Source organism: Chrysemys picta, chromosome 4 (genome assembly GCF_011386835.1).
Source record: "Chrysemys picta bellii isolate R12L10 chromosome 4, ASM1138683v2, whole genome shotgun sequence".
Classification (NCBI taxonomy): Eukaryota; Metazoa; Chordata; order Testudines; family Emydidae; genus Chrysemys; species Chrysemys picta.
The window spans coordinates 113,539,505-114,001,140 of record NC_088794.1 but is presented as its reverse complement, the minus strand read 5'-3'; the positions used below and the strand labels follow the sequence as shown (position 1 = coordinate 114,001,140).

Genomic DNA, 461,636 nt, shown 5'->3' with positions numbered 1-461,636 from the left:
GGAGAGGAGTGCTTATGACTTCCTTGTTTGGATCAAGGAGGGAGGCATGGAGAAGTCACTGTAGGAGTTACAGTTGTGGAATTTAATCTAGAGTTCACTCTCGACACCACCTTCTCTTTTCTTGCCTGGACAGCTCTGTGATTGTGAATCTTCATCTGCCCAAGTACTGGTCTCTGCTCCCCTGCATTGAATCACCATGATAGACATATATGGTCTGTTGGGTGAATGGTACATGTCTGAAAATCATGCAATTCATGGTGATGTGATGTTCACCAATACAAACTCTTTAGTTTATAGGCCTCTCTGAAGACAGGAGTTTTGAGAAGGAACTTAAAAGGAGGGGAAGGTAGAGATATGACTGACAGTCAGGAAGGGATGCTAGGATGAGAGGTCCGTGTGGAACTCCCTTCCTGAACTGTCTGCCATGCCTCCATCTCCGAGTGCCTCTCAAAAAACTCTTCTCCAAGGAGGCTTATAAAAAAAAGAGACTTTATCGATTCATCACAAACTCTGTAACTCTCACAATGACAAGACACTACATGCTTGTTTTCACCTCATTCCCCACAGTCTTTCCCATGTGTTGTTATCTCCTCCTGTTTTCATTCTAAGCGAGATACTATGCTCTAGAGAACAAATAAAGATAGTATCCCAACCCCATAAAGTACCATGCACCTCTATAGCCCTACTGAAGAAATAACTATCCATAATGAATGGGATGCCTCCGTCTCTAGGATCATGCTCCCATTTCCTTCTCTCTCCGCGCCAACCAGCAAAAAGAGAAGAGGGAGTCCCTTGTGGAGTCAAGAATGGGAATCTTACACTCTCCTCCCCCCGATGTGGGTTAAGTATTTCCAATAAGGACCAAGCATTGCAGGCTTAACACGGCAGTCTCTGGAGGAGCAGGCCAATTTCACACTAATCTTCCCCATGAAGGGAGAGAGCATCGGAAGCATGAATTACATCAAAGAGAAGTTAATGCCGAGAAGCAGACGACAAAAAGGAGCTGCTTTCAGTTTCAAATGAATACACACAGCTGGATTAAGAGATCAGGCTGCTCAATGCCTGTATCATCAGCTTTGGTACCCAGGATTTAGCCAGCAGGGAGAGTCCTCATCTAGGGGTTCCTTAAAAAGGGGAGGAGGGTCTTTATGAATAACTGCAGGAATTTGGGAGGGAGGTGGTCTCTCAGTCTGGCATTTACTGACCTCCTCTAATGAATACCAAGACAACCCCAGGAAGCAAGATGGTATATGGTAAGATGGGAGGGGGCTCATGCAGCCTAGCCCAATGCCTTCTTTAGGCCAGTGAGACGAGTGGTTAACCTCGCACTCAACTGCTGAGATCACAAGGCAGGGCTTGGAGCTGCTCAGTTCTCTGCTTCAGAATTTTGATCTGGGGGTACTTCTGCTGTGCTGGGAATAATCCTGCAGAGTTTAAGATCTGAGCAGTCCTCTCCCTCACTCCCCAGCTCCAGGAAGCGATCCAGGAACCTTTGGGCTCTCTGGCTAAGGAAGCTGAGCTCCCCGTAATATAAAACACGAACTCAGAGGAAGAGGAGAGCACAGAGCACAGTAACACCTCTGTCCCAGAGAGACATGGCTCCATTGTCCCATTTTAAGTGGTGTTGAAGCGAGTCCCACTGCTCCCCCGCTGGGAAGTTGACAGGTGTAAATCCCAGGATGAATAAAGGCATGGAGCCCTATAAAGCTGGTGTCTCTCCACGCATCTCCGCTCTGATTGACTTGTCGGCTCTCTGAGGCTGACTCTATCAGCTCCTCGCTGCCTCCAATTCCAGGTGTGATTTAGTTTGGAGATGAGAGGTGACAGTTAACATTGGTACTCGTCAGTGTACATCAGACACAGTCACGCTGTCTTCTCCTCGCTCGCTCTTTCCCCCCTCCCTTCCAATCCCCCCACCCCTCGTATCTCCCACTTCTGTCTGTCGTTCTCATGCTCCCTGCCTATTCTGATCCAACTCCTTTATTTTTACCACCATGTCCCATCATCTCCCATCCCCAATCCCCATTGCCAGGGCCTGTGTTTAATACATCCACACACACCTTACATCCCTGAGTAGTATATTGCTAACCACTTCTGCCAGCAAGTCTCTCTCCTTGAAAGCCTAGGAGCAGCTGGTTTTGCTCATTCTCTCTCTTCTCTTCTAGAGCTAAGCAGATAATTCTTATCAAATGCTCTATGTGCTGGATTTTACCTGTTCATCTCTTCACATGTTGTTCATGAGCAGCTTAGAATTTTCTTGAATTTGTTTGTTATTTGGAATTCACCAAAAAGCTTCAGTGTACAGTACATAGAGCAGTATAAACAAGTCATTGTCTGTATGAAATTTTAGTTTGTACTGACTTCGTTAGTACTTTTTATGAAACCTGTTGTAAAGCTATACAAATATCTAAATTAGTTGATGTACCCCCTAGAAGACCTCTGCGTACCCCCAGGGGTACATGTACCCGTTGTTGAGAACCACTGGGGGTCTACGGCACTTAATCACATTACCCAAAAGCTGAAGCATTATTGGGACACAAAATCAGAGTCCCTGGTGCCTTAGATTCCAGGCCAAAGACAGAGGGCATGGCTCACAGGGGACGGTGCCATCAAGTGAGGTGCAGGTGCGAGTGAGCATGGGGGTGGTATATCTGGGTGAAAATTTACAGAAAGGACCATGACAGTTTCCAAACTTTACAAAAACGGGGGATTTTCTGTGCCCCTGGAAGTCTTTGTCCTTTGTGAGTGATATGAAACCTTGAGATTTGAACTCCTTTCATGTGCAATTATAACATAAACATTCCCGGCATACAGTAAATACCATTATCATAGATTCACAGGGTGAGAGCCCACCATGGCTGGTGAAGGCCAGTGAAGAACAACTGAACCAACTACTGAGTGAAATAATGAATGACTCCTTCAAAGAAACCAACCTTTCAACCCTTCTGAAGCACATAATCGTCTGGCCAGTTCTCAAGAAAACCAAACCTGGATGCTAGCATTCTTGTCAAATACTGCCTTATCTCCCTCCCTCCCTGCCTTTCACTGTACAAAGTGGCAACAGCCAGACTTCAACAGCACCTAACCTCCTCCACCACACTGGAGGCTTCACAGTCAGAATTCAGACTTGCCACAGCAGTTCAGCTTTGGTAGTTCAGATGGACAACCTCCTTGTGTTTTATGGACAGAAGCCAAACCTCAGTGCGAATACTGTTTGACCTAACTGTGGATTTAGCTATGGTCATCCATAGCATGCTGCTGACCCATGTACACACCTTGGGAGAAAGTGAGTAAAGCAATTAATTGGCTCAAATAAATCCTATCAGATCCCAGCAAGAGGTGATAGACAGCTGTTCTCCTAATCCTCAAGAGCCTTCCTATGTGAAGTCCCACAAGGTTTAATCCTGTTCTCTCTCCTTTTCGACATACATATGAGACCCCAGGGAGAAGTCACACAACAACACTGGCTCTATTGCATTAACATGCTGCTGACATTCAGCTAACATGACGAACACCCTCATAGAACTGACATAGCTCCCGCAAGAGATAAATACCTTGATGAGAAACAACTGGATGAAGTTCAATCCAGGGAAGATGGAAGCCATGTTAGTGGTAAAATGGTAATGATTTGAGGAGCTGGCTGAGACTCTGACTGTGACCTCCACTGAAGGTGTGCCAGGATGAAACAGACAGGAAAAGGTTAAGGGCTACCTGCCTGTCAGATGACACAGTGGGGGATTTAAGGAAGAGGCATGTCCTTTTCTCAGGAGCTGACAGAGACAAGGAGAAAGGCCTCTGAGGACCACAGCCTGTTTTGGTCAGTAGTATCGTGTTGTTGTGTGTAACTTCAGGAGTTTTTGTGTTTCAGTAATAAATTGTGCCCTGAAGCAAGGGGCTGAAATGGCTTTGGGCATGGTACTGGTTCTTTCCTGGGCTGGTGAGAAAGCCCACCAGCTCACAGGCATCTGTCCTCCAGTTAGAACTGGTTGAATAATATTCACCAATAGTTTATTCAATTAATTTTTCCATCAATATACATATTATTCACAATTAGGGTTTTTGTTTTTTTGGGTTTTTTTGTTATTTCACTAGATCTACCTTTGATTGACAGAGTAGATCTTAATCTTAGGGCATCAACAGGTTAATCACTCCTCCTCCATCACCAGCTAGCAACAGTGGCAAGACACACCTTCTGTCCCCTCTGGATCACTGGTAGACTGCACCCATTGCTCTTGGACAAAGATGTAGCACCTTCGATCCACACATTCCCACCCTCAAGACTGGATGACTGTACCTCCCTCCACCTGTCTGCCAGTTGAGGCCAATAAAAAGCTCAAACTGGACAATGTGTAGCTGTCCACATAGTCGATCTCTAACTACTAGGGATGAGGAGGAGACTTTAGTCGGGGGCCACATCTGCCTATTGTGGGGTTCTTGCACCTTCTTCTAAAGCGTTTGGTGCTAGCCACTAAACTAGATGGAGCACAGATCTGATCCAGAATGGCAATGTCTATGTTCCTAGGAGTGGAATGAGATGTCATGAGAAGAGCTGGTCGGGAATTTTCCTACAAAATGGGTTTTCATTGGAAAAAGCTGTTTTGTTGAAACCAGAATGTTTTGTGGAAATGTTTCGGTTTTGACAAACTTTGTAAAATAATTATGTTGTAAATCTGCCTTGTTTCTAGCCAGCTTGCCCAGGAGGGGGAGCTGATGGGGAGCCTGTGCTTCCAGGATTTACTGCTCCAAGGCAGTCCTGCCATATGGACTACTTTGGAGTTGAGAACCTCAGGGCTTCAAAGCTCGTCTCAGGAATTGGAATGAAAACTTTCCCAAAAGGTCAAAATTTCCCATGGAACAGAAATCCTGAGTTTCAACAATCTGTAGCCATGAGCACATCACACTAGGCTCTATGCCCTTCAGTGGCTCCACATTCACTTACAGGTCCAATTCAAGGGCATGGTCCTCAACTTCAAGGTCTTCAGTAGCGTGGCATCAAGCTACCTCAGAGACAACCTCATCATCTGTGGCCTACCAATACAACTGCACGCATTAGGGACATGAAAACTAAAAATGCTTCAAAATCAGGAGCAGAAGGCTAGGTGCTCCCAATGCTGTACCCTATCCTGTAGGACACTCTGTAGAGGTGATCAGGAGCAGCTCCAGACTGAGCATTTTCAGATCCCAGTGTGAACCCTATTTACAGAAGCCTACCTACAATAACGGGGACAGAAAACAAAAAATTCCAAAATTCAAGTTTAAGTGCAAGAACCCAGGAGGGCACAAACACAGATTCCATTGAGATTGACTGATTTGTAGGCTTTTACAGGGTGCCACAAACTAGATTGACAGAAAGAAAAAGACCACTTGGGTCATCTCTTTGAATCCCCTGAAAGGCTCCTCCCTGCACCATTCCTACCAATGTCTTCTCTACCCTCCACAGGAATCTCTTATTGCAAAGGCATTTCCTTAATCTCCATCTTTACCTTTTCCTCCCTTAGTGCCAACCCCATGCTCCTCATCTTTCCGTCACCAGAGACTGATTGCTCTCCTTTATTTAGATAGTTACCTGATAGGTATTTCTAGACTGTAATCCTGTCCTGCCCCACAGGACTTCTCTTTTCTAGACTAGAGATATATTTAGCTCTCTCTCTCCTCAGTCCTTGCTCCGTTCCAAGTATGGCTCTGTTTTTACTCATGTCAACAGATTCTGTATTTAAATGCCTGAGCACAAAGTTTATTATATCAGATGAACTGTATTCATAAGAGGTAAAGCTGTCTCCTCCCTGTCTGCATGACCCAAGAAAGCCTTTTCAAGGCAGAGGCATAAGTGAGACCTCCTGCATCTCCAGAAGGAACATCTTGGAGATGAACATCAGAGAAGCCCTGGTCAACGATTCACATATAGAGAGTGTCAGAAGGACTCAAACACAAACCCTTTCACCCTCATACAACTGACCCTCCTGGGGACCCAAAGATGCAGACCACCTAGCTCATCTAAGAGACAGAATTGTTCTACCCAAGCAGCTCTGTGCAAAACATCCCAGTATACAGATACAGTGAGCAGGACAACACATTGCAGAGACTGGGGAGGCCCCTCCAAGGGTCAGCCTGCAAACCCCCTGCTACTCTCACTCCCAATGCAGCACCCAATTTCCCCATTTTTACAAGTTTTAGTTTCTCTTGTCTAAACGATGACTATGTCAATGTTCCAATGCAACAGATGAAATCTCCCTGCACCTGTACCCCTGTTCCGAGAAGTTGGTGGATAGCGGCCTAGGTCAAGGTCTTCCTAACACTTTAAATGTGGTCATTGCATTTCAGAAGCCTGTCAAAATAATAATAATAATAAATGGAGATATCCCATCTCCTAAAACTGGAAGGGACCTTGAAAGGTCATTGAGTCCAGCCCCCTGCCTTCACTAGCAGGACCAAGTACTGATTTTTGCCCCAGATCCCTAAATGGCCCCCCTCAAGGATTGAACTCACAACCCTGGGTTTAGCAGGCCAATGCTCAAACCACTGAGCTATCCCTCCCCCCAACTCTGATAGAACTATGCCTTCTGTCTGCATCTGATGGCAAACACTGCCAAAAAACCGAAATCCCAGGGGAATCCCTAGTTCCCTCTCTCTCCATCCTGCCCTATGGAGTCTCCAGGAATTGGGGGGAGCTTTACACTCAGATCTCTCCCCAGAAGTTTTCATATGAAAGCCCCCATGCTTCCTGTTATTTCCTTGTGTCAATCCGCTCCCCCCGTCGCCCGCCCCCAGAGCTTCCTTCCAGACCTCAGCCCATGTGTCGATCCATGAAAGCCCCCAGCAGTATGTCACAGGAGTGATAATTACATCCCACACTCCCATCATGCCGTCTGCTGCTGACCTCTCACCCCTCCTCTCTTTTAATCACCCCCCAGCATCACTCACTCTGACAGAGCAGCAGCACAAGCCATGTGACCTGTCAGGCTGGGGACATGACTTATAGGGCCCGGCTGGTGGACAAAGGGAAGGGAGGTAGGCAGCATAAATCTCAGGGGCGAATAAAAGAGAATGATGGGGCGCTCTGCCGGGGCCTGCGTTAGCAGATTCTTGGCCTCTTGTTATTCAGCCCAGAGTTATGGTGATGAAGAAGTGGCCTAGTGTGACTCGCGCTGGTCCCAATCAACCTTGCAAAACCTAGAGGAGTCTTAATGTCATGCATGGTTGGAAAGCCTCAGTGAGGAGGGGTAGGGCCAGCAGAGCAACCAGGGGGGCAGTCCCCAGCTCAGAGACCAGATGCATATAACCAACAGAAACTTCTATCATTAGTCCAGGGCACCAAGACATGCAGAACAAGGGAGTCAAGTCAGGCCCTTGGCTTCCAGCTCTCAGCTTCATTCTAGGATTGGGGAGGGCAGGACTCTTCCATATGAAGAACACAACCTGTCTGCACTCGCCCTTGGTACAGAACTCAGGCTTCCCCCTCTGGCACTACTGAGACCTCTCAGCCTCCTGCTCTGTACATCCCCCAGGACTGAGAGCTCGAATCCTCCTTGCCTACCCTCTGCTCTCATCAAGCCTATCTAGACCCCCACCCTCCTCTGCTGACCCACCCCTCACTTTTCTCACCTGTTGCCAGGTAGGATAAATCACCTGATGTGTGAGTTCGCAGTTGCCATTATGAAGATAAAGACATTAATAATTTTCAACAGTGAATGGTTCAAACCCCTTCAGATAACACTGCTGTTAGTTGTGGGGACAGAGCTGTTCCTCCAATGGTGGCAGCAGGGTGGGGGGTGTTGTTACTCCAACAGCGGGGAGGAAAGGGGGATTACTACAACGTGCTATGACATTTGCTGCTAAGGTGTGGGCATTAGGATTGGAGTATTGGAACTCCCCCATCCCCGTCTCTGCAGGCTGCCCTTCCTTCACAGGTGCAGTGGAGAGGAACATGCTAGGTATATTGGGTCTGCCTTTTTGTGGGAGGCCAGAGGATGCCCCCAGTAATATTGTAACCCCTTCCCCATGGAACCATCAGAGCCAAAGTCAGAGAAGAAAGAACCCAAATGCTCAGGATGGGGTGGGTGAAGAGATGAGGGCTGCAGGACCGGAAAGGAGGGGGTTCAAGAAGGGAGCTGGCAAAGCGGGAGAAGGGAGCAGCTGGGAGGAACATGGGGAATTTTTAAACTATTATTTCCTTTAAGTTGTCCAAAAATAAAAACCATACTGAAACTTTGGCTCTTTGGATGAAAGCCTGAAAACCTGGTGACTTTCCCTAGGGCTGTGGGGAATAGGGCAGTGGGCAGCCCTCTCCAGGTCTTAGGTGAAGTCCATTGGTATCTGATTGAAAGCAACAAAAGCCCCCCACCCCAGTGAGCAGCAGAGATTTCATTTTGGATATTTCATAAAGGTATCACGGTCTGAGACAACAACATCTTACCATGAAACTGAGAAGCTGAGAGCACCTCGGAGAGCCAGGTCAAGAGTGTGGGCAGGGGCTGTGGAAACCTCCCCTCACACAGCTCTACCAATGCTCCTCCAACCTACTTAGACTATAGCACCCCCTGCTTCTCTAGTTCCTGGACACCCATACAGATCTGCTGATGCACCTCACTCCTGACATGCAGCACCCCCTGCTATTCTATTCCTCGGCCTCACGCAAGTAGAGAAAATGCTATCATGGTAAATTGTGTGGTACTGGCTCTTTTGTGTTGTGCATAAACATCTCCTCTGCTCATCCCAAGACATGCCACTTGTGACCAGAGGCAGTTTGTTGAAACCAGAAGCACCCTTAAGCAGGGAACAGGGTGGAGTTAGGTTTGTGAAGTCCTCTCAGGCCATAGCCTATTTCAGTCAGGTCTCGATTTCACTACAGCTTCTGAAGAGGTTTCATGACCATCGAGACCAACAGGGAAGGTGTTGGAGGCTCTGCAATTTGGGAGGTGCAGTGAGCACAACACAGAACAGCGCAGCACTCCCACAAAGGCTGATGGGTGAAGAACTGACACGGGCTCTTGGGCCAGGCCCAGCTTGAGTCAGGGGTGTCAGAAAAGCCACAGAAGCTTCACCTGAAGGAACCAAACCTACCCTCTCAAACAAGCTTCTGTTCCACACCATGTCACCTCCAATCTCCTAACTTCAGCAAAGCCCCTGTAAAGATGGGTACTTAGCCAGCAGGTCCAAATCCAGCACAAGGAATGTCTTGGCTAGGTTGGGCATCATTGGCCAAACCATTTTCCCAGAGCCTAAAGAAATGAGATTGACAAAGGCTGTTTCCTTCCAGATTCCACCAGAACCTCCCGATGCCAACTCTGCTTCCCCAAAGGGATCCCTCACTCAGCAGAATTGTTTCACTACAGGGCCTGAGCAGGGAAGCCCCATACCTCCTGCCTCCTTGCCAGCTGGGTCTTAGCCTTTGAGACTGGAGCAGGCAGCTCCCTCCCCCCTCCCCCCATCTGCCATTTAACGATGATGGAAGCTGCTGTCAGCACACAGTGACAGTAATAAACACTCTTCTTAATAACACAGGGTGTCCCTCTTATTAAAATGAATAGACTTCAGCAGTGGAGCCGGGCCGCCTGCCTCGCAGCCAGTTGGGGACAGCAGCTCTCAAGCAGAGCAGTTTATCTGCTGTAATTACCAATGTAACACGGCAGCACAGGCTCCAGACTACTCATGGTCATGGCACGGCTCCCCACAGACAGAGATCAGGGCCACGTGTGCTTAGACAGACACGCATGCGCAGATATGCATGCGCAGACATACACCTGCACACAGGGAAAGGCAGACATGCACATACATATATGCGTGGACTGACATATAGTATAGCCAGAATAAAAACGTGCATGGCCAGACTTTCAGTAGTGCTGAGCATTCACAAATGCCACTGAAATCAATAGTCACTGCTCAGCACCCTTGAAAATCAGACCAGTAGCATCCTGGGGTCAGAGAGATTTAAGGGTCCAACTCATCCCAAACATTAATAATAATAATGCACCAAATCCTGAGGGCCTTAATATTTACTCCCACTGAGTAGGGACTGGGCAAAAACTAATTAAAGACTTCAGAATTTGTCCCAAAAAGAATAAGTGATAAGGGCAACAATCATTCTATCTGAGGATCTCTAAACGATTTACAAGTATTCATTAATGAATGCTCACGACCCCACCATGAGAAAGTCCAACATCTGATGGGACACTCTTATAGAAGACTGGGCTCCCCTCCATCTTAGGGGGTGCACAATCATCATTCCAACAGCTGTGCCATTAATCTGGCATTATGCATAGCTCTATTATTCATACATACATACACACATGCCTTTTTGCATAGTGTAACAGACCCAGACCAGTGGGGTACAGGAGTCTGGTAGAGGGCAAATATACTGGTCACTGGATGAGTCGTTTTCTGTTCCCTGAGTGACCAGAGCAGGGGCTGCACTAGAGTAATCAGGAACCTGCTAGAACCAGTTAAGGTAGGCAGGCTAATTAGGACACCTGGAGCCAATTAAGACGAAGCTGCTAGAATCAATTAAGGCAGGCTAATCAGGGCACCTGGGTTTTAAAAGGAGCTCACTTCAGTTTGTGGTGTGAGTGTGAGGAGATAGGAGCAAGAGGTGCAAGGAGCTGAGAGGGTGTGCTGCTGGAGGACTGAGGAGCACAAGCATTATCAGACACCAGGAGGAAGGTCCTGTGGTGAGAACAAGGAAGGTGTTTGGAGGAGGTCATGGGGAAGTAGCCCAGGGAGTTGTAGCTATCATGCAGCTGTTACAGGAGGCACTATAGACAGCTGCAGTCCACATGGCCCTGGGCTGGAACCTGGAGTAGAGGGCAGGCCTAGGTTCCGCCCAAACCTCCCAATTGACCTGGACTGTGGGTTCTTCCAGAGGGGAAGGTCTCTGGGCTGTTCCCCAACCCACATGGTGAATCTCTGAGGCAAGAAAATCTGCCAATAAGTGCATGACCCACCAAGACAGAGGAGGAACTTTGTCACAGTAGACACAAATGAAGAACACATAGCGACTTAACATTTTCTTGAAATAAATTAAGCTGAAGGCAAATCCTTGGTGCACAGGTGAAGGTCTCCATCCCCTGGACTGACCCAGAACAAGTTTCAGTGATCCCACATGTTCCTGAGCCTGTAATCAGCCACAAGATCATTTGTGTATCCAGGTTTTTTGGAACAGGCCATAATGTTCCAAAGGGGAATACCCTGACCTCTCACTTATGGAGTCCTGAGTTCAAATGCTGCTTGGGTTTCTGATCACAGTGAATTTGCTGGGCTCTGCCAAGTGGGTTGGTGGGTGAAATTATCCCCATTTCAAAACCACTGGATTCAGCCCAGCTCAAGGTCTGGGGCCAGGAGGATCATTGCATCATAATTAATATTCTGACTATGCCTTTCACCCCATGTGCTTTAGGCAAACCACAAGCTTTGTAGTCCAAAATACATTTTGTGTGGGTTTGTGCACAGGCCAGATGTGCAGTGGCTGGTGGAGGGAGAGTGTCTCATGCTCAGCAGCACACCCTGGTGATGTATTCAGAACAAATACTGATGGATTTTGAAGGGCTCTGGCTGTAGGGTTACAGTGGACTCAGTGGAGGCCCTTTTGCCAGAGGCAGTAACTGGGCAGATGCTCAGGAACACAGAGCAGGGAGGCGGCTTCCTTCCTCTGCCGCCTCCTCAGGTTAGTTTCTTTAGAACCCAGTGGATTCTTGGGGTGACTCTGCTGCTGACCTGGAGGACACACAGTCCTGGAAGGAGAACCACATGACATTTCAAGCAGGATCTTTCCTCTTTTGGGAGCTGCCTCAAAAGCAAACTATTTGAATGGGGCATCTGACAGGAAACCACGTGAGGGGGATATATCCCATAGTACCTGAATTCCCCATCATTCTAGTGCCATCTCAGAAGGCTCCTCCCCCTGGGTCTCCCGAATCACTCTGGACTGCAGAGATGTGACAAGTCTCATTCTGGACCCCTCCATCTTTCCCATTGAAGTGAAATGGCAGGTTGTGCCTGTCATAGCTGCTGCATGTCACCTATCAGCTAAGCAATGACCTCATCTCCTTCAATTGATCACACTGGCTTTCTGCCATCCTTGCTGTCGGCACACTCTGTGCTGTTCCCTCAAGAGCCCCCACAGATCTGGGAGCACTTCATTCTTGTCTGATTTCACAGGGCTCCTCCTAGGGAGGACCCTATCCAGTTGTGAGATAGGCCAGGTAGATGGGCAATGATGGAAGCAAAGTTCGGGTGAAGGTAATTTGATTCTGAGGGTACATCTACACTACAGCGGGGAGTCGATTTAAGATACGCAAATTCAGCTACGTGAATAGCGTAGCTGAATTCGACGTATTGCAGCCGACTTACCCCGTTGTGAGGACGGCGGCAAAATCGACTTCTGCCGCTTTTTGTCGGCGGCGCTTACTACCACCTCCGCTGGTGGAGTTAGAGCGCCGATTCGGGGATCGATTGTCGCGTCCCAACGGGACGCGATAAATCGATCCCGGAGAGGTCGATTTCTACCCGCCGATTCAGGCGGGTAGTATAGACCAGACCTTACATAGCCTGGAGAAGCCACTGGTGAAGCCTAACCAAGAAGAGCCAGGTCAGGAGATTAGCACGTGCTGGGTATGTCTCACCCTTCAGAAACTGCCACCTGGCACCAGTTCTGAGGATATTATCCTCAGTGTTTGCATGGGTCTGTCTGCAGAACAGCATCTGCTCACGATGCAGCAAAGGAGATTGTAGAGGTGGTAGGGCCGGATGGGAGGGAGAAGCAATGGGTTGGTGAACTGCCTTTTATCTCTGGAGACCACTGGCTTCAAAGTCTGAGTGGATCAAGCGAGAGCTGCTAGCTCAGCTTTGTTTATTCACATCCCAAAAATCACACACATGCCATGTCCTGATTGCCAGCTTCTCTGCTCAGGAGAGGGCCTGGGCTGGCATAGCAGGGAGCAGGTGTGGTTTCAAACTAAATGGGGTCAGGATCTAATTCAGCTTTCAAAAAATCAAAGGCTTCCCATGCCAAATCAGAGCATCCCATCCCCTGCCCCCAGAGCAAAATGATGATGGCAGGCCTGACTCTATGCCAACACTACCTCCTTCTCTCCAGTCCCCATGGAGGATTCCAGCACCCTCTGTCAGTGCCCTCAATGGATCCGAGGTCCCCAGCCTTCTCCAGGAGCTGGATACGCAGATCTATGTGACTTGACTTAATATGTCTCTGATAGTGTGTTCTTCAGGCCAGGACTGAGGTGCCTTGGAAGAGCTGTGGGATTGGGGGGGAAACGGGGGAGGGCTAGGGCTGGAATACAGGAGATGCCACAGAGGTTTGAGGTGTGCTGGCCGAGCTCTGTGGGAGAATATGCCACAGCTCCTGCTTGTATTCTGCTGGCTTCTATCAGTTCCTAATTTTAATGAGGAGTTAAATTCCACACACAAAAACAGGAGGAGGGAGCAGAAGGGGGATTCCTGTATGAGAGGCAGATCACTGGGAGATGCTGCAGCGCTGAAGCGCAGCTGTACTGTCTCCTATGGCTTTTAGTTGTGCATGCAGAGAACATTAGCTGTGAGGCAGGCTCAGCAGGCCCCGGAGAGAAAGCCTCAGGGGCCCAATTCACCTCTGCACTGGCTCTGAGTTCAGCAGAGGGAGCAAGGTGGGAAGTAATATGCCTCCCCAATCCCAGGGTTGCAGGGGGTCAGTTCAACCTCGGCACAAGTTACGGCAACCTTAGGAATTGCCCTAACATGTGCTCTGGCTGCAGCAGTTCTATGGGCCACCTCGGCAGCCAGGGACAGCCTGCTGGAGAGGCCCCATATGCCAGGAATATTTCTCAGGAGGCATTTAAGGCTGCTTTGCAGAAGCACAGACTGTGGAAAGTGGCCACAATACAGGAGTGAACTCCACCCCTACACCTTGTTGAGACAAGAGTCTGAGTTAGTATCGACCATACAGAATGCTGGGCCCAAGGCCTTCATTTCAAGGGGAACCAGCATAGCTCAGAGTCACTGGGCCATGGCTCATTGCCTGTCACCACTCAATGATGCTGGAGGGAGGGTCTCTGCAGTGCTCTTAATGGAATGCACAGGAAATGGTTTCCCACCCCACCACTCCTCTCCAGTCTCGGCTCCCTTGGTCAACCTCCATTCTCAGGCAGCTCTCCAAGGAATGATTTATTCAGGGAGCTGGATGGCCATTGTTGCATGAAAGCGGAGATAGTACTCAGCTTCAAAGATGCAGCTCCTCCTCCTTCAGCTGTGGGATGTGGGACAGCTGGATCTCTGATTTGCACCAGCATAAAGGTTTGCTTTCCATTCTGGACAAGTGGAAAGGGCAGAAGGAAAGAGGATTTGGCAGCCAACTTATGTACAGTAACTGCACAGCTGGATGGACTGAAAATTAAAGTCTGAGCACAGGACTGGGAGCCAGGAATGCCTAAAGTCTAACTATTTCTGCCACTGGCTCTGACCATATCCTTGGGCAAGTCTAGGGTGACCAGATGTCCCGATTTTATAGGGACAGTCCCAATTTTTGGGTCTTTTTCTTATATAGGCTCCTATTACCCCCACACCTCCGTCCTGATTTTTCACATTTGCTGTCTGGTTACCCTTCACTTCCCCTCTCTGTGCCTCAATTTCCTAACCTGGAAGATAGAGATAATGATACCTCCCTATTGTCAGGCACTGTTAGTGTTGTAAGGTGCTAGAGAAGTGCTTGCTACTACAAAGACAGAATACGTAGAATAAGAATCCCAGGTTGGGACATTCTTTGCCAGCTCACTGAGCCTTGAGAGTCCAGCTGGTAGTGGTGAGCTGGGCCAGAAGGCTGGGACGTGTCAAGTGCGAGATGAGGAAGTTATTCTGAAGGAGCATATTTTTCTCCCATTGCCCTCCAGACAAGCACACACAGATAAAGAGAGACCTCTAGTGATGCTGAAGGGTGTCTGCCTTGCCTCCCCCACTGAGCTTCCCGCACAGCCACAAAGCGACCTCCAAGTTGCTCTGAATAGTGCAATAATCTCACTTTTTTCTGAGCCAGAGAAAAACGAGGGATGATCCCCAGAATATCTAAAGAGCCTGCCTTTCACCTACTCAGCAAATGAAGACACAGGAACATGACCCCAGCAGCGGCTGGAGCAAGGGGAGCTGCAGGTCTGAGGTGACTCAGCAGAGCTAACGTATGTGAGTGAAGCTAATACAGACCCTGCCCATTCTCTGGCTGACTCTAGTCAATGCTCATCTTCAAGGACCACAATGATAACAAGGTGGTGCTAGAGTTTGGCGCCTGGGAGGGCGAGGGGAGAGGGGACTTAACTGTCAGTGCTGGGGGCCATGTGGTTAGCTTGGTTTTTAATTTATCTTAATTTTAAATTCCTGAATGAAAAGCTTGTCTTTTGATGGGGAGAGAATTTGATTGATAACCAGCTTCACAGGGTTAGAGGCAGGAAAGATGTATAGAAAGTTCCTGGCTCAGAACTCCTGAAGGCCCTGAAGTCACTCCTGAAGGCCTGGACAACTTCCCATCACCTCTGCATGACCCTGAGACTTGTAGCAGATAGGACACACCTACAAGAGGCTATGGGGTTTGATGAATAGAGTTTTGGTCCTTACTGGATTAATCCCCAAACTCAGGTTGTTTCGTGGCTATAAACCAGGTGACTGGGTCTCTAACTGCCCATTTATGCCCCCAAAGAGGATTTTGTCTGCCGTAAAGATAGTAGAGAAACTAAAGTAGATACTGTGGGTAAGGGCAAATTCAGAGAGGGCTGTACATACACCCCACACACAAGTCCAGCATGGAGGCTAGCTAGCTTCAAATCCAGCCTCTGGAATATGAAATCTCCTACCTTCCAAGCTCTCTGACCCCAGTAGATAGGTCTTGATGCCAGGGAGCACCAAGAGAAGAGTTTCTAAATTCACCCAGACACACAGCAGCAGAGCAGCCACATAAAACATCCCAGGTATGAAATGAGTCCTGCTCACGTGCTTGAGGGGCACATTGGTAGGCAAAAACTGGGGGTGGGCATAACCTCCTCATGTCACTACTTGCACCTGTGACAGAGACAGCTGGGGACACTGGCATGAAGGTATGAGAACACGTATGAGAACATGCAGGCATATCTCCACTACTGCTCTCGAACCCAGAGCAGTGCTGGGAGCCAAAGGGCTCCTAGTGGCCTGGAGAAGAGGAGGCCTCATTGCTCTTCCTTATTTAACTCCTCTTGGCAGTGCTGAGGCATAATCACTCAATTAGCCGCTCCGTAACTACCCTCCTTCCACTCAGCCACCTCTCCCAGTGCCCAGGCTCAGCCACCATGTAAATCACTGCCGTCAATCTTTTTCCTAAGCTAGTCTAAGTGCCAGTAACCCCCTGTCAGGAGAAGGGGCTTTCCACTGGGGCAGCCATTATTCTGCAGGAGTGTTTTATTTTCTAAGGGGAATAGAAAGTAAGGGGGGAGGGGAGTGTCAGTGATTATGTGCACTGGCAGCAAGGCTTGACATCCTTGTCCCACAAGGTTATGGACCCATTCTACTCAGACAAAAAGCCCTCATAGAAACTGGGAATTCCGAAAACAAATATGAGGGCAGCAGCTCCCCTGGAAGGGGGTCACGTTGGGAGCTGGACAGACTGTTTGTACCCTATGAGCAATATGGAGTTTTGGGGAGTAGAGTTCATTTTTGGGTGAGAAAAGACTGACAAAATGTAGGAATGACATTCTGCTTTCTTTTTCTCTGTTTAGCTGACTAAGGTCAATGGGGCCTTTATGGATGTAAGTGAGGGCAGAATTCAGCCTAATGAAGATACATTCAGATTGACTGATGTACCTGACTGAAATCCTAGCAGTTGGGGGGGAGGCATAAGAACAACTTACATTTCTATAGCCCCCCTTCATCCGAAAGCATCCCAAAGCACTTTACAAATGATACACCCACTGTGGGAATGCAGGTACCTCTGGGGTGGAACATAGCAGCTATTTAGCAACCACACTGGTCAGCTAAATCACATGGCTTTGTTTCTGCTTCCTGATGAGCTGACAAACATTTTGAACTAGTGAATAACAAAACAGCACAGGTGTTTGGAGGAAGAACCATTCCTGCTATAATTCAGCAAACTTTGAGGATTTGCAAGCTTTCTCACACAGTCCTGGCAGACATCTGAATACTTGCAAAATGACAAATAGGATCCCATGAGCTAAACTCAACATCTTTATTTGAAAATACACCTCTACCCTGATATAACGCGACCCGATATAACACAAATTCGGATACAGCGCGGTAAAGCCGTGCTCCGGGGAGGGGCGGGGCTGCGCACTCTGGTGGATCAAAGCAAGTTCGATATAACGCGGTTTCACCTATAACATGGTAAGATTTTTTGGCTCCTGAGGACAGCGTTATATCAAGGTAGAGCTGTATATTTGGAATTCAATCTGTTTAGGATTTAAGCAGCTCCAATCACTATTATTACTTCTTCGGTGTTATTAGCAATTTTAGTACTTTACAGAAATTAGAAGACAATGTCCTGTCTGAAGATTTCTAATGTGCTCAGCATACTGATATTTAGATAGAATACAAAGGGATCTGAGAGACCATAGGTGAGTTTGGAGTACACGGGACTGCTAGTGAGGGGTTGACAGCTGAATTAATAGTGGAACTATTGAACAAAGTCTGTTAAATAAACTAAAATGCCTGAACTTTTAACTTAAAGATAAAACCTATTTCAGCCTAATGCCCACTCACAGAGTAAAATACCTTATTTAACAATGGAAGCTGCATTAGCTTAATTAGTCACGGGGGGAGTTGGCTACTGAATTTTATTGCACAGAATGCAAAATGGATGAGAACTACTTGCCTTGTGCCAAGTGGCACACTTATGTACCTAGTGCAATTAGCTTATGGCCATCTGAGCCAAAATGAACTGGAACACCCAAGAGAGATGGAATTTGGGAACAAATTAGCAGGGCTTTGTAAAGGAAAATTGTGCCTCCCTCATCTACTAGAATTCTTTGAGAACATCAGCAAAATAGTGAAGAAAAGAGAACCAGATGACAATCACTTGGATTTTCAAAAGCCCTTGACAAAGTCCCTTTCAAGAGATTATTAAAGAAACTAAGTCATCATGAGTTTAATTTCTGTCATGGATTAGAAACTAAGACAAAACAAAGAGTAGGAATAAATCATCAATCTTCAGAATGGGACAGGTGGGGTGTCTGAAGATGTTATACTCAGACAAGTGTTTAATGTTTAATATGTTTGTTAATAATTGTAGGTAAGCAGTAGGGTGACCAGACGTCCTGATTTTTAGCAATTTGTCCTGATATTTCGCTCCGCCGGCTTTTTTCTTTTTTTTTTTTTGCTAATGCAAGGTAATTCACACTACTGGAGTGAATGCTCACACATTTGCCTGTCATTTTGGTCGCCTCACCCACATCTTTGAATCTCTGCACTGGCTCTTCCTCTGCTACCTTCAAGACTCACTTGTGCTGCTTATGAGGAATCTACCTGATTTATCCTGATGGAGGGAATATTTTCAAAGACTGTAGTATTAATTTAAGTTTATTTTCCCTAGATTTAGCCAAGCATCACCTTGATCATTCTAATTATATGTTTTCCATAACCTCTGTCTGAGCTCCTCGACCCAGGGAATGTGCCTTTTTATCTCTCTGGAAAGCACTTAGTACATTGTGGGCACTTGCATAAAAAACAACAAATGAGCAACAGCCACAAATAAATAAATAAATTAAATGATTAAAAAGTGGGCATTTTTATTTACCCTCTCTCATAATACAAGAAAAAGGGACAGGCAATGAAACTGAAAGGTAACATATGTAAATATATATTTTATATAACATAATTAATTTTTGGGAGTTGCTGACAATACATCAAGAGTTCAGCAGGCTTCACGAAAGGATCAGACACTTGTATGGATAAGGAGAACCTCCACAGTTACAGCAGACAAGATTTTAAAGAAAATATATCGTTTATGAACCCTCTTGCTTCAGGGCATAAGGTAACCACTGACTGGTGGTGGTTAGGAAGATGTTTCCCCTTTGGGAAATTTACTCCATAATTATCCATTACAGTGGTTTTTGCACTTTTTTCTGAAGCATGAGGTACTGGCCAGTCAGAGACAGGATGCTAGCACTAGGTGGGTCTGTTGTCTCACCTGGCATGGCAATTCTTCTCTATGGTCTGTATTTTTCTCCCCAGCACCCTAGAATATGACTTAAAAAATTATAAAATATATTTTCTGCCCCATCTAAGAAGAGATGGAACAAGTGAGACCAACAAAAATGGGGAACAGTGGCGATAGTGGAAAGGGATAGAAGGGTCTTAAAAATATAAAGTTATGCAGTTACTCTCAAAAGTCATGTGCATAAAATCACCAAGAAACAGAAACACTGTTTTATATTTTTTACTCCAATTAAATTAATTTAAAACAATTGGAGGGGGAAATGGGCCATTAGGATGACAGGATTGGAGAAAAGAGAATATTTCTATTGTGATAGCAGTCAAGGTAGGGGCCTCGTGCTGGGTGCTGTACAAGACACATATACACAGACCCTTCCCTCAATAGCTATATGAAAGTAAGGAAACAGTCATGTGATATGGACAGCTTGGGGTTGGGGAGAGCCTGTTAGATCTAGGGGTTGTTTGTATGTTGTGGGTTTTATAAAGAATAGAGTATAGATCTGCACTAGACAGCTAGCAACAGGGAAGCAGATAGGCACTGAGCCTTGAGGAAGAGCCAAGGTGACATGGACCATGCCAGGCCAGATCCTGTAAAAGGGAGAGTTCAGATCATTTCTACAGACACAACATTAATCTGATTTATGCTGACTCCACTCCCAAGGATCACTATTTGCTTCTTCAGAAGCTTAGAAGTTAGAGATGGACATGCCTTATGAAGTGCCATCAAGTTCATCCCCAGAAGCCAAGACAGATTTGTTCCCCAGTCTGTTCCCCAGAACTTTGCCCATTCCAGTCCCTAACAATGAGGTTTCACTAAGGAGATGATTGTATAGCCCTGTAGATTTCACCATGAAGAAATATTTCTTGATATTCAGCCTAATTTTCCATGGCTCATTTTCATCCCATTTTTCTTGAGCCACCCTGAGCAGCAATTGTCCTTCCAGAGAATTTGTACCCTCTCCCAAGTTTGCTCTCTTTCACCTTTGGGGGTTTGGGATCTTCATTCCCTTCCACTGAGGTTCCTATTTTCACATGTGGGGGCTGTGATAATTTTTCTGCTGGTAGCTGTCAGAAACTCTGCAGTGGTGCTGCCTTGGAGTAATCTCAGAACACCTTGATCCAGGACTAGATACATAACCCAATGGCAACTCTTCCACCAAGTGGGGAGAGTGCAGAACACACCCATCATTGAGAGCAAATCAGATAGACTGGACCTCTTCCATGCTGCCCCTGCCAGCAGAGGGTACTGTGTATGAGAGAAAAGGTTAGGGTGGGTTGCAAGAGACAGCACTATGACTAGACACCTTTACCAGAGTCACAATGGGGAGGCCCCAAGAATTCTTTAACTTCAGGCTTCTTGGGGTGAATTGCTTCCATTTCACATTGTTGAGCGTGGGAATTCAAATGCCACTCCCTGTGATAAGACAATCCTGCTGAGAAAGCCTCACCTGACCCTCCCTCCTCTGCCCTCCCCACAGCAGCTCCATCCACCCCTCCTGCTTCTCCGCTGTGTGTGTGTGGGGGGAGTGGTGACTGGGGGGGTGGGCAGCCTTCCCCTCAGCCCACACACAAGGGATATGAAGGAAGCTGCCAGTAGCACGACTGTCAGGCCCCTTGGCTCAGTGGTCATTTGTTCTCTTTCTACGTGTAGCTATTTATTCATTTAATGTAAAAGTTTGAATTCACTCCCCACCCCTCCTCTCCTTTCACCATCTGTCCCTTCGTTTGAAAATCTGTTCCACTTGACCTTTAGCTGACCAAAGCCTCCCTGTTCCCTCCATCCTGCCACAGGCTCCTCCAGACGTCCCCAGCCCAGCTCAGGAGCTTTTAGCTGAATATGCAAATGTCCCCCCCAGCCAGCTGGTATCTGCCTCCCAGAAACACATGTTCAAAAGCCCACTGGACTGTTGGAGAGGAGGAGGGGCAAGACCCTGCACCCAGCCCTGGAGGCTGCAGAGAGAAAGTTACTTAGCAAGGAGTTATACAGCAAACAGATGGGAGGCAGAGAGAAGGGAAAAGAAGGGGATGGAGCATGCATCTGTGTATGTATGTAGTAGGGTCACGGGTGTGTGGGTATGAATGTACCAGGATGAGGAGGGGGGTGGGTGTTTATTGATGGGGATGCGTGCGTGAGGGGGAGCGATGTATGGAAGTGGGGATGGTCCATCACTATATACTGTCTCACCCTCTCTCCTCATGCTCCCTGCTGATCATCATCCCAGCTGGTTTCTTTACATGCCTGTGAGTTTATAGTGCTCCCATTACAATGGTATTTAAGCATTCTCACAGAGTTTTAAGACCAATGAGTTATAGGACATCATGACTCCCAATGTGATGGCACAGATGGGTGATGGTTTCCTACCAAGAACTATAGCAACCTTATGAGCGTAGATCTAAAACAATCCTTTGCCCACCTGTAGCACCTTCCATCCAAGGATCTCAGAGTACTCGTCAGATACTTACTAACTCTCTCAGGACCCTAGCAACTGGATCAGTATCTTCCTATTTTATAGATGGGGAATCTAAGGCACAGAGAGCAGTGATCCAAGGTCAAACAGCAAGAAAATGAAAAGAAAACCCAGGAATTCTGATGACCAGTCTCTTACTCCACTGAAAAGATGTCAAGAACATCATATGGGACTGGCCCAATGTGACTCATACAATGTTTCTGCCATGTGGGAGATGAGACGTAGACTGGACGGAAGGGGACAGAGTGCCTCATAGTATTATAAGCAGCTCAGTTGCTTGCTTCCAAAGTCTAACTTGTTCACTGGCTCTCTCAAGCAGAAAGATGGTGGCGGTAAGGTGCAGTCTGTGTAGGTGCCTGGTCCCTCTCCACCTGGTGGAAGATTCCATTTTTCATTATCTCTTCCAGGATCTCTTCCCTGCAAGTCTTCATGCATCTGGGGGTGTTTCCTGCCACTCTTTGGAGCAATGTGACACCTAGAGAATATCATGTCACCCGCTTTCTCTAGGTTAAGGAAACATCAGGATGTTGGAATTTTAATTTGAACAGAACTATTCGCTGTCATAGCCTCTGGAAATTAGAAGTCAAGGCACCTCTCTACCCCACCCCAAATTCCTTCTCTCACAACAGCAGCTCTGTCCTTCTGACAGAGCTCCCCTGGGCTCCATGGGAACCAGGAGGGCAGCTCCAGATGTAGCCAACAGACGCTGCTCTTTGTGGCCATCGGCAAAAAGCATGAAATCATGAGCTGCCAAGAGCGGCTTAAGGAAGGGATACAGCAGATGCAGGGAAAAGGGGAAATACAGCAGGGTCAGGGTGGAGTGTGCAGGGAGCTGCAATAGGAGGTTGGGGAGTTATATGTTTTCTGTTCTGAAAACTGGTGGCAAGGGATCCACTGACCTTTGAACCAGGCCAGGTGCTATACAGGGCAACCCCAGTGAGAAAGAGACACAGTATGCCAATCCCCCTAAGACTGGCTTCTTCCTATTCATATCCCTGGCCATTTCAATGGGACAACAACACAGGAACACCACCAAGTATTTGCTAAAGCGTCAGGGACAGCATGTTCCACTGTCCAAGGAGGGGATGGACTGTTCTTACTCAAGCCGGTCTCCATCAGACCTGGTTTTGTTTTAAGTTAGCCACAGGGATTCCCCAAGATACACATAGGTTCTGGATGTCCTGTGATGGGGGATGTGGAAGGATTCTGGCTACTCCATGGGCATGGTTTAGGTATGGGTGGATTCCAGGTGCCCCATAATAAGATACGATATATATGTTCTTTTTCCATTGAAGAAACCAGCACTGTTTCTCCATTTTAGAGACAGGAAAGAGAAGGCAACTGAGGCACAGAAAAAGTCACATAGCAAGTCAAGTGGCAGAGCTGGGGTTAGAACACAGGTCTTAGCTCCCTCTCCTGGGTCCTATCTGTTAGACCATGCTGCCCCACAGACAGCAGGGGTGCACAGCTGGGTTCTGGTCATTCCAGAGATGAAGCTGGAGGTACAGCCACCCCAAGGGGCTAGCCTGCCAGGGTTGGTTCTAGCAGCTCAGGGGAACAATCCAGGGCCATAGCAACTTTGCACAAAGTAACACTCAATTGAACAATCAAATGTCTCAGTTCCAAAAAGTGAGCAATAAGACTAGCTGAAGGTTCCCAGACACTGCTAGAGCTGCAGGTTCCTCATACCAACCTTTCTGTAGCCTCAATTTCAGCCTCCTACTAACTGTACATGGCATACCGCCACGTTTTCCTCCTGGCCCTTCTGTGGCAATGTGACAATGTCCCAGAGCACAGGATTAAACACCTTTGTGGGGCTTTACTGTAACAGGGGAAGTGGAAAGAATGCCCTATCCCTTTTAGAGCTAAACAAGGCATCGCTTTAGCCAAAGCAAAAAGAGGTTACTGCAGTCAAGGTCCAGGGAGGCACAGGATCCTTTCTCGTCTTTACTCCTGTCTTCTCCCTGGGGCTCTCAGTCAGAATCAGCCCCAAACATCTCTTACAGTGTCCCAGGGTGAATGGCCCAGTTCTACTCCTCTGCAAACCTCTGCACTCAGGGCAGGCAGCGGGGCTCTTCCATCTAGCCAGAAAGAAAGGGTTAACTCTTTCTCTACCACCTCCATGTCCTGCTACCAAACTTTAGAGAGACAAGGTGGGTGAAGTAATATCTTTTACTAGACCAACTTCTGTCGGTGAGAGAGAAAAGCTTTCGAGCCACACAGAGCTCTACTTCATGTCAGGGAGTGGCACAGCTATAACTATACTACATATACCAAACTTCATGGCATTCAGCACTGGGCCCTACCCCGGGATGGTATCCACCAACCAGTTATTGGAAAGGAGTAGCCATTGGGAAACTATAAAGGGGACATTTATGGGGTTATACACGTTTTTTAGGGACTGCTTATATTCCCAGACCTCCGAGGCAATATACCAAGGGGAGGGGAGGGGGGGGGGATCATAACAAAGGCTCCAACAAGGCCTATTGAAGGTTACAAAAGGGAGGCCATTTCAGTTCAATTTCAAATAAAATCACACAGTCTATATCAGACAGAGTGACCTTTGCTCCTCGGCATTTAGATAGATCCACTGGGTGTAAGCCAACTCCTGGGCCCATAAATCCTCAGCCTAACATCTGCTTAACACTGATCCAGGGAGCCATTCCCCCATTCTGGCTCCCAGAATACAGCACTGACTCCACCTCACAGAGAGCACTGACCCTCTGTGCTTTGGGGCTAGTGCTGTCCCACCCCACACATGAAATGAGATGTCTCTTTCAGGCCTCCCTAATTTCCACTGAAAGGCCGTGAGGCAGGAGGAGGAAGAAGGGGGGGGGGGGGAGGCTGGCTGGGTTGCTGTGTCTCATGTCTCCTCTGCCTTTGTATGTACCTCCTGGTACGATTATTAAACGCAAATTACAAAAGATGTGACCCAAACGATCTTTATTTCTTCTTTCAACAAGTGCTGCCTGCAGGGTCCTGATTCTGAATTCCGTTTCAATTATCTCTGCCATTTTAACACAAAGCGACTTGTGTCGGCAATTACCGGCACTGAAGGCAGCATGGAAACAGCTCCAGTGGCAGAACACAAAAGCCTGACTTCTTCTGTTTAGAAACTTTCATTTGCTTTGATTAAAGGCAGAAAACACAGGAGCTGACTGTATGCACCACTGTACTGTGTGCGGTCTACACTCCTCAGTGATAGAGTCCCTGAGAAACCAGTCCTCAGCACTCAACTCCCCGGAGAATCTTGACACAGAGACACCCCTCAGCGCTAACCTCCCCAAGACACTCATAAAAGGGACTTTAACTGATAATCCAGCCACCCCTTTGCAGACAGACAAACATACTGAATTAACCCCATCATTTCTCCTGTTAGAGAGGAAGCTCTCAATACTTTTACAGCTTAGTGAAGCCAGGATTGCAGAGCAGAGGCTGGGATGGGTAGGATCATGGACAGTCATTCCATTTTGGCCCCTAGAGTATTCTGGCCATTTCTCTCTGTTCTTTGAATTCCTCCACTACTTCTTCCTTCTACAGCACACAGTTTCAAACTTATTCTCATCAAGGCCCTTCTTAACTCCACTCCTCTCTGTTCATCCAGTCATGTGTCTTATCCCCTCCCCTCCCCTCTGTCCATAAATGATGCCTAGGACTCTGTGTTTGTCAAACTCTGTGTTTGTCTGTGACTTCTGCGGCGGCCAGTGTGGCTGACTCCAGGGTTGCCCAAGCAGCTGGTGCCAGGGACAGCCACACTGGCTGCTGCTGGAGTGGCTCTGCAGCCAGCCACTCGGGCAGCCCCGCAGCCAGCCACACTGGTGCTGCTGGAGCTGCCCTGGGGCCAGCCGCACCGGCCGCTGCTCAGGCAGCCTGTAGCAGCTGGCCCCTGGGACTGCCCGAGCAGCGGCCGGTGCGGCTGGCCCCTGGGACCGCCCGAGCAGCGGCCGGTGCGGCTGGCCCCTGGGACCGCCCGAGCAGCGGCCGGTGCGGCTGGCCCCTGGGACCGCCCGAGCAGCGGCCGGTGCGGCTGGCCCAGAGGGACTGCCCGAGCAGCGGCCGGTGCGGCTGGCCCAGAGGGACTGCCCGAGCAGCGGCCGGTGCGGCTGGCCCCGAGGGACCGCCCGAGCAGTGGCCGGTGCGGCTGGCCCCTGGGACTGCCCGAGCAGGGGCCGGTGCGGCTGGCCCCTGGGACTGCCCGAGCAGGGGCCGGTGCGGCTGGCCCCGGGGGACCGCCCGAGCAGCGGTCCCAGTGGTGGCCAGAGCAGCCACTGCTCAATGGCCCCCAGCAGCTGGTACTGCTGGCCCCACCACCCCGCAGCAGCGGTCTCCCGGGGCACCTCCCCAAAGATTTAGTCACAGGTTTTTTTAGTAAAAGTCATGGACAGGTTACAGGCCATGAGTTTTTGTTTATTGCTTTTACTAAAAATACCCATGGCTAAATTGTAGCCTTAATGATGCCTGCTTTATTACCCTTTTGTCATCTCCTCTTAGTAGTGTCTTCATATTGGCTTCCACGTCATCTCTATCGTACGGTACTTTCTCCCTATGTTGTCCGTAAAGCCAACACCCTCTTTCACATCTCTCTGTATGATCCAACTCTGCAGCACAAACATAGCCAGCTAACAATGGGGGGGGAAGTTGGGGAGAGAGTTCATATTGATTTTTAAAGCTGTTCTATTCCTCTCCCCCTACCCTTCATATGCTGTCTGCCTACTTAGATTGGGAGCTCTTTGGGGCAGGGGCTGCATCTCCTTGTGTGTGCGTGTACAGCACCTCACACCTTTTGAGTATCACGACTATACAAACAACAACTCAGAACAATGAGAGTTCAGAGACAGACAGGTACTGCCAGCCTCCTCAGGTAACATTTAGCAAATTAAATTCCATACAGTGGACAAGTAGTTTAGATAGCAAGATGCTGTGGCAGTTTCAGGCCAGGCCAAACAGAATGCTGCACCAATCCCAAGGGGATATGGGTCCTTAAACCTGAGAACTCCCAATGGCAGTGAGAGGGATTTGAAAGGTCCTTGCCCTGGCTGAAGCTGAGGTCCCATTACTGTTTGTTTCCCACACCTTCTGGGCATGTGAGCCTGCTGTGTGCATTATGGGGGAAGTGCATGCTATGTACACTCTGTGAGCAAGTCCAGGTGTCAAGAGATCCATTGAGGCTGAAGCAAGAGCAGAGAGGCAGAGTTTGTGGAGGCGATTTACAGCCATGGTTATTGAATGGTGTGTGAGCAGTTTGTCACGCTGAGCCCTGGCACCTTGTCTTACCTGTGTTGTACGTGTTTTATTGGTGTTGAGCAGAGGGAGGCTGGAGCAGAGGGGAGTTTGGGAGGGAAGCCACTCAAGTGAAAAATGAACTAAGCCAAATAGGATTGAGAAAGAGAGAGAGAGACAGACATGCAGGGGAAGGGGGTGACAGGGCCAGATTATAAAACACAAGACAAATGTCCTCACTGGCAGCAGGATTAGGGAAAGAGGGAGAGAAATGAAATGAGAGAGAGAGAATAAAGACACTGCCTTGTGGCCAGCACTTATCCTAGTGCAGGGGTAGGCAACCTATGGCACTCGTGCCGAAGGCGGCACGCGAGCTGAGTTTCAGTGGCACTCACACTGCCCAGCTCCTGGCCACCGGTCCAGGGGGCTCTGCAATTTAATTTAATTTTAAATGAAGCTTCTTAAACATTTTAAAAACCTTAATTACTTTACATACAACAATAGTTTAGTTATATATTATAGACTTATAGAAAGAGACCTTCTAAAAATGTTAAAATATATTACTGGCACGCGAAACCTTAAATTGGAGTGAATAAGTGAAGACTCGGCACACTGCGTTTGAAAGGTTGCCGACCCCTGTCCTAGTGGGATCCGGGATGCACATGTATTCAGAAAAATAAATTTTCACTTAACAAAGCAAGAAGGGGGGAAGAGGGAAGCTACAGATCCAAATGGAAAGTGCCCCAGGGTGTCCAATCTGCTGGGTTTTAAAAAACCCATCATTCCACTTTGTCCCCCTCCCCCACCCACCTGGGAGCCCACTCCTTCCCCAGCCGCCCCCACCCATCCCCACCAAGAGGAGAGGGACCATGGGAGAGCAGAAGGTCTATTTAGAATTTCATATCCCTTCCATCTTTCTCCCTCAGTGCTAAACTTTCAAGACAAAAATCATAAAATGCGGTGCTTTGTTGGTGAGGCAGATTCAGAGATCTTCCTGTTAGGCACAAGAAAGGGGAGAGAGAGAGAGAGATAGTGAGATGGAGCGCTGGCTTTGTGCTTGCAACAAGCCACTAAAGGTGCATTTTTAATTAAATTTATACAAAATGTGTCAGTTTTATCTCTATGTTTCAAACCTGACTCTTTCCTATCAAAGTAAAGTATTGATCTTCACTGCCCCGAAGCTACCTGACTGAATTAAACAGAATAAATAGGAGGAGGACTGAAAGGGCTTAGAAACAACTGCAGAGAGGCGAATGTTTAATGGCTCCTCAGTCATTTGCTGCAATTAAAAAACAAAACCGTTTAGAGGGGCTGTTAACACCTTGAAGTCTGAAAATCCTCACTTCAAAAAAGCCCCAAAACAGCTCCCAGGCAAAACATTTTAATTGCCATAAATACTTCCAACCTCAGCCATGAGCTGATGCATATGCACATTATACAGACAGACAAATGGATCCCGGGACCCAACAGGAAAAATCCTCATTTATCTGATGCAATACACACAGCCAAATGTGTCCTATATACAGACAGACATACCCAACATGGTAAAGACATATGTATCCAACATGATACAGACAGACATATCCACTTACCCAAAAGAAAAAGGGGCCTTTTTCTGATATGATCAAAACCAACAAATTGTATTCAACATTATACAGATAGACAATAGTCAGCATGAGAAAGACCCATTTATCCGATGTGACACAAACCATATCCCATATTATACATAGAATCATATGTATTCAGTATCAGACACTATATAAATCTCACACATCCTGCACCGACCTGCATTATACACAGACCTCCACGCGGCCACCCCACATTAGACATTGGACTATGTGCCCATCTCACCTTGAGATAGACTGCCACAGGCCTGTCCTGCATTTTAAAGGTCTTAGTGGGCTTGGGTTTGGGTTACCCTAAAGCAGGGGTCTCAAACACGCGGGCCACATGCGGCCCATGGGGTTCTTTTATGCGGCCCGCCAAGCTCCCCATGCCCCCACCCACCCCGTGCCACCGCAAGCCCTGCACCACTCCCTGAAGCGGCTGAACTACTGTATGTCCCTGCAGCCCCAGGCAGGGGGGTGGGAGGCGAGTAGAGGGCTCCGTGCTCTTGCAGTCCCATTGGCTGGGAACTGGGAACCGCGGCCAATGGGAGCTTTGGGGGAGGTACCTGGAGGAGCAGCAAGAGCAGCACCTGGTGCCATTTCCCCCCCAAGGGACTCCGGCTGCTTCCTGGAGCGGAGCAGAGCGGAGTGGGGCCAGGGACAGGGCAGGCAGGCAGGGAACCTGCCCTGGCTGCGGTGCATGGCGCTGCCATCCTGGATCCGCTCTAGGTAAGTAGCGCCGGGCCAGAGCCCGTACCCCACACTCCTTCTGCACCCCAACCCCCTGCCCAGAGACCCCTGCCACACCCTGCACCCCTCCTGCACCCCAACCCCCTGCCTGGAGCCCCTTGCCACACTGCACCCCAACCCCCTGCTGCACCCCTCACCCAACTCTCTGCCCTGAGCCCCCTGCTGCACTCTGCACACCTCCTGCACTCCCTGCCCTGAGCCCCATGCAGCACCCTGCACACCTCCTGCACCCCATACCCCAATTCCCTGCCATACCCTGCACACCTCCTGCACCTCAACTCCCTGCCCTGAACCCCACCCCCCACCCCAATTCCCTGCCATACCCTGCACACCTCCTGCACCTCAACTCCCTGCCCTGAGCCCCCCCACACCCCTCCTGCATCCCCTGGGGGCAGGGAGGGGGCAGAGTTGGAGTGAGAACTTCAGGGAAGGGGTTGGAATGGGGGCAGGGGCGGGGCCTCATGGAAGGGGTGGAGTGGGGGCGGGGCCAGGGGCAGCAAGTGCAAGGTGTCAGTGATGCAGCCCTCGGGCCAATGCACTAGTCCTCATGTGGCCCTCGAGGTCATCTGAGTTTGAGACCCCTGCCCTAAAGGATCCTGTATGACTCAGCTGTGGTTGAGATCAGTGGAAGTGCTTGATTCGGTATAATAGGGAAGGGGCTGCTTGCAGGCAGTTCTCAATGGTGCCCTGTTGACTTTAGAAGTGGCTTTTCCTCTTGGTCTCCCAGATCTTGGATTGATAAATTCTGGGCACACTGCAAAATGGGGGAGGGTGTTTGGAGAGGGAGTGGGCCAAGGACAAGAGGCTGTTTCTGCATGAAGTCATTATGGTTTATCACCATGACAGGTGAATATCAGTATTCAGTCACTGCATGAGCAGGGCACTGTGTTATTACTCTGAAGTGTGTATTGTACTGAGATTGTTAATTTTATTTTGTGTATTTTAAGAATGGCAAAAGCGGCATAGAGCCTGTGGTAGGCACTTAGGTAGAAGTCAAAATACATATATACATACACCAGTCTACACACCTGGATTTAGTTATTTTAGTAACTAGCTAATGTGGTTAAGACAGTGGGACAGGGACTCACAAGATTTGGGTTCAATTCCTGGCTCTGACAGTTTAACTGGATAAATCTGTGCATCAGTTCCTCCTCTGCACAATGGAAATAATTCTGATTTACCTCACAAAAGGTTGGGAGAATTTTAAGGCTCAAATTCTCTCTCACTGAAGGAAGTAAATAGTTCATCACCCTCACATAAAGCCACTTGTACACACCACAGTGTGCACACAGGCTGAAACACAACACCCAAAGAGCTCCATGTGTGTAACTTCCATTTGGTTATGGATCTCTGAGCACTTTTAAGGCTATTTAACTTGTACCCAATTCTTTTGGGATTTCCCAGTGTGGTTTTGCGGTAGCTTCCTGAGCAGGGTCATGATTACAACCCTACTTCATCCTGGAGCAGGGGCTAGAGCTACAACTCTTTGGTTTGTTAAAAGTGTCTCACTGTGGTTTATAATTAAAAAAACTGCATTTCCTAGTTATTTCAGTGCCAAAAACTGTCCTGAAGATTTTCCTTGGCTGGATCAGAATTAGGTTAGAATTTTTGCTGAAGGAGCAGGGTCATGAAAATAAGAGATCTGGCCAATTATCAGGGCTTCAGCTTGGCTAGCTTTATAGTTTCTAATCTTTCATATATTTTGTTCAAGATTAAATAATAGCCATTCACTACCTTTTATCCATGACCAAATATAAACAAGCAGCTTCCTCCCTGTGGCTTCAGGTCAGGCCTGCAAGTGGCCCTTTGCCTCAGTTTCTCTTTTAAGGCCCCAGAACCCCATTAAAACTCATCTTTTGGTTGATATAGTGCAGAAGTTCCACATCATAATCCTTATCAGCCCAATACAAATAGTCCTTAAAAATAAATCACATATCATCTGGGTCTCATACCATGTTTTCACCACACCAACACTTTGTCAGTCCTCCACTGTCCTTCTGGCAGGACAGCCCCCACAGCCCTTCCCAGAGGGAAGGAACTCCCACAGCTTCTCTGCTGGGAGCATCCCTCCCTCTCCCTAGCTCTCTTACAGCTCCCCTGGGTCCAATTCTCCAGTGAGGAGATGGCAGCAGGTAAGCCCTTCCACTGTTTTCCATTCCTTCAACCCTCTCTAGCCCTTAACTCCAGCTCCCCTGCTTAGAGCCCGCTGACAACTCCCATGCCTGCCTTCAGCCCTCTAGTTCTGGCTTGGGGACAGCTTGTTCTCCTGACTTTCCCCTTCTCCCAGGAACCATCTTCTGTCTGTGGTAGCTATCATCTCCTGCCCTTCCTGACTAGAGTAGTCTGCTCTGACTCTCTGGAGTGCTCTCACTAGGCCTCTTACAGCTCCCCAGGTGCTGCCCTGCCCTCTTAATTGGCCCAACTAGGAGAAATTGGACTGGAACAGGAAAGCTGAATCCCATTTCATGTAATGGGCCAGCTATGCGGTTACACCACGTACAAAAATTGCCTGGGTTTGGTGCTCATTTCACAGGGCTGGGCTGAGGAGAAGGGGGGTGAGATTCTCTGTAAATAGCAGGAAAGTTCATATGGGAGCAGGGGCAGGCCTATCATAGCTCAGGATTAGAGTCTGTGATTTTTATGAAATCACACTTCTTCAGGGATCATCTAAAATGCACACAGGGGTTTGTATTATTACAGTGCTTCTCTGAGCAAATGTGTTTGTACGAACAAATCCCAGCTGCAAACCTACATCTGTCATTAGTCCTCAGTTAAACTACACACAAGTGACAGCAAGAACCAATCAACCCCTTTTGCTCTGATAGTGCAGCTCTGAAATCCCAACACTTGAGCTAAAGGTGATCTCTGCTATATCTTTCGTGGACCTCCAGCCACTAGAGGAAGATATGGCCTTATGTATTTGAGCAGCTTCTGCCTTGCTCCTTAGCAGAGGTCAGTGGTGCATATATGCACTAAATTCCACATTACAACTTATGTGTCTGAAATTGATGTCATTTAAGCAGATCTGGAGACCAAAGAATTTGCATTATTTACTATGAATGCTGAATACTACCTCCTGTTTATGGCCAAATCCCACCCTCTTCATTTCAGCACATTTTGCTATGTTACAGAATCCTTATTAACATCATTTATGCGCTTCAGTCCCCACTCCAGTCACTTTACAGATTTATCCAAATACAGATTTGGTTTTATGGTTTTGCCCAAAGTGTATGATTTAGCACAGCAATCTCTCTCCCGCTCCCCCCACTTCATACACACACCATCATAACAGTGACCTGGCAGTTTAGACAAAACTAATATTTTTACTCAATTGAAACTCCCATTTAGGGTAATGGCCACTTTAAGAGGCAGAAGGAATGTTAGTGCTGAAGTGTGTGACAGCTATTAAGTGACAGGGATGTAAGAGAGCCACCATGAAGGCTTTGGAAACCTGTAACTTGAATCTCTCAGCAACACTAGGGTACTGTAAACTCCAAGCATTAGAGTCCTGGGCTAAAGGTCCTGGCTTCATTTCTGTTGACAACTCATGCTGGTGGATAAATAGTCACACATCTGCAGGCTCCTGTGACTGTACTAAGATGGGATTCTCTCTCTCACACACACAGCCTAACCTCTCCTGGTGCCCATTATGATGTTCTATATCTCCAGGCTGTGCAAAATACCGTTCCCCACAGTAATCTGCCTCTTTGCCTGCTCCCTGCATATCAGAAAACGTGATCGGTCCTATCTCTGAATGGGGAGGAAAGTGGGCTGACCAGATTTCTTTAATTAAAAAAAAAGGATCAGGTTTATTCCAGATAAGCATGCAGGATTAAAATAGACAGAAAGAATAGACAAGGGGCAGCTGTCAGCACTCCAGCCAATCCAGGGCGATTATTAATAATGATAAGCAGGAGAAGAGGGATAATGAAGTGGTCCTGAAAGTGACAGAAGATGGAGCCTGATAATGGGGCCTGTAGCCCTGTGTTCTTCCAACACCAGAGAGGCCTAATGCAGGACTGGCTGGTAGGGAAGGCAAGAAAAATCAGGGGACTAAGAGAAAGAAAGAAAGAGTTTCACCTCACACACTAACCTCAGTAGAGAAATTAATGGACTCAAGAGCTCTGGACTTCTGAGTCACATAGGGTTCATGAATGAATCAGAACATGTCCACAAGTCACACAGCACAAAGGGTAGGGGCCTGCATCAGCATAAATGTCATACACCTAGAGGGGTGGATGGGTTGTCTGGAGAAGGGAGACTGGGGTTAGATGCTAGTTCCTGGTTTTGAGACACTGGTGGCATAACTCAAAGAGTAGGTGCTTTATTTATGGGGATGCTAGAATGCCTCTAGTGACACATATTCCACAATGATAGTATCTCTCTCTCCCTCATACCATGAGGGTGCTGATGAGAGATATACAGGGAGCTCCAATCTTTAGATGACTGACGGTCTCTTGTGACTCTTTGCATCACTTGAAGACTTGCCCTGGGATAAATCATCCATTTCTCCTTAGGTTTCAGAGTAGCAGCCGTGTTAGTCTGTATCCGCAAAAAGAAGAACAGGAGTACTTGTGGCACCTTAGAGACTAACAAATTTATTAGAGCATAAGCTTTCGTGGACTACAGCCCACTTCTTCGGATGCATTTCTCCTTAGGCACTCTTCTCAGAGGTTGGTTTTAGCCAGGCGCTGCAGTGTGAATAAAAGAAAGGTGAAACTCTACCCCTGCCCCAAGTTGTCACATACACTCCATTGGTGGCTTCTTCTCATGCCTTTCTCCTCCCTCCTGGTATTTCACTTTCCCCTTTCCCCAGAGCCTTCATTTAAGCTCTAGGACATAACTGGGAGGAAGGGAAGAAAATTGAGGGCGGGGGGAGATTAGTTTTAAATATCAGGAAGCAATGAAAGAAGGGTGTGAGCATTGTGCTCATTGGGCTGGGAGCCCAGACCTGGGTTCTGACACTGGCTCCTCCTCTGTGTGCAAGACCCTTTCTTAGGGTTACCATACGTCCGGATTTTCCCGGACATGTCCGGCTTTTTGGGCCTCAAATCCCCGTCCGGGAGGAAATCCCAAAAAGCCGGACATGTCTGGGAAAATGGGGAGGGAGGAGTCGTGGTGCTCGGCCGGGGCCGGCGGTGCTCGGCTGGGGCCGGGGCCGCTGGGGCCGGCGGTGCTCGGCCGGGGGCCGGGGCCGCGGGGGCCGGGGCTGCTCGGCCAGAACCGGGGCCAGAGCCGCCGGGGCCAGGGCGGACCGGAGCCGCTCGGCCGGAACCAGGACCGGTGCCCCAGGGCCTGAGCTGAGCTGGCTGGGAGACGCTGGGGCCAGAGCCTCTTGGCCTGGGCCGGCCGGCCGCCGGAGGGAGCCGCTCGGCCGGGGGGGCCGGACTGGGCCACGCCGTGCCCCGCCCCAGCCCCAGCTTACCTGCTGCCTCCCTGTTTCAGGCTTCCTGCGAACATTTGATTAGCGGGAAGCAGGGGAGGGGGAGGAGCAGGGGGGCGGAGCGTTCAGGGGAAGGGGTGGCGTTGGGGCGGGGACTTTGGGGGAGGGGCGGAGTTGGGGTGGGGAAGGGGTGGAGTTGGGGCGGGACTGGGGCCCCGTGGAGTGTCCTCCTTTTTTTAAATTAAAATATGGTAACCCTATTGTAGGTGAAGGAAGTAATGATACTGAAGCTGAATGAGAACATGAGAAAACTACAAGCTCTTCTATAGCAATGCAGGACCAAGAACATAAACCTCAATCCAGAAAAAAATGACTTAAACAGCGTGAAGTGACATACACTGGATCTCTGTTCACAGCATAGGGATTGAAAGCAGATCCCAACAAGACCAAGGCAGTCAGAGACAAGCCAGTTCCAGTGGATGTGAAAGGGGTACAGCACTTCATAAGAATGATGCATTTTCTGTCCAAGTTCTGTCCATACCTGCCTATATGTCAGCTTACAAAGCAGGATGTTGAATGGGATGGAGCAAGATCCCAACACTAAGCATTTGACATGCTGAAACAATAACTGTTGCCTCTGTCCTCAAAACTACCAGCCAGGAAAACCACTGACACTCCAGCATGATGCATCAGAGAAAACTAGGAGCAATCATTGCTTATACCAACAGAGCCCCGTTAGGCCTGGTCTACACTGGGGGGGGGGCAGGGAGGGGGATCGATCTAAGATACACAACTTCAGCTATGAGAATAGCGTAGCTGAAGTCGACGTATCTTAGATTGACTTAGAATCACTTACTTTGCGCCCTTGCAGCGCGGGATCGACGGCCACCGCTCCCCCGTCGACTCCGCTTCCACCTCTCGCCATGGTGGAGTTCCGGAGTCGACGGCAGAGCGAGCGGGGATCGATTTATCGCATCTACACTAGACCGATCCGGCAGGTAGTGCAGACGTACCCTGAGAGACTGAACAGTACACCCAAATAGAAAGAATGCTTCTGACTATGGTATTTGCAGTAGAGTGATTCCATCAGTACACCTAAGGACACCCAGTAATAGCACAATCAGACCACAAATCCTTAGAGCCAATCATGGCAAAGCCCCTTTTTAGTGCTCCAAAGCAATTGCAGAGCATGTTGATGCACATCCATCATGGTGGGAGGGATAGCTCAGTGGCTTGAGCATTGGCCTGCTAAACCCAAGGTTGTGAGTTCAATCCTTGAGGGGGCCACTTAGGAATCTGGGGCAAAATCAGTACTTGGTCCTGCTAGTGAAAGCAGGGGGCTGGACTCGATGATCCTTCGGGGTCCCTTCCAGTTCTAGGAGATAGGTATATCTCCATATATTATTACCAGGTAGAGACCAGATATTGTCCAGGACAATTACTGGTATTAGCTGACACCATGAGCTGGGCATATATACCCAGCATCAACAAGTTGGAGGAAGGGGATCAGGACACTGAATCCATTAAACATGCTGCACTATCTCCCAGTTACAACAGCGAAGCTGATGGAAATCAAAGAGACTATGGAAAAAGACACCCAAGTACAGAGGAGTCATGTGAATGATACTAGCAGGGTGGCAAGGATACAAAAGCCAAGTGCCGATAGGAGCAGAACCATATTTTCAAATTAAAGATGAGCTGAGTGTGCACGATGGAATCATATTTCAAGGACAGAGAACTGTTGTCCCCACCTCATTACAAAAGGATGCCATGTGAAAAATACATGCCTCACACCTGGGCATTCACAGCTGTCTTAGATGGGCTCAAGGGTGTGTTTATTGGCCACTAAAGAATACACAACTGCACTCCTTGAGAGAAATTACGTGATAATTGCCAGCAGAAAGAGACACAGTTACCACATGAGCTGCCCACCCGACCATGAGAAAAGGTGGAAGTGGAGTTATTTTCCTTCAGTGAAGGATCATTGATCATTATGGACTACTACTCAAATTTTTGGGAAGTTGATCCCCTGCCTGATACAAAAAGTAAGTGATTGGCAAACTGAAGGCCCACTTTGTGAGATATGGCATTCCAGGCACTGTATTCACCAACAACAGACCCCAATTTGCCTTGGAAGAATTCAAGGAATTGGCATGCAAATGGAAATTTGACCATCACACCTACTCCCCAGCATACCACAGAGTAATGGTAAGGTGGAATCAGCTGTGGAAACAGATAAGACTGTTATACATGGCTGTTTCTTCTTTTTCTTCTTGTTAGCATTTTTGGCACACAGGAATACCTCATTACAGGGATGCCAGAACAATGCAGAGCAGGCACTGATGGTACAAAGGACCAAACCCCTGCTGCCGATGATGGGAAATCTATTGCAGCTGGAAGGATGGAGATGGCCCCAGTCAGAGAAAGCAGGCACAAGTCAGCCATGGACCCACTGGCCCTGGAGACAGGCTCTTCTGTGAGGATCCAGCCTGTAGAGAGAGACACCCAAAGGAGTGGACTAAAGGAGTCCTGAGAGGTGCAGTGGCACCCAGGTAATATGAGATGATGATGCAAGAAGGGCAAGTGATTCAAAGGAACAAGAGTCACAAGCCAGCAGACACAGCACCCAGAATGGAGAAACAGAGAACTATCCAATGCCCAACTTCACAGGGAGGCAGGAGGCTCCACAGAGAGACAGTTTGCTAGACTTGGAGATGGATGACAGCGAGACAGAGGTAGGTCACTGTCAGTTGAGTAGATCAAATGATCTCAAAGACTATGTAACCATCTGAGTCTCTGGGAAAGACAAGACTCCAACTTGGCTATGTACTAGTAACCTCTGGCCAAAGGGACATGGGGTGGGGGTCTGGGTGTCAACTATTTATTTTTAATGTTTATATTAAAATGTTTGTAAAATAGGGAAGAAAAGTCATGATCAGTGGAACTGGAGTCACCAGGAACCATATTTCCTGGAGGGACTGTTATTGACACCAGCAGAACAGGGAACACAGCCTGCATGCAGCTTCATTCTGTGAATGAAACACGTGGGGCAGCTGTAGCTGGGATACTTGCCTTGTGGCCAGCCTGGCACAGCAGAGTTGGAGCCCCAGGGTGGAGATTTAGAGTCCAACACCTTGTGAGGAACATAAGAGAGTAGACATGGCACATGCTGACTCTCAGGATGCTCTGGTTTCAGGGTAGGGCTAACTGGGCAGAAGCAGCCAAAGCAGGGACTGCTGCACTGGAGGAAGGCGTAAAATGGGACCCAGCCAGGACCACTCCTCCTCCCAGCATTCTCCTGGACACAGAACCATGTAGGGGAAACTCCCACACACACTCTGGGGGCAGTAGGACCCAGGTAGTGCCTCCCCCCTTGTGGGCTTGGGAGAAAACTGCAAAGAGGAGCCAACCCGAAACTGTAGCGGGTAGGGGGAGAAGCAGCCAAGGCAGGGACTTCTGGATATTTGGAGACCTGTCTACAGTTTGGAGTGGACTTTCTGTGCTCATTGGCTCTTTGCTCCAACCCTCCCTTTCCCTGTCCTCCTCCCTCAGAGTCTGTTCACCTCTGGTTCAATCCATCCCTCCCCTTCCTGCCCTCCCAGGGCCTCTCCCTCTTACCTCCCTTCCAGCTTACCCAGTCTTATATAACCCCCTTCCCCAAATACAAACATTGTGGAACGAACATGCCATGTATTGCCATCCTATAGTTCGCTCTGCTTACGTGTTCTGATCCTTCCCCCACCTGCAGTCTGTCTTGTCTATTTAGAGTTTTAGTTCTTCAGGGCTCCATGTTTGTACAGCGCCTAGCACAATGAGACCCCATTCTTGGTTGGCTCTTAAGTTCCACCCTAACAAACATGTTAAATAAAATAATAATAAGGGATGGAGGGTAGAAATTACTGTGAAATAACCTACACCTTGCCCCATCCCCAGGCCACTAGACCCACCAAATACTACTGGCATTCTCCTCAGCAGAAGCTACTCCTAGCAACACTCCCAGCCTGGCGGAAAGATGTCCTGTTTTCCATATGTCTGTTCAAGGAGGTAAAATGGCATGACCCAAGAAGGAGAAGCCAATGTAGGGATGGTTTTCAGGTCATGGCCAGAAACAGCAGACAAGTAGCCCCACAGCTCACAGCCTGAACCCCTCATCCAAGGAAGGCACAGTCCAACAGAGCAGAGTGCATACAGAGGCACATGCCCAATCCAGTCCAGCAATACCTTCTGGCGTCAATGAGTTGCACCCATTTAAGCCAGGGCTGGATATGGCCTTTGGGCTCCAGTGTATCTTATGGGGAAGAGGAAGCAAGATGGGGAAGGGTAGGATTGCTTTGAGGGAACCAATTTTCAGAGAAGAAAAGGCTGGATTTAGGCAGCATATGTAGTGCTGAGACACACTGAGGCATCTCCACGCCCTGTTTTCCCAAGGAGCAAACACAGTAGAAGTGCAGGGGAGAGACTCCCTGGGGAAACAGCTCCGAGCTGCAAACTTGTCCTCTTGTTGGGGAGATATTCAGCGGTGGTGACAAATGAGGGAGGTGGGGCAAGAAGCCACAGAGTCTGATGTCTACCAGTAGTGCAGGCAAGAGAACTGGGGGACTTGTTCTGTGGGAGTCCAGGGGGCTGGATTTGTTTGGGGAGAGCTTCCTCTCTTATTTTAACGCTATTTTTCCCTTGGAGCATTTTAATCTCCTTCGGGGAGGGAAATACTCAACCCCGCTCCCTGTAACATACTCACCCACCTCTCACAGAACACATGCTGTGCTGTATGGTACCATGCAACTCAGCAGGAGTGGAAGTGCCTCCCTGTCTCACACAGTCAGTCATTGTGCAGGAGGTGAACACAGGCCTGAGTGAGGACGAGGGAATACTGGGGGAATGCTGAGCTTTGACTCTTACTCCCTCTTTCTGTGATCCTGCCACTCCAGGTCACTGCAGCAGATGCTAAGAGCATATGTGATGAATTAATTCCGCTTTCCCTGAGACACTCCAGCGACAGGAACAGCAGTACCTTTCCAACTGATTAACATAGCAGTTTTCCCCTTCCTCCCGCCGTCACTTTGTCTCATTTAATAAAGCAGCTGGGCAGAGTCCCTTTAAGAGGCTCCTAGCTGGCAAATAGACTTCTGTATGGAAAGTTTCTGGCTAATCTACTTTAATGCCTAATTTTTAGCTTTAATTATCAAGATTATTTATTTTATGGCACCACGTGTGTGGTCTCTATCACCAGATCCTCCTCAATGGCAAATTATAATCTACTCAAATGGCCAATTTCCGCCTACAAATATTGTACCTGCTACTGTTACAAGTGACACCTAAGATCCCTAGAAGTGGAAGAAATTACAATTCAGTTTTTCTTGTGCATTTGAATCACTTTGTTTACAGTCAGTCTCACCGTTTTCTCTGTATAGTCTATTGGATTCTGATCCTGCAAGTGGATATGTGTGGATAGATCCTTACACCTGGGCAGAGTCCCAGTAAAACCAGGTAGAATGAGGCACCAATAACTGGCTCAGTATATTAACCTAGCTCTTTATGATACACTTTGACAGGTGTTCAGCTCTTCTCCAGTCATGTAGGCAGCAGAAAAGAACAAGTAGTGATCAGACCACTGCATTAAAAGTGTAATCTCTAGGGTCAAATAAGGGACTGGGACTCAACACTTCTGGATTCAATTCTCAGCTCTGAGAGGGTGTGCAGTCTCCATCTTAGAGCTAGGGACCCTGGGTTCTAATCCCAATTCTGCCACCATGTCATTGTGTGACCTTGGGCATGTCATTTCCCCTTTCTGTGCCTCAGTTTCTTCATTTGTAAAATGGGGATAGCAATACTGTCCTACCTCCTGAGAAAGTTGGGCAACTGTATTCATCCATGTGCATGAAGCGTGTTGAGTTCCTTGGAGGGAAGCTGCTAGAAGAATGCAGAGAACTATTATTGCTCTATTCTACCAGAACAACTGCAGTGTCCTCAGTTAAGCATCAATCTGTGGCACTGATTCTATCTCACTGGTGTAGGTTAGGCCGATGCTTCTGAGAAGTGGACTCAACTCTAGTGGAAATAGAAATCACCTGAGGCTGAACTATGGTGTCACCCAGATCAGTTACAAAGAACATTTTGCTCCGGACTTTTCAACACGGTTAGATACTTTCCACAGAGCGTTTTACAAATCAGAGCTCACAATGAAGCTCTGTCCCAGCCAGCATACCTGGGTACATTCCAGTCCAGCCAAGAACTGGCCAGCCCTGGCCTGCAAACACACTGCATTGTTTCCACTTGTCTAATACAGTAATGAGCAGTTCATCCTATGACAGCACCGCCCCTGTGAAAGGAGAAGCAGCAGTTCTCAGTCACATTTCAGGTGTTGCAATGCAACCAAAATAGGATTGTGAAAGACAGGAACAACATGCTGACTGAAGGACTGCAGTCAGACAATCCCAGCTTCCTTTCCCAACTCCGGAAGGGAATCGGAGGGGTATGAAAACAGGGCTCAATCTATTTGGCTCACTGAAGAAGGGTAGAAGGACAACTTGATCACAGCCTATACTCTATAAATATCTAAAACAGGGAGAGGATATTGGACATGCTTTTACTCAGATAGACAAAGGCATAACAAAACCCAATGGTTGGAGGTTGAAGCTAGAAAAATTCAGATGTGAAATAAAGCAAAAATTAGTAACATTGTGGATAATTAACCATTGGAATAACTTACCTAAGGATGTGGTAGGTTCTCCAACACAAGGAGTCTTTGTACAAGACATTGTACAAGACATGCTCTAGCTCAACCACTCATCACTGGGCTCCAGCAGGCCTGTATTACACAGGCAGTCAATGATCATGGTTGTCTCTTCTTGCCTTAAGATATGTGAATCTATGACTTTTCAAACATGCTGTAGAGTAAAACTGTACCCAGCTATCCAGAACTCCTATGGGCCAGTCAGCAGCCAGGGAATAGCCAGGGCATAGGATGGCCCTGGCCACCCCTCTAACTCCAGAATGCCTGTGTCAGAGGCTCTGGTGAGGGGGCAGACAGCTCTGTACCTCCCAGGGAGGCTCCCTCCCCTGAGGGAATTCCACAGGGCCAACCTCAGGCTGGTGCACACAGCTCTGCTGGCATAAAGTGGCCACAGCACACTTCTGAATTCCCCGCTCTGACTCCAAACACCTCTGTGCTCCTTTCCCGTAAACCCCTTCATTCTTTCCCTTCACACGCTCCTCCCTCCCCTTCTTTCCTACCTCTCCAGTGAGACCCTCCCTGTCCTCCAAACTCCCATCTCTCCCCCACGTCACCCTCCTCCCATCCCTCGCTTTCCCACCTGGCCTCCAAACCTCCCTCCCCCACCTCGCTTCTGGCCTGCCTTTCCTTTCTCCAGGCTCTCTCCAGCTGCTCTCATCCCCAGCCCAGTCCTGCCTCACTCTCTCCCTCACCCAAGTAACCCAGTCTCCCCGGACCCTCTCCAGACCCCCCAGAAACTCCCCCCTCAAAGGCTCCCTTCCTCTAACCTTCTTTGAAATGCCCTGAGTCTCCTCCCCATCCTCTCCTCCCCCCTTCCAGAGGGACCTTTTCTTTTCCCTGTTCCCAAACCTCCTTACCCAGACCACCCATACTCTCCAGAGCTCTCCAATGCTTCCTCTCAGGGTCCCCCTTTAGCCAGTGTCTCCCCAGCTCCTCTCCTCCCCACCTGAAATCTTCTCAGGCCTGGCTCTTCGCTGGAGGCCTGTCAGCTCCTCACAGCCCAGCTGAGCTCCCCATTTTTTGGCCTTGGAGTTGAACTGGCAAGCAGGATGCTGCCAGCCGAGAAAGATCAGAGCAACCTCAAGGAGTCTGCACCGCAGCCCTCACTAAGTACTGGAGGCTGAACATTATGAGAAAAAAACATAGCACTGGCTCTCCCACCCAGCCTTCAGCCTGGGAGGGAGATGTTCCTCCCCCCCACCTAAATGAGGCCTGCACCAAGTGAGTGCAGAGTCCATATTACACAGGAACAACATAGTCAGCAAAATGAAAGGCTTATCCTCAGTCACTCAACATGGGAACCGCACGAGGGATGCGGCTTTGGGTGCAACTTTCTGTCTCTCACTCTGAAGTCAGGGGAGTGCCCCCCTGTCGTGGGAGGGTACAAGAGAGGAAAAACCTCTGCACCAAGCAACCCAGACTTGTGCCTGCTGGGCAGCTGCTTCAAGCCCTTGCATATGGCAGAAGCACAAAATCCCCAGAAATCCTTGCAGGTCCTTGTGATGTTGATCCCATCCGCCCTCCCCCACCCGAAGCATAATACCCTAATATTGCAGGCCTAGCTTCACCCCATGCGATCAGGTTATTCAGATTCACAGTTCTTCCTGCCTATGTGCCCTAGTCTTGGGGCAATTTTAGCTACTCCAACCATCACAAACTGTGGAGTGGTTTTGTGATGTGGACAACAAACTGCTAGGAGGAGAGACCCACAGTTCTTTGTGACAGTGTCTGAAGATCTGAGGCCCAGTCTTCCAGCTGTGGAAGGTATCAGCACCACAGCATATCCACTCCCTTGCAGTGCTTGTTCTCCCCTCCCGCCTTCATCATTTTTCTCTTTCAATTTGGGTTGTTTTTCTGCTTTAACAGTTTAGGGTTGGAGATACAGGGGGACAACTTAGGGGAGTACAGCAGCCTGCATGTTGCAGAGCCACATACCTCCGTGAAGGGCACTGGGAGGCCTGCGTTGAGTCCATTCCGGAGGCTACAGAACCTTCCCCTTTCATTCTCAGGGCTGAGGTATAGATACATGTCCTTCAGGTTTCAGAGATGCTGGGATCCAGGGATGGCAGATAGCAGCAGTGGGCTATCAGCTCACCAGAGGAGTGGTGTACGCTTGGACAGGAGAGAGGATCCCAACACCAGTAAGTCCTACATTTTATAATTAAAAGGAAAGAAACTCTTCTCTGTGTGTAGATCTCTGGGGGAGGGAAGCAGGTCTTCCCCCCCCTTCACCTTCTAAGGTATATATCTGATCTTCTGAGCTGCTTTGTTTTGCTGAATTTTAATGCAAAGTTTTCCAGTGGGATGTGGGAAGCACCCTGTGTTCTCTCTGGCCAACGAGCCTGTGTGGACCTCATTGAAAGACAGAGAGAGAAGGTGGTACAGCTGGGAAGTCTCAATGAGGAACAGTCATATAAAACAGGCTTCTCCACTCCAGCAAAGAGTTTGGCCTCATCCTCCAAACACTTGCCTGTTGTGTGCATATAGGCACTCCCAATCTCTCTCCCTTCCCCCACCCTAAGGCATTTGGGGGACTTCTTGATTAAAAAAATTAAGATCTCCCTGAGTTTGAGTGAGTCTGTGAGAAGGGGCAAGGGCACTGCTGTCATCTTCACAGCCTAAGCAGCTCTCTTTTCTACTCACTGTCGCTTTCACAGTAAGGTCACCTGTGTTGCCCATGGTCAAAAGCCCAGAGATTCTGGAAGCTAGCCTCAAAGCCTGAGGGTGGGTGGATATTGCAGTTGTGTGTGTGCCAGCAGTGCAAGGGGAGCAATTTCTATGTAGATTAATACTTCAGTTTCCTAAAGCCCCATGGCTCCTCCACCCACTGGAATCACCATCAGGATGTGTATGGGGGTCTCTCTGATTACGCATGTGAAGAGTTTTGCAGCCTCAAGGTTTCTGAGGATCCATTTTATTGCAACCACCACAGAGAGCTGGAAAAAGACTCTTTGCCCAGTGAAGCATTTATCCAAGCTTCATTTTTCAGGAATCAGCCATTCTGCTGTTCCCACCCCAAGCCCATGGTGCAGTAGCACCATTGTCCAAGATGATACCATGCCCTTCGTCCCTAAGGCCACGGTGCAGGGCTCAATCCTGCTTCTCTTTTGCCTTCAGCATCATCTCTCAGTGGGTCCCGATGTTCTGATTTAGCATGTGCTGTATTCAGAGGGGTAACTGGACCTGTTGTGCTCTTAGCACAGTGGTAAGAACAGAGCACAATGAAGATATACCAACCAAGCACAAAGCCTGCTAACAAAGCCAGCAGCATCGTCCTCCCCCAGCCATCTGCACCACACAGAAGAGTGTTTACAATTGCTCCACATGGGAGAGATCACAGTCAAAAGCTCCAGCAGCACAAAGCTTTAGAGGGTAACTAGCTCCCTGCAACAATGACCACTGATACGAGCAGGGTGTATGTATCACAGCAGCAGGCCTGGCACTTTCAAATGTGTGGTATAAACAGCATTTGCTTTACAAGCTACCTATCACCTTAAGCCATCTCAGCTCAGGCTATGGGTTCCTCTGTGTTGACAAACTAAGCAGGGTTAGCCCTGGGAGACCACAGGGGGAAAAAGCAGGTGCTGCAAGAAGTAATGCTGACAGTTTAGTAGGTGGTGCTCTTCCCTCTGACTCAATAAAGAGCTATTATTCCAAGCACAGGGCTATAGGACAGTGGGTTGCTGGAGGTATTACCTCTGGATGGGATATAAAACTGCGGTCTGGACCACTTGTGGCATCCGTTGTGAGAGAAGGATGGTAACCTCAGAGTCCTGGGCAAATTCAACCTAAACTCCCTTTGCAGCCTCAATAGGAAGCCATGTTCTTCTTCATTTCCTGTCCTACCCTGTTGTCCAGTGTGGCTGTTAAACAGCTGCCATGTTTCCACCCCAGAACAGGGTGCAGTGCTGCAGCAGCAGACAAGATCCCTACAGTAACTTGTAAAACATCTTGGGATGAAGAGCTAGCGAAATGGAAGCGATTGTTTAAACAAATGCTTTTTTGTATTTGAAATTATTCAGTGTGGCATTTTGAGAACAAATAAATATTCTTGTTATAAAATACCTGGGAGTCAAGCCCACTTTCCTATCATGCTCCCACCTCCCACCTCCTTTACTTTCAGATCTGGAATATTTTCTCAAATACAAGAGTTGATTAAAAAAAACACAACTAGTGCTAAGTATTTGCAGCTGTCTGAGCCTGTGTGCTGAGCTGACCAGAGCTCAGATATTCTTGGACTGACCCAAGGGCTCATCTCTCTCAGACTGTCCCACGTCCCACTCAGTCACGAGTTCTGAAGACACCTCCATGTAGAGATGGTCCCAGTCCCAGAAGACGTCCTCCTACCAAGAGGAAAGAAAGAAAAATACTGAATTGCTACAGGTCTCTGAATGTTGCTAAACGGTCAGGCGAGCAGCCCTAGAGAGAAGCTGTAACAGGCTCAGAGAGCTACCACTCTGCGCACAGAGGGGGAATTAGGGCAGGGCCCTAGATTCCATTAGGAGCACTAGAAATCCCAAGAAAAAGGCAGTTTGAATCCCTGCCACAATTTATGGATTTTGACAGATCGGGTTGTCTTTTTAAAATTCACTAAAATAGCAAGTTATAGATTGAACCAGGCACAGTGCAGGGAGGATCTGTGAAATCTCCACCCCTACACAACTCTGCCAATTCAGCTCTGTCCTAACCTGCAGAAACCCTGCTATTCCAGTCCTGGACTCCCCCCAGTTCCGCTGGTGCTCCTCTGTCCTGACCTGTTGTTCCAGACTTGGGTTCTCCCTATTCCCCTGTCTGCCTTTGCCTCTCAATGGAGCTGGAGCTGGTGGTGGCTCTTAGAGGCAGAATTTATTAGAATGGTGAGTGTGTCAGGAGCTCCAGTCCCCAGTCAGAGACAGTCCCCAATAATTCCTTTGTCAGCTATTTTGCAAGGGAGGGCACAGTTGGAAGCAGCGCCACAAGCTCTGGCACACTAAACGTATCACATTCTGGGCCCCGGAAACCTCTGAAATCCAAATCCCTTCAGACTTTATCCAACTGAGAAAAGTCTGTCCCATTCCCCCTCCCCCCATTAATAAGGCCATGGGTATCATGTACTGACTGAGGGACTTGCAGGTCCATGCGAACAGCTCTACTAGTTTCTGCCTCAGGACAGGCTCACCTCTCGTACTTCCTGTTCTGGGGCCAGAACCTTGGTGAGAAGCTTCAGGTCAATCTCTCCATCCTGTGAACACAAAGCAGGTCACAGACGTACTCCAACAGACCAGGCACAGAGAAAAGGGATCCCGCACTTTAGCCAGGAACAGGATGTTGCTGGTGACACAGCTGCATTCTTGCCTCTTTGGGGACCAATGGCTTCTTATGGGACAGGATTAGCAGGTGGCGACTGGATGTGGGCAGCTCAGAGGGAGGGGAAGGAGCACGTGAGACCAATCCAGTGTTGCAACACTCATAGTGCAATCGCAACTGCTGTGATTTCTGGCTGAATTGGGGGTGCAGGAATTTTACCTGAGCTGGCTGCAGTTTCCCCCTTCAGCCACTATAGGGAGCTGGCCTGCAGCCATCCCATAAAAGCTGCCTGCACCTCCCTGGGATCCCGTGAGCTCTGAGTGGGGCAGAGTCCAGAAAAAAACAAAACATCCCGCCACCCTCCACTGCAGCCCAGGAGAGTTAAATTAAATTAAGAGTGTGGGGAAGCTCCCTCCGCTGCTGACTGGAGACAGGTGCCAGCTACGGCACCAGCCAGGGGAGGCTGCTGGGACACAGGGAAGGGGCTGTGTGAACCAGTGAGTGTAGATGGAGGGAACGAGAGGGGAGTATTGCCCAGCAGATGCACAAGGGAGTCAGGGCCTGCACTTCTATGTGTACACATTTTGTGTCTGTGTCACACAAACAGTGCAGGGCAAGAAGGGGGAGCTCAAAAACCAGCAGCCAGACCAAAAACAACGTCAATTAAAAAAACCTCATGATTTTGGGGTCCTGACTCATGATTTTGAATTCTTAGGGTTGGCAATATGGCAGTCCCCAAGGAGACAGGAAATCAAGGCCTGTCATCATTTGGGTTTGTGCCTCTCAGGAACAGCTTTGGAAACTTCCTTCCTGCTTGAAAATGGCTCTTTGGGCTACAGCAGCATGAAGAACTCCTATACCCAGAGCCAGCAGCCCAGACACCGGGGGCAGGGTTGCATGTGCCTCAGGCACCACAAGAAAGGGCAGCACCATGGATGACCCTGGCTGAGGGAGAAGGAGCAGTGCTGGATGCCAGGGGAAAGAGCAATGCTGTGTGTGTCCCAGGACCAGGGAAAGGGGCAGAGCATGGTAAAACATGGGTAGGAAATGTGTTCTAGGGATATATGTAGTGTTGCTGGAGCCGTGTTGGTCCCAGGATGTTAGAGACACAAGGTGGGTGAAGCAATATCTTTTATTGGACCAACAGAAAACTTGAGGGAAAACTCAAGGATGTTCTGACTATGTAAATAAATGGCCATCGGAGTAAGATTTCCAAGTGGATGCCAAGCAAAGGTGCCAGGGAGATGTTTATATCCAGTATCAGAGGCCCCACCAGAGCAGTGAGCACTGTGGGCGCCCCACCAGAGCAATGGGCACTGTTCACTTAGTGTTCCCATATACATTAGGGCCCCATAACAGAGGGGAACAGGTCCTTGAAACCTTGGGGGACAGGGGTTGTGTTAGGTATCAGCTGGACCCAAGTATCTGTTTTTCTGGAGGACGACATGAGGGAGGTGCAGAGGGGGTTATGCTGGCCACTACATAAGGGCACCCACTCACCAGGGTTTGGAAGGCAGCATACTTCATGAGGTCATTGTCCAGGTCACGGAAGGTCAGCACTCTGTTCACCTGGATACTGCAAGAAGGAGGGGCAAGAAACAAAACTAGCTAAGTGTGGGAACAGCTCGTGCTCCTCTAGGGAGCAGTGGCACATGAATGGGAGTCTGGGAGCATCCAGCTTCAGTGTCCATGTCTCCAAGAGAAAATAAATACATGGGTGGAGAGGAATCTGGGCACAAGCCTCTTGAGTGCTGTTTCCATACCAGATAGAACAATGATTTAGACATGGATTATTATTATTTAATGTACCATGAATGTGAGGGAAGCCCCAGAACCTGCCATCCTGTGAGCAGTAGATGCTGTATTTGTAGGAAGCCTAACAGCAAAAATTGGATTAGCTGTTTAGGAGAAAAGCTGTCTGATTGTTCTACCTCCTGGCTCCTAACCAGCCCTACCATGCAGCTTCCAGCATACTGGGGTCTCTGAGTTTTCATGGCTGCTTTAAAGTCATAGTTATAAGAAAAAGCTAGTAACATATCCAAAGACTCCATGGATGTTCAGAGAACTGATATGATCATAACATGATAGAAAACAATGAAGTAAAATCTGATTGAGAAACAAAGTGATTTTTAGTCAAACTGTTAAAAGTGTTTTTAATTTGGTTTTGATAACAGCTATTTAATTTCAATGCCCAATAAACATTTGGGAGAAAAAACATCTTTGTTCAGGATTCAGGCACCCTTTCTGTACAATGAAGGGCCACAAAAGCACCCAATCCATATGATCCAAGAAATCACTCCAACAAAACAGGAAAGAGCAGACTTGCCCTTCCCTGATATTTCTAAGATTAACCATTTTTTTTTCATTTTATTTTTTTCCCTTTGCTAGTCACCTTTGAGATAAATCCAGAACTACTTTGACTAGCACTTTTAACCAATAGGATTTGTACTATACAAATTAACTAGGCACTTGAATGAGGCAGACATCATATGGGGGGAAACAATTTATGATCATGTAAGTAAAGAGTATGTGATAATACATATGCACAAAAAGGCAGTGTTAACGTTGCACAGGCAACCTTAAATTGGGCATTTCCTAATTTTTGAAGGTTTCAGTTTGCAAGCTCAATCATGTTCTTTTGATATATTTTTGTATGTATATAGAATATGCTGTAATTACTTTCTCTTTGTATTTGGAAACAACACAAGGGAACTCTACTATCCTGGAGACTCACTATCATAATGCATGGCATCAAATCCTACTGAATGGGACAACCACTGATCTCTGCAGAACACAAGGTAATGCAGGATTTAATTTCAGCAGCCATTTCTCACCGCTGATTCCCAGCAGTGGGCAGTGACTCTAGACTTGTGATCATGTGGCTGTGATGTTACCTGGGTGGAGCCGCCACTTGCATAGCGAGATCTTCTTCCTGTACTTCCTCCAAGTCCGGGATCACAGGAATATCTGCAACAGGAAGAGGCAGAAGCAGCATGAAGACGACGGAATACTGAGCTTTCTTCCCACTTGGGAGAGAGAGAAGTCAGAAGTCCCACCCTCCCATGCTACCCGGGGTGTGAACGCATTCACAGCCCTCATGACAGCAAAACAATGGCAGGTTATTTGCAATGATTAAAAAAGCATATACTGTAGTTTAATAATAAAACAAGCCAATAAAACTTTGAAACCTGGAGGCAAAATAAATCCAAAGAGGGAAGAAAATTTGTGCTGCATTAGGACTTGCTCAACAGTCATGGATTCTCCATTTGGAATAACCTTGAACCTTATGAGGTTTGAATTCTGGCTGGCTGCTGCAAGCCTCAAACACGGACCTGCCACATGCTTGCCATCATCCCATAGGCAGGGAAAGAATTCCCTTCACACAAGAATCACTATTTGTCCAGCTCAGGTTCACATTTTATTAGAGATGAAAAATATCAGATTTCCCTCAGAAAACTGTCATTTAAATTAAGGGGGGAAATGTTTAATGAAACCCCAAATGCCAAAAATAAAGAAGTTTCACAACAGATTCCCCCTCCCAAAGGGCACAATTCTCTGGATGTCTCTCACGCTGCAGCTGCAAATCTCATTCTGATCCCTGGAGCTTGACTTTTCTGGCATTTGTCCCTTTCTCTCTCAGAAGCAATTAACCCTTCATCTGTATCCACTTTCAGGCTCTTCCCTGGGTTTCTCTGTTCTTCTCTTGAGTATTTTCAGTACCCTCTCTCCTCAGATCCCATCTCCCATTTGCAAAGGAAGCTGGTCAGCATGTTGGATGCAGTCTCTCTATTTCATCAGGAGGGGCTCTCCCGCCCAGCAAGGGCAAGGACATGACAGCGAAGCCACAGGTGGACAAAGTTTTGTTTGGTTGTAGCCCAGGATGCCAGTGACGATGGTGCATCCTGCTGCAGGTCCAGCCATGAGATGCACTCCCCAATCTGGTAGAGAGATGCACTCAGCCCAAAATAATTTGAACAGAGAGCAAAGTATACCAGAGTTGCCAGATGCCCAGCCAACAGTAGTTAGTTAAGGGCTATCAGTAGGTTTAGCCCTGTACCAGACCCTTCCTGCTCCGAGGAGCCCACAATCCAGACAAGACAGAGCATGAGGTCTGAACCTCACTGAAGTGCTCCAGCACTGACCACACCTAGACTGCACTGCTGGAGGCGAAATGGGGAAGAGGACAGGAGGTCAGGTTGAAGAGCATGGAAAACTTCCTGTTGTAGATATTCCACTGCAGTGTTCACCTAGCTTTATATAAACTCAGGTAGGAAATAATCCCAAGGTGACCTGGCAGACAAAGTGAGTTGGAACCTATTTATGATTTTGAATGTTAGTCTGCTGTAGCTGGCCTAGGCTATGGGTCAGTCTCCAGCCCACTCCTTGGACTAGGGTCACAGCTACTTCAGCTGGGAGGGAAGGGAGAGGAGAAAGGAAGGAGGGAGAGAGAAGTGTACTCCACGTCCCCGAGAAGCAAAAAGAAAGTCAACGGGAGAGTGTCTCCCCTCGACACAGCGCAGTATAGCCACCGCGGTAAGTGGATCTAACTATGTCAACTTCAGTTACGTTATTCATGTAACTGAAGTTGCGTAAGTTAGATCGATTTACTGCGGTAGTGTAGACCAGGCTTTAGTGTAGTGTCCCTTTAAAGGCCTAAGGTTTGCCAGAAGGCTGCTCCAGGGGCCCCGGTTTCTTAGGCGGCAGGGGAGCTGCATGGCTCAGCTCTCTGGAGATTCTTCACCCAGTTGGTATCTGAATGAAGCAGGCATCCCGGGGGCTGGAGCAATCAGGCTGCTCCTGGCTCCATCTGTAGCACTGCTATTATATTGTTGGAACTCAGCAGTTGGCTGCTTCTGGCTCTACCCTGTTTGCAGCCCAGGCTGAGATAAATATTCAGGAGCTGGAGAGACAGCCCCACCTGAAGAGTTTGGGGCTCAAGACAGGGCCTTCCTGAGCAGCTTCCTCCTCCTGCCTCCTGTCAGTGCTGTGCAGCCTCCCACAGCTCCAAATGGCATTGCTCCTGCCTCATGTCCACTCCGCATCTCCACAGGCTCCCTCAGTTCCCCTTCCCCCCATCCCTGGCCAGAAGAGGCAGCGCTGGCCCATCTGCAGCAGAGCCTGGGTCAGCCCAGAACCTTGGCGAGGTGGCTGTTTGGAGCTAGCCACACAGTGGGATTTCTCTCTAATTGGCTGCCTGCTGAAAGGGATAGAGGCTACAGCGAGAGGCAGGCCAAGGCGAGAGGCAGTGACAGCTTGGACGATCTCAGCAGAGCCGTGCCATCCAGCTCCCCAACCGCCCAACAAACAGGTGCCTATGGAGCAGCTTTCAGGCTACAGCAAACTTCATAAAGACCTTTGCAGGGAAACTGCAGCGACTTGGCCTGATCTATCCCTGAGACAGAGGAAGGCAAGGGCTGGCGATTCCATAGCATTGAGTCAATGGCCTGTCGCTGTTCTGCTCGCTGCGGAGCCCTGACCGCTCTCACAGGGGAAGCTGCCATCGCACTGATTCTTCTCAGCAGGGGCTCCCAGCTGCTGGCAAAGTGCAATGACGGGACAAAAGAACAAAAGTGATTCAGCTGATGGAGTGACTGACTTAGAGTATGAGGGGCTCAGCTCAGTGATAGCTGGGGGGGGGGCGGAACAGAGTCATTGTGGATAAGGGGCAAAGTGTAGGGAGAAGAGAGATTGTGTAGGCTGATTTGAGGGGATTATCTTACAAGTAAGGAGATGAAGCTGAGCAAAGAAAAGACAGTCCATTTTGCCTGTGAGTCAACAAAATAAGGGGACTAACTGCGCATCAGAAGATGTGAGATTCCCATGGCTGGAGTCATTTAAAAGCAGGACTGGTCAAGGGCCTGGAGAGTGATTGTATGGATTAGGGAACATTCCATGCTATGGGGCATCCCCAGCTCCCAGGCTAACAGATCTCACTTGCAAGAAGATTTAAATGTTATTCAGTATAAAATTTCTTTTTTAAATTTCAACCCACTACTTGTAATTTCTTCCTCTCCTGTCCCATCCCTGTTGTGCCACTCTAAATAATTCTGCTCCCTTCTTTTTGTTCACACTCTTTGCATATTTGTAAACCATCACAGTGTTTCCTTTGCCATCAGTTAGCCAAGCATCTTTTTTACTCAAGCCATCCACCCTCCTGATCATTTTTGTTGCTCTTCTCAGCTCTTATTAAAGTTTTTTCCAGTATCTTTCTGGTAACACTCTGCTGAGAAGTTATTGCAATATTCTAGTAGCAATCACAGCACAGCCACGGGGTGCAAACACATGCTAACGTTAAGCATTCACATTGACTTAAATGAAACTACTCACATGTTAAGTTAAGCATGTAAGTAAATCTTTGCAGGACTATGTCCTCTCTGCCCTACAATGCAGTACCCATGTGCACACAGCCAGAAACGACATTGGCCTTATTTCAGCAGCTGCAAATCTCCCAGATAGTGTATTGCTCATATCACCCTGGTCTCTCTCAGCTATCCCTGATTCTCTGTGTCCTGCCTCTTACAGAATGTCTATATTTCAGATCTTTTCCACCCAATCAATTAACTTTGATTTTTCCATGTGGATTCTTGTTGTAATATTTTCTGTCCACATTATAATCTCTCTGAATTCAGGGCCCTTGCATATGAGCCTCATACATGGCTTCATAACGTCTATACACATTGAAGAGCAGCTGGGAATTGCATTCCAGCATGTGCATATGGGAATTGGGAACATCTTATCAAACACACAAACATCATCATTGCAATGATGCCGCTGAAGGGCCTGCACATTGTAAAATGAAGCAGAGAACAAAGGACGGCACCACAATCTGGAAACAAACAGATTCACAATGCATAGCTATGTTTTAGAAGGAAGGGCAGTTTCCTGATCATCTCTAACATCTGCCAATTTCAATAAAATATTGCAGACAAGTCTTTGCAGCTGGGTGGAGACCACACTAGCGATGTTATAGCCCACATGGAATTGCTCCAGCAGGGGATTTCCCTCCCCCTATAGCACACCCTTCCCTCCCTTCTCTTAGCATTGGTCTCCCAACTAGACCCTGGGCCCCTTTAGTGTAACTCATGCAGGTCCACCCTTAACCACAGCCTCCACCAGAGTTCCTCTGGTATCAGTTTTGTGATACCGTGGAGAGAATGTTCCGAGTATACCCAGCTCTTAAAGGAGCACTCATTCCTCCCCAATTAAAATACACCCAGTTTTCCTCCTGGTAAAATCAGTGAAGACAGAGGAAGAGAAGTGGAAGAGGTGTATGTTGGGTAATGTTTTACAGACAGAAAACAGAAGTAATGGGTTTCTGTAAGTCAGGTAAAACAACTCAAGGCCCCTCATACTCCCAGAGTGACCTTAAGGAAACCTAGATGGGACTCCTCTTCAGACCCCAGTTTGGTTAAAGGGGATCAAATAGCAACATAAAGCACTTTCTCTTGGCATCCTCTTCCTCAGACCATGCCAGCTCGAGCCCAGGAATCAACCAAGGCAGAGATGGAAAATAAATATTTGAGCCCCCTGCTGGCCAATACAGAACTGTTTCCTATGGTCTATTCTCCACACCTACATCTAGTCTGATTTTAAGTTTCCCAAGGAGCTGGGAGCTATCTCTTGGAGGCAATTCAAACTAAGCTCATCAAACCCAGAACTGCTGTGGCACTAAACCCCAAGTGATAGTTAACAGCTAAGTTATAATTTCCTAGACCAAATGTAGCGGTCTTGTTCATAGGCACCGACTCCGGGGCTGGAGCACCCCAGGGGAAAAATTGGTGGGTGCTCTGCACCAACCAGCAGCCAAGCTCCCCGCCCCGCCACCCCAGCTCACTTCTGCCTCCTCCCCTGAGCGCACCGCGTCCCCGCTTCTCCTCCTAGCGCTTGCACCGTGAAACAGCTGTTTCGTGGCGTAACAAGCTGTGGGAGGGAGAGGGGAGGAGCGGGAATGCGGCGCGCTCCGGGGAAGAGGCCGGGCTGAAGTGGGGATTTGGGGAAGGAGTCCAATAGGGGCAGGGAGGGGGCGGAGTTGGGGTGAGTACTTTGGGGAAGGGGTTGGAATGGGGGCAGGGCAGGGGTGGAATCGGGCAGGGCCGGGGGGGCACGAGCACCAACCAGCGCCAGGAGAAGTTGGCGCCTATGGTCTTGTTAATGGCTAAGACAGTATATTATTATCTCTATGACAAGAGCATCAAAGACCCCAGTCTAGTCAGGGCTGTAGTGGGCTAGGCAGTGGCCACACAAAGAATAAAAAACAATCCATGCCCTAAAAACCATTGCATCTAAGTTATGGTGAGGCAAGTTGGTGTAAGGAAGAAGTGGTAGGAGGTCAGAAGGGAAGGAGGACACATGCTTACTCAGACTGGGTACTTGAATGATTAGCAGGGGACAGTGCTTTTTAAGATATAAACAAACAAGAGACACTAGTGATGGTGGTAGTCCAGGCTGGGTACCTGTAACCATCTCCCTTTCTGCCTCTTACACAAGTAACTGATCTACAGAGGAGATGGATGGAGAGGTAGAAGCAGGAAAAGCAACTGCTAAGAGGGGTAAGAACCCACTTTACCTTATAGCCTCCACACTCTTGGCAATTGCTTTTCCTGCTGCAGCTCCCTCCTCCACATGCAAGTCACACCTGCTTGTTATTTGGATTACAGCAGCACCTAGAGGCCCCAAATGAGACCAAGGCCTCATTGTGCTAGGTGCTGTACAAACACCCAGTAAGGCAGTCCCTGCTCCAAAGAGTTTACAGGCTAAATTGACAAGACAGAGTGGATGGGGGAACACAAATTCAGAGAGAAGTGGCTTGCCCAAGGCCAGACAGCAGGTCAGGCAGAGCTAGGATTGGAAGCCCTGTCTCCTGGGTGCCAGTCCAGTGCCAAGACTGATTCAGGTAAAGTTAATCTTTTACAGCCACTAACCCTCCCCTTTTAATTTAGGCCCCCTAGAGCTGCACAACCATTCTCTCTGGAGTCACAACTCCAAGTGCTGAGAGTCACACTAAAAATCTTGTCATTCATGCTTAATGAGGATTTTCTCCCCCTGATCACATGACATTTTCAATGGCCAGTTCAGAGTGGAAGCTCCGTACAGCAGTGATGCAGGCATCTTCAATGACCACACAATGCCCTGCACACCTTTGCTGCTACTGAGATTAGAGTGCAGGCTACCCAGAGGGTGGCAGCTTTGGAGGCGAGCTGACCCCTTCAAAGCAGGTTTATCCTCAGTGCAGCAGAATTACAGGCTCCTCACTTAAAGAATGACAGAAACTAACTTAATTTTACATTTTATGAGCATGCAACTTAAACCAGGGATAATTATAATTTCTCTGCTGCTGCAAAACTTTATTTTACTGAATGTTTTTACCTTCTGCATCACGTTTGGGGAATTTTAAACAGGCAAATGGAAGAAGGTCTGATTGAAGATGAAGTTAAGTGAAAGAAATTGGTCTCATTTAGCACATGACAGGATTCATCTGTGTTCCCAAGTCCACCGAGGTAGCATCATGGGCGTTTCATATTCATGAGCTGCTGCGACACTGTGTCCCCTCATTTACAAAGCGCCGTGTTCAGCAAATTCCGTCCCTGTGGACACTCCGTGCATTTCATGGTCTTGTCAGAGAGACATCAAACACTCCATTAACCAAATACCAGAAAATGGCTTTAATTAGCGCATCTCAATCCGATAAATATTTTTTCCCCCTCTAAATGGAAAAAATGGAGAAGAAGAAAAAAATAAGTGGAAAGCAACAGGCTTAAAAAAAACCCACAAGGAGCAGAGGCAGTTTCTACTGAACACACAAACAAGCTCAAAGCCTCTTGGAAGGTGAGAGCAGCAAGCAAGCAGAGAGGGCAAAGAATAGCTCTCTGGACCCCTGGCCACTCCATTTGACTGGGATGCATTCCCCAGGATCGTACCTGACCTGCTGTCAATCTGATGGCTGATCAGGAGCCATGCCTGTCGCCAGTGGGGAGAATGAAAGCAGAGGGCTGAAGAGAATCAGGTAGCTACCATGACTGCTGGGGTGTGGCTCCGGAAAGCTGAGAGAAGAAACTAAGGAAAAACAGCACAAGAGTCCATCTCCCTGAGAACCATGGTGAGTCTGTGATGGCGGCACCACATGGGCTAGCTGCTGTGACAAGTCACAATAATAAAGGGGCCTTCTAACCCCAAGTTATAGAAAGGTCTCAGTGGCTCCCTGACACTGAAAAGCCAAATAGTAGCTTTACAGAGACAACCATATTAGAGGAGAACAAGAGCAAATGGTTTTGTTTTTTCTCAGCCTTCCAAGCTACAAAGTGATTATCAACTAGACAAAGGGCTGGATAGGAGATGGAGTGGCCACTCAGGCTCTTGAACCATGAGAACCCCAGAGAACAGCAAAGGTCTGTACCACTGTAACCAGGTTGTGGCATTTGTTGCTGCTGACATACAGTAGCTTCCCAGTTTGGAATCATCATTGCACACATCTTCCTTGGGATGCTTGAGGGAGAGGACAGAAGTGCTACAACGATGTTGTGGAACAGGGGTTAATAAGGCAGTGTCCGACAAGTTACTGGACTGAATACAGGGGGAGCTGGGTGAAATTCTATGGCCTGTGTTATACAGGAGGTCAGACTAGATGATCTAATGTTCCCTTCTGACCTTATAATCTATGCACCTATGACCTTTGGACAACCAGACTGGTCACTGGCAATAGAAGCACCAGGAACTTGGAGACCAGGATTGAGACTGTGCTACTGTACAGCTGGCATTAGTAGGACACTGATCTGGGAGGCTCAAACTGCCAAAGATCGATCTCTGTGGAGGAAACAGCTACCAACCTACAGACACTCCTGTCTAAACTCTGTGCCTGCCTCAGTTCCTGGAGATTTCCACTTTTCTCCTTTAAAGGCTTCTCTCCATATCCCCCCTCATTTTTTTTCCCTTCTAAAAGGTATTAAGGCACTGGCAGGGCCACAGCCTAGAAGGGCATGAGGCACGGGGGGGAGGGATGGGGGAGTTCAGAAATACAAAACCCTCCTCAATAATGCTAGAGATGAGTGATTTTGCTTTAGAGCATTAATGTGACAGGGAAAGTGGCTTCTCAGAGCAGTCCCGTGGAAGTATGTTTGGGAGCAAGCGTATCTGATTCTATTTCATCCTCTTCATGTTACGCTGGAAAAACAAGACAAACTACATTTCTTTTATGCTAAATCCTTAGTTTTTTTTTTATTTTTTCTTATATATATTTATTAAAAAAATGCCTCTTTGATCGGCAGCACCTGTGACATTTCCACATCCAGAAACTCCTCAGAAGCCTCCCTCCCTCCGCACAAGGCCACCACTGCTGACAGCCAGCTGGGTTTGATCACAGCCATTCCGAATCAGATTTTCATAAGACAGATGAGGAGTCTTACTGCTGCTTTCTCATATCAGATGAGAAACTGAGGGGGGAGTGGGGACGGGTCCTGAGGGAACGACGCTACAATCAAGGGCTACGCGGTTCTCTCTCTGTCCCTCCACTGCTGCAATGTTCAAAGGAGTTTGCCTCGGGCAGTTTTAAATGATGGAGTCTCAATTCTGTAATCATCTTTCAAGAGCTTTTTCTTAACGGGTCTTTTAGGTAAACCTAGTCCGTCAACTACACTTATGGACTCAGCAATCATAAGCCCAATATGACTACGTATCTAACATACTACAGAATTTAGAGATGGAAGAGATTTACCAGAACCCATCAAGTTCATCCCCAAACAGGCCAGGATTGTTCCCTAATAGCTGTATTATTCACTGCCTTGTCCAGTTTTAAATTACTCAAAACAGGGCTCTCACCATATCCCTTGGGATACACACACTCTGCTCTCCCCTTCCACTCCCACTGAAAAGATAGAGGCTTCTCCAGACCAAGGTAACTCCAGCTTGTAATGTCAGCTGTCAAAGTGAGGTTAAGCTGGCCCTGACCAATCTCCCATCTGAAGCCAGCAGCTGTTTGTGAGCCTGCCCATCACTAGCCTCACATATGCTAATGGACTCCCCCCGTCCCTGGAGAATTTTTATCCACATCACAAAACCACCACATGGAGTTTGGCCTGATGTAGAGACCTTCTTAAACAGAAGTCCAGGGCTGGAATAGCAAAGGGCAGCAGGTCAAGACTCAGGTGCACCTGCAGAGCTGTATGCCTACACCTCCAAGAACCATCCAACTGGCAAGTGCATGGACACATGATGTCACAGTGGGACAGACCAACATACAAGCATAATCATCACCCTCTGCCCCAGACCATCACTCCCCATTCAGCCCACTCACTCAGCTCCTTACATGCCAGGCACAGTTCTGCTCCTCTCTCCATTTCACCAATGGTAAGTGTTCTCCCCACACAGCTCCCTCCACATCTCCCCACCTCTAGCTCCTCCCTTTCCCTGGTCTTTCTCTCCACATCTTTCAATTTCCCCCTTGCGCCACTCTGGCCTATGCTCAGGCATTGCAACCTTCTTCACCACCAAAATCTCCCTGGAACTTACATGACATTGGAACCTACCATCTCCTTGCCTTCCCCACACAGATTAACTAGCCAAGAAGGCAACTAGGATACTTTATCATTAACGATTGCTGCACAGAACTCACTTGGTCTGCACTGTGGTCCCAGGTCTGCTCTACACCACTTGTAGGCATTTTATTCAGTATTCCTTTTATTCAGAGGCTGCTAATGAGAAGAGATCACTACTGTATTGTTGTGAAGTCCTGGCTCTAGGTTGCTACCACATGACTGACAGACACCCAGCTCTACAGAGACAGAAAGATTCCGTGACCATGGCACTTCCTTCTTTTCATCTTTTAATGTTCTCCCCTCCTGTTCTAATGAAGAGGAGCTGCCCACACACACCAGAAGGGTAAGAAGCCCTTGAAAAGGCTTGACACTTTATACAGAAGTCTCATACTTAGCATCACTTCCTAGGGGGAAGCTTCCCGGAAGGGGGGAAAATGTGTGTCACTTTGACAGCACTAATTTAATCACTGTCTCCTGGCAGCTTCTCCCTCTGCAGGTCAGTGTGGGGTTGTCTGTGCAGTACAGTCAGCCCTTCATTTCCATCAGCTCTCTTGTTCACACACACTACCTGCTCCAAAATCACATACCACCTTTTCCCACATTCAAAACCACATACATTGTCCCCTTCCTCCAGCAGCGGCCCTGTTCCAGAAGCTGCGCTCCTCTTAGGGAGCAGAGCTACCAGAGTGAGGCATTACTGAAGTGGGGGAGCATGTGTGGGGGGCCATGGCCAGGAGGATAGGGACGGCAGTCTCAGTCAATGAGCTGAAGCTGCATCACTGGCTGAGGAGCTGCAGAGCAGGAGGGAATTCCAAGGGATGAAGTGGGACTGAGGGGACATTTCTGGGAAGACATTGCAGGATGGGGCATGGCAGGGAAGGCACAAAGAGGGGACTCTCAGCTGAAGGTCTAAAGAAGTTCACGGTTGAGGGAGGTGCCATCTCTGAAAGGAGAGGCAGGGGCATTCAGTACCCAAAAGCTGCCCAATCCAGGAGATGACCACTTGATTGCTGCATCCGTCAGACAGATGCTGCATTGTTTAGAAAGCGCCAAGTGAACAAGCGAAATACCAGGCAGGATAAAAATAGAGCCCATGCCTGTCCCGCAGGGGAGGGGTACACAGGGGTAGGGGCCCCTTTCATTGTGAATTTATTTATAATAACCCTTTCCTCCCTTGAGTAGTCCCAGCACAGAGTAGCCGGCATTTACAAGACAGTGCTCTGCAGATAGCTCTTTTCTAATTCCACTGACAGCCTCACATCTCTCATCTCATCTGGCATCACTGCTGCGCTGAGCTCAGCCACTTCTGCCCATTTTCCCTGTTGACATGGACAGAAAATTGAGCAATTACCCTTAAACTCCTCTCTCTCAGATCACCCAGATTGCTACACACACAGTATTAAGCCCCCAATCGCCCCTGGCCAAAAGTGGCTCAAGTAGGCCTGTCCTTTAGGAATTAAACACTTTTTTGTTGCTCGTGAAGGTTTATTATTCCTAAGGTTGTCAATGTATTAAATCCTGTTAAAACAGGTTTCCCATTGTGCAGAGAGGCAGAGCTCTCCTATCAGAGCCCCACAAGCCAGGGCTCAGGCAGACACTCTGCAACCCAGCAACGGAGCAGTACCTGTTTACTGAGACCACGCTTTATGTACAAATATGTGTATATGCCAGTGTGGGCTGTATATCAGAGCATTGCACAAGAGCTCAGATAATTCAGTGGTGGGTGCTTTAGAAGAGTGTTTCTCAACCTTTTGAATACCAGGGACTGGCTTGTTGCCTTCCTAAACTATGTCAGAGAGATCCCAGGGACCCGTCTTTGAGAAACACTGCTTTAGAAAACCCCAACATTGGTACACAGAGACACTAGTTACAGCTGGGGAGTTACTGCCACTATTCTCAGGTGACTAACTTTTTTGAAAAGTTCCCCAAATTTGGAGTTAGAGTGGGAAAATGATGCTTTTTGTCAGATACATTTCTTGGCTCTCCAATAACTCAAAAAAAGGCTCCTTTTTATCATGTCTCACTTGTCCTAGACCAGTTGTCTGTGAGGAAGAGAGACCTGGAAAATGGCTGGAGAAATACAGTTTAGAGAAAATGAATTGTTAGCACAGTTCTGTATATACCCCAAAACAGTGTCAGAGCTGCAATGTCTGACCTGTCCCCATCTTCCACAAGCTCTCTCTCCTGGTAATGTTTCACTCTTCTACTGCACTGTCTGTTTTCTTTATGTAACTGTAAGGAATCACTGAAGTCGGATATGTCCATTCAATCCATTTCCTTCCACTACTGTCTCTGGCCTCCTTCCACTCAGTCCTTTTACACATGGTATGCCCACCCAGAACTAATCTGTGAAGCTACTATTTTCTATTTCAAACCTCTCCTCAAGAATCAAACTCAGCCATGACACCTATAAGAAATCTCTCAACATTACATAGTTAGGTGGAATGGCAGTTGGGGAAGTCCATATTTATTTCATCAACATAATTACAAAACCTATTGAATATACAAAATGTTTCTATTTGATTGTATCACCTTCTCCCCACCACCACTCCCCCAGGCCATATTGGAGATTCTTTGTGGCAGAGATTGTGTGTTTATGGCATCCAGTGCAATGGGGCCCTGATCCTGCCTGGGGTCTCTGGGCACAGCTGCAGTATGAATAAGAAGTAAAATATGCCTAGACACCAAAATTGTTGTTGAACACAGAATGTTCTTTTTCTAAGTTTGCAGTTTTTTATTTTAATGAAAAGGTGGCACAGGAGATAAATAATGTTAATGTAACCTTATGGCTGAGATTTCTAATACATTAAAGACAAAAGATTCAAATATATGGTTCGACAGCAACAATTATTAGGCAACCCTAACTATTCACATTAAGGTATAACAAGTCAACACCATATGCAGCATAAAAAGACCACAGCACATTCCTTGGGGAACCATAAGCCAATGTTTTGACTTTTGGGTGTTTAAAGACCCAGCCATAATGCTGTATTGAATGACACAAGCCAAAGTACAGGTTTGTATTAGGTATCCCAATATGTCTGGGACAGTAACTCAATTCAGTGCATGGCTATATTAGATACCTGTGCTGCTCCATACTTTCACACTGTGTATTATTTATTTTTCCCCGACTGTTTATTCAACATAGTCATTTTACTTGGGGTGGGATTTTGCTTTTAATCATTCACTTTCCTTCCCTGGAATTGCTGAGAGACTCTGATCCCTGAGCCCTCTCACATATCGTTTCCATGCTTTATCTCCTTCCGTAAGGAGGACTGTAGGAAAGTGATGGAGAAATATTGGGGCATTGATAATTCAGAGGTTTTCAGTGCAGAGTTTAAAATAGTCCCACCCACTCCATCTTGTATTGTTCTACCAGATACCTGTATGGGTTGGAATCTTAGCCAGAATATCATGATCTTTTTTTTCTTTCTCACCCACACACAGTCTTGGATGCTGGCTTCCAAAGGACAAAAATGACTGTCAGTTGCAGTTTGGCTTTGGATATATTATACTGTGATTTGACATATCTCCAGAGCCCAGTCTATCTCAGTTCTTATACTGTATCTACCACACATGGTATCTGAGTACCAGATGCCACATGGTGCAAATATTTGGCAAGGGAGGTTTCTGCTGTCTGCGAAGAAACTTCAAATACTCAGAGGCAAGCGAATAAAATGAGGGATCTCAGGTATTTGAACACATGGGGAACTAATACTTTCAGCCTCAGTGATACTCAAACTCAGAAAGCTCAGGAAGTCTCCTAGGGGGAAAGCTAAGACTATGCTGGAGGTAGCTACTAGGGCTTAAAAGGTGCCAGGATTGGTAGCCACATATCCAATGCATCATCTCCCTGAAAGATCTGAATAAGCCTTATATTTTTACCTTGTCCAATGTAACTGTGGATATTCTCATTACCCATCTAAAAGTCTGATTGTGATGGGGCATCTGCCCCACACTGGCAGAGAAGGGGTTAATAGAGCCCCAGGGAGGCTTTGTGGGAAGCAGCCAATAGGAGAGAGCCTGCAAGGAACAGACAATCAGGGCCCCACAGGCCCATATTAAAAGAGCACAGGGAGGGCAGAGCAGGGTCAGTTACTGCTGGGAGCCCAGGGAGTAAGGACTGTGTCCCCAGAGGGCTATGAGAATTGCAAACACCTTGGACAGAGCAGAGCATGGCTCCTGGAACTGAGTAGCTGAGAGCCCTGAGGTGAGGGCAAAGAAGGTGCTGGGGCCATGGGGAAGTGTCCCAGGGAAATACAGCAACATTGACAGAGGAGCAGTAGAAGGCTGCTATTTACAGGGTCCCTGGGTTGGGACCTGGAGTAGTTGGAGGGCCCAGATTCCCCCCCTTGCCACTGGGGAAGGGGCAGGACTGTTGGATGGTACGCCCCCCAGAAAAGGGAAAAACAGACGATGACCTAGCCAGAGAGCTGAGTTGAGAAGACGACGCTGTAGTTCTGGGAGTTGAGAGGGGAACTGTAGCCGGGAGCAGAGACAGAGTGCTGGTGTACAGATCGCAGACATGAGCATCTGCCTCGAGCTAATTCCTAGCACAACCAGGAGGACGTGCCAGTCTGGCAATGAGGGCTGTGCTCCATGACACTGATCCCTTAGTGAATCCTGACTCCATAAACTCAGACTCTGTGATATTTTGTGGCCCTCAGTTTTACAGGTTAATTAAACAGTGTAAAAAAGTTCAGCCACTGGAAGTTTGATTAGGGTTACCATCCGTCCGTATTTCCCCGGACATGTCCGGATTTTGCGTCTCTAAATAGCCGTCCGGGAGGAATTGGTAACATGGTTAAAATGTCCGGGGAGGTTTTCTCCCTCCCTCCCTTCCATGCAGAGTGTGGCTGCTGATTGGGCGGCTAGGCCGATTGACCCACTCCCATTGGCCTCCAGCAGCCAGAGCCCTCCCCTGCTCCCCCCTCCCTCTGTCTGTAGTCCTGTGTAACACACAAACCGACCCACGTGGAGCCAGAATGGTAAGGGGAGTGGGGGTGGGCAGTTAGGGAGCGGGGGAGTGTTGGATGGGTCCCCAGCCTCCACCTGCCACCCCCCCTCCGCACGTCCCCCCCCTCCGTGGGTCCCCCCGTCCCTGTCTGCCTCTCCCTTGTCTGGGTGTACTGCCAGAGCCAGCAGCAACTGCTATCTGCTGCCCCCGGGTCCTAGCGTCCCCCATCCACTAATGGGAAGACAGGCTGCCCTTACCCTGCCCTTCCACCCTAGCCCTGAGCCTCTCCAACACCCCAAACCCCCCAGTCCCAGCCCTCATTCCCACACACCCTAATCCTCTGCTCCATCCCTGAGCCCCCTCCTGCATCATGAACCCCTCATCCCCAGACCCACAGCCCTCACCCCTGCATCCCCTCCTATCCCCAAACTCCCTCCCAATCCCCCTCCCCCTTCCCACACACCCCCTCCTGCCCTCAAACTTCCTCCCAAAGCCAGCACCCCCTCCCTTTGCACCGCCTCTCACCCCCAAAATCCATCCCAGAGCCTGCACCCCTCACCCCCTCCTGCACACCCACCCCCTGCCCCAGCCCGGAGCCTGCACCCAGCACCCAAACTCTATCCCAGAACCTGCACCCCTCCTGCACCCTAATCCCCAGCCCAGGACCTGCACCCCAGACCTCCTCCCCCCACCCAACCCCCCTCCCAGAGCCTTAGGCAGGTGGGGTGGGGGGTTCTGAGCACCACCAAAATTTCTACAACCCTGCCACCCATGCGAGTGGATAAGGGTCAGGGCAGTCAGGGGACACGTAGGGTCCTGGGGGGGGGCAGTTAGGGTAGGGGGTTCTCAGCAGGGGGCAGTCAGGGGACAAGAAGCAGGGGGGGTTGGGGTTCTGAGGGGAGCAGTCAGGGGGTGGGAAGTGGGAGGGAGTGGATGGGGCAGGGCTAGGGCGGGGCTTTCCCCCCCCCCAGTGTCCTCTTTTTTGTTTGTGGAAATATGGTAACCCTAAACAGTTTGATGTAGCTCCTAGGAACCATGGGTGAGTGTCCGTGCCTGCCAGGCCTCTTGGTATATGGGGTTAATGTCCGTCTAGGACTCGGTCTTGTGGATTTTTGCAGCTATTTCTCTTGGCTGATAACACAATTGCCCAGTGCTGGAGGAGCAGGCTACACTAACTATAAGGTCCAGCAGAGCTAGAGCCTGCCCAAAACTCTGGGGTACCTCACAGCAGCCAGTACACTGCTGGAAAGGGGTAATTCACTGGTGCATGTCCTGAGCCCACATACACACACAATCCCAGATTAGGGGATTCCATGAAGAATTCCATGAAGTCTTCATTCATATGGTCATAGAGAGAGGTAAAAGACTTGACAGCTGAGGAGAGCAGGGTATGGGGCACACAGGAGGGTGTCAGAAGTGCTAGTCCTGAATGGGCACAAGAGGGAGTGTGTTAACCCAGGAAGGATTTGGCAGTGGAGCTTATCACCATTTGACATGGGGGACCGACTTGTGACTCTTTTCACTTCCCCTGACCATCTACTGGCCTTCCAGCCTCAAACATGTTCTAGAATCTCTCCATCTTACCAAAAGTATTTTATCATTTATCATTTCTACATTATTCAAGACCAAGGCTAAGTCCATGGGTAACCTCCCTGGTCCTCTTTCCCTAGAGTACTGTCCCTACTGATCTCCATCACACCTTCTCCAGCTCTGGAGTCAATGAGATCTTTACCCCAGCATCTCTCACAAAGGTGACACACTCTCCTGTTGCTTCTTTCAGGACAATTCTGCCCATGCTTCTGGAGAACCCTAGAGAGCACAGGCCTTTTTTTTTTCCTAGCAGTTAAGAAGATGAAGTCTTACCTCCTCCATCGTCTGATCCCTCCAGGCTCTGCTGCCTGAGGCGATGACTACGACAAAGCACAATACGAAAATAATTTCAAAGACAGAAGCGTTTATTCTCATGTCCCCTCTCTCCGCCTGGGGGCTGCAGTCCCCACCAGAATCTAAGGCAGGAGTTCCCCAGTTTTCCTGTGTTGCAGAACACTTGGGAAGAGCAAGCACATTTTCTCAGTTCATCTCCTCTCCCACAAGGCTTCATTCTGCAGCCACCTGGAAGGACTCTTCAGAACACAGAGCATAACCCCTGGATTCTATGGACAGCAGGACCTGAGGATTCAGGGGCCAGGGCAGCTGAGAAAAGAAATACTTTTCACCAAAATTCTTGTCTTTTTCTGTCCTCATGGAGTGACAGAGCAACTACATGCACTGGCTCTAGGGAAACAAGAAGTCAGATTACCAGCCCCCTCCCTCAGGACAATGGGCATATCACGTGCCTTCAGGAAGGCTTCACATCCCTGAAGCTGAGCATGGCAAGATCCAAAATCCAGTGCCCACATTCACATGCCCTACTACACAACACTCCCACTGGGAATTAGGGGCCCATAACAGAAGAGAATCAAATCTTTCATTAGCAACAAGGAGAACTTACTCTTCTACTTCTTCTGCAGTTTTCCGTCCTGATCTGTAAGACAAGAGGCCCACGCTGAGAAAGGGCTATAGGGTGAGACAGACACACATCTTTCAATCATTGTTCTTATTCTGCAAAGCAGCCTCCACGCATCCCTGGCGACATAAGTGACTTCATGCACAATACAACAGGCCTCACCTTTGAAAAGTGCACGCAGGTGGGTGCTGGCCCACTGCACACAGAGTTAAATTAGAGTTAATTTGGTCCAGAGAGGCAGCTTGGCAAAACACCAGCAAGAGCACTCACTGTTCTTTGAGTTTCTCCTCAATTCTTTTGTCCCCATTGCCCATGAGCTGCAGGCAAAGCTTCCCCTACTCAAGGGCAAACGCCAGTACATAAGGGACTGGAGCAAAATAAGTTATGTTAGTTCCAGGGCTACATCCCTGAGAGACCAATAGGTTCCTCCTGTCCTCCGCCATAGACAAATATTGTCTAGTTGCCTTTCTAGGCCAGGGGCCTCACCCAGGCCTTGGCAAGTTCAGGTCAGAAATGCTGTCGCTGCAGCAAATCAGGGCCGATCCGGCTGAGTTAACAGGAGTTCATAATAATAACGTGGGGGGGAGGCGCAGGCAAATGGCAGCTCTCTCGCTCTCCACCCCAGCAAGCCCAGAAGTAATTCAGTTCCGATTAGGGATGCTTGTTCAATATTCAAAATGTAAAACATGGAGGTTGCTGAACCAGCACTTTGAGAAGTTAATTAAATGCCAGGTTTCTTTTTAGCAGATACTCCATCACTCGCTGATTGCTTTGGCCATTTTGCAGAATGAAGTTTTAACTCTGTGCGCTGGGAATAAATATTCTCCCCTCTTCCTGGGCTCAGGGCACTGTGACAAGGGATACGTGGAGCTTTCTTCTCCCATGCACCCCCTCCCAAGAAGCACCACAAAGCAGCGGTCACTTCCATTCCCTCGCACTTTCCCCATCAAAGTAAGTCAGTGAGATGGGAAAGGCTTCTCCCTTCAACCACCTAGCTCTCCATTCTAACAGGTCCTGAGCCGCCTCTATCCCTGAGTGCCTAATCTGCCCCTGTGAGGGTGGGGAGCAGGGGACACAGGATTCCCATCTCTGAGAAGAGGAAGCTGAGAGAAGGTTATTGTCTGAGAGAGATGGAGAGGAAGGGTGGCTGCCCCCACCATTGCTGGAGCTTTCACTCGGAGAGACATTAGAGAGAACTGCAGCTGAATTGGAGACTTTGGGCCCAAAGCAACTGGGTGCAATTCCATTGATGTGACCAGAGTTGCAGCAACTTAAGTAAGACTTGAACTTGGTCTTTACCAAGGGCAGCCAGTCAATGCAACGGGATTATAGCATTTAGAGGACAGCCCTCTTGGTGGAGAGGTGACTGCCTACAGGGAGAGGGATGGAGATGGACAATGCACCAATACATACAACCTTCCCCCTGCTAACACAAAAAGAGCGAGGAATCAGCCCAGAGGGCCCATCAGCAGCTCAGACTAGAGGATTTGAATTCAGAGGGAAGAATCTGAGAAAGTAGAGGTGAATTATGTCCCATTTTATCCATCTCCTCTGGCTAGGCTCCCTCCAGCCTATCTTCCAGGGCTTTGCCCACGCGAGGATTAAACATCCCAAGCAAGGGGCCTTTCTATCTCTTGCCTGTGGGAGACAATACCACAGCCTCAGACAGCAGGAAAATGTTGTGGATATTCATTCTAAACTTTCCTTAGCTTCATCCCATTACTCCTGGTTACAGCCTTTTCATGGCCTTGGGATTTACTCTTCAGATCCTTGTACAGAGCTATTCCGTCCCCTCAGCCACTCAACACAGACCTAGCTCATTTAACCTCTTATCACGTCACTGAATCACCACAAACCCTTGCACCTGCCAGGAGAAGCAGACAAACAACAGTTTGTAGAGAGGGACTTGTAGGGCTAAATACATAAAGCACCAGATGCCAATTAAAAAAACAAAAAACAACAAAAAAAAAAAAAAACCACACCCAGGATAACAGGGTGGGTTCCAAACACCCAAACAAGGGTTTAGGGCTGCAAGAAAATTAAGTGGGTGAAAATGCACAAGACTCGACCACCTCCTCGCATAGAAGAGTGGAGGAGGGGCTTGGAATGGAGCTAAGGGCATTTTTTGAAATTATATAAAACATGCCCATCACAACGGTCTCTTGCTACATTGACAGAAGAAAGAGATCAGGCACCATTATTATTTATTCTTTGTACTGTGATAGCACCTGGTGACTGCATTCAGAAATTATGGCCCCATTGGGCTAGGCACTATACAAACAGGCAACACAAAATCAGCCTCTGCCCCAAAGCATTGACCGTCTATGGGACAGGGGATGTTTGTACAGTGCCCACACAATGGGCCCTCTGGGTGCTAATGTGATGCTTTTATTATTATTTATGTGTAAAAACAAAACTGGACCTATCCAAATACATAACCCACATTTGCCACCTCAGGAAAAGCCGGAGAGAAAAGACAAACCTTCCACTGTGGCCTACAGAGGTTAAAAAAAATAAAAATCACAGGCTCTGCTGGAGCAGTAGGGGAAGCATGTTGCCAATTCAAGGATCCTTGTCAGAGGATGACCCACCTCCAGACCTGTTGGCACCAGAGGCTTAGCAAACACAGGGAAACTATCCCTATTTGTCTTTTAGCTCTCCAGCTGCCATTGGAAGCCACACATGCAATTTGCATTTGATCTTTCTGTTTTAGGTGCTGTGGAGTGCCTCCTCCTGAAAACAGGTTCTGCCTCAATGCCAATTGCATCAGGCTGGGACAAGCATTTCATCCTTCTTAAAATGTAATGCTCTGGGTGCACAACATCCTCCTTATCAACCACAAGAACACAGCCTTCCATGGATGAGCTAAGGCAGAGAAATTACAAGCTTTGGGTTTAAGCATGCCAACCATGTTTGGGGAGGATTCCGATATCTTTAATCTTGCATTCCCAGCAGCTTCCTGCACTGAGAAATCTGCACTTACCAGCTCCCCTCACTCCAGCAACAAGCATGGCACAAGGAAGGCATTAAACACATACAGAATTGGTAACCATAGATTCACTCATTCAGATAAAGACACTCAGAACAATGCAAGTGAGGCAACATTTAGACAGAACTAGGTCTCATTCAGGAGTATTAAACCACCACAAATCACCAGCTCCCAACATTTCTATCTGTCCAGCTAGGTAAATTTAGACGTTGCTCAATGCTGTGGCACCTGGACACCCGCATCTTCATCCTCTCCCCCTCTAACTTTTCCTGATCAAACCAATTCCTTCCCAGGGACACCAGGGCATGGGCTGGCCTAGTCATCTGGCCAGCTCAGCTCAAACTCCTTCACATTAGGAGCTGCTACTACTTCCACATTCACTCACTATCCCTGGAATATTCTCTCCAGCTCTGAACAGCTATCAATCCCTAGCCTTAGTTTCAGGGGAGTTGATAGAAGAGAAAGTGGAGGCAGGGCTGCATTACAGTTCTGAGATCCCCTTATTACACACTCCTGCATCCCATCTACCTCCTGTCCCATCCACCTGTTGTGGAAGGGGAGACAAATCTGCTCCTATTCAGTAAATATCTCGTTATCCCAAGCCATTCTATATCACCTGCAAGAACCCCTCTGTCTCCAAGGGATTGGGCGAGCGGGTGACTCTCAACCCCCATGGAACTGTGTCTGAGTTGCTGTGGAACCTCTTACAAGTTATGTGCTGAAGGGTGAAAGGCAGTTCTAATGTAGACATCATCTCTGTTAAACTGTTTCTCTCTCATTTAATAGAATACCACGGAGATCTAAATGGAGATAAAGTAGCAGGGCTCAGAGAACAGCAAGGATGCTATCTTTATGCAGCATGACAATGTTCAGTGGTTAATTAGACACCGTTAACCTATTTTAGCCGGGGACATAACTGGGATGAATGGGGGGAAATGTCCTTGAAATCTTTTAATGTCCACAGCTCATGGAGGGCCCTCGTTACACTTCTGTGCCACAGGACAGCATGTCCCTGAGCTACAGCTGAGCACCAGAGGTCAGCCTGTGACCTCTCAGCACACAGGGACCATAGGAAGACATTGTAATCCTAGCATGAGGAGGCAGGAGGGTGGGGTAGCCAAGTAAGAATAAAGGAAGCGATTATGGTGACCTGTCAGGTATATTAAGGCATCGTTCAGGAAAGAACGGATCTGAATCTGATGGGAAAGGCTGCTGGGGATGATTGGGGGCAGGTGGCCAGGGTACGAATTTGATGGGCAAGTAAAATATGGTTTGCTGGAAGTTTCCACCAGCTTTACAGGAAAGAGTGGGCAGGCAGAGCTTGGGCCTGGGCGGATTTGTTTGCCATGGTCATTTTGCAAGGCTTGGGCCGTGTGCAGGGTCGCAGCCCCAGGTGCCTCAACATCCAATAGATCTGTCCTCCCATCACTTAAAGATGAAACCAGCACTAGCGGCTAGCAGCAGGGATGAGGAATGAAGAGACATCAATATTCTGATCTGGGGCCAAACTGCCCCTATGCTGTAACCTCTATGGGTCTCAGGCACAAAGCTGTGAAGGTGGGTAAGAGCAGAAGTTACACTGAAAGGCTGATGCTCAGAGGCACTTTTGTTGGAAAATCAATTCTGCCTTCTCCCCTCCTGCACTGAGAGCACGGACCCTTCCGCTCATCCCCACAGGACAGCGCTTCCTGGGCAGGGAAATCGCAGCACCAATGCAACAAGATATCTGGTGACCAACCCTCCCTCCACTGGGGACCCAGCAAACACCCTCCCCAGACTGCTCCCCACTCATGTCACAGCTATGTTGCACTCAGCTTCTATCTGCACATATTCTCTATAGCACTCCAAGGAGATCTGAACAAGTGAGCCAGCCTTGTCAAAATGCTGGCAGGCTCTATTCCAGGGGCAAGACTCAAGTTGCACTGGAAGGTGTGCCTATTCCCGTGTAAAGTTTGCCCCCTGCTGGCCACACCTGCAATAACATTCCCTGTCTGGCTCAAGGTGAAACTCTAGGCAGAGGGCTCATGGGACAAAGGAACAGGAGAAGTATGCTGGTGCTTATTGAAGGGCGGGTGGAGACAGAGAGTGACAGAGCATGTGCAAAAACAAAAGCAGTATAACCTGTCTGGAGAGGACACACGCCTCTCTCTTACCTTGAGGCTCCTGTTTGTGCTCTTGCTTACTTTCATTGTTTGCTTACAAAAAGGCTATGACATGGCTTAGTGTGATGACAGATCTAGAAGCCCCACATGCCAATTATGTGAGCAGCTGCATCCAAACCCAACCTTGGGCTGAGAACGTAGCTAAGGCAAGTACCTGGGTGAGGCAGATGTGCAACTTGCAGAGCTCCCAGCAGTGCCAACAGCTGTGTCATCTCAGGCTGCGCATCATGCAGTGAGCACATCTAGCTGCAATGGGAGGATGAAAGCAAGGAGAGGCCTAAGAGACAGGCATCCCACCATGAAAGGATGTTAGATAAGATGCTGATCTCCCTCACAGATCTGCAAGCAACACAGCTCTGATAGAAAGGCTCTGGTCCTCACCCCTGGCCAGCGCAGGATTGGTCCCTATGTCTATTCTCCAGGGTTCTGTCGAGCATAGTTTTAAAGGGGCTGCTACTCTTTTCCTTGGGGGACTTGCCCTAATAACCACACTTGATTTTTCTTTGCTCAGTTCCCTCCCTGGAGAACAGTAACATCACAACGGCACCATATCAGATACATCTCCATGAACATGTGCCACCTTTCTCTCAGAGGAGCTACTTTCAGAAATAATGCTGTTATTGGGGAGGACCAGACATCTTGCAGAAACAAACAGATCGGACTGCACCAAGTCTCTCCGCAGGTGGCGCTGCAATCCTCATAGCCTTGAGAGAGAGAGGGAGAGAGAGAAAGTGTCCCCAAATGCCATGCTTCCCAAATGGAAAAAAGAAAAAAAAAAGATTGGGAGAGCAGAAGGCTGCCAGATAGTTTATTTTTCCACCTGACTTTCACCACTGGAGAGGTACAAGGGTAGGTAGAGGTAGGGTGTGTGTGCGCGCAGGGCAGGAGCATTTGCAGACTTGCGGGGAGGGTTCAGTCTGCATATTAACGTATTTCCTGGCACATCTAAGCCACTTCTCTTTTATGAATCACCTCTAACCAAAACTGCTTCAAGCTGCCCTCTTGCCAAAAAAATATATATATATATATATATATATATATATATATATATATATATATATATAAGAAAAGAAAAGAAGAAAAGGGGAAGATGTGATGTTCAGAGATACATTTTATTTTAACAGAGTGGATTAATCACAGGGAGAAGAGAGAAGGGTTACATTTGAAGAATTCTAATCAAACTGGCCTGCATCCATACAAAAATGTTGAAAACATGTTTGTCCCAGCCAGATTGTCTGGCTCAAAAGACATGAACGCAGATCCTCAAAGGTACTTAAGCACCTCAACCCCAGATTTAGGCACCTAAATCCCATTTTAGGCACCCTTACGATCCACAAAAGCCCCATTCAGCTGCCACCTAACCTATAGGTGCCTGAACTCACTCGGCACCTACAGTTGTGCAGTAGAAGTTCCCTAGACACCTGTTTCTCTGCCTCTGGGCACATATGCTGCTGCCTCACTCTAGACCAGGGGTTGGCAACCTTCGGCACACGGCCCAACAGGGTAATCCACTGGCAGGCCGTGAGACATTTTGTTTAGGTTGACAGTCCGCAGGCACGGCCCCCCGCGGCTCCCAGTGACCACGGTTTGCCATTCCCGGCCAATGGGAGCTGCGGGAAGTGGCAGGCCGCAGGGAGGTTATATCAGGAACATCAAGTCTGGTCTTTGTGTCCTCTAGTTTTGCTGGAGAACTCCTTGGAGAAGCAGAGAACTAGAGAGAGAGCTTTCTTTGCCCCCAGTTGAAGAGACTAGGATGCTCGATCTTTCTCAGATATTCCCTTCTCAACTCCACCAGGTGATACCATAATCGCACTGGTTCTCCAGTCAAGCAGTGTCCATCAGGAAAAACAGGTTAGAGAAGACCTACCTGTCTAACATAAAGAAAAACACAAACAGAAAACACAACATTTAAAAAAAAAATAACCCCCACCCCATTTCACGCCAGCAATACCCATTGCAAAGAAGCAGGAAAGGGCAAAAGTCCAATTATCACCCCTTCACGGGCAAGCCCACTGTAACCAAGAACTATGCTGGATTAAAATGGGAAATATTTCTCTCACCACTTGTTACTGCCCTGCTGGGAGTCTCTTAGGGTGACTCTTCTGCCCATTGTTTTTTGCCTTTTACTGGGGCTGAACATAACCACCAGTTGCTAGAGGCAAGGAGAATACTATCCTGTCAATGACATAGAGGGACAAGAGGACGGGAACCAGTTAGCATTCCCGGAACATACAGCCTATTTAAAAAAAAAAAAAAAAAGCAGCCTTCACACATACCCTGGGCCTGCACACCACAGCTGTATCGCCATCTTGATGTCCTTGACACGTGCCGATGGCATGGAGGCGGCTGGCACCAGAACAGCCCAAGAGAAAGAACGAGAGGCCAATGGAGATTTATGTGAGGAGAGTGAGATGGACAAGGTAAAATTGTCAGGAGGAGTTGTTAGAAAGTAAAATATATTGTGACAATTCCACTCCTGCCGTTCATCAATAAACTGACAGATCATTTAGTGTCAATTAGGAGTGATAGATGGACAAGTCCCCATGATCCTGGGCCAAAATTAATGGCTGGGAGGGAGAGAGTGATTGAAAATGACGGCTGACATTGAGAGGAAAGTCCTGAAGGTCCCCAAGGGGCCATTACTTGCCTCATTCCCTTGCAGATCAATGCAGGGACAAACCCAAAAACAGACACTTCAAGACAAAACTTAATCAGACTTCCTTTCCTTCCTTCTCCTTCTAAGTTCTGCTCCCTCGCTCGGCCACCTTGCTCTCCTCTGCCTGCTCTCGCCACGCTGCTGAGAACAGCTACAGGTGGCGGTGAGACACGGTGACGGAACCTGCTACAGGCTTCCCCACAGCCAGGAGCCTTACTCAGCTCCTAACATGGCAGCACCACAGGGAAGCACATACTTAGATTTATTTCAACAACACTGTATTGGGAATAGAGGGTGGAAGAAATGAGACACCCTCCCGCCTTGCCATGCCCAAATGCAGAACCTCACAGACACTTTACTATTTCCACTTGCTAGACAGGGACAGCCAGAGGTTCTATAAACCAGTGGCTCTCAAGGGCCATTTCACACAGACAAGAGAGCATATTTTAAGTCCCATCTTCTTGTAACAGATGGCTTTAACTTTACTTATCTCCAGAGCCCTCAATACATTCAAGTCCTTAATCCCATAAATCACATTCTTCCAGCTCCAGGACCCAGTGCTGCCACTCCCCACCCTCCAGAGCCCAAAACAACTTCAGTACCCAGGTCATGCCACCACCACTGCAATGCTCTAGGGTGCATCCCACCTGCCCCTACTCTCTCAGATGTCCACCAATGCTTCCCTGCTATCACATGCACTCTCCAGGGCATTATATTGCCACTCCTGCCCCAGGACATTTCAACATATCCATGCTCCAGGGCATACCCTGCCCACACCTACTCTCCAGGACATGCCACCATTTCTCCAAAGGAAGCAGCTTCAGTTACTCCTAAGGCCGCCTGTTCCCAAAATGCCACCATCATGGACCCTCCGTGTCCACCAGAGCACAACAGATTCATGTGTGCACATGCTGTGGGTGACTTCAAGGTCCCTTCGCAAGCAGCTTTCATCAGGAAGTGGCTGTATTTGTTCAACACCACCACTAGATGCTGAGGAGAGGCTTGTGGGAACTAAACCACAAGGGTTGATGAGAATGAAGGGAAACAGACCCAGGTTTCATGGAAATGTCCTTACAGCAAAGCAAGGGCAGAAACAGACTAGCAGAGATAGAAATGGAAGAGACTCTAAAGAAAGTGTCTTAGGTGAGGACAGCAGTTATTTGATTGAAAGGGACCCTGGCAAGTACTTTTTTTTTTAATATATATAAATGCTTCCACTTATAAAATTCTTATGGATGCTCAAAAACAAATTCTCTTTGCCTGAAGCCTGGGCTTTTTCCATTGGGAAACACTTTTCCGCCTCTTTGCCTCATGAGCCAACACGGCAATAAACCATTTACTGTTTTTCAGGAGTGTCAGCAATGATGCCATCAAGGGCATAAGCACAGCTCTCATAGCAGAGCTTGGGTTCCCTCTGCTGGTTGAAGAGCAGATTCACAGCAAAATGATGATGTTATTACTATTGATTTGTATAGCAGAGTATTAGGCCCCAAGTATCTATCTAGGTACTTATATAGTCATCAGAGTGCTAGGGCTGGAATAAGTAGCACTGGGGCTGACACTAAGAAAAACTGTTTCTTCCCTTTCTCTCTTCAGATAAATTAAAAATATATAGAGGAAGTTCAACTTCAGGGACACCCCATTGGAAGAAAAATAGATGATGCCAAATAGTAGTGAGGAGTGTTGTAATGGTTACAGCAGAGTCCCAGCTCTGCCACTTAACCTCTTTGTCTCAGCTTCCACATCTATAAAAGTGAGGGTACTAATAAGAATAGCTATTTCATGGGGCTACTGAGAGTTCTAATTAACCTTTTCATGCCTGATTCTTTGTAACCTTATTTGTAAAATGTGCCACTTTGGTGGCCTCTAGAAATTAAGTGACAGATTTGTAGATGCTTTTGGAACCTTTGTGATGAACGACCCTATTCATGCAAAGTATTTTTTAAATGAAATAGAGTATGGAGAGAACCACAGGCTACCTACCCCCACCTTGCAACAGATTGAGGTAGTAATGATCTGGCAGACAGAGCCAAGAGTAAGGTGGGATATATGCTAATGACATAGGTTATCCAGGTGAGACAAGACCAGAGAGGGTTGTGAGGGGCTCCAGAAGGATCCAGCAAAACTAGGAACAATGGAAAACAAAATGGTAGATGAAATTCTGCCATGACAACTGCCAGGGGGCATACATTGGAAGGACAATTTCAAGTGACTTGCTCACACTGACAGGCTCTGGAAACTAGTAATGTAGCAGGAAAAAAGTCTAAGTGCCACTGCAGATAAATCAACAAGGCTACCAGTGCAACAGGCAACATAGTCAGAACTGGAATGAAGAGGTGAGGCTGCATCAGGGGACAGAATAACAACTACAAGGCCATTACATAAATAGATGCATAGACTAGCTGATCTGCAATACACCTGCACATGACAGAGAAAAATCTAACTACAGTCCCATCTCCAACCCTCCCTTCCTAAGTAAAAGTCATTGAGGGTTTGTCTACACGCTGGTTTTGCACTGATTTAACTCCACCAGTTTAGAAACCAATATATTTAAAGGATGCAGTCTCCTAGCATGGGCACAATTAAACTGGTATCAGTGCTTATACTGGCAGTAGCTGTATCAACGTAAGCACATCAATAACAGCATAACCGCAACCACACAGTGAGGGAGGAGGTGGGGGGAAGCGTGTTGTACTGATTTAACTAGATGGCCTTCCAAACCAAAATAGTCAGTCAAATTGGTACAAAAGCTGTGCATAGATAAGCCTTGGGAAAATAGAGACAACCCAGCTGCAGCAACATGTCTGACATCAGCCTATGACTCAGACACTTCACAAGCAAAATTTAGTATGAGATATGTTGTAGAAACAACTCTAGTAGCAGTGGCATCTTGGAAGGAAGGAATGGAGACAGATGGAGAAATCAGTGTTTGAAGAATCCACAGCTGGAGTCACAAAGAAAAGACAAATGAAAACAGGGGATTATCCAAACCCCTCCTTTCCCATCTTTGATTTAAAAAAAAAAAAATCAGAATAATGCCCCTAAAACTGACAGTTACCAGAAATGGTCAAAAAAATTCTTCTGTGGCCCTTAATGCTGATCAATAACGGCTTGCATCAAGTGGCCACTTCCACTGAGTCTTGGAGCGTTACTCAAGCCAGAAGGTGCCTGAGATGCCAAGCTAACCAGGTCTCCCACAGAGATGCACCATCCCCCTTGATCTTCTCTCCTGCTCCTTTGTCAGATTTGTGTCTAATTAGACTGGAAGCTTCCCTGGCCAAGAACCTACCATATAAAATCTCTGAAGTGTCCAGCATACTTCAGAATGCTAGAGAAATAATAATACAGGTGCCCTGCACCCCACTCCTCTGAGCTGGTGGGTTCAGGCTGTGTACTTCCCTTCTGCTCTCCTCCAAACTACAGAACCCAGAAGATCCACATCACTATGTTCTTCTAATAACAAGCAGTAACATCCCCAGAAACTTACTTTTTCCAGGTAGGCTCACTGTTGGCGAGAGGGCCACCTATTTCATTTGGTCCAGTTAGGCCTTGAGGGACCTTTGCCATATAGGACCTGCCAAGGGGATCCTTGAATGCTCCATCCTGTCCTTAGGGCCCCATGAACCCGGCATACTGCTGGAAGAGGCATATGTAGTCCTTGCACAAATTGGAGCGCCCCCAGAGTAAGGTGACCAAGCCAGCAGATACACTCAGGTGTGTGCTGAGAAATACAAGCAACTCCCCGACATCCTACCTGGGCCTAATACAAGTGGCCCCTTCCTACTCTTTAGGTCTATCAACAGGTGAGGCAGAGCCCAGTTAACTTTACAGCCTTTGGTGCATTGCCTGAAGTTTTCACCTCTCAACTCCACCTGCCCTTAGTCCAGATCCCCCATCTCTTGGCATGTCCTGATCTCCCCTTTCCTCTAGAGTCCCTACATCTTCCATCCTGGACTCTCCAGCTGTACTGAGTCCCATCTCCTTCCCTGATTTCTCTCTTCCCTGAATTCCATCCCTGACCACCCCCAGCAATGTGGGATCCCTCCATAAGGACTTCTTCCTAGACAGTACATTCCCGCAACCAAACACACACACAAACACTGATCAATTTCACTCTTCCTCCAAGTCTGGACACAAAATCCTGATTCCTTCTGTGGAGTGCCCTGGCTGCCAGTGGGACTCCACTATTCACCAATGGGATCCTCTTGTGGAAAGAGCTCAGCCAGGAAGAGTATTTTCCTGGACATGTTCCTAACTCCCCCTCCCCCCCACACACACACCCCTTCCCAATTACTGCAGCAGGCAAGGGATATGCTGTCACTGGTTTCCCACAGATCTGGAGGCCTGAGTGGAGTAGCACATAAGGAGAGTCAGTCAGCTGCCCCCAGCAGGATGGATACTCTGGGTTGGGTGGTCTGGAGGGCTGGCTCACAATAGCATTAGAGACTGAGGCAGCATACAAGGTTCAGGAAGATAACCCTAGTGGTTGTGACAGCAAGCCCTAAAAGATGATGTTCAATCAATCTATGCCTAAGCCCACCCTGAGAAAGAAAGAAGCTGGTACTCACTTGGAAGGTGCCATTACAGGATCATCTGCCCAGCCTCCTTGCCGGCGTGGGGGTTTAGGTGGGGGGCCCTTTAAGAATAAGAGAGACACACAAGAAAGATGATATGTTATACCCAGTTCCAACCAGACCACCTCACACTAGATTCACTCATATTGACCCCTGCAGAGTGTTACCTGGCAAGAAGTTTGAGTCCAACACTGAGGTCCTATTTTTAACAGTGTTTTACAAAACAAAGGAACAGAAATGTTGCCAGGCAGGTTTTAAAGTGTCTGAGACAACACAGGATGCATCACTGTATCCAGGGACCTAGCTGAGTCTCAAGTTCACATACACAAGGCTCAGATGCGGCCTAGCCAAAACATGCCGGGTATGGTGGCAGTCCAGCCTGTGGGTGCTGCCCTCTCCAGGAGAGTGCATCTGCAGTTTAGTGTTGTTAAACTGCACTCATTTTTGTTTCATATCATAAGTGCACAACAAATTAACACATTCCCTACCCCCGAGGAGCTCTCTGTTCAAGACAGGCAGACGGACAGGACAAGACACACTAAGGCACATTAGGAGACTGAATTAGACTTTTAGAAGATAATTATTCCTATTATCTTGCTCCTTTCTATGACGTGCTGTGTGGCCATGGCAATAGGCAGGTGGGGATGTAGCTCAGGGATTGGGATAAGAATTTCTGAGACCATAAGGGGAGCCAGTAGGCCGCTGTTCTGTGTGTCCAGCCCATGCCACCTGCAGCTTTGGGCTCAATTCCCCTCTCCCAGGGTACTGAAGTATAAAGTACCTGATATGGCAGAGGCCTTAGCAGTTTGCATGACGCAGTAGTGTGTGTGATGGGGCAGGGCAGAGCAAACAATTTCAGATTTTCATAGCCCCAGAGGACGCTGTCCAGAAAAAGCAGGTGGTCTAGAGAGATTCATAAGACTACAGCACCAAATGTGGAGAGCAGCATAGTAACCCCAAGGGAGCTTCAACCCTTAGGCAGGGGTAGCAGAATGGGGACATTCTCCTGAACTTTAGTTAAGAAAGGGGGAAGGGATGAGTGAATACTGAAGATTTCCTGGTCTCAGAGTGAGGGGCGCGGGAGGAGGATAACTCTGCGACAAGGCCAGCCAAGGGTCTCCAGCTTCTCAATGAGGAAAGGCTGGTGGTAACCCTGAGGCAGAGGGTCTCCTCTGTTTGTTTCTAGAAGCAGAAGTATTGTTTGAGAGTGTGGGAAATGGACATAGCCTGCCAGGGGCAACTGCTGCCTGCTGTAAGGAGGGGGCATGACCCTGCATAGCTCCTGGGGAGGAGCAAAAATAGGCACTCTCCAAAAATAAACAGGGAACAGAAATGAGCTGGGAGCTGCAGTTCCAAAATACTGGCTTTCTTCAGCAAAGGGAGCGCGGGAGGTCAGAGGGACAGGCAGGGAACATGAAGTGCAGGAAATGGCCTCCTTATATGGGTTCATCCGCAGGGGACAGAGCTCAGTCGACTGGAATGACCATGTCACAGAATGCAAAGCCTTCAGGGCCCCAAGTGAATGGAGTTTTCTGATCTTTACACGATTCCCCCAGATTCTTAAGATGCCAAACTACAGAAGAGGCTGCAGTGCCAAAAAAGGAGCATTTTGAATTCAGATGATTTGTGTGCTCCCGAGCCCAGAAAAAAGGGGGAAAAACCACACCACATATGGGCGCGCGCACATACAAAAAAAACCCTACACATACCCCACCCCTACATCTCCTCACACAACTGTCCTTCCCCATACATGCAACCTTGACCCTCCTGCTCAGATCCCTCCACAGCTCTACACAATCCCACAGACAGCCTACAGCCCATGTCCCCCAGACATACAGCCTCTGCACAGGCACATTCAAAAACACCTCGTGTCTGATGAGTTACATGAATGCTGCCAAAGAGTCAAGGGGACAGAACCAAGGGGAGGACCCAATACCTCCAGCCTCTGCCCCAAATCGTGTTTCCCAGAGTACTTGGGTTTTAATCCCAAACTATTAAGGTCAACATTCAGGTTCAAGGTTGCTTCAGCTCAGGCACCCAACCTTAGAGGGTACTTCTGAAAACATGCCCTCGTCTATGACCAAGACATGACTTCACTGTGTAATTGGGATTTAACCCCACTGCTTCACCCACCTTACAACCTCTCCCCACTGAACACACAGACCATGTGACTCTTAATGTCCAGAACACTAACCCTCCACTATTCCCATAGCTCCTTTATTTCTGTTGCAATAAACCCAGTAATCCTTTCAGGACTACCTACAAGGAATATTCAGCCACAGTGATGGCCAAGCCAAGAATCAGTTGAGGATCATTGGCTGTATCTTTGTCTATTTGCCTGTAAAGTACCATAACTAGGTTAGTGTACCATATACATTTTTTAAAATAATAATATACATTTATTCATAGGTTTTAAGACCAGAAGGGACCACTGTGATTATCTAGTCTGACCTCCAGTAGAACTCAGGCCATAGGACTTAAATGCCTAATTGAAATATTCATATTTTTTAGGAAAAAAAAATCTAATCTTGATTAAAAATTTTCCAGTAAGGGTGAATCCACCACATCTCTTGTTGCAATCATTAATTAATTATATAGCATCATTTATCTAAAAATTACAAAGTGTCCTACAAATTAAAATGTAAGCATCATGTCACACATCACCAAAATACAGCCACTTCTGAGATGGATGTGGCTGCCCCAAGCAGCCCTAAATAAGAATTCAAGACAAAACTAAAAAGAATGTGATGTCCAGTTGAAACTTCACATGGAATTTAGGGATACAGTTCTGGTGTATTGGCCAAATTTCAGCCTAGATACCCCAATTTTTATGAAGTGGGATGTAGGATTTTTAATGACCAAAAGTGGTCAAGATCTCTGTGCCCCTAACTTCGTAGTTAGGTGCCTAAATAAATGAATGGACTTTCAAAATGATGAGCTCCCAGCAGTTCTCAATTGGTGTCACCCTGGTTTATTGATGGACAACTTTCTAGTGTAGCTTTTCCCATTTCTTGGCATGCTTATAAAATACTTTTTTCTCTTTAGCCTCTTTGGCTGCATTAATTAGGGGCTGGTTTACACTACAAAGGTTAGGTCAGTTTAAATACATCGTCCGGGTCTACAAAAAATTTCACAGCCTTTGCAACATAATTAAGCTGACCTAAGTCCTGGTGTAGACACTGTTAGGTCAACAGGAGAATTTTTCCATTAACCCAGCTACTGCCTCCTGGACAGGGGGACTTACTACAGTGATAGAAGAAATATATGTTCACACCTCAACTGCTAGCAGAGGACCTCACCCTCCCTGATTGAACTAACCTTGTTATCTCCAGACTGATTCTTGCCTGCATATTTATACCTGCCTCTGGAAATTTCCATTACATGCGTCTGACGAAGTGGGTATTCACCCACGAAAGCTTATGCTCCAATACATCTGTTAGTCTTAAAGGTGCCACAGGACTCTCTGTCGCTGTCTACCTATAGTGGCACAGCTGCAGCTGTGCTGCCATAGCATTTCTAGTACAGACATAACCTACTTCGGTTTTCTTGATGCCCTTAGCTCTTTCCAAGTTTTAACTAAATTATATATTCTTGTTCTGATACCCATTTCCAGAAGCTCTCTTACCTTCAGTCCCTGGAAAATGTCCTTTGCACAATGGTCATGGCTTGGTCCTTTAATTTTTTTTTCCTACAGGGATTCAGTCTACTGTCTCTTTGTGATGGTGCCTTTTAAGGATTCCCCAGACCTTCCTCACCAGTAGAGTTTAAATACAATCTATTGCATGTTGCTCACTGCCCCCCCATAATTACCTGAATCCTATTAGTCATACCTTGCTAGGAGCTGTGAACCCCTATTCCTCACTACTATTCTCAGTTACTTCCTCTTCCTTGTCAGATAGCAGTAATTCTATGAAAAAAGAAGAACAGGAGGACTTGTGGCACCTTAGAGACTAACAAATTTATTAGAGCATAAGCTTTCGTGGACTACAGCCCACTTCTTCGGATGCATATAGAATGGAACATATATTGAGGAGATATATATACACACAGACAGAGAGCATAAACAGGTGGGAGTTAATAAATTTGTTAGTCTCTAAGGTGCCACAAGTCCTCCTGTTCTTCTTTTTGCGGATACAGACTAACACGGCTGCTACTCTGAAGTAATTCTATGGTGGCTTCTCCTCTGCTCCCTACGTAACTGGGGGAGGGGGCGGGGTGTGTGTGTCCAGACTCCTATTATCTTGTGCCTCTACAGCTGCAGAGGTAAAGGAGCTTTGTGGGTGCTGGAAGCACCTCAACTGCCTCTCTTTGGAACTTGAGGAACAAGCAATCCTTTCAGAGAGATGATTAGTGTTACAGAGGCAGGTTATGGATGCACTGGATCCTTCCCATAAACAGATTCTCAGAAGGGATTGGAGATGTGGATTCATTCTCCTTCATCATCACGACACCCCTTGGGAGCCATCAGCACTCTGTGCAGGAAATATGAACTCAAACAACACCAACAGTGTGTGTCAGAGGGCACATGGGCCTCAATCCCAACCTGAGAGGCCATGACGACAGGTCAGCAGTGGTCCATCCCATGTATTTCATACCTCCTACCCAACATCTGATAGAAGCACAAGACCCAGCTCCCTGCCCCAGGCAGTAGCTTTGGGGGGGTGGAGGTCTGGTGGCAGGGGGGATTGTATGTAGATGCCTTGTTTTCATTTAACAACAACCACAGAGTGGAGCGAAAGAAGGGCCAGGCTTCAGTTTCAGTCTCCACAATAAGTCACCCAAGGTTCCTCGACAGCTAAGAAAAGCTGCCTCCTCAGAGAGGGCTCATGAATTAGTTTTTAATTATCACCAAACAAAGGAATTCTGACTCAAATAGCCCCAGTGCCTCTGGGCAGACACACAAAGAAACCAGTCTGTACAACCATCACACAGAACAAGACATGGGGAAGGCCTGATTTCTTGGTCTGCCCAAACCAACTCCCCTAGCTTCCTAGGATAATGGAGAGTGGTCCCCACTACCAGACCCCCTAGGGGCCTCCCTCTCTTTTATAAGACCTTTCTTAGAAAGCAGTAAAGTGCCTTTAGCAAATCAGTCTCCCAGGAGTATCCTAAATCCCTGGAGGACTGGGCCTTCACTTCTCCAGGACCCTTTTATCCTAGTAGACACTTACTTCCCTTTACTAGGAAAATTGGGTCAGAGGTGCATAAAGATGGCAAGGAACTCATTTAGGGCCCCAAAAGATCTCTACCACCTATCACAGGGGATAAGCAGCAGCAGCCCATGTTGTGCAACAGTTGTCAGGACTTCATGCCGTAAAACAACGCTCATATCCAGCTACGTAAATCAGGCCCATGTTTCTGTCCTTTCAATAAAGTACACACATTGAAGCATATGGCACCCGGCCCTGCCCTCCGATGGCTTATATCCTTCCCTCTCTCCTCACACCTATACATCAATTCACTCCCCACAATGGCTTATCCTTTCCAACCCTGGGGTTACAGAACAATGTCCCTCCTCACCCCAAGGCTACACAATAATGCCCCTCCCACCCATCCTGGTTATATACAAAAAAGTCCCTTTATCAGCTTGCTCCTCCCTAGGGCTATGTACTGGTAGCAAATGTTCTTATCCAGCTATACCCCGCCATCAGCTCCTTTAGTGGGCTCAGGATAGAAGCATTCAAAGCATGAAATAAATGTGTGGAAAAATCTTTTAATAAAACTATTTCCCATGGGATTCCCAGTGTCTGTCTCTCCTCCCCACCCAGGGAGCTGCACAGGGAGGATGCTACAAAAAAGGCTGGGAAACGTGACTGATTAGAAGAGCTATTTTGGTGAGAATGAAGGAAGATGTCATTGAAAGGCCAATAGATAACCTCAACAGGCTGAAAATAACTGCCCTGCTGGCTGGCCACTTGGGGTGCTGGGGGGAGTGGGAGAGAGGCAATACAGGGCCTTGGGGAGCGCCAGGCCATATGATGCTGGGACTCACACTGGGGAAGTTGGCCTAATTAGGGAACATAAGTTTAGTTGCATTTTTCAGATTCCTCCTGGAGAATCTGGCCAATTTCCAGCTGAGCAGGCCCAGGAATGGCTGGGAGTCCAGCATGTCTGCAGGCAACAGAGAACCACATGGAAAGAGAAGCAAGTCCACTTCAAAAGTATACAGGTGTAACAGCCCATGACTTCCAAAACACTGGCTCCCCTGTGGTGGATGATGCATCTCCTAATAGCAGAGAATAACAGAATCCATGTAGCCAGCAGAATCTCCTGGACATGGCAGACAAGTTCAGCCCAGTCCAGGACAAACATGTTTGCCAAGCAAATCTGGGATGGCATTCACAACTGAAAACACCACCGAGAAATACAGCCTTGGAGCTGGCACTTATTTCTCTCAGGCTCTGTTGAAATGCCTCTCGCTGTGAGAGCTATCAACTCCCACCCCCAGCACCACACCAAACCAGGCAAAGCTTTGGGTAGCATGGCCCATACCAAGAGGGGTTAGCCTTAGCTGAGGGCTCCTCCATATTCAAGTATCATGGGGGACAGCAGAACCCTACAGAGCAAGAGATCTTAATTAAACTATTAGATCTGTGGGGCAGGGGCTGTCTTTTTGTTCTGTTTTTACAGCACCTAACACAATGGGGTCCTGGTCCATGACTGCGGCTCCTAGGCACTACCACAATACAAATAATAACTAATCAGAAGGATTGAAGTATCTTGTTGGAGCAAGACAGGACTCCTTCAGTTCTAAACTCCTCAGAGCGGGGGATAATGGGAAAGCACCTAGCACAGAGCAGATGCTTCCTCGAAATAAATAAATAATCCCCCATTGGGATAAACCCACTGCATAGGCATATGCAACAGTGGATTCAAGAGCATCTTACTCGGACTTCTGTAACTCTCAGACTGGAATGCTGTAGGGTCAATATTTAGGTTCTGAGAAAGTTTGGGGGTGGCTAATGGAATCAGATTAGAGCTTACCATGTAAACAGGGCTAGGGACCCAAATACAGAACAAGGTGCTTGAACAAGAACTGGGCAAGAAAACAACACTGTTTCACTTTCTGCTTTCTCTGATCCTGCAAAGTCTCACCCAGGTGAGCAAGCCTCAGTCACACTAGTAACGCTATTGATTTTAATGGGGCTCCTCACCTGCATGATCAGGACCGTACTAAGTTACATATGTAAAGTACTTTGCTTTATATTCTCCTCACCTGTGTTTTCAACAACAGCTCACATTATTAATCATGATTGCATTCCTGATAATGACCAGCTTAATTTAAATAATAATAATAAAATAATAATAATAAATAGCACTTTTCCAGCTGCTTTACAAATACACCTCTACCCTGATATAACGCGACCCGATATAACACAAATTCAGATATAACGCGGTAAAACAGTGCTCCGGGGAGGGTGGAGGGGGGCTGCGCACTCCGGCGAATTAAAGCAAGTTCAATATAACACGGTTTCACCTATAAGGTGGTAAGATTTTTTGGCTCCCAAGGACAGCGTTATATCGGGGTAGAGGTGTATTAGTCAATCTCCACACAACATTATCTCCACTTAACAGAAAGGGATTAAGGCACAGATTGGAGAAGGAACTTGTCCAAGGTCACACACCAAATCTGTGGCAGAGCAGGAGCAGAACACAGGAGTCTTTGTTCCCACCCCTTTTCTCACTCCAACACACTTTGCCCCTCCAGATTAACTATGTTCTCTTCCTTGCCACAAAGCAGAGATACAGGGATAGACCCTTTATTATTCCGTTGACCAGCCTCTCATCCCTTTGCTATGTGTCCTAGGCAGCCTTGGAAAGCACAGCCCAATGACTGGTTGAACCTGGCAGACATTCAAATCTGAGCCAGGGGATGCAGAACACATCCTAGAGCAGGCAGATGGATGGAGGGCAGGACTTCAGCAGGCACATTCACACAAAGAGCACAAATGCTGCTGGTTCAATAATCTTCAACCCCCAGTGGGGAACATACCTAATACAGGAAGAACCCAGATTATAAACACTCAGTGCAGCCCAAAGGGAGTTCAGAGAAGGGCTATATGAGTCATCAGGGCAATGGAGGGGCCAACTTCAAACAGATGATTAAAGAAGCTAAGTATTTCAACTTGGCTGAGCAATGACTAAGGGAGGGATGTATTGTAGCTGCAGAAGTCTGTGGTCACACTTGATAGCTAGGTTCCATTTATAATGGTGTTATAAAGGGTTAATAAATGATTAATAGAGATTATAAACATTTTATAGACACCAGTAATAGGCATTACAGATGGTTATCAGCAACTTACTGATCCATCAGACTCTACAGCAATTAACCATTTATTTTCCTGTTATAAAATTATTTATAAATGTAACCTCAATATAAAGAATGACCAGGTATCTGAAGGGTGTAAACCCTAGGGAGGAAAGGCAGGGATTTAGGCCAGGTGGTCCTAAAGTATTTCATAGTAATGATCACTTCTCACTAGAACAATCGTCTCCTTGACACCGCTTCTCCCTCGCATCACACAACATCTCTGTAGCAACAACTGCTCACATGGAAAAGTCCCGTCAGGAAAATATTGTTTGTTTATTTTAATGGAATGTAGCAGCCAGGAGGAGCTACTACCATGTGACCAACCAGCTCTCCACAGATTCCCAGCAAGTGCTCAGTAGGACCTGGCTTGGGAACCGCTGATCTAGGGTGATACAGGGGGATGTAATTGGATCTAACCAGACAGAATTAAGACTATGAAGATTTAGGTTGATTCTCTTCCCAGCAGCAAGAAGAAAGTCTGTGGAATCATCCCCCAAGGGAAGTCCCATCACTTGAGACAGTGAAAACTACTTGGGACACAACCCTGGGGCTTCTAACATAGGGAACGATCCTGCCCTGACTTGGCATGAGAATGGGTGAACTTAGGTGGATCTTTCTTACCATTAACTGTTATGATACTATAAAAAGAAAATTGTGAATTGCAGTGCTATTTCTCTCTCTACGACAGGCATCAGACCAATTGAAAGTAACGTCCTGTGGCCAGAAGTAATGAGGTGTGAGGCAGAGTCTCCTTCCTGGACTTTAGCCTTCACACACAATAACCCCTCCAGAATGGGACCTCATACAGGCTTTCTAGGATTGGAATAAAAAACCCAAAGAAAAGGCTGATCCCCCATAGCTTTGATTCAGCAGACAATTGCCAGCTGAGGACCTGGTAACAGGTGGTGTTCTGACTGTTAGGTGGCAGACACGGTCATTTCTCTGTTGAGCTGCTTCATGCACAGTAGATCCCATCACATGCAGAGGGCTTGACACCAAGCTGTTAAACACCCTCAACTCCCACTGACTTCAATGCAATCAGCACCTTGTAGGATCAGACCCAGAGGCACTGGCCTTAGGAAGAGATTCACATGGCACAGACCAATAAGATACTGGGTTTATCAGCTGGTATTTAACCAGATAGCTCAGGGAAGCCTTGGGAGGAAGGCAGCATCTGCTCTGAAAAAGACATTCCTGTTTGGAGAAGATGCAACCCATTTCCCCCTCACCTTTGGACCAAGACAGGAAGCACTCCTTCCAAGCTTTGGAGCTCAGCAGTACTGCTGGCAGTGAGGGAGAAGAAAGGAGGGCCACTCCAACTTCCCGCCAGGGCTCAGCCCTTGCAGAACGCCCAGCTCCTTCTGGCGAGGGGAGTGAAGACCAGCTTGGACATGCCATACTACCACTAGGGTATTGGGATGGTGCTTTCTCTTCTCTACATTTCTTCAGCTAAAAGAAGCTTTTGAATATCTAATATATACAATAAGCAGCTTTAGCCAGGAGGACTGGGCAATAGCGACTCCTGCCATAGGCAGAAACTACACAAGACACGTAGCCCAGAAGCTTTTCAGAAAATTCAGAAGCATTTCCAAGCTTTCCCCCAGGAAACAATTGCCCATTTGAGGAGTTTCTAGTACATCCTGAACAGCAGTCAGGACTCCCTTTTCTAAATGAATGCTGTGAAATTTGCAGGAACACCTTTTAGTTATGGTAAATCCATACAGAAGAGCACTAGTGAAATTGCAGCTCCCTTCATGTAGCTCAGGAGCTCAGCACAAACCCAAACTCACCCGATTCCCTCCTGGCGATAACATTTCCCAAGGAGCTGGTGCAGTGAGAATACAAGAGGTGCAACCAAGTTCCAGGGGCAGAAGAACATCACAGAAAGGGTACAGGCACACATCCTAGCTAGAACCCAGTTGGTCTATTGACTGGCCTCCTGATGGGCACCAGAAGGACTCTGTGACTCTTAAAGGGGAGCTTTCACACTAGGGCATCCTGCCAAGCATACCATAGATAAAATCAAAACCCAGTCTCTGGTTTGACACCCTGGTCACTAATTGCTGATATGTTTTTCAGTGAGGGCACAGCACCTTCCCAGCTCCTCTACTCCCATTGTCTTCAACATGGAATCAGATGTCTCCACCATTTCTGTGGCAACATGCATGACTGTGACCTTAGTGTAGGATGCATCAGCTAGGAAGGAGGGAAGTTCCTATGAAACAAAGGATAGCAGTAAGAGTCAAGGGAAACCAGGCAAATCATTGAGCCTGAGGCATGAGACTACTATATTTCATTCTCCTGTGTGAAAGTCCCTTTCAAGGCAATCTCCACTTGCATTGACAGGTTAGCTCTGCCAGTTTCCCTAGGAGAAGCCAGCATCTACCCAGAAGCCTCTAGTCCTACAAGGTCTACCTTTTCCTCAGTGTCTTCATCCTAGAATGGTCAGCAGGAGGAAAAGAAAGAGAAAGAAATTATAAAAAAAAAAAAAGAAAAACCATGAAAGGCCCCCAACACGAGTCTCTGGATTTCAGCTTGGAACGAATACAAGCAACACCTAAAGGACACTGTGCACCTGATTCTCCCCTGCCACACACCTCGTGTAATCATTCACACCTGGAGAGAGTGAGTGTCAACTCCCCACATTCACAATGGTGACATTTTACATCTGCTTTGTGTGGGTGTCAGTGAAACAGTCCAAGACAGGCAAGAGTTTGGTCATGCACGTTCAACTGCAAAGGCAGCAGGAGGCTGCCACAAACCAGATGCTTGTCTGGGGACTGCCTAAGAAGGAAGCCAAGTTACAAACAAGGCCAACAGAGAGTAGATAAAGTCATTTCTCCCTAAAGAATGAAAGGTCCCAAACCACACACAGGTGCAGGTTAGAGTGGTGAAAAGGGGGTTCTAGAGAATAAATACACCTGCAAGAACACCAGAGCCCAGAAAGGGTCCCAAGTCACACAATTGATTTACATATACAGGAGGCTGCAGCTATGTATCCTAGAGCCACTGCCTCCTGAGTATGACCAGATCCCCTACAGTAACTGTGGTTCTGCATGATATATTACCCACACAGTTTTCATTCTTGGTGCACATGTAACACTGACAGACCCCAGTCATCAGCAGGTGAGATCGAACCTGGGATTTATGGAGCTAAATGCATGAGCCTCTACTACATGAGCTAAAAGCCACACAGCCCTTAGCTAAGGCTGTAGCAGACTCATTAATCCCTAAGCGGTTTCAGTGCCACTAGAGGGGACAGAACACCAAGCCATGCACAGGAGATTGGATTATTTCAACTAGCAGTGTCCATTGGGGCCATGTGTGTGTCCTAAGTGCCCTCGTGCAACCCCTCTCCTCCCCCCCCCCCCCCCCACTCCCCTCAGGGCATAAAAGGCTGAGCAGGCCCAACCACCCCTCAATTTCTTTGCCAGTATAGAATCCAAGTGGTATAGATCTCTATAGTAATGGGAAGAGGGAGCAGGTCATAGACTACATGTGAACATCACATCTAAAAGCCACAGTTCCTGCAAAGTAAGTAACCCTTCTTTTTCGAGCAATTGTCCACATGGATTCCACTTCTGGCTACTCCAAGGGAGGGGCCATTATATCACATGTCCTGTCTAAGCATAGGAGAGGTGATACAAGGCATACCTCAAACCTAGCACACTGGTAACTCCAAAGCAGATGCTTTGAATATCACCACTTTCAATCTCTCAAGGATAAGTGACCAGTTACCAGGCCCAGCAATCAGTCACTTAGGGCATGGCTACACTTGCAGATGTAGAGCGCTGTGAGTTAAACCCGCCTTCGTAGAGCGCAGTAGGGAAAGTGCTGCAGTCTGTCCACACTGACAGCTTAAAGGGCACTGGCGTGGCCACATTTGCGGCACTTGCAGCAGTGCATTGTGGGCAGCTATCCCAGCATGCAAGTGACTGCAATGTGCTTTTCAAATGGGGAGGGTGGAGTGTGACAGGGAATGTGTTATGTGCATGTTGGGGGGGGGAGAGAGAGAGAGAGTTTTTGGGGTGCTGAGAGTGTGACAGCATGCTGTCTTGTAAGTTCAGACCCCCCTGTCCCCTCCCCACCTCTCTCTCACTCACTCAAAGCAAACAGTAAATGTTTGCTTTTTCTCGGAGCTGATAAGCAGCCGGTTCTCCAAAATGGAGCTTTGAAAGGGGATTTCCGCATTCCTGCAGCCGATTTCACAATGACAAGAGTGGCCACTTGACTTAAGGGGATTATGGGACGTTTCCAGAGGCTGATCACAGTGCAGTAACACAACATCTCGTTCACACTGGCGCCGCGGCGCTCCAACAGGGGCGCAGCAAACGTTATTCCACTCGCCGAGGTGGAGTACCAGCAGCGCTGTAGCTGCGGAGTCAGAGTGCTCTACTTGCCTTGCCAATGTGGACGGGGAGTGAGCTAGGGCGCCCGGAACTGCTTTATTGTGCTGTAACTTACAAGTGTAGCCAAGGCCTTAGTCTTTGCCAAAGTAGCGGGTACCACAGAGCTAGTCAGTATTGAGGTGCACAATACTGAAGCTCTGAGTGCAGAGGCTACAGGTACTCAGTCATTCAGTGCCAGGGTGGGTACCAAGGGCAGCGCAGTCTGCCAAATGAGTGGGCACTGCACCTGCTGTTTTGGAGGTCAGCACCAGGACACCAGAAGGAGCCTTTCTAAGATTACAGCCCTTAAACAAATGAGCCCAAGACAAGAGTCTAGTGACTCAGGTGCCGGGGATGGTGACCGGTACCTTGGCTCCTCTCTGGAGCAATGCTCCTTTCTGCCAATCAGAAGTTAACACTGATGTAGAAGTGGACAAATGAGGCTCTGAGCAGATGTTACCCAGGAGCTTGGGGTGGAATCTCAGCCCACCAGGGCACTAAGAGAGAGGCACCAGCAGACGGTTGAGGTCTGGCTGAAGCCTTCTCCTCAGTATGCGAGGAGGCTTGCAACAAATTCTCAAGGAGGAACAGCTTCAGGTTGGCTTCCCTCACACAGATTGCGCCTAGAAAAAGAGTGACAAATGGAACATCGCTCTGGGATGGACCCTTCTCCAGGGCAGTACTGTAATAACTGAGCCTACAAATCTACCCTCATTGTGAAAGTTCATAAAATGTCATAATAACCTATAACAAATGTGAATGGGAATAATGTGAAAAAGTGAGACAAGACCGATTGAATTAATTCAAACCAAAAAGCTTACTAATATAATTTAAGGACAGTGTTAAGATCACACCTGGTAAAGAAGAAAAGTGTTGTACTGGAAATCAGTGGACCCAAATTAGCGTGTCAGAAATTAAGCTTAATTGGTGAACAAAATAATGAAAGGATGGGCCATCACTCCCCTTTTGGGGTCCTTAAAATAGAAGACTTTGTGGGGAAAATCAGAAGCTGTCTGACAACAATGGCTGGGTGAGGGATGGATGGACCAGAAGGAATGAACTTCACCATCATGGCTGCCACCTGCATTGTCTCCTGGGACCCCAGGATTCACTATGACCCATTGGGCCTTAATTGTCCTGATCCTGAAAAATGTCCTGATCTGACCTAATCAGAGAAAGGGACCCAGATGACAATCTCCTCCACTGGGTCTGGCTAAATCTCGACCACCACCTGGGATGCGAGACTGTCACCTTCCCACATGTCCATTTTCTTCCCCATCTTATTTCTTCTTTTTCCTATCCTTCTCTTTTTGCCTTCTATCTCATAGAAGAGTCTGACTTAGCCAGCCAAGACTGTATATTCTGCATCTGTATATCACTGCTGTGAGCATGTGACCAAAAAGAGGCAGCTAAATTCAATGCTCTAAGCAGCCTAAAGCTGGTACAAGGTTGCCAGGTCTCAGAGTGGCCGATAAGATTGTGTGCTGTGCCTGTGTTTTTCCAGCTGTGAGGCTGCAAGTGAAAGTCAATACCACAGACAGAAGCTGCATTTTCTATCATTGCTGTTCTTTTCTCTCCCCTATTGAGTGGGTTTGTCTTGTTTGGTCTTCTAGCGAAGACGACTGGACTTTAACATCAAGAGCAATAACAACAGCTCCAGCCCATCTCTCCCCCCCCCCCGCACCCTCCCAAAAAAAGAAGTTATTTCTATAGATTCATAGATTCTAGGACTGGAAGGGACCTCGAGAGGTCATCGAGTCCAGTCCCCTGCCCGCATGGCAGGACCAAATACTGTCTAGATCATCCCTGATAGACATTTATCCAACCTACTCTTAAATATCTCCAGAGATGGAGATTCCACAACCTCCCTAAGCAATTTATTCTCTCTTTAATACCATCTAAAAGACCGTCAAAGGGGCTGGTAGGGGGTTTCCTTCCACAAACTATCTCCAGCTAAATGGAAAGGGAACAAGAGATGTTGTTAAAATAAAATCTTTATTTAACACTTTACATTTCAAAGGCTTTAACTGTTTTTCCTTCTTTTCGGTATCTTTAATAAAAGGTTTTAAAGATTTTTAATGGTGTATTTGCCATGTTCTAAGCAGGCGGAGGTCTCTGTACAACACTTTGTGTAAAACTGTTTAATGCTGGATAGTGACAGAATCATGTTAATACCTTTAACTCTTTGGGCCCATATAGTCCATCAAAATTAGTACAACAGCAGAGTAGGTACAGGGTATGTCCATCATTAATAGGCATCCAAGTGCCACATGAAGAATGGGTCTTAAAGCCTAGTGACTTTAAGCTTCTGCTATAATGCTAGTACCCTGGGTAGGGGAGGAAACTCAAATCTAACAAATTTAAGGAAAAAATTATATATAGTTTTTACTAACTAAAAACGTATTAATTAAGTCACTACCTCTTGTTTTAACTAACACCAGCACCGTGCACAGAGAAAGGGCAGACACTGCAGGGGTTCCATCTCACTGCCATGGATGGTAAGAAGGATTGAAGAAGGATGGTTGAGCCTCATCAGACCTTTATGCCCTGGGGTGGAACATGATGGCACCTAGGACACAAGACCAACAGACACGGCTGGCCAAAAATCTGATCTTGTGAGCATGGGGCACATGAGCAACAAGAGTAGAATTCATGTGGAAAAAGATTACTCGAAGAAAGCAGCTACATTCATCACACTGCTTTTTGTGAGGCACTCCTGTGCAGATCCTCAGATTCCCCCATACCAGCATGTTCCATATCACCATGCACATCTCTCCCATGGAAAATCATCATAGACCATGTCTGCCCTCCTCCCCCCACCCAGTACAGTTACACATGTTGGAGACACTAGGACTGCACTCAGTCAGACATTGGACAGCACAGTAATGGAAAATACAGAATGGCACTGTGGACCCCAGCAGTAAGAACAAGACTTAGTCGGGGTAGACCTACACTGGTGAAGCAGGACCCCACAAGACATGCAGGATCCTCTATAATGGGCAATGTCGGATTTAAGTGGCACCTTAGGCTGCAGGCATGTTATCCTGTCCATGGTACCCACCTCTCCAGTAGAAGTGGCAGAGGAATTCTTCCTGCTGAGATGATTCTCCTCAGGAAAGGAATCCTGGCGAGCTCGTCGGCCCATCTTGGCCATCTGAGGGGGCAGAGAGCAGTTACTGACAGTAGCAACTTCAGGGCAGCAAGTGCATGGTGACAGAGAGAGAATCCAAATAACTTCCCTAATGCAACATTAGCACTGTACTGTAAGAATCACAAACAGGACAAAAACAATACAAGCACCAGGACCATCATTTGTTCACTGCTCACACAGCCGTCTCTGGACCATTTTCCAAGTGGTCCCCTTTGCACGGCACACACTCCCTGAACTGTTCTACAAGGCCAGTAAACTCTCCTCCAAGTCCCTTCTCCAGACCCACCTCAGCAGCAAGAGGCATTTAAAAAAACAGCCAATTGGCAACAGCATCGGGGCAGCTGGGGAGAGCCAACACTTAGATTTATATAAGGACAAGATAAATCAAATGTAGATGAACGGCTGTATAGGGAGGATTGTATTCCTCTCCCCCAAGCCCTTTGGATGCCAGGGGTCGTCTTTGATTGTGCGTGATTACAAACAGGGACTGGGGCTTCTCACGTGGTTAGTGATGCCCCGGGTGGGGTCATAGAGGGCGGAACAGCAGAGCCCCGGGGTAAGGGGCACAACCCTCAGCGAGGGAACCGGCGGTGGGCCGAGAGGGGATGGAGGGGGGGCAGAGCCCCCGGCAGGGGGAGGGGATGGAGGGGGCGGCGGCAGAGCCCCCGGCAGGGGGAGGGGATGGAGGGGGCTCGGCGGGGCCCGCTCTCGCAGCCCGCCCTGGGCCCAGCAGCGGGAAGCAGCCCTGCCCCCCGGGGACGGGGGAGAGATCCCCAGCGCCCTGCACCACCGCGCGGGCCCGGGGCGGGCTGAGCGCTCCCTGCTGGCTGCCCCCGGGGACGGGTCCCTCTTACCCCGGCTGTCCCCTTGCGCGGCTCCTCGCCCAGCCCCAGCTCGGCCTCCATCCCGCAACTGGGCCTCGCTAGAGCTGGGCCGGGCCCGCCTCCAGCGTCCTTAACAACCAAACCTCGCCCACCCTTAAAGGGGCCGCCGCGGCGAGTAGGGACGAAGACGGCGCCAATGCGGTGAGGCCTCTGCCCTCCAGCTGCTCAGACACCTCCCGCGCGGGGGAGGCCTGACACCCCGGAAAGGGGCTTTCCAGAGCCCCCAGCCTCCCTCGGCACCGCACTGCCCTGCCCATCTCACCCGCCCGCATTCTCTGGGGCTCTGTTATTAGGAATGCAATATACAAAAACCTGTAGGAGAACAGTATCAGAGCGGTAGCCGTGTTAGTCTGGATCTGCAAAAAGCAACAAAGAGTCCTGTGGCACCTTATAGACTAACAGATGTATTGGAGCATAAGCTTTCACATGTGTCTGACAAAGTGGATATTGACCCGCGAAAGCTTATGCTCCAATACATCTGTTAGTCTATAAGGTGCTACGGGACTCTTTGTTGCTTTTTGTAGGAGAACACTTCAATCTCCTTGGACACACAATAGCAGATTTAAAGGTAGCCACCCTGCAGCAAAAAAAACTTCAGGACCAGACTCCAAAGAGAAACTGCTGAGCTTCCATCTGCAAATTTGACACCATCAGCTCAGGATTAAACAAAGACTGTGAATGGCTAGCCAACTACAAAAGCAGTTTCTCCTCCCTTGGTGTTCATACCTCAACTGCTAGAAGAGGGCCTCATCCTCCCTGATTGAACTAACCTCATTATCTCCAGACTGATTCTTGCCTGCATATTTATACCTGCCTCTGGAAATTTCAATTACATGCATCCGACAAAGTGGTTATTCACCCCACGAAAGCTTATGCTCCAATACATCTGTTAGTCTATAAGGTGCCACAGCACTCTTTGTTGCTTTTTACAGATCCAGACTAACACGGCTACCCCTCTGATACTTACCCCCGGGTTCCTGTAACTCCATCTCCTGTTGGGGGTTCCCAGGCCCCTTCTCGCTCCTGCTTAGCCCCACCTAACTGCTCATCACCGCATAGAATCCACTGCACCCATCCCACCCCCCAATCCTACCCCCATGACACACAAGCCTTTTCTTCTGGGGAACTTCTTGGCCCCCTCCAAAGCCAGACCCATTGCTCCCAAGGGCCTGTCATTACCCAGCTCCCAAGGGCTCCTCTCCCCCAATTCTCAAGGGTCTGTTTACCCCCTCCCCTGATTCCCAAGGGCCCATTCCTGCTGAGCCCCAAATCCTCAGTCTCCTCAATCCTTAAGAGTCCCGCTCCCACCCAGAATTGTCCACCACCAACATTTAACCGCAAGCTCTTTGGTCACCTTCAGATACTTTGGATTAGTAACCATTTGAACATTTGATTGTAGGAATTACTCGTCTGGATCTGGACCAGTGCTCCACCCAGTCCAATATCCCATCTCTGATAGTGGCTAGTACCAGGTGCTTCAGACAGAGTAGTAAGAAAACCCTGCAGTGGGCAGATGTGCAGTCTACCCCCCCCCCACAGGTCTCACCCTCAACTCTAATAGTTAGAGCAGAGGTTCTCAAACTGTGGTCCGTGGACCACCAGTGTTCCGCAAGCTCCATTCAGGTGGTCCATGAATATTTCCCTCTAAGATGCGTGCCTGGGTAGCCGCACATGAGAGAATGAAGGGCCACTCACCTAATTAGTGTAGCTGCACAGCCGTGGCTTCACTAATTAGATGCCTGGACCCTGGAGTAGATGTACATGTACGGTGAGGTGGTGGCCTTGGGGCAATAGGGGGTAGGCGGGAGGGGGGGGGTGAGAAGAGGGGTGGGGGAATTTGGGTTGTGCAGAGCTGCGGTGGCCAGAGAAAGAGGCGACTTTCCCCTTCTCCAGGCTTGCGGCTGCTGGGGAGAGACAGCTCTCCTTCTCAGCCTCAGCTCTATGGCTGCTGTGGTCGGGAGGGCGGGGGGGGGGGAGGAGAGACCCTCCTCCTTCTCAGCCCAGTTCAGGGACTGCTGCAGCGGAGGTGAGAGGGCACGTCCATCGCATTAGAAAGGTAAGACTACTGATATTAAAATATGAGTTGTGTGCTTTTATTTGTAGAACAAAAAAACATGAATTAAAGTTTTTTTTATATAGCGCTTTTATCCAAAGCGCTTTATAATAGTTAGCTAATGGTACAAACAACAATTGGAAAGATCATTAAGTGATCCACTGAGACCCTCAGCAATTTTCAAGTGGTCCGCGAAAAAAAAAGTTTGAGAACCACCAAGTTAGAGATTGACTTAATCCCTGAAGCACAAGGTTTAATATCCATTCCCAAATTTTGTGATTAATTATAACTCTGAATATTCTTGCTATCCATACAAAAATCCAATCCCTTTTGAATCTTGTTAAGTTCTTGACCTCAACAACTTACAGAGACAATGCATGCCAGTTTAACTACACATTGTTTAACCGAGTATTTATTTTTATCGGTTTTGAATTTCCCACCATTTAATTTCATTGCTGGTCCCCTTTTTCTTGTGTTATGAGACAGGGAGAACAGAAGCTCCTGATCAAATATGCACTCCACTGAGACTTAATCAGCAGAGCACAGAAAGAACACAGGCTGACAAATGATCAATATCCAGACCAGACTCTCAAGACACCACATCACAAGAAGAACCAAGTGCAAGACAGTATCCTGTCCTCACAAGACTCAAACTTCCTCCAACATCAAACCACCTGGAAGGTATACACAAGACTTTGTGCAATACGAAAGCATGAAAGAACAGCCATCCCAAACCCAGAGGAAAATACCTTAGTGGCTGAGCAAATTAAGAGTTGGTCTACTGAAAAAGAAAGCGTTGGTGTTACATCATATACATGAAGTTACAGACTTTCTGTGGGTATAACAGAAAGTTAATCGTGTAAGCAGATATGGTATTCATGTTTAATTCTGCTATCTTAAATATATGTAATTAAAGGGATGTTATAAGTAGCATCCCATTAGGGGGCATTATAGTATACTTGTGTATAGGGCCATGTCTAGGAACTGAGAGAACTTTACTTTCAAGAAGTGCTTGATGAGAGAGGCCAGTATATGTGGAAGAAGTAATAAAGTCTGAATGTTGCACTGTCTTGGTTCTTTCTCTCTTTATGCTCACACATCAAACAGTTTCCATGGATATCTATAGGCCTGTGTGAAGAGGGTTATCATCCTACACCCTCCTTGTGTCCTCATAATGGCCAAACAGTCAACAATTGTCATTTCAGGTAGTGAGAGAGAAAGGGCGCTAAAATGGATCTCAATTACTTTAAGCACTGTGCTGTTCTCTCCCCTTCACCTCTCCCTTCACAAATTACACATAGGCAGGCTGAGGGGGAAAATTCTGATTCGTTGTCCATATGTAGCTAAAACTTCACTGTTTCTTCATGAAAACATTGTTGTCCCATATTTGGGGCTGTGGTCTCTTTCTAAATTAAATGACAATGAACAATTGTTGCTGGTGTGATTGTTTAAAGGCATTATTATATATTCTACTTGTTCAGTTTTGGTCGATTGAGCCAGGGTTTCTCTGTACCATTCTTTTCTTTTTAGTGTATCTGACTCTCACTTATTTGTTTAGTTTCATCTCCACTTTAATAAAAATTAAAATGTCATTGCCCCATCCATCTGATAGTTAGTCAGAACTATGTAATATTTTATTTCAAGTACAAGTAAAAATTCTCATACGTAAATTAACATTAATGGTGATATCCATCTGGTTTGAGAATCAGATTTGATCGTACAGAACAGCACTAGTCTAGTCCTCCACTACTGCTGCAGTTGAAAACTTCCTGTGATTGGGCCTATGATTATATTTTGTTCCTGGTCCTCCTTCAGGCCTGATGGGTCTGGAAATTAACTACAGTCAAACATTCATACCTGCTTCTTGTCTTGGAGCATACTTTACTGCATGTATATATATATGCGTACACTTGCTTTAATTAATTGTGGAAAACCAACATTCTACCATTACAATGGTACAGGACAATGAGAACAATATTTCCATCAAAAGCAATATATCCAGAAAGGCAGATGGCCACATGCTTGAAAGGTCAGAGAGACTTCAAATGCAACAGTGAAATATAATGTACCCACTGAGTTGCCTGCTTTGATCTCCTTAAGGATATCCTTGACTTGGACTCCATCAACCCCTGACTTGGATTCTGCAGTCAGGGATGCCAAGTGCTAAGTATTTCTGGTGAAACTGCCACGCTTCCTCACAGCCCAGCTGGATTCTGACACAACTGAGCTGTGACTTGCCAGCAGATGCTCCTCCAGCCACCAGGGACCACCCTGGTGCTTGCTGAACCAGGTGTCCTCCATGCTTCTTCACTGGTTGGATTGTAGCCTAACAGGTGCGACCAGGACCAGAAGAGATGGCAGTGGAGACACAAAGTGAGTGGCCTTACGCTGGGCCCAGCCTTCCTCATCTGCCCCAGGCATTAGGGCCGGTGCTACCATTTAGGCAAACTAGGCGGTTGCCTACGGTGCCAAGATTTGGGGGTGCCAAAAAGCTGTGCCCCCAATATTTTTTTACAGCGTTCCTACGCCCCCCTCCCTGAGCGCGCGGTCGCCGCTCCACTTCTCCCACCTCCCAGGCTTGCGGCGCTAATCAGCTGTTTGGCGCCGCAAGCCTGGGAGGGGAGGAGAATTAGAGCGGGGGCGGTGTGCTAGGGAGGAGGCGGAGCAGAGGTGAGCTGGAGTGGGGAGCTGCCGCACAGCTCCCCGGACCGGGGGGGTGGGGAGCTGCCGCGGGGGTGCCTCAGGGTGGGGGGGGGAGCTGCCACAGGGCTCCTCACCCCAGCTCACCTCTGCTACGCCCCCTCCCCAAGCATGCTGTCGCTGCACCACTTCTCCCGCTCCCAGGCTTGCGGCGCCAATCAGCTGTTTGGTGCCGCAAGCCTGGGAGGGGAGGAGAATTAGAGCGGGGGCGGCGTGCTTGGGGAGGAGGCAGAGCAGAGTTGAGCTGGGGTGGGGAGCTGCCACATGGCTCCCCGGGGGGGAGCTGCCGCAGGGGAGGCGCCTCAGGCACGGGGGGAGCTGCCGCGGGGGGGCACCTTAGGGCGGGGGGGGCGGGGAGCTGCGGCAGGGCTCGGGGGGGGGGGGGGCGCAAGGTGGAAGTTTCGCCTAGGGCGCAAAACTTCCTTGCACCGGCCCTGGCAGGCATGCCCCACCCTCCAGAGAATTCAGCACCGACCCACACAGCACCCACTCCAGGCAACCCAGCTGCCTCAGACTCCCCATTCAGTGGCCTCCTCTCCTTTCTCTGGAGATGGGATGTTGGGTGGGTTCTGGAATGCCTGGGGCAGCAGGGTGGAAGGGTGGTGGGGTACCTGTGGTGGATGCTTGGGGCAGCTGGATTCCTCTAGAGCAATGGTTCCCGAACTTTAACAACCTGTGAACCCCTTTCACTAAAATGTCAAGTCTCGTGAACCCCCTCCTAAAAATGAATATTTCCAGAGATTTTCTCCTTTACCTGAGTATAAATTATAGAAGCAGTGATCATGGAAATATAAAATTTGTTTTTATGACATGCTTATTATACACTATTTATCATTACATGATATCATTATGAAAATGGCAACACTCTTCCCAGATCTCACTTTCATAGCTTGTATCAAGGCACCTATGTTTCATCAAGGAGTATCAGATGTGAAACAGCATGAAGGTATTTAAGAAGCCAACTCAAAGAGTTCCTCCTACACAAGCATTCAGTCTTGAGCAGTCCATGCAAACAACGCACGTTACAACAAAGCTTAAACTTGTTCTTCATAATAATTTTATAAGCAATACTAGCTGCCTATTTAATTTAAAAAAAAGCAAAAAATATCCACCATCCTTTCCATTTCTTATAAGGAGTCTTGAAGTTTAAATCTCCTCAGCATGATAGATATGCTTGCTTTGATCTGCTTAGCTCTTGGAAGTCCAGGGGCTCCGGGCTGCTGGCCCCGTGCTGCCTGGGGTCCCTAAGGACAGCTCTGGCCGCCATTAGGGAATTTTTTCCCAAGAACCCCCTATAACATTTCACAAACCCCCAGGGGTTCACGAACCCCAGTTTGGGAACCACTGCTCTAGAGATTATGGGGAGGATGGGCATCCAGACTGCTTCTTCTGTCACTGGTTCCTGCTGCCTTCCTCTACTCCCTGGATGGCAGGACCGAAGAACTAGTAGTAGAGGAAGAGGAGGTAGTGGTTGGCACTGGCTTCTGCAGTGTATTTCACTGCAGGAAGGTTAGAAGAGGGATAGGGAGGAGAGAAAAATCATAATTTTCCTCTGGGGAGGCATCCCTGCGCTGCAGCCCCTAAGAGAACTTGCTCCTGCAACAAATGTCACCAGAGGAGTGGCTCCAAAGTTGGCAGCTAAGCCTCTTGTGAAAAAAGTGATATTTTCTGCTTCCATGCTTTTCATTTGAGAAGAAAAACAGTGATGTACGTGTAAGGAATCATAGATTCATGGACTACAAGGCCAGAAAGGGAGCACTGTCATCATCTAGTCCAGGGGTCGGCAACCTTTCAGAAGTGGTGTGCCAGGTCTTCATTTATTCATGCTAATTTAAGGTTTCGTGTGCCAGTAATACATTTTAAAGTTTTTAGAAGGTCTCTTTCTATAAGTCTATAATATATAGCTAAACTATTGTTGTATGTAAAGTAAATAAGATTTTTAAAGTGTTTAAGAAGCTTCATTTAAAATTAAATTAAAATTCAGAGCACCCCGCACCGGTGGCCAGGACCTGGGCAGTGTGAGTGTCACTGAAAATCAGCTCGTGTGCCGCCTTCGTCACACATGCCATAGGTTGCCTACCCCTGATCTAGTCTGGCCTCCTGTATTATACATGCCATAGAACTTCCCTGAATTAATGCCTGTTCCAGCATTTAGAAAACCTTCAGTCTTGATTTAAAGATTGCTAGTAATAGAGAATTTGTCATCACTAAAGCTGGGCAACATTTTTTTTTAATCAAACTGATTTTTTGTGAAAAGATACATTTTAGGGGGCCCGAAACTAATCTTTGAATTTGGGTCCTAGTTGACAAATGGTTTTGGTTGAAAAAAAATTCCAAAGAGTCAAAACAAATTGAAAAACAAAACAAACATTTGTTTCAAGTTTACTCAAAACATTTCAGTTGATTTTTTAAATGAAATTTTTAGAATGTTTCTATTTTATGAAAAAAGAACAGGAGTACTTGTGGCACCTTAGAGACTAACAAATTTATTAGAGCATAATAAATTTGTTAGTCTCTAAGGTGCCACAAGTACTCCTGTTCTTCTTTTTGCGGATACAGACTAACACGGCTGCTACTCTAAAATCTATTTTATGAAACATTTTTAAAAATTGTTCCATTCAAATTGAACTAAAATGTGTTTTGGGATTTTTTGGTTTGGCTCCCAAACCAAAAAATGCACTATTCACTCAGCTCTAACCCTAATTCTTGGTAAGATGTTGGAATGGTTAATTACCCTCACTGTTTAAAATCCGTGCCTAATATCACATCTGAATTAGCAGGATTTCAATTCATTTATTGTATGCCATGTTAATTTTATATTGTTCTTGTTTCTTAACCAAATTCTCAATCAGTACCAAGTCAAATGCCTTACAGAAATCTAAGAATTACATCAACACTATTACCTTTATCAACCAAACTTGTAATCTCATCAAAAAATATATCAATTTATTTTGATAAGAACTATTTTCCATAAACTCATGATGATTGGCATTAATGATATTACCTTCCTTTAATTCTTTATCAATCAAGTCCTGTATCAGCTATTTCATTATTTTACCTGGGATCGATGTCAGGCTGACAGGTCTACAATTAACTGGGTCATCCCATTTATCCTTTTTAAATACTGGTACAACATTAACTTTCTTGCTTCCTCTAGAACTTCCCCAGTGTACAAAGACTTATTGAAAACCAACATTAACAGACCAGAGAGCGCCTTAGCCAGCTGTTAAAATTCTCAGGTGCAAGTTATCAAGACCTACTGATTTAAAAATGTCTAACTTTCGTAGATGCTGTTTAACATCCTCCTGAACAACTGTTGAAAAGGTAAGTATGTCATCATCACTGCATGGTATGATAAAGTTTGTGGATGATGGCTGGGAAGGTTTCCAAGCACTTTGGAGGACTGGATTAGAATTCAAAATGATCTTGACAAACTGGAGAAATGATCCAAAATCAATATGATGACATTCAATAAGGACAAGTGCAAAGTACTACACTTAGGAAGGACTAATCAATTGCACACATACAAAATGGGAAATGACTGCCTAGGAAGGAGTACGGCAGAAAAGGATCTAGGGTTATAGTAGATCACAAACTAAATCTGAGTCAACAATGTCACACAGTTGCAAAAAAGCTAACATTATTCTGGGATGTATTAGCAGGAGTGTTGTAAGGAAGACATGAGAAGTAATAATTCCACTCAGCACTGATAAGGTCTCAACTGGAGTACTGTGTTCACTTCTGGGCACCACACTTCAAGAAAGATGTGGATAAATTGGAGAAAGTCCAGAGGAGAGCAACAAAAATGACTGAAGGTCTAGAAAACATGACCTATGAGGAAAGATTGGAAAAATTGGGTTTGTTTAGTCTGGAGAAAAGAAGACTGAGGGGAGACATGATAACAGTCTTCAAGTATGTAAAAGGTTGTTATAAAGAGGAAGGTGATAAATTCATTAACCACTGAGGCTAGGCCAAGAGGTAATGGGCTTAAATTCCAGCAAGGTAGATGTAGGTGGACATTAGGAAAAACTTCCTAACTGTATGGGCAGTTAAGCACTGGAACAAATTACCTAGTGAGGCTGTGGACTCTCTGTCACTGGAGTTTTTAAAAACAGGTTAGACAAACACCTGTCAGGGATTCTCTAGATAATTTAGTCCTGTCTCAGTGCAGGGGACTGGACTAAATGACCTATTGAGGTCTCTTCCAGTCCTACATTTCTATGATATGAATACGAACCCATCATTTGGCTTTTTTGCAAATACAGAACAGAAATATTTATTTAATATTTCTGCCTTTTCTGCATTATTATTGACAGTTCTACCATTTCCGTCTAGTAATGGACCAATGCCATTGTTAGGATTCCTTTTGTTCCTAATATACTTTTAAAAACTCCTTATTGTCCTTGTGTTTGCTAGCCATTGTTTTCACCTTGTGTCCTTTTGCTTCCTTATCAACTGTCTACAATTTCTAGCTTCTAATTTATACTAATCATTATCCAATTCCCTTTTCTTCTATTTGTTCATATATTATATATATATGACAGGTTTCAGAGTAGCAGCCGTGTTAGTCTGTATCCGCAAAAAGAAGAACAGGAGTACTTGTGGCACCCTAGGACCTAATCCCAGGATGCATCCGAAGAAATGGGCTGTAGTCCACGAAAGCTTATGCTCTAATACATTTGTTAGTCTCTAAGGTGCCACAAGTACTCCTGTTCTTCTTTTTATATATATATATATGCTTTTGCTTCCCCTCTAAGCCAGGCTGGTATTTTAATCAGTGTAGCCTTCTTTCTTGATTGTGGGATTGTGGCTTTTGGAGCATGCAGTAAAATATTCTTAAATAATTCTTAATTATCATTCACATTTTTCTGTTTAAAATCTTTTCCCCATTGATTCGACTAATTTTTTTCAGCTTTGTGAAATTGGCCCTTTTAAAGCACCAAGGAGGTGGAGGGTTAGGCCTCCAGTCACCTGCCTGGGTCTTACTCACAGTCCCAGTCCTTCTCCTGTAGCTTGCTCTGCCTCAGTGGCTACAGCCTCTCTCTCCTTACTCTCCCCCGGCCTGACTGCCAGAGTTCCCTTTAAGCAGGTCCTCCATGGGGAGCATGCCTGGCAGCTGCTGAATGGCAAGGCCTTCTTGGCCAGTACTGCTTCATCACTCTTTGAACTTTAGTGTGGGGTCTGTAAACCCACCACACATATCCCACTTCGGCTGGGATGGTCATTCTGCATGGATGGGTCTCCTCCATCCCATGAAAAGAAGTCTGCTACCTTGTGGTCATGGCCTGCTTGATATAGTGCCTCAGATTTGTATGACTGTAGTGAGAGGTACCAGCGCACAGTCCACAGGTTATGGTCTTTCATGGTGTTCAGTCACGGGAGGGGCGCATGATCAATCACGAGATGGAATGGGTGTCTGCTAAGTAATAGCAGAGTCCTTCAATGGCCCATTTTACTGCCAACGCCTCCTTTGCTATACTGAGAACAGCACTTCCCGGGGAAACAATTTCCGGCTTAGGTAAAGGATTGGGAGTTCTTCTCCCTCCTCCTCTTGGGACAACATGGCCTCCAGGCCAACATCAACGGCATCTGTTGCAGGACTAAAGGTTTTGAAAAATCAGGGTGGAACAGAGTGGGCTCCCGAGTCAGCTGATCTTTCAATTTCTTGAAGGCCATGGCACAGTCCTGAGACCAGACCTTCTTGGGGGCTGCATCTTTCACCAGGTCTGCCACTATAAAGGCTAAATCCAGAATGAACCGCCTATAATAGCCTGCCAATCCCAGGAAGCCTCTTCATGGTGGGTTTGGGGCATTCCTCTTGAGCTTGGACCTTTCTCACCTATAGGCGCAGCTGCCCCCTCCCCACTGCTAGGTCACCTCTCAATTAGCTAGGTGGCACTTGGCGGAATTAGCTGTAAGTCCTACACTTTTGAGGGCCTGCAAGACAGCTGCTCCATATTTTAAATTCTCATTCCAGTACTTGCTATAGATGATGATATAATTGATGTACATAGCTGCATACTGGTTGTGAGGCTGAAGCACCTTATCCATCAGCCTTTGGAAGGTGGCTGCCATGCCATTTATGACAAACGGCATCATCTTAAATTGGTACAAGTGAAATGGTGTGTAGAAGGCAGTCTCTTCTCAGAACTCCAGGGCCAGGGGATCTGCCAGTAATCCCTGGTTTGCTCAAGGGTAGCAATATACCTGATGTTCCCTAACCTCTCTAACAATTTGTCAACCCTCTGCATTGGGTAGGTGTCGAATCTGAACACTGCTTTTACCTTCTGGAAGTCTATGCAAAATCTGGTTGACTCGTCCTTAGGGCTTTGCCACTCACTATGTGGCGACCCTGAGGTCTAACACAGCTTTCAGTTCTTTCTGTACTGTTTCCCACATGTGTCTTGGCGATGGCCAAAAGCGCTCACTCACCTTTTCCCCGGTTCAGTCTCTATATGATGGAACACTAAGTGAATCTGTCCTGGAACTATGGAAAAGGCCACTGAGAAGGACTGGATGAATGTTTGGATCTGCTGCTTTTGTTCTGCAGGTCTTCTCCCATAAAGACTTGGTCAGAGCTGGGGGCTTCGGAGATCTGGGATGTGAGTTCTCGTTCGGGAGAAACTGCATTACCAGGAGCTCTTCCCAAACTTTCCAGGCCTTAGCAGGTTGATGTGATACACCTTAGTATCTTTCCTCTTTCTGGGATAACAGAGCTCATAGTTTATTGCTCTGATTCGTCTGATCACTTCAAAGGGGCCTTGCCATCTGCCCAACAATTTGGATTTCGAGGTGGGATGCATGAGTAACCCCCAGTCCTTTGATTGGAACTCCTGGACACAGGTCCCCTTGTTGTATGCTTGTGCTTGCCCCTATTGCGTCTTGACTAGATTCTCTCTCACAAACTCACCTAAGGTCTTTAACTTCTCTCTCAGCTGTAGCACATGCTGTAATGAGTTCATAGCCTTAGAACTTTGTTTCTCCCATGTCTCCTGAAGGAGGTCTAGTATTCTTCTTAGCTGTCTCCCATACCCCGTCAATGCCTGAGTAGGGTGACCAGATGTCCCGATTTTATAGGGACAGTCCCGATATTCAGGACTGTGTCTTATATAGGCACCTATTACTCCTCCCCCCCCCCCCCCGACGCAAGTCAGGAAAAAGATCTTGGAGTCATCGTGGATAGTTCTCTGAAAATGTCCACGCAGTGTGCAGAGGTGGTCAAAAAAGCAAACAGGATGTTAGGAATCATTAAAAAGGGGATAGAGAATAAGACTGAGAGTATATTATTGCCCTTATATAAATCGATGGTACGCCCTCATCTCGAATACTGCGTACAGATGTGGTCTCCTCATCTCAAAAAAGATATACTGGCACTAGAAAAGGTTCAGAAAAGGGCAACTAAAATTATTAGGGGTTTGGAACGGGTCCCATATGAGGAGAGATTAAAGAGGCTAGGACTCTTCAGCTTGGAAAAGAGGAGACTAAGGGGGGATATGATAGAGGTATATCAAATCATGAGTGATGTGGAGAAAGTGGATAAGGAAAAGTTATTTGCTTATTCCCATAATACAAGAACTAGGGGTCATCAAATGAAATTAATAGGCAGCAGATTTAAAACAAATAAAAGGAAGTTCTTCTTCATGCAGCGCATAGTCAACTTGTGGAACTCCTTACCTGAGGAGGTTGTGAAGGCTAGGACTATAACAGAGTTTAAAAGAGAACTGGATAAATTCATGGTGGTTAAGTCCATTAATGGCTATTAGCCAGGATGGGTAAGGAATGGTGTCCCTAGCCTCTGTCAGAGGGTGGAGATGAATGGCAGGAGAGAGATCACTTGATCATTGCCTGTTAGGTTCACTCCCTCTGGGGCACCTGGCATTGGCCATTGTCGGTAGACAGGATACTGGGCTAGATGGACCTTTGGTCTGACCCGGTACGGCCTTTCTTATGTTCTTATTCTGCCTCAGCACGTACAGCCTGTTTATCTTCTTGCAGGCAGTCTGTCCTTCTCTTTCTGCCACCCTCATTAACTGCCAGAGCTCTCTTTTAAACAGGTTCTCCATAGGGAGCCACTCCAGGAGCTGCTGAGGGGCAGGGCCTTCTTAGCCCAATACTGCTACACCACTCCTTTAACCTTAGTGTGGGGTCTGTAAACTGCATCACAACATATTACTCTGGCTTGGCTGGGAAATTAAAGTATCATCTTTCCAACAAAGAAGACTGCCTTTGAACTACCTTCCTGTCAGTGGCAGATTTAGAGTTAGTGGGGCCCTGTGCACAGCTTCATTTTCGGGTGGCCCCCCTCAGGACCCAGCCAAGAAAAATAAAATTCTCTCTTATCCCCCCACCCCCCTGTTTTTCATTCTTTTTTTCTTGTTCCTCCTCCTATATTATAAGTAATGGGAAGTAAATGAAAATAAAGTGAGGTACCTTGATTGGGGCAGAGGGTTGGGGCGCAGGAGGGGTTCAGGGGTCGGGCTCTGGGAGGGAGTTTGGATGCTGGGTGTGGGCTCTGGGCTGGGGCAGGGGGTTGGGGTGAGGGAGGGATGAGGGGTGCTGGCTCTGGGAGGAAGTTTGGGTGCAGGTTCTGGGCTGGGGCAGGAGGTTTGAGTGTAGGAAGGGGTCAGAGGGGCGGCACTTATCTCGGGCGGTGTGGCTCCCAAAGCGACCAGCACACACATCCCTCTGGCAGCGGCTCCGAGGTGGGGAGGGTCTCTGCGCACCGCTGTCTGCAGGCACCGCCCCCACAGCTCTCATTGCCCACAGTTCCCGGCCAATGGGAGCTGCGGAGTCGGCGCTCGGGGCGGGGGCATGCGCAGAGACACTGCCCCCTGTAGGGGCCACAGGGACATGCTGGCTGCTTCTGGGAGTGGCCTGACATGGAAGGAGGGAGACAGAGCAGGCCAGGACCACTTTAGCCCTGTTGCTAGCATCTCTGCATGCCCTTGGGGGGAGGGGGCAGCAGGTCTCCCTGAGCTGCCCGGGGCAGGGTCAGCGCATGGAGCCACCTCCCTGCCCCTCCACCAGGGGAATGCAGAGATGTGCCAGCAGACGGTCGCTTCCGGGAGAGGCGTGGGGCCATTGGCCACAGCATGCAGGCAGCCTGCCTGCTTGAGCCCTCCTGTGCCACCGGCCGGGACTCGGGGGCAGGTTGTCAAATGAGGGTTGTCCTGCATTTTTTGAGGGGGGCTGTCTTTGGGGACCCCGTTCCACCACACGGTTTGTTTCATGGTAAATCTGCTCCTGCTTCCTGTAGCTGAAAAGCCCTGATGCAATCTCCCCTCTCTCCAGTGACAACAGTAACACACAAGAGTCTCAGGCATGCTCAGCAGTGTGCTTCTCCTTGGCACCCCCATGAGCATTGCCTGGACAAGTTGTATTTTAACACATGATCACTGGTCGAAGTGAACTGTCTAGGCAACCTAGGGTTCACGTCAACCAGCTAATACAACTTGCCCAGGCTACAGACCCTAACTGGCAGCTCCACTCTATAGATCTGCCACGCTCTTCTCTTTCCCTTACTCCTGAGACAGCTGTAGTCTTTTTGCTCCACTCCCATTTAGCCGTTCAGACCACTCTCCTCCCTGACTGCCAGGTCAGAGCTGCTGTAACTCAGCCTGCTCCCTGGCCCCCTATTGTCCTTGTGTTCGGAAACCCTGATACGTTTAATGACACTGACCTCCTTTGTAAAGCACTTTGAGATCTAGACATAAAAAGTGATATAGAAGAGCTAAGAATAGAGAGGAAGGATGGTCCTGTGGGCAAGGTGCTAGTCTGGGATTTGGGAGACTCGAGCAAATGCCCTACTGTGCCACAAACTTCCTGTGTGATTTAGGACAAGTCACTTAGGTACGTCTACACTGCAAAAACAACAACAACCCCATAACCAAAAAACAAAACAAAACAAAACAAAAAACCCTGCAGCAGTGAGGCTCAGAGTCCAGATCAACTGACTTGGGGTTGTGGGGGCTGGTGGTATGGGGCTAAAAATAGCAGTGTAGAGATTGCTGCTTGGGCTGGAGCCTGGGCTCTGAAACCTGAGGAGAGGCGGAGGGTCTCAGAGCCAGGACTCCAGCTCCAGTGGAAATGTCCACCCTGCTATTTTTAGCCCCATAGTGCAAACCCAAGTCAGTTGACCAGGCCCCTGAGACTCGCTGCTGTGGGGATTATTTTGCAGTGTAGACATACCCAAAGGCTCTCTGTGCTTCAGTTCCCCTTCTGGAAAATGGAGATAATGGTACTTCCCTACTTCACAGGATAAATACATGAAAGATTGTGAGGTGCTCAGACACTATGGTGAGAGGGGCCATGTAGGCATGTAGAATAGATAGCACCTCTACTTGTCCAGGCCTTCTGAATCTAGATCATAAGATTTGATCCAGCCTACCCACAGTCAGGAACTATATCTGACAGCCCCCCTTCCCCACCTATTCACCATTGCCTGGATCCTCCTCTTATCTCCCGCCTCTCTGAGCCTGCTGCCCTCTCCTGGATCCACCTCCCTTCCTATTTGCCATTACCTGCCTAGCTCTGTCATCCCTCACCTCCACCACCACCCGTCCCTCCTGTCCCTTCCCTTCCCCCGTTGTATCCCATCCCTACAGCAACTCCAGCAATTGCTCACATGGAAAAAAGCACATCAGCAAAGTATGTCATGTATTTTTAGCTTCTTTTAATGCAATTTAGCAGCTGGAAATCGGCGGAGGCGCCAGCACCAAGTCACCCGCCAGCTCTCTGCGGACCACCAGCGAGGGCTGCGAGGAACCCAGTCTGGGAACGGCGGGGGTGAGCGGGTTGCCTAGGAGCCGCTCCACCGGCATGTGCTCCCCACCAGAGAGCGCTATTGGCCTTCCCGAAACCCCCGCCAGCCCCGGGAACGCGTGCCGAGCTTGTCTGCGAAGCTGCCCCTGACCACGATTAAAGCAGTGCGGGGCCCGGGGGCGCTGCCCCCCCACGCCGGGCAGCAGGGACTTCTTGTTACAGGCCCAGGAATGTGCCAACGTCCCATTTCGGGATCTGCCAGCCCGGCGTGGGAGGTGGCTTCCCTCCCTCCCTGCAGGGTCACCCTAGGGAATGAGAAGGGAGGGCCAGGCACAAGGGTGGCGCTGCTCCACCGCCACTCCCCGCCACACCCCTGCTCACCGGAGCAGCGGGAACAACGCGATCAGGGGCTGGCGAGGAAGAAGTGGGAGCTGGCAGGAGAAGGGGAGCGAGCGGGACTGTGCGGAGGGGAGAATGTGTCTGGGGGCAAAACAGCGACGCCCCCCAAGGCAGGGTGGGAAACAGGCCCCACGCCAGACAGCCCGGAGAGCAGGGGAGCCCGCCGCGTCCTTCCTGCGCGCTCTGCTTCCCCCGCGCCTGTGGAACGCATTAACGCCGGCTTGAAGCTGAAGGCTGGGCTGGCAGGTCCCTCCCCCTCCCTTCTGCAGGCCCGCAGACGTCATGGGAGGGAGGTATAAAATTTCAGCCGAGAGGAATAGAGAGTCAGTGTGTGTGAGGGAGCGAGGGGGGGTCCGGGGGCCGGAGAGGGTGAGAGAAAGGGACGCGGCGAGCACAGGGCTCCGGCTGCGCGCTGGGGGATACCGCCACCAGAGTCCCTAGGAGAGGGGCGAGGGGCAAGGCAGGGCTGCCCCAGGCTCCTACCTGGATCCCCGCGGAGAGGGATGTGCAGCCCGGCAGTCGCTTAATTGCGCCCAGCCCCGAGTCAGCAGCCAATGGAGCCAAGCGGCAGCGAATGACCCCCCCGCCCGCCGAGGGGATGTGAGCTAAGGGGAGCGAGTGGATGGTGCATGCCCGCAACAAGTGCCGAGCCCGCGCCTGCCCGGCCCCGTGGGGCTGCCCTGTCCTGCCTGCCTGACACGTGCGCCGCAGGTCGCTGGTCCAGGGGACCTGCCTCTGGAGCTGCCAGGCTGCCCCGCGGCACAGTTGAGCTTCAGCGTCGCTGCTGTTGTTCCTGGCAGAGCGCTTCGTGCGGAGGCCCCCTCCCCTGCCCTGGTCTGCCTGGAGCCCTGGCTCAGCGGGTCCTGCTTGGACACATGGAGAAGGATCCCGGCTCGCCGAGGCACAGAGCCTGTTTCTCCTTCCTAAGTGTTGCCAGCGCTTCCTGGAAGTCCTGAATCGATCACAGCGCAGTGAGTTCATGCACCTTCTTGCCAAGCCTCAGTCTAAAGGATCTGGGGAGGCTGCACCGAAAGCCCTGCCTGGTCTCCCTAGCCCACTTGCGCTTCCTCTGGGGTCTCTCTCCGTTGTGGCCCCCTCTTTACTCTCGCACATGAAGATGCACTTGCAACGGGCTCTGGTGGTCCTCTGCCTGCTGAGCTTTGCCACCGTCAGCCTCTCGCTCTCCTCTTGCACCACCCTAGACCTTGACCACATCAAGAAGAAGAGGGTGGAGGCCATTAGGGGACAGATCCTGAGCAAATTGAGGCTCACGAGCCCCCCTGAGATGGTGGGACCAGCTCATGTGCCCTACCAGATCCTGGCCCTGTATAACAGCACCCGGGAGCTGCTGGAGGAGATGGAGGAAGAGAAGGAGGAGACCTGCGCTCAGGACAGTCTCGAGTCTGCATACTATGCCAAGGAGATCCACAAATTTGACATGATCCAGGGTCTCCCCGAGCACAGTAAGTTCCCTGTCATCCTCTGCTCCTGTGCCTGGCTTTCAGGGCATCATCCTGGAAGGGATCCAAGGCTGGGCAGGAGGCACGCACTGCTTGAAGCTGAGAGGCAAGGCTGCCTATGGGCTTCCTAGACACGGGAGGAAAAGGGCGGGGGGGGGGGAGTAAGGGGAAGAAGGAAAGGACACCCAAGCCTTTGGGTTGGGACAGAGGAGTGGGAACACAGGAAGAATACTCAGGACTTCCATCAGGAAGGGACAAAGTTTCCTGGTGGGGGCATTCACAGACCCCGATGGTCATTCCAAGCTAGGAGGCAGATTTCTGGACAATTGTGGCCACGTCTGCTTTGGCCTGAATCACCTCTAGAAAAGAGAAAAGTGGTGGTCCTAGGAAACTCCTTTTTGTTGCTTTTTTCAGGTGATTGAGCCACACCACCTTGGCTGTAAAGTGTGTGCTTGACAATGCATAGGGTTTGTATGCATGTACATATGGGCATGCAGATGTCTGTACAAAGGTGAATGTGTGGACACAGGCCTATTTGTATGTGTGTACACACTATATGATACATTGTCAGTCTGCATCTGCATATATGTTATATCTATGGGTGCACACGTGCATTTGTGCAAGTAGGTGTGAGTACCACCAGCGTGTGTGTGTCTGAGATAGGTATCTACATTTCTTATTAGTGAGATGAGTACTTGTGTGTTTCAGGCCTGTGTGAGGATGGAGTGACATATGAGATGTTTGTTTCTGTGTCTTGCAGTATACCTGAGTGGGTGTGAGATGTGCGCATCTTTGTGTGTGTTTGTACATGCTTGGGAAGAGTCAAAGCGTTGGAATGTACAGTGTTTCTTGGCATGTGTATTTGCTCATATGGGAAGTTGAGATCCGTATGTTTTTGCATGTCTTTGAACATATATGTTCAGTAAATGTGACTCATGTGTTTACAACAAAGATTTTCAAAGCGCAGTACGAGGGAAGGAAGTTTGGCTAATGCTGAGAGACTGCACAGACAGAAACCCTCAGTCTGAGGGCAGATAGAATTCTGGGAACAACCTCATGCCCCCTTCCTACCACTAGATGTCCTCTTGGGCTCTGAAATTACTGCTTATTGGGATGGGGGCAGTAAGTGTGTGTATTGCAGGACTGCAGAAAGTCAATGGACAGGGGGGCTGGGGGGGGGGGCTGTGTTCCAGAAAGAGCGTGTAGGGGAGTTTGGAGAGAAGCAGTGTGTGTGCGTGGGGAACGGGACAAGACGGGGTCCGAAAAAAACAAAGAAATTTTTAAAACATGATTTATTATTTTTTTAAAAAGGCCAAGCGCTAGCTGGAGAGCAGCGCCGCAGCAGGTGGAGGAGTTCGAGCATTGGCAACAGGGCAGGCAAGGGATGGGCTTTTCAGTGTCTTGGAATAACATCAGCCCAGACTCTAGCCAGGGAATAGCAAGCCCAGCCAATGTCTGAAGCCCTGAGAAGCGAGGAGAGAGACAGACAGGAGAGTAGAGGAGAAAGAAGAAAGGAAAGGAAAAAGATGAGGGGGGGGAGAGGAGGAAAAAGTTTGAGGCTTGTAGGCTGAATTTACCCCCAAGGACTAGTAGCAGAAATCTAAGAGTGTCTTGCATGTGGACAACAGAGTCCCAGGCATCAGGCCAAATTAATCTGTGGCAAAACTCTGCTGACTTCAGTGGTTACAGCAGTGATGGATTTGACCCATTCACTCTGTGCAGAGTGTGGTCAGATGCAGAGAAGACAGAGATACGGGTGCTGAGGAAGGCAGACAGACATGGAGAAGATGCTGAGGAGACAGAAAGGAGGTGCTGAGGAGAGACCGAAACTGAGGAGATGTAACTGCTGAGGAGATTCAGCCACTGAGGGAAGACAGAGGAGATGCTGAGGAAATTCAGATATTCCGGACACACAGATAATAAGACACTGCATGCATGCATAGGAGACCCAGATGTTGAGGAAATGCTGAGCAGATGCAGACACTGAGGGGATGCTGAGGAGACAGATAATGAACAGAGGATCACATAGATGCTGAGTAGGTGCAGAGCAGATACCAAAGTAGAAGCTGAGGAGATGCAGATGCAGAGGAGATCCCCATGGGACACAGACACCAAGGAGACACTGAAAAACAGATGTTGAGCAAGTGCAGAGCAGACATTGAGCAGACACAGATGCAGACAGTAACCAGATTCAGGTGCAGATACAGAGACCTAGAGACTGAGCAGACACAACCCTCAGCAGATTGCAGATTCGGAAGCTGAGCGGATGTAGGCACTGAGCAATCCATTCAGTCAGTGCTGGCGATTTCCCAGTTCTGGAAGACAATGGAGGACATGCCGTCATGTCACAATGCAGGCTGTTCCCTGATGCTGTGGTATTGCATTGGGGATGCTGTTTTTGTGCCAGAGGTTCCTGGCACTGTTGTACTGGAGGAGCTGCGTCTCAGTGGTGGCAGTTTCAGATTGCAGCCAGACTGCCAGATTTACGTTACTCTTACCATGATGAAGTGGAATAAGGGATACAATGGGGTAATGCAACTAATTTTATTTAATCTCTAGCAGACTGTATGCCATATGGTTATATGATTAGCTATCTTCTCAGGAGACACCAGGACTCAAGGAGCAGGGAAAACTGCAAGGCAGGAAGAAGGGCTGTTAGCCACTTATTACAATATTTATGTCTTACTAGAATAACATTAATGGTGCTCTGCAAACACGTCGGTAGGCCAGGTCCCTACCCTGAGCTGCTTACAGTCAAAAGCAGATAGATACACTATAGACAATATGTTTTGGGCATGAAAATGATGTCAGATAGCACCACAGTGGAGCACAGCAGGGTAAGGTGAGGTGAAAGAAGAGGGTTTGGATGCTATTTCTAGAGGGGTAGAAGGAGGATGGTTGGTACCAGGAAAGAAGGAGCCTGTTCAAATGCAGGAGCAATGTGAGAAAAGATAATAGGAGTGTGACGGTGCAGGACTCACCCCTGCGGCGCCTCCTGCTGGTCGTCTCAGGGAATTAGCTCTACCAGCCTTGGAATGCCCTCTACGGGCCAGCATCCCGCTGCCACTGGCCCCTGTGTCCCTCCCAGGACCCAGTGCCTCTTGTCTTTGGGGTGCTGCCCCCTGGCAATACCCCCACAGTCTCAGGGTCTCCCCACCCAGGGGAACCCCCAACCCTCTATCCCCACCTTGCCTCAGTCATGGGCTACTGCCAGTCACCATCTAGCTCCCACTCACTGGGGCAGACTGCAGTGTAAAAGCCACTCATCATAGGCAAGGGGGGTTTGGACCTGCTGCCTGTGCCTACCCTTGGGCTGCCCCCTGTAACCCCAGTACCTATATGACCTTCCACTAGGACACAGCCTGGGGGGTTTCCAGGCTGGAGCTCCCCAGTTCCCTTGGCCTTCCCCTAGCCCTGCTCCACTCCAGGTACCTTCTCTCAGCTCCCTGCAGCCAGGTCCCTCCCTCTCAAAGCTAGAGAGAGTCAATCTATCCTTCTGGCCCACTGCCCTCTTATAGGGCCAGCTGTGGCCTGATTGGGGCGTGGTCCTAGCTGTGGCTGCTTCCCCCAATCAGCCTAGCTTTTCCTTCCCTGTCACAGCCCTCTCCCTGGGCTGTTTTAAGCCTTTTAAGGCAGGAGTGGGTGACCACCCCGCTACAAGGAGGCTGCAGGCTGGCATTTGAGGTGCATTGGCACACCTTGGCAGGGGGAAAGCAGGAATGGAAGAGCAGGGGGTGGTGCAGGCCAGGACGGAGGTGCATTAGAAGGGGTGAAGGGGAAAGTTGCCACATTCCTGGGCCACTATCTGCCAGACTCTTTTTAATCACAGAATCATAGAAATGTAGGGCTGGAAGGGACCTCAAGAGGTTATCGAGTCCAGTCCCCTGTGCTGGCGAAGGACCAAGTCAACCTAGACCATCCCTGACAGGTGTTTGTCCAACCTGTTCTTAAAAACCTCCAATGAGGGGGATTCTACAACCTCCCGCAGAAGCCTATTCCAGAGTTTAACTACTACTATCTAACCTAAATCTCCCTTGCTTCAGATTAAGTGCATTACTTTTTGTCCTATCTTCAGTGGACATGGAGAACAATTGATTCCCCTCCTATTTATAACAACCCTTAACCTATTTGCAGGCTTTTATCGCGCTCCCCCCCCCCCCCAGTCTTCTTTTCTCAAGACTAAATATGTCCAGTTCTTTCAACCTTTCCTCACAGGTCAGGTTTTCTAAACCTCTTATCATTTTTGTTGCTCTCCTCGGGACACTCTCCAGTTGTCTGTATCTTTCCTAAAGAGTGGCACCCAGAATTGGATATGGCACTGGCTCAGCTGGAGTTCTAAGTAGAGCGGGACAACTACCTCCCGTGTCTTACTTACAACACTCCTGTTAATACACCCCAGAAAGATATTAGGCTTTTTCACAACTGTATCACATTGTTGACTCATATTCAATTTGAGATGTACCGCTGAAAAGGATCTGGGCGTGTAAGCGTCTAGCCAGTTATGCCCATTTTATAGCTGTGCATTTAATTTTTCCTTCCTAAGTGCGGTACTTTGTACTTATTTTTACTGCATTTAATCTTGTTGATTTCAGATCAATTCTCCAATTTGTCAAGGCTGTTTTGAATTCTAATCCTGTCCTCCAAAGTGCTTGCAACCCCACCCAACTTGGTGTCACCTGCATATTTTATAAGCAGACTCTCCACTCCATCATCCAAGTCATTCATGACAATATTGAATAGTACCAGACCCAGGACTGACCCCTGTGGGACTCCGCTAGATTTGTTCTCCCAGTCTGATAGTGAACCATTGATAACCGCTCTTTGAGTACAGTCTTTCAACCAGTTGTGCACCCACCTTATAGTCATTTTATCTGGACCACATTTCCCTAGTTTGCTTATGAGTGTGTCATGTGGGAGTGTATCAAAAGACTTATTAAAATCAAGATATATCATGTCTACTGGTTCCCCACATCCACTAGGCCAGTAAACCTGTCAAAGGAAATTAGATGTCTGGCATGATTTGATGACAAATCCATGCTGGCTATTCCTTGAAACCCTATTATCCTATAGGTGCCTATAAATTGATTAATCATTTATTCCGGTATTCTTCCAGGTATTAAAGTCAGGCTGACAGGTCTATAATTCCCTGGGTCCTCTTTGTTCCCCCTTTTACTATGTTTGCCTTTTTCCAGTCCTCTGGGATCTCACCCATCCTCCAGGAGTTCTCAAAGATAATTACTAACGGTTCTGAGATTGCTTCAGTTAGTTCCTTAAGTACCTTAGGTTGAATTTCATCATGCCCTGCCCACTTTAATACATCTAACTTACCTAAATATTCTTTAACCTGTGCTTTCCCTATTTCTTAACATATTTTCCCCCCTTGTTGTTAATATTAATTGTGTTAAGTACTTGGTCACCTTTAACCTTTTTAGTGAAGACTGAAGCAAAATAGACATAAACACCTGAGCCCTCTTGATGTCATCCGTTATTAGCCTTCCTTCCCCTTTAAACAGAGGACCTACACTTTCCATTGTCTTTTTCTTGCTCCTATTGCATTCAGAAAGCCTCTTGTTTCCTTTTATGTCCCTTGCTAGGTGTAACTCATTTTGTGCCTTAGCCTTTCTGATTTTTCTCCATACATGCTTGTGCTATTCTTTTGTACTCCTCCTTAGCAATCCATCCATGTTTCCACTTTTTGTAAGATTCCTTTTTTGATTTTCAGGTCATTAAAGAGCTCCTGATGGATCCATACTGGCCTCTTACCAATTTATTTATTTATTTATTCTTCCTATCTTTCCTTTGAATCAGGATAGTTTGCTGTTGTGCAATCACTAATACATTCCAAGAACTTATTGGAAATGTTGTGTTTTGCCATACTTCTCTTCCAACAGATGTCTAGATAGTTAAAGTCCCCCATCACTACCAGGTGTCTTATTCTGCTAATCTCTTATTTTGATTAGCACTAAAATTATTTAACCTTCCCCATCCAGATCCAGAATGCCCAGCTCATGACTGAACACTGGGTTTAAAGTGCTATTTGAACTGAATTCCTGGGACTGGCCAGTGTCTGTCCTGGGGAGAGACATCTTGGGAACTGAGCTGCCACGGGAGACATTGTGTCAAATTCAGTCCTGGTTTAAGCAGCCACATCCCCACTGAAGTCAGTGGAGTTTAATCCACTTACACCAGGGTTGAATTTGGCCCCATGTCTTCAAAAGTGGCTAATGTTCAACTGTCCCCTGACTCTGTCATTCTCAGGTGGTGACCTTAGAGCAAGTTCTGAGCCATAAGCCAGGTTTACTCCAGTGATCTTAGGGGCTGATACAGACAAGTCTCACACATGTACACATACCCATGCTCAAAACTTCCCTAATGCCAAACCTTCAGCTGAACAACTCAGTGGCTTGGAGACCTCATCCGTCTCCAGGACACCAACTTGACAATGAGGAAAGCTGAGGAGGGAGCTTGCAGCAGGTCAAACCTGGTCATGTTGGAAAAGCAGGCTTCTGGCCCTATCCATGATCAGAGCTGTTCAGTCACTTGAGGGAATGCTCTTTCTGCTGTGCTACCCAGGGCACTAGCGCACAGCAGGGGAAGGTGGCCATTGCTCAAGGAAGGTCTCACTTCCCTAGAGAGCAGAGGGTTCTGTCCTATGTAATCAGCAAAACCCTCCAAAACACAGGCTGTTTGTATTTGGGCAAACGGCAGCCCCTGTTCCCATGCCATTCCCAGCCTTGCAAGCAGTACATGGGGGAGGAGCTGAATACCATTGGCTTAAAAGAGTCTCCTAATTTATTTCTAAAGGGACAGTGGTGCCACTACAGTCCTCTCCCGAGCCCTGCCCACTTGTGCCATCCACACCAAGCAGCCTGTAGGGCAGTGGTTTTCAAACTGCCGGTTGCGACGCAGTACTGGGTCACGGAATGTAAGGGCCGTTAAAAGTCCCGTTGGCAGTGCTGCCTGGCTAAGCCAGGCTGGTCCCTACTTGTTCTGACACCGCGCTGCGCCTCGGAAGGGGCCAGCAGCAGGTCCAGCTCCTAGGTGTGGGGGGGGGCCATGGGGCTCTGTGCACTGCCCCCGCCCCAAGCACTTGCGTGCCTCCATCTAGGAGCCGGACCTGCTGCTGGCTGCTCCCGGGGCACAACACGATCCACGGTGCCAGGACAGGCAGGAAGGCTGCCTTAGCACCCCCGCTGTGCCACTGACCGGGAGCTGCCCGAGGTAAGCCCATGCCCCAACCCTGCACCCCAATTTCCTGCCCCAGCCCTGAGCCCCCCAAACCGAGCCACTTCCTGCACCCCAAACCCCTCATCCCTGGCCTCACCCCAGAACCTCCACCCCCAGCCCAGAGCCCTAACCCCCTCCCACACCCCAACCCCCTGCCCCAGCCCAGAGCCCCTCCTACACCCCAAGCCCCTCATCCCCAGCTCTGTTGGGTCACAGGCATCAACCATTTTCTTCAACTGGGTCATCAGAAAAAGTTTGAAAACCACTGCTGTAGGGAGCCCCAAACCACTATTATCCCCTTGTCAGAGCCCAGCCTGCACTCAGAGCCATATGCCACAATTAATAAGGGGCAAGTGTGAGTCGCCCACTTCTCACATCCAAGGCAAGCAGCCTATTCTGAAGACCAGAAGAGAGAGACAACCAGAGAGACCAATAGTTACCTGGGGGAAGTAGGAGAGACAGATGTGGGAGGCATGAAGCCTTTTGTGTTTTCCTTCACATACACAGTTGGCTGGATTCAGCGTGTAGGCTACCTGTATCTGCCCTGCACTGTACTGCACAGATGGGATTTCAAGGGGACGGTCACAGGGAATATGGGGTGAGGGAGCAGCAGCCAAAGATAATCAAATATCCTGCTGCCACACTCCCAACTCCTGGGTGTGTCTGGAAGCTCTGCTATATTAGAGTGGGGGTGGTGAGAGAGATGAGATTCATTAAAGAAGAGAAGGATGCCATTGTCTCTCCAAAGCACATAAATTTGGAGACAAAAACCTACAAGAACCAACCTTAAAAGAATAATCAGAATAATCCCCTCCTGCCCATCCAAGTCCCTCTACTCCAGGAATCCAGGGTCTCCTGAGATTCAGGTGACTCAGACCTAGCTACGTTTTGAGCGCTGACTGGATGGTCTCAGAGAGAAGGACTCATATCTGCCAGTGAGTGACCTTGCTTGGCCTCATGTCACAAAACAGAGGCCATCTTGGGAGACGGGTGCAGTTATATCAAACACACTGGGTCCTTTGGCCAACTGTCCCTCCACGTCCAAAGCCCTCAACTGCAGGAGACCCACAAGTCTCAATCCTCTCCCTCATATTATTCAACATCTATATGAGCCATTGGCAGAGCTGGTGAGACAACATGGGCAGAAGTGCCATCAGACAATACCCAGATCCACCTCTCCTTTGTATCAAACAAACAGCACCATCTCCCACCTCATTTAGAGCCTTCCTGAAATTAACGCTTGGCTAAGAGCAGCTGGCTAATAGTGACTCAGGCAAAGCTGAGGTTACATTGGTTGGAAGAAGGAAGCACTTTGAAGAACTTGTCTTCTGTATCGCATCCTCTACTATCGAAGGCATCTGCTTTCAGATTGTTGAGTCAGCCCACAGCCCTGAGCCCTTTTGGGCTTCTTGGTGCTACTGGACACCCAAATACGCAATGGTGGCAAAAAATGCTCCATTCAGTGATGAATGGCCATCAGCGTGCACTCCACACTATCAGTCACAGACCTGGCCACAGACCATATCCATGCATTCATGATCTCCAGGCTCAGTTACTGCAACTCACATGATCCACAAATGAAGCACCAGACTCTGGAACAGGTGTAGCTGGTTCCAAATGCCTGTCTGCTTAGGTAGATCCCTGCGCTGGTGTCCGATCAAGCCCAGAGTCCAGTTTGAAGTCTCTGTCCTGATATTCAAACTCCCTCTCCGCACCTCTGGTAGTACTGGCTCTAACTTCCTGAGAGGTCGATCACCTCTTCCTCTGTGACCAGGACCTCCAGTGACAGCTCCATCCCAGCAGATCAATGAAACAGGCAACCAATGGGCAAGGCTAATGAGTGTTGGAGACAGAGTTGGGAGTTGGTCCCTGACTACCACAAGAGACAAGACTGAGCATGGACCTGACTGCATTCAGAATGAAACACAGAACTCATCAGCTTAGCTTTCTCTCAACAAAGCCTTTTTTGTACAGCACACTCATAGTAAACGGAAACAACTATAAACACGCTATTTCTTTTACATGCTGAAAAGAAAAGAAAGATTATTTCTACCAGTAAATACTGGGGAAGTGCTCAGATAACATGGTGACGAGGGCTAAAAAGAAAGATTAGACAGACAGAAAGAAGAGGATGTGATGATAGCAGGAGAGGGATAAGGTATAAAAACAATAGCCTTTCTCTAGTACTTTTTAGCCAAGGATCTCAAGGTCTGTTATACACATTAATTAACTAAAGTCTTAACTGCACTGCACATAGGGTAAAGTATGTACATGGATATAGGAAGCACTTCACCCACCACTGACAGGCAGCTACTTCTGGAATGGAAGGCCACCTGGCTAATAATGACTAGCAACACTACAAAAGAGTTTAGGACAGGAAGTGAAGTGGAAGACAGTATCCACCTGGAACCACAGAGTGGTCCTAGGGGCAGAATGGAATTGCCCAAGTTATGCCTCTTCCAGGAGGATGCCCTAGGACTGTTAATGAGCATATGGGCCAACACCTTGATTTAATGTGTCATTGGAGATACAGCACCTTTCTGTGGAGTGATACTAAGAACTCATGGTTTGCTACAAGAACCTACCTGCCCATTTCCACAGCATGGCTCAGCATGTCCTCTGTCTGCTGCTGAGATGCGGGTATGAGCAGTCCTGTCTGCTGTTGCTGTAAGGATCTGAGCCATATCTGCGATAATCACCCATTATGCACCAAGCATCAGTCTCCTGGATGAGAACAATGCATCAGATAAATCCTGCTTGACGGGGAAGTTGTTCCAACCATGGTCCCAAAGAAGCCAATGGCAAAACTCCCAAGCAAGTTCATGGGAGCAGCATTTTTCCTACACCTTGGCTTGGCTGGAAAGCCAGAGCATTCAGGGGGTGAATCCCCATGAACTCTTGCACTTCTGCTCTCTGAGTCTGGGTGTAAATCAAGAGAAGGGCCTTTGTCTTCACTGGAGTGACTATGGATTAAACCAATGGCATGCTGAGCAGAATTTGGCCCTGGGAACTTGTGGTGGGAGCTTATGTCCATTTGTGGATAGGTTTGTCATCTCTCCAAGGTGCTGGTTTGACACTAGCCCTTCTCTTCAGAGCCTGCTGACCTGTTTCCTTTGGAAGCTGACAGTGCTGTGAAGAGAAGTGTCTGAGACCAGGGTGTTATTTCAGGATTAAAAAGGGCCTCCTGTCTGTTCGTCACATGCTGGGACTGTAGCAGGAACATGGGATAGTTCTTTTCTTAAGACCAACACAAATGTCACATCAAATGACACAATAGAGCAGTGCTTAGGGCCCCACTGAGGGCCCATTCACTATGCTGGGTCTGCAGCATGTGAGAAGCTGCACGCTCTATGCAGTTAGCAGTAAACCAGCATATGGGGGCAGAGAGGAGCAGGGACTGAAGGGGTCAGGGTGATGCTGGCTTTAGAGGTGGAAGTCATGAGGGCTGTTCTGTACCCAGGATGAAGGTGAAGCATGAGTTCAGTGAGCTGCACTCCCAGGTATGGCTGGGCAGTTCTGTAAGCCTAGGGCACAGGAGGAATCAGGGCAGAGGAAAGGGGAGGGGGAGAACAGAGGCAGTAGAATATGTTAGGTGAGGTGAGGCTCATTCTGTGGGGCCTCTCTTCTGTCTCATACCACATCCATTATCCAGGCCCCTCCCCTCCCTTCCTGTTGGGTATCTGGGGTCTGAATACTTTCTCCCAGCAGGCTGCCTCATTCTGTTATTTCCAGTCCATTTGTCTAATCTCTCTAGGTCCCTTGGGATTATTTCTCTGTCCTTGCTGGTGTCTGCAGCTAGTATCAGATGTCAGTCCTTCATCCAGTCCATCAATGAAGATTACCTTAATGCCAAGCCCTACAGTACCCACTAGACAACACCCCCAAAGTCCCCTCCTTGCCTCATGCTTTGTGGCCTCTGGCCAGTTTTCATTCCAGGAGACAGCGCCATATCCAAATAGTTTTTTTCTAAGGAGAATTTTGTGAAACTAAGATTCAAAGACAACTAGACCAGGTCCTGTGCTCAGAAATGGTGATGTAAATCCAGAGGTACTCGCTTGCCTTTAGTGGGGTGGGATTCATGTACATGAAGCCTTGTCTACTCCAGAAAAATGTTGTTCAACTCCCCTGATGGCAGCAACAGTGAGAGCGTTAGTGCAGATAAGGATTGCATGGCCACTGGCATTTTAAACCTGTGTGAATTATACCTGCCCTGAGCTGGGTTAGATGACGTGGAATAAAAAATGCTGGTGACTGGTCTACCTGGGGCCCTCTATTGCTGTGGCTGGTTAAGCTGAAACAATGGTAGCATCATTTGGAAAATTTTGCAGAAAAATCCCTGGTTTAGAACAGGTTTGGGTGGAGAATTTTCCCCCATCTGTTTTCTTCAGCCAGGACAGTCAGATTGCAGTGTAAATGTGGCAGAAGTTTGAATGGAAGACTGTGTTCAGAATGCCCCTTGCCAATCCACTGCTGCTCACAGAGTTAGCTGTCTGTTCTGCCCAGGCCCTCCTACTCTGGCCCTTGGCTCTCAGCCTCCCTCTCTGTCTCCTAGATGAGTTGGGCATCTGCCCCAAGAGCATCACCTCCAACGTGTTCCGCTTCAACGTTTCCTCAGCAGAGAAGAACAGCACCAGTCTGTTCCGGGCTGAGTTCCGGGTGCTGCGAGTGCCCAACCCGAGCTCCAAACGCAGCGAGCAGCGCATCGAGCTCTTCCAGGTGAGTGGCTCTACCCCACCTCCATGCACTAGGGGGCAGCTTGGCTGCGGCTCTCAGGGCTAAACAGAACTAGGGTGTGCAAAGGCAGGGGGGCAGGAAGGGGCTAAAACCCTCTTAATTCCCCCAGCACAGGCAGTCACCTCAGCCTGACCTTTTCAGGTTCTTCTCTCCCCTGGGACTTTGCTGTCTCTTTCCTGCTCACTCATTCTCAGATACCATGGGTATCCTGGCATGGGGCCCTTTCCTAGAGGTTCCCATTTGCTGCAGTATTCCATGCCTCTCTGGAGTTACACCCCTATTTATTGTACTTACATGGCCCCCATCACCACAGCATCTGAGAACTTCACAATTTTTAATGAATTTATCCTCACAAGACTCCTGTGAGGCAGGTAAGTGCTATTATCCTCATTTTACAGATGGAACTGAGGCACAGAGCGACTAAGGGGCATGCCCAAGGTCACACAGGATGTTGGTGAGAGCAGGAATTGAACCCGGCTCTCCTACAGCCCAGGCTAGCACTCCCTCAACCCTCCCCTGCCACTGGGACACAGCAGGAGACGGTCTGGCCAGTCCTCTAAGAGCAGGATGCTTTGTAAAGGCCCCATGCTAATGCTCCAGTTTGTGCCTAGAGAGTGGGTATCACTCTCACCTGTGACAGAGTATTCCTGAAGGAAAGATGGGGCCATTCCCAGTTTGTCCCTCCCTGGCACACTCCTCCTGGATTAGTTCATAACAAACCTAACCCTTGTGGGGAAACAGAGAATGTGTGGTGCCTCTGCTCCCCAGCCACGCTGCACTGGCTGATTCCCTTTGTGTCTCCTCTCAACACAGATCCTCCGGCCTGACGAACACATAGCAAAGCAGCGCTATCTCAGTGGCAGGAATGTGCAAACGAGGGGCTCCGCAGAGTGGCTGTCCTTCGATGTCACTGAGACTGTGCGTGAGTGGCTCCTGCGCAGAGGTAGGGGTCTTGCTGTCTCAGAGGGGCCTGGGTGGAGGGTCTGGTTCGCTCGGGGAGCCACCAGTCCCATTCCTTCAGATAACATACAGAGGAAAACCTCATCTCCCTCTAGCAAAGGGTAGTTCCCTCAGTCCGAGGCAGTGAGGTTCCACCAAAAGCAGTTCTGCCCAGTTTGAGACAAGACTACCCACAAGGAGCTGCCCTGCTGTGCCTCCTCCATACTCCTTTAGCTACCTAGCCCTCCCTGGAGTTCCCACTCTCTACAGGATATGATAGCTGCAAATTTTCCTACTCTTCAAGAGGCTGAGCTCCCTTTGAACTGCAAACAATGTGGTGGGACCAAGAATCCTGATTCTCATGCCAGGTGTAAAGATGAGGGAATATCAGAGGCTTTTAGTCTAATGCATTTGTCTGACACATCTAGCTAGCTAGAGGCCACAGTATTACAGTGTACAAAGGGTTGTGACCGAGAACATATTAATAGTTTTGCCTCTGCTACCATTCAGCAGAGCCAGCAAACAGTTATGGGGTAACTCTCAGTACTCCTCATAGTTGGATCACCGGTACCATGAGTCACAGCTGGATTACCCTCACAGCTGGAACCTGGCTGTCACTGAAAGCTGGAATGCAGGCACTTGGCATGAAGCCAGTCTCAGGAAGGATGAGCCGTGAGTTTGTTGGCTCCTCCTATTTTAAAGCAGTCCAACTTCTGTCCTTAATGGCCTGAGTTCAGTGCCTGTATCACACTTAGCTTTGGGCAGTCCTGCTGGCTGATAGTGTGCAATGCAAGTGGTCACAATGTGGATGGTGCTTAGATATCAAGGTGACAGGTACCTTAGAAATACCATAGACAGACAGCCATTTCCATTCATACCAAGACATAGAACAGAAGCTTCTGTAAGAATCTTGTGTCAACAGATTCCTGCTACCATGAGAACCTCTCTTGTGAGCACACAGTATGGCAGGTCTCAGGAAGTTTTTGTTAATATGAAGAAACACATTACCTCAGGAAAATCTGTGTGACTTAGATGGAAAATCAACAAAAACAGGAGGCTGCAGCTGCTGTGCTGATCAGGGCTGGGCAAACAAGGGCATGGCTGTTGGTACAAGTGAAGCCTTCTCATTCTCTTTTTTAAGATGACAGCTGGTCTCCACCTTCCATGTCATCCAGCAGCCCTTGAGCTGAGCCCAGATCCTAGGAGCTATGGGGTTTCTGGCCTCCCTGGGACTCTCTTCATAAGTTGGAGGACAGTTCACATAGCTAGAATGTGTTTCTCATGGGGTCACCTCTTCCTCTGCAGAGTCCAACCTGGGTCTGGAGATCAGCATCCATTGTCCATGTCACACCTTTCAGCCCAATGGGGACATCTTGGAAAACTTTAACGAGGTGCTGGAGGTCAAGTTCAAAGGTGACAAGGGGCAAGGGTTGGGGGAACCTTATGGGAGAGGGGAGCATGGAGCAGCTGCAGAAGAACTGAATCTCCAGCTTGATCTGAATGTTGAGTATTTTACACCCAGGGAACTCCATGTGCATGTAGTGATAATAGATATGTGCTTGCATGTGGATTGTTTCACTGCATGAATTCTGTGTTTAGATGAGTGTGTGTGCCAGTAAGTGCATGAGTGTATATAATATGTGTGCATGGATGGATGTGTGCAGAAAGGGGTAATTTTGTGTTGTAATCTCTCTCTGGGAAATTTGACTCTGCTGCATTCTCAGATTTCTTGTGAGATCTGTTTTTCACTATGGGTTCCAGATAGGGTGGCTGAAGCACCAGGAGTTGGACATCCTGCCTGAGGTGGCACAGAGAGACAGTGGCTTGGCTGAGTTAAGAAGTAGGAATCTCTTGGCTCTGAGCCCTGGGCTGTAGCCACTAGCCCCCACCAGCTAGATTTCTGAGGCTATTTCTGCAGAGTGCCAGTGATCTGACATTGTTAAACCATTCATCTTTCTGCCTGTCCTGGGACTGAAGCCAACAGAGAAGGGGACTGATTAACAGCCTGACCAGCAGTTTGCAAATAGTAAAACAAGTGGCCCACAAGCCTCTATTTCAGGCCAGTGGCAACCAAATTCATGCTGGCCAAGTAAGGGTCCAGTTTGGGAGCAGTCTGGGAAGAAGTCCAGGAGGGAATGTAACGGGGAGATTGAGTCCCCTTCTCCCTAGATTAGGAGTGGGAGCAAGCAGGGCTTTGGAGCAGAGCCCGGAGCTGGAGCATGGAGCAGCTCCGGAGCAGTGGATCTGCAGGTTTTTGCCTGGAGCTGGAGCGGAGCTGGAGCACAGCTCCAAAGCCCTGGGAGCAAGCATTACACAGTCCTGTCCAGGTCGCTGAAAGGTCTTTTGGGGTCTCTCTCCACATCTTCCTTGGTCCATACACTCCCCATTTCTGCTTTGAGGCTAACCCTTTACGGGAGGGTGCCTTTTTCTGTCCTCAGGCATCGACAGTGAGGATGACCATGGGCGAGGGGACTTGGGGCGGCTGAAGAAGCAGAAGGGCCTTCACAACCCCCACCTGATTTTGATGATGTTACCCCCACATCGGTTTGAGAGTCCAGCTCTGGGAGGCTACAGGAAGAAACGAGCTCTAGACACCAATTACTGCTTCCGGTAAGCAAGGACCCCACCTACCCCTGACGTTATCCTTCCCCCTCAGTCAAGCAGCAGCAGGATCACCAGTTCTGGGACAAGTACTATAGTTTTTTCTGCCAGGTGGCATGGAAACACCTGGAAGCTTCCAGCCCATTGGAAACTCCTGGGATGAGCAGGTCCTCTGAGCTGTTTGTGAATCAGTGTTCTCCCCAGGGCTCTTTTAAGGGCAGAGCTGTGCTTGGCCATCCCAGGACAAGAGCTCAGTGGTGTTTGGAGTCCTAGGAGAAACTAACACAGGTTGGAAAAGCGGCCCCGCTATTGCAGCTGAGCTGCTAGCCAGCGAGTGTGACTATAGGGACTTGAACTGCCTCCTGTAGGACACATTTGAGCTATCAGTCTGAGCTGGAACTTGCCATGTCATCCAACCAAGGCTGGGGCTTGCTGAACATTGTGTGCCTGCTCTTGGGCATTATGGTTTGTTTCTGATTTTCCACTTCTGCTTTTAAAAGGAATTTTCATATGAATCCAGGCTCTTTCCCTCTCCCTTCCCCACATCTTGATGGGGGTGTCCCCTGGTGGTAGAAGTTGAGCACTGCCATATTTGCAGACTTCCCTCTCTCTTGCTACTCCCAGCTCTGTTTGTTGTAGCCAAGCAGCATGGTCACCCAAAACTCAGTTTCTCCCAGAGGCACTTGCCAGTAGCACCGGGCCTAGTCATGCAGTCAGAGCTGGCACTGGAGATAATAGCTCCTTCTGCTCAAAAGACTGTATCCTTCAATGGGGCATGAAGCCATTGAGCCATGTGGGGGAGGGGCAGAAGCTCCCATCTCTCCTATGTCCTTGGATTCACTTTGTGCCAATGTTTTGTGTCAGGAACATGGAGGAGAACTGCTGTGTGCGTCCTCTCTACATCGACTTCCGACAGGACCTGGGTTGGAAATGGGTTCATGAACCCAAGGGCTACTTCGCCAACTTCTGCTCAGGCCCTTGCCCATACCTCCGCAGCGCAGACACAACCCACAGCACGGTACGACAGGCATTTGATACTGACAGGGGTTTCTAATGGCGATGGCTGCTTGTGGCTTGCAGCTGTAACCTCCTCGGGGTTGAACTATTTCACTCTCCCAAGTGACGTAGGGGCAAGCAAGGCCAGTGCCAGGAAACCTCAGGGTGCTGCAGGCAATGGTGGGGGTGGTTCAGGTGGGGGCACTCTTCCTTTGGAGCCAGTACTGAGCCCATGCCCCAGCCCATTGCTCAGGAGCTTTGTCTGGCTGTCTATCAAATGACATTTCAAACAGCCGTGCTGACCACCTGTGGGCATTAAAGATCCCCGGGTACATTTCTTTGGCAGCAGCGGGGGTGTGTGTGTAATGGATGGGGTGTTAATCCAAATGCTCGGGTCAAGTTTCAACTCCAGTAATTACATTCTGCTTCCTAAGCTCCTCCTGCAGTTTCCACTGGATATAGAATTCTTCTGCACTTTCTGTTGTAAACTGTCACCGAACACTGCTGGGCACTTGTAAACAGCTGCTGCCTAATACCCCAGTGATGGGTGAAGTGAATGCTCTGCATTCCAGTGGTGGGTGAAGTGATTCTGTGTGTAGATGATCTCTGTGAGCTGAGGGGTGAAAACATTAGGACTATATATTCCCCCTCCCCCCACTGTGTGTTGTGGAGAGGAGCAAATCCATAAAAAAGCTGTGATAGTTGCCTGGAGCAGGAGAAAGCAGTTACATGGGAAATTTCCCTCTCTGCAGAGGCAGCTTTCCTCACTGCAGGACACCTGCATGACCCATGGGCCACCTGGAGAAAGGGCCTAGGGCTGTGGGAGAAGTCCACTAAGCAGGATGATCCACATATAAAATCTGCAGAAGGCTAATGCCTCTAGGTCACTAGTGGATTACCCTTCTAGGTAATCCACTCATGATGACCCTAGGACATGGTCAGTCCTTGACAGGAACATCACCTTGGGACTGGCCAGAGTCCTAAAGGTTAAATATCTACAAGGAAAGGGAGACATGCTGGGGCTGTGTGCATGAAGATGGTGTAGACTTAGCGGCAAAGACTCCAGCGCCCTGCTGAGCCTGCAAAAGGGAACAAAAGAAATAGGAATGTAGGGGTTGCTCCCGCCTAGGGAAGGGAAATGGCAGCAGGACAGAGAGAAGGCAGAATTGCTCACTAGCTACTTTGCTTCAAGCTTCATTAAAAATGCCACTGGTAACAGGATACTCAATGCAATGATAGCTAAGTGGGTAAGGGAGGGATCTCAGGAAGCAGGTTAAAACTGTTGTGCTGACTTGAGCATATGCACATCAGCAAGGCCTGCCTGAGCTGAAGGGCTAGCAGCAGTGGGAGTACTAGAACCAAGGAAATGACTAGAGAACAAATGCTAGAAGCAGGGTAAAGAGTGGGTGGGACCAATGGCTCCATGGGGATGGGATCTCCTTCCCAGGGCACAGGAAAAGGGCAAGTGTGTGTGGAGGGGGACACGTTCTGTTAGGCGGCTTTCTGGAAGTTTGTGGGGCTGAATCAGTGTAAATGTAAGGGGAATTTGGGCTGGTTCATATTTTTGAAGGAACAAGGAAAAAGCAGTAAATTAGTGAGCAACAAGATTAATTATAAAACCTTGGTCAGCTGTTAGAAGGGTGCTCTAGTCAGGCAGTTTGTCAGCAGTGCCTATGGGGAAATACTGTGAGAAACAGAAGATTCCTCACAAATAATCACTTTGAACCAACTTCACTTCTGTCTCAAGGGGTGTGCAGCATTTCAGGGAGGGGGACGTCCCAGAGGGAAGCTAAAGAAATGGGGATTAGATAGATCTATATAATAAAATAGGATGTTTCCATAGCACTGTACAACCCCAAGGATCACAAGGCACTTAGACCAAGGATGGGCAAACTTTTTGGCCCAAGGGCCACATCTGGGTATGGAAATTGTATGGCAGACCATGAATGCTCTGAAATTGGGAGTTGGGGTGTGGGGTCTCGGGTGGGGCCAGAAATGAGGAATTCAGGGTGTGTGAGGGGACTCCGGGCTGGGGCAGGGGGTTGGGGTGTGGGCTCGGCTGGGCATGCGGGCTCTGGGATTGGGGGTGCAGAAGGGTTCTCTGGGCTGGGACTGAGGGTTTGGAGAGTGGGAGAGGGATCAAGGCTGAGGCAGGGGGTTGAGGCACAGGAGGGGGTCAGGGATGCAGGCTCCAGGCAGCGCTTACCTCAAGCAGCCCCCAGAAGCAGCGGCATGTCACACCTCCAGGTCCTACCCGGAGACATGGCCAGGCGGCTCTGCATGCTGCCCCATCCGCAGGTGCCACCCCTGCAGCTCCCATTGGCTGTGGTGCCAATGGGAACTGTGGGGAGCTGTGCTTGGGGCGGGGGCAGCGTGCGGAGCCCCCTGGCTGCCCCTACACGTAGGAGCCAGAGGGGGGACATGCCGCTGCTTCTGGGAGCCATGCGGAGCCACGACACGCACAGAGTGGGATAAACCCCCGACCCTGCTCCCCGGCTGGAGTGCCAGAGCAGGGCAAGCCCTGGACCCCTCTCCCTGGCGGGAGCTCTAGGGCCAGATTAAAACGTCTGAAGGACCGGATGTGGCCCCCGGGCCATCTCTGACAGCCTATGGGCCAAACTTCCCTTTAATTTAAAATAGGGCCAACTCCAGTGCAGTCAGTGGGACCGGACTGGGGCAGGTGAGATCAGATTTTCACCTTGTAAATGTAGAAGTCACCCACCACTGAAATGCAGCCACCTCTGAGAAGAAACATGGCAACTGCTATAAAACAGTTACGTGACTAGAGTGAATAATCATCAGTGGTTCAGGGCCAGCTGGGAGGAGGAATCCAGTGGGGTCCCAGAGGACTCTGTTCTGGCGCCAATACTATATTGTAATGACTTGGAGGATGGAATGGAGCAAGCTCATCGGATGGTTCAAAGCTGGGAGGGAGTCATGGATACTTGAGAAGGCTGGATTAAATCCAGTACTATCTGGAGAAGTTGGCTGAAATCAACAACACTGATTTTTTCAACTGCTTTTTATGGCGCTCAGCACAACATGGCCCCAGGCTAGTTACACCCTTCTTTGTTAAAAGAATAAATTTTGACACCATCAACCATGCCAATGCCCAGCTGAGAAGAGGGATTAGTCGTTACTCAGGCTGCATTTGCGCTCCGTAGACCACTCGCTTTGATTATCAGAGCAAATGGACGTGGCAATAAATAATAAAGGCTCATTCAAGGCTGGGAAGATTAGAAACTTTCAAAGACAGGCCCTATTTTGGGCCAAACCTACTGGAGAGTGTCCCTGCCAGCCAGTAAGTACTATAGTGTTGAGTGACATAAATGCCTAGAGACCAGCTCTGCTGATCCCACTGGAGTGGAAAAGCATCACACGGTAGTCCCAGTAGCCTCAGGCATCTCCAACCTAGTTCCTACATGTGTTTTGTTTCTGCAGGTGCTGGGCCTGTATTACACGCTGAATCCAGAGGCGTCTGCCTCGCCCTGCTGTGTCCCCCAGGACCTGGAGCCCCTCACCATCCTGTACTATGTTGGGAGGACCCCCAAAGTGGAGCAGCTCTCCAACATGGTGGTGAAATCCTGCAAATGCAGCTGAAAGGCACCCAGCCTTACCCAACGCTGAGAGAGAAACTGTTACCACCTACTCTCCGGCTCCCAGTGTAACATGAAGGGAACAAGGGGGCCAGAGACCTGAGCACACTAAGGCCTGGGCTTCTAACCCTGCAGTTCAGGACATATCACCCACTTTGTGGATCCCTTTTGGAACATTTCTCTGTCTTGGTGGCTCCATGTACTTCTCTCTGAGAGTCACTTTGGTGATGTGAAGACCACACTCTTCAGAATGGCTGGACATTTGGTGGGGAAGAGAGGGGCACTGAATGGAGAAACTGCACAGTGTTTGGAGGCAGGGGATAGCTGAGAATGGGAAGCAGGAGAGCGTGATGAGCGTGTTGGAAAGGGGGATGGGAGGCTGGACAGTCCTTCCTGTTCTGGTTCCAGCTATCCTAGGACCCCAGCCCTCCCTCTGTCCTGAAGAATCAGGATTTCTTTATGAAGGAACAAACAAGTTTTCTTAAAAAAATAAAGTTCACCAAGAAGGGGATCTGAGAGACACACCCAGGCTCTTGCTGCCTCAGAGCTGGGATGTAGGAGTCCCACAACTTTTACTGTATCCTGCAAATCACAAAGGTCCATTCTGTAGCTCCTGAGTACTGAGGTCTAAATCCAAATCACAAGCCCCACATTCAAGCTGCTCGGGATGGGCTGATCTGAGAAGAAAAGGGAAGGGTGTGCTAACTCCATTCACAGAAGGCTTGATGTCTCCATTTCCTTGCCATGCAGCTCCTCTCCCCTCCTGGAGGTCCTGCTAGATGGTTTTTGTGTCAGTGCAGGCACCGTTGCTCCTGTGGGTACCTAGATTTGGACCCATCCAGTCTTGGGTTGTTCCCCCAAAGGACCCTGTGTTTGTTGTGGTGTGTGAGGTGCCTTAGGGAATTCTGCATCGCTCCTGCACAAGGACCTAGCCCAGGTCTCACCTGCCAAGGTTTAAAAAAATATTAATCTCAAAACCATTGTAAAAAAATAAATATTTTGGGGGGAAATGGAATTTTTTGACCAGAGGCAATATTTGCTGAAGGGGGTAGAGATTTTATCGTATCAGAATTCTGTTCTAGCTGCAACATAGGCTAGGGTGACTGCGAGATCTGCCCCCCACTCAGAACCACTTGTCCTATTCTCACTAGGAACACAGAGCACTACGGCTAGCTAGAGACTCACAAGATGAGATCATGCCAGAAAGCTCCTCTTCCTCCCATTGCCAAATAAAACACTCAGCCTGAAGGCCAGGTCAAGATCCATGCAGTCCACCCAAATGGTACCAGTTCTGTATGTGCCACATCCCATCTAGGCCCTCTGATACGCAATCACCTCCACTAGGTGCCGTCAGGCAGACACAACCTCCCTGTCAATTGAACAACAACAACAAAAAAATGGATAGAGTCCAACACATACGGCAATGCACTTATAGCCTGCCATAGTGTACACTACAGTCACCGTGGCTTAACAACTTCACACATTCAGTTGGATAGGCTCTTGTTTGCAGTCTGCCAAGTGAGAAAACAAGTAGAGTTACAGCCTGTCACAAATGGGCACATAGACATATATCGTTTTCCAAACATGGACTTGCACACACATAAATACCAAAGAAATTGTCCCATAGACACATTCAGACAGCTTCAGTTTGTCAAACCTAGCCACCCCGTTCTACTGTACAGTCTCAGACACCTGCCCAAGGCAAGATATAGCACCCACCGCTCTCCTCACCTAGAGTCCCCCCAAAGAGAGGACATGGTATTCTAGATATAAGATACACTATCTCCTGCACTTGGACACTTCTAGAAAGAGTGGGGCCCATAAATAGACCCACTCCAATAGCATCATGCACACACAGACCCTCTGATTCGGACAGCCAAAGTCACTCCTAGTCAGGTTCTTAAGACCACAGGACATGTTGCCCCAACCCCAACAACTCAGTGCAAAATGATGCTTGGCTGGTAGCCTATACTCACCTGCAACCAGGCTTCTGCATGGGCCTCTTCTCCTTTAGGTGTAGTTCTTCCATCAGGTCCCAGTTTGATCCTCCTCCTTCAAAATGCAGGCAGCTGATGCTCACCTCATTGTGGTACTGCCCCAACACACAATTCCAAGCATTTTAATGAGACATGAAAAAAATCTAGATGGTTAGCTGGCAACTAGTGGTTGGATGCCCTTTTGGCCAGGATCCTGCAGCGAAGGAACACCGGCTCTGATAAAAGGGCCCTTCCCACTCACTGCCTAACTTTATCCCTTTCATTTTTCTTCAGGTCTCCTTGACCTGTAGTCACTTGTGATGAAACTAGTAGCTCTGCCCAGCCTTACAGCACACACTTATTACTGAGTGTGCTGGTGCTTTCCCCACTGAAAGACGAGTGAGGGAGTACACTGTGTCTACAATAACGTGCTGATGGATATGCTGTAAATGCCTGGTTAGATAGATGGGGGAATCCAGATGCCAGCTGGCAAAGGAATCCCTTCTAATCTCTTAGCAGCAACCCCCTGGGAGGTTTTGATTTACAAGTTGGAGCCTGCTCTCTGGTTATCACTCCTCTTTGGCCTTGGGATTGGCCCTGCTGCCCATTCAATTGAAGGGCTCCCTTTCTCTTAAAAAAAAAAGAAGAACAGGAGGACTTGTGGCACCTTAGAGACTAACAAATTTATTAGAGCATAAGCTTTTGTGGACTACAACCCACTTCTTCGGATGCATATAGAATGGAACATATATTGAGGAGATATATATGCACACATACAGAGAGCATAAACAGGTGGGAGTTGTCTTACCAACTCTGAGAGGCCAATTAATTAAGAGGAAAAAAAAAAACTTTTGAAGTGATAATCAAGATAGCCCACTACAGACAGTTTGATAAGAAGTGTGAGCATACTTACAAGGGGAGATAGATTCAATATTTGTAATGGCTCAGCCATTCCCAGTCCTTATTCAAACCTGGAGTTGATTGTGTCTAATTTGCATATCAATTCCAGCTCAGCAGTCTCTCGTTGGAGTCTGTTTTTGAAGTTTTTCTGTTGTAATATAGCCACCCGCAGGTCTGTCACTGAATGACCAGACAGGTTAAAGTGTTCTCCCACAGAGATCACAACCTATCCTGAAAGATGATCCTTTACTCTCACAGATCTTGGGAGACAGACCTGTCCTCGCTTACAGACAACCCCCCAACCTAAAGCAAATACTCACCAGCAACCACACATCACTGAACAAAACCACTAACCCAGGAACCTATCCTTGTAACAAACCCCGATGCCAACTCTGTCCACATATCTATTCAAGTGACATCATCATAGGACCTAATCACATCAGCCATACCATCAGGGGCTCGTTCACCTGCACATCTACCAATGTGATATATGCCATCATGTGCCAGCAATGCCCCTCTGCCATGTACATTGGCCAAACCGGACAGTCTCTACGCAAAAGAATTAATGGACACAAATCTGACATCAGGAATCAAAATACTCAAAAACCAGTGGGAGAACACTTTAACCTGTCTGGTCATTCAGTGACAGACCTGCGGGTGGCTATATTACAACAGAAAAACTTCAAAAACAGACTCCAACGAGAGACTGCTGAGCTGGAATTGATATGCAAACTAGACACAATCAACTCCGGTTTGAATAAGGACTGGGAATGGCTGAGCCATTACAAATATTGAATCTATCTCCCCTTGTAAGTATGCTCACACTTCTTATCAAACTGTCTGTACTGGGCAATCTTGATTATCACTTCAAAAGGTTTTTTTTTTTTTCCTCTTAATTAATTGGCCTCTCAGAGTTGGTAAGACAACTCCCACCTGTTTATGCTCTCTGTATGTGTGTATATATATCTCCTCAATATATGTTCCATTCTATATGCATCCGAAGAAGTGGGCTGTAGTCCACGAAAGCTTATGCTCTAATAAATGTGTTAGTCTCTAAGGTGCCACAAGTATTCCTGTTCTTCTTTTTGCGGATACAGACTAACACAGCTGCTACTCTGAAACCTGTCATTAAAAAAAAAGGGGAGGCTACAAAGGGCGGAACTAGAGCACAAAGCCTTCTAATACTTGACACTTACAGCACTTCACAAACATTCACTAATTAATGCTGGCAAATGGAGAAGTGTAAGGCTCAGAGAGGGGAAATGACTTGCCCAACGCCACAGAGGGTGCTAGTGGCAGAGAAAGAATTAGAATTTAGGAGTTCCCGGCTCTCAGTCTGGCCCACAGTCCACTAGACCCTCACCTCTCCACCTCCTATCTGGGGAGCTGCTTCCTGGACTGGCAGGCTGAGTCAAGAGTGGCATGAATGACTTAGTGGTTAAATCATAGGCCTGGGAGTGTGACAAACTGGCTTGTATTCTGCCACTGATTTGCTGTGCAATCAAAGGCAAGTCGTCTTCCCTCTCTGGGACTCAGCTTCCCTGTCTGTAAATGGGGATTGAGGAGATGTCTTACAGGACTGTTTGGTTACAGATCAGCTGTCAGATAACCCAGCAGCACTTTGGTTAATGGCAGGTTGAATAGATTCCTGAGCCCAGTACCAAGAGCAGGTTGTTTCAGAACATTGGGGCTGGGGAAGGAGGGCAAAGGCAGAAAGCTGCTCCCCGTGTGGTCTGCTACAATGGGGAAAGCAAGTGTGGACTGTAGGAAAGCAGATGGAAGCAGTGGCTCCTCACTATCTGTACTGAATACATACCTGATAACTCCCCTACCAGGAGCAAACCTAGGTAGGCTCAAATGATACCAACATAATCACTTATCTCAATATAGTAGACTCTGCACTCAGAAGCATACAAGAGAGGAAGAAAGGAGTATTCTGCACTGCCATATGGGAGACCACTGGTATGATTATATGTGGCAGCTCCTTGTTTCTCAGGTTGGGAGTGCTCTACAGTAGCATGCAAGAGACCTCGGTCTGAATCTCAGTACCATGCAACTCTGGTTGCAATGTTCTCCACTGTTAAGACAGAGGAACTACATAACTTATTGCACTAGTAGAAGGCACTCAGCTACTATGGCAATGAGTTTGATATAAGAACCATTACAGAATAAAATGCTGTCCCAGACCCTTGCTCTCTGTGCTGACTGTGCTCTCCACTGGCCCTAGCTATTCAACAGGCACATGGGAAACCAGTGGACCATCCCCACCCCCAGTGTGAATTGGAGTGTGCTGCTTCCCCTATTCTGGTTTCCTGCCAACAGATTTCAGTGCACAAAGGAAATGAGATTACCTAAAAGAAAAAAGAAATAAGGGGCATACACCATTCACACAAACCTTTGTCTGTTTAACTGAAAACAATATCAGCTTTGCTCCAACTCACTAAGTTTCAGAGCTCTCTCACTTTTCTCTGTGTTGCATTTGACGTCTTCCAGTCTTCAAGTTCATAAATCCCTTTCTGTACTTTCTGGCTGCCACTAAACTGTCTTGTGTCTGCCTGAGGTACTCATCCCATCAGAGGCAGAGAATAAAGGGGGCCTCCAGCCATCACTTGGACTGCAGACCAAAACAGCCATGGCCTCCCAGGGCAGCTCACTGTTGTCAATGGTTTGTGATGACAGATTTTGATGGTGGAGCTGGGTTCTCAATGCAGGACAGATTCCATAGCACTGGGAGAGCTGGAGACAATTCTGGGGTCGGTCTCACTGTACAGAAAAGGTTCCTCACTTATTAAAAGGATATCTGCAACATGTAGCTCCTGGAATCTGTATTAAGGGGCTCACCTCTCTCCATCACCGCTCCACAGGTGATGTCAGGCAGAAGGATGGCTCAGAAAAGTTCAAGAGGTCACTGCTGCTAGTGCACATGGAGCCCATGAGGGTGACATTCTCAATCCACACACAATGCAGAACAACAGTAACTGAGAAGGCACCTAGCTGACAAGAGCTCCAGGAACCCATATTAATAATCTTTACATAGCAGCACCAATTTGACAAATTAGGGAGGGGAAAACATACTCCTTGACTAAAAAAAAACATGTTCGAATTTGAAATTGGAGCCCCTAGAATGGGTTACCCAAAAGGTGAATAAAATGAGTCACTAACATGCACCCTATGATGCTTAGTAAAGGAACAGCTGGGCTTCCAGGTGGCTGCTTTGCAAATCTCTTCTATAGTATCCATTCCACTTTCTCTCCTGGAAGCAACCTGGGAGCCCTTGCCCAATGAACTTTTACAAAGGACCCCTTCTCAGAGTGATGCTTCAAGAACAGGGGAACAAATCCATGGAGAAGTCAATACTTCACAAGCTGCTTTGCATTTCTGTGCTGCTACAGAACCCACAGAAGGAATCAGCTAATCTGAAACACTTTTGTCTTTTCTAGGTAAAATGTGAGAGGCTTCAGATCATGCTGCATGAATGTAGGATCCTTTCTTTGTCACATCCTGAGTTGCTCTGAAGGAAAGGAGACAAGGGACACCTTTTGCTCAGTGTGAAAGCTGGGATTTGTCTTGGGAATGCAGCTGAGCACAGGAAGAAAGGCAGCAAATTAAAAATGGCATCAAATGGTTGTGATTTCTCCTAATCTTCTAGCTGATGGAATTGCAATTGAAAATGCCACCTGTGTCCACAGATTTAAAAGGAGGATGGCACTGTATTCTGGACCACCTTGGGCTCCTCCAGGGAGGTGGATTACATGGAATTTGGACTTCAGTTGCTTGGCTGCTTTTAGAACACTCCTAGAGGATGTTGCACAGGGAAGGTGGCACTAGATCCAAGAGAACAAAACACAGCAGCCAGGTCCTTTCAGGTACTAGGGCTTTTCTTTAGGCTGCACTGGAAAAAATATTTTAAAATCAGGTATTTAGCACCCAGAGAAGGAACTAACTGTATTAGAAACTCATAAGGAGAAAACTTTTCAGACTAGGTTGTACTTGCCATTGGTTGCTTGTGTTAGAGACTTAAGAAGGACATTGATGTCTGAGTCAGGGAGAACTTGGCACTTCACGGTCAGTCTCACAAGATATATCCATAAGAAAATAATGTTCTTATCATCGTGAATCAGTTCCTATTGATTATGAAATGAAGAGTCCAGGGCTTGGCTAAGGACAGTTGCACACACAGGCTGTTCCATGGTTAACCTGGAATTATGAGAATCCACTTCATCTTGTCCTTTTGTACTTTTCTCAGCATCTGGGGAATGAAGGGGAAAGGAGGGAAGGTTCACAGCAGGCTGCAATTTCAGGGAACAAAGAATGTGTCTATCCCTAGTGCAAGAGGCCCCTATATCTGCGGCAGAACAGAGGCACTTTACAGCTGTGGCTTGTGGCAAACGTGTATTATTAGAATTTCCCACATCCTGCACATCTGGTGAAATACTTGTGGATTGAAGCTCCATTCCCTGTGATGTATGCTGAAACTCCGAGCCAAACTGCTATTATGCTGACTTTCTCAGCTATGTGGACTGCTGTGAATGTCACAAGATTCTCTTCTGCACACTTCAGAGTGGGTAGGAGAAGGGATACAATGTTTCCCTGCCCCCATACATGTGGTAAGACACCACCACAGTATTGTCTAAATGGACTGATGCAAAAAGTGTAACGTAGAATGGCTTGTGATGCAGAAGTAGCAGGTGAACTGCTTTCATTTCCAGTCTGCTCCTATGAAGATGATTCTGGTTCTTTGAGCACTTATCTGGTTCATACAAACTCTCCTTGCGGGGAAACTGGCATCTGTCATTACAATGGTCCAGGCAGGATGTGAGCATGAAAATCCCTTGAGAAAAGTAGCAGACGTGTCTCACCAGAGCAGAGATTTCCTGACATTCTTCTGGAAGGGTTTTCTTCTGCAGAAAATGAAATTAGTCCTATTGTGAGAGCAGAAGAAAGTAAAGATTTGCTGTGAGCCAAGGAGCTGCAGGACAGTATGGTACTTAGAGGATGTCTTGGTCACTAGTGAAACAATATTCTAGAGCCTTTCATGAGACAAACATTTGTGGGCTTTCCAAGTGATGAAACAGACTTGTAAAGGGACAAGATCCTCTGATAGTTCCAGAGTGCTCTCAAGGATTTATGATAAAGCCCATGGGTGAAAGAAAATAACATTTTCTGAACCACAACCAGAGCCTTTGGAAGAGATTGACTTACCAATTATCTAAATATGACAGAACTTGATCCCCTTAGCAGTGATGGGCACCTGCTACCATACTACATTATTACTATTTATTATTTGTATTGCAATAACACCCAAAGACCTCAATTAGAATCTGGACCCCTTTGTGCTAAGTGTTGTACAAACACATAAGAAGATACAACCCGTGTCTTGAAGAGAAGGAAATGAGTGTAACACAAAATAGAAAGGAAGGGGAGGTAGGACAAAGGAAATGGTGATAAAATCTGACTGTAGCATACCTTAGCAATAAGCACAATGTGATGACTATACATCATTTTAAAGTAAAGTAAAGTAATTTTTATTTTTTACTAATTCCAACTGCCTTCAACCCAGCATCATTAGTTGGCTACAATCAGAATCTTTGTGAAAATTTGCAGAGCCACAATTTATGGCAGCACCAGCTGCTATTTTTATTCTTAGGTATTTCTCATGAGATACTTGTGATAGGTATATGGAGACATGAGATTTGCATGTCTGTAGATGCTAAGAATTCTCCAACTAATATTAGGCCAAAGAGATTCCATCTTGAATTTCTGGTACTAGAAACAAGAGAGAAAATGCTTTCATTTAACTGTCCTTAACAGACAGGAAGATTGCCACAAACATCTGAGAGGTGCTGGGTACATTTGCTTACATCATCTCCTTTTTGAAAGGTCAGAGGCATAAGGACAAAACGTTTCTTGAGCCTGAGGAAAGTGAGGCAAATTCTGTTAACCGTTGTAAATGATGGAAGGAACTCATTTGTCTGGTATTTTCCCTGTCTGAGGAACTAGTTAATTCTATCTCCAAAGGAACCTGAGGACATGGCTGCAGGAAGTCAGTAACTTGATTTGTTAGTATAAGGATTTGCCCAAGGACTTACTCCTTCCCTTTGGTAGCTATTGTAGTATCCAAGCTGTGGAAATTAGGTCAGTAAAGGTGTTATGTTCCGCTAAAGAAGTTTGTTGGCTTTGGGGCAGAAGTGTACTGAGCTTAGGAGCCTGTCTTTTCTTTGCTTTCTTTAAGGCCAATTCCATTTTTTGTCTGAACAGGTCAGATACAGAAGTTGCCCCTTCCCAAGGAACATCATTCTTCTTAGAGAACACTGCACTCTTGGCATGGATTTTTAGTGAGGAGGCCCAGATATTACTCTTCTCCTTAGGGAGTCTATCTGAGTCACTGAATATAACCAGCTCAGAGCCTTGACCACCACCTCCAGTTCTGTGGCTCATGTACTAAGCATTAAAACTCCTCAGGGAGGCAATTTCAAAGTCAGAATCTGACTGAAAGGATGAAGAACTTTCTCCTCCTCCACAGAGACTCCAGGGGAGATGGACTTGGATTTCTCTTTGGCTTCTCAGGGAAGGAAGATCAGTCAGGCTTCCTTACCTGAGAGCTGGTCTCTCTGCTTTCTTTGTGAGAGGGCTTCTTGCTCTTGTGGTGTTTAGTAGAGGACTAACCTCTATGGTTAGGGTGAGTGGCAGGGAAGCTGTAGAGATTCTGATTTCCCTGAGACCTAACTGAGGTAGCCTGCTAGCTTCTAATCAGAAATTAAACAGGCAGAGGAGGGAAGGGTCACTTGCACTACTAGACTCTGCAGCCAGTTGATATGGGAGCTGGAAGTCTGTTTTCACACATTACCAGCACATGCCATCTGCTGCTGCCAGTGGTCATTGCAGATACAGCAGTTGATGTGGACCCTCTTACTTATCTTTGTTTTTCCATTTTTCCAGGCATTGCCTGAGGGGTGAACATCAGCAACCTCTCCTCACTAAGGCAGAGTGGAAACCAGGTCCTGAGAGCACTAGCAGCAGGGACCCCAAGTACCAGGAAGACTTCTTTCTTCTGATATATCCTTCATCCTGTCCATCACTTGTCTGCCAGTCACCTGAGGAGGCCCTAGTAGCACTGATTACTGGAACTGCAGTGTGTACTGCAGGAATGATAGGGAGGCAAATGTAACCGGGAAGAAGAGAGATCAGATCCTAGCAGCCTGTTCAGTGTGGGGTCCAATATAAACAGTAGGAGCCTGTGTGTTGCTTGGGAACATGGTCTGTTATAATTGTTCCATTTGGCTGTTTGACAGGAGAAAGAATGGAAAATATGTGAAAATCTTGTTGGTTATTTAATGAACCTAGAAACTGAGCAGGGCCTGAAGATATTTGCTCTGCATTTTAGGGAGCAGTGGGTTTTCAACCCTATGCAATCTCCAGCTGCTGATGCACTCCTCTAATGCAGGCAGAGTTATCTTCATAGCACTAGCCAAACTTTGACTGGAGTGGTGCAACAAGCCACTGCGGCAGCTGATAGAAGCCACCTGTCCCTTGGGCTTCAGGTCTGGTTCTAGAAACATCAGCCAATCATGAAAAAGTTTAGAAAGCAGAAATAAATGGGAGGAGAAAGCAAAATACAAAAATAAGCCACACCAAATACAAACCTCCAGCAATGAAACAACATGACATTACAGTCAGATTTTAAAATAACTGAAAATATAAACCATACAAACAAAATGAAATTACTTTATTCAAACTGAGTATTTCCATGGCTTCCTGCCAAAATTCAAGACGGCAGCCAATGAGGATGTCTCTCATCACATGGTCTGTTTGTCTTCTGTCATTGGTTGTCATGTGGTGTGAGCAATGCTCATAGAGGGCAGAGAACTGTGTCTGTTACAGGACTAGGATGGGCTGAAATGGCTGAGTGGATGAGGCTTCATGTTCAAACTTAGACCTTGGGAAGCACTATGCAAACAGCTAGAGGACTTGTCTTATGTGAGTGTCTCTATGGCTGGTGGGTGGAAGGAGGTGTAGGAGAGGAGAAGGAATCCTGGGGGCTCAGCAGCAGAAGCTCTGAGAGGGAATGGTGCCCCTCAGCTCGGAGCCTTACCACCAGTTCCCACAGACACGTAACTTCTCTCCTCTCCTCAGAGAGTTCTTTGGAATGTGCAGCAGGGCCTCACTGTCAACCTCATCTGGGTGTTAAAGGGATGGTGGTGTGATGAGCAGTCACTGCTGCTTCATCCCTTGCCTCGCACTCAGGAGCGGTGCACTGGGCTTCTCACCTGGTGCTCAGAGTTAATCCATCACTGCAAGTAGGAGCTGGAAAAGACACAAAGCAAAGCCTGTGAGTGACCTCAAAGGGGCATTCAGAGTGTAAAACACCACTGCACTGACCCAGTGGATGCAGGAGTAATTAGCACTAGAAATTTGGAACTCCCTGTTAGACTGCAAACCACACGAGAGCTACACACAAATGCATAGATCAATATGCTAAGCCTGTCTGAATGAGCTAACAGCTTAAAAGCTATAAATACTTCTCACCATCCCCTGGATAATAACTACCCCTTCAGCTGCTTATGACTGGCTCTCCGCCTGACCCATCTACTCCTCACAACATCCTCCCACAGCCATGCTACTGAGTCTTCTTTTTCTTCTTCAGTATATTTGGTCTCTTCCATTCTGTGTCTTTTGCTTCTTTGCTTGCTGGTCAGGAACCTCTAGCCCCCCAAAAGAAGGAGCTGAGGGGCTCGTTGCTGCAGGGGGTGAGCTCTCTGAATGAATAATTTGGGGGACGGGAAAGGATATTTTCCTTCCCACTGTTCAGAGTTTTGCCTTAAACCTATCAAAATGAGAAAATGCAGAGCTCAGGATTAAACTCCATTCTGATGTCATCTTCACTTCTTTTACTTAAAAAATTTATTTGATGTTCATTTAAAAAAAAAATCCAAGAGGCCTAGCAATGCACCATGTTTGTTTTGAATAGGTCATGTTTTTTGGTTATTCAGGTGGGCAAAGCTTTTCCTGTATATTTAGGAAATCAGTTTGCTCCTAGACTTGAACAACACTTGTTGGGAGCTGTGTTTATTAAAAATAAATGCATTTGGAACCAGAATGCCAATCATGTGCACTTGGACTGGTTACTCGTCTAGAAATCTGCATCCAGCATCCTATTGTCCCTCTGTATTCACCTGCTATATTAATGTCAGTGCAATGGAAGGGAAATGAAGTCACACAAGCCATCCATCCAACTTTGCCACTCATCCTCCTGCTCCACAGAGACTCCCTTGCCTCTCTTTTCGCATGTAACCCTGTAACACAAGTGGCCCTTCCACACACACTAATGTGAGCTCATATTTCATGAGTTCTTTGTTCCTGGATGTCTTGAAGGCTCATGCAGGGAGGGGCATTCCTAGGCATATGTGGAAATTGATGAGTCCCTTTCTTCAGGGTGGCCACTGGGCGCTACTGCAATACAAATATTAAACAATCTAAGTAAATCCATGGGGCATACCCCTTTCAGGCTGTTGCTGGTCTGTTCACCATCCTCAAATGGGTGCTGGGTGACAAAGAGGGACAGATTTCTTGTTAGCCAAAGGAACCTTAGAAATAGGCTTGGAATTAGATTGTCTCAATCCCCAGACTATGATGATTAAGTCTCTTTGCTCAAAAGATTCATGGGACTGAGTCACCATGTATAATAGACTGAATCCCCTTATCTTCCACAGAACATAAGTCTGTCTGGCTATCTATCCAGGTACTACTATGTTCTCCATGATTGTAACATCTGAGCACTTCATAAATATTAATGAATTTATCCTCAGAGCACTTCTGTGCAACAAGGAAGTTGCATCTCCATTTCACGGATAGGGCACTGAAGCACAAAGGCCATGTGATTTGCCTAAGATAACACAGTGAGTCTGTGGCAGAGCTAGGAAAACAAATCTCTTGAATTCTAGTCTTAAACACAAGACCTTGCTCCTTCCTACATGGGCTGATAACTCTAGAAACTCTTCTCTCTTGGCTCCATGCAGAGGGACTTTCCAGTCCTACAGTGTTGCCCATGCTTCCCTTGGTAACATACAGCTTGAGTCCGAAAGGAGGTAAATTGATAGACAATATATATCCTAGAGTAGATGACATTAGCAAACAGGGACAGCTGACAAATGAAGACCAACCTGGCCCCCTTCCCCACCTTTTCTGGGCACAAGTCCAATTTGGACTATGTAGGCTCAAAAAAGCAACAGCACCATGTCACAAAACCCTACCTGGGTGTGTAACACAAATGGACTGCCCACAGCTGCAACCATTTTAATGAAATCTCCCTGCATGAAAAGGCTGGTGAGCAGCCTCTAAGGTGACCAGATCACCCAAGTCAAATATCGGGACGCGGGGGGAGGGAGGGAGGGTGACGCGGGGGGGGGGGGGGGGGAGGCCCTGGAGACGCAGGGGAAGCACGGGGCCGGGGTGAATGAGAGTCCGGCCTGGCCCCGAGCAGGCAGGACTTAGTTGGGTGGTAGGGAGAGGAGGGGGCGGCCCACGGGGCCAGGCGGCGGCTGTTCTCCCCCCCTGGGCAGCGGGACTCGGGAGCAGCCGCTGCTGCAGCTCCCACTGCCGCGGGGGGGAGGAAGCGGCCGATGGCCAAGCTCGGTGGCTGCGGCTGCGGCTCTGGCGCCTGGGCCGGAACCCCCCGAGCCTGGGCCTGCTGCAGGGGCAGCAGGCCCCAGCCCCCCTGTCCCGCTCGGGTCCTGCAGGGGAACAAATGGGGCTGGGCTGCCGATGCCTCCGCCCCAGGGCCGCCGCGGGATTGCACCAGCTGGGCAGCAGCCCAGACGCGACTGGCCAGGGGCTGGGCGCAGCGTGCGCGCTGCTGGGTCCCCGCAGCAGGCCCGGGCTCGGGGGGTTCGCGGGCGCCAGAGCCACAGCCGCTGAGCTTGGCCATTGGCCGCTTCCTCCCCCCGCGGCAGTGGGAGCTGCAGCAGCGGCTGCTCCCGAGTCCCACTGCCCAGGGGGGGAGAACAGCCGCTGCCTGGCCCCGTGGGCTGCCCCCTCCTCTCCCTACCACCCAACTGAGTCCTGCCTGCTCGGGGCCAGGCCGGACTCTCACTCACCCCGGCCCTACGCTTCCCCTGCGTCTCCGGGGCCTCCCTCCAGCGCTTGTGGAGGGAGGAGGAAGGGCGAGCCTGAGGAAGAGGCGGGGATACGGGGAGGGAGCCAATGGGGGGAGGAGGGGCTGGAGTCGGGGCGGGGGGGGGGGGGAGGCGCGAGCACTTCTGGGCTCTGGAGCATTTCCTTGTTTGTCCAGTGTCCCGACCGCACATCGGTCGGGACGCGGGACAAACAAGGAAATATCGGGACAGTCCCGATAAAATCGGGACGTCTGGTCACCCTAGCAGCCTCACTAGGAAGGAGAGACAGGCTTGGGGATGCCTGTGTGACCCCTACTGTCTGCCCCATGCCACAGAGAAGACAGAGATTTACCTTCCCATCCAACACCACTACAAAGTCCTTGTGCTCTGGATAAACCCAGATCTGTTTCCCCTTATTCACCCCCTCTGGCACTTCGAGTGCAGTAGGTGAGGGCCTGCAAGGATTCTAAAAATTAATACTGGCCACTCCAGGCTGGTATTAAACTCCCAAGGTTATAGCTTTTCTCTGACCTTGGATGGTCAGAGATGCTGCCACCACCACCTTTTAGAACCCAGAAAGGCGCACTTGGGAATTCCTTCCTGTCAGCTACCATCAAGCTCTTTCACACACACACCCCCTCTGGGGAAGAGCTGAGAAAGAAAACAAAGGAAACCTGCTGTTGCCAACAGCTAATTAAATAACATATGCACAAACCTCTTAGGACACAAAAACCCAATCCTGTTCTTAAAAAAGATAAGTTTTATTAAAAACAAAAAGAAAGAAAATACATCTGGAACTTAGTCTTTTCGCTAGGTCTTAAAAAACAATTACAAAAATTAAGCATCAAGATAGCTCTCTTGAGGTTCAGCTTAAAGGTTACAAGCAAAACAAAAGCATTTGGGGGTTAGCACAGAGGAGTCCACATGCCAATAAGCAATAAAAGAAAATACAGGTCTGTCGCATCTTAGGTGCATTTAACATGTGCGATTTCAGCTTTATGCGGTCGGCAAAAACAAAACAAAACAAAAAGAGAAAAATAACAATTTAAATACTGTTTCTGTAGTGTGGGCGATTCCGCCCGCCATTACACTCAATGTAATTTTGACTATACGTGATTTTCGCTTTAGGCACTGACTGCAGAACGTAACCCCAGCGTAAGATGAGACAGACCTGTAACCCCAATTGCATCTTCCTAGACATTCCTGATCTACCTACATATCTGGGGTTCATGAGTAGTTCTAGGTATGATTTGATGATTTTTCATACCTGGTTTAAAGCTTTTTACAGCATAGTTTCAGTCCTGTCCCTACTTAGTCCCCTCTCTCCAGAGAACAGCAACAGACAGAGAAAGGGGAAGTTTTTCCCCAATTTTAAAAAGTTCTACACCTCCCATTGGCTCTTTTGGTCAGGTGCCCATTCCCTTCTTTTTACCTATGGGCTTTTTTTAACCCTTTACAGGTAAAGCAAGTAGAGAACAGCTACTAACAGGGATTTTATAGTTAACTGGCTAGCTGGGTGTCCATAAAAGGGAGCCCCCCCCCCCCCCGCGCTTCATTTATCACAACTACAAAATTCTTGTGCTCTGTATAAACCCAGATCTGTTTCCCCTTATTCATCTCCCCACTCCCCAGGTTGTTTGCTGTAGTTGCTTTTCCCTGCTCTGGCTCTGTCCTTCCCCGCATTCAATTTCCATGAGTCTTGCCAAACTCTCAATCTATTCACCCTAATTTTTTGGCCTATATTTCTCTCCTGCAAACCAAGAGTAAATTAATGCCACAAAAAGACATCCAGTGGAGGGGCAGAGTCAATTCCTGTATTGATAGCAAGGTACCAAAGGACCACGTACAATACAGTAGAAGTAAGAGAAGGTTACTCACCCTGTGCAGTAACTGAGGTTCTTTGAGATGGTTGTCCCTGTGGGCACTCCACTTTAGGTGATTCTCTGCTCCTGCACTTGTAATTGTAGATTTTTAGTAACAGTGCCTGGTTGGGTCACACATGCATGGTCTTCATCTTGCACCGCCTCAGACAGTTATGTAGCGCTGTGTGACCAACCCTCCCTGGATTCCTTCTCTACTGCAGAGCCTCTAGTGCGAAAAAACTCCAAAGTAGAGGGGAGGAAGGAGAGTAGTGAAGCACCTACAGGAACAAGCATCTCGAAGAACCTCAGTTACTGCACAAGATGAGTAATCTTCTCTTCTTCATTGAGGAGTGTCCCTGTGGGTGCTCCACTTTAGGTGACTGTACAGCAGTGCCCCTCTGTGGAAGGGAGGGGCTTTGGAGTTGCATGGCAGTTGATAAAACCGTAAGTCCAAGTACAGCATCTGATGCCAAGTGTTGCTCTATGGCATAATGTTGTGTGAACGTATGGACTGTTGCCCAGGTAGCCGCTTTGCAGATGTCCATTATAGGCACATTATTGAGGAAGGCTATTGATGTTGACAGTGCTCTGATAGAATGAGTGTGGGTCCCTGGTTGGGGTTGTATCTGATGATGGCAATAGCAAAAGTCAATGCAGCCGGGGATCCATTTTGACAGCCTTTGTTTGGGTCTGGTATCTCCCTTAGATCGTTCTTTGATGGAAGAAATAACTTTGGTGACTTTCTGAAAGACTTTGTCCTCTCAGTGTAAAAAGCTAGTGCCCTATGGGTGTCTAGGGTGTGAAGCGTTGCTTCTTGTTTGTTCCCATGAATTTTGGGGGGAAACGATGGGAGATGAATGGGATGAGTCAAATGACCAATTAAACTATTTTAGATAGAAACTTGGGGTGTGGTCATAGGGTAACTTTATTTTTGAAAAATATTGTGTATGGGGGATGTGCCATGAAGCCCTCCAGTTCTCCTACTCGTTGGGTGGATGTGATAGTGACAAGGAAGGCCGCCTTCATCAAGAGGTAGAGAAGTGAGCATGTTGCTAATGGTTCAAAAGGGGGCCCCATAAGGCATTGCAGCACCAGACTGAGGTCCCATGATGGAGTGGGGGCTCGTATTTCTGCATAGAGGTTACAAAGACCCTAGAGAGAATGTTTAATGGTAGGGTGGGCGAACAATGAGAACTCGTCCACTTTGTGGTGGAATGCCGTGACTGCCCAAGGTGTACTCTGATGGAGTTCATCGAGAAACCCAATTTCTTGAGTTCCACTATGTAATCCAATACCACTGTTAAAGGAGAGGTAGTTGCCATTGTTTATCTATACTGCCATCATATATAGAATCTCTTCCATTTGTGAAGGTAGATATACTACGTAGTAGACCTTCTGCTGTTTAAAAGAATGTCCCTTATCTCCTCCTAACAGTCATTTCATTGTCTTGGAACCATGGAGTAGCCATGCCTTCAGGTGGAGTCTTGCTAGGTTCGGATGGTAGACCCAGCCCACACCAGAGACAGGACATAAGGTAGAAGTGGAAGAGTGTGTGGTGGCACACAGCCATCTTCAGGAGGTAAGGAAACCATGTTTGCCTTGGCCACATGGAGGCTATCAAGATGACTTTGGAGTTGTTGGTTCTTATCTTGTGTATGATCCTGGCTAGGAGAGAGGTTGGAGGGAAAGCATATAGTAGATGTGTATCCCATTTGAGGAGAAAAGCATCACCGAGAGATCATGGTCTCAGTCCCGCTCTGGAGCAGAAGTAAGGGCACTTGGCTGGTTTGTCGCAAAGAGATCTATAGTTGGGAACCCCTAGCATCTGAATATATTCTGAAGTACCCTGGTGTTCATTTCCCACTCATGGTCCTGGGAAAATTTTCTGCTCAGTGCATCTGCTGTGGTGTTTTGGCATCCTGGTAGGTAAGAGGTTGAGATGTCGATGTAGCAGATGCACCAATTCCATAGTTGCATCGCTTCTGTGCACAGGGAGTGTGACTGTGCCCCTCCTTGGTGTTTTATAAAAAACATACAAGTAGCATTGTCTGTCAGCACTTTTATAGCCTTGTCCTTGATCAAAGGTAGGAGGTGTGAACATATATTGTGGACTGCAGATGAATTCCAGTCTCTGCATGGATGTGAACGTTGATTTTTGTTTGTTTATCTGTAGACTCAGCTGTGTCTTTTGACTGAGCTACTGTCTTTTGGATAGTCCCATCATTGAAATATGGATTGTGAGACTCTGTTGTTCAGTTCCCATTCGTGATACTGGGAAAATTGCTCAATATGTCTACTGTCGTGTTCTGGTAACTGGGGAGGTAGGATGCTGAAATGTGTATGTTGTGGTTTATGCATCAGTTCCAAAACTTTATGGCCTTTGTGCATAGGGAGTGAGAGCGGGATCCTCCCTGTCAATTTATATAGAACATGCAAGTGATGTTTTCGGTCATCATGTGTAGTGTTTCGTTCTTTATCAATGGGAGGAAGTGAAGACAGGCGTTGTGAACCGCGCATAGTTTGAGGAGGTTGATGTGTAATTGAGTCTGCATAGAAGACCATCTCCCTTGAATTGTATGCTGATCCAGGTGGGCGCCCCAGCCAATCAAGGCATATGTTGTAATTAGACTGGATGCTGGATCCTGGTGAAAGAGGACCCCTGTACATACATTGTCTGGTTGTGTCCACCAGTGTAGGAATTCCTTGATTTTTGGTGGCATTGTGAGGCTCCTGTTCAAGCTGTGTTTGTTTGGTACATACACAGAATGTAATCAGCCTTGTAGTGCAGTCGTGCGTGTCCTACAACGAAAGTGGTGGCCACCATATGACTCAATAGCTCGAAGCAGGTATGTTACAATATCTGTGGCCTGTTCATGACTACTGAGATAAGGTTGGTCAGTGTCATGAATCTGTTAATCGGTAATGATGCCCTAGGGCTCTGATGAAGTCCAGTTGTTGTACCGGAAATAGGATTGATTTTTGTTCATTTATCTGTAACCCTAATGATGTTGATTGTTTCTGATCAAGTGGGGCCTTTGAGTAGGCAGTCGTCCAGATATGGAAATATTATAATCCCTTGTTTGCGCAAATGTGTTGCCACTACCACAAGGGTTTGAGAAGATTCTCGGTGCAATGGAAAGGCCAAATGGTAGAACTCTGTATTGGTAGTGATCACTTCCCACTGTGAACCGGAAGAACCTTCTGGGAGCAGGATGTATGGTGATGTGGAAGTAGGTGTAGGGTTGAGAACCAGTCCCCCCTTTCCAGTGCTGGTATTACTGTGGTCATTGTGACCACCTTGAATCTGGGGGCTCGTACAAACTTGTTGAACTTTCTGAGATCTAGAATGGGTCTCCATCCTCTGTTTTTCTTCTGGGTTAAGAAGTAATAGGAGTAGAATCCCCTCCCCTTGTGTTGTGTAGGAACTAGTTCCACGGCACCTAACTGTAGAAGATGGTTTACTTTTTGTTGTAGTAGATGCTCATGAGAAAGGTCCCTGAAGAGGGACGGGGAGGGCAGTAAGGTGTGTGGGCAGGAGGTGAAAGGGATAGCATAGCCTGATCTTATGATCTCTAAAACCCATTGGTTCATAGTGACTGATGCCCAGACATGGTAAAAAAGGAGTAATCGGTGGCCAAAGACCTGGTTAGTATTCGCGCTGTCAAGTGAGGGAGAGCATTCAGACCCTCAACCAAATTTTTAAAATTGCTGCTTGACTGATGTGGATTATGACGTAGAGGACTGGGTTTGAAATGCTCTATGTCTCTGTGACCTTTGTCTGTGCCTTTAGGGGCCGTAAAATCGTTGCTGTTTGTGTGGGAACAAGGTGTCTCTGCTGCGTTGATATGGCTGGTAACGTCTCCGTTTCATCACAGGTGTATATATCCCGAGTGTATGGAGAGTCACTTGGGAATCTTTCATCAAGGGGAGGATCTCGTTGGTTTTGGCAGAGAAAAGTTTTTCTCTGTAGAATGGAAGATCTTCCACTTTTACTTAAGAACATAACATAAGAACGGCCAGACTGGGTCAGACCAAAGGTCCATCTAGCCCAGTATCCTGTCTTCCAACAGTGGCCAATGCCAGGTGCTTCAGAAGGAATGAACAGAACAGGTAATCATCAAGTGATCCATCTCCTGTCACCCATTCCCAGCTTCTGGCAAACAGAGACTAGGGACACCATCCCTACCAATCCTGGCTAATACCACTGATGGACCTATCCTCCATGAATTTGTCTATTTGGACATCTTTCAGAATTCCTGAGGATTGCAGCCATGATGCCCTGCACATTACCACGCCTTGACCTCTCCCTGTGTGGACTGGGAGGCTTAGGACACTGTTGGCAATACTGGATCCCCGTAAGGCCACTGTGGTGGAAATGGCATAAGTGGCGGCATCCATACCATCCTTGAGTTTCAGGTCTGGAGTGGTATTCCGGTGGACCTGGTCTGGTAGCTGTGTGGATAGGCAAGGAGTGATGGAAGGAGTAGATTTCCCCTTCATCATCATCATCCTCGTCGCTGGATAAAGGAGGAGCTGATCTGGGTGGTGTGATATGTTGGCACAGTACCATATGTGATGGCGTAAGGTCGGTGCCGAGGAGACCAGAACTTTATGGCAGAGAAACTGCTGCAGTACCAAGAATATCAGTACCGAGGAGGATGTTGTTGGCAATACCAATGCCTTTACCGCAGTTGTCAGTGCCGGGCATAGACTATAGTGCCGCATGTTTGAGCGGCTCCGGCAATACCAAGGTAGGGAAGGTAGGTTTCCCTTTTTGCCTTTTTCCGAGCCAACCCGTTTAGGATCTTTTGCTTGCGTAATAGCCATGGTACCAGATGGTCCTGCTACTTCCAAGGTGGATGGCTCTCGGTGCAGTTGGTACTGACGTGGTCTGACAGGTCGGGAAATCTCTCTTTTTGGCAGGTTCTCGTGATAGTGACGTGAGAGCCCGTTTCTTTGTTGCCTTTTGGGGGGAGGTGCTCCTTCCTCTGAGAGGGCAGTGGGGAACCTCTTTCCAACACTGTCATTGGAGATTGTTGTCCAAGAGGAGTCTGTGATCCAGGACTGGATGCCGGGCACAGAGACTTCTCCATCATGATGAGTTTTAACTGTAGGTCTCTTGCCTTCCTGGCATAGGCTTTTAAATCGTGGCAGTGGGAGCACTTTTGTGAAATCCGTGTCTCACCAAGAGAGCGGACACACTGTGAATGCCTGTCCAAGACCGTGATTGACAGCCAGCAAGTAAGATAACATTTAAACCCCAGGGAACTGACCAGGCCGCTTAGAATAGGGTTTCTCCCGGGAGGGAGGGTAACTATACTATGCTAAAGGGTATACTAATAACTAGAACTAAAACTCCTAAGATAAGAATCTTTTGTTAAGAAAAGAAAAATAAATGGGGAAGAGGTAGAGTAGTTAACTATGAACTAACTAATTAACTGGGTTATGAACTGGTACCCTAAAGTTAGAACTCGACTAAAGAGAAAGTTCAGAGGCGCTGCCAAGTACTCCATCTCAAGCTGAGGGCAGCAGAGAAGGAACGGAGGGCGCAGGGATTTGGTCGCACAATGCTATGTAACCGCCAGAAGTGGTGCGAGATGGGGAAAGTGCATGTGTGACCCAACCAGGTACTTCTACCAAAAATCTCCGATTACAAGCACAGGGGCAGGAGCAGAGGAAGCTCCCTAAAAGGAGGGAGGCAGTGGTGCCCGAACTGTGGCCCTGCTCCCCATGCCATCCCTTCCCCTGAGGCCCACCCCTATGCTGCCACTTCTCTCTGAGCCCCTGCCCTCGTGCCACCCATTCCCCAAGGCCCCACCCCTGTGCTGCCTCTTCCCCCGAGGCCCTGCTTACGCGCTGCCTCTTCTTCCCAAGACCCCGCCCCCCGCTCGCTCCTCTCCACTCCCCTCCCCCTCACAACTGGTAAAAAGTGCCCTCCCACTTTTAAAAATGATGGGGCCATGGTCTCCAACCTCCCCCTGTTGTGGCGCTCCTGCACAGGGGCGCAGATTCACCTAAAGTGGAGCACTTACAGGGACACTCCTCAAAGAAGAACCGGGGAATCATATGAGTTCTCCAAATCTTTGTACGATTGATCCTGAAGGGCATTTCCAAAAAGGTGAGATCCTGGGTAGGGTCCCCACCACCTCAATACTGAGAACTGACAGAGCTCAGTCAGCTGCAGGGCAATCCTCCCCCCCACCAGCCCCCACACCATTCTTATTCTGAAGGCTCAAACAAGAGGTCACTACCTCTCCGGCTTACGAGTTTTCTTCTAGGCTCCTTCAGTTCAGGCTAAGTTCCAAGTCAGCTTTAAAGAGGAGACCTGATTTAAGAGACCATCCCCTCCTCCCTCTCCTATTTCCCCAGCCCCACGTCTGCTTTCAGAAGACCTGAAATGCTCCCCAGGCTTGGACTGGCCTCTCATTAGCATTCAACCAGGAGATAACAGGAAACAGCTTCTTCCTCTCATAAAACAAAGGCACGAGAGGTGCAAGAGGCAGACCATTCTCACGAGTTTAGGAATAAGTGTATTTTTGTTTCATTAGACGTGAGCACAGCCCCTTAGATCTAGCCAAGAGGTGACGGCTGAGTTTGACATTATTCTGTTAACATTGTCTGAGGAGGGCTTAGAAAAATGCTGCCTTCAGAAAGGAGCTTTAGATTATGTTGGGATTAATGAGAGTTCCCCATACGACTCAGATTGGTGGATAAACACAGAAACAATTGTAATCATGCACCGCTGTTAGTTTTAGAGCTCCAAGTTCATTGTGAAGCTATTGTAATGTACATGGCTAGGGCCTCTGATGTCTGCTTACACAGAGTCACTCTGCCCTCCTTCTCCATGCAACAATGTGAAATAGACTAAGAGAAAAGGTGTTATACTACCACCTCACTCTCTTCTGGTCCCTCTGCACTGGTATGAGGGGCTCAGTCTCTGCACTGCTCTGGGCCAATAATCCCACAACTACTGTACCAGGATTAACGGTGACTCTGGCTCTCCAGCTGCCATCTTTTCATGCCTGTGGGAGTCAGCTGCTGCTCTATGGCCCTGAGATTGTAGGAAGGGGACTGAGGGGAGGGAGGGGCCCTGGATAGCTTTGGGATGCTTCAAAGGACAATGGTTTTAGGAGGATATTTCTTGGAACAGATGTGAAACCAAATACTTGCCATCACAGCAGTCCTCCATCTACTCAAAAAGGGAAATGTAACAGTGGGAAACAACGTAATCACCTCCCTTCACCACATCAAGCCCTGCTTCTTTCCAAATTCCTATGATACAGGGCAGATCATGTTTCCTGCTAATCCTCCTTTGGCAGCGCTGTAGGAAGGGAGCACTATGGGCAGGGCAGAAAGAGGTGCTCACAGAATGTCATAACCATTGGTGGCACAGGCTGTGCGCAGGTTGGAGGGTTCTGCTGGGGAAGCTTTGGTCTATGTGGAAGATGCTGGGGTTCTGACCACTGCTCCCTTTAAGCAGTCCAATAAGTTTATCAGATAGCTAGCCTGTTCTGAAAGGATTTATGGGGATGTGCTCGCATTACTATATTCCTGTGCTAGGGTTAGTGGTGAGGTGTCATCAGAAGCAGTTCGCTGGTGCCATGAGGTATTTCACACCCTGAGCAGCCAGGCCAGTCTGAAGCAGAGATCACTCGAGGTGCTCATTTGAAGTTACTTTTCAAAGTCAAGACCACATGTGCAGTCAGTCACAGAAACAAGAGAGAGCCAGAAGGGTGGCAATGAAGAGTGGAATTAACGGGATTAGTTGTATGGAGGAGAGGAATCAGCGACAGTGTGTGGAAACCCGAGTGAGTCCTATTCCCAGCTGCTACTGCTGAAGGATTTGGACAGATTCAGCTGGTCTCACCACATTGACTGTAACTGTAGCCAAGGTTCCCCGGGGGCTGTGTTATCAACATAAAAATAAATACATTGGTGTTCAACAACCCACCGCCTCCTCAGGCTGCAGAGAAGCCTGAAAGAAGCTGAGGGATTCTGGACAAGGGCAGCAGCTGGGAATCCCACCTTACTGCAGCAAATGCCCAAGTGACTGATACAGGCTGTGCACACTGTCCCGATTTTTAGCTGTTTGTCCCGTGTCCCGACCAATATTTCGCTCCGCCGGCTTTTTTTTTTTTTATTTACTCTGCCAGCAGCACTTGGCTTTATTTTTTCCTTTTTTTTTCTTCTCCGCCAGCAGCACTTGGCTTTTTTTTTTTTGCTCCACCAGTGGACGCCTCCCGCCCCCCCCACATGTGTCCCAATATTTTCTTCCTCTCATCTGGTCACCCTAGTGCACACTAGCCTCACCATTTATGCTACATTTCCTATCCTTGTCCTCTATGGTCCCAAGGAACTGGGACCCACTACCTAGTGATACAAGAATCTCCCACCTCCAGGACAGTTTCTGTATCTATACCTGGGCACATAATGTGAAATAATTTTTAAATTAATCTGCATCTGTTTTGTTCACACCCTTTTTGTATTTGTCTGAAAGCTTTTCACTAGCACAAATGCTAGTGTAAAGTGAATTTTAAGCTTGCACATTTGAATACCTGAGGAAAGCAATTTTTAAACTAATTTTCCCTGAATATGCACACAAGAAACTGGATGATAAGGTGACACTTAACCAATCAGGGAGCAGATAAAGTGCCATGTGTGACTTATGTGGCCAACCCCTACTAAGCAACTCAACTCCAATTTCATATTGCTCAGTGGTTTGAGCATTGGCCTGCTAAACCCAGGGTTGTGAATTCAATCCTTGAGAGTGCCACTTAGGGATCTGGGGCAAAATCAGTACTTGGTCCTGCTAGTGAAGGCAGGGGGCTGGACTCGATGAGTCGGGGTCCCTTCCATTTCTATGAGATAGGTATATCTCCATATATTAAGCCATAAATGAAATTCATGGGAAATGTCATCAAATAATTCTGGATAATAAAAAAAAAACCTGAGAAAATCACCATCTGCATATTGATTTTCTGCAAACTGAAAAATTCTGGGGCTGAGCTAGACTGATCACTGACTCTGAAGAATCAAACAACAATAGTCACTAAATGTTCCTTCTCTCACAACCAGCCAGCAAGAAGACTCCATCCACTCTTCTAAAACACTTGGCCATAGTGATTCACGCATTCATCACCTTCAGGCTAGACAGCTGTACTTTTCTCTTCCTCAACCTAAAGAAGAAATTTATGAAGAAACTACTGATAATGTACTGGATAGCAGTCTGTCTCCTAAATGGATTAGGCCCAAGACAGCATATCATGCCAGTACTCCTCAACCAGCATTAGCTCCCCGTGCACTTAGGGATCCAATTCAAAGCCCTCAGCGAGATGGGTGCATTTTATCTCAAAGACTGACTGTCCTTCAGGAGTCCCCTCCCATGCAGCTGGATACCTCTGGGGCACAGATATTCACAGCTGGAGCCAGATGATTTTCTATAGTAGATAGATAATTAACACCATTGGACAACCTTCTGGTAGAATTATCTAAGCCCAGATACAGATGTGAGTCACAGAAGGCAGAGTTTTCTCCTCAGCTGGCCTGAGACCCTGGGGCACCCTCCCAAAGGAGATCAGGAAGAGTCCTTCCCTTTCAGCTTCAGGCTGCACTGTAACACTCACTTCTTCCCTACAGCATTTCCCAAAGAACCAGAATCAAAGGAAACTAGACTATATGTCAGAGCCCAAGTTTTAACCTAGACCAGGGGAAAGAAGTGACATTTGTGCCTGAATCAGGAGCCATGAGTACCCCTAAAGTAGGACAGAAAACCAACTACTCTTTACTTCTCCCAACCCAGCTGTTCTCAATGTAGTTTTAATTCCCTCTTGGCAGCCACTTCTTGCTAACATCACCAATCTAAGAGTTAGCAGAATAATACTCTGTGGTTATTAACCAGCCTGACTGATAAATGTGCAACTTCTGTCAGAATTGGAGCTGGACATACCTCTGCTCTGGTTTTATACAACACTGAGTTTTGTTTGTAACTCTTAGTATTATTATTGTGTTATATAAATTTATGTCAAGACACTCAAAGCCCTAGATGGGTGTTCTTTGGTTTGGAGCTTTTACAATAAAAATAAGTCAAATAAAACTCTCTTTCTCAGACACTCTCAGGTTGGGGGGCAGCAGGACAGAAACATGAGGAGAAGAGATGAAGGGGAAACCACCAACATCCCATTGGGATAGAAATGGATCATGGGTGACTCCCATTTGACCCCTAAAACCGATCAGCTTAGTAGGTGTCCCTGCAGCATCCCCTCCACCAGGCATACACTGAGCATCATGTTGAAATGAAGGGTAAATTGCCCTTTCAGATCTCTTCTGTATTGAGACTCTTGCTTCTGATTAAGTATCTGCAAAACCTCTCTCAGGAATAGAGAAGCTGGCCAGGAACTGCTATTCTGGTCTTATAATAGTACCCTTCACCCTCTCTTCTTCTCCCTGAAACTTCTGCCTTGTGTTGCCACTTTCAGCATGGATGAATAATGAATAAAGAAGTGTGTAACTTTGTAGCTGGCTGGAGACTTTCCTCAGTGCTGCAGTGCTACCTGCCTCCTTGCCTGTATTCAGATGCTAAAAATTCCAGGGGGGAAAAGAGGTACCTTTTACACCAGGGAAACCTCTTTTTCTCAAGATAGGCACAGAACAATTTATAATTTCAGTACTGTGTCTCTACAAAGGAGTGGAAAGTAAAACATTAAGATATGGCAAAGAGTGTGCCCCACATGCCTGATATTGTTAGTTTCTTTAATGGAAACCATTACTGAATGAACAGGCCCTTAGAGATGACTGGCTCAGATTGAGTAACAAACTGACTAGCCAATAGCCTTGTGGCGTCATCATCTGGACACAGCCAGCTTGAACACTGTGCCTGCCACAAAGGCCATTCCTGGAATTGAACAGACCCACCATAAACTTCAGCACAGGCCATTCACTCAGCAAGCAACAGCCAGGCAGCCTCAGGAGGTGGGATTGCTCTTCTTAATCCTGGCTGATTACTTTGCTAGCACACATTGTGTTGTTAAATTCCACTAGGGAGAAAATAGCAGAGGAATAGTTTTCTCTAGGGACCCTCAGTCTAAGGCAGGGTGAATCTAAACCTGGTTCATATAGAGGGACTAGATTTTCTCCAGTGGAACTGGTAATGTAGTAATGGTTGCCCATATGGTCTGATTTTCAGAGTTGGGAGGCACCCACTACTTCCATTAAAGTCAATGTGGAGGGGGAGGGGGGAGAGAAGCAGGTTGCGGATGTAGAACACCTGAGAAAATCAGAGGAACTAGAGGTTAAGATTCCTAATCTGAATTTGTTGCTTGGCTCAGAACCTTGGGTAGTGTTGTCACAGCAGAAGTGACACTCACCTTGCTCTCTGATCTACCATCACGAGTTCAAGTCAGGCTCACAGCGTCCATAAAAAACAGTTACTCACCTTTTGTAACTGTTCTTTGAGATGTGTTGCTCATGTCCATTTCATTGTAGGTGTGAGTGCTCGCCACATGCACCAGTGCCGGAAGTTTATACCCTCAGTGGTATCCGTAGGGGACCGGCTTTGGCGCCCTCTGGAATAGTGAGCATATGTGCCGGTATAAGGGCACCACCAGCCCCCTCCCTCCCTCAGTTCCTTCTTGCCGGAACTCCGACAGAGGGAAAGGAGGGTGGATCATGGAATGGACATGAGCAACATATCTAGAAGAACAACAGTTACGAAAGGTGAGTAACCATTTTTGATTTGAGTGCTTGCTCAATGTCCATTCGATTGTAGATGACTCCCAAGCAGTACCTTCGGAGGCGGGTAGGAGTTCACAGATGTGTCGATTGCAAAGCTCTGCCAAATCCAGCATCATCCCTGGCTTGCCATCACCCAGATGATGTAACGCATAGCATCACCCAGATGACGTAATAATGCATAGCATTATATGTGGTAATGTGTACCGATGACCACGTCATGGCTTTACAGATGTCCTGGATGCGGACATGGGCCAGGAAGGCAGCCGAAGATGCCTGATCCCTCGTAGAGTGAGCCTTCACTATCAGTGGAGGCACAGCCTGCATCAACTCGTAACAAGTACGGATGTAGATGGTGATCCAATTCGAAATCCTCTGAGAGGACACCAGAAGGCCCTTCATCCTGTCAGCTAACGTGATAAAGAGCTGAGTCGATCTGCGGAAGGGCCTGGTGCGCTCCAGATAGAAAGCCAGGGTGTGCCTGACATCTAGAGTGTGCAGACACCTCTCCTCATTGGTCGTGTAAGGCTTTGGACACAACACCGGGAGGAAGACATTCTGGTTGACGTGGAAGTGTGACACCACCTTTGGCAGGAAGGCTGGATGGGGCGGCAGATGCACCTTGTCCTTGTAGAATACTGTATACGGGGGCTCTGAAGTGAGGGCTTTAATCTCGAACAGTCGCCTCGCCAAGGTAATGGCTACAAGGAATGTGACCTTCCATGACAGTTGCAAGAGAGCAAAAGGTGAGAGGCTCGAAAGGAGAACTGGTGAGACTGGAGAGGACCAGGTTGAGATCCCATTGGGGAACCGGATCTCATAAGAACATAAGAATGGCCCTTCTGGATCAGACCAAAGGTCCATCTAGCCCAGTATCCTGTCTTCCGACAGTGGCCAGTGCCAGGTGCCCCAGACGGAATGAACAGAACAGGTAATCATCAAGTGATCCATCCCCTGTCACTCATTCACAGCTTCTGGCAAACAGAGACTAGGGACACCATTCCTGCCCTTCCTGGCTAACAGTCATTGATGGACCTATCCTCCAGGAATTTATCTAGTTCTTTTTTGAACCCTGTTATGGTCTTGGCCTTCACAACATCCTCTGGCAAGGAGTTCCACAGGTTGACTCTGCATTGTGTGAAGAAATACTTCCTTTTATTTGTTTTAAACCTGCTGCCTATTAATTTCATTTGGTGACCCCTAGTTCTTGTGTTATGAGAAGTAGTAAACAACACTTCCTTATCTACTTTCTCTACACCAGTCATGATTTTATAGCCCTCAATCATATCTCCCCTTAGCTGTCTCTTTTCCAAGCTGAAAAGTCCCAGTCTTATTAATCTTTCCTCATACGGAAGCCGTTCCATACCCCTAATAATTTCTGTTGCCCTTTTCTGAACCTTTTCCAATTCCAATATATGTTTTTTGAGATGGGGTGACCACATCTGCACATAGTATTCAAGATGTGGGTGTACCATGGATTTATATAGAAGCAACATGATATTTTCTGTCCTATTTTCTATCCCCTTCTTAATTATTCCCAGCATTCTATTCACTTTTTTGCCTGTTGCTGCACATTGAGTGGATGTTTTCAGAGAACTATCCACAATGACTCCAAGATCTCTTTCTTGAGTGGTAACAGCTAATTTAGACCCCATCATTTTATATGTATAGTTGGGATTATGCTTTCCAATGTGCGTTTCTTTACATTTATCAACATTAAATTTCATCTGCCATTTTGTTGCCCAGTCACCCAGTTTTGAGAAATCCTTTTGTAAGCTCTTCGCAGTCTGCCTGGGTCTTAACTATCTTTAGTAATTTTGTATCATCTGCAAATTTTGCCACCAGGAGCGCGGGGACCGTCCATGACGCTCTGGTGACTGACGACCGGCATTGAGGCTCTGGCGACCGGTGTTGGGGCAGTGGTAACTGGCAAGGCTCCGAGGATCGGTGCCGGAACTCCTGAGAGCGCCAAGGAGGCTCTGGTGAGCAGTCCTTGCCAGGTGACTGTTGCCAGGGTTCCGGGAACCGATGGTGTGCCTCTGCAGCCTGGTATTGTGGGTCAGGTGACTAGCGTCGGGATCCCAGGGATTGGTGCCTGGAGTCCGGCGATCTGTGCTGGGAATTCGTCAACTGGTTGCGGGTCTGTGCAGCTCTGGAGGTTGCTGGCATGGCACTGGAAAGTGAGATGGGGCCGGGGTACGGTGCCATGGGGTGAATTATGTAGGGGTGCCATTAAAGACTTTCACCTTGAAACAGATGGGAGGAAGGGGTCCTTGGGCCTCTCTTCCCAAGGAGTAGGCGGCATGGGGAGGGAGAAGATGTCTTTTGCCGCTTGAAAGGCTTCTGGGGTGGATGGCACCATGAGGTACCGTGTGCCTCTACCACTCCCCAGAGTAGGAGACAGATCATGGGGCGGGCTAGGTTCAACCAGTGAGGCTGCTGCCTGACTGGGTTCTGGAGATGGCAAGGTAGTCTGAGCCAGTCTAGGCTCCACTTCTCCTTTATCCTTGCCCTTACGGATGCCCAGGAAGCGCCCCCTTCTCACGTGTTTCTTATGCCTTTTGGCTGGTATTGGCAATGGAGATTGGTGCTGAGAGAAATTCAGTGCCGGGGGGCACTTCTCGTCAATTCCGAGGTACTTGGTACTGAGTCCGAATGTGCCGGCTCCAAGGCTGGTGCCAGTGCTGACTCCATGAGGAGCATGTGCAGACTAATGTCTCTTTCTTGCTTGGTCTGGGGCTTGAATCCCTTGCAAATGCGACACTTTTCGTGAATGTGGGATTCACCCAGACATTTTAAACAGCTTGTGTGGATCGCTGATTGACATGGGCTTCTTACAGCAATTGCAAGGCTTGATGCCCAAGGAGCAGGGCATGCCCCATCTCTGGCTAAGTCCCTCAGGGGACTAGCTATCATTAAGGTATACTAAACTATTGAGAACTGCTAACTATCAGCTAACTACAACTATTTACAAAGAAAATAGGTCAAAGAACCACTGAAAGGAAACCACTTGCTAGAGCAAGGGGAGTGTTCCAGCACCAATACTGGCGGAAAGAAGGAACTCAGGGAGGGAGGGAGGGGGCCAGCGGGACCCTTATACCAGCATATATGCACACCACTCCAAAGGGCGCCAGAGCCAGTCCCCTATGGATACCACTGAGGGTAAAAACTTCCGGCACCAGTGCAGTGGTGAGCACACATCCCTACAATGGAATGGACATGAGCAAGCACTTGAAGAAGAACTAGTATTTTCTTACACCTGCAGTACCACCTGCAAGTGGATTCTTATCTGAGCAGATTGGTTGCCAGCTTCTATAGTGCCTGTATTTCTCACTTTCACAGAACCTCAGACTCACCTTCTCTTGGGTTACCTGCCTCTCTCACTCTTCTTCTCTTTGCTGAGACCCAAAGTCTACTACCCCCAGCAAGGCAATCAGAGTTACCTCTGAGGACAGAGGAAGAAGTATGGGCTGGGAGTCCAAAGGTGGCTGCTGTTACCTTAAACTGGCCCTGCCTGCACTGTCTTTCTCTTTCTCTGCCCTACAACTGTGCCACTGGATCTGGAACGGCTGGAAAAATATTTGGATCTGGCGAATATAAGCTGGGGGCCAACTTCCAAAGGACCTGGAAAATGGAAAAGATGGCTTAGCTTGGACTGTTCCTCCCTCCTTCTGCACAGAAGCCTCCCCACTACTTTACCCTCACATCCCTTATGCTAACAACCATCAGAAGGCAGCAATAGCCCAGTGGGTATGTCTGGAACAACAGGGACCCAAACAGCTTTTCCATGTGTCTCTGTTTATGGTAGTGTGACTGCAGACCCATCCTGCCCCAAGGGATTACAACATACCCAGAGACATACATTGGGACAGACACGTGAAAGAGGCTTAGAGCCTCTGTTTTAAATCTTGGTCCCAATATCATCAATGGGAGTTTTTTACATTGACTTCCATTGAGCCAGGATTTCACTCTCTGTATGTGGGTGTCTGGCTGGCCTTCTCAGACAAGTGTGCCTCTTTCACCCCATCTTATAGATTAGAAAGGGCTGGACTCATCCAGGAGCAGTCTCTACAACCGAGCAGTAGAGGAGGAGGGAGATGCAGCTCTAAACCTTGCATAGATACTACCACATAATCAAATGGGCAGAAGAATCTCTCCACTGGCTTCTTTGATAGCCTTTCCCAACTCAAAAGTCAGTCAAAGCCCTGCCCACTAGGGAGCAGGACCAATCCCAGGGTGCACCATGAGTTTGTCCAAGTAATTCTCTTCTGAACCTATTTGTCCCAGTGGATGTGGTTGTGCTGCTTCCCAATTCACTACCCTGAAGGTTTCCATGTCAGGACCTAATAAACTGAGTTTGAATGGGCCAAGCAGAGAGTGAATCCTCCTTCTGACACTTCAGAATCCATATGGAACTTTCAGGCTGAGAGACGGAAGGGAGGGTATTTTGCCTGCATCCTCCCTTGCTGACCCTGGGGCTGTGCATGGAACTGCCCTGTTTAATCTCTTGCCTTTCCAAGTTACTATCCATTCTACTTCTAGGACGAGTCCCTCAGAACAACCTCCCTTCTCTCTTGCCCAAAGTCATGCCATGTTGTATCTGACCTTGACTGCATGCTCCTCAGGGCAGGGCCCAGGTCTCCAGTCTCTCTAGTCAGTGCCAGGCACATGTAGGGCACTACTCAAAAGTGAAATGATAACCAAACCTTATGATGAGAGAAACAAGGGCTACAGAACAAAGAAGGTACTGGGTTGCAGAGGGAGAGGAGGAAAAATGGCTTAGTCCCTCAGGCACCTGGAAAAGGGGGGCCTAAAGTTGAACTGGGCAAAGTATCTTCCCCTCACATTTCCAAGAGCAACAATCACTTCTCTCCAGTTATTCTGCTCACTGAAATAGCACACACTACTCTTGGAGCTGTAACACCTTTCTTCCGGGGCAAGGAGAAGGCTTTAAGTGGCTTACCCAGCAAGTCATGCTTCCATTAGCCCTCCCTCAAGCTCTGTTGCTCAAGCTTATCCAACAGGCTCTGGCCTAAATTCTTCATTTCAGATTCAGAGAGGCAGGTTTGCCCTGGGTCAGCTAGCCACATCCTGCAGGAAAGGACTAAGATTTCTACCTCATGTGTTCACTTCAACTTGAACACTCCCAGTATGAATGGTTACATCCCTCCCTTAAAGGGAATCTCACAATTACCAAGGGATCCATATTATCTAGCTTACATTTCCTACAGTTCTAGACTGTTGCTGTCTATTGTCCCTCTACTGACAATTCCCCTCACACGTGCTCTGCATTAATTCCGTGAAGATGCTCACAGAAATAGGAAGGGGTTGCTGCCCGCAGTTACAGTAGACACGTACAGGATCAACAGAAGGAGATACTTTCAGCAGTGGCCAGAGGGGAGTCGGAGAATACATTGCAGGTAGAGGGTTTGCTTCCTGCAAGGCTGAAGACTGTAGGGTAGCAATGGCGGGAGCTCTGTAGGGAGCAACCGAGAGAAGAACAGTGCTCAACGGACTGGCATGTTCATTCAGGATCGCATAAATCAGTTTGGTCAGATCATAGGCACTGAGTTTTCTTTTTCCCTAGGGGTGCTCCACTCCCACTTTGCCCCAAGACCCTGCCCCCACTCCAACCTCCCCTGAGGCCCCACCCTCACCCCGCCTCTTCCTGCCCCCACTCCGCCCCTCCCTCAAGGCTCCACCCTCACTCCTCCTCTTTCTGCCCCTGCTCCGCCCCTCCCAAGGCCCCGCCCTCGCTCTGCCTCTTCCCACCCTTGCTCCAACCCTCCCCCGAGGCCCTGCTTGCCCACTGCTCGCTGCTTTCCACCCCCCGCAAGTGCCTCCCTCAGCCGCTTCAACAGCTGATGGGTGGCAGCTGCCCGAACAGCTGTGGCTAGTGGGTGCTAAGTACCCACTATTTTTTTCCCTTGTGTCAGATTCTGAGGACTGGGCTTTTAATCTGTAGTCCTATATATATCACGGCCCCAATACTCTGCAGCAAACGGGTCTTGAATTGTGCAAACTAGAACAGGGGTTCTCAAACTGGGGGTCAGGACCCCCCGGGGGGGTCGTGAGGTTATTACATGGGGTCGCAAGCTGTCAGCCTCCACCCCAAACCCTGCTTTGCATCCAGCATTTATAATGGTGTTAAATATATTTAAAAGTGTTTTTAATTTATAAGGGGGGTCGCACTCAGAGGCTTGCTATGTGAAAGGGGTCACCAGTACAAAAGTTTGAGAACTACTGAACTAGAAATTCTGCAGCAACTACATATACATTAAAATAGAGAAACTGTGTTATTTATTTTCATGTTGAATCCCATTTTACAGTGTCCCCACCCACATTATCAGGTCTGAGAGGGCTGCAGATTTTTCTGTTAACTGTTGTAAAAACTGCTGGTAGTAAAGCTGGAGGTTTTGGCAGGTGGTAAAGCGTGGGAGGCAGTTTGGAATTGTACAAGAATTGCATTAGCTGGATGTTTTTGCTAAAGGATCAGCAATGAAATTGTTAATGTTAATATTGGAAATGTCATCCTTAAATTTCAGAGCTAACCCCCCACTAGAGATGAATGGGGCAGGTCACTTCTTTTTGAGCTATTGTTTCAGGCTGTGCAGACTCAGGCAGAAACCACTGCATCAGAGACACTCAGGTCATGTTCTCATGGTTTTCTCAGCAACCATAAGGGCTAAAAATATAATTTTTTAAAAATTAAAGCTCAGATTCTGGAGCTCAATTCTGCTGCAAATTCCATGGCTGCAGCATCACAGAATACACAGGGCCTTGGCAATAACATCACATACAGTTTTGGTTCATCTAAACCAACAACATATCTGTTCTGCAGACACTTTTGAAGCAATGGAAAAAGATCAGGTTCTTGTTCCCTAGACACCAGTCCCAGAGGAACCTCTTTGAATTAAGCAGTCATGAACCAGAGAAGTAAGAAAATTAGAGAAGGCAAATCCATAGGACATACCTAGGTTAACCCTTTCTGGACAGAGAGGCTTTATTGCAAGACAGAAAAATAAAAGTAAAAAATGCCCTGGCCTTTTAAAGGCCAAACAGAAACAGCAGACTGTCCCCTTTGCCAAAGCTAAAAGCAAAGGTGGCTCATTTTAGCCAAGCTCTCCTTTCAACCATATTTCTAGCGATCCTTCATCTCCAACTCTCCTTGCCGGACTCAGCCCCAGCTCCCCCTCGGTAAGTCCTTCTTACGGTGTCCCAGGAGGAATTAATTCCACCCTCAGATGGCCCCAGGGCTGCTACTTGCAAACCATTGCACTCAGGGTAAGAAACTGTGTCTTTTTCTCTAGCCAAAGGGTTGGCCCCTTCCCTGCCAACTCCTGGAGATCAATACAGTCCATCATTCCATTCCTTTACCCTTCTCTCCTTGTCTGTGGGACCTGCACTCACCTGTGGATTTTGTGCCTGGCTCACAGGATGCTGCACTGCTAAGGCTGTTCTGGAATCCATTCAGCTGCCCTTCTGTAGAAGTTACCCTGGCAGACAAAAGCACTGGATTAGAACGAGATCAGCATGGAAAGGCCAGGCCAGTGAGAGACACTAAGTCATATAGGCCACTGGGGCTCAGAGATGGGAGCCACAAAACACTACCTGAACGTGGAACGAAATGGGCAGTGCAAGCAGGAAGCTCAAAAAAGGTAGAAGGGAGATAAGTGAGCCCACAGGCACCTGCAAGAGCCACTCCGTCTATATGCCTCAAACAGCTGTTTGTCCTGAGTGCCCCTGTGCCTGGCTCTGAGAGAAGTAGATGGAAAGTGAAGGAAAAAGCATTTGGTTCTAAGCTGCCAAGTCACAAAACACACTTAATATTACCATGGGTCCATACTATTCAGTGCTCTGAAGCAGAAAAGAAAAAAACAGTTACTCACCTTTTTGTAATTGTTGCTCTTCAAGATGTGTTGTTCACGTCCATTCCAATCAGGTGTGTGCATGCCACGTGCATAGTCGTCGGAAACTTTTCCCTTAGCAGCTCCCGTCGGGTTGGCTAGGGAGCCCCCTGGAGTGGCGCCTTCATGGTGCTCAATATATGACCCTGCCGATCTGACTCCCCCTTCAGTTCCTTCTTGCCGCCTACTCCGACAGAGGGGAAGGAGGTAGGGTATTGGAATGGACATGAACACCACATCTCAAAGAACAACACTTACAAGAAGGAGAGTAACTATTTTTTCTTCTTTGAGTGTTTGTTCACATTGATTCCAATCAGGTGACTCCCAAGCTCTCCCCTGGAAGTGGGGTTGGAGTTAAGGAACCACTGATTGGAGAACTGCCCTGCCAAAAGCTGCGTCCTCTCTGGCATGCTGTGTGATGGCATAGTGGGTAGTAAACATGTGCATGGATGACCAGGTCGCCATTCTGCAGATCTCCTGGATGAGCACCTGGGCCAGGAAAGCTGTGAATGAGGCTTGAGCCCACGTCAAATGCGCTGTAATAGGTGGAGCTGGAACCTTGACGAAGTCGTAGCAAGTACGGATGCAGTCCATGATCCATGACGAAATGTGCTGTGAGGAGACTGGAAGCCATTTTATCCGATCTGTCACAGCTATGAACAGTTGATTCGATTTCCTGAAAGGTTTCATGCGCTCAATGTAGAATGCTAGCGCTCTCCGGATGTCTAGCAAATGAAGTCTCTGCTCCCGCGAATTGACATGCGGCTTGGGATAGAAGACTGGTAGAAAAATGTCTTGTCCAATATGGAATTGAGATACTACCTTGGGCAAGAAGGCTGGGTGAGGCCTGAGCTGCACCTTGTCCTTATGGTAGACCATGGGGGGTGGAGGTCAGTGTTTTTACCTCGGACACCCTCCTGGCTGAAGTGATGGCAACCAGGAACGCTACCTTCCACGAGAGATACAGAAGGGAGCATGTAGCCAGTGGTTCAAACAGGGCTCCCATTAGTCTGGAGAGAACCAGATTGAGATCAAGTGGGTATAGGTGGTCGAGAATGTGGGTATAGTATTTCCAAACTCTTTAGGAAACAGCCCACCATGGAGTTGGCGAATACAGAGCGCCCCGACTTTCCCGGGTGAAACACCGAGATGGCTGCAAGGTGTACCCTGATGGATGATCCTACCAACCTTTGTTGTTTCAGATGTAGTAGGTATTCCAGGATGAGTGGTATAGATGTCTGAAGCGGAGATGTGTGACGCTGCTCACACCAGCACAAGAAGCTTTTCCACTTAGCTAGATAAGTGGCCCTAGTGGTAGGTTTCCTGCTACCAAGCAACACCTCCTTCACCGAATCTGAGCATTGGAGATCCGTTGGGTTTAACTATGAAGCTTCCAAGCCATGAGACGAAGGGATTGGAGGTCTGGGTGAAGGAGGCGACCTTGGTCTTGTGTAATCAGGTCTGGGTAAAGTGGTAGTGCTATCGGGGTGTCCACCCATATCTCCAGAAGCATGGAGGACCAATGTTGTCGTGGCCATGTCAGGGCCAGCATGATCACGTCTGCTCTGTCTCTGCGGATCTTGAGCAGCACCTTGTGAACGAGTGGGATCGGTGGGAAGGCGTACATGAGGTGGTCCCCCCAAGGAGGCAGGAATGCATCCGAGATGGAGCCCGGACTGTGTTTCTAGAAGGAGCAGAATGTTGGACACTTCCTGTTGCTCCTGGTGGTGAATAGGTCCACCTGGGGAAAACCCCACCTTTGGAAGATGGAATGTGAGATGTCCAGGCGGACTGACCACTCGTGGTTGAGAAACAACCTGTTGAGATAGTCTGCAATCTCGTTCTGCAGGCCTGGGAGATCATTTACCTGGAGGTGTCCTGAGTGGGCTATACAGAAATCCCAAAGCTGGAGAGCTTCATGACAGAAAGGGGAGGAGTGGGCTCTGCCCTCTTTGTTTATGTAAAACATGGCGGTGGTATTGTAGGTCAACACCCCCATGCACTGACCTTGAAGTCTGTCCTTGAAGGTCTGGAAGGCTAGTCTCACCGCTCTGAGCGCCTTTATATTGATGTGGAGCAGGATCTTGGACTGCAACCACCTGCCCTGCATCTGTAGATCTCCAAGGTGGGCCCCCCCAACCCAGGTCTGATGCATCCATTACCAAGGTCATGGATGGCTGAGGAGCGCTGAACCGAGTCTAGCAGCACTGCCCCAATAAATTCTATTCTTTGGGTTGGTGACAGCGTTGACTTGTCCATGTCGAGGAGGAGACCCAGTCTCTGGAAGGTATTTGTGACTAACCGGACTTGGGACTCCACCTGCTCCCTGGAACCCCCCCTCAGCAGCCAATTGTCGAGGTAGGGATACACCTGTACCTGCCTCTTTCGGAGAAAGGTCGCAACCACTGACATGCACTTGGTGAACACTCAGGGGGCCGTCGATAAACTGAATAGGAGCACCGTGAACTGGTAGTGCTTGTGATTGACCACAAACGTCAGGAAACGTCTGTGGGCTGGATGAATGGCTATGTGGAAATACGCATCTTTCATGTTGAGGGTGGCGTACCAGTCCCCCGGATCCAGGGAAGGAATGATCAAACTCAGGGAGACCATGCGGAACTTCAACTTTACCATAAACTGGTTGAGTCCTCGCAGGTCTAAGATGGGTCTGAGACCCCCCCCTTTGTTTTGGGGATTAGGAAGTAATGGGTGTAGAACCCCTTGCCCCATAGCTCCTGAGGAACCTCCTCCACTGCCCCTAAGGCGAGAAGCGATTGCACCTCCTGTACAAGGAGTTGCTCATGAGAAGGGTCCCTGAAGAGGAAGGGGGCTGGGGAAGGGGGGCTGGGAGGGTGGGGAAGAGCAGAATTGGAGAGAATATCCCACCTCTACCGTGCAAAGGACCCAACAGTCCGATGTTGTAAGGGACTACGTACGGTAGAAGTGGAATACAGTTCAGAAAGCAGGGAGAAGGCTCCGGTATGAAGTCTGGCACGCTGTCCTCAGGCGTCCCCTCAAAACCCTTGTTTGGATCCCGACTCTGGCTTAGTCAGGCCCTGGCCCTGGATTGATGACTGGTTAGACGGCCTTCGCCTATTGTTCCTGCCCTTACAGCGGTAAGGGTCCTGACTTGGGTGGGGTTGATATTGCCTCTGCTGCTGCTGGAGTTGAGGTTTGAAAGGTTTTCTCTGGGTAGCAGACGTATGCATCCCCAGAGACTTCATTGTTGCTCTTGAATCTTTGAGGCTATGGAGTCTCGAGTCTGTCTGGTCTGAAAACAGCCCTGCGCGTCAAAGGGAAGGTTCTGCAGGGTCTGTTAGACCTTTGGGGGAAGACCTGAAGCCTGGAGCCAGGAGGTTCTCCTCATGACCACCCCTGAGGAGATGGTTCGTGCAGCCGAGTCGGCCGCGTCAAGGGAGGCCTGAAGGGACATCCTGGCCTCCTCCTTCCCCTCCTCAACCAACACTGAGAACTCCACTCTTGACTCCGCAGGGAGCATCTCTTTGTATTTGGACATAGCGTCCCAAGAGTTAAAGTTATACCTACTGAGGATAGCCTGCTGGTTGGCTATCCTCAGCTGAAGGCCCCCAGCAGCATACACTTTCCTGCCAAAGAGGTCTATACGTTTGGCCTCCTTAGCCTTGGGGGCCGGTGCCTGTTGCCCTGGCGCTCTTTTTCATTTACCGCTGAGACCACCAAGGAGCATGGGTGTGGGTGAGAGAATAAAAACTCGTATCCCTTGTAGGGGACAAAGTATTTTCTCTCCACACCCCTGGTGGTGGGCGGAATGGAGGCTGGAGACTGCCACAGGGTCTTGTTGTTATTCTGAATTGTTTTAATTATTGGCAGTGCCACTCTGGAAGGACTCTCTGGAGCGAGGATGTCCCCCATTGTGTCCTCTGATTTGGTTGCCTCCTCTGCCTGTATTACGGACTATGTGGTGGAGTAGGTCCTCGTGAGCCCTGTGGTCAATGGTTGGAGGACCTGAGGCTGACGCTCCTGCCACCGCCTCATCAGGCGAGGATGATGATGAGGCAATCGGGGTTACAGGGTCCTCATGGCCCTCAGCTGTCCTGGTTGTTCCTGGGCTGTGCTAGGTTCCCCTGTTGTTCCAGCCCAATCGGGGTGTCCTGGGCTACAGGTGGCACTGGACCCGCATCCCCCGACTGCTCTGCAGTTTGAGGGGGCAGTCTGGTGAGGGCCACTTCCGTTGCCCGAGAGACAGGTCTATTCCTCGGTGAGTGGGAGGGGTGATGTCCTGAGGCCATAGACCTGGAAGCCCTTGAAGGGGTACCCTGGGCCTGGTGGTAAGCTCAGGGGGTCCAGAAGGGCCATTGTGCGGGGGATAGCCACTGCAGCTGCCATGCTGTTTTGACGTATCTCCAGAGCTTCCCAGACCTATGCCTACTGTGCCTTGAATAAAATGATTTGGACTTGGAGTCCGAGGAACTCGAGGACGACGACCAAGGTGGTGCTGACGACCCCTGTGCTGGTGGCCAGTGCTGTGAAGAAGAGGTTGGGGATCGGTGTCACAACGACATGTCAAGGATGGGAACTGGCTGTCCCTCGAATGAGACTGGTGCCGCACCCCGGTGCCGTGGGATGGTGCCAATCCTCTGAGGGGTCCTAGATCAGCACTGACCCCTCAATGTCGAAGATGTAGATCTCCTCTCCCCTGGTGCCATGCAAACTTGTACCGTGGGTGGTGCCGGGGAGTGGTGTTGTGGGGATGCGGACCAGGAACGGTGCTGGGAACGGTGCCGGTCTGGGGACAAGGAGCACCACATCATCGCAGGCTTGTCTCTAGATGGTACCAATCTAGGTGGTGCCAGAGGCTTCTCTCTGATGGTTGAGGCACCATAATTTCAATGAAGTCCTTAGCAGCCTCAAAAAGTGTCCGGGGTGCAGAGTGGCTCCAACACCTCCACCAGGCACTGCCCCGCAGAAGAGCCACTAAGTGCCGGACTCAACGGTGCCTGCTGCTTGGTGGCTGAGCCTTTCCTTTGGAGCAGCAGAGCATCCCCTGATGATCTCGCAGCCCCCTGAGGAGAGCGCCCTCTGTCTGTCTTCTTATGCCTCTTGTGTGGCCCCAGAGATGTGGAGCAGTGCCGGGGATTTCTGGTTCCGAGGGTCTCTCTCGCCAGAGTCCTTCATTGGCACCAAGTTGCAGACCGATGCCGGGGCACTCTGCACCGATGAACTTGGGCCTGGGGCTGGGCGGTCTGGTGCTGCAGGATAGAGTGCGGCTTCCATCAATAGTTGTTTTAAACAGAAGTCCCGCTCCTTCTTGGTTCTAGGTTTGAAATCCTTACAAATCTTAGAGTGCTCTGACTGATACGCCTCCTCTAAGCACCTAAGGCACGAGTCATGGGGATCACTATTGGGCATAGGCTTCCAGCAAACACCGCAAGATTTAAACCCCTGGGCTTGCAGCATGCCTTGCAGCCCAAGGTGGGGTGATGGGATACAAATGATCCCAGTTACCAATCACTACTACTACCTATACTAACAACACTAACCACTAAAACTACAAAGAACTAGGCACTAGGCTAAGGGAGCACTTGCAAGCAAGTGAACGCAGTTCTAACACTGCCACGAATGGTAAGAAGGAACTGAAGGGGGGTCGGGTCGGCAGGATCATATATTGAGCGCCATGAAGGGCGCCACTCCATGGGGCTTCATAGCCGACCCGACGGGAGCGGCTAAGGGAAAAGTTTCTGACAACCGTGCACACGGTGCGGACACACCTGATTGGAATCGACGTGAACAAGCACTTGAAGAAGAACATCTTTGTTAAGCCATTTAGTAGGACACTACTGCACACAGGGAGGGAGGTTGCAGAGAGGACTGTGTTCAAAGCTAAGCTTAGGATCTCACACGCTGACCCCAGCTGGAGAAGCACACAGAGTCACTGAGCTGTAAGCTGAGAGCCACACACAAGAAGAATCCAATCCTTCCTCACTTCATAAAGCAGATGCCTCTGCAGGCCCATCTGCAGTTAGTACAAAAGTTTGGGGCACAAAGAGAATAAATCCTCCTTGGGCTTTGTGCAGTTCAACTGTGCTTCCTTTATCAGGGGAGTATCACTCTCATAGTGAGATTAGCACTTTCTCCTGCTTGAAAATGGATTAACTCACTGAGGACTCTAGGTCAAACTAGATGATCATAATCGTCCATTCTGGCCTTAAAATCTATGAATCTATTCCCTTCTCATTGCTCCTCCCTCTCTCTCCCTGATCCCTCCTGACTCCCTCTCCTGGCTCTCTGGCTCTATCCTTTCTGACTACTTCATGGCCTTCCTGACTTTCTATTCTGGTCAGTCCAGACTCCCCTGCTCAGTACTCCTGTGCCTTTCACAATTCTTCCTCCTCCTCCCCTGACTCCCCTCTGTTGCACAAGTTCAGAATAACTCTCCGCTCTCCTCAGTGATAAGAATAGTAGTCTCCAATCCCCATGTGATGTGCTGATGACTAACAGACTCAGGCACATGTGAGCAACTTCTGAACTGTTGACTGACACCTTTTGCCTTCAGATTTCAGTCAGCAAGTTGCCAGAAAGGTGCTCCTGACAGCTGTATGGCCAGGCAAGGGCACCTGTATTTTTCTCAGCTGGGTTGCATGGAGTAAATTGGGATCCTGGGGAGAGGGGTCTGATATGACATTTGCATGGAACAACCTTTGCCTTATCTCAGTCATAGTCTGAAATGCTATTGTCAAATGACATGCTGGATTCCATGTTTATTGTTTTTCATGGACAGTTCTGGATCCACTGTGCTCATGGTTTCTTACTGCCAATGCAGCAAACTTCAGCCAGGACCTGAAAGTCCAGCTGCGCTCTTTCTGCCTCTTACATAAAGATTCTGCACTTGGAATTTAGCTGCCGATTCTGTCAGTGCTGCATGAGTCAGAGTCGAATCCAGCTCACTCATTGTAGCTGTGTGAAGTCTGCAGGACTAACAGATAAAAACATGTTGTGTCAGTAAAGTCAGCAGGTGTGACACTAAGACACGTGGAGAGCCGAGGGCAGGAGGATCATGCTTCTATCCATAACTGCATTTAAACAGAACACACTCTCTCTCTCTCTGGTGGCATCCCACACACCTGCCCACCATCTTCTTTTTCTACATACTCTTTCTCTCTGTAAACTCATCTACTCCTGCAGTTTCAAATATCACCTCTATGCAGATGATTCTCAGATCTACATCTTTGCCCCAATCCCTTGCCATCTATTTATTCTCACATCTCAAATTCTCTCATATCCTCTTAGAAGTCCCACTGCCAGTTCATACTTCCCAAACTGAACTGATTATCTTTCCTTCCAATTCCTCTCTTCTCCACTCCTGGGTTGCCTGACAACTTCTCTGTCTTTCCCATTTTCCAGGCTTCAGTGTCTGTCAACTTTGGTTCTTCTCCCCAACAGTCCATCTCTCACTAAGTTGTGTTATTTCTTCCTGTTTAATGTCTCCCAAACTGTCCTTTCTCCATTCTCACCTTTGTATACATTTTCATCAGTGCCTTGATTCTCTCTTAGCCTGATGACTGCCTTGGAATGGGAGCTCACATCCTTCACTTTGACATAGCACCACTTTCTTCTAAGCTGTCTGGCACAGACTGCAGATTTGGAGGGAGCTGCTCTTCTACAGGTTACGGGGGATCTAAATGTTGATCCTCTTTACTGTTACTACTTATTCCTGGGAAACTAATGGGGTAAGGGGAACAGAATTGATCCCAGCAAATTCACATAATACAAGAACTGAGGTTCGACCAGAGGACAGCACCAGATGTGAAGAGCCAGTGCCAGTAGGGCTTGTTCCTCTTTGTTGTTCTTGGATTGGGTGTCTCTGCATGTGTGTCTGTGTGTATGATGTGAGGCTGGCCAGGGGCTAAGAGCTGCAGGCCTAGTGAGCCCAGCTGTGTCAGTATGTTAAATCAAGGCACTTCTCTCCGATGCACTGCTACAGCTGCCAAAAAATGTCTAAGGGTCAAGCTGCCTGATTAACCCAGGCACTCAGGAGCTAAAACAACAAGCATGCCTCTGTGCAGCAGTAGCAGAAAGTGAAAGGGGTCCCAATAACAGTCGCATGCATCCTCTGTTGCTGTCTATCCTCTCCACGGTGGGCACTCTGCTTTTGTGTGAGATACACCCAGCACACTTTAGACACTTCATGTCTGCCAAGGAATAAACAAACATGGGAAGGATAGGGTTCAAACCAGAACTAAAGCGATTTGCAGAGCTCTCTCTGCAGCCACCTCCTCTGTTTTCTGCATATATGCCAGGGTTGGCCAGTCCTTGCTAAGGCAGCTGGCTATAGCCAATATCAGATTGCAGTCAGGACTCCACCCGATTCTGAGGTGGATTTGCAGAAGCCTGAAGAAAAGCATCATCTCCTCCCTGCTCCTGTGTTGGTTATGATAGTGCAGAACTCTTGGACCTTTCGCAGATAATGCTGGTGCCACACAAAGTATGTAAAAGAATAATAGTGCAGAAGGATTCTTTTTGGGAATGGGAATTTGACATCAACTTCATTCCCTCTGAGCCACAGTACTACTGGTTACAGGGAACAATCAGTCAGAGCAGGTGCCTGAATGGGAATATTGGGAAATAGCATTAACACAAAAGCTCAATACAAGAGACTGTGCTACACTGATCAACGTCACCATCAGGTTCTGTCAGTCAACAGCTGGCCAAAGACCGGCCCACGAGTTTCCCTAGGCTCTATGAATGCTGGTGCCATGAATTGTACGGTTTCTTTTCTCCACTTGGCGCTTTCTCTCCCTTGTCTGCAGTGTTCTTTTCTTCGAATGATGGTTCTGCTCACCAGCTTTTCAAGGCCCTGTTTTACCTCGTGCTGTCACAGTTCTGGTTTTAAAAAGCAGTTCTCTGAATAGCAACTGTTAAAAATAGCATCGTAGCATTTCATATTTATTGTATCTCAGTCACTCCAAAACAAATGTTCTGAGATTAAAAGTGGAAAAATGTTTTTTTCTATCTACCAACCATGCCAACTCACTTCAGGCTCTGAAAGTCAAGCAGATTTATTTCTGCTTTGCACATCATCATCTGTAATGAAGGTTCTGCAGACCAAATGCTGCCCTCAGTGACATCTGCTTGACCCCACTGTTTATAGATGCTACTTCAATGACAGTGTGATCTCATTGTCTCCAAATTCTGCCCTTGGTAACACCTGGATGACCCCAACAAAGGATATAATTTTGGCCTGCAGAACCATCATTACTGATGATAGCGCACAGGGTGGAAAGAACCCAGCTTGACTCCTGGAATCCAGGACGAGTTTGCGGTGCTAGCAGTTAGAAAAGCTATCTTTCTATTTGTAATCTGAGCACATTTAATCTGGAAATTATTGAGAGACAAACATGGAACCCAGGAGACCATTTTATGGAGTCACATTTCTAACAAAGCTACACTTTAAACTTCCTTTCAGTGCTATGGTCTTTTCCCATACCTTAATGTAGGCCCCAGTTTTCTGCTCCATTACCTTAGTAAGGAGTCTGCTTTAGACACAATCCACAACAAGGACACCCTTCCTCTTTCCCAAACTGGGAGACTGAGAAAACAAAAGGGAACAGAAATAGAAAAGACAAGCCTTGCTTGTCTGATTGTTCCATTACTTTTTTCTTTTGTGTCCTGAGTTACTAAATGAATCAGTAATGTTCATCTTTAGAATCTCTATCTTGTTTGTAGCTGAGGTTTCCCGCTCTCATGCTTCTCCTGCTCTTCTGGACACCATATGTGCAGGCTGAGTGAGATGATAATATTTGCAAGGAAGAGATGGTTCAGGGAGACAAAATTGTCTACACAGCCTGGAGGAAATTCTAAAAACAGCTTTGAAAAGAAAATGTGATTATATTAAGCTACAAACAGCAGAGACAGAGAATAAAATGGTCTTAGAGAAATTAGAAAAATGAATCACAGAATCATTAGAATGATTAAAATGAGACTTTCCCTCAATTAATGAAAGTCAGTATGTTCCATTAAAAGACATAGGCAGGGCTGAGATCTCTTGGGAGGAAGGAGGCCTGGAAAGTAGCCAAGACAGAGTTAAGGGAGATGGTGGACAGCAAATTAGGGATGTGCTGGAAATCCCATATGGCAGCCAAAAAGCAAATGATACACTGTGTTTTATGTAAAGAGGCACAGTATCATGTCATTGACTAGGGATGTGATAGTTCTACTTTCGGATATAGCCACTTTTGGAATATTACAAATCCACCTCAACACAAGCGTAACATTGACAAATAGGAGAGGGTCCAATAAGTAAAATGAGATGACTGACACCTTGGTGAGTAGGACTACTATGTGAGGAGAGGTTAAAGAAACCTCAGTAAGGATAACTATAACTAGGAACCTTGAAGATGTGGAGGAGAGGATTCAAAGGATGTCGAGCACTGTATTTAGGAGGGAGAGGGTTGTTCTGGAAGGAGTATCTGTGAGCAGCAGGATGAAACAAACCAAAGGAGAAATTCGGGCTGCACATCAGGAGAAATTTCCTAGCAATAAGGTTGATTAGACTCTTGTATTGTCTCCCAGGCGAAGTGACAGAATTCCTGCTACTGGAGTTATTTAAAAGCAGGCTGAACATAGCATCAGAGAATGCTCTGTACAGAAGAGCTGGAGAATGGAGAGAATGGACTGAAGCATGGAAGACATCTTTTTCATCTCTAATCTCTGTGATTCTTTGAGGAAAAATTTCCTCCATTCACCCTGCTTCTTTCCATGTAAGTGAAAAAATATTATTGTGAGATCACGTGAATGGCAAGAATGGGTTTGGAGCCTTGTACTGGAGTCCGAAAGGCAACTCAGAAAGTATTTCCGGAGTGGCTCCTTGCAGCCTTCGATACTTGGATTACGTTTCAGAAATTTTGCAGGAATCTTCTGCTTCCCCCCCACCTTCTGTGCATTTTTGGTGCTGAGCTTTTTCCGGTTTTCCCACACTCCTGCCTGTCACAGAGCAGAAACCACAAAAATGCAGCAAAGTAAAATCTGTCCAAGAAGCTGCAATTCCATCTCACAAGGATAAACATTCTCTCTGCCAACAAGTGAGCACAGCACACCGGCATCTTCAAATACACATCTCTGCTGCCCAGCAAAGGAACCCACTGACACAGTCTGTCACCTGTACTAACATGAGCCACACCAGCACAAAGAGAATCAGATGGTGAATTCACCAGCACAGACCTGCCAGACCTCATGATCACAGCCGCCCTCACTGAGTCAACCAATCCTGCTAATGTCTTGTTTTCTTTTTAAATAGTTTTGGGGGATGAATTTTATCTCAACATAAGCATTGTGCAGGCAGGAAATATACCAGCTTCTCCAGCACCTCTGCCCATGTTCCTCCAAAACACCTTGCTACTCCAGTCCTGCTCCCTCAGCCCCCCAACCACAGCATTGCCAATGCACCTCTATTCTGCATCTGAGCACTTCCTCAGGGGGGCTTTTGGAAAAAGGACTATTTTTTATTAAAGCTTCTCTCTTAAATAGGGAAGGGGATGCGAGGAGTCAGAGAATCTGGCAGGAATCAAACAGAACTGAGGGGAGGTGGTTATAAATGTGGTTTTCCCCAAATCAGTGTTTTAGAGATTAAAACAAGCCCAAAGATGGGTAAGGAAAAGGGTTGGAGAGACTTCAATATGAGGACACATTGTAAAGATGGGGATTTTTCAGTCTACAGAGAAGAAGAATGAAAGGGGGCATGATACAGAGAGATATAACAATGAATTGTACAGATAAAATTACCCTCTCATAACAAAGGAACCAGGGGATGCTCAAGGAAATTAAAAGGCAACAAACTTGAAACTGATAAAAGGATTTTTTTTGTTTTTACACAGCACATAACTAACCTGTGGAACTCACTGCCACAGGATAGGTCTGAGGCCAAAAGCTTAGTAGGGTTCAAATAGCATTGGACATTTATATGGGAAAGGACATAAATATACATAGAGCATACATGGGGATACAAACCCTCATACTTTGAGACAAACCAACCACTAGCTGATGGGGTTAGGAAGAAACTTCTCCTATAGGCAGGTGAGCCCATTATGGATAGTTCTGGGGTATGAATTTAGTGCACGATCTAAAGACAGGCATAGTGCAGGCAGGAAATGTACCAGCTTCTCCAGCACAGCTCTGCCCATGCACTTCCAACAAAACTTGATACTGCAGTCTTGCTCCCCCAAGAAGCACCTGCCACTCACCATTGTCAGAGACAGGATAGAGGCCTAGGTAGCCCACTTCTCTGATCCTGTATGGCAATTCCTATGTCCTCACATTTGTATGAAGCTATGGCCCTGCTTACACTCTGAGGTAAAGCTCCATTTTAGGGTACAACTACTCCAGTGTATCAAGGCCAGACTCTTCCAAGGTCTCAATTCAGGAAGAAAGCCCCAAAGGATCTGTATCAAAGACAATTGCTGGCAATGTGTTCCTCACAGATTTCTTTGGCATGGGAAAAACTTACTTGGAAATCCTCTGGGCTGCCACTTTTCTGACCACTGCCTGCCTATGGTTGGCTGGAGGCTTGGGGACAAGGTGAGATGATGTACTCTGGGATGGCATCACTTTGTGCGAACTGGTTGCCTTCTGGATGCTGGAAGTGGCACTTGATGTCTTGCGGGCACCAGAATCAGCTGGCATGGATATATTGGTGGAGCTGGGTGGCGGGTGGTTGGCAAAGAGAGCCTGGTAGAAAACAAGATACAGGGATTGGTTATTTTCCCTTTGCAACTCCACTGAGAGAACCCATGTGGTGAGGAGCCTTGCCTGGGAAGAGAGAGCCCCAGCCTGGTGAAGGGGACCACCCGACTAGAAGGCTCCCGGACAGTCTCAGAGATAGATACAAACTGAGGGTGACTGACTCCATGAAGGAGTTTTATAGCAGAATTCTATAGCCTTGGAAAGTCAGGATTAGTTCTAGAAATGCCCACAAACCCTGCTACTGTGGCACAACACAGCAGGTGCTACAACACTGACTCCCATATCCAACCTCCTCCTAGTCTTTGAGCTAATAGGAAGCCCAAAATTACCCTCACAGAAGCAAGGAGCACTAAGAGGGCAACTAATAAAGAGGATTTCCCCCTGACTCAGGCTCTGGGGATGCTTTGGGGAGAGAGGAAAGTTCCCAGTCATGAAGGGAGAGATATGCTGAAGGTTTGGGAGATGGGGCAAAATAGCCTGTGCACTGCCAGGCACTGAAGAACAAGGACACAGGTGGCAGAGCAGGGGAACGGCTCTCTGCACCAGCTCAGCTGAGATTCAAAGCCGCACTCACTTCTCTTTAGGAAGTTGCAGCCTGCCTGGAACTCTGCCTTATCCTTCTTCCAAGCTGCTTAGTTAGATCCCCAGCTCAGAGCAGTGAACTGTAGCCATGTGGCTTAGTGATGAAGAGTCAGTTATGAAAGATGAGGGGAAAGGGTGAGCACTAGCCAGTCTCCTGGGAAACGTTGGGGCTTCAGTGCACTTGGTTGCATTTGTCCTGAGTTTCTTTCTCTGGTGAGGAACACACAGAGGCACAGTGAGTGGGCTCCAGGCTCCAGAGAAAGCCACAATCTGAGGGTTGGCAGAGTCCCAGCATAAAGACAGGAAAAGCCCCTCTCCCCCACAATTCTCTGGCAAATGGCAGGGCACTCGTGTGGGAGGGAGTTTCTGACAGGCAGAGCCTGGGGGAGAAAGGGGAATGTGAGAGCCAAACCAGGCCTTTTCCACTACAATTCACTGACAAGCTCTGCTGAGCTTTCTACTCCTCGTTAACCTCTCCACGTCCTGCAGCTCCATTTTGATCCTGGATTACTGAGCAGGCATAACTATAAATGACATGTCAGGAGGAAGGCAGTAAATACCACACTCTTGGCTTAGTCCAGTACAGCTGAGAGCCCATCATATTATCAGGGAAGGGATGGAGTCTCCCCACTCACCGTGCTTTCCTCCCCAACCCAGAGACCGCTCCTCACTGCATCTCATTTGATGCCATGCACAATAATTTTTTTTCAAAAGTGCTTTTCCCTTGTTACTAAAATCCTGACACCTAGAGTTTGCAAACTTCTTGCTCTGTACAGTCTATGTCACCTCCCCAAACATGATCAGGCAAGAAGGTCAGTCACCCAGGAGGAAGAATAAACAAGAATTCTTATAACACAGGCTGATCATCAGAGACAGGGCCGAGACCTGCCTAAGGGAAGGTCAGGGCTGTTTTGCTTGGGGACAACAGACTTCTGAAGGGCCTCTGTCTCCACACTGTGCTGAGATCCTGGCTGCCTTCCACCACAGCCAGGGTGTAGAGACTGGGGGTTGACACTGACCATGGCTTCTGGATCCAGCTACAAAGCATGCTGCCCTGCTGTGAACCTTATGGGGGCGGGGCGGGAAACCAGAAGAAGCTACTGTGCAAACAAAGGGCAGCAGGGGAGGCCAGACAGAGAAAGGGATGGGAAGAGATTTCAGCACATACACACATGAAGGAGAGCCCTCATCATTCAGGATCCACAGAGTCCAGCTCTAGGGAGAACTGAAGCATAGAAGAAGCTCTGATATAAACAGCCCAGGAGCATCCAGTACCCAACAGTTATTACTTTATTAAGGGAAACATCCTGAACAGGGTTCACAATGCTGGAGATTTGGACTGGCTGCTGAGGAGACTCATGCCCTCCCCTGTGGAAGGTTCCAAGGGGCACAAATCTGCATAATATTTAGCACAATACAGGACTTTGCATCTTTAAAACACTGCAAAAACATTAGCTAATTAATCCCCACAACACTCCTGGCAGACAGGCCTGAAGTATTAACCCCATTTTGTAGGTGGGCACTCTGGGCCATAGAGAGGGCAAGTGACCTGCCACAGATGGAGTCACCCTCAGAGCTAGAGTCAGAACTCAGGAGTTCCTGGGTCTCAGTCCTGTGCTCACACCAGTAGATCACACCTCTCCTCATTTTATACAGAAACAAAGTACAGACAGAATGATAGGTGCACAAAAAGAATGCTTTTTAATTAGAAAATGTCACAAGTACAATCTGCCAGTCACGGTGAGGCACATGGTAAGGTCTCAGCAAGCAGAAACCAAGCTTCCTGTACCTACTCACAATTAAAGTGAGGAGGTACCAGAAGTTTTAACTAAAGCAGTTATGCTAATGATCTTCAAAAATAGAAATAAGAAGGATCCTGCCACTTACCCTCCCATATATCCAACATCTATCCCTAGCAAAGTAATGGAACAAATGCCGCAAATAAGATCAATAAATAATCACTAAACCTGAGAATGACAGAATCACAAGCAATAAGCAGAAATGAGGATTTATAAAGATTAGCTCATCAGACAAACATAATTGCCTTTTGGGACAGAATTACAAAATAAGTGTGTAAAATTTGGTGGGGTTTTAGATGTTCGTAAAGCATTTGCTACAGTTTTCTATTAAATCTATTCACAAAGTTCAGTCAAATCAGCGTGGATATGGTAGAAAACTGGCTGAGTGACTAAACAAAAGAGCAAAAAGTAATAACTGGCAAAATACTGAGTTGTGGGAAGGGAAATCTAGTGTGGAACCAGGGTGGACAGTGTAAGGGCCAATCTGATGTAAGGACTTCATTATTGATCTAGAAAAGGAGAGCACATTAATAGAATTCACAAATTACAGTACAGTGGGTCCTACTTTGTAAACTATTCAGGAGACGGACTGTCTTGATATATGTTAAAATAAACTGACTGTATGCTTTCTCCTTCTACCCAACCCTTTGTACGAAGTTTGTTTTCTTAAACTGTGAGCTTTTTGGGACACAAACTGGGTTTTATTATATATTTGCAAAGCATTCGGCACATTGTGTGTGCTGCCATAAATAAATAAATAAATATAACAAAATTAGAAACATGGGGGCAGAACTTCAGGTGATATAAATCAACATACTGTCACTGACTTCAGTGGAGTTATTTAATTTTACAGTAGAACCTCAGAGTTACAAACACCTTGGGAATGGAGGCTGTTCAGAGCTCTGAAATGTTTGTAACTCTGAACAAAACATTATGGCTGTTCTTTCAAAAGTTTACAACTAAATATTGACTTAATGCAGCTTTGAAACTTTACTATGCAGAAGAAAAATGCTGCTTTTAACCATCTTAATTTAAGTGAAACAAACAAAACCAGTTTCTTTACCTTGTCAAAACTTTTTTTTAAAACTTTCCCCTTTTTTTAGTAGTTTATGTTTAACACAGTATTTGTACTGTACAGTATTTGCTTTTTTTTTGTCTCTGCTGCCTGATTGCGTACGTCCGGTTGCAAATGAGGTGGGTGGTTGACTGGTGATTTTGTAACTTTGGTGTTCGTAACTCTGAGGTTCTCCTGTACATAAACTAAAGATATGACCCCATAGGTAGCAAATAAAAATTTGATTCACCTTGGAAAACTGCAGTTAACACATTTGCAGAAAAATAATCCAAGTGAGAAAGCTGGGAAAAAGAAATGAATGAAGATGGAGGGGGGGAGCTAATTATTCTTTAATGCAACACGGTAGCAAAAATGGTCAATGCAGGTTAGGCTGCTCTCAGAGAGGCCTTGCAACCCAGAGCAAGGAGGGGGGAGTGCTAGTGCAGCCACATCTGCTTTGAATGCCCCACATTCCCAGTGAGACACTGACAAATTGGAGGACATCCAGAAAAGAATAAAAGAAATTAGTTATGGGGAAAGTTAAATCTCCTTAGCTTAGCGAAACGCTGACTAACTTGGGACCATGCAACTTTCTGAAAGGTATATTATTATTTAGCAACTGGGGATGAACTGGACACAGTATTTATATCAGAAAACTATTTAAACTATTGATTGAAACTGTAACCAGGAGTGACCCCAATACTCATTATCATTTGTTGAATGTTTTATCTGACCCTTTCTGACACAAGGCTGCATTGATAGGGATCATTTCACTATATGACTGAACTAGGGTTGTTTTAATTTAGCATATTTCCCATTTCCCATATGCAATGTTTGGGATAAAGCTCTAGATCTAGTAGCTGCCCACACACATACAATAGATACAGGCTAAGCAGACAGAACAATCCTATATAGGGGAGGAGAAGCCTCCATGACAATTAGTGGCATCTCCCCAGTAGAGGGAACAATTAGAAAGTAAACACTGATTGTTTAATTTCCTAGGCAAGGGCACCTCTGGTAACAACATCCAGGTCAGATCATGTCACTCATCGCTCCCTCCAGTCCATACAAAATGCTGCTGCTGATAAACTTTCTTCCTTTACTGTTGGTTTGATCATGTAACTCCTGTTCCTTGAACCACTCCAGTATCAGATTTAAGCTTCGTGTCATCACCTTCAAAGCTCTACATAACTGTGCCCATCCCTACTTATCCTTCCTTGTCAAGCTTCATGTTGGGTCTCTGTCCCCTTCACTCAGCCAGTGCTCCCAACCTCCTCCATCTTTCTGTCAGATTCTCACACAATCATCCTTGTGCCTTCTCCCGTGCAGCGCCCTCTGAATGGTACAATATCCCTGAGCTCCTCCAAAAAGGACCAATCTTTTCCAAATTTAAATGGTTCTTTAAGACTCATTTTTGCCATGTTGCCTATAGTGAATCAAGTTGACTTGTATATAAATTGCCTATATTGTTATTCTCCTTCCCCTAACTACTTCTCCTTAGATCGTGCGCTCCTCAGAGTTTGTACAGCACAGAGCATGCCTTCCCTTTGCACATATATGTATGGCTTTAAATATGCCACCCATGTCCTTCTATGCATACAGCTCACTTCCAGCACATCAGTCTGTTAGCAGCACAGAGACCGGGCTTTTCCTTGCATCATGCACCATGGTGCTGCTGTTACTCACTTACACACTGCCTGTGGACAGACACATCCAAATCACACATCATATAGAGAAGGGGAAAATAGAAACTGCTTTCAATAAGACAAGGCACCTTTCAAGGACATGACATATCAGTGAGGTGACCACAGAAGTTGTGGCATGAGCTCCTAGGCTGCTGGGAAATGGCTGGGTTGCCTCACCAAGGCAATTCCCAAGCCATGACTGGAATTGCAACATCATATGGAAATACCCTCTTTGTGGCATGGAGATACACAGAATGCAGGGTCCAAAGCACTCTCAGTAACAGATAGTGTGATGCTCCCTGCAAATGATAGGCCTTTTAAACTTGGGCTTCATTTTTCCTGCTGCTAACAGTATCAAGTTCTCAGCACTACTATAATTCTTTTCATTCACAGCTCACAGAGCAATTCACACAAGTGTGTCAGTATCAGATCGGAAACCAAGGCATAAAGCCATAGGCGCCAACTTTTATTTTTCCCCAGTGGTGTTCCACCCCTGCTCTACCCTGAAACCCCCCCGCCACTCTGCCCCTTCCCCCAAGGCCCCACCCTCCCTCCGCCTCTTCCTGCCCCCACTCCATCCCCTCCCCGAGGCCCCCACCCACTTGCTGCTCTCCACCCTCCCCCAAATGCTTCCCGGAGCTGCCAAACAGCTGATTGGGGCGCTGCCAAACAGCTGTGGCTGGTGGGTCCTGAGCACCCACTAATTTTTTTCATGGGTGCTCCAGCCCTGGCGCACCCACAGAGTCAGCGCCTATGCACAAAGCAATGAAGTAACTTGCTTAGGGTCCCCAAGTGACCTGACAGAGCTAGGAATAGAAACAAGGTCTCCTGAGTCCCAGTCCAGTGTTCTATTGACAGGACCACAGAATCAAGGGTGCCAGGGAGCAGGAACTGGACAGTCTGGAAAATGAATAAAATTAGATTTAGTACAACTTCTCAACCCTGATTAAGGTTCTGAGGGAAGAACTCAGGATCCATTAGAAGAGGTGAACCCAAAGCCAGGGAACCTGGAGGCTGGTGTGCTGCACTTCTCTAAACCCAGAGGTCTGAGGTGAAGGTCTTATTCTCCTCTGTACCATTCCCCAGGGCTGTGCTGATGGAGTCTCCAAATTATCCTGCCAGTCTTCTCTCCCCTCTCCCACATTACACACAGTGCGCTAAGTGCTCTGAGAAGCAGGAGCAACTCCCAGATGAATGCAGAATTTTTCTGGCTTTGTGCAATGAATTTTCTTGGATCAGAGCAACAAGAGTTGGTTGTGTCCAGGCTGCCCTCCCAGCACTGCGAGTGTGCAGTACATAGGGAGCCCTCAGCAAGGTGAGGAAGGCTGTGAAAGACCCATTGATGCTACCCACTGACCTCCCCCAACCCCAGGCACCCTGCCTGCGAGAACACATGGTTTCTGTGGGCCCTACCTCAGGATGCCAATAAACACTTCTCATTCCCAACCTCCAAGCCAGACTGCTTGAGAAAAGGAATGGAGGAAAACTCATCAGCATGAGATGCCACCTCAGAAAAGGGCTTTTTGTGAGTGCAGATTTAAGGTATGGCAAGGGAGGACAGAGGGAGAAAGCAAGTGGAAGGAAGTGAGGAATGGGGGAAGGAAGGAGACAAAGAGAGAGAGATGGAAGGAAAAGTTTTAAGCCAGAGGTTTCCAAACTGTGTTGTGCGCAGAGTGGGCTGGTCACCTGCTCCTGGCTCCTCCCCTTATGTCCAGCTGCTACAGTGATTAAATACTTTCCTGGTGTGCTTTTGCCACACAAGCCATTGGTGTCATACACAAGCCATCGGTGTCATTGGCATAAAGATGTTTTATCATTGCAAGGGGTTGAGGCCCAGGCATTGTGAAATGGGAAAAAAGCAAGGAGGACCTGGGTGCAGCAAGCAGGACGGGGGGGAAGGGGGGGGCAGACAACAATGAGTGGAATGGGATGGGGCTTGGACAATGGTGAGCAGGTAGGGGGGTAGGAGGCCTAGGTGACAATGAGTGGGAGATGGGTAAAGCCCAAGTGATAGTGAGCAGGTGGGTGGATGTCCAGGTGCAGTGAGTGAGAGGGGAAGGCAGGAGGCCACAGTGAAAATGAGCAGGATGGTGACCAGGCAGTGGTGCATGGAAGGGAGTGAGGGATGGGGCTTGGGCCAAAGTGAGTGGGAGAAGGTAATGGGATTGGGGAGTTGTAAGGGTATGTGGGGGGAGCCAAACAGTGGTGAATGACAGTGACAGGGCAGGCAACAGTGAACAGGAGAGGGAGGTGGTGGTAGGGTAGGTGATGGTGAGTCTGTTGGGATGGGAAGGGGTGCTCTGGCAGCTAAGCAGGAGAGGTCAGTGCAATTGTGCCTGGGGTGGGAGATCTGTCTGGCACCAGGCAAAGACAAATGGGAGGAGATGTATCCAAGAGACACTCTCTCTATTAAGACCTGGCTTCCAATACAAGGAAGTCTGAGGGTATGTCTACACTGCAATTAAAAACCTGCAGCTGGTCTGTGCCAGCTGACTCAGGCTTGCAGGGCTGCTTAATTGCACTGTAGATGTTCGGGTTCGAGCTGAAGCCCAGGCTCTAGGACCTGCAAGGTGGGAGAGTCCCAGAGCTCAGGCTGCAGCCTGAACCTCTATGCAGCAATTAAACAGCCACTTAGCTTAGGAACGTCAGCCTTAGTCAGCTGGCATGGGCCAGATGTGGGTGTCTAATTGCAGTGTAGACATACCCTGAGTGTTAAGCAAATCTCTTTCTTCATTAATGGCAATTTCAGAGCTGCCTGAGCCCGTAGCATGGCAATGGCCTCGATACTGCAGCTCTGAACTGTTCGGCTCAACGGGGGCGGGAGGGAGGAGTGGAGGCTTAACAAAGAATCACTTTAACAGAAACTCCTGAGTAATGGCTCTGCCCTAGGCCAAAAATAACATCAGCTCAATGTCGGCAATTAGAAGAGGGCTCAGACAGGCCCCCATGGTCAGCTCCAGCCTCCTCACAGGCACAGCCCAGCTCGGCTTGCAGTGCTACCCTATGCTCGGCAGCAGCCACGGCTGCCCACCCAGAGCCCCTTGGACAGAGATGAAAGAAGAGCCTTCTGCTCCTGCTCAGAGGGGTAGCAAGCGGGGGGAGGGGAGAGGGGAGGAGGAGTTTGGGGAAGGAAAGAACACAGTTCAGACAGAAGTTGCCTCCCCCTCTGATTTCCCTCACAGAATGGTGGGAATTGAGCCTTAAGCTGTTTGTTAGAGACCCTGCAGTAACTAGTAATTCATGCCCCTGATATGGGGGTGGGGTCCCCACATATTTAGTTCTTGCTTGTGTTTGAGGCCATCTCTGCCAGACTGCCCAGCAAATACCAATAGCTCCCCCAACCTGGGTCAAACAATCTATGCTGAGTGGAGGTTCATGCACATGAAGAACCCCACTGCTGTTCCAGACACCAATCAAAATGAAGGAAACCCTGCCCTCCATGACAAATGGGGTATCTGGTGCTTTATAAACCCCTGCAGGGTCTCCATCTAGGGTGTGGAGATGCTGCTCCAGACCAGCTGCCAAAACACTGCCATTCATTACATGGGAATCATACAGGACACAAGGATCTTGATCCCATTTCATTTTCTTCCTGCCTTGACAGCACTGTGTCTCCCTCTGTCCCTTACAATGGTGTCAAGGGAATGACTCTGCCAAATGGCTGAGTGCCTAGCAAGTAAAGGAAACATTAGATGCACTGACTGATATTGATGGTGTTTAGCAGGCCCTAGGAGGTGTGGGAGAAGCTCACACCTGGGCTCAGGCTCTATACCTGTGTCTATTGTGTATCTAAGGGTCTTAGAATATTCCTGGCAGAGATGAACCTTACTCCCTCACAGGAAGGGTGGAGACTTCCCCAGGAATGAAGCAATCCAGGTAATGTTTGGTGGTCTTTGTGGTGAAGTCCTTTTCCTATCAGTCTTCATTGTTTGGTGCATGGGTACTGCACTGTGTGGGAGAGGACTTGGTCAAGCTGTAGCTGAAACAGAGACCGCTGGTACCAACGTGACAGGGCCGAGACACATGCCAACACAGCTATGAGACTCTGGGGAATGGAGACACACAAATGTAACAATGACACCCGTGTAGGTAAACCACATGTGCCCTTGGTGGACACAAACACATGCCACCACAACTATGGGATTTACAGACAAAGAATCTCTGGGCCCAGTGAGGCTGGGCTCTGACTCAGGCACTAGGTAGGATAGTGAGCAGCAGCACTCAGATAGACAATTAGAGAGGGATCCTGACCCAGCAGGGAGGCCAAGAGGGACAGCAGCATTAGGCTGCTATCAGAATCACTGAATATAAGTTCAGTCCTGTCCTCATAACCCACAAGTGGTGCTTCCTCCCCACAAAACCTTGTGCTATGTCCTGGGTGTGAAACTGCCCCATGCCGGCCCACAGGTGTAGAAACCGGCAGTGGTCACTCTCAGGCCGACTTTTGTCTCAGTTACCTGGTGCCGGGCTCGACTCTGCTCCAAGAGCTGTCGGGACTGAAGCTTCTGCTGCTGGAGTTGCTGCACGGCAAAATGGAGCTGATAGCTGCCAGCAGTTGGCTGATACTTGGGATGTGCCAGCTGGCTTCCTGTCACCTTGCTGTAGACACAGTTCTCTAATTCTCCTTCCCAGGCAAAGCTGTCATTCTTTAGAGCCCTGGGAAGAGAAGAGCCATCACACACGTTATCCATCTCCATTACCCTGCATGCGAGGCCAGGGGAGCTGCTGCCCACAGGGCATCACTGCTCCCCAAGGAGTCACTAGTAGCTTGACAGGCATGCAATTAGCAACAAGTGGGTGGCACTGGCAAGTAGAATACACGATACAAATGTTGCATGTCAGCTGTAGGCCTGGTAAGGAGGACCTGCCTCCAACAGGGAGAGTGTCTGGAAGTCTGGATTGGGCCTGTTACTATCCTTGTTACCAAGCCTAAGGTGAACAATTGTAGAGAAACAAGAGGGAAAATCCAAGAGTGACATTAGGACATGACCATGGCTGTCTAGCTAACACTGAGGGGAGACAGTCAGCCTTGCAGCACCCAGAGTTATGGATCCAGAGTTAAGTGGCCGAGCTAAGGATTATTGTAATGGGGGAACTACACTCTTTTCCACTAGGCCCATGGGTTTTGTGGAGAGCAGGTGACAGAGTGACAGGGTCACAAGATGTCCTGGAGAACCTGGGATAGCCGAGCAATCCAGATTCCCTGTGCTCACTGACCAGATGCCACATGGTCCACTGAGTCTGCCCAATAAAACCTTTAAGTCCCATTGCTTGAGCCACCTATGTCCCCACTGAGCTCATTCTTCTCTCCCACTGTGCCCCATGTCTAGATATTCCCTTTGGATCTCATGTGTAGTGAAGTACAGACTTTCCTTAAATTTCCTGTGCACACTGTAATTGACTGGGATACAGATGATGCTTGTATTTGCTGCATCCTACCACGAGTGCAGAGAAGGGGTAGTGTTTCTGGATGTGGGAATGTCACCCCAGTTTCTTCACTTCATAGAGTTCCAAAAAACAAAACAAAACAAAAAACCCAAAGCCCCTCAATTAACCGTTGGAACAATTAAGCAATCGGCCAATTTACCAACAGTCATTTTTAAATCCAGATGGATGCTTTCTAAAAGATCCACTCTAGGAATTATTTTGGAGACGTTCTATGGCCAGTGTTATGTAGGAGGTCTGACCAGATGATCAGTCATCCCTTCTGGCCTTGGAATCTATGAATTTATAAACCACAGACTTCCCTGAACCTGGTACGGTCTCCCCTGCAATCCTGGCCACCAAACTGATCCAGAGTAACATCTTGAGGTTGATCTTAAAAAAGCCAAACTCAGTTACCCAGCCCCCAACACACACTTTCTGCTGCTGAACCACTAGGAGAGGGCAGGACACCGCAAGAGGTTCAAGTGGATCCATCCCCACACCCAAACTCTCAGCAGCAATGGAACAAAGCAGCCCTGCCTAGCAAGGGACATTGGTTGTCAGCATCTTCATCCTGCTTCCTGTGGGGCACCCACGCCACTCTGTCCTATCTCAGGCACTTTCCAGGCCCCTCCATTGTGCTGTCTGCAGGGGACCCCATACCACAGGCCACTCTTCATCATCATATAAAAAACTAATTAGAATCCTGTACAAATGATTTTGACCCCACCTCACTGAGTCTTAAATTGTCCTCTCTGCCTCTTTTCCAAATGCTTGGGAGGAAGTGTGGTCTAATGAATACAGACCTGGGACTCAGAAAATCAGGATTCTAATCCTGGCTCTCCCATTGACTCAGTGGGTTACCTTGGGCAAGTCACTTCACCACTCTGTGCCTCGGTTTCCCATCCTGCCATTTGTCTTTCTTTTCTAAACAGACTGTAACTCTTTGGGGGCAGGGATTGTCTCTCACCATGTGTTTGTACTGCACCTAACACAACACAACATATATAAATGTCCTCTGTCTTTGGCATTTCACTGTTCTTCAGTTTCCCCCTCTTACAGTACCTGCTTTATTTCTCCCCAGTCCCCTTCCTTCCATCTATCTCCTCTCAGATATTCCCTTTCCTGTTGTTTCTGTTGCAGCTCCTTGGTCACTTCTCTCCTTCCCAGACAAAATGAGGGAGAGCCAAACTCTGGGGTGTCTAGTGCCTAGGAGTGCATGACCCCTCTTTTCCACAGGTGAACAGTGTAGTCCTTGCTCTCCAACATGGCTGGATCCTGTCCTGCAGCTCTGCCCGCAATTGCTCAGCTCAGTGCATCATGCATATGCCACAGGCTGAGCAGGAGAAGTGTTGCAAGCCCCTCAACACTGCCCCCTACTGGGCACAAGATGCCAGAAGTGTAAATACAAAGAAATGTATCACAATCACAAGGCATATTTAGAAACTTGGAAATGATCTCCATCTGGTGCCTCATCAGCCATGCTTCCCCCCAAAACTGGTTATTATCAGGTTATCATCTGGCCCTTTCCCCATATCCTTGGGGTAACGCTGGCTCTCCCACTGCACTGATCCTGACTCTATCCCCACTTCCATGTGGTAAAGCCCCTGGACTCTTCTGACAGCATGTGAAACAGCTGCAGCAGCTGTGCTCCTCCCAGTGAAATTGGGGGTCATGCTCACAGTTGAGAAACAGAGGAGATTTTGCTGGGACTGGAACACACTCCTCTGGGGACAGATGGAATTACTGCAGACCATCCTTTGAAGAACCAAAAAACAAAACAGCAATGCCCACTGGCCCCAGTAGATATGAAGGTCACTCAAAAGCAAAGCTGGAATTAGTCTGGCACTCAGCAGGCAGCCTGAGGAGGACCCTCTCATCAATGGCAAGGAAGGATCTTGAGCTGTGGTCTCTCAATTACAAACTACCCACACTACATTCTATTTGCCTGTGGTGTGTAATTTCTCTCACACCTTCAATTTCTCCTCCTCCTTCTCTCCGTACAGATTTTGTACCTGACTAGTAATTTTCATGGTCACATCTGTCTTTAAACCCCATTCTATCCCTGGAGCGTCCCACTAACAATCCACCAAGCACAAGGGAAAACAAGCAATGCTCACCCCATTTAGAGACTGGACATTCCTCTGGTCATCAATATGTTAGTGGTCTGAACTGTCTGACTGACATTAAGCATCCTCCATCTCCTTGGTGTATGTACCTGGATCACCCTTCCTAACAGTACTCAATAAAAAGTAAGAGTCCTGCTGATCATGGCTGCTTTCTGTAAGCTCTTTGGGACAGGCACCTATGGTTCTAAAGTGCAGCTCCCATCCTGACTGAGAATCAAGACATAATACAGAACTAAGGCTTGTGAGGGTGAAGCGAGTCAAGCAGTTTTCAGGGCACTCAGACAAGGTACCCAATTGATCCTGGAGCTCAGCGCCCAAATCTCCCAGAGATCTTCCTCCAGTTAAGAAGCTGCACAGCATAAATTCTATCCTTCAATGAATAAGAATGCCTGAGAAGCTAAAGATAGGGTTGCTGAATAGGGATCTTTCTTGAACTTACGCAAGCCATGATGAAGTGAAAGAGAGACACTGATGTGATGTGAACACCTTTGAAGATAGCTTTAAATTGCCCCCAGTCTAACCAGCAAGACTTGCTGTTGAATGGATGAAACACAAAGGAGGCCCATATCTGTGTTTCAGGAAAAAGGTGCACGTCTTGCAGGAGTCAGATATGAAGGCAATAGAGACACATTCACTGAGCTAAAGTCACGGTGAGCAGCGGCAGATATCTTTCGGCAGGAGTCATACCAAAAACCTGAAGGGATCACATTTAACCTACACATTTGATGCTGTAAGGGATGACTGAGACACTTGTAGACCAGGTGCCAGCTCGTGCCAACGTCCCTGGGCCACACCAAATACTGACAAATGCATAGCTGGAAACCAGTCTGGCTCACCTGTGCGTTAGGATTGTTAAAATAGGTATTAGTGTTATAAGAATGTGTTTAGACTTTATGAAATGCTTGTAGAATACTGCATGTATTAATCTTACTTATGAAAGGTTTCAGAGTAGCAGCCGTGTTAGTCTGTATCCGCAAAAAGAAGAACAGGAGGACTTGTGGCACCTTAGAGACTAACAAGTTTATTAGAGCTCTAATAAACTTGTTAGTCTCTAAGGTGCCACAAGTCCTCCTGTTCTTCTTTAATCTTACTTATATAATCTTACTTACTTAGTAGAGGCCTGTATCCCATGTTATAAGGTATTATTTAAGTGTTTGTTCTGTAAATATAAAAATGTTTGCTAAGACTGTAAACCCCCACAGCTGGGGAGAAGCATCACCAAGTGTGAAATACTAGTTTACCACAAGAGGTGTCATCTCCTCCCCAACAAAGTAAGGCCTATAGACACCAGAGAAAACATTGTGGAACATCAGTGGACAAAAGACTGATGATTGTTTCCCCATGAAGCTGGTCATGCACAAGCCCTTGTCCCATCACAGCTTGAATGCTGGGGGAAGAGAATAAAAATCCTGGTTAAAGAGAAATTATCACCACTATGCTACTTGGAATTCGGAGGGGGCAATATTTCTAAGAATTAGCAAAGGATCCCTAAGCTGCTTAGTTTGTTTAAGCCCTAAGGGATATATAGCACTTGCATATATAGCAGCTATTATCACCTTTTGAAATCTAAGACTGTAACTCATTTGTGTGTGTGTGTTTCCCTTCTTTAACCTTGTAAAATAACTAGGGCTGTCAATTAAACGCAGTTAACTTATGCGATTAACTCAAAAAAATTAACTGCGATTCATCGCAGTTTTAATCGCACTGTTAAACAATAGAATACCAATTGAAATTTTTAAAATATTTTGGATGTTTTTCTACATTTTCATATAGTATTCTGTGTTGTAATTGAAATCAATGTGGATATTATTTTTATTACAAATAGTTGCACTATAAAAATGATTTTAAAATAGTATTTTTCAATTCACTTTATACAAGTACTATAATGCAATATCTTTGTCATGAAAGTGCAACTTACAAATGTAGATTTTTTTTTGTTACATAACTGCACTCAAAAACAAAACAATGTAAAACTTCATAGCCTACAAGTCCACTCAGTCCTACTTCTTGTTCAGCCAATCGCTAAGACAAACAAGTTTATTTACATTTATGGGAGATAATGCTGCTTACTTATTATTTACAATGTCACCAGAAAGTGAGAACAAGCATTTGCATGGAACTTTTGTAGCTGGCATTGCAGGGTATTTAAGTTCCAGATATGCTAAACATTTATAGGCCCCTTCATGCTTTGGCCACCATTCCAGAGGACACACTTCCATGCTGATGATGCTCATTAAAAAAATAATGCGTTAATTAAATATGTGACTGAACTCCTTGGGAGAGAATTGTACATCCCCTGTTCTGTTTTACCCACATTCTGCCATATATTTCATGTTATAGCAGTCTCGGATGCAGCACACGTTGTTCATTTTAAGAACATTTTCACTGCAGATTTGACAAAACGAAAAGAAAGTACCAATGTGAGATTTCTAAAAATAGCTACAGTACTCGACCCAAGGTTTAAGAATCTGAAGTGCCTTCTAAAATCTGAGATGGACGAGGTGTACAGCATGCATTCAGAAGTCTTAAAAGAGCAACACTCTGATGCGGAAACTACAGAACCCGAACCACCAAAAAAGAAAATCAACCTTCTGCTGGTGGCGTCTGATTCAGATAATGAAAATGAACATGCATCAGTCCGCACTGCTTTGGACTGTTATTCAGCAGAACCCATCATCAGCATGGACGTATGTCCCCTGAAATGGTGGTTGAAGCATGAAGGGACATATGAATCTTTAGCGTATATGGCACGTAAATATCTTGCAACACCGGCTACAACAGTGCTACCAGAACGCTTGTTTTCACTTTCAGGTGACATCCTAAACAAGAAGTGGGCAATATTATCTTCTGCAAATGTAAACAAACTTGTTTGTCTGAGTGATTGGCTGAACAAGAAGTAGGACTGAGTGGACTTGCAGGCTCTAAAATTTTACATTGTTTTATTTTTGAATGCAGGTTTTTTTGTACATAATTCTACATTTGTGAATTCAACTTTCATGATAAAGAGATTGCAATACAGTAATTGTATTAGGTGAATTGAAAAATACTATTTCTTTTGTTTTTATACAGTGTAAATACTTGTACAGTAACACCTCGCTTAACGTTGTCGTTATGTTCCTGAAAAATGTTACTTTAAGCGAAACCATGTTAGGCGAATCCAATTTCCTCATAAGAATTAATGTAAATAGGGGGGGTTAGGTTCCAGGGAAATTTTTTTCGCACTCGGCTGAGCCCTCAAGGGTTAACACATTGTTGTTAATGTAGCCTCACACTCTACAAGGCAGCACTAATGGAGGTAGGAGACACAATAGACACATGGCAGTGGCTGCAAACATTCCCTGTGGAAACTGAACGTGATGATGAACCCAGGCTATTCCACTGGAGTGCACCACTCCCTCCACTTTCCAAAGTGCTGGGGGGTGCATGTGTGTGTGAGACAGAGACACACACCGTCTGTGTGAGAGAGAGACATATACAGTGTGTGTGTGTGTGTGTGTGTGTGTGTGAGAGAGACAGAGAGAGACATGCATTGCATCTTTAAATATGCTGACCCCACTCTAAGTACACTGCCTTTTTAAGTAGATCAGCAAGTTGAGGCAGCAGCTGCTGACAGTAAGTTCTCTACCTGCTGAGCCCTATCATGTCCCCACCTGCTCTGTGGAGATGGGGTACAGGAGCAGGGGGAGGGGGATGCCCTGACATCAGCACCCCTCTTCTCCCCCACCCCCTGCACAGCAAGCAGGAGGCTCCTGGGAGCAGCTCCAAGGCAGAGGGCAGGAGCAGCACATGGCAGTGGAGGGAGGGACAGCTGAACTGCTGGCAATTGCTAGCCTGCTGGATGGCTGCCGCACAGGGAACTTAGGGGAGCAGGGAGCTGATGGGGGGCTGCCGGCCCACCCTGATTCTAAGGCACCACCATCTCGCTCCAATGGGCTGCTCTTTCTGCAAGCAGTGAACAAAGCAGGCGGCTGCCAAACAACATTATGAGGGAGCATTGCACAACTTTAAACGAGCATGTTCTCTAATTAATCAGCGACGTAACAACAAAACAACGTTAACCGGGACGACGTTAAGTTAGGAGTTACTGTAATCAAAAAGAAATATAAAGTGAGCACTATACACTTTGTATTGTGTTGTAATTGAAATCAATATATTTGAAAATATAGAAAACATCCCAAAATATTTAAATAAATGGTATTCTATTATTGTTTTTAACAGCGCGATTAATCGCACGATTAATTTTTTTAATCGCTTGACAGCCCTAAAAATAACTATTTCTTTTCCCCAGTTAATAAATCTTTAAATAGTTTACTACAGGATTGGCTACAAGCATTGCTTTTGGTGACGGATCTAAGGTACAACTTACCTGGGGTGACTGGTCCTTCGGGGCTGGGAGTAACCTGAATATTGTTGTGATTTTTGGTGTAAGGGAACATTTATCACAAAGGAAGGATTGCCTGGGTGGCAAGATAGACTGGAACGCGCAAGGGGACAGTCTGTGACTCCATGTTAAGGCTGTCATTATGCTTGAGTCGTTCACATTTAATACTTGGTTGGTCAAATCTAATTATAGAACATACAACCAGTTTGGGGTTTGTAACAATCTGCCCTGAAGTTGTTGGCATGCACTTTTGTGAGCCACTCCAGACAGCCTGACAATGACATTGCCCATTTTACAGCCAGCATTTGCTCTGTGCCTTACAGATGATGCTCAGGGGCTGTGGCCTATGGTGGAGTGAAGGCCACTAGCTGAGTCACAAAACTGAATGCTTCAGAGGACTATTTCCCAGAGGTTCCATACCACAAAGGTACTGCATTCCTTTCTCTTCCAGCTTTCTGGTGATGGACATTAACTATCATGGAAATGCACAGATTGGGGGTTGCTGGTCCAAGTTTCAATGAATGCAATGGGATTGTTGGTGTGATTTTGGGTTCACCCTCTCCAAATGCCTCTCTAAAGCACGTGTTTGCCTTTGGTCTCTAGGTTGAGCTCTTCTCCTTATTTAACCTGACTCTATATGATCTATAGGCTACAGTGAGATTTATAGGGTCGACTCTAGCACAGTTCAGCTTGGTTGTTCCTGGCCAGGAAAAACATGGAAATCATGTTATCACTATTTTGGGGAGAGACAGGACTTTAATCAGTTCTGGCTAACTCGTTTTCCTGTAGTGTAGACACAGTTTTATATACAACTCACCTGTGCTCCACTGTCCACGATGCTACACTACACCCAGGGAATCCCAGCAGTGCCCATTTACAGAGACCATGTCAATGCAAGTTGCTTTCAGCCTATGTTTCACTTTGATGGTTTGCAAAACTGTTTATGATGGGATGGGGATATTTTTTTTCCATTAGGCTTCATGGCTTTTGTTTCCTTCTAAATTGAGCTGAAATTAACACAGTTACATTTCATCTAACTACAACTTCAATAGATGGCAGTGTGGCCTTCCTGGCAGAGGCCATGGAGCTCCCAGTGCAGGACTTGGGATCATACACAGACAAGGGTGCCTGCCTCTCAGCTCTGCATCACTACATATAGTATATTATAAAATCAGCTATGACCCATACATGGCAATGCCTGCCCATGTGGATTAGATGGGAATTGGGGTTAGTCTCTCTGCATCATGGTGCTATTGCCAGCTACATGATCTAAACATCCAACCTCCTTTCCTTGTCTGCCATGCTAACAGGGCAGCTTAGTGCTCTAGTTCCCTACTCTCAAACTCTGTCTGACAGCTGGTTTATCAAAGAGAGTCTCCCTTGAGCTATGCCTGTAGCCAACACTCTTGTCTCATGCATCTTGCAGGAGGCTCAGGCCAGTAACTGACACCTGCACTACTAATTTTCAAGGGAATGCTTTCACTTAGATGATCTATGTTTCTCCCTCTTCCTCCTCCTCTTAAGCCACATAGGGTTGAGTCCTCCTTTTTTCCAGCTTGGGATTGTCACTGGTATGATAAGGCCTGCTGTTTGCCTAGAGACTCACTTGCATATTCTCTCTCTCCCTCTTGCGTGCATGCACATGTGCACGTGCACATCCACACCCACAAATGAGAAACAAACACTCCTGCCTGTGCCACCAGAGGAAATTGTGTTTCATTCTGTCAGTCAGGCGGGTTGTGAGCAATCTTCTCCCAGCTCACTTGGAATTATTGATGGATTGCTTAGTAGAGGGTTGGCCAGGATTCAGGCCTTCAGTATGTGCTGCCAATCTCAGCCTGGGCGCTATGGCCCATCCTTCACAAGCTAGAACTTCTGTCCTTCCAGCAGCTCTTAGGACAACGTGGTATTTCTGGCAAGAGAACCATTGCGTTCCTTTCTTTGACCTGTTTATTCCAGAGACCCTGAGTAATAATTCTACCTCCTCCTAAAGTGACTAGGTGTCCGGTTTTCAAACTCAACACACGGTCGAAAAGGGATCCTGGTGGCTCCAGTCAGCACCGCTGACCGGGCTGTTGACTGTCTCGTTGGCAGCACCATGCAGCGGGGCTGGCAGGCTCCCTGCTAGCCTCTGCACCGTGCGGCTCTCAGGAAGCAGCCTGCATATCCCCACTTTGACCCCTATGTGTAGGGGCAGCCAGGGGGCACCGCACGCTGTTCCCGCAGCTCCCATTGGCTGGGAACTGCAGCCCCCATTGGCTGGGAACTGCAGCCAATGAGAGCTGCAGGGGCGGCACCTGCAGATGGGGCGGTGCCCAGAGCTGCCTGGACGTGCCTCCGTGTAGGAGCTTGAGAGGGGACGTGCCGCTGGTTCCAGGAGCTGCTTCAGGTAAGCGCTGTCCGGAGCCTGCACCCCTGGTCTCCTCCCTGTGCCTCAACCCCCTGCCCCAGCCCTGATCCTCCGCCCCCACTCCAAACCCCTGAATCCCAGCCCAGAGCACCCTCCTACACTCCAAACCCCTCATCCCCAGCCCCACCACAGAGGCTGCACTCCCAGCCAGAGCCCTCACTCCCCCCCCCTGCCAGCCCTGATCCCCCACCTGCACTCCAACCCCCTCAGCACCAACCTGGAGCCCCTCCTGCACCCTAAATCCTTCATCCCCAGCCCCACATCAGAGCCTGCAGCCAGAGCCCTCCCCCCCCCCCCTTCCCCAACTCCCTACCCCAGCCCGGAGCCCCTTCCCACACCTTGAATCCCTCATTTCTGGACCCACCCCGGAACCCACACAACCAGCCCAGAGCCCGTACCTCCTCCCACATCCCAACCCCTTGCCTCAGCCCGGAGTGAGTGAGTGAGGGTGGAGAGAGCAAGTGACAGAGGGAGGGGAGGATGGAGTGAGTGGGGAGCGGGGCCTCGGATAAGGAGTGGGGCATAGGTGTGGCCTCAAAGGAGAGATAGGTCAGGGCAAGGGTGTTTGGTTTTGTGCAAGTAGAAAGTTGGCAACCCTACCTTCTCCTCAGCAGAGGGTACATAAATATCCTTGCATTTGGGTACAATTCTAATAGAGCTCTAGATTATTGTGGCTCAAACTCAATCCAACACTGCTTGAGCACTTTGCACCATTTCCTAGACTTCTGCTTCTAAATTCCCTTTCATCTATAAGGACCTCTTCACCTTGTGGATGGAGACACAGGCAACACCCTTGGAACCAGTGGACTCTGACTGTGCTGAGGCCAGATATTAGAGGTGGGTCTGTTCATTGACTGGGAAGGAGGAGAAAAAGCCCAGCTGGATCCCTGCACCCAATGGAAGGGATATGGGGTGCAGCCTTTGTGAGAAGAACCTGAATTGGATTTCTATGCCTAGCTGGAATGGAGGTAGAGAGACCCTCTTAAAGAAATGAAGATTAAAAATCTAAACCTGCAGAGAGTATACGCTCACAGCAGATCAGGCTCTATGAATGCTGTATTGATTAGAACCATCTCCCTTTGAAGCTAGTGCCTGCTGAAAGAATAACATTAGTAAATAATAACAGCTTGCATAGCTATAGCACCTTTTATTCCAAAGTAGGTAAAATCATTTTACTAACTTGGATTAAAGGTCATTTCACCCACTTTACAATGCAGTCACCTCTAGGATGGGACATGAGAGTTGTTTAACAGTGGACAGCAGAAAGAAGTAAAGACAAATCTTTATCCAATTGAAGCTGCATGGAGAAAGCCAGAACACAGAATGTAATCACTCAAACTGGAATTTAGCCATGAAACTGGAGCTCAAGCTTCCACTCATATGACAAGTGACAAGGGATCTTTAAGAATCACCAAGGGACAAAGGCCTCAATTTCAGTCCCCTCAGTCCCTGCATCTGGGCCCTGGTTCAGTACCGACCTCAGGCACCAACAACATTTCCTGCAGTACCTTGGTGTTCCTTGAGGGTTGCCTATGCAACTACAGACTTATGTATCATTTTCAAAAGTAAGTAACTCAGGATCCTAAGTCTCACTGAAAGTCAATGGGATTTAGGCTCCTAAGTGAACTTAAGTTCTAAAAAATAAAAAGGAGTCATATAAAAAATGGAAACTAGGACAGATTACAAAGGATGAATATAGGCAAACAACACAGGAATGCAGGGGCAAGATTAGAAAGGCAAAGGCACAAAATGAGCTCAAACTAGCTACGGGAATAAAAGGAAACAAGAAGACTTTTTATCAATACATTAGAAGCAAGTGGAAGACCAAAGACAGGGTAGGCCCACTGCTTAGTGAAGAGGGAGAAACAGTAACAGGAAACTTGGAAATGGCAGAGATGCTTAATGACTTCTTTGTTTCGGTCTTCACCGAGAAGTCTGAAGGAATGCCTAACATAGTGAATGCTAATGGGAAGGGGGTAGGTTTAGCGGATAAAATAAAAAAAGAACAAGTTAAAAATCACTTAGAAAAGTTAGATGCCTGCAAGTCACCCGGGCCTGATGAAATGCATCCTAGAATACTCAAGGAGCTAATAGAGGAGGTATCTGAGCCTCTAGCTATTATCTTTGGAAAGTCATGGGAGACGGGAGAGATTCCAGAAGACTGGAAAAGGGCAAATATAGTGCCCATCTATAAAAAGGGAAATAAAAACAACCCAGGTAACTACAGACCAGTTAGTTTAACTTCTGTGCCAGGGAAGATAATGGAACAAGTAATTAAGGAAATCATCTGCAAACACTTGGAAGGTGGTAAGGTGATAGGGAACAGCCAGCATGGATTTGTGAAGAACAAATCATGTCAAACCAATCTGATAGCTTTCTTTGATAGAATAACGAGCCTTGTGGATAAAGGTGAAGCGGTGGATGTGGTATACCTAGACTTTAGTAAGGCATTTGATACGGTCTTGCATGATATTCTTATCGATAAACTAGGCAAATACAAATTAAATGGGGCTACTATAAGGTGGGTGCATAACTGGCTGGATAACCGTACTCAGAGAGTTGTTATTAATGGTTCCCAATCCTGCTGGAAAGGCGTAACGAGTGGGGTTCCGCAGGGGTCTGTTTTGGGACCGGCTCTGTTCAATATCTTCATCAACGACTTAGATATTGGCATAGAAAGTACGCTTATTAAGTTTGCGGATGATACCAAACTGGGAGGGATTGCAACTACTTTGGAGGACAGGGTCATAATTCAAAATGATCTGGACAAATTGGAGAAATGGTCTGAGTTAAACAGGATGAAGTTTAACAAAGACAAATGCAAAGTGCTCCACTTAGGAAGGAAAAATCAATTTCACACATACAGAATGGGAAAAGACTGTCTAGGAAGGAGTATGGCAGAAAGGGATCTAGGGGTTATAGTGGACCACAAGCTAAATATGAGTCAACAGTGTGATGCTGTTGCAAAAAAAGCAAACATGATTCTGGGATGCATTAACAGGTGTGTTGTGAGCAAGACACGAGAAGTCATTCTTCCGCTCTACTCTGCTCTGGTTAGGCCTCAGCTGGAGTATTGTGTCCAGTTCTGGGCGCCGCATTTTAAAAAAGATGTGGAGAAATTGGAAAGGGTCCAAAGAAGAGCAACAAGAATGATTAAAGGTCTTGAGAACATGACCTATGAAGGAAGGCTGAAAGAACTGGGTTTGTTTAGTTTGGAGAAGAGAAGACTGAGAGGGGACATGATAGCAGTTTTCAGGTATCTAAAAGGGTGTCATAAGGAGGAGGGAGAGAACTTGTTCACCTTAGCCTCTAAGGATAGAACCAGAAACAATGGGTTTAAACTGCAGCAAGGGAGGTCTAGGTTGGACATTAGGAAAAAGTTCCTAACTGTCAGGGTGGTTAAACACTGGAACAAATTGCCTAGGGAGGTTGTGGAATCTCCGTCTCTGGAGATATTTAAGAGTAGGTTAGATAAATGTCTATCAGGGATGGTCTAGACAGTATTTGGTCCTGCCATGCGGGCAGGGGACTGGACTCGATGACCTCTCAAGGTCCCTTCCAGTCCTATAATCTATGAATCTATGAATCTATGAAAAGTTACTTTTGAAAATGGGACTTCAGCGTTTTTGAAAACATTACCCCCAGTCTAACCTGTGAGAGCTGATAGGATCACAGCAAAAGGTGGGATGGCTGCATGGCTACCAAACTAAAAAAGAATGAATCCTCCCTTTGAGGAAACAAACGGACAATGAAAGCATTTCACATCCTGTTCTGTAATGCCTGAAGTTAAGGAGGAACAAGGGTCACTGTGCCAAGAAGCAACAAGGGAGCCCAGTGCCGGTTTAGAAATCAGTGCTCCCACCTTGCCAAGGAATGCAAGACAGCCTTGGGCAACAGCTCTTTGCCCATGGGGCACCAGGTGCTGCGACAAAGCCAAGAAGCTTTCAGAGCAAAGCCCGCGCAGGCACTAGCTGGCACAAAGCAGTTAATAGTCTAATAAATGAGTCTGTCTGGTGTGGCAGCTCCCAGCATCCTGGTGACTTGTGCTCAAGCATTCAGAGAACACAGAACATTTTCTTTGGCACAGTCTGTACCGCCTCCATCCCTAACAACAGGCCCTTGACTCATGCTGGCTGTGAAGTGATGATAAACATGGTGGGACACAGCCCAGAACACTGGGGTGCTGGCTGGGGTGCAGGGCAGTGCCACTTGCCTTCCGGTTCTCTTCTCTCTTGCTCTTATTTTTTTTAAATAGAATAATGAGCCTCTGCAGCTGGCTTGTTCCCAGGCCCTGATGTTACTGGGGATGTCTAAGAATCAGTGACTTTGATCCAGGGTGGCCAGCAATGGCCTGCTCTGTAGTATGGCTGGTGTATCATGGGAGCCCCTAACACTCAGCTGTGAATGTGCTGGGAACAGAGACGACTCTCCAAATGCCAGAGGAGAACAAAGTGCTTTTGACATTCCTGAGTTAGTTACTGTCAGTATATTGGGGATTCTCTGTAACAAAGGGAGCTTTACCAGAGCCCGTTCTCAACAGCCCAGGTACATGCAGATGGATAAGGGGCAGGCTGCAGCTGGCCCATATAAAACTGGGATGCCATCACCTGGCCTGCAATCTGCTTTCAAAAAAACACTGCAGAGAGAAGCCAAGGAAAAAATTTTAAAGTTAATGAGCAGACTGTCCAGGCTGGCTTGGCAAGGCTAGTGGAACTGCAGCCTGGGTTCAAATCCAGTTCACAGTGACAAATACAATCTCCAGTGATATCCGAAGGTGTTGCAGAGCTGTAGGAGAGTTCCTGTCCCTCTGCATCAATCAGCCTCTCCCTCCTTACTGTGATGAGGTGCAGCTGTGGGCAACTTGAAACAGTCCAGTTCTCCAGTCTCTCCAGCATCCTACCTGCCCCTTTTCAGCAGTCACAGTTATAGAAACAGGTGAAAGAAGCAGCCATTCACTAAGTCCCATGACAGAATAGGAGAGGTACAAGGGAAACATAAAGGACAGACTCAGAATTGACAGGAGTGTTAGAAAGGCGGGAGAGGAAAACGACATGAACAGGAGTGGTTTTGCAAACCGGCTCCTGTTGCCAATCCCTAGAGTATTTCACTGCCCAAATAAACTATCTATGACAGGCAACAATTCAAGCATAATGAGACACCTCAATATGCAGCAATCATCAGGAGCCCCCTTTGGCTATTTCCCCTTTCTGCTGGGAGCCCTGATAATGTTACAATAAGCTAATTATAATCATAAGAATTATGGAGGGCATCCAGCCCTTCTCCTCCCAGTGCAAGCTTAGGACATTCGCCAGCGCTTTGCGCAGTCTAGTGATCAGTGTCCACAGTGATGGAATGTAGGAGAGAGCTCCACAGGTTGATACACCTCAACATCAGGGGGTTTTCCCTGAGAATCTAGCCTACATTTGCCTTTTCTCAGTTTCATCACATCACCCATCGCTATATCCTTTTACCTGCTTAGGGCCTAACCCTTCAGTTACTTGTACTTATTTCCCCTCAGTTACAATGCAATCAAAGTAGACCTATTTAGTGCCTTTAATCTTTCCCTATAACTCAGTCCCTCCAGCCATATGATCATTTATTGCTCTTCTTTTGAACTCTCTCCTATTTGTCAATGTTTTTGATAATGAGGTGCCTAGAACTGAATGCAATATTCCAGATGTGAATGTGCTGGAGCTGTAGAGAGAAACGGCATTCTCCCTTGTTCCTTAACTTGATGATTCTACAAATGCTGCCCCCCCCCCAAAAAAAAACACACTGGGCTTTTTTTAAAGCCTTATACCCTTGCAAACTCGCATCTAATTTGCTGTCCACTTCTGTCCCTCAGTCTCTATTAGATCTTCCTGTTTCTCTCTGCCACTGAGTATCTGGCTTTTGGAACAAAGACAATTTTCTTGGAGCAAAGGCAATATGACATCTACCCCCTGTTGCTGCAGATTAGGAAGGAAGGGTGTTGGCAGAACTGGACATGGAGGCCCAGGAATGGAATAGCTAGGAGTGCTGCAGGTCAGGACTGAGGTGCCTGAGGACAGCTCTGTGATAGCCCAGCACTGTAATAACAGAAGGTACTGCAGAGCAGAATTGAGGGGCACTGGCACATCTGTGCAGGGGAAGCCTGAAGAGAATTTACCTAAACTATTCCTGGATTTAGCTGGCATTATCAGCCTCTCACTTTCAGAAGCACTAAACCTGCCAGTCTTGTGAAATGAAATGTTTAGTTTTCAGTGGAGCCAGTTTTTGTTGGGCCCTTAGCAGCATCCTTGGCTCCATGCCAAGCACACTGTGTTGCCAGTCTCTCTGATCTGGGGAATACTTGGCAGGTAAGTAGCTTTGGATTTTTTATCCTTACACAGGGCAGCTTTGAAAATTCACGAGTATAAAGACTAAATCAAGAAGAAAGTAGCAGCCAGATGGCTGGAAAGTTCAATGCCTCCATCCCATTGCTGCTCATCAGGTCACTGGAGATTCAGTGAAGGCAGCCGAGCATGTCTCCTCCATGTGATCCAGATTAACAAGATCACACAGTACACGGCAGCTTTACTCTCAGTTAGTGCAAGTGGAGGGGAAGGAGGTGGTCCTGGCCTCTAGTTGCCTGCACATGCTCCCACACCTGCATACACAGGCCCAGTCTGCTGGAACATTTTAACAGCATGGCACAGATGTGATGGGATTAGCAGTGATGGAAAGGGAGTGTGCTACTATTCCCCCACTTCATGAAAGGGTGTTGGGGAGAGGGCTTACTTAAATCTGACATGCAGTTGCGTGAACTGGCCTCTCACGCCAATTTCAAAGCATTAAACAGATGTGAAGCTCAAGTAGAGCAGCTGGACCATTTATGGAGAGTGAGTCACACCACTGCACTGGCCGGTTTTGCCTTGACTAGGAAAAGTGATCACATTGATGTCAGACTTAGCCAATACATGTTAGCTAGCCTGACCCAAACTAAGCCACGCTTCCTAATCAATACAAAGTCTCTGTTCCTCACATAGGTGTGCAGGGAAAGCACCTTTCGAACAGCTCAACACACAGGGATCCCAGTAACCACAGGGCATTGGTAGAGTTATCCCACTGTAACTGTTCCAGTGTAAACCTATAGCATAAGTGCACAGCACTGGCATAAAATGTGATTTGCACTGACTTCCTGCCTCCAAAACCCACACTGTCTCACCCTGTCCTCCTCCCCAAGGGCAAGTGCAGAATCCTTCCCTATTGTACATGTATAAGTGGTTTGTCCATTCTATTTTTACATATTAAGGGGATGGAGAATAGCAGGAACAGGTGGGGAGGACAACACTATAGGAGGACATCTCTCTATTTATCTAGAACATGCTTCTGACTGTGGCTCAGTAATTAAGCCCTGCTGAGCTAATACCTGCATAGAGAGATACTTTCTCTCCTCTCCAGCAATGGAAGGGTTAAGGCACAGCCAGTAAGCAAGCCTTGCACCCTGTAGTGCCTCCTTTGAAAAGCTCTTACACAGTTTACAGGGAGAGAGTGAGAGTGCAGCTGCCATCCCAGCCAACATTTGGTTCATATTACAGCGAATAAATCTCCCCCTTCCCCTTTTCTTTTTATATTAAAAGCCCATCAAACACATTTTTTTCTCTTTAATATTTTCCATTAAATTTCCTCCTGCGTTGGCTTTCCCAGAGCACCATATTCCTTGCTGTTTGTGCACTAGCAACATCTGGAAGATCCCACTGAGTAAAGAAACTGGGGATGGAGGGAATGGCTGAAGCCCAGCCCCTCTCCCAGGAGGCAAGGGAGAAGTAACTGTTGGGCTAAACTGGTGCAGCCTAGAGCATTCCCACCAAAAAAACCCAGACCAGATTGTGCTTGGCTGCTGCATGTGTGCCTAAAGGACTGGGGGAGGAGGGGAGACAAAGAGCCTCCCCCGCATCTATCCCTGCATCCACAGTACAGGGAAAGGCCACAATTAAGCAGAAGCAGAATGATTCCACAGACCTAGTGCCACTGCCCCCACTAGCTTTCCTATAAGGGGAAGGTCAAGCTGGCACTATGCTGCTTCAAGGGGTGCTGCCCAGGCATTATTCTGCCTTAGGCCCAATGGCTCCTGCAGCGGCTCAATACTGCCCCTGACCTGGGCTGGTGGTTTCATGTCACACTGGCAATTTTTAAAAAAAACCCATGCATATAAGGAAATGCCCAGTGAAGCTCATGCCTCTAACTCTGTTCCATTTGCATGACCTTCCATCCCATTCATGTCACTCCTTGTGTGTGAGACAGACACACTCTGATTGAAAGTTCTTTAGAGAAAGACTTGATCAAGTTAGCAGCTTGCAAAATGTGCCAATAGAGGCTAGGACCACTGGAAAATGAAGCTTTGGTTTCATGCACATATGTCTTTGGCATCTCATCAATTCTCTACCCCCAGCATATTAAGTACCTAATTTATAATCCAGCTCTTAAGGGCATGTCTGCACATACCACCACCACAAAGCTTTTGAGCCCAAGCTCCAGCCCAAGCTGCAACATCGAAGTGCTGTCTGCACAGCTATTTTTAAGAGCACTAGAATGAGTCCCACAAGCTCAAGTCTAATGACCTGGTGTGGGAGACTCACTCCTGTGAGCTCCAAAACTGTAGACATACCCTAAGAGGTTCACAGCGTTCGGTAAGGAAGGTATAGGCTACTGCTGAGCCTCAGAGAATGACAACACTTTTACATGTGAAAGCCTGTATACGGTGAGGGAATTGTCTTGAAGGTGATCCAGTTTTGGTGTACAGACGGGAAATAAATTCTATCTTGTTGGTGATTGCAGATGGCCTTAAAGAACGTAGGAGTAGTTGACTATAGTGATCTAAAAAGAGGTGCCCATCGCCATAACAGGTGGAGTAACACACATGCAGCAAGAGAAAGGCGCTCTGTAAATATAATTTAGCTTAGGCATCAAGGGCCATAATATCTAACTGCTAAAATACAGTAAAATAAGAGAAGAATTCAAAAAAGTTAAGGTGATCTGTCAATCTAATGTGATGAGAATAGGTGTTTATGGCTAAAGCCTGGTCTATGCTAGGAAATTAGGTTGGTATAACTCCATCACTCAGGGGAGTGAAAAATCCACACCCCTGAGTGATGCAGTTAAACCAACCTAACCCCCGGTGTAGACAGTGCTAGGTCAACACGAGAATTCTTCCATCAACTTAGCTACCGCCTCCTTGGGGAGGTGGAGTACCTACACGGGGAGAGTACCCCTGCAGCATAGATAGCATCTTCTTGCTTACGTTGTAAGCGTAGACAAGCCCTAAGATGTTTTTGGTTGTTTGGCAGGCAATGATACAAGGGCAGAGTTAAGGTAGTTTGGGTAACCTCAACTTTGCATTTGCAGGTTTTCCAATGTTCATAGTTTTCTCAAAAAACACACCACTTCCTTAAATGGCTTTTCCCTTGACAGTCAACTTCTGAACTCCATTTTATGAAGTGCTGGGGGAATTTCCCTCTTTTAAAAATATTTAAACATTACACAATGTCACAAATATGATGAACTTGCAAGCTGCACAAGGATGAACCTAGCTCCTCCCCACATTACATGTTTCCTTGAGTAGATTCCTCCATCCTGCTCCCCAGACTGGATTTTGATAGGGTGACAGAGGGTGTGGAAATGTGCAAAGTGGAATTATTTGGGAGCCCCCTCCAACCTGCTTAAAAAAAACCAAAACCCCACAGTTACTAACCTTTCTGTAACTGCTGTTCTTCAAGATGTGTTGCACATATCCATTCCAGTGTAGATGTATGAGCGTCCCAGTTACAGTTGCTGGAATTTTTTCCTAGTGATATCCGTCGGGTCGGCTCCGCTGCCCTCTGATGCCGCGCGCTCATAGCACCAGTATAAAGGGTCCCGCCAACCCCGCGTCCCTTCAGTTTCTTCTTACCGACTGAATCAGGTAAGAGGGGATGGAGTGTGGTTCTTGGAGTGGACATGTGCAACACATCTCAAAGAACAACTGTTACAGAAATGTTAATAACCTTCTTCTTCAAGTGCTTGCACATGTCCATTCCCATGTTGATGACTCTCAAGCAGTTGCACAGGAGGCGGCTTCGGAGTTCAAGTACAAGCTGATTGCAATACTGCATGGCGGAAATTGGCATCATCTCTGGCCTGTTGGGCAATGGCATAGTGTGCTGAGAATGTGTGCACTGAGGACCAGGTTGCTGCCTTGCAGATATCTTGAATAGGAACTTGCTCTAGGAAAGCAGCTGAAGGGGCCTGAGATCTTGTTGAGTGAGCAGTCAGGTTAGCCGGAGGAGGGACTCCCATGAGTTCGTAACATGCCCGGATACATGAGGTAATCCAAGATAAAATCCTCTGGGCAGAGATGGGGAGTCCCCTCATTCTCTCTGGATTGCTATGAACATCTGAGTCGATCTGCGGAACGGTTTGGTCCCTTTAATATAAAGCGCCAGAGCCTGTCTAACTTCCAAAGACCATAGGTGCTGTTCCTCCCTGTTCGCATGTGGCTTAGGGTAGAATACTGGTAGAAAAATTGCTTGGCTGCAGTGGAATTGTGAAACCACTTTTGGGAGGAATTTTGGATGTGGGTGCAGCTGTACTTTATCATTTGAAGATCATAGTTGGGGGTTCCAATGTGAGGGCTTGGATCTCCGAAACCATCCTGGCCAAAGTGATGGGCACTAAGACGACGACTTTCCAGGAGAGGTGCAACAAGCAGCATGTTACCAGTGGCTCAAAAAGTGGGCCCTGTAAGCTTTGAAAAAAACGAGGTTTAGGCCCCAAGGAGGGATCAGTTCCTTTATGTAGAGAGTACACCCTGTCCAGGCCTTTGAGAAAACGGGTTACCATTTTGTGCGAAAAAGACTGATCTGTTGTCGACACAGGATGGAAGGCCGAAATGGCTGCCAGGTAGACCTTGTTTGAAGAAAAGGCCAGACGTTGCTGCTTCAAGAACAGAAGGTACTCCAAAATAAGTTGCAATGAAGACTATGCAGGTGGAACATCGAGTTAGGAAGACCAGGTGGAGAATCGTTTCCACTCTACCAGGTAAGTTGCCCTGGTGGAGGGTTTTCTACTGCCCACTAGGATTCTACCTACCTGCTCTGAGCAAGCTGCTCTTCAGGATTCAGCCATGGAGGTTCCAGGCCATTAAATGAAGAGAGCTGATGTTCGGGTGGAGCAGCCAACTGTTGTCTTGGAAGATCAGGTCCGAGTGTAGCGGAAGCCGGATTGGGGTGTCCGCTGAAAGACAGGGTGATGAACCAGTGCTGTCTCGGCCACCAGGGGACTATGAGGATGGCCTGTCCTCGGTCCTGCCTGATCTTCATCAGAACCTTGTGTATCAATTGAATGGGGGGAAAGGTGTAATACAGATGAGTTGTCCATGCTAACAGGAAGGTGTCTGTAAGAGACCCTGGGCTGTGGCCACACAGGAAGCAGAACTGATGGCATTTTCTGTTGTTGCGGGCAGCAAACAGGTCTATAAGGGGAGTCCCCCAGCACTGGGGGATGTCCCTTGAGATGACTGGTTGAAGATTAATATGAAGAGAGAGCTCTTCTTGGGACCATAGGCCTTGAATCCTGAGGCACCATAGGTGAGCTCCCCAACCCAGTGCCAAGACGTCAGAGACCAGGGTCACAGACGATTGGGGCCTCAAAAAAGGTACTCCTGCACAGACTGTGCGTTGGTTCAACCACCAAGTCAGAGAATCGAGGACCTGGAGTGGGATGGTGAGTACCATGTCCAGGTGATGTTGCGAAGGTGAAAATACTGTAGCCAGCCAGGCATGGAGAGGTCTAAGATATTGCCTCGTGTGTTGCACCACGTATGTGCATGATGCCATGTGGCCCTGGAGGCTCAGGCATATCCATAAGGTGATGACTGGATGTGTCTAAAGGGAACTGATCAGGGTCGAGATTGAGTGAAAATAATCCTCCGGAAGTAAGGCCTTCATCCATACGAAGTTGAGAACTGCCCCTATGAACTCTATCCTTTGTACAGGGATAAGGGTGGATTTCTGATAATTTATTAGCAGGTCTAAGGCTCGGAAGGTCAACCGGATGAGATGGATGTTGGATTCCACCTGAACTCTGGTCTAGCCTTTGATTAGCCAGTCATCGAGACACATAAATACATGGACTCCCTTTCTCCTAAAGAGAGCCACTACTACTGCCATATATAGTGAAGATCTGTGGGACTGTCCACAGGTGAAACAGGAGAACCGAGAACTGGTAATGAGTCTCGGGTCACAACAAATTTTAGGAACCTTCTGTGGCCTTGAAAAAAAAAAAATGTGGAAGTATGCATCCTTTAGATCATGGGCGGCATACCAATCCAGCAAAGGAATGACAAAAAACAAGACGACCATGCAGAACTTCAAGCTCTTGAGACAGTGGTTGAGATGACGTAGGTCTAAGATCGGTGTGAGATCCCTCTTGGCTTTCAGAATTAAGAAGAATGAGAATAAAACCCCTTTCCTCTTAGATAGTGTGGAACTTCTTCCATGGCACCCACTCGAAGGAGGTATTGGACTTCCCCCCACCCGCCATAGCTGCTCATGAGAAGAGTCCCTGAAGAGGGATGGGGAGGGGTGGTGGGAAGGTGGAGTTGATAAAAATTGGAGGGTATAACCTAGTCTATTGTGCTTAGAACCCAAAGGTCCAAGGCAATGTGGGTCCAGGCACTGAGGAAACTGGAGAGTCGGTTGGCAAACAAAGGGATAACTAAATCCAGACCTGAGGGGATTGAGATGTCGTTCTCGAACATCTCGTCAAAACAAGTGCTCCGAGCTGCCCAAGTATCTAGAGGCAGATTACATTGACTCTGAGGAGGAAGTTGGTGGAGGGGGGCTATGCCCAAACCCTTGGTTCTTCCTCCTCGGCTGGTCCTCCCTGGCAGGCTGTGCGAAATAGTGTCCAGTATGTTGAGGCCCATAGTGTTTTCTGGACACTGCTGGTGTATACAGATCCAGAGATTTTTAAGGTCATCTTAGAGTCCTTAAGTCCGTGGAGTTTGGCGTCTGTTTGAGAAGAATGAGGGCCTTTCAAATGGGAAATCCTAGAGGGTTTGTTGTTCCTCTTCAGGAAACCCTGAAGACTGTAACCATGACCTTCTGTGCATGGTAACAGCAATCGATCTGGCTGCAGAATCGGCAGCATCCAAGGCTGCCTGCAGGGAGGTCCGGGCTACTGTCTTCCCTTTTTCGACTACTGAAGAGAACACCTGTCTGGCCTCTTGAGGGAGCATGTCCTTAAATTTTTGCATCACCTCACACATATTAAAATCATAGTGAAGGCTCACACTGGAGAAGCTTTGGTTATGCATTCCTTAGGGTGGCTGTAGATACATGTGCCACATGTCTTATAATCTTTGCATTGTGTGATTGTGACTTATGTCACTGGGCTGTTCCTGAGCAGGTCAAAACTTCAGACAGCAGCATTACACAAAGTTACTGGGTCAAAATCTGGTCTTAGTAAATACCAGTACCTTTCCTCTATATTTTGGTTGTGGAACTGAGACCAACATTTTCCCCACTCTGTTTTATTTCATGACACCGTTGAAGATTTTCTAAAATAGTCTTGCCAATTCACAACCATTATTGGAAAAGGTCAGGCAGGGGAACCACATAGAGGGATAGGCTAGGGAGAGAGGGAGCACATGGACCAGTGTGGAGGGAGCCGATGCAAGATAACCATGACTAAGTTGAGGGGAGCCTTGGGTTGCCATGCTGGCTGCTCTGAGGCTAGAAGATCTCTTGGAGTCTACATGGGTATTGCACCATTTATAACACAAACTTCATCCCACATAAGGAATTACATCCCCCTCTCTCTAACTAGCTACCAACTTTCCCAGAGCTATTGGAAAATACTTTGCCTGGAGGAAGCCATTTCAACAGTTTCCCAGTTTAGATGTTTTCAAGCTAGAAGCAGTAGAATACTATGAGTAAATTTTTCAAAGTCAGTACAGATCCTTCTAAGAAGGCCCCCAGAGCTAGAAAGCATCTCATTTGAAGAAAATCACACTTTAGAGAGAAACAAACCTGCAGGGCAGCTGACAGGCAGACTGATTACATTTTGGTGAAATTAGGGATGTAGGATCCAAACAAACAAAAAAAGGCATTAAAATGGAATGGGAAGTTCAATCTGAACTACGGCATTGCCATGGTGGCTTCTTGCTAAATAGCCCTTGGTGCCAGAAGAGAAAACCATATTAAAAATCCTCCTCAATGTACATCAGAGGCTAGAACTGCCACCCTCCCGCTTCCTCAATCTGTTGGTACTTTCCAAGCATCTGTCCCCTCCATTCCCAGAAGCATCTGAGGCTGGTGGTGACATGTCTGGACTGGACCACAGGGAACTGAGGAGGGAGTGGAAAAGTGGTTCTATTTATTTTAAAGCCCCATTTGAACAGAGCATGGTCTCCAAGAGCAGCAGAGCAGAAATCGCTACAGTTTCTGGCACCTTGTCCTTAGGGATCATAACTAGAGGCCTGGCCTTTTGCCAGAGGAGACTCCCTTGATTACTGATGCATTAGGTCTGCTTGCCCTTCCTTTATTTTAGGACTATACAGAAACCAATCCCCACTCCACTCCAGGGCTGCTCTGCAAATATCCAACCTCCCACTCTAGTTCTATCTTCTTCTTTTCCTTGCAATACCCAACATGGCATATGGCATTTCCAGAGAGCCAAGGCTCCTGTGGAAAACTAGAAGGCGATGTGGAGGACTGACTGGGCCCACTGAAATAGACTGAGGAAAGTGGGTGGCATCTACAGTGTTTCATTGAAGACACTTAATTTGCTGGGTGGAGGAGGGAAAAGCACCAGTACTCTATTTAACCGAGTACCTCTGTTGGTTAGACCAGAGGATGGGGAGTCAGTACTCCAGTTTTCTATACCCTGCTCTGACAGACTCAGTGCGTGGTCTTGAGCAAGTCACTGCACCTTTCTGTATCTAAGTTTCCCCTCTCTACAATGGGCATAATGATACTGACCCCTCCACACTCCATCATCACATGGGGTTGTAAGGCTTAGTAGTTGTAAGTCCCTTTCCCACTCAAGTGGCTATAGCAATGTAAATTATTAAAATTACTACACCGATTTGGGGGAGGCAACAGAGAAGGGGGGACACTGGGTAGAAAGCATTAAAAACACCAAAGAAAATTAAATTGTCTACTACTTTTATAGGGTCAACTGTGTGCAAGGTGCTTCACAGACAAGAGTGGCATAAGAGGCCCTGAGCCAAAGTGTGCAAATGTAATAGCAAACGCTAGTTCTAGCACCAAAACCTTTGGTTAATTAATTGTTTTCTCCTATTCCCCCTCCCTCCAAGCACGTGCACTGAAGTATGTGACACAGGAAGGCTGGGGGCAGAAGCACTGCACGAGGCTGAGGCAACATACCTGGCAGCTGCTAAAACAAAACTTCAAAAGACCCAGTTCCCTTTGAAAACCCATCAGGCAGGAGCCACTCCTCCCCTTCAGCTTCCCTACGAGTTGGTACACTTAACCATTTCAGCATGTTTGGCAGCCCTGCAGCCAGTTCCAGAGCAGGTGGTGAAGTGAAAAATTGTGAGAGAGCCCCAAATCACTCTGTTGTCTCCCTCTTCCTCACTTCTCCTAGCAGGCAACAATGTGCATGCTAACCAAGCAGCCCTAGTGACAGACCAAAGTAGTGCATACTCATTGCAGGTTCTGGGTTCATGTTTCTGCAAAAATGAGATGCGAAGGCCCAGAACTGTCACAATGAGTTGGGTGGCAGCCAGTGTCCTCTAGCAAACTGTTGGGTCTGACAACAAAGATGGCCTGTCACTACAGAATGAGGAGGAGGGGGTGAATCCTCAGCTAGTACCCAGAATGACATAGAGAACTAGCATGAGCTAGGACACGCTCAGGTCCCAGCCTTACTTGTCCAGGATTATCTTGATTAAAGGTCCCCCTCTTAGGCCCTGTCTACGCTAGATGATAGAGGTGCACAAAACTGTTGCTTGGAACATCTTGAACTTCTAGCTGCTTGTACAATACCAGTGCCTCCACACACAACTGCCAGCCAGGAGATGGAGAGTGCAAGCACTGGGTTTAAATTCATAACACCTAGAGATAAGGTTTTAGTTTCAGTACAGCTGAACTGGCATCACATTATTTACAACGGTCTCTCCCTAATTTGGGCAGGAGGGCAAGAGTTGTTGCCACAGTTCAGCTAGTCATCCCAGCTCCATGCCACTGTGTCCAGCTTTTCCTCCAGAATGTGATAAGGACGAAGGACTGAGGACTGTGGAGTAGATGGAGTTAAGGCTGCTCGATTACAGGTGTACATTTGATTGTTTCCAGATTGAATGAGTTTGGATCAGGCCTTCACTTGTTTGTATTTTTGAATTTTATATGGATTTTGTACTTTTTAATGATTGAGCAGCAACTACAACTATGGCCAGGTACTGTAGGAATCAAGGCAGCATTTCTCATTGGAGTCAATCATTGTAAAAGAAAGTCTTATTCAAGATACTCAATCCCCCTTCCTAGGGCCAACACTTAAAGGAAATTGCTTAGTTATGCAGAAGCTCCTGCATCCAGAAGCAGAGATGGGCACTATAGGATAGGTGTTGCAGGAATCCCAGCAAGCACTGATACAGCAACAGGGCTGTGCTGTGTGTGGATACATCATAGTTGTGGTTGGAGATGCTAAATCCTTGCAAACCCACCCATTTTTATAGTTATAACACTCCAGACGTTTCCTCTCAATGTAGATACATCTACAGTGCATCAGACATGGATTATAACAATGTGTTGAGTATCAGAGGGGTAGCCGTGTTAGTCTGAATCCGTAAAAAGCAACAGAGGGTCCTGTCTCATCTTTAAGACTAAGGGTACATCTACACTACAGCGGGGAGTCGATTTAAGATACGCAAATTCAGCTACGTGAATAGCGTAGCTGAATTCGACGTATTGCAGCCGACTTACCCTGTTGTGAGGACGGCGGCAAAATCGACTTCTGCCGCTTTTTGTCGGCGGCGCTTACTACCACCTCCGCTGGTGGAGTTAGAGCGCCGATTCGGGGATCGATTGTCGCGTCCCAACGGGACGCGATAAATCAATCCCCGAGAGGTCGATTTCTACCCGCCGATTCAGGCGGGTAGTATAGACCAGACCTAACAGAAGTATTGGGAGCATAAGCTTTCATGGGTAAGAACCTCACTTCTTCAGATGCAAGTAATGGAAATTTCCAAAGGCAGGTATAAATCAGTATGGAGATAACGAGGTTAGTTCAATCAGGGAGGGTGAGGTGCTCTGCTAGCAGTTGAGGTATGAACACCAAGGGAGGAGAAACTGCTTCTGTAGTTGGATAGCCATTCAGTCTTTGTTTAATCCTGATCTGATGGTGTCAAATTTGCAAAATGAACTGGAGCTCAGCAGTTTCTCTTTGGAGTCTGGTCCTGAAGTTTTTTTTGCTGTAAGATGGCTACCTTTACATCTGCTATTGTGTGGCCAGGGAGGTTGAAGTGTTCTCCTACAGGTTTTTGTATATTGCCATTCCTGATATCTGACTTGTGTCCATTTATCCTCTTGCGTAGTGACTGTCCAGTTTGGCCAATGTACATAGCAGAGGGGCATTGCTGGCACATGATGGCATATATAATATTGGTGGACATGCAGGTGAATGAGCCGGTGATGATGTAGCTGATCTGGTTAGGTCCTGTGATGGTGTTGCTGGTGTAGATATGTGGGCAGAGTTGGCATTGAGATTTGTTGCATGGGTTGGTTCCTGAGTTAGAGTTGTTATGGTGCGGTGTGTGGTTGCTGGTGAGAATATGCTTAAGGTTGGCGGGTTGTCTGTGGGGGAGGACTGGCCTGCCTCCCAAGGTCTGTGGAAGTGAGGGATCATTGTCCAGGATGGGTTGTAGATCACTGATGATGCGTTGGAGAGGTTTAAGCGGAGGACTGTAGGTGATGGCCAGTGGAGTTCTGTAGGTTTCTCTTTTGGGCCTGTCTTGTAGCAGGAGGTTTCTGGGTACACGTCTGGCTCTGTTGATTTGTTTCTTTATTTCCTTGTGCGGGTATCGTAGTTTTGAGAATGCTTGGTGAAGATCTTGTAGGTGTTGGTCTCTGTCTGAGGGGTTGGAGCAGATGCGGTTGTACCTCAGCGCTTGGCTGTAGACAATGGATCGTGTGGTGTGTCCGGGGTGGAAGCTGGAAGCATGAAGGTAGGCATAGCGGTCGGTGGGTTTTCGATATAGGGTGGTGTTAACATGGACCTCCCGTGTAGATTGGTCCAGGCTGAGGTTGATGGTGGGGTGGAAGCTGTTGAAATCATGGTGGAATTCTTCCAGGGTCTCCTTCCCATGGGTCCAGATGATGAAGAGGTCATCAATGTAGCGTAGGTAGAGAAGGGGCGTGAGTGGACAAGAGCTGAGGAAGCGTTGTTCCAGGTCAGCCATAAAAGTGTTGGCATATTGTGGGGCCATGCGGGTGCCCATAGCGGTGCCACTGGTCTGGAGGTATATATTGTCACCAAATTTGAAATAATTGTGCGTGAGGATAAAGTCACAGAGCTCAGCAACAAGTTGTGCTGTGTCATCATCAGGGATACTGTTCCTGATAGCTTGTATTCCATCTGTGTGTGGGATGTTTGTGTAGAGAGACTCTACATCCATGGTGGCTAGGATGGTGTCTTCTGGGAGGTCACCAATGCATTGTAGTTTTCTCAGGAAATCAGTGGTGTCACAGAGATAGCTGGGAGTGCTGGTGGCGTAGGGTCTGAGTAGGGAGTCCGCATATCCAGACAGTCCTTCAGTGAGAGTGCCAATGCCCGAGATGATGGAGCGTCCAGGATTTCCAGGTTTGTGGATCTTGGGTAGTAGATAGAGCCCCGACCGGGGTTGTTCTAAGGGTATGTTGATTTGTTCCTGTGTTAGTGTAGGGAGCGTCCTGAGTAGATGGTGCAGTTTCTTAGTGTATTCCTCAGTGGGATCTGAGGAAAGTGGCCTGTAGAATTTGGTATTGGAGAGTTGTCTGGCAGTCTCCTTCTGGTAGTCAGACCTGTTCATGATGACAATGTCAGGGTGGTTTCTGAGGCTGTGGATGGCATTGCGTTCTGCACGACTTAGGTTATGAGGCAAGCGATGTTGTTTTTCCACAATTTCTGCCTGTGCACGTCGGCGGAAGTATTCTATGTATAGGTCCAGACTGTCATTTCGACCCTCAGGAGGAGTCCATGTGGAGTTCTTCTTCCTGTGTTGTTGGTGGGAGGGTATCTGTGTATCAGTGCGCTGTTCAGTGTTATCCTGAAAGTATTCTTTGAGTTGGAGGCGGCGAAAGTAGGCTTCCAGATCACCGCAGAACTGTATCATGTTCGTGGGGGTGCTGGGACAAAAAGAGTCCCCGAGATAGGACAGACTCTTCTGCTGGGTTGAGTGTGTAGCTGGATAAATTGGACGATATTGCTGGGTGAGTTAGGGGTACCCCTGCTGTGACCCCACGTGGCAGGTAGGATTTTAGACAGCTTACGGTCCTTTTTCCTTTGTAGAGAGGTGAAGTGTGTAATGTAGGTCTCCTGTCTTATTTTAGTAAAGTCCATTTGTGTGGAGGGATGGTTATTTATGAAAGTCTCCAGGTTGGAGAGCTCTTTCTTGATGTTGAGTGTTTGTCTGAGATGCGTTCACAAAGGCCACATCTATACAGACCCCTGTAAACATGCTTCAGCAAAGCTCCTAAAGTCTGTTAACAGATTTCTATCAAAGGCTAGGAGTGACACTATTACTGACTAGGATTGTCCAGGGAGTGTAATGAGGAAGTATGGAGCTGGTGACTGGAAGATGGTTTGTAGGTGACTTCAGCAGAAGGTGGTGCCGTTTGCTAAAAGGAGAAGCTTGGTAACATGTGCCATGGTTGTGACTTTCTACAGATCCTAACAGTCACATAGTGACAAGAGGTAGGATCTAAAATAGAGAAAAGACGAGTAATGGGGTTAGAAGGCCAGCAGCAGTTCACTGTGGCAGGAGCTATCTAGATTACTGCTCCATGTGCAATTACATGCCTCAAGGCAAAGTGGGATGTTGATAAATGATATGCAAACAATCTGGGGCACCGAGGAACCAAGTAGAGCAACTTAACCTTGAGTTTATTGAGCTAAAGGATGCTGACCATAACGTAAAACCTGTCCAGTGAAAGCTGCTCAGGATACTCCAGAGTTGCATGTGAACAATGAATCAAGCTCCAAATAACAGTCTTCTAATTTTCCATAATAGAGATATCCCTCTGAAATGCCAGACCTGGTGAATCTGTTGATATTTTCAGGTACTGACATGCCCAAAAAAATCTCAATAAATTTACATATGTAATTTGATCCACTAGGATGGTCTCCGAGCACAGATGGTCTTCTTACCGGTCATGGGGTCTCTCTATCCCATGCTGGTTCAGCAGCCACAGGGTTAACAAACCAACTGACTGCTTTCTCAGCCAAAGCTAATTGGCAGATCCACAGCATAAAAATATAAAAGGGTTGCAAGACAGGAGGATGGGGTGGCTGCCAGAGAGACAGAGGGATAGCAGAGAGAGGATCCCTCCAGTAAACCGGTGTGGAACTGCCAGACAAGTCATCACACCAAAGAAGATGGGGAAGATTACAAAAGTAGGAAGTAGCTCAGAGAACAGCAAGGGACTGAGAAGGACTGATTCCGGCAGTTCCAAATAAGGACCCCGGGATACAAACCAGTGGAGTTGGTAGGCCTGGATTCCCCTACGTACCCCAGCCTGAGACTCTTAAGGTATGTCTACACTGCGATAAAAACCCCCACAAACACTGAGTTTCAGAACCTGGGTCAAATGACTTGGGCTCACAGGGCTCATGCTGCAGGCTATAAACTGCTGTGTAGATGTTTGAGCTCAGGTTGGAGCCTGGGCTCAGAAACCCTGCAAGGTGGGGGGCAGGTTTCAGAGCCTAGTCTCCAGCCTGAACCAGAACATCTACACTGCAGTTTTTAGCCCTGCAGCCCGAGTCTGCTGACCCAGGCAAGCTGCTGGTCTTTTATTGCAGTGTAGACATACTCTCTGAGAAGGAGCTCCTAAACCCAGGAGAACTAGAGCTGATTAGCCCATATGGGATCCACAGAACTTCCGCTTCCCCATTATCCTAAAGACAGACTACTGAAGGCCCAGCTGGAAGTGGGGTCAGTCCTTGACAAGAACTTCACAAATGCAGGGTTGGGTGTGATGGCATACGGGAGGATGGCGAGGTAAATGGAGCCAGGTTGGTGTAGCTCCCCATCATGTCTCAAGGGGCACTAACAGATAAAGACTCCCATATTACACTGCTGCTTGCTCCATGACTCTTCTTTTTCTTAGTGTATGTGTAAAGTGCCTCAGGTGGCATGTGACAAGAATTCATCAACAAATTCGATTTGTGGGTTGGATCATTAGCTTCCCTGGTTTGGGCAGAGTACTGATGGGGAATGTGACGTGAACACTGATCCATGACTTATGCCCCTTATGCTTCATAATCAAAGAGATTTGTGTATATGTTTAGTTCTCTTTAAATAACTACTACAGGTCCTTTTCATATTTAAACTATGTAATCCAGTGGCAGGAAGATGGAGTTTCACAAACAACTGGAAAAATGACTCCCTTACAAAAGCCTTTTCAAAACAGGATGTTCAAAGACAGAAGATCCTTGAAAGAGAGAAAGAAAAGTTGAAATGACTGTCAGATGGACTAACAGTAAACAAAAATCCAAACTGCTTGAGATAGAGCCAAATAATCCAAAATTGAAAATTTTTTGGATAGTAATGGAGCATTACCCTGCCAAGAGTTACTCACTGAATACCTCTTCCACTTTAAACCATAGATCTTTCCTGAAGGCTGCAGAGATAAGTTGAACTTATGGAGAGCAGTAAAAACCATCCGTGATCAACAAGTCCCTGCACATACAATCAGCAATTTCAGATTTAGATGGAGAACCCAACTGCAAGCTTATAATAGGAAAGGGTTTGATATTATGGTCAGGTGATCTGAAAACTCCAACTGATGACCTCAAGTTGGAGCTATTAATAGCAGATAAGCTCTGTCACATTTGACCTTTCTGATGACTTTTGGAAACAGATGGAAAAGAATGCATACAGGAACTCTTGACTCAGGTCTAGGAGGAAAGCATCTATCAGAGAGCCAGATCTCACCCTCTCCTGGAACATAAAGAAGATACTGCACCTCCTACCATTACAAACGGGTCTATTTATAGTGCACTTCATCTGTAAAAGAGAATGAGGTGATCAGAGTCCTTGAAGAAACCACGTGGGGTCGTGTACTTCCAGTTGAAATCATCTGTTCAAGTGCGCTCTCTCTGAGAATTTGAAGTGCTTGATTAGATCTGCTAAATACACTTTTCCCAACAGTGAATAAAAGTAAATTCTCTGCACCAAGTCACCTAATACCTGGCTTTGTTGTCGTTGGCCAATTTGTTCCTGATTGTGGGAGGAAAGCTTTCAAAGGCCATTCAAATCACCCTCAGCTCCAACAAATTTATGCACAGATTGGAAATCAGAGGAGCCAAAAGAGTCTCAATTGTGAGATGGCCAAATTGAACTCCCCAACCAGTGCCCAAAGCATGTTACTATCACAGCTGATAGAAATAGACTGCATGAAACTCCACCCAATGCACAGCACGTATAGTAAAACCTCAGAGTTACGAACACCAGAAATACGAACCGACTGGTCAACCCCACACACCTCATTTGGAAATGGAAGTATGCAATCAGGCAGCAGAGACAAAAAAACAAATACTGTACAGTACAGTACTGTGTTAAATGTAAACTACAAAAAAAAATAAAGGAAAAGTTTAAAAAAAGATTTGATAAGGTAAGGAAATTGTTTTTGTGCTTGTTTCATTTAAACTTAAGATGGTTAAAAGCAGCATTTTTCTTCTGCATAGTAAAGTTTAAAAGTTGTATTAAGTCAAGCTTCAGCTGTAAACTTTTGAAAGGTTCTACTCTAGAACCTCAGAGTTATGAACACCTTGGGAATGGAGGTTGTTCATAACTTTGAAATGTCCATAACTCTGAACAAAACATTATGGTTGTTCTTTCAAAAGTATACAACTGAACAGTGACTTAATAAAGCTTTGGAAGTTTACTATGCTGAAGAAAAAAATGCTTCTTCCCTTTTTTTTTTTTTTTTCAGTAGTTTCCATTTAACAGTACTATACTGTATTTGCTTTTTTTTTTTTTGTCTCTGCTGCTGCCTGATTGTGTACTTCCAGTTCCAATTTAGGTGTGTGGTTGACTGGTCAGTTTGTAACTCTGGTGATCGTAACTCAGAGGTTCTACTGTACTGTATATATAGGTTTTGCCTAACACAAAACAGATAGTCCTAGACCAATGATGGGCAACCTGCGGCCTGCATGCAGCCCATCAGGGTAATCTGATTGTGGGCCGCAAGACATTTTGCTGACGTTGACCGTCCACAGGCCTGGCTCCCCGCAGCTCCTAGTGACCACAGTTTGCCGTTTCCAGTCAATGGGAGCTGCGGGAAGCAGTGGCCAGCACGTTGCCCACCACTGTCTTACACCTTTCCAGAGACAGCCAGGGGAAACCAAATCATCATGCTATGACTAGTACATTGTCTTTAACCAGCACTGCAAAGGTCTCATTTTAAGTCCAGCAAATGGTGTCATAGGGGCAAGAAGCCATAAATTTCAGAAAGATCCTTATTCACAAGTTAGTTTAGATATGAAGAGCCCATTATGACTCACCTGCTGTCCTGTATAGCACAAGCCAAAGACTCTCACCCATTTTAAACTGTTTCACACTTGAAATCTCAAAGGTGAATGATCTCTGAATCTCTTGATATCTGTTTGATTAGTTGAGCACTTGGAATCTCAAACAGCTCCTATGAACTCCAAGTCTGCATCAGAGTGAATGTGCATTTCTCATGATTTGTCCTCAGTCCTCATGACAATTAAAGCACCTGCACCAACCTCCAGTGACTCCAACGAGTCCTTCAAAGTTTGATCCATGTTCAAACCTGAGCATCTTCAATTTCTTTTAGGATCCTGAATGAAATGAAAGGGAGCAGACATGTCTTCTCTTACTCTTCTTCCCCTTTATTCTCTATATTAAGGAGGAAGTAGATTAGTCCACACATGAGGCGGTCTTCTCCTCAGATATTCTAGAGACTAGGACTTCTCACAGATGGATTTTGAAGCAACCTTCATTACCAGCTTTGAAGATGTTCATAGCTCAGACATGCTGCACTCTTCACAGAGAGGCAGATTAGCCTGCAAAGCTTTTTCCAGAAGCAGGAAACTACGCAGAGACTCCTGCTCTCTCTGAGTACTGGGGGGGTAAAGGCCATATAAGCCATGTCCCTATTCCAAGTGGTGACCCTCATCCAGATTCTGAACATCACAATCAATTAATTACATCTATGTATTGCCAGATATGAACTGTTTAAATCCCCACCTTCTATTTAGGTCCACCAAGTCAGATGCCAAGAGTGGGAGAGGACAGGAGAAGATAGCTGGCTCAGTAGCAAAGAACTCAGATTCAGCTATAAAAGCCATGCAACATCATGGACATTAGCAGTTAACACTAACTCTATAATGTGTTTAGCAGCTCTCTCATTCTAAAATCCCCCTTTCTAAAGGTCAATGTCATAGGGCTAGTATCTGGTACAATTCCTCCCTCAAGAAGGTTGAACTTCTCTGTGTTGTAGCCACTGTTACTTAGGCCTGATCTACACATAAATCTTAGGTCAATCTAGGTATGTTGCTCAGGGATGTGAAAAATTCACACTCCTGAGAGATGTAGTCAAACTGACCTAATCCCTGCTATAGACACCCCTAGGTCGACGGAAGAAGTCAAGCATCAACCTAGCTACTGCCTCTTGAGGGGGTGGATTAACTACAGTGACAGAAAAACCCCTTCTGTCGCTGTCACAAATGTTAACACTACGGCACTCTAGCATCACTGGAGTGCCGTAGCTGTGCCACTGTAGCCTCTGTAGTGTAGACATATCCTTAGCTGCTCAACTACAGTTCTTGAACTTCAGTAGACATGTAGCAGTTTGGCCAGCATGGCATCTGCCAGCTTGGCTTACTATGGACTCAGAGGGCAAAAAGATTATTAATTCAAGTTCTGTGAATCCAGTGCAATGATGAGTGGAAATTGTAACACCTCAACTTTACCTCGCACCTTGCTTTCATGAATCCACAGTTGTGTGGGACTAGTATCACAGAGCCATCTGCACTTAATATGGGGTTCTGGAGACCAATATTTCCCCATTACCCTTACCCTACCCCTGACACATTACAGGGACTATGCTGCTTCCACACTATATCGGAGTCACCTTAATGGGCCCTTGGCAGACCACCCAAGCCATCTGGCATACAGCCCAAGTCACTTGGCCTCACTAGACTCCTCACTCTACCCACTGCCTAAATACCCTGGCCCTTTGCACTTTGCGCAAAGTGGCCATCTATTCTTAGTTTCAGGACAGCACCAGAAACTACCTGGGAAATATTGAAAACAGTATTTAGCACCAGTGTTACTAACCATAACAACTCTTAACACTCCCTAAAAAAAACTGGCTGTCTGAGGAGGGCATTAGCCTTCCTATCTCCCCCATATTACACAGCATGCTTAGGCTTCATGAGCTTGGGCCAACAGCTTTCTGAAGAGGGTCTATCGGCAAAGCTGCCACCCCAGGTTGGGAAAACTGAAATACTCCCTGGCCTTTAAAAAAAAAAAAAAAAAAAAAAGTCCCCCCCTCCTCCCCCCTTTTTAAAAGAGGTTTTTGTTAAATGCTGGAGCCTTGCGTGGCTCACAAACAGCTGCTGATTGATACCTGCAGCCCAGAGAAGCCCAGGAGAATAACAGGCTGTCATGGTGCCAACAACATACAACTCACAAACTCCAGCGTCAGCTGCAAAACTCCCCTGGAGATAAAGCATTTGGGAAAGTAAAGCAGCAAAGCCTGATTCCCTGGTGCAGGGCTCTGGGGAAACCCTCAAAAAGGGGGGTGGGGGCTTTCAGGGACAGGAAATATGTTTCTTTCTACAATTCATGCTTTTGGCAGGGGATTCTTGTTTATATCACAGGATAAAACACCAAACTGCGAATGCCGTGCTCATCCTGGGAAAAGCCAAGCCAAAGCATGACCCTGGGCTGGATGGAAAATGTGAGCATGAACTGGCTTAGCAGGCAGGCTGTGGTGGAAACTTCACTGTCCAAGAGGAGGTAGCCCAGAGGAGAGGCCTGATGGGAAGGGGGGGGGGATTTCCCTCAGTCAGGGGAGTTGGAGGCCCTTTGTGCTACCTCCTGATATGGCACTCTTGCTTGGTTACTGAAGTCCTATTTGGATGAGATCTCTCCACTCACCTCAGCCAGACTCCACGGCCCCTCTGTCCAGCATCATTGGCAGCGGACTTCAGGGGCAGTTGTGTGGGGACTGTCCCTCATGAGGGCTGTCTTATATTGTGCCACCCTACATAGAACCTCTGGATTCTCCACATTCTCCTGAGAGAGAGATTTGCTGGGAGACCGAAGATAATCCTATCTCAATCCATCTTCAACTAGGTTTCCATCTGTAAAACACCGGGGGCCTTGAGCATAGCTGCTCATATGTCTGTCTACTGCCGTAACTGCACCCCCTTCTCTTGCATTTCAAAACACACTCAGCACTGAGCCATCTGTTCCTTTCCCCAGGAGGCTCCCTCATTCTTTCTTGAGACAGTGCAGATTTTGGAAATCTCCAAAATGTTCACACTGAATTCCATCTCAGGACAGTCCTGGAGAGCCTCAGGCCAACGGAGGGAAAGTAGCTGACCTGCCTCATCCCTCCAAGCCTAGGTTATAGAGAAGTGTCTCCATTTCTACAAAAGGGTGGGGAAATGCAGAAAATGCAGCTCTAATATTTCAGTGCCTCTTTTTGACCTGTAGGAATGGCACAGTTCAGAGATGAGCCCCTGAATATTTTTGTTTTTGAGCTATGTGGTTCTGCCCTGAAAGTGATGCAGAAAGGACTCTCCTCTGGGAAACTTCCCGGTACCTTTCTCACTTTCACAGCTCAAATTAGCTCCAAATTAATTCCACCAGTTATAGCACAGCAGCATGGCTTTCATTCCCATCTTACTACCTGCAAGGCTGAGCAACATACAAGACTCCAGGTCCCTGTGTGGGGAAGAGCCAAGGATGGATAAAAATACTGCTGGGGGAAAGAAACAAAACAAAAAAAACCCAAAAAAACAAAAAACAAAAACCAGAGGACAGGGGAGAAGCCAGACATTCGTGGGATTCCCTGACAGCTCCATGCAGAAGGAAGGGCTGGGCTGGAAAAAACAGGACCCAGGTTCCTGCCAAGCTGTCTGAGGCCCGTCCTTTCCAAATCGCTCAAAGAAACAGCCAAGGCTCCCTCGTAACCCTTTCAGCACTCACCCGGGACGAAAGGCTGCTCTGGACATTAAACCACTGAATGCCAAATGCTAAGGCCCTCTCCTTCCTCAAGAGCATTCAACAGAACAGCTGGGCTCCCCCACAACAGTGAAACTCAGATGGGAGCTCAGGACATTAACCCTACAAGCACCACATTGTACTGAAGGAGAGGATTAGTCATGTGGAAGGAAGAAGAGAGACCCAGATGCCACTTTGTAATGTGCAATTTCTGCAACCCCACAGGACATTTGAATAAAATCCAGGGAGAGCAAGAAGAGAGAAAGGAGCTATAAGATAGCTACTGTCAGACACTAGCACTATTCAAATACCCCCATGTCAAGTTAAATACGAGGGAGCAAAAAAATAACAGTACCTGTGAAGTTAGCCACGTAGCCAGAGAAACATACCCAGGGATGGTAGCCGAGATACATGGACAGGAGATGATTGGAGGAGTAAGAGAAATAGGATGTACCTATTTCAGAATGAAAAGTCCATACATGTTGCTGAGTTTTATATTAACTGCAACCACCAAAGATAAAGACCTGGATATCATTGTGGGCAGCTCAGTGTGTAGCAATGGATAAAAAAGCCAACAAGATGTTAGGATGCATAAGCAATGGGATGGAAAATAACGCTGAAAAATATAATAATGTCATTATATAATTCAATGGTACACCCTCACTTGGAGTAGTGTCATCAGTTCTAGTCACTGCTATAGAAAAATAGAGTCGGACAACAATTAGAGGCCTGTAAAGCCTCCATATGGATACTGAAACGGTTGAGACTGTTTAGTTTAGGAGAAGACAAATAAGAGTGGGCATGAGAGAGACATTGCTATGAAAGGTATAGAGAACATAAATTGAGCACTCCTATTTACTCTCTTGTATAATACAAGAACAAGGGGACATTCAATGAAATTGAAAGGCAACCGCTTTAAAACTGATAAAAGAAAACCTTCACATAATGGAGAATTAATCTGTGGAACTCACTGTTACAGCATATAATTAAAGTCAAGATCTTACCAGGATTCAAACAAAGGACCAGACACTTATGAGTAATGAGGATGTCCACAGTTGGAACAGAAAATATTGTAAGAACTATTAACCCATTCTGCTTCCAGACATAAGCCAACCATTAGCTGATGGGGATTAGGAAAGAGCTTCCCCTATGGATAAAGAACAGGAGTACGTTCTTTTTGCGGATACAGACTAACACGGCTGCTACTCTGTCCCTTATGGAGAAGTTATTCTATTATTGCCCATTACAAGGTTCTCGTATCTTCCTCTGAAACATCAGTACCAGTCATTCCACATACAGGATATTGAAAGAGAAGGATCAGTTGTTTGATCCAAGATGGCAGTTCCAGTGTTTAGAATGGGTGGAAGATGGTTCGTGGAGGTAACTAAGTGAGCTAGCCCAGGCCCTTAATAAGTAGGAAGGGATTGTGAGCAGATGGCAAATCTTCATCTCCCACTTCATCCTCCTGATAGCTTCCACCATGATAGAGCTTGGTGACCAGGAGGGTTAAGCCCTGGGACACAGGAATGAGAACACCTCCACTGAAGGACACAAAGAGGTGAAGGCTGCATACTGAAAGAGATCCCACCACATTACCTCAAACAAGACTGCAAAAGGGGACTATAACTGCTCAGGGCTAAGCAGAGAAAGCAGGGTAAACGGGAGACAATTCTTCATAAAACAAGAGGCCCCCCAAGTTCCCAATACTATAAAGCCCTCCCAGAAGCAGCTGAGAGCAAAGGCCCCCACTCACACAAGCTGACTTGTGCGCCACTCTGCCTTGCCATGAAGCCCCAGCTCTTGCCTCCAGCTCACAGCCCCAGCACTGACTCCTATATGCTCACTGCACTCGGCCCAAAACCCCTTCGCCTCTGGAAAGGGTCCTGAGATTAATCTCACTTATAACCTCGGAAAAATAACAGCACAGCAGCTGCCAGCCAAGTCCGACTAAAACAACGTCTGGGGAGCCGAGACTGCAGGGCCAGGCCTCAGACTGTCTGGGCAAGTCATGAGCTTTCTGCCTTTCCTCTCCCAGAGGACCTACCATCACAGGCTTCTCTACTGTGATTTATCCAATATACAAACTATCAAGGCTGGTCATGCATCTCCAAGTTTGACTAACCTGGTTTGCTCCCACAGTTAGGTTGTCATCAGTGTGCATGGGGGCAGGATAAGATATGGGTGAGTGGCTGCCTGTGGTGGTAGGGGAGGCAGATGTATGCATAAATGGTGTAGAGATGGAGTAGCTGCACGTACCAACTTAAACTCATCCTGCCTCTAGTTTACAGATGCCCAGGCAGTATCCCCCCAACCTAGTGTGGTGAGAACAGAAGGTGAAAGTTCAGTTCAAAAACCTAGGTTTCTCAGACACACACTGCTCTTCCGATGCCAAAGCCGAGGGCTGAGGTGCCAAGGTACTGCCAAGGGGAAGCTAGCGGGAGCCCAGTAACAAACAGTAACTACCGTCCACTTCTAGTCTCCCCCAGTCAATAAAGTTAATTGATCCAAGTCTCCAAGAAAGAGAGGCCTCTAGTGTGATCAGAGTTCAAGGGCTGCCTTGATGCAAGTGGTGGACTAGATGACCTCTTGAGGTCCCTTCTATCCCTACATTCCTATAGGCTCACAATGTGCCTGTCCTAATACATTTCTCTGTCTGACAGGGACTCTATGAGATAGGTTTCAGAGTGGTAGCCGTGATGGTTTGCATCAGCAAAAACAATGAGGAGTCCTTGTGGCACCTTAGAGCCTAACAAATTTATTTGGGTATAAGCTTTCGTGGGCTAGAACCCACTTCATCAGATGCATGAAGTGAAAAATACAGGAGCAGGTATAAATACATAAAAGGATGGGGGTTGCTTTACCAAGTGTGAGGTCAGTCTAACGAGATAAATCAATTAACAACAGGATACCAAGGGAGGAAAAACAACTTTTGAAGTGGTAAGAGAGTGGCCCATTACAGACAGTTGACAAGAAAGTGTGAGGGAACAGTAGGGAGAAATTAGTATTGGGGAAATTAAGTTTAGGTTTTGTAATGACCCAACCACTCCCAGTCTTTATTCAGGCCTAATCTGATGGTATCCAGTTTGCAAATTAATTCCAGTTCTGCAGCTTCACGTTGGAGTCTGGTTTTGAAGTTTTTGTTGTTGAAGAATTGCCACTTTTAGGTCTGTTATTGAGTGACCAGAGAGACTGAAGTGTTCTCCTACTGGTTTTTGAATGTTATGATTCCTGATGTCAGATTTATGTCCATTTTTCTTTTGCACAGAGACTGTCCGGTTTGGCCAACGTACATAGCAGAGGGGCATTGCTGGCACATGATGACATAGATCACATTGGTAGATATTGCTCCTGTATTTTTCACTTAATGCATCCGATGAAGTGGGTTCTAGCCCACGAAAGCTTATGCCCAAATAAATGTGTTAGTCTCTAAGGTGCCACAAGGACTCCTCATTGTTTTTTCTAAGAGATATTTTTCCTAACGCAGTGCTGGCCATTGCAGGCAGCAAGACAAAGGCATCCACAGAGGACACCAAGCTGGGGCCACTCCCAATGACTTCATAGATGGTAATCACAGACAGCAGCACCAGGATAACCTGGGCCAGATTTACCTTGTGCTAAAGACTCTTCCTTCCCCATCCTAGGCATGAGGTAGCACAGCCTGCTACTGGCAGGCACAAGAGGGAAGCACAATGTAGGTGGGAGTGGAGAGATCATAAGAACATAAGATCGGGGTGTAAAGAAAGGGAATTGTGTGGGGACTGCGGTGCGAAGCAGATAGAATGTGCTGTGCAATGCAGAGAGACAGAGCCCATTGTTACTCTGGCCCTCAGAGAGTGGGTGGGAGGAGACCAGGAAGGGGAAAGGCACAGACAGGGTCAGGGGAACTCGACAGATGGGTGGTTAAGATGATGCAGTGTTGGAGTCAGTGGGCCTGGCTGCTCCTGTTCTGGCACTTCTGTGCTGCCTCACCAGGGAGGTGCGAAGGTCAGTGCTGAGTTTGCTAAGGCTGATCTGAGGGACTATTGTGTAGCACTCAGTAGCTGCTGCTCTTGCCCTACATTTCCTCTGTGAGGGATCACTGCAGTTCAGGCTCCTCAGCCTTCAAGTTAGCCTGCATCCAGTTTGTGTGAAAACAGTCAGGCCCTGCTCATGTGGCAAAACAGGGCATGGGGCCGTGGGGAAGTTGTCTGCTCCTCACACAGGACTGTGGGGCACCTAAAGCAAGCAGCTCAAAGACAGCAACTCCACATTCATCCTTGAGACACAGGGATACAGGAAAGAGCAGGTCTCAGATGACAAAAAACAGCCCCTGCCCCCACCCCGAATCTCTGCCCTTGGCTCCTAAGATACCCAGAACTCTCCCCTTTCTCATAACTGGAAGCCTCCCTATAGCAAACTCTATCCCATGGCTCCCTGTTGCCGCCTCCGCCCTGCCTCTGCGATGCTGCCCAAGCCAACTTGACCCCAACCCTGCTTCAATCCCCATCCAGGTTGTCATCATATCTTGCCTTAATACTTTGGATTCCCCAAATCTCAGCTCATTACACCAGCCTGTGTAGAATGCTACTACTTCGGTCAGCTGTACACAGCAATACAGCCCCATTACCTGCCTTTCCTCCCATCACCACTAGAGCCCCCAGTTTCATCATATTTTAATTCTTCTCAGGATCCAGTTGAAGATTGTCCTTGTTTTTATAATCCTTCATTGACTCTGAGCTGATCCCATCTGTGCTTAGCTTGCCTATTGTTGGCATCCACTCTGTCTCTCAAGAACGTATTGTGCTTATCTGTCATTTTTGGGTGTAGTCAGAGATTGGGGGGTGGGGATTCAGTGAGGCAGCCAGTTGCTGTCAAAGATTGCTGGGAAAGCAAACAGTAATTTAAAACCCCACGTCTCCAAAATTTAAATAATTTTAGACCCTACCCAAAATGGGAAAAGAGGAGATGCATCCCCCTTCCTCATAACAAAAGCTACAAGTGCCTCCTGGATACCAAGAATCAAAGCCACTCCTCCCATGCCTTTAAAGATTAGGGAATTCCTGGGACCAATTTTGACAACCACTGCCAAACTTCCAGCTTTTCCTTTGACAATTGCTGCCAGGTTGCTTATTCATTGACAATACAAGAATATAACCTAGAGGGTAATAAGAATAGCCAACATGGATTTGGCAAGAACAAATCCTGCTAAATCAACCTACATTTCCTTCTTTGACAAGATTACTGGCCTCATGGATAGGGGGAAGCAGTAGACATGATATATCTTGACTTTAATAAAGCTTTTAACACTGTCCCACAAGACAGTCTCATAAGCAAACTAGGGAAATGTGGTCTAGATTAAATTACTATAAAATGGATGCACAACTGGCTGAAAAACTGTAGTCAAGAGTAGTTATCAATGACTCACCGTCAAACTGGGAGAACATATCTACGGGAGTTTCACAGAAGCCTGTCTTGGGTCAGATACCATTCAATGTTCTCATGAATGACTTGGATAATGGAGTGGAAAGAATGCTTATAAAGTTTGTGGATGACACCAAGCTAAGAGGTGTTGCAAGCACTTTGGAGGACAGGATTAGAATTCAAAATGACCTTGACAAATTGGAGAACTAGTCTGTAATCAATAAGATGAATGAAATTCAGTAAAGATAACTGCAAAGTGCTACATTTAGGAAAGAAAAATCAAATGCACAATTACAAAATGGGGGATAACTGGCTGGGCAGTAATACTGCTGAAAAGGATATGGGGATTATAGTGGATCACAAGTTAAACAGGAGTCAATAACATGATGAAGTTGCAAAAAGGGCTAATATTCTTCAGTGTATTAACAGGAGTCTCATATGTAAGACATGGGAGGTAATTGTTCTGTTCTATTCGGCAGTGGTGAGGCCTCAGCTGGACTACTGTGTCCAGTTCTCGGCATTATACTTAAAGAAAGATGCAGACAAACTGGAGAATCCAGAGGAGAGCAACAAAAGTTACAAAAGGTTTAAAAAACCTGACCTGAGGAAAAGTTAAAAAAACTGGGCATTTAGTCTTGAGAAAAGACAACTGAGGATGGACCTGATAATAGTATGCAAATATGTTAAGGGCTGTTAGAAAGAGAACAGCAATCAGTTGTTCTTCATGTCCACTGAGGGCTGACAAGAAGTAATCTTAATTTGCAGCAAAAGAGATTTAGATTAGATACTAGGAAAAACTTTCTAACTATAGGGATAGTTAAGCACCGGAATAGGCTTCCAAGAAAGGTTGTGAAATCCTCAACAATGGAGGTTTTTAAGAACAGGTTAGACAGTACCTGTCTGGGTTTACTTGGTCCTGCCCCAGCACAGAAGGGGTATGGACTTGATGACCTCTTGAGGTTTCTTCCAGTCCTATATTTCTATGATTTCTCTGAACAAGATGGTCAACTCCATGTGCTTTGATTCTGAGTAGTCCTTCAAGACCTCTTCTTCAGAGACAGTTCCAATGACTCCAAGTCTTTCTTCAGAGAAGTGGATAACAGTACTCAGAACTTTGCACTCTGAATTGTCCAGCAGCTCTCAAAAATTCCCCTTTTAATTTGTAGGCAGATCTAAAGGTTTTGGCTTCCATTATTTTGGCCTTTTGATGCAGACAGCCATGCAGACAAGACACCCTCCCTCCAAATGAAGAGTCTCTTGAGACATCTCTCCTGTGGTGCCTTTATCCCAGAGCACACAGCAAGCAGGTCAAACACTCTTTGGAGGAATGTACCACTCACAGGCATTGTAAGTGCCTCATCAAAGGCATCATGACTAACACTGGCAAAACACTATGGTATGAATTATTTTGGGGGTTTTACATTTATATATATATGTATATATATAAATAAAATAAATACTTACAGGCACTAAGCTACACAATTAGAGTGAGGCAATAGTTCTGGGGCTGCTTGTGCCAGAAGCAGGGCATTATGGGGGTGGAGAAGATTTTATAACCATGGATGGATTGTCAGATCTGCAGCTGATGCACGTGCAGCCTCTAACAGTGAAACTGATTTAGAGTGATACCATGATCATGAGGCCTACGGCAGAGATCTGCAAAGGAAGGAAGAGTCCTACTGAGTAGCCCTTTGCCCTGTTAAAACTGGGTCCCATTCCCATTGGTACAGGCAGCGTGGAGGAGGAGATGGAAGCAATACAGGGTTGCCTGCACTCTGCTGCTCTCGCAGGCTACACAGGAGAGGAAGGAGACTGTACACCTGTTGGATAGGTTCTTTATTTGGATTAGGTAATAATTCCCTTGGCTGGGTTCCAAGAACAGAATTGCTGCCTCTCTCAATAATTCTAAACCCCACAGGCAAACACTGTGCTAGGGCAGGCACAGGCCAGGAATTCATTTCTCACATTCCTCTTCTACAGGCAGAAGGAAAGGCACTGACTGGTGAAACAAGAGCCGCTTAGCCTGAGCTTTCCAGTACAGATTTCAATCCTCCTGTTGCAGGGTCCATTTGGGGGGGACCACCCAGAGCACACTCTTTCCCCTGTGCCCCTCAAGTTTTATCAGCCACCACCCAGCAGCTTTCCTGCTTTTAGTAACAAGCACTACTAATTATTTGCACTTAACATGGCACTTTCAATCCATAGAACTCAAGCACTTAAGAGTGTTAGGCTCATTATCCCTATTTTACAGGGCAAAAACTGAGGCAGAAAGGGAGGAAGAGAAGCAACTTTCCCACAGGTAGTCAGGGCTGAACAAGGAACAGAACTCAGGAGTACCTGGATCCTAGACCTGTACTCAGTCTTGTACAAAACGGCAGCCCCACTTAGCTCCTAGCCTCAGTAAAGCCAGTCAAAGCCCCATTCAGAATCCTTTGGGCACATCCCCCCTCTACCACCCTCGGGCAGTTATCCCCATCAGAATCACATACAGTCCCCTGTTCAGAGTCCAAGGGGTATATTAACCACTAATGCAAATTCCTATGCTCTACTTTGATTAGAAAAAATGAGGAGAGAACAGAAGGAAACCACTCAAAGGGAGACTCCCAGGAAAGAAGGTCTCTGCTGATTATTCCTTTGTCTTCAAACCCCCCAGCTTTGCATCCAGGGAAAAGCCTAATCAAACTCAGGCCCTGATGGAGTTTTCTATGCCATCAAGTAGGGAATAGTGCCCTGGATAAGTGCTTGGAGGGAAACTACTTAGAGAGATATCTCGTAATCATCCAACCTGCCCAGCCCCTCCTCCTCCCTTCACCATGGCCGTGCCACCACCTGGGATCATGGGCTGTGTTTCTGATGGATCTGGGAGATGCTGGGAACTGTGTTTCTTTACACCTGGAAAAAAGATCTCCTGAGCAAGAAGCTAATGAGGAAAGTGAACAAACTCCTGGCCCCTGTGCATTGCATCCATCTCCCTTAAAAAGCCAGAAGCAGCCGGATTAACTTACCTGACTGCTGAGGAGGTAGGCTTGCTGTCAGTTGTGGAAATATCTGGCTGAACAGCCCACATTGACCCTACTGTGTTAAGTGCTGACCGGTGGCTGATAGGGGAGGCTGTGCTCCCTCTGCTTACGGCTCCACTTGCCAGGTTCAGGTTTGTTAACTAAAAAGACAGACAAAAATACATCAGACACTACAAAGACCCAAGAAAGTAACAGTAGGTGGCTTGGAGAAAGATACAAACTATTGGTTAGACAGTCTGATAATGGAAGGAAGACTCCTGTAGAAACCTTCCCCTCCTCCCTGGAGAAAGGCTCTCTTGGACTGGAGCAAAGCTGTGCTGGCTGCATGAAGCAGTGGGGAGGGCCACTGTCAAAGCCACCCCACTCTGAATGGCTTCCAGCATCCACGCTTCATTGTAACACACCCATGCAGTGGAGCATTGGGGAAGAAAAGGGCAGGGGCAGAATTCACAAAGGAAAGCAGCACTGAACCCCTGCACCACTGATTATAATTCAGAACAATGAAACCATGAAAGTCATAAACCAGCTGCAAGCATTTACAAAAGCCAGATGCTCCTCCTTGCCCCCCACTTCCCCAGATCACTGAGCCAGATCACTCTATATATTTATAATTGACCAATTACCATTTTACTTACATAAGATTCCCACCAAATTCTGTCCCAAATGGGAGAAATTTTCCACTCCCCTTGAAGCTGTTCACCCAGTTAGGTAACCAGTCAATTAATGTCAGCTCTGAAGTGAGGCAGGGGTTGTTCATTTGCTTTATCAATTTATAAGAAAATTGCATACATATTTAATAACACAAATATTACTTGTTCAACTGTATCCTTCTCCCATTACCCTTCTTGGGCCACTCATCTTCTTGAGAGTGCAAACTCTGAGCAGGCACTGGCTTACTATATTTGAAGAGCACCCAGCAACAACGGGGCACTGATCCTAACTACTGCAATGTAAGTATTAAATTGCAGACAAAAAACTATGTTAAAAGACCATTATTAAGGTTGCTAAGTCAAGTACTCATAAGTTAGGGAATACTAGAATTTAGGTTGTCCAGGCAACCTTAATTCAGATCCCTTGTGTATATGCATTATGATATAGTCTTTAATTACATGATCACATGCTATTTTTTCCACAGGACCTCTGCCTCATTCAGTGCATAGAATGGACCTGCTCTGGGGATGAATCAGGGTTTGTATTGAAGGAGACTGTTGTATGCAGGACACCTAGGTTAAGGCAGCTGAATGCTGACCTGGAGAACTGAATTCTATCCCTGCCTCTGCCACAGGGTTCTTGTGTGATGCTAGTCAAATCACTTAAACCAAACTTTTCATAGGTGGTCACTGATTGTGTGTTTCTCATTTTCTGGGTGCCTACTTGAGGCCTTGGGGTCTGATTTGCAGAAGTGCTGAATACTCCCAGCTGCAACTGAAGTCAATGGGATCTGTGGTTTGAATATATAAAGTGCTGTACAATGCTAAGTATTCTGAAAAATGAGATCATAGGTGTCTCAAAATGGACATTCAAAATTAGTGGATATTTTTGACCTTACTCTCTCTGTGCCTCAGTTTGCCATCTGTAAAATGGGGATGATAATACCACCACCTCACTTCACTTCATAGCGGTTATGAAGATTAATTAATTAATTAATGTTTGTCAAGAACTCAGATACTATGGTGAGAGCACTGAGAAAAGCCCATTTTGAGAAAAGTAATAATTCTGTCTTCAGAGCAGGGTTTGAACAGTGTACAGTAAATAAGGCCTGGGGCCACACATTGAACAATGAGGAGAGGACAAAATATTGAATAGTAGCTCATTAAGTAAGCACCATCTGTTCTGTGCACTGAATGAGATGGGTCCTCTGGAAAAAAACAGCATGTGATCATGTAATTAAAGACCATCATAATGCATACACACAAGTGGGCCAAATTAAGGCTGCAAAGGCAGCCTTCCTTCTGGCATTTTCTAACTTTTGAGTGCTTGACACTGCAACTGTAACTGTGTTATTTTAATGTAGTTTTTTGTGTGTAATTTCCTAGCTTTTTAAAAAACAAATTGACACCCTCCCTTCCCCCACAAATTCCATCATATGGCACCATATTAAAAATCACATGGATCATCAGCAGGGTTGGAACCTTTACATCCACTGCCCAGATCTCTGTCACTTGAGATACTGGAGTAACTGAGAGCAGTAGTAGGATGTCATCCTCTATGTGGACCAGCACTAGAGGGGGACAGGGCACTAGTGGGCACAGACACTTCTGCCCATACCCCCTAGTTGACCCCATTCCCTCTCGGTCCTGTCTCTTCCCCACCCTAGCTCCTTACTTTAGCCAGTCCCCGTCTCCATTATTCAGGCTTGTCATTCCAGTCCCAGTCTCCTTATGCAAGAATACCTAGTCTCATCCTTCCAGAATCCCAATCTCTGCTCCAGACTCCCAACCCCACCTCTCCTTGCTCAGTCAGCCCCAGCTCCCCTCACCTCTGGCTCCTCATTCGATTGGTCTCTTTTTCTCCACTTCTTGTCTCCAGTCGCTTGTCTCCTCCAGGACATCACCTCTCCAGGCTCCTCACCCAACCTAACTGTCCATTCCCAGCTCCTTGTCCCACCCTCTTTGCTGGTTCAGTCCCAGTTCTCTCCCTGCATCCTAGCTCCTCATCAGATCTGTTTTCCCTCCTTCCCACTGGTTCCCAAACCCAGTCTCCTTGCCCAATCAATCCTAGTCTCCTGATCATCCCATCTTCCAGTCCCACTTTCTCCTCTTTCCCCCCCATGAGCCTCCGGTCTCCTTGTATTTATTTACTCCCCACCCCCAACTTTAACTCTAATTTTTCTGCATTTGAGTCACGCAGTTTCCTCCTCCATGCTGCCTGGGCCTAGCAGGTGGTCATGGAACACAGGAGAGACAAGCTCCCCACTTTCTGTTACAGTGCCCAGCCCTGGCCTAACCCACAGCAGCCCAGAGCTGCAATTACAGAGAAAGTCCTGTTAAGCCCCAAGATGGAGCATTTTCAGTATGGATGGAATCTTCAGGGAATATAGCTGCTAGAATCTATGAAATCTCTAATGAATATATTCAAACTGTAGTTTTTCAAAGGCTTATAATTTGGCCAAATTTGGGCAGATTTTCATAGGGATGATGCAAAGGCCAGCCATCCACCTGCCAAATTTCAAGTCCCTGCTCCAAAGCATGGGGAAACTAGAGCATCTCAAATAAAAAATTGCCAGATTTTTTAAACATGCACAAAGCAACATATTTCTCCTAGCTTCATTTCTCTGAAAACATAAGCATTTTCACTGAAAATTTCCCCCAAAAATTCAGCCTGAGGCAGATGCCTGCCATGGAATATTTCAGCCCAAATGGTTAAAGTTTGGCAAAGTTATAAGCAACTGAAAACATGGTCTTTCTATGGGAAGTCTTATGCAACTTAGTTGGTGTACCAGCTCTGCCTATACCAATAACAAAGAGTGTTATTTTGATGATTTTCTTCTGAGAGAACAAACACTGAGCCATTATGTAGCTCTGTATAAATATGAAGCATTTATATTATGGTAGCAGCTAAAGATCACAAACCAGATTGGCCCTCATTTTACTAGGTGCTGTACAAACATCTAATAAATGACAGTAACTGCCCATAAACAGCTTACAGTCTATAAAGACAAGAGAGAACAGGTGGATGAGGCAAACACTATAGGATGTGTACAATTCTCCACCCCCCATCTGATACTTTGGTACATTTTTCTCTCTGATATCCTAATATTGTTTATTTTAAAGCTGCCTTTCCAGGCAAAGCAGGTGAGAAAAAAGCCGAGTGTGAAGGGTAAGGATATTTCACACATTCCAGCTAGACAGGTGTTTAAATTACAGCAGGATCAAATACAGGCAATGGATTCAGACAGAACCAGAGAGAGCGTAAAGCTTACTTACAGCCAGCCCACCCGCTGGGTGCAAGGGCTTGTTTTTACTGCTCCATGCTCTAGTAAGTTTCAGTTGCTAAAATTAGCCTGCCAGAGTCTTGGCATGGCAGATTCCTGGGTACCCTCTCACCACAGTGTCTGTGCCAAACAGCTTGACCTTGATTTGCCTAGCGATGACTGTCATTACTGGTTAGCTGATAAACTGCCCACTCTGTTTCAGACACAGGGAAGTGTTTAGCAACAGATGAGTTTGGACCTGGAAGAGCACAGTTTGTAGTACCCAGCCCAAAGGCTGCAGCAGAAACTACTTACAGAAAAATCTGCTGCTTCAGGGATGGAAAATGGAGCAAACAGAACAGTAGGACTAGTGGAGCCGAAATAGGGAACTGGTGATTAGTTTGGAACTAAAGCAAAACTTTTGCCTGATTTCTATACTGAGCTGAATTCACACACTGACCTTATCAGGCTGGACACTTAAACCCAAGTGCTGCATCAGCCTGGTCCTATTGCTGGTTTCTGCATCAGTGCAGGACTCCATTGGTACTGTCTAGGGAGTCCAGAGGGACCCCAGCAGACCATTTCCCCTGCTCAAGGAACCACTTGTACTCACTATAGCTCTCTTTGTGCACTTGCCCCAAGCTTTCAGTGTGGATCATTTTAAATTAGATCAGGAAGAAAAGGTGTTCTAGAAATAGAGCTGGGAGTCAGTTTAAAGAGTACAGCCTCTCATCACTCCACAACATGGCCTGCTCTAGTGTCTCCTCCAAGGACCCTCCTCAACCCCAAAGAGGGAATGAAAAGTCCTGCTGCCTTGGAGCATGGCACCCCAATGCCACATCATTCTTTGGCAGCACTATGCATCCTACAACCCCATCCCTTTTAAGAGCACACTAGTGAGATAACTTTCCCCTTTCAGACAGATTACTGTAGGGCAGGCACAGCCCAAAGTTCCTCTTCCTTGTGTCCAGGATCAGTCCCTTTAGTCTCTGGTGCCTCATAAGGAACAAGATTACAGCACCATTTCTGGGCTCGGACAGAGGATCATTCCACTAGCAAAATCAGAGGCTGTCAAATTTTACACCACCTCACTAGGGCTTCTTCTAGTCATACCAGGAAAGCTAAGACATTACCATATGGATGTGCTATTTGAAAGGCCACAGGACTTGACACTGCCACCTTTGCTAGTGGATAATGAGTAAGGACAAATAGGCACGTTCCATTCAATTCCCACTGGGGTTCTGTAGGACAGAACATTGGGCAGCTGTTGTGCACCATTGGAGTTGATGGAATGACTCCGACTTCTCTTTGTGGAGTGCACATTCCCACACATCTTCTCATGGACGTCTCCTTCTCCAGCACAGATGGGCAGAGCTGGAATAGCTAGCGGCTGTTATTTAGGATCGAGAGGCAGCAGCAGAGTTGTAGTGAGGGGAGGATGCCTCAGCATTCGCTAAGATAAGTTTTATGAACTAAGTTCCCAAGTTTTGCTTGGAACATATTTTCCTGTAGAAGCTGACTGATAAAATTAAAATTAGTACTCAACAGTAATTATCCTGACAAGCCTCCAAACCACCCCACACTCAAGGATCTTCATAATTTTGCTGCTCTCTGCTTATCCATTCTTGTCACTCATCATCCACACATTTGTCTGCTTCTCAAACAAATGGTTCTGTGCTTTCTTCCACGCTGCCCCTTACATATGGCATGCCCTCTGTGAACCGACCAGTATGGTAACTAAACTGCCTCCTTCAAAACTCTCCCCAAGACCCTCCTCTGTAGTCTTGCCTATGAGATCAGTCAATTATATCTGAGGGGGGAGAGGGGTCACCTTATTTTCTTCATTTAAGAAAAAAATTACTTTTTGATGGTGTCTCTCTTCCTCCACTCTTCATGAGTTACTTTTCATGAACTGTAAGCCATTTGGGGCAGCGACTGTCTTTGTATGTTTCTGTATGTCAGCTAGCACAATGGAGCCCCGTTCTTGCTGGAGCCTCTGAGTGCTACTGTAATACAAATATTAATTATGATTAATAATTTACTCCACACTCCAGACCGGTGTGTTGCTTTTTACAGAGATGCCACATGCATCTCTGTTCTAGGCCAAACCTGACTGAGTGGGTCCAACAATAGTGCTGGAGGAACTGGGAGCACTGGAGCCGGCCCGTCTGCCTTGCTTTCCTCCGTGTTTTGAGCTGCCAGAATGTAACAGGCCTTCCCAATGTGGGAAACATTGCTGGATCTTAACTTGTCTCTTTTCTGGACAGCAAAAGGAAACCCCAAACCACCAGCCTCTTATTAAACCCACAATTCACTGTTTGAATAGTGGGACAAAATACACCCATTAAGGGGCCTTCGGAGAAACCACACAGTACACACTCACTACTCCAGGGTCACCTTCTCATGACCCAGGTCAGCTTTCTGGCCACACCCAACCAGTACAAATCCACTTCAAGACAGTTTCATTTCATGCACAGATTTGCATTTGCTGAGAAGACCAGCCAGAAGAAATGAGAACTGGGGCTAACGGGATGGGAGGTGTGAAATCTGTGTGCGCACCAAGGCTGATCTGGCCAAAGGCCTGTGACATTCCTTCCTGCTTGCTGAGCTTACTAGCTTACAGGATATACATATGCATACAGAGCACAAGTGTTCCAGTCTCCAGAAAATGTTCCAGACAAAGACCTGCCAGAGAAATTCCTGGGAAACCTGACAAACTTAGAGATTTCTTTGTAGTGGCTCCAGCGTATGCATCCATTTAACAATAAAAAAAAAAACAAGTTAGTGCTGCTGCCGCGGATGGCTAAATTCGCCTTTTGCTCCTTCTCAGAGTTAGGTTCTCATTTAAGCACTCTACCACAAAACTTCCCACTGGGAGTGATTTCGAGGGGGCAGGGATGTGTCAAATGATTGATGATCAGGGCACAATCTTCCTCAAACGTGAGTTCCTAGCTGCACAGCCTGCCCCATTTGGCAGCTTGGCAACTCTGCAGATTACAGGGGCCACTTCACCGTAACAAAAGACTCTGCTTCCATTCCCTCTGGAGCCTCAGAGCAGTAGGAGGGGCACAATTCCTGTACTGCAGAAACCACACTGACATTTTCTCCTCCTACAGCCTCTGCTGAGACCCTTCATGTTATTACTGATTTGCACAAGTCAGCACTGTCAGAAGTAACACCCATGCCTGAGAACAAGCAGTGTGTGAAGAACAGCTAAGGGGTGAGGAATAGTGGCCCTACAACGATGCAGAGGGAGAAAGCCACATACAGCAAACCAAAGAGCAACAGAAGGAAAACAAAGCAGCTTGAGACGTCCAAGAGATCTGGGTCCTGACACTTCAATTGCTCAGTTTGCCTGGCTGAGTTTAGGGTATGGATGAAAAAGCTGTTTGAGGCTCATGACACATGAACTAGAAGCAGTGTTGGGGGGTGCAGCCTGAAGAAATGACTGAATCAATATACTCCCCCTCACTGTGAGGGGTTTTTCCTACTTTTTGGTAACTTGGTTAATAAACTAGGGGTCTTACTGGATCCTCTACTGCTTCTGGAGGGCCAAGCCAAGAAGCAGTAGTCAAAACAGCTTTTTTTTCCATCCTTGGCTATGGCCTTCCCTGTTAGATGAGGACCTCGCAACAGTAATCCAGGCCTTTTTACCTGCTGATTTAGTTACAACAATGTTCTTTACAGTGAGCCACAGCAAGGGACTAGGGTGACCAGACGTCCCGATAAAATCGGGACTGTCCCGATATCGAGCAGTTTGTCCCGCGTCCCGACCGAAGTATGGTCGGGACACCGTTTGTTCCGATATTTTGTTTCGGGTGCTTTTTTTTTTTCTTCCTTCTCTCCGTTGTTGCTTAGGTGGCAGTGACCGGCAGGGGGAGCGCCTTTTCAATTGTTACACTCACCCAGCACTTTGGCGGTGGGTCTCTCAGTCGCCGATGGTATTCGGCGGCATTTCGGTGGAGGGTACTTCCTTCTGTGGTGGCAAGGTTTATAACTCACCACCGAAATGCCGCCGGCGACATGCCGCCGAAAACTCGGACAGGTGAGCATAACAATTAAAAAGGCGCCCCCTCCCCCTCCCTGCGGCGGTCCTGATATTTTGGAATTCTCATCTGGTCACCCTACAAGGGACTAAACACTGATGACAACCCTGCTGTACATGGATTTTTATTCCTGTCCTGAGTTTTGTGGTCTTAGTCTAATCTCTACTTAGCTGCCCAAACACACAGTTCTCAGGTCCAGGATAAAAGGAGTTGAGCTGTGTATTTACACATGCGCTTTACTTTGTGTGGCACGTTTAGGCCATGTCTACACTCGTGATCTTACAACTTCACAGCTGTACTGATGGTGCTGTACGATCTCCCATGTAGCTGCTCTTTGCCGACAGGAGAGAGCTCTCCCGTTGACATAATTAAATCACCCCCAATGAGCGGTGGTAGCTATGTCAGCAGGAGAGCATCTCCCACCAACATAGTGCTGTCCACATCTGCGCTTCTGTCACTGTAACTTATGTCATTCAGAGGGGTGTTTTTTCACACCCCTGAACAACATAAGTTATAGCAACAGAAGTGCTAGTGTAGACATAGCCTTAGCAAACTACGGCTAAGGGGACTTCAAGCTGCACAGTAAGAGACAGATAGGCAGCATGGAAAGTAGCTGCACAGGTTTGGGTTTGATCACCGATACCTAGTGGAAGGTCCTTATTCTGGGGTTCCTGTGGCAGACTATTCCTACAAGGTCACCCTGAGGCACTGTATGCTGGCCACCCCAAAGCTCTTCTCCCCCTCCCCCCAAGGTTTAGCAAACTTGTCTGGTTTCTGCTAAAATCCACTTTTTGTCCAAATGAAAAATGTAGAGCAAGAAAAATGCCACATTCTCCTGGGGATCTGTCAGCACGTTTGCTGGACCTTGGGCATTGGCTGGCTGTATAGCGGAGAAGGAGACAGCTCATTCTAGCTCTCGCCTGGGTGGTCTGATGTTATCCCTTTGATTAAACTCCTTGGCTGGAAGAGCTGGAGCTGTTCCTAACGATAGCTGGGTCCTGAAACCTCACACTCTCCTTCACGGAGAGGGGCAGTGCTCCCATCAGGTTTCCCCTCCTACTCCTCCCTGCAAAGCTGGGCCAATTCAACACATTCTTCTGTTCACTGACATTAATAACCACAAAGTGCTACAGCGTGGTTGATATCAGCAGCAGACCCCACGCCCCTGTGATATGAGACCTCACACAGATCCAGTGCTTGAGGAGAGACCCTCTTTTTACCTTACAGCATATTTCAGAGAAAAAGGTGTACAGTACCCACAGAAAGAGGCATATACACATCCATGTGCCCCCTGTCCCTGTGCACACCGGCAAAACACATCATAACATGCTCCCTGCAGAAAGCTCTGCCAAGCATGAAAACAAGCAGCCACTTTGTGCTCTAGATCCATTTTATGAGTGGACTTCAGAAGTAACACACTGTGAAGAACATTGTTGTAACTAAATCAGCAGGTAAAAAGGCCTGGATTACTGTTGCGAGGTCCTCATCTAACAGGGAAGGCCATAGCCAAGGATGGAAAAAAAAGCTGTTTTGACTACTGCTTCTTGGCTTGGCCCTCCAGAAGCAGTAGAGGATCCAGTAAGACCCCTAGTTTATTAACCAAGTTACCAAAAAGTAGGAAAAACCCCTCACAGTGAGGGGGAGTATATTGATTCAGTCATTTCTTCAGGCTGCACCCCCCAACACTGCTTCTAGTTCATGTGTCATGAGCCTCAAACAGCTTTTTCATCCATACCCTAAACTCAGCCAGGCAAACTGAGCAATTGAAGTGTCAGGACCCAGAGAAACAAAGACCTGGAGCTGTGTGTCAGCCTACTGACAGCACTGCAGCCCAAACCACTGCACATATTCATCAAGATATGAACACAATCTTGTCCATCACCAGGAACTCAACCAACAAAACCAGTATAGACTCAATGCCATGACTAGGCCTAACACTGAAAAGAGTCAGGGAAACACAAGAAATCCAGATATTCCTAGTACTACTTCACCACAATCATCTCAATAACCTTACACATAAAATAAAGATTATCTTGTCTAGAATGCAAAAAACATGGGAAAGGAGAAAGGGTCACAAAGGTGGGAGAAGCAGCAGAGCATGCAGATTCCTCATAGAGTTAAGGACTCACATTAGCATAGGAACATAAAAATTGCCAGATCAGTTCAGAGCAGCGGTCCAGCAAATCCAGTATTCTTTCTGATCAATGCTTCAGAGGAAGGTGCAAGAAACTCCATAGTGGACAATTGTGAAATAACCTGCTTAAAGGGGAAGTTTCTTTCTAATCTCTGTCTATCAGTGGTTGGCTTATGCCCCAAAGTCTGAGGGTCTATTCCTTATATAATTTTTGTTATCCTGTCTAATGTAACTGTGCCTGTTCTTATTGTATATAAGTACGTCTGATACGGTTTTGAATCCTGTTAAGCTCTTGGCCTTAATAATACATTGTGGCAGTGCATTCCACAGGTTAAGCGTGTTCTGCGTAAATAAGTATTTTCTTTTATCGGTTTTAAATTGGTTGCCTTACAATGTATTTGAATGTTCCCTTGTTCTATCATGAGAAAGTGTAAATAAAGTTTACATGATTTATGTTCCCTGTGCCATTCATTGTTCTGTATATCTCCATCATGTCCCCTCTAACACATCTCCTCCCTAAACTAAAAGTCTTAATCTTTTCAATCTCTCTTTACACAGAAATCATTCCCTGCCTCTAATCATTTCAATCACCCATCTCTGAATCCCTTCTATTTTTGCTATATAGGTTTTGTGTTTAAATGAGGTGACATAATAAAAAGAAAATTTTCTGCCAGTTTGGGTTAAGAGTTCGGTTTTCGCTGTTGACTTTGTGACATTTACTCTCACACATTCATTTTTCATTCCATTTCCATCACTAATGAAAAAATGGCTCGCATTCTAGCTCAATCAGAGCCGATGCTATCATGAGAACTTAAGATCCAGTAAGCAGGGCATAATTTGTGCCAGGACTTGCCAGGGCTGAACCCTGGCACCTCTAGGCTTGGCAGTTCATAGCCCTGGCACCTCTGGGCTCCTGACCAGCAGCCACCAGTCTCCGGCTGTCCAGCTCTGAAGGCAGGGCCACGGTCAGCAGCAGCATAGAAGTAAGGGTGGCCATGCCATATCATGCCACCCTTACTTCTGTGCTGCTGCTGGCAGTGGTGCTGCCTTCAGAGCTGGGCACCCAACCAGCAGCCGCCGCTCTCCAGCCGGCCAGCCAGTGCTTAATTTGTGCCAGGGCTGAGCCCCAGCACCTCTTTCATTACAAATTAATCACTGCCAGTAAGTTACTTACTAAGGAAGTCATAGGCAAATGATAGGGAGCACACCACTGTTCGTGAATTTAATTATAAACTTTTTTTAAGGTGAGCTGTTGGGCCACACAGGAAGCCGTGGCAGGCCACATTTGGCTTGCAGGCCACCTATTGAGAATTACTAGCCTAAAGCAACAAATAATGAATTAACGATGATGAAATCCAAATTGCAAATTCCTGTCGTACAAGCCAGCCTCCTCACAACTAAGCTGCATGGGCTCAAAGCCTGTGGAAGTGACTTCAAACAATTTTATTAATAAGATAAGTACACCTCTACCCCAATATAACACTGTTCCCTGGAGCCAAAAAATCTTACCGCGTTATAGGTGAAATCACGTTATATCGAACTTGCTTTAATCCGCCGGAGTGCGCAGCCCCACCCTCCCGGAGCACTGCTTTACCGTGTTATATCCGAATTCATGTTATATCGGGTCGCGTTATATCGGGGTAGAGGTGTAATATTCTTATCTAGGTGCCTTCTATGTAACATGCCCTTTTAGAATGTCCCTACTTCAGCCACGTCCCATTGGGCTTTGCAGTTATGTTCTGATTCCTCCAAACCATCACCTTTCAAGGTATTTCTTATACATTTCTAGGACAAGAAGACTGTGTATGTCTTAAGTGCAGCCCTCAGCTACCCAGGCACTCAAGACATAGGACGTCTCTAGACGGGGACAGACACAGAACTGAGAAGTTGCCCCTTGCAGCAGCTGGAGAGGAAGAGTTAAGTTCATCTGCAGGCCCTCTGCTTGGGCTTTTCTGCCTTGGCATTCTATAACTCAAGGTACTGCTGGCTGGGCAATCACTCTGAAGCCTCACTTGAGAGGATGCCTAGCAATACATGCCACCAGGCTGCACTCCAGTCATTCACCCTTATATCACCAAAGACAAGTACCCAAGTGTTTATACTCTGGTCACCCTTCCCCTCTCCCTAGAATGAGAGAGCCCAGGCACTGGGCTGAATTTCCTTTCTTATCCCAAGTTGTGAACATCTATTTCAGCTTTGTCTTTGGCACTACCTCACACCTCTACACATAGATCCGTGTCGAGGTTGTCAAAGTTCAGTCACAGAGTTCTAAAACACAAACCATGGCCATATTCATCTTTAATACAAAAGCAAAGCTTTTAGAAACTGTATATCCCAAAATATATTGTGTCCCAGTTGTTCAGGTCAAAATAGAGCATTGCATGCTGAAACCTGTCATCTCTGAAGACTGTATTTCCATATAAAAAATGAGGAACTGCAATCAGCAGGAAAGTGAGGGAAGGTCTGGGATCCTAACTAATTGCAGTGTGGCCTTCAAATGAGATCCCCCCCACCCCCAGTCTGAGTTTCCTTCTATAGAGGACCCTGGAACCATCCTAAACCTAACCCCTCTATGAGTACATAACTTGGGAGACCCTGGAAGCATGAAAAGCAACACTAGCCACTCTCCTTATACAAACAACATATTTCCAGACTTACAACTGCCTTTTACAAAATACTGGAATGCCCTCAGATTCAATCATTCATGTCTACTGCCTGGCTCTCCCTTGCGGTCCCTACTGATTATGGGGATAGAAGCATTTCCTTCAAACCAGTTCTCTCATCTTCCTCCCCATTCCCAATTCAGTCAGTCATAACATAAAAATGTATGTGTACTCTGCATCACAATTAGTTACCAGGAAAGCATTTAGGCCTTTGTAAGATGGCGAAAGCTATTACTATCTCCATGCAAATTTGTCTCATCAGTAGTGATGGAAAAGGGAAGCCAGACAAAGCCATGAGAATCCCATCAGCCATTTGTAAATAGTGGCCAAAGGGCAGCTGGAGCTTTCTATGCAAAGACTAGGAGACACTAACAAGTAGACCTGTGTGGGAATCAGATTTTTCACTTCAGGGAAGCTTTACGATTTTGAAATGTCTTCCATTCCAAACAGTGGGGGTGGAGGGATGGGGGGGATGGTTTCAGGTCAATCAAAACATTGTGTTTCAAAATTAGACTAAAATATTTAGATTTTGTTGACTTTTTCATTATATATTTTATAATATAAAACAACTGAAACAAAGTAATTTCAAAATGGAAAATCAAAATAATCTGCTCCAAAAATGCTGAAATGAAACATTTCAATCTTATCAAAACCTTTTTTTTTCAATTTTCATTTAGAAACAAATTTTTGTCAAAGGCAATGTATTTCCATGACATGTTTTACTTTTGATGAATTAGCACTGTCTGACAGAAAAAATGTTCCACCAGAAAATTTCTGAACAACTCTACTGACAAGCTTTTGAAATAGAAGAAAAGTCTATATTCTATTCCAAGTATATTTAGAGCTGGTGCAAAGTGCCAGATTGATAGCTTTGGGGATTGAACACTATGGGCAGCAGCAATTCAAGCTTCTCTCATCGTTCACTCCAATGTCCATCCAGACTTAGAGGGACTATCTTCTCTAGGGGCAAGACATCAGTTCAGGTTCCATGACTGACTCAGTCCTTGTCTTCTCTATTGAGTCTGCCAACAAGAGGGCCAAATTCTAAAGGGGTTTTGGTACCATGGCTATCTGTCCATTAGGGACCAACTAAGACCATCAATGAACTTCACGCAAGGGTCACTGAACAGCTGTCAGATTCAGTCAGAGCTACTAGGACTGAACTGGGACCATTAGCCAGAGGCAGAAGAGTCCATAATTTATTCAACCCCTCAGAGTCAGACAGGTGCCTAAAAGTTTTTTTAAATGCTAAAACAAAATAAGTCACATCTATCCCAGTGCTAGGCTTCACAACAGACATTCAAAAACACACAATAAAACAATAAAATAAAAACAGGAACAGCAGTATATACAACTCACTACAACAAACAGCTATTCATCAGAAAACATAGCAAAACATCTCCATCCAGAACCCACCTCAGCTCTCTCCAAATAGCCTTTCAAGTAGATGGACTTTGCCATGTTCCTGATAGTCAGCTGATTTGGACTATTTTATACCAGGTGCGGGATGGGAAAGTGTTATTTCCAAAGTGGAGGATCCAACTTGGAAAAAACACACTGCTAGCAGCCCATCTCTTATTAACTGAGGGAGATCTAGCTTGAGTGTCTCAGCTCAGGTATTTCATCGGGAGAGGTAGTCTTTCACGTAGGTAGAGTCCAGGTTATTTAGGACACTGTAACTCAAAACCAGCCCCTTAAAACACTAGCTGGAAAGCCACAGGCAGCTAGTACAGACCATGAAGTACAATGTCATATGTTCCTGGAAAGATGTCCTTTTTAGCAAAAGGGCTGCCGCATTCTACACTAGCTTGAATTTCAGAATGGAGTTAGGATTTGAATGGAATATGTTTTATCAAAACCCCATTAGCCTGCCACGTGTTCTGTCTAGACTTCCAGTGCTATCATACTGCTTGCCCAGGCATTTCAACAGAAACAGACACACCTTCTGCTGTGCTCATCGGTCTGATACTGTTTCCTGATTCCCATATGATGCTGTTACACAGGGTCAACTACACCCAAAGCTCTTGGTAACTTTACTCTTTAAGAGGCATTGTCAGGAAATAAATCAATGGCAGTACAGCACATCCATCTGATAGATGGTTGGCACAAGCAGTACAAGACAAGAGTGCTTTCACTTAAAGTCTTTACTTTATTTAGTCTCAAGCACATGCAAATGCAACAGGTTAGAGAGCACCCCAAATTAATAGTTACCCCAAAGGTCTGGAGTAGTCTTGAGTAGTCAACAGCCTTTTGATGGCCAGCCTTTTGATGGTCTGCCGCTGGGGACCTTAAGATGGATTCACACCAGAGTTCACTTGGCCCAACCCTCTTTCCCCTTTTTACGCTCAAAGTATCACATAGCTTGTCAATCTCCAATAGCCACTGAGCAAGCAATTTGTTAAGCAAGACGTTTCAAGCCATTAGTTATACAGATGTGTTTTTGCAGAGTCTGCAGTCTCATGAGCCCCGACAAAAACACACCAGAAATCAAATATAAACAAACGTCCTGTCTTTCAAAACTGCATGCTTCACAGTTTAAAAGAAAGCCCAACAGGATGGTGCAGAGTCATGCTCAATTCTCATGGCCTAGTTATGCTAAGACTGCTACAAAGGCCTTACAGCTGCTCTTGGCAATAAGCATAATAATTGATAGTCCAGTTACTGGCAGTGGCCTAGGCACTTTGCTGGGCTGTTAAAATCTCCCCTTACAATGCCATAGTCCAGCATTTGACAAGTCAATGGAGGAATGAGGCAGCTGACTTTAAGGGAGTAAAAAATTAAGAAATAAGATCTGCGAAAGACCTACTTCCCCATCAATCTTCTCCACTGACAGCTGGGGCAGATTTCTTCCTTAGAATGTATTTTTTAGTACTTTGTCCAGTCTAACCATTTGACCAACGGGGCTTCAAGCACTTCCCTATGCAATTTAACTATAATCTAGGAGAGCTTTATTCCTTAATCCCACAGCAGCAAAAGGGAAGGAAATCCACTTTCATGAGATTCCCTCTTCCCAGAACGGTCTGTCCCAGTCCTTGGCTCTGACTTAGGAGAATGTGCCCGTCTTTTCTATTGTCACCAGGGAAACCATACTGCCCACATACCTGCTGTGTAAGGAGGCTGATGTGGCTGGGTGGGGAATATTGTCTGGTTGCTTGTTTTTCCACCAGCCGCTGCAGCTCTGCTGCTACAATACTGTGGTTGTAGCGTCTGCTCTGGGAAGAACTGTTTTCTGCATCCTTGTGCACCCTGGCTGAGCCCACACGCTGCCCACTTGGACTGCGATGGCACGAACCTGCCAAACACACAGTTTTCATCCACTTAGAAAAGTAAAGCAATGTTTCGGGCTGCAGAGAACTCCTCATGCCCTCTGAGGAGGGAGCTAAGACACTGAATTAAATAGGAGAGACTTGTACATTTGCAACAATAGAAATAAAAGCCAGCACGAAACTTCTGCTACAGGCTCCATTATCCACATCTGAGCTTCTCCATACCAACACTGAACCCTCATTCACCTCAGGATAGAACAGCTAATGGCACCCAGTTCTAATGGGCATTGGCTGTTTGTTCTCATGTATTAATTATCTGTATTAGAGCAGGGACTGGAATTGAAGCAGCTGAGGTGTGGGGATTTGAAAGACAGAAGATATTTTTGCACTCATCCTAGAAAGTGAGGGGATGTTAGGAAGCCAAGTGTGTAGAAGGAAGTTACCTCTGAAGAAACATACCTCTTTCTTATGTTAGTTGGACCTAAAACAATTTAAAGCATGGACACTTGGCTCCCTATTCAAAGAGGATCAGTAACAGGTTGAACACAGACATCACAACCTTCTTATGAAGAAAAAAATCAATATAGAAAAATAATTAGAAGACATTCATAGATTGAAATCTGGTTGGAGGGTCATAAACAGAAGGTTATGATAGACAGCAAAGCAATGAGGCGGAGAGGTGTCTTGGCAGGTCGATAGTGTTAGATCTGGATTTAATTTTCATTAATGATTGGGAAGATGGGAATATTGATGAGATTCATAGGTGAATTAGGAGAAGCTGTAAACACCAGTGAGGACAAAGAAATAAAATGAAGGGGCCTAGAGAGATCAGAAACATGGGAAGGAAGTAACAAAATGAGATTCTATTTGAAAAAGATGCAGGTAATACATCTGGGAAGATAACAGAGAAGCCAGATACTCTATGGAAGGAAGAAAAACTTATAAAGCAGGAACAGATGAGAGAGAGTGAGCAGCAAATTGAAAAGGCATCTGTAATGTGATACGGTTGTAAAAAAAGTCAGTACAGTTTGCGGCTGCACAAACAGTGGCATCACGTCACAGATCAGAGAATTATGGTCTTTCCCTTCTTTAATATGATCTGACCTGGAACACTACACCATTTCTAGAAAGATGCTGACAAATTGGTAAAAAGCAACAGAGGGTCCTGTGGCACCTTTAAGACTAACAGAAGTATTGGGAGCATAAGCTTTCGTGGGTAAGAACCTCACTTCTTCAGAACCTCACTTCTTTAAGTCTTAAAGGTGCCACAGGACCCTCTGTTGCTTTTTACAGATTCAGACTAACACGGCTACCCCTCTGATACTTGACAAATTAGTGGGAATTTAGAGAATAGCTACAAAAATTATCAGGGAGCTTGAGAGACTGGGTTATGAGGAAAGATAACAGAAGCGGGACATGGTAACAGTCTTCAAATACTTAATGTCTGTGAATACCAGGAGAGGAGAGGAATTATTTAGAGAAAGGTAAAACAAAGTAAAACTAAAAGCAATGGGATGAAGTTAAAAGGGTACATTTTTGGCTGAATTATCGGGAAACCTTTCCTGGAAGTGAGTCTCTCAAATCACCTCATGGTAAATGGGAGAAGAAGCCCCAGCACTAGGAACTTTTAAAACTAGACCAGACAAAACAGTGGAAAATGCATAGTAGGAAATAATCTGCATTGGCTCCTTGGAAGGCACCTAATGGGACTTTATCAGCTCTGGTTTCTAGGCTTCTCTGAATTCCAGAAAGTAGATCATTCAGACAATTTTATTTAGTTTCAGGATTCCAGAGGTAGTAGGCATACTCCCTGATCCTCTCTATGAGACACCTCTAGCAGGCACTATATCCAGGATGGCCTCACCAAAAGAGCATGGAATCTGCCTATGGGATGAAAGGCATGTCTGGTATTTTTCATACAAAAGCTACAATGACTTTGCTTAAAAGCAAATGGATCCCTTTAAATAAGCTACTGAGCAGGTGCATCAGGTTTATTTTAATGCCAGAAAGCTCACCACATTGTATAAAGCAGTCTCAGTGAACATGTGACAGAGTTTGTTGTCCATTTCAAACCCAGCTCTGCAGGGTTATTGCAGAGGGAAACCCACTCACAGTTAAAGCCTGTATACATGAGCATACATGTAATTTGTAAGATGTTTTGAGGTATGCCAAGATGAAAGGGCCTAGGGAAATATGAAGTTATGTTGTTATTAACATTCCCTTAAACACTGCCCCATTCAGATTTTACTTGGAGGCCTTGACCATTCTCTGAACCTGAGACTAACTGCCACTTCTACTGGATGAGTCTCCTGCAGATCAGATAGGAATCCCCAGCAACAAGAACCCTGCATATACTACTGAAACTGCCCTGAAACTGTTAATAACAGATCATCATGTATCAATGCTGTGTCAGTTGTGCAGTTGAACACAACTACCCCTTCTCACATACATCATTTCCCACCTCTGCCATTCAGGTGAGACCCTTTCATTCCACGCTGAATGAACCAGTTCAATTCCCCATTTATCAGCACAGAAAACAGGAATTATTAGTAGGGAGAGGCTGTTTTATCCCAAAAAGGAATTTAGTGCTGATGAAAGGAGCTAGATTCACAACCCTGAAAATTAAACATTTCTGGCTATCACAGAGCAGGTAAAGGCTATGTACACTTTGCCTTGACCAAGCAGCCTTAGGGGTTATTAGCTGCCTCTACTCTACTCTTCATGGCAACTGGATTAGCAAAATTGAGATTGATCACTGCAGCCATAGGGACAGAAGCCCAGCTTGGACGGTATGAAGAATTCTCCAATTCTAGGAGGAACCTTGACTGACAAAAGATGGGATTACCCAATGACATGTTCACACATCCTGACTGCCCAGCACACTCACCTGCTTTAGCAGAGGATGGTCGGGACAGTCTTTGGCTGTAGATCTGAGTAGCACTTTGAAATGACGAGAAGGGGCCAATGGTGTAGCTGCCAGACCGACAACGATGCAACCCTGCATGGTTAGACGTCTGGTGGGACACTGGGTTTGTGGAGACAGACCAGTTGTCAGGGATTGTACTCTGGCTCTGGAAAGAAGGTGGGGAGGGTGGGGACTGAGTCAGTTTGGGACCAGCTACAAAAGTCAGGGAGGAGTGGTGACCAGGCACCTGTGTGTTTTTAGAGGCTGTGGCATGAGATGACAACTGGGAACTGATGCTTTTCTGGAGCGTGGCACCAGGAACAGAGGAGGAAGCACGAGGGTGGTTGCACCGGAGTAATTTTGACTCATCTTCTGTGGAAGACAGGGGCCCTGTTAAAACAATACAAACAAGCCAATCAGAATGTTTCATAAGTTAAGCAGCTTTCCAGAACCCCAAATACAACAGCAATGTGGCCAAGGGGCCTGTACTTATTGGCCTGATGAAGTCAAGAAAAAACTCAACCACCAGCAAGGGCTGGCAAGATCCAAGCTCTGATTCAGACATATCCTTTCCCCAGGCTCAAAATATCTTGCAGGGCCCTTTTATCACAAAAGACAGTTTATTTCTTCGCCCAGTAATCTTCCCCCAGAGTTGGGACTGGGATTCTCTCAGCTTGTTCTGCATCTAGATTCTGACCACTGTAGTTTCTCAAGATAGTTCTAAATCTACTAAGCAAGTGTGGCTTCTACCTCAGTCATTCGCTGGAAAGCTAACTCTGCCCTGATTTGCGTGGGTTCACTTACGGGATGGCCTGGCTTCTTTGGGCTTGTAGTCTCTCAGCTCTCCTTCTCCACTTGAGTCTGCCACTGAATGTTGGGACTGATTCCTTTGCACTTGTTCCACCATCTCAGGAAGATCTTAAATGAGTTTTGAAAGTTAGGAAGCAGAACAGTTTAAGCTACTTGTACCATGAGAAATGGACTGCAGGGTTTGAATATTGCAGAGATGCTGGATTCTTCCCAATATTTATTGTGGCCTATCCCCCTCCCCTTTTCTATCTCACTGTCTGTTGGCTTGATTCATAGCATTAGCTAATGCAGACCCCAAGCTAGAAACCTACCCTTTCCTTATGCTGGGATCACTAATCACTCAGCTATCAGACCCACCCTCTCTGGGTTCTGCACCTTTACCCTGTGCAAGGACATCCTATCACGACGGTGTCACGCTCATCACCCCCAGACTCCCCATATCTTTATTGGGCTTTCTACTTAGACCTAGATATAATGCCCCTTTGGGATTCTACATTCTCCCCAACTCTATACTGGGTCACCACAGCCAACCCTTGTTTCTTATAAGCTCTGTGTCTCAGTACTGCACAATACACTTACCTCCTTGGGCCCTGCTTTCTGACTGGTTGTTGCTGCTGCTAGGCTTTGTGGTCCTGGGGTTTGTTCCCAGAAATACACTTGCTGACTTATTCTTGTGTGTGTAAAATGTCAGCACCTCCTCCAGGTCACTCTCACTGAGACAGAGAGGAAAAGAAAGGGCCTAAGTGAGGATTCCAGGAGCTTCTGCCATTGCATGACAGTCACAATGGAAACAGATCATGAGGCTGAAGAGGAACAAGCCAGAGAAATTATTGGTCTCCTCAGCCTTCCAGGGAAGGAATGCCTGGAACTGGAACATGCTCTGGTCTGTATTGTGAAGGAGAACAGCTCAGAAGAACTCCCAGGTGCCACTCCCAGGATGTGGGAGGGAAAATTCAGGGACTTCAGGAACCTCCCAAGGCTAAACAGAGAGCCAATGCAAACCTTATATACTATTTTGGGGAGTTCTGTTTGATAGGAGGGGTTCAGCTCTGAGCAGCGGTCATCAGCAAGACTCCACAAGTGCTCACTCAGGTGCTCATCAAACCTAGGGCCATCAACACTGTAACAGAATTCAGCATGGCCTCTGTTTTATATTCATCATTAATGGCTTCATCCCAAGATTAAGGGGAGGACTTAGTAATTAACCAATGCCAGAGAGTCAGTAAGGGGAGCAGTCAACATTTTTGTGGGTCCCACAAAAATATTTCACATTTCTTTTTATCATTTTCTTGGTTACAGAATTATATAGTAAAATCCCACCCCAACGTCCTAGGCCTCTGTCACATCTGGGACAAGTGCCAGTCAGCTTTCAATTCATAGCAATTTTGAGCTGTATTTCTAGTATCATGAATAGCTGTTTTCCTTTCCTTTCCTGCTCTTTGATGCTGCTTTAGCATCATCTCGTGATCAAGTAGTATGGCGGAGGCCAAATGCAACCCTGTATTCAAACCTGACACACTATTGTAATAATTTTTGTACAAAATATACCTTGTGAGGTATCATTTGAAAACTAGCAACTTGCTGGTGAATAAGATCATGGTGAAACGTGTGTAGGAACACTATATGTATAGTTATGAACACAAGCTGAAATTATGACTGCAATGTGTTTACCAGACACATCTGGGGAGGGGGTAAACCTGTTCCTAAAAGACAAAGGACAAGCTAATGCATCTATCCAGGTGTCAAAGTTGATTGGCAATCACCTGTCAAGTGGCCATTCTTTGGCAACCAAGTGGGGCAGGAACAGATCGATCTGCATTTTAGCAAGCGACAACATGGAACCTCTTTCACCAGGAGATTCCATATCTCTGTGCTCACAGCAGGAAGGAACTTTATCTAGGTATAACCCTCAAAAAATGCATTTCAAAGGGTGACTGGACTGTAAAAGGGAGGGGCAAAACCACCCCAGGATCGCTCTTTCTTTCCCTCCCTCCCTTTCTTTCACCTAAGAAGACAAGAGAACAAGGCCTTTGACTTTGGGGGATGATCCTCTTTTGGAATTTTGGTCAGAAATGTGGCTGGGAGCATATGGCAAGGATTTTACCCTGAACCAAATCCAGATTGTTAAATTTTAGCTACTGGAAAGCATTTTATCTTTATTTCTCTTGTAACCATTTCTGACTTTAATACTTTGTACTTGTAATCCCTTAAAAATCTCTCTTTGTAGTTAAATAAACTTGTTTTATTTTTTAATCAAAACTAATCTAGTACTGTGTATAAACTGAACTGTTTGGGTAACTCCAGTTAAAGTAGCAAACTGTTGCACATTGACCCCTTACAGGGGCAACAGACCTCTAACATCTGAGCTGCCCAGGGGAGGGCTGGACAATGCAGAACACATGTTTTGGGGGAAATTTAGGACTGTGAATGTGTTGGGGTCACACTGCAGGTAGTAATCAAGGCTGCTGGAAGCCAGAGTGTGACTGGTGGGTTGCTGACAGGCTGCTGGGGTCAAGAGTTGTTGGACCAGGGCTGTAGCTATATACAGTCACTCAGGATATGACCTGCATGCTGTTTGGCTCTTTGTGAGCAGTCCAGGTTGGGACATACAACAGCAAAGCACTGCGCGGCACCAAAGATTGCACAGCAGACAGTGACAAACCCTCAGTGGTCTGGATTGTACCCCGGAATGTGACAGGGTAAGCAAGCCAGCAGAAGGTTACTGCCAGCAACAGTCACAACACATGACAGTCCAGCAAGGTAAAGTAAATTAATTGCCAGCAGTCACAATTCTGCAAGATACCCTTTGCATATTCACACTTATGGGATGTGCCTCTGGTGCCTCGGAGCTTTGGTGAAAGCAGCACCTATTCAGACAAGTCTTTCAACCTTCAGGGCACACTGCAAAGCTCATTTTTCTCTCTCAGGCCTGGTCTACACTAACCCCCCAATTCGAACTAAGGTACGCAACTTCAGTCGACCTACCTTAGTTCGAACTTACTGCAGTCCAGACGCGGCAGGCAGGCTCCCCCGTCGACTCCGCGTACTCCTCGCGCCGAGCAGGATTACCGGAGTCGACGGGGAGCACTTCTGGGTTCGATTTATTGCGTCCAGACAAGACGCGATAAATCGAACGCAGAAGTTCGATTGCCTGCCGCCGAACCAGCGCGTAAGTATAGACAAGCCCTCAGCATTTGAAGAGTAGGAATATGTAAGGGTGAAGAACTGTTGGATAGAAGGGTTATTTAAGCTTTTGGGTTGCCTGATTTGTTGGTAGTGGGTTACAGTGAGTTGTACTGAACAATTATGGTTGGATATTAATTTTGTTGTATTTTTGAGTTGTGTCAAGGGTGTCAAAAGCCTATGACTAGGCACTCTCTGAGCATGCATATACATTTAAATAAAACAAATACATACATAAATAAAGGACCACCAAGTTTATGAAGGGGCAGTTGGATAAACTCTAGTTATCAAGCGGTAACTCTTAGATTCCATCTTCTCCAGGGTCTCTCAGATTATGTTGCAGAACAAGCACTCATTATCAAAAGGGATGGCTTGAGCTGCTGGAAACAGACCAGATGGTTTAAATCAGAAGTACCCATGCACAGTAATGTCCGACACCATAGTTTTCAGATGTACCTGATGCATCATATGAAGCAGAGAACATGTTTAGAAACTGTTCAACCCTCAGCAGCAATGTCTTTTGCCACCTTCTTTTGTACCTCAGGCAGATGGTCCCAGCAAAAGAAGTGTCCAATTCCAAGCTGGAGATAATATCTGGCCACAATGGCCTGGTAACTGCAACATGGACTCCCAATATTCCTAAAGAGTAAACATTTCTGCCCAAGACATCAATCTTCTTAGTATCTCTGTCCAACGGAGTAGGCTGCAGACTGACCAACTCCAGAGTAAGTCTTTTTACTGCCCACAGAGACCATCAGAGAACCAAAAGTCTGGTATGAAGAAATGAGAATCCCTGCTGTGGGACCAGGAACAAGCAATCTGCCTTCTTGGTAACAGCAAAATAGATGCTAAGGTCAGCCACATATTCTGAGCCACTTTTCTTCCTCTGCACTATGGTGATGAATATTTTCTTGGACCACAGTAATCTCCTACTCTAAAGAGTCTAACATCCAAATCAGCAACTCTTGAAACAAATTATCATCGTCAGAAAGTAAAACAGATACAGTCATCATGATATCATCAGGAGATGGAGAAGACACTGAAGCTTCCGGATCAGTAGCAGAGGTCTAGCTGACATCACCCCTGCTTTCTCCTTATCCAAATCCAGTAAATCACTGTCAATATTGATCAGACATGAAGGAGAGAAAAGTTCCACAACTGGTTGTAACAAAGGAGGTGAAGATTGCGCCTTAGCTCTCTTAGATGAGTGTGTTAAGAGTCAATTGAAAAGTGTTCTCCTCTGTAGCCCCTGGCCCCCATGAAGTTGCGAGAAGTCTCTCAATATGGTCACATCATCCATAGGTTAAATAAGGAACAAAGAAAAACCAGTATAAGATTTTCCCAGAGGATCTGAGAGGCCTTGGAGAAGAAATTCCTCATCATTGGCTGTCTTCAAGAAGAATTGAATATAATCACACGGATGTAATATTGCATAATATTGTTTTTCATACCACCCCAACTAACACTGAGGATTTACCTTGTATGCAATACACATTTCCTACCAGATTCTAGGAAGTTTAAGGCAGGTCAAATCTGGGACTTACAAAACCGCAGAATGCTGGTCCTTTAACATTAATGAACCGCTCACAGTTAATTGTTTTAGCAGAAAGGGAAAGAAGCCATGGTCATGGCAAGCAGTGTGCTTCACCTCCCTCCATGCCTTAGGAGGCACAGTCCTAGAGGTACCTGGAATTCAGGGAAGATGGCAAGGGTCGGATGTGCTTGTGAAGACAGGAATATGAGAAGCAGAGCCATGACGGAAGCTTAACCACAGAAGATCAGGGCAATCTCAGCAGCAGCCCTGGCCTTGTTTTCCTTCTAAGGTGTGACTGCATTTGCTCCAATATGATAGAGAGTGAATATTACAGACTATGAGCATTTACGGGGCCTGGATGGGAACCCATATTGTCCTTTGGGCCTAATGGCAAAAACATCCATCATACACCCTATGCAGCAGATACTGACAACACTGCAGCAGTTTGGGGAGGTAGGATGGGGCAGTATAAGAGCAGAAGGGATGCAATGTGCTACTTTATTACAAGGGGTAAAAGTCCATTCCTACCTTGCCTTAGTAACAAAGTCCTGAAAACCTTCAGCATTCACACCCTCCTCTTCCTCTTCTTCCTGTTTCCTTTTTGATCTTGTCTGAACCATCTGCTCAGTTTCCTGCAAATAAGTATATTAGTTACCTATCACTCTGCCTCTCTATGCAGCTTCAAGTGCTAGGACACAGGTATTGCCCAAGGGGAAGAGATTCCAGAGCAATTTCATGGTATCTAGAACAAAGGGGATTGCCTGATTCCATAACAGCCAAATTGATAGTGCATTTCACTCTGTATATGTGCTTGCCTTCCAGCAGTACTGGTTTGGACAAGCTGCTGAACCTGTAATTGCAGAGGGCGCACAGAGACACATGTTAATCTCTTCACTCTACACACATTATTAAAAGTGATATGCTGAACAGCCCCGTCTAGCCTGATCAAGTGAGTGCTTTTCCTAAGGATGCCACCTCCTTATTAAGACATGGGGGTGGAGGGTGTCCTCCTTTGCTAACTCTGGGTCCCCTCCATTTCTGCTGCTCCTGCCCCTAGTGGAGGGTTCCTCCTAGCAGCTTTTGTTCCAACCTACTTATCCCCAACTGAAGCATGGCAGGGGGAGAGCAAGAACAAAATTATATTGGAGGGGCTTAATCAAGTAGGTCTACAGGGGACTCCCTCACTCCGAGAACTCACCTCTAGATTTGTCTCTTGGCTTGTGTCAGTGAGAAAGAGGGGTTTATATATTGGGACCAAACATGAAAAAATATGTAGCCAAAACAGACTTACAATAGGTTAAAATGAGAGGTTACTCACCTTGCTGTAGTAACTGGAGTTCTTTGAGATGCGTGTTGCTGTGGGTGCTCCACTTTAGGTGCACATGCACCCCTGTACCTTTGATCAAAGATTTTTGGTAGCAGTGCCCATTTGGGTCGCTCATGTGCCCTACACTTCCTTGTGCCATGTATCGAGGCTCATAGGGCTGCGCAGACAAACCTCCCTCCGTTCTTTCTCTACTGCAAAGCCCACAGAGGCAGCTTCAAAGCAGAGGGGAGGAGGGCAGGTAGTGGAGCACACACAGGGACACACATCTCAAAGAACTCCAGTTACTGTACAAGGTGAATAACTTCTCCTTCTTCTTCGAGTAGTGTCCCTGTGGGTGCTCCACTTTAGGTGACTCCCTTGCAGTAACCCTTTAAGGACATGGGAGTTCATCACAGAAGAAAAAACTGTGGTGCCTACTGTAGCATCTGATCTTGCAGCATGAACTAAGGCACAGTGGTTGGCAAATGGATGCACTGAGGACCATGTTGCAACCCTGCAGAATGTTTGAGTAGGGCTACAGTTGTAGACTTGTAATCTAATAGAGCGCGTGGCCACTCTTAGGGGAGGTGTAATCTCAGTGAAACCATAACAGGCAATAAAGCATCCAGAGATCTATTTAGAAAGCCTCTGACTGAAGATAGTTCTAGGGAAGCACCTAAATGCAATAGAAATGAAGTCTAGGGGTCCTCCTGAATGACCTAGTTTTGTCCAACTAAAAGACTAATGCCCTCTTAACATCTGTGTATGAAAGGAAGACTCCTGTGTAGACTGATGTGACTTTCGAAAAAAATATATGAAAGGTGAATAATTTGGTAGATGTGAAATTCAGAAGACACCTTAAGTAAAAACTTTGGGTGGGGTTGTAAAGATACATTCTCCTTGGAGAACAAAGTAAAAGGAGGGTCTGCCATTAGAGCCCCCATTTCCCCAAACATTCAAGCAGAAGTGATGGCCACCAAAAAGGCTGTCTTCATAGACAAATGCAGCAGTGAGCACATAGCCAATGGCTCAAAGGGCTTTTTCATGAGATGGTTAAGAACCAGACTGAGATCCCAGAGCAGTGTAGGTGCTCTAATCTGTGGAAAAATATTTAGGAATCTCACTGTGGTAAGCTGAATGAATACCAAGAAACCTTCTACTAGCACATGTAAAGCTGTTATTGCTGCTAAATGTATCTTGATGGAACTCCTAGAAAGGCCTGAATTTTTCAGTTCCAACAAGTAATCCAAGACTAAGGAAAGAGATGACTGGATAGGAGAAAAATCCAAAAGTTACACCAAAGATTACATAGTCTCCATTTCTAAAGGTAAGTATGTCTCGTAGATTCCGTTCTCCTATTTAAAAGTGTATTTTGTACTCCCGATGAAAAAGGCAGCCCCTAGTCCCAAGAACCATTGAGGAACTAAACTTGCAGTTGCAGAACATTCACATTGGGGTGAAGTGTCTGACCAACATCCTGAGACAACGGTTAAGGTTTGATGGGGAACCACCATAGAGGACAGGAAGTGAGTTTGATGAGGTAAGGAAACCAAACTTGTCTTGGCCAAGTTGGTGCAATCAAAATGACTTTGGCTTGGTCCTGTCTGATCTTGATACGGATCTTTAAGAGCAACGGAGTTGGAGGCTATGCATAAAAAAAGACCATTTGTCCATATAATGAGGAAAATGTCACTTAGAGATTGAGAACTGAGTGCCCCTCTGAAACAGAATTTCCTGCTCTTTGTGTTGGCTGCCATGGCAAAGGGGTTGACTTCTGAGAATCCCCAAGCTAGGAAAATTTTGTGAAGGACTCAAGATTCCAATTCCCATTAGTAATTTAGGGAGAAATATCTGCTGAGGGTGTCGATGATGGTGTTTTGTTTAACTGGGAGATAAGAAGCCGATATGACTATCTGATTGGCTATGCAGCAGTTTCAGAGCTTTATTGCTTCAGTGCAGAGTGAGTTGGGAATGTGCTCAACCCTGATGATTAATATAATACATGCACGCTATGTTGTCTGTCAAGATCTTGATGGACTTGTTTTTGAGTAGGGGGAAAAAAATGTAGGGAAGCATTTCTGAACTTTTTTAACCCCAACAGATTGACATGCAAGCACTATTCCTGTTGTGACTATTTGCCTTGGACTGCAGGAACACTGTGACTGTTGGGTAATAAATTGTCCTGAGCCACCCCTGCCGACATCAAAGATACAAGCTGGCATTTTGCGTCACAAAAACACAAGCTGCCATGTGTCCCAGCAGTTGCAGATATGTTCTTCTTGGAACTTGAGGGCTGAGCTGCACTCTTTGGATAAGGTCCTTCAGAGAAAAGGATCTGTTGAGAGGGAAATAAGCTCTACCTGTTCTCAAATCCAGAAATACTCCAATAAAGAGAATTCATTGCGGAGGGGTCAAGATTGATTTCTCAAGATTTATCTGCAGGCCTAGACTTTGGAATAGTAAAATTATTGTTTGAACTGCTGACCAAACCTCCGGATAAGACCACCCCTTGAGGAGCCAATCCTCCTAAACAATGGAAGTAGGCAGCTACCATAATTTGTGAGAACATCCTTAGGGTTGATGACAGGCCAAAGAGTAGGACCTGGTACTTGTAATGATTGTGGTTGAATGTGAAACAAAGAAATCTTTTGTGAGAGGAATAAATCGCTATGTGAAAGTAGGCATCTCTGAAATTGAGGGTCACAAACCAGTGCCCTAATTCTAGGGAGGGAATAATAGCTGCTAGGGACACAATCCTGAATTTCAGATGTCTGACATGCTTGTTCAGTTGTCTGAGATCTAGTATCTGCCTCCAACCCCTGTTTTTCGTGGGTATCAGAAAATATCTTGAATAGAACTCTTTTCCCTGTGTTGAAGTGGGGCTGGTTCTATGGTTCCTAGACTTGGGAGTCTCCTGTGCCAGCAACTGATTGCGAGAAGGTCGCTGAAGAGGGACAGAGAAGGGGGTTGGAAGGACAGGATGGCAGTAAACTGGATCTCATAACCCGAAATAATGGACTCTAATACCCATTTGTCCAATGTTATAGCCCCCCATGCTTGATGAAATAAAGAGATGGTGTCCAAATTGAGAAAGAAGGGGGTTGTCGTGTAGCTGAGAGAACCTCATCACTGGGTAGTCTGGACTCATGACCAAACCATCAAAACTGGCATTTGGATGATACAGTATTTAAGACTGGGATGAGGTAGTTGCAGGTTTTTTCTTTGAAAACCTCAACCTCTTAGCTGTTTGGTCCTGGAAAATTGAGGAGGGTTGGATCTTTGTGTCGACTGAGACCTGCTAAACTGTCTTTTATTTGCAGATGTGTATATCCTCAAAGACCTAAGTGTGGCTCTAAAGTCCTTCAGGGTATGAAGGAGTCATCTGTGGAATCTGAAAAACTTCTGGCCATCGAAAGGTTAATCTTCCATGGTCTACTGTACCTCCTACAGAAACCCAGACAAATGAAACCAGGATGCTCACCTCATTACTATTGCGGTGGAAACAGACTTACCTGCAGTGTCTGCAGCATTGAGCGAAAGCTGCAGTGAAGATATTGCTAAGAGCTGACCCTCCTTTATTATGGTATTGAAATGTTCTCAATGTTCCTATGGTAAATGATCAATAAAAGCATTACACTTCTTGTAGTCTAGGCAGTCATATTTTAATATCAGCACCTGGTGGTTAGCTATCCTGAACTGAAGTGTTGCAGACGAGTAGCTCTCATGACCAAAGAGGTCTTGATATTGCTGGTCCTTATTATAAGGGGTGCCTTGTTGGGTCTGTTGTCTGCCCCTTTCATTGACTGCATCCACAACTAAAGAATATGGTGTTCAATGAGCAAATTAAAACTCACAATTCCGGGACATAATTTTTGTTTTTTTAACCAGCCCTCTTACATTGGGGCGGGGGGAGGGGGAAGATGGAGAGGGAGGGGCATTGCTGGAGTTTGCCAGATGGACCTGGCTGGCTCAAGGAAGGTTTCGTTAATTGGCAGTGCCACCTGTGCTGAGGTAGAGGTGTGCAATATGTCCAGATGCTTGTGATGGGAATCCTGGACTTCTTCCCGGGAATTTGCAGGGTGTCAGCAGCCAGAGGTGCTGGAACAATTTTTATAGTGGGGATGCTGAGAGCCACTGAACCAAACTGTAAACCTTGTATATGATGGAAACCACTTCAAGCCAGGGGGTGCAGCAGCACCCCTAGTTCCAGCATCTATGTCAGCAACCCACTTCATCATGTCCTGGAATTGCCTAAAGTCATCAGCTAATGATGGTGGTGGTGGCCTTACTGCCTTATCAGGTGACAATGATGAGATGTTTGTAATGGGGGCAACCTCTTTGTTCACCTTTGCCTCCTGCTCCTCCAAGGTCTCCTCGGGTTCAGAATGGGGAGGAAGGATGGACAGTACCGGTGAACAAGGTCTTCTGTGTGCCCTGAGAGACTGAGCTGAGGTCCCTTGACACTGCTGGCAGTACATTGTCCATGAATCCCAGCAAGGCTAATGAGGCCAGAAGGCATGGCGGGAGGTATCCAACACTTGTCATCCCGAGCATTTGTAGGCAGGGGTCTGGTGCTCTGCCTTTGTTGCATCTGCAATGTGGAATAACATCTGGAATAAATTGGAGAGCTTTGAACAGAAAGTTCAGAGTCTGAGTCAGAATGCTCATCCACATATTGTATCAGAGGTGGCAACTCCTCCTCATGGATAGTGGAAGATGGAAAAGAGGTAGGTCTCATGGAAACATGAGCAGTTGGTGACCCAGCTGACCCCAGTACTGAAAAATGTCCAGAAGTCGCAAAGAGCAGAGACTCAGGCTCATTAGCAGGGACTCTAGTTTTCAGTGATAAAAAACCAAAATTCTCCAATAAAACAAAACATGAAAATCCATGTGTTTCCATTATTAAAATGAGATGCTGAACTTTAGTTTCCCTAACCACAATAGACAGTAGAACCCCATTTATCCAAACCTCCATTATCCAGCTCTTCATATTAACCGAACCACCAGCCGCCTGGGGCTAATCACTTGAGCCACGATCTTAAAATAAGAGATGAAAAGCTCTTTGCCAAATCTCCAGATTATCCAAATTTTTGATTATTCAATCTGGCCTCGGTCCCAATTAGATCAGATAAATGGTGCTCCGCTGTAAATGTAAAGGCATTCAAAAATCAACCACAAGAGGGGGAGGTTGCATTAATTGAATAAGTGATATAGTACTTTCAGTAAAATTTAGTTAATATGTGTTTTTATTTTTTCACAAAATGTAAAAACTAAAGATTCTCTGTAAAAAGGCAAATTCTGCATTTTTCCGTGGCAAACGGATTTCTAGGATCCCTGCTCCTTAGGTACCAAAAGGTTTTGTGGGTACTGGAATTCCTGCAGTTCCAAGAGCACAACAGAACTCGGTACTGGCACTAATGATGTTGTTGGTATCAAGGGGGTCTAGGATTCCATTGAAGCCAGTCTCTTGGTAGTAACAGCATTCGGTACTGACCCCTTTACCACTGTGGTATGGGACTTAGTTGAAGTGTTAGCATGCTTCATGGTACCTGAAGTACTTGGAGTATCACTAGCACTCCCTCTTGGGATCTGAAGTCTCCAGTGACCAGATCTTCTTTGATGAAGAACTCTCTAGTCTGCTCCTCTTATCCTTTTCCTTATACTTTGAGTGAGAAGCTCTCGGTACTGGCAGTGCAGTTATTGGTACCTCACTCATGGATATTGATGGAGACTGTGTTTTCTATGCTGTCTTCCTTTTGGTGACCGTGATCTTGACAATGAGGCACTGACAGAAGTGGAGAGTCCCTATATGCGGCTTCCACCAGGTCAGCATCTGGTCTCAAGGCTTGCTTCACCATTAAAAGCCTATACTTTATTTCCCTGTTACTCTGGAATCTTCCTTTGAAAGAAGACCAGATCTTACACTTGCTGGGAATATGAGAATCTCCCAACCAACAAATGCATTGGGAATGTCCACCACTAACACGGATTGCTTCTCAACAAGACAGGCACCTTTTAGAGCCCAGCATCCCTGTACAAGAAAATTTGTTCAAGCCCCTCAATGCGGGGGAGGAGGGAGGGAATGTGTTGGGGTTTTTTTAAGAAAGGGGAAAAAGGGGGGAAATGTTCCAACAACTATAAGGTTACTAAATCTACTACTACTGAGACCTAACTATAAAAGTTGGAACACAAATACAAGAGGAAACAGGCACACAGCAATGAGGCACACTGCTAGACTCCGTCTCTGGCCAAAGGCAGTTCAAAAGGAACTGATATCAGTTTGCTCATGCAGCCCTATATAGCCTTTGTACAGGGCATGAGGATGTGTAGGGCACAAGCATAGGCTGAACGGACACTGCTACCAGAAATCTCTGATCAAAGGCGCAGGGCACATGTGCAACTAAAGTGGAGCACGCACAGGACACTACTTGAAGAAATTGTTTATGTTCTAAAACCCCAAGTGAGTGTTCTCACTTGTTCTAAAATAAGAAAATGTAATTCTAAACTGATTTATTACCAGTTTTACAGTTTTATTTTGTAAATTTATTGAGAGTTAGCAGAAAATCCTGGTGTTTGAACAGAATCATTGAGTGGAAATTATATCCAAAGTAGCCATGTTCTTGGACCACCAACAAAGCTGCTTGGGTGTTTTGTGTTTACTCCTCACACAGTAAGTCACGTAGCACTAGGCACACAGGGCACACCCAGGAACTGATTTGGTTCACTCCCTACTTTGCTCTGACAGGTCAGGCTGCCAGATGTCAGTCCAGACACAAACTACTGTGAGTGGATGTCCTCCCCTAACCAGTGGGAGCTGGGTGTGCTGCAGAGGCACCATGCACAGCAGCCCCTCAGACAGGGTTACTATTTTAATTTCTCTCAGTTAAGTGGGTGGAGATCATGCAGACTATTACACAATTTTTCTCTTTTCAGTATATTAAGCTGATGGTAAAATATTGCATATATTTGTATCTCAAAGCTGTTCTCTGCAGGTGCACCACAATAATGCACTAGAGACTGAGGTACCCTACAGAAAAAGCTGAGTCAGTTACAGCTGAGTCAGTTACATGTTTCTTTACTGGGTATCTCTCTTTCCTGATGTCTACAGACAGGAGTTTATTTTATTTGAAAAGTAAACAGTTTTGTCATCTTGAGTTTGTCACAGATCAATACAGTATGTCTGTAGCCTAGATTTATATGGAGTAATTCCAGAAACTTCCATGTGCAGTTGAGCGCCTAGTTACTGTGCTACATATACAATTGCAGTCACAGTGTCATCTGATAATTTCCATAGACAATTACTATGATTGAACATGCAACCACAATGAGGTATAGGAACTTGAATATTGGAGCAGACCAATAATCTGCCTAGACTGGTGTCTCTTCTTTGATAGTGGCCAATGACAGATACTTCAGAGGAAAATGTCAGAAACACAGTCATGAACAGCTCTGCCTCATGATAAATGTATGCAGAGTTTACATACAAAAATCTTCATTTAAGCCATAAACATTTCCAAGGGTTCATGAGTCTTAGAAGTCCTAAATAATCTGGTAGACATCTGTCTTATCTGTGTCTGGGTGACCTCTATGGAACTGGTTGTCCTTAAATGTTCAATGGATTAGAAAATCAAGGAGCTGCTGCTGTAGAGGATGGAGGGGAGGTGGGATTTGGCACTGGGTTGTTGTGTTACTCTGGAAGTAACAGAAACAAGGAAACTCTGGCACTGATCTGGATCATGCACTCATCTGGATCCAAGTGGTCTGAGCTGCCATAGGAAGAGGATTTGAGATGAAGCCACTCACCTTGTTATAACAGACTATGAATTCACCAAGCTGGTGAGCCAGGATGCGCCTACGATCATTCAGGGCCAGACGTCGACTGGGGAGTAGCATCCTCAAAGACTGCTGAAGATTGCTGGCTGCTCGTTTCAGAAAGCGTACCACCAGCTCCTGCCGCCAAGGGAGACAGCATTAACAAGAGAGTTTAGATGGGCAGGTGCAAGGTGTGGAGTGGAGGGCACAGGGGTTGCTAGATCAGCCCATGATGGATAGAGAAGAAATGCTGTTCCGTGGATGTGGTATGACATGTAGCAGGTAAGAGTACATCCCAGAATGGACATGGTGGTGGATGCTTTTTAACCTACGCTCACAAATTCCCAACATAAGGGGAAGAAGAACTGTGCATCACTTCCTAGACTGGGACAGTGATGGGAGTACTTCGGGAATATCTGTCTGAGGAAAGTGTAGCTGAGGAGATGTGGAAAATCAAGCAACATCGATAATGGAGTGTCTCTATCCAGAGAAACATTTTATAGAGAGCATTGTCAAAAGTATCATGTAGAAGGAGCCCAGGGATAATATGACAAAACCCCTCCAAGACACACTCCTCTCCTCCCCACCATAATGGGGGAGGATCTTGGGGTTCTTTTGGCCCACCACATGATCAGATACAACCTCTGGTCAGAAATGAATTCCTGCTCCCTGCATCATCATGTCCCCTGTATGACCTCTGGCCACATACCCACTCCAACCTCCCGCCATGTCAGCCCCCTCATGCCACCTCCAATGGGCAGGGAATACAGCAAGTCAGGCCCCAAGGCAAGGCGCCTGCTCTGGATGTTCAGTTCTGAACCCTTTTTGTCTCCCCTCTGGATTTGTTTTTGGTTAGATGCCCTGCTAGTGCATAAATGAGCTGCCTCACAGCCAGGGCATTGGATTTCACAGCTCGCCTCTCACTGCCATTACACTAGGCTGGTTTGATCTGTTATTTTAAACATTTTTCGCAGCACAGCAGACAAAGTGAATCTAAAAAAGCCAGTTTCAATTTTCCACTTGGAAAGCAGGGGTAACATTTTCCACTGAGCCGACTGATTATTTCTGACACTTGGTTTTATCTTCAAGCTAAACTGGCTGTTTCCCCACAGCCTGCTTTTAGCAAGAGCCCATTTGGGTTTGCAAAAAGCCCAGCATATCATCTGATGCTGTCTTTCACAAGTGTTAGAGAGAGGATACTGGGCTTGCTGAACTCTTTAAAGTGGCTGATTCAGATAGGGAGACTTCATTGTATTGTCTGAGGAAATCCAGGGACATTCAACAACAGCATAAGAGAGAAACCTTTTTTTTCCTCCTCTGTCTCTGCAGAGAAAAAAGGGAAGATCCTATAAGGTTCAGCTACCTGCAAAAAGTAAGAGTGTGGATGGGGAAGAAGGCTAAGCCAGGCACCCACTCAACTTGAGCAGATTCAAGCATTCTGTTTCTATAAGAAGCTTCAGGTCCCTTTATGATTCGACTGGAAAATCCATCTGGCAAGACATCTCAGAGAAAATCCTGCCAGGAAACAGGAATTCAACAGCAGGTACGTTCAGAGGTAGGAATGCAGGAAGAGGAGGCTGAGCTGGATGGAGTGTCAACCATCCCCAGTTCACTAAGAGCTGTCTGTGCTGATCTTACTCGGAAGTCAGTCAGTATCTCTACCTGGCCTGCATGCTATGAACCTGGCACCAGTTCCTCGACAGAGGAGGAGATGTGTGCACAATTTCAGGAACCGGGAGTTTTCTAATCTCGTTCTTTCTGAGGGTGGGAACTGGCCTCCACTCTCTCAGGACAGTTCCCCAATAGGTTCCTCTTGCCCAACACAGCTTCTTACCATTTGCTCATCCTCCTTAGCAGCCCAGGCAGCATTGTGGATCTGGTCACCGGCCTCCTTCATCAGACGCAGCTGAACACGATGCAGGTAGGCAGAGAAAGCTCTGCGAGCCTGCACTTTGCTGTGGAAGCCAAGACAGTGGTCAGATATACAGCACCACAGAGCGAACAGCCCCTATCTGGACTACTTATGAACCTAATTACAGTCACCCAAATCCTCCAATATGTAAAAGCATCTAGGGATAAGGAGAAAGAGGGCTGCTTTGTCCCTAATTTATTCTTAATGTACCTTCATTCCACCAGGTTGGGGCAGGGGCTCCAGAGGATACTACAGGGAACAGGCAAGTGTTCTCTGAGCAAAGACAACCTCTGGGGGTGGGGTGCCCTCCTTCCCTTCCCACATCCTTAGCAGCCCAGTCAGGAGGTCAACCACGTGCGCACCAGCCAAGCAGAATATTCCTAGCCCACTCTGAAGCTCTGTGGTGCTGTCTCTTTATGACAATTTTGAACACAGCACTAGCAATCACAAATTAAACTAAAAGGCTCTGTCCCAATGACAGAGCTTCTAAAGGAGGCCCTGCAGTTCTTATTGGGTGAGTGAGGGGACCTCTCCCCATCTAGATGAAACCTCTGTAAAACAAAGGAATAACATTTGTGAAGATGAGCTCTTCCCCAGACACCCCAGAGTTACAGGCCAGGTTTCAATGAGCAAAGTAAGCAAAGTACACCATGCAGCTAGCCGAACACATAAGGGAGCTGTGGAAGTGAATCAAGGTCACCAGATGGTACAGGAGTTGGGTGGGATATACAGTTTCATTCTCACTCCTCTACAATTATAGTCATTTTAATGAACAAACATGTTAAGACAGACAACTACACAAGACTGCTCAGCTCCACCCATCTGCAGCCCAGCCTTCAAACCCTCCTCCAGCTCTGAGTGGGCCCAGCTTCCTGCCTCCAGTTACTCCCAAGGACTCTCGGCTCCTCTTTCACCCACTTCACACTTTGTGGCTTTTTTTATTTTATTTTTATTTTTTACACTTCCTTGTACTCAGGACAAGGTATGTCCCCACTATGCCAGACATGGTCTTCTACCTCCTGCTCTCTATTTCTGTCTAAGTACTCATATGGCCCTCACCCCTGTAGTAGGTCAGCACCTGGTCCCATTGGGGTCTCTGATCCTTTATCAGGCTCCTCAGCTCAGGAGCCTGGCCTCCCTACCACACATATCTACAAAGTGCAGTGATACATACTTATAGAACTATGGAAATCATACAAAATAGCAACGGCACCACTATGGACCACTGCATCAGCCTAAGGCTGATATGGGGAGATGACCATGGAAGTTTAAATGCCATGTACTGTCTGGAGTTATGCCTCTGCTTACTCATTAGTTCTTCAAATTTCTGAACCCCTGTCACAGAGCTAGGGAGGATCTGAGAAAATGAGTTCATAGGAGGCTCAGGCTGACATCTCTACTGGGTTATCTCAAGGGTTTGTTTTAACTAAAACTCAATCTTGGTCTCTGCCCTGCAATGAACTCCACAACACAGAACAACCCCTATGGCTCCTCAGAGCTCCCTGTCCTAGCTTCTAGACAACAAATCCTTTTCCCCCCACATGGGACAAACCCAGCCATGAGCAGACTCTGAACTCTGACTAGGAATTAACTCCCGGAATACCAGGCCACTGTAACTCCATGGCAACTCTCTCCTAGGGGCTCCCTCCCTCCCTAGGGTTGCAGATCCCTTCCAGGAGCATCAAAATATCTTGTGATAAAGTCTCTAAGATTCCTTGCTGCTAGGATGAGAGAACAACTCATTGACAGCTCCTTGCCTGTATCTCGGTTTCAAAACACAGAACTTGGACCTGCTCTTAATCCCAACATGGAATCAGAGGAGGCCCTTCATAATGGGCCCTGGAGATAGAATGTTACCTTGGCTCCCGCAATCTTTGTCTTGCACTTGAGACCCAGAAGAAGAAAAAAGCATTCAACAGAGGCCTCAAAAGTAGGGGCAGACACAGATTCCTCTATTGGTGATTCCCCTGGGGATCGCATAGTGGGGAATATAACTCATCCCCAATAATTGTCACCACCCATCAATACTGCTAGAAGGATGAGAGGCAGAGAAGCTGGCTGGCCAGGCCCAGCTGGAGGACTGAGGAACATCCTGCCTCTCAGAAGGGCTGCATGGGACAGGCCTGGTTTCTTTCAGATGAGATTTTCATAAATTCAGCTCCTCAGCCCGCTGACCCTGCAGCCAAGCTTTCCATCAGTGACAAATCAGACGGGGCCAAGTCCAGCACAATCCTTGCATATGAAGTCACTGCACGCCTTACGCTGTGTGGAGCTCCTTAGCTGCTCCAGGGGAATCCCAATGGGGCTGGGTGCTGAGTAGGAATCTGCCAGCAACTTTTGACAGAAGCCTGCATTCTTAGCAGGACTTGGCTGCCCTGTGTGTGAGTGGGTGAGGTCAGTACTGCTGTGTCTGCTTTGAAAACCTGTTTCCAAATTTTCCCCTCTACAGACACCACAGCAGCACATGTCTCAGCCATAACAAGATAATAGCGCAACCCAAATTCCTCCTGATGTTTCCTGAGGCCTCCCAGCCTCACGGAAACTAATTTGGGAAAGAAGAGGCAGGTCACATAGGGGTCAATGAAATCTTGTTTTCTATAAGCTTGGACAATTTTGTATAAGATATGACAAACAATGAAAACACCTTTTATTCAGAAGAGGGATCGTCATCCCTATCCCCATAATGCTCCCATCCCCCTCCCCTATTCAGCAAGGGGATACTCTCCCCCCCCATCCCTTATATAATGTGCCCCCCCAGCAGATAGCTACTCTGTCTCCCCAACTTATCAAGAAGAGTAATTACCTTCCTATCTAGCAGGCCACAAGCTGGAGAGTTCCCAAACTTTTCTTCCACCCCACCCTTTTTGCAAACAGTCCAGGCAAGCACCGGAGCACACTCCACCCACCCTTCCCAACACTGGACAATCAGATCTCTCAATGCCTCATCACCCTCAAAACACTTCTGTCTTGCTTTCAGGACACTGCAATCTGGCATTTCAGTGGCTATTGCCAGAGTTAGGGCTTGTTTGCACAGCAAGCTACAGAGTGAACCTATAGCACACCAGCTTGCCGCACAGTTACATCACATGTGGACACTGTTAAAGTGCACTGAAAGTCCCGGAGTGCAGCTCACTAGTATGTCACTGTGCTATAACAGTGTCCAATGGGATGTTACTGCACAGCAAGTTGGTGTGCTGTACATTCACACACTGGCTTGCTGTGCAGTAGCTCACCATGTGGACAAGCCCTTAGAAAAATTCACTTCAAGAACAAAAGCACAAGAATGGGAAGTTTGCTTTTATGGGAGGTGGGAAAGACAGGGGAATTCCATTCTCAGCCTTCATTTGTTGGCTTAATGTACAATAAAAATACAGTACAATGAAAAACAGAAGAGATAATGAACACAAAGGTTTACAGTTCAACAGGAGACCCCCTTGCATCAAATCAGAGGAATATTGAAGGCTGGGGTAGCCAAAGTGCAGCTCACTTAAGAAAAGCATAGCAACTAGTATCAATGAATATATGGAGCCTGGGGACATTCAATAAGTTGTGAACCTCCCCGCCCCCCAGGGACAGGAAGGTGGGAGAGCCTATAACAAACATGCCTAGATTTTGCTCAGCTGCAGGCTGCATTGGCATCTAATTTACACAAAATGGAGACAAATGCAGGAGCCTTCACCTTATCAGTCCTAGAATGTGAGACCCCCAGCATTGCACACTGGGACCTAAAGTCTTCATGCTTACCAAAATAATCTGCCTAATGACCCTTACCTTAGATTCCCGTTCTCCTGCAGAATCTGCAGCAAGTTAAATCGAGGCTCTGGATCCACTTCCTGGAGAAGCAGCTCTGCCCCTCCACCTCCAGCTTTCTGTTCAGGCTCCTTCAGCACGTTCTCTCGGCAAACAGCTTCCATCATCTCCGCCAGGTCTGGCTTGCATTTCACCTGCATGTCCGTAAGAGAGGCAGCAGTTTCATCCTGAGTTACCTCTATTTCTTCGTCCTCATGTGCCTCCTCTTCTTCCTCACTCTCTGCGTCTGACTTGAGAGGCATTTCCTTTAGCTTGGAAGTCCCTAAAATGAGAAGGAAACCAACAATGGTGATGAACAACAAAAACATCTTTCCTGTTACCCATCACCCTTTTGTTTATGCCCACACTCTTTGCTGCTGGAAGTCCAAGAACCCGCTCTAACAGCCAAGTCTTCACCACTGTACTTTATTCTTCACTAGAGCTGTCCACCTAGGATCTCAAAGCAGCTTATAAATCCCTCCTCCCAACACCAGGAGATAACTGAAGGCTACTATCCTCCATTTCCTCCTCTGTAAAGTAAGAACAGATAAAATGACTTGTCCAGGATCATATCCTGACTCCATGGCAAAGTCAGGGTTAATACATTACCTGATCTCTGGTTCTTATGTTAGTCTGGATTTCCTTGCCTTTGTTTACTCTCATGTACACCAATATACTGTTGATAGAGTGTCTCCCACTGACATAGAGGTGTGCACAAGCGCTTATGCCAGAAAAACTTATGTCACTTGGGGACGGGGGGTGATTCACACCCCTAAGCGACAAAAGTTTTGCTGATATAAGTGCTAGTGTAGACATGCCCTCAGTCTTTCCAACGTAAGCTCCAATGAGCAAGTTTGCCCCTTGCTCCCTGGGCTTAGCTGGTGCCACGTTGGAGATCCAGCCTGGAACACCTCTGACTTTCAGCCTCTTGTGGAGGGTGACAGGAAAGCATAAGCACACACCTGCTTTCACGGACATTTCTTGTCCCCAGAAAAAGGCTGTGACTACACCTTCAGAGGAGGGAATGGCATATCAGAAGAAGGCCATTCAGAACTAGAATGGAGTGAAAAATCAATGCTGACCACTGAATCTCTACCTTCTGAGCATGATCCCCAGGGCCAAAAGAGCCCACTAAGACCTGCATTAGATCTCTTGCAGCCCTGTCCCCTGGGGACTCAATCACATGCACCCCTCATTAGCCTGGCTTTACCCTCTTGCCATCTAGAATCCTAGCCATAAATACCTGGTGGTCTTGCCCGTGCTGCTCTCATCTTGCTATGACATTGTCTGCGCTTCCGTACCTCCAGCGACAGGAGCTTCCTCTCATACAGCGCAGCACGAAGTTTAGCATTAGAATCCATGGCTTCCAGCCCCAGATCCACTCCCCCATTAAGAGCAGCTCTGGGAAGCACAATACAGACAGCAGCCTCAATCACCTTGTCTCCCCCATTATGGCCTACATCTTAGTGTCTTCCTGTTACATTAGAAAGATAATGAAGCCCAACCTAATCTTGCTCTCGGTTAAGCCCACATCATGTTAGAGGGAAGGGCTCTTTCAGAGACTTGCACAGACTGTGGGATAGCATCTCCCCAAACCACCATGGTGGGGATGTAGACTCAAGGCATGACCCAACAAAGCTCATGTCTCCATCACCATGCCCCTATTGACTCTGCAGCCCATGTGAGCTAGTCACACTTTAGGAAACTCCTTCTCAGATGGCAGCAGCTCCAAGCAGAACGGTAGGGAGCCTTGAGAGGGGCACTAGGAATATAAAGTCATGCAAGAGACTGAGGTGGAGGATCCTTAACCCAAATTCAACCTGACACAATCTCTTATTCAGATAGCTTGTTCATAAGTGTGGTTAAGTCAGAACCCAGAATTTTAACATGATTCAGGTGGACAAAGTGCCAGCTCTTGTGCAATCCTGTCCCAATCTAAGCAAAAACTCTGAGGCATTGCACTGCTCTGTGGGGAGACAGGAACATGACAACTGAGCCAGAGCAAAGAGCTCCAGCAGAAAGCACCTCTGAGTGTAACTAGAGCATCCACAGAGCTTCCTACTGCCTTCTCCTCTGCTTCCCCCGCCCTTGGGATCTACCAAAAAAGAGAGATGGACACCTGAGGTCTGTGAATCTCATCCCTTATAGACGAAACAGTCTGTACCATTCTGTATCACCTGGGAGGGTCCGATCATGAACAATAGAGACCCTCCAACGTTCTATGAGTATCACACCAGCAAGCATGAGATGAAAAGCCTCAGTAACCTGTCCCCTAAAAACTTACCTCTCTAAGAGCAGGACAATGGGTTGTTCACAGGGCTAACTTTACAGAGCTGGTTATGAGAAGGGGGGCAACTTCAGTCTGTCAGGTCTTCCCACAGAAATCCACCTACTGATGGCAGGATGAGTGCTGGGGCTCCTCGCTACTGACCTGGGTTCTGTGAGCTGATGCCAGAGCAGTATGAACTAATAGTAAAGCCCTACAAATGCAGACATTCTTTTTTTAAATAGCGACTTACCGGGCTCTTCCAGAAACTGGGCCTCTTCTCATCCTGGCCCTATAGAGGAAGATAGGGCAGCAGGTTACAGGGTAGCACCACAAACTCATTCTATATCACTGGAAGATTTGCCAAGCTCTCCAAGTCCTTGGCATACAAAGGGAGGCCACCCAAGTTTGCAGAGTTCCTTGAAAACCCCACCCCAAAGAAGGATAAAAAGGCCCTGACACAGGAAGTCCAAGCAGCTGTCTTTCAATAGGAATTTGTTTTCCTTTAGCTCATATTGAAGGATCTGCCAGCTGGAGCCAAAGGGCCAACAAACATCCCCCAAAGCACGAATGCAAGTGAGACTTGGATGTATGACTAAAATTATATTCCTGTTGCCAGGATGCCAGCTATAAGGGCCTCCAATTATGATGCCCCATCTTCATCAGCAACATTACTTCTCACTCCCAAATGGGCTTCCTGTGGAGCCCAGACCAGGGAGAGAAAACTATGGCAGGCCCAGACACAGGACCACTGATGTTGGGTGCAGCTTTTAGTGGAGGTCCACACAGCAGCATGCATTGCTGTGTCTTTCAGAGTGCTGAGTGGAGAGGCAGGGCTTCCAACAGTGCTTGCACAGCTGGTGGTACAGGTGGCAGCACTGGAGCTTTGGAAAAGGCTTCAGTGCCTACCCTACAAGAGGGACTATTCTGTGGTGTGAGGCTGAATTCAAAGCAAGGGGGATAAGGAACTGCTGCAACCTCTGCACAACCCTCAGTGGCTTCTAAGCCTGTTATTCCTCGTTATACAATGCCACTGAGCATTACTCATTCAGTGCACCCTCCTCCTCTTTCCTCCCCTGCCCCGTGGTTGCTTTCCCATGCCCTTTGCACACTATACTGTGCATCTCCTTCTCCTCCTGAAAGTGTCCAAAGATGGGCCTCTCCAAGCTTTAGGGACCCTCTGAAGACTTTGTCTGGAGGGACAGGTAGCTTTGTATTCACTGGTGTACTAAGGAAATAATGTGTGGCTATTCCCACCTTTATAGGTCACAGCATAGTGGCCAACAATATTGTAGCTATTTAGAGCTACTCCTCTTTGCTCTATTTCAGTCCCCTCTGTCCCTCTCCCAGAAGGTGTTCCCCCTACAGTACAGGCTGCCAGAGCCAGCTCTCCTGTTTCCTACCTGTCCTGGAAGAGACGTATGGCCAGCATATAATTCATTGTTGTCTTGTGCTCTAAGTAGGATCTGGAAAGGCAGGTGGAGGGGACTGATTAAAGCTCAGGCCAACACAATGAAAAGGTGAAGGAGGCCTTACACAGAATGAAGACATTCATAAAATACACCCCTAACAGAAAGGCACTGAAACAATATGGTGCAATTGGACAGGCAATGGGAGAGGAGAAAGGCAGTCACTGCCTGGCACCTAAACATTGCGGGAGGCAGGCACAGTGTGTGGTGAAAAAAGGAAACCAGGACATAAGGGAAAAGGAAAAGCAGAACCTAGTGTCACCCAGGGGTGAGGCCCATTCCGTACCTGTGGCTCTGAGGGTGGGATAAACAGCATGCGTCAGGGTAACCAGAGAAGAGAGAGGGAGTTGACAGTTGTGTCCCCCATCCCCAACCACTAACCTGGTTTTAATTCACATACATGTCCTATAACCAAAACCAGAGCACGAGGGAGACACTGAGCCAACACACTGGGGATTTCTCCTCACCCATAAAGATCCCATGTTAGTGGCGTTGGGAATATCCGGATGAAACCCCCTCTCCGCTCATTCTCCTCCTTCACTCGACGCAGAACTTTTATCTGGGATTGGAGAAAGAAACAAGAGCCTAGTAAAACAGATAGTAGGACTGAAAATTATCCTCAGTGCAGGGCCTCGGTTCCAGAGGATGAGGCTCCCATTAACCCTGCAGTTGTGGGAGTGACTAGGGTAAATTTGACATAATTATACAATAATGTCATCCTACATGTAGGCACTGAAGGATCCTAAAGCTTTTTAGAGCAGGGGTGGGCAAATTACAGCCGGGGGCTGCATCTGGCCCTTCAGATGTTTGAATCCGGCCCTTGAGCTCCCGCTGGGGAATGGGGTCCAGGGCTTGCCCGGCTCCGGCGCTCCAGCTGAGGAGTGGGGTCGGGGGCTTGCCCCACTCCATGCATGCTGTGGCTCTGCGCAGCTCCTGGAAGCAGCAGCATGTCCCCCTCTCCAGCTCCTATGTGGAGGGGCAGCCAGGGGGCTCTGTACGCTGCCCCCGCCCCAAGCGCTGCCTCCACAGCTCCCATTGGACAGCAATGGGAGCAGCAGGGGCAGCGCCTCCACGTAGGAGCTGGAGGGGGGGACATGCTGCTGCTTCCAGGAGCAGCTTGAGGGAAGCACCGCCAGGAGCCTGCACTCCTGACCCTCTCCTGTGCCCCAACCCCCTGCCCTGATCCCCGTCCCGCCCTCCGAACCCCTCAGTCCCAGCCCGGATCACCCTCCTGCACCCCAGAGCCTGCACCCCCAGCCAGAGTCCTCACCCCCCTACACCCGCATCCCAACTCCCACACCTGAACTCCTCATTTCTGGTCCCAGCCCAAAGCCCGCACCCCCAGCCGGAGTCCTAACCCCCTCCCGCATCCTAACCCCCAATTTTGTGAGCATTCATGGCCTGCCATACAATTTCCATACCCAGATGTGGCCCTCGGCCAAAAAGTTTGTCCACCACTGTTTTAGAGCATATATGCACTCTTGTCATAGCAGGGGGAGGGGCCCTTCTGGGATGGAGCCACTATTATCAGTAAAATTCAGCAGTCTCACTCTGAGAATAAACCATTTTCTAAAAGGTCTCCCTTATCACTTTTGTTTGTCCCACTCTGGGGCCAGACAGCCCTCTCATGAGACAGTGGATACTTGGCAGCAGCAACTGTTAATCCAAAATTACATTGGATTATTAATTTACTTGTGTTCCCCTCATCCCCACATGTTGTCCCAAAGCCAAGGTACATACAATATCAGATATTTAACAGCCCTTACCTCCTCCATGGACAGGCCCAGCATGGAGCCACTTTGCTTTCCGGCTACCTTTTCCCTGCCTGAGGGCATCACGTTTTTCACCTCAGCATCACTGGCAGACAGAGGGCGGGCACGCTGTAGAGACATAGACTGAATCCAGATGCTACTCTTTTCCCCTCTCTAAACTTCTTTTAAAAATTAATAGCTAAATTCAAATTCCAAGCCCCCATGCTCAGCAGAATCCACATTCCAGGGCACCAGAGCCAGGATTCACACTCCCAGCCTCCAACTACAGCAGGATGCACACTCCATTGGGCACTAATGTCAGGATTCACACTACCAGTTTTTGAGAACAGTAGGACCCCAGGCATTAGTGCCAACATTCACACACCTAACCCCTTTGAGAAAACCATGACACATACCCCAGAGGCCCTGCAGCCAGGATTTTCACTCCCAGCCCCCAAGCACAAAAATATTCATGGCCAATGGGCATCAGACCAGGATTAACAGTCCCAGCTCCCAGGCAAAGTGGGATCCACATCCCAGGGGCACCAGAGTCAGGATTCACCCTCCGAGTCAGGCTGCAAGGACTCTAGTAATTAATTAGTGAGATGAAGTTGTGGGAGAAAAAGGTGAGACATTCAGTTCAATATCCATAATGCTCTCTTCTCAGCTCACAAATCTGAAAGACCACAATCTGATGCTCCTGGGACTCAATAGAAAGACCTTTTCTCTTCATACAGCAATACTCCACAGCCAAGTGGCTATCAGTATTATCACAGATAAGCACAGAAGGCAAAGGAAGACTAGAAAAGCAAGAACCTAAAAAAGGAAGGGTTTGCAGAAGTTCTAGCAAACAAAGTCTTAACCTGAAGTCAGTGCCTGGTAAGTCACAATAGATCAAATGATGAGCCTGGAATCAGAAGTATTTGAAAAGCAGCAGAACTGTCAGGTCCTAAGAAACTGACAAAAACTTAGATCAGTGTGACCAAACACAATCTGACAGGATAGTGCAGGGCCGGTGCAACCTATTAGGCGACCTAGGTGGTCGCCTAGGGCATTAGCATTTGGGGGGTGGCATTTTCTTCGGCGGCAACCGCAGCGGCCGGATCTTTGGCCGCCCCGGTCGTTGTCGTCATTTAGGCGGAGGGAGCTGCTGCAGGGGGGCGCGGGGAGGGCCGCCTGCAGCAAGTGGGGGGGGGGGGGCAGCACGCAGGTGAACTCCCTGCCCCAGCTCACCTCTGCTCCGCCTCCTCCCCTGAGCACGCCGCCCCACTCTGCTTCTCTCCCTCCCAGGCTTGTGGCGCCAAACAGCTGATTGGCGCTGCAAGCCTGGGAGGCGGGAGAAGTGGAGCAGCGACGGCATGCTCGGGGAGGAGGCGGAGCAGAGGTGAGCTGGGGTGGGGAGCTGCCACAGGAGGGAGCTGCCACGGGGGAGGCGCCTCAGGGCGGAGGGTGGGGTGGGGAGCTGCCGCGGGCGGGGGGGGTGCCTCAGGGTGGGGGGGCGCTGCCGCAGAGCTCGGGGAGGGGGCGGAGCAGAGGTGAGCTGGGGTGGGGAGCTGCCGCACGGCTCCCCGGGCCGGGGGGGTGGGGAGCTGCCGCGGGGGGGGGGGGCGCCTCAGGGCGGGGGGGAGCTGCCGCAGGGGGGGGCGTCTCAGAGCGGGGAGGGGGGTGGAGAGCTGCCGCAGGGCTCGGGGAGGGGGAAGGGCGCAAGGTGGAAGTTTCGCCTAGGGTGCGAAACATCCTTGCACCAGCCCTGGGATAGTGGAAAAGTTTAACTGGGCCCTAGGCACAGCTCAGATAGGCTTCCTCTGTAGAAAGACACAAAAAAGACTGAGCCCAATCATTCCTCCAGATGGCATTCAAACCCCCTCTTAGCACAGAAGTGAAAGAAGAATGAGGAAGTAATCTCAAATTGATTAAACCTTGGGAGTAATCCCACAGAACACATACTGAAATTAAGATGAATGCAGAATCCAGTTGTATTCTTATTTGTAAGGATCATCTGAGCTAGTAACTAAAACAATAGAATTTCATTGTGGCAACCTCCACAAAACCACAAGCACGACAGAAGCTGAGGATGAAGCAGTTGCAACAGGAATGGATGTTGTGCTGGAGCAGGCTGGGTCAAGCTACTCAGAGGCAATTCCTGTGGTAAGAACCAGAGGGAAAGCTGACATAGCAGGTGCCAACTGAAAATGTTTCATTACAGCCAATTGAAAAGTGATTAGATAGGAAGGACCCCAAAGAGGTCTGGCTGGGGAAAAAAATAAATGAATGAGTAAACAGGAGGCACTAGACTCATTGAATTTAAAGCCAGAATGGACCACTCGATCATCTAGTCTGAACTCCTGTATATCACAGGCCACCAATACCACCCACTAAACCCAACAACCACAATTAGACCAAAGTATTACAACCCACAGGAAACTAGACTACTATGTGCCACAGGCATAGACTAGGAGAGACCAAGGTGCATCAGTGCCCCAGGCTCCTGCAATGGCAGAGAAATGATTAAATGAAATATACCCAGATTATCCTGGCAAGTGACCCACACACATAGGTTACAAAGGAAGGCAAAAAACACCAAGATCACTGCCAATCTGACCTAGTGAAGAATTCCTTCCTGAGCCCAAAAATGGTGATCAGTCAGACCCTGAGCATGTTGGTTATTCCATATCCTTTCTCCCTGCAGTCACTCCCCTATGTCACCACTATCAACTCCTTTGCCTCAATATCTTACCTCTCTAAAATCTTCCACCATCCATCCACTTCCTAAAAACCTTTCCTTGACTCCAACATTATACACACCACGTCAGAAATGATTCTTAAAGAAAACATTAGGAGAGAGTTTTTCATCTTAAAGGCTTTCCATGGCCCTATCCCTGTAGGTAAGTCAGTCTCTTCACTGCAGGTGGGGAAAATAAGCAGAGAGGGGAAATCAGTTATTCAGTGTCAAAGCTGAACGTAGAACTCAGCCGTTTCTGGCTCTCACCCACGTGCTCAATTCTACAGAGACTGTACTGTTGTCTAAGTGCTGGAGAAAGAAGCTCTCTCTAATCTTCTTTACCTCTTGTCCAACAATATCTTCTAATATTTCGGTGTAAGGTTCATTCTGATCATAGCAGAGAAACCTCTCTCCTCTGAGTAGATAATGACTTCAGAAGGTTCTTGCTCCCTCCTTGACCACAGTGCATCTTTTGAAAAACTGTGGACAAGATCACCTCCTGGATCTGCTTCCAAAGATGGGCACATGCCTCTGAGTACCACACCATGGTCCTACCCTGACCTAACCACCCATGGCAGCTACTACAAGATCACTCACACTATGGAACTTTATGATTCAGTACCACTCTTTTCTTTCAATCTTACTTTTACCCTTAACCTTAGCTTTGACTTATGCTAAGGACATACAACTCAAAATATCTTCTAACACCTTTAAACAAATCCTTTCTTGTCACCCTCTCAGCTCATCTTGCTCTAGTGCATTTGTAACTTCTTCAACACTTGTTTCAGATGGCTGTCTCAAGGACAATAATTATTTCTTCTCTTGGGCAAGAGAAGCCCTTCTCCTTTACCCAGACCTCTTTTGTCTCTGGCCTCCATGACCTAGGCAAAATCCTACACTCTTCTCCACCCACAACTGTGATATTGCTCCTATTTGCTACTGCTACTCCACCCTGACTACTGCAGTTTCCTTCTCTATGGCCTCCCCGAATCCCTAGTCTCCAGGCTCCAGCATGCAAATGTTGGTGCCATCATCTTGCACCTTTGTGGATAGATGATCACACCAGCTTGACTTTTTAAAACAATCTTGCCACTGCTGAGAACCTTTTCCCTGCAGCTCCTGCCACCTGGAATAATCTTCCTGTATCTCTCCATCTCCATTCAAATCTCAGATGAAACATCCTTTCTCCTTTAGCTCTGAATCTCTTTACCTGGGCTATTTAGTTCTGCAATACATTCTGGGATAATCTGTATCAAAGGTATTACAAAGGTATTCACATCAGTAAATTAAGTTGAATGAAGCCTTACTAACTTTGTGTTTGTTAACCAAGACTGCGCAGAGACAGGGCACTACAAGAGACAGACAATTGGAATAAAAATCTCATGTTCTGCCAAGACACCTTCACCTCTGACAAGGTGTGACATGCCCTGTAGTGAGAGGCCATAGCTAAAAAGTCCAGGTGAATGGCTAGGTGGTCCCACCACCTCCTTTTCCGATTTTGCCTATGTCCTGCACAAATGCATTCTGCATCACCTCCACCCCCAGCAATCATAATAATAACCTTCAGGCAAATGCTCAAATGTTTAGACCTTCTGAGTACATGCACAATCCGCAACAACAGAAAAAACAACTCCACATGACAGAAGCAAGTAACCAACCTATCTCAACTGTCAAGACCAAAGTTATCTTTTTTGTACTGGATATTTTTCATTTGCATTAACACCTACTAGCCATTAAAGGAAAGAGATAAGTGATGCTGTTCAGCTGAACTGTGCAGAGCAGAGAGGAAAAATCCCAAAAGGGAAAACCCTGGGAGTCCCAGGAGCCATTTCATTGAATATCCAAGATATTCCAGTTCCGAGGGAGAAACGGGATGCTGTCCAACATTCCATTACAAGGACAGAAATGAGAAAATAGCAGCACTTTGCAAAGCAGTCTGAGAACAAATAAGCCTCCACTTGGCACTGGGATAATTCCTTAGTCCAGCTCACTAAGAAAGTGATGGAGAATAAGCATTCACATAGGAGCAGAAATTCTTCTTGCCTGTGGTGGTGTCCAGACTGCCTCCCTCCTTGCTGACACACAAGAACAGCAAAGGGCTTAAGACATTATCTTCAAGGGATCTGTCATTTCAAGCAGTACTTCAGCCAAGTACCTCCCTTAGATTGGTCTATGCACAAGAAGCTACAGCTCCCCCTTTACTGCTTAGGATTCATTGAAAGAACTCTAGCCCAAACCAATGGTCAATTACAAAGAAAGCAAGTAATTGCTCCATTTCTCTGTAGGGTACCAGTGCTCAGAGAGTCAACCCAAAGAAATCACACAAGGGACTGGCAGTGCATTATGGCGAGACCCATGTTATCACTTAAGAGTCACCAATCCTAACCTCATTTGTTTCCTACAAATGAAACTTCCCCTGATTAAGATCACAAACTATTCAAATTTCTAAGATCATGGAGGAGCTGAGAATGACCCAAAATTCCCTTTGCAGTTGAGACCAGAAGTGGAAGAGGAACAGATGATGAAACAGGAACCAAATCAAAAGGCATCCAGAAAAGAGCAGTCCCCGCCAAAATTCTTGGGTATTGGAGAAAGGCCTGTGCCCATCTCTACTCATGGGATCCTCTGTAGAGCCCAGGAACCTCTGTTGCATATCCTTACTCATTATCCTACAAGGGTCTTCCTGGTAAGAGAAGTGCAGGCTGAGGTACCATTGCAAAGAGGGGACAGTCCACTTCATGGCCAGCACTCAGCACTGTGAATCTCTGTACTTTTCAGCTGGCCCAGAATTTACTCACCATTTACAGCTTTTATGAGAAATCCATTCTGTAAATTCATAACATCAAAAATCAAATGCTTCAAATACATCTCCGCTTTCCTAATCTCTTCACCCTGAGCTGTGTGTGTGCATTCAAGCAGGAATTCAATGACCAGTGGGGTCTGCCCTAGCAAAAAAGGTTACTTACCATTTAACTTGTTTCCTGAATAAATCGCCACTTGTAGAGACATGTGCCCCATTAAGTGGCTCCCACAGGTCCAAGAAAGGCTAGGTCAAGAAGGAGAAGGCACAGCACTCCACTCCTTCCTTATGCCTCAAAATGTGGTCTTGAAAGTCATGGAGATCTGTATTGATTCCCACTTGTTGAATTGGATATGGGAACTGGAGCCTCAGCCAGGTGTCCTTATGTCCAATGAAATCTCACCTCACCAGTTATTCTCACCCCACAAGATAAATCCAGATCCAGATTTTGGCAGATCTGAGTTTTGTGAGATGTACTTTACCTCAATTCATATAGAGTCTTCCATGTTCTGAATCTGTTTCCAGGTAGATAGAAATCTGAACAGAGAAAGATTTCCATCCACCTGGGCTCCAGTCACTATGCCACAGGAAAGGTGCACAGTGGCCAACTGCAGGCAGCTCACAAACTCTCATTGAAATTAAAACCCTTTGATTTAAAATTCAGTGCACAATGCCTGTGAGGTAAAAAATGCCTCTGAGGCTGGAAGCTCCCCCCCCCACCAACATTTGTGGGATCCATCTGGCTGACAGAGAGAGACGAGGGAAGAGCAGCCTTTCAGAGATCCAGCATTTTAACAGCAGAAGGGACACTGGACATTCATCATGAGCCATATGAGGCCTCAGTCCAAAGGGAAAGGAGATGAAAGAAACCAGGGGCAAAGGGGAAAGAAGGCTCTAATTTCAAATATGAAAGCTCTTTCTGCCTCAGATATGGTCTCACAAATACTCAAAAAGCTGTGGGATTCTTGAAGCTAGTCACCCACAGTGAAGCTGATTGGGACACACATAGTGCAGTCGCATCCCATGAGCCTCCTCTTCTACAATTGTGCTAGGATTCCAGGGGCCTCACTATACTCACTTGCAGGCTCTTTCATCTTTGGGCAAAACTGACTAAAGCTGCTATCCTGGTATTCTCCTCAGAGCTGCAACACGAAGTCCTGGGTTGCTGAACTTGCTTACCTGAGGCTTCTGAAAGGGATTTCTTCTGGCAGACTCAGATGAGTGATGGACTACTCGGCTTGACCGCTGGCCCGGATCCTGGCACACAAAGCCTGTGGGAGTAGGGAGACATGTAAGAAGAAGAGGTTACTCACCTGGTGCAACAACTGTGATTCTTTAAGATGCATTCCCCCCCCCCCATGGGCATTCCACTTCACATGCATGTGCACCCCATGCACCTTTGACTGGAGACCCAAGCAAGGACCATACATGCCCTTGTGCTCACAATACCATGGCTATATTGAGCTGTGCAGATGAACTGTGCTCAGTTCCTTTTCTACTGCAAAGTCTCACAAAGGAAACTCTGAAACAGAGAGGAAGGAGGGCAGGGAATGGAGTAACTGTAAGGGGATACACCTTGAAGAACCAGATACTGCACTCCTTCTTCGAGAAGTGTCCCTATGGGTGCTCCACTTCAGGTGACTCCAGAGCAGTATCCCCACAGGCAGGAGGGAGCTCCAGCATCAGGTGCAGCACTGAAGACAAAACCACACTGCCAACTGCTGCATCAGATCTAAAGGCATGGACCAAGGCTTAATATTTGGAGAAGCTATGTATTGAAGACCACATAGCAGTTCTGCAAATCTCAGATACTGGAACATCCGTAAGTAATGCCATAGATGCTGATTGCAACTTTGTAGAGTGCACTAACACCCTTGAATTTTAGGTTGAATGCTAGCCGCATCATAACATACAAAAATACACCCAGAGATCCACCTCAATAGCCTACTGGGTGAAGATTGTAGATCCTTTAGAACTGACTTCAATGGAAGTAAGTAGTCTAGGAGACAACTGACATTTTTTGGCCCTATCCAGATAGAAGGCCAATGTTCTTCTAACATGTAAAGTATGAAAGGAAGCCTTCTGCTGAGAATTATGTAGTTTTGGGGGAAAACTCCATAAAATGAATGCACTGACTAAGATGCAACTCAGATGACACTTTAGGTAGGAATTTAGGGTGTGAACGTAAGGAAATCTGGTCTTTGAAGAATACCGTGAAAGGATGGTCTGTCATTAAGGCCCCAGTTTCTCAAACTCTTCAGGCTGACGTGATGGCTACCAAAAACCACCGTTGTCATAGGCAGGTGAAGAAAGGAACCGGTCGCCATTGGTTCAAATGAAGGTCTAGTTGAGACATCTAAGAACTAGATTGTGATCCCAAGTCAGAGTGGGGTCTTTCATTTGAGGGAAAAGGTTTCCAAAACTTTTGATGAAACTCAGAGTTATTGGGTGAGTGAACACTGAGAACACTTCCATTGGGGAATGAAAGGCTGTTATGGCTGCCAAGTGAACCTGGACCAATCTGGTTGATAATCCTGTTTTCTTCAGTTCCAGCAGGTAATCTAGGATAATCAAGAATGAGGAAGATGCGGGTGTAAGTCATTGGAGTTCACTCCAATGGCTAATCTTTTCCATATTTGAAGGTGAGTATTTTGGGTAGACTCTTAACTACTTTTTAATAACACCTGTTGTACCTCCACAGAACAGGCAGACTCTAGCCCCATAAACCATTGAGGTGCCATGCCCCGAGGTGGAAAACTCCTGGGTTGGGATGAAGCAATTAACCGATGTCTTGGGAGAGGAAATAAGGGATGATCAGAAGTTTGATCACTGGACAGAGGGACAGGTAAAACAGGTAAGGATGCCAAGCTTGCCTCAACCACACTGGGAATCTTAGAATAACCTGGCTTTGTCCTGTCTGATTCTGTTCATCATGCTCAGTATTAGAGGCTTTGGGGGAAATATTGTCCATGGTAGGAGGAAGGTGTGCCCCAGAGAACGGCCACCTAGACCGCCTCTTGAACAGAAAAGACCATGTTTCCTGTTTATAGAGGTGGCAAAGAGGTCCACTTCTGGAAAACTCCGAGTCTGAAATATGCCTTGGAGGGCCTGAGAGTCCAACTCCCATTTGTAGGCCTGAGAGAAGCACCTGCTGAGAGCATCAACCATAGTGTTTTGAATATCAGGGAGGTAGATTGCTGAAATGCGTATGCAATGGCTCATGTGCTAGTTCCGCAACATTACTGCTTCAGCATCCGTAGGGAGTGTGGGGGGTAGATCTCCTTCCTCCTTACTGGATTACATAAAACATGCAGGCCACATTGTCCATCATGACCCTGATGAGAGGCAGAAAATAAGGACAGGCATTTCTGACTGCCCTGAGTTCCAACAGGTGATGTGGAAACTGGTTTATTGAGGCAACCATCTGCCCTGGATTGTATGAGCATCGAGATGAACTCCCCATCCCAAAAGGATACGTCCATCATTATGGTGACCGTCAGAAAAAAGGAATGCCTGCACCAATATTTTGATGATCTTTCTACCAGTCTAGGGAATCTTTCACCTACCAGGGAACTGAAACCTGTTTGTCTAAGCTGCATCTCTTTGGTAACTACACTGCTCTGAGCCACCCCTTGAAGAATGAAGGCACAACCTTGAATAATCTTTTACAAAAGTACAAACTGCCATGTGACCTAGGAGTTGGAGGCAGTTTCTCACTGAGGTTTGAAGGTGATCAAACAGTCTTGGCTAGATCTAACAACATTATGAATCTGTCCATATGAAGGTAGGCCCTGATCTTCAATGAATCGAAGGATGCCCCGATGAACTGTATTTTCTGTACTGAGGTCAACGTGGATTTTTTTACATTGAGTTGAAGACCTAATTCCAGGAACAGCAAAAGGGCACTCTGCATGGCTGACTGCACTGCTTTGTAAGACCAATCCTTGAACGACCAATCATCGAGGTACAGGAATACTAAAATTGCCTCTCAACAAAGCTAAGTGCCACTGCAAATACTTTTGAAAAACACTCTTGGAGCTGAGAAGAGTCTCAGGGGGAGTATTTAGTATTGAAAATTATCCTGGCCTAAATCAAAAACACAGGTATCTTCTGTGAGATGGATGTATCACTTTATGGAAATAAATGTCCTGTAGATTGATGGCTGAAAACCAACCCCCTGAATTTAGTGAAGGAATTATAGCTGTCAGAGTTACCATCCTGAACTTCTGAGACTTTACAAATTTGTTTAGTAGTCTTAAATCTCAAATCAGTCTTAACTCTCCAATTTTCTTTAGTATAGGAAAAGTACCTTGAGGAGAAACCCTTTCCCTTTATGTTGAGCATGAACAGGCTCTATCACTCCTAAATGAAGAAGTGAGCTTATCTACTGTCTCAACAAGAACTTGTGAGAGGGGTCCCTGAAAAGGGATGGGGGGGGGTGGAAAGGAGGGAGGGAGGAAAAGTAAATGGTGTAGCCCAATGCTACAATCTTCAAGACCCATTTTTCTACGATAATCTGTTCCCATGCATGTTGAAAATGGGTAAATCAGGGTCCAAATGGGGGAGATGGGCAAATTGTTGCAGATGTGAACTAAAGTTCGTGATGATTCAAACCCTTGACCAACCCATCAAATTGGTGTTTTGCTTCTGGTTGAGTACTTGGGCCACATAGATGAACAATTCTTTTCCTCTGCAATCTATATTTCTTCCTCGTGGATCCAACGTGCCTCTGGAACCACAAAATTGGATTGGCCAGTATCTCTGGGTGCTTTGTGACCTACTAAGTTTTCTTTTGTTCATAGGGGTGTAAATTCACAGAGATCGTAATTTGGCTCTGGAGTCTTTCAAAGTGTTCAGGGACTTCTCTGTGTTTTCTGAAAACAACTTCAGAGGTGAGGTCCTCTACAATGCTCTGGACTTCTCAGGGAAAGCTGGACAGTTGGAGCCAGGATGCCCTGCGCATAACTACCACCACAGAAATGGAATGTGCCATGGTGTCTACCACATCTCAGGACACTTGAAGAGATGTCCTGACCAGTAATTGTCCCTTAGCGGTGATGGTCTGAAATCATTCTCTTTGGTCTGGTGGAAGGTGCTCGATAAAAACAGTACATTTCCTGTAGTTTGTGTAATAATATTTTGCCATGAATGCCCAGTAATTCTCAATCTGAAATTGCAGGGTCGCAGATGAGTAGGACTTCCAGGTGGTTCTAGTTTGTCACACAGGATCGATTTGGTATGGTGGTGTTTTCCCTGCTCATTCACCACATCCACCACAAGAGAATTAGGTGCGGAGTGGGAGAGTAAAAATTTGGAGTCCTTGGTGGGGATATAGTATTTTTTATCTGCTCATTTGCAAGATGGTACTGTTGCTGGAGTCTGCCAAACCATCTTCACCGGATCCAAAAGTGCCTCATTGATAGGTAGTGCAAATCTGGTTGGTGTTGCTGACTGCAGAATGTCCATCAACTTGTGTTGTGATTCTTTGACCTCTTCAAGTGGTATTGGGAGAGCATCCGCCACCCGTTTTATGAGTTCCTGAAACTGCTGGCTATCATCAGCCACAGATGGTGATGGAGGCATAACCGCCTCATCTGGAGACAAGGAGATGGTGATTTGAGGGGTACCCTTCTCGTCTGACCTAGCTTCCTGTTCTTTGAATGTCTCCTCCTGTTGACGAATGGGCTGGGGTGGAGGTAACTGTATATCTCTCTTATCCCAGTGAGCAAAACTCAATACCTTGGAAAACTGTCATCAGTATGCCACCCAGGGGTCCCATTATGGTCATTGAGGGGGTCCATATAGGAGAGGGGGTAGCATCCAAGGCTGTTTCCACCACCCATGATGACTTTCCCAAAATTCCTCTCTCTCTGTGAGTGTCAAAGAGTGGGTTCCTATGCAGACAGATAAGACAGCCCTGCACTCAGAGAAAAGAGACTGAAAAGGAGGTCTGCATCATCATCCTCGACATCATCCAGTGGAGGATCCCAACAGTAAAAGGTGGTGAATCAGGCAGTGTTGGAGATAGATAGAAGTCTGCTGACCGAATGGGTTTTGGTTACAAGAGGCACTCAGTATCCATGAGCACTGGAGACTCCTGTTCATCTGACACTGATAAATCACCCTTCAAGTACCAAAATGTTTGTGGTACCAAATGGAGAGACAGTACCGATATGTTGGTGTTTGTGTCTGTAGAGATAGATAGTACTGAAGATTTAGAGTGCTCCGAGGTGGGTGCCAATGGAGTTAGACACTTAGGCTTGCTCAGTACAGAGGAACCCATTGGGGAAGGTGCTGACAGTAAAGCTGTGCGTCCAACAATACTGGCCTAGAGGAATGGTTCTCCTTGCCCTCTTGTCTGAACAGTACTGACGGTTGGTCAGAGCAGTGTTTGCTCTTGGAAGAGCTTCAGGGCTATCCAGCCCCGCTGCTACCAAAAGAGTCCATTGCACTACAGTACTAAGCCTAAAAGTTTAAGCTTCTGAAACAGTTGAACAACTGGGAGACAGAAGTCATTTAGGAGCAAGCTCCTTAAGAAGGAAATTGGAGCTCCTCTTCCTGGGACCATTCAAGGAAGTCTCTGGAGTCGTCCCCTTTCTGGGGATAGCTGAACCAAGATCAAAGGGGTGCTGGATCTGCCCAGAGACTGATGTACCGGTGGAAGGGGGTGTTTCCTGATCTGGCTCTGAAGCAGGGCAAAGGGAAAACTCTATCATTAGTAGCTTCAACTTTATCTCCCGGTTCTTGCTTGCTCTGAATTTAAGGATCAGTCAGAAGTTACACTTCTGAGGGACGTGCAAATCTCCAATGCAGCGAACACATTTGGAGTGGTTGCTGCTAATCAGAATGGCCTCCCAGCAACATCTGAACCTTGGTGAGCTGGCCATGCCTTTCCCAAGGAAGACAAGCCTTCCCAGAGGGAGGGGACAGGAACAAAACTAATTCTCTCAACTACTAAACTAACTATCAAATTATCTAAAAACTAAACTCACTACTAGGAGGAAAAACAAACTTTTATTTGAAGCCCATTCAGGGCAGACATGCTAAAGTGCCATCTCAGGCTGCGACAGTTAAGAAGAAACTGAGGGCAGTTCATCCATGAAGCCCTACATAGCATTGGTTTGGGGCATGAGGGTGTGTAGGGCACATGCATGGGTCAAACAGACACTGCTAATGAAAATCTCCGAGTTGAAGGTGTGTGGGATGCATGCACACCTGAAGTGGAGCACCTACAGGGACACTATTCCATAAACCACCTTTAATTTCTGGGAGAGTTGGGCCGCCCCTGAAACACAACCTAGCATTCCTACCAACAGTTTTATCAACCACAAACCCAAGTGTGTGTTTCCCCGAACAAGGCCCAAAAAGTTTTTTTTCCTCAGTATGCCTTGGTTTATTTAACTCTCGAGTCCTCCCCCGTCCCTGCCCCCATTGCATAATATTTCTGCCTTAGAACCAGAAAGCATGCCCTTGAAAAGCCAGCATTTAAAAAGAAGGGTTGCTAAAGAACATAGAGAAGTGCCCTCTTCCATTCAGTGGCTAAGCATGCTGTGTTGGTAGCATTTTTCTACCTCTTTTCGGGCCCAAAAAGTAAGACACCAAAAACCGAAACAACCTCTCAACAAGTAATGTAAAATATTAGTCGTAGGGTACTCTGCTAGCTAAACACTTCTACACATTACAATTATGCAGATTTTCACACCCATAACTCCACAATTGTACAGCCTAATCACAACTTACTAACACTGCCTTCACTTTGGAGCACTCAACCCTACAAATGTTTTTTCATTTCTCTTTAACTCCCTTGAGTAGGCTGTAAAATGCAGTCACTCATTTTGGGGAGTCAAGGAAACAGACAGCTTCACAAACCAAACTAGAGATTTCAACACATTTAAGAGAAGGAATTGCTCAGCCTGCACAACAGCAGTCCACTGGGTAGCATCTCTTCTGGTCCCCTTCACATCTAATACATTCACCACCATTCCCACAACTTATTACACCCTGACCCATCACTGAACACTCATCACAACACACCTCCACACACCATCTTGTTCTACAATCCAACACACTAACTCACCCCCTATCCAAATACATCTGACAAGCCAGAACACTTACCCACACACCCTGAACATAGTATAACTATCCAATACACCACATCCACCCACCTACAATTCCATCCATGCAACTCAAGACACACACTGTCCCCATAACTCAATGCACCCACTCGTCTTAACTCAAACACCCCCATCCATTATAATACATACATGAACATCAAAACCTGACACATCTACCCAAGCCTAATACAATAGACCACACAAAACTGCACGTTAACATGCAGTAAAGAGTCATGTTGAAGTTTCTATTGCACTCACCTACAAGGGTAAACATGTCCGAAATCATGCTAGCTTTGATCTTCAGGTCCAAAGGAGCATCACTGTCCCCATATGCAACAAGAGACAGGAGGAGTCAGTTATTTGGCAGTTCATGGAAAGCATCAATGCCCAGCACAGATTCCCTTTCATCATATTCCTGGTGGATCAGTTCTCAGAGAGCACAAACAGAATGGAAGATATGGGGAAAGTCTAGTTGATTATCTTTGTATCACAAAAATAGTGGATGAATTATGTCTGCCTCTAAACACTGTATCTGTTCAATTATAATCCGCTCCCACATTCCCTTTGGGCATCATTTGGGGAGGGTTGTTAGCTCTTCTTGGGAAGAGACTGGGTTTCCATGTATCTCTACAACACATAGCAGAATGGGTGTTATTGCAATACAAATGTTAAACAGTAACCACACATCCATATAAAATGACAGATCAATGGATGCTAGGAAGCAGTGAACAAATGATCACAGAAAGTAGATGGACCCTGAAGGGGTCAGACAGATGCAGGGGTCAGATAGAAGGGGAAATACAAAGCATGTATGTACACAGAGCTAAACTGAAATTAATCTGGACTGAAAGACAGGTTAAGGCCCTGGCAGCCAAGAGTTCTTTATTGTAGGACCATAAGGACACTATGCTCTGCAGTTCTGTGGAAGATGAATGGGGTACAGAGGCTGGCATCAGTGGCAAAGTAAAAGGAAAGAGGAGGGAATGCAATAATAGTAGGTCAGGTATGCAGGCATGTATGTATGGAACACTGGATCAGAAAAATAATTTCAGTGGCCACAATCTGAATGGACTTAAGACATGGGCTAAATGGCTATGGGGGAGGCTAGAAAGGAGGATGTTCCAGTAACAGACAAGAAATTGTATGGACAACAGTTCATAGCTGTGTGGACAGGGAGGAAGGGACAGATCTCTGATGCATTGTGGATTTGGAAACAACTTGTGTGAGAGGAGAAGAAAAATGAGTAGTCAAATAGGACCCTAGGTTATGAGATATTAGCAACAGTAACAAAGAAATAGTCAGAAAGCAAATAGAACCCCAGTTGGACTCCTTCAGAATGCCTGATGCACCCAGGTCACTATGAAAAGGAACAGCAAAGAAGATCCACTCTGTAAGCCCATTAATAATGGAACAATATTCCAAGGACTTCATTCAGGCATGCCTGCCCAGGGCATGCACTTGGTGTGCTGCACCTGGTGTGGCCAGAGATTCCACCATCTTTATTGAGGTCCCAGCCCTTCCATTTCTTGAAGCTGGGAATCACTTACCAGGCCAGGGATGGGGATAAGTTCACCTCCAGTAGCCAGGGCTTGAGAGTAGCATCAATAAGGACATCAAAACCATACAGCTCTGAAAACACAAATGTGTCACTTTCATACACAATAATGCCCCAGAGAGCCCAGAAAATGCCCAATTTGAGCCTCTGTTGGGGCACTCCCACTAGCTGACTCATCTGAGGCTTACTGATCCCTCTAGCTCAGATACCCTCTCAGATGGGAGTCTGGCTTCCCTAGAATGGGGGCTAAAGACACTACCAGCTCTGGGGGAGTCCAGAAAACTAGCCCCAGGAAAACCTGGAGAAAGAAGGATGAGAAAGGGAGGGGCACAGGCAGGAACAGCAAACAAAGGTAGAAGAGAGAAGAAGAGAGAGGAAGAATTAGAAACACTTGCCTCCCCAAGACCTAGCCGTCCAGACCCTAGCATGTGCAGAATTATGCTACCTACATTTTCACACACCGAGGCATAAAGCAATGCAACCAAATCGTCCCATCTTCCAACATTTCCATTAACTCTACTTTGTTTCCAGGATCCTGTTTAAAACAAAAATTCACCCTCTTTGCTTTTAAAACCCTTCATGTCTTCCCTAGTCTGCCACATGGACCTCCATTCTTTTTACCATCACAATCTTTCCATCTACTCATCTAGCACTAGCTTTCCCTCTGTACTCCCACATAATCCCCAGGTGGGTGCAAGATCCTTCTTCTCTGCAGCTCCTGCCACTTTGACAGCCTCCCAGTAACTTCACTTTACTGATGCTCCTCCACTTTGCAAATCACTGTTAAAAAAAAAGCCTCTCGCCCTATCCTCTAAAATGCTCTCTCACTCAGAATGTATCACATGTGCTAGATGGACTCCTCTTTAATTGGTCAGACTGAAGCCAGCTTCCCATTCCAGGACTGATTTTATTTCCTTCTATACAGCACATCCTCTCATTTTGGGACACAACTTACAAGAAAGATGGTACACAAATATGACTGTAAATAAATTGGCACCAAAGCAATTTCCTGACACAGTACTAAGTGTTGGAGACAGTTAACATCAGCGCAACTTATTCACATTCTTTTTAAATATTGCAGAATCTGGGATTGGCACAGAAGGATTTCCATTGAATTGATCAGTTCCCTAATGCCTGGAACGAGAGCAATAGAATTACTGTGCCATGTTGCTCTCCTCGAATTCTGGCCCCAGCATTTTGTCACTTGCTTGACATTCATGCGAGCTCTGGTGAGCTAGACTGTTTGACAAGATCCTCCTTTGCAGGCAGCTGTTCAAGAGCTCATGTAGCTTGCGCTAGTAAGTTAATGAGCTATTGGGGGGGACTTGGAGGAGAGGGAAACGGCATCACAATTTGTGAATGTTGCCTGCATGTTTTTCTGGGCCCTGTAGCCAGACACTGAGTGGGAAGCAAAACATCACAGAACTAATCAGTTGGTCCAGCCCAAGGAAGTGAGACTGATCTGCATTGGGGTTTCTTGTTTCCCAGGCTGGGAAGGCTCTGGCAAGGGAGAGGGAAGGAGTAGGAGGTTGTGAGTGTGAACATTTAAGGGTTTTGAACAAGAAAAAAAATCTCATGGATAGGCAAGCACATTCTTCCAAAAGACAGTCTAAGCTACAGTGAGGACTCTGTAGTTCCTAGTGTACAATAAAACCTGAGGGACAACCAAACACCTAGATGGAAAAGGTGAGTGGGTTAATAGCAACTGCGGGTCTGCAACCTCCCACCCCCTAAGCCAGGGGCGGCCAAACTTTTTGGCCCGAGGGCCACATCTGGGTATGGAAATTGTATGGCAGGCCATGAATGCTGACGAAATTGGGGATTGGGGTGCGGAAGGGGGTGAGGGCTCCGGCTGGGGGTACAGGCTCTGGGATAGGGCCAGAAATGAGGAGTTCAGGGTGCAGGAGGGGGCTCTGGGTTGGGGCAGGGAGTTGGGGTGCACGTGTGAGGGCTCTGGCCGGGATGCAAGCTCTGGGGTGTAGGAGTGGGACTGAGGGGTTTGGAGGGCGGGTGGGGGATCAGGGCTGGGACAGGGGGTTGGGGCACTGCAGGGGTCTGGAGTGCAGGCTCTGGGTGGCGCTTATCTCAAGCAGCTCCTAGAAGCAGCAGCATGTCCTCCCTCTGGCTCCTACGCGGAGGCATGGCCAGGCAGCTCTGCATGCTGCCCCGTCCGCAGGTGCTGCCCCTGCAGCTCCGATTGGCCACAGCTGACGGCCAATGGGAACTGCAGGGGTGATGCTTGGGGTGGGGGCAGTGTGCGGAGCCCCCTGGCTGGCCCCACTTTAGCTACCAACTTCACCTTCCATGCTCCTCTCTCCATCATTCTCTCCCACTCTTTTTTCCCCCTTTTCCCATCGTTTCCCCCACCCCCTCAATATCCCATCCCTCCTTTCCTCCACTCCTATATATGTGAAACTAAGAAGATACTTGCTAGTCAGCACCCCGATCATTCTGCTTGTATAGCATTCCTTTCCCCACCCTTTGTCTTATCTATTGACATACTAAGTTCTCTGGGGCAGGAACCATGTCTTAAGTGTTTTTGTACATTGCTGTTGCTGATTTATACGATGCTCTTACACTTATAGAGAGGATAGGGCACATGTGCTAAACGGGACCAAGATTGATCCCTTTTACTTTTACAGGGCATGCACTGGACCAAGGAGACAGTACCACAAATGCTTCTACACAGTTCTGCAAGAGAAGAGTGAGGTAGAATGGGGGGCATTGTGAGCAGGTGTTTGTTGTTTTCTAAATGATCTATACACTCTTGTGCTTTCTATGTAAAGAGCAATGGTGTTTTAAAATCCAGTGTCACATGTGTGTGTTATATGCTACATCTATCACGTGCCCTGGAAGACATAAATTGTAAATCTAGACCATTCTCAGAGCTGGAATTTAAGATCTGGGGATATTTGGGGGGTTAGCATTGGTCCCAGGGGCTGGACTGCTGAACCAAGAAGTCTCAGCTGTCAGGGGAAGTTCTAGGCAGATGACCCACACCCCATGAGTGTGCCTAGAGATCCCCGTTACAGGCAGGGTCTGGATTCCATTCAGACTCTTGATGCTTAAAGCAGCACTTGTCAACCAGGGATCTATTGCCCCCCATGATGCCGCAAGCTCATCGCAGGGGGCCACGGGGCCCTGCAGCTGAAGTGTGGGACCCCCAAAGCCCAGTACACTTTGGGGCTGAAAGTGGAGCAGAACCGTGGGGAGCTCTGAGCCCAGATGTCCCCTGGGGGGGAGGAGGGGTGAAGCCAGGAGCAGAGGCACAGGATTGAAACCCCCAGCCCCAGCCCCCCCTGAAGCCGGGAGCAGAGCCAGGGGTCTAAAGCCCTGATGCCCTTGCAGGGCAGAAACGCCCCCTGCACAGCTAAAGTCCCAGCTCTCCTCTGTCTGGTGGCTGAAGTCCAGAAGCCCTGAGCCCTGCATGGCTAAAGCTTCAAGCCGCCCTCACCCCCCCTGGCTGAAGCCAGGAACCCAGAGGCCCCTCTGCTAGCCCCTGGCATTTTTATAGTATGTTGGGGGGGGAGGAGCCTCAGAAAGAAAAAGGTTGAGAACCCCTGGCTTAAGGCATATGGGGACTTGGTGTTTGGATCCCCTCACAGCAGTTTGGTGAGAAGTCCAACAGGTGGAGCTCAGTTAGAACTGAGATACTCAGCACAATGGGCATCCTGACACTGACTGGGAACTACTACACAGAAATCATAGGTAAAAAAAATCCAGCATCCCACATCCCCTGGAAGTGTTTCATTAGCCTATGTCCCCCTTTGGAGAATAAACCAGGACGATTTCACACTGAAAAATGCCTCACTCTCACCCCATCTTATCTTCTTCTGCAGGCAAAGGTACTGAACTCACATGTAAGTAGCATGAAGAGGGGAAGCCCCTGTGAGAACACCAGAGAGCAAAGGTGTCTCCTCTGCAGCTGTAGCCAGGGTGTCTGGCTCACTCCCCGTTGTAGAGGGATCAGAGAGAGCAGACTGATTGAAAGATGATTGTATGCTAGGATTTCCCCTTAGTTGTGGCAAGGACAACATCAGGTCTGTGACAGCCCATCTTACATCCCAAAGTTGAGGAAATATGGGGAGCTGGCAGATGGGCAATCCGGTTTCCACAGGTCCTCAGATCCTTAGCCTACTCCCCTTCTTCAGCTACTGTGAACCACAAAAACCTATTTCACCCTCATACAATTTCAAAGACTCAAGCAAGATATCAGAAGGCAGCGTCTGATGCCGAGACTTAGGAGCATGAGCTCCCACTCAGCAAAAGGATCACTGCAACGAGGGCTCCCAAACCCACCCCACCAGAAGGCTCAGGGATATCCCCCTTCCTTACAGGGGAAGAGGAAGCTTTCCTGCATATAGCAAAGCAATGCTTCTCATTTTTTACCAGCCAAAAACTCTTTTCCATCCTCATGCAGTCCCCTGGAAGGTGTGAGGTAGCCCTAGAGTCCGGCCACAACTCAGCTCCCCAGAGTGCACAGAGGTATAACTCAGCTCTGCAATCCCCATAAGGAAAATGGGGCTTAGTGTTCAACATGGCTAAGCTACTTTGAAGAGGACATCTACATTTCTTTTCATCCCAAAGGAAGTTCAGAGCTGGCTAATTGCTGCCTCCACCACTCTTAATTCTCAGCATCCTGCAGCATGAGAAAGAGGGTATATCTGGCTATCCAGGTTCTGCTACTGCACTAATTTCCCTAACAGCCAGGTGACCCTCAGAATTAAAAACAAACAATATCACACTCCTCGTATGTAGGAGTGAGTTAGTTGATTAGATAGCAAGGGGTGTAACTATGAGGGAAAGCCACGCCAAAGCAAAGTTTTAGATTTAGTTCTGAGTTGTATGAGGTCCAAAGTCATTCTTCTCTCTTGAAGGAATTTCAGACTAGGTCCAGTTCCTATGAAAGTGTACTCACAAGACTCTCATTATTACTTAAGTTTAATTGATTCAGTAGAACACAGTCATTGTGGAAGGTTATGGTTGCAGGAGAGGTGATCTTTCAGGCAGCTAGGAGCAATCTTATAGAGGGCTTTAAATATCAGGACAGGGATTCAGTCTATGTATTCACTCAGGAGTCAGAGCCAAAGCAGGGAGAAGAGCAGCAGGGTGATGGTGCATGATAACCAAGACAAGCTGCTGCATTTTATACTAGGTGAAGCTTTACAGCAGGAAGGAAGGATTTATTCCTAGAAAATTAATTGTAATAATCAGGCACAGAGGGAGACACACACACACACACACACAGCTGCAATAATAGTGTGGTGGCTGGCAGATATAAGTGGGCATTTTTCTTTCATAATGGCTATTTAGGCCTCTAAGAGCAGATAATGGAGGATGTCAGATATGGTCTTCAAGAGCATTTCCCAATCCCTATCAGCATCACCTCAATCTTGCTTGTGTTCAGCATTAGCCAGCTGCTCTCATCCAGGTGTCAATTTCAGGTAGGGCCTGCAAGTGCTCGGAGATGGTTCAGTTTTCATTGTATGTAAAAAGTAGAGCTGAGTGCTATTTGCATATTTTGGCACTCCAGTCCATGGTGTCTCATCAGCTCCCACAATGGCTCATAGAGATGTTGAATAACATAAGGGAGAGCACTGAGCTTTAGGAGACTCTACAGGTGAGGACTTTGAAAGGTGAAGGACCATTGCTCAAGACAACCATCTGGGGCCACATCTGAGAAAGATGAGAGTCATTTCAGGGCCTTCCCCTTCATCCCAACAGCTTCTTAGAGGTGGTGTAGGAATATTAGTTCATCAAGGGTATCCTTGGCTTAGGGCAGAGTTTTCCAAAAATAATTAAGTTAGAGCACAGACCATAGTGCTAGTTTCTTCCTGCTGTGAAAGGAGAGCTCTTATTTCTGCTTGGAGAAGGAAGTGGTCTAAATCAGTGGCTCTCAACCAGGGGTACATGTAGCCTTGGGGGTACAACAACTCATCTAGATATTTGCCTATTTTTACAACAGGCTACATAAAAAGCACTAGCAAAGTCAGTATAAACTAAAATTTCATTCAGACTATAACTTGTCTATACTGCTCCATATACTATACAGTGAAATGTAAGTATTATATACATTATACACACACCACTTAATTGATTTTATAATTATAGGTAAAAATGAGAGTAAGCAATTTTTTCAGTAATAGTATGCTGTGACACTTGTATTTTTATGTTGGATTTTGTAAGCAAGTCATTTTTAAGTGAGGTGAAACGTGGGGGTATATGATACAAATCAGACTCTTGAAAGCAGTACAGTAGTCTGGAAAGGTTAAGAGTCACCAGTCTAAATCACTATAAGGGCATAATTCATTCATTCTCTTCTTAAAACTCTCCTCTGCCATAAAGCATACAAAAAACTTGAAAACAGTGACATGCTGGCAGACTAGGTACCAGCTCATGCCAAAACTCCAGGCCATTTCACTTGTGTATTAAAGTGGTTAATTGTATGAGAATGTATTTAGTGTTTAAGCTTCATGAAAACTAATGGGATATTAAATACATTATTTTCATTTATCTGTAGCCTGTTATAGTGTAATAACAAACATTTACATTATATATACACCCCTAAGTAAATAACCCATCAAATGAGAAAGAAACCTTGCATAAAGAAAGTGAAGAATTTTAACAGGAAAGTACTAATTCCTGCACATATGAAGGCAAGTGATCATTGTGTGTGATGATCAGAGATCAAAGACTCTAAATGTAGTCCTCTCTCTCTCTCTCCAGTCAAAGAAAGAATCCATGTGGATGGTGACCATCAGTTTGTTTTCTATAAGAAGCTGCTACAAGTATGGATTCAGGTAAAGATCCTGTATCTCTGGCTTGTTTGAACTCTTACAGGGAAGGGGACCAAATGCAAAGCAAAGATCCCCCCCAGACACTCTAGGTACCCTGAAAAGACTTTTGGAAAACAGGCCATTTATTATATTTGCCACCATTTTGGAATTACAGACTTCTTAACCTGTACCTATATTTTAATCTCTCAATAATTTACTTCCTTTTCTTAGCTAATAAATCTATAGTTCGTTTACTATAGAACTGGCTACCACCATCCTCTTCGGTATGAGGTCTAGAATGCAACTTGAGCTGGGTGAGTGACTGGTCTCTGGGTCTGCAAGTGACCTGGATTATGTGTGATTTTTGGTATAAGTGACCATTTATAAGTTCAGTTTGTCTGGGTGGAGAGAGAGAGGGTAAGGGTATTGTCTATGACTCTATGGTAAGGCTGTTAGAGTGATCCAAGAGTTCACATTTGGTACTGGCTTGGTGAAATTATAGAACACACCACTGGTTCAGGGTGTCTACCCTGCTTTTGACAGTCTTCACTGTAACAGGAACTCATGGTCAAGAGCCACTTGAGACAGCATGACAAAGTGTTAGGCTGGTGGTGTACTAAGACTAGTCACTCATGCTGACCAATATTGTTTCCTTGCACTCCTTTGTCTGTCTGTATCCAGCTGTTGTCCTTTGTCTTAGACAGACTACAAATTCCTTAGTACTGGGGCTGCCCTTTTGTTCTGTTTGTGTACAGCAGGGATCAGCAACTTTTGGCACATGGCCCATCAGGGAAGTCTGCTGGTGGGCTGGGCCAGTTTGTTTACCTGCAGCGTGCGGAGGTTTGACCAATCGCAGATCCCACTGGCTGCGGTTTGTTGTTCCAGGCCAATGGGGGCTGCAAGAAGGGGTGGACAGTACATCCCTCAGCCCACGCCACTTCCCACAGTGCCCATTGGCCTGGAATGGAGAACACTGGTGTACAGCATCTACCACAACAGGGAACCTGCTCCATGACTCGAGCTCCTCTGTGCTACTACAGTATAAATAACTGATATGGAGACAGTTCTTGCACATCCAGCCAGAAGATCCAGTCCAGGGTATGGCTGGCAGGCTGTAAGAGGCTAGAGACAACCTGTGAAAAAGTTAAGGTAAAGGGCTCAAAATATAGCCTAATACCATCTCATATTAAAGGTATCATCTGCCTGGATATTGACACAAGCCAACACAGAGGTTTGTAAACTTCATTTCGACAGATTTTTTTTTCCAATCTCCAGGAAGCCTTTGGTATCTGGAGATCGAGGAAGATCAGCAGAATTCCAGGTTAGTGTTGTGTCTGGATTTACAAATTAAGTGGATTAATGCAAAGGATTTTGATTAGAGTGAACCCTGCCTGCATTTGAGCTGAGAAAGAGGCTACACCACCTTCAGTTTATTCATCATGTATGTAGACTGGTGATGGACAGAGTATTCTAGGGGGCAAGGTGAACATACACTAGTTCTGCAGTACCAACCAGGATTCCTGTGATGCAGACCATGGAAGGACAATTTATCCGCAATAAGATCATCGGTGGTGTGATCCAGTGCTCAGAGCAGTGGTCCCCAAACTGGGGGGGCATAGAGGAACACTTGTGGTGGCACAGTAGGCCTAGGCCAGCACCACCCAGTCCCACTCTGCCCTAACCCTACCTCCAGCCTTGCTCCCCCACCCCACAGGCTGAGATCCCATTCCTGGCCCAAGACCTGTGGTCCCTTTACCCCTTTCCGTGTCCCTCCCCGCCCCTCCCCCCACTGGGAGCTGCGGCACAGCCCTGGCTCCTGGTGGGGGAGGAGGGTGCAGACAGGGGTAAGGGGGGGGGGCCATAACTGAAAAGTTTGGGAACCCCTGGCTTAGGGGAAGGATTGTGTCTCATTACATCACATTAATTCTACATACCCACTATTAGAAAATGACATATCCTTTCTTCCAAGCAACGGTTGTTCTTAAGTTCTGTGTAAAGAGAAAGTTTCTCCATCTCCATATAGCATCCCTGGAAAGTCATTGGATGGCAAAGGATGAAAAATGGCCAGGAGACTTCAAAGGACATGCACCGCTGTCCTGTATTACATCCAAAATGATTGACATTCAGAGGAGCACTACCCCTCTACCTTGATACAACATTGTCCTCGGGAGCCAAAAAAATCTTACCACGTTATAGGTGAAACTGTGTTATATCGAACTTGCTTTGATCCACTGGAGTGCGCAGCCCTGCCCCCCTGGAGCACTGCTTTATCGCATTATATCCGAATTAGTGTTATATCGGGTCACGTTATATCAGGGTAGAGGTGTAGTTGCTACAAAGAACAAAGTTATCTGTGGGAGAGGCGCAGGAGCTCCTGCACTTCCATTGAAACCTGGGACCAGTCCACTAGGTTCCACTTCGAAAGCCTGTATTCATGCCATTTAGTCACAGTGGGATGGTCAAGTGGACCATTCAGCTACCCAGAATTCTCCAGGTTCAAGTATGAAACAAACAGGAGTAAATTCCAGGAGAATCTATGTAACTAGTTCTCACAAGCAAGAAAACCCATTATGTCCAACAGAATCTACACTACTATCCGGGGAGAGGTAATGCTCACAACAATGGACAAGCGAGCTGCAATAAACCACTGAGAGATCATGATAAGATTAAGTCTTAGTAGAGCCAACCAGTAGTGCATGGCTCTAGAGTGGCATCACAGAGCACGCATGAGGGTCTGTTTCTACTACACCACACTTTGACAGTCCCATGAAAGCTTGCTAGCAGCACCGTTCTGAGCAATTCAGCCCTAGGACACCCTCTCAAAGCTGTTCTTGCTTAAGACACCCTATCATTGTCCTGCCAAGATCAAGTAATATCCTGAGTATTCTGGTCTTCCCCTTTGAGGGTGGAAAAAATGCAACATCCTAGCTGCTGGATTGATCTCTGCCAATAGTGAGCAGGGGCCCATTATATTGCCTCTTCTTCAGGCTGTTTCAATGAGTGCAGAGAAGGGTTGTAGCAATGGAGCCTTGCTGCCTTCACACCATTCCCCACCAACCACCCTGGGGAAAGGTTGAGGTTTGCTTCAAAGTGGGCCTCAACACAATAGTGGGGCCTTTCTTAGCCCACTCAGAAGCCCAGACTCCAGGAGGCAAAAACAAAAACAATGAAGCCTTTAATTGGCTTGAATCCAGGCACTCCAAAGCCACTGCCTCCTCATACTGAATCACCTCTGCAAAGGCCTACCTAAAGTACTATCCCATCCTCCCTCAAAGTTAACCTGTTGCGGTCAGAGCCTGTATCCTGCAGCTTTCCCAGAGCCTGCACAAAACAGGTCAACTTGTTAGATTCTCTGTTTGGAGGAAACTAACACCTTCACCCCTTATCTCCAGACTACATCTGCTTCCATGTGACGCTAGTTTGACTTTGCTCCTCCGCCTGTTAGGAATTGGGAAGGGAGGGTGTGTCCATTTCCCCCATTACCTCCAATGAGCAGGACATTCCTTCCTGCACAGAGGATATACGGAGTATTAGAGCCTCTCCACAAGAATCCCATGCACTGCTACAGGCTGAGGACTGACTGGCTAAGCAGCAGTTCTGCAGAAAAGGTCCTGGGGACGAGAAACTCAATATAAATCAGCAGTGTGCCCTTGTTGCCAAGAAGGCCAACGGCATATTGGGCTGTATTAGTAGGAGCATTGCCAGCAGATTGAGGGAAGTGATTATTTCCTTCTATTCGGCACTGGTGAGGCCACACCTGGAGTATTGCATTCAGTTTTGGTCCCCCCACTACAGAAGGAATGTGGACAAATTGGAGAGAGTCCAGCGGAGGGCAATGAAAATGATTAGGGAGCTGGGGCACATGACTTATGAGGAGAGGCTGAGGGAACTGGGGTTATTTAGTCTGCAGAAGAGAAAAAAAGAGTGAGGGGGGATTTGATAGCAGCCTTCAACTACCTGAAAGGGGCGTTCCAAAGAGGATGGAGCTAGGCTGTTCTCAGTGGTGGCAGATGACAAAACAAGAAGCAATAGTCTCAAGTTGCAGTGGGGGAGGTCTAGGTTGGAAAGTAGGAAACACTTTCACTAGCAGGGTGCTGAAGCACTGGAATGGGTTACCTAGGGAGGTGGTGGAATCTCCATCCTTAGAGGTTTTTAAGGCCTGGCTTCACAAAGCCCTGGCTGGGATGATTTAGTTGGTGTTGGTCCTGCTTTGAGCAAGGGATTGGACTAGATGACCTCCTGAGGACTCTTCCAACCCTAATATTCTATGATCTTCTCGCTGAATGCAGAGACTGTATTGCTTTGACCTTAGAATACTGGCATTTTCCAGACTGCCTGCCAAATGAATGCTTAGTGAGAATGTATATATAATGTCTGCAGCCAGACCACCTAGGCCTGTGATTCAGTCACATTTCTCAAGCTATGTAGGGTCAAACCAGGTCATTGCTTCAATGAGAGACCCCCCACACAGAAAAAACTCAGGGTGCTTCAGAAAATGGTGCTGGTGATTTAAGTAGGTGGCATTCTCCCTGCTGGTTCAAAAATCAAAGCAGTGCCCCAATGGGATGACAGGGGTCACTATATTTACACTTATAAATGCTGACTTTGGAATGAGAAAATCAAGGGCCTGACCATTTGTGGTCATTAAGGATCCTGTGATTCTTTTAACTGTAGTCCAGTTAGTCCTGGGATTCTGGCCAAATTCTAACTCAAGTAATTACTTCTGCCCCTAAATTCCCCCTGCAATTTTGATTGGATATAACATTTTTTTCTTCACTTCCTGCCTTAAAGTTTTGGAGCACTGTTGTGCACTGTTAAACAGCTGTCACATCCCATCCCAGACAGGGATGCATTTTAGAGTTAGGGAAAGCAATTGTTTGTGTAGTGTTTTGGGATCCTTCAGGATGAAGGGGCTAGAAAACAGAACTTGATTAGGCAGAGGAGTCCTCACCACCAGGGAAAGGGCTTCAGAAGGAAACCAAGCTTGCCACCTTGTGTGGGTCTTTCTAGAGTCTGTGCAGTCAGAAGGCGCAAATGCCCCAGAAGACGAGATTCCTTTTATATAAGCATGTTTCTAAAGTCAGACCAATTCCATTACAGGAGAAGTCTTCTTAGGGAACAATCTGGGGCAGCCAATGACCTGGGCTCAGGCTTCATAGCTTAGCTGGTGAACAAGTTCAGGCAGCTGTATCAGTTCTGAGCCCCACAGCTCAGTCTCCCTGAGAGCCACAAGTTAAGAATTTCACTTGCAACCTAATTTTAATGAGGAGTTAAGAGCCATTTAGAAACCACAAGCCACAGCCAGCAGGAGCATCAACTGGCAGCTGTGCAGATCAAAGCAACAAGTTCTCACAGCTTTGTGCTGCCCCACCCCCACGCACAAACATGGCTGCAATACAGCCCCCTACAATGTTCTTCTATGCTGAACTGCAGACCTGCCAGTGAAAGATCTGTAGGCAGAAGATCTGTAGGACTGGCTGCTGTTAGGACTTGGCAGGCTGGCCAGCTACTGCCAACATTCTCCCAAAGTCCCCAGCAGTACCCCAACCAGGTAGAAGAGGAGAGATAGTGAGTGTCTAACCTAAAGAAAGAGCATATGTGAGAAGCAGGATGGCATGGGGGAAGACTTCTCTCTAGCACCATGGAAGATTGGGCCAGGAGCGCAGGGTAGGCCAACCTCTACCCGTATCCCAACGGAGGAGAGAACAAGGTACTGTAGTATGACCTGACTAGAGAGATCAAGGAGAAACTCCAGTAAGCTACGAAGATCAAATAGACAGGCCTGACTGACCTGGTCTTTTAGATGGTCCATCCCTCCCAGTGTGTCATTTCCAGGCTACATTGTTTGCTATCAAAAGGAGAGGAAGGAACAGAGAGAAAGTGGCCTCCAAAGGGATTCCACCTTCTGCCATTCATATGTAATTCAGTTTTCTCATGAACATTTGTAACTGCAGAGTCAGCCATCTTGAACATCCCCAGCTGGCAAGTGTCCTTATTGTAAACGGAAACAGCAGGGGCAAGGCATCAAAGGGTGAGAACAGGGCACTGGGATGAATATTGGGCAATGGAGGAAGGCAAGGGACAGCTCAGAGTCCTCAGGACCATGGCCAACCACTTGGCTGAGAGGGGGAGGGAAGGTGGCAGCAAGTACACAACTCCAGGAATGCCTCTGACTCCCTTGGGAAGCAGCGTGGCTCCTGCTTAAGCTCTCTTTCCTGGGAAGCTCTTAATTCATGTTTATACTCAAACAAATGGAATGGAAGTTGGTTTGTGGGACGGTAGCCCCGAGGGAGGCGGCGGCGGAGGGGGGGCGAGAGCAACCAAGAGGGTGATTTAAGTCCAATTCTGGGGAGGCAACAGGAAGTGGGATAACCTTAAAGCCAGACCCAGCACAGAGGACATACAGAGTATTAGAGCCTCTCCACAAGCTTGTCAGAGTAAACTTAAGACAAGGGCTGAGAGGGGGAGGAGGAGGAGGAAGAACACAGGGGAGATGGCCAGGTCTCTATTGGGCTGTTGATATTTTTGGAGTAGGTGCTAAACTGCTACTTCACTAAAAACAATTCCATCTGACTGCTAAGTTTCCAATCATTTCCAAGAGTTCCAGTGACTCTGAAAGAAGGGATCAAAGCTACACAGAAAAGCAAAGGCCCTGCAAGTTGGCCAGCTTTCAGAGGTAGCCTGCCACCTGATACCATACATGCCCAGGCATACCTCCTCCCTGGGTCCCTCACTCTATCCTGTCAGCTCCCAGGACCCAAACTGGACAGCATTAACATTACACTCATGGAGATGTATGTAGTGCTGCCAACCTTCAAGAATCCCACAGCAGAAGGGATTTGCCTGTCATGGCTGTGTTCAGACAGCCTATTCCCCGTGGTCCCTGAACTCAGGGCAGCCTAAGCTACTAGTAGCCTTTAGTGCAAGCACTGACTGAGCATAAGACTGATTCTGCACTCAGCAATCTTCTACTTTGGGACTCCTGCCTTCTGTGTTTGCAGAGCAGCTGGAAGCAGGAGGAGGCCGCCTCAGGGAAGGCTGAGGAGCTGCCATTGGAAAGCAGGAGGAGGCATGCACTGGTACCAGCCGCCGCTTTTTGGAACTGTTCCAAACTTCCCCTTCCCATTGCCAACACATAGCTCTGTATATAGCCTCAGCCAGAGGTAGGCTCTGCCGCCGCCATGTGGTACAGTCACACAAAAGCAAGCCCAACAGGCATCACCAACACTCATATGCAACAAGCCTTCCTTCTAGGGACCAATCTCACAGAAATGTGTGCTCAACCCATCACCCTTTCCAGAACCACTAATGGGCCAGCAACTCCAGTATGCCCAACACCCTGTAGGTTCCCTCTGAACTGTTCCGCTCATCTTAGAATCCAGCACTCCTCCTATCATAGGACCCCCTATGTGCGACAGTGACTCTGGGGTCAATCCTGCAGTTTGGGATGTCTGCACAGAGAGCCAAACCCACATTTCCCTCTGTTACTAGCCCAATATGGAGTCCAAGCTTTTCCACACAACACCTGGGCTGGAAGCAGCAGGTAACAGACACCCAGGAGAAAAGGGAACCTGCAACAGCCCCATATGTTAAGACAACCCCTGGGCTCCTTACCAAAGCAGCTGCCACGGTGTGGAAGAAAGGTTTTACAGGCTGTGGCAATTGCCAGCTCAGCAGAAATAATGGTCTTAATAATCAAGTCCTCCACATTGGCCATCAGTGCTGTAAGGGGAAAAAAAAAAAAAAAAACAGAATGTGAAGCAGGGATTGCACTCATGTGCAAATGCTCTCCTGGGTTTGCATGGGAATCTGAGTATGCATCCGAAGAAGTGGGCTGTAGTCCACGAAAGCTTATGCTCTAATAAATTTGTTAGTCTCTAAGGTGCCACAAGTACTCCCGTTCTTTTTTCTGTAGGTAACATCAAGCAAATGAGAGCATATGTGGACACCCAGAGGAGCAAGAGATCATGAGTGCATACATGAATACCCCAGGGCAGGAGCACTCAAGTGAATTCTCACAGGAGTGAGAGAACAAATGTAAGCAAGCATAAGCAGGAGCATGTAGCATGCATGACAGCACAATTTAGCATGAGTGATCACCCCCTCCCCCCCACACACAGTTTTAAGGATTAACTAATCAAGAGTGTTAGAGAAACTCATGCTCAAGGGCACAAGCCAAACTAATGGGGGTTAGGAAACAAACAAACAAAAACTCTTTGTTGGCAGCTCCTTTTTGATACTGGCCACTGAACTAGATAAACCTCTGGTCTAATTTAGTACTGCAATTACTATTTTCCATACATGGGGGAATACATGTGTGCAGATTCCTAGGTATGCAAAGTTTGAGCATCTGTACAAGAGGAAGCATGAATGTGTGTACATGAGTGGGTGGGCATGTGTACACAAGTGTTCCTGCATGTGCATAATACAGAAACTGCTGTCCCAGATCAGACTGGTGTTCTTAGCCCAGTATTCTGTCTGTGACACCAGCATCAGAGCAAGATGCAAAAAAAACCCTAACTGTACAATTATGGAATAACCAATTCATTGGAATGTCTTACTAATTTCTCTCAGTGGTTGGCTTATTTAGGAGAATTTATCGCTTTACACTGGATATTATAAAGTGTAACAATGTTCTAATGATCTGTATCAATATCTAATCACGTGTGCAATTGAGAGAACATTAATTGGTGCAAGTGAGCATGAGTGACTGCATAACCATGCACATAAAATTGGGAAAGGCTTAGTTCCACTTAGAAGCCTGATTCAAATCCCTTCCTCCATCCTCTAAGTTCCCTGGTAATACTTATAGGATGAGTACAGTAGCTGCCAAATAGTGTTACTAAGGACTCAATATCAGGCAAGTTGTCCCTTAAGAGAAAATTACTTGGATTCTGCTATGCAGATGCATCAAAGCAGACCTGGTAAAGGTATGAAGAGAGCTGTTCTACAGAACATAAGCACTCAGATGGACAACAAAACTCAGCCAAAACCTGGGGCATGGAAAGGTGATGATACATCCATGAGTCATTCAAAATGACACGGGTAACCAGCCATTCGTTCGCTAAATTGCAGGGTTTGAGAGGTTGATGACTCACCAGACTGAACAAACCATGGGAGCCGTGGAGGGAGGGGGAAGCATTTAGGGTGGTACCAGCAGGTATAACTAGGAGGAACAGGATGACATTAAGAAAGGGAAACTCCTCCGGCCTGAATTGGAACCTAGTAGGGTTCTTCCTAGGATTTCTTGCTGGTGGACACTGCTGAGGACACAAGGAAGGAACCAAAGGGGGGGGGTCTCTACTCACTTGTTGTGTCTCTCCCTTCTTGTTTCAGGTACCTCAGCATCGCACTCATACTCCACTTGTTCCCATAATCCTCCACTTCAGGGTCATCACAGCTAAAACAAACCAAGGAAGCAGGGCTCACATAACTGGCCTGTGCCTCAGGATCACCACTCTGACCTTTGAAAGCCATACTTAGATGCAGTCATACAAATTTGCTCCCCCACCCTGGCGTGAATTTGGTTCCGCCTCCAAGAACCAAAGCCCATCCTCTCATCTCTTTGGCAATTCTAAGTACCTGACATAGTCTCCACTCTTCTTGTTGACACTGTAGTTGGTCAGATGCATGAACTGGTTTTTAATGTTCTTGGTTCCCTGGTCATATCTCACAGTCGCAAACCTAAGAACAAGGACAAAACACTCAAGCTACACTTTCTGGGGAAGGCAAACAGCTTGCTAGATGGGACTTGTTAGGCAGACAACTCAATCGCTGCAATTACAGATGTAAAAAGAGCTAAATTAGATACCATCTAATGCAAACCTTCAAAGAACATCTCCCAGAGCTGTGTCCAGTCTGGTTTCCAATGTTCCAAAGGAAGGGGCTCCCAATCCTTCCTCCAAGAGATTATTTCACAGCCCAACACCATATATCCCACTGTCAAGAAGTTTAAGTAGTAGTTAGTTTAAACTGACTATAAGCAAATCTCATCCCATTCCTCCTAGTTACAGAGATACTGCTCCTAACCCTCTCCTTCCCACCCATGGATTTATTATGGAGGGGAAGTGTTGGTGTTATACCAATAAAAATCTAGCAGGATCTTATTAAAGGGGACAAGATAAAGATGCCACATTTATTATGATAATTTAATTTGTGACCAATAACTAATATCTTAATCCTTATACACACACATTATACCTAATACCTATACACACATACACACACACCCATCAGATGTTCTGCAGCTGATGCATAGTTACCAGTCCTGCTTGAGTCTGTGGCTTGAGTTTGCAGCTTGGGTTCGTAGCTTGTGGCGGCTAACTGGCCAGGAAAGCCAGGCACAAGGACGAGCTGGGTCTCTATTGGGCATGCACCAATGCCCTTCCATGTTGGTAGCAGAATGTTACCCTCCTCCAAAGTTTTTCATCTCACCCATCCTTTTTGTAGGCTTTAGTTTGAATCCAGAGTCTATAGGTCTTGCTGTGTCACGCTGCCTTCAGGTTAGGTGATTGATCACCCGTCAATTGCAGACATGACTTTCAGCCTTGGACCGGGCTTTGATCTTCCTTTTATTGTACCTTTTCTTTTTAGGGTGGATTCTTCTTACTTTGTTAGGGCTCTTGTCTGCATCTTCAGCAATTGGTGTTTGAACTCCATCAGGACAGGCTGGGGCTGGAGGTTGATTCCATCATCCATACATACCTCATTCACACATCTAAACTAAACTAATAAGATTACAGCAGGGTTTGCAAAAATGAAGGTTGCAGCAAGCCCTTACAATATGGAGTAAGCGTTTTAAAATGGGGTTTGAATTACAATATGGCAAACAGTGAACAGAAGTTACAATATAGACAAGTATAATGGATGGCAAACAGTGAACAGAAGTTACACTGTAGGCAAGTGTAATAAATGGTGAACAGAAGTTACAATACTGAAACAGTGCAAGTCTCAGTGATTTAAGCAGGAATTGGATTGATAGTGAAACTTACAAAGGCAGCTGACTGAACAGCTATGGCTCTTAACAAGCATTTTAATGGTTAATTAGCCAGTTATTGGGGTAACCGGTTTTATGAATGAATATTGTTTCATTCATAAAACTTTACTTATAAAGTGAACAATTAAAAACAATTTCATTCATTAGTTCTACATTGGTAGCAAGTCTATATTTAAGGTGTGCACTTAAAGTAGGGATCCAATCTCTTATGCATAAAAAATAGTGTATCCTCCCAAAGTGACAGCACTAATACTGAGCACAGAATTACTTTTCTATACGAGTTTACAACTAAGGCTTGGTCTACACTACCAACCATTAAAACTAGGTTTCTCAGAGGTGTAGAATATCCATACCCCTAAGCAATGTAGTTATACCAACCTATCTCCGGTGTAGACAGCACTATGTTTATGGGAGAGCTTCTCCCATCAAGATAGCTACCGCCTCTCGGTGAGGTGGAGTACCTACACCGATGGGAGAAGCTCTCCTGTTGGCATAGATAGTGTCTTCACTAAGTGCTACAGTGGTGGAGCTACACCACTGCAGCATTGTAAGTGTAGACAAGCCCTAAAACGGTTTATTTAGGACTTAAAATTAATTAAAATGGGCCATTTAAGAAATGTAGCACTCAGTGTCAGATTTTTGCCAGACCTCTAATCTGAACAGATTCCCTAAACACACTGAAACCTTGTCTGTGTTAGATTGGTTTGGGGGTTGTTCTTGTGAAGCTTGCAAGGCCTTACATGCAACTTGATAGCATATCTCAGTGTGGATGCAATATAATAAACTTTGAACACTCCATCTGATCAATTCCAAATTTCAGAAAACCCTGTTGATTTTGATGAAAACTGGAAAAACCGAAAGGGGGGAAATGGGGCACACAATGTGCCACTGGTTAGCAGAGCTACCATATTCAACTGCCTCTGTAATTGTTGATTGATGGCAACCATTAACACATTCCAGCATAATACCCATCATTTTAGCTCTTCCCGTCCCTTCCAATAGTTTGAAAATGTTGACACCATGAGCGAGAAAGGCATGAAGAAAGTGGAAGAATATGGCCAGGTCTACACTAAAACGTTAAGTCAACCCAGCTTCATCGCTCAGCATGTGAAAAACTCACATCTCTGAGCAACAGAGTTAAGCTGACCTAACCCCCGTGTAGACAGTGCTAGATCAATAAAAGAATTCTTCTGTCAACCTAGCTACCACCTCTCGTGGAGATGGATTAACTAAAAAATGGGATTCTGCTGCTGTAGTGAATGGTTACAGTGAAGCACTATAGCAGCACAGCTGCAGCCTTCCTAGTGAAGACATACCCTAAGAAAGGTGGGGGTAAAAGGGAAGCACACAGAGCCCAAGGATCAGGGGAAAGAGGGAGGTTCCTGAAATACAAGGGAATGGGCAGGTCACACAGGGAGCCTTTGGCTGGGGAATGGGGGAATGCAATGAGCCCCTGGTATGTGTTCAATGAACTCGGCCTAAAGAAGCAACAAAGTGTGCCACCCTTCAGTTTTATTAATGGTCATTCCCCCTCTTATTTTTCATAAGTGAAAGCTTCTCTCACAGAGGCTGAAGGATACCAGTGTCTACTAAAGAGAATTCTCAAAGAGCTGCCCTCTTTCAAAATGGCTGCCATCTCCCATTGTTCTCAGTGTGACTGCCCTCAGTTGGTGGCCATTTTGAGAAGAATGTCTCATGGTCAATGGGACAGAGTATTGACACTAAATAAAAACTATACGGTTGTGATTAAGGCATTTTAGTGTTTGTGGACACAGATTTAGTTTAAACTAATTTGTTAAAAACAGATTTTTTTTTCTTTTTTTGATGCTCATGGTGTCATTCCAGGGCAGAGTTAAAGTTCCTGCTGAAGGATAAACATTTAGTTATAAAGAATAGCAAGGGGCGAAGTTACCATTAATAAAAAGTTTAGATTTAATCCATGTAGAAGATTCCAGTTAGCTTTAGCTACAGAGGAAGTTGGAAGAGTCTGTAGTAAGGCAGAGTTAAGACTGGTTGGATATCCTCACTGTATATTTCCATATTTTAACATGACTGAATTTCATACATTTAACCCTGACTATGGATTTCCCTGGGTTAACACATTTGGGATCATTACAACATCTCGAATGTATTTTACCCTAAATGATGGATATGTACTCTCTGCCTTACTTCCATTTTAACAGTTTCTGTCTAGGAATATACCTCAAATGTTTGTTGGTTATGACATTCTCAGCTTTGCCATCTTAACCATCCTGGACAGAGTTCATTCTTTCCTCCAACCCCTTGATCATTTCTGTAGCTTGTGTCCAAGTATCACTCTGGTAATGAGATACCTAGTTCTAACAGTAGTATTATCAGGATGGTGGCCCTAGAGCAGGGGCAGGCAAACTTTTTGGCCTGAGAGCCGTATCGGGTTTCAGAAATTGTATGGAGGGCTGGTTAGGGGAAGCTGTGCCTCCCCAAACAGGCAGGTGTGGCCCAGCCCCCGCCCCCTATCCAACCCCCCCTGCTTCTCACCCCTGATGGCCCCCCAGGAATCCTGCCCCATCCAACCCCCCTTGTTCCCTAATGGCCCCCCTGGACCCCTGCCCCATCCAACCACCCCTTCTCCCTGACCGCCCCCAGATTCCTGGCCCCTAACTTTCCCCTGCCCCTAACTGCCCCCCACTGCCCCATCCAACACCCCCTCCCCTTCCTGACTGCCCCCGGAACCCCTGCCCCCGTTCAACGCCCCTGTAACCTGCCCTCTGACCGCCCCAACCCTTAGCCACCCCCCGAACTCCCCTGCCCCCTTACCATGCTGCCTGGAGCACCGGTGGCTGGCAGCACGGCTGCACCATGACAGGCAGCCGTGCCGCCCTGCTGGAGCCAGCCACGCACTGCACATCACAGAGCACCATGTCAGGCCGGGCTCTGCAACTGCGCTGCCCCAGGAGCTCGCCGCCCCACCGCCCAGAGCATTGCGCCAGTGGCGCAGTGAGCTGAGGCTGGGGGGGAGGGGAAACAGCAGGGGAGGGGCTGGGGGCTAGCCTCCCGGGGCAGGAGCTCAGGGAGAACAGTCCCACGGGCCGAATGTGGCCCGTGGGCCATAGTTTGCCTTCCACTGCCCTAGAGTCAGAGTATAACTGTTCTCCCTTCTCTGGCTGTGATGCCTCTGTGCATGAAGCCCATTCAAAACATCTCACTGACCATTTTTGTAGCCACATCACTGTAAAAAACACCCCTCACTCATGAGTGTATCCAGAACCTGAAGCATCACATAAGTAACAGAGAAATCAGAAAATCAAGACTATTATATGGGGAAAAGAGGCAAGAAATAGGACAGTAATACAAATGGGAATGGGGGTACAAATGTAGTGTGCTGGCAACTAGGCCATCCCACGACTTGTAAATAAAGACAGAAACCAGTTTTTGAAAAAACACTGCTCTATTTTTCCCCAGGGACTTGAAACTGCCACCTGCCATGGAGGAGAGTAATTCAGTTCCCACACTGCCCACAATCAGCTATGTGATACTAACCACTGCTGGTCACAGAGATTACTGCATTCTCACTATTTCCAACCCCAAGCATTTTTATCTCCCACTCTTGCAACTTCTCTCTTCCCTAGAGAGCTTCACCATTTACTGGATAGCCCCTGTTCCAGATTCCAAGCACAATTTTGTGATAGAAAACTTACATTCTAGTAGTGTCTTTCACTCAGAGGGATCTCAAAGTGCACTACAACTCTGTACATACAAAAAAATCTCTCTCCACCACTGAAATGCAGACACGTTGAGGACAGAATGTGGTGGCAGTTTAACAGCACATAGCAGCACTGCACAACAGTAGGTGAAATCAATCTATTCACCTGAAAATGAAGGAGGATTTAAATAGAATGCAATTTCCCTGGCTGGAATATGGCCAGGACACAAAGGTCATTATACCGACTTTTGTACTAAGTGACCTGAGTTCACAAATGAAAGATCCAAGGTATAGATTCATAGATAACAAGACCAGAAGAGATCATTGTAATCATCTAGTCTGAACTCCTGTATAACAGACCATAAAACTTCTCCAAAAATAATTCTTAGATCATACCTTTTAGAAGTATATTTAGAAAACCAATTTTGATTTAAAAATTGCTAGTGATGGAGAATCAACCATGATATTGGGTAAATTGTTCCAATTGCTAATTACTATCAATATTAAACATTTACGCCTTCTTTCCTGTCTAAATTTGTCTAGTTTCAGCTTCCATGTTATACCTTTCTCTGCTACACTGAAGAGCCTAATATCAAATATTTCTTCCCCATGTAGATACTTACAGAGCATAATCAAGTCACCCCTTAACCTTCTCTTTGTTAAGCTAAACAGAATGAGCTACCTGAGTCATCGACTAAGGCATGTTTTCTAATCCTTTAGATCATTCTTGTAGCTCTTCTCTGAATTCTCTCTGACTTACCAACATTGTTCTTGAATTGTGGATGCCTGAACTAGACACAGTACTCCAGGAGCGGTAGCACCAGGGCCGGCTCCAGGCACCAGCCCACCAAGCTTGTGCTTGGGGCGGCACCTGGAGGGGGGGGCGGCGCGGCGCTCCGGCCCCCGGGGAGAGCGGGGCCACGGCCGGGCTCGCCGCCCTCCCCACGGCGCTCTGTCCGCCCTCCCCCCGGCTGCCGGGGGGAGAGTGGCGAGCCCTGGCTGGGGCTCGCCGCCCTCTCGCCGCCCTGCCCCCTGGCCGCCGGGGGGAGAGCCGAGCCCCGGCCGGGGCTCGCCGCTCTCCCCCCAGCGCTCTGGCCGCCCTCCCCCCCGGCGCCCTCCCCCCAGCCGCCATGGGGAGAGCGGCAAGCCCTGGCTGGGGCTCGCCGCCCTCTCGTCGCTCTCCCCCCGGCGCTCTGGCTGCCCTCCCCCCCGGCGCCCTCTCCCCGGCCGCCGGGGGGAGAGCGGCGAGCCCTGGCTGGGGCTCGCCGCCCTCTCGCCGCCCTGCCCCCTGCGCTCTGGCCGCCGGGGGGAGAGCCGAGCCCCCACCGGGGGGAGAGCCGAGCCCCCGCCGGGGCTCGCCGCCCTCCTCCCAGGGCTCGCCGCCCTGCCCTCCCCCGGCTGCCGGGGGGAGAGCAGAGCCTCCGCCGGGGCTCGCCGCCCTGCCCTCCCCCGGCCGCCGGGGGGAGAGCAGAGCCCCCGCCGGGGCTCGCCGCCCTCCCCCCGGAGCTCCGGCCACCCTCCCTCCCCCGCAGGGGGGGGGGGCGGCCGGCGGCTTTTTTGCCTGGGGCGGCAAAAAAGCCAGAGCCGGCCCTGGGTAGCACCAGTGCCAAATACAGAGATAAAATTACCTCCACTCTGATTTGAGATTCCCCTATTTGTGCACGTCAGATTGCACTGGCCCTTTTGGCCAAAGTGTTGCACTGGGAGCTCACAGTTAGCTGATTCACCACCACAACACTCAGATCTTTTTCCGAGAGTCACTGCTTCCCAGGATAGTGTCTCCCCCATCTTGTAAGTATGGCCTACATTCTTTGTTCCTAGATATATACATTTCTATTTAGCTATATTAAAAGATATATTGTTTGCTCATACCCAGTTTATCAAGCGATCCAGATCGCTCTGTATTAGTGACCCGTCCTCTGCATTATTTACCCCTCTCCCAATTTTGGGGTCATCTGAAAACTTTCAGTGATGATTTTATGTTTTCTTCCGAGTCATTGATAAAAAATGTTAAATACTGTAGGGCCAAGAACCAATCCCTGCGGGACCCCTTTAGAAACACATCCATCTGATAACTCCCCATTTATAATTACATAGAGACTGACCAGCTAGCTTTTAATCCATTTAATCTGTGTCATGTAGATTCTCTCTCTCTCTGGTGTTCTAATCAAACGGTCTTGCAATATCATGCCAAATGCCATACAGAAGTTTAAAAGTATATTAGATCAACACTGTTTACTTTGATCAAACTTGTAATCTCAAAAACATACCTCAAGCTAGTTTGATAGGACCTATTTTCCATAAACCCATATTGATTGGTATTAATTATATTACCCTCCTTTAATTCTTTATTAAAAGGATCCCCATATCTGCTGCACCATTATCTTGTCCAGGATCAATATCAGACTGACAGGCTTATAATTAGTCAAGTCACTCTGTTAACCCTTTTGAAATATTGGCACAACATTAACTTTCTTTCTGTCTTCTGCAACTTCAAGTCTTATTTAAAATCAGCATTAATGCTCCCGTGAGCTCCTCAACCAACTCTTATAAAACACTTGGATGCAAGTTATCTGGACATGCTTATTTTAAAATGTCTAACTTTAGTAGCTGCTGCTTAACAGCCTCCTAAGGGGCTAGTGGAATAGAGTGTTATGACCTTATGACATGACTATATCTATTTTTCCCCCAAATTCACAATAGAAATTTCTAGGACATTCATCAACAGTCTCTAGAAGCAAGAAAGGTGACAAAGCAAAGAGACATTAACTCCAATAGCACAGCACTCCTTCGTACCACACTGGTGCATTGAGTTTAGTACTGACTCGGGAGGAAAAGCATCTTCCAAAAATCATCAACACTATTTCATGCAGAACCATGAGTTTTCAAGAGAGGTCACTCATCCAATAGGAATCTGGGGTCAACTGTACTTGTGAAATGTGACAGAATCACAGCCTGAAATAGCATGGCTGTAAAATCCCCTTCCCATACTTAGTGCTACCCACTGCTTGTATCAGAGACAGAGAAACACAAAGTCATATAGTTCGCAATAACTTACTCCCATTTCCAGGGCTTGTCGCTGTGCAGCCCTAACCCCCAATCCTGCAGATATCAGTCCAAAACCCTGTCCTTCCAAGGAATCCTATCCCTTAGCATATTTTTTTAAGAGGACAGTAAGTGAGTGAAGTTAATGGAACCCATTACCCAAATGTACAAGAGACTATTTCTACTAGCCTACCCCCGCCCCCAACAGAACTACTACATCCCACCCTAAAATACAATTAAGGGATGGGAAAGGTCCAGCTGAGGCAGACTACTAGCAGCAAACACCAAAGCTTATGAAACATACATGGCAGCCGCCAAGCTGGAGGTGCTCCCTGACAGCTTCCCCTTCTACCATACCAGCTTCCCTTTTCTCAGCATGAGAATAGCCAGGGACTACATACACTCCAACTCTGAACCCAAACTCTGTAAGTGAAGGGTGATGCTCAGACATTCCACAGCCTTGTCATGCCTGCTTGCAATCTCAGCCTAAATGTTACACATCTGGCTTAGCTGTGAGCAGAGACCTTGCCGTTCCCCATTCAGGTCACTAGAATCCCATCATAGAGCCCAACTTTAGTCTTATCTAACCAGGCCACATGTCTGCCTCCCCTCTGGCTGCATCCTCTGTTGGATCCTAGTGGGGAAGCAGCAGCAAGTTTGGTGATGTGGCCAGCCAACCCGCCTGCTGCCAGGTATAGAAAGTGAGGGGCTCAGAACTCGTTACAGATTCCCCAATCAGACCCCAAAGAGACCCTCTAATCTCCAGCCAGCCCAGAGACCTGTAAACCTTCAACCCCCCGATTCACCAGAGATGCCCCAACCAGACCCTACTCTCCCATCCAAGAAACCCTGCCAGACACCAAATCTCTGCTCTTGAAAAAGACTTCATCTACCAGCACCCAAACAGACCTCATTTCCTCCCCCACCCCAGGACCCACAGCACCCGTCACCCCCTAGTCACTCCCAGAAGAGCACCCAGCCACCTTAGCACCTCTAGCTCAAGCACCCCCAGAATCCACCTGCACTTTCCAACTGCCTACACCAGCACTCCCAAACATCCACCTATCTCCCTACCTGCCTTAGCCTCTTAGCTTTCAGGTTTTATACAGGTCCAGGTCTTATACCCCCCACTGCTTAGGGAAGGGTATATTAACCATAAGGTCAAGTTTATGGTCATATGTAAACTTGATGACTATGGGGTAATTAATCAGGACACTAAGGAGAGTCTGGGAGAGATGGAGGAGAGGACAAAAGGCCTGTTAGCAGACGTGGGGGAAGCAGTATAGTTAATTCCTCTTTTACTGCATGGGTGCTATAGAAAAGCACAAGAGACAACTGAGCAATGTTCTTTCCTTGACTGTACACAAAAGCCATCTAAAACAGGGGTTCTCAACCTCTCTCTTTCTGAGCCCCCACCCCCAATTATGCTACAAAAACTCCATGGCCCAGCTGTGCCACAACTGTTTTTCTGCATATAAAAGCCAGGACCAGCATTAGAGGGTAGCAAGGAGGGCAACTGCCCAGGGCCCCCACCACAGCTTTGCAGGGCCCCCTAAGTTGTTCAGGTTTCAGCTTCAGCCCCAGGTCACAGTGGCAGGGCTTGGAGCCCCAGGCTTGGCTTTTTGCCTCATACCCCAGCAAGACTAATGCTGACCCTGCTTGGGGGACCCCGTGAAACCTGCTTGCAGCCCCCCAGAGGGCACTGGACTCCTGGTTGAGAACCATTGATCTAAACCAACTCTCTGAATCTAAGTATCCCTACCTCTAATTCTGGACTCTCCCTCTTTACCCTTCACAGCTGCTCTTGGCTCCACTGGACTGTCAAGGGCTCCCTGCTTAGGGCACTAAGACTAAACGGAAAGCCACTTGCACCTTCCCTAGTCTTTGCTCTTTCAAGACTTGCTGTTTAAGGCAAATGTCTCAACTAGGGTTGCCAACTTCCTAATCGCACAAAACCGAATATCCTTACCCCACCCTTTCCCCCACTCATTCAATTCCCCGCTCCCTCCATCGCTTGCTCTCCCCAACCCTCACTCACTTTCACTAGGCTGGGGCAGGGGATTGGGGTGCAGGAGGGGATCAGGGCTCTGGCTGGGGGTGTGGGCTCTGGGATGAGGCTGGGGGTGAGGGGTTTGGGGATTGGGAGAGGGCTCAGGGCTAGGGCAGGGAGTTGGGGTGCAGGAGGGGTTGTGGAGTGCAGGCTCAGCCGGGTGGCACTTACCTCAGGCAGCTCCCAGTCAGCAGCACAGCGAGGCTAAGGCAGGCTCCCTGCCTGCCCTGGCTTCGCATTGCTCCTGGAAGTGGTCGGCATGTCCAACTCCTAAGTGCAGGAGCCAGAGGACTCTGCGCGTTGCCTGTCCCCCACAGGCATCAGCCCTGAAGCTCCCATTGGCCATGGTTCCTGGCCAATGGGAGCTGCGGAGCCAGTGCTCGGTTGAAAACTGGACGCCTGGGAACTCTTGGCTTAAATCAGTTGCCATAAGCTGCTGCTAAACTAGGACAGACAGATGGACATCAACATGATGCCCCAAGAAAGCTGCTCCATAGGCTAGAACTGGTGGAAAGCGGTTACAGATATTTCCACCCTTATACAATACAAAGGCTGCAGCCCCAAAGTGCAGCTAGGAATCTTTCCCCTACAGAATGGGAGCACAACAGTGGTCCTGGGTCTTGCCTCTGTTCCAGCTCATGCTCCTCAATCACACACCACAGTTCCCCTGCCTGTGATATCAATTATCTCCACAGCAGAACAAGTAGTGGAGCAGTACACCAGGTAGGTGCAGCAGTAGAAGTTGAGCTGTTAACCCGATTAGCACATTGGTGCTGGTAACACTGTATGGTGGAGCTCCTATGCCCAAAGCCAGATTAATCTTTTCAAATGCTCTAGAGCTAAAGAGCAATAGGAAAAGCCACAGTGCAAGAAATGCAAAAACTGGGGCAGAACTTCGAGAGACCAACAGGTGCAGGAAATAGGGTCTGTTGTGAAAAGATGCAGGAACAAGCTAATACATGGGTTTCAAACCCACATTCTACCATTAAGAGTATTTTGCACCTTTGCTGGGTTGTGGGTATAATGAACATCTGCAGTGAAGAGAAGCTAACCTAAGACTAGTCCAGCTCCTTTTCTGACAATTCAACACAAGAAGCCTGCTGGAAAGGGAATAGGGTAATGCAATCTTAATCAATTTCCTTCTGCAGCCTCTTCCATGCATAAGGCATCTGCTGCTGCCCAAGAAGAACCCAAAAAGGTGGGGTAGGAGGAAGGGAGAATGATGCAAGAAGAAAGGGGGAGGGGGAGGAAAAAAACCGCACAGTAGAGTAAGCAAAAGGAGAGAAAACAAAGAGCAGAGTCCAATGGGTAGAGCAAGACAGTCTGATAGCTCCTTTCCTTTAAGGCTCTCCAAGTGCCAAAGGCAGAAGGAGACAAAAGAAGAAACCAAAGTCACACAGTTAGACTTAGTGGGACCCCTCAGGCTCCTTACTGCCCAATGGTGAAATGCTAAAGGAACAATCACACAGTAACTGCATATGCTATAGTAAGAGCCATTTTCTGCTCTCATTCTTTGACAAAATTTCTCCTGAGCTTCAGCAGAGCGGCTACTGTTGTCTGTGGGAATATGCAGCTCTAACTGTGGAGTCCCAGCCCATGGACACCTATTAAGAACCAAACCCTATCATCACAGTGCCTCTCTAATTCCCATGGGAGCTGTATGGATGTAGCCAAGGGCATCATCTGGCCTGGATTCAAGAACATTATTTGGCTTCCCTACCCAAACACCACATAGATAATATGGAACTAGGCCTCATCTCCTCTTTATTTACATGAGGGGGAAACTCAGGCAAAATTGGGAAAGTGAGCTGCCCAAGAGACACAGCAAATGGCTAAACTGGCAGTAGAATCCAAGCCACCCGACTCAGAATACTATGCTTTACCACAAGACCATCCTTCCTCTCTATAAGCTCAAAACCCCAGTCTAATGTAAGAGAAGTGATGAGCCAGTGGTGATAATCCTAGCTTGACCCCCAGGTGGATGTGCTTGTCCATGGCCACTATGCTGGATGGTGTCAAGTATCAGGGGGTAGCCGTGTTAGTCTGTATCTACAAAAACAACAAGGAGTCTGGTGGCACCTTAAAGTCTAACAGATTTATTTGGGCATAGGCTTTCGTGGGTAAAAACCTCACTTCTTCGGATGCACCCTGAAGAAGTGAGGTTTTTACCCACGAAAGCTTATGCCCAAATAAATCTGTTAGTCTTTAAGGTGCCACCAGACTCCTTGTTGCTTATGCTGGATGGAGGTGCCTGTGAAAGGATCATGAGAATGATCCCCTGCCCTCCATTGCAGGAATTCATTATGCTCCCCAAACAGCCAGGGACTGCTAGGCAGGGGTTACTAGGAGTGGGGGGGACTGGGCTGCTGCAGCAGACTCTGGCCACAGCACATCCTGTGAGGTAATGTGAATTCCTTGGCTCGCAGGGAGCACCTGAATTCTTTGGAAACCACAGGAATCCAGCAGAGAAAAGGTAAATATCCCAGCGGAGCCAGTGCTAATTAGCAAGCAGGGCTACTGAAGGAGGGGGCTCTGCAGACTGGAGTTCAGTGAGCTCAGATGGCAGGAAGGCAGCCCACTGTCAGACATTATGAGGCTCAGCTGCCAGCTCAGGCATTACTGGAACTCTCGTGTCATTCTAAAGTACACATTCACCTCCCCCTCAGCTACTGCTCCTTCAGCCCTTCACAAGCACATTTGGTTTTCAGCTCAATTTGTTGCTTTACAAAAAAATTTCTCCATTTCAGTGAAAGTCAGGCTACAAAGTTCCTGCTGGGCTGGAACCCTTCCAGTGGTTCAGGACCAGAAATGGAGCTGACTAAACAGAAAATTCAGGTAGTAAAGACCAAGTGTAAAACAAAACTGAAGAGAAAAGACATTTTTCTAGAATATCAAAAACAACCATTGTGCATGAACACCCCCTGATGGTCACAGCAGCAAGGCACACATTTCCCAAAGCCACCATGCAGGATGGGGCACACACACAAAGGGGAAGTCCCTGAAAAAGATTCAGGCTCATTTCCATTTCATAATAAGCTAAACAGAGGGAAAAACTGGGAGGGACAGAATGAAACTTCCCCACTTTGCAGGTTATGGGCAGTAGAAACCATTCAATCCTTAACTGTGACCCCCCCCCTTGCATTCCAAGCACAAGGCTCTCTGAAGGGGGATCAGAAACCAAACAAAACACAAAAATTAAAACTACCAGCCAATTTCACAGCGGGTCAGAGGAGACATCTACCTGCTAGTACATGGCTATGCAGTCCCATGAGATACAAAGAGGCATTCAAAATCAGTTTGATGCCTCTTTGAATACCTGCCCCCCATGGGTTATCTTTTTGGTCTTATCTAGACTAAGATTGAAAAGTGTGTATTTGAATAAGTTAGCTAACATAATTCAGAAGTCTGCAGCAGACCTAGGCTCCCCCTAAGCTTTAATTATCCAAGATTGGAAGTTTTTCTAGAAGATATGCTCTAGCTCAGAGGTGGACAAAGTACGGCCCGTGGGCCACATCCGGCCCGCAGGACCGTCCTGCCCGGCCCCTGAGCTCCCAGCCGGGGAGGCTCGCCCCCAGCCCGTCCCCTGCTGTTCCCCCTCCCCTGCAGCCTCACTTAACTGCACCGTCGGCTGCACGGCTGCCCCTACTCCTCCTGTGTCCTCCGCTCATGTTCACAGGGCCACATTCTGAAAGGGGCTGGGGCCAGGCAGGGGGCGGTCAGGGGACAAGGAGCCGGGGGGATTGGATGGGTCAGGGGTTCTGAGGGGGGTAGTCAGGGGGGCGGGAAATGGGAGGGGGCAGAGGGCAGGCTGTTCGGGGAGGCACAGACTTCACTACCTGGCCCTCCATACCGTTTCGCAACCCTGATGTGGCCCGGCCAAAAAGTTTGCCCACCCCTGCTCTAGCTCATCCAGAAGTCAATCTTGATGCAGAAATCACTGGGTGAAATTCTATGCCAGTGTTATGTAGAAGATTAGACTAGATCATAATGATCCCTTCTGGTCTTAAATCTTAATCCTGACCAGTTTAGCACATATTAAAAGCAATGTGCTTTGACTACATTAGGTTTTTTAAATGTATTAGCTAATATGTTCTAATGATACACCTTTCAATCAAATCTGGACAAGGTCCTAAAGGACAGCACGGCATATTCCTGTCCGTCTCACACTAGAAAAGCCCTGTTCTTGTTTCAGGCACCAACAGAGAACTGAAAGATCATCGCCAATTCAAAATGAAGGGACACAGGACTGAAATAGTGGACTACTATGGATTAGGAACATTGACAGAGTTGGGAGCTGGGCAAGACCAGAATAGCAGGGGGTACTACAAGGCAAGATAAGATGCAGTGACAGAGCTGTTTGACACTGTTAGTCCTGGTGCTGCTCTGAAAGTTGAACTCTCAGCTTCGATGGCCTAAGGTTACACCCCACAAAAACTTCCTCTGAGGAAAGAGCAAACCACAATAGAGCCTGCTCTTGTGTCTGGCACCTCAGTTCAGGGCATCCTGAATTCTGCCCAACACTCACTTCTCAAAGCAAGAAAACAGGACTTCAACAGTGCAAATGGAACAGCTGCATTCAGAACTTCTGAGAAGGTTCAAAAGCCTGAATAACCCAAAAGGCTTCATCATTGGATCTCTGCTTCATCACTGCTGCCTATGGGAGCTTTCCTATGCCCCACCTCCTGCCATTCCACATAGATGGGAACACACAACAATGCAGCATCAGAGCCTAAACCTATTTCCTCTGTTCCAGAACCTCACTTCCAAACCCAGATCACCTCATGTCAAGTCAGGGTGTACCCTGGAAGCCAGACGCAGGGAGGTTTCTACTCAGGCAAACAGGCATCAGCTGATGCATGCTATTTAGTCCCTCCTCACGTCAAGAAAAATCATCATGTCCTATGATCTATGGGGGCCTCCACATGTTCTATTATCAGTACCTCTTCTCTGCCAAGAGGCATCAGCTCTACTGAATGACCCAGGCACCAGCCACTGGGGCTCCCTGAGGCATGGCATGAGCTGCACACTAGCTTTCAGTGGGATACAGCAGAAGCTGGCAAGGGAGCAAATACAGGTAAATACAAGTCACGTTTTGGAGACTAGCCAGGTTTTGGGAATACAAGTGCAGAATACAGGTGCAATGTCAGTACTCCGATCAGCAAGGGAGGTCCCTAAACCTGGCCTCCACATGCACAAAGCCCTCACCCCCACTACATCTATGCTATGTCCACTGTGACACACTATGCTTTCACCACATATCACTCCCCAGACCTCCCAGGAGCTCTGCCACCCCCCGTTTCCACCCCTAAACACTGCAGCTTCTACAATGGGGGAGGAAAACCAGCCTCCATTCATTGCCACAAGTGTTGAACCCTTCTCCTTCACAATCTGAGGCACCAATAGTCCGTAAGCCCTTAAATGGTTCTCTCTAGGCATTTATACGACACCAGAGAGACAAACAAGAACCTGGAGCTACAGGATCCTCTGTGTCCAGGCACACAAATCCAGGGCAAGGGGGAAAAACATCACAAGACACTGGAAACAGAGGTTGCTAGTGCCACCTGGAGGCCACATCTAGCCAGGGGTCGGCAACCTTTCAGGAGTCTTCATTTATTCACTCTAATTTAAGATTTTGCGTGCCAGTAATACATTTTAATGTTTTTAGAAGGTCTCTTTCTATAAGTCTATAATATATAACTAAACTATTGTTGTATGTAAAGTAAATAAGGTTTTTAAAATGTTTAAGAAGCTTCATTTAAAATTAAATTAAAATGCAGAGCCCCCCGGACCGGAGGCCAGGACCTGGGCAGTGTGAGTGCCACTGAAAATCAGCTCGTGTGCTGCCTTTGGCATGCATGCCATAGGTTGCCTACCCCTGATCTAATCTCTCACATTCCCCGATCCTTAGCCCCCATTATATGACTGACACTGTTTCTGCTCCATCCAATTGCTAGATATATCCTGGGGGATTGCCATCACCTGCTCCACCTACTCACCAGCCCTGGAGATTTGTGGGGGGAGGAGGTGGTTGAAGATTCATTGAGGAAGCTGATAGGAGTAGGCTTATTCTTGTGATTTAAAAGAACTGCACATAAGCCCCACTGTCAGCTATCAACTGTGGGGCAGCAGCAGAGCTATGGGTCACTCTACCAGGGGTCAGGCTAATTCCCTGACCTCAGGCGACACTCCCAGGGATGTGCTTCTGATTTTACCTTTGGCACCAATTCCGTAATCATGCATCAGGTATCCTATAGCTGATGGAACTACATCTCTACCTCGATATAACGCTGTCCTCGGGAGCCAAAAAAAAAATCTTACCGCGTTATAGGTGAAACCGCGTTATATCGAACTTGCTTTGAATCCACCGGAGTGCGCAGCCCCGCCCCTCCGCACTGCTTTACTGCATTATATCTGAATTCGTGTTATATCGGGTCGCACTATATCAGGGTAGAGGTGTATATGTTTACAAGAGACCTGGCCTTTGAGAGTAGCATGCAGATCCTCCACAATGACCCACACCAGACAGATTGGCCTCCACTAACATTAGCCCCTTCTAAAAAAGGATACAAGGTGTGGCTGTGGGGGCAGAGAAAGTACAGGTGCTTACCCTACAGTAGCTAGTTTAAGATGTGCTGTCTGCACAGATTCCACTCTTGGTGCCCATGCACCACATGTGCTCTAGTCAGATTTTTTTTGGCCAGCGGTGTCCATCTGGTGGTCATGCCTGTGCCCGTGCAACCTCCCCATCTAGGGGCACAAATGGCTGAATGGACCCAACTGCCTCAATTCTTCACCAATACATTGAAGCTAGAACTCCCCATTAGCAGATGAGGGCAAGCTGAGAAATCTGTATGGACAACACATCTCAAAGAGCCACAGTTGCTGTGCGACAAGTAGCCATTCTTTGAGCAATTGCCAACAGATTCCACTCATGGTGACTAACAAGCAACTGTCTATTTGCTTAGAGGCGGGTAGGAGTCCTGCTTGAATAGTGACTGCAGGACAATCCTACCAAAATTGGCATTCAGTCTGGAGACCCATGCTAGATCAGGTATGGGAATATTACTCAAACAAGCAATGTAAGCTGCTTGAGCCCTAGTGGAAAGAGCTCTGATATAGCCTGGCTAACCCACACCAAGTTCTTACACTGCGAGACCCACTTGGATAACCTCTGAGTAGATAAAGGTCACCCTTTGATTGTCAGCAAATGCAACAAGTAGCGCGTATGTGTTGCCAAATGTCTTAGTTCTATCCAAATAGAAAGACAATGCCCTCAGTACATCTAGTGTGTGAAGTTTTGCTTTACTCAGGTTAAAGTAAGGCTTAAGGAAGAATAAAGAGGTGAATGGACTGATTTACACAGAACTCAGACAACACTGGGCAGAAACAGAGTAAGGTCTAAGGAGAACCCTGCCTTGCAAAATACTTCATACAGGAGATCTGACATACAAGCCTGAATCTCCCCATCTCTCCTAGCTGAGGTAATGTTAATGAAAACCATTTTCCTAGCAGCCAGCTGTTAAAAGCTTGCTAAAGACTCAGAGGGGACACATCAACCCTGCCATGCCATATTAAGGTCCCATGGAGGACAGGGCTCTCAAACGTGGGAAAAACATGCATGAGAACCTTCAGTAACGGAGAGTGTGGAAAACAGTGTGGCCACAGATAGGAGAGCAATTTGCAGATACTGCTGTCAGAGGGACTCTTATGGAGCTGATGGAAAGTCCAGATAGCAATTCTGGACTAGCTGCTAGCCCTGAAGCAAAGACTAGTGCCTTCAGGGAGAAAGCTGGTACTGAGAAGCTCATATAGAAAAATATACAGCTAAATGAAAGATTAAGTCTGGTCAAAGATTTCCTGCTCTCAGCAGAACATTCTGAACCTGAGCAGAACAGCTTCTCTCAGCAGGATTCCTTCACCCAGTACCCAGGTAGTCAGGTGTACGGATACTGGATATGGGTGCAGAATCCAACCATTGCTCTGGAAGACTATAGATGGTAAATAGGTTCTGTGGTTGTGTTGACAGATTCACCAGATCTCAGTACGAGAATTGTTTGGGCCATGCTGGGGTTACGATGCAAGCAGCATCCTGCCTCAGTTTCTTCAAGATCCTTAGTATCATTGGAATTGGTGGAAAGGCACACAGTAGCCTGCTGTCCACAAGTTGAGGAAGGCATCTGTGGAGTTTCTCCCTCCCGTCCCCCAACACAATTTGACATTTGTTTGCAACAAGCCACAATAGGTATACTTCTAGGAAACCCCATTTGCAAAAGATGTTATGCAGAACTGAGTCTTTGAAAGACCAATTGTGGTTTTTTGGAAAGGACCCTGCTGAGCTGGTCTACCAGGGTGTTCTGAAGACCCAAAAGATGCAGAACTACCAATGAGATCTGACACAGAATGCATCATTCCCCATAGTAATATGGCTTCTTGAAAGAGTAGGGGATAATCTTGCTATCCCCTTACCTACCTGATAAAAGGCAGTGGTTCTCAAGCTGGGGTATGTGTACCCCAGGGGGTACACTGGTCTTCTGAGGGTACATCAACTCCTCTAGATATTTGCCTCATTTTACAACAGGCTACATAGAAAGCATTAGCGAAGTCAGTACAAACTAAAATTGCATACGAGACAATGACTTGTTTATACTGCTCTATATAGTATACACAGATTAAGTACAATATTTATATTCCAATTGATTTTATAATTATATGGTAAAAATGAGAGTACGCAGTTTCAGTAATAGTGTGCTGTGACACTTTTGTATTTTTATGTCTGATTTTGTAAGCAAGTATTTTAAGTGAGGTGAAATGTGGGGGTATGCAAGACAAATGAGACTCCTGAAAGGGGTACAGTAGTCTCAAAAGGTTGAGAGCCACTGATATAGGATATTGCTGTGGTGTTAAAATCAGCAATTCATGTGCTGACAGACATTAAGAAGGGACAGAAAAAGCTGCATGCCAGGGAGATTGCCCTGACCTCTAAACTGTTTGTGTGCAGACTTGCTTCCTGAGGAGACCATAGTCCTTGACTTTTCAATGGCTCAAGAGGAGGCCTTCCTGAATGAAGGCATCAGTTACCAACATCTTTGTTGGAAGAGAGATAATGGAACTCCACTGCATATCTAAAGTGGTTCTGTTCATCAGTTTGACAATTCTTGTGGGACCACGATGATCATGTCCATGCGGTGTCTGCTGGAGAGCTACGGATCTCAGCCATTTCCTGCCTAGATCGATGCTGTCAGGGTTCACTCCCCACTTTGAACTCTGGGGTACAGATGTGGGGATCCACATGAAAGACTCCCCTAAGCTTATTTCTACCAGCTTAGGTTAAAAACTTCCCCAAGGCACAAATCCTTCCTTGTCCTTGGATGAGTACTGCTGCCACCACCACCGAGTTAGACAAAGATTCAGGAAAAGAACCACTTGGAGTTCCTGTTTCCCCAAAATATCCCCAAGCCCCTTCACCTCCTTTCCTGGGAAGGCTTTACAGTGACCAAGGTGAGCACAGACCTGACCCTTGGATTTTTAGGACTCTAAAAACCCAATCAGATTCTTAAAAAACAGAACTTTATTATAAAGAAAAATAAAAGAAGGACTTCTGTAAAATCAGGATGGAAGGTAATTTACAGGGTAATCAGATTCAAAACACAGAGGATTTCCCCTCTAGGCAAAACTTTAAAGTTACAAAAACAGGGATAAACCTCCCTCCTAGCACAGGGAAAATTCACAAGCTAAAACGAAATATAATCCAATGCATTTCCTTGCTATTACTTACTATTTCTGTATAGTAGATGCTTATTTTCAGATATGGCTTAGGGAGATGTATTTTCCCTGCCTTGGTTCTTCGCTGACCTAGAGAGAACAAAGGAACCCAAAACAAAAACCTTTCCCTACAGATTTGAAAGTATCTTCTCCCCTTATTGGTCCTTTTGGTCAGGTGCCAACCAGGTTATTTGAGCTTCGTAACCCTTCACAGGTAAAGGAGAGATTAACCCTTTTAAAGGGTTAGAAGGGATTTTATGCTACCCTTAGCTGTGCGTTTATGACAGATGCTGTAGTCTGGCATACTGTGTGATTATAAGTGTAAATGGCTATGTGCCCTAGAAGCCTCAGACATCCTCATCTGTGGTGTTGGGGGGGGGGCCTAAATCTGATCGGGTGGTCTAATATTTTATGAAATCTTTGCTATGGAAGGTAAGCCCTCACTCATTTGGAGTCCAACATTGCTCATGTGAAGTTTACGGTCTGAGTTGGAATCTGAGGATTTCACTCTGTTAATTTTGAAACCTGGAGAGATGGAGAATTTCAGGATTGTCTTTGCTAAGTCACCTGTGGTGGTGATCTTCCTTGAATTAGCCAATTGTCCAGGTAAAGGCGTACCTGGATTCTTGTCTCCTTAGATGAACTGCCACTAATGACAGGCATTTAGTAAAAACCCTTAGACCTGCTGCCCATTCAAAGCCCCAGACTTCAGGGCAGCTGAGTAGGAGCCAATGGGTTACCACCAATGAAATCTCTACATCTTCCTTGGAGGCTCAGACAAATCATGGAGATTGGCAATAATACTGCATTGAGAAACACTTCCTGAGGTATGGCTGTTGCTTGCATTGCTTTCTTTTAGGGCAGTGGTTCTCAACCAGGGTATGCATATGCCTGGGTGTACGCAGAGGTTTTCCCAGGGAGTACAACGCCTCCTCTAGATATTTGCCTAGTTTTACAACAGGCTACATAGAAAACACTAGCGAAGTCAGTACAAACTAAAATTTCATGCAGACAATGGCTTATTTATACTGGCTCTATATACACTATACAGTGAAAAGTATATACAATATTTTATATTCCAATTGGTTTATTTTATAATTATATGGTAAAAATAAGAAATAAGCAATTTTTCAGTAATAGTGTGCTGTGAAACTTTTGTCTTTTTAGAAGAGATTTTATAAGCAAGTAGTTTAAGTGAGGTGAAACTTGGTGTATGCAAGACAAAAATCAGACTCCTGAAAGGGATCCATTAGTCTGGAAAGGTTAAGAGACACTGTTTTAGGGGATGGGCCAGACCCCCAAAGAGCATAGAGTTGCCTGGAATCCTTCCAAGTATTTAGTGCCTTATCAGTGCCACTGCTAAATAGATGACCTCCCATTTGAAGGAAGCTCTCTATTACTGCTTAGACCTCCCTTGGGATCCTTGAGGGCTGAAGTTATGATGAGCTCTTCATGGATATTAGGGTGGCCATTGTTTGCACCTCTTGTCAGACACATTCAATGCAGCCTGCAGAGATGTTTGAGCAGTTAACTGGCCATCAGCCATAAGAGATTGTGGTTCCTCCTAATGCTTCTTGGGTAATTTATCCATCAAATTGGATAGTTGTCCAAGTTAAAAAAAAAAATCTTATTTTGGGAGTAGTGCTTGGTAGTTTGCTTCTTGCATTTGTAGGCTTTCAACCAACAAGGTTGAGCTTTTGTGGGGTCCTCTCACATGGGTATTTTGTAGGACTTACTGTTTTGTTCTCTCCAATACAGCTTGTACCACAAGAGTGCCAGGTATGAGATGCTAATAAAAATATTCAGAGGCATATCTTTTGTCTGCTTTCTTGAAATTAGTAGACAAAAGCTGGTGTCTGCAATACCTATCTGGCATGTTACAGCAGACTGGCACAGCCAATTTTCCTCAAGTTAGATCAAGTATATCCAAGAGTTTACTTAGTCCTGCCTCTGGGCAGGTGACTTGACTAGGACCTATCGAGATCCTTATAGGCTTACATTTCTATGATTCTCTTCTACAGTCTCTAGAGCGACATACAGGGTATCAGCCATCTGTTTTATCAGGTCCTGGAAGACAATGAATTAATCCTCTGAAGCCAGTGAAGGTACAGTCACTGCCTCATCAGGGCAGGACAACATTGGAGCTGGGATATGATGCTCCTGCTCAGGAGAATGCGGTTCTTCTCCATTCTTCTCCTCTTGCCTCTCCAGCAGATTTAGAACTCAACTCATCTGTGGAAACTGAATTTGTCTCTTCAGTGAGGGAGACCTAGCTCTGGATACAGTGGGGAATGCTGGCTTTCAGAAATAGGGCTGAATATCCCAGGGGATCCAGTATGATCAGTGCAGGAAGGAGAGTGGGGAAGAGGGCACATCAATGATACCAGGACGAGAGCTCCCTGTGACGATGTGTTCTTAGCTCCTCTAACTGAATATCATCTAGATTTTCTCTAACTTCCCCTGAGCAATCCAAAGGGGAGAAGGAAGTTGAGGGGATGATTTCCCTTCCCTGGCACCAGCAGGAGGCCCAACTTGTGTCTGGGGTCATTGCTAGAACAATGCTGCTTCCTGCCTCTACCAGACATCAACACTGATGTACTGGTAGACAAATGAGACCTTTCAGAGGAAGTGGCCTGGGAGTGCAACTGAGGGAGATGGACAGACCCACACATTGAGGCTTCTCCGAAGGTATTGCAGAGAGTCTGAGGAAGCCTGCACTGACTTCTCAGCAGGAAAAACTTCAGCCTCACCTCAGTCACTCACTGTCTGGGTACACCTGGAGAAGTAAACACCACACAGAAAAACATTCAACAATGTGTCCTTCCCTAAGGCACATTGGGCACGGACAGCATCCATCACTGATCGACTGTCACACAAGGGACAGGTCTTAAACCTTGGTGACGTTAGCCTTTGCCACCATCTAAAAACCCCTAAATGGGGTAGGCATTAAGAGCAGCTGGGGGGGAGGGGGAGGAATTAAGCTTAAGTGACAAAATCCACAATATTTCTTGTTGCCTTTTTTAAATAATATACACGTACAGCCGATTGCTGCAGAAGAGCACGTGAATCGGACAGAGACTTCTCTTAGAGGAGAGTCTATTGATAGAGATTCTCTAGGTTTTAAGTCAGGAGGAGAGGACGGAAGAGGATAAAGTATGGGCCAGATCAGACGAGAAACATTCACATAAAAAAGAATGACACATTAGAAGAGGGCAGACAAACAGTGACAAGTTTTTAAAGTGCTTGTACACAAATGCTAGAAGTCTAAATAATAAGATGGGTGAACTAGAGTACCTCGTGTTAAAGGAGGATATTGATATAATAGGCATCACAGAGACCTGGTGGAGTGAACACAAATCAATGGGGCACAATCATTCTGGGGTACAAAATAATATCAGAAGGACAGAACAGATTGTGCGGGGGGAAAGGTGGCACTATATGTCAAAGAAAATGTAGAAATCAAATGAAGTAAATCTTAAATGAATCCACATGTTCCATAGAATCTCTATGACAGGTTTCAGGGTAGCAGCCGTGTTAGTCTGTATCCTCAAAAAGAACAGGAGTACTTGTGGCACCTTAGAGACTAACAAATTTATTAGAACACAAGCTTTCGTGGGCTGCATATGCATCCGAAGAAGTGGGTCGTAGCCCACGAAAGCTTATGCTCTAATAAATTTGTTAGTCTCTAAGGTGCCACAAGTACTCCTGCTCTTTTTGAGAATCTCTATGGACAGCAATTCCATACTCTTATAAGAATATAACAGTAGGGATCTATTATCGACCACCTGACCAGGACAGTGATAGTGATAGTGACAATGAAAAAAGGGAGATTAGAGAGGCTATCAAAATAAAGAACTCAGTAATAGTGGGGGATTTCAATTATCTCCATATTGACTGGCTACATCACCTCAGGAAGAAGAGCAGAGACAAAATTTCTCAGTAATTTAAATGACTGCTTCTTGGAGCAGCTGGTACAGGAACCCACAAGGGGAGAGGCAATTATAAATTTAGTCCTGAGTGGAGTGCAGGATCTGGTCCAAGAGGTAACTGTAACAGGACCACTTGGAAATCATGACCATAACATAACATTTAACATTCCTGTGGTGGGAAGAACACCTCAACAGCCCAACACTGTGGCGTTTAATTTCAGAAAGGAGAACTATGCAAAAAATGAGGTTAGTTAAATTAAAAAGGTACAGTGACTAGAGTGAAATCCCTGCAAGCTGCATGGACACTTTTCAAAGACACCATAATAGAGGCCCAACTTAAATGTATACCCCAAATTAAAAAAAAAAAAAAAACCACCCACAGTAAAAGAACTAAAAAAGAGCCACCATGGCTTAACAACCATGTAAAGGATGCAGTGAGATAAAAAGGCATCTTTTTAAAAGTGGAAGTCAAATCCTAGTGAGATAAATGGAAAGGAGCATAAACACTGCCAAAGTAAGTGTAAAAATGTAATAAGAAAAGCCAAAAAGGAGTTTGAAGAACAGCTAGCCAAAAACTCAAAAGGTAATAACAAAATGTTTTTAAGTACATTAGAAGCAGGAAGCCTGTAAACAACCAGTGGGGCTCCTGAATGATTGAGATACAAAAGGAGTACTTAAAAACGATAAAGTCATTGCGGAGAAACTACATGAATTCTTTGCTTCAGTCTTCACGGCTGAGGATGTTAGGGAGATTCCCAAACCTGAGCCGTCCTTTGTAGGTGACAAACCTGAGGAATTGTCACAGACTGAAGTGTCACTAGAGGAGGTTTTGGAATTAATTGATAAACTTAATAGTAACAAGTCACCAGGACCAGATGGTATTCATCCAAGAGTTCTGAAAGAACTCAAATGTGAAATTTCAGAACTCTTAACTATGGTTTGTAACCTGTCCTTTAAAATCAGCTTCTGTACCCAATGACTGGAAGATAGCTAATGTCACACCAATATTTAAAAAGGGCTCTAGAGGTGATCCCGGCAATTACAGACCGGTAAATCTAACGTCAGTACCGGGCAAATTAGTTGAAACAATAGTAAAGAATAAAATTGTCAGACACATACAACAACATAAATTGTTGGGCAAAAGTCAACATGGCTTCTGTAAAGGGAAATCATGTCTTACTAATCTATTAGAGTTCTTTGAAGAGGTCAACAAACATGTGGACACAGGGGATCCAGTGGACATAGTGTACTTTCCAGAAAGCCTTTGACAAGATCCCTCACCAAAGGCTCTTACAAAAATTAAGTTGTCATGGGATAAGAGGGAAGATCCTTTCATGGAATGAGAACTGGTTAAAAGACAGGGAACAAAGGGTAGGAATAAATAGTAAATTTTCAGAATGGAGAGGGGCAACTAGTGGTGTTTCCCAAGGGTCAGTCCTAGGACCAATCCTATTCAACTTATTCATAAATGATCTCAAGAAAGGGGTAAACTGTGAGGTGACAAAGTTTGCAGATGATACTAAACTGCTCAAGATAGTTAAGACCAAAGCAGACTGTGAAGAACTTCAAAAAGATCTCACAAAACTAAGTGATTGGGCAACAACATGGCAAATGAAATTTAATGTGGATAAATGTAAAGTAATGCACATTGGAAAAAATAACCCCAACTATACATACAACATGATGGGGGCTAATTTAGTTACAACAAATCAGGAAAGAGATCTTGGAGTCATCGTGGATAGTTCTCTGAAGATGTCCATGCAGTGTACAGCAGCAGTCAAAAAAGCAAACAGGATATTAGGAATCATTAAAAAAGGATAGAAAATAAGACGGAGAATATCTTATTGACCTTATATAAATCCATGGTACACCCACATCTTGAATACTGTGTACAGATGTGGTCTCCTCATCTCAAAAAAGATATACTGGCATTAGAAAAGGTCCAGAGAAGGGCAACTAAAATGATTAGGAGTTTGGAATGGGTCCCATATGAGGAGAGATTAAAGAGGCTAGGACTTTTCAGCTGGGAAAAGAGGAGACTAAGGAGAGAGATGATAGCGGTATATAAAATCATGAGTGGTGTGGAGAAATTGAGTAAGGAAAAGTTATTTACTTGTTCCCATAATAAGAACTAGGGCCACCAAATGAAATTAATGGGCAGCAGGTTTAAAACAAGTAAAAGGAAGTTCATCTTCACACAGTGAAGGCTAGGATTATAACAGGGTTTAAAGGAGAACTAGATAAATTCATGGAGGTTAAGTCCATTAATGGTTATTAGCCAGGATGGGTAAGGAATGGTGTCCCTAGCCTCTGTCAGAGGGTGGAGATGGATGGCAGGAGAGAAATCACTTGATCATTGCCTGTTAGGTTCACTCCCTCTGGGGCACCTGGCATTGGCCACTGTCGGTAGACAGGATACTGGGCTGGATGGACCTTTGATCTGACCCAGTATGGCCTCTTATATTCTTACATGCACCAACTGGCAAAAGGAAACAACTAATTCTTGCTCACAAATGAGCTAATCCTAAAATCGAAGGTGAATCAGACTGCTCAAGAGAAGCAGACAGTGCTGGGGCTCCATGGATAGCAAGAAGGAACTGAGAGATGATTGGGTCCACTTTGCCTGGGGGTAGTTGGGGGAAGGGTACTTAGGGACCAGGCATGGCCCCAATTGACACTAGCCAAAAAGAATCTGATCTCAAGTGCACAGGGTGCACATGCACCAAAAATGGAATCTGTGTGGACAATCACTCCAAGAATTCGCTTTATCAAGGCTTTTTCCCTCCCATAACCACGTCATTAAAATCAGTTACTCTAATGCAGTCTAAGGCATGGGAGCAGTGGGGAGAAAAAACACACCAGCATCACTAAATACCTACAACTAAAACTTTGAGGCATGCCTCTGAATCAAAGATGAACATGGCAAGGGTAGGGAGAAGCTCTCTTGATCCTAGAGCTTCAGGTTCAACTGCCTTGAGGGAAAGTGTGTGCATCCTACCTGGCTAGTCCTTCCTCGTAGAGGTAGGCAACAAGTGGATCATAGGACGTCACCAGTACATACAGGCGCACATCGAATTTGAAATCTGGAAGAGGATTAGCAGGAATCAGTGACCACAAATACTTCCCAAGAGCCACTAGAATCTGAACCCAGCTGAGGGGGGGGGGAGCAACAGATCCTTCTGAGAGCGATGGAGGTATAAAATAGACAGCAGAGTCTATCAGCTTCTGCTGACTTGATGTTCAGAGCCTGGGTTTGAAGAATCTCTTACACCCCCACCCCCCCAACCATAGTTCTAGGGTGCTGGAGAGATTTACCTATCAAAGGCGGTGTGGCAGCCCAAATAGCTATACATAGGCTGCTGAGACCATCCGGTCAGGAAACTCAGAGGAAGAAGTCAATTCCTACACACTCACCATCTATGAGCAGGGGGTTGTTGATGTAGCGGGACACGAGGATATTCTCTTCCAGGGAAATCTGGTTTGGCTACAGAACAAGACACAGCATCAGTCCAAGAGTGAAGAAACCACGAAACCAAGGGCTGATTTTACCAAGAACCTTTCCATTGTAAAGTCACTCTGTGCTATTGCAGCTGCTGCTAGGGGAAAGCCTGGCCAGTAACAGGGTATTTAGGGTAATTAGACCCGGATCAGAAACTTAATCAGGGTGTTATTACATTTCCAAAGAACCTGCCACCCCAGAGATCCCAAAGTGCTTTACACATAATATATAAATTTAAAAATCACACATGTAAGTGTCCTCCTGAATTGGTCTCAAAAGCTGTTTAACAGCTACACAGCAATTATACACAACAGGCTAGGGGCTGGAAGTCTCAGAAATGACAGTCACATTGACTTCCTACTACTGTGATTGATGTTAGATATATTGACCAAGCACAGGATTAGGGGGCTTGCTTTCTTCTCAGGCATCCAGGACTGGCTATTGGTGGAGGCAGATCCAGGAATAGAAGGACTTCCTGTGCCAAGATCTTAATTTCGAGGGTCTCCAGCATATGGAAGGAGAGAGCCAAGAGTGGGGGAGATGACCTCCTCACATCTTCAATCTCTGTGGCCAGCTCCAGAACTGTTACCCAACTACTCACCCTGCCTAGCTGAGCTCCCCTTATCCCAGCATCAGACAGCAGTGAGGCTGCTGTACTGACATGGAACTCACGATAGGAAGCTCCCCATTATAGCTCTATGACAAATGCACAAAGCCCTGGGCAACCAGATACGCTTTTCAGCATCACAGGCACAGGTCACTGATTGGGGAGGGAAGCTGTGTAGCTTGCAGGAAGCAACCTCTTCAGGAGACTTACTCTTCACAGTCTGTAAATCCCTCTTTCTGCCCCTTGCCACTAAAAATGGTTCAGATTGGTTAACAGATTCTTGTCCCAGTTTGTGAAGGAGCCAAATCCAATCCACCTCCCTGTCTTTCATTCACTTGTGTCTGGAGATCCACATTGCTCCTGTTCAGGCCAAGGGAAATCTAGGCTAACTAAAGAATCAGAGAGAGCTCAGGCTCTCTTGGTATGACACAAAAATGGCAGCGTGTTTTACTCTGAATCAGAGAAATAGTTGAGGGTTTTTATTTTTTAAAAACACTTTCCATGAATAGATTCTAGAAAACACTCCCTGTGTGGAGGTCACACTAAGAAAAGGGAAATCTTTGGGCCAAACTAGCTGACATACTGCTGGAATAGATACAGAGAGAGAGATCCCAGGAGGCCCCTTTCCTCAGTTCATGGCTACCTGCCCATCACTTGAGCATGCACTCCCTCTCCTTCTAACAAAGAGCAAAGCTGAGTGCAGCTCTGGAAAGAGTTACTTCATGCACTTGGCTATCTGCTCCTTTATTCCATGGGAAAGAATCCAGGTAGAGGACAGATGAGGCAACCTGGCCCCTTCGCTGCAGGGACAGAGGAGGGAGTAAATGAACACAGTGACTCAGCAACCAGCTTGGTAGTATGCCAGGAGCGTTTGTCCCATTAGTCCCTAAGGCTCAGAATCCCCTCAACCCCTCTTGGCTCCAATTGAGACTCAATTGCCACTAGCGAGAAACGGATTCTCTGCATGGCATGCAAAGGGCAGGGCAACTATTACAGCCAGCACATTGTGCTCAGAGCATCAGCCCTCAAGAGAGGCCTGGCACCATGAATCCCAGAGCCCTCTGTATCCAGAACACAGAACAAAGGCCTCTCCCTACCACTGGGGGATTTCACTTTGTTGAAAGTTACTCAACTACTTGGGGCAATCAAATAGCCATGCGATAAGACAACTCAGGGCCAGTGAAGGTAAGATGTACAATGATGAATATAGGATCCAGCTCTCCATGTCAGACGGACAGCCTGGGAGCCCCACTCCTACAGCTTTTTTCCCCATAGCAGCCTTCACCATTAGGGAAGCCCAGGATGCAGCTGCACAGCTATTCATATTGCATCAGGAACAGTCTTCTGGTTACTGCTGCATCTGAGACTTAAAAGGCATGTGTTGCAGGACATGAATCATGGAAAAATAGGATGCTGTGAGGCATGCCAGCTGCTTGGGGGTACTGATCACCTACCAGATACAGAATGGTGCTGAAACTGACAGCAGTGCCACCTGCTGGTGAGATTACCATGGCACTTGCCAAAGGGTGAAAATGGGAGGGAATGGAATGCAGCATTATCTGGGGAAGGTCAGCATTCTGCTGAACACTTACATTGTTGATCAGGTAGACACCTCGCCCCCTGGAAGAGGCCACAGGTTTCACTATCCAGGGACCCCTGTCCTTTGAATAAGAACCTAGTCAAGAGAGAGAAGCATGAATCTGAAAAGTCTTCCAACTTTTTGCAAGGGCTGCCAGGGTGTTCCCCACAATGGGAACTCTTACAGAGCGTCTAACAGTTCTAGCATAAATGTGGACAATTCGTTCACTTGTCCTGCTTTTCCCTATGGTGTCAGAAAGCCCCTCAGTAAGTCTTATCACTTAAACTAGACACTGGCTTCTCTTCTCAATCTGATATTCCTCCTGGTGCTTCCCCCTCCCGCTAGCATTCCCAGACGTTGGCCAGAGATGCTATGGTGTTGGCCTACAGCAATTCTTAAGGATAAGCCTTCTGATGTCCAGACCCATTAGCCCTCAGGCACTAGGATTTCTTTCATCTGCAGCTGATAATGCTGAAGGGCTCAGCTCTCACATTGAGGCTATGGACTCACCTAGGCATGGGGTAAGCAACACTCATAGGATAGGGATGATATAAACAAGCCAAAAAAACCTGTTTCCAATAGTGTTATTCTAGCCTCCCTTCCCTGCAATTTTGTTGTTCAGATCACAAGCTGAGTTGTTTCTCTCAGGGGCCCAAGGAAAAAACTGGATAAGCACAATCCCCCACATACACCTACTTACTCCCTGGCTGCTGTTCAGGGGCTGGGCATTGCCAGCCAGTCACTTACTGCAGAATTCCTGGTACTCTGCTGGCAGGATGAAGGTCTGAGGTAAGATGTGGAATGTCTTGAACCCGTGGGTGTACTGCATGCGACTAACATTCTTGTACAACCTGTCTTTCCGGGTCAGTTCATAGGACCTGAAATTACAAAAGCAGCAGCTTTGTCTTCTCCATGAAGCATCCCTCAGCAACCCACACCAGTGTCCTAACACTGAGGGTTTAGTTACTAGGGCTCGCAGCTCTACCAGAGAAACCTCAATTCCAACCTGCAGCATCCCCTTCTATTCCTGTCCAGGGTCTCCCTTTAGCTTTGCCAATACCCCTCAATCCTCATCTGCAGCACCTCATGCTATTCCTGTCATAGGCCTCCCAACACAGAGACTGACCAGAACTGTAGTTTTAGTGACATGGACAAACATCTACCAGGACCTACAAAGAACCCACGCAACCCCCTTCAATTGTGCACCAAATAAAATGAGTTGCCCTGTACCTGGGCTAGAAAGGCAAGGGCACTAAACTTAAGTACCATCTTCCTATTACCAGATAGAAATGGGAGATCAAATGTGTGGCTCAGTCCTGATGTTCTGGGACCTGTGCATCACCAACCCCACACGTTACTTAGACATTGATCTTCAGTCCCCTCCAGACACTAGTGAATTTGTTCAGCAAAGCTCTTACCTGGGGAAGTGGTTGACTTTCTGAATATCTGAGAGGGTGCGCAGCAGGTAGGGCTTCAGGTGGGATCCCGTCCACATGAGGTTATAATCACTACTGTTGGGGTGTACCTGGGGATGGAACAAAGCCAAGGAGCAGATGAGCCAGACCATACTACCACTAGTAACTAAGCACTCTGCCCTCTACTTTGAGGGACCTGGGAAGTTTCTAGCCTCATGGATTGGTCCCATTACAGTTTGTGATATTCTTAACCCAAGATGTTGCACACAGTTTTGCTAGGAGCTATTAAATAGCTGTCACATCCCAACCCTAGACACAGCTGTTAGGAAAAAGCTATTTTCATAGGCAGTCTAAATCCATTTATAAAGCATTCTGAAGTCCCTCAGTCCTGGGAGACTGAACCCTAATCAGTCTCTTAAACAAAAGAACTCAACACTCACATGTACCTACTGAAATATCCTTGACTGTACACAGGGTGCTGATATAGAACCAGATAGGTGCTAGAGAATAAGAAGCATTAAAAGGCATCAACACACACGCTCCTGCCTGCTATCTTAGGGTGTGAAATGAGGCTCCAAAAAGGAGGGGGGGGGGGGGGAAGAGAAATTAAAACAAAAACAAATCAACCTGTATTCTTCCAACTAAGGATACTTCAAAAACTGGGTTTACAATGAGAGAACAAAGAGCACCCCTGCAGATGGCAGAATTGTGCAGTGTTCCCCGATAGATTGGCTGAAGGTTAAAAGCACCACAGGCCCAGGATCATGTGCTATATCCTGATTCAGAAAGAAGCCCAGAATTTCAACCTTCGCAGCACGTGTCCAAACTCAGTGGCTCTCAATATCCTTGAGATCTGGTGCACACACCTCGTGGAATCCATGGGCAGTCAGAATGCTGCGCACCAGGCGGCTGTCTGTTTTCACAATCTTATAAGACAAGCGATAGCGCTCTGTGAAGAAGGCAAGAGATGGAGTTAGTGACAGTAGCTGAGGTACCGACAGCCTGAGCACCCAATAATAGCAAAGCAAGATACATGAACCCTGCACCGCTTCAAAAGGGAGAAGAGTGCCATTGCACTTTGCACACTGAAGTTATAAATTTTATTAAAGCTAATGTTTAAAATCAAATTTACACAAGTTAAGAGGGAAGGTACTGTACATCTGGGGTCGGGCTCAAGTTATGAGTGATTACAAGCATCGGTTACAAGGTTCACAGGATCCATACATATAACATCCAGCATAGACCCAGACTGGGGTGTGGGAGTTTTTAAAACATCAGTGGATAAGTGATCTCAGATACGCCACCCATAGAATGTATTTAGAGTCCAAGTCAGTATTGGTGTAGTGCAGGGTTCGGCAACCTTTCAGACGTGGTGTGCCGAGTCTTCATTTATTCACTCTAATTTAAGGTTTTGCGTGTCAGTCATACATTTTAACGTTTTTAGGTCTCTTTCTATAAAAGTCTATAATATATAACTAAACTACTGTTGTATGTAAAGTAAATAAGGTTTTTAGAATGTTTAAGAAACTTCATTTAAAGTTAAATTAAAATGCAGAGCCCCCCCAGACCAGTGGCCAGGACCCGAGCAGTGTGAGTGCCACTGAAAATCAGCTTGTGTGCCGCCTTCGGCACGCGTGCCATAGGTTGCCTACCCCGATGTAGTGAATAAGTACATGGGTGGGATGCATCCCTTGGTTTGTCAGTGGAGGAAGTGGGTTATTTCCCTGACCGGCGTTCTCGATTACTCGACCCGATACAGAAAGTGTCCTGTGATGTGCTCTGTGTAGATGTCTCTGGACCACCTGATGGTGTCGGGCACCATGAGCGGTCTCATGAGCTGGGCGTAGCGCCGACTGACTCCGCAGGCTCTTAGCACTGGCTCGTTGTGGGGGGTCCCATGCCCCCCAAGGCCTCCATGACTAGGGCTTGAATCTGGACCTCATAGCCCTGGGCTCTCAGGGCATCGGCCAGCAGGGTGTATTTCAGCACCTTCCGAGCTCGGGCCTCGCGGAAGGCCGGTGACCGGTTTTCAAATGGCATCGTTACGTTCACCACAAGGACCTTCTTTTCCACGTTGGTCATGACGATTTTGGGTCACAGTCGGCTGTCTGTCCCTGGGATGGCAGAGTCTATAGTGATCTTCCCCAGGGACGGCAGGATGGCTTTCACCAGCTGGTTTTGGATGGCATTGTGGCGGTGCTGCCAGACTCCAGAGTGATGTTGGCATCCACACAGGATGTGAGGTAGGGTCTTGTTGGAGTAGCCGCATTTTGCACACTGCAGTTATATGACATCCCTGATGAGTCTCTAGATGCAATAGCACTTGGCAAAGCACAGGGGGTTACACAAGATCCCTGTGCAACTCTGAGTGGAACAGCACATGGTGATGCAGCATTGGATTATACCAATCCCTCAGTGGCCAAATTTCTACCTTTAGTCAGTCCAGTCTCTTATGACACAAGACGTACTATTTGTTCTCAGACTTTTCAGATATTTGATTCCCAACAAACCCCTGATTTCTTTACAGGTCTCTTCATAGGCTCTTTTGCAACACTCCAGAGTGTTATCCCAATATCTTCTGCACACCTCAAAATAGGTCCATGCAGCCAAGACTGTTTGGTTCATGCCACAGGCCCCACACTAACATGCACAGCTGTGGATGTGGCCCTGGTCCCAGAATTTGAATGCTCACACCATAGCAGTCATCTAATGCCCATACTATACAGTCATCTAATGAATGAGACATGAGCACAGGGAGCAGCATTGGACTTTAATGAGTCTGTACAAATGCAAGGAGCAGGAGGAAGTAAAACAGTACAAATTTTGAGAGGAAAAAAATCAATATCCACAGAGAATCACAGAACCAAGAGTGGTAAAGCAGCATTGGAAGCATTATAAAGAACTAACAGAATTAAAAGATTAGTGAATAGAGGAGACAAAAAAATGTCATTTATGTGGCCCTATTAATTTAAGGGAGTTCAGAGACAGAAAATAAATTCTCATGGGGCTGGAACAATGGATTGACAAACCAAGGTACAGAAGAATTCGCATAAGGCTGAGGAATTGCATAGGCTGGTTCAAACCAGGAATAAGGAAGTAAACCAAGTGCAGAAAAGTAGATTGAATCTCAGGGAACTTGTTCATACTGCTGAGAACTGGTCTCCAGAGGGAAGGGGTAGGTGCCTCATCACTCAAAACATTTAAACCTGGGCTGGACAAAACCCTTGAGAACAAGCCAGGTTGGACTAGATGAATCCCAAAAGTCTTGTCTATGTCCAGTTACTATGAAACAGGACACCACACCACCATAAGGCCCTCAGAGCAACCCCAACTTACAGCATACAAGCACTGATCTCTGACACACGGTACATGGGTCAAAAGTTCTCCCCCCACAGGTTATCTACCCTACCCAAAAGGGCCATAAGCATTCCGGTCTAGGCTGAACATAAGAAATTAGATCATCAATAGGAGGGGGGGGGGGGAAGTGCTGCATCTTAGTGAAAGAAGCCAAGTGGAATTCAGCCTTTTCCTAATTCTTTACATTCAACCTGAGTCTTGGCAATAGAAATGCTCCCAGAACCCAATGCAAGGATATCAACTCTTGACCATTTACAAGGGCTCTGCCTTTCTATGTGATTTTTTACTCTCCCTATTTGAAGCTAAAATGCTTTGGTTTCCTAGTCCCAATACCACAAGAGAGAAGATTTCCTTTTGTTTACATCTACTTCTCTGCTGGCAAGTCTTGATAATGGAGATGGACCAAGAAGTTAAAAGGGTTTGTTGTTACTGTCACTGCTGCAGTTGGGCCAGCAGGGGGCACTTGCATAATTTCTGATGTGTCCCACTAAAACTGCCCAGGTTTGTGTTTTTAACTTCTTGACTATAGAGTGATGAATTACCATCTAGATCCGGGGGGGGGGGTTTGGGGTTGGGAGAGAGAACTTTTTGTCCCGAGGGCCACATCTGGGTGGGAAAACTGCACAAAGGGCCATGAATGTAGGGCTGGGGCAGAGGGTTGGGGTGCAGGAGGGAGTGCAGTGTGCAGGAGGGGGCTCAAGGCAAGGGGCTGGGGTGCAGGATGTCTGAGGGGCTCAGGGCAGGGGTGCAGGAGGGGTGTGGCAGGGGGCTCAGGGCAGGTGGTTGGGGTGCGGGCTCCGGCCCAGCGCCACTTACCTTGAGCAGTAGCAGGGCTTAAGGCAGTCTCCACGTCCCTGTGGCCGGGGGTGAGGGGGATGGGAGGGAGGGGCAGGCAGAGGGCTCTGTGCACTGGCTTCGCCTGCGGGTACCTCCCCCCGAGGCACCCATTGGCCATGGTTCTCCATTCCCAGCCAATGGGAGCTGCAGGGGGCGTTGCCTGCAGGCAAGGGCAGCAAACGGAGCCCTCTGCCCCCATCCCCCTAGGGGCTGCAGGGATGTGGTACCGGTCACTTCTGGGAGCAATGCAGGGCCAGGGCAGGCAGGGAGCCTGCCTTAGCCCCAAGCGCCACGGGGGTGGCAATCCCACGGGCCGTAGTTTGCCCACCCCGATCTAGATTCTAATAGAAACACAGGTCAATGAACCATTTAGAGGCAACTAGGTCCATTCCAGAACCAAGTATGTCTCATTCAAGGGAAAACAGCCACTCTTCACAACTCAGGCCTCTAGTTGCAGAATTTCAGAGTAGCAGCCGTGTTAGTCTATATCCACAAAAAGAACAGGAGTACTCGTGGCACCTTAGAGACCAACAAATTTATTAGAGCATAAGCTTTCGTGGACTACAGCCCACTTCTTCGGATACATATGCTGTAGTCCACGAAAGCTTATGCTCTAATAAATTTGTTGGTCTCTAAGGTGCCACGAGTACTCCTGTTCTAGTTGCAGAATGTTTTCCAAACAGGTGGCTCCCAACACTGGCTTGAACAAGAACAAGAAAATATCGTGACCAATCCCAAAACATGGCCAATCCAGACAGCCCCTCCTGACATCTTTTTTCCCCCACCTCAGAAAGGAGGAAGGCGCCTGCTTGGAGGCTACCCAGTCCCTCTCCTCACTGCAGCAGACCTAGAGTTGGCACAGGTAATTGCACCCACCTCCAATCAGGCGGATGTAACTGTCCTTGGTCAGAATGGCTTCTGCATGAAACACCAATATGGGGATCCTCCTGCAGCCACCAGTCCACATGATGCATGGGTGATCCCTGCAACAGAGAGATGGTTAACAACATGAGAGCAACTGAGCCTCATGCATACACAGGGGATTACTCACTATGAAGGGGTCCTGGTTAGTCCCCCCACAGCAGTGTCATACATTCCCAGGCTTGCACACCAGCCTGCAAGTGTGATACGCAGGCACAAGTGGGCTAGCTTAAAGTATGAGTAAATCCTAACCTAAAACCTTCTTTTTTGCTTTGGTCCAATCCAGAACAAAGCAGGTCTCATTCAAGTGAGAACAGTCACCCTCCATAACACAGGCTTCTAGTTGGGGATGTTTTTCAAACATTGGCTTGACCAAGAACAAGAACAAACCGTGACCAATCCCAAAACACAACCAATCCAGACAGCTCCTCCTGACATCTCTTCTTTCCCTCCTTCATTTTACCTTGGGCTTTTATATTTAATTGATATGAGTTTAACTGGTTAAGTAACTTGCACGACTTCCCCAAGAGGAGCCTCACACTTCTCCACTAAAGAACTCAGGAATCACATCTCTACACAGAGCAAGAGCCACACCCAAGGACAGAGGAATACAGCACTAGCATTATATCCACACTCCTAGCCCCACCAACCCAAGCAAAGCAGGAGCCACTCCACTGTATAAGGATTGCATACTAGTGCACTGCTGCCTTGCTTCAGATCTGTACTCCCAAGTGCACTAAGTGGCCACTGTGCTGGCATCCTGGGCTCAGAAATTAAACAAGCAACAGGAATCATACATTGTTCTACACAATGGGGGATGCTATCTGCACCCTTTTTAACTTATGTCAAAGACAATAAGATTGCAGCCCAGAATTCTACAGGGTTGTCCATGGCCACTCAGCAGCCTATGGAGGCTATAGGTGCCAGAATCCAATAATCTATTTTGAGCCAAGCAGCCAGGCCACATTGCATACTGGGAACGGTAGCCTCTATTAAAAGGGGAGAACAGTTGCAATCTGTTCAGTTTGATCCCAGTTCAGTCCAACCCTTAGCTAGGTAGTTTGGGCATAGCCCTTTTGCACCTCAGTCTTGCTTCTGCTCTTTGGTTTTGCAGATTTTTTTTTTTTTAAAGCTTTTTGTTAAGGTACCTAAACACAACACTACAAGACAAGCCTGGCAACAGGAATGGAAGCAGAAACTGTATTGTACCAAACAGTAACTTTAAGATTGGCTAAACTGACAGTGCCCTGTTGTTGCCTAGCACTGGCCACATCTCACTATGCAGTGTCAACATGACACTGCCTTAAAGCCCCAGACTATCACAGTGCAAAAACACTGACGTTTGTATGTGTTCAAAGGCTCAGCACCAGGAAGGAGCACCATATCTATCAGCAGATCAGGGGCCTGCTTTACCTGCACTGAGGTAGCCAGTTCCAGAACACGGAACGGAAAAGCCTGCAACAAGAGTTGCCCGTCTGGTGAATGTGTCTGTACAAATTATGAATCCTGTTTGATACTGAAGTGGTGAAACTGCTTTATCACGGAATGCTCCTCTATCCAGATCCAGCATGGACTGACAACCTATAGAATGTCCACACCAGACTAAGGACAATGGTATGTACTTAACTTTAACTACTGTACTCTGTACAGACAACATATGCTCAGCAGGTTAGCTGGGACTGGGAGAAAGTAATTCTCCAACTTGTCTGCAAGGAGTGGGAAAGTGGAGAGGAAAACTTGTGTTTTAGAATCTTGTACACAGTGTCTGCATTTAACATGTTATACCTACCACATGTGCCTTGAAGACAAACTGTGGGCCCAGAGCACCCACCCAACTGGAGTTCTGGGAGAGGGCAAGTCTGAGGGGCCAGCACTGAGTCTAGAGACTGGGCAAGAGACCACCTGACTGCACCTTTCAGGCGGGAGTGCTAGAAAGAAGATCTGCACCCTAAGAGTGTGCCCAGAGATCCTAAGACAGTGGCAATGGCAGGTCTCCATTCAGAGGGAGTAATTAAAATATCCACGGATTCAGCAGTCTGGTGACTGGCCAACAGGGGGCACTCCCCTGGAGCTGTGACAAAGAAGAAGCAGCTGAAGAGAAATACAGCACAAAACACTGAAAGCTATTATGTAAATATAAAGGCACAGAAGGCAAATTTGTCATTCTGTTTAAGTGGATAAAGCTCAGAGTCGTCATAACTCACTGCTAAGGGAAATCAAATATGAATAGTTACAGAAAAGCAAACACCCTGGGAGGGTGTGGAACATCTTCTAGATCTACATGGATCAATCAGAAGAGAAAGACACATATAGACGGGTGGATATGCAGAGCATGTAAGATTTTTGGCATTATTTGTAGCTTCTTCAGATGCATGCCAGAGCAATGTTGCTTGTTTTGCCTGACCAACATCCCTATTAGTGAGGCTAAAATCAGGGTCTGAGCTGACAACACTGAAACAGATACTGGCTAGTTTGCTAGGCCTGCATCAGACTGAGTGCTAGGAAGAGAATATTTAAAGTTCCTAATGTAGCCTTGTCCCTGGAAGTGTTTACCCTTGGTCACCATAGAACTCATTCCAGGATACATGATGACTCAGTGTATTGGGTAGGATATAGAGCCTCTCACCTCCAATTCTTGCTTCAAATCCCACCCAGGTGGATAGTGGACCTCAAAAATCTGTTCAGACAATATGCAGTGTTATCATAGCTATGTCGGTCCCAAGATATTAGAGGGACAAGATGGGTGATGTAATATATTTTATTCGACAGACTTCTATTGACGAAAGACAAGCTTTTGAATTTACACGGTCTTCTTCAGATTGGACCTGAGGAAGAGCTCTGTGTAAGCTCAAAAGCTTCTCTCTGACCAATAGAAGATGGTTCAGCCAATATGAAATAAATCCGTGTCTTCAATGCAATTCCCACCAAACAGGTGTCTACAAAACCACCAACACAACTGTCCCCCCTCCACCTTTACAATCTCAGGAGAAAGGCCGATAATTGAAAGAACCATAAAATCTGAATTCTGTCCAGGGCAGGGTGAGGCACAAAGGATTCAGTCTCCAAGGGCTCCTTTTTAGAGCAGTGGGCATTATACATGATTCTCTGCTTGTGCCCCAGCTAGATCCCTGTGACCTATACACACTGCCCCATCCCTGTTTTTATCGTTCTTTGAATCTGTTGAGTTCTGGGCTTAGTGGTCCCTCCCTCACCTGTCCACCAACCCAGTATTAAAATAGGCTGCCACTTTTCACCAGTGATAGCTCAGTCTTTAAAAAAAAGTCATTCAGTAATATACTTGTCTGTACCCTTGCGTTACAAATGCACAGAGAAGTACCTGTGTACCCTCCCTTTCTGCATTTCTAGACAGAGATGCACAAGAAGGCTCCTAGATGGGCACCTTCTCAAGACTGAGGTCAAGAAGTAATCTGCGTGGGTCCCCTCCCCACATGGGATAGAAAAGATCATTTTTCCCCATAGACCATCCAATGTATCAGACCAAATGTGCTGCATTTGAAAGGGAAACAAATATTTCGTTTCCCTAAATAAAGGCAAGCCCCATCCGTGCTCCCTCCCAGCACCAGACCAGACCATTCGCACCTGAGCCCTCCTATCTGGCCCCAGAATCCTTCTACCCACCCTTAGTTGAATTCAATTGCTCACCCAGGGCCACTGTGCAGCAGCACCAAGTCTGAGCACAGGCTAGCACCTTACATAAGTGGGAATAGAGCCAAGACAGCAGGAAGAGGCTTTAGGTTAAGCTCTGCCCGGAGGATTTGCAGTGAGACCACTAGGGCTCAGACTATCCTCCAAGCGACTGTTCACATTCATCTGTAGCATGACCTTGGTCACTTGGTGCAGACATTGTGACAAACTGTGGTCTGACTGAAGGACACAAACTTGGGCCCTGCTACCGCTTCCCTGGATGTTGGAGGACAACTGGCCAGCTCAATTTTGTCTGAAGCAATAGGTAGAGGCCCTCTGCATGGTCAGCTTGGGGAAGCCTTTGCCTCCAAGTCCCTGCTACGCTGAGAGTGATCTTTGAGAAAGAAGGAAACCCAGCTTATTAAAGCAAACTCAGCTTATTAAAGGACACCATTCTGGAAATGGACAACCCTGAAGCAGCAGAGATGGAAGGAGGTGCTAGACAAAGCCGGGGGTTAGGGCTGACAAGAACTCAAAGATGAGTGGAAGAAACATAGTTCCTATTAAGCTTAAATAGAACATGGGGGGCAAGAGCACTCAAATGCCCTACATAACACAGGCTGCTCTGCAATTCCTTGTGCTGCCACAGGTGAAAACCAAAGCAAATGCAGCCAGCAGAACTGGGGGCTACCCATATTTCCCTGAATGGCAGCAAAGAGAATCCACCCTAGGTGAGAAGGGGATGCCAGTGAGTCATGAAAGAATGTACCAATAGATAGGAAGCCAGAAAATGAGTGGAGCAAGAGAAATCATAGAATATCAGGGCTGGAAGGGACCTCAGGAGGTCATCTAGTCCAACCCCCTGCTCAAAGCAGGACCAATCCCCAGATAGATTTTTGCCCCAAATCGCTAAATGGCCCCCTCAAGGACTGAACTCACAACCCTGGGTTTAGCAGGCCAATGCTCAAACCACTGAGCTATCCCTCCCCACAGCTAAGACCTCATCCCCTTCCAGAGGCTTCCTCTCTACAGGAAAGGGGGACCTTTTAGGCTTCCCAAAGCAAAGAGTTCTGCACCTACCAACACACCAGGTAACCTGATCTTTATTATTAAAAGCCCAAGACCCACCCCATCTATTTCCCACCTCAGCACACAGACTTGAAGGATGTAGGGAGAGAGAGAATGCAGCTGTCACACTAGATAAGTAAATATCCTCCAAAGACCCGAGTACATTCCAGGTGAAGCATAACTAAGGTTCAGGCACAGTGTATGTTTTTACTTACTCTGGCCCTTCTTCCACTTCTTCCTCCTCCGAGGACGAGCCAGTTTCCTCCAGGTCCCGAGCCATCCCAACTGGCATCTCCTATGGGAGTGTTCATGCAGCCCAGTCACAGTGGTCTCTTAGACCCTTTCATATAGAATCAGTGGATCTAGCCAGTGCAGCTACCTGCAATAATCATCAGAGGTATGAGTATATGACTGAGCAGAATAGCCTAGAGACAGATGTCAACTCAACACTACCTCAACTGTTTCCAGTACACAAATCTACATGGGATATAAACCTGCTGGGGCATAAACCAACCTACTTGCTGCCAGGGGGCAGAAAGAAACTTCCTTAACTGTCGGTTCTTGCACTTTCCTCTGAACCATCAGGTTCTGGCCACTAGTCCAGGACACTTGACTGCACAGACAGGAGATAGATAGCATTGCTATTTTTTAGTCACAGTGATACTCCTTTGGGGCCTTCAACCATCATGAAGAATCCCCTGAGAGACCCTCCCTGGGGATAACAGCTCCAGTGCAGGAAGTCCCAGGCTAGTTGCCCAAGTGTAGTTGGGCTGACTCAGCACCCCAGAGGAGGCAGTTACTTTTCTGTGCGCCTGACTCAGAGACTAGCTGGAAAGGGTCTGGCTACTTCAGCACTTTCTTCCTCAAAGGCTTTCTTCCCTGCTAGGGACATGCTTTAGTCAAACAAGCCCGGGGGCTCCGCACACGGGTAACTGGGGGAAGGTCTCTGGCCTGGGTTATACAGGAGCTCAGACAGTCACTTCGGGCTTTACCGCCTATGAAGGAGGGACTGGACCGCCACGCGGCCTGGTGCCGACCCGCGCTGGCCCAGGCCCTCTGGTCACTGCCCGTGCAGGAGCCTCCGACTCCCCCCGTCAGCCCGGCCAGAAGGGTCGGTCCGGGATGCGCGGAGAGTCCAGCACCCCGGTGACGCCTAGGGGGTCAGTGGGCACCACAGGCTGCCTGGGATAAGGGGCTTCCCAAGGCAGCGGCCCCTCCCCACGCCGCCCGCTCACCCGACCCCACCTGCCACCAAGGAGCCCGGCCGCGCTCCGGGGAGGCACCTGGCGCCGCCACACAGCCAGCCGGCCCCGCCGAACGCAGCCGCCTCGGGGCTAGCGAGCCCGGGACACCAGGCTTCCCGCCGTGCTGCCAGGCGGCGCCCGCCGCTTCCCCCGCCGCTGGGAACCCTGGTGAGTTCCAGGATTCCCTGGGATCGCGCCGGGCCCCGCCCGCCTTCCTCCCGTACCTACAGCCTCGTCTTGCCGGGGGTGGGGGGCTGAGCTCCGGGCAACTCAGCCCCGGCGGCCGCAGCTCCCGACGCTTCCCCGGTTACTACAACAACCAACAGGCAGGCAACCGCCCCAACTCCCTGCTGCGCAGGCGCCAGCGGCACCCTCCCTTCGCTCTTCCAGCCGCGCAGGCGCAAACGCTACATTGCGCTCCCTACTCAGCAAGGCGCAAGCGCACGCCTTGCCTGGGCCACTTGCAGCTTCCGCCTCCTCTAACATAGCGACCGAGGAACCCGAGGTATAGGCTGGGCCTATATTTTACGTCACCGAGCCTCAGGGGCGGAGCCCCCTTATTGTCTTTGATTCGTGTAGTGACCTATCAATCCACATGGCGTGTGAATAGAGATGGTTCTAACAGCCAATCAGAGTAGGGGCAGGGCTAACATGGAACCAATCAATACGCAGAGCATCCAGGGGCGGGGGTGCTGCTGTATAGCGGTGGGGAGTCGCTGGGGCTGCGGGGCTGGGAGCAGGGAGCAGGTGTGCAGTGGCATGAGGGCTGGTCGGAGGATGCGGTGCAGGGGCTCGGGGGAGATCGTGGGAGGACTGGGCTGGGGGCTCTGTTGGGGAAGGGCGACGGGGAGGTGATGGGAGGCGGGGCGGAAAGGGGGTGGGGGACTTGTGGGAGAGATTTGGGACAGGAGGAAGCGAAGTGGGGTGCAGCCCTGGGACAGTGGAGCGGGGAGTGCAAATCCCTATACTGGCATTGGCGAGTAGGATGCATTAACGGGGGAGTCCAAGCCTTGATATCGTGATGGTCAGTGCCCAGCTTTGCCATACAGGGAGCTCAATACACTATCAGTTTTGCAGACGTCTCTGTTTGGGGTGATGTGGCAAGCTGCTGCTGCCAATCGGGGGAGAGAGGAAGGTGGAGAGGCTGCAACAAAGGTTTCTGAACAGGACCTACTTGGTCAAGTTTGGCCCAGGACCCAGAGGATTAGTGACCTCTCACAGTGAGGCAGCATCATGCTTTTCCATCCCCTTTTGATGGACATACCGATTTCTACCTTTGCCTTATAAGGGGTGTAGTGTAGGCCTCATCTGGTAGGGGCGGGTCTCTTTATGGGAATCTGTGGGAAGAGAAGGTGACTTTCTGTAGAAAAGCCTGGATCCTGGTTTAAGTGGAAGCGTTCTAGGGGGTGGAATCCATGTGGTTTCCTTTTGTGATGCTGATCTCCTGCCTTTGTCCCCAGGAGCAGGTACCAGAGCATGATGAGCCGTTTTCTGAATGTGTTGCGCAGCTGGCTGGTCATGGTGTCCATCATTGCAATGGGGAACACATTGCAGAGCTTTCGTGATCATAGCTTCCTCTCCGAGAAGCTGTACACGGGCACACCCACCCTTGGTAAGGAGCCCAGGTTGCCCTTCCTGCCCATAAGGAGGCATTACCATATCAGCTATACCTCATGTATCAACATCCTGCCCCAGGTCCTGGAGGACTTTTGTCCACATCTCAGAAGTGAGCCACAATTCGGGTCTTAACCTCCTGTGAGCCATATGCTAGCCCAAACTCACAAGGGCAACCAGCACCGTCCCTTCTTCAGCAATGAGCCCTCATCTTCTCTGGAGAGTGCCAACCTGTCTCCACTGTACCATCTTCTACACAGCCTTAAGTCACCTGCTGGCCAAGATCTGGAACCCTTTCTCCAGAAGGGTTGGCACTAGATATGACTAGGGTGACCAGACAGCAAGTGTGAAAAATCAGGACGGGGGTGGGGGGTAATAGGAGCCTATATAAGAAAAAGACCCCAAAATCAGGACTGTCCCTATAAAATCGGGACATCTGGTCACCCTAGATATGACCCTCTCACCAAGCCTGCAAATGCTGCTATTCAGCAGTTCCAGGCAGCAGACAGCATTGTTCAGCATCCACAGCAATGCACTTTTAACTCCGTGATCTTAGTACGGCTTCTTCAGTGCTGGAACAAGCTGTGGTTCCTTTCCCCCTTGAGGTCTGTGGTTTCTGGAAAGGGTGCATGGTTCAACAGCTACAGAAACACCCACTCAGCTGCCCTTTAATCATCTAGGAAACCTTGTTATTCTCTCCTACTTGCTGTGGGTGTAACTGCACTAGCTGGGAGAAGATCTCATGTTCTTCCTTCCCTCCACCACTTTGCCCAACCTGCAGAGATGGTAGCTCATGGGAGGGAGCATTCATTTTCCTCATCTGTCTCTTCTTCTCTGCACAGTGAATGGTCTCCAAGCTCGGACCTTTGGCATCTGGACTCTGCTCTCATCAGTGATTCGCTGCTCCTGTGCCATTGACATCCGCAACAAGACGTATGTAAGGGAAACACCAGAGAAGGGGTGTCCCTTTTTCCCCATAGTGTTCACTTGTCACTGCTATAACAGCTCTCTCCTGTCCTTTTATGGGGCAGCTCTGGGAGTTGTCAATAGCTGCTTCCTGAAATCCCCGTATTGGGCCTCTCTTGGGGTAGGGGTAGACAGTCTTCCCTTGAAACATCTTAACAGGTAGCTCAAGATGGGGGATTAATCGCTGCTCTCTCAATATCCTTTATGGGGCAGCTCTTGGAATAAGAGGTTTAACTACTGCCCACTGAATCACAGGAGGAAAGGCCACTCATTTGAACCCAATTCTCAGATCAAGCTAATAATTACCAGATCTGACATGGCCTTTTAAGCCCTATAGTGCAGGGGTTCTCAACCTTTTTCTCTCTAAGGGCTCAGCAGGGGTGGGGAGGCCTCAGAGCAGGGGCCTTGGGCATAGGCATAGTTTGACTTCTATTTGGGGAGGGGCAGGGGCCAGTGGGGCTCGAGCCACCTCCGCATGGTGGAGTCCAGCGAGGTAGCGCCACCTCCACTCCCTGAGTCACCTCAGCAGGCCACCCAGACTGTCTGGGGGGGGGCGCGCAACCAAAAATTATAACTCAAAGGTGGGGGGTTTCGCTCAAAACGTTTGAAAACAGCTTAGGGTGCAGGGAGGGGGTAGCTAGGGGCTGTGTGCAGGCGGGGGGTAACTCAGGGAGGAGGGAGGGGTTGCTAGGGGCTGTGGGAGGGCAGCTCAGGGTGGAGGGAGGGCATCACTTGGGGCAGTGTGCAGACAGGGTAGCTCAACTTGCATGGGGGGTGGCTAGGGGCTGTGTGCGGGAAGGGGAGTAGCTCAGGGTGCAGGGAGGTGGGTACTAGGGGCTGTGTGTGGGCAGGGAGTAGCTCAGGGTGCATGGAGGTGGGTACTAGGGGCTGTGTGTGGGCAGGGGGTAGCTCAGGGTGCAGGGAGGTGGGTACTAGGGGCTGTGTGTGGGCAGGGGGTAGCTCAGGGTGCAGGGAGGTGGGTACTAGGGGCTGTGTGTGGGCAGGGAGTAGCTCAGGGTGCATGGAGGTGGGTACTAGGGGCTGTGTGTGGGCAGGGGGTAGCTCAGGGTGCAGGGAGGTGGGTACTAGGGGCTGTGTGTGGGCAGGGGGTAGCTCAGGGTGCAGGGAGGTGGGTACTAGGGGCTGTGTGTGGGCAGGGAGTAGCTCAGGGTGCAGGGAGGTGGGTACTAGGGGCTGTGTGCGGGCAGGGGGGTAGCTCAGGGTGCAGGGAGGTGGGTACTAGGGGCTGTGTGTGGGCAGGGAGTAGCTCAGGGTGCATGGAGGTGGGTACTAGGGGCTGTGTGTGGGCAGGGGGTAGCTCAGGGTGCAGGGAGGTGGGTACTAGGGGCTGTGTGCGGGCAGGGGGGTAGCTCAGGGTGCATGGAGGTGGGTACTAGGGGCTGTGTGTGGGCAGGGAGTAGCTCAGGGTGCATGGAGGTGGGTACTAGGGGCTGTGTGTGGGCAGGGGTAGTCAGGGTGCAGGGAGGGCATAGCTCGGTGTAGGGAGATGGGTATTAGGTGCTGTGTGCTGGGAGGATTCCCCTGCAGTCCCTGTTCCCGGAGGGGTCTGCCAGCCACGGAGCTGGGTCTCCCCAACTGGGGGGCGGGGCTCTTACCAGCTGTCTCTACGGGAGCAAAGGTGTCTGAGAGCTGAGGAACAGCTTCAATGTGGGGCACCAGCACGAGTGGAAGAAATGCTGCTGCTGCCTGTGCCATGCACCAGCCAGAACAGCAGCTGTCCCACACTGCCTGGCTCTGGCTTTGGCTTCCCACTTCCGACCTGGCCAGGGGGCGAGGAAAGGAGGGGCAGGGGAGGTGTGGAGCTGTCCCCGGGAACTGCCGTGATCTTGCGCTGCAGTGGGGGGGCAATGCCCTCCATGTCCCTAATTCTGTCCATGCACTCAGGGCTTCTGCCCCACAGGGAGCATCAGGGCTCTGGGATTCAGCCCTGTGCCTCCCTGCCTCAGCCCCACAGGGAGACGCCGGGAATCTGGGCTTCAGCCCCACAGGGGGGCACCAGGGATTAGGGCTTCAGCCACGGGGCCCTGCAGCCCCTTTGAAAGGTCTCACGGGCCCCCTGGGGGCCACAGACCCCCGGTTGAGAACTGCTGCTATAGTGTTTCTGATCTTCATTCTGGAACCCTCAGCCCAGTGGCCTCATTACCCTGGTGATACTGGGTGCTTAGCAACACTGCCATCATACTGGTGCATGGCGCCTGTTTTGCCAGTGGCTGCTCTGTTAAGGATTGCATGGAAATTCATCCCAAGTGACGTGTCATGCACCCTGCTGTGGGTCTGAAGGGAGCACATGCACATGGGCTGTCTTGATTGGGGCCAGCATAAGCTGGTGGTTGTCTTTGTAACTAGAGGGGATGGGCACTGAGGCTGGCTGTTTATTCCTCTGGTAATAGGGGAACTTCTGTCTGTCAGTAGTGCCAGAGCAGGATGACTTCTATATGTATCTCTAGTACACACTGGATGAGTGACTGTGTGATGGAGATGGGAGGCTGGTGGTTCTCTCTGCTGGGTATATTTGTAGAGGGGATGAACTCAGGCAAGTTGGTTATGTCTGTGGGTTAGGGGACTGCTGGCAGTTGCCATGGGAGGGGCACATCCTGACCAACTGGTTGTTTCTTGGAAGGGTTTTGTGTTCTAATAGTCTGCAGCAATGCAGTTGCTAGAGGGCAGCAGAGCTCAGGTATTACATCAGCTTAGGTGCTGGATTTTTAGACAGCTCCAGGCCCAAATCAGCTTCTCTTCTTGTATCATGGGGTGCCTCCACCATTCCCCAATCCCTTGTCCCCTCACGTTCTTACCACTCCCCTTGTGCACACACACTCCCCTTATCTGCCTCTGCTCCTACAATGGCAATCCGTGCACGTCTGCTTGATGATGCGCTTGAACTCCTCTGCTTCAGTGAAACCTGCCTGCAGCTGGACCCATTCCTGCAACATCAGAAGATGGTTCCTGTGGTGCCCCCTCATTGAACAGCTCTGGGACAAGGAGGTGATGCTTGTCCTTAAAGGCTAAGTTCCCAGTGCCCCTGCTCTCATCGGAGACATTCTCTCATCATCTCCTCCTCCATACAGATGGGCTGTGTTTTCTTCCCAAAAGTCCCAGGGGGCTGGACACCACCCTAAGCACTGGCCTCCTGGAGCTGCCTCCCACTCCCATACCCCCAGGGATAAGGACACTGCCTCCCCTATCTCCTTCTCAGCCCAGTACAGCTCTGTGCCTCAGACTGACCACTTTCTCTTTCCAGTGCACTGAGTAATCCTGCCCCTCCCCAGTGACTCCACCGCAGCTCCTATCCTGCCTGCCTACCCTGCTCAGTACTCCCAGATCAACTCAGATTTCCTTTTAAAGTGCCATTGTCCTGCGAAAAGCTCTAAATGCCTTCTGGGCCCCATGTTTGTGTCGCTATGAGGTCCATATCACATTTGCTGTTTACAAATAAAAAGATGTTTTTTTTCTTCTAATTTCTTCTCAAAACTCACTCTGGCCTGTGAGAGTCAAGCGGGATGCTTTCCTTTTTGCACACCATCAGTAGAGAAGGCTCATCAGGACAGATTCTGTCCTCAGTGCCACCTGTGCTGCCCCATTCTAGCCGTTTGATGTAACAGATTGGAACTTTAGCAGAATCCTTTACTATGATGCTTTGGTTGGAAGAGAATCCAGCTCATTCTCTCTCAGCTGGCCTAACAGGAGTAAAAGCTGCAAAGGCTTATTTCAGTCACAGACAGGGGTGCTGGAACAATTTTATAGTGGCAGTGCTGATGATGGAAACCATGTATTTGGTGTTTGTTATTACTGCTTCAAGTCGGCGGTGTGGCAGTACCCCTAGTTCCAGCACCACTGGTCACAGAAGTTGGCAGCTCTGACTCCACTACCCCGATAGGAAGGGCCCAGCAAAATGAGAAGGGGCCATCGGTACATAGTCACTTTACAGAATAAGGAAGGGTCTACATTAGGAAATTATCAGATCTTCCCAGAGTTCCTCAACTGGAGTTGATAACTGTTTGGGTTTAGTGTAGACAGGACCAAGCCTTTAAGCCCTCATTACTGAAAGCATCCTACACTCATCTCTAGGCCCCTTCCTTGACAGTAATGTTTGCACTTGCAGCTGCCATTTTAGCCCTGATTGGCCAGGACAATGTATTGTCAACAACAGGTAACTTTCACCATGTAAAAAAGGCTCTAACACTTTTGTGGGCGCAAGGAAGATCTTGAGAGAAAATGCCTCAGGCACCAAAGAGGCTGGGAAGGGACCTGTCTGTGGTTTTCCCCATCCTGCCGCTGCTAGGCTGGAATTGGATCTCACTCCACAGTGTGAGGATGGACTGGGCTGGCTCTCCCCATCCTGCTCTTTTCCTCTCCCTGGCAGGCTTGTGCCCCCACTCCACACTACCCACTAACCGCTCTCTCTTTCTCTCCGCTCTTGGCAGCCTCTATCACATCACACTCTTGACCTTCCTCATAGCCCTGGCCCACTTCCTCTCTGAAGTGTTTGTTTACGGCACAGCAGCCCCGACGATTGGTGTCCTGGCACCCCTGATGGTGGCAAGTAAGTACAGCTTACTCCGTGATTCCCCTGGGAGCTAGGAGACTGGGGTTGAGCTCAGATGAGGGGGTGGGGAGAGGTAAAGTTCCCTTCCTCTGGGCAGTGTTTCTGGCACCCACTTGCCTTCCATCTGTGTCTCAGGTTTCTCCATCCTGGGCATGTTGATTGGGCTGCAATACCTGGACGTGGATGCAGTGTCACGAAACAAGAAGAAAAATTGAAGCCAAGGGTCCCACGTATGTTAGAATCACCTGCCTGCTGCCTCCGCTTCTTCCCTGCCAAACTCCTGCCATCTTACCTCCCTGGCCCCCTCTCTGCTTCTCTAGCCCCTGGCCCCCTGCAGTCAGATCATAGTTTGACTTCTTGTTAATCATTCTTCATTAGCAATTGATTTCACCTGTACAGGCAGTGTTTTAATGGTGACCAGTGATAAAAGCCCAGCCCCAAGCCTGTAGGGGCTGTCCCACTGTAGGCATTGCCTGAGACATCCTCAGCTCCTAGGCTGGCAAGGGGACCACTTCCCAGCCATGCCCAGCACTGTTCTCCCCCTACTGCAGGGCACCTGCAGGGAGGAGGAGTAGAGCCGCCCATGATCTGCTGGAGATCTGTGGAGGAGGAGACACCAAGTCCAGCCCCTGGTGCTGCTGTGTTTTGTATGTGTCTATGTTCATGGGGCAGTTTGTAATAAACAATAGAAAAATGTGGAGGGTGTAGAGTGTTGCCTTCTACTAGAGAGAAGGAGGGAGGAAGGGAGACCCAGCCTGAGTGACAAGGAGCAGCCACCTTTAGCCCACCTCACCCTGGAGGGTAAGTCAGCCCTCCTACCCAGCCAAGGCCTCCTTCCAATCTCCTGCTCCACAGCCTGATTGTTCACACTGTATGGATGTGAAGTGCAGTGGCAATCTATTGCTGCTTCCTCCCCTTTCCCTAGCTTATGAGGGACAATGAAGTGATCCCAGCTGTTCCTTTACTTCCTGGAATGTGGCTGTGATCCAGCTCCCAGCAGAGACTTTGTGCATAATGTGCTGCTTGTGAAAGCAGAGAGGGTCTGGGCCAGGTCTAAGATGGGGAAAGTAGGTGGTGGGAGTTATCGGGGGGGGGGGGGGGCTGTGCAGAAGAGGGAGTGAGGATGTTAGAGGATGTGGGGGGAGAATAGACACTAGTAAACAGACACTTGCTTCTGCTCTCTGGGCCAGGAGCCCCTGCCCTATTCAGTGTAACCACCACAGCAGTTCCAGTGAGAGGGGATTGTGTAGGGAGATGTGTTAACCACATAATGCCCATTGTGTGCTATGGGACTGGGCCTGTCCCTCTGCATTTCCATTAGTGGGCTCACACAGCTGCATGGTATGTGCCATCTTTACAGCTCTGCCAATGGTAGGCTCCCTGGGGGTAGATTACTTATGGACAACTGTCAGACAGCTGCACCAATACAGCTATTAAATACAAATTATATTTAAAAATACAAGGAATCCAGTGAATATTTTCCCAAGGCCTTTTGAGATCACACAGGCCTGAGCCACTCCCACAATCCCCAAAATTGTATTATAATAAATCAGGGAAATCCAGTGGAGGAAGGCCACTTAGAGATAGCGGGAAGACAATACTGGTCCAGGGGCACACTCTGCATTATCAAGCATCAGTCTAATGGCTCCAGCATTTACTACTGGTCCTTAGAGATGACCAGTCATGTGCTGACAGCTCTCCTTGTGTCCAGGCTCTTTATTGAACAGAGGCACCTGGAGGCCTGCAGAAGTAGATGGACATGAGGAGGTGCCAGCCTAATTGCTGCTTCTAGAGGCCTCAGCTACTGAGGAGAGGAAACAGGAACTGCTTCCACCAAGCCAGGGGCCTGAGCTGCCAGCCACCAGCAAGATAGGATGCCCAAAAATATATTCAGGGGACCTGGAGGACGAGGTGGCTAGGAAACATGCAGCTGGGGGGGGGAAGGGGCAGAGGAACAAAACAGATGGGAGGGGAGATAAAATGGAGAGCAAAGGCAGCAAGCATGATTAACTTTTTCAGGACACTTCAAAATACTTATCACTGTTTTCCTAATCTTTTCGATGTGACTGCTAGAATTGCTAGGTGGCTCTCACCCAATGAGGAGATGGGGGCATTGATAATAAAAGGGAGGCAAACTACATGATTGCAGCTGGGAAGAGAGATGAGGTCAGTGCTCATGAGTGGAGGAGCAGGCAACAGCAAATGGTGGGGCTGATGGTGAGTGGGAGGGGAGTATCCACAAAATACTCAGGTGATGTGGTTCCTTGTTATGAAAAAAAGTTTGGGATGCCCTGTGCTAGAGCAACCTTAGCCTGCCTCCTACAGCTAGTTGGGTGAGAGGAGGGGAAGCGGGAGCACAATTCCTCCTGTCTGTACCAGCAGAGGGCTCCTATAAAATGTGTATTATTTTTATAGCACCAACCTTGTGCTTGTGTAAAGTGCTTTCCAGCCAAGGAAGGGGACGTGGTCCCTGGCCAAAGGAGCTCACAGTCTAACTCAGTAGTGTTGTCACAGTAGCCCTGAAGGCTGGTGTCAAGTATAAGGTGGGCTAGACCCTGGTGCACTTTGAACACGTGCCCCAGCGCCAGGCCTTGTGACTGACAGTTGGGCTCTGTCGAGGGCACATATTGGTATTTCCCCAGTCCTCTTACAAATTTTTACTCTACAAAATTTCAAAAACCATCAGGGAAGTTTGATTAAAATAGAAAATCACATTAGTCCACAGACTAAAAATCTGCTGGGCTAGGAGGTCCCTGTACAAAAATGGGAACTGACCACAGTTGTCATGCACTTTGCAGAGCCTGGGGAAGCGTGGGGGCCTGAGCCATCACTCCCACACTATGGCCAGGTGAACCACCTGCTCCAGTCACTATGAATACAGGGCAGACCCATCACTTCCAGAGCAAGGGTCACAACTCAGAGGAGGGCTGGTCACAAAGCAAATGCTGTCTAGTTCTCTCTCCACCAAGAGGTTCCTTCAGAGGATGCACTTGGCCACCCATCATATACTTCTCTGGAAGGGGAGATGAGGGCCACTTGAGGAATGCCACTGTGGGCTCCAAATACTGAGTGCTGCATTGGACTCACAGCCCCTGCTCCTCTGACCCCAAGCAGACAGATTTGGGGCTTGTGGCTCCATGAAGCTTTCCTGCTGAGCAATAGGTTCTCCCACAGCAGGACACAGAGGTGAAAGCAGACTGATGAGAGAAACCCTGGCTGATCTGTTCCTTCTGATGGCTCCATGAGCAGCTTTCTGGACTCCAGCCCTGATGCTGCCCCCAATGCCATGCCGTGTGGGTACCAGAAGGATACTGCAAGTGACAAAGATGGGAAGGGGGGTGTGGTAGGCAGTCTCTCCCATCTCTGCCACCCCGCCCCTTCACAGCTTTGATTCATCAAGGACCACAGGAGCAAGGCTGTCCCCAGGCACCTCTTCCAGCGCTTTCTGCAAAATCAGAGAAAAGGGGCATGGTTAGAGCACCAGGTGGCTAGGGCTGGGCTTCAGTGCAGGCCTTGGAGCCCAAAGGCTGGGATACTCCTGAGATCCTCAACAAATCATGCATGAGGATCAGACATCTGCAGAGGAAAGGAAAGACCCCAAGGAATAATAGCTAAGACCATCCTCTTTAGAGCTCAGCTAAGATTGCACCAGCTCCCTCACCCGACAGCTCCACTGCTCTGGTGAGGGGTGTTGGAACAGGCAGAGCAGGGGCCCCTTTCCTCTTGGGCAACCCCCCTGGGCTATTGTAAATACATAGTCATGGCAGCCCCACACAGCCAGCTCAGCTAGAGAAAGGACTCCGCCTCCACTGCAAATGGAGCTTCCAAGTGGAGAAGTGCAGAGCAGGACTTGGGGGAAAGGGAGGCAAAATGCGCCATGTGGTGGGGAGAACCACTAATGAAGCGGCATAAGGTGCATCCCGGTGTATTTAAACAGGACAGGAACTTCAGCACTGGTGCTATGGTCTCCCCCTGGCCAACTCAAAGCTGAGTGCTGACACTGCTCACCCTCTCCCCACTCTACCCCCATTCAGGCCTCAGGGCTGGCACCTCCAGCCTGTCTTCAAGGCTCAGCGCTTAAATACTATATTGATTCACCAGAAGAAAGAAAACAACTATATTAAGCCTTTTAGAAGAAAAATTTAGGCGGCTTAATTAGAAAAGCTCCCCGGCCATGAGATGGAAGGGGTGCTGGGAACAAACCACCCAACTAGTTTTAAAATAGAGCTTTATAAATTTATGAATGGGATTGTATGACAGGGTTGCCAGCCTGCAATAGCAGGGGACTGGACTTGACCCAGGAAGTCCTTTCCAGTCTTATGTTCCTATTTCCCTAGGGAATGACTGGGAGAGCCAGAACTCAGCCCTTATAAGACAACCCCACACAGGCCTAAAGGAAAATCCTGCCCCCAGCCCAGAAGCAGTCTTCCTATGCCACCCTGACCCTTCAGGATTGCTGTAACAGAATGGTAGGCACCTCTCCTTACTGCTGTGGCCCTTGCTGCTGCCTGTGCTCCTGGTGTCAGCCTTTCAGTTACAACAAGAACTTAACCACCATCGTCACATAAGGCCACTCACTGAATTTTACTGGCTGGGAGTGGAGCCTTCAATGGGCCTGCGCTCTGGACAGAGAACAGAACCCAAGAGAAGGGACCCTGTTCAACAGACTGGCATTCAGCACTATGCATAATCCCTGGAACAAAGCTTCCTGCTGTAGAGCTGACCCTGCTTCAGAGGGGCTACTGCTAACCTAGGCCTGGCTTGCAGGGTGAAGTGCTGCATGGAGACACTGCTGCGTCATCCTACCCAAGTACACCGGACACTTCAACATCCCACAAGCGCTGGACAGGACTTTATCCTGGAGAGCCCTCCTGGGCCTGTCTGAAAGGAGGTCTCTTCTTTCATTGTTTGTCTGGAGGGCTCAGGGGAAGAGAGAGACAGGCAGGTACTGTAGGCTGCTGCCCTTTAGAGCGGCATATAGGTCTGGACCCTCCCTTCTCTCCCCAAATAGGTGTGTTTGCTAGGCCAGCATATTAGACCTAGGGGCAAAAGTGGAACCCACCTTCTCCCCATTCAGGAGTCAGAAAGGCAGCTGCCCCAGGAGCCCTTTACTGCAGCCCTGCTAGTAAGAGATCCCAGGATGTTCCACTGAGAGCTACCCCAGGATTTCCTTCTAGGCACCCCCCTCTGCACCATTTAAGGCAGGCTCTACAAGGCTCACTGAAGCAAAAACAAACCAAAGAGACCTTGGTGGCCTCAGGACACAGCAGGTACAGGCGAAGTGTGGTAGCGCTAAGCAGTTATCTTCCTGTGGAGTGAGACAAGTCCAAGCCAGGAGCCATAGTCAGAAACACACAGGAAAGAGGTTTGTATCTCCCCTCAGTTCAAGAGAAAACCAGGCAGCTTAGAAGCAAGGGATACAAACATAGCTTTATTTTGTGTAGTATTTTTCATACAAACTGCAGCCCAGAAGATTTTACAGAGTTAAATAATAATAGCTCAAGAGGAGGAGAGAGATCAGGAGAGCTTCAGAAAGGCAGAGGGATGGAAGGATGCTTTTCTAGACAGCAGGAGCTTCAGAGGGGAAAGCTCTCACACCAGCAGTGAGAAGAGTGTTGGCAGGGAGAGAAGAGGCCAAAGTCAGATATGCTGGGAGGTCAGCAGAGTCGAGCTCTGGGAGCTTGGCCAGGGAGGCCTTTGGTGATTTTGAACTGGGGCTTTAAATGAACAGGGAGCCAGTAGAGTCTGAAACCAAACCCATCACAGCTTCATCGCCACTTACCTTTCACCTCTTCTTGAGCTATAGGAACAAAGGGTTAGAAACCTGCAAACACACATGGCTACACAATCTTGGGAAAGGGAAAAGGCAACGCACACAAGCAGGCACATGCAGTGGGGATAGATGGAGACACCACCACTGGGAATGAGGTGTGGAAACTGCCTGCGCAGATTTGGGGCAGGGGACGCTGGCTATTTGCCACATTGCTAACATGAAAGGTCAGCAGAGCAAAGAGGCACGTGATCTCCAGGGAGTGGCAGGAGGGAGAGAATGTGCTTAGGAATATTCTTCCCATGCCCTGTCCATGCCCATCCAGTAAAATTCAAGGAGCTTTGCTAGCTGCAATATTTCACTAGAGCCAGATAGTTATAGCTGAAGTTGTGAAGCCCTGGTGAGCCAGGGAGATGATGGAATCCAAGCTTTCCATTAAGCAAGTATCTCAACCCTGAGTCAGGACACCTCACCAGAGCTAAGAGGATTTTGGCTAGACCTCAGCACACTGTCAAATATACCTCCACACCCAGGCACATGCGCGCACAATAAAACACAAAGTTGTCGCCAACAAGCAGCCAAAACAAGGTTCTATCATGCAGTGTAAATGGGACCTTAACAGGGTTCCAGTGCCATTGAGGACACAATGAAGGTGTCATCTCACTGCAAGATAGAACCATGTTTCAGCCAAGCCTGCCAACATGGCTATATCAGGAAAGCAGGACCTTTAAACACCCTAAGTCAGGAAATACAGTTGTTTCCTCGCAGCAATCCTGACTCACCTGTATTACACATGTAGCATTTTCAAGTACCACGGGACCATGTTCCATGGTGAAAAAAAAACTAGCATTATGGTTGAGAAAGAATTGTGTCTGAAAGCTGAAGCATCCTTGTGCTCATACTTAGTTTATATCAATAGACCATATTTTTATTTGTCATACAATAGAAGAAATTGAAATTTTTTTTACAAAACCTGCTGTAGAGTAAATTTCAATGCACTCCACATAGTCTTTAGATTTGGCATGAATTGTAAGTTTCAAAGAGATATACAAAACAAGCCAAGTTTGAACGAAATCAGTTCTACTATTTTGGAATCATGCATCTTCAAAATTCTAGGTAGGCATTTTTGTTTGATGAAAAAAATTCTTAACATACTTCTGAACAGATGTTGCTTAAAAACTTTGTTGAAAATTTCATTGCTGAGTCGAGACCCAGCATGGAAAATTTTACCCATAAAAGGCACTTGTTTCAGAAAAAAAAAAAGAAAATATCAGAGTGCAAGCAAACTATAAAAGAAGGGTTAGAATGGATGCTGGAAGCCAGCCTCAGCTATACACTGGAGTGTTACCTGCACCCACTATAATATGGCCTGGGTAATATTAGCTAGTTGACACTGCTATGGGACCCTAACGCAAGATGATTGTGATGTGCTTGTAATGAAAGCAAGTCACAAATAGAGATCTGGACATCTGCACATAGCATTTAAAGAGAAGGGGATATTTGGTCCAAATGTCTCAAGAGCAGTGGAATACAGAAAGCTAAACAAACAGCTAACTTCAGATGTGAATGGATGCTGGATGGGAAAGCAGTGAAAGGACTAACAGTATGGCATAGTTATTCTGGAGGGTGAAGCATTCACACTGCCCATCAATTTAACTCCCACTGAAAAAGAGCTTCCAGTTGCAAAGCCATTCCATGTAAGTGGCGAGGTGCATTGATAGAAGATGATTTGTGTGTGGCCACAAGGCAGTTCTTGCTGGAATAAGCAAAGACACACTGTACAGCTCTTGGATAGACCACTGCTAGGAGTGTGGTTCGGCTCTGAAAAGCAACTATGTACAGATGGCCCCTTCTCACTCCACAGAGCCCCTCCTCTGTGGGTAGCAGAGTCAGAGATGATTATTTCAAAACACACACACACACACACACACTTTCAGGCCTGTCTGCAAAGCCTATACTTTAAGAATTTAGGTGTATTCTTATCACTTACCTAGTTATAGGGGTATAAAAGAAAGAATCAAAATCACTGTGTCTGTGTAAGGGCCTTCTCTTACTGTGACAGTCTGAGGCTCTGTTTAGTCATACTGAAATAAGGCAAACTGGGGCTGTTAGGAAGGTGATCCGATCTATCACCTCCAGAGACAGGGAAAAGCCTAAAAGATGTAAAAGAAAATTTAGTTTGATAGTTTTCTGTCTGGTAAGAACTCACTTATCAATAGACACAGCTGGGAAACCCTTATGTCTTTATAGACGTAGTTGTGAAATCCTCACTTCTGTATTGTTTTGTATGTTTATTTGCATGGTCTCTGTCTGGTTCTGTGATTGTTTCTGTCTGCTGTATAATTAATTTTGCTGGGTGTAAACTAATTAAGGTGGTAGGATATAATTGGTTAGCTAATCATGTTACAATATGTTAGGATTGGTTAGGTAAATTTCAGTAAAATCATTGATTAAGGTATAGCTAATCAGAACTCAAGTTTTACCATATAGTCAGCAGTCAATCAGGAAGTAAGGGGGGGAATGGGAACAGGGAATTGGAATCATGTTTTGCTAAGGGGGGGGGGGGGAAATGGGAACAGGCAAGACTCTGGGAAGGGGGACACTGAGGAGGGAAACTGGAATCATGCTTGCTGGAAGTTCACCCCAATAAACATTGAATTGTTTGCACCTTCGTACTTTGGGTATTGTTGCTCTTTGTTCATGTGAGAAGGACCAGAGAAGTGAGAGGGTGGAGGAATAAGCCCACCCACCCACACTTTATGTTCCTATGACCACCGCGGAGCCAAGAGAGCTATCGCAGAGGATCTGGCTTCTAGTCCTCTTTCTTCAATAGAATCCTTTACTCCATTGAAATTAATCGATCTCCTCCTTCCATGAAAAGGAGCCGTCTGGTCTTTGCTCTAGATACTCACGGGCACATTTTAAAAATAGACCACTCCAGCAACCCCTCTTTGCCCCACAATTAACATGCAGTCACCCACCAGCTGGAAATAGACAACATCTTTCCATTTCCCACCGGAGTACACCCATGCCCAGCGCCGCCCAGACAAAAAAAAAAAACAAATGGAGCTCTGCTGGGTCAATACATGAGGTCTATCCCAGATGTGGGGGAGTGAGCCCCAAAGGTGAGCAAACCTCACCAAAAACACTCTGCCAGCTTCCCACTCTCTCACAGAGGAGGCCAATCTGTTAACCTGTGCAAACCTGTAGGTCACAATGGGGTTACACAGGGATCAGGGAGGGCAGCATTGGGCCTGCAGCACCTTTCTTTAGTGATGCCATGTGAAAAAGAAAGAGCCCAAATGCAGTTTGCTGAACTGGCAGTTAGAAAAAAAACATTTTAGTTGCAAAGTGAGCCCGTTTGGTACAGGCCTCACAAAGACATGACAACCATGAACCCTCCACCAGGCGACCTGGCAGAGTGGAGCCACAGTTTAACTTATGCATTTCCTGACATGCACATTCATAAGTGTGACTGTAATGTGGGGCCAATACAGCAGCTCACACTTTATTTAACCATTGAATAATTGTTGCTTGCTCCAATTCTGTAGCCCATCTGAAGTAACCAGGTTCTTAAGCATCATTCCCCCAACCTCCCTCCCCCATGCCATTCATTCACCCTCTTCTATTCTAGGCTGCCAAGCTGCAGATACAAGGCTGCAAGCCCTCTATGCCCAAATTCAATTTAAAATCCCAGCCACAGACCTTACTGCAAACTTCCCAAATACATGAGATCAAGGCTTCGACTGAAAATAGTCCCATGAGGGGTTTGTACACCCACCTCCAGCCTCTTTTTTGGAACTGTCCCAGAAGACAGACCCCACCACCAGGCAGGAGAACCAGGCTTTGTACTGCTCTGGGCATCAGAGCTTTAGGAACATTGGCGCTTCCAACCTTGCAACAGGATTTTCTTGGACTTGGCCCTGTGCAGCTGAGGTGCAGAGTGCCCAGTGCTGCATAGGACAGGGCATATGTGGGGAACCCCTATCCTGCATTGATGAGATACTGCTGCACAGCTGCAAGGTTACTGGTACCTAGTGTCAGGAATGAGGCCTATGATGGGAGTGTGCAGCTCAGCACTCCATTAGCATGAAGAGGACGTACTTAACCCACATCTCCTTAGACTCACCAGTGTTTTACCCCACCCCTTTTCTATCCTGTGCTCTTGCAGGGAAGGGACCAGGCATGCAGGGGACTTGAGTCTCACAAGCACTCAGGCTGAAATAGGGTGACCAGATAGCAAGGGTGAAAAATCAGGACAAAGGGTGAGGGTAATAGGCACCTATATAAGACAAAGCCCCAAATATTGGGACTGTCCCTATAAAATTGGGACATCTGGTCACCCTGGGCTGACGGCTTACCCTCACCTGCACCCACCTATGGTCTCTGCCTACACTTGCTCTGGAGCACAACCACCTGATGCTCCCTGCTGCACACCATGCAACAGCTCAATGTTGCCAATATACTATCTCAGGCCTGAACAATGGTCCTTGCCAGCTCGGTTTGTTTGCTGCACACCACTGAGCAAATACATGCACAAAACACCTTCAGACATCATGAGCAGGACAGATAATGTTTTGGGGAGGGCAGCCAGGCACAGCAGAGGGTTCAAACAGCATGAGAGCAGCAAAGCATTAAACATTCCTAAGCAGCAGCTGAGAAGCCACTTCTAGCAAAGGGCTGGAATTACAGAGAAAAAAGCAGAGAGCTTTATGATTTACAGTTACTCTTCTAACAAAAGGCACCAACCCAATGGCTCCATTATTGCCAAACTCTTTAATACTTCATTTGATTGGCATCATTTCGCTACATTGTCAGGACCAGCTCTCCGACCCAATCCCAGACAGCACCTCCTGTTGGGAAAGCTGGACAGTGACTTTAAATAACTACTTTGCCAAGAGGCTGTACAATATTCCTCTCCCCAGCACATTTACTCACAGTAGAATTTGCTATTTGCTCTGACAAGATTAGAGTTTTGCCTTGGAACACCCGCCCCACCAGTCCCTAAGCTCCAGTTACCCAAGCAGCCTCAGCTTCAGTCTTCATTCTTCTCAGGACCCCACAAGCTCAAGCCCCATCTCTTCTCTCCTCCTCCCCACCCTGTCTCTGTACCCCAATCACTCCAGCTGTTGCACTGCCTTCGGGAGCAGCATCAGCTAGTGCCATTGGTTTGGTGCCAGTGCCATTCCTGTGAGCAATTAGATAACCAGATTAGTGTGATTCTCCTACCTTTGTATGAGAGCTACTGAGCGGGGATGGGAAGTGATGGGGTTAAGGCTACAAGCTACATTCCATAATCCGTGATGTGACTGCTGTCCTGGAGTCTCTGTAACAACAGCCACAGGTCATGATCCCAGAAAAGGGGACAAGAGCAAGAGAGAGAGAGACAGAAAAGTCATCCATTCCTGGAGAAGGAGGAAACCAATGAAACACCCAGTTGCCTGGAGAGCAAGTGGGGTACTTGGCAAACCTCCTGAAAATACTACAGAATCTTCTGTTGGAAAATCTTTAGCTCAAAGCTCCCCAGGAGGCAATAAATGTGAGCAACATTTCAGCCTCTCCTCTTCTGATGGATGCGTCCATTTTAACCCATCAAGTGTAAGTTAGACAGATCAAAATCTGCTCAAGTGGGGACTTAAAGTATTTGCATATTTGACCAGACTCCCATTTAGTCCATTTATTTTACTGTGAGACCAGCTAGCCCAGGCTATACAACCAACAGGAGGAAGTTTATGGACTGGGAGTTATTAAATCTGTGCATAAAACTTCTCTTCGTTATGACACTGTATGTTATAGACCCAGCCTCTTAGTCCTGCCCTGCTCCACTTGCTTGCTTGGGAAATACCTGGGTCATAAATTTCATGCAAAGAAGCCAGACAGAGGTCAGAGCTGTAGGAGAGTCTCTTGGAGGCCTCCAATGAGAGCAGCTCCTGGACGGTTTTGATATTTACCCTGAATTATTCCATGTTTGAAGACCCTTCACCACCAGCATATCCCTCCAGTTCTTAATGGGTTTAGTTCCTGGATCTGCCTGACAGTTCCACAGGAGGGGAGGATGAGTCCTATTGAAACAGCAGCTATGCCTCCTTCTCTTTGTTTTAACACCTCCCAAATGAGGGCTCTAAAATAAAATTGTGGTTTTCACAAAATGTTCCATTAGTTTATCTGACCTGAGCACAGGCCCGCAATTCATTTGGAAAGAGACCTTGTGGCTAATAAAAGAAAGGGGCCTTATCAGTAGTCTTTACATCTGCTGCCTAAAAGATTGGATATTTCAGGCTCTTGCCACAGCTTCTTTTTGAGCAAGAGGCAGCAGCACTAGCACCTTTCACTGCAGCCCAGTTGCATTATGGACTTACAGATGAAATTTGGCACAAGATTAATACATCTTTGGCACTAGAGCTGGAAGATCCATTTCCTCGGAGACCTGGTCTCTGCTAATCCAGCATTCCCTCCTCAGTGACCAAGGGAGGTTTAGAAAGCCATGGGGCAGGAGCAATTCAGACAATTTTGTATCTGTAGCGACCAGCTGTATTCTACAACCAAGCTAAACAGTGCTAGTGATTTTCCAGGCTTTCCTGTGTGCATTACTATGCTGGGGAGCTCAATGCTTCACAGTCCCTTAATCCATGCGGTTTGCCACATTGGGGCTCATCTCCCCAGGACGCTTATTGGATTCAACAAACGGGGGAGGTTACCTGCTATAGTACAGGTTAAACAAGGGGCCCCTAGGTGAATACACTGGAGGGCCCCACATGGGATGGATTTGGTGGCCGTTTTTTACCCCTGCTCCGGGATTACATTTGGAGGGCTGCATGGGGGTCAACTCTCCTTGCATATTTTGTCCAGTATGTTTTATGCTTGTGCCAAGCTATTTCTATAAAAGATATTTTATTTAAAATACACCTTCCTGGGCTGACGATTGGAGCAGGGTGGCCACGAGGTCTCTTGGAGCCGCTGGTCTCTCCAGATTGGCGCTGTTAGAGATTAACTGGTGGAAGGCGGCACTGTCTTCCAAAAAGGTAAAATTCGATACAGCAGGGAGTTTATCTTATGCATTTTGCCAGCCTTGGACACTGACTGCTTCAGGAGCGCTGGGTGGACGTCTCTGCTTACGTCCTGGAAGAGGAGCCCAGAGCCAGTAAGGACAACAACCAACCCCTCTAAGGGGGAAACATTGAGATTATCCAACAGTGGTTAATTCACCAAAGGCCTCTTCTCTTACACATGGAGCTGCATTAACTGCACAGAGCATGGGAGCACTGTGCACAGCATTTAGGAGCATAGACAGGAGCTTTGCAGCCGCATCTAGTGGGCCGAGCAAAGGGCTGGGAGCCAGGATGACCAGAGTTTGATTCTAGCTATGCCACTGATCCCTGCTGCAGCCTGGGATAAGACACCATCTTTCTGTGACTCACTTTCCTCAACAGCAAAATGGGGCTACAAGCAATTACTCACCTTTTCAGGGGGCTGTGAGGATGTTTGCACAATGCTCTAAACATGGACCTATCTAAGGCAATGCTAAGTTTTAACTCCCTCTCAGCAGAAGCAGCGGGGGTTGTGCATCTCTCTTCTCCCACCTCCCCCATTTATCCCTAGCCATTAATGTAAAAAACAGGACACGTGCCTACCTCTGCAGGCTCCCTGGGGGCCAATGTTCAGTGACACCCAATGAGAGCAGCTCAGAGTATCCACAAACCCCCATACCTGGCAGGGCTGAGATCACAGCCACGGGGCTGCAAATTCCAGCAAGGAACATCCCCTGGCCAGGTCGACAACCAATCATGGGGACAACAGAAGAGAGTCATGATTGTTTTGGTAATGACCCAGAGATGGAGATTCCAACAGATGGGGAGAGGACAGAGCAGGGGTCACCCTAAGCTAATAGTAGGGACAAAGCCAGAGGTCAAAGGGGATTTACTCACTGTCTGTTCACCGTCCATATTGGCCCGCTGTCTCCGGAGATCGGCCTTAATGAACACTGAGAGGTAGAGGGAAGAGGAGAGCCATAAGGACACAACAGAGGACACAAGCAAGTCTCACAGAACTCAGGGGTTACACAGGGGCAGCAAAGGGTTCAAGGAGACACTGGGGGGCCAGCAGGGGATCCACCGTTCTGAATGAGGAAGATAGGACTTTTATAGCAGTCAGGCAGCAGAGGGAGATCCTGGCCCAGCCATGTGGTGGCCTCATCTGGCTGAGTCCCCAGCCAGGAGCATGGATAGGGGACAGCATTGGGAAAGCTCACACCACTGGAACCTTCAGCCAGTGACGCAGACCAGCTGCCACAACAAGGAAGCATCAGCAGCACAGCCCTGCAGGCGCTGCAGTGGGGGAGCTGCCTTCACTCCACATGCCGAGTCCCATGGGTCACAGTCAGGTGGGGAATCTCTGGGGGAGCTGGTTTACCAGTTATGAAAGTCCCCAGGAGTAGGAAGGAGCAAAGAAAGAGGTTTCCCGCCTGCGTCCCAAAGCGATCGATGATCTTCCCTTGGGCAATGGTGAAAATGATCCCGAAAACCTTTAACACAAAAGTAAGGAATGGAATGGAGCTACTGTACTGTCCTTGCCCTGCCACCATCCCTCAGCCTCTCCTCCCCCCTCTCCCCCCACCCTTTGCCCCTGATTCACCAGGGAAAGGCAGCTTACTAAACAGCTTGCCAGGTCTAATAAGGACTTAGAACCCCCGCAGACTTGCAGCCGTTCGTCCATTCAGCTGAAGCTGGGTTAGAAACAAGGGCTGAATTTGGATGATGTGCTGCTTTCTGGCTAGGGGGAGGACAATAGAGCCTGCTGGCTGGAATCCCCGGTCACCCAAGGAGAGGGGGATCCTAGATTGCTGGGAGTGACAGTGCAGAGGGGCAAGGAGCTCCAGCATCCTGAAGGACTTTCTGGGGCAAGGGAGGGGGTGGAGGCCACTGAAGTTGAAGATTAAATTCCAGTTTTGACAGCAATAAAACAAGAAAGCAAAGGCCTGGGGCTGAAGCATGGCCTCTCTCTGGAGCATCAGACTCTCTCTGTGACAGAGCAGGATACTGCACTGGATTGACCAATGGTATGAACTGTATCCCTGTGGAACAGGAATCCTCCTGGGCCTAGCAGGGCATTCTAGCAGTGCTGGGCGAGGTGGGGGGAGAACATACCTGTGCCGATACATTAAGGAGGCCTGAAGATGTTCCTTCTGACTCTGGGTAGGTTAACTCTGCCGCAAACTCAAAACCCAGCGGTAGGTACCCGGTCATGAAGAATCTGCACAGCAGTACACAGAAAAGGAAAAAGTCAGCAGCTGGTGGAGGGAGAAGTGGGGAAAGGACTATGTGGCTCTGATCCCTGTTTCCTCCTAACTCAGTGACTGCACAAGACTGGTCCCCCAACAACATCCCGTCCCTCCAGCCACCTGACTCACTGACCACACAGCCATGGTCGGGACTCTAGTCCCAACCCACAAATGTTTGTGCCTGCAGCCGTAGTGCAGAGGGCCAGGCCTGCAGGGGCAGGGAGAAGAGAGGCATGGGGGGGAGGGAGCCACCTATTGCTGCCAGGAAGCGGGGTCAGCCAGTGGCATCGGAGTCAGAATGTTAATGCTAGTTTGGAAAGTAAAAGCCTGGAAGTGATTTAGATGGGATGCTGCCCGGCCGAGGGTTATTTTAGAAACCCAGCTGTCACCATGGTTCTCAATCCTTCTCTCCAATGTCTGGAAGGAGCCTGGCAGAGTGTTCAGAGCCAGCTGGGACAGGGAGGAGTAGTAGGGGCTGCTACACCCGTCCCGTCCCTCAGCTCTCCCAATCAGAGGATCCAGGAGAGAGTTGGGGAGAATACAACACCTTCTCCTCCTCCCAGGAAAGAGCTATATAGAGCCTGCCCCACCCTGGCCCCTGCTGCTTCTGGGCTGTGACACCTCTGCCTTCCCTTCTATGCCACTGCAGGGGCCAGAGGGAAGGAGTGTTTCCAGATTAATGAGGGAGGCAGCAGAAAGCCTGGGCTAAATTGGGCAGTCTCTATGCCTTCCTAGGGTTGGCTCCCACTCAGGAGGGAGAATAAATCCTGAGGAAAGCAGACTGCATGTGAACTTACCCCAGCACGCCTGCGGTCACAAAGACCACCCAGAGGTGGCCTAGGCTCAGGGTGAAGGTATAGGCTACCAAGCCCCCCAGAGACATGATGTAAACCACCAGCGTTGTCTTCCTGCAAGACAAGGCACAGTCAGGAACAGGCCTTTTAGCTTTCATTCAACACTCTTCTCTAGCCCTTCCCATCCAAGGATCTCAATGCACTTTACACATGCTAGCAAGGGAAGCTTCAAAACCCTCCATCTCTCTGGGAGGAAGAGGAACAACAGCATCCCTGTCGCATCAACAGGGAAAACTGAGCCAACTGAGCGGAAAGGGATTCCGCCCACGGTCACTCAGTAGGTCAGTGGCAGAACCAAGAATGGAACCCAGGAGTCCTGACTCCCCTGTATCCCAATGGTGCAAGACCAAATGGAGGATTCCCTTGTTTGGGAAGAACATCTCTTCTGTAGCGAAGGAAATTGAGGCAACCTGGAAGACGAGGGATAAGCCTAGGTTCTACCAGCCTATACACAGAGATCACTTCCCCCACCTAGCAGCTGCTTAGCAGCACAGCACAATCGTGAGGATAGGGAGCGAAGGTGAATTCTGTATCCAACTGAAACTGATGGAAGTAAAACAATTATCAGGGTTAATTAAAAAAAAACCCTTGGATTTACAAAACAAACATTCAAAAAACTCTATTTTTATTTTAAATCAGATTTTTTATTCACATGTTGCTAGTTCTTTACCTTCTTCCCATTTTATAGCTTAAAATTGCTACAGTAGATGCTCTGTACTTGCTTCTATAGTATCCTCATTGTTAGTTCTCATTTTGCATAGAGATTTTTTTCTAATAAAAAGCTTCATGTTTAAAATGCTAATCTTTGCTGAAAAACCAAGCCCAGGGCCTCATCAAAACCCTTACTGTAAGAACACCTCATGCTCAAACACAAAACTGATAAGCAAATCGCCTTTACTATATTTGCAACCAACACCCACATTCTGATATACTGAACTGCCACAAGTCAAGAAAGGTGAAATGCTTTGACTAGGCTATACTCCATTGGGGTTTGAACACTTTGAAGTCAGTGGGACTTATGCTCCGACCTCACTTAAGTGCCTAAATACAGGCTATGGAACTTTAGGCTCCTAGTTTTGAAAGTTTTGGCTGGTATGTATAAAAAAGTTCACAATATCTTTGTTTAATGTGCAGAAAACAATGAAAAGTTATTTAGTCTAACACTGAAGCAATTTTGTTTTGAAGTGACAAAGATTTTATGTCTCAAAGAGATTTTTTTTTATTAAAATTACAATTTTAGCTCCTGATGCTCCAAACACTTATGTGCATGTTTAACTGTAAGCACTAACCATTATTAAAGTCAATGGGACTGTTCACGTGAGTCAAGTTACGCACCTGCTTAAGTATCTGCAGGATCAGGGCCTTCATTTTCAGTATTTGGGGTTTTGCATATATTGGTTTTGTAAAATTTAAGTAAGACCCCTGCCAGTAGAGGCATTTAAAAACAAAACAGCATTTATAATTCAGTTAATCCTAACTTTAGATTAAAAATTAAAAGTGGGGGGAAATGGGGCTCAGCAGGTGGAGTCTGAGTGTGGGGGGATTAGCGGGGGGGGTCTGGGTGCAGGGAGAGTGGAGCTTGGTGGGATGGGAGTCTGGGTGCAGCTGGTTGGGGCTCAGTGGGGTGGGGGCCCAGGTGCAGGGGCCTCATCAGGGTGGTGCAGGTGCATGGGGGTGGGGCTCATCAGGGTGGGGGTTTGAGTGCAGGGGGCTTAGCGGGGGGAGTCTGGGTGCTGGGATGAGGGTGCGGGCGGGGGGAGGGCTTGACGGGGTCTGGATGCAGGGGGGATGGGGCTCAGCAGGGAGGGCTGGGTGCGGGGGCGGTGTCTGTGTATGGGGGCGTCTGGATGCATGGGGGTTGGATAGCCAGGGAAGCAGCTTCCCATATAGTGACCCCTCCCCCCCGCGGCTGAAGAGCCGTGGGGGCGGGAAGGGGGGAGGGTGCAGAGCCAGGGAAGATTTCTGGGGGTGGGTCTTACCCTGCCCTTGCCAATCTGTGCAGGGGAAGTGCACTCTTCTCCACCCCCAGCCCAGCTGGAACTAGCAGCTGAGCCCGCTGCAGGGTAGGAACCACCAGGTGGGGCTGGAGAGGGCTGGTGCAGGGGGTAAGGCTCAGCAGGGTGGGGTGTCGGGTGTGGGATTCTGGCTGGGCATGGGGGGTCTGACCCAGCACTGGCGCAGGGCATTTCCACACCCCCAACCCTCGCAGTGATCTACCTCTTCCCCTGCTGCTCCAGGCACCTGAAACACAGGACCCTGCTGTTGGGGAGGGGCACATGACCACTCTTGCAGCTTCCCTTTGCTTCCCTGTTAGAAAGTCATTTTTCTGCAGGGTAGCAAAGAAATCTGTGAATTCTGCACACGCACAGTGGGGCAGAATTCCCCCAGGAGTAAGCCACTGGCCTCCCACTATCTAAGTCCCCCCAACCAGAAACTTGAGGGTGCAGGGAGTTTTCTGGTTTCCACCACAGACTGTATCTGACTACAGATGAAATTACACACAACACAGTGAACACATACCCCACTGACCCACCTTTGGAACCAAGCTAGAGGCCAAAACGTGTTATTTTGAGAGCTGGCATGCTCTCTCTGCACTCGCTTTTCATTGCTGACAGACCACATTCAATGAGAGCACAACCCTGTGGCTAACTCACAGACCCCCCTGACAGACAGGAGGAGAGAATACGTGGCCATTCCATTCCTAGCTAAGGGAGACAGGGAAGTGGACCTAGTGGCATTAGTCTTTCATGCAAATTCAAAGGTAAATAACACACTTTGAGTGCTGCCCTTCCCTACGTTGATAAGAGGAGGGAGAGGTTCACTCTTTTCACTCAGCTTGGCAAGTAACAGGATTTGGTAGTTTTGTTACCCGATTCTCATGGCCCAGCCTTTGGGTCCGTGACACTGTATGACCCCCAAACTCCCCATCACCGTAGCATTTGACCTCTTGGGACTGGTAATTTAAAAAACAACAGGCTTTTTCAGAATTTTAAATGTATTCTCAGTGGAAAGGTTCTGTTAATATTTGCTGTTTTACAGAAACCCCTAAGAACAGCCTGAACCAGCCCAATTTCCTGGCAGTGCCCTCCTCATACTAGGCTATGTTTATCCTACCATCTCCCTAAAGTTAGTCAGCAGGGTTGCACCGGAGATTAATTTAGCCCATTCAGTGCACACATGCTGCCAATCCCAGCACTGCCAAAACACGCTCATTCTGCCCCTTCCATGCGACCACAGCCCTCCGAACAAACGGGGGATTGTTTTCACACTGCTGAGAGCGGACTCCCAGCTCCTACTGTGCAACCACAAATCCCTTACACTGTGATCTCTGTGCAGCAATATAGCTCCATTTGGGAGAGTCGGGAATGTCACATGCCATAGCTGTGCCAGTCTGGGCCATGTTGCCAGCATGACAGAGTTGTTAGGGGCTGCAAATTACAGAGCAGCAAAAATGCAGTTAGTGACAGCGTGTGTTCCCACCTCCTAGGGCTACAGTAGCCACAGCTGCCAAAAGAAATGCACATTAACCCAGCCCAGCTGCACACAGCCACCAGAAACAGCAGGAAGTGACTGGCCGGCATGTCTAGTGATCATTTGCTCCTGCTTTTCTCCCTGCTCCCCAATTCCCCCATGAGTCCTCAATTCATCTGCCATCTCAGGGTTGGCCCAAAAGGTCAGTTTCTTCTCTAGACTTGGTCCCTGGACCTGCCAGTACCAATGGCTGGAGCTACAGCTGGGGATACCCAAACAAGTTGTGGGCCCTAAACATACCCACCTAGGGGTAGCTGGTCCTGGGAAGCTTTTCCTTGCTGTGGATAGCCCATGCTACCAAAGCCAGAATAAATGCTGTGGTGGGTCCTGGAAGGGAAAGGTCATGGAAGCAGCCTTCTTCCCATCTCCTACTCCTAGAATAAAGCCCTGTCTACTCTGGCATGCAAGGAAAGCAGGTTAGCACCACCTTACCAAAGTCAGCTGGTGCGGGGAAGTTGATCACCCAGATCCCTGGCTGGCATACAGGGGCTCACTGTAACCAGGCCAGTTAAGGCTCATTGCATAAAGATTGAGTGAACTAGGGCAGCAGAGACTCCCACCAAGAAAGATCTGGCCCCTGGGAAAGCTCCCAGTCTAAAGCCGCAGGCAATACAGGGGCCTTTAGCTGCACATTCACAGATGGCAGCATGTGCTGCCAAGTGTCCCCATAAGTACCAAACCCTAATCTGACCCCAGCTCCTACCCCCACACACATCACTCCATCTGCCTCTGCCTTCAATAAAGTGTCACATACACACACACGTGCACACAAAGTGCCTCTGGGCACAGGACTCAATGGACCTTTTACTAAGTAGAACAGAGCCTCTCAGATGCTGGTTTGTGAGGCAGAGAAAAGGTCTGGTACTGTAGGATTCCTCCAACACTGGGAACTATCTCAGCCTTGACAAAGTAGCCCTGGGTCATTTCTGCTCCTTCCTTCCCAGGTTGCTGGGAACCTGCCAGAGCCATGAAGGGGCTGAACACCACACTGCTATCTTTCAGCTTCCGGACACAAGACAAGACAGCAAGAAAGAAGTCAGACATGGAAGTCTGCCTCACTCTGTTTCCCTAAGAGAAATGCACCCTCAACTCACCCCCTTCCTCCCAAAGAGGAGGGGCTCCAGACCCCTGCTCTCCCACCTACCCTTCCCCAAAGAAATCCCCCACACACCCACAATTCATACCCTAAACCTAGCCTTCCCTGCCTATGCAGGTTGCTCTGGCCCTGCTCCAGCTCTCAAAAAGCAGCTCACCTCCTTTCAGCTCCTTCTGTACAGCCCTTGACAAGACAGCTCTGTGGTAAGTTCTTATCTGGTGGAAGCGGGTGTTTATCTCTCCACACACAAATAATCTCTACCCTCATGATAGGCCAGACCCAAACCCATTAATCCCTAAACACAAACACCAGAAATAAACCAGAGGCACACAGGAATCCTGGAGAAGTAGCTCCAGTACCAGTTCTTGTGCATCAAAGAAGGAATGAGTAGCTCCAGAACCAAAAAGTGTGTCTGGTATCTCCTGGGCTCAGGAAACTCCCAAATGAGCTAATATACTGCTCCAAATTCATGCTTTTACTGGAGGGTGATTGGATTTGTGGGAACACAGTTGTTCTCCCCGACCCCGCTGCCCCAGACCTGAGGAAGAGCTCTGTAACAAGCTTGAAAGCTTGTCTCGCTTACAGAAGTCGGCCCAATAAAAGATATTACTTCACCCACCTTGTCAAGCCATTGGAAGGCAGAGCTGCCTCCCCTGGGGTTTGTCTTCCATGTGGCAGAGAGTAGGATGGAGTTGTGGAGAAACGAGTGCAAGAGACTTACTTGTAGGTTTTGGTTTTATCCAACCAGATGCCAGAGAGTAGAGCTCCAGCCATGCCAGACACTACAATGGTGAGTCCAATTCTTCCAGCATTCACCTCCTCCCCCTATGGGAAGACACACATCAACACAGGAACTAGTTAGTGGCCAAAAGCAAGTGGGGATGGCTAAAAGGGCCTCAGAGGAGGAGATACTAAAGGGCTTTCAAAGCTTGCTGTCCAGTACTGGTCTTTGGGTCAGCTTGTTCAGGATTTACTAGGAATGTAGGGTAACCCCAGGGAAAAGATGCTCCTAGGTATCCCAGTCCTGGCCTTTCCCCACAGGAGATGCTTTAGGGAATGTTACAGAAGCCTTAGCTATGGAGCACTCCCCTCTCCTCCATGGGAAGGCAATATAGTGAAAGGTGCAGGAGCAATGACTGTCAGGAGGCTCCCAGCTGGTAGTGCTGTAGGGCAGTGGTTCTCAATCGGTGGTCCATGGCCTTCTGGGGGTCCATGAGCCAATTTCGGGGGGTCTGTGAGCCCGAGCGCCCCAAAGGGCAAAGCCCAGAACCCATGGGCGCAGTATGGGAGGGTATGAGGGGCTTTGCCCCCCCAAACTGCAGTGCCGTAACCAGACTGGGGCAGCCTGGGAGTGGCTCCACACTCCCACTTTCTACTCTCCCCCTGGCCAGGTCGGAGGCGGGAAGCTGGAGCCGGGCAGTGCGGGGCAGCTGCTCTCTGGTTGGTGCCATGAAGCGGTGGGCCCCGGTGCTCCCCCATCTCCTGCTGCTGCTAGTGCCTGGGGCTGCGGCTGCTCCTCAGCTCTCAGCCCCCTTTGATTGCTCCTGCAGCCGGTAAGAGCCGGCCCTGTCGGGGGGACCCAGCTCCAGGGCCAACACAACCTTCAGGGAGCAGCAACCACACAGCCCCTAGCTACCCCTCTACCTGCACCCTCAGCTACACTCCTCTCTGCACACAGCTCCTAGCTATCCCCTCCCCACATCCTGAGCAGTTCTCAAACTTTTTGAGCTGAGACCCACCCACTTTGAGTTATTAATTTTTGGGTGCACCTCTCTGCAATCCTGGCTGGCCTGCTGAGGTGAGTCAGGGGTTGGAGTTGGTGCTCCCTTCCCCTGATCCCACTGTGCGGAGCTGGCCCAAGTCCCGCTGGGTCCTGCCCCTGCAACACAAGTCAAATTATGCCTATGCCTGAGGCCTGCCCAGCAGCCGGAGTCCCGAGCTCAGGCACCCCTCAGGGCAGGAGCCCCAAGCTCCTCCCCCTCGGCCCAGTGGCTGAAGCCCAGACACCCCCCCACATTTCATGCCCTGAAGTTCCTATAGCATGTTGGAGGGGGTGCTCAGAAAGAAAAAGGTTGAGAACCACTGCTGTGGGGAATGGGGCACAAGCAGTGACTGAATGAGTTAACAGAAGAAAGCACAACTGATTATGGTATAGGGCATAGCCCTTGGTGGAGCTCACCAGCCCAATTCTTTTCCAGCAGAAAATGCTGTAAGGAACAGGGATAGGAGTGCTGGCTGCTGCTGAGGAAGCGCACAGTAGCTCCAATACCAGACTCTCCCAGCAGGAGGTGCTGTTGCATCGTGTTCTATACAAACTTTCTTTTGACAGCAATGATGTAGGAGAGCACATTGCAGGTACTTACTGGATAGTGCTGGATCACCATGCGGTTCAGCAGAGTGGACAGGGCGTAGAAGCAACCAGTGTTCAAACCTGAGAGGTGGATAAAAACACAGCACATTCACAGCCTGCCATTCTCCTGCTGGGTGAAGAAAGGTTGGGGACTTAGAGAGGGCGCCACTGAGTGTGGATGTTCTAATCCAGAGACGCGGAAGAGACCCAGGCATCAGGCACTGAGAGTGTGGGCACAGTGTTTTACACTACCTTGGCCATGTCAGCTAGCAGAGGAGCTACATCTGGAGGGAAGGCAAGGGGCTGCTGGGCCAGCCAAGGTGAGCTATATCTCAGTTCAGTGGGTGGGCTGAACCCTGCAGTCTCAAAGTTGCTCCTTATCTGAGTGGGGGGAGGTTGCTCACATTTTTAGAGCTGATAGGGGGCTCAGTGGGTCCAGGCCCCAGCACTCCTCCCTCTAGTGCAATCACTCTTCTCTACCCACTGGGTGGCGCAGCTCACAAATGAGCTCTCCTGACCTCCACGTCCTGCCCTAGCATGACAGCCGCAGAATGACTGGCCTGGGCTATGTTGGGGTCAGTAAGCTGCTCACAGCCTGACTCATTCTTGACTGACCCCATTTACCACCGACTCCACCAGCCACGAGAGAACTCTACTCACCCAGATTAGTGCTGGGTTGGCAGGGCTTCCCTTGAGGAGCTCAGATCCAATTAACATTGCAATACCAAGGCCAGTGACCTAGTGTGAGCTGGAAGAGATGTCACAATGGGAAGTTGGCTCACTCCCCCCAGCAATAGGCAGCAGGAAGTGGGCTCTTCCGGCCAAGAAGTCGTAGTAACTGAGCAGGAGCTAAGCAGCTTGCTGAGCAGTAACAGCACCTTCTCAAGTCACTATGGGCTCGTGTAGTTGGGAAAGTATGGTCATACACAAAGATCACTGAAGTCTTAAAGAGATGGTAATGCCAGTATAACCCTACCCCTGTGTGGACACTTTATTCCACTATAAGGGTCACTTTGCGTTAGCTTAAACCCCTTCCCAAGGAACACAAGCTACACCAAAAAAGCCACCCTTACACCAGAATAAAAGTGTCCACACAGGGGTCATAGTAGTATTACTCTACTGATTTAAATTCTCACCATAAATGTTATGCTGAAAAAGCTTTCCCATGTGGACAAGACCCATAATGGTCAATTCAATCCTCTTCTCAGAAAGAGATTCACATTTGCAGCTGGTTTCTCTTTAAGGCTTCAGTGATCACTGTGCTGGTGGGTGGGGATCATAGGTTTCACCAGTCAGCCCACACATCCCTGTGCTCAGGATAAACAAAGTTTAAAGTCCCTGTGTTGAGACATCTGCAATCCTTAAAGCCCAGTAAAGTGCAAAATTCCCACATCCCCATCCTCTCTCTCTTTCTCCCAAAGCCTGAGTGAACAGCAGGAAGCACCCCAGGGTACAGTAGAAAGGAGCAATACAGTAGCCCAAGCACAGGATGGGGAGACAGGCTAATCCCAGCTCTGACACTGACTCCGCCTCTGCAACCTGCAGCAAGTGACTTCCCCGCCCCGTGCTTCAGTTTCCCCCCAACAGTAGAGTGGCAACACCTTCACCGCACACATCAATGTTTATGAAGCTCTTTGACAGTGAAAAGCCTTGAGTGGTACAGAGGCAGCAGCTGGAGGGGAGTTCACACCTCTCTCATGTCCAGCCTCTGCCAACACATTCAACTAGGCCATGGTGATGAGTGTGATACAGGGATCTAGCTAGAGTAGAATATATCCAGCAGACAGACACACATGGCCCCAAGGGAGACTGAGCCAGATTGAATGTCACGAACTCCTGAGAGGCGCAGTAGCAAAGGAGGGGATCAGCAGGTTATCAGTTCCTGACATGTTCTCTGGACAGGAAAAACCTATCCCATTCACTCCAAAAGCCACCTAGTACAATAGTGAGTTCCAGGTGGGTCAGTAACCTCCAGAGAGATAAGATAGGAGGGACACCAGGGAAAACTCTTCAATGGGAGCCGGCAGGAGGAACACACCCCCCCAGTGTTGAACCTTGATCTTCACAAGATTTGGCCCTGGCAGGAATGCGCAGAGGAACCTGGCGAGGCTGTTGTCCCACTTCACCCCCCCACTCTGGAACACAGAGTTTACTAAAAAGCAACAGAGCGTCCTGTGGCACCTTTAAGACTAACAGAAGTATTGGAGCATAAGCTTTCGTGGGTGAATGCCCACTTCATCAGATGCAAGTAATGGAAATTTCCAGAGGCAGGTATAAATCAGTATGGAGATAACGAGGTTAGTTCAATCAGGGAGGGTGAGGTGCTCTGCTAGCAGTTGAGGTGTGAACACCAAGGGAGGAGAAACTGCTTCTGTAGTTGGATAGCCATTCACAGTCTTTGTTTAATCCTGATCTGATGGGGTCAAATTTGCAAATGAACTGGAACTCAGCAGTTTCTCTTTGGAGTCTGGTCATGTAGTTTTTTTGCTGTAAGATGGCTACCTTTACATCTGCTATTGTGTGGCCAGGGAGGTGTTCTCCTACAGGTTTTTGTGTATTGCCATTCTTGATATCTGACTTGTGTCTATTTATCCTCTTGCGTAGTGACTGTCCAGTTTGGCCAATGTACATAGCAGAGGGGCACTGCTGGCACATGATGGCATATATAACATTGGTGGACGTGCAGGGACACTTCACTTCACCGGTAGCTTCAGGGATAGGAAGAAGGAGCATGAAAGGTCAGCACATGTCCTCTACCTACCGTTGTTTCAGCTCAAAGCTGCATGTCAAACAATACATGCAATTATACCAATCTAACCCCTGGGGTAGACAGCACTATCTTAACAGGAGGGCTTCACGTATCAACATAGCTACCTCCTCTCAGGGAGGTGGAGTACTCTCTGATCAGCGTAGATAGCGTCTTCACTAAGCGCTACATGCACTGCTGCAGCGCTGTAAGTGCAGACAAGCCCTCAGACACGCACAAAGCACGTCACTGCTTTGGGGCCATCTCAGTCACTTTATCTTTGTTGTTAGGGAACTGAAAGTCAAGGGTGAGTCAGGCAGAGCCAAGTGAGCAGAGGAGAAAAAAAAAAAAAAAAAAAACACAAGCCAGGAGGAAGAGAAGTTGAAGTGTCGAAGCCACTAAACAGCCTTTCAAATCCCCCAGTGACTCTAAAGGGAGGAATTATCCCAGGAAGATCAGATTCTAAAGAAACTCTGAGGCCCTTCTCATCACTAGCACTGGGTCACTCTAATTAGTAACTAATCCCTTCCCCTTCTTCACACTTACACCCACACAGTTTGATGGGCACATCGAGGACAGACTTTCAGCCAGCGTCTGTATCTGATTTTCTCAGAGGGCAGCAGACACAGAACAATCCTGGGACTGTCTCCAGCTCCTCGCTATGAAGCTCAGGGGCAGCCAGATGGGAGAGGGGAAGAGAAGGTGCAGTACAGGACTGAGTGATCTGGGAAATGTAATGGCAAGGCAGGAGTAACCTGGGAGATCTGAGGGTCACTTTTAGAAAGCTCTACTGCACTCCCCAAGGAGAAAGGACGAAATGACCTAATAGGCCTTTTGCAGCTCCAAAGCAAACATCACACTGTCCCCAGGCCTTGTTAATCACTCAGATGTTCCATTAGCCACTTGTGTTGGCAGAACAACCTGTGAGGGGGCTGGAGAACCCAGACTGCTACAGACCCAACCAGAAGCTTTCCCTATGTACTGTGTATCCCATTCTTACCTTCTCCTGAGGGGCTTCTCCAACAAGGAGTTTTCTGTTGCCAAGCACTGAGAACAGAGCCAGCCTATGCCAAAAACCATTTTTACCTAGAACCAAGTGTGAACACAGAACAACTTCCTAGAGTTCCGTGCAGCTGGCTAGAATACATCCTACTGGGGTACAGAGGCTGCTGTTCAGGGCTTGGGTGGGTCACTTAAGGCACTGAGCACAGCCAATAGACCATAGCAAAGTCATCCTCCCCTTCTTACTAGGGGAAGTGCTTCCTCAGATTACAAAATTACAGTGTCAAAAGAAGAACCTGCACCTCACTCCCCCACCATACCCATTCAAACAAATCAAGGGGCCCATTTCCGAGAGTGCTGCAGAGGGAGAAGTGAGCAGCTGACCCAGACTTAGCAGGACAGACACAAGGAGAGGAGACCTTAACAAACTCCCTCCCTCTGGCTTCTTGGGGGTGGGGGTTTCCTGGAGACCACAGCTATGTCCATACCCACTCTAGTCCCTCCACAATCCCACCCCCTTGCTGATTCCACAGGGACTGTTGGAGGCCACACACTTGCCATTGGCTGTGTAAGTTTAGCAGCTCTTTGCCCATATTATAAGTGAACAGGTTATTCCAGATAATGACTTGCTCCCAGAGCTGCCTGGGGGAGGGACTGTGAGCAAGGAAGATCTTTCTCCTGATAGCAGCCCAGGCCAGATACTGGTCAGCACTGCCAAGGGAGGACCCATCCTGGCACACACAGTAGCAGGAAGATCTCCGCCTTCACCTGTCACTTTGCAGAGCTGAGACTGGACCTTACCATAAGCGACTATCAACAGGACGAAATTGGTATTGCGGAGCAGCCTGAGGATGGACTGCACGTAGGAATATTCCTCAGGTGGCTTCAACTGGATCAAGGCCTGGGCCCGGCTTGGGGGAAACGGGGGCTTCTCCTGGAACACTGGAAACAAACAGAATGGACCTGTCAGTTACAGGGCCTCAGGGAGTCTGGGCCCAGAGAGTGGGGGAGATGTTGTGGGGTGAGGCAGGGAAACCAAAGTTTATAAAAAACACAGTCCTCCCTGGTGCTCTAACCTTCCCGTGAGCTTCCTTAGGGACACAAAGGGAAGGAGTTTCTCTAAAATAAAGCAAAAACAATGAGGAATCCTTGAGGTGCCACAAGGACTCCTCATTGTTTTTGCTGATACAGACTAACACGGCTATCACTCTGAAATCTAAGATAAAGTAGGGTTACCATACGTCCTCTTTTTCCCGGACATGTCCGGCTTTTCGGCAGTCAAACCCCGGTCCGGGGGGAATTGCCAAAAAGCCGAACATATCCGGGAAAATGGCGGCTCTGCTCCTCCCCAACTCTTCGGCTCTGTTTAAGAGCCGGGCTGCCCAAGAGCTACCAGCTTCGGGCAGCCCCCGTGCCTCCAGACCCTGCGCCTCCAGCCGGGCACTTCCCCGCCCGGGCTCCGGCGGCGCAGGGTCCGGAGGCATGGGGGCTGCCCGAAGCCGGTAGCGCTCGGGCAGCCCGGCTCTTAAACAGAGACGAAGAGTCGGGGAGGAGCAGAGCCGCCGCGGCTGGAGGCTCTGCTCCTCTTCGTTTCTGTTTAAGAGCCGGGCTGCCCGAGACCTACCGGCTTCGGGCAGCCCCCCATGCCTCCGGACCCTGTGCCGCCGGAGCCCGGGAGGGGAAGTGCCCGGCTGGGGGCGCAGGGTCCGGAGGCATAGGGGCTGCCCAAAGCCCGAGCGCTACCGGCTTCACGGTTTGCCGGGCAGCCTCCAGACCCTGCACCCCCGGCTGGGCGCTTCCCCTCCCGGGCTCCAGCTGCGCTGGGGAAGCGCCGGCTGGGGGCGCAGGGTCTGGGGGCTGCCTGGCAAACCCTGAAGCCGGTAGCCCTGGGGCAGCCCTTTCCCCCTGGCTGGGAGTGGGAGGGAGCGGAGTTAGGGCGGGGAATGGGCGGAGTTGGGGCGGGGCTAGGGTGAGGAAATGGGCGGGGCCAGGACCCGTGGAGGGTCCTCTTTTTTTATTTATGAGATATGGTAACCCTAAGATAAAGGAAACTCCAGCACTACCAGCCCCTACCCTCAGAGGAAGCAGCTGAGAAAATCACTGCCTGTCAGTTGAAATTTTATAGCTGTTCAGTGCTCAGCAGTAGGCTTGCACAAACCCAAACACCCTTGCCCCACCTCAAGGCCCCGCCCCTACCCTGCCCCTTCTCCAAGGCCCTGTCCCCCACTCACTCCATTCCCCATCCCTATGTCGCTTGCTCTCCCCCACCCTCACTCACTTTCACCCAGCTGGGGCAGGTGGTTGGAGTGCGGGAGGTGAGGACTCTGGGAGGCAGTTTGGGTGCAGGAGGGGGCTCAGGGCTGGGATAGGGGGTTGGGGTATGGGAGGAGGTGCGGGCTCTGGTGTGAGGCCAGGGATGAGGGGTTTGGGGTGCAGGAGGGGGCTCAGGGCTGGGGCAGAGGGTTGGGGTACAGGCTCCAGGAAGGGTTTGGGGTACGGGAGGAGTTTGGGGTGCAGGAGGGGGCTCAGGACTAGGGCAGCAGGTTGACAGGGTGCAGGATCCAGGAGGGAATTTGGGTGTGGGAGGGGGCTCAGGGCTAGGGCAGGTGGTTGGGGTGTGAGAGGGGATTTGGGGTGTGGGCTCCAGCCTGGCAGCGCTTACCTTGGGCGGCTCCCAGAAGCGACCAGCATGTCCAGCTCCTAGGCTCAGGGGCAGCCGGGCAGCTCTGCGCGCTGCCCCTGCTTGCAGTCACTGCCCCCGCAGCTCCCATTGACCATGGGTCCCAGCCAATGGGAGCTGCAGAGTCGTCGCTCGGGGTGAAGCCAGCATGCAGAGACCCCCCCTGGCATCTTTTGAGCCTAGGAGCCAGAGCGACGTGCCAGTCACTTCCAGGAGCCATGTGGAGCCGGGGCAGGTAGGGAGCCTGCCTTAGCCCCACTGCACCGCCGACTTGACTTTTAGCAGCCTGTTAAAATCTCCTGGATTGATTTCAGTAGCCACTGGGATATCGATTCTGAGAGATTCCAAGCCAATTCAGGAGGCTTGGCAACCCTACTCAGCAGTGGTGCCAGCCACAGAGGGCTAACAGGCCTATTAACATCCCTGTCTACACAAGGCAATAAGCTGCCAACTTCAAAATATGCAGTTGGGGGTGACAGAGTGAGAGGGATGTTGGAAATGAAAAACATGGCCGGCCCTGTGCTGTGCCAGATTGCACTCCAGGCCCTCACTCCCTGGCCAGGCTTGGTGCCTTAGGGAATAGTGTTCTGCTCTGCTAGGTCAGAGACCTGGTTTTCATTCCAGGACCCAGGCTCGTCTGGCCAACCTCCCTAGAGGTGGCTATTTATATTAGGGGAGCGCCTAGGAACCCCAACCAAGGAATAGGTTCCCTCTGTGCTAGGTGCTGTATAGACATAGAAAAAAGATAACAGTCCCCGCCCCAGAGAGTTCACAATCTGCATGTCAAGCAGGGCACAACAGGTGGATGAAAGATGAATGGGATGGGGGGCGATGAGGTTACAATAAAACAGAACTCAACAGGTCTCAGATTAATGCTCTGCTTTGCCAGGCTAGAGACCTGGCTTCCATTCACTCCCCTGGATGGCTTTATGGGCTGGAGAGGGGTCTCTCACCTCTAATCTAATGGTTTATCAGGTTTCATTACACCACTCTCTGTCCTTAATCCCTTCTCCCTCCCACCCATCACTGGCTTCTCCCCTGCCAGCGGGGCACAGTGTGTTCCTGTACCATGGCATTGCCCTCTGTTCTCCCCTGAGAGGGGAGCAGCTCCAGGGCATTTCCAGCTCTCCAGGGACTGATCCCAGCACCCTGCCTGCTGGTGCAATTTCTAGGCTGGCTCTGACAGGTTCTGCTCATTCCAGGGGTTTCAGACAGGCTGACAAAGGCTGCAGGGGATAACTTGATTCCATTTAGATTTTTGCACTGTGCTTATCACCTGAGCACCTTCCAGTAGCACATTAAGTAACATGACTAACATCTGTCACATGTTGTTTCTTCTCTTATCCTTTCCCCACGGGAAGAAGCATGTGCAATGGAGTGTTTTGTTTTAGTAGGACTTTAGGGCTTGTTTGTTGTTGTTTTATAAAATATATGTGTTGCTCTGTATATATATTAGAGAAGGCTGGTCGAAGAAGTATGCCTTGCACTTAGAATGGAAGGCGAGGGAGGTTTGTGATGGTCTGGTGGACTGCTAACAGTCTTCAAATATGTTAAGGGCTGTTATAAAGATGAGGGTGGCCAGTTGTTCTTCCTTACTCACGGAGGACGGCAGGACAACAAGCAAATCAGAAGCAAGAGAGATTTAGGTTAGATATTAGGAAAAAAACTTTCTAACTATAAGGGTAGTTAAGTTCTGGAACAGGCTTCCAAGGGAGGTTGTGGAATGCCACTCATTGGAGGTTTTTAAGAACAGGTTAGACAAACACCCATTGGGCATGGCCTAAGTATACTTAATCCCGCCTCAACATGGCAGAATGGATGAGATGACCTCTCAAGGTTCCTTCCAGCCCTAAATTTCTATGATTCTATTGTCCTTAGTTCTTGGGGGAGTTCATTCCACAGACCAGCCCCCCAATAAAGTTCTGTCTCCTGCCCAGATGAGAAGACCTTTATTATAGAGAGTTACATTGTACCAGAGGAGCAGAGCTGTCAACCACAGTCTTCATCTCAGAACTTTATGTGATCTTTTTAGACATGCTAGACCCAGGCCATGAAGTGCCTCCAAGATAAGGACCAAGATCTTGAATTTGATCTGAAATTCCATGGGAGAGTAGAGGACAGGTTTTCTCATGTTGGCTTGTCCTGCTGAGGAGACATGCTGCAGTGTTCTGTACTAGTTGGAGTTTCCTAGGTGCTGAAGACTTCATTCCCAGGTATATCGCATTGCTGTAGTCCACCTGAGAAGTAAAGGTGTGAATAACTGAGGCCAGGTCATCATCTACCAGGATGGGACAGAGTCTCCTCGCCAACTGAGAGATTAGAAAGCATTACTTGCAGATGCTATGTGAGAGCTAAGTGTTTCAGCGAGGAATCTAAGAACATTCCTAAACTTTTGAACAAACTGACCAATTGTGGGTGTGTGCGTTCAAAGGAGACTGTGTAGGAGCTGGATTTTATAATGTACTATGAGAATTAATGTATGATTTGATTTCATCCTGTCAGCCACCCTTTTTGAATAGCAGAAAGGGATGACAGACCAGAACAATCCTTATGACTGATTATGGTCACCCTTTTGTTTTAGGATAAATTATAGTGTCTACTATGGTTTCCTATATGAATTACAATATAGGCACTCTAGTTAAATATACATTTCTTTGTTTTAAGGTTTTAGTAAGTAAGAGACAGGATTCTCTATTGTGTCTATATTAAGTAGATTAGAGGAACATTGAAGGCCTGGGTCTCAATGTAAATTGTCTTGGTTATTGATTGTAAAACTTAGCAAGGTTTAATTTGCAATGCCTTTTTGCTCGATATAAAATACTACTGTTTGTATTCTCAATCTGTTTGTGTGAATGAGGAATGTATGCATCAGGAAAGGTAAGGTGTGAAGGCCATTGTTATAGCCAGAGTCAAGGAAGGAGTGAAGAGACTTAAAGGACATCAAAGAATCATCAACGCGCATCCATAATGAAGGGCAGATTGACGGCCCTGAGGTAAAGGACAATTGATTAAATCAGAAAGGAGGTGTATTGGAATGTTTATACCAATTAAGAAGTAACCAGTCACAAACTGACACAGCAAAATCCATAGGCTTCAACAGAGGAAAAAAAACCTATAAGAACAGGGTGCTTCATCTTACCACACTCCAGGAGCATCGGATCACGACTGATAGAGCCCTGCTCCCCTCTGCGACCAATCTGGCTGGCCACTAGATTGATCCAGACTCTGGACTGGTAACTATAAACATCACTGCAGGAGTGTGTGTGTGTGTGTGTGTGTGTGTGTGTGTGTGTGTGTGTGTGTGTGTGTGTGTGTGTGTGTGTGTGTGTGTGTGTGTGTGTGTGTGTGAACATATGCTAACTGTGCTTTGTATGAGCATAACAACTGCACCATGGCTGCAAACTCTTCAAAGTGCTTTGCTCTGTCCACTGGCATCACCTCTGCCCTTCTCAGGTTCAGCTTTAACCAGCTGTTTTCCATCCATGGGCTGATCTTGTCCAAACATTGGGACATTTTGGTGCTAGTGGTGTGATCACATGTGGTGAAGGACAGGTAGAGCTGTGGATCTTCTGCATACAGCTGGTACTTGAGTCCATGTCGTCTGGCTATTTCTCCCAGTGATTGTATGTAGATGTTAAAAAGGACCAGAGAGAGAATTAATCCTTGTGGGGCTCCAATTATGAGGAGATCTAGTGGTGGAGGTGCAGTTTCCCAACACTGCTTGTTGGGTGCATCCTTCCAGGAAGGATTCAAACCATTTTAAACACATTACTTGGACTCCTGCCATCTCTCTCAGATGATACAGCAATATCTCATGGTCAACAGAGTCGAATGCTGCAGGGATTCAAGAGGATGAGAATGGAGGTCTGCCCTCTATCCACTGATAGCAGATTATCCATCATTGTCACTAAAGGGGTTTCAGTTTCATGTGCTTGCCTGAATCCAAATTGTGCTAGGTCTAGAAAGTTAGCTTCAATTAGATGAGCTTGTAGTTGGCCTAGAGCTAGTTCCTCTATGAGTGAGGAGTGGAAGGTTTGTTGGCTAGAACCCATGTATCCAGGCTGGGTTTCTGCAATGCTGGTTGAACTATTGCATGTTTGAAAGAGGAAGGGAAGATTCCATTTCTGAATGATGCATTGTCTATTTTGGTAATGGGTGGACCCTGTTGTTCATGATTCTCTTTCACTAACCAGGATGGGCATGGGTCAGATTCCAAAGTCTTGGGTCGAGATTCCTTTAGGGTATCCAGAACTTCTTGATGTGTCAATGTACTGAACTTTGGGAATGGAGATTGGCTGTTGGGTGATGAGTACAGAAGTAACTGATCCATGCTATTTAAGAAGACTTCCAGAATGCGCATCAGTCTCACTCCTCTTCAGGGGATGGGAAGCTATGGGCTTTAAACATTAACAGAAGAAGTAACCCGGTATGTGAACAGAAGCAGGTGCTATGCTGGGGCACTGCCCCAAACCAAACCAAGTGGGCTGCCCCATTCCCTCCCTGATACAGAGACCCATAAACACAATCTGGTCCTCTCGGCATCATCCCTCCCACACATTTACATTCACCTCCTTACCAATGATGACAAGGATGAAGAGCACCGTTGCCACGGCTGCAGTGATGAAGAACATGATGCTGATGTGGTAGGCCAGTTGTTCTGTGTCCTCCAAGTTGGGAACCAGAACGGGAGGGAGAACAAAGCCCACTGCAATTCCAAGCTGAGCAGAGAGATCAGGAGAGAGAGAGAGAGAGAGAGAGAGAATTAGATGGAGAGTGAGGGGGATCTCCTCCCCGATCCCCAGGCTAGGACCACCATCAAGGGACTCAGCTCCAAGATGTGACCTGCGTTTGCATGGTCAGAGGCTCGCCAGGGCCAGTCCAAGTTTGTCTTCAAACCAAAAATCCTCTACTCAGTCATCCAACAATCAAAATAAAATAGAAACTAACTACTATTTGAGCAGAAGCCACAACAAATAACAAGTGTGAAAGTGTACCCTACTGGCTCCACAGCTGTAGCAGTGATACTAACCAACCCCAGCTGCCTTGCTAACTCTGTCAACTTCTCCACTGGCTCACATCAGTCTAAGAAGTTTAAGTCCAAGAGGAAAGTGAGCAACAAAAGCCACACAAAGGATTTGAAATCCTTAAGACCGGTAAGATCCTAAATCCAAAAATGTATTTGCTGAGGCTCAGCACCTGTTTCCATTCGGAGATGTCCTACTTTGAAAGGCTGTGAGTAGAGGCATCTGCTTCTTTGGCCTGGCTACACTCAGTGTCCAACAAGCACAGCACCTGTGACCATGGAGAGGGGGAGGGATAGCTCAGTGGTTTGATCATTAGCCTGCTAAACCCAGGGTTGTGAGTTCAATCCTTGAGGGGCTACTTAGGGATCTGGGGCAAAATCAGTACTTGGTCCTGCTAGTGAAGGCAGGGGACTGGACTAGATGACCCTTCGGGGTCCCTTCCAGCTCTATGAGATATATATGGAGATATACTTTTTTTTTTTTTTTTATTGGCGGCATTGACATCACCATGAAAATTGTATGCAGCCCCATGACATACACTGGCTCATAAGTTGCCAATTTGTCAGTCTCGGAGGGAGAGGGTGGCATTTCCTTTTTCACCTTGTGACAATTTGGGGAAACTGACGATGCACAATTTACAAATTCTGTTTCAGCTAATGAATTCTCTGTATGCTTAAATCCTTCAGGTTACCTGTACTGTGTTCTTGCTTCATACTCCATACTAGGGTGACCAGATGTCCCAAATTTACAGGGACAGTCCCGATTTTTGAGTCTTTTTCTTATATAGGCTCCTATTACCCTCCACCCCCGTCCTAATTTTTCACACTTGCTCTCTGGTCACCCTACTGGTAATTAAGCAACAGATCACCTGGTAGGAGACTGATCACCGGGGGGTTGGGGATGGGTAGGGACACAGACTGGGGGCTGCTCTTGGGCACCCCGCCTAGGTTAGGTCCAGGACTCCCCATAGCAGCTTGGGCTCCCTGGGCAGCTCTTAGCACTGTCCAGCTCCAGCTTCTGGCCTGGCCGGGGGTGGGGTCTCTGGGGGAAGAGGAGGAGCAGGGGATCCAGTGCTCCTGCATGTGTCTCGGTTTTGCTTTTTGAAAAGATGGTAACTCTAGGTGAGATCCCATTTCTGTGAATGGGTAACAGACAGGCTGTGTCCAGGAAGTGTGCCAGAGAGGCCAAGGAAAGACACAGTGCTGGAGCCTACTTAGACCAAGGGAGGCTTAAAAACGCATGGGCCCAGTGTGTTGGGATCCAAACACAGCAGCCTGGTAGGTCCAGAAAGGGGAGCTTGACTAGGGCTATGACACATCCAATAGCGACCCCTTCTGGAAAGGGCTGAGACACTCTTACCCTTACAGCAGATCAGGCTTACACCAGTAGACCAAGTACTCACAAGTATCTGGGACTAATAGTGACACCAGCCTAAAATGCCCTCCTCAAAGAGCAGAGAGAGATCTGCTGTTTTGATCCAAATGCCTGAGCCCTTGTCTAATAAAGGGGGAGTCAAAATGCACTCAACATGTTCGTGGCTGCCTACAAAAGCTGCTCTTTTGTCCACATTTCATTACGTGCAGCTATGTTGCAACCAAGGCTCAGCTCCCAACAAGAATATTTACCCACTCCTCCAGCTTTGTGTGCCAGTGCTCTTCACCCCTTCATCTCCCCCATCATCATAAAAGAGTGCCTGGGGACAGCCCAACTCTTGCCAGTTCCCAGAGAGAGGTTATTTACACACACTTCCCTGTATGGCGCAGAAGTGGTTACTCACTTCAATGTTGCACTAAGTTCCTCCATTATCTCGTTTTCAAGCTAAAAAATTGTCCAGGCAGTGACAGGCTCGACCAAGCACACACAAGGCTTTCTAGGAGCTGCAGAAAGATAGCTGCAAAGCAGCACCTTAAGCATTTCTCTCACTTGCCTGACACATTTCCAAATCTCTTCTGAAGCCTGAAGCATTTGAATGTGACTTAGCAGCATCAAATTAACCAGAATGGTAGAAGCAATGAAAATTGTGCCACCTTCTTCCTACTCAACCCCAGTTATTCATGCTTCACCATCACCAACAGAGCATCCACAAACCCATCCTCACAGTGGGAGAGGAAGTAGAAGCTATGAAAAATATGGAAACGAGGGGGCATTCAAGCTAGGGCAACTTCCTTGTTATAGAGAGATGCATTTATCATCATCATCATCACATAGTCCCTTGTCCCAGTGAAGGGAACCTTATGAAGTGTTGACCTTCCCCACCCCGATCACAGAAAGATAATCACAACAAACCTATTAGTTTTGCTGTAAAGTTTTAGCTTCCACTGTAACAACAGTGAGCATTTCTATAGACCTCAATATCTTATCAGTCCTCCATTGAGAGGGTCAGCTAGTATCAGTATCCCCATTTTACAGGCAATGAAGGAGATGCACAGAGAGGGAAGGGAAAGGGACTTGGAAGACAGAGTGGACAATTGTGTGATCTTGGACAACAAATAAAACTCCCCAGTAATTCATGCTAATCAGACTTTGAAGGTTCACCATCAAGGTTTAACACTCCTTTAATGATTATCAGTGTGTTTGGGGATATGTTTTCTTTAAACAGTGTGTCGGCAGCATCAAGGTTTCCAAATAAACGTCTGATCTGCCATCACTTGCAGTTGGGAAAGGAAAGGTCTCTGCCCTTTATACACCAAACCATTTATCTGCACTCTCCCTCCTCCATGCAACAATGAAGAGACCTGGGTCAGGGAAGAATGCTCTGTCCTTCAGACATTATCTCACTTCAGTGCTGGAGCCAGAAACACATTTAACTTACAAATTATTAACCCTCACAATCTCTGACCAAGCTCCTCATGTGTCAGTCACTGACCTGGAATTTATCTTTATTATGGGGCACTGCGATAAACCAGGGTCGGGACTCCCAACAGGCATCACTTTGGGGTTCACTTTTACTTCAGAGATGCCAATCAAGGTAAACCAGTGGGAATGACTAATAAAAAGGGACCAATTCTGCCATTCTGTTGCATTAGGCAGGATTAAAACAATACACACACAAGGGGCACAAATGTCATGTTTCAGAGCACAACTCAACCACTAAAAAGGAGTTAGGAGGAAACTTCTATGAGTAAGTTGTGTCCATCAGTGGGATTTCTTGAACCTGAAACATCTGGTATTACCACTATCAGAGACAGGACACTGCACTAGATGGACCCCTGGTCCTATCTGGAGTGGCAATTCCTACCTTCCCACATTTAATCAAAAACAAATCACTGTGACACTAAGCACTCTTGTATTCACACCCTACATAGTACTGTAATAATCATTGCACAAAATATGCTTTGTGAGGTATCATTTGAAAACTAATAACTCACTGATCATTAATATTCTTGTGTGATGTATGTATGCAATAGCTATTAAGAGTTATGAATATATGCTGGAATTATAACAAAAGTGTGTATTTACCTCAGTTCACATATAAGCAGTAAACAGATCCATCAAGCTAACAAAGTGTGGAGGCCAGCCTCACACTAACAAGTAGGGGAGAGGACAGCATGGTGTCTACACCCAGCAGGAGAGAGAAGCCTGGCCTGGGTTTTACTTGTCAGAAGAATCCATTCAAAGGTTTACAGATCTAGAAATACAGGGTGCTGAACCTTAAGTGATAAGCAACTGAATTAACTTATTGGTTCAATAAAAGATATTACCTCACTCACCTTGTCTCTTGAAGCAAAGTCATTGAACTTTGAGAGATATAAGCAAGGATAGAAAGCCATTTTAGGCATCCATCACTAGACAGACACAAGGGGCTAGAGTTCTTGCAAACCAAAAAAGATGAGTTCTTTAACCAAGTGGTGGTTGAAGTCTCTGAAACTGAATACAGGTGAGAAGCCTGTTTAGGCAAAGATCTTTCATCTAAGACAAGGTAAGCCAGCATCTTTACTTTTGTGGAAGGTCATGACTGAGAGAAGGTCAGCCATTGCTGACTAAGAATGATGACTGGTGCAGAATTCCCCCAGGAGTAATTTATTAAGCCAAGAGGTCCATGGAATTCAATCCATCCCCAGAGAAGAATGGGAGATCTAGTGACCTCTCCAGCAGTTGCAGTGACAGGGCTGAGAGAAGAGGGGAAGGACAGGACCTGGTCTGGAAAGATGGGCAGCTCCCATGCTTTTGTTTTTAAGTGTGTCAATTCCTGGTTCTCCTGGCAGCCATGTAGTCACCCGTTGATGTGTCTATGCTGGCAGTCTGGCTGGAAATGTTTTAGCTTTAAAAAAAATGACACTTGTATCTTTTCACACGAGTTTATTTGAAACAAAGGAAAACCTGGAGCTTTTTGAAGCAGCCAGTAATTGGTGTTTAACCGCCAGCTGAGGCATGAGGACTTTTGTGTCTGTGTGTGGGTCTACAGCCCACCACAGGGGCTGGGCTATAACTAAGTTTAGGAGCATTGCTTTCCCCCCTCTTCTGTGAATGGGCAGAGCTGGGTTGGCTGTAGCTTATCTTCCTCTACCAGAAATACAAGTGAGAATAAAGTGGTGATGAGAGAATGATGCAGCTTTAGCCCCTTATCTTTTTTTCCTTCCCTCGAATCTGAGATAAAACAAAGGAGCTGTCTCTAGGAGGGGGCTCGCAGATACTGTCTGGGAAGGGGTGGGGGCCCAAAGAGAACTTGCCTGCCCCTGTGAAGGGACTTGTAGGACTAGGCGCTAGGTTGGTTTGGGTGTACATCTTGAGGAGGGGCAGGAGCGTGGTGCAGAGACAGTGTCATTACACTAGAATTTTTCTGAATCTCATGCAATATTGTAGCTATGTGGCATGTTACTGTGCTGAGGGGGCAGGTTGGAGTCTATGAAGCTAGAGTCGTTAGCCATAAAAAGCACAAAATATACTGATTGTAGGGATTGATAGGTCTCTCCACAATGGCCTGTTCTCCGTGAAATCAGTGAGATTTGGTGTAACCGCCTCGCTTGCTCAGTCAGGGATGCCCTACGGTGATTTCAGTTAATGAAGAGAAAACTGAGATTGTAATTTGGTAAAGATGAGAGCATAAAGAACATATTCAAATACCTGAATATCAGGCACTTAACTTCCAGTAAGTGTTTCTTCTGCTACCCTTGTATCTGAAACATAGGATGTGGATGTCACAGTATGGGGGTTCAAATCCAGACCACCGAGGGTCACCACTTGCCCTATAACTGGGAGCCTTGGTTTGCTTCTGGAGCTCCCACCCTGGGCCATTCACAGCTAGCCTCCAAGCATGCAGGTCACACCCTGAATTTCTGTATGCTAGAAAGCTCTGGTTCAGTAGGTCTGACCCCAGCAGCCTGTGTACAGCCCCACAGTGGCTTACACCTGCCTTGTTTATTACTTCCAGGGTGACCCCACACACTCCCAGTCCCAAATTTTCCTCAAATCGTGTCTCCTGAAGTGTCAAGCCCTCTTGTGAAGAGCTCAGAGAAATAATAAGGTTTGTTTCTCCTGTAAAGAGACAAAACCACATCACAGATTATAAATTTACCTGGGGGTAAATACACTGTTCCCTTCAAACACAGCACTGAGTTGGTTTATGGTAAAAATGAAATAAATTTATTAACAAAATATACATAGGATTAAGTGAGTTCCGGTATAAGAAATGATGAGAGAAAGAGTTACAACAAAACAAAATATGCTGCTAAAAGTCTAAAACATAATCTAGCCAGATACAGGCTTTGTTCAAGACGCTTTCTCTCACCAGAAGCATTATTATTCCCATTTTACAGATTTAACCCCTGTATTAGCAAAGGGCCCAGTTTATGAGTAAGGACAAATATATTTTACAAGTTAGCAAGCATGTTCCATTTGCAGTGTCTCACCGGGAAGGATGGTTCCATGACTAAAGTACAGAACAGGAGTCAGGAAATCTATGTTATTCCTGGCTCTGCCACAGGCTTCCTGCAAGATCTTGGACAAGACTCTTTGCCTCTGTGCCTCAGTTTCTCTTCCTGCAAAAATAAGGATGATGGGACTGATCTACCTGACAGGGTGTGGTGCTGAGATTGTTTGCAAAGCATTGGGAGAAGCCTTCTCTGGAAGGCATTGGGATCCTCACCTCTCCCCACAAGGAGGTGCATATAGATACTCATCTCCCCACCATACTTCCCACTGGTGTCTTCTCAGAGCACCATTAAATTATCTCCAAACATAAACAAGATGTTTCTCCCAGCACCCCAGATACTCAAACTTGCTCACTTAAGGGCACTATAAACCTGGGGAGAGAGCTAGAAGGAAAGAGAAAATAAAATCCATGCAATCCCCCTCTGAAATAGTGAGATGATGTGGCAAGAAGAGTGTTATGTCGTGTGCTTAACCTCTCAAGCCTAGCATGCAGTGGGTTAATGGGTTCTCAATCTGGTTCCCAGTGGACACCAATTAGCCAACCTTATTGGCAGTCTCATTAGAAAGACCAAGGACTGAATGGATTGTGGAGTTCACAGTGCTGCCCCTTTCACCAGCACAAAATTCATATGAATGCTTTGAACTTTACATAGGCAGTGAGAGCTCAGAGCCAAATATGTCCTGCACAATGGGAACTAGCCTCTGGCCTGAGAGACAGGGTAAGGTGCCCAGTGACTGATACCCCAGCACACAGGGCCTGCTCCAGCCACCCCAAGCAAGGAATGTAGAACTCCAACCCCACCATTAAGGCAGGTTTCCCCAAGATGGCTCCCTGCATCAAGAGCTCCAGCATCACTAGAAGTAGCATTATGACTCAGTTTGTTCAGCCTTCAAGCAGGTACCAGAGCCCTGATTACACAGGTGTCAGATATGGGTTATTTCTCCAGCTGTTGCCCTCACATAGAGAGCTGAGCATTGCCACTCCCTCAGTGCCCTCCCTAAATCCTCTCCTTACACCACAGTTGCCACCGTTCAGCAAACATTGCTCTGTTTTACTGTTTTAAATGTCTGTTGCTCTGAATGGGAATTTCTAAGCCAGCTACAGATACAGGCTCTGGTCTCCATAACACCAGCCAGGCAGCAATCCTGCCACCTCTCTGCTCCCAGGTGAGGGATTAAAGACATGGCCTGATTCCCACCCAGCTTCCCCCAGGGGCTGGAAATACATCAGCCACTAACACACACATTCTCTTCCGGGGGTGCTGGAACAATGGCTGCTGGGGGTACAGCATCCCCCCCAGCTTGAAATAGTAATAGCAACCAAATGCATGGCTTCCCTCATATACAGGGTTTACAGTTTGGTTCAATGACTTTCAGCACCCCCACTATACTAATTGTTCCAGTGTCTTGCCCTCATCCCCTGCCTTTGGGTTGGCCACTGACAAAGAGACTTGCTAGGCCCTCCCACTCCTCCCATCCCACTCACCGGCAGAAGGGCTGCCTATTGCCTTATAACTACAGGGGGCGCCAGCAGGCTTCTCTTGGTGGGTTGTTAAACTCCATTCATTTTTAAACCATTGAGTTGGATAGAGCCAGTGCCTTATACCAAGATAACATTGTATGTTAGCCCAGCATTTCAGCCAACCGAGCACAATAGTGCCTCAAACTGAAGTCTTTCAGAAGTCAAACAAAGCTGCACTCTGTCCACTCTCTGGGGAGAAGTACCTGTCACTATCCTACAGGCAGACTAGTAACTTCCAGCAGGTACCATGAAATTTCGGGCAGAGCCTCTGCACTGGAACAGACAGAGCAGCACAACAAGGAGCATACATGCAACTGCTGGGAACAGGTTGCAGACAACACCAGATCTGAGACATTTATCCAGCAATAAGAGTAGTTGAAGGCCTCACATTTAACCCAGAATGCTAACATTTTCCCCAAGGAACTTATAGATAAGAGTAGCAACTGCTGGGGGGGGGGGGGGGGGGGGGGGGACCCAGATTATCCCAGTTTTGGAGGGGGGCCAGGGGAATGTTCAAATGCATTTAAAAATCATCAATCAGATCCCATAAAAATGAGATAATCATGATTTTTTAAAATGAACATATTTTGGGTCTTTATTTGCCTTCTGGATTACCAGCTCTTAAGTGGTCACATTTTCAAGCTTTTCTCCACAGCCAAGCAGTTTAGAAACTTAGTTTCATTTTAGAGGGGAGAAAGGTGAGATTCTCATACTCCCTTGGCTTCAGAAGCTGGGGATTAAAGAAAAGTACCAACTGGCACAGGATTCTTAATAAAATATGGAGAACTGGCAAGACATTAAAGAATCCACCAAGTTTCAAGTCTGAATACAGTAACTGTTAGTTATCAGGAGACAGATAACTATAAATTTCTCAGACCTGTGGAGCACAAGCTGGCCAAATAACAGAGTCCTGCTCCAAACAACTTACAGTCTAAAGACACAACGGAGTACCTCATCCAGGGGCATCTGGTCTGTTCAATTATGGGCTGAGGGTACAACCCTTTTACAATCCGAATGAAATGTAGCTCTATACCAGCCCATATAAGCCAGTGTAAAATACATTGTTTCATCATTACCAGTTACATTTTACAACAGGGAAAATGTAGTTTCATTGATCTGGGAATCCACCTCCCTCCTGCCCCTCCCCCCACCAGGGGGGAGGACATGTGACCCATTCTGGGAAGCATTGATCTAGAATCACAAAAGGCTGATTTAGTGAGAGAGGAGCCCCTGCATGTGGAGTATGTGGCTCAGGACTACATTTCAATACCCAGACACTTGCTGGAGTCAACACCAGTCAAACCCTTACAAACAGAGTTCTGCAGCTCCCTAAAGTAACAGATGGAAAAGGGCAGGGCTCCAGGAGCACCACATGTAGGTTGGGCTATGTGAAGCTGGATATAATGCAAATACATTATAGGAACTGCATGGTTAGAGGAAACATGATCACATGCAAGACAGCCCAGCAGCCTCCCAACCCCCACAAAGTCTGCGCTATATGCAGGACAGAAATAACAGAAGGTTACAATTGTTGCTAAATTCTGAAGTGGGCCAACCAGGTTGTAACACAGTTCAGCCCAGTGCCCTGCTAAGACACTTTGCTTTAGCCCTGGTAGAGATGGAAGCTAAAACAGTTTCTCAGCCTGGTTGTGACCTGTTTCAACCACATGCAAGTTCCACCACCACTGCTAAGCTCTATTGTTTTGGCTGCGTAGACAGGCTGTGCTTGGATTGCCTGAAGTAAGAGTACTACCCAACCTTTGCTCAGGCGAACGTATTGCCTAGTGGAGCGGAAAATAGAATGTATTTGGGCAACCAATCCTTTCACCACCACCATCTCCCAAATTACAACCACCACAGAGGAGAGGAAAGAGCCATTTCACTGCCATTGTGACAAAACCGAGAGGAGCTAACTCTCAGGAGTCTCCTGAGAAAGGGTTCAGTCCTGAAGGCGAAAGCAGAAGCGGTTGAGGAATGCTGCCGAGCCACATATGGACAGTTCCACAGGCTGGGAGTCAGCACTATGTTCTAAGCAAATCACACCTACCGTCAGTTCCTAGGATCCCCAGCTCAAGCACACAACACACAATAGCTACAGCTTCTTCACAAATGCAAATCCAGATCATGGCCTGCACATTGCTGGGGAGAAAAGCAGGATTAAAAGCAAAAAGCAAAACAGCACTTGACTGTGTCCGGGGAGCAGGAGGGGAGGAAGAGGTTGTTGTGGTTAGATACTGGACTGTGACTCAGAGCTGGGTTCTGTTCCCAGATCTACCCTAAATTCACTTCATGATCTTGGGCAAGTCTCTCTGTGTCTCAGTCCCTCCATTTGTAAAATGGGGACAATGGTATTTAACTACCACTTCAGGGTGTTGGTAAGATACATGTTTGAAAGATTCTGATATTTTGGAGGGATGGGGGTGCCACAGACCAAAGAAATAGATATAGATTAGATAGATAGGCATCACCTGGTTAAAAAGGGGCACCAAGCCCCACTCCCTAAAAGACACCAAAGATAATCATGCCCCCAAGATGGGCTGTTAGCTTGCAAACACCTCTTGTCAAAGAAAGTTTCTTGAGCAAGGTTGGTTGAGAGCTACTCCCAGATGTATGTTTTCCTATTGTAGGGAGATTAGTCCAGAGCAGAGAAACTGGCATCCCAGAATGCTCTGCAGCTTCCTTCATGCCTTGTCTGGGACTCATTCCAAGCAGGCATAGTGCTGCTCTACTCTTCTGCACCTTCATTAAGGCATATATCCAGACAGTCACCTCCCAGATCTCTCTGTGTGTTTCCAGTGCACGTATCACCACAGCAGCAAAAGGCCATGGACTCTCAAGCTTGGCAAATTTACCACAAATGAGCCAGACAAATTCCAGTTAAATCCCTCTGAATTAACAGAAAGCTGTAAAAAGAAGAACAGGAGTACTTGGGGCACCTTAGAGACTAACAAATTTATTAGAGCATAAGCTTTCGTGGACTACAGCCCACTTCTTCGGATGCATATAGAATGGAACATATATTGAGGAGATATATATACACACATACAGAGAGCATAAACAGGTGGGAGTTGTCTTACCAACTCTGAGAGGCCAATTAATTAAGAGAGAAAAAAAAAGAGAGAGACTCTACGCAAAAGAATTAATGGACACAAATCTGACATCAGGAATCAAAATACTCAAAAACCAGTGGGAGAACACTTTAACCTGTCTGGTCATTCAGTGACAGACCTGCGGGTGGCTATATTACAACAGAAAAACTTCAAAAACAGACTCCAACGAGAGACTGCTGAGCTGGAATTGATATGCAAACTAGACACAATCAACTCCGGTTTGAATAAGGACTGGGAATGACTGAGCCATTACAAACATTGATTCTATCTCCCCTTGTAAGTATGCTCACACTTCTTATCAAACTGTCTGTACTGGGCTATCTTGATTATCACTTCAAAAGTTTTTTTTTCCCCCTCTTAATTAATTGGCCTCTCAGAGTTGGTAAGACAACTCCCACCTGTTTATGCTCTCTGTATGTGTGTATATATATCTCCTCAATATATGTTCCATTCTATATGCATCCGAAGAAGTGGGCTGTAGTCCACGAAAGCTTATGCTCTAATAAATTTGTTAGTCTCTAAGGTGCCACAAGTACTCCTGTTCTTCTTTTTGCGGATACAGACTAACACGGCTGCTACTCAGAAAGCTGTAAGATGGTGCAACAAATGGTCCCTATAGTTAATCATCCAAAACACTCAGTAAGCACAGATGGAAAAGGTCTGGTGGCCTCTCTAGGATTTCAGAGTTTACAGGCCAACTGAATGCTGCATCCTAGAGCAGAAAAACATCTCTGGCTTTGCCAAGTTTCATTGGCTCACTCCATAGAAAGATTCACCTGCATTACAAACTTCAGTTCCAGTAGCTGAATCATTTCAAGTAGAGAAAGGAGTCCCAGCTGCCTGCTGGGATCCCAGAGTTCGACAATAGGCTTGAGATTTGAATAGGAGTGTGGAGCACTTGCCAGATCCAAGCATAGTAAGTACATGCAGGCCAGGTGCAAGATGCATCCAAAAGTTCTTCTGGTACAACTCGGTCCATGTCTGTTATTCTAGATCTGGGCCCTTATACTCCTCTGCCAACACACCTCATCTCTGTCCCATGGCACTCCCCTGCTAGACTTCTCACAGAGTGACCAATAATCATCTACATTGTGTGGTGGTTTAGGAGGAGGAAAAACAGAAACAAAATTGAACCAATTTCCTTTCATTTTTATGAACCAAGACAGCACTTGAACTCAGGCCCCATGAGATGAAAAGCTAGGGCTCACAGGTCTTGTGTATCTCCACCATCACTGGAAAAGAAACTTCAAGCCTTATATCTCAATAGCCAGAGCTGTCCTGGGAACAGAATAAACTCCCTGGCTCCTGCTCCATCACACTTCTGCTTCTTGTGACCTTGTTGACATCATAGAAGAAAGCGCCTTGCTCTGTGCCAGTCACTCTGGGCCTCCCAGTTCCACTCCTGCTGTATTTGCCTTTGACCCAACTGAGTCAAGGATGCACCTTCCCTTCTCCCAGTTTATAACAGCAGCAACATCACGCAGCAACATCCCAGCATGAGAGCAGAGCCAGAGAATGGGGATGTGGAGAAGGGGGTTCCTAGATCTGAGAGCAGTTTTTGGCTAGGCAGTGGGTGCTGAGAGGGTCAGCTCACTCTTTGGGGAAGGAATGAGGAATGCATCACTTTCAAGGACTCACTACAACTACACAGGGAGCAAACAGTACTAATGTCTAAGAGGCTTGGGGCAGCCCCTCCACTCCCCAAAAGAAATACTGCAGCCATTCAGAGAGCTCCTCCGCAGACCAGAAAGTCAGCTGCTCTGAGCCTACGCTGTGGCTCTGTCTGAGGTTGGTGTGTAGCTGGGAGTAGGAAGTCAGATGAAATACAAAGGAAGGTTCATCTCAGGCTCCAATGCCTAGACTGTTTATAGAAATCTAAACATTCCTGGAAAAGCCACATCTTTGCCTGGCCCTGACACATCCTCCAATGTGGGCCCAGACACTCCCTGCAAATTAGAGACCAGAATGTACAAGTGCTCATTAGAATGTTCTCTAATCCGAGTGCTCTGACCCCACACCCTCCTGCAGAAACTGGAAGCGTGGCTGCCAGAGGGGGTTGGGTATGTCACTCAGGCCACCTCCTGCCCCTTCGTGGTCCCATATTAAAGCCATACCTGCTCTAATGGATGCAAGCCATGATGATGTCTGGCACAGACTCTGGAGCATAGGTGCTGACTCTGGGGTGCTCCGGGGCTCAAGCACCCACCAAAAAAAAAAAAAAATTGGTGGGTGCTGAGCACTCCCTGACAGCTGTTCGGCAGCTGGCAGGAGGCACTTGGGGGAGGGTGGAGAACAGCGAGCGGAGGGTGGAGGGGGGGCTTCGGGGGAGGGGGTAGAGTGGGGGCAGGAAGAGGTGGAGTGGGGGCGGGGCCTCAGGGAAAGGGACAGAGTGGGGGTGGGGCCTCAGAGTGGAGCAGGGGTGGACCACCCACCAGGAAAAATAAAAGTTAGCGCCAGTGCTCTGGAGGGAAGGGAAGTCTGCCTCACTTCCCAATTAACCATCCCCCTATTCTGCCCACATCAAATCAGACCTCATTTAGAAGGTGGGAGCTGCTGAGCTGGTAGAGGAAAATAATGACGACTAGTAGGTTGCTTGAAGGAGCAGAAACCCACAGCATGGGATCCTGGCCATTTATCAGGCTTTTAGTGGAAAGTACTATTCTGCAGTGAAAACTCTTCAGGCAAGATGCACCTGTGCAGTGAGATGTTAAGCAGAGTTGTAGGCATGGTACAAACAGTGCTGTGAAGTTACCCTGTATAGAAGCAACTGATCTGTGAGACTGGGATGTTACAGCCCAGCTAATCAGAGTGGGGCTGGGATTCTTCCCTAATACACAACAATCCTGCTTTTCCCCAGGCAGCTTCCACCTCGGAAGCCCTAGATCACCAGCTGCAGTGCAGTCCAGCCTCCTCAGAGCCATCACAGTGACTCCACCTAAGAACACATCAAGTGGCTGCATTCTCCCCAGAGCCAAAAACGCTCCTTCCTACTGTGATGTTCCCCTGGTGTTATCCGGACCGGTAATCTGCTAGGTCACTCCAATCCTTGACTCTGGGAGCCAGCCTTCCCCTGCTCTGCTGTGAGAGCCTCCACTCCTGGGCTGTTCGCGCACAGCCTCTGGCATGTAAGCTGCTCCTTGGATTGTGCAACCAAATTACACTAGCCAATATCTCTGGTCCCAGATACAACCCTAGGAACCTCCGTCTTGCAGTGTCCAGTTATGCCCGCTGGACGCTGCAAACTTATATGAGTTTGTCAATTTAACAAAGAAATTGATATGCACCAGGCTTGTTAACCCAAGGGAGTCTCCAACATGCTTCAAACCAAATGAACTGCTTCAGGTAGAATAAACAAACAGACTTATTAACTACAAAGATAGATTTTAAGTGATTATAAATCAAAGCACAGTAAGTCGGATTTGGTCAAATGAAACAAAACCAAACCGCATTCTAAGCTGATCTTAACACTTTTAATGCCCTTACAAACTTAGATGCTTCTCACCTCAGGCTGGCTGGTTGCCCTACAGCCAGGCTCTCCCCTTTGATCAGCGCTTCAGTCACTTGGTAGTGATGTTTGTAGATGGAGGTGGAGGAGAGAGGAAGAGCATGGCAAATGTCTCTCCCTTTCATCATGTCCTTTCTTCCCTCTTGGCTTTGCCCCTGCCCTTCAGGTGGTCATTACCTCATCGCAGTCCCAAACTGACCAAGGGAAGGGGGGTGACTCACTCAAGAGTCCAAGAGACCCTTTGTTGTTGCCTAGGCCAGTGTCCTTTGTTCCTGTGAGGATGGGCTAGGTTTGTCCCATACATGCCCTGATGAGGTATGAACTGCCCCTCTGCTTCTGGAGAGTTTTTGCCTGAGTTATTTTAAGCCATGAAGACACATTTTCAGCCTCATAACTATATACATGAAATTACAACCTATAACATTACTGTAACAACAATTACTATAACATCACTATAAAAACAATGTTCAGTGCATCATAAGCCTTCCGAAGACACCCAACCTGACAAACTTTGCATTGGATACCACAGAATCATTTTAAAAGGATGAACATAGGAGTGCTGGGTGTTCTCCCGAGGTACAAAGCGTCACACCTACCGATCCAGATCAATGTCTTCAACTACTCATAAGGGACAGAATAAGGGCAGAGGGAAAATCTTCCCTCAGATAGACACACACTCTTCTCCTGCAGTGTCCTTACTCCAGACCCATCAGTTGTGTCTTTCCCTGGTGTCAGAACATGCATGACCTGAGTGGCAGGGCAAGAACCAGAAGCAGGGACCAACCCCAGTCTGATATAGACGCAGCCTCCAGAGGTGGCAGCAGGAAAGAGGAATCATAGAAACACAGATGCTCTCACCTTACGCTAACAGCAAGAGAGAGGATCGTACATTAGAACCCCCTGAAATTCTTTTGATTTTCTACAATTGTTTTGTTTTCAGGAATTTCTTGTTATTTCATCTTATCTATTCCCCCCACCCCACAGCTTGAGTCCACCGCCAGGGAGGTGGGAGACCTAGGGAGCAGGTGTCAAGTCCAGCCCCTGGGGAGGTGGGAGACCCAGGGAGTGAGGAGGGGGGTGTCAGGTCCTGCCCCCAGGGAGGGGGGAGACCCCAGGAGGAATGGTAGAGGGTGTTGGGTCCTGCCCCAGGAAAGGGGGAGACCCTGGGGGCGGGTTGCAGAGCAAGCCCATCCCACGCTCATCCAGCAGCAGTGTCTCCTGTCCTGGGTGCTGGGCCCAGCTTCCCACCTCGGGGTCACAGTGCTACTCAGGTTTGGCCCGGTTGCTCCTCTGCGGTGATGATGGGGGGGACTGGACAGGACAAATTTGAGTGAGTGGGACTGTGACCCCATGCACCAGGTCACAATGCCACTCACTCATATTTGGACCAGTGAGCTACCTCATCAGGGGTCCAGACAAACCCGAGAAACACTATGACCGTGTACCAGAATGCAACAGCCAGAGTAGGGAGACAGGCCCAGCCCCTCGAGACAGGAGCTGCTGCTGTGGGGTATTTCATGTTATGGGTATTTTAATGTTTTTTCATTTTATTTCGCATTAACAAAAAACACAGAGCTCTGATTATACCCTCCCTCTTGGCAACAGGTTATCTTGTGCCCCTTGCACTCCACATAACAAGCAGATAAAATAAATGAAGCTGCCAGCAAGCCCAATGGGAGCAAATAAACCTGGTCACAGCTCAGTAGTTCAGTGGTTTAACCAAGGGTGAAAATGAACAGCCCAGATTATCAGGAAGAACAGTTGGTTATCAGATTTCTTTCTATGGCTCCTGACCGACGATTAGTGTAACCCCGGAGGACTTTCAGAACTTACAAGGAAACAATCTCACTAGCAAGCTAAATATTTCTCCTGTGCTCACCGCTGTGGTATCTGGGCGCTAATGGTATTTAGAGAAAGACTCAGTCCAATGGCTCAATCCCCTGGGTCTCAAGGAATAAGTTTGTTCAGCCCTTAAAGTGTGCAAAACAGATTTTTCAAATACATGTGACATGGGTCCCTGTTCCAGCAGCCCCCTATTCCTTCAGTCTCTGAACTCTTAGAACAATGCTCCTACTACTATTCTTTTTTGCCAGAGCATGTGTTCCCAGCTGGAATGAAGAGTGAGACTGAGATTTTCCTCTTGGTGTAAAAAGACCAAAGCCGACTTGGTCACACCTGTCACACATGCTGGGTCAGAACAACCAGCCTGATCTTTGATCAGTTGATAAATAAATATACTGCAGGGGAAATGACAAATCCTGGCTGGGTGCCCCGGCACACACACAGCTCAGCTGAGCGAGGGTCACTGTGGAACTCCACGTATCAAATCAGCTACAGATTACAGGTGACGTTGTCAGGATCTCAGCAGAGATCCCTCCACAGAGCATGGCAGTTCTGAAGCATGTTCATTGTTTTTACACTGCTTGAAGAATTCAGTAGAAGGCTATTAAGAAGCCCTCTGCAGACTCTGCTCTCCCTATCTTCTTCCTCTGGGACATAGAGCCTCAGAAGTAACATTGAATCACAGGAATAAGGCATATTCAGCAGGGACGACTAAATCTTAGTAGTATCCAGACTGGACGCAATTCCAGCAGAGGCAGTAAATCAGGTTACGGGGGTAGAATTCATCATCTAATGCTCTACATGCTTCTGTGGCACTACGTGGTGTGCCAGCTAGACCGGAGTCACCCACACACCCAGCTTCCTTCTCAAACCCCATGACACACTCCTACTGAGCAGGAAGGACATTATATAGTTCGGTGTATGAGGCAGTTGCAAAATATATAAATATAAATATTCAAAGGAGACTGAATGTTAAACCATGCATATTGCACCGCACCCATGGTCTGAACTATGTAAAATCTGGGACACTACCTAGTCACCGAAGACATGTGCCAGTCCAATAGTTAGTGTTTGGTTTTAGTGATCCTCTGCTTTTAACATTCATACAGCATGAATTGCCTTCCAAAGCTATGTTGTACTGTTGCTAGTGCATTTATTTCATGCAATGTGCATCAGTGAGGCATTCGGGTGCAAGCGTCAATAAGTGATTTCCCTGATCTGGTTTCAGAAGTTAGAAAAAAATTATTTTCTTTTCAAGTGTAAACTGGCTGCAGGTGAAGAATGTTACAGCTTGCAGGAATGTCAATCACAACCACCTCATTGACCTGCCTTGGCATTAAAGTGCTTAGAAGAGTTTGCTCCATCCTTATGCAAAGAAGCAAAGTCTCTGTCGAGCATGTCTTATTGGGGAAGCTCATTGCCTTACTATGGATCAACAAAACCAGAGGTAGAAAAATCAGAGGCAGAGCTATGAGATAAGGCCCAACACATGATTGCGCCCTTTGACACATTTTCTAGCTTTTTTTCCACTCTAATTTTAAATATCCCAAGCAATAGGACTCCCATTTCTTTCCCTGGGAAACAATATCACAGCCCAATACAGCCCAGAATCTGAGATTTTCCTGATATTTCAGCCTAAATTGTCCTTCAATATCATCCTGTTCTTGCATGTACCATGCTCAATAATCCCTCTCCCTCTTTACGATTAGTAGAGCTATGTTTCTCTCTAAGCAATATCATAGCCAAGCTAAGTACATTTCTTGGCAAATATACAAACAATATTTTCCCCAGATGAATCTCTGCCTGTTATTTCTAATGGCACCAGGTCTCTCTGTATTTCTCTGTCCTCAGTGGAGGTTGCAGCTCTTCCCAATTTAGTGTCACCTGTGAGTTTCATTACTTCTCCACCCCACAACTTTAATGGGGACACCATAGGTTCCAAGCATTTGGGGATGAGAGGCCTGGTTCCCAGGTTACCTGGTTCCCAAAGACAGCGATGGAGCAGGCAGTAGAGACCTCATGGGACCCGAACCAGACGGAGGCGATGCGCGAGGGCATGCCCAGAATGAAGACCTGTGCCACTGAGCAGATGACCTGCCCTAGGACGGTGACAGGGAAGAGGTGCGGCTTCATGCTGCCCAGCTTCACCCAGGCGCCTAGACAGTTGAAGGCTGAACCGGCGAGGGCGATGAGGCGCAGGCCCCTCTTGTCCAGCAGCCAGGCCACAGGGAAAAGAAGCGGGATGTAGGTGAGCATGTAGCACATGGAGAGCCAGTCGATGTCGAAGGTGCTCACGCCGTAGAAGTGCACGAAGATGTTGTTGATGCTGCCGTACTGGATCCACTGGAAGGCATTGCAGAGCGAGTAGCAGCTGAACAGCAGCACCACGGCCCAGCGGCGCAGGGACAGGCGCACCTCGGGGGGCCCCCCGGGGGCAGGCCCATTGGGGGTCTCGGCTTCCACTGACCCAGGCACCGGCTTCACCCCCTGCAAGAGCTCAGGCGTCTCTTGATACACCAGCCCCTTCTCGCCTGGCTCCGGCCCCCCGCTCACCACGGCCCCCGGGGAAAACGCCGGGCAACACGGGTTCCCCATCCCCTGGGGAGCGCTGTCCCGCATCGTGTGCCCGGCCCCTGCCTGCTCCCACCCCGCTCCTTATGGGGTCGCCGGTCTCTGCCCCGCGCCCGGCTGCTTCCCTCTCCCTCACTCCTCTGAAACTGTCACTGTCAGCAGAACGCCATTCCCACCGGGAACGTCATGCTAATTAGCTCACAGACCGGTGCTGTGATTGGACCCGGCCAATGGGACCTCGCCCCTCCACGCTGACTGGCTGAGATGATCCCTGCTGCGCTCCGCCCCTCCTTTGGCCAGGAAACCATGCCACGCCTTCCCGTGCGCCATTGGCTCAGTGCTGGTGACCCGCGGATGCGTTGGCCAGACCGGGGCTTCTGCAGCGGAGGCTGCCTCTGCAGCACCGGGGACTACAGGGTCCCCTCGCTCCCCCAGCCGGGCCCCACCGGACACTCCCGGGAAAAGTCCAAAGAACCTAAAGGACCTGACCGTTGGTCCCGGAGACGTGGGGAAATTGCGCACGCCCCAAGGGTCACATCCTGGGGTCCATAATAAACCCATCGGGGGCTGCAGGCTGGCTAAGGGGGCAGGTGAAAGGAAAGCTCTGGAAAGACACTGCTAGAGATACACAACCCACCAATAAAACTATTTCTACAGCAATGGGCAGCACAACCCGACCCATTGCAGTGCAGGGCAGTGAAGCCTGGGGCTCAGCTTTACCAGCTACTTACACTGATTGTGATTAAAAAAAAAATCCTATAAAATCCTCCCTCCTGCAGTTCAGAAACTAATCACTCTGCCTGCAGAGGAACACCAGCAACAATGGCTGCATAGCCGAACTGGGTCACCTCCCCATCCATCTGCTGCCATCTCAACTAAAGCCACTGCTGAGCACCAGCGATTCAAACTAAATCCAAAGGCAAACATACATTGCTCTTAGGTCTGGGCACTTCTAAGCTCCTGATCAGTAGGCGCAAATAACCTTGTCCAAAGCCAACTGATGATCAAGATTTGTTAGTCTCTAAGGTGCCACAAGTACTCCTGTTCTTTTTTCAAGATACTCTAACACTTAAACACAGTAGACCAGCGATAGTCAATAGGCAGACCGCAGGCCAAATCTGGACCACCAGATGCTTTTGAACGGACCTCAACATGTTTTTTTGATTTACTTATTATTATTGTTATTTTTTTTTATTATTTTCTCTGGAGTCTGGCCCTTGACTATACCTTGACCAAGAAATTTGGACCTTGACAAAAAAATTGACTACACCTGCACAGGAGAGCCTTACGCAGAATGATCACACTAGTAGATACTTCTGCATATTATGCTATGGTGACATAAGACAGACTTTCACCAAATACAGTATCAATGACCATAAACTAGGAGTGGAAAGTGGAAGATACAAGGCATAACTCAAGACAATAATGACTGCAAACAAAGTGAGATAAGAAAAACTGAGGCACACACACATCTTCTATTCTAATACCCAGTGCAAGAAAGATGTTTCAGACTGTCAGGAAATTTAAAAGGCTTTTAAATTAAAAGCAATGAGGAATAAGTGAAGAAACAGAGAGAGATAGCATTACACTATGTAGCAAACTGAATCAGGTATGGGCAATAATGACACGAAGTCACATGGAAATCCAAATACACTGAAGCCTCATCTTGGCAGATGCTTGAGATACTGTATCCACCTTTAACAGAGCTCTCAGAGGGTTGGCTCTCTTACATATTTGTCACATTCATCATAGGTATCATGACAAAAAGTATTATTGAATTGGAATTTACTGAAGGAGATAAGCTAGAGGTTGCAACCTCTCCTGGACAAAGCTACCTCCTGACTGTGCAGAAGGGGAGCACAAAGAAAGGGAATTAGGAGGGCAGATTCTCCTAGTCCAGGCCTTACCCCCAAAAGAGAAAAGTTAAATAGGGATAGGAAGATTAGGCCAAGAGAACCTCCCCCATCCCACTCTGAATAATAGATTGGGGAGGGAAGGCCTGTTTAGAGCAGTCTCTGGCTTCCCACTGCTGAAGGAAACAGAACTTCTCTTGAGGCAAGTCCATGAATATCAGACCAAACTCAGCACAAGTGCCAGGAAAACATCCTCTGTCTGTCTCATGTGTGAAAGAAGAAAGGATAAAAAACAAAGCATGAATGTGGCTTAATGTAGGTTGGATGGATTCCTTTATTTATGTTGATGGAAGAACATCAGTACAGGAAGGGCTGCCCAGTCATAACAATAACTCTGTCTTGGCTCAGCTCTGCAACAGCAGACCTGTGGCATTTGAGCTTCCACTTCCCTTACTCCAAATTGTGACATCCTAATGCAGTGCAATCTGGGACACCATACAACAGAGCTGGAATCCCTTGTGTGATGGCTGTCCCACTGCCTTGATGCTGCTGATGCAGGCTAGCTCTGCTAATCCTCAAGACATCATGCAACAAGTCACTAGCCAGAAGCTTTATCCCATTCAATACCAGTGCATGCAGGGTTTTGGAGTGAAGCTCCTGCCCTCCTGAGGCTAAGTTCCAATGTAGAGATGTTGGAGAAACATCTATGGAACCATATTTTGTCAGAATGCGCAGTTCCTTGATTCGAAATGCTTTGTCCAATTTACCCAATTTCACCTGAATTTGTTTTTGGACGGAACCTGAGTTCCAACAATGTCAGAGTGTCCCGTTTTGACATTTTCTGAATGAAACATTTTGATATTTTTTGTTTTGAAACAACTTTTTGATTTTGAATTTTTTTACTTTATATATTTTAAAAGTCAAAATCAAAACTTTTCAATCTTGTCCAAACAAAACATTTTGATCAACCCAAAATGATTTCTTTCTGAGTTTTCCTTCAGGGAGAATTTCTAAGTTTTGGGTTTTCATTCTGATTGAGAATAAAGCCATATTTCAAAATCTTGAAATCCTCCATGAAACAGAATTTCTGTCCTCCATACAGCTCTACTCCTATGGTATTTACAAACATTGTTCTGCCATAGTGCTCAAGTGAAGGCAAGTGGATTTCTTCAGGGTTGGCTTCTTTTAAAAAGGATTTGCAGTCAATATTGTCAGCTGTCATCACTGGGGACTAATAACCACCAGCACTAGGAACAAGTTGTTGATAGTTTATTGTCTATAGCTGGTTTATGACCTACAGCTGATTTTAATGATATTGTGTTATCTGTATTGTATAAACATTAAACATCATAAACCCTCCAACATGGACTTGGCTATATGTTGGTTTAATTCCCTTCCAATATTGAACAAGCAGCTCAAAGTTCACCTGACGTATAAGGAAGTAATGGCCTATCTTTCAGGGAGCACATTCCTGAGCAAAGGAGTCAAGCAGCAGTATCAGAGGGTAAGATTTCTTGGGCTTGAATTTGCCCTGTGGAACATGCTCTTAGAGGTTAATAGTGCTCTACCTGAGAGTCCAGCTTCTCTCTGGAATCCAGCCCTGTCACTCACAAGCACAGCAGAGTACTTGGCATTGGTTCTTTGGCTCCATTATATTCTCACTGACAAACACTCCTCAAGAGAGAAGAAAATCCACCTTAATCGTATGACTCTGACACAGCTCAATTCCTACCACGTATGTTTGTCTTTTTTTACTCTAGATTTAGCTTTCTCTTCAGATGATTGGGCTGAAGTTTGATTCTCATGTAAGGGTAGGGTCACCAGACAGCAAGTGTGAAAAATTGGGACAGGGATAGGGGGGTAATAGGAACCTATATAAGAAAAAGACCCCAAAATCGGGACTGTCCCTATAAAATCGGGACATCTGGTCACCCTATGTAAGGGAAGGACAAACAATGCTCCCTAAGCCAGGCAAAAATGGTGTAGACCTTTCTACAACACAGCTCTGTCAAAGCACCTTGTTCCTGACCTGCAGCTCCACCTGCTGCCCCAGTCTTCAGCCTCACACAACTTTGCCAGTGCACCTCAAATGGCTGGTCTGCAGTTCCTATAATGATGATACAATATAATGTTAGTATCTTCGATACAAAAGTATTTCAAAATGCTTTACCGAAGTTAAATAACAGCCAAGGGAGAGAAAAATGCAGGGGCAAAGGTAAGGGAGAAAACAATGGTTTGTAGAGGAGATTGAAATTCAGATTATTTTTAAAGTGTCTAAAGCTATGCTAAACTCTGAACAGAGACAAAAAGGACAAGGGAACCTGCCCCACCACATTTACAGTCTGCATTTAGCAGTGATGCAATGGGTAATAAACTGCAAGGAGGGTTTGGAGTGAGGTGGAGTATGGCAAGGATAATATATCACCTTGTGATTACATTATTATCTACTCTATTGCAGTTCTTTTCAAATTCTTCTAACATGTCAGCAAAATATTAATTAAAGGGAGAACAAGTCAATATAGGTTATCTGGACTTTCAAAAAGCCTTTGGCAAAGTCCCCCACATGACTATTAAGGAAACTAAGTCGTGGAGTGGAAGGTAAAGCACTGTGATGGATTAAAGATGAGTTAAGAGAGAGAAGACAAAGAATAGAAATAAATGGCCAATTTGTAGCATGGCAAAAGATAAACAGTGGGGCAACATAAGATTTTATTATTAATGATCCTGAAAAGGAGATGTGCATTCACGTAGCAAAATTTGCAAATGACATAAAATTATTTAGGTTAATCAAGACCAGAAAAGACATGAGCAACATCAGAGGGACCTCAGAAAGCTAGAAAAATGGGCCACATGATGGCAGATAAAATTCAGTCATATAATTGCAGCAATGTAGGGATGGGAGGAAACTCAAGAGGTCATCTAGTCCACCCCCCTACACTGAGGCAGGACCAAGTATACATAGACCATTCCTGGCAGATGCTTGTCTAATCTCTTCTTTAAAACGTCTAATGATGGGGATTCCACAACCTCCCTAAGCAGCCTGTTCCAGTGCTTACGCTTAACTATCCTTATACTTAGAACATTTTTCCTAATATACAGCCTAAATCCTAATATACAGCTTAAGTCTCCCTTGCTGCAAACAAAGCCAATTCTTGTCCTATCATTGGTGGACATGGAGAACAATTGATCACCGTCCTCTTTCCAACAACCTTTTACATATGTGAAGACTTATCTCACCCCTCAGCCTTTTTTCCTTTAGACTAAACATGCCCAGTTCTTTCAATCTTTCCTCATAAGTCATGTTTTCCAACCTCCTACTTTTGTTGCTCTATTCTGGACTCTCTCGAATTTGTCCACATCTTTCTTAAAGTGTGGTGCCCAGAATTGAACATAATAATAATACTCCATGAGGCCTTACCAGTGCACAGTAGAGTGGGACAATTACCTCCCATATTTTACATATGACTGTCCTGATAATACATCCCCAGAATTACATATCCCTTTTTCACAACAGCATTGCATTGTTGACTCATATTCAATTTGTGATTCACTATAATCCCCAGATCCTTTTCTGCAGTGCTGCTGCCCAGCCAGTTATTCCCAATCTGGTTTTGTGCATTTGATTTTCCTAAGTGTAGTATTTTGCACTTGCCTTTATTGAATTTTATCCTACTGATTTTAGACCAATTCTCCAGTTTATCAAGGTAATTTTGACTTCTAATTCTGTCCTCCAAAGTGCTTGCAACCCCTCCCAGAGTGGTGTGATCCACAAATTTTATAAGTGTACTTCCACTCCATCACCCTGGACAGACCTCTGCAGGATCTGACTTGATGTGTCTTCCCAGTTTGACAGCAAACCATTGATAACTACTCTTTGAGTATTGTTTTACAATCAGTTGTACACCCACCTTATAGTAATTTCATCTAGACCATATTTCCTTAGTTTGCTTATGAGAATGTCATGTGAGACTATGTCAAAAGCCTTACTAAAGTCAAGATATACCATGTCTACTGCTTCTCTCCCCATCCCTCCCTCCCCCCCCCCCCCCCATCTTCTAGTCTTGTTACCTTTTCAAAGAAGAAATTAGTTTGGTTTGGCATGATTTGTTCTTGACAAATCCATATTGGCTATTACTTATCATCTTGTTATCCTCTAGGTGCTCACAAACTGATTGTTTAATAATTTGTTCCAGTATCTTTCCAGGTATCAAAATTAGGCTGACAAGTCTATCCTCTTTGTTCCCCTTTTTAAAGATAGGTACTATGTTTGCCCTTCTCCAGTTCTCTGGAACCTAACCCATCCTCCGTGAATTCTCAAAGATAATTGCTGATGGTTCAGAGATTACTTTGGATTTTTTTTAAGTACTGTAGGGAAAATTTTATCAGGCCTTTTCAACTGGGTACATCTAAATATTATTTAACTTGTATCTTCCCGATTCTGCCCTCTGTTCTTTCCCCCTTGTTAATATTAATTGTGTGAAGCATCTGGCCACAATTAACCTTTTTAGCGATGAATGAAGCAAAAGTGGCATTAAATACTTTACTTATTTTGCCAGTGTTCACAAATACAAGGTACTGTACAATAAGAAATAATTTGATGTATTCATAGACATTGAGTTCTAAATTAACTGTAACAACTAAAAAAAATAAAAATAATTAAAAAAAAAGACCAGGGCATCATTGTGACCAGCTCAAATAAGTTCCAGCTTAAAAGCATTAACAAGAATCCTAAACACAGAGTTTTCAAAATGGAGAGTCTACTGTTAAGCTCCTAAAGCTTTCTTTAGGTATCTAAAGAAAGCTGACCTAAATTTTGTATTTAGGTACCTAAATATGAATTTAAGAGCCTAACTTTAGGCACCCTTGATTGAAGGTTTTAGCCCAGTGCATTCCATGGACAAAGAAACATCTAATTAATCCATAAACTACAACAGCTACAGGATGATGGAGTTGTCTACAATGTTGAAGGCTGCACTGAAGACAAGGAGCCATCAACAGTAGAAAGGAGGAAGTCAATGACTACATGAATCAGAGCTGCTCCCATGCTCTGGCTAGAGCAAAATCCAGATGGAAAACATTCAAGCATATTGCTGGTTGAGCTGTGACTGGAGAGATGAGGCAAGAGTATCTCAAGCACTTTGGTAAGAGTCAACTAGAAGGCTAAGCATGGGGGGATGGGCAGAAGGGAAGCATGTCAGGGAAGGGATAGACCGTGGCAGATTTGCGAGAGTTACACAAGTTACTAGAGGCAAAGACGCATGCCCACCTCATGCAGTAGGTGGTGAGAACAGGGAGCAAAGGGCAGGGAAAATGGGGTCAAGCCATAGGAAAGGAAGTCAAGAGAAGAAGTTGTTTTCTTAAGGGGTGAATGTCAGAAATGCCCAGGGATGACGAGAGAATTAGAATTAAATGGAGAGGGAGGCATCTGGCTCTGAGGCAAGTGTCAGCAGAGTAGGTAGAAACGAGAGTGGAAGTTTCCAGCATCTTTGGAAATGTGGGGGGAGTAGGAAGTACACTTTGGAAAGCAGGGCTTTGGAGCTGTGCTCCGGCTCCGCTCCAGCTCCAGGCAAAAACCTGCAGCTCCACTGCTCCGGAGCGGCTCCGCTACAAAGCCCTGTTGGAAAGAACCCTCTGTTGTTACAGTCGGGTCATACACTGCTCTGTCAGTGTCCTTCAGTCCTCCCCTGAAACACTCCCTTCTATTCCAGTCCTGGGCAGGGGCCACTCCATAGGCAAACAAAGCAGCTGCCAAGGCTGTAAGGATAAGGCCTTCATCTTCAGCCAGATTAAAAGAGCAGCCAAGCAGCAGGCATTAGCTAAGAAGCAGGAAGTCACATCCTCACATTCCATCTAAATTATATTAAAGCAATGTAATATCAGGCTGTTTAGAAGGAGATCCCGTCCTAATGGGCCCCCCTATCTCCAGATAAAGAAACAGATCTTAAGATGGTTAAAGAAAACTTAGAATGCTATCAAACTATCTCTCAAGAAATCACTTATCAATAGCTGTAGTTGTGAAATCCTCATTTCTTTATTGTTTTGTCATTATGGTCCCCACTTTTCTATTGTTTATCTGTACGGTCTCTGTCTGGTTCTTTAATTGTTTCTCTCTGTTACATAATTAATTTTGCTAGGTGTAAATTAATTAAGGTGGTGGGGTAGGATTGGTTAAAGAATTTTGTTACACTATGTTGGGATTGGTTAATAAAATTTTAGTATAACGATTGGTTAAAGTACAGCTAAAAAGGACTCAAATTTCACTTTATAAACTGGGGTCCAAAAGGAAGTTCTTTGGAACCAACTCCAGGACACAACCCCAACGATCAGAGCTGCCAGACCTCAGCACTCTGCCAAAGACGCTGTGCAGAAACTGGAGTCCCCCAGATGGACCTGATCCTGACTGGCCATCAAGAAAAGTTCATCTGTCTTATTGGGAGTGGTGAGCACTGTATGTATAGCATGTGCATTCTGTTTTTTGGTGATTGTTAATAGAGGTTAAGGATATTACTGTGTAAGGTTCTTTCACTGGTAAAAGGTCCTGCACACCTGCAGAAGCAGTATACAGCCCTAGGTATTGGGAAAGGTTGTGAGTACTTAAATTGACCAGGTTAGGTACACCCTGAGCCCTACGAATTTGGTATGGGTGTCCCTGAGCCCTACGAATTGGGTAAGGGTAGATGCTTTTCGCCTGGAGCCCTACGAATTGGGAAAAGGTGAGGGTGCCTAAATTAACCAGGTTAGGCCTGAAGCCCTACAGACTGGGAAAAGGTGGGGTGCCCTAATGTGTGCAGGTAACAAAGCAGCAGATTCTGCCTAGGGCAGCAGGGCCAAACCTGAGTGGTCCTATGACCACATGCACCAGGTTGCAATGCCACCCACTCAAATTTCACTCAGCTGTCCTCCCACCGTGACGGGGTGGCCAGGCCAAACCTGAGTGAGTGGCACTGCGACCTGGTGCTTGGGCCCTCCACTTCTGCCATAACCATTGAACCATCAGAAGGCTCACTGCACCCCCATAGAAAGTCCGTGTCCCCTTAGCTAAGAACCTCTGTTCTAGGGTGTAGGATGCAGGATGGCACACTGAAGTTTTGCCTAGGGTGGTACATTGTCTTGAGTGGCCTCTGGTCCTGGGTCCTCAATCACTCTGCTAAAGCCCCTCTATCCTACCCATAACCAACCAAGATCCAATAATCAAATCCGTGTATCTTCAGTTAATGAGATCCTTGCTCACACTAATCTAATAAAGCACCCAGAGCACCAATCTCTCCATGGGAACACAAACGACAAGCACCCTCACAAAGTGACCCCCAAATCAAGTACATGCCCATTAATATGCTTAAAATATTGCAAATATAGGTAGATATGAGTGGCCAATGGAAACCCAGTGACTTGTCAGTCAAAAGAACATTCAGGAGACGGGAAAAACAACTCTGGATCCACAAGGGCCAGTGAGAATGTTCTCAAAGTGGGCCTGATCTGGTCTGAAATAAATGGAAAGATTTCCATCCACTCTAACAGACACTGAAATGGTGCTGTGTTTTTCATGTGCACTGGCCCCTACTTCCTAGCATTTCCCTTCTCTAACCTTCCCAGTCTCCCATTAGATTTATTTCAGGCTCTGTGTACAATGTGTGACATCCACTTTCATCATCTATCACTCTGAATCATTTCTAAAGATAAAACTCTGCCTTTTTCATTTCCCCCTTTGGGGTCAGGGCTGTCTCCATGCCTGTTGCCACGGCCTCCTCACACTAGCTGCTCTCATGGCCCTTGTTACTTCCTGCATCACCAGTGAGGCTGTCCTTGAATTTCCCTGCAAGTCACAATTACAGCATCTCTAACCAGCCCAAGAATTTCTCTCAGGTTTAGTAACAAAACCACCATTGACTGATTACACAGCAGAGTTGTGCCGTTAACCCAGCATTAAAGCCAGAGGGAAATGGGGTTTTCTCTCTTATACATAGCCTGACCCAGCTACTAAATGTCTACAAAATTCTGTAGGCAACAGTGCTGTCAAACGATATGGGTCATAAACCAGGGCCCTAGCTACTGAGACAGACATCTCAATAAAGGATCAACTAATCAGTCTCTTGAATTTCCCTAAAGGCCTCAAGAAATACCAGCTTCTGACCCTCCTGGGATATGCTCTAACTAGGGGGATGTCTCAGTCCAGAGAGAGTAGTGATCATTAACTGCCGGAAATTAACAGTTCTTAAAACAGGCTGAAGAATATGCCTGCCTCCAAAATTGGCCCACAACCAAAGGGTCTGGGTGGGGATGGGGAGTGGGGGGAAACAACAACAAAAACTGAAGAAAGAGTCCGCTAAATCCAAATCTCATCCACAGTCTTGATCCACGTCAAAATCTAGATCAGAGTCCTAGATTAATCCCAAACACCCTGATGTCTAAGTGTGCAAGTCTGTCGATTTTAAACATACAGTTTGCTTACACACAATTGCACTGGCAGGAACGTCAGCTATGTGGACTAGGACTTGTTATCGGTCCCCCATCTCTCTGGCAGGTAATTGTTATTAAAATAACAAAGTTGAGAAGCTTAAAAAACCCAAAGTCAGTTAACACAGATTCTCACAGTCACCTTTAAACTGTGGTCAGAAAAGTGACTATGTAAAAACAGGCTCTTCTTACTCACCATCTCCACTCCCTATATGTCACTGAGTCATATTGGTTGACTACAATGACACAAACAAATTTTTGCTCCTATCAGGCCTGAAGCTGTTAATAATAACAGAGTGCCAGAAATGTGCCCAACACTTTATTAAACAAATACTAAGACAATATCCCTCCCTGGAGAGCCTGAATTGAAGCACAAAAACAGTCGTGGATCAAAAGTTGGGCACAAGAGCATATGGAACCATCGTTATTGAGATGGGTGAAGGAAGGATTCATGGAAGAAAAGGGGTCTAAGCAGAGTGAGGACGATTGGTGACAGGTAGTGGGCAGAAGGTGCCTTCGATTTTGTCTCACACAGCATTGACAGAATCAACAGCTATATTCTTGTTTAAGAGACAGTAAAAGCCCTGCTGGAATCTCAGCTCTCAGACAGAGTTTGCAGAATCAGCAGAGAGAGAAACTGTCTTCTGACATGTAACTTGAGTACACTGGATCCAGAAGGAATAAATATGCAACTGCTTTCCTCTCCCAAACCAAACCCCCTAACATTCACATATGCAAATCAACAGAGGAAGTATACAAATCAATCCAAAGTCAGCCCCACCCAAGGAAAACACATCTGACAAAAAGTATCAATGTATCAAATTGTTTGGGTTAATTTTTCTCCTTCCCTACCCTGAAATGAAATGACCAGAAATAATAACTTACACTGTGGGATAATTTAAGTTTAAAAGACCAACAAAAGGGAGGAGAAAGAGAAAAAAGGTTGTGAACAGCTAAGCAGAGGGGTCGCTACAAACCCCTAGAAAATTTCCTGTGGGGACCAAACCTGTGCTAGCCCTGGTAGATGGACCAGAGGGGACTTGACAGGCCTTCTCCTATCTACGTTACAAGTTGTTTCATTACATGATCATGCAACAACTGTGTACAGCTGTATAACATTCCACAGTCTGTACATGCATCTATGGCCAGAGTAAGAGACGCAACTTATTAATTATTACTTGTTAAGCACTGACCATAGGCTCAGCTCTGTAAATACACAGAAGACATGGTTTCTGCTCTGAGGCACTCAGACCTTCGCTACTTGGGAAAGTTTTATCAGCATATCCCACCACTGTGTAAACACCCTTATACTAGAATAAGAACGTCCACAATGGAGGGGTGTGTGTGTGTGATACTGGGAGAACTTTATCTGTTTAAAATCACACCTTAGTTCATACCGAAAAACAACTTTCCTGGGTAGACCAGGACTGAGGCCTGGTCTCTAAACAGGTTATGCACGAGTAAAACTAGGTCAATCGGGGTGTGATTTTTTACAAGACAATTACATCTATACCTTTATTGGTTTCAATTAATACTGTAAGTTAGACCAGTGCAACTCTCTCCTGGGGACAAACCCCTAGCCCCAAAATTGTACAGTTACAGTGGTACAACTCCTCCAGTGTGGACACAGATACATCGATATTAAGTTGCCTTACCCCAATATTACTTATTTCCCTTTCCTTATGGGAATAAACTTTTCTGGTATAAACACCTTTATACCTGCGTAACTGCGTCCACACTAGAGAAGTTGAACCCCTTCAGCTATACCAGCCTTGCCAGTGTTTGATCCATGACAATACAGTACTCTGCCTCTTACTCCAGGACTAGTTAGCTTCTTTACTAGCCTCACAAGAGTCTACCATCAATGTAACTTTTCTGTGTAAACAAGCCTCAGATTTAACAGTGCACACCGCTGTGAGACCCAGAGGCTGAGTCTCTCTTAAAGCTTGTTGCTTTAATGAAATGGGTGGCGGGGGAGGTGATGATACTTTTCCTGCCATCGGTTGGCAGCATTACTAGGCTTGGCAGAAGTGAGTTCTGAAGAGGGATTTGAAAGGAGAGTGTGTGTTATCTGGTACACTTAGGGTGACCAATATTATTGAGACTGTCCCCATATTAGGGGTTTTGTCTTATATAGGCAACATACATATTACCCCCCCAATCCTGATTTTTCACACTTGCTATCTGGTCACTCTAGGTACACTGGGCCAAGCAAGGCATTCCAAGCACAGGGAAAGGGCTCATTAAGAGCGGAGGAAAGGAAGGATACAATGTGGGAAGTTATTTGATGTATATGGTGAAAGAGACAAGAAGGAATGTGATAAGAGGAAGTAGGGCTGGCACAGAGCAAAGTCAAGGCAGCAAGGAGATGCTTAAATGTAACTCAGCAGTTGAGCTTCATTATCTGTACACATCTGACTGGAGGAGCAGCATTGAAATGTGGATAGCAAGCATCTGCCATGCTGCAAAACAGTGAGTTTGTGCATGAGTGTGGTGGGAGCACCTCCATCCTTGACATTCCAGAGCCTTAATGCAAAACTGCTGCATGAGCATGCTGAAAAAAGCCTAGTGTGGGTTGTATATGGGAATGGGCTTGGGGAAGCCTGCTGAGAAAAGCATACCTCAGAATTCCCCCCAATGTCACAGCTTCACCTGATCACTGCATTGATGGACATTTGGCAAACACAGCAATTTCCTTCACTTTGTTTTAGTGGAGGAAAATCTATAACAACAAATAAATGAATACGTTATTGTGAGGACAGCAATGACCAGGACTGCAGGAATAGCAAGCACAGCTGCAGCCCAGTGCACAATAGATACCTGTGTTCCACCAATTCTCTGAACTTGGAGGTCTCCCACTCAAAGGTTGACCAGGCTTCAGCCTGCCTAGTCAGAGATCTGCCCAGAGCACAGCCCATGGCAGTAACGTTTGCTATGGTATCACCCAAGTCCCAGGAGACAAGATAGCAATTACAGGAATCAAACCCAGATTCTCCTGCACACTCAAATATTAAAAAAAAAAAACCCACACACTACACAACTTATCTGGCTGGGTAGCCAATCATTAAGATCAGCCATTACTCAGATATTACAGAGAAACAAGCAACCTAGGATGCCAAGTTTTACCTTTAGACAGGATCAGGCCTAATCAGATTAATAAGACCTTTTAAAAAAATTCTAAGCATAGAGCTACTACCCTTCCAACTGCAATTCACTTAGACACTTAGTCCCTTCCACATCTGGTATGTGCATTTGCTGCACACCACTGTGCAGGTGACATACAGGAACGAAGGGAAGCTGTTGTGAGGAACAAAATGCTGAGGAGAGCTCACCAAACTTTTCAGATGCGATAGAAACTTGCTGGGATGATTCAGTAGAATCCCCACGTCCAACCCCCCATTCACTCACTGAATCCTTGGTTCTGAAATAATAAGCAAACAAAGCTTCTTGTTTCTGTCTAGGCATTTAGATGGGCTCCCATCACCACAGCATCATTCCAGGTGAGATTCAATCAGCTGGGGAAAGGCTGCAGCCCAAGCCTCCTTTTAACAGGTAGTAGCTTTAATCATTCAGATTCCTTCCATGGTATCTAGTCAATGGCTGAGCTTTAAATCAGCTCCGATTTATCAGAATGCAAAAAAGCTTCCCCAAAACGTTTTACAACATGAATATCCCGATGAAGCCATTAATATCTGAACAGTTCTTCTGACCTCCAGAAGATGTCAGCACAATACCAGTGCTTAAGTCCCCGGAGCCTTAATTCCTTAAATAGCAGCTATTCTCTATATTTCTGCCCCTCAGTTCTTCATCACTGACCTCTGAATGAAAACAGGATTTCTCTGTGTGTATTAAGTATCCTTCCATCCATTGCTGCTCAGAGAAATCTGTTATAAGGGGAGAACCTCTAGATCTGTTATAAAGGAGAAAAATCAGAACATACCTCTACTGAACAGATGGGACTAGGAGAATCTTTCAGAGGGACAGAGAGGAATAACTATTAGCAATTTTGATTAAAACAGGGGCAAACTGGCATGTCCCCAGATGACATCAAAATTCTCCAATTGTGACATCATAATCATCTTCACACCACTGCACTGTGATCTCTGACAGCAGACTGTGGCTCAGGGCTGGGTGTGGGGAGACAATACCTAAGGGGCTTTAAGAAAGGCAAGATGCTGCTCTTATGCAAAAATCCTTAGGAATACAAATAAGAGGAAAAGAAATATAGAAAATACCCATTGGGACCAGCGACTGACTGGCTGCTAGTGTCATGGTAAGAGCAGTTCAGATTGGAAGAAATTTCTTCTGGCACAAACATAAAAGAACCCGGTGGTATTTGGTAGATCTTGCTGCATACAGAGCTGCTTGAAGGAATTCTTCCTGCTTGCAGACAGCCACACTAGAGGCAAGCGCTAGGGTTGAAGGTCCCATCATGAAGGGACTAGTGTTTGTTTAGAAAGAGAGTGAGCTCTGATAGCCTTTGTCATGTCCCTGTAGAGGAGATAGCTGTGAAGCCATCTCCCAGCCTTACCCCTTACCCCAAGTCCCACCACCCGAGCAGTGGGGCCAAAGCTGAAGCCCTTGGGCTTCAGCTCCAGGTAGGGGACCTGTAACCGGAGCCTTGCCACCCAGGGCTGAAGGTGGTGGGGCTCAGGCTTCAGCTTTGATCCCAGTCAGGGGCGCTTGGGCTTCGACTCCAGACCCCAGCAAGTCTAACACCAGACCTGGCGACCCAATTAAAACGGGGTCACGACCCAACTTGGAGTCCCAACCCACAGTTTAAGAACCACTGGCCTAGAGGTAAAACAGGCGTGGAATTTCAAAGCAGTGAAAAAGCACTAAAGTTGTGAAAATGGACAGAGATTCCCCATAAGCCAGGAGGTATTTTAAATCAGTGGAGACTCCTGCTATGGGGCCTGTCTCTCCCCCAGTAAGGAGACAGAGCCTGATGGATCCCTGCATGGGAAAGAACAAATATGGGAGCAATAGACCCACTGTATGCTCCCCAATCTCTTCTAGACCAACATGCAAGGTCAGCTCTAGAGATGACAGAATGAAAAAGCCAGTAGAACACTCAGCAGGACCCGAAGCACTTACCAGCTGGAAGGAGAGGAAGTGCAGTCTGCAGCACTCACACTAAATGATCACTTTGGGGCTACAGCTAGTTGTTTTCCCCAGATTTAAAGGGCCAGCTACAAGATGAGCACATTCTGGGAAAGAACCTATAAAACGGGGATCTCAAAGCAGGGCATTCATTGGGGGGTGAGTAGTTCTGGTTGCTGTGTGACTGGATATAATGAAATTCCTACCTGTGTGAGATCCAGGGATTTGTAAGATGCCCTGAGACTGCCCCAGTCAAAGCCTGCTAGATTTTATATGGCTGGGATATTTACAACTGCCTTTTAGTGTCTTCTGCTTTGGCATATTGCATACAAACAAAATCCAGATTCCTCTGCTGCCTGCCTGGGATGTGCACTGGGCCAGCCATGCTTGCCAGTGGAAGCCCTGGCATCCTGCCTCTGCAGAGATGAGAGGGGAGCTGGGAGCAGGAGGCTGCCTTCCATGGCCTACTTCTCTCCAGATTCTAAAATGGTTCTGCTAGAATCACCATCATCTTACCCCTGTGCGTGCCCCTCCCCTTGGCAGAGGAGCCCAAACTTCCACATAGACACCCCTGCATCCAAGGGAGCAGGGCTTCCCTTCCCAGGAGGAACAGCAAGGTTGGGAGGCCATGTCCTTTGAAGGAGGGTTAGTGAGAAACCGCACAATGTTTCCTGGGCCCCTCCTGCGGCAACTTCACATGGGGGAAGAGGAGGATAGCACCCATCACTGGAACTTCCCAGGTGTACAGTGAGGTTACTAGTGGACTTCAGGGAGTTTCCTGCTCTTCTGCCTGTCACTTTTGGGTTTGTTCTCTGACACACCAGAGAGACTGGAAACAACCTCCTTTGAGCAAGGAGGGCACCCATAGCTCAGATCACTTAATTCCAGAGCTTCAGCACAATGTCTATTTCTTACCCCTCTAGCAAAGCTGCAGACAGTGCCCCTTGCTGGGAGAACACTGCTGCTGTTATTCCTTAAAGTAGGCAGTAATTTTGAGAATGGCCAAACACCAATCTACGGCAGCAACAGGGTTTGTGGAGGCAGGATGCACACAAACCTGTGCATAGGTCTGGGGCACATGGGTGGCCAGCTCCGTGACTGGTGTGTGTGTCTGCTGCAGATACAGTCCATATTGTTATCTGTACCTTTGTGTTTCTGTCATGACAGAGCCAGCAGGGATCTTTAATGAAAGAATTTGGTCTGCAGGCAGCTGAGAGCTGGGGGAGCCAGCAGAGAAGTGAGTTGTAACTGTGTATGTACAGGTACCAGCGTTAGCAGCCAGCCTCATCCCTGCAGCGCTGGGGAATAGATCTCCCACAGGAAAGGCCAAAGGACACAACAAACACATAAATGGCCCTTCCTCATCCTTCCTGGCCCAGAGAGAGGGCAGAGACATGCCAGCCCCTCTGTTACACATTGACGACAGGCTGCTGTTGTCTGGATTAGACATTAGCACAGCTTCTCCAGCCCCAGGTCTCCGCTGCTCCATATAGGGCCGTTCCCCAGAATTTCTAGTGTTGTCTTCCCCGTTTTCCGCCATGCTCAGTGTGTAATGTGGAATCTCAGGGGAGGCCATGCCAGGTTTTTATAGAAAGCGTTAAACATTTTACTCTTTATTTAAAAAAAAAAAAAAAAACAGTCTCCCCCGCTACCCCATGGCCCCTCATTCCCAGCGCTCCTCTCCTGGGAGCACTCACTGGTGAAGTCTCCAGCTGACTGCTCACATGGAGACAGGGTTCCTGTGTCACATAGACCCATGCGAGGGTCCCAGTGCAAACAACAGAACAGGGATTGGTGCCAATTTGCAAACGCTTCCCTTCTCTGTTGATCTGAGATTTAACCTCCCTGAAGATGCCTCCTGGTGTTCTGCCATATCTGCACCGGGGCCAACTCCTAGACATGTGACCCTGGGCCTGGCTCAGTAGACGCTTGAAGGAGGGGCAGGAATAGCTGTAACAGTCCATGTCCCTCCTGCGAACCAAAGAGTGAGCCCCGTGGGGTCTCTGATTTCCATTTGTGGAACCTGCAGGCTGCATGTCCTTGTGGCCAGGCTCAGTGCTGGAAGCGTGGGGAGCTGATGTGGGGCTGGTGGAAGGAGTGTGTGGCATACAGCACCTCCGGGGGCGGTTGGGGCACCGTGGTCAGGATGGAGCAGAGGGGCTCATGGGAGCTCAGCATTGAGGTGAAATGCTTCATTTCTTCTGTCAGCTGCTTGATCTCCCTGCGCAGGGCAGCGTTCTGCCTCTCCAGGTCCTCGCTCTCCTGAGGGCACAAAAGCAGCAGGGACTAGATTAGCGTTCTGCCTGTAGAGCCATCAAAGGGGTGGGGGGAATTCTGGGAGGAAAACTGGCTGAGCAGTGTGGCCAGAGGGGGTGGGAGGTAGAGGGCGATGGTATCTCTGCAGAGCAGCAGCGGGAGGACAGCTGGGTTAGTGCTCAAACTGCAGGGGGAGCTGGCTCCCATCTATGTTATTATTATACATTGATATTGCTCTGGTGCCTAAAGCAACCAGCTGAGGACCCCATTATGCCAGGCACTGTACACACATTGAAATGACAATCCCTTGCCCCAAAGAATTTACAGTCCAGGAGACCAACATAACAGTGGATAAGACAAATAAGCAGGGGTGCGGATGAGGGGAACAGGGTAGGATGTACACACTTCTCAGCCAGTCAGGAGCAGTGATCACAATTCGCCCCCTGCCTAACAATTCACAGGTTGCAGTTTCCTTTGTGCTTTACAGAAGAGACAAGTCTGAGGAGGGACTTGAAAGAAGATAAGGGGATGGCTTTTCTGATCTGTCTGTCTGTCTGTCTATCAGCACCTTTCAAGTGTCTGGCTGTCACTGCAGTATCTCAGTGCTGCTGGGAGCAGATAGAACTGCCTCAGTGGGGTGACCAGATGTCCCGATTTTATAGGGACAGTCCTGATATTTGGGGCTTTTTTTAATATGGGCTCCTATTACCCCACCCCCCCCACCCCTGTCCTGATTTTTCACACTTATTATCTGGTCACCCTATGCCTCAGGGAAGGGGCTGGGGGTATCTGGGTAGGGGGAGAGAGGTCTGAGCCCTTCATCTGACTACCCCGGAGAGTTTCCACAGTGACACATTTCCTGTAAATTCAAAGCAGCGCTGTGTCTGGGCAACTCCCACCCCACCCCCAGCCAGCCAGGGGTCCTGCCACGGAGCCAGTGACATTCTCAGCCCTCAGCCGCACTCTCTCCCCAGCAGCTGCTTACGAGAAGTGACAGCAGCACCAGCACGTTCCCCGCCCAGGCGCTCACAGCTCCCTCTCACGCACACACCTCCCAGGCCACATCCCGACCTGAGGCAGATTGGCCTGGGGGGAGGGGATGATAAATAACCGCCGTTATAATCAGAAATAACCAGAAAACCACCTGTCACAGGAAACCTGTCATTGCCATGGTAAGACAAGACTCACTGCTTCCTGCCAGCGCCCGGGGAAACCAGACGTATGGCAGGGAGGGGGAGGGACATTGATGTGACAGAAAGAAAGAGGGAAACTGAGGCCTCAGAAGAAAAAAAATGAATAATAATGGTAGTGATGATGTACAGTCCTGCCTAATGGTACTCAAAACGCATGACAGACTGTATGCACCGCTCCTGAAAAGCAGCCGTCACTAGCATGGAACACCTCAGCCACTGAACAGCACCCCGCAATGCTACTCAGCAGTTTGAGACAGGACCTGAAGAATCCTTTGTCCAGTTGAAACCACAGTGGGGATTTGGAGAGACAGAATGTTGGAACCTAGGTTGAAATTTAGTCAGGCTACTGGGGCACTGAGACTCTATTGACAGTGCTATAAGATCTTGAATGACTGTTTACCATGCCCTATGGCCCCCAAGGGCTAAATAGCTACCCTGCTAGCCACTCATCCAAAACAAAGCCGCCTGCCACATCTCTGATCACCCCGCTGGGATTGCTAGTGGCAGGAACCTGATATATAAAGGTCCCTATTGCCTCAGTATTGGGGCACCTTGCACTAGTTAAAACAAACGCACCATCAAATATTAACTGCCACAGCTGGACCTTGCAGAAGGGAGAAGGGATCTCTCAGATCACTGGGTCCCACACAGCCTAATGCTTCACAGATCTTAACCAACTCCACACTCAGAAGCTGACAAGAAGCCAGTTTGGGAGTTATAGGCTCTTAATGACTCACTCCACTCAAGCAACAAGCCACTCTGTTCTGCACCAGTTAAAACTTCTGGATCCTTTTAAAGTGATTACAGTGGCCTGAACTGACCATTGACACTGGAAAGTCCTGCATCCAAGAGGCACTTTCACAGTCACTATGCCTATCAGAGATGAAAAGCGTTTGGGGATCCATTATAATCCAGAGACTGGAAACTATATTGGCCAAGGTTTGACAGGCATCTCCAGCAAAAAGGTGAAACCACGTCTCTGTCCCATTCCTCCAGCTGTCTCCCCTACCCATTAGCGTCAGTTTTGTCTTATCCAGGTTGATCTTAAGTTACTTTGCTCCCATCCACATTCCCACCTTTGCCAGGTACTAGGGGCTTGTCTTCACTACCCGCCTGGATCGGGATCAAATTATCGCATCTCGTCGGGACGCGACAATCGATCCCCGAATCGACACGCGTACTCCACCAGCCCAGGTAGGAGTAAGTGCCGTCGACAGGAGAGCCGCGGCGGTCAATTTGCTGCCGTCCTCACAGCGGGGTAAGTCAGATCGGATACATCGAATTCAGCTATTCACGTAGCTGAATTTGCGTATCTTAAATCGACCCCCCCCAGTGTAGACCTAGCCTAAGAAAACAAAGAGATTGTAGTATCAGTGTCATCTGCACCATGGTAAAACTGCAAGCCACATGCCTCACTGTCTCCTCCAGCAAGGGGAATGCCTTGGGACACAGCAAGGGAGGGCCCGAGGAGAGGAAAAGTCAGTAGTCATTCCTGCTCTCTGGAGTCTCTGGGAGAGAAAATAACAAACCCACTGAAAGGCTTTCCAATCTGCTGCTGTGAGCTGCAGCAGATTAGTGACTAACCCCGCGATTGTGGTATCACATGACACTGACAGAGCTAACCAAATCAGCATGGATCAGTGTCCACCTCTAAAAGGATCATCAGCCATGGATAGTGAGGAACACCTTCCCTGTAATGAACCCACTACTAAAGAAGCATTGAGGACACCTGTGCAGTCAGGCTGTGGCAGAAGCTGCTCTAACACCACTTGCTCAATAATCCTCCCCATAGTGGGGATAGATGGGGGTGTGGAGGCTTCTAAGATCAAGGGACAGCATCTTGAGCAGAAGCCTGACCACTCCCTGTTTAAAGGGAAGTCTAAGATTTAATTATACAAACTCAAGAGTCATACCCTCCTGTTCTGACACCACTCCCATGCCTGCTACCTGCAGCCAAATACTTAGGGTCCCTGGAAAAGTAGATGCCAAATTCCTTACACTGAGAAAAGTGGCTTTGGGCAGTAAGTGGGAGTCGACAGCCTGACACCCCATCCCACCTCCCCCAACCCCACTGCACAGTCCCAGTGTGGCAATATGGCAAAGAAACAGGGTGAAACTAAGAGAGGCAAGATGTATGCCGGATATCAGGACAGTGCAAAGTATTCAGCTGTGGAGCTCTCTCCCAAGGGAAGGGGTAGGAGCCTCACCACTGGGGACATTTAAAATTAAACTGGACAAAACACTAGTAATCATACAATGGGGAATTATCCTGCATAGATGGCAGGCAATGGACTGACGGAGACCTAATGGGGCTTTTCCAGCTCTAGGGCTTGATTCTCCTGACTTTGCACATTGTATCATCATTTAAACCTATGCACAGCAAACATAAAATACTACCAAGTCAGAATGGCAGCGTTTTACATGCTCTTTGCATGGATACGAGAGGTGACAAGAAGTGCGAGGCGAGGGAGTGTCTGTCCTTGTGTATTCAGGCTTTTAAAGGATTTTTGAGACAGTCAGAAGAAACTAAAGAGGTAACGATAAATTCAGGGCAAGAGATAAAGTCTTGCCACAGATTAAAAACTGGGTGCAAAAAGTAGGACTATGTGGGCAATTTACAGCTCAGAGAGAGGTTGAGAATGGGGTCCCTCAGAAATTAGTCCTAGCGGCATGGTTATTCACTGTTTTTATCAATGAGCTGGAAGGGTGGTAACATTTGCTGATAACACAGAATTAATAAGACTGATCAAGAGTAGGTAGGAATTCCTGAGGGACCCCATAACACTAGGTGACTGGGCAGAGGAAATTCGTTGTGGACAAGTGCAAGGGGAAGGTGCACACTGCTGGGTCTGAAATACAGGCGGATGTTGCCAGCCAGAGAATGCATCTGCTGTGTGCACAACAGCAATCAGAACTGCAAATAAAGGGGCCTCACCCCACTCCCATTGCAGCAAGTGGCAAAATTTCCATTCACATGCATGGATCAGGATCAGACCCAACGTGTTATGGCGGAATGGAGAATAATATGGGAAAGAATATACCTCTAATGAAGAGAGGTACATTCCTCATTCCTCCCACCCAACCCAGGATCCTGCACTCAGCTTCAGCCATCTCATCTCCAAAAGGACAGAAAGAGCAGAAACAAAAGGTCCAGAGAATATGAGGAGGAACCAAGAGGAGAGGCTTCAGCAGAGGTGACTTTCAACAGAGTACACCTGTTCCATTTTGAAGGGAACCTCTGGCTGCTCCTGGAAGGAGCACCCTTCACCTTCACCATCCAGCTGCTGCTAGAGCTGCCGTCACATGCTATGCTGGCCCATGCTCTTCCTGCCCCTGCCTGAACTGAATGGCTGTGCTGTGTGTTCATCTGTGCTAGAACATGTCCCCTTATGTGTGCCAGGCCCCAGTGATCCAGATGGGGAGAGAATGGAAGCTCTTACCAAGTGCAGGGTGTCTGCCTTCTGGGTCTGCCTCTGCCTGCTCTTCTGAGCTGCGATGCGATTCTTCTCCCTCCTCTGAACTTTCCTCATGTCATCAGAAGAATCCTGAAAAATACAGCGCCTGGGAATGACAGAGATATCACCTCCACTACCATAGAGAGGCATGAGGTCAGGGGTACAGGGCAGAACAGCCCCAAGCGAACATTCCTCTCAGCAAAGATCACCACACCCACTCTTCTGGCCACATAGGCCACATATCCCTGTCTGACACACAGCATCAGTGCAAAACCAGGGTAGAGGTGCTCTCCTACTACAAGGATGTGTGAGGCACTTAACAGCCACCTCCTGAGATGTAATTCTGTAATCTGGACATGCTGGTAGAACTGGGAAGTGAACTCTGTCTCCATGGTACAGGCTTGGGTTGTAACCCGCAGAACCACAGGAGTCAAAGATGAAAAAAATAAACCCGTTGGATCACCCAGTCCAACCTCCCCAAGGGCCAGGGCAGGACTGTCCCCTATACAGCACTTTTTTATTCTTTGTGCAGTAGAGTTTCCAGTGTCCCATGCCAATGGGGCTCCCGCCCTTCCCCTGGGAGATGATTCTCTGAACTCCCTGCGTTTTACTGTCTTGCTGCTAATGTGGTATCCAGAATTGGCGGCAATATTCCAGGTCACATTTTCACCGGAGTTATGCAGAGAGGGGCTATGCCCTCCCAGCTCTGGGATGTGAGGTCTCTTTGCTTGAAGATCTCACTCCTCAGCGTCATTCAGCAGCCATTCCGGCATTAATTGTTATTCATTCTTATTTTTATTATTTATTATTATTATGGAAGGTTCTCTGCTGAGAACTGATCCTCCCACTCTCTCTGGCAGCTAAAACCCTCATCAGATCCTATCATTTTCTGTCTTCCACTGTAACTGCTGCCTCTCTGGACTCTCTGACACGTACACCACCTCCCTCCTCTGCTTGCAAAATGCAGCCTCTAGAGTTATCTTCCTGAACCATCAGTCTGTCCCTTTTCTCCCTCCCCCAACTTTGTGATCTCTCCATTTCCTCAAATTTAAACCTCACATCCTTACCTTCAATATCCTTCCTCAACCCACCCCAGACAACATATCCAGCCTAGCCTCTTACCTTATTGCCCCCAGCCGTGCACAGTGAAGATCCCAGTCTGGGTACCCCATTTGTCTACGTCCCCCTTGACTGCTGTTAAGCTTCATTCCCTTCTAGACAGAGTGCTCTCCCAATCCCTGTTTGCCCAGCCAGCACCATCTACTCAGTGTTTGTATGTAAGCTCCTCGGGGGTAAGGTCCCTCATATCTGGTGTCCTGCGCAGCACCATGTGGTTAACAGCTAGCAAAGAATAAAGTTACCAATACAGGTATCCAGAAAAGAAGATGGAATCACCCGGGACACGTCTTAAGAATAACCCCGTGGCAGGCATGCCACCGGACAGCCGGAAGAACACACAAAAGGGGCCCACTCAAAGAATCCCTCCATAGAACAGCACTTAGACAGGGAAACTTATGGGACTTAAATAGAAAAGGTGCAGAGAGCAGCTCAGGATAGACAAGGATAGTGGAGCCTCATTCATGCCCTAAGTGATGTCTGATGGCATGGGAAGGATTTGGATTCAGAATGAGATCCTGACCACATGCTGGGGGAGGGCTCAGAGCCCACAACAGGGTCTCTGCAGAGACACTTGTACTCTCACTTTACCAAGCTCCCAGCCAGCTGGATGCCTGGTGTTTGTGGGGTGGCCCCTGCAGTCAGAACCAAGCGTTTCAGGTGCCGCCCCTCATGTGGCCTGTGCTAATGTGCTTCCTCTGCAAAAACACTCCTCACCCTGTCCTTTGGTTTTAAGCTTGTTCCTGCATGGGGGCTTCCTGCTTAGCTCTCTGTGGCCTGGTTTACATGGGGGGTTTAGTTTGCACTAACTCAAGCCAGGTTGCATTGAAAACGCCTGCATGGACACAATGCAAATCTTTAAAGCGCAGTAACTCCCTGTTTGCTGCAAATTCTGTACTCTACTTTCAAAGTGGAGTAAGTGCACGGTGGACTGAGTTAGCGTGTCTCTCCCTAGGCTGGTTCCTAGAAAGCACTGCCATTCTGCGCTGTGAAAACACCCCAGGATGGGAGCATGGGTACAAAGAATTCAAAGTGTTACCTGTTTGCTAGGTGGGGGTGACTGGCTGAAGCTGCTGGAGTCGCTGCTGTCAGAGCTATGGGGCATGGCTCGCGTCCCTCTGCCCAGGGCCTCTTCTGCTTCCTCTGTGTCCTTGGTGATCTTGGTTTCCTTTGGCTTTTACTCACCCCTCCCTTCCCCTGCCGTCTTTCCCTCTCTCCCTTGGTTACTTTCTTTGCCTCTTTCCCCGTCCCTCTCTTTGTCACGTTGTTGCTCTCCCTGTGTCACTTTCTCTGCCACTCTGCCCCAGTCCCTCCCTGCACCTCTCTCCTCTCTGTCACTGCACCTTGCAGTGATGTCTAGGTCTTAGGCTCCTGTGGTTTCTCGGAAGCTGCGAGGGACGTAAGCTGAAAGTCACATGGGCGGAAACTTTACGAAGAAGAAAAAAGTTACATTGAGAAAAAAAACACACACATCTGGGAAAAACGAGCTTCAAAATAGCTTGAAAAACCCCCGACACCTTCAGGCGGTTTGAGAAACAGCGACAAAGTTTCAAATGAGACAAACAACCGGAGAGAAAAAAACCTAGCACAAGCTGCAAAACTCAGCCCCTCAGAGAGTAGGAGGCGGCGCATGGAGACACAGAAAATGCCAAAGCCACTCATTTGTAAATGTAGCAAGCAGGGAGTTTGATCACGTGCCAGGTACCCTGGGCTCCCCACCCCATCTGCCAAGCCCAGCTTGGGAAGTTCCCTGACAGACTGAGTTGCAGACCTCCCACCTTCCCAGCCATCCACCCACCAAACAGCTGAGGTCCCCAGAAGTGATGTGGTTTGCAGGGGTCCTGGAGAGGAGACCAGGGCCATTGGCAAGTGCACGCACAGGAGATCTTTTTGTGCAGATGCTTCTGCATCTTTGGTACACAGGCTTCTGAGAGTGCCAAACCCCCCAGAAGGGGAACATTGGGAGCAGGGTGGATACTGCCTTTGACAATATTAATAATTTCTGTTAGCCAAAACTCTCCAAGCACTTTAAAACATTAATTAATTAAGCTTCAACTCCCCACCACCAGCCTGGGAGGAACATATTATTATCCCTGTTACATATGCAGGGAGACTGAGGCACATAGATGGGAAATTGCCGTCAATAGCAGAGCCAGGAATCAAACCCAGGAGTCCTGACTCCCAGTCCCCACCCCAACCAACCACTAGACTTCAGCCCCTTGCAGAGCTGTGATTAGATCCCAGGAGTCCTGATGCCCAGTCTCCCCTGCCCTAACCATTAAACCATACTCCCTGCCAGAGCTAGGAATGGAACACAGGAGTCCTGACTCCCAACTCCCTGCTATAACCGCTGGTGTAGTAGAAGGGGCCAGAGCCAATGAAGGATACCTGACCAGTATCTCATGTAGGGATACATGCCCTGGAAGGACACAGTCCCCGCACTCCTTGTTTGCTCACATGTGGGCCATTTTACCAGCCTAAGATGGGAACGTTTTGCATTGTGGATGGTTGATTGTGTCTTGGTTTTGTTGTTTTGCACTAAAAACACCATTGAGGCATAAATTCACCATTGGCCCCCATCCATCTCTTCACCAGCCCTGAGGTGCGGCAGGGCTCAGGGTGTTTGTGTCACCTTTGTATCTCCTCTACCCCAGGCTGGCCAGGGGATACTTCAGTCCCTGGTGCCATTTGGCATAGCCTGAGGACCCCCAAGGGACTATTGTGACAGCTGGGAATAGCTGGCATGCAGCAATGCCCCCCCAGGATGCCCCCCAAATACCTCTTGCAGTAGGGGCTCCTGAGGGGGTGGCTCCTTAGCCAAAGGAATTACCAAGAGGGCGGATCACCTAGTTTTATGATCCTTTTATGCCTTCAGACCCAGAGGGACAAAACACTGGGATGAGCTGGGCCCATTTGTCTTTTCTGATTTGCCCTCTCTCCCCTCCCCTTCTTTTCCTCCTCTCCATTACTGTCTGCCTCCCTGCCCCCACCAAACTCTTCTCCACTCCTCAGTCTGTCCAAATCTCTCCCCACCATTCTCTCCCCCCTCAGTTGGCCCAGGGCAATGTCAAGCTACCTGAATGGGTAGCAGAGAAAGTGGGAAGAAAGCAGGAAGGCCAGGGTTAGAATAGAAGAGGCAGCAGGGAAGCATTGAGATTAATGGGGGAGCTGGGATGGGAGGGGTGCTATGGATAGTGGGGATCCTGCAACTCCAGGCTAAGGGGCATGGGCAGAGTTGATTGGGGGTCAGGACTGGACTAGCAGGCGGTGATGCAGCTCAGGACTGCGCTGCATTAGCAGAGCCCTGGGGATGCTAGAACAGCAGCTGGCCACACTTCTGAGCACTGAGTTCCCTTTGCTTTCTTTAGTTAGGGACATGCTGAGAATCCCCCTAGCAAGGCAGGTCACAGCTGTGGGGTTCCAACCTGAGCGCCTGGGTGGAAACTAGTCAGTAATGCAGCGATGTTGTGCGCTTTGGGTTTGCAGATTAATTTTTATTTCCAGCAGCAAAGCAAACCAACAGGGCAGCAGAGAGCACATGCTGGTGGCTGGCACAGAAGGCTGTACAACTCAAGGTGGTTACTCCCTGCTTTGGTCATTCATAGACACAACATGCATCCTCTCATGGGCAGGTACCAGCGAATGAAAACAAATGTGTGGCGCTCTTTATGGGTTTGTCTACATAAGGATATTGACTGGCATGGCTATAGCTGAATAATTATTCCCCATGGCTGTGGCAGTCAATTTCCTTGTGTAGACAAGCCCTCGCTAATTTGTATGGGCCCCACCATCAGAGCGTCTGAGCACCTTACAATCTTTAACGTATTCACCCTCCCAACACCCTGGTGTGGTAGAGAAGTGCCAGTGCAGCTTACAGACAGGGAGTGGAGGCACTGAATGTCTACACTGCAAAAAAACCCATTGCAGTGAGTCTCAAAACCCAGCTCAACCGACTCGGGCTCACGGGGCTACAATCAGCAGTGTGGATGCTCTTGCTCAGGCTGGAGCTCAGGCTCTGTGACCACCTTCGCCACCAGCCGGGTTTCAGAGCCCAGACTCTAGCCTGAGTGGGAACGTCTCCGTGCTGTTTTTAGCCCCATCACGTGATCCCCACGAGCCTGAGTCCGTTGACCCAGGCTCTGAGACTCATTGCCACAGGGTTTTTTTGCAGTGTAGACGTACTCTGAAAGACGAAGGCCTACAGCAGGGTTCTCAGACTTCTCTACTGGTGACCCCTTTCACACAGCAAGCTTCTGAGTGCGACCCCCTTATACATTAAAAACATGTTTTTATATATTTAACACCATTATAAATGCTGGAGGCAAAGCGGGGCTTGGGGTGGAGGCTGACAGCTCGTGATAACCTCACGACCCCCTTAGGGGTCCTGACCCCCAGTTTGAGAACCCCTGGCCTACAGCTTCCCAAGTGGCTAGTGGGAAGCCTTGTTTTTCGTTTGCTCAACCAGAAGCACCTGGAAGTGGCCTGATTTTCAGAAAGTGCTGAGCCCTTTCAAAATCAGGACCTTAAAAAGCATCTTATGTTGGGCTCCTACAAACTGGGGCCCACCCACCCAATCACTTTTGAAGAGGTAGGCCTATGGGATTTACCCAGCATCATAGAGGCAACCTGTGGCAACGCAGGGAACAGAACCCAAGTCTTTTAAGTCCCAGGCTAGTGTCCAAATAACTGAAGCACCCATCTTTTCCAGTGCCTGCCTCTCTCCCTCCCTGTGATGCTTCCGTCTCCATGGGCCGCTGTTTTCCCCAGAGTGGAGCCCTGGATTCCTAATGTGCCAAAGGGGCCCCCACTTCCACAGCTGGTAAGTGTATCTCACAGTCAAGCCAGCCACCAAGGAGACAGAAGGGGGGGGGGAAGGGGGAAGTATATAAACTGGCCTGAAAGATTCAATGAGCAAGAGTAAAACTGAGACAAAGCATGAAAAGCTTGAGTGAGCTCTGTCCTTTGCATAGCTGACAGGCAGATTCTGCTCTCGGTTACACCACGGTGTGAGTCCAGAGCCATCTCCGTGCCTGCTCGCTGAACATACACTAGCCTAGGTGACAGCACACTTGGCCCCAGTGATTTTCTGAGCTCTCCACCTGGCCGGGGAGCACTGAGGAGTGGAGAATGAAAATGGAGGTTCTTCTCTGACTTCTGCACACAGACGAGAACCCTGAGGCTCCACAGTAATGTGCTCAAAAGCCTATTTAATTGATTCCTTTCCCTGCTCTCCCTCACCAACTTCATCCCCATTCCCACCATGCCTTCATAGAACCACAGGGTTAGAAGGGACCACAAGGGTCACCTAGTCTAACATTCACAAATTCTGAAGTGAGACGGAGGTAACTAATCCTCCTGCTCACTTCAGCTCTAAAAAGTTCATCACCATCCAGCCTCCCTGATCTGATCCTCAAAGCTACTCCCTTCCCCTCCGTCGAATCCCTCCTCTGCTGTGATGCCATGGGGCTCAGCCCATTGATGAGGGCTCAAGGGCCAGCTGGGGAGAGTTGTCACTTTCTATATTTATAATAATACTAATATTGCCAATGTCTGTACAAATGGTATCAGAGTTCAATTGTCTCTCTCATCCCATATGTCATTGGTCTGCTTAGATGGTAAACTCTTTGGGGCATGGACCAAGTTGTCATGTGTTTGCACAGTGCCCAGCACAACTGCATCCCAATCCTGTGTTGAGCCTGGGGTGTTACTATAATACAAAGATTAAATTATAAGTTTCTACTTGACTACAGCTGGTGACTAACAGCTTTGTTCTTCTCTAAAGCTGCACAACCTCTTACACAGAGACAGACACAGGATCTACAAGCCCTTCAGACCATAGCAGTACTAAGAGCACTCCTTCCTTAGGTAAAAACATCTCTAACCGTGCTATAGGGCAAATGTGCCGAATTCTTTTCTTCAACAGGCTAATAAGCCCAGTGGATACAGGAAATGCAGGGGTCATGGTGCAGTCTGACCTCAGGAAAGCATCTGATGTTCTTTGAGGGTAACTAGAGGGATGGGGATTCCCTGGAATGAGCAATACAAAATTAGTTAAACACTGATTTGAGAGAATAATTATCCATGGTTCCATGGGAGGAGGTATCGAGCGTGATCCATCCAGAAGGGAGCTACTCTCTGTCCAGCCCTGGTCAATATTTTCATTAACAGCTTGGGGGATGGAGTGTAGACTCTGCTGGGCAGCGATAACAAGTTGGGAGAGAATCACAAACACTTTGGAGGAACAGATATTAAATCATGATCCAGATGAAGGGGGGGGCCTGGAAATGTGCATTGCCAAGGCAGTGTGTGGTTTGAAGCCAGCACATCCTGTACTGTGTGGGACCTCAACACAGGCAGCACCTCTACTCTGAAGAGGTTGTGCTGCATGCAGGCAATGAGGAAGTTTGCTACCTTGGGTAGCCTGCCTGCCCTTAGCAGAAGCCTGCACTTCAGGACTAGGCGACAGTTCCAGTTCTCTCTACGGCCAGTTGACCACCCACCTCTGCTTAAGGCTGGACAAGTAAATGGACAATGGATGCTAGCAAAACTATGTCAGCTGTGACTGAACACGGGATAAGTGAGATGCTGACTCCAGGCTCCTGGCTAGGAGGACAGCACAGCCTTTGGAGCTGGGATCTGGGACTGGACGGTTTGGTGGCTATCTGACACAGTTGCAAGGTTGTTTGGTGCTCAGCAGCCCAGTCACTTTCTTCATACCCAGGAGAGCAAGAGCAGAAGAAACCACCAGGCAGTGGCTCCATTAACAGCTGCTTGTACTTGGCTGAGAGCAGTTCAGGGACCCAGCTGGGGCCACAAACTCTCCCATGGGACCTTTTGAGTTTCTTGAGCTTAATCACAGCAGCAGGGAGGCAGTTATCTGCGGTGTTGAAGGGACTAAAACCAAAAGTCAGGTTTCTGCCACTATTGTACCTGCTCAGCTCTGGGGAGTGAAGATACTTCTCAGTGGAGACTGGCGTTCAAGGGGTGGGAGGCAGGCAGGCAGCATTGTTCTGGTTTCTTTTCTCTTCTGAATAACAATGACCACTTCAGAGCAGCCGAGCCAGAGGGGGAACCCCCTGGAATATCTTCACCGGGGCCACAAGGGACAATCCAGGAGGCTGCAGGACTGCAGCATCTCCACTGCAGTCTCCTCTGCCATGTGGTAATGCTACATAAAGCCCAGAAAGATTCACTGTTTCCTAACTGGACAAGGAACTTTATTGGGACAGGAAAACACTAAAGCTTCTGCCTAGAGCCTGATCCAACCCTCTCTAGCCTGCTGCAGATTTAAAGGAACAGTACGCACTTTTGTACATCTCTCTCCCCCCAAAAAACCCTGGTTTTCTGTACAACCAACATTTCACAAGAATTACTATTTAACAACAAATCACAGAGCCAAAGAAGTTACTGGCATCACCATTCTGTAGCTGCCAATATTTTTCAGCTTCATGTGTAATACTTTATGGAAATTATTTCGGAACCAAGTTTCTTTGCAAATAATGTGCTACATCAATTTAACAAAAACTGGGTGTGATTGGTTGTTGGTGATCCCTCTGTTGACACACTTTCTTGTCAACTGCTGGGAATGGGCCATATCCACTCTAATTGAATTGGCCTCGTTAGCACTGACCCCCACTTGGTAAGGTAACTCCCATCTTTTCATGTGCTGTATATTTATACCTGCCTACCATATTTTTCACTCCATGCATCTGATGAAGTGAGCTATAGCCCACAAAAGCTTATGCCCAAATAAATGTATTAGTTTCTAAGGTGCAACAAGGACTCTTCATTAGATTAAAAGCTGTGGTGGATGAAGTCTTCTCTATCATGCTAGGTTGCCAACATTGTATTTCAAAAATAAGGGACTGTTTTCTTAGCACTCTTCCTCCTGTCACGCACTCTCCTGCCAGCAGGCCTCAACCCTGACTGAAGTAGGAGCAACTATCTATAGGGGTAACAAAGGTAGCTCAGTCTCCACAGCCAAATGACTTTTGATCTCTCTGTTGTGTTGGCCAATTAGTACAAAGGTAGGTGATGAGTTTGGGACATGGGAGCTAAACTGATCCCAATGTCTCCCCACTCCCATGCTCTAGGCTCTTTGCCCAGCCATTCCCCATTCCTTGTCCCCTGTCTCCTTGCCCAGCCAGTCCCTGTCCCTCCTCATCTGACCACAGTTTCCCTCCCCACCTACTGGCTGCCCCTCCAATTCCCTCCTAGCTCCCAGTTCCTCTCCCCACCCCAACTTCCAGTCCTAGTTATTCTCCTCCCCCCTGCCAGCCCCCAGTCCCAGTTTCCACCTCTCAGGCTCCTTATTCCAATCTACCTCCCTCACTCCCTGCTGCAGATCCGACTATTGTCCTTCTGCATTAATCAAGCAGCTTCCTCCTCCTTGCTGCCTGGGCCCAGCTGGTGGTCACTGAGAGCAGAAGCTCCCTATTCTCAGTTCACATGCCTAGACCTGGCATCACATGCAGCAGCCCAAAGCTGCAATTGTAGGGAAAGTCCTGTTCAGCCCGGTCTAGAGCATACCCAGTGCAATGTGATCATCAGGAAATTTAGGGGCTAAACTCTGAGAAGTCTCTACTGAGCACGTGCGAACTGCAATTTTTCTAAGGCTTGTAAATTGGCCAGATTTCAGCAGATGTTCACCAGAATGACAAAAGGAACATCCCTGACACAAAGGCCACCCCCTTGCCAAATTTCAAGTTGCTGCTCCAAAGCCCGGGGACAACAGAGCTTCTCAAAGAAAAGGCTGACAGAATATTTTAACATGGACAGAACAAGGTATTTTCCCCATGCCTCATTCTCAGAAATGGCTGGACCGTTCTGGCTTACAATTCCAAGAAGTTTGGCAAAGTTATAAGCAACTGAAAACAGGGTTGTACAATGGGAAGTGTTGAGCAACCTTCAGAGTAGGCAGTGCTGACAGCCCTTCCTATAATGCGCAGCCTCTATTAGACAAGTGTTGTTTAATATTTGTCCTCATTGATTTTTACTTGGGACTGGGTCTTAAGCTGGGATGAGCTTCAGGCTGTAGCAAAGAGAAAAGCCTGAGACCTCAAAGGCTGCATTTGCACTGAGAATATTCATCAGTTCTCCTAGTCTGCACACCAGTGCAGCTCCACCAGTACTAGCAATGGCAGGAGTACAGACCAGGCAAAGCTTTTCCACCCCACTCTGTCATCTAAGCTATTCCCAGAACTGCCAACTCTGTGTGTTCCCTGTAGACTACATATTTTCAGATCCTTCTACAAATCAAAGGGGAAATACCCTCTGCTTGGCTGTCATTTCCCATTCACCTGCCCCTTAGGGGAGGAGAGCCAACCAGAGCTGCTACACAGGCTAATGGACAGACCTCTGCCTTTCATTTCCCTGAAGGTGAAGCAGAGGTCTGAACCGTGGTGAAGTACTCAGCCCTTTGATCTCAGAGCCCCCTGAGGAACAGCTGCACCCTGTCAGCTCTGCAGCTATTCATGTGACCTGTACCCCACCGTATGTACCCGTCACCATCCCCCAAGGACTGGATACCATTATGGCTGGGAATGGGCTCAGCATCCTTTATGCGGAGCACATGCTTGCGGATGTCCAGCTGGGCTCCAAGACACTCTACCACCAGGGGATTATTGTGAATAATATATGAATAATAGTGCTATACCTGCCTGCATTGGGCTCCACTCCCCTCCTGGCTCAGGAGATGCATGACTGCCTCCTCAGATCAGTCTTCGAGGAGCCATCAAAGCAGTGCCCTGCCCAGGGGTGCTGGAATAATTTGTATAGTGGGGGTGCTGAGAGTCACTGAACCAAACTGTAAACCCTGTATATAATGGAATCCACTTCAAGCCAGGGGGTGCAGCAGCCCCCCTAGTTCCAGCACCTATGGCCCCGCCCCAATCCATGGGTGCGTGTGTAGCATGGGAATGGGTTCAGTGTGTGTATGCTGAATGAACGCTTGGGGGAGTGTGGAATGAAGGGAGGTAGGTGGTGGAGTAAGTTGTGTCTGGGGAGTACGTGCATAAGGAGTGGATGGGTGGGAAGACAGGATGGTGTGAAGTGGGTGCGGAAGGAATGCCTGTTGAGATGTATAGAATGAATGCATTGAGTGGCACATGCAAGACAAACAGGCCATGTGTCTGCCCACTTACGCAAATGTGTGTAAAACAGAATCTACTGGGTTTATGCTTTCAAATGTTGGTATGTATGTAACCCTGCTCCACACACAAAACAATGCATACCTGTGGCATGAATAGGTCTGAATGGTGTCAGCCTTCATAAGCCAGAATCCCTTTCCAGGGAATAACTTCAAAAAATGAAATTTTAACTGCATGAGCTGTATTATAGTAACAATCTGCTGTGCCAGGAGCAGCAGCAGTGTCTGTCATGGGTCTGTTGTGTTTGATACACACTACAGATGTGCTGTGAGGCACAAGAAATCCACCAGTCAATAGATGACCATGGAGGCATGGCTGGGATTATATCATTCTGATGTAGCAGGACGGAAGGATGGCATGAGGGCAGACAGCTAAAAGAAAATAGTAGGGAAAAGGTTACAAACATCTTTTCCCTACCAGTCTGAACACTCCATTGTTTAGTAATTTGTGACCCAACACTTACCAATTAAAATGGGAATAATGGACAGCTCTGTCATTAGTGCTGACAACTAAAAGGGAGTTATTTCCATTTACATTGCAACCACATCATTAATATTTAGAGTTTTATGGGCAGCACATGGATCTGAGATGTAGCTTCCATGCTGTTGGTGTAGCTAGAAACTGCTGTGAACTCACACATAGGAGAATGTGCTATAGGCCAGTGCTTCTCAAAGCCGGTCCGCCGCTTGCTCAGGGAAAGCCCCTGAGAGTCCGGGCCGGTTTGTTTATCTGCCGCATCCGCAGGTTCGGCCGATCGCGGCTCCCACTGGCTGCGGTTCACCGCTCCAGGCCGATGGGGGCTGCGGGAACAGCGGCCAGCACGTCCCTTGGCTCGCGCTGCTTCCCACAGCCCCCATCTGCCTGGAGCGGCGAACCGCAGCCAGTGGGAGCCGCGATCGGCCGAACCTGCGGACGCAGCAGGTAAACAAACCGGCCCGGACTGCCAGAGGCTTTCCCTGCACAAGCGGCGGCCCGACTTTGAGAAGCACTGCTGTAGGCAGTTCTGGGCTAACATGTCTATAGGGAAAATTCCTTCCTAACCCCCATATGGATGGTTTATATCCTGAAGCAGGAGGCTTTATAAGCCATCTCTATGTTTTTCATTCTTGTGATTGCCATTCTGAATGTTCCTATTATCCATATAAACCTCTGTTTTATTTTATTTTTTACAAACCCTGCTATGTTCTTGGCCTACAAGGTATCTTGTGGCAGTGCATTCCAAAGCTAATTGTTCAATAGATGAAAAGTATTTCCTTGTATCCGTTTAAATGAACTGCCTTTCAATGTAATTGAACAACCCCTTGTTCATGTATTAGGAGAGTGGGTGAACAAAAGTACCCAGTCTCCTGTCTCTTCTAGACCATGCACTATTTTGCATATCTATTATGTCCCATTTTATCAGTCTCATCTCTAAGCTAAGCAGTCCAATCTTTTTAGTCTCTTTTTAGGGACATCTTCCATATCTGTAATCATGGTCCTCACCCATCACTGAACCCCTCCTATTTCTGCAATAGCCTTTTGAGGTAGCGTGACAAGAGCTCAATACAATACTCCAGGGGAGGGCATACAATTGATGGCATTACAATATTTTCCATATTATTTTCCCTCTCATTCCTTATGCATTCTACTATTTTCTTTGCTTTTCTTGACTGCACATTGAGCAATGGTTTTCATTGAGCTATCCATAGTGGTGCCTGGGTCATTTTCCTAAGTGGTTACAGCAGGTATGAAGAATTCAACAATGGGAGTCAATAGATTAAGTGCTCCTTCCAATGTGCATTACTTTGCATTTGCCAATATTGAATCCCATCTGCCATCATGCTGCCTAGTCACCCAGCTTTGCTAGGTTCCCTCTGAAGTTCTTCATCACAGTCTCCTCCACTCTCAACTAACCTAAATCATTTTGTGTCATCTGCAAGTGAGAGTTAAGGAATGAATCTCTAACAGGTCACTTTGTTTCCAAAGACAGTCTCCACAGCAGAAAGAAGATTCCTTGTTCTCAGCAAGTGTCTCCACAACAGGAGCACTGACTGCATGGTGGACCCACAGGTTCTCCTGCAGCTGCTGATCAGTGGTGAGAACCCTGGGGCCCAAACCCAGAATGGAAGGTACTTACCAGAAATCCACTAACTGGGTCTGGCAACAACCTTCATTTTCTAGCTTAGGGAACAATGACAAATCCATATCCCACAGTAAGGAATTGATCAGTTTTCAGCTTATCCCTCAAAACCAAAACCAAATGTATCCTGGATACATGTTCCATTGGACTGGGGATCCCTACATTTGCCAGAAAAGCATTATTGCCAAATTTCCTTTGACCACATCCAGACCTTTCAGAATAAGCCAATTTCCAACAAATCTAAGAGCATGTCTGCTCTGACTTTGCTGGAATCGTGTCTCTGGAACAAGTACAAGCAGGGACTGCAGCGTCAGGACTCAGGACTTCCCCTGACAGCACCACAAATAACACAGCTCAGCAAGTTCATTCTGCAGAAATCAGATATCATCAAAGTAAAGTGGAGGTTACTGGCAAAGGATCCTGCCCTAGAAGCTTCATCTGAGATGTGAAACTCTTAGAAAAACCTCTCTGTCACACAAGACCAAGCTCTGCTTCAGTCACACCCATACAACCTCTCTGGTCAGCAGGCTTTCCTAGTTGTGACTGATCCCGCTCTATGTCTCAGCCACAGTCTCTCTTCATCTCACAGCACTGACTCCAGAGCCCTATCACTCCCACTCACAGGAGTCAGGAATGGAAAGGAGCCAGTATTGGCAGAGTTTACAGCATCTGAACGTTTTTGCTAGTGGCAGTTTTCCAACTAACTTGGAGGCTGCCAGCCTCCATGGCTACTTTCCTCCTTTGGCCTCCCACAAAGGCTGCTTCCTTCCTTCCCGCCCAGGGCAGCCTGACCCCTTGCCATGAACCCCATTGCACTAGGGTCACAGTTTAAATGGGCAAAGATAGACCAAGGAAGACCGTTCTGATTTCACAGGAGGGAAGGTGAGGCTCAGAGAGATTGAATCACTCCCCCAGGGTCACGCAGTAAATCTGTAGCAGAGCTAGGAACTGAACTCAGGTCTTTTAGTTGCTGAGGCTAGTGCTTTAGCTACAAGACCAACTTACCTCAGACGCAGAGCCTGCTGCACACGCCCTGCCCACGGCCTCTCTCTCTGTGCTGTGACCAGCTGAGCTGTGGCTACTACTTCTGCTGGGAGAAGAGAAACACCTGGGAGCAGGGAGGAAGCCATTGAGCTGCCAGGAGAGAAGAGGCTCAGAGAAAGAGAGCCTAGCGTAGGCTCTAGGTGCCTTCGTCGTAAATTAAAACAGACACAACAAAAGCAAAAAACCTGAGCTAGCAGCTGCTCCTCTTTCTAAGACCAGAAAAAAATGAATCTATGCTCCCTTACTCCAGAGACCAGCCCTTCTGCCTGGGGGGTTGTGTCTCCGTGTTACTATTATATTCTGCTGTGCTCATCATTATGGTGTTGCAGTTATTGGTGTTTTTCTCTCCCCCTCCCCTTAGCCCCTTTCCTCTCACCAGGGCCCCCTCTCTGTCTGGACTGTGCCCTGCTCACATTTCTGCCTGGGCCCAGACCACAAAGGTGGCAGCACTGGCACCAGCTTTTCTCAGAGCAGTTTCTGAATCTCTTGGTAAATATCAGGCTGGGGATTTTTTGGGTTATTTTTTTTCCAGTGAGATAAGTAGAAAGAAGCAAGAAAAATTCACACCCGTTGGCCTTGGGCCTTGACACAAAGTGAAACAGGGAGGCAAAGGGCAGGTTACCTCTCAAAAGTTAATTAATGCCATTTTCCACAGTACCACAGACTCCCACCCAACCTGCACCAGGAAGGACAAGGAGACTGTGCAGCATACAACAGGCCCTCGAGGGAGCAAGTGGCCAAGGGGAAGGATGTGTGATGAGCAAAAATGGCTCAACTCATAGGGAGGCAGTGGGAATTAATTGCTTACTAAAGGAGAGGGTTAGGAGTCTGACAGTAGGGAGATGAGGGGTAGGGCCGGCTCTAGGCACCAGCGCTCCAAACATGTGCTTGGGGCGGCACTTTCCAAGGGGCGGCACTCCGGCTCCTTTTTTGTTTTTTGTTTTTTTTGTTTGGGGCCCAAAAAGTGGGGAGCCGTCCCTGAGCGGAGGTGAGCTGCAGGAAGTAACCCTGGGGGGGGAAGAGGAACCGCTCCCCCCAGCTCACCTCTGCTCCACTGCCGCCTGCTCCCCCGAGCGCGCCGCCGCCCCGCTTCTTCCCCCTCCCTCCCAGGCTTGCCGTGCGAATCAGCTGTTTTGCGGCAAGCCTTGGAGGGAGGGGGGAGAAGCGGGGCGGCGGTGTGCTCAGGGGAGCAGGCGGCAGTGGAGCAGAGGTGAGCTGGGGCAGTGGGGGATGCGGGGAGGGCCGCAGGAAGTAACTCTGGGGAGGGCAGAGGAACCGTCCCCCCCAGCTCACCTCCATTCCACCTCCGCCTCCTCCCCAGAGCGCGCTGCCGCTCTGCTTCTCCCCCCTCCCTCCCAGGCAAGCCTGGGCTGGGAGGGAGGGGTAGGAGGGGAAATGTGGCGCACCCGGGGGAGGAGACGGGGCCGGGGATTTGGGGAAGGGGTTGGAATGAGGCAGGGAAAGGGCGGAGTTGGAGCTGGGCCAGGGGAGGCACAGGAATTTTTTTTTGCTTAGGGCAGCAAAAAACTTGGAGCCGGCCCTGATGAGAGGGCATCTGCATGGAGTCAAGGAAGATGCAAGAGACTACCATAAACTAGAGCTCAGTTGCTGGTGGGGGCCCTGGAGTCTGGAAGGAAGGCAGGGCACCGGGAGGCTAAGTAGTCAGGTTTTTTAGAAGACTGTCCCTCCTCCCCTATCCCTGGGTCCCAGGCCAGAGCTGCACTGGTCTTTACTCACAGGGCTGCCGTCGGAGGAGGAGGTAGTGAGAGTGTCTCCATGGGGAGAACAGGAGAAGGTGGCTGAAGGCCGCTAGGAAGCCAGTACGGAAGTGGCAGAGCAGGTCCGGTTGGAGAGGTGGATAACGAGACCTGGACCTGGCTGAACTTGGCTCATTGTTTTCAGTGTGAGCAGAGAGACTGCAGTGGGGAAATCACTGAGCACCTGCCCAGCACAGTCCCTGGCCTCACCACAATTCTCTGGACTCCAGGCAAGGAACAAGAGACACTGCTCATCACCCCCGCTGGGAACACCTCCAGAAGCAGAGCTTTCCACCGTATCCTCACAGCTCCCCCTGCTGGGAAAGGCTAGGGCTGCAGGAGATATTACCAAGAGTTGGGAAGAAAGGTGTTTTTCTCCCTGCAGGCTTGACCTAGGATGGGCCTCGGTACCAAAACTAGTAGATCAAAGGTGTTATTTGCTATGGGGAAAGGGGAAAATTGCTCCCCACACGTTGGTTTTCCCCCTATGAATTTTAAGCAGCTGCCTAGGGTGGCATATTTGACCCAGCTGCCCTCTCTGTTATGACTGGGGAGGGGGGAGCCAAATTTGAATGGCGTTATGACCCCATGCACCAGGTCGCAATGGCACTCACTCAAACTTGACCCCTCCATTATGGAGGGGCAGCTGGGCCAAATCTGCCACCATAGGCTGATGAGGAAGGGGGCGGCAGATTGTCTTGAGCAGCCTCTGGTGCCACCCCCTCAGCCCCACCCATTACCATAGGCAGCAGCATCTGTAGCAATCTGGGCCAGAGCTGAGGAGCAATCTGGGCTCCGATCCCTGCCCTGCTCTTGCTCTGGTGATAGGTGAAATATCTCCCCGCCGGTCCACGCTCCCCACCCACCACACTCCCCAGGACAGGACCAGTTTACCACCGCCCTCTGGGATGGGATTGACCTACTAACCCTCCATGGCCACTGCACCTTCAGTGGGGAGGAGGAAGTGGAAACGCTGACACAACTCTTCCCCCTGAATTTTTCTGAAATGATGCCCCTGTAGTAGATAGAGATGGAGGAGGGAAGCTGGCTTTGCCATGCTGAGAGGGACGTGAGCGTGGTCCGGATGCGGATAAGGCTGTCTGTTAGAGGCAAGGCAGCGGTCCCTGCTCGGGACCCGCGTTTGCAGATGGAGGTGGGTGGGCAGCCGGCCCCCGTGCTCACAATTTCCATTGTGCTGCTGCCATCATTGAAATGAAAATCTCTCCCACACTCTAACCACCTTGTTTCCATCCAAACAATTGTGGTGAGAAGGTCAGGGGGGCCTGTGAGATATTGTGGGGCTAGCAGCCCATGTCAGTGCTTCCTCTGTGCTTCTTCCTTGGGACCACATGGAAGAGTGAAGATAGTTAGGAGCCATCAGCAGTCGATGTTCCCATCTGAGATGAAGGGGAGAGAATGGGGAGGGCAGAGGGACTGAGGCCTGTCACAAAAGCTCAGAGCTCCTGGAACTCTAATGCTATCCCTGGCTTCCCCCATGGCAGCTGCTTTTTGAGCAGAATGATCCTCTCTGCTTCACTATTCTGCTCTCCTGGCTGACGCAGGGTTCCCCAGTAAAGTGCATGGGTGGGGGTGCTGGATCTGTGTGTCAGCTGGCTAATCTTTGTGTTTTGTCCTTTGTGTTTTCCAGGTGAATCCCTGTGCCTGTACTCTGGGCTGCCAGCACTGACACTGAACTGGGTGGACAGTGCTTAACTCTTTGTGGGTAAGAACACTGTGGGATTGAGCCGGGAGGACAGCATTGTTGCTGCTCGGCTAGCACTGCACTGCTGCAGAGTGTCGGGGTAGTGGCTGACATGGTGCTCTGCCATGCTCAGAGCAAGTGCAGACACAGCTCTGTTACTGCTGGTGTTAGAATCTGGACAGATAGTTGAGTAGTTCTGTGTGCAGATATGTGGTATGTTGCAGACATTTTAGCTAGTTGCAACCATGCTGGCAGTGCCCAAATTATCTAGTATGGACACGGTCTAAAGAGAACACAAACTCTAGAGCTGGGAGGCAAACAAACTTGATCAAAATAGTCCCAAAATTAGAAGCACAAAAAGCCAAAGGGAGAAAAATGCACCAAAGAAAATCAGAGTGTCCTGACCATATCACTGAGAGATGGGATCAGCTGCAGACACCCTCCACTTTGCCCGCTGTAAAACACAGCCCCTACAGGGCCCCCAGGGCAAAGCTCTCTCTGCCCACCCCAAACCAGAGGCATTAGAACAGCCAGAGGCAGGAGTACTACCGAGAACTAATAGCAAAAAAATCCCACTCATCACAACCTCTGGGTGCCAACCCTGCTAGTCAGCCCAGAAACTCCTCCTAATGACAGTGAGAAATAATCTCCATAAACCAATAAGCCCTGAGCTGCCCTAGCACCAGAGACTGGAGAATAGCCTCTTCCCCATGAAGAATTGAAAAAAGAAATCCCAAACCCACATATTCCTTACCTGCAAAGTGATTTGCATGGGGATATCATGCAGTAATTCAGGTCGCCAGCAGATGGCGATGCAATTACTCAAATATTGCGTTGTTGGAGGGGGTCTGTCTATGGGCCTGGCTCTCCTCCACCTGCCTCTCGTTTTGTGTCATCATTGATACCTGAGCAAAGTGAGGAGGACTGAAGTTCTTGGGTGGGAAGCGTTTGACCCATTTACACACGTGACATACTGCCAGCAGATGAGGGCAGGGGAGAATGGAGCCCCAGTTATTTGGGAGAGTTGGGGGACCTTGTGATAACCATGTATGCAAAATCCAAGAGCAACACCTTTCTGAGTAGATGTATGAAGGGAAAAGGAAAGCATGGTGATGGCCAAGAACAGGAATGATAAAGCTATTGTCATGTTCCTCTGTACAAGATGTGGACTGGCTACAGAGCTTGCTTATACACACCAGATGTGTTCTTCATCAGATCCTTTAATGCTCTGCCAGGTATGGCTAAGGAGCTTTAAATATGGTGTTTTACACACAGCACCACCTAGTGGCTAAACTATATAATACAGAACGGTATAAGTTCTACATTCCTACCATTTACAAAATACAATCACACTATCTTTGAAATTCAGTATGGATCAGTCTGAGACGTGTCTCTGAATCGCACTGCTTTTCTAATTACACAACCTGAATGCTTAACAGCTAGGTGATCTGGCTATCCATTAGTTGCAACAACTGGCTGCGGTTAGTCTGAAACTCTTGAGTCGTCGTCTTCTTGTTCTGCATCTGTCATCTGTAGAGTGTGCTCTGTTGATTGTTCTTTCTGAGGAACAAACTGTAGATGCCAACGGTTTCTGTTGAACTCTCCACTATCAGTCTTGATCACATAGGATCTGGGTGCTGAATTCTTTTTTTTATCCGGCAGCTGGAGCTGTCCATCCCTTTTCTCCATCCAATTTGACATGAACACAGTCACCAGGTTCTAGACCCAGCAGTTCTCCAACTGAGTGATGTCTGTTGTAAAAGTGTTCACAAGCTATTTTAGCCTTTTTATCCTATTTGGCTACTCTCTTCATGTCTGGCCACTTTGGAGAATGGAAAAGAATCTCTAACTTGGAACAGTATTTCTGAGTTGTAGTCCCATCAGGAGTTGTGCTGGACTCTATCCAGTAGCTGGTAATGGTGTTGTTCTAACTCAGAAGAGTGAGGAATGGCTCGTACTGCTGTAGGATTTTCTTGGCTGTCTGTATAGCTCTCAGCTTCTCCATTCACTTGTGGGTAATGTGGGCTGCTAGTAATATTATCAAAAAAAGATTTTGTTCAGAATGACTTGAATTCTGCTGTAGTGACCTGTGGGCTGTTGTCCATCATTAGTTGTTCTGGAACACTGAAGTGAGCAAAAGTGCACTTCAGTTTCTTGATAACACTGCAAGTTATACCTTTCAAGATCATTATTTCTAGATACCTGGAAAAACAGACCATGATGACCAGGTAATGATGTCCTCTGAATTTGCATAAATCTGCAGCTAGTCTCTTTCAAGGTCTGTCTGGTTGAAGTGTTATTATTAAAGGGTCTTTGTGTTATTAGTCTGTTAGTTCTGCAGTGTTCACATGCAGATACTTTATTCTTGATGTCCTTGCTTTATATCCCAACTGACTGGTTGGTCCATTCATGGCATTTAGTTAATCCGTGATGTCCTTCATGGATAAGATTTAGGATTTCACCTTTCATTTCATTTGGAATTACGATGCAATTGCCTTTAATCATGAGTAGTGTTCCCTCTAATTTTACCCACCCATGTGTGGAATGAATGTTGTTATGTGCACCAAAATGGAGGAGATGTGTGATGCATCATTTTCATATCAGTGCACATAACAAAATTCATGTGGTTGGGGTGGGGCTGAGGGGTTTGGAGTGTGGGAGGGGGCTCAGGGTTGGGCAGAGGGTTGGGATGCAGGGGTGTGACGGCTCCAGCTGGGGGTGCAGGCTCTGGGTTGCGGCCAGGGATGAGGGGTTTGGGGTGCAGGAGGGTGCTCCGGGGCTATGGTGGGGAGAGAGGATTCCCCCCAGCTCTCTCTCCTCACAGCAGCACCTGGGCTGGGGGGGGAGAGATGCCTCTCCCTGCCATGGCAGTTCTGGGGCTGGGGCCACAGGATAGGGGCCATGCCCCTCCCCCGACCCCTGCAGCTCCAGCCAGGGCTGGGTTCGGGGAAGGGTGCCCCGCAACAGGTCCGGACTGGGACGCCCGGGTTCGGGCTGGGCCACCCTGGCCACAGCTGGGTTCGGGCCGGGCCACCCAGGTTCATGCTGCACTGCCCCAGCTGCAGCTGGATCTGGGCCGCGCTGCCCCAGCTGGGTTCAGGCCAGGGTAGGGGCGCCAAGGCCATGGCAAGTCTGGGACGTGGCATAGTTGAGGCCAAGGGGCTGCCCTGGCCACGGCAAGTCTGGGACGCGGCATAGTTGGGGCCGGGGACCACCCCAGCTGCGCTCCTCCCCCAGTCGTGGCAGGTCCCCAGGGGGGTTCCCTTAGTGCCTGGATGGTCTGTATATACAGACACTGGTCTGTATGTGTCCACAGCATCCACATATGCCTTTTTGTCATCTTCAAGCTCACAGTTAGTTTAGTGCAATGCTGGGCTCCATGACAGAGTGTCTGCTATTACCAGATTTTTCCCAGGAACATAACTGGGTTAAATCGCATTAACCTTATCAATAGATGTTGGCATCTCAGCAGTGTTTGATCTGGGTCTTTTCTGTTGATGAGGGCTACAAGCATTTTATGGTCTGTTATCAGTGTAAACAAATCCAGTTCCCAAAGGTAACTGGAAAAGTTCTCACATGCCCATACACTTGCCAGGCACTCCTTTTCAATCTGTGCATGTCATTTTTCTGATTCTGAGTGTGCGAGAGTGAAATGCAGCTGACTTCCTCTCAGAGCCGAGTTGTTGCAACAATACACCACCTAGGCTACAGCTGCTTTCATCTGCACTGACCCTTGTGGGCTTGTGCACATTGTAGTACTTGAGAACTGGAGCTGTTGAGATCATTTCCTTTATCATTTTGCAGGCGACTTCTTGATTTAGTCCCAATAGCCAAGATATATTGAATTTTAATAGTTCATTCAGTGGTTTTGTCATTGTAAAAAGATCTTGTAGGTATCAACCAAGGGAATTTACCATCCCCAGTATACATCTCGATTCTGGTACATTAGTTGGTGCATTCAATTCTTGAATTGTTTTTACCTTTCTTGAGGCTAGGGCTGATTCCATCTTTGGAATTTATTTTGGAATTTGGAAAGATCCATAAATCAAAACATTGTCCGTGAAAACTGTAACTCCGTTTGTGTTCCTTAACAGTTCTGCCATCTTTCTTTGGAAAATTTCATGGGGACTGGTAATCTCAAAAGGTAATCTTCAAAAGGGTGTTATAAATGTAGTCATCTCAGCACCACTCTTTGGCTAAAGGAATTTGCCAGAATCTTATTGAAGCATCCAGCTTGAAGAATACTATATCTCCTTTCACTTTGGGGAGGAAATCATCCAGTGTTGGGAGGTTTTTTGTTTTTTTTTTAGACCGGTAAGCCTAACTTCAGTACCAGGCAAATTGGTTGAAACTATAGTAAAGAACAGAACTGTCAGACACATAGATGAACACAAATGGGGAAGAGTCATCATGGCTTTTGTAAAGGGAAATCATGCCTCATTGATCTATTAGAATTCTTTGAGGAGGTCAACAAACGTGGACAACGGTGATCCAGTTGATATAGAGTACTTAGACTTTCAGAAAGTCTTTGACGAGGACCCTCAGCAAAGGCTCTTAAGCAAAGTAAGCAGTCATAGGATAAGAGGGAAGGTCCTCTCATGGATCAGTAACTGGTTAAAAGACAGGAAACAAAAGGTAGGAATAAATGGTCAGTTTTCAGAATAGAGAAAAGTAAATAGGGTGTCACCAGGGGTCTGTACTGGGACCAGTTCAACATATTCATAAATGATCTGGAAAAAAGGAGTAAACAGTGAGGTGGCAAAATCTGCAGATGATACACTACTACTCAAGACAGTTAAGTCCAAAGCAGACTGCAAAGAGCTACAAAGGGATCTCACAAAACTGGGTGACTGAGCAACAAAATGGCAGATGAAATTCAATGTTGATAAATGTAAAGTAATGCACATTGGAAAACTTAATCCCAATTATACATATAAAATGATGGGGTCTAAATTAGCTTTTACAACTCAAAAAAGAGATCTTGGAGCCATTGTGGATAGTTCTCTGAAACCATCCATTCTATGTGCAGCAGCAGTCAGAAAGCTAACAGAATGTTAGGAACCATTAGGAAAGGGATAGATAAGACAGAAAATATCATATTGCCTCTATATAAATCCATGGTACTCCCACACCTTGAATATTGCATGCAATTCTGGTCATCCCAGTGCAAGAGAGATATATTTGAACTGCAAAAGGTACAGAGAAGGGCAAGAAAAATGATTAGGGGTATGGAACAACTTGTATGAGGAGAGATTAAAACGACTGGGACTTTTCAGCTTGGAAAAGAGACAATTAAGAGGGGATATTATAGAGGTCTGTAAAAATCTTGACTGGTGTGGAGAAAATGAATAAGGAAGTGTTATTTACTCTTTCACATAACACAAGAACCAGGGGTCACCCAATGAAATTACTAGTCAGCAGGTTTAAAACAAACATAAGGAAGTACTCCTTTACACCACACAGTCAGCCTGTAAAACTCATTGCCAGGGGATGTTGTGAAGGCCAAAATTATAACAGGGTTCCAAAAGGAACTAAATAAGTTCCTCGAGGATAGATCCATCAATGGCTATTAGCCAAGATGGTCAGGGATGCAACCCCATGTTCTGAGTGTCCTTAGCCTCTGATTGCCAGAAGCTGGGAGCAGATGACAGGGATGGATCACTCGATGATTGCCTGGTCTGTTCATTCCCTCTGAAGCATCTAGCATTGGCTACTGTTGGAAGACAGGATAGTGGGCTAGATCAGTGGTGGGCAACCTGTGGCCCGTCAGGGTAATCTGCTGGCGGGCCACGAGACAGTGGTTACATTGACGATCTGCAGGCACGGCTCCTAGTGGCTGCAGTTTGCCGTTCCCAGCCAATGAGAGCTGCAGAAAGCGGCGCGGGCTGCAGGGACGTGCTGGCTGCTGCTTCCTGCAGCTCCCAATGGCCGGGAACGGTGAACCACAGTCACTGGGAGCTGGGGCGGCCATGTCTGCGGACGGTCAATGTAAACACTGTTTCATGGCCCGCCAGCGGATTACCTTGATGAGCCGCGTGCGGTCCGCAGGCCACAGGTTGCCCACCTCTGGGCTAGATGGACCATTGGTCTGATCCAGTATGGCTGTTCTTGCGTTCTCTCACAACTGCTTCATTAAGTATTTTAAGATCCAGACAGATTCGTATTTTTCCATTTTTCTTTATAACGGGTACCGAGGGGCACACCATGCTGTTGGCTCAGAGATTTTCCTCAATTATGCCAATCCATTCCATTCTATAACTCAGTTTCCACTTTATAAAATAATGGAATAGGAATCCTGTGAGGTGCATGTACACTATATGGTTCAGCATTGCCTCTTAAGGTAATTTGCACTGGATCTCCCTTCAACAGTCCAATATTACCAAATAGTCCATTGAGTTCTTCCACCTTCCTCACTAGGCCTATCGTGGCTACAGCTGAGAAAGTTGTTGGTCTGTGGTCCTTTGATAACATACATTCTGAATACATAGCTTTTGT

General features: G+C 47.5%; 6 protein-coding genes and 1 long non-coding RNA gene across 41 annotated transcripts; 3 read left to right on the top strand and 4 right to left on the bottom strand.

Moving 5' to 3' along the window:
- Positions 1–43,165: 43,165 nt before the first annotated feature.
- IFT43 (intraflagellar transport 43) lies at positions 43,166–95,843 on the bottom strand. Its single transcript, XM_005301625.5, has 9 exons — positions 95,687–95,843; positions 94,743–94,835; positions 78,977–79,044; positions 66,587–66,619; positions 65,959–66,005; positions 49,506–49,578; positions 48,112–48,187; positions 46,484–46,546; positions 43,166–45,668 (listed from the first exon to the last, which is right to left on the bottom strand). The coding sequence occupies exons 1-9, from the start codon at positions 95,735–95,737 to the stop codon at positions 45,549–45,551; spliced, it is 624 nt and encodes a 207-aa protein (XP_005301682.2). The 5' UTR covers positions 95,738–95,843; the 3' UTR covers positions 43,166–45,548.
- Positions 95,844–111,594: 15,751 nt separating this feature from the next.
- Positions 111,595–134,197, top strand: TGFB3 (transforming growth factor beta 3). Its single transcript, XM_005301624.5, has 7 exons — positions 111,595–113,092; positions 124,869–125,032; positions 125,864–125,993; positions 127,295–127,402; positions 128,428–128,599; positions 129,455–129,608; positions 133,028–134,197. Exons 1-7 carry the CDS (start codon positions 112,609–112,611, stop codon positions 133,184–133,186), a joined length of 1,371 nt encoding a protein of 456 aa, XP_005301681.1. The 5' UTR covers positions 111,595–112,608; the 3' UTR covers positions 133,187–134,197.
- Positions 133,359–355,521, bottom strand: TTLL5 (tubulin tyrosine ligase like 5). 24 transcript variants are annotated; one of them, XR_010601104.1, is made up of 35 exons: positions 355,268–355,478; positions 354,015–354,178; positions 349,042–349,148; positions 344,838–344,920; positions 343,975–344,081; positions 343,304–343,434; positions 342,570–342,652; positions 340,286–340,355; positions 339,870–339,954; positions 312,990–313,091; positions 312,716–312,807; positions 311,022–311,129; positions 296,624–296,705; positions 295,335–295,396; positions 288,142–288,233; positions 281,456–281,569; positions 280,157–280,248; positions 279,624–279,686; positions 278,474–278,512; positions 277,198–277,355; positions 275,937–276,237; positions 272,088–272,208; positions 270,245–270,391; positions 261,664–261,767; positions 256,998–257,131; positions 256,413–256,526; positions 255,591–255,998; positions 252,539–252,729; positions 236,667–236,821; positions 190,957–191,155; positions 181,144–181,364; positions 168,169–168,254; positions 143,784–144,362; positions 135,159–135,274; positions 133,359–134,126 (listed from the first exon to the last, which is right to left on the bottom strand). XR_010601104.1 is itself a non-coding variant. In XM_005301618.4 (33 exons), the coding sequence occupies exons 2-33, from the start codon at positions 354,089–354,091 to the stop codon at positions 144,322–144,324; spliced, it is 3,969 nt and encodes a 1,322-aa protein (XP_005301675.1). In that variant the 5' UTR covers positions 354,092–354,178; positions 355,268–355,478; the 3' UTR covers positions 143,759–144,321. The 24 variants fall into 24 exon arrangements, 15 of the variants coding, with proteins under 15 accessions (XP_005301675.1, XP_005301676.1, XP_065451620.1 ...); XR_010601105.1 differs by lacking the exons at positions 133,359–134,126; positions 135,159–135,274; positions 168,169–168,254 and adding an exon at positions 190,272–190,544 and having other exon boundaries at positions 143,759–144,362; positions 355,268–355,404; XM_005301618.4 differs by lacking the exons at positions 133,359–134,126; positions 135,159–135,274 and having other exon boundaries at positions 143,759–144,362.
- LOC135983451 (uncharacterized) lies at positions 139,499–143,376 on the top strand. Its single transcript, XR_010601114.1, has 2 exons — positions 139,499–141,482; positions 142,998–143,376. It is a non-coding gene; the product is annotated as an uncharacterized LOC135983451 (long non-coding RNA).
- Positions 355,522–355,675: 154 nt separating the features above from the next.
- On the top strand, positions 355,676–362,888 carry ERG28 (ergosterol biosynthesis 28 homolog). Of its 5 annotated transcripts, none has more exons than XM_065595552.1 (5): positions 355,676–355,784; positions 356,505–356,655; positions 357,500–357,590; positions 362,069–362,187; positions 362,326–362,888. In XM_065595552.1, the coding sequence occupies exons 1-5, from the start codon at positions 355,695–355,697 to the stop codon at positions 362,403–362,405; spliced, it is 531 nt and encodes a 176-aa protein (XP_065451624.1). In that variant the 5' UTR covers positions 355,676–355,694; the 3' UTR covers positions 362,406–362,888. The 5 variants fall into 5 exon arrangements, with proteins under 5 accessions (XP_065451624.1, XP_065451625.1, XP_023958092.1 ...); XM_065595553.1 differs by having other exon boundaries at positions 355,688–355,790; positions 356,504–356,655; XM_024102324.3 differs by lacking the exon at positions 355,676–355,784 and adding an exon at positions 355,787–355,825 and having other exon boundaries at positions 356,504–356,655.
- Positions 362,889–363,615: 727 nt separating this feature from the next.
- FLVCR2 (FLVCR choline and putative heme transporter 2) lies at positions 363,616–415,124 on the bottom strand. Of its 7 annotated transcripts, XM_024102319.2 has the most exons (12): positions 414,348–415,108; positions 396,073–396,214; positions 389,618–389,758; positions 385,082–385,149; positions 383,440–383,543; positions 378,035–378,145; positions 377,104–377,209; positions 376,370–376,481; positions 375,886–375,941; positions 373,912–374,081; positions 373,190–373,286; positions 363,616–365,635 (listed from the first exon to the last, which is right to left on the bottom strand). In XM_024102319.2, the coding sequence occupies exons 1-11, from the start codon at positions 414,987–414,989 to the stop codon at positions 373,238–373,240; spliced, it is 1,701 nt and encodes a 566-aa protein (XP_023958087.2). In that variant the 5' UTR covers positions 414,990–415,108; the 3' UTR covers positions 363,616–365,635; positions 373,190–373,237. The 7 variants fall into 7 exon arrangements, 3 of the variants coding, with proteins under 3 accessions (XP_023958087.2, XP_042714475.2, XP_005301674.2); XR_256409.3 differs by lacking the exon at positions 373,912–374,081 and having other exon boundaries at positions 414,348–415,119; XM_042858541.2 differs by lacking the exon at positions 389,618–389,758 and having other exon boundaries at positions 414,348–415,110.
- Positions 415,125–431,951: 16,827 nt separating this feature from the next.
- BATF (basic leucine zipper ATF-like transcription factor) lies at positions 431,952–452,585 on the bottom strand. Of its 2 annotated transcripts, XM_005301612.4 has the most exons (4): positions 451,644–451,772; positions 439,411–439,797; positions 437,241–437,345; positions 431,952–432,613 (listed from the first exon to the last, which is right to left on the bottom strand). In XM_005301612.4, exons 2-4 carry the CDS (start codon positions 439,474–439,476, stop codon positions 432,404–432,406), a joined length of 381 nt encoding a protein of 126 aa, XP_005301669.1. In that variant the 5' UTR covers positions 439,477–439,797; positions 451,644–451,772; the 3' UTR covers positions 431,952–432,403. The 2 variants fall into 2 exon arrangements, with proteins under 2 accessions (XP_005301669.1, XP_065449470.1); XM_065593398.1 differs by lacking the exon at positions 439,411–439,797 and having other exon boundaries at positions 437,241–437,361; positions 451,644–452,585.
- Positions 452,586–461,636: the final 9,051 nt, after the last annotated feature.

What these genes read in the sequence shown, in the direction of transcription:
- TGFB3 (XM_005301624.5), top strand. Translation starts at nt 112,609, where the DNA reads ATGCACCTTCTTGCCAAGCCTCAGTCTAAAGGATCTGGGGAGGCTGCA. An exon ending in AGCGCATCGAGCTCTTCCAG is followed by an intron (nt 125,033 to 125,863) that starts GTGAGTGGCTCT and finishes CTCTCAACACAG; the next exon opens with ATCCTCCGGCCTGACGAACA. An exon ending in CAGACACAACCCACAGCACG is followed by an intron (nt 129,609 to 133,027) that starts GTACGACAGGCA and finishes TTGTTTCTGCAG; the next exon opens with GTGCTGGGCCTGTATTACAC.
- IFT43 (XM_005301625.5), bottom strand. Translation starts at nt 95,737, where the DNA reads ATGGAGGCCGAGCTGGGGCTGGGCGAGGAGCCGCGCAAGGGGACAGCC. An exon ending in CGCGCAAGGGGACAGCCGGG is followed by an intron (nt 94,836 to 95,686) that starts GTAAGAGGGACC and finishes CTGCCCCCTCAG; the next exon opens with ATGGCCAAGATGGGCCGACG. An exon ending in ATGCTGCCTTCCAAACCCTG is followed by an intron (nt 46,547 to 48,111) that starts GTGAGTGGGTGC and finishes TTGTGTTCACAG; the next exon opens with GATGGAGAGATTGACCTGAA.
- FLVCR2 (XM_024102319.2), bottom strand. Translation starts at nt 414,989, where the DNA reads ATGCGGGACAGCGCTCCCCAGGGGATGGGGAACCCGTGTTGCCCGGCG. An exon ending in CTTCATCCTTGTCATCATTG is followed by an intron (nt 389,759 to 396,072) that starts GTAAGGAGGTGA and finishes GTTTGTTTCCAG; the next exon opens with TGTTCCAGGAGAAGCCCCCG. An exon ending in ATATGGACGGTGAACAGACA is followed by an intron (nt 374,082 to 375,885) that starts GTGAGTAAATCC and finishes ATTTTATTTTAG; the next exon opens with AGCCCTCATTTGGGAGGTGT.
- ERG28 (XM_065595552.1), top strand. Translation starts at nt 355,695, where the DNA reads ATGGAACCAATCAATACGCAGAGCATCCAGGGGCGGGGGTGCTGCTGT. An exon ending in GCTGCGGGGCTGGGAGCAGG is followed by an intron (nt 355,785 to 356,504) that starts GAGCAGGTGTGC and finishes TTTGTCCCCAGG; the next exon opens with AGCAGGTACCAGAGCATGAT. An exon ending in CACGGGCACACCCACCCTTG is followed by an intron (nt 356,656 to 357,499) that starts GTAAGGAGCCCA and finishes TTCTCTGCACAG; the next exon opens with TGAATGGTCTCCAAGCTCGG.
- TTLL5 (XM_065595542.1), bottom strand. Translation starts at nt 354,091, where the DNA reads ATGCCAGTTGGGATGGCTCGGGACCTGGAGGAAACTGGCTCGTCCTCG. An exon ending in AGAAGGGAGAGACACAACAA is followed by an intron (nt 311,130 to 312,715) that starts GTGAGTAGAGAC and finishes TTCCCCTTACAG; the next exon opens with CACTGATGGCCAATGTGGAG. An exon ending in GCCAGGCACAAAATCCACAG is followed by an intron (nt 164,383 to 168,168) that starts GTGAGTGCAGGT and finishes TCCATTTTCCAG; the next exon opens with GTCCTTTGGAAGTTGGCCCC.
- BATF (XM_065593398.1), bottom strand. Translation starts at nt 451,768, where the DNA reads ATGGCTTCCTCCCTGCTCCCAGGTGTTTCTCTTCTCCCAGCAGAAGTA. An exon ending in CAGCAGGCTCTGCGTCTGAG is followed by an intron (nt 437,362 to 451,643) that starts GTAAGTTGGTCT and finishes TGTCATTCCCAG; the next exon opens with GCGCTGTATTTTTCAGGATT. An exon ending in AGGCAGACACCCTGCACTTG is followed by an intron (nt 432,614 to 437,240) that starts GTAAGAGCTTCC and finishes TTGTGCCCTCAG; the next exon opens with GAGAGCGAGGACCTGGAGAG.